General features: G+C 46.6%; 4 protein-coding genes across 11 annotated transcripts in view; 2 read left to right on the top strand and 2 right to left on the bottom strand.

The window, feature by feature from the left end:
• Positions 1–2,997: 2,997 nt before the first annotated feature.
• Positions 2,998–21,855, bottom strand: hnrnpua (heterogeneous nuclear ribonucleoprotein Ua). 2 transcript variants are annotated; one of them, XM_080200789.1, is made up of 14 exons: positions 21,020–21,855; positions 16,889–17,015; positions 16,724–16,797; positions 14,433–14,572; positions 14,248–14,347; positions 11,704–11,816; positions 10,817–11,080; positions 10,205–10,324; positions 8,851–8,979; positions 8,243–8,411; positions 6,547–6,813; positions 5,425–5,633; positions 4,200–4,304; positions 2,998–3,346 (listed from the first exon to the last, which is right to left on the bottom strand). In XM_080200789.1, the coding sequence occupies exons 1-14, from the start codon at positions 21,762–21,764 to the stop codon at positions 3,290–3,292; spliced, it is 2,619 nt and encodes an 872-aa protein (XP_080056915.1). In that variant the 5' UTR covers positions 21,765–21,855; the 3' UTR covers positions 2,998–3,289. The 2 variants fall into 2 exon arrangements, with proteins under 2 accessions (XP_080056915.1, XP_080056916.1); XM_080200790.1 differs by having other exon boundaries at positions 5,425–5,630; positions 21,020–21,854.
• A 17,629-nt stretch (positions 21,856–39,484) lies between these two features.
• drc8 (dynein regulatory complex subunit 8) lies at positions 39,485–75,252 on the top strand. 2 transcript variants are annotated; one of them, XM_080199847.1, is made up of 7 exons: positions 39,485–39,518; positions 45,797–45,881; positions 58,195–58,267; positions 63,153–63,232; positions 69,605–69,647; positions 69,843–69,909; positions 75,016–75,252. In XM_080199847.1, exons 1-7 carry the CDS (start codon positions 39,494–39,496, stop codon positions 75,129–75,131), a joined length of 489 nt encoding a protein of 162 aa, XP_080055973.1. In that variant the 5' UTR covers positions 39,485–39,493; the 3' UTR covers positions 75,132–75,252. The 2 variants fall into 2 exon arrangements, with proteins under 2 accessions (XP_080055973.1, XP_080055974.1); XM_080199848.1 differs by lacking the exons at positions 39,485–39,518; positions 45,797–45,881 and adding an exon at positions 39,540–39,643.
• Positions 75,253–114,118: 38,866 nt separating this feature from the next.
• Positions 114,119–411,070, top strand: kif26ba (kinesin family member 26Ba). Its single transcript, XM_080200788.1, has 15 exons — positions 114,119–114,852; positions 114,978–115,346; positions 203,906–204,448; positions 229,531–229,697; positions 294,883–295,069; positions 349,424–349,630; positions 351,322–351,415; positions 352,898–353,160; positions 357,085–357,268; positions 358,454–358,613; positions 377,154–377,316; positions 381,676–385,093; positions 404,874–405,070; positions 407,537–407,693; positions 410,922–411,070. Exons 1-15 carry the CDS (start codon positions 114,793–114,795, stop codon positions 411,068–411,070), a joined length of 6,318 nt encoding a protein of 2,105 aa, XP_080056914.1. The 5' UTR covers positions 114,119–114,792.
• A 54,255-nt stretch (positions 411,071–465,325) lies between these two features.
• The window catches only part of smyd3 (SET and MYND domain containing 3), a 664,143-nt gene continuing 611,401 nt past the window's right edge, over positions 465,326–518,067 (bottom strand). For all 6 annotated transcript variants that reach the window (XM_080200782.1, XM_080200784.1, XM_080200783.1 and 3 more), the window contains 2 exons: positions 470,334–470,442; positions 465,326–465,756 (listed from right to left, as the gene is read on the bottom strand). In XM_080200782.1, coding sequence (XP_080056908.1) covers positions 465,652–465,756; positions 470,334–470,442 — 214 coding nt within the window. In that variant the 3' untranslated portion in view covers positions 465,326–465,651. The remainder of the gene's footprint in view (positions 465,757–470,333; positions 470,443–518,067) is intronic.

Genomic DNA, 518,067 nt, shown 5'->3' with positions numbered 1-518,067 from the left:
AATCATAGCCGAGCCCAATTCTCTGTTCGTGAAGGCAGGATTGGAACATCTCCTACTTTTTCCCTAGTGTCTGCTTAGATTCTGCAGCAATTCTCAATAGGTTAACATCCTCACTGTGAGTGAACTGCAACTTTTGCAATGATGAATGATCTGCCTCAGACAACTGAGCTACATCACCAGTTGCTCAATGCCTGCGATCTGTACGCAACCCGAGCAGCTAAGTCATGTTAGGTGCAAGTATTTTCATGACTACCACACGTTGCAAACTACTTTATAGCCAATTAGGTACTTACTGGTAGCCACTGCTGTAACGGAGGAAACGCAGCAGTCAAATTGCCCCCAGCAAACAGCAATGTTATAATGGCCAGATGTTTTATCTTTCTGTTGATTTGAGGTATAAATATTGGTAAGACAACAGGTCAATTCCCCTGCTCTTTTTCAAAAAAATGCCAAGGGATGTTTCCAAGTACCAGAGCAAGAGATGCAAAACGACATTTTAGTTCTCTGAAAGAAACAGGCCTTTTCAAGTTTTCAGAAAGCATCTAGGAATGCCTCAAGAGCCAATGCTTTGCCTTAGTCATTGCCTTAGAAGTGTAATCATCTTGAAAAACAAAGTCATGGCAGCCAATTTACACAGGGCAATGTCTCTTGCTGGCGTTGCTGGGCTAACTGTTGTTGTCCAGGACACCAGAACACACTACTCTTCGATGAATGGATATCTTTTCTGACCATCGAGGCAAGCAGATGTTTAGCATCAAGTTATGCAGCAATCTCTTTACTATTGAAATGACAGCTTTCGTCACACACCAAAGCCATGAAAAGGATTTGAATGCCATCTTTGATTCTAAACGCTGGACAGCTACCAATCAGCCAGGCTCAAGGATCAAAGCATTAATGCAGATCCTAGGGTCGAAGAAGCTGAAATTATTCTGGTGTTAAATCAAACCCTGGATATATATTCAAAAGCTTTTTCTTTGATGTGTTCTCGTTTGTACAGCTATCACATTAAGGCGCAGAAAATACCATTTTGCAATCATCTCACGAGCAGCTATTTTGGTCCAATCTGCAAACATAATCTGCATTTAAGTACCACACAGATGGAGCGCAACTGTTGAAAACAAATCTAGGAAGGTTGAGGGTGTCACAATTTAGGTTTAAAAGACTGTTTTGGGACTCATTTAGGATAAAACAAAGGGGCCATGTGACTGTTTCTGCAGTCTGCCCGAGAAGAGGCCTAGAAGAAAGGGCAGTTAAAGATTAAAGAAAGGCTTTAGATTGTTTTGTCAGGAAGGTGCACAAATTTGGCAATGGCAGCACTGTTGGTTTTTACAATAGTTCGACTGGTAGTGTCCCAAGTCCCAGAAAATGTCGAGAGAATGTCAGGTTCTATGCTTTAAATTAGCCATTTAACTCCAAGATAGAATATCTAATCAGCATTTCAACTTAGATACAAGGCCCATGTGATTCACGTTCATATTGAGATTCTGGTAGACACTGAAGTACATCTGAAACTAGCCTGCCAGTATCTGGTGCCAAGTCTCTGTGGTTTACTGCACAGGGTTTTGATTGGGTGCTTGCACTCATTGAAAACACTAAAGTGAGGATTTGAAAAGGTGGAACATTCACCTAGTTTGTGCTAGAGCATCGCCACAAAAAAACTCAGTGAAAGACAGCGCCAGGGATAAAAAAAATACCAGGCTGGGAAAGGAAAACAACATAAGTAAACCAATGCATATAAAGCAGGCTGAAATGTCTCCATTGCACCATAACTGAAGGGAGTCACAAATCTTCCTGGATCTCGAAAAACAGAACACCCACTTAAAGGAAGTATACCTAAAAAGGAAGGCTTTTTCCCCCCCAGTGTTGCATGGAAAGGGGAAGATCTGTTTTATAGTTTCAAGTATTAGAAGCCAAATGCATAATTAATAATAATGCCCTTAATTAATGCAAAGCCTTAGAATGTGAAATCTTGCTTCACCTTTTCAGCCATCAACTGGAAGTTTAAATGTTTACAAGGATTGTTAGAAGGGAATGAAAATTCTACCGAGTTTTGTTGACATCAATGGACTGGCACTTGATACACAGTTGAATATTTCTTAAGAACCAGTTATTATTACAACTGTCACTAATCATCCATTATTGTTGTTCAAACGTATGTTTATACACCCACCTCCAATTTTTATTTCAAGGCTCGGGCATAATTCCCCTGGTGCTTCAGTGAATTGGCTGTTCATGTGTAAAATCAGCCAGCTAAGTGATTAAAATCCCTATGGTAGGAACCACAGCTGAGCTACATCTATCCACATCACATGTTCACGGCCCAACACAAGTTATCAACCGCCAGGGCACCTATTGACCAGTACAGTATCTTTAAATTCAGCCCTTTCAGGAGGTTTGATGGGTTATAGAATCCTACAGTGCAGGAGGCCATTCAGCCTACTGAGTTGGCACTGACCACAATCCCACCTTGGCCCTATCCCCATAACCCTGGAAAATCCCCGATACCTAGGGGCAATTTAGCATAGCCAATCCACGTAACCTGCACATCTTTAGACTGAATGAGGAATATGACTGGAGGTCATGGACTGAAATTAGCAGTTATGTTACTGGACTAGCAATCCAGAGGCCTAAACTAATGACTGATCAAAGGGCACAAGTTCAAATCTCACCATAGCAACTGAGGAATTAGTGAAATAAAATGGGTGTTCAAAAGCTGGTGCAATCAGGATTGATCAATTAATGTTCATCTTGCTAGTGACATACAGTGAATTCATTAATCACTGTGTGGGGGGGATGAATTGTGAAAGAAGATGGGATAAGTGGGGGAATTCCCCAGGATGTTTCCCAAAATTGGTCAATTTTCCACTGCAAGAGCAGTGAGGGAGGCAAGTACCTGAAGTTGTACCATTTGGGTGAAAGGAAAAGCTTTAAAACAAGCAAAACTGGGAACACATCACTATGCAGGTTCATTAATAAACACAAGGGGCACACAGAAAGCACAAGTTCAGGGGAGTTTTTATTTGATAAAATTTTACAGGAAAAAAATGCAGAAACTGAAAATGTTTTCATCCTCTAGAAATTGGAGGTTCACCACATTTCACCTAAACATTACAATTAAAATGTAAAAAAATAAAAGACACTTAAAAATCAATTAATTGATAAAGCTTCCAAATACGACCTGCAGGCACTTTGTTTTGGAATGTTTAAAAATCAAGATTAAAAAAGTTGACATCTCTTGGTTGAAGTTACAGCTGCGGTGAAACCATCGTTGGATCACTCACTGCAGATCCTAGTAGTAGTCTTTGTTATACTGATTGCTGTACTGACTCCAGAACTGTTGAAGTCGCTGTAAGGTTTAAAAAGAGAGAATTAGGAAAAACCCTAAAAAGCAGCATCTTAGAACATCCAGGAAAGCTTTAAAAAAGTTTAAAGCAGGCACAAAAGTACACAACGCCAGCATAAAAAAAATCACATTTATACTAGCGTTATTTATCTCATTGCTGTTTTGACAATAGGCACAAAATACCTATAAGCACACTAAAAAGTTAGCTTAACGCACCAGATTGTTTTCTGCTCAAAATTATCTTCCCTAGGATGCTAAGAGGAACTCTAAATTTAACAGGAGGCCAATTGAAACTTGCATCAATCCAGGGCTAGAAGTTTCAGCACAGTAGCACCAAAGTAACTTTGCTCACCAAAAAAATTGCAACAATTCCAGGATGACTATGTCATCATCAAAATCCATTTTAGAAACTGCTGCTACTATGCTTTAGGATTTCTGAGATTCTCTTATCACAAGGAACCAAATTTAAATGGAAATATTAAAACCTACCAATAATTGTTTCTGTTCATCCACCCTTCCACTCTAACCTGCTTCAAGGTCCTTCATAATCTTTAATAGTAGCGCATCTAATTCTATTATCAGCACTCACCACTCCCCCCCACACTTCAGCTGAACCTGAAAATCATTCATAGGATTTTTAAAAAAACATTTTCAATATCCTGCATGACTCCATACTTTAAACACCTTTGCCCTGATCAAAAACTATATGAAGCAGATTCCAAATCAGCAACATTTGACAGACACCGGCATGGAGAACAGCAACACATGACCAGTCACTGCCCAAAACAGCTTTTAATAGGGCTGCAGATGAACGCACTGTCTGCTGCTCACCACCTTGGACTGAAGTGTTACTTACCGCCTGCTGCTGACGGCTCCAGTTCTGTTTGAAGCCCTGACCTTGGAGGAAGTTTTCATTTCTGTAGCCTTGATTAAAGCCACGATTTCCCCTGCCCCTGAAATTCTGTTGCAATAAAAAGTGTTTTAGTCAAAGAGACAGGCATACAGTTTTCTCCTTGCTACCCAGCTACCTGTTAAGTGCTGCACAAATCAGTTGGTATCCATAGCAGGAAATACCAGTTTTCTTTGGTATTGTGTTGTGTTGATTTGTGTAACTAATATGTAGAGCTGCATTCACTGTAAGCTCCATTTCAACAGGTGTGAATATCTCCACAATTCTCTCATTCCCATTGCAGCATTAAATTTGGTGAGCCATTAACACACTCGTAATGATGAGCCACAAAGTGCAGTAGGATTTCTACTACAAGCCAACTCTAGTTTCCTACAAGCCTTCAAACTTGATAACCAGTGTTCCACAATCCTGCTCAAACATTCTGTAAATGGCAAAGATATCTCATGGCTCTACCATTTCAAAGTTTTATCCTTGGATGAGCAGCTTTATTCTTCATGCCAATGTTGGAGGTACCTCCCCATCTCCTACCCCACAACCCTCATATCTGCATTTATCAATTTCTGGCCTTCTGAGGATCTTTCAATTTAATTGTTCCACAAGTGGTGGCCATGCCTTCTGCTGCCAAAGCCCTGATCTCCAGGAATTTCTTCCCTAAACCACTTCCCACCCTTTTCCTTCAAAAGGCACCTTAAAATCTACTTTTCTTGACCATCAGCCTTAATATCAGCAAAGTGGCTCGATGTCAAAATTTTATAATACCCGAGGTAGATTGGGTTGTTTTATGATGCTGAATGTGTTACATAAACATGGGCTATTGATGCTGAATGGGAGGGCCAACTATATATGTTATAAAATCAGCATGAGGAAGAAATACTGTGGCGATACATATAAATTGGTTGGAAGAATTATCATTTTTTTCTCTGAGTCTTTTACTCAGTGAAAACAATAGCAAAGGAAAGAAATGTGGGAAGCTATGACTAGATGGAAAGAGTAAAAGGCAACTTGAAGGAATTAGTAACTGACCATGAAAAAAAGGAGCCAAGGTTTAGTTACTGGCAGCTTAAACACAATTGTGAAGACTTAGGGACTGAGTGAACAGAATAATTTAAAGACTCGGGTTGGGCATCTCAAGAACAGTTTGGACAAAAACAATTAAAAATCTATACTTTACTTGTCCGTAGCCGCCTCGGTTGCTGCCTGGACCCCTGTGGTTGTCTGCTGCACCCCTATGGTTGTAAACACCTCCTCTGCCACTGTAAGAGGGTCTTTCGATAAAACCACCCCTGTTGTAGCCTATCATCGGAGTGAAGCGCTGATTATGAGCATAGCCACGGCTCTGCTGATTTCCTCTTCTATTATATTGCCCACGGTTTGAACCTGCTTGAAAAAGACGAGTGTCTCAGGGTTAACACACTTTATTTCCATTTAATTCTTCAATTCAATTTTAAAGGGGGGAAATCCAGACAATGGTCCAAACAATCTGTGCTGTATTTTTTTTTAAAAAAGGGTCAGTTTGCAGGACATCTTCTTACAGAAAAGATTTCTCTGGAACAAACTGCAGTCAGACTCTGGGATGACTCAGTGAGCAGCACTGCTCTAAAAACTAGCTGGTCTCATGGACTCCTAATCTGTCCTACATTTTTATCTCAAAGTTGCTACACAATTAGGACCTCCTAGTTCAGAGAAAGGAAATTAAGATTCCTGCTCCTGCCCAGTAACATTTGCTACAAATGTACACGCAAGAACTAAACTGGGCTTGGCTGTAATGTTCCCACCTAATCAACAGTTGTTATCGAAACTCTCAAGAATTATGACTACTACAGGGACACTCTAGAGGATGCCAGGGAACAATTAAATCACACCTGAAACAGGGAAGATAGACACCTAGGGGTCAGCTGAAAAAATACAAACAATTCTCTTCCAAGTCTTACTACTGATCACCAACGCAAGATTAAATTTCCCAGTTGTAAACTATTGGGGGGGGTGGGGATGAACATAATAGGAGGAGACCACAAGACCTGTTCCGCCATTCCGTGCAATCATGGCTGATCTTGGATTTCAACTTTATTTCCCCCCTTCTCCATATCCCTCAATTTTGAGGCATCACAAATGTGTTTAACCCAGCCTTAAATATATTCAACAACGGAGCGTCCACAACCCTCGGGAGTAGAGAATTTCAAAGATTCATAATCTCTGGATTTCTCATCTCAGCTCTAAATAAGGTGATAATTTGGCAGCAAAATGAACTACAGTCTATTTATACAAGTTTAAATAAAATTGCATATTCGCCTACCCCCTCGGTAATTGCCACGGTTCTGATATCCACCACGCCCTCCTCTCTGGCCACCTCTGTTGTATTGGTTCATTCCACCACGTTGGCCACTTCGCCCCCGGTTCATTGCTCTCTTCCCGGAGCTGGTGTTGGGTTTTTTCTCTGGTGGAAGGGCGGTTTTACTTTCCTCCTTGTATTTCTCGAGCAATTTCTGAGCATCTTCCTTCTGCAGCTCTGCGTAGCTCACTTCATCCAGGAAGTCACCTGGTTCAGGCAGTGTGAAGATACCTTGAAAAACAGACCATTAAAAGTGAGAATCGACCCGGTGCAGCAGAATCTCTCTATATTCCAGTTTGTCTGCAGCTCCATAATTGCTTTCCTTAGATGAGGTCAGTGCGGCCAGGTTACATCACCATTTCCCTTGCATCCTGTACTTTTGACTCACCAAGGGTGGTCTACAGGGCATCAGCTCTCCTCTGCCACCTTTTTTCAAGTCAGGTCAGACAGAGTGTAAATAGACTATTCAACTGTGTAAGCATCACAGCTGAACTCTGTACTCACCCAAAGTCCGCATGCATACATTTTTCTGCATGTGTGCATGTCACTGAACAGCAGCAGAACCACCCTCCCCCCACTTTTGTACAAGGAGGCACTAAAACCAGATCCAGGATAGTCCCGATTGCTACTTCTTCTGGGGCGGCACAGTGGTTAGCACTGCTGCCTCACAGCAGCAGGGACTTGGGTTTGTTTCCCAGCTTGGGTCACTGTGTTCTCCCCGTGGGTTTCCTCCCATTATCCAAAGCCAGTTAGGAGTACTGGCCATGCTAAATTCTCCCCCGTGCAACCAAACAGACACCAGAGCAAGGCAACTAAGGGATTTTTACAGTAATTCCATTGCACTGTTAGTGTAAGCCTACTTGCAACTAATAAGTTTGGAGAAATGCAGTAACTAAAGGGTCTGGGAGTTCAAACAGAAATTTGTACAATCCACGTCATCACTTTTCCTCTCCTCCTTCAAATCCAGGTCATGCCTCACACTTGGCTTAATGGCACTAATTTTGAAATCTTTGAACAAATACATTTGTGAAGTCCAGATCAAAGGGAGCATCAAGGCATTCTGTTTAAAATTAGGTTGGAATGATAACAGTGCACCCTTCGAGTAGCAAGATAATACCCCAGCTACAATGCATGGAAAATTCAGAAGATTTATAGGACTCCTGTGTAGCACCACCACATATCTGAGCACCAGAAACTACTTTGTATCAGTGTGAGACTGATAATGCACTGTTGGCCTACAAGAATTACACCAGACAAAAGTTACACTTTCATGAGTAAAATAAACAGTTTGTAAATAGCTGCATGGCAGCAGCCTACAGCTACAAGTCAGTTTTCAAGCAAGATTTTTTTAAAAAGGCACAAAACATGTTATATAGCAGGCAAGTAAAACACCCAAGTTAAACATCTCTAAAATTACAATTAAACTTACATTAAATGTAAAATAAAAAGACCAATGTAACAGGCAAATAAATTTTTAAAAATCCAAAAGGGGCAAAAATCATATTTTTAAAGGTTTGGTAAAAACACTAGAGATAACCATTAAGTGCACTGTTGTACCACTAACACATCCAAACTACAGAGTAAGACCAGGTATTCTAGCTTCCAAAGAAAAACTGATTGATAAGGCAACACAAGGGTTGCACTCAAATTGGATCTACACCTTTCATTTTCAGAACAGCATGCTCTGGGACATCCTTTCCCTCTTCCTCTGCTTTCTTCTTTGAACGCTCCTTATATTCTTCATCTGATGGGCAAATGACAACCGCTTTACGCTGGAAGCCTGCGAACAGGCACATCTTCCTTCTCTGTGCAGCTGCACACACATTTGTCTACACAAGAAAATTAAAAGTTTTTTTGAAAAAAAAAGCTATGCTTCTCATTTTGAGTTTTCCAGGCACCCCCACACCCCCCATTCTTGCACAGCATCCCATCTTAATTTAAGCCCAGCAAAGCTGATAAAACAGCACTAATTATTGTGCACCAAGTAAACAATTAATTGTAGCAAACATATTACAAGAGGATTGGCTATAGTAAGGAATCAAGTGTAATTATATTGGGTTATTTGGTTGTTTTCCTACTTAGCGACAACTTAAGTGTCCTATCTGCAATCTGTACTCAATTGTTTTCAATATATTGAACTCTGGCCCTATATCTATCCTTGGTCTCCCAAACAATCTGACCTATTGTGTACATCATATACAGAAACAAAAACGAACTGGATAATACAACCAGTCAATTAAATGGAAGAAATATCAACTCCCCACATACCTGGTCAAGAATGTAGTTGCGCTTTTTGCGAGCTGCAATCTCAATAAACTTGCTCAAACACTGTGTAGCTTGTTGAATCAATGTAGTTAATTTACCTCTGTCAGTCTTCTGACGCTTGAAGCTCAAAACCTGAAAGGGGGCAGAAAATTAAAAAAAAACACATCCAGGAACAGTGTAAATTTGGGTCAACCATTATTAAATTTGCTTCTATAGTCGAAATCATCCTTTTAGTTGCATAATTTGAGTACAAATAAATCTAATCAAACACCATACCAAATGTCTTCAAGCTTATATATGATTGACCAGTCAAGTCAATCATATATAAGCTTGAAGTCATGAGATATGCAGAATCATCGAATCCCTACAGAATAGAGACGGCCATTCGGCCCATTAAGTCCAACTCTGACAGAGTATCTTATCCCAGGTTCGATTCCCAGCTTGGGTCACTATGTGTGGAGTATGCATGTTCTCCCCATGTCTGTGTGGGTTTCCTCCCACAGTCTGAAAGACATGCTGGTTAGGTATGTTGACCACGCTAAATTCTCCCTCTGTACCCGAACAGGTGCTGGAGATGGCAATTAGGGGATTTTCACAGTAACTTCACTGCAGTGTTAATGTAAGCCTTGTGACACTAATAAATAGATTTAAAAAACACCTTAAAACTTATCCAGGCCCCTGTCCCACTCTTTCCCTGTAATCTCACATTTACCATCCATCTACCTACACAGCTTGGGGCTATGGGAGGAAATCCATGCAGACATGGGGAGAACATGCAAAGGACAAAACAGAATCTGTTTCCTGGAGTTGAGAGGCAGCAATGCTAAACCACTATGCCGCCCTTGCAGAAGATGAAGAATTTGAAAACTATTTTGAAAACGTTGCATGATTTTTCTTTTTCATTAACGTACTAATGAAAGAGATATGAAATAAACCTTTGGTTACGTATGTAATGGGTGCTGTTTTTCTCTGTGGAATCTCAAGCTAGCCTGGTCTTGTCTTACTTTGACTTGTATATGAATGAAGTTTGCAAAAATTGAAAATCTAATCAATTCAACTGATACATCAGGAAATATGGTATATTATTACAGCCATTTGTTTACATGCAGGATTTCTACATTTCTTTGAGACATGCAGCTTCAATGTAATCACAACCCGAAATTGAACTGGAGTTGTATGAATATACAAGCCTTCTAATAATACATACACAGGTAATACCTGCCTCCCAGATGCACATCAAAGAGCTTCCACATGAACAGCAAAGTAAATGTGAACCTCTTTTGGTCAAAGCAACTTAAACATGCATCTAATTTTTACATGCACATATCAAAAAATAAAGCTTTCTCAAATATCTCACCTTCATTATATCCATAATGTTGTTTGTCCCCAAAATGTTATATTTGCCTGGGTACTCTGCTGCATGCTTCGAAACCCAAACTGATTTGCCAGTCCCAGGCAAGCCAACCATCATCAAAACCTAAAATAAACCAAATACTACAGATTAATTCAAATATCCCCTTGCAAAGTGATCATGAATCATCAATACTGAATAAAATATTTACTGCAGGTTGTGTGTTACATGGCAAGATTCATACTGCCGTACTTCATTGTCTTCCAACATGCAAATTATAGTGCAAATATACCCTGAAGCCTGGAGGTATGTATGAAATCTGAAGCAAAACAGCTAGTGAGAAAGGAAGTACATTATAGCCTATATCCAGGGTGAGACAAGTATGGAATCTAACTACAATACTTTAAATATTGAATAACTCATGTCACTTTATAGAAAAGTCAATGCTACGAATGAAACAACTTTGTATTTTTCAACATAGTCAAGAGATTTCAAACAAAGGTGGGTAAATGGAATTGAGATACATGTCAGTCACGATCTTGCCCAAGCAGTTTAACTCCTATGTTCCGACTTACATAGCACTATGTAAGAATCAATGGTTTAAAGCATCACATATACCTCACATTCTCCTTTGGTTTTGGGTCCCTTTGGCCCACGTACACGTTCCTCCAATGGAACCTGCTGGATGAAGGTGAAGCCCTCTGGTATCGGAAAGTATGGGGTCTCCATCTGTCCAAAATTAAGCTCCACAGCACAATTGTGGCACAGAACATGTGGAAATAAGGCTCTGTCAGCGAGACTGTCTTTCCCAATCTTAAACGCAACACCCAGATCCTGACCATTCTTGGAATAAGATACTTCCACTTCATCAGTATCAAAGTTCTGTAACAAAAATGTGTCAAATAATGTTGAGATCACTAGAATTTCTTGCAAAGAGAAAAATTCAAGCCAAGATTGACCGCAATCGACAACTGAGAAAATTTGATAGTGATTATCGCACAACTTCTGCTGAACATTAAACATCCTTGTTGTATATGGGGTATCTGATTCTTACTGCAAAGGATCAATCTCCATGGATTGCATGCTAATTGTTAAACATGAACTTTCCTACACCTGCAATGCTCAGCTCTTGATGTACACATGCAGACATTTTCTAATGCTCCTTTCACTAAATATATTTTGTGGATTCCTTTTAAATAAAAAAAATTTAACTGCAAATTCTTTCTTACTCTCTAACAACAGTATCACTGGCAGGATAGCGTTACTAAATTCAATGTGAAGGAGTTAACTGAATATAATTAGTTTTCAATAATTATTATATCCAAAACTCCTAAATTGATAGTCAAATGCATCGGTTTGTTGACTCCTTTAAGCCAATACTGATCAATGATAGCACTGGGGTTAGGTTTGAACACAACAGAAATAGGCGGTAAAAGACAGCACCTCAAATCAGAATTCTTTATTAGTCCTGATGCTGTGATTCCCTGTAAGTACTGTTGACTTACCAGAAAGCAGCCAATCACATCATTCTCCCCAAATTTTTCACCATAATCTTCAGACTTGCAATTTGAACATTTTGCTCCGTTCCCAGAGTACCCGACAGAAAGTTCTTCTTCGCCTGAAAACAAAGAGTTTTTAAACAATTTGAACTCAAGCAACCAATGCTGCCTAGGCTAAGAGTTACAAACTGGACTCTGAAACAATGCTGGGAATGCACAGGTCATTCAATGCCTGTAGATGTATCCTTTGGCAATAGGCTCCACAATACAAATGTTTGCAACTTGAGTTGCATTAGAATTTTGGTAAAGAATGAGCAATGGTCAGGTGCACTGAATTCAAGATAAAATACACAAGTGGCTCATGTTTCTAGATTCTAGTGATCTCAGAGTTATCAAAATTATAGCCTCATGTGACCATCAGGACACTAGAAAGCAAACTGAATAAAATATCATGTCCCTAATTTTTTAAAAAATATAATAAAGACATCACTGCCCATTTCAGGTCATCAGTCTAGCATGGCCTAGAGTTATACAGGCCATACGGCAGTCAATATCCTAGATTAAAGGAGCTGAAATATGCACAAAGTAGGAGTGTGTTCCAGTTTGTTCTGCTGTACCCAATGATAACTTTCAGAAGGGTTTAGATGACATACCGTCTTTACAGGATTGTTTTGGGTCAGAAACCCTTGCAAGGACAGTCTAATCACTTGATTTCAGAGCAGAATGGGGCCATACCTTGATTGCTGGATAAAACTGCATTATGATGAAAACCCAATCTATATGCCTCAGGAAATGCCATTACATCAGCAGTTTGCGAAATGGTAAGCCTACAGTGAAATTCCATCTGGGTAAGTGTACAACACAATGTAAGCAAGCTTTAGTGTTGCTTTTCAGAGGAAAACAGGCAATCTGGACATGTGGAGATGATAAATGCAATTTGCCAAGATAAATGGGACAAGGATAAAATGGTTTGGCAATCTGTCAGTTTACATGTTGATTATATGTGCCAGCCATGCATGGAAAGACATTCTGGGTCAAATATTGACAAAAAGGTGGAATTCCAAGGGTGAAGAAACAGGAAAATCACAATAGGAAATTATCAAACAAAGGGAAGGGCAGGAAGAGAGAGAAAAAAAACTAGGAATAAGTTATTTGAACAAAAATATCTCGCAGCCAAATACTTGGCCTGAGGCTGAGAGATGCAAACATATAGAAAATACAAACATCCCTTGCCTGATCTAACAGAAAAAAATCAGCTAAAGATTCTGAATGACAAATCTGAAAGCAAAAGAGGAAAGCACAATGTTTACTTGAGAATGAAATAATTTAAAAACAAGAGGTCAAAGAATATCTACAGCATTGCATTGTTAAAGGCAATGTGACATGGTAAAGAAAAGATATCACATCCTTAGAATCCTGTACAGTCTCTGTAGGGATGCCTGCACATTTGATTAATGGATGGTGATTTGCAACACAGCCATTACTTTGTATTATAATTAGAAATAATGCCAGAAATGCTTCAAAGAGTTAAATATTTCCAAAAGTACCAAGAATTTAAAATTTAAAAAGACTGGCAAATTTCCCCAGTAACTATAAATTTAATCTCCAAACCAAGCAATCAATGCTCAAAATGTTTCACACGGTGGAGGGAGAGAAACAAAAGGAAGCACAGAACGATGTTTAACACTATAAAACTTTAATGCATTGAATAAATGGATCATATAAAGTTAGAGAACACAAATTCAGGTACTAGAAACCAGAAGAGCCACAAAACTTTAGACATTCAAATGATCCTTTTAAGATGCAGGCCAGAATATGAATTATTTCATCAATACAATGCACAATTTAAGCATTCTTTAAAACTTGATTCATGCAGAAATGTATTATGGTGTGAGTACTATTACTATTATGTATCAATTCTCTTCCGTCTCCTTTAGTGTTTCTTTCCCATATTAACCGCAGCAATCAATCCACAATTTTCGCTTCTGGCAAATATGTACAGCTACTTGGACTCAGCTTGCCAAGTAAGATGGCACCTTCAGCTTTTGAGCCAAGACAAAAAGCTCACATAACCCTAATCATAGCTTTCTCACCAAGAAAAAAATAACTTGGGTTTCCTGATAAGTAAATTTCTGCAACATTTCACCTTTCCTACAAAATAACAGATTACTCCTTTCAGTAAGCGGCGTCATTTTTGAAAGGTGCCATGAAATCACTGCAACATAGTTCCAAGTCCACTGCGACTTGGTAACTGGCAGGTAAACTGCTGTGAACTCACTGTTAAAACCTCTCTTTACCTATTACACTCTCAAAAAGAAAACCATCACATATTATCAAATTGCACCCAACTGGTTTATTACACACGACATTGAGCAATGTTCAAATTGTTAACTGACAGTTCTTGACCAGATTTGGGAAATAGCGTTTTGATAGAAATCAGCATTCCATTTAAATGATTTTGCCATTGACAGAGATGAATGTGCACAAAGGTAGAGGATAAAAAGATTTCAGTAAAGAGTGAAGAAAATAGGATGCTGTATATAAACTTACCAAGTAACATGCTGTAGGAAGCCAAGGACCAGCCAACCCTCACTTCATGTTGGTCAGTCTGATCTGGTGGCAAATGCTTAACTGGTATCTTCTCAGTTACCTGAAGGACAACGTCAAAGTCAGACAATACCATCCTAAATTTGAGACTTTACAAAAGAATCGCTTATAAAACTGAAGGCATTTACCTTCATTTCAAAGCAGATTTTGCCTTTGGCAACTCCATAGGAAGCTCTCCCTCCAGCCCAGAGGTAGGCAAATCCTTCCATAGTCAGTGGCATGGCGCCAAAACGATCTCTATTGATCTTAAAGTGCAAATCGCAGTTGTCTTTAAAAGAACATGGCACATGTTAGTATTTAAATTAAACCACAGTATAATAAATAGTACACACTAACTAGCACATGTGTAGAACATAACAGCATCATTTCCCAATGTAATACCACTAGAAGTTAATGCCACATACCAACAAAGAAATTGACATTACTAGATCACTAATTAGAAGCTTGAATGCTAAAAAGCAAATAAGAAAAATTGGACCTGTATAAGTGATCTGTACGAATGTTATTCTGTCATAAAATAAGCAGTGTAAGAACTGAAGAACAACAAGAGCAACTACAAGAACATTTTGAAGATCTTTTCAGGGACGAAACAGAACCAAAATAAAGATCTATGAGTATTAATGCAACTCACTAGTATTTTTAACACCTACACAAGCATAGTAGACACTAATTTTCTTCCCTTCCCAAGGGGAACATTATGAGATGTGAAAAACCAAAAGAGGACAGTTTTTAAAACTGCTACACTGTTTCAGGTTTAAAGTCAGTTGAACTGTCTTGAAAACAAAGGGCTTTCCCCAACATTAAAACTTGCTATTAAAGTTACTGACTTGGCTATGATATCAAAACAAAAGCACAAGACAACTATTAAGGATACTGACTGACATCAAGTCACAAGTATATGCTTTGGTTAATGAGAAACAAACTGAAGGCAAAAGGCAGTCCACCTTTCCTATAAAATTTTGAGTGACAATTATAAACCTGCATTGCACCCCAGTAGCAAATAGCATTTCAAACATGTACTATTGCCCAGTATCAGGAACATTATTTATAATGATGTCAAAAACCCAGGACCCCTTTAGGCTTTCAGTGGAAAGACCAAGGATTGTGGGTTTGTAGAGGTTTACAGCATGGAAACAGGCCCTTTGGCCCAACTTGTTGGAATGTGTTTCACAATGCCATAGCCATTAGAAGCTAGCTGTGCTAGATTTAAGGACACGAATAAGCCCAAAGCAAATTAACACACAGCAGGTTTTCACTAATAACTTATTTACATACTTCTAAATGTGACACAGAAATGGTCTTAAACAGGATTAAGATACTCAAGGTTGATCAGGCTTCTGGACTTGATACCATATAATAGAATGCTAAGTGACAATGAGATCTGTTATGGAAGTGATGAATTCATTTGGTTAAGTGCTCCAAGACCTTGGTTAGTTCAAACTGACTGAATGAAGTTTTAAGATCCCAATACTTAAGGAGAAATCAAATGAGGGATTGTAATTCTAATAGTTTGACATCAACCTTGGAAAAGATGATAGACAGTCTTAAAAAGGATGTGATCATAATCAGCTGGTGAAGTCAGCAATTACTAGGTAACAGTTTTGCTTGAAAAAGAAAACAACCTACCCCATTAATGGCAGTCCAATGCAAGTTACAGAACATATTTTGAAACAGGATAGGCATCTGGGGTCACAGTTGACATGTCATTGAATGTTCAGATAATTTAATGTGGCTCACAAGTGAGATTTCAGACCAAAATTTTTAAGATTGCACAGCACAAGAACACAACATGTAGACTGTGTAGCAATTATATATCTGTTTTAGTCCTCAAACACGCTGAATAGCCAGGCTATGGATTATTAGGATAGGCTTGATAAGTTTGATTTCCATTCTTTAGAGAAATGCATGCTCAAGTGACAATCTTCATTTGATCCAATTGCTTCCATGATTTTAGTCAGAAAGATAGAAGCATATGTCTGAGATTTATGGGCGTGTGCATGAAATACACAGATAGGTTCAATAACAAATGTGCGGCAAGCATCTAAGTCTGAGAAAAAAATATCCAGCAATTATGGGGAAATTTCAAAGCAGTCAGGAATAGTAACATTCATGAGTTGCAAAGTTTCTGGAACTTGATTCATTATCCCTTAAAGAATTTCCCAGACACATTATGAAAAGACTCCCAATTTTTTTGCCTGTCCCAGGAAATTCTTGACTGAGGTGGGTGGGGGCTGGGTAGTAGAATAATGGTACTGTGTGACTAAGGGGAGTTCTGTGGATGATGTAGTCGGTCTCAGCTCAATCATATCTGAAACTTGACTGCAGTAGCAATTCTTCACAAGTTTCTAGTAGTTCAAATTCTTGCCTCATCGCCCACTTTACAATACATACATTAGCCAATCTAGTTAACATCACGTACATGTATCCAGGGCAACTACAGTATCATCAAATTCCTCCTCATCTTCTTCCACAGGTGGCTGGGGAGATTTAGACCTGGAAACAACCACATATATTGATTAATGGCTTGGAACTAAACAGAACAATAAGAAGGTGCTACAAACTGATTACATGAAGTTAATCATACCGCCGATATTTGTTTTCTTCAATATACTCATAATAGCCACGTCCATGGTCTTCATGAGGTCTCTTTACACCTTTGCGATTTTGCTCTTTACTCTTATCAGTTGTCTGTTCAGCCTGGCCCTCTTTTCCTACAGAGGAAAGTAGGTTAACAAATTGACCAATATTGGCTCCAAATGCAAGATTACAATGATTATATTAAACTGGGGGAGAAGTGGAAATTGGCATACAATTCATGCACAAAGTAGGAAGTCAAACGTCAGCGTAATTCAGAGATATGGGAATTACTTTAACTGTTCCAAATGAGGTTAACTGCAATTCATGAACAACTTCAGTTTGTTTGCTTTAAATAGATTATATTTTACCACAATGCGTTAAATTCACAATATGATGAAAAGTGTAATGGTCTTTTACGTTTCATTCTCACAAATTAAGTATCTGCAAAGCATACACAAGAGAATTTATTAGCTTGTTAACCACAACAATACTCTTCTACAATTGAGAGTATTCAGCCCATGAAATGCACTATTCATAAACTGAACATAACTGTTACAAGACTTTGCATCGAAAGGATTGAAGATACGCTATGTGAAGTTTCTATGTACCCCGCAATCTGATAAACATGGAGCACAGCCCTTATAAACATTTCCACATCACCAGATTCTAGTTCTACGACAGGGGATTTTCCCTCAAAAGTCATTTCATTTTGATCAATTCTAAATAACGTGCAGTTATTTGAAATAAAATTGACCAAGAGCCAAGTTTGGTTTAGTACTGCCACCCCCTTGCACAATCATGCCAGGTTTATCACCTCCACTCTGCCAACGACCACAGCATCATTCAAAGACATTTGCCCAGCTGAAACTCAATTCAACTTCAACTACATCAACATGACTCTTCATTGTTCCATTCCTAGACTCATTTCAAAATCAGAATGCTGATTTATGGGTTAACACTGTGGTTCCACAAAAGAAAAGGTTTAATGCTGTACACATCAATGTAATTCCAGAGGGAGACTTTTATCCAGTTGCTTTTAAGTGTTAGCCTTCACAACAAGTGACCCACTGCACCAGGCACCATGTGTTTGTAATTCTTTTTCTGCAACATTATGTTGCAAATTTTGTATTAACATATAAAGGAAGTACTAATTTACTAAGCATTCGTACCACGCAGTTAGAGTCACAGCAAAATGGGACCCTGCTTCCTCCAGGCCTGGAATTCAGGAAGCATTTACATTATAAACACTATCAATACAAAACTGCTCTTTGCATAGAGGGCAGTAGTATTGCAAATTCACCTAGTCTTTCATAAGCCACTTTCATTTTGAATAAGGAAGTAAGAGGGAATTACTCCTCAGTGGAAATGTGCTGATGAAACACCTTGCTGCATAAATAGGACAGTTCTGTCATTGGGAGACTGAAATGGGACACACAACGCTGTTTCCAGAAATAGTTCTTGGCTATTAATAAGCAAATCCTGCTCTGTTAGCCTGAGAGCAGCTGCCTAGTTTGCACTGCTTAATATCAGTAGGGCACCAAAAGGGAAAAGCATGGCATGCACTAAGTTATTTAAAGGCAGCTTAAACTTATCAACCAACATTAAGTTCATCACAGAATGAAACACACCAAAAGCTGCTCCATGTCTCATCTAGTTTGAAACACTGAATGGTAGGATGACTATTGGTCCTTTTCACCTAAGGATTGTAGCCAATAAAGATATTCCAATAAATCAAAACTAAACTGTAAATATTCCAACAGAGTACTTGGACAACTCACCCTAACTCAACAACACAAATAATATTTCCACTTTTGACTAATCTGTGAGGTTTAGGAGTTGTGCTTTTCAAATATAAAAACATTAGCCAATTTCAATCTCTACTGCGGTAACTGCCGTGTTGAAAAGTTGGCTCATAGGAAGTGACAGGACCCCGCTGTGAATTGAGCAGAATTATGGGGGGTCCTCAAGACTTACAAGCGCGTGGGGTAATTGCATAGTATATATCTTGTCTGAATACTTAAAAAAAAACAATTTTTTTCAAATCTGAAAGCTTTCAAACACAAAATAAACCAGCCCAAATAAAGCTCTGGATAAGCACTGTGCAGCTATCTACATGACAGAAAATTGGATTTGCAGCCAAGCAGCATAAGATGCAGCTGGTTGCGAATCAATATTGCAATGACTGATCCAAGGACTGCTACAATGTAGCCTTAAATAACTACATTCTGTGCACACTACCAGTTTGTTTAAAGATTGCTAATTTCTTCAAATCTGGGTACGGCGCAAACTCAATTTCTGATTGCAGCACCAGCAACTGTATTGGACCTTTTTTCAGATGGGAAATGCAGCCCACTAGCCCTCAGTTGTATGTCAAAAGTATTGTCCACTAGCCAGTGCCACTACATTTGCACACACTTGAACAATTAAGTTGTTTGTGAATGGTCCCCTATGGTATTGCTCACATTGCATAGGACGAATTGTTATTTTATAATGACAGGACTGTCACACTGTGGAACCACAATATGTTACTCTGCTTCAGAGGTGCAGTGGAAGACTACAAAATATAACTCAACAGACTCTATTTGATCTTAGTTTGATGTCTACTTGTTGGTGAGGGATCTATCTTTATGAAGTGATAAATTTTCAGTTCAGAAATCAACATAAAATTATCTACCTTTCCTTTTTGCATCCAACTTTGAACGTACCATGGTAAACTTAGCTAGGAAAATGTTAAGCCAAGGCAAAGACAACAGAAAACCTTATACTCTTTTTAATACATATTTTCCTACCTTCCAACTTAAACTTGAATCACTTGGGCAGTGCTGCAATTTGACTACATTACTGCTGTAATATTCGTCTTAGAATATAGCTTAAGATTGAAACGGAAGGCTTACCCGCATTGAAAATGGCCCACTTGTCCCAAGTGCCGCATCTCCATCAAAACACACTGTCACCAACTCAAGAATTCCTCTCTGTAACACCAGCTAGAATCCCACCTCCAACCATCCTTTGATAGACTATCTCCCAGCTGTATATTCATCTCACCCACAACTCCCTATCAACCTCCAGCCATACTACAAAATAAAAACTGCCTTGCACAAAGCCAACAGTATTTACACTGTAAAATGCAGAAGTTGGAAAACGCACTGTGGTCAATCTCTGCTTTATGACCAGGCCTCCCACATCTGCAATTTGACTAACGTTGCCACATTAGGGCTGAATTTGCTTGGCTCCATTCTCATCCGTACAACATTCAGAGAGATCAGTGTCTTATTTTCTTCCTTGAGACCTTCACAAACCTAATCATCACCTTGAACCCAGAACAAATTTCCAGTCAACTATTACACATATTGTGCTGTTCATACCTCACATGTACAGCACTGAACACCCAGCATTAGTCTTCTCTGCTTCTTCTAACTTTCTGGATGAAATCCAGGATTGGGTAGGTATCAAATTGGCGTGAGTAAATATTAGGAAGACAGGTTGTAAATCTCCTCTCCCTCCCCAGAAATATTTCCTTTTGCCACCAACTCTAGCCCCTGACTACACACTGGCTGAGACAATCTGTAAATCTTGGCATCCTGTTTCAGCACTGCATCCTTCCCCCCTCCAAATGGTCACAAATGCTGCCCACCATCTTAAACAAAAAAAAACCTCATCTCATGCAGATAGATGCCTTTTGTGACTCGATTGAAGTGACTGGGGATGGATTTTTTCCCCCAGGTCGAAATATGCAGTGCAAACAAAAGCAATTGCGAATGGGGAAAAAAATTGAAAGTTATTTGTCCCCACGTGCCACTTTCCCCCCCTTTTTCTCCAGCTCTTCCCCTCCTCCTCCATCCCCTTTGCTCTGGCTGCCTAGGCTTACTCCATTTTGCTTCGCATTATTTCCACCCTCCATTTTCTCTGGCCTGCTTCCCCATGCTGTATAATCATCCCCCTTCTCCCATTTTAAATCCTGTGTGTGTGTGTAAGGCAGGCACAGCTCCTCCCCCCACGCCCCATCTCCCACACACGCGCGCCAATGGAGCAGCAGCGCCGGAAGTGATGGTCCTGAGGCTCATTACCGTTTAAATGACAATAAAAATTAACCCCCCTCTCCCGCTCTTTATGGGAAATAAAAGGCCGAGCTGCCCACCTTTGCCGGAGGGCTGCGGGGCGGGAGCCGGGCCCGAGGCGGCAGCGGCGGCCGCCTCTGGCTCCGGCCCGCTGGCAGCCCGCGCCTCGCCGCCCCCCATTGTCTCCTCTTCTCCCGCTCTCTGCTGCGCCGCGGCCTCGGCCTGTGCCGGCTCCCGGGCCGCCTCCGGGGCCGCTCTTTCCGCCTCGCCCATCCCGTTTTCCTCCTCCTCTTCTTCCTCCTCCTCCTCCTCTTCGCCCAGGCCGCTCTCGCTCTCGCCCGTCTTACTCTCGGCCTCCTCCTCCTCCTCCATCATCTCCTCTGCGGCGGCCTGGGCCTCGGGCAGCAGACCCCCCTCGGAAGCGGCCGCCTGCGCCGCCGCGGGCAGCGGCCTAGCGGCAGCGCCGTTGAGTCCCGGGCCCGGCGCCTCGGCTTTGTCTGCCGCCGCCTCCTCTTCCTCCTCCATCAGCAGCGACTCGGGCAGCTCCCCGGCGCCGGCCTCCTCCTCCTCCTCTTCTTCTTCCTCCTCCTCCTCCTCCTCGCCGTTCTCGGGGGTCTCCAGCGGCCCGGGCCCGTCCTCCTCGCCCTCTCCCCCCTCCTCCATCTCCTCCTCGGCCTCCACTACCGCCTCCGCCGCCTCGCTGTCGAGTGCGGCCTGCAGCCGCTCCTGGAGCTCGGCCTTCAGGCCCTGCACGCTCAGGCCGCGCCGCTTCAGCTCATCCTTCAGCTCGGGCACCTTCAGCTTCTTGACGTTGATGTCGCTCATGTTGAGGTCCGGACTCGGCTCCGTCTCCCCCGCACCCACCGAGCGGCTCCTCGAGGCAGCGCGCCGCGCACGCTCAGTGCGGCCTGCTACCGTAAAGCCCCAAGAGTGCGCAGCCTCAGTGTCCACAGCCAGCTCCTACCGTAAAACCCCAAGAGTGCGCGCCACTCCTGGTACAGCAGGCCACTCACCAACAGTGCCCCTTCCTCCCCGCCCCCTTTGGCTGCTGGTAATAATGGATTACCAACAGAGCTGCCGCCATTGGTTGCTGGTGATGGTGCATCACTATCAGGGCTGCAGGGGGATTAGCCCATTGGCTGCTGGTGATGGGGCATTACCATCAGGGCTACTGGGAGATGAAGCATCACCAATAGGGCTAATGATTGATTTGTCATATTGGTGATGCACCATTAGCCAATAGAGTAATAAGCTCCAGAAAAAAAGTCCCAGTCTATCCAGCCCCTCCTTATAACTCAAACCATCAAGTCCGGGAGTTTGCGCATTCTCCCTGTGCTTGCGTGGGTTTTCTCCGGTTTCCTCCCACATCCCAAAGATGTGCTGTTAGGCTGATTGGCAGTAATAAATTGTCCCTAAATTAGTTTCCCTCAATGTGGATGGCCATGAAACATTAGACAAGGGTCATGGGTGGAGGGAGGGGACTGGTGGTGTTAAGATGGCGGCGCGGGCTCGTTGGTTTCCCGGGCTGCTTTTGTTCGTTAAGTCCCGATAGCATCCTAGTAAATCTTTTCTGCACTCTTTGTAGTTTAATAAGAACATAAGAAATAGGAGCAGGAGTAGGCCATCTAACCCTTCGAGCCTGCCCTGCCATTCAATAAGATCATGGCTGATCTGTCGTGGCTCAGTTCCACATTCCCGCCCTCTCCCCATAACCCTTAATCCCCTCGCTTATCAAAAACCCATCAACCCGCGTCTTAAAAATATTTAGTGAGGCAGCCTCCACCACCTCAACGGGCAGAGAATTCCAGAGATTCACCACCCTTTGAGTGGAGAAGTTCCTCCTCAACTCCATTCTAAACTGCACCCCCTTTATCTTGAGGCTGTGCCCCCTAGTCCTACTGTCCTTTCTGAGCGGGAAGAGTCTCTCCACCTCTATCCTATCCATCCCATTCATCATCTTATACGTCTCAGTGAGATCTCCCTTCATTCTTCTAAACTTTAACGAGTACAAGCCTAGTTTATTCAGCCTCTCCTCATAGCTCAACCCCCTCAACTCCGGCATCAGCCTAGTAAACCTCCTCTGCACTCCCTCCAAGGCCAAAATATCCTTGCGTAAGTGCGGCGACGAAAACTGCACACAGTACTCCAGCTGCGGCCTCACCAGTGCCCTATACAGCTGCAGCAAGACCTCCCTACTTTTATATTCAATCCCCCTCGCTATGAAGGCCAGCATCCCATTAGCCTTCCTGACCACCTGCTGCACCTGCAGGCTGGGTTTTTGTGACTCATGCACAAGGACCCCGAGGTCCCTCTGCACCGTCGCCTGCTGCAGTTTTTCGCCACGTAAGTAATAGTCCTTCCTACCATTATTCCTGCCAAAGTGGACCACCTCGCACTTGCCAACATTAAATTCCATTTGCCATTTCCTGGCCCATTCGCCCAGCCTATCTAGATCCTTCTGCAGACTCTCCACACCCTCCGCGCAATTTGCCGTTCCACCAATCTTGGTGTCATCAGCAAATTTCGACACCACTCGGTTCCCTCCTCCAGATCATCTATATAAATGGTAAATAGCTGAGGCCCCAGCACCGACCCCTGGGGCACTCCACTAGTCACCAACCGCCAATCCGAATAGCACCCATTGACCCCCACTCTCTGCCTCAATTAATTGAATTTGAATTCCACCGTCTGCCATGCTGGGATTTGAACCTGTGTCTCCGGATTACTAGTCCAGTGACGTTACCCCTCTGCCACCATCTCCCCCATTCTGACCAATGAAACTAAGCATGCTGAATGCCTTCTTCACCACTCTGTCCACCTGTGACTCCACTTTCAAGGAGCTACGAACATGTACCTTGAGATCTCTTTGTTCTGAAACTCTTCCCAATGTCCTACTATTAACTGAGTAAGTCCTGCCCTGATTCAATCTACCAAAATGCATCATCTTGCATTTATCTGAATTAAACTCCATCTGCCACTCATCAGCCCGCTGGCTCAATTGATCAGATCCCGTTGCAATTCAAGATAACCATCTTCACTGTCCAGTATGCCACCAATCTTGGTGTCATCTGCAAACTTACTAACCATGCCTCCTATAATCTCATCCAAATCGTTAATAGAAATGACAGATAATAGTGGATCCCCCAGCACCAATGCCTGAGGCACACTGCTGGTCACAGGCTTCCAGTTTGCAAAACAACCCTCTACAACCACTCTGTCTTCTGTCAGCAAGCCAATTTTGTATTGATTTAGCTACTTCAGCCTGGATCCCATGAGCTTAAACCTTATGCAACAACCTACTATGTGGTACTTTGGCAAAGGTCTTGCTAAAGTCCATGTAGGTAACATTAACTGCATTACTCTCATCTACCCTCTTGGTTACCCCTTCAAAACTCAATCAAATTTGTGAGACATGATTTTGCACTCACAAAGCCATGCCGACTGTGTCCCTAATCAGTCCTTGCATCTCTAAATGTCTATAAATCCCGTCTCTCCAAATATCTTCCAACAACTTACCCAGTACAGATGTGAGGCTGACTGGCCTGTAGTTCCCAGGCTCTTCCCTGCAGCCCTTTTTAAATAAAGGCACAACATTTGCCACCCTCCAATGCCTGAAGTCACCTCACTTGTGACTATCGATGATTAAAATTCTCTGCCAGGGGACCCGCAAGTTCCTCCCTAGCCTCCCATAATGTCCTAGGATACACTTCACCCAGGAATTTATTTACCACGATGTGCTTTAAGACTTCCAGCATTTCTTTTTCTATAATATATACGCTCCCTGTTTATTTCCCCAAGTTCCCTAACATCCATGCTTTTGCAACAGTAAATACTGATGAGAAATAGTCATAGAACATAGAACACTACAGCATAAAAGGGCCCTTCGGCCCACAAGTTGCGCCAATCATATCCATACCTACCAGGTCTATCTATAACTCTCAATCCCATTAAATCTCATGTAGTCATCCAGAAGTCTCTTAAAAGACCCCAGCAAATTCACCTCTACCACCACCAACAGCAGCTGATTCCACTCAGTCACCACCCTCTGAGTGAAAATCTTACCCCTGACATCTCCTCTGTACCTGCTCCCCAGCACCTTAAACCTGTGTCATTTAGGATCTCACCCTTCTCTTGTGGATTTGCATGCCATAGGTGACCTTATGTGGGGTTACAGGGATGAGGTGTGGGTAAAATGCTCTGTCAGATAGTCAGTGCAGACTCGATGGGCCGAGTGGCCTCCTTCTGCACTGTAGGGATTCTATAGTTTTTGTTGATCCTGAAGAAGTCCTACTCTTTCCCCAGTTACTTTTTTGGCCTTGATGTATTTGTAGAAGTCTTTGGATTCTCATTTGCCTTTTCTGCCAAAACAATCTTGTGTTCCCTTTTTGACCTCCTGATTCCTCTCTTAACTCTACTCCTACACCCCTATACTCTTCAAGGGATTCACTCGATCCCAGCTACCTATGCATGCCATATGCCTCCTTCTTGATCACAGCCTCAATATTCCGAGTCATCCACGGTTCCCTACTTCTACCAGCCATGCCCTTCACTCTAAGAGGTATGTGCTTTCCCTGAACCCTGATTAATGCACTTTTGAAAGCCTCCCACTTATCAGACATCCCTTTGCCTTTCCACAAACTCAATTAAGTTTTTGAAAGTTCCTGTCTGATATCATCAAAATTGGCCTTGCCCCAATTTAGAATTTTAACTTTTGGGCCAGGCCTATCATTCTCCATGGCTATCTTAAAACTAATAGAATTATGGTCACTGATCCCAAAGTGATCCCCCACTAACACTTCTGTCACCTGCTCTTCCTTATTTTCCAAGAGGAAGTCTCTAGTTGGGCCATCCACAAACTGAATGAGAAATTCCTTTTGAATATACTCAACAAATTTCTCTACCCTCACTATCCAACCCTCACTACTGTGGCTGTCCCAATCAATGCTGGGAAAGTTAAAATCCCTTACCATTACCACTCTCTTTTTCTTGGAGCTATCTGTAATCTCCTTACATATTTGCTCCTCAATTTCCCTCTGACTATTTGGGGGCCTATAGTGCAACCTTATCAAAGTAATTTCCCCCTTCTTATTTCTCAGTTCTATCCATATAGACTCAGTGGCCAAACATAAGAACATAAGAAATAGGAGCAGGAGTAGGCCATATAGCCCTTCCAGCCTGCCCCGCCATTCAATAAGATCATGGCTGATCTGTCGTGGCTCAGTTCCACATTCCCGCCCTCTTCCCATAACCCTTAATCCCCTCTCTTATCAAAAACCCATCAACCCGCGTCTTAAAAATATTTAGCGAGGCAGCCTCCACCACTTCAACGGGCAGAGAATTCCAGAGATTCACCACCCTTTGAGTGAAGAAGTTCCTCCTCAACTCCGTTCTAAACCGCCCCCCCCCCCTTTATCTTGAGGCTGTGCCCCCTAGTCCTACTATCTTTTCTGAGCGGGAAGAGTCTCTCCACCTCTATCCTATCCATCCCATTCATCATCTTATACGTCTCAATGAGATCTCCCCTCAGATATATCCCGTCTTGCTACTGCCGTGCTGTTTTCCCTAATCAAAAGTGCAACTCCCCCTCCTCTTGCCTCCTGTTCTATCTTTTCTATAGCATCCATACCCTGTAACATTGAGCTGCCAGTCCTGTTCCTCCCTTAGCCATGTTTCAATAAGTGCTATAATATCCCAGTCCCACATACTCATCCATGCTGAGTTCATCTGCTTTGTCTGTCAGGCATTTTGCACTGAAATAAATGCAGTTGAATCTGAACTTCCCTTGCTCTCTGCTCTGCTTTTGCCTGTTCTGTCTGGTACTACGACTACTGACACGTCTTTACTATTTAATATGCTCTCTTTAACTTCTGTGCTGTCCTCAACCTTCTCTTCTTTCTCCCTGCGACTTTGGGTCCCAATCCTTGAACCTCAAATCTTTAGCCAATTAGTTAAAGGAGAACTAGGAATGGACAACAGATGTTGGTCTTGCCACTGACACCCACATCCTATGAGTCATGGAATCCCTACCGTGCTGAAGAGGCCATTCGGCCCATCGAGTCTTCCCAACCACAATCCTATCCAGGCCCTATTCCCATAACTCCTTATATTTACCCTGCTAATCCCCTTGACACTAGGTTTAATCAACCTAACCCGCACATCTTTGGACTGTGGGAGGAAACCCATGCAGACACGGGGAGAATGTGCAAACTCCACACAGACAGTGAGCTGGAATTGAACCCAGGCCCCTGGTGCTGTGTTAACTACTGTGCTGCCCCAAGTTAATATATTTTTAAAAACAAGCTGCTGGTGGTGACAGCGGATTACCAATTGGCTGAAGGTGATATTGGATTGCTAACAGGCTACTGATGGATCACTAATTGGACCTCACTATCAGTGGGTTACCAACTGGTTCATGGTAGTGAGTTATCAATAGGCTGCTGGTGATGGTGGATTAGGAGCAGGAGTTGGTAATACAACCCCTCAAGCCTGCTCCACCATTTGATAAGCTCATGGCTGATATGCTTGTGGCTTTAGATCTAACCTCCTATATCCTTTGACTCTCTTGTTAGTCAAGAATCTAACTAATTCAGCCTTAAAAATATTCATTGACCCAGCCTCCACTGCCACAGGACTTAGTCTTGGATGGGAAAATTCAGCTCTCTCTTGTTCTAGGCTGGGATTGGTTGTTTTTTTAGCTGCTAAGGAAATCAAGGGAAACTAGGACTGGGAGAAAACATAGGCAATAGGAGTGGAAGTTGGCTATTTGACCTCTCAAGACCGCTCCACCGTTCAGTTAGATCATGGCCAACCTAGCTCATTGCCATTTTCCTGTACAAACCCACGTACATTTATATCTTTAATATCTAGAAATCTGTCTTGAATATACTCAATGACTGAGCCTCCATGTGACTCTAGGGTAGAGAATTCCAAAGATTCACCACCCACTGAGTGATGAAAATCCTCTTCAACTTGGTCACAAATGTCCTATCATGTATTCTGAGACAGTGAGCAGGATTTTCTGGCTGCGCTTGCCCAAAACAGAAAAATCCCACATGAGATCAACGGATCTTTGCTTGGTCTGTGCCCCGCCACTACAATTCCCATGGCAGGTGTTCCCTGTATCTCCTGGGTTTAGACTCTTCCGTCCTCTCAGTCATTCCCACTGCCATCACACTAAACAGGAGAAGCATCATTTATCCTGTTGAGCCCTGTAAGATCACCTCTCATTCTTGTAAATTCTACAGAATGTATTCCCAACCTCCTCAAACTGTCCTTGTAGGAAAATCCCATCACCAGTTTGGTGAACATTCATTGCACTCCCTCTGTGGAAAGTCCTTCCATAAGTGTGAAGATCAGAATTGTTCACAATATCCCAGGTACACACTCTCAAAGACTCAATACAGCTACAGAAAGACATCTTGACTTCTCTAATTTTCTTGCCAATATCCCATTTACCTTCCACATTGCTTGCTGCACCTGCATGTTAGCTTTCAGTGACTTCTGAACAAGGACACCCAGACCCTTTGGTCATCAACACTTCCCATTTTAAGAATTACTTCGTATTTTTGCACCAAAGTGGATAATTTCACATTTTTCCACATTAGATTCCATCTGCCATGTTGCCCACACACAGAGCTTGCCTAAATCCCCATGGAGCCTCTTTAAGTTCTTCTCATAACTCAATTTCCACCCAGCTATGCATCATCACCAAACTATTTTCATCGGGAGGGCAAATGGAGTTGAGATCAAAGTTCAGTCATGATCTTCTGGACTAGAGCAGGCTCGAGGGGCTGTTTGGCCAATTAAAAATGTCTATTTGCAATGAAAACATAGAATGGTGGAAATACTCAACCTGTGGATGAGAAAACAGAAATAATGGCTGAAATTTTTTTGCCTTTCACAAAGGTGTGATCTTCCAATTTCATTGATATGAATGGAGTTCTTAATGGCTCACCAACCTCGGCCCAGGAAAACCCACAGTACGGGTACTGGGAATTTCTGGCCAACATTTCAAAACTAAGACGGTCTTCAGAATTTGAAGAAATGTGTTCTTTATTATTTCTGCCAGTTCAGTATTAGGTCTTGGAGTAATGTCAGCATCCCAGGTTGTGGAAATATTAAATGTATGAACCAAATTAAGAAGTAGACTAGAGTCACTTCTGTGGTTCTGCTGCAATAATGTGCTCCCGTCTTCAAAAAAGCATTAGTATGATAGTTCCACCCCTCATACTTGTCATCCCTGCGGCATCTCCCTTGGTATAGCTCTGGGATTTTTCCTGTATCTATTGACATAGCTTCCCTATTGCAGCAACATTCAATCATTCTTGGAGCAATCCTGCAACTTGCTACTGACAAACCCATTCTCCAGATGCAATAATAACTTATCATTCTGATGGTAAACTCTTCAACCTGAACTGTCTGAAAGCGACAACGAAGACAACAATCAGTTCTGTATTAGAACTATAGATAACTGATGACAAATAGGTTAGAGCTCATGCTGAAGAAGAGCTACACCAGGGAGTTGACGTCTTCACTGAAACCAACATGGGACTTGCCCTGAAAACCAGAAAGACCAAAGTCCTCTATTAATCTGCGCCAAATGTATGAAATCCAATGTTTTCAATTGCATGGTGAGTTGTTTTAAAATGTCCCTCACTTCCCATAGCTTGGAAGCTATTTATCCTAAAAATCTGACATTGATGAAGAGGTCCACCACAAATCCAATGTGCTAGCTCAGTCTATAGTAAATTATGCACTTAGGTTTTGAGAATTGTGATGTCAGGCCTGACATTAACCTCAAAATCTATCAGGTGGTTGCTCGGTTAGTGAGATGAAAAGTACTTCTCAAGTCAACAATCTGCCATCATCTCTACTGGCTGACCACTGATGTCCTCAATGCGGGAGATCTTGCAAGTGTAAGAATGGACACGTAACCTGCTTGCAAATCCAGAGCAAATGTAGACATTTCGCTTGTACCCAGCCATCTGCAAGAAAGAATCTGTTAGAGAAATTCAAATAATCAGGGATGTAAGACACTGATAAAACTATGAGCATCAAGTGAAATGATTCTAGATCAGACCTACAGACTAACAAAGGTGCAGTCTGCATAAAGACACATATAATCACAGTATGAGATTTAAACAAATAAGAGATTTAAACAAGTATTTTTGATTTAAACATGTATTTTAGATTTTAAAAAGTGTTTTTAAAGTTATCTGTACACTTTAGCCGAAGGCAGGCTGCTCCAGAGCATGATGGGATGAAAACTGAGATGAACCATATTCTTTGGAACAATGAAACCACAGAATGTGTATTTTTTATCAGCTTAAGTTAAGGGACAGTATGGGTTCCCAAAGCCATAGTATAAATAGAGCTGTTCAAATTGTACTGATAGGATAGTGCTTTTCAGACATGGGAATATCAACTCTCTGACCTGATCATTGACATAATTGAGAGTTGGTGAGAATAGTCCTTCTGAACTCGATAGCTAAGCATCAGGGTTGCTAAGTGACGGGGAAAAAGCATCTGGATTCTACGGACCAATGAAATTCCATGGTGTCGGAGGGTAGAATGTAATTGGCTAAGGTATATGACAACTTTAACAATGATTGACTTGTACCAATGATGACTGGTTCATAACTAATGGGAAGGCAGGAAACGCAAACTTGAAAATGTGTAATTGTCCTGTCTGATGTATTGTAACTTCAAAGTGGTATTGGAATGCTCAGGGCCTTCTCTACAGAGTGGTGTTGGACTTCCCAATGCTTTGTCTCCCAGCAATAGTTGGGCAAATAAAGATACGTCTTCAATCAGACTTCACAAGTCTTTCCATTAGCTGAGTTTTGGCAATAGTCAGTCTCTGATTGATTCCAACAACACAATCATTCTCAACATGAGGGATTGCCAATGATGATGGCGAGGTGTGGGGCAGTCAAAAACAGAATTTGTCACAATCATTGAGATTCAAATCAATTTCATGAAGTTCCACTGTTATAATGTAGATTGACACCATCAGTTACTGAACAGAGTTCAAATCTCACTCTGGTAGGCTTCGTGCAGACAATCATACAATATAAAAGGGGGCATTCAGCCTAACGCTTTAAGAAAGTTATGCAATTAGTCTCACTTCCTTCTCTTCCCCAAAGATCTAAAATATTTTTTCTTTTTCAAGCATATATTTAATTTCCTTTTGAAAGTAATAATTAAATTCTTTGGGCTGGGAACTGAATATTCAGGGGTATTTGATGTTTCAAAAGAATAGTGTCACGGACAAAATGTATCTGCTCTTACTGTCCACAATCAGTACGTTAGTGTGGAAAGAAATGTCTCTTCTTACCTGTGGAGTACATATTCCAATTAAATAAACTTTTGAGAGTTTAAAATAAAGAAGATTATTTATTATGTTACCCAGAATTAATGCAATGTCACACACTCAGTCTTACACATGCACACACACGAAGATTTTATACAGATAAAGATTGTGCAGTTTTATGGATTACAATTAATTCAGTCTCTGGCTTCTGGTCTCCCAAGTGAGACTTATGATTTCTTGAATGAATTCCAAGATTTAAAGTTGAGGTGAGGATCTTTTAAAGTGAAGGTAATTGTTGAAAGATGTTAACAAAACTGCTGCATATTTCACAGCAGGTAACAAGATTTCTTGTAATCGAATATCTGGGAGGTTGGTTCTTAGTGAACTTGAACAGGAACGGGTTAAATACTTCAGCTGCTTGATGACTTGCTACTAGCTTCAGAGTTTGGTTCTCAGGCTGATTGACAATGGGTTCCAATGGATCTGTTGAGTCCGGGATAATAAAGGTGCAGTCCCTGAAACCAGCTTGGGTCACATGACTGGCAGCAGGGTGGCATAGTGTAGGTTTGTCAACTATGATCAAATGTATTCCTAAAGGTTTACTCACAAGACTTGCCCCCACACTCCAGCTATTAGTCAGCCATCACATTCATCCTTGTGACTCAAAGCCCTCTTATACCAATTGGAAAGCAAGAGCGGTCATTACCCAATTGCAGCACAGTGGTTAGCACTACTGTCTCACAGTGCCAGGAATGCGGGTTCGATTCCAGTCTTGCGTGACTGTGTGGAATTTACACGTTCTTCCCGTGTCTGCGTGGGTTTCCTTCGGGTGCTCTAGTTTTCTCCCACAGTCCACAGATGTGCAGTTGGTTGGATTGGGCATGCTAAATTACCTCTTAGAGTCAGGGAACTCAGCAGGGTAAATACATGGGGTTACGGGGATAGGTCCTAGGTGGGATTGTTGTCGGTGCAGGCTCAATGGGTTAAATGGGCTCCTTCTGTACTGTAGGGATTTTCTGATTCTATTCATACGTTTGGAACAGAGGAAACTAGTAGAGGAACAGAAAAAAATGAAAAGCTGAATGGAGTGAAATTTCGCAGTCACAGAATTGGGGGCATTGATTACTGCACTGTCATTCGGGGTTGCAGTAGGTGTACTAAGCAGTAGGATCTGATGGATGATAACTAGAGTCTTAAGAGGAAACTGCTCTTAGCAGTGGTGACGATGATAGATCAGTGGAAGTAAATAGGAACAGCTTCTGCAAATTTGAAGCAAAATGAAAAATGATGGGGAGTACGCACACAAAAAACAGAGGTTAATATTGTTTAGTTAGTCCTAACAGTCTGTAGCTACAAAATTACCTGTCGAAAGAAGTTAACAAAACTGCTGCATATTTCCAGCAATTTTCTGCTTAGTGCAGGTTTGATCAGTTTGGATAATAGTCATGCAGGAGATCTGAAGTTCTGTACCCATAAATTTATTATATCAAACCTAATTAAACAGCACGTTGTCCTCCCTTGACCCAGTCAGTCCTAATTTTTCATCTGATTAATTTTATTATCCTTTTCCCACAGAGCAATAAATGGTAACATTGAACATTTCCGAGGAGACTCAAGAGCTGAGTGTATGCATTTGAGGGAACAACCAACCTACATGGTTGTTCTCCTTAAAGCGGAGCAGGTTACGGGTGGGTTTAATAGAGGTAAAGAAAATCCTATCATGAATCATAGAATCCCAACAGCGCAGAAAGGGGCCATCCAGCCCATTGAGCGCTGGCAACAATCCCATCCAGGCCCTATCCCCATAACCCCACGTACTTACCCTGCTAGTTCCCCTTACAATAAGGGGCAATTTAGCATGGCCTATCAACCTAACCCACACACCTTTGCACAGTGGGAGGAAACCCGACCACCTGGAAGAAATGCATGCAGATACAGGGGAAACATGCAAACTCATGGAAAATGATGAAATTTGAATACAAATCTAGAATGAGAAGATTGTTGCTTGTACTAATATTCTTTCCTTGGTGTGGTCTACATGTCACTCCAGACACACAACAATCTGGGTTGGCTCTTAAATGACCTCAGGCAACAACCCATGAATGATAAAAAAACACCTGGAGGTTCTGCTCTGTTCCACCTGAAGGTTTTATGGGTGGCACAATGCCAGTGATTAGCATTGGTGCCTCACAGCGTCAGGGACCTGGGGTCAATTGGATGACCATCTGAGTGGAGTTTGCACATTTTCCCTGTGTCTGCATGGGTTTTCTCCAGGTGCTTCGCTTTCCTCCCACAGTTCAAAGATGTGCAGTTTAGGAGGATTGGCCTTGCTAAATTGCCCCTTAGAGTCCAAAGATGGATTTTTATTTTTTCTGCTCCTTTACCAGTTTTCTCTGTTCCAAATATGTTAATAGAATCAGAGAATCCCTACAGTACAGAAGGATACCCATTCAGTCTGAACCAACAACAATCTCACCCGGGCCCTATCCTCAGAACCCCACGGATTTACTCTGCTGATCCCCTGACACTAAAGGGCAAGGTGGCATGGACAATCAATCTAACAAACACTTCTTTGGACTGTGGGAAGAAACCCACGCAGACATGGGGTGAATGTGCAAAATCCACACAGACAGTCACCCAAGGCCAGAATTGAAACCGAGTCCCTGCTGCTGTGAGGCCACAATGGTTACTATGCCACTGTGCAGTCCCACCATGTTGTTCTGAGTCCCCTGGAGCCAGCTGACACAAATATTTTCATCATTGTTAATAATAGAATATAGGAGCAAATTACTGCAGATGCTGGAATCGGAAACCAAAAGAGAAAATGCTGGAAAATCTCAGCTTCTGTCAAAGGGACATCTGGACTTGACATGTCAGCTCTTTTCTCTCCAGGGCAGCACGGTGGCACAATGGTTGGCACTGCTGCCTGACAGCACCAGGGATCCGGATTTGATTCTCGGCTTGGGTCACTTTCTGTGTGGAGTTTGCGCATTCTTCCCATATCTGCGTGTGTTTCCTCCAGCTGCTTTGGTTTCCTCCCACAAGTCCGACAGAGGTTAGGTGCATTGGCCGTGCTAAATTCTCCCTCAGTGTACCCGAACAGGTGCCAGAGTGTAGCAACCAGGGGATTTTCACAGTAACTTCATTGCAGTAGGGATGTAAGCCTACTTGTGGCCATTAAATAAACTTTTCCTTACAGATGCTGCCAGGCCTGCTGAGATTTTCCAGCATTTTTTCTTTTGGTTAATACTAGAGTAAGAGGTGTGAAATGTATCAGGCTTGTCTGATCAAATTGATGCCAGTTCCTTATATTTTGAGAAACCTGCGCTGGTACTGTAGCTTCCAATGTGCAAGTGTCATGGGGTTCACTGTAACCTGGATGTATATTAAGTTTCCAACTAAGACTGCACTTCAAAAAGTACTAAATTGGCTGTAAAGGAGCTTTGGGATGCCCTGAGGTTGTGAAAGGTGCTATATAAATTGCAAGTCTTTTTACATCGCGCTGATCTGCAAAGGCGAGCTCCTTATCTTTGGGCTGCACAGGAAACTGGTGTCACAGTCTTCTCTTGCTCAATATAAGAGCAGCTTTAATCAGCAAGATTTGCAGAAGCTGTTTAGGAGCTGAATACATGGATATTAATGAGCTGTTAATTGGGACGATTAGTACCATTCAGTTTCAGAACATTGATATTAGTATGTCAGCTTACTGATGAATTGTTGAACAGTTATGGCACAAAAAGGTGTTAAGTGTATGTTGCACATGACCCTTGATCTCCATTCCTTACAGTGTGCTGAAAATACCGGCACTTCAAATTAAAAAGGGATCTGTTGACCTAATGGAGCTGGAGTTTCTCACTGTGACCTGACTGTCTCACATGAATGGTTGGATTTCTTTTTCAAGGAAGAAGCAGAGGGCATGTAGTATTAAGAGATTATAAATCCACGGTGAAAAGATAATAGGATATCCAGGTGTTAAGGGACAGCTATTATTATAAACTGCCGACTAAGCAATTCATGAGAATTCAAAGACTGAGCATAGTTAAATTCCTCTGAACAGTTAAAAAACCATATTGTTTAAGAAACAAAAGCTATAGGTTAGGGGTGTTTTCTTCAGCATTTGATATATATAATTTAAAATTATTATTTTAAGTTTATTTATTATTGTCACAAAGTTAAAGTTCATTTATTAGTCACAAGTACGCTTACATTAACATTGCAATGAAGTTATTGTGAAAATCCCCTAGTCGCCACACTCCGGCGCCTGTTCGGGTACACTGAGGAAGAATTTAGCATGGACAATATACCTAACCAGCACATCTTTCGGACTGTGGGAGGAAACCAATGCAGACACAGGGAGAACATGCAAACTCCACAAGCGGACTTACATTAACACTGTACATAGAACATAGTAACCCTACAATGCAGAAGGAGGCCATTTGGCCCACTGAGTTTGTGCAGACAACAATCCCACCCCAGGCGCTATCCTCACAACTCCACACATTTACCACACCAATCCCTCCAACCTACACATCCCAGGACACTATGGGCAATTTAGCATGGCCAATCCACCTAACCTGCACATCTTTGGACTGCGGGAGAAAACTGGAGCACCCAGAGGAAACCCATGCATGGGGAGAATGTGCAAACTTCACACAGACAGTGACCCAAGCTGGGAATTGAACCCGGGTCCCTGGAGCTGTGAGACAGCAGTGCTAATGCCTGTGCCACCATGCTGCCCAAACTGCAATGAAGTTACTGTGAAAATCTCCTAGTTGCCACACTCCGGTGCCTGTTGGGGTACACTGAGGGAGAATTTAGCATGGCCAATGTACCTAACCAGCATGTCTTTTGGACTGTGGGAGGAAACGCATGCAGATATGGGGAGGACGTGCAAACTCCAATAGACAGTGATTCAAGCCAGGAATTGAACCTGGGCCTTTGGCACTGTGAGGCAGCAGTGCTAACCACTGTGCCACTATTTGTGCCATTTGTATTTTGTAGGTGTGGTGTCCTCAGATCCTGGACAGACTTTTCTAAAGCAAGTGTGAGGAGTTTAGGTATTTCATTGCCACAATGATTGACACCATCTGATCAGTCAACCACCTCTGCCTTTCTCCCTTTGTTTCCCTAGTTCACACTGTCAAAACTAGTTCTAAGAATTCTTCCTATGCTAGCCCTGAACTTGTATCTTTCTATACTTGATCTCCCATCTTCCCTCAGACATACAAATATATGAACATACGTATGCCTGAGATCACATACCAACCGATTCAAGAACAGATTTCTCCATGCTGCCATCAGACTTTTGAATGGACTCATGACATATTAAGCTGATCTTTCTCTACACCCTAGCTGTGATCGTAACACTATGTTCTGCACTCTCTCATTTCCTTCTCCCCTATGTACTCTATGAATGGTATGTTTTGTCTGTATAGCATGCAAGAAACAATACTTTTCACTGTATCCCAATACATGTGACAATAATAAATGAAATCAAATCAAAAACATGAGGGAAGATTGGAGAGGAATTAGAGAAAGATACAGGTTCAGAGCTAAGGTAAGCCTGCTCTGAGCCCATCTTGTCCAGGGACCTGCCTCCTGCTCTCTCAACCCTACTCCCAATAAACAATCTGTATTTCACTTTAAATATATCTATGGTGCAAAAAGATGTTTCTTCTTATCAGGGAGATGAAAACTGGGGAATAGAGTTTAAGAATAAGATGTCTCACCTTCAGGATGGAGAAATGTTTTCTTTCAGAGGGGTGTTCACATGTAGAATTGCCTGAGCAGGAAGTGAAATTTGGGTTAATGGATTTATTCAAGACAAAGTTAGATGTTTGGTAAACAAGGGAGTCAAGGGTTATAGGGGGGCAGACAAGAAAGTGGAGTTCAGACCAGAACCAGAGCAGCCATGATTTTATCGAATGAGAGCAAACTTTGAAGGCTTCTGCTTCTAAGTCCTATGTTTCTATGTAGTTATCAGTCACCCAACTTCCCTTCCTGGCTCCTATGACAGCTGATATTGTTAATGGCTTTCTCTCCTCAGGCACTGTCCATCACTTCTTCAAATTGGCCATCAACACCCCTTTGCTCAAAAAATCAGCCCTTGATCCCATTGTCCTTGCAAACTATTGCTGTATCTCCAACCACCCTTTCCTCTCCAATGCCCTTGAATGTATTGTCGCCTTCCAATTTCATGCCTGTTTTTCCTGAAAAATTCTAATTAATTCCCTCCAATCAGGTTTCCATCCTGCCACAGTGAACACAGCTCTTATCAAAGTTACAAATAACTTCCTATGCGACTGTGACAAAGGTAAACTAGTCACTTGACACGGTTGATTGCACGGCCCTCCTCCAGAGTCTCTCTACTGAAGTCCAGCTAGGTGGAACAGCCTAGGACCTGCTGTGAAAATCAGGGAGGAGAAAAATTGCCACGGGTTTTATTTTGTCCAACAGGGCAAAAATCGCATTCCAGATTTTCTGGTCCTGCCCACGTGGCGATGGGTGGAACCAGAAAATTCCATCCAGAAGGTGAAAGGACAGAGGAGGGTTGAGAAACTGTTTGTGTCAGAGACTACATCCATTGCAAATGCCCTCCTCCCAACCCACTGCCAAGAAGTGTGAAGCAGGAGAATGGGACATGCCCACCATGCCCACAGTGGCTTGTTGGTCTAGGGGTATGACTTTCACTTTGGGTGCTACAAACAGAGAGTTTGCGAGAGATCCCAAGTTCAAATGCCAGACGAGCCCTCATTTGGAGTAGGAATGGACCTACCTTATATTAAATTGATCTTTCTCCATATCCTATCTATGAGTGTAACACATTCTGCACACTCTCCTTTCCTTCTCTATGTACGATATGCTTTCTCTGTATAGTGCGCAAGAAACAATACTTTTCAATGTATAAGAATACATGTGACAATAAATCAAATTAAATCACAGTGGTTAGCACTGCAGCTTCACAGCACCAGGGACCCTGGTTTGATTCAACTCTGGCCTCGGGTGACTGTCTGTACAGAGTTTACATGTTCTCCCCATGTCTGCATGGGTTTCCTCTGGATGCTCCAGTTCCCTTCCACAGTCTGAAGATGTGTGGGTTAGGTGGATAGGCCATGCGAATTTGCCCATTTGTGTCCAAAGATGCGCAGGTTAGGTGGATTGGCCATGCTAAATTGTCTCTTTGTGTCCAAAGATATGCAGGTTAGGTGGATTGGCCATGCTAATTTGCCCCTTTGTGTCTAAAGATGTGAAGGTTAGGTGGATTGGCCATGTTAAATTGCCCTTTAGTGTCCAAAGGTATGCAGGTTAGATGGATTGGCCATGCTAAATTGTCCCTTAGTGTCCAAAGATGTGCAGATTAGGTGGATTGGCCATGCTAAATTGCCCCTTAGTATCCAAAGATATGCAGGTTAGGTGGATTGGCCATGCTAAATTGTCCCTTAGTGTCCAAAGATGTGCAGATTAGGTGGATTGGCCATGCTAAATTGCCCCTTAGTATCCAAAGATATGCAGGTTAGGTGGATTGGCCATGCTAAATCGTCCCTTTGTATCTAAAGACATGCAGGTTAGGTGGATTGGCCATGCTAAATTGCCCCTTAGTATCCAAAGATATGCAGGTTAGGTGGATTGGCCATGCTAAATCGTCCCTTTGTATCTAAAGACATGCAGGTTAGGTGGATTGGCCATGCTAAATTGCCCCTTAGTATCCAAAGATATGCAGGTTAGGTGGATTGGCCATGCTAAATCGTCCCTTTGTATCTAAAGACATGCAGGTTAGGTGGATTGGCCATGCTAAATTGCCCCTTAGTATCCAAAGAAATGCAGGTTAGGTGGATTGGCCATGCTAAATCGTCCCTTAGTGTTTAAAGATGTGCAGGTTAGGGTGGATTGGCCATGGTGAATTGCCCATTAGTGTCCGAAGATGTGTAGGTTAGGCGGATTGGCCATGCTAAATTGCCCCTTAGCGTCCGATGATGTGTGAGTTAGGTGGAATGGCCAAGCTGAATTGTCCCTTTGTATCTAAAGACATGCAGGTTAGGTGGATTGTCCATTGCCCCTTAGTGTCAGGGGGAATGGTGGGGTAAATACATGGGGTTACGGGGATAGGGACTGGGTGGGATTGTTGCCAGGCTTTCTCTTTCTGCCCTGCAGGGCTTCTCCGAGCCTGCTGCCACTGACCTTCCCTGTGGCTCGCCCAGGCCTGCTTGACAACAGCGCTCCTTAGCAACCGCCCCAAAACAACATGGCGGACGACAAGGAGACGGCAGGTAAGGGAGGCAGCTCGGAGAGAGAGGAGCGGGACAAGGATGGTGCAGCCCAGCGGAGAGCGGGGGGGGACGAGTCCGGGCCCGAAGCTCAATTTTCTCACCAAATTCAAACCGGGGAGACCGCTGTCGTGCCGAGGATGTGCGCAAAGAGCGGCCATTACTCCCCCCGGGCTGCAGGAATCCGCCTCTCAGCCGCACCAGAGAGACACAGCCATCCATCCGATTGTTTAAAACAAACTCGGATAGATTAAAACTAACCGAGCCCACTTGTGTTTAAAGAGCTGGATCCTCTGACGTTTTTCAAACCAACATCAGCGAGACAAGAACCGTTCGAACAAATGAGGGTGGCAGGGAAATAAACGGTGTAAAGACCTGATCATCTTCCCTGACTGGAATCAGAAAGGGTTAAAGTGTCCCTTAAAGTTCCACAAAAGGCGACGAATTCGTGCATTTAAAATCCAGCTCGACTAACCACAATCTTGTGCCTACTCGATTTCTTATATCATCACCGATTCACAACATTTTTCACCTCTTGTTGGAAACTGATGATTTCAGCAAGAACCTTAAACACCCCGTCACTGCTATTTTGTGCTTTAGTTTTGTCACCAATTTAAATGTTTTGTGTCAGTATTAGGAAAGGAGCAACATTAAATATTGAATCAAAGACACAAAATTTTGGAAAATCTCAGCAGGTCTGACAGCTTCTGTGGAGAGAAAATAGAGCCAACATTTCAAGTCTGAATAACCCTTCCTCAGAACTAAGAGCAATTAAAACCAGATAATTTTTCTGATTTTCTTTGCTCTTAGATCTGATGAAGCGTCATCCAAACTTAAACACTGCCTCTATTCTCTCTCCACAGATGTAAGGCCTGTTGAGATTTTCCAACATTTTCTATTTTTGTTTCAGATTCCAGCATCTGCAGTAATTTGCTTTTATATTAACTATTGAATCTCGCTTTTACATTTTACCATTTTATTCCCTTTTATATACAAACATATGAATCAGGAGTAGGCCACTCAGCTCCCTGAGTCTGCTGCAGCATTCAATAAGATCATGGCTGATCTGATTGTAATCGCCACTCCACATTTCCTGCCTGCCTCCAAATAGCCTTTCACCCCCTCATTAATCAAGAATCCATCTAACTACGCCTTCTCTGCTGCCATCAGACTTTTGAATGGTGCCATCACACACTAAGCTGATCTTTCTCTTCACCCTGTCGTTAACTGCAACACTATATTCTGTACTCTAACCTCTTCTTCTCCCCTATGGACTCTATGAACGGTGTGTTTTGTCTGTAACAGCTTGCAAAAAACAATACTTTCCACTGTATCTCAATACATGTGACAATAATAAATCAATTCAATTAAAAATATTCAAAGACTCTGCTTCCAATACCTTTTGAGGAAGAGTTCCAAAGACTCATGACCCGCTAAGAGAAAAAAGTCCTTATCTCTTTCTTAAATGAACGGATCAACCCACAGCATATGGATTGCAGCTTTCAAGAAGGCAGCTCACCACCACCTTCTCGAGGGCAACTAGCAATGGGCAACAAATGCTGGCAAGCCAGCAATGCCTTTGTCCCATGAATGAATTAAAAAAAATTATGATCCTAGTTCTAGATTCTCCTACGAGAGAAACATTGGTCCTGATTTTATTGGCACGGCCATTTGAGGCTTGTAAGATCACATCCAAGGTAACGTGAAATGCCATTTTGTGAGCATTGCCCGCTCCGATTTTGTAAAATCAGGGCCATCGTCTCCACATCCAGTCTGTCATCTCAGAATCTTTAAGGTTTCAACAAAGTCACCATTGTCTTCTAAACTCCAGTGGATACAAGTCCAACCTGTTCAACCTTTTCTCATAAGACAACCTGCCATTGTAGTAAACCTCAGAACTGCTTCTAACGCATTTACATTTTTCCTTAAATAAGGACACCAGTACGGTACACAGTACTCCAGATGTGGTCTCACCAGTGCCCTATACAGCTGAACGTAGCCTCCCTACTTTTGTCATCAATTCCTCTCACAATAAACAATAATATTCTATTAGCTTTCCTAATTATTTGCAGTACCTGCATACTACCCTTTTGTGATTCTTCCTGCCAAAATGGACAATTTCACATTTGCCTACATTATACTCCATTTGCCAGATTACTTCAATAAATTGGTTAAACATAATTGCCCTTTCACAAAAATGTCTTGACTCTGCCTGATTGCCTTAAACATTCCCAAGTGCCTTGCTATAACATCTTTAATAATAGCTTCCAACATTTTCCATGTAACAGATGTCCTGCAGTTTCCTGTTTTCTGCCTTCCTTCTTTTTTGAATAAAGGAGTTCCATTTGCTATTTTCTAATCCAATGGAATCTTTCCTGAATCTGGGGAATTTTGAAAAATTAAAACCAACACATCAACTGTTTCAATGCTGCAACAATTTGCTCAAAACCACTTCTCAGGTGATTGTAATTTTTCCTCGTCCTCTTATTTTTCTTTATTAATCTTTATTGTCATTCTTTGTTGTTCTTTATATTCTATCCAATGTTCTAACCTGCCATGCCATCTTTGTACACTGTCTTTAATTTCCTTCAGTTAACCAGGGATGGTCGGTTCTCCCCTAGGATGTTTTCTTTTTCATTGGAATGTGTCAATTCTGAAATATCCCTTTAGAAGCCAGCCGCTGCATCTCTATGAACCCACCTCTTAACATCATTTGTCAATTAACTTTAGCTAGCTCTGTTTTCATGCCCTCATAATTGCCCTTACTTCAGTTTAAAATACCAGTCTTTTCTCCCTGAAACTGAATGTAAAATCCAATCACATTCTGATCACTGTTACCCAGGGATGCCTTCACTATGAGGTTATCAATTAATGCCATCTTGTTTCAAAGTACCAGACCCAATATCACCTGCTCTCTGGTTGACTCCAGATGTTCCAAGAGCTGCCCTGAAAACATTCTATGAATGCCTCATCTCCCTACTTTTGCCCATATGATTTTTCCAGTCTATCTGTAGGTTAAAATTCCCCATGATTCTTGTTGTACCTTTCTGTCAATCTCCCATTATCTCTTCCTTTATACTCTGTTCTACCATGTAGTAACAATTAGAGGGCCTGTACACCACTCCCAGAATGACCTCTTACCCTTATAATTTCTCATCTCGATCCAAACTGCTTCTACATTCTGGTTTCCTGAACTTAGGTCATCCCTCTTTAATGCATTAAAGCCATCATTAAGTAACATAATGAAGTCCTCCACCGTTTCTTAACTTCCTGTTCTCCCTATGTCACTTGTAGTTATTCTTGTTTCTCTTCCCATGCCTAGTGTGCAAGGCATTCCCATAGCAAGGTTTTTCCTAGCCTGTCACCAGATGCTTATAGCTTAAAGGGTGTCACTCTACATCAAACATGGCTGACTAGGATCTCTCCCACTCTTACTACCTGCTATTGTTGTGTTGGAAGGATTTTGCAGTTTGATTCTTTGGTTGTGCGACAAATGCACCTTCCTTGACCATTAAGTCCTGGGGACGCAAACCCAGAGCTCCCGGCTTAGCGGCAGGGATGCTACCCACAGTGCCAAAAGACCTAATCACTGATAGTAATGTAGATTATTTTCAATGATTTTCTTGAACAATAATCAAAAGCCATAAACTTAAGGGGAGTGCCGTGCTATTCCCAAAGCAATGTAAAGGTATTTAATTATGTGAGGATTTATAACCTTGCATCAAAACCATTGCACCATTATTGTATTCAATGATATTCAAAGTAAAGTGCAGAATTACTTAAAATGCCAGAACAGTATTAGCACCTAATAAGGTTAACAAAATCAAATAATATAAAACAAAATCAAAAAGAAGTAGCATTCCCACCTCAACATTATTCTGACATTAGATGGACTGAGTAGACAGAAGCTGGGTATTTTACACACTTTTAACTTGAACTAATTTTGCAGCTCTTGTGATCATGAGAGATTGGTAAGTTCAGTTTTGTGACTGCCAAATATGTTGTTGTGCAGGTGAGCAGAGCTAGCTACGAAATAAATACTTATTAATATCTAAGATAATGATTTACATATGCACTTTATCTTCATGATTCCTAGTTTTCCAATCCCATCTATCTCAAATAACCTATTCAACTGGATAGTATCATTATTTTAAAAATATGTCCTGAGCTCTCTGTGTCTTTAATTTGTCCATTGAGAAACATGTCAACTCCTCATGATCATCTTAATTAATTTTGATCTCTTATTCAGGGTATAATCTTAGTCATCCTTCTCGATACCCTCAGTCATATTTGAGGACTAGAACTAGGCATGAATCTCTAAATAGGCAAACATAGGCACTTTCCCCAGGGTAGTGTCTGAGACCCATCTTTAGCTGCTTGTTCAATTATCATAAGTTCAGATGTCAGAATGTTCACTGATGATTGTTCATTTCCAATTATAACTTCTCAGATAATGAAACAATTTGTACCTGCACACAGCTAGACCTGGACAACAGGTTTGGGTAGGGAAATGGCAAATAATATTTGTGCCACAGGACTGCTAGGCATCTGCAACAATAAAGAATCTAACCGCATTTCCTCAACATGCAAAGACAGCATGGTGGCACAGTCGTTAGCATTTCTGCTTCATAGCGCATGGGACCTGGATTTGATTCCTGACATGGGTCACTGTGTGGAGTTTGCATGTTCTCCCCGTGTCTGCATGGGTTTCCTCCAGATGCTCCAGTTTCCTCCCACATTCTGAAACATATGCTGGTTAGGTGCATTGACCTGAACAGGTGCTGGACTGTGGTGACTAGGGGAATTTCACAGTAACTTCATTACAGTGTTTATATAAACCTTACTTGTGACTAATAAATAAACTTTAACTAAAAAAAGGCAGTGTCTCCGTTAAATCCCCCAGCATCAACATACTGAGAATCGCCACTGATCAGAAATTTAATTGAACTTGTTAAATCACTGTTCTGCCTGAGAGTCTGGTGGAGGCAGATTCAGTAAGGTTTCTGAAGAGAAAAACAATATTTGCAGGGCTATGGAGAAAAGGTGGGGAATAGTTTCATTCACAAATTGATGTTGGATGAATCAAGTCCAACAAGTAGCACAAAAGCAATGTTGGTCAGGGCATTGAGGGTGGTGGCAAAGAGAAAGAACTGTTTTTTCCACATGCATGTGAAATCTACCAACATCTGTTCTTGTAGCCACGTTATTTATAACATAGTCATAGAACGGTTACAGCAGAGAAGTAGTTCATTCAGCCTGTCATGTGCATACTATCTCTCTGTAAAAGCAACTCAACTAGTCCTATTCATAGAGTAATAGAATCATAGAATCCCTGCAGTGCAGAAGGAGGCCATCTAACCCATTGGGTCTGCACTGACCCTCTGAAAGAGCATCTTACCCAGGCTGATGTCCACCCTATCCCCATAGCCTGTGCACTTGCCATGGATAATCCACCTAACCTGCACATCCTTGGACTGTGGGAGGAAACTGGAACACCTGGAGGAAACCTATGCAAACATGGGAAGAATAAGCAAATTCCACACAGTCATCCAAGGCAGCAATCAAACCCTGATCGCTGGAGCTGTATAGCAGTACTAACCCCAGGTTCGATGGATTATCCGTGGTAAGTGCACAGGCTGTGGGGACATGACAGAGATCTGCTTGGGTAAGATGCTCTTTCAGAGGGTCAGCATAGACTCAATGGGCCAGATGGCCTCCTTCTGCATTGTAGGGATTCTATTATTCTATTAGTCTATGAATAGGATTAGTTGAGTTGCTTTTACAGAGAAATAGTATGCACATGACAGGCTGAATGAAGTACTTCTATGCTGTAATCATTCTATAACTATTATAAATAACTTGGCTACAAGAACAGGTGTTGGTAGATTTCACATGCATGTAGAAAAAATAGTTCATTCTCTTTGCCACACCCTTAATGCTTTGACCAACATTGCTTTTGTGCTACTTGTCTGGCTTGATTCATCCAACATCAAGTTGTGAAAGAGCTTTCATTGGCTTAATAAAAACAAGACGAAAGCTATCTTGTGCCAAAATCTCTATTCTCACCCAATACCGTATCCAACTGCTCATTCAGGCTGAAACCAATGGTATGAAAACTACTTGTCCTTTTGACCATGAGATGAACTGATTTGCACCTTGGCAATATTACCCACTTTAATGTTTGATTATGTTAAATACAAGTTTAAGTGTTATTATTATGACACTGCATTATTGTAAATCAGCCAGATGTACTGAAATTGTCACATTTTTATTTACTACAGAGGCTTTAATAGCAGACTTTCAGAAGAGTATTAAAGATGCTTTTGCTGTTTTTGATCATGAGTCAAACAACACTGTGGATGTCAGGTCAGTGAGCCAATGACCTAGAACTACATTTATTCAACAACTCTTGATTTTGAGGACAAAACAGTAACTTGCGTATCTATACAACATAATCATGGTTTGGACCATAATTTTGTTGTGGAGTTTGAGTACTGTGTGTGGATTTTTAATAATTTTCTTGTGCAGAATTGAGTCGATGAGCTAAATGTTAGGTGGTGTAGTCCAGATTGACATGTTCTCACCACATATAGATTCTACAGTGCAGAAGGAGGCCATTTGCTCTATCGAATCTGTACTGACCATAATCCCACCCAGGCTCGATCCCCATAATTCCATGCATTTACCCTGCTAGTCCCCCTGACACTTAAGAGGCAATTTAGCATGGCCAATCCACCTAACCCTCACATCTTTGGACTGTGGGAGGAAACTAAAGTACCCAGGAGAAATCCATGCAGATATGGGGAGAATGTGCAAACTCCACACAGACAGTGACCCAGGCCAGGAATTAAACCTGGGTCCCTGACCTTTGAGGCAGCAGTGCTAACCACTGTGCCACTGTGCTGCCCTTACGTATAACAACATATATGGTTTAGGTAGGTGTAACTATTTAATTAAGAGTCTTTGTCTCAGGAGGCTGGCACAGTAACAATATACAAAATATATTTGAATTATTTCAAACACACAGTGCCCTCTTGTTTCTTGCCTGGTGGAATATTTGCTGTTGCTTGTATCTTTTCAAATAAGTTTTGGTTTAATGAAGACAGTCCATTGGTAATCTATGTATACTTCTTTTTATGTATTTGTTTTCATGGAACGTGTTCTTTCGAATGACTAGGTAGTTTACAACATGCATGCACCAGCTGTGCAGCACAAGTGTCATTGTTTGTGCTATGGTTGCACGGATTATTTAGTAGCAACTACTGGGAGGAAGTTGCTATGGTTATAGATAAAACTGGCTGTCAGTTGTGCTGTCCTACCAATCCTTTCCCCTGTCCATCACCTCCACTGACAATATTTGCTGTGAAAGAAGTGGGTGGACGTTCCACAAGGCAGGCTGGAAATCTCAGGTCCTTGCTCTTTTTTGGTGGCTTTCATTGCTCTCCCACTGGAGGCCTTGTTGAAAAAAGACATGTTAAATGGAAAAGGGTCCCACTTGTGAAAGGAAACATACACAGAGTTAGCTGGAGAACATAGTTGGGGGAAGAGTGAGAAAGACCATGCTAAGTCGCGACTGGCATCTTTCCACCTGTGTGAGCCACAGCCTCAGAAATTGATGAGATCAGTGAGATCATCTGCTGTACTTCTCATGGTTGAAGAAGCCAATTCCTGAAAGACAAAGTCTGCCACAAGTACCCCACATGCAATTGCTGCTTATGAGGTGATCTCTGCTGATGTCTTGTTTGCAGGGCTGGTATATGCTTTAGAGCTTCTGAAACCACATGTCATTGGGGCGGTGAAATACTGCCCACAGCTGGTGTTATCATTTGCAGTGGTCGTCAGTTAGAGTTTCCCACTTGTTATGATTGATGTTTAGGAATTTTGTGTCAGCAAGCTTTGGACAGCAAGCTTGCATTGGAGCTTTGGGCACCCTGTTGATCTCTTGACAGGGGGTACCTCCCCGTGTAGCACATCTTTGGGGTTGCGGCCATCATTCATTCTGTTCAAATGCCCAAACCAGATAAGCCTTTTTGATTGATTAGTGCATGGCATACTTGCGCTTGAAAAGAACACTTCATTGGTGACTTTGGGTGGGATCTTCTGGCTGACCTCGCCGTAAGGCCAGAAAATGCCGCCCGAGATCAACTGACCTTTGCGTAATCCGTTTCCTGCCCACTACGATTTGGTGGCGGGTCGGGTGAGAAAATTCTGTCATTGTCTTTCCACTTGATGCCTAGGATGCTTCATAGAGACCAGAGGTGGGAATTATTGAGCCCTTTTTCTAGGCAGGGAATGTTTGCTGCTATACAGCAATATGCTGAGGATACAGGCCTTATAGACAGCATCTTGTTCAAGTTAGTTTGTTGTTTTTCCATGCCTGCTTTGTTAGTTGACCAAAGTTGATGGCCTTTCAAATACATGTGCTGACCTCTTTGTTAAGGATGGTTACTGTAGATGCAGGGTAGTTGAATTTGTTGACTGCCTCCAGTACTGTGTTGTTGAGTCTGATCGTAGGTGGAGACAATATCCTGTTCCGTAGCTACAATCTTCTTGACACTGATGATGAGGGAGAACAAAACACAGACATGGGACAGACAGTCCATCAGCATTTGGAGCTGATCTGCTGGTGCGTGAATCGTGTGGCATTGTCAGCATATGGAAGTTCTCTGAACAAGACTTGTTGCAGTTTTGTATTGGCTTTTAGTTTTTTTCAAGTTGAGGAGTTTCCCATCTTATTGTGTGTGGAGGTTATACTGCTTCCTGTGGGCAGGGAAAGCCAATGACAGTGAAAACTATGCCAAACAGAGTAGGAGCTAAGACACAGACCTGCTTCAACCCATTCTCAGTGGTAAAGGCATTGAACTGAATGGTATGTTATTGTGGAAGGACAGTATGACACTTTGAAGCTTGGGAGGGTATCTGATTTTCTCCAATATCAGTACAATACCATCCTGGCATGGAATTTTATGAGAATGATTCTAAGTATCCAGCTAGTGTGAAAATGGGAGAGTTCCTGATCCATTTTTTGGGCAGGTTTTTATGCCCAATCTTACATACATGGTCATTGAAAAAATGGTTTCTAGCTGCTGCAGGAAGTGGGCCGAGCTTAATTCGCCAGCCTACCTGTAGCGGGGCTACTGCACATGTGTAGACCTCTGATGCTGCACATGCACAATTGCAACAGCAGGGGTCTGACAAACAGAGAGAGAGAGAGCTGTCAGGTCCCTGCTGCTGTAGGCAGTCTCAACAAATTCTACCTCCCCACACCATCGTAAGGGCCCAAGCCGACTGCATGCCCCGTAGCGTATGGACATCTAGCCCCCACTGCCCTCCCACCACCCAGACCAATTGCGCCCACCTCCCCTGAATCTGATCGCATCTGCAGAGAGCACAGAGCCCCCCCCCCCCCCCTCCCCACCACCTGATCTGATCGCATCTACAGAGTATGCAGCGGCCCCTCCCACTCCCTGCCCAATCAGGCTGCCCCCTTCAGGACCTGCCCCTTCAAGTCCCACCCCATAGGACCCACACCTGGCCCTGCCCCAATAGGCCTCGCCTCCTGGCACTGCCTACTGGACATTGTCCAGGTGTTAGGCTGGCAGTGTCAAGGTGCACGGAGGCACTGCCAGCCTGGTATTGCCCAATGGGCACCCTCCTTGCCCTCAGCCTCCCCGGGGGGCCTCAATGGCTTCTGTTCTACCAGTGAGGCCAACACAACTGTTACTTGTTCATGGGGAGCAGGTATTTTCCTTGCCAGAGAGAACCTCTCCTGGCAAGGCCACAAAGGCAAGTGAGCCCGGATGTCGAGTGTCAGGTTCACTAAACAGATGAAAATGAGCATTGAATTAAATTTGAATAAATTATTCAACCTCTCACCCATTTCCAGCAAGAGGCTGACCTCACTGGAAATCCAGCTCTCGTAAGATCACAAGAATTGAGTGCGATCCTGGTTTCCCAGCTCTCATACAACTTTGCTGGCTTGCTCCATCCATCAGTGGGCAAGGCAAGCCAGTAAAACCTGTCCATGGTGTCTAATACATACATTAGATCCAAGGAAGCAAGATAGAGCGGTGTTGACTGCTCTCTGCACTTATCTTGAAACCGACATATGGAGATCGTATCAATCATGGATCTGGCTGCTCCAAAGCCACATTTTATCTCTGATATGTCCCGTCAGCTTCTTAATGGTGCCGCTTCAGAATGACTGGAAAAGGCCTTTCCAGTGACCTTGAAGAATGAGGTACATTGGTAGTTAGTGCCTCAGTTCCCTTTCTTCTTCTATAATGTGGTGATCCTGTGGGACAGAACCTACTCCTCAGCAGAAGAGGAGGAGGTTGTGGAGTATGGCAACTGGCGGGGCTTTCTGTTTTGGTTTTTAAATGTAACAAGTCTGATTGACATGTCAGGCTTTCTGTAATCATGTGACAAAGCCATGAGGCTGCCTCTAGAGGCAGACATCTTGAGTAGTTCAATAAAGTCCTTACTGAGAACACATTAAAGAAGTACAAATGTTCTTATACATGGAACATGGTGCCAGAAATGGCAAACAAAATAGATTTATGAACCCTGGAAATGATGCAGAGAAGATGTTTGTATCTTTTGTTTGATATGAAAATGTAAATCATATAGAATCCCTGCAGCACAATAGCAGGTCATTCAGCCCATCAAGTCTCCACCGACAACAATCCCACCCAGACCCAATCCCCGTAACCTCACATATTTACCCTGTTAATCCCCCTGACACTAAGGGGCAATTTAATATCACCAATCAACCTAACCCGCACATCTTTGGAGTGTGGGAGGAAACCAGAGCACTGGAGGAAGCCCACGCAGATATGGGGAGAATGTGCAAACTCTGCACAGATGGTGACCCAAGGCTGGAATTGAACCCAGGTCCCTGATGCCGTGAGGCAGCAGTGCTAACCACAGTGCCACCATGCTACTCTAATGTTTGGGTTTTGAAATGTAACCAGTCTGATTGACGCATCTAGCTTTCCATAGTCATGTGACTATGCCATTGAAGCTGCTTCCAGAGGCAGAAATTTTAAGAGCAATTCAATAAAGCCTCACTGAGAACACACTGAAGAAGTATGACAGTCCTTATGCATATTTGAGTAGCTAAGCTGGTATTCTGTCCTTTCTTCACTGCTAGGAGGTCAATAGCCTTTTCAAACTCAAGTAATGCGGGTTCTGCATCAAACTCTTATATGGCAGGTAACCGTCATGTAGTGTAAGTGGAAGACAAGGAAAGGGAGAGAAAAATACTTTGTTGAAAAGGTAGACGGGAAAGGGACACTTATGGCAGGTAGAGAGAAAGATATTCTTAAGTGTTGGCTCCATATGATGTTAGAGGAAATTTGCTATTGGAGAGTAATGTTATAAAACTGCCTCTTCTCCAATATCTTGAACAATATTACAGAACATCAACTAATGTTTGGAAAATAGAGTAAAGTGGGTCCATCTCCTCAGGAATTTATAAAAATGGAATTTAATATACAAAACATATATAAAATTCCTAAAGGGAAGACGTTGACAGACAGTTTCTCATGGCAGGACAGTACAAAACTAGAGGTCATTGTCTCAGGTTAAGGGGTTGGCCAGTTAGGACTAAGTTGAGGAGAAATTTGTTCACTCAGGGTTGTGAATTATTGGAATTCAACCATTGTAAGGGTGTGGGCTGCTCAGTCATTGAGTAAATTCAAGAATGGATTGATAGATTTTTGGATACTAATGGAACTAAGGAACATGGCGGCAGGGAGGGAAAGTGGAATTGAGGTGAAAGATCAGACAAAATTTTATTGAGTGGCCAAGCAGCCTGAAGGAGCCTACTCCACCTGCTTTTTACATTTTTACGTAATCTCTTAGGCAGCTAATAGAAGCAAAGGGCTCAGATGGAACTGGCTGGTTGAACAGAAGTGACAGAGTGCTTTCAGCCAATCATCTTATCTGATTTTTCACAAGTTCAATGTTTGGAACAATCAGCCATGCAAAGTAGAAAAATGTTGGAGATATTTCAAATTCAGTTGATTGCTAAAATGGAAAATTAGGAGCTTTGTTGAGCTCAATGATCAATCCTTATCTTTGACTTTTCTTGTTTATTTTGCATATCAATCTATCACATAAAATCAGATGATAACATTGTGTTTGTGGCTATTTTGTTTTCATTGGTCTCTGCTGAGCACTATAATTTGTTAAATTCTTGCCAAATGAGAGTCAGTCTAGGAGCAAACTTTAAATGCTGCTTTACTACTCGTAATGTTGTGTGGTGCAATGTCTCAAATGAGCCCAGCTTCATTGCATTTGTAAAATAAATAGGAATATTACAGAGTATACCTCGAATTGAATTAAGCTGACTTGAAAGAAAGTGTAGCTGGGTGAGGAGTCCGCGTGGGAGTGGGGGTGGGGTGGGGGAGGGGTGAGGTACAGCGTGGGGAGGGGGGATAGAGAGAGTACTTGAATTAGCAGTATTGAAGATTAAATTGAAGAGAATTACAAGGTTATTGGCTGAGATCTTGTAATCCCAGTAATGGCGAACACTGAGAAATTCACCACTGTAAAATCTGTTCACAAGTATAGTTTTGGGTTTGGTCCATTTAGCACATTGTAAATTGCCCAGATATTCACACTAATTTATTTAAAGTTGTTCCTAGCCAACCAAAAACCTGCTCAGGTGTGCAATGGTTTAAATTAGCAGGTGTGCCAAAACCCAGATTCTGCTTACTGTGCCTCGCATTCTGCTTACCACATCTTCCCCTGCTCTAACACTTCTAGCTCTGCTCACCCACTCATGTGCCCATTACTCTGGCACTTCTCTCCCCACCTGCTCTCACTCCCCATAACATCCACCACTACCCTTCCCCCTCCCAATAACTCCTCTGTCCCATCTATTTCATAGATGAACAAGGGTAACGGGTGAAGGGCTAGGAGTGCTGGGGTTGTCAGTAGGCAAGGGGATGGGAGAAGAGCTAGGAGTGTCCTGGGGAGAGGGTTGCTGATACAATGGGGATGTGGGAAATGGGAGCAAAGCTGAGGGGTGATGGTGATGGCGAGGGGAGCTTGCACGATAGCACAGTGGTTAGCGCTGCTGCCTCACAGTGCCAGGGACCCAGGTTTGATTCCTGGCTTGGGTCACTGTTTGTGTGAAGTTTGCAATTCTGCCCATATCTGCATGGGTTTCCTCTGGGGAGTCCAGTTTCCTCAGTCTGAACAATGTGCTGGTTAGGTGCATCGGCTATGCTAAATTTTCCCTCAGTGTACCCAAACAGGGGCCACAGTATGCGACTCAGGGATTTTCACAGTAACTTCATCGCAGTGTTAATGTAAGCCTACTTGTGACAATAATAAAAATAAATAAATCAAAAGTAGATTTAAAGAAGGCTTTTAAAATCATTACAATTAATTACTTGTCATTGAGCTGAAGCCATCAAGGGGTGTGTCTTCAACTTGTGATGTCAAAGGGGGTGTGGATTCACTGGTACTTACATTGCCCATGGCTGCAGATTGCAGTCAGGAGAGTTTGTTCCCATTGTAGCTAATGAGAAAAGGTAAGAATGTGGTTTTAAACATTGTCAGCACTGGAAAACTCTGTTTTGTAGCTGACCATCAGATCTGAGCTAATAACTGAGTTTTTTATACAGCAGCCATTATGGCTACTTTAAAATCCGGTGGTTACAGATGTAACTCCCTTCTCTCAATGTATGTTTATTGCTATTTATTTACCGATTAAAAATGTTGACTGGTGAAGTATTAATATCAGGAGCACTTGATAGTGATATAATTACTGACGTAACTAGGATACAATGTCACATGATTAAGTAGCTGAGATCTGGATGGAAACAAGTACAATCTTTTGTAGAGTTACTGAGATGTACATGGATTTGCAAATTAACAAGAAAGTCTGAAGTAGCTTTCTTCGGGGAACAGGCAAATCCTAAAAGAAAAGCAAAATATGTGGATGCTGGAAATCTGAAGTAAAAACAGAAAATGATAATCAGGTTTTTAAAAAAGTTTAAAATCTATTTATTAGTGTCACAAATCAGCTTGCACCGCAATGAGGTTACTGTGAAAATCCCCTAGTCACCACACTCCAGCTCCTGTTTGGATACACTGAAGGAGAATTTAGCACGGCTGGTACAGAAACATAACCAGTGCGTCTTTCGGACTGTGGGAGGAAACCGGAGCAGCCGGAGAAAATCCATGCAGACACGGGGAGAACATGCACAGACAGTGACCCAAGCTGGGAATCCAACCTGGGTCCCTGGTGCTGTGAGGCAACAATGCCAACCACTGTGCCAAAGTCTTGCAGCATGTGAATTGAGAAACAATGTTAACATTTTGCATCCACATGACTCTTCTTTTGAAGCCCATTTAGACTTTGAACACAAGGTTAAACACTTTCTGTTTAGCCATGAGAATCTGGGCCATTAGAGCAGTCTCACCCTGTCTTAGACCCGTGGTTCAGTGTTGTGCCACCCTTTATGCATTGCGGCTTACTTTTTGAGACATGTCTTACTTTAAAGGGAGTTCATTATCTGGAGTGGGGTCCTGTAACTGCTCCTACAATCGCTGAATGCATGAAAATAAATAATTGAAAAGGCATCTCTTTTTGATAATTCACATAAATTCATCCATTGGCTCTGTCTACACTTCCCGCTGCCTCAGAAAAGCAGCTAGCAAAATCAAAGACCCCATGCACCCCGGACATTCTGTCTTCCACCTTCTTCTATCAAGAAAAAGATGCACAAGTCTGAAAACACGTGCCAACTGACCCAAGAACAACTTCTTCCCTGCTGCCATCAGACTTTTGAATGGTTCTATCACAAGTCAAACTGATCTTTCTCTTTATCAGTAATCGCAACACCGTATTCTGCACCTGCTTCTTTTCGTCTCCCCTATGTGTTCTATGAAGCTCACAAGAAACAGTGAGATCCCAATACATATGACAATAATAAATCAATTCAATTAAATTAAAAAAAAATTCCTGGCATGTCAAAGCTTCAAAGGTCAATTCCTAGTCCTGTTCTTAATGACAGAATTTCTCCTTAACTGATAGAAAGGAAAGGGGGAAAATTTCAGCTTGGACCTTCAATAAAGGCATTAACGGTTATGGTAAGTGGGCAGTTAAGTGGAACTGAATCCATGAAAAGATCAGCCATGATCTTATTGAATGGTGGAGCAGGCTCGAGGGGCTAGATGGCCTACTCCTGCTCCTAGTTCTTACGTTAAATAACAACTGAAGATATCTTAGTCCTTATTTTGAGAGGCTTCTAATGATTCTTTAAGGACTTCTAGCCAGGCCATACAAGATCTGGTACACCCGGATAGAACATATCCAGCACCTACATTGCCAATAGTTTCTGAATTTTATACTGGAGTCAATTCGTTTTGGGAACCCAGGAGGAAAGAACAGTTTGGACCAGTATTTTCACTAGAGTTCCATTTTAAAGTATACAAGACCAGTTTGGACGAGTATTCTTATCTCCCTACTTTTACTGTTATTTTCTTTTAGGAATTTACATATTTAAATAGACAACGCCTGTTTCGGGCATGCACTCTGTGTGCTGGAAATCTCTCTCGTCAGCCCCATCCCAAACCAACATAGTATCTTGGAGGTCAGTGCATCTCCAGTCCAGATCAAGTGGTACAAACCACAACATGAAACTCAGAGGCCCATTTTATAGGCACAATATGGGCAGCCACAAGTTGAATTTCTTTACCAAATGAATTTTGTTCGATTTCCTCTGCAGCAAAAGCTTTCCCCAATAAGTAAAACCAGGAAGAGTAATTGTTTATAAAACAAAAAGCTTTTTTTAAAGATGGCCATTTTGTACAATAAGTACAGAATTGGCCATTGAACTGCAAATACTTTCTCATGTAAACTTGCTCTATTGATGTCATTGGAGTTTATAAATGTAATCTCACAACAGCATCTTTAGAGTGTACTGACACTTGGTGGTCAGATTGATAACTGCTGTCAGCACATGAACAAATTCACACAGACCAATTTAAATGGTACACATTTTCTATTTTAAAAATCTTGTGTTTTGTCTGTTGTATTGTATTTAACTTGTGGGTTGGTCCATGTATGCACTTGGTTGCGGGTGGTGAGGGGATTGGGGAGTTGATTTGTTAGCAAATTTGACCTGTTTTCACTGATCATTATATTTTATATTTCTCCTATCTGGTAATTCTCCACCCAGGAATTGTTTTTGCTTTGCTTGTTCCTGGATCTGCATTACTCTTCACCCTTTCAGGTTCACTCCATCACCTTAGCCTCTTTAATCTGTGCCTCCTATGAAAATCCATTTTAAGTAACCTCAGCCTCACATGTCCCTTCAATATTAGCTCAAATCACCAATTCACAGAATTATTGCAATGCAGAAGGAGGCCATATGGCCCTTCATTTCTGCACTGACTCTCCGAATGAGCAATTCGCTTAGTGTCACCCCTCCGCCTTTTTGCCATATTCTTTCTTTTAAGGTTATTAGCTATAAACGTGTTGGATTCCCAAATCACTGACAGCAAGGACCTTCATCAAAGAGTAGTTTGTTCACTAGTTTAGCAGCTACTTCAATACGTGCTCTGCCTGTGCTCCAAGGGATAGCTCCTGCCATGTGACCTGTTTTGTAGATGTATCATCACGTTCTCACATAACCATTCAGTCTACATCTACCCCACTTAGATGGGACACTCGGTGGCATGAGGTGTAAATGTGTTCACCACAGAAACTATGTGCAGACCATTGTGTAACTGTAATGACACAAGACGTCCAACTAGAAAGGAACATAGTTTATTACAGAATGCAAAATAAAACCACTACAATGGTGTACACACATTAGTGCCTTATAAAAGGCTCAGATAATGAGTTCCAGCTGGGCAGGCCACAGGGCAGCATGTGGCATAGTCGTTGGCACTGCTCGCAATGCAATGAACCCAGGTTTGATTCCCAGCTTGAGTCACTATGTGCAGAGTATGCACGTTCTCCACGTGTCTGCGTGAGTTTCCTTCGAGTGCTCCGGCTTCCTCCCACAGTTTGTAAGATATGCTGATTTAGGTGCATTGACCATTCTAAATTCTCCCTCAGTGTACCTGAATGTGGCGATTAGGGATTTTCACAGTAACTTCATTGCAGTATTAATGTAAGCCTACATTGTGACACTACTTAATAAACTTAAAACTCACTGCCCATTACCAGGGGAACTTGTATTCAATGAGCCCCACAGGGTGATCAATCAGCAATTCCTCATGGAAGTTATCACTCTATCCTCACAATAATAGCAGCATGGTGCCTTTAAATCAGCCCTGCACTTTAAAAGCCCCACCTCCATCCCATACCTGTTGCTGTTAATTGGCTGCCAGATCCTCCCTCCAGGAAATTAGCAGCCCACCACAATCAACTTGCGGGTCGTGATTACACTCTCTCCCTGCCACCCTGGGGAATGGTTGGGACCCAAAAATGATGCTGATATTGGGGTCCTTATCCTGGAAGCTAAAATCCTGCCTATGGTGACAGACTCAATCCTACTTTCATGGAAGCTGGAAAGTGGCTGAATTATTTTGCCCCTGGCAAGAACCTGGTCCTTACTGTCATGTAGTTGGAATGAGCTAATCACTGTCAGATTCACAACATTATTTAATAATATGGAAAGTGCATATCATTTACATTGTGGGTCAATCTTTGCGCTGACAGCAATTGTCAAATTGACCACCAAGTGTCAGTGCATTCCATGTTGTTGCTGTTGCATTATGACATTTATAGCCAGGAAACTGCTATCTTCCAGTTAGCTTTGTTGCCTTAGCCCAGTCTTAGGTATCACTGCCTGCCTCTTCCCCTTAGGTCCTTTTCCAGATCCAATTTCAGATTCCCCCTACCTCTCTAACTCAATCCATACTCCCTTTTGACCTGAACCTGCTACTACTCCCTGCCTATGTAAGCCTCTTTCACTGTAAACTGCCCAAGCCTGGACTCCAGCCCCCTGGTCCTCCCACCCACAGCTGAGCTTCTACCTTCTCTCATTCATGCATGTTGGTTTGGATTCCATCACAGCCCTGGAAATCATCCAATCGACAACAGGCTTTCATCACAGACATTGACCACTTTTCCATTTTGGGGTGTCTGTTTCCACACATACACCCCCCCACCCCCCCATCTCATTCCTGTACACCTTCCACCTCTGCTCCAATAAAATTTGAGCAGTAAATGTAAGAAAAAGGAGACAAGAAGAAGGAAAAATCTACAGAAAGAGCAGCATAGCAAAATCACAAAGAAAGGAGTCAGAGAAAAATACAGAGGTATGGATGTAACAAAACGTGTCGTAGTCATAGCGAAAGTGTAGGATAGAAGACGTGTAGGACAGGTGGACACAAAGAACGAGAGTGAAGCACAAGTGGAGAGTTAGTGAAGGAAAGAAATACATTTTTCACCTTTGTAAGCAATGCCATAGGATATCAGTTGTTCCTATATTTAGACTGTGACTTAATCTTAAAAATCCAGGTGATTTACAAAATGCTTGACAATGACTACCATAATTTTTGATGTAAATCGTAACCAACCATTTAAAATATTATTTTAATGTTATTTCTTTGTTAATGCATTATATAAATTTGATTACATATCCTATGTATTTTATGAAATCCATCTGTAAATTCCATGGCTAATCTGTTTATCTTCTGTCTACAGGGAAATTGGCACAATTATTAGATCTCTGGGCTGTTGCCCAAGTGAAGGAGAACTTCAAGAAATGTTAGCAGAGGTACGCTAATTTTAACTTGTACTATTTCCAAAAGATAGAAAACTATCATGTATAGGCTTGAGAAGTCAAAGGTACCTCAAAGCTAATTTACCTGAAGTGCTGTCCTGTGTGTATCTGCTCATGCGGCATAATGTCATGGAATAAAGGGAGTGAGGGGACCCATAACCTTGAGATTTCACCCCTTTGGACCTGACCCACATTTCTGGGTACTAAACTGACAGGAATAATAATAACGTAGAAGTGAATGCCTTCCATGTCCAGACCTGATCCAGGGAAACACAGCCCTTTTCATTGCCTTACTTATAAATTTGGCTTCTAGGACTTTTAGTAGTAAAAACAAGAGGGGTGTACGGGGTTACAGGGATAGGGTAAGACACTCTGGCTGGAACTCTACCACCTTGCCCGCCACAGAATTAGAAAGGGCAAGGGTCCGACAATAGAAATCTTCATTGATCTCGGACAGGAATTTATGCTCTTGCTGAGTGAGGCTGTAAAATCCCACACATTGTCAGAGAGATGGTGCTGGCTTCTGCACTGTAGGGATTCTATGAATAAAAATATAGGGAATTTAAAAGCTAAGCATGACAAATGGCTCAATAGTTTTTAGCCCACTTAAAAAAAACAATTGCACCTTTCTTTTATGCTGCAAGTTAGGTTCTCAGGACCCTTCATGCCATTTAATTTTTTTAATCTTTCCCCTCACACCAAGACTTGATATACTTCTGCTATTAAGTTGCAGAACCTTCTCTTCAGTTCTTTCTCTTCCCACCTTCTCTCTGACTTACCTGTAAGATGTGGATAACTAAATAAAGTTGAAAGATATGGAGTTTGACTCTATGCATTTATCTCTGAATTCTCAACAGCTGAAGTAACTGGACTGCACTGTTGGAAAGTAGTTTCAGGGGCTGCAACACTGATCTGATCCAATCTGCACGGATCTTGAATTTTGACTTTTTTGCTTAGAATAATTTTAAGACAGATTAGGTCATTTTTATCAACAATATATATAGTGAGATTGTGATGCAATAACATGGGGCAATCTTACCAAAAAAATTCGAAGTCCAGGACGGGTGTGAAAAAGGGAGAGTTTCAGCTCTATTTTTGGGCAAGTTCAAATCTGCTATTGAGTCATAGAGATTTACAGCATGAAAACAGGCTTTTTGGTCCAACTTGTCCATGCTGCCCTTTTTATTTTAAACCCCTAAGCTAATCCCAATTGCCCGCATTTAGCCCATATCCCTCTATACCCATCTTACCCATGTAACTATCTAAATGTTTTTTAAAAGACAATATTGTACCAGCCTCTACTATTACTGCTGGCAGCTTGTTCTAGACACTCGCCACCCTCTGTGTGAAAAAATTTCCCCTCTGGACACTTTTGTATCTCTCCCCTCTCACCCTAAACCGTCTAGTTTTAAACTCCCCTCACTTTGGGAAAAGATATTTACTATCAAGCTAATCTATGCCCTTCATTATTTTAAAGACCTCTATAAGATCACCCCTCAGCCTTCTATGCTCCAGAGAAAAAAGTCCCAGTCTATCCACCTCTCCTTATAACTCAAACCATCAAGTCAGGGTAGCATCTTTTCTGCACTCTATCTAGTTCAATAATATCCTTCCTATAATAGGATGACCAGAACTGTATACAGTATTCCAAGTGTGGCCTTACCAATGTCTTGTACAACTTCAACAAGACGTCCCAATTCCTGTATTCAATGTTCTGACCGATGAAACCAAGCATGCTGAACGCCTTCTTCACCACTCTGTCCACCTGTAACTCCACTTTCAAGGAGCTATGAACATGTACTCCTAGATCCCTTCGTTCTGTAACTGTCCCCAAAGCCCTACCATTAACTGAGTAAGTCCTGCCCTGGTTCAATCTACCAAAATGCACCACCTTGCATTTATCTAAATTAGACTCCATCTGCCATTCATCAGCCCACTGGCCCAATTGATCAAGATCTTGTTGCAATCGGAGATAACTTTCTTCACTGTCCACTATGCCACCAATCTTGGTATCATCTGCAAACTTACTAACCATGGTATCGTATGCACTCTTATGCATGAAAAATCAGCAGAAGTGGTTTCTCGCCTGTAGAGGGCAGGGGCAGGGCTTAAGTCACTTGAATGCTGGTTGAGAGCAGCAGAGGGCACTATTGTGCATGCATGGGTCTCTACCAGCAGAGACCTGTCTGCTTCCAGCTTGTCTCCATGGCTTAAACACAGCACCCCTGAGCTAATGCAGGGGCCTTAGACCTATTGCGACAGGACCAATCTCCCCTCCCTCTCCACCCCCGCGATCAGTGGCCTGACAACCCCGCGATTGGCTGCCTGAACCCTCCCCATGCCCAGCTCCAATTGTGCTCCACTCCAGCCACTGATCCCTAGTGCAGAGTGACAACAGCCTCCCCGCCCTCTTCCCACTGATACCTAATGCAGATTGCACAGCGGGTCCTCCCCTTCCCCACCAACGACTGGCTTCCCCCCATTTTGTCCTACCCCCAGTCAGCCCACTCCTTCCAGTCCTACCTCCTTGGCACTGACTAGTGGGCACTGCCAGATGCAAGGCCAGCAGTGCCAGGCTGACATTACCCAAGGGGCACTTTCCCTTGACCTGACCTCCCTGGGGAATCTCAATGGCCTCCAGTTCTACCAGTGAGATCATCACGATTGGGGATCAGCTGTGATTCTCTGGCGAGATCACACAGAAAAGTGAACCTGGACGAATTAGTCCCAGACTCATTAAATCAATGTAAATTCAGTTTCAAACATATTTAAATAAATTATTTAGCCTCACGCCGGAAATGCAAGGGTGCAAGGTGCAAGGCTGATCGCGTTGGATATCTGGTGCTGGTAAGATCTGTCTGAGGCCAGAACTCTCCATTCACCTGACGAAGGGGCTAACCCCGAAAGCTTGTGAGTATATTATGAAATAAATAGGTTGGACTAAAACCTGGTGTTGTCAGACTTTTTACTGAGATTGCAAGAGCCAAGAAATCGGGCATGAACCTGATTTCTCAGCTCTCGTGCGATCTTACCAACTTATCCTACCCATTGACCGGCGGACACAATGATAAGATTGCCGCCATAGACCTTTTGTGAATTTTTGAGTGTAGATTTGCTGTCATTAGGTATCTGATCTAGCAAAGTGCCCACTGTTGGGGATCGGTGGCCATTGTGAGCAGGGAACTATCTTATGCTCAATGCAAAATATAGGCCAATATATTGTACATGGGGCCCCAACTCAGAATAGTTAATTAAACACCATCAGACAGAAGAAGAAGACAGAGCTGGCCAAACAATACCCGGTGAAGTGCTTTGAAGGAGGATCTCCAAGAGCAGAACACCACCTGGTTTGAAGTGAATGAGATAGTGATGGACCAGAACTGTTGGTAGAGTCTTGCTGCCCGTTGCCACCACATGAGTTTGGGGAACTAAGTTGAAGAAATTAAGTAAACCCCCCAGCCCAGATGGTGGTGCTCCAGCCAAATATACCGTCTTTACTCCCAGTCCAGTTTAGATTAGCTAACAGGAAGTTAAATAATCTGTGTGGCTCAGCTGCCCACTGGGTAAACCAGAATAATGTATTGGAGTTTTTTCAAAATTTGAGTTGGAGTTTATACTTTCTAATACTGAGCAGATACTGTCCAGATACTTTGGGTGTCCTCATGCCCCTGGGATCACTTTTCCAAATCAGATCAATCCAAGGCACATATGTAAACTTAGCATTCTACCCACTTAGATCCAACATGAGCTTTGATCTTTCCCATCAACTCATGGGACTCAATCACATTACGTCTCTCCATCAAGAAACAGTGATGTTAGTTACGGGTACATTAAGATAATTTCTATGGGAATAGCCTTCAAGAGTGAGAAAGGCTACATTTTGATTGTGATATTTTTAACTCGCAATTTGTTCCAAAGTCCCTGTGCAAATTTTATGAATGTCTTTTAATGACCCAACTACATGCCTTTATAGATGGGAGGGAAATCTATTGTAATGTTTTTTGTTATAAATCGGGAAGCCTTGCACATAAAATGTTCCTCCTGATGTATTACTCTAAGAAATTTTCACTGTCCAATTTGGGCTTTTGTGAAAATTACTTAAATCTGTTAAACTCTTTGAAACAGAGAATGTTTACAATTGACTTGATTAGCAATAGGGATATGTGAATGAGACATCTGTTGCACGTTGTAAATTTGTCACTAAAATAATGTGCAATGTAACATAGTACCCATTTTATACCTGTGAGTATTTACTGTACTGATTCAGAAATATGTACATCATATACGCACCATTTGCTAATGGGGTGAAATTGCCTGGTTAATGAATTTAAAGAATGCAAACCAGACATTTTTGTGTGAAAAGCAAACATGCAATCATGTACATAATGGCAAGAAAAGTTCTTCACGTGGTTGCTTAACCTGTGTATGGGATTGTTGATTTAGAAAACAAAATGGACAATCTTATCTGGCTTGTGCTATAAATATGAAATAATTCTTACAGAGGCTAAGCATTAAAATTTAATCCAGCAAGAGAAGATGCTACGAACTAAGGAACAGTGCTTTTTGGGCTTTGGTGATAAGCTGTCATATATTTTGCTTATTTAGTATCAATTAAAATGGCATTTACTGAAGAATATTATGTTTTAACAATTTGGATTATTTGACATTTGGCTGAAATACTGTGGGTTATTTTGAAAAGAATTATGTCCTCACTCAATCTTTTCAGCTTTGATTTATAACACAAATTTCAATATTGTCACTGAAAGCTGTATTGTAATTGTAACTCACTAGTTTCCAGAGGCTGACTGACGAAAATTAGATCTTGGTGTACCTTGAGTTGGTTTTATTTGTAATTCTGTTTTGCAATTTCTATTTAAAGGTGGAGGAAGAAGAACCCACAGGGTATATACAATTGGATAAATTCCTTCCTATGATGACTAGAGTGTTATTAGAAAGGAAGTGAGTTCCAGATAAATTATTTTGTTCTTTCACTGCTGATTTCAAGGCTGATTTATCGAAGTGCCATACAACTAATTAATAATATAAAAAAATGACTGATTAAAAAAGTTCCTGTCTGCTCCAGAATGCTTGCTAACAGCTGAACATGTTGCCATATTTTATGTAAATAGATGTGATAGATCGCTGTACCAACCACTACCTATCATTCCTTTAATTTCCATATTTGCTTGGATAAGATTCAAAGGTTTCAACTGTCTGTGTAACGTGGACTTTTATAGTTTATGAAAGTGAGGATTCAGGGTTGAGAATTGCCCATTCTACCTCATCTGCGTTGTTTCTGGCATTGAAATCCTGGATGAAAAATCTCACAGATTGCGGATATATTTTAGTTGAAGGTGCCTGTGGAGACCTTCGGGACAGCTTCCCTATACCTCTTTTTGCAATGTTCTGCTATGTCTGTACTTACTCTAGGTGCAGATTTCACCAGCATCCTCTGGAACCATTCTCTGGAAATCCTGGGGCAGCTTTAGCAGTATGAGGACCTAATTCAGCGGGTCTCTGCCCCATTTCCTCTTTGTTATGCCTGGAAACCACATACTGACTTAATATAACAAAGAGGAGCATGCTCCTTATAGATGTTATTTGCACTCTCCAAATGTTAGTTTGTACTCAGTGGCCCCACCATATTTCCCCCTCCCTTTTAGATTCTTAAATTTTAATCCACAATGTCACAGGTCTAGTAACCAATGCAAAAGTTCTGGGTTACTCATTTGGCCCAAAACCAAAGGGGAATAGGACAATTATAACTAAAAAAACAACTTTTTTAACGAGGTTTTCTTTGTAACTTGTTGGAAATTGTATATTAATCTATCAGAAAATTGAATAGTGAAGTGGCAGACATTGTGATGAATAGTGCCACCATGTGCCCGAAATATTCATCAGCATCCCAGAAACTTACCCCACACAGACTTCTAAATTCAGGACTCATTATAGTATTTTTTACTGGAACAAAATGGAGTTCAACCAGTGATTTAATTTTGTTGTAAGTTATTAATAATTTTGTTTTGTTTCTACTGTTCTATGGCCATGTTACAATTGAAACAATGATATTCCTGTATGACCCAATTACAGTGGGATTTTTAAAAATTCTTTGTTCATAGGTTGTGGGCATCACTGGCTAGGCCACCATTTAATGCCCATCTCCAGTTGCCCTTGAACAGGGTGGTAGTGAACTATTTCTTGAATGCCCAAGTGTTGCAGGTACATCTGCAATGCTGTTAGGATGGGTATTCCAGGATTTTGATCCAGCAACAGTGCAGGATCAATGATATAGTTCCAAATCAGGATGGCATGTGGCATGAGTTTGGGGGGGACCTTGCAGATTGTGGTGTTCTCATGTATCTGCTATCCTTGTCCTTCTAGGTGGTAGAAGTTTGCTGGTTTGGAAGGTGGTGAGAAAGGAGCCTTGATAAGTTTGGCTCTTTTTATGTTTCTATAGTCTCAGATTTGAAGCTCTATCTTTTTATGAAATTTCTCTTCTGGGGGCACCTAACCTCTGTGTACTAGTCAACCCATTTCATTTTGTCAACAGACAGGGCTCCAGCTGGAAGTTGGAGAGGCAGTCATCAAGATGGTGCCATTGGATGGGAACTGCTTCACATTCTAGTGTAACAGGATAATGTAATATATCACAGATTTGGACATTTTCATCAGCTTATGATGCAGTCTCGCTTATTTATACTTGAGAGCATATCTGGAGGTGGAGACATCATGTAGGTTGTACTCTTTTAGAGTAAATGAACTGAATGAACCACATAAAAGATACAGCTTTCACTTATTTCTAAATTACTTGACATCAGCATGCAGTATAGCACCCAGAAAGTGATAACACCAAGAGAAGCTGTTGAGACTGTTGTAATTTCAGGTTTTTATAGCATTGCTTTATCTACCAATGATGGAGCAGCAGTTTCTCCAAATGAACCTTATCCCTGCAAACTGAAACATCTTTGTACTGTATTCATGCAGGCTTTGTATACCTAAGACGTTAACAATTACTCCGCTTGTAATCATCTGCTTATTGGATTTAACTGAGATTCACACTGCATAACCAATCTCTCTTCAAAATATTGGGGTTTAGCACTTGAGCAAAAGGTTTCCAGACTAAATTGACAAATTAAATACTAGTTAATTATTTCCTATCTAGTTAGTAAATAAAAGAAAAAAGGAATAATTAAGTACCTAAATACCTTCCCTATTTAGGTTGGTGTTTCTCGGGTCTGTGTTGATTATATGGTTCTACATATTAAATTAGTTATTTCACATCAAATAAAAAATGGCAATTGAATCAAACCACATTGTGATCTAAATATGATCTAAAACTCACTGTATTTCCTTATCAGTCTATGATTCCAGAAATTCAAGTTCGCTGTCTTTCCTTGTACAATGCAGTTACATTATCTGCACCATTTTTACTCTTTTGTTCATATCCCCTTCCACTACTTGGCGAATTATATTGAATTGTCTAGCCTGCAATACATGTTCTTGTACTTGGTCTGTTGTGTGAAGTGAAAAAGATTAGAATGAAAAGAAGATTCCATGTAAAATTAACTACACAAAGGCATTGTATTGCACTGTTCCCCTTTAAGAGTTATCAGTTCACCTACACTCTATATCCAATTATGGGTGAATTGGGAGAAATTAATAATGTTGGGTGTGTGGCTGGGAGGGGGATGTGGCTTCAGATGAAATAATATCCACTGTTATGGGTGATTTGTGGCCTGAGTGGTTTATGGGTGTTATCTGAATCCTTGGTTATGTTTCAGCCATTCACCCATTTTCTTACATCAGTAGTTCATTACAGGCCATGAGGTATTGGGAAAGTTGTGGTATAATGTGGTCATGTGATTAATCAAGATGAATTTTAAAAAACTACGGCCTGAATTTTTAGGATTGCAGAGGCTCACCAGGAAACACATCCCTGCTGATTGCAGCAGTCCCCTTGTCATATTATGTTCTAAGGAGCATTGATTGGCATAAGGTGGAAAATCCATCCTTCATGGATGGAGGCACCAACTTTTAATGAGTCTGATTACCAGAACAGTTACCCAGGAAAGGTTAGAGAGCTTAAAACCACTTCTAACTCTTGGGTAATCACACCATTGTCCCCCACCCATCCACGCAGTGGAAAATCCAACTACCCTTCCCTCCTTCTTACCCCCCCCCCCCCCCCCCCCCCCCCCCCGCCTTCCTCCAACTACCTTGGCATCCCCCTATTACCTATTAAATTCTTGAATGACCGTTGTGTCTCACTCGTCTGACCAATTTACCTTACACACTTACTTTTTCCCTTGCTTCGTAAACTGGTTGGGCCCTTTAAATTTAATTGTTTTATGGCAGCTAGTATTTTTTAAAAAAAGGAGTGTGGTTTTACTTTTCCTGACACTACTGTCCTGAACAGAAAATCCCAGGAGCTGGTCCACTGCACATTTCAACGCAGTTCCAGTCAGAAGGTCAAGTGAGAAATGTGCTGCTCCCAAATAAGTAAGTAGAAAGGAGCAGAGTGGCGATTGTGATTGCCACTCCTCGGAAGTTCTGGTCCTATCCAATTATGGATGGATTGACAGAGATTAATGGGGCTGTAATTTACTCTGGGGATTCAGATTTCATTTTAAACCACAACACTGAAGCTCAGGATGTAGTTAAAATGTTCAAAGTGGCTAATGTCACGATATTGGCGTGTAGATTATGTTTTCACTTCTATTTAGTATTTGGTGCAGTATTTATCATGACCTAATTTTAATGACATTTTCAGCAATGGTTTGAGGATTAGGTTTTCACTCTCCAACAAACTCGTGCCGACCATTTCTGTCCAGTCGTCAAATGCACTCGGAACATATGAGGAACAAGGGATGAGAAAAAACCCATTTGAAAATTGATGGTGCTGAGGATCATAAGATAGGATGACTGATAGGATATTGTAATTCAAAAAAGATTGAGGGTTTTAGTGCACAGAATGGACAGCTCTTACATCCGAAGGGTAGCCATTGATAGTGTTAAAAATTGCAGTCAGTGTAATTTGTTTTATTACCTTTGGGCTACATTTTCTACTATATAAAAAAAAGGTATTGTCAGACAATTCTAGTACACCTGCAGGCATATGTCTGTGTGATGTAAGAGATTTGCAGAACTAATTTCAAGGCACACTTTCCTTTTTGAAAAACTGGAAAATTAAACAAAAGAAAATGTATCTTTTCCTCTTGCACTTTCCCCACTAATTTAAAACAGATCCAGATTCTTAAAAGACTATTTTATTGCATTTTTGAAAGAATTGCCTTCAACCAAGCCATATAACTCCACTAATCATGACATTCTTGACTGCAGAGTGAGTTTTAGGCAAACCATCATTATTGTAAAATTCTAAACTTCCTTTTTTAGGTCTGCTGCCCAAGATTGAAAAGTCTAAAAAGGGCAAAATCAGACAATCATCCATGTAAGCTATCAAAACTGATAACTCATCGGGCCAGTGATCACGACTCATGTCTGGAGATTCGACACCTGCAGCGGGAGTGGGGTACTTTCTAGCCCCACCCATGGTGGACATCATGGTGGGTGGGAGCGCAACTTATTGTTAGATCATAAAAAATAAGTTTGGCGTCTTGGTAAAGCGATCAAGTGTCATCCACTCCAGCCATCAATGGTGGGTTGCATTTTCCAGTGCAGCATTTCAGGAATGTAATTTTAATACATTTGCATCTCATTACCATGCCTATTCCTTGAAATCATCCCTCCATGCTGGATCAAGAGGGCATGTTGATGTCCAGTTAGATCAATGTGTTTTACAACAGTATGTAACAATTTTCCGGATGGCGGGACTGATGTATGAGGAGAGATTGTGTCCATTAGGATTATATTGACTGGAGTTCAGAAGAATGAGGAGGATTTCATAGAAACCTATAAAATTCTAACAAGACCAGGCAGGATAGATGCAAGAAGAATGTTCCCAATGGCAGGGGAGTCCAGAACCAGGTGTCACAGTCTAAGAATATGAGGTAAATCTTTTAAGACTAAGATGAGGAGAAATTTCTTATTAACAATGCAACAATAATCTGCTAGGAAACATTGATGTTGCTAATGTGATCAGAAGCGGTTTGGAAGGAATTGGAATCATACATTTAGTGACAGTCACTGCCGCATGCTGTAATTCTTGCTCTAAGAGATGGTATAAATATGTGACAGCAGTGTAGTCAGTGAGTCATGGAATACGCCATTGCCTTGGCGGGACAAGAAGATCCTACTGACAGCTAGTGGCAGGCTGCCACCATTGCCAGAACACTTGCCACAGGGAGTGGAAAATCTCAGCCCCTGTTGAATGCCTCACATTACATACTGCTCCTTTTGTGAAGTTCAAGTTTATTTCTAAAAACCCATATGCTGTAAAACCTCAAACAAAAACAAAGAATGCTGGAAAATCTCAACAGCTCTGACAGCATCTGTGGAGAGAGAATAGAGCCAGCGTTTCAAGTTTGGATAATTCTTCGTCAGAGCTAGAGATCTCTGCATGTGTCATTTTAAACTGATCTCTATTGGCCTATTCCCCTTCCTAGTCAACCCTGTGTTTTATTTTAAAAGTCTGACATCATTTAGTGATCTGCCGTCTCAAATACCATGGCCAGGATTTTATGGCCCCACCATGGCGTGTTTCCTCCCCTGAAAGATGAGATGGCCCATTTGAATTACCATCTGCTTTGGCGGGATATTTCGCCGGGGGAGTGGGGTGGTGGAGGGGGGGCACGGCGACAGGGCGAGGGGGTGCATGCTGTAAAACCCTGGTCTACGATCTTCTCCTTCGATACTTGAAGTGCATTCCCACTTAGCACATAGCCAAATGTCAGTCCTGTCTCTGCCATGTCTCAATTCCTTACAATTCCCATACTGAATTGGATCTGCCCATTCCTCTGCCCTCTAATCGGACTTCTCAAAATCCTTTTGAATTCGTGCGCATTGATATTTATCATCGGCCATTGCCTCGATTCAGTATCATCTGTTTGGAACTTTAGGCACAATTCCGTCTCCTACTTCATTCATAAAAGCAATTAACACCAAAACACAGTGTGCTGCATTACTGCCAGGGCACCTTAAAGCTTTCATAGTGTCTTGAGCTAATATCCTGAATTGAAATGGTTCACCATTATAACAGTGACTTCAAAAAGTAATTCACTAGCTGCAAGACATTTGCGATGTCTTGAGGTTGTGAAAGGTGCTCTATAAATTGTAATGTAATGTTTATTTATTACAAGTAAGTCTAACATTAACACTGCAATGAAATTCAAGCTCTTTCTTTCTTAGCATGATTTTTCATATTTTGTTTCACAGATACAGACCCCAGCCAGAAGATGTCATTTTGCGAGCATTTGAGGTATTGTTGGATTTGAAGTTCCTTGTCCTAAAGCCATTGCTCAGTTTTGAAATTGTATAATTCCCTGTTTTGGGAATTCTGATTTGAGAAAATCTCTAAAGGAAGACCTGAAACTTGTAACGTGTTCTGCAGTTAAAGCATGGCTGTCTTTATTAAAGCATTTCTGATTTAAATCATGAATTGTTTCATTTCCAGGTGTTAGATCAAACTAAAAAAGGATATCTTACCCAAGAGGAGCTTACAAAGTATTTGACTGAGGAAGGTAATATTACCTGTTTGTGTCTTTTATGTATGTGTAATATGCACTTTCTTTAAATGTAATACTTAATTCCATTAACACCTTCTGATTATATCTTTTCTATCATACTTAACCTTACTGCTGCTGAAACTCAGGGCTTTAGAGCTGAGAGAGGAAAACCTACTAAGTGGCATTAGATCATTTTGGGTGGGTCCTTATTATGCCAAGACTTGGCGGCCTTTTAGTGTCCATCAGAAAATTGGTGGGCATGTTATGATGGGACAAAATACAAAGCATTATGCTTTTTTTTGCCCTGGCAACGTTGAGAGAAAGGGGTTGGCTAAGGTGGCCTCCTACATTACTGCCAGATCCTATTAATTCCACCATTAAGCCAAACTCCTATATTTTGCTCTGACTGTTACAAAACCCTTCTGAGTCCCCCCTTAACAATATTGTTAGAGCTTCATCAAGCAGGTGAGTGGAGAGTATTCTGTTACACTCCTACTTTTGTGGCTTGTTAACAGTAGATACGCTTGAGGGAATGTCAGGGGTGAGTAAGTTGTCACAGAATTCCCAGCCGACCTGCTCTTATAGCCACAGTATTTAAATGGCTGATCCAGTTCAATTTCAGGTTAATGCCTCCCCCGCACCCCGCAAGATGTTGATAGTAGGGGACTTAATGATGGTAATGTCAAGTAGAGATGGTTGAATTGTCCCTTGTTGGAGATGGTCATTATCTGGTACTTGTGTGGCTCAAATGTAATTTGTCACTTATCAGCCCAACCTGAATGTCTGTATGCAGCAAGGACATGGACTGCTTCAGTATTGCAGCAGTTGTAAATGGTGCTGAATATTGTGCAATCATTCCCACTTCTGACCTTGAGGGAGGGAGATCATTTGTTAGGGCTCCTTGGTGCCACCATCAGCCAAAGGCTGCCTTGATGTCAAAGGCCCTCACTCTCATCTCACCTCTTGAGTTCAGCGCTTTTGTCCACATTTGGACCAAGGCAGTAATGAGGTCAGGATTTGAGTGGTCCTGTTGGAATCCACACAGTTGCCGGAATTCTACTGCCCCGTCCACCACGGAATTGGAGTTGGCGAGGGATGGATAATGGAAATGTCCATTGACCTCAGGCGGGTTTTCTGGTCTCAAGTCAAGCAAGGCCGTAAAACCCCCTGCTTTGTGTCAGCTGAACAAGTGTCAGTTGATCGCACTGTCGACAACACCTCATTGTAAAACTTTGCATGTCTGTATACTTGCAGTTGATTCTGTTTTAAATGCCTTTTTCAAATGTCAAACTTGGAAGAGTGCAATAAATTACAAGAATTCTCAGGAACAACATACAGTAACACCCAAATATCTGCATTCTCTCAGTTGATTTTTTTTTGCTAACTACACCTATCTAGCATTTATTTCACACCACAGATTTGTAACCTGAACAGGGAACGTGCGTACACATTGGTATAAAGTAATAAATGAAGGGTGGAATGGTGGTACAGTGGTTAGTGGTACTGCTTCATAGCACCAGGAACCTAGGTTCGATTCCGGCCTTGGGTGACTGTGCAAACTCCACAGATATTCTCCCCATGTCTGTGTGGGTATCTTCCCACAGTCAAAGGTGTGCGGATTAGGTGGATTGACCATGCCAGGTTGCCCCTTAGTATGCCAGGATGTGTAGGTTAGGGGGAATTAACAGGGTAAACATGTGGGGTTGTGGGGATAGGACCTGGGTACGATAAAAAATTGGGTTGGTGCAGACTTGATGGGCTGAAATCCACCCCCCTCCCCCCCTATGCACTGTAGAGATTCTATGAAAGAACTTTCACTTATAGAGAGCATTATTACATTGTTTTGGGTGTCTTGAAAACGTTTTTCAGCAAGTGCAGTCCACTGTTATTGGGGTGTCCAGAACTAGGGGTTGTAGTTTGAGGATAAGAGCTAAACCTTTTAGAACTGAGGTGAGGAGAAATTTCTTCACCCAGAGGAAATGTGGAATTCACTACCACAGAAAATAGTTGAGGCCAAAATGTTGTCTGATTTCAAGAGAAATTTGATATTCCTCGTGGGGCTAAAGGGATCAAGGGATATGGGGGAATGGGGGTTTCCAATGTGGAGTGCCATAAGCGTAGACAAAGGTCACGGGTGGAAGAGGGAACTCACAATGTTAAAATGGCGGCGTGGGCTCATTGGGCCGAAGAGCCTGTTTCCTGTGCTGTGTTGTTCTTTGTTCTTTGGGGGAATCAGGATGTTGAATTTGATGATCAGCCATGATCAAAATGAATGGTGGAGTAGGCTCAAAGGGCTGAATGGCGTACTCTTGCCTCTGGTTTCTATAGGTCAACACAGCAGCTGATTTCCAAATAGCGGGTTTCCGGACCAATTAATGTGGTGGAGGGGACAAAGCATGGGAAAGGAGTTGGGAAATATAGGAAACAAACCAAGAGAGAGAGTGTGAGTGGTTCTCTTTTTACAATAAAGAATTTAATGATTCATAATTATATCTCTCTTATGAAGAGACATCTTGCCTATTTCTTCATTCCTTCTGGTGCTTGTCATTTAGAAGTACAAACAAGCTAATTTATCAAGCATGTGGGTATAATTTCATCAATTATCAGAGGAATTATCTGCATCTCAGTTCTGCACCCTTATTCTAATCAGCGCTTGACTATCTTGAATTGCCACGTTCCATTGAAGCTGAATGTGATCTGATATGAATCTGGCATGCATTCTTCTCCGCTTCCCCCAACAAGAATATTTATTTTGTAGAGCATAATTACCTGAAGCTATTTGGCGAAGAGCATGTTTACTTTTATGGCATTCGGAGAAGCAAGTCACACTTCAACATTTCAAACATGACAGCAGTTTCTTTCGGTTTTGTTTTGACTGATGTTCAGTGCACAATTTGCGTTTAAGATTTGCTTTCCCCTTAAAGATGTACAGGCACTCGTTTATACCACAGAAGAGGAGAATTGTTTTCTCTGAGGGTTATGGAAGCAGATTATTTTAATATTTTAAAGGCAGTGCTAGATAGATTCTTGATTGAGGGGGTGAAAAGATATTGGTAGGCAGGAATGTGGAGTTGAAGTTAAAAGCAGATCAGCCAAGGTCTTATTGAATGGCAGAGCAGTCTCGAGGAGCTGAGTGGCCTACACCTGCTTTAAATCGTATGTTGGCATGTATTTCTGCTGTAGTCTTCAAATACAAGTACCTTTTTGATTTTACAATTTCACTGCTAACTAGTGGGCAGAATGGAGAGGAATACATTTCAGACATTTTTTACTCGTAGTTTTGGTAGCATGCTGTAGGGTTGTTTCATCTTTTCCTCCCTATCCAAAAGCTTACTCCTTTTTTCACATCTCTCAACTTAGTTAAAAAAAAAATTTTCTAATAAGCACTCAGCAGATCTGATAGCATCTGTGGAGAGACATAGGGTGAGATTTTGTGACCTCCACTACAGCCACCACCACCACCCCTCCACAATCCCCAGGTGTTCCCTTTTTGAAGCTTCCCCAATCTTAGAATCTAAAAAAAAACACTTCATGGGCAGGGGACTCCCGCCCCCTCCCCCTACCCTCACGGACATGGAAACCACCTCCCTCCAGATCTCCCCAACAGAATCCCCCGCCCCTCTTGATATTGCCCCTTGGCATTGCCGGGAACAGTCTTAAGGGGCAGAGCCAGCGTGCTGTCCCACTGGTATAACAGGAAATCCTGATGTGGGAGGGCAGGGTGAAACAGCAAATGGTATTTTAAATGTATGGTAATAAGGTTTCCAACTTCCATGGTAACGACTCCATTATGTCATTGTTGGGGTCAATGGCAATAGGAAATCCCGTGGTGTAAAAGCCCTTCAGGGAGTCCTGTTGGACTCTCCACCCACACCAGCTTTCCCACTCGCTGAAAATAGGGATGGAGAATCCCACTCCAGGATCTATGCACAAACATTAAGCCTGACACTCCAGTACAGTGCTAAGGAAGAACTGCAGTGCCAGAAGTACTGTCTATCAGATTACAAAGTCAACCAAGACTCTGCCTGCCCTGTCAGGTGGATGGAATAATCCTACAGCATGTTTTTGATGACGAGGAGAGGGTCTGGAATCCTGTCCAATGGCTGTGCCTTAATCAACACCATCAAAGAAATTGTATTATTTTTATTAGTTTGCTTTTTGTAGATGCTTCCTATGTGCAAGTTGGCTGCTGCATTACTGAAGATTGCAGCAATGGGCACACTATTGACAGCAGCAGGCTCAGGATTGGCATTTGGTCCTGATGTCAAAGAGTGGCACAGTGGTTAGCACTGCTGCTTCACTGTGCCACCCTGGATCCATGGCGCTGTGGTTAGCATTGCTGCCTCACAGTGTCAGGAACCCAGGTTCGATTCCTGGCTCGGGTCTCTGGAGAGTCTGCACATTCTCCCTGTGTCTGCGTGAGTTTCCTCCAGGTGTTCCGGTTCCCTCCCACAGTCTGAAAGACATGCTGGTTAGGTGCATTGGCCATGTTAAATTCTCCTTCGGTGTACCTGAATAGGCGCCAGAGTGTGGCGACTAGGGGATTTTCACAGTAACTTCACTGTGGTGTTAATGTGAGTCTACGAGTGACACTAATAAATAAACCTTAAATGTCAGGGTCAAAAGCTAGCAGGAAAATCCAGCTCATTCTGTGACATGCTAATAGTGTGAAAGGTACTATGTCAATTCAGGCTCCCTTTGTTCAGTGCATCAGCATATCTACATTTTGTACCAGTGTAAATTGTACTATTATTTGTGTTCAGTCCATTTATTATCAGAGTTCATGTAACATTTTAATTTTTTTAATGTTCTAATTACAGTGAGATATGTACATTAGAAACATTGAGAGCTGTCAAAGTAGTTGCTTTTGAGTGCATCTGTCACCGCTTCAGTACAATGTCTTTCAAAACTGGTGTAAATATTTGTTAGTGTGACAGTGGTTTGCAGTAACAGTAGTGTAATGAAATTTAACTGTGGACTTGGCCTTCCTTCTCACTTTGCGTTTGTTTTCACAAATTCGAGATGGGTGATAATGGTCATGAAACTGCTTCTCCGCGCTCAATGATTGACCTTGGGAAGAGTGAGAAGAGAACGTGATTCTGTTTTTCTTTTGTTCCATAGGGGAGCCATTTACACAAGAGGAAATGGAAGAGATGCTGTCGGCTGCTGTAGATCCAGAAAAAAATGTTATCCTGTATAAAGACTTTGTAACATTGATGACTGTGGAAGACACCTGAACACATTATGAAAAACAACCTTCAGGAAAATGCAAGCTAATTCAAAATTAGCAAGATTTCAGATAATGAATGCAATCAATTTATTTTAAAATTGTAACTTCTCAATTTATAAGAAAATAAACCCAAGTGAAAAAATGTCTGAAAGATTTGAAGAAGGTCTCTATTAGGTAAATATTGTCCTTATTCATTATATTCAAATTATTACATTTCTTTTCTGGATGTATAGATATTTATATATACCTGTTTGGCCAAAATTCTGGCCACAATCTTCGTGTTGAAACTTTACGTCTCTCAGTATTAGAGGGCTGATCACCTAGCCTTGACTTGGGAGCAGCCCTTTTCACCTAGCACGTAACCGTGCAGAATCAGTCAAGAGGTTGAATGCAGCAGTGCGGCACAAGAAGATTTTGCAGCTGTAGGCAAAACATACTGGCTTCTCTATTGCCAAGAAAATTGCTCAATTACATTCCATGTAAGCTTGAGAAATAGCATCTCATCCTACTGCTAGGCGTTTCAAAGCCCCTTGACTTTTAAGATTGCTTTAAACAACTTCAGACCTCAACATAGGCTTGATGTACCAGCACCTAATCTTTCCGCTGAGCACTTTATAGCTTTCTGGAGTCAATATTGAGCTTTAGATTGTAACCTCTGACCCATTTTGTTCCCTGTTTCTTTGCTGGTTTGTAATTCCCCTCCAACACAACCCATTTCCCCTCCCTCAAAGCCTTTGCTTTTCAATGGCAATTATTCATATCTCCTCTAGACATACCGTTTGTGTCATGTTTACTACCTCTCCCTCTAGCCTTGCATCATTACATTTCATGTATTCCTCCTGCCCCCTCCACTCTATCTGGACTTTCTCTTTTGTTCTTTATCCCACTGTCCCTTTTTCACTTGCTTCACACCTGTAAATTTCTTCCAGTTCTGATGAAAAATCAAAGACCCTAAAATGTCAGCCCAATTTTCTCTAATCACAAATGCTGCCAGACCTGCTGCGCATTTCTGCTTTTATTTTTGCTCCAATTCCGTGCTCTTTTCCCATGGCTTTGCATTCTTTTTTCAAGTATTTATGCAATTCGCTTTTGAAAGTTACGATTGAATTTGCTTCCACCACCCTATCAGGTGTAAGGAAAGAAGAAAAGGAGAGAAATGTGATTGGGCGGATGATTAAATGACAGAAATGATAATGATGCAAAGCATAACAGAAATGAGAGAAACAATAGATGTACCCAGAGGATGTGATTTTTTTATTATTTATTCGTTCACAGGATGAGGGCGTTACTGACAAGGCCAGCATTTATTGCTCATCCCTATTGCCCTTGAGAAAGTGGTGGTGAGCGGAATCATTGAGCTACTGCGGTCCACGTGGTGTACGTACACCCACAGTGCTGTTAGGAAGGAAGTTCCAGGATTTTGACCCAGCGACAGTGAAGAAACAGCAATAGATTTTCAAGTCAGAATGGTGTTTGGCTTGGGAGCTAACTTGCAGGTGTGGGATACCCACGCACCTGCTGCCCTTGTCATTCTAGATTTGGAAGGTGCTGTCGAAGGAGCCTTGGTGAGTTGCTACAGTGTAGTGTAGATGGTACACACTGCTGCCACTGTGCATTGGTGGAGGGAGAGAATGCTTAAGGTGATGAATGCAGTGCCAATTAAGTGGGCTGCTTTGTCCTGAGTGGTGTCCAGATTCTTGAGTGTTGCTGAATTATTGAAGAAGAAGCATGAAATATCTGGCAAAGCAGAGAAGGATCTCGGAAAATGGCAGAACAAAATTGTGGACTAAAAATTGACAAAAGAGTAGGAATTTGAAAGGTTGGCTGCACTTAAAATTAATAAGCTATCAAGATCAGATGGGATACATCAAGGACTGAAGGAAGTGAGGAAATTACAGAGGCACTGGCCATAATCATCCAACGCTCCTTAGATACATGGGTGAATTGTAAGTATTACACTCTTGTTCCAAATGAGTATAAGGAGAAGCCCAGCAACTACAGGCCAGACAAGTTAATCTTGCTGCTGGGCAACTTTTAGAAATGATAATCTGGGACAAAGTTAACAGTCACTTGAACAAGTATAGATTAATTAAGTAAAGTTAGCACAAATTGTTGATTGCAAATTGTATTTACATAACTGGATTGAATTTTTGATGAGGTAGCAGAAAAGGTTGATGAGGGCACTGTACTTTGTGTGCGTGAACTTGTGAACTTCCAAATGACATTTGATAAAGTGTCAGCAAAGACGAAGCTCATAATATAGAAGGAACAGTAAGATATGAATATGAGAACATGTGAATTAGGAGCAGGAATAGGCCACTCAGCCCCTCGAGCCTGCTCTGCCATTCAGTAAGATCATGGCTATTGATTGCAACTTCAGCCCACGTTCCTGCTCACCCCCAATAACCTTCCGCCTCCTTGTTAATCAAGAATCTATCGAGCTGTGCCTAAAAATATTCAAAAACTCTGCTTCCACTGTCTTTTGTAGAAGAGAGTTCAAGATGCCCACAATGCTCTAAAGAAAAAGAATCCCCTTATCTCTCTAAAATAAGCAATCCCTTATTTTTAAACAGTGACCTCTAGTTCTCGTTATCCAAAAACATCATTTCCACATCCACCCTGACAAAACCCCTCAGTATCTTAAATGTTTCAAGCAAGTTACCTCTTCGTCTTCTAAACTCCAGTGAATACAAGCCTAATCTGTTCAACCTTTCCTTATAGAAAAAACCATCCATTCCTGATATTAGTCTAGTAAACCTCTGAACTGCTTCTAATACATTTGCATCATTCCTCATATTAAAAAAAAAGCAATACTTTTTACAATACTCCAGACGTGGTCTCACCAATGCCCTGTACAACTAAAACATAACCTCCCCACTTTTGTAATCAATTCCCCTTTACAATAACCGATAACATTATGTTAGCTCTCCTAATTAGTTGCTGTACCGCATAGTGGCCTTTTGTGATTCATGCACTGATCCCCACTAGTGTGACACCATGTTTTGAAGCGGGGGGCGGGGGGGTTGTGGTGAGGAGGGAAGCGTAGGACTGTGACAACCTTGGAAGCAACAAGATAAAGTACTTTGAAACATTTACATGTATTTAAATTGCTGACCCTCACAGGAGGTGAACCTGATTACACCATGGGGAGGGAGTCTGGGGAGGTGACAGGGAAGACTGATATCTCTCCACTAAATATCTTATTCTGGTCCTCTCATATCAGTTAGTAGCCATAACGGGATTTATGCCCGTGCGAACAGGTCTGGAAAATTGCGACCTCCGTCTCTATCTCTTTTGAGGACTTCTGGAGCTGATTGCTCTCCCTTTCCACTCCCTAGGAATATAACTTGTCTGAACCTTAACTAACTCTCCACTACAAACAGCCCATTGTTAGATACTATTCATTGTTGATTGCTATTGTTCTGAACCAAATCCATTCTCACTCCATTGAAACAAAGACAGAAAATGCTGGAAAATCTCAGCAGGCCTGACAGCATCTGTGGGGAGAGAATTGAGCCAATATTTTGAGTCAGCTATGATGAGAGGTCATCTAGATTCAAAACATGGCTCTACTCTTTCCCCACAGATGCCATCAGACCTGCTGAGATTTCCTGGCACTTTCTGTTTTTGTTTCAGATTGCAGCAGTTTGCTTTTATCTCATAAGAACATAAGAAATAGGAGCAGGAGTAGGCCATCTAGCCCTTTGAGCCTGCCCCGCCATTCAATAAGATCATGGCTGATCTGTTGTGGCTCAGTTCCACTTTCCCGCCCTCTCCCCATAACCCTTAATCCCCTCTCTTATCAAGAACCCATCAACCCGCTTCTTAAAAATATTTAGCGAGGCAGCCTCCACCACTTCAACGGGCAGAGAATTCCAGAGATTCACCACCCTTTGAGTGAAGAAGTTCCTCCTCAACTCCGTTCTAAACCGCCTCCCCTTTATCTTGAGGCTGTGCCCCCTAGTCCTACTGTCTTTTTTGAGCGGGAAGAGTCTCTCCACCTCTATCCTATCCATCCCATTCATCATCTTATACGTCTCAATGAGATCTCCCCTCATTCTTCTAAACTCTAACGAGTACAAGCCTAGTTTATTCAGCCTCTCCTCATAGCTCAACCCCCTCAACTCCGGTATCAGCCTAGTAAACCTCCTCTGCACTCCCTCCAGGGCCAAAATATCCTTGCGCAGGTGCGGCGCCCAAAACTGCACACAGTACTCCAGCTGCGGCCTCACCAATGCCCTATACAGCTGCAGCAAGACCTCCCTACTTTTATATTCAATCCCCCTCGCTATGAAGGCCAGCATCCCATTCGCCTTCCTGACCACCTGCTGCACCTGCAAGCTGGGTTTTTGCGACTCATGCACAAGGACCCCGAGGTCCCTCTGCACCGTCGCCTGCTGCAGTTTTTCGCCACGTAAGTAATAGTCCTTCCTACCATTCTTCCTACCAAAGTGGACCACCTCACACTTGCCAACATTAAATTCCATTTGCCATTTCCTGGCCCATTCGCCCAGCCTATCTAGATCCTTCTGCAGACTCTCCACACCCTCCGCACAATTTGCCTTTCCCCCAATCTTGGTGTCATCAGCAAATTTCAACACCCTGCACTTGGTTCCCTCCTCCAGATCATCTATATAAATGGTAAATAGCTGAGGCCCCAGCACCGACCCCTGGGGCACCCCACTAGTCACCAACCGCCAATCCGAATAGCACCCATTGACCCCCACTCTCTGCCTCCTATTTGACAACCAATCCTCTATCCACGCTAACACCCTACCCCCAACTCCATGTCCCCTGACCTGCAATAACCTCTTGTGAGGTACCTTGTCAAACGCCTTCTGAAAATCCAGAAAGACCACATCCACCGGCTCTCCTCTATCCTCTATCTCACCCCCTTAAAATTTGATTTTTCCTGCTAATTATTCTTACTCTTCATTATTCCTTGTCCTTTGCTTTAACTGACCTAAAACCTCATGATACAAGGGTTCACTGCACCCTGTTCCTCTACGGATACTTGGTCTGCTTGGCTTATTTAATTCTCATGAACCAGTTTCAATAGTGCCTCCTTTCTCATTGGACTGGGCACATCTTACTGCAGAAAATACTCCTGAACACACTCTAGGACCAAAATTTTCCATTTTTGTTCATGGCTGGGATTTGCTGCTAAAAGTGAATGGAGTTTTGGCTCAAATGTTAAACCTTCTGTTCTCACCCACAACAGGCCCTGCCACACAAGACCATAGAATCTTGTCCCAGGAACTGTTGTTCCTCTCTGCCCTTTAAATTACTAGTGTATCAGTTCTATATTTGAATAATTAAAGTCTTCCACTATTACTGCTCTGTCATTCCTGCTGCCTGTCTGCAATTCCCCATTTAGAATCCTACAGTGCAGAAGAAGGCCAGTCTGCACCGACCACAATCCCATCCAGGCCCTATCCCTATAACCCCATGCATTTATTCTGGCGAGCCCCTCTGACACTAAGGGGCGATTTAGCATGGCCAATCCACTTAACCCGCTCATTTTTGGACTGTGGGAGGAAACTGGAGTACCTGGAGGAAGCCCACAGAGATGCAGGGAGAACATGCAAACTCCACTCAGACAGTGATCCAATCTGGGATTCGAACCCAGGACCCTAGTGCTGTGAGTCAACAGTGCTAACCATTGTGACACCGTGCCGCCCTTTGATCCTCTACATCCTTCCCATTGGTTGGTGGCCTATAGATGATACTGAGAAATGTATGTGCACCTCCCCACAGTTGCTTCCTGACATGCTGAGTATTTTCTGTTCTTTTGTGAAATTAAGTCTGCTATCCTTGCTTGAAAAGGCATGGATGGCAGGTTGTCAAAATCTCTTTTGATCGGGATTTAGTTAAGACAAAAAAATACTTTGATGTCGGGGACAGAAAGCTTAAAATATTACTGGATGCATCCGTTTCTCAGATGAGACTACAATTTCTGATTACTGTCAGTGTCAATAGTGTACTATTATGATGGTGAAGCCTGTGCTGCAAGCCACTTACCCATTTTCTACTGATATTTGAATTCTTAACATTTTGTTTTCTTGGCTATCTCATAAAGTAGTGACTTTGTTTTGACAAAATCTTGAGCAATAGACACGCAGTTCTGACTCTTAGCTCTTTAAATTTTATTGAGTGATCATTCTCTGTGAGTTCACATGTCTTATCTATTCTGCATCAAACATTTCATCCCAAAAGGAGCACTTTTCTGCTTGGTAAGCAGTCTGCAGTCAATGAGAAGGATCCATTAACTCCCTCACAGGAATTGTTACGTTCCAAAACAGAAAGAAGGTATATTTCTAAACATCCTCATGGACAGATTCTAATATTCTGGAATAGGAACCTAGGTCTAGAATTTGTGGTGAGAATAACCAAAAAGCTATCAATGCTCACTGCTACAGCAGAGGAAATCTGTCTATTTCTGGAGTACTTGAATGCACAACTAATCATAGAAATCTAGAAGAGGCTGTCAGAGATACCTTGTTCCTCCACAGGGTACATCTGTTGCGGTTATCACCAAACGGCTCAGCATTGAAACAACTGCTGCAGAGTGAACGTGCTGTACTTGTCCACTGATTCCATATTTTATATGTCTGAAAATTTAGGGCTGGTACATTCATGTGACAGTTTAACAGCTTAATAATTACCCATGAACATCCACTTTGGCCCTGAGAAATTAATTTTTATAAGTGTAGTATCTTATTCCTTAGAAGAAAATGAATGTTGGAGATTTAAAAAAAAGCTGTTTTAAAAAACCTTTTCTGCCTGCGTCTTTTATCTCTCTCCCGATTTTCAAGTTTGCTGATGATACCACTGTAGTGCGCCAGATCTCAAACAATGATGAGACTGAGTACAGGAATGAGATAGAGAATCTGGTGAATTGGTGTGACGACAATAATCTCCCCCTCAATGTCAACAAAATGAAGGAGATGGTCATCGACTTTAGGAAGCGTAGTGGAGAACATGCCCTTGTCTACGTTAATGGGGATGAAGTAGAAATGGTTGGAGCTTCAAGTTTTTAGGTATCCAGATCACCAACAACTTGTCCTGGTCCCCCCATGCTGAAACTATGGTTAAGAATGCCCACCAACACCTCTACTTTCTCAGAAGACTAAGGAGATTTGATATGTCCACTACGACTGTCACCAACCTTTACAGATGCACCAGAGAAAGCATTCTTTCTGGTTGTATCATAGCTTAGTATGGTTCCAGTTCTATCCAAGACTGCAAGAAGCTACATAGGGTCATGAACGAAGCCCAGTCTGTCACTCAAACCAGCCTCCCACCCATTGTCTACACTTCCTGCTGCCTCTGAAAAGCAGCCATCATAATTAAGAATGCCGTACACCCTGGACATACTCTCTTCCTCCACCTTCCATTGGGAAAAAAATTACAAATGTCTGAGGACATGTACCAACCGACTCAAGAACAGCTTCTTCCCTGCTGCCATCAGACTTTTGAATGGACCTTCCTCACATTAAGTTGATCTTTCTTTACACCCTAGCCAGTATTGTAACACTACATTCTGATAACTCTCCTTTCCTTCTCTAGGAACAGTATGCTTTGAGCAGTGCACAAGAAACAATGCTTTTCACTGTATGCCAATACATATGACAATAATAAATGAAATCAAAGGTCATCCCATGTGTATTTCCTAATCTTTATTTTGTACATCATTTAAATCTGATTTGTATTTTTTGGTTTACATTCTGCATGTCTCTTTTTTTTTCTTTCCTATCCTATCTAATCTTTTCCATCTCTCTTAATCCAGCCTATCTTTCCCTTGGTTTATTTCTAATTCTTTACTCAATTTGACTCTAATTCACACTAATTCCTTCTTTGTCATTCCGCTCCTTTTTTTCCAAAGCCTTTAATCTCATTGGTTAAGGAGATAGATCGTTTGTTCCCTCATTCATCAAGGTCCCAAAAGATCCATTATCAACATGCACTTCAAGAAACTTGCAAGGCAAAGTTTTCTAGGCTGAAGGTTAAGTGAAGAAAGTCTAACTAATGGGACATGTGCCATGCAGTGACCTGCTTGAACAAAACCTGGGCCACAAAATAAATCCAAAAGACTAGTTTAGCCTGCTAAATTATCCAATGTACAGATTGGTGAAAGGAAGACTAATAAGATGCACTGTTCCCATTTTCGAGCTTGGTAACCTGAGCCAAAATAATTTATACTTCAGAGACATAGGCTTGTGAATAATCATGCTGTATTTTGCAATACTGATGAAAATGTGCAAATGATGATGACATTTATACCATTATTACTCCTCGATCTTTATTCTCCCTCTGATTACTGTGCTGAGGAACAGGCCACTTACCCACTATTTGCCCCAGCATTACCCAAGCTCAGTCACAGTAAAAGGAAAGAAAAAGTTTGCATTTGTATCGCACCTTTCACAACCACTGGACATCTCAAAGCACTTTACAGCCAATGAAGGACTTGTGAAATGTATTCACTGTGGTAATGTAGGAAGCTTGGTAGCCAATTTGCGCACAGTATGCTCCCACAAAGAGCAATATGATAATTACCAGGTAACTTTTTTTCAGCTGACTCAGGTTGAAGGATAAATATCGGACAGGACACCTGCAGTGACTTTCTTGCTCCTCCTAGAAATAGTGGAATCTTTAACATCCACCCAGGCAGACAGTTGGGACTTTAGCTTAATACCTCAATGAAGGACAGCACCCACAACAGCATTGTCTCAATGCTGTATTGGAAACAGAGCCTAGATTTGAGAGCTCAAGTCTTGAACCCAGAACCTTGTGATTCAGAGATGAGCCTGGTACCGACTGGGCCACAGCTAGGATTGCCAACTGTGATTAAGTGTATTCCCTGAAAGTCTCATCATATGACTTGCTCCCACGCTCCAGCCATTAATCAGCCAAAACATCCAGCCTTCTGACACACTGCCTTCCAACACCAACTGGGAAGCAAAAATGACTCATTACCCAATTGGGTGAGGCTTATCTGTCAGTCAAACAGTTGTCCCTCCCTCATTTTCAATATTTCTATATCTGGTAAAGAGAAATGTTCAAAAAAATTTAAAAAGAAACAATAAAATATCTTGATGACGTTTCTTCAGAAGCTCACGCAGCAACGTTCTGGAGATTGATTTCCAATTCTTGGAGATTCCAAGCCAATTGTGGAGGATTGCCAACTCTAACCACATCTGATAAAGTTTTTGATTTGATTTAATATTGTCACATGTATTGGTGTACAATTAAAAGATTTGTTTCTTGATCACTATACAGACAAAGCATACTGTTCATAGAATACATAGGGGAGAAGGAAAGGAGAGAGTGCAGAATGTGGTGTTAGTCATTGCTAGGGTGTAGAGAAAGATCAACTTAGTAGAAGGTCGGCCCATTCAGAAGTCTGTTGGCAGGAGGGAAGAAGCTGTTCTTGAGTCAGTTGGTACGTGACCTCAGATTTTTGTACTCTTTTCCCGACGGAAGAAGGTGAAAGAGAATATGTCCGGGGTGTGTGAGGTCCTTGACTATGCTGGCTGCTTTCCTGAGGCAGCGGGAAGTGTAGACAGAATGTGACTTTGATAGAGAGAAACAGCTTTCTCAGAAATGCTCCAACATCCAAAATCAGTGAAGAAAATCCGCATCAGTTCCCACCACCACCACCACCCCCCACAACCCTTTGCTGCACAGGTCTGATTCTATTGGACTCTCTGACAAACTCTGGCTACCCATTACTGCAGAATTCATCTTGCTATTGCAGAGCTGTTCCTGCTCATTTCAAACTGGGCCTTTATAGTTGTCTGACAGAGGAGACTTGCATGCCATTAGACCTCTCTACATTCACCTCCAGTATCCAGAAGTGAAACAAAGGCACTGCAGCATTTGGCCCTCACCTTAGTTCAATACTTGCTGTTTTATGCTGGAAGACTGGAAATAGTTGATAGGATTTTCACCAGTTCTAAGTGATTTATGTCCTGTCACAGCACGTTACTGCATTATATCCATTTCAATTCAGTTCTTCAATATTGTAATGTTTTTCTCATGTCGCAGATAGCAGTGTTGAAAAGAGCTAGCAATCCACAAAGAAGCTTTTGACTCTGACAATAGGTTGAAACTACCATTCGAAAGATTTCCTGCAATGTTTGGCTCACCACTCTCGGGTTTAAGTGCTTACATTCAGCATGGTAGAAAATACCATCAAAACACGTTAGCAAATTAGAAAATGGGTGAACAATATTGTGCAATCCGCATATCTTTCCAGGATTAATAACTAAGTCCGCAGCTACAGTTGATAACGGAAGTGCAGAACATATTTTTAAACAAAGTCTTCAAGCAGATGACTTTTTATTTTCTTATTAGGCCACATCAAGTGTCTTAACATTGAAGCATAGGAAATAGGAGCAGGAGTAGGCCATTGAGCCTGCTCCGCTACCATTCAATGATTGTGACTGATCCTCTATCTCAATGTCATACTCCTGCTCTCTCCACAGAACAGGCCCTTCGGCCCATTGAGTCTGCATTGACAAAACTCCACTAAATCTTTATCATTCAGACTTCCTAGGGTAGATGCAGGAAGGATGTTTCTCCTGGCTGAGGTGGGCGGGGTGGGGAGGCGTTGGGGGGGAGGTGGGGATGGTCTAAAACTAGGGGGAACAATCTCAGAATAAAAGGCAAGCCATACAGGACCAAGACGTGAAGTAATTTCTTCACTCAGAGGATGATGAATCTTTGGAATTCTCTACCCCAGAGGGGCATTGAGACTCTATCACTTAGTATAAACAAAACAGATATGGATAGATTTTTAGATGTTCAAGATATCAAGGAATTTGTAGCTAGTGTGGGAAAATAATGTTGAGGGAATTTCACAGTAACTTTATTGTAGTGTTAATGTAGGCCTTACTTGTGACTAATAAATAAACTTTAAAAAAGTAGAAGATCAGCCATGATTTAGTTATGATGATACTGTGCCTTTTAGAAATGTATTTATATCATGCTTCTTGTGTTGGGGGGGGTTTATGTTTAAAATTAATCTCTGTTTTATTTGGCACCTATTTGTCTGCACCAGGCAGCTCACATGCTAAGAATGCAAGCTAATGATTATTTTTAGCTAGGGGTGTGTTTGTTTTAACCTGAATTAATGTGTTTTTATTTATTTTGATTTTTCTCCTGAGGCTTCAAACTCGGGTCTTGACAGAGACAACCATATGTTAATAGGTGGAGCTAAGTTTACAGGGAAAATACAGTTGGTTTCTATGACCCCATAAGTTGTAAGAGGTGTCTGTCTCTCCCTCTCACGTCTGTGGTAGGTAAAATGTTAGAATCCGTCATTAAGGAGGAAATTGCGAGGCATCTTGAAGGGAATTGCTTGATAGGGCAGACGCAACACGGTTTCATTAAAGGGAAGTCGTGTCTGACAAATTTACTGGAGTTCTAGGGCGGTGGATAGAGGAGAGCCGGTGGATGTGGTCTTTCTGGATTTTCAGAAGGCGTTTGATAAGGTACCTCACAAGAGGTTACTGCAGAAGGTCAGAGGACATGGAGTTGGGGGTAGGGTGTTAGCGTGGATAGAGGATTGGTTGTCAAATAGGAGGCAGAGAGTGGGGGTCAATGGGTGCTATTCGGATTGGCGGTTGGTGACTAGTGGGGTGCCCCAGGGGTCGGTGCTGGGGCCTCAGCTATTTACCATTTATATAGATGATCTGGAGGAGGGAACCGAGTGTAGGGTGTCGAAATTTGCTGATGACACCAAGATTGGGGGAAAGGCAAATTGTGCGGAGGGTGTGGAGAGTCTGCAGAAGGATCTAGATAGGCTGGGCGAATGGGCCAGGAAATGGCAAATGGAATTTAATGTTGGCAAGTGTGAGGTGGTCCACTTTGGTAGGAAGAATGGTAGGAAGGACTATTACTTACGGGGCGAAAAACTGCAGCAGGCGACGGTGCAGAGGGACCTCGGGGTCCTTGTGCATGAGTCGCAAAAACCCAGCCTGCAGGTGCAGCAGGTGGTCAGGAAGGCGAATGGGATGCTGGCCTTCATAGCGAGGGGGATTGAATATAAAAGTAGGGAGGTCTTGCTGCAGCTGTATAGGGCATTGGTGAGGCCGCAGCTGGAGTACTGTGTGCAGTTTTGGGCGCCGCACCTGCGCAAGGATATTTTGGCCTTGGAGGGAGTGCAGAGGAGGTTTACTAGGCTGATACCGGAGTTGAGGGGGTTGAGCTATGAGGAGAGGCTGAATAAACTAGGCTTGTACTCGTTAGAGTTTAGAAGAATGAGGGGAGATCTCATTGAGACGTATAAGATGATGAATGGGATGGATAGGATAGAGGTGGAGAGACTCTTCCCGCTCAAAAAAGACAGTAGGACTAGGGGGCACAGCCTCAAGATAAAGGGGGGGCGGTTCAGAACGGAGTTGAGGAGGAACTTCTTCACTCAAAGGGTGGTGAATCTCTGGAATTCTCTGCCCGTTGAAGTGGTGGAGGCTGCCTCGCTAAATATTTTTAAGAAGCGGGTTGATGGGTTTTTGATAAGAGAGGGGATTAAGGGTTATGGGGAGAGGGCGGGAAAGTGGAACTGAGCCACGACAGATCAGCCATGATCTTATTGAATGGCGGGGCAGGCTCGAAGGGCCAGATGGCCTACTCCTGCTCCTATTTCTTATGTTCTTATGTTCTTATGTTCTCCAGAGGTGTTCTTGGGTTTCTAGGACTGCGAACAAGTGCAAGTACTTAAGGCTGAGCGTTTGCTAACTGAGTTTGATGAGGTCTATAAGAGGAATATTGCTTGAATTAGAATTAATAGGGATAGACTAGCAGTTAAGAGTTGTATCTTGTTATGGTTATGTATTTCAGTTGGCAAAAGTTAAGCTAATTCTTTTGTTATGGTTCAACTGTATTGCTAAATAAAGTTTGTTTTGATAAAAGCTTCCTAGTGTGTCAATGGAATCACACTTGGAGTGAACATCTTACCGTCACATTACTGCAAAACAAAACTGTTGGGGTCTAGTTGGGCTTTTGGGTTTCTGCTCTGATACCCTAACATAGTTAAATGGCGAAGCAGGCTTAAGGAGCTGAATGGACTACTCCTGCTCCTCTGTTCCATTCCTGCTTTTTTCTGTCTGTTCTTTTTTCTTCCGTAAGCTATAAATCAGTTATTTTTGATTTGTGACAGCTGACAAATTGTGTGCATGCAAAATGGAGAAATAATAACCCACTGTCAATAAGATAATAACTGTGAAGCTACAGTATTGCAGTCAGAATGTATTATATAATCTCACAGGGTCAAGATTTGCCCACTATTTATAGGAAACTCAGTAACTAACCCCCTGGAATTTTATGATCCAGATTCAAAATGTTGGCAAAGCATCTTAATGGCATTGTCATTATTGCTTGTCATTCTTTTTTAAGGAATGATAATGATACATGTTGATTCTCTGACAAATATAAATCCTATTTCCAGAGACCAGAAATGCTGACAATTTCAAATTAGACTATAAACACATATAGCTGCGTGATATCATGATGTAACAATTTAGTTTTTAATATAATTTCTGCTTGGATAATGTTAGGGACCAGAGGAGAAACACCAAGGCACATTATGTAGTTAACCTAGACCCTGACTATTTTTGAATTTGGCATTAGGGTGAGCAGAAGGTGTTTTGCTCCAAATGAGATTCTATTAACCCACTAGGAAGTTTTTATTAAAATGAGTCATAGCGTGATAGAAGTTTACAGTATTGAAACAGACCCTTCAGCCCAACTTGTCTATGCTACCCTTTTTTTTTAAAACTCCTAAGTTAGTTCTAATTGCCTGAATTTGGCCCATATCCCTCTATACCTGTCCTACCCATGTAACTGTCTAGATGCTTTTTAAAAGACAAAATTGTACCTGCCTCTACTACTACCTCTAGCAGCTTGTTCCAGACACTCACCAACCTTTATATGAAAAAATTGTCCCTCTGGACACTTTTGTATCTCCCCCCCTCACTTTAAACCTATGCCCTCTAATTTTAGACCCCCCTACGTTTGGAAAAAGGTATTGACCATCTTGCTGATCTATGCCCCTCATTATTTTACAGACCTCTATAAGATTACCCCTCGGCCTTCTATGCTCCAGAGAAAAAAGTCCCAGTCTATCCAGCGTCTCCTTATGTCTCAAACCATCAAGTCCCAATAGTATCCTGGTAAATCTTTTCTGTAGTCTTTCTATTTAATAATATCTTTTCTATAATGGGGTAATCAGAACTGTACACAATAGTCCAAGTGTGGCCTTACAACATCTTGTACAACTTCGACAAGACATCCCAACTCCTGTATTCAGTGTTCTGACCAATGAAATCAAGCATATTGAATGCCTTCTTTACTACTCTGTCCACCTGTGACTCCACTTTCAAGAAGCTATGAACCTGTACCCTTAGATCTCTTTGTTCTGTAACTCTCCTCAACGCCCTACCATTAACTGAGTAGGGTTCTACCGTTAACTGAGTAAATAAACGTTATTTAGCAATACAGTTAAATTATAACAAAAATAATTGGCATAACTTTTACCAATTAAACGTGACAATGTATAATTCTTAATGGCTAGCTATTTTCAGCTGTCTTCTGAATCTCAAACAGCAGCCTCCAAAGGAAAACATGCCTTCACACAGCCAAACTCTAGTGAGAGAGAAAGGGAGAAAACACCTCATGCCTTTTGTAGAGCTCTGGAGAGAGATACCTATTTTCTAGCAGGTTCCCAGACTTCAATTTCTGAAAAGAGACAGAAAGAAGGAAGAGAGCTACTGCTCTTTCCAAATTCAAATGGAAACTACCTGCTTTTTCCTCCCTCTGTAAGCTTAGTTCATCATGGCAGAAGGTGGAATTTGAATTCAATAAAAAATATCTGGAATTAAGAATCTACTGATTACCATGAAACTACTGTCAATTGTTGGAAAAACCCATCTGGTTCACTGATGTCCCTTTAGGGAAGGAAATCTGCTATCCTTACCTGGTCTACATGTTACTCCAGAGGCGCAGCAATGTGGTTGACTCTCAAATGATCTCTGAACAAGGGCAACTAGGAATGGGCAATAAATGCTGGGCAACCAGCATTGCCCATGTCCCACAAATGAATAAAAATAATTCCAAAGACTCACGACTCTCTATGATTCTGTAACTAAATGAGTGACATTTATTTTTAAACAGTGACTTCTAGTTCTAAACTCTTCCACACGAGGAAACATCCTCTCCACTTCCACCCTGTTAAGACCCCTTAAGATCTTATATGTTTCAATCAAGTCACCTCTTACTCTTCTAAACTCCAGAGGATACAAACCCACCCTGTCCAACTTTTTCTCATAAGACAACCCACCCATTCCAGGTATTAGTTTGGTAAACTGTCCCTGACCTGCTTCTAACACATTTATATCCTTCCTTAAATTACGTGACCAATACTGTACACAGTACTCCAAATGTGGTTTCACTAAAGCTCCCTACTTTTGTATTCAATTTCCCTCACAATACATGATAACATGCTGTTAGCTTTCCTAATTACTTGTTGTCTCTGCATACTAGCTTTTTGTGATTCTTGCATTAGGACACCCAGATCCCTCTGCTCTTCGTGGCTTTGCAATCTCTTACCATTTAGATAATGTGCTTTTTTATTCTTCCTGCCAAAATGGACAATTTCACATTTTCTCATATTATACTCTGTTGTCAGATCTTTGCCCACTCACGTAATCAACTATATGTTTTTTATAGCGTTCTTATGACCTCTTCCACAACTTACCTTTTATTTTTGTCAATAGCAAATTTAGCAATTATCCCTTCAATCCCTTCATACAAGTCATTTATATAAATTATAATCAGTTAAGGGCCCAGCATTGATCCCTGTGTTGCATCACTTGTTAAATCTTGTCAACCTGAAAAAGACCTATTTATGCCTATTCTCTGTTTCCTGTTAGCTAACCAATCTTCAATCCATGCCAATATATTACTCCGTACATCTTGATTTTTTTTTCCACAATAACCTTTGATGTATCATTTTAGCAAATGCCTCCTAGTAATCTAAGTATAGTACATCCACTCTTTATCCATAGCATACGTTACTTCCTCAAAGAGGAAGGTTAAGCATGGTTGGTTAAGGTTAAGGTTGGTTAAGCATGATTTCCCTTTCACAAAACCATGTTGCCTTTACTTGATTACCTTGAGCTTACTCAAGTGCTCTGCTACAACTTCTTTGATATTAGCTTCCAACATTTTCCCTGTGATAGATGTTAAGCCAATTGACCTGTAGTTCCCGCTTTCTTTCTACCTCACTTTTCTTCCACTCTAATGATACCTTGCTTGAATCTAGGGAGTTTTGGGAAATTGGAATCAATGTATCAACTATCTCACCAGACATTTCTTTTAAGATCCTAGGATGAAGTCCATCAGGATTTAGGCTCTTGTCAGCCTGCAGCTCCATCAATTTACTTAGTGCCATTTCTCTGGAGACTATAATTTTTCTGAGTTCCTTCCTCCCATTTCCTGATTTACAGCTGCTTCTGAGTTGTTACTCGTGTCCTCTATAGTGAAGACTGATGCAAAACACATGTTCAATTCAGCTCCCATTTCCTTGTTTTCAATGATTAATTCCCCAGACTCATTTTCTATAGGACAAACTCTCCTGCTGCCATGTCTCCGTGATGGTTATCAAATCATACTTATTTGTTTCTATGTGTGCTCGCAGTACATCTGTTTTGTTTTGAATGCTACATGCATTCTTTGGAATTTTAGTTTTATCCTTTTATTCTTTTTCCATCCCTTCCTTGATTTGATTTTCATTTCCCATAATAAAAACCTTTCTCTTTTGCCTTGTCTTTACTCTTTGATTTACCACTTCGTCCCAGATTGGGTCCCTCACTGCTTAGTTTAAAACCCTCTCTACTTCCTCAGTTATGCAACTCACAAAAGCACCAGCCCCAGCAGAGTTTGGGTGTAGATTATCCCAAGGGTACAGATCCCACTTTCTCCAGTACTGTTACCAGTGCCCCACAAACCAGAACCCACTTCTCCCACACCAGTCTTTGAACCACAGCTGTCTTAAGAGGTGTAATTTCCTCCTGATACTAAGATTCCAGGTAGCTTTCCCCTTGTTGTGCCACAGTGTCTGTATTTCAGGGTCCAGCTGGTAAATTTTGAGCTGTAGCTGCTGGAACTTCAAACACTTACTCTAGGTGTGTTTGTGCTAGATCAAACCAGCACCTCTCTAATCTGATTTGGCCTATGCCAATCTGCATGTAGCTCCGGTAATAATCCAGACGTCTTTGATGTCTTAATTTGGTGCCTAAATTGTCATACTCTCTGTGCAGAACCTCTTTATTTGTCCTTCCTATGTCATTGGTACATGCATATACTATGACGACTGGATCGCCTCCCTCTCACTGCAAGTTCCCCTCCAACCCTGGGCAGAGGTCCTTAACTAAGGCACAGGGCAGGAAACGCAGCAACCTGCACTCAAGTTCTTTGCTCAGAGAACGGTGTCAATCCCCGTGACTATACTATCCTCAACTATCACTACATTCCCTTTTGCTCCCCTAAGGGAATGGCTTCCTGTGCCACCGTGCCATGGTCACTAAGCTCATCCACTCTTCAGCCCCCACTCTCATCCGAACAAGTTGAAAAGAAACCTCAAACCTGTTGGACAATTGTAAAGGCTAATTTTTCTGTACACCTGTCCTTTGAGCCCCTTTACCTGTCTCACTCGCAGTCACACTTTCCTATCCCTGACCACTGCCCAAGTCAGAAGACCCTGCCCTAACAGGTGCGATTTCCTCCTGATACTAAGATTCCAGGTAGCTTTCCCCTTGTTGTGCCACAGTGTCTGTATTTCAGGGTCCAGCTGATAAAATTTGAGCCATGTTTGAACTTCAAATACATACACTAGGTATGTTTGTGCTAGATCAAACCAGCACCCAGGAGTTCCCACATGCTGCAGCTTGACACATCACCAGCCTGGCCATCCTTTACATGTTCTAATTAATGGTTTAATTACTTAAATCATTATAAATTTTAGTTCTGTTTTTATATATTTGATTAACCTTAGGAATGTGATTGACTCTTGTAGTGATGAAAAGCTTGGTCAAAGAGGTAGGTTTTAATGAGTACCTTAAAAGTGGAGGGAGATGCAGAAAGGGAACTTATTTGAATGTTCAGTGATTCATGGGCCATTATATCAGCAACAATAATTTCTGGTTTAAATTAATCCGGTATCATGGGGTCTTGTTTCCTACATTACAGCGACATTACTATTTTTTTTAAATTTGGGAAAAGGGTGTCACTGGCAAGGCCAGGATTTTTCCCATCCCTAATTACTCTTGAATTAAGTGGCTTGACAGGACATTTCAGAAGCTATTAAAAATCAACCAAATTGCTGTGGGTTTGAAGTCACATGTAGGCCAGACCAGGAAAGGATAGTAGATTTCTTTCCCTAAAGGACATTAGTGAATCAGATAGGTTTTTATTACAGTGGTTTCACGGTCATCATTAGACTTTTAATTCTAGATTTTTTTTATTGAGTTCAAACTCTACCATCTGCTATGGTGGTATTAATTTGGGTCTCTAGGTTATAGTGCAGTGACAATACCACTGTGCGATCTCACAGCAGTCAGAACATTAAAAAAAACTTCAATGACTGTTAAAAAAACTTTGCGATGTCTTCAAGTTGTGAATAGCACTATATCAAAGTTAACTTTCCTTTCTGTGAAAAAGGTTTATTTTATTGTACTGGATGCACATTGCGACAATTTAACAGTAAAATAATCATCGTTAACAGGAACAGAGAGGCTGAGTTTTATGCTCAAGATGTTCCTGGCTATCTCTCATCTGGGGTTTGTAGACTGTTGCATTTGTATTGCTTAATGTTGCTCCTCATATTTTCCTGTGGATGGCAACTGCTCCAATATGGACAGTGTACCCCAACTACCACATGACATAAAAAATGGCTTCCATCATGGGCTTACAATCAAATGGAAACTACGACCATTGTTATAGAACAGAGCAGTACAACTCACTCAGAGACAGTGACAACAATCATAGCAGCAGAATTGAAATAAAAGGACGCTAGTATGAATCATGAAGTAAACTCTGTTATTCCAATTCCCCACCCCCTTTCCTTTCCACGCCCAAATCCATAGGCGCAAAAAAAAGCCAAGTTCATATATTTGAAGATGGGATCGAGCTCTTTATCGCAAAAACTTTCCTCCTAACTAGTCTCTGGGAAAATAATCCTTCATTCAGAAAACTCTCAAACATGCTCCAGGGAATTCCCTGGTTAGATACTTGTTATCTTTTAGGGAACAAAATATTAAATGAACCCACTTGTAATTGCACCACTCAGAAACCATCTGTTCACCTAAAACAGTTACGTACTCCATCCATGGTTAATAGTGTGAAAATAATTGATTGACCGCTTTTAACAGCCTTCAGTTCCAACGTTCAACCACTCTGTTTGGTTGATACTGACAATCAATGGATTGAAGACATATTGACTCCCAGTCAAACAACATCTGGATTTTAAAATTCTTATCCTTGTTCAGAAATCTCTCTATGGTCTCGACCTCCCTATCTCTGTAATCTCTTCCAGCCCCACAAACCTTGACCATCCTTGATTTTAATCGCTCCACCATTGGTGGCTCTAAGCCTCAGAATTCTTTCCCTACAATTCTTTGCCCCTGTATCTCCTTTTCTTCCTTTAAGACACTCCTCAATACCTAAAAGGAAAATACTGTGGATGCTAAAATCTGAAGCAGAAACAGAGAATGCTGCAAAATCTCAGCAGGTCTGACAGCATCTGTGGAGAGAGAATAGAGCCAAAGTTTCGAAGCTGGATGACCGAGTTGAAGACAAAAAAAAAAGATACTATAAGGGAGGAGGTTACTCCTTTGAACCTACTCTTTTGACTAGGCTTTAGGCCACCTGACCTAACATTGGCTTCTATCGCCCAGTGTCTAATTTTCCTTTCCCACTCACCTGAGGAAGGAGCAGCACTCCAAAAGCTCGTGATTCCAAATAAACCTGTTGAACTTTAACCTGGTGTTGTGAGACTTCTTATTGTGCCCACCCTAGTCCAACGCCAGCATCTCCACATCATAATTTTCCTTTGTAACCCACCTGTGAGGCACCTTGGGATTTTTTTTTACATTAAAGACCTGATGTAAATGTGAGTTCTTCTTGTTTATTTATCTTGTAAAATGTTGACAAGGTTAAAAGATTTGTTGGTGAGCTGACAATTGGCATGTATTCATGTATTCCCTCTTGTTGCCTAAAATCAAGAGGTGTGAATGGCAAGGGAATGAGTGGAAAACAAGAAGCATGTACTGGGTTGGTGCTCAGAGACATTGTTCAGGTGCGGAACGTGCCTTGTGAAAATGAAGGCAGTACAATTCATGAACCCTGAAATGATTGGTCCATTAGGTGGCAGTGTGCTCAAGAACATATTGCTGAATGCTGCCCATGTTCAGCGAAAGGCATCGAGAATAGTGATTGGGTGCTTGGTGCACTCATGTGTGAAAGGTGCCCACCCCGAGGAAAATCAGATTCCCTTGTTCCAAGAAGGAAGGAATTCATTCAACCGAATTATATATTTTAATTAGTCATGACTACCCGAATGCAATACAGTGGGAGATTGCAAAGTATTATAGGAACATAGAAACAGGAATGTGTCAATCAACGTCTCGAACCCATTCCACCATTCAGTCAAATCTCTTCACTTCACTTACCTACCTTGGTACATACTTCCTAATACCTTTGCCTGACATGATTCTCAATCTCTGATTTTACATTTTTAATTGACCACCTGCCTCAAAAGTTTTTTTTGTGGGGGGTGGGGGGGGGGGGGAGGGGGGTGGGGGAGTGGGGGGGGGGGGGGAGGGGGTGGGGGAGTGGGGGGAGCAGAACAGTTGCAGATTTCCACAACCCTTTATGTGTTGGATGTATTTCAATATATTAACCCTGAATTTCTGAGCTCTAATTGTGTTGGTCTCCCTGCCTCCGCCAACTCTTTTTCGCCATCTACCCTACCGATGCCTTTAATCATCTTAAATAATGTAACTATAACAACCCTATTTGCCAACAGCAAAAGGAGGTCTTGTTACACAGTGGGTAGCGACCCAGCCTCTGAGCCAGAAGACCCAGGTTTAATTCTCATCCCTATCTTATCTCTTTAAGACACAGATAGATAGGTTCTTGATTAATAAGGGGATCAGGGGTTATGGGGAAAAGGCAGGAGAATGGGGATGAGAAAAATATCAGCCATGATAGAATGGTGGAGCAGACTCAATGGGCTGAGTGGCCTAATTCTGCTCCTATGTCTTATGGCCTTATAGGACTTGATGGCCAAGGAAGGTGAATTCATAATATGGCCGAACAGGTTGGTATCACCTAGTGAAATCCTTCCAACACATACCAGTGATAAGAGCAGGAGAGATTCTTGGTCAGCCATGTGATGGGAAGGAACTGTAGCCTCTACCACCACTATCCATAGCTCCATCATTATCCATAATTCACAGGTATGTGTGTTCCCTGAGGGAGTTAGGCTGGTTGGCCAGATCAGGTTGGTGGCCAACAGCGCGGGGTTCAATTCCTGTTCTGGCTGGGATGAGTTCAGGATCCACCTCCTACTGGATGGAGATTGCAGTACCCTGGGTCAGACCTGCCTTTGGACAGAGAGCTCAAGAAGAAGAAGGTTCATCTATGACTTGAATTGCATTCCCTATACTCTGATAGGAGGCTTCCCTGCTATCTGCAATCTCACAGTGGTTCAAGTGCACACACATCCCTTTTATCATCTGATGTGCACTGACTCTGATGAGCACTGAGAATATGTGAAAGAGACAAAAGGACCAACCAGCCCCAGTCCTTTATAAAGAGTTCTGACTCTTTTGGCTAATGATGACATTATGATTTATGGAGCGCATTGTCTCCCAGGGATTTGTTCGCAAGCATGACTGCAGTCACGTGACCTAAAATGAGCTTAACTGTTTCCTACCTTCCAACTGGAACATGAATTTAAAAAACAAATATTTCTTATGGGGATGCTTAGTAGAAGGAGATGGCAACAGTAAGGCAAAGAGAAATTGTTGCCAGCCTCCTGTCAAGCAAAAAAAGAATATTCTCAAAGATGTTTTTATCCACAAATTCCCTGTTTTTATAACAGGAAGATGTTTCCTTTCACCATTAAAAGATACCTCTCAATTGTGCAGCACCCACTTCTTTCTATTTAGAATTTAATATGCCCATCCTCCTATAGACACTTTGCTACATTCCCTCCTTCCTTTTGTTCATTCGAGTAAATTACTCTCCCTTCCATTTCTCCAGATATAGCTAGACCGTACACTTGATAAATTTCAGGACTGCAGCTCGAGGATGAGGTGGGCAGTTGGCGGGACACATGGGAGGGAGGCGGGGAAGGTGCTGGTAACAAACTGGTTAAAATCTACAGGGTGGAATGAAGATGATCTGCTGTGCCATAGAGGATAACTGGATCAGACTGTTGAAAATGAGAGAGGTATCTTGCAGAGGGGATCTTGACTGAGGTAAAGAGTACTTAAGGACTAAGACCTCAATCCCAAGGTTAAAGCCATGGAACAGCAGTGACATCTACCCTCCTATCTGCTTCAAAGGTTTAGACGACCTACAGCAGGCACCTCAAAGCACTAGAGATGTATTGCCAGTGGTGTCTTCAAGAGATCGTCCACATCCAGGGGCAGGAAAGGCGGTCCAGCAGCAGCGTCCTCTCCAAGCCGGCTTGCCCAGCATTTAACACTGCTGCTTCACAGTGTCAGGGACCTGGGTTTGATTCCCAGCTTGGGTCTATGAGGAGCCTGCACGTTCTCCCTGTGTCTGCATGGGTTTTCTTTGGGTGCTCTGGTTTCCTCTCACATTCTGAAAGATGTGCTGGTTAAGTGCATTGACCTGAACAGGTGCTGGAGTGCGGTGGAATTTCACAGAAACTTCATTGCAGTATTAATGCAAGCCTTACTTGTGACTAATAAATAAATTTTAAACTTTAAACACTTATCACTCAAAACCAGCTCTGCTGGGTGAGACATCTCATCCAGCTGCCTGACTCCAGACTCCCAAAGCAACTGCTCCACTCGGAACTTGGTCGCAGGCAGTAGACTCCCAGGAGAACCGCGGAAACTCTTCAGTGATGTCTAACAAAGCACCACTTGTCGACTAATGGAAGGCCCTGGCTTATGACCAACCAAAATGGAGAAGGTTCATTTGGGAAGGCACCAAACACATCAAGAAGTATTGTCGGTGATGTGCAGAGGTGAAGACATCTTAGGGAGTGTAGAAACCTCAAATCAGCCCATTACCCAACCCTTCGAGCACCATTTGTCCCACATGTGGCAGAATCTGTAGATTGTGCATTGGATTTAGTGGTCATTGCAGAACCCATTGAACAGGAGTGGGAGGAAGTCATCCTCGACCCCCAAGACACCTTTTAAGAAGGAGAAGAAATATGTTGCTCAAGAAGATAGCAATAATCAGAAACAATACTTCTAAATATACCAGGGCAGAAGCACAAGTGGGCACAGGTTCAGGAATGTGAATGCAAATGTTAGCACAGATGTCAGTAAGTATTTCTTCATGCATCATCAGCAGCTGGAATGGTTAACCAGTACTGGACTCACTTGTAAAACTTTGGGATGCAGTAATGGAAAAAATCTGAGATTAGTATTTTGGAAGGATGGGATTAAATGGGATAAGTCTCCACAATTCAAAGATTGGTCAATTAATCCAAGAACCTTGGTCATTTTACATTAAAATGTGATTCATTGTTTTGCTCATGTTGCGAATTATATTAGGCTATGAGAAAGGAACAGTTTCTACTCTTGAATATTGCTGAAAAGAAAGACATGGCCAGAATTTTACTGCTACGCCTGTCCCGGCATCTGTTGGGAAGGGCGGGGGTGGCTCACAGAACAGAATTCTCCGTTGGCCTCATAAAATACCAGCCCCCATGCCCAAGCTTCTCATTTTGCCTCATTTAGGACAAATGCCAAATTTCAAACTATCACAATAATTTATACTCGAGAAGGAAAGGTCGCTGATTCGTTCTTAAGTTGATTCTGATTAGCCCGACACATTGCCATGGAGAAAACAAACAGGGAACTTCCCTTTACGTCCATTGTTGGTGTTGGACAGATTTCAAATGCAGAGTAATGATTACTGATTCTATATGACCAGTAAAGCTTATAATGGAGAGTTGAATTTGGCTGTCCATTCAATAGTCTCCTGAGATGCCAAGTGGAGAACAGATCTGAGGAACATGTGTCCGACGGTTTAAGATTCATGGCCACAATTGCATTTCGGGTCACTCCGCATCTTCCATTTGTGGAGCAGGTGACTATGGGTGGCACAGTGGTTAGCACTGCTGCTTCACAGCGCCAAGGATCCGGGTCCAATTCCTGGTTTGGGTCACTGTCTGTGTGGAGTTTGCATGTTCGCCCTTGTGTCTGCGGTTGGTTTCCTTCGGTTTCCTCCCACATTTGGAAAGACGTGCTGGTTAGGTGCATTGACCTGAACAGGCACTGGATTGTGGCGAATAGGGAATTTTCACAGTAACTTCATTGCAGTATTAATGTAAGCCTTCCTTGTGACTAATAAATAAATAAATTTTATGTCGTCCATGCTCAGTGCAGATTCAGATGAACACTGCTCGCAATTTTCAAGCGAGGTTGAAACCAGAGACCTCTGCCAGGTCAGTCGATGTGGTTTTTTTTAATGCTGCATGCGTCTCAGTGATTTCATCTATCTGAATGGTGTGTTGATAGCAGCTGTTTGAATATTAACTGCTAGCTTCCAGAATGGCCTTTGTGATTTTAAGCATTTTTTGTGGTGGATTTTTCAAATAGGAATCGCAGAGTAAAACTGCTTTGCAATGTTGTGATCTTGTGGGTTCTGTAGTAAAATGCAACAAGATCACTTCCAGTATTTAAAGTTACTTCAGGGTCTTTGCTCTGGTTGGACGGCTTTGTGCTGGAATTTTCCAATATAAAACTGACATTAATTTGTAGCCTAATTCTGCGCACTGTGAATTCCTGTTCTCAGCCTGGCCACTTGGGGAAACCAGAGACAGTGGGAGGTTGATCCAGTATACACATTCCCTAACTGCTGACTAATACTGTCAGGTGGCCAGGAGGTGATGCTGGAGACAGGGAATTAAAAGAGAAGCAACTTCAAAACTTAAAAAAAATGGTTCCAGGCAAGGGTAAGGAAACTTTTATCAGGTTTACAGTTGCCAGAATTAAGAGCCACTTCAAGAAAGGCTTAACCCAAGATATGGTTTGCGATTTTCATTGGTGTAATTTTCTACGCTTTTGTAGATGGCCAATGTGGATGAGGTGATGGATCAATTGGGAATTCTGCCCCCTCCCCCCACAAAACCCCATCCTATGGCTTAACAGGATGACTATTCTTTCTGGTTGTATCACAGCTTGATATGGCTCCTGTTCTACCCAAGATAGCAAGGAACTACAAAAGGTCATGAATGTAGCCAATCCATCACACAAACCAGCCTCCCCATCCATTGACTCTGTCTATACTTCCTGCTGCCTCAGCAAAACATAATTAAAGACCCCACGCACGCTGGACATTCTCTCTTCCACTTTCTTCCATTGGGAAAAAGATACAAAAGTCTGAGGTCACGTACCAACCAACTCAAGAACAGCTTCTTCCCTGCTGCTGTCAGACTTTTGAATGGACTTACCTTGCATTAAGTTGATCTTTCTCTACACCCTAGTTATGGCTGTAACACTACATTCTGCACTCTCTCGTTTCCTTCTCTATGAAAGGGATGATTTGTCTGTATAACGCGCAAGAAACAATATTTTTCACTGTATGTTAATTCATGTGACGAGAAGAAATCAAATCAAATCAAATCAAATATTGTTGTGTTGGCCAAGTAGTCAACAATGGCACTACCATGCCCAAGGATAAAGCGGGGGGGGTGTGTGGTGGTGGTCGGGGGGTGTAAGTGCAACATCATTCAGGTAGCGAATGCAATCATTTCAAAATCACATTGTTTAAAATCAGAGTGACCATTGCCTGATGTTATTCCTCCTCTTTACATAAGTGGTCTATAATTGCTTTCGAATGAGTCTAATTGAATTTCTTGCAGAGATTTAGAAAAGGGATTTGAGGGTGGTGGGGTTAGTGCCCTCAAGGATTCTCCTGTTTGACACAAATGTTGGAGAAGATGGTTAGTATGATGGCACAAAGGTTTGCATCTTTGCCTTACAGTGGCAGAGACCCGGGTTCGATTCTAGCCTTGGGTCACTGTCTGTGTGAAGTTTGCACATTCTCCCCGTGTCCCCGTGAAATCCCCGTGGATTTCCTCTGGGTGCTCTGGTTTCCTATCACAGTCGAAAGATGTGTGGGTTAGGTTGATTGGATATGCTAAATTGACTTTAGTATCGGGGGATTAGTGGGGTAAATATGTGGGTTACTTGAATAGGGCTGGGTGAGATTGTGGTCAGTACAGACTAGATTGGCCAAATACCCTCCTTCTGTACTGTAGGAATTCTATGAACATAAATTCCACTTTATCACATTTCCATTGCGGTCCTTGATTTCTTCTCGAACTGTGCAGGGTGAACTATGTGCTGCTCGCTGTTGCTGTCACGCCACACACTGCCTTCTCACCAGCTTTTCCCTCTGCTGAAGGTCCTGACTCTGCCGGGGAGTAGCATCATGGCTGTCAATCACCATTTGATCCTATGCTTGAATGGATATTAGTTGTGTGCCTGCCTTATTCGCGAGTGTGAGTAGGCAATGCAACTACAGGGGCTTCACAGTGAAACTCAATCCTGTGCTTGCCTCAGTGCACATTTTCCAAATGGTCGGAAATCAGGAGCAAGAAATTTGACTAAATTTGTCTTCCTGAACCCTGGGTTGATGAGGTCCATTATACCTTAGAAGCATGGAAGGATACAGTATAGAAGGAGGACATTTGGCCCATTATGCCTTTGCTGGCTCTTGAAAGAGTCATCGAATTTGTCTCTGTACCTGACTCTTTCTCTGATTTTCTCCAATTCTCTATCTGAAAGTTATTATTGATTCTGCATCCAGCACCTTTCAGGCAATGCATTTCAGATCTTAACAATTCACTGCACGAGAATATTCTTCTCAACTTCTCTCCATTTTTTTGTCAACTGCTTTAAATCTGGGCCCTTTGGTAACCAGCGGTATGGTATTATGATAGTAATGTAATGAGGCTAGTAGACTGGAGGCCTCGGTGAATGCTCTGGAGGTATGAGTTCAATCCCGCTATAGAAATGTAAATATATTGAATAAAATGCTGATTGCATTAACAATGAACAGAAAACTGCAGAATCATTGTTTAAAAACCCATCTGATTCATTCATTAATGCCATGTGGGGGAGGAAAGCTGCTGTCCTTACCCAGCTTGGCCTATATGTGGCTTGAAACCCAGCAATGAGGTTGCCTCTTAACTGCCCAATGAAATGGCCACTCAGATCAAGGACAACTAGAGATGGGTAATACATGCTGGCTCTGTCAGTAATGCCCACGTCCCATGAATAACTTTTAAAAAGGCCCTCCTAACATTGGAAGCAATCTCTTGTATACTCTATCCAATACCTTCAGAATTTTGACCTGTTCTTTGTGATTTCCCCTTAAGCTCTAAGGAAGACAGTCCTCGCTTCTCTAATTCTCTGTGGAACCAAAGTTCTTTGTTCCAATTGCAGCCTTCCTATTTCTGCCCCAGCTGGGATGTTATCAGCTAAGGGGAGGATGTTGGCCAGAACTTTGGTAGAGAACTCGCTCTTGTTCAAATAAATGTTCTGGGATCTATAATATCCTGAAATCAGATTGCTAAGGTTGGTGCAACAAAATGACCTCACAAAATATCAAGATACTTCATTTCCTCTGTTTAATACTGAGCATTAGTTAATGGATTTATGTTAAATTAACGCAATAATTATCTCATTTATTTTTCACTGGCTAAAAACTAAATTACAATTATGCAGACTATGATTTAACGTAAATGCTTTAACCAGCGAGCTTAAAGTAGCCACAGAGAAAATTAAATCCCCTGGTGTTTAAATTAAATAAAACTTACCATCTTCTGTGTAATTCTAATACTGTATGGTCTGAACATTCTTTGTGCTTAAATTTTCCCTTAAGGTGATAATTTCATACCAGTCGATATAATGGTCTCCTTTACATGATGTATTAGGGACCAGTTTGAAATTCCATTTTAATAATACCATGGACAAACTGAAATAGACAAATCTGAGTAATTTCAAAAATTATTTCAGTAGTGCCCAACGTACAAGGGAAAAGCATTCATTATCTTTGCATCTACTTCCCTCATAGCCAGCTAGTTCCGGTCATTACCACTCGCTGCATAAAAATGTTCTTCCTAACATTCCGCTACCCCCTGCCTCCCCCAACATCTATTGCCCAAAACCTTCAATCTGTTTCCCTTGGTCCATGACCAAAAGGAGCAGCTTTCCTTTGTCTGCGTTGTTGGAACCTGACATAATTTTGTACATCTCAATCAAATTTCCCGAAACCTCCTTTGCTCCAGGGGGAACAACCCCACCTTCTCCAAACTAACCTTCTAGTTAAAAGTCCTCATCCCTGGAGCAAATCTGATAACTCTCCATTGTACTTGCTTAAAGGACTCCCAGAACCTTCCTGACCAGAACTGGGAGCAATCATCGTCTGTCCCTTGGTTTGAGGATGACGCCAACTCAGGATTTCTGCCAGGGGTTTTCATGTGACTGAACAGGCCAATTCTCACTCATAGATCCTTGGACATGTCGATCAGAATGCCCCACAAGATAGTGGGATCTGGGGAGCAGTTTGCGCTTCCTTTTCTTTCTCCTCTGCCATTGCTCTGCCTCATCAGGAAGGCTTTTGGACTTGAAGCGTGAAGCAGTTTGATGGACAGGTCAGTCGCCATTTTGAACGATGGGTAGAAGCTCCTCCCAGCCATTGATTTCAACATTGCTGCACTTCAAGGAGAGCTTCAGGGTGTCTTTGTAACGTTTTCTTTACCCTCCCTGGAACACCGGCCATTTGACAGATGAGAAAACAGGATCTGGCGAAGGAGACGCTCTTCAGCCATTTAGACCCAGGATGGGATTCTCCAGCTTCCCAGCTGTATGTTTCTTGGTGGCGGGAGGCAATGCATCGGTCGCTGGCAGCAAGTTTCTCAGGTCCCGCTGCTGCCAATGGGGTTTCCTATTGAAGCCACCTCCGTGCCGCCGGGAAAGCTGTGGGTGGGCGTACGCTGCTAGCGGGATTAGGGAATCCCGCTGGCATTAGCAGCCGGACAATCCCGCCCACAGAGTCCAATCCACCATTGCTGACCCTGAGTGAATGTGGAGCTACCTTCAAGAAGGACCGGGCAGTTTCCTGACAGCTGTCCTGTTGAATCTGGAGGATGTGGTGGAGGCATTGCTGAGGAATTTATTTGGCCCCCTGACATATCTCTGGTACACAGTCCAGTGTTCAGTGCAGTACAGGAGTGTGTGGTGATGACAACTACTCTGAGGAACTTTTGTTGATTTACGGATGTCTTTGTGGTCAAACACTGACTGCTGCCCTTTATAGAAGGCTGATCTTTAGTGCTCGAGTTGCAGCCTAACCAGTTTATGACCCTGTTCAGAGTTGAGAACCCTATATTCCATTCCTAACCAGTGTGTTGGCTCCTCACTACCTCATACTCCGAGTTTGCTTTGCCAATTTCCTGTGTGTAAGCCTTAATTCTGTACACGATAAGCAGCCAAACCAGTGTGACTGTGTTGGCGTATTTTTATTACCTTCATGTTCAGTTTTCCCAATTGGTTTCAGTTTAAGGGGGAATATTTAAAGCAATGTCAAAAAGGACCTTGGGTACATAATGCACAAAACCAAACACTTGTAATGCTCAGAAAGGGAATTGAAAACTTTTGAGATCATCCCTGACACATCGGAAATGTACCACCAACAATATAATCGCTGATACGATGGGATTCTTTTATAATTAAATCCTTAATTTGCCGTGACAACATTTCACTGTACCAGAGGTTTCAGCAGCAGCTGAATCAGCTGCATTCAAACTGTAATAGACACATTAAATTATAAGCAGGCAGAGCGAAGAGGGCTAAAATAAACAGTTACCAGAGCAAAGATAACATGCTACCCGAGGCAGCTGAGGACAAAAGAAATTCAGAAATGAATGGTGTTGTCTGAGAGATTTGAGGCAATGACAAGCAGCAGGAAGAATGAGGGCAAAACAGCTCCAGGAAAAACAATGCAGCATCCTATTCAGTGGCTGTAGAGTTGGCAGTGTGGATTCCTCATACTAATTTAAGAAGTGGCCTAGCCCCACTGATGGCTGGCCCCAGCCTGGCTGTAAGTGATAGCACTCACACTGCAGAGCTGAATTTGTGCGGGGATTAGAAGCAGGGTAATAATATCATAGCCCTATTTCCGATCCACACTTACATCGAACGATACCATGTGCCCAGTGTGCTGAAGTTTCATACGCTTGCCCTTGAAGGAAGTCAAAGAGGGGATAACAGGAACTCTGACATTTCCAATTCCTTTGGATGTTGATGGAGGACTTCGGGTTCAAATAGGACAAGAAGGGTCAGTCAGGATAAAATCAGCTGCAAGATGTTTTGTAGCTCCCATAATTCGAGATTAAAGTGAGCATTCAAAGATACATGGCATAATCAAAGGCAACCAATCTGAGTTTGTTGCTGTTATTTTTGAAGAATCATAGAATCTCTACAGTTCAGAAGGACATTATTCAGCTCATCAGGCCTGCACCGACAACAATCCCAACCAGACCCTATCCCAGTAACCCCACGTATTTACCCTGCTTATCTCCCTGACACTAAGGGGCGATTAAGTAGGGCCAATCAACCTAACCAGTACATTTCTGATCTGTGGGAGAAACTATAAACAATTGATGGTGGGGGGGCGGGGGGGGTGGAGGATTGGCATACCTGAGAAAAATGCTGAACTCAATGGGCCGAATGACCTTGTTCTTCACTGTAGGCATTCTATGATTCTATGAGTCTGAGTTTCCAAAGATACACTATGCAATTTTAATGTGGCATCATGTGTCCCCTTTTTTCCCAGTCAATTGGTCTCATGCCCATAAGTCAGCCCAACAAACAGGTTTAGCTCATTGTTGAACAGGTAATGGCTGAGAGGTGATGCAGTCCAGGAGAAAGTAGGAATCCTGTAGCTAGGTTAATGATAACATGGGGTTTCTGGGGCCCAAACTTTAGTTCTGGGGTCGGTGAGCTGGGTGGGGGGTGGTGTGGGTGTGGTTGCCCACAGGGCGAGAGACCTGAGTTTGATTCCCGGCTTGGATCACTGTCTGTGTGGAGTCTGCATGTTCTCCCTGTGTCTGCAGGGGTTTCCTCTGGGTGCTCCGGTCTCCTCCCAAATTCTGAAAGACGTGCTGATTAGGTGCAGCGGCTGTGCTAAATTCACCCTCAATGTATCTGAACTGCTGTCGGAGCGTGGCAACTAGGGGATTTTCACAGTAACTTCATTGCAGTTACAGCACTCTGATTGTGGGATTTCTAATTGGGAATGTTGGGTGATGGTGGGAATGGGGATGGAGCTGATGGAGGCAATGGTAAACAGGGAAGAAGGTAAACTTGGTGGGATTGGAGGAAGCAATTCCATCCCTCCTGGCCCACAAGCTGTGCTGCAAAGCCATTTACCTTTCCATAAAGGAGTTCTCATCTCCCTTTGGCTGCCAGATTTCCGAGGCTGGTGAAACCCAGCCAGCTGGGACTAAACCTGGAAGATAGGCTAAATCTGAACCACGCAGCTTCATTATAATGTTGATGAACAACCTGCTTCCTGATAGTGTGAGCGTTGTATGTCCTGCTGTGTCCTCAAACAGAAGGTGGGCGGGTGAAGTTTTAGATGTGAGATACTTTAATTATTTTTATTTCTCACCCAACCCACTGGTATTTGGGGATTACAATTCCCCTGTCTCGATCTACCTCCTTGTTATTGGATATTCACTTTAGGAGCTTTCAAGCGGTTATTGGATAGACACGTGGAGCACTCCAGAATTATAGGGAGGGGATTGCTTGATCTTGGGATTGGACATAGCTCAGCACAACATTGAGGGCCAAAGGGCCTGTACTGTGCTGTAATGTTCTATGTTTCTATGTTATAATAGGAAAATTAAGACATGACCTTATGGAGATGTTCAAAATTCTGAACAATTTTGACAGGGTAAAGAAGGATATTCATTTCCACTAGTTGGTGTGCCAGTGACTAGTGGTCACAATTTCAAAATGGTCAGCAAGAGAGTTAGGAGTGAGATGAGGAGAAAGTTCTTTACTCAGAGAGTTGTTGGGATTTGGAATGTGCTGCTGGGGAATGGTGGAGACGGATTCCAGAGAAGGTTTCTAAAGAGAGCTGGATGCATATTTGAAAGTGATGAATTTAGAGGGCTACGGAAATGGGGCTGGAGAATGGGACCAGTTGGTTAGCTCTTTCAGGAGCCAAGCAGACACGATGGGCTGAATGGCTGCCTTCTGTGCTGTAATATTCTACAATTGTATAATTTGGTTCTGAATGTGAAACTGTGAAAGAGTCACCCAGTTACATAAGTCTGGAGACAAATGTTGGTATTATTGGCAAACATACTCAGCAGAGATCATTTTCACTTTGGATAACAATATCAAACTGGTGCTATTGGATCATTCACCCATTGTACAAATGTTCTGCTTTTCAATCCCAATGTGAGACTTTGGAATTAAAGTTGGGCTGGATCACAAAAACCAGATACTGTAGAGAGCGCCGCACAAAGTAGGATGCATTCCAGGGAGGTCTCATTACAAGCCCTGCTGCCTCCAATTTCCTCCAGACCCCTACCATTGATCAGTCTCTGCGCCCATCCTTGGCATGCACTCTGTTCGATGGAAGGCAAAAAGACCCCGTTGGATGATTCTAGAATGTTGCTCAAACAAAACCTGACACCTCCCCCTACTGGCTCCCCACTCCCCTCCCCAACACATACACACACACACCTCCCTCCTGATACTCCCATGCCCCAGTGACCTCCCAATTGTTTTTAATGATCTGTTTTTTTCCCCCAGTGGTGTCCGGAGCAATTAACCTGGAGGCTCCGACGCAGTCCAGAAAAGGGAGGGTTGACAAAATGAGAAGGAGGTGGGACATTCGGTTTCAACTCTTAAAAGAATATCACTGAGAGTCAGCTCCTAATTTTTCTTTCTGAAATAATTATGTAAGTGAAACATTTCCTTACTGGAGAAGGACTGAAAAGCCCCCTTTGTTGGTTTTGAAAATTCCCCAAGTGACAACAAGGCTGATGTTACAAGAATTGTCATTAACTCCACTGCCCTGGGCATGTCTCTCCACTCAAAAGGGTTTGGTGAGGGTGGGTTTTGAAAGAACGGAAAACATGCTGATTCTGTTAACCAAGCAAGTCTTGTCTCTGCCATTGCTTGCCTAATATCAGCACGTTTCAATTAAGAGGAAACAGTCAAGCGTTATGCCCTCAGTGTGGGAGGGGTAAAATATCAGCCATCCTAATGACTATCAAGTTATCCCTGCTGGAGAATTATGTGTATGTGCTTGTGTGTAAACGTTGGGTAAGATCTTGGGTTGGTCTTCCTGTGGTGACGTAGACCAGCAAGTAGCTCAGTGATGTTTACTGCTTGGTTCAAATTGTCACTTGGGTGAGGTACGAGAGTTTTCTATGGACCTTGTTTGCCAGAATGACAGTGACTCCAGAATTAAGGTGAGGAATTGGAAAGAGGAAGTCCTGTGGTTTGAGTGCAGTTGGTGAAATTTGCAATGGAGGGGGATGATATTTGACAATGTTCTCAATTAGCAGCCACTGTCCACATTTTGCAGTGGTTGTGCATTTTTTCCACGGTGACAATTCAATTTTCTCAGAATTATTGCTGAAAAAGAGAAATGCTGTCAAAACTTTTCATCTTGCACCCATCAAGACAGATTCGCAAGAATACCAATTCTAAAAGGAACAACTATTTGTCTTGCATGAGAAGAGAGTGCTGAGCAGTTAGAAAGTGCACTCTAATAGCCAGAGACATTGCCATGCAGAATGCACCAGAGAACAGTTAACTGCCAAGCTTTGGTTTAAATTCAAATCAGGCATATCGACTCTGAATGATCAAAGCATTGGCATGGGGAATGAGCCAGGGAATGGCTTTCCACCAAGCTTTTATTCTCAGAATTATCAATAAATCAATGGTTTTCTAAGGCTGAGGGTCCTCCTAATAATACTGGCACAGTAGTTGCAAACTCCTTCAAAGGTACACTCCAGGAACTGCAGCAACGATTGAAGCAATCCCAGGGACCCCTTTAAATAATGACACACTCCCTGGACTCCTGATAAGTAACGCACCCTAAGGATCCCCTGCAAACAACACAACGCACTCTTGTGGATTCCCAGCAAAATACTCCCTCTTCTCCCTGCAAATATTAGCACACTCCAGGGATCCTCTTGCAAATATTGATGCATTCCCAGGAGACTTGTGTCCTCATTTCTGAAAAGGAGTAAGACTGCAGCAGGAAATATTTTCATTAGCGTACACAGCAATAGAAATAATGGGCTAGCAAGTTGAAAGATACAGGAAAACCCAGCTACCTGATGATGGATAAACAGGAATCTGATGATCCTGTGGTCTCCTCCGGGTCTAGGTCCTTGTATTGAAAATCTGTGGCCTGAGCTGATTGCAGTTCATCGCAGCGGGGAAGCAATATTGTTATTCACAGGATGGGAGGCACTGGGCCACAGTCGAGTCAAAGGTCCTCTTTCCTTGACCTTCAGATGTGCCCATTCACTTGCGAGAGTGAATTTATTCCGTTTTGCTGCCAGGTCTTCCCGTGTCCCAGTCCCGGGCCTCATTTTGTCCTAATTAATTTCACATCACTGGGTTTTTCAAAAAATCCTTTTTATCCAAAGAAGCCTTTAGGGAAATCTCAGTGACTAGCTACTGCTGGGATCAAAATCTAGATATCTGATTTGGAAGGAAAAAAGGACTCTGCAGAAGTATTTCTCCAGCTTGTCAGTTTGTTGGTTGGGACGTCACGTTGCTCCTCTGCTCTCAAAAGGGAAGCTATCAGCGCATAAGGAAGCTGGGGATGTTTTTCTCGGAGCAAGCATCCAGATTGCAATCCAGATTGCAGCTCTGCCCTCTGAGATCCACACAGGTATCAGATTAATGCCAGAACAAATTCACTTCATTGAAAGAAGGCAGCAGGCAATTGCAATTCTTGATTATAATTGATATTGTCATTTATTTAATAGACTTTCACATTATCTGGTGATAAGAAAAATAATTTTTGGTATTGTTGCACAGCTCATCTGCTGCTGAAACCCTCATTCATGCCTTTCTTGTCTCCAGACTCAACTATTCCAATGCTGTTCTGGCTGATCTCCAACACCCTACTCTCCACAAACTTGAGGTCATTCAAAATTCCACCGCTCATGGCAAGTCCGATTCCGCCATCACATTGGCTTCCAGTCAAACAGCAACTTACTTTGACATTTTCGTAGGCACAGTGGTTAGCACTGCTGCCTCACAGCGCCAGCGACCCGGGTTCGATTCCTGGCTTGGGTTTGTGTAGAGTTTGCACGTTCTCCCTGTGTGTACGTGGGTTTCCTCCGGGTGTTCTGGTTTCCTCCCACAGTCTGAAAAATGTACTGATTAGGCATTGACCTGAACAGGCGCTGGCCTGTGGTGACCGGGGAAATTTCACAGTAACTTCATTGCAATGTTAATGTAAGCCTTACTTGTGATTAATAAATAAACTTTAACGTTAAAAGCATATTACTGCGGATGCTGGAGTCTGAAATTAAAAGAGAAAACGCTGGAAAATCTTAGCAGGTCTGCCAGCATCTGTAAGGAAAGAAAAGAGCTGACGTTTCGAATCCAGATGACCCTTTGTCAAAGCCAGGGTTTATCAAAGCCAGCATTGTCTCTTTTGGTTTGAAAGTCTCATCTTTGTTTCCAAATCCTGCCTTGGCCCTGACTGTCCTCATCTCTGTAATCTCCTCCAACCCCACAACCCTCCAAGGTACATGCACAATTCTCATGCTGGTCTCATGAGCATTCCCAATTATAATTGCTCTACTGTTGGTGGGCCCTATCTTCAGTTGCCTAGGTCCCGAGCTCTGCAATTTCCTCTCTCCATCAGTCTGCAGCCATACCTTATTTTCTTCCTTTAATAAACCTCTTAAAACCTTCTTTGACCAAGATTTTGATCTTCTGACCTAAGATCTCCAAATTTGGAATTGGAAACAAATGCTTTGGCAATGACATCCACATCACATAAAATAATATATTTTTAAAAATGTGGCTTGATGTCATATTTTGTAGGATAATGCCATATGAGAACCTTGGGAAATTACATTAGTTTAAAGCTGCCATGTAAATGTAATTTCTTGTTGCTGTAGATAGAGAGAAACCATTACCTCTTCTGGGAGGAATTCAGAACAAGATGGCATAACCTTAAAATTAGAGCTAGCTCCTTTAGGGGTGATGGCAGAAAGGACTTTTTTTATTTATTTGTTTACGGGGTGTGAGTGTGGCTGGCTAGACCACCATTTATTGCCCATCCCTAATTGCCCTTGAGAGGATGGTGGTGAGCCATCATCTTGAACTGGAAATAGTCCATGTGGTGTATGAAAACCCACAGTGGTGTTCAGGAGGGAGTTCCAGGATTTTGACCCAGCGACAGTGGAAGAACAGCAATATATTTCCAAGTCAGGGCTGTTAATGGCTTCGAGAGAGACCTGCAGGTGGTGGTGTTTCCATGTATCTGCTGCTCTTGTTCTTCTAGGTGGTAGCAGTGGTGGGTTTGGAAGGTGCTGTCAAAGGACCCTTGGTGAATTCCTGCCGTGCATCTTGCAGAAGGCCCGCACTGCTGCCAATGTGCATCAGTAGTGGAGAGAGAATGTTGAAGGTGGTGGATGGGGTGCCAATCAAATGCGCTCCTTTGTCCCACTTTTGGGAAACTCTGGAAAGTTTCCCCTAAAATTCTGTTGAGGTTGGGGGTGATTTGGAAATTGGTAAATTGGAACTGATAGTTTTTTTTAAAAAAATTATTTAAGGGTGTTATAGATTGTTGATTGAAGATATAGACCAGCTATCTCATTGGATGATGGGACAGGATGGAGGGACTGAATGGCCCCCTGTTGACACTATGTTCTACAGAGTCTGAATGAAGAGGTCTCTAAGATGACTTATACACTCGTGTGAATTCACTCGGCTCACGGTGTCCATTATCCACGATGGTGGAGAATGAAGACCATTCGCTTTTGGAGCAATTAAAACTCCGGACATTCGATTCCTCCACAGATGTATGATTGCTGTATTTCCCCAAGCAACACTGGTCCTAATTTGGGAGGAAGGGGAAATCGATCTTCGATTCGACTGAGCCTATTACCCAAGTGATCTCTCCATCCGAGATTCCCTCTAAACTGATAATGTTATCGATCTCCCTCAGAAGCCAATAACTTCATTCTCACATTTCTCCGCCCAGCACACTTCCTTGGGGGGGGGGGGGTGGTCTGTTAAACCGAACATGTTAAGTTATAATAGACTGCGTTTGGCTAATTAGCCGGTAAGGAAACGTTTTGTTTCCGCCCACTCTTATTTAATGTTTCCTGGGGAGATGCATCTAATAGTTAGTCGGTTTTGTTCTACAACTCTCGGTTTAACCTTCAGTGTTTAGGGAGTACACCGGCGATATTGAAAACTGTGTCCCACAACTTCTTCCCCTGAATATAAATGTAGAAACGACAGAGGGCGCCAGGTTTTACTCTCCTGCCCCCTCTCCAGTCGCTCTCTCCCCAGGCTCAGCCCCAAGCTCAGCTCAGCCCCAGCACCTTGGCCAGGCTGCGTTCAGGAGTAGTTTCAAACCCCATCCTTTCGGGATGTTTGATGATAAGCTCCGTCTGTTTGGCATGAGTGGGTGCCCCAGTCCGGTTCGGTGACGGACATGTCACAGTTTGTAGCGCTCGCACCGAGCAGCAAGGCAGCAATATTACCGAATACAATTCTCAGCAAAATAACAGGGAGCAAGCAAAATCAGCGCGGCTGCCTTCTAAACTTTTATTGCAGGGAAACCCTGGCATCTTCATTAATTAACATTGAGAATGCATCTTAACATCGGGATACCTTAACATTGAGAATGCATGCAACATTGACGTATCAAGATTGGCAATGCATCTTAATACTGAGAATGCATCTTAACATTGAGAATACATCTTAGCATTGAGAATGCATCTTAGCATTGAGACATCTTAAGATTGCAATTGCATCTTAACATTGAGAATGCATCTTAACATTGAGAATGCATCTTAACATTGAGAATACATCTCAACATTGAGAATGCATTTTAACATTGAGAATGCATTTTAACATTGAGCATGCATCTTAGCATTGAGACATCTTAAGATTGCAATTGCATCTTAACATTGAGAATACATCTTAGCATTGAGAATGCATTTTAACACTGAGAATGGATCTTAGATGTAGGACATTTTTGCATTAACAAGGGCTGGCTGTCAAGAAACGGGTTTAACTGCGGTCCCGCTTCTCCAGAGTTCTTCTCAGGTAAGGTGCTGCAGGAGATGAAGGTGGGCTAAGGGTGGACCGAGGATGGGGTGGGGGGGGGCTGTCAGTTATTTTGAACCACCCCCTCCCTTCCTCCCAGCGACGCCAAGCCCGCCTCCAGCCCTCTCCCCGCTCCGAGAGAGCGGCTTTGAATATCAGAGGCTGGGCTGCGAGACTCCCTGTCAGCTGTTGCTGCCGTTCCTCTTACTGTTACCGAGCGGCGGGCTGCTCCGGGACACCCAGCTCCGCCCACACCCGCCCGGAGCCTGGCACACTCTCAATTTTAACCGGGGTGGCTCGGGAGGGAGGGGGTGGGTGGGCGGGAGGGGGGTGAGTTTGGGGTGGGTGGGGGAAGAGTGGCTGAGCTGAGTGCATACACAGCACCGCCGCTTGCCCTGAGTTGAGACACTGCACTAGAAATCAGAGCAGTTTGTTCTGTGTGTGTGAATGAGAGAGGAGAGAGAGAGGAAGGGAGAGAGAGAGAGAGTGTGAGGGAGGGAGAGGGTGTGTGTGAATGAGAGAGGAGAGAGAAACGGAGAGAGAGAGTGTGTGAGGGAGAGAAGAGAGGGAGACAGTGTGTGAATGAGAGAGGAGAGAGAGAGGAAGGGAGAGTGTGAGGCAGAGAGGGAGGGAGAGAGTGTGTGTGTGAATGAGAGAAGGAGAGAGAGAGAAAGAGGAAGGGAGAGTGTATGAATGAGAGAGAAGGAGAGAGAGGGAGGAAGGGAGAGTGTGAAGGAGAGAGGGAGGGAGAGAGTGTGTGTGAATGAGAGAGAAGGAGAGAGAGAGGAAGGGAGAGAGAGAGTGTGTGTGAGTGAGAGAGGGAGGGAGGCAGAGAGGGAGAGTGTAACAGGGTAATGCAGACATGGACAGTCCCGGAATGAAGGGCAGTGTGTGAGTGAGTGGGGAGGGCAGAGAGATCGGCAGTAATGATGTGATCAAAGGGCTGTTGGTGTTGCCTTCACCCTGACAGTGAGATTCTCGGTCTCCCGCTTTAGTCTAACATTGTGTGAGAGTCAGTTCAGCTGGGGGAGAAATCTATTGAAGATGAATTCTGTCTCTGGGAGCAAAGAGCGAGCTGTTTATGCCAGAAATCGGAAACATGTGGTGAGTGTGAAGACTGATGTACATTTTATGGAAACTATATTCCATGTTGCAGATGATTGTGTGTGTGTATAAACACCAATTCTCAATGTGTCCCCCCCACCCTCTCTCTAATTTAATAAATACAGGGGGCGGCGGAGAGTTATTCAACTACAAAACTGGCAACTTTTAGCCCGGAGATGTGGTACAGGAAGAGCTTTCAGATGTGCGAGGACTCCCGGACCGTCAATCGACCCGCCCCCGAGGGAGCCGGCTCCGTCCCCGGCTCGGGCACCGCGTCGCCGGGCTCCAGCGGCGGCTCTCCCGGCTCCTCCTTCACCGGCTCGCCGGGCTCGGGCGGCTGTTCGCCGGGCTCGGCGGCCGGTTCTTCCCCGGGCTCGCCCGGCTCCTGCGGCTCCGAGGATAAAGGGATTTGGTGCGAGAATTGCAACACCAGGCTGGTGGAGCTGAAGAGGCAGGCGCTGAAGATGATGATTCCGGGCGCCTTCTCCAGCAAGGTCAGTGTATGTGTGTGTGAGAGACCCTCGGTATCCCCAAAACCAACCCCCCCTCCCACACACACACATCCCACCCCCACCCCCCCACACATCCCTCCCCCCACACATCCCACCCCCCACACACATCCCACCCCCACCCCCCCAACACATCCCTCCCCCACACACATCCCTCCCCCACCCCTCCACACATCCCTCCCCCCAACCCCACACACATCCCTCCCCCCATCCCCACACACGTCCCTCCCCCCACCCCTATACATCCCTCCCCCCACCCCTACAAATCCCTTTCCCCCACCCCCCACACACATCCACCCCCCACACACCCCTCCCCCCAACCCCCACACATCCCTACCCCTCACCCCCCCACACACATCCCTCCCCCCACCCCCCACATACATCCCTCCCCCCACCCCCCCACACATCCCTACCCCCACCCCCTACACATCCCTACCCCCACCCCCACACATCCCACCCCCCACATCTCTTCCCCACACACGTCCATATCCCACCCCCACCCCCCATTGCCTCTGCCACTCCCCACATTCCTCCCCCCCTCCCCCACACACCCTTCCCCCCACCCCCCACACACCCTTTCCCCCACCCGTCTACATCTTCCCCCACATCCGTCCTCCCACCCCCCCAACATCCCTCCCCTATCGCATCTCTCTCCCACCCCACATCTCTCCCCCACCCTCCCACATCTCTCCCCCACCCTCCCACATCTCTCCCCCACCCTCCCACATCTCTCTCCCACCCTCCCACATCTCTCTCCCACCCTCCCACATCTCTCTCCCAGCCCCCACATCTCTCCCCTCACTCTGCCACATCCCATCCACCATCCTTTCCTCAACCCCACCTCATCCCTGCACTCCCTACATCCCATCATCCCCCCACTCCTCACATCTCCCCAACACTCAGCCCCCACCCCCACATCCCCACACTCATCTCCCCACCCCAGAGCGCCCTGTGTGCCCAGTCTTACACACCGAGCGCACTCAGGAGTCTGAAGGTGAGCTGGACACATGAGGAAGGGCAGCAGAACTTGATCTGTATTTGATCAGATTGGAATCAATTCGATTTTCCCCTCCTTCGATGCATAGCTCCGGGAAAGACATCCGTGAGAATCCATTCATTAACAATGTCACTCTCCCCTCACCGCCGCCCACCCCCCCCTCAATCCCTCCTCCGACTCTTAAAAAAAATAAGATGAAACATTTCTGTGCTCAGTCTGTGTTGGAATGTTAATGCTTTTGTGGATTCGAGAAGGTCAAAAAATCCTCAGATTGGGAGAGTGGTGGGGGGGGGGGGGCGCAATGTGATTTATTCCAATTCCTCCCACTGTACCCTAACTGCTGCTGAGCTGACAGATGGAGATTTAGTAGTAGTTTGATGTATACTTTGATATATAAATGTGTGACATTTAAAATAATATAACACCGCCGGCAAGCAGCAAATGCTGTGTCTCTGTGATGGGAAGGAGTAGGTTTACGTTTGTGTGTGTGTGTGTGTGTGTTGTTGAAAATGGGCAGCACAGCAGCGCAAAGGTAGGGCGTTGAGAAAGTGTGTGCATTGCTAAAGAGAGAGAGTGTCTCATGTACAATGGCTCTCTGCTGCTGCTTTTGAAACACCCAGCAAGTCTCCGGGTTCTGAATGATTCTGTTACTGAGGGGAATGGCAGGGAGCTTCACAGACCCTCTTCCTCCCCCCACCCCCCCGTCTCTCTCTGTCTCTCTGCTGTGTTGGACTCAGGAGTCAGCCGCTGGTTTCATTCATTCCGAGTGCCGCAGTACCTGATGCTCGCTCGCTGCAGATGTTTTCTTCCCCCCCCAATCCCAGCGGTTTTGTGCTGGTTAAAGCAGAAAATGAAAGGTGGTGGTGGGGGGGGGGGGGGGGGGGGAGCGGGGGGAGAGTACGTACGAGATTTAACACAATTCCCCATAAACGTTGACCCCCTGTCCTCCTCCCTCCCCATCCCCCCCCCCCCAATTTCCTGCTCTCTCAGGTGGACTGGGGGGGGATATTTAACAGAAATACAGATTTAATCCCCCCCCCCTTTTCATTCACACAGAGAGGGGAAAATGCAGTGAAGTCGAGAGCAATGAATATGGACCATGTTAGAGTGATCCCAGATAAGATATCGCTGCGTTTTATATCACAAGGATTTTTAAAGGACCGCATTCATTCTCAACTGTAAATCTGTGTTGAATTAGGACGATATATCCTGTTTGTAATTATTTCCTTTGTAGTGAATGTTTTATGACTGGGCAGTTGTTGTTGAATTGAAGGGGCGACTTTGCTGGACTGATATCCCATTCACACATACCATGGGAACCAGACAGCGCCCTCGGCGGCTATTCGGCCCTCCTTTCCCGTACTAGCTCTTTGAATGAGCGATCCAATTGGTTCCCCTTCCCCCACACACTTTCCCCAATTCCCTGCATTTTATTTTTCATTTTCAAGTATGTATCCCGTTCCCATCTGCGAGTTATTATGGAATGTTTCCACTAGCCTTCCAGGCAGTGCTTTCCCGATCTTCACAACTCCCTGCACCAAATAGCTCTCATACCCACGGCCCCCCTTTTCCTGTTGTTATGTATAACATATCTGTGCCCACTGGTTCCCCATTCTTTAATGTCTTGCAAACATGCATATACATACTGGTGCAAGAGATGGGGGGCGGGGGGGGGGGGGGAGGCTGAGCTATGGCGATGCAAATTCCTCCGGGGGCAGTCTATTCTGGATGTAGAGTGACTGGGATATTGGTTAAGTGGCTGTTTGGACTGGGAGTAGGGATGAGGGGGAGAGAGTTGGAGAATCTTCTTGAGGAGGGGAAGGGTATGTGTACAGGGTGACCAGGGAGTGCACAGGGTAATGGGGGGGGTGAGGGGGATGGTGTGCAGGGTTACCAGGGGGTGTACAGGGTAACCAGGCGGGTATACAGGATAACCAGGGAGTGTACAGGATAACCAGGCGGGTCAGGGTAACCAGGGGGTGTGCAGAGTAATGGGGGCGGGGGCGGGTGGGAATGGCGTGCAGGGTTAGCAGGGGGTGTACAGGGTAACCAGGTGGGTATACAGGGTAACCAGGGGGTATACAGGATAACCAGGGTGTGTACAGAGTAACCAGGTGGGTATACAGGGTAACCAGGGGGTATACAGGATAACCAGGGTGTGTACAGGTAACCAGGTGGGTATACAGGGTAACCAGGGGGTATACAGGATAACCAGGGTGTGTGCAGAGTAACCAGGTGGGTATACAGGGTAACCAGGTGGGTATACAGGATAAACAGGGGGTATACAGGATAACCAGGGGGTGTACAGGGTTACCAGGTGGGTATACAGGGTTACCAGGTGGGTATACAGGGTAAACAGGGGGTGTATAGGATAACCAGGCGGGTCAGGGTAACCAGGGGGTGTGCAGAGTAATGGGGGGGGGGCGGGTGGGAATGGCGTGCAGGGTTAGCAGGGGGTGTACAGGGTAACCAGGTTGGTATACAGGGTAACCAGGGGGTATACAGGATAACCAGGGTGTGTACAGAGTAACCAGGTGGGTATACAGGGTAACCAGGGTGTGTACAGGTAACCAGGTGGGTATACAGGGTAACCAGGGGGTATACAGGATAACCAGGGTGTGTGCAGAGTAACCAGGTGGGTATACAGGGTAACCAGGTGGGTATACAGGATAAACAGGGGGTATACAGGATAACCAGGGGGTGTACAGGGTTACCAGGTGGGTATACAGGGTTACCAGGTGGGTATACAGGGTTACCAGGTGGGTATACAGGGTAAACAGGGGGTGTATAGGATAACCAGTTGGGTCAGGGTAACCAGGGGGTGTGCAGGGTAATGGGGGGGGGGTGGTGTGCAGGGTTACCAGGGGATGTACAGGGTAACCAGGTGGGTTTACAGGGTTACCAGGGGGTCTACAGGGTAACCAGGTGGGTATACAGGGTAACCAGGGGGTGTACAGGATTACCAGGGGGTACAAGGTAACCAGGGGTCTACAGAGTTACTAGGGTTTGTACAGAGTAACTAGGGAGTATACAGGGTAATCAAAGTGTGTACTTGGTAACCAGGAGCTATACAGGGTAACCGGGGGATTCACATGGTAACCAGTGGATGTATAGAGTAACCAGAGAGTGTACAGGGTAACCAGGGGATGTACTAGGAGAAAAACGTTGAACAGATGGCCCCGGCCAGTGATGTGTGGACAGGAAGCCAGTATGAATTTGAAATGGGTCTAGGTTTGAATGTGAATTGAGAGTCCTGGATCTGATGATGTGGACAATCCCCCTCTCTCTCTGCCTGTGAGCCTGTTGGTGAGACCGGGGCAGGAGGCACTGCACACACTGGTTTCTGCTACTAACTGATCCATCACCTCCCCCCTTCCTGCTCCCGGGACAAGCTGAGCAGACACTGTGCAGCCGAACCGTTCATCCCCCTTGTGCCTCGTACACACTGTATGATGGGCCGAATGGCCGTGACAACACTGCTGGTGATTGTGGGGCGGGTGGGGGGAAAGAATTTTAGAGCGGCTGCAGAAACAGAGCACACAACCTGGAGCCAGCAGCGAAACACCAGAGTCTCTTTATGAATCTGAGGCTGTGAGTAGGGAAATGGCCTGGGGACTGGTTAATTTTACGGCGAGGCTGCTGTTATGTTTATGTGAATGACATTGGAGGCGAAAGGGGAGGTTTTTCATAATTGATTTAAAACTCGATGGTAATAGTGTGTGTGTGTGAGAGAGACTGGGCCCCAGGTTTGAGGAATTGCTCTCGAATGAATTTCAACTCTGTCCAACTCTGCATATACAGGCAGCTCACACTGAACAGAGACTCGCTTCTCCAGCTCTGCCCTCCAGCCGCTGGGCAGTCACTTTTTTTTAAAGAATGATTTTGGGATTCCATCCATCATAAAGTCCTTTCGGGGGTGGGGGCTATTGTTTCCTGCTCCTCCAGTCACAGCGAGCAGTAGGGACGTACTTTTCTGTGGGGGGGCGCAGTTTCTCTGGTCCAGCTAGACACACACACACATACGCACACACATCATAAACATTCAGGCAGCCGGCCACAGAGATTGTGAGCTGGAGGTAACATCAGCCTAGGAAGAAGCATGATTTTATAGTCGCTTGAATCTGGAGTTCTGTAGAATATGAATGGTGTGTCAGAGTGCATGTGTGTCTGTCGGCCTATGTGTATGACGGTGTCTGTTACTGGATGTGTTTCTGGGCATGTATTTCTGCTTTTCTGTGCGTGTATTTCTGTGTGCCTATAACTGTCTGCATACATTTCTGAATGTCTGTGTGCTTGAGTATGTGTGCCTATGTCCTTGTATGCCTCTGTATGTTTGAGTTAGTCTCTTTTGAATGTGTGTCGGAGAATGTGTATGTCTGTGTGTGGTTATCATAGAATCCTTACAGAGCAGAAGGAGGCCATTCGGCCCATCGAGTCTGCACCAACCACAATCCCACTCAGGCCCTATTCCCGTAACCCCACATATTTATCTCGCTAATCCCCGACGCTAGGGGATTAGTGTTTTCTGAGTGTGTAGCCTGAATTTTACTGCCCTGCCTGTTCGCCACGGGTATTGGACTGGGCGAGGAAAGGTTCATTCACTGCAGGCTTCAGGACAAGCCAGGTTCTAAAATCCTGTCCAATGTGTGAGTGTTTCTGAATGTGTTTGTTTGGAAGTGTGTTTGTCTGTGTGTTTCATGAGAGTGTGTGTCTGTGTGTGTTTGTGAGAGTGTGTGACTGTGTGTTTGAGTGTGCGTATCTGTGCATTTGTGAAAATGTGTGTGTCTGTGTGTTTGAGAGTGTGTATTTGTGAGAGTATGTGAGTCTTTGTGTGTTTGAGAGTGTGTGTATGTCTGTGTGTGTTTGTGGGAGTGTGCGTTGTGTATTTGAGTGTGTTTGTGTATTTGAGAGTGTATGTGTCTGTGTGTTTGTGAGAGTATGTGTGCCTGTGTGTGTTTGACAGTGTGTGTCTGTGCCTTTGTGAGTGTGTATCTGAATGTGTTTGAGAGTGTGTGTCTGTGTGTGTTTGTGTGTGTGTTTGTGAGAGTGTGTGTATCTGTGTGTGTTTGAGAGTGTGTGTGTATCTGTGTGTGTTAGAGTGTATGATTTGTGTGTGGCCTTTGTGTGTTAGTGTGTGGCTGTAGATGCGTGTGTGTATTTGTCTTCGCATGTTTATTTTTTATTTATTCTTTCTCAGGATGTGGGTGTTGCTGGCAAGGCTAGCAATTATTGCCCAAACCTCAGCCTTGGATTTCCCCTTTCACTGGTTTCTGTGCTGCTGTGTATGTCTTCTCTGCAGTGTGCACGGATTGTGCCTAGCAGCCGGTGACTGTGCATTTCTGTCAGTCCCGGTGCAGCGTTCCCTTATCTGGGTCTCTTCCCAGTGCTGTAACCACATTTAGTAACACATTAGTATTGGAATGACTGTCTTATGTTGCTGCATCGCCTCCCAGTGCGGCATGGACCGTGCTAAAATGCAAGGGGATTCTTTGTCCTTGGTGGTGAATGCAATGCTTTCAAGCAGTTTATTGTACTGTCATGAGCGGGGACTGTATTAAGTGGAGTATTGGACCTGATTTATTGAGAAGCGATTAATGTGGTTCTGATAATTGGATTCCCTCGCAGTGTTCGGAATTTAAAATAAATTGATTCTGCTGACATTCAGACAGTTTCTCCCACAGTTTCCACCTGAGCAATATCAGGTTGTGTTCTGGGCCCACTGGGTCATTGTCACTGCGTTAATTCTTTTGAGAATTTTTTTAAACTGGAATTGCTGAGGGAATTAGTTGCTTTCTGATTTGAACCATTTGTTATAACTTGGTGATTGGCTTCATAAAATTTGTGCTTGCAGAATCTAAGCTGCAAGGTTGAGATATTGTCTTGCTGCAGTTGAAACACTCTGTGTCCAAATGCAACAAGATCTGGACAATATCCAGGCTTGGGCTGACAAGAGACAAGTAACGTTCATGCCACACAAGTGCAAGGCAATGAACGTCTTCAACAAGAGAGGATCTAACCGTTGCCTCATGACATTCAATAGCATTACCTTTGCTAAATCCTACAGTATCAATATTCTGCGGGGGGCGGTTACCATTGACCAGAGACTGAACTGGACCAGCTACATAAATACTGTGGTTACGAGAGCAGGTCAGAGGCTAGGAATCCTGTAGTGGATAACTCATCACCTGACCCCTCAAAGCCTGTCCACCACTGACAGGGCACAAGTCAGGAGTGTGATGGAATACTCCCCACTTGCCTGGATGAGTGTAACTCCAACAACACTCAAGAAGCTTGACATCATCCAGGACAAAGCAGCTCGCTTGACTAGTATCCCTTCCATAAATATTCCTTCCACCACTCTCAAACAGTAGCAGCATTGTGGACCATCTATAGGATGCACTGAAGGAACTCACTAAATTTCCTGAGGCAGCACCTTCCGAATTATCCAGAAGGAGAAGAGCAGCTGACACCTGGGAACACTACCACCTGGAAATTTCTCTAAAGTCACTCACCATCCTGACTTGGAAATAATCACTGTTCCTTCACTGTTGCTGGGTCAAAATCCTGGAGCTTCCTCCCTAACAGCACTGTGGGTGTACCTACACCACAGGGACTGCAGTGATTCAAGAAGACGGCTCACCACCACCTTCTCAAGGGCAGTTAGAGATTGGCAATAAATGCTGGCCTAGGCAGATGCCCACTTCTGCAAAATGAATTTTAAAAATATATTTGTTTGATTAAGAACATAGTGTTGAAACCCTGGTACCCCTGGCCACAATACAAATTTCCCCAGCCAAGTCAACGTCTGGCCTTGTTGCTCAAACATGCCTAGGATTGTGGGCCTTTTCCAAGGTTGGCATAGTGGGTGATAGCAGAACCTTGCTTCACGTAGGAAACTGTGCTGCCCGCTGCCAACTGCTCAATATATGGTACCAATGGAGCAGCATGGTGGCACAGCGGTTAGCACTGCTGCCTCACAGCGCCAGGAACCTGAATTGATTCCCAGCTTGGGTCACTGTCTGTGTGGAGTTTGCACATTCTCCCCGTGTCTGCGTGGGTTTCCACCTGGTGCTCCGGTTTCCTCCCACAGTCCAAAGATGTATGGGTGAGGTGGATTGGCCATGCTAAATTGCCCTTTCGAGTAAGTGGGGCCGGCTAGGGTAAATGCATGGGGCTATGGGGATAGGGCCTGGGTATGATTGTGGTCGATGCAGACTCGATGGGCCTTCTGCAATGTAGGATTCTATGATTCGATGCCAGATCACAGTGGCACTCCTTACAGCCTGGCGATCTCTCAGATGGATAGTGACAAATAGCGGTGGATAACAGATCAGGAGCAGGATCGCTATCTGTTGGATTTATGCCCCCTACCCAACCCATCACCCCATCCCACTTCCAACCACACCTCCATCCCTCAGGATTGCTCCAGGTGAGATGAGCTAACTCAGCATGGACCCGGCATTCGGTTTGGAACGTGGTTTCATGTGATATAATGTCAAACCAACTGGTTTCAGCAGTGGTTAACCATGCAACATATGGTCGGGGTAGGCCATTCAGCCCCTTGAGCCTGCTCTGCCACTGAATAAGATCATGGCTGAACTGTTTCTGTTTCAAATTCCACATTCCCGCCTACCCACATAACCATTGATTTCTAATGGGGATCCATCTACCTCCAACTTAAAAATGTTCAATGACCCCCACTTCCACCTACTTCAGAGCAGTATTTCATTGGCTGTAAAGCACTTTGGGAAGTTTTGCAACACAGTGGATGGTGTCCTTGCCTCTGGGTCAGAAGCTTTGGGTTCGAATCCCACCCAGGACTCGATGGGCAAGGAAGATGCATTCATAACATGGTCAAACAGGCTGATTATCAAGTTATAAATCCTTCTAATGTACCTCAGATGGGTAATAGGAGCAGGAGAGGCTCCTGGTCAGTCATCTCGATGCGGGCATGGAGCCACTCAAACCATAATCTGTCGTTTCAGGCTAGTTCCATGAGGAAGAAACTATGGAGAACATTCATAAGCCTTCCTGTTCCTTATGTGCCTTTAGTGGCAGCAAGTCTAAAGTGCTTTGGGATGTTGTGAAAGATGCTATAGAAATGTGGATGCTTTCTTTCAACAAGCATCGTTTTTAAACTGAGACCTGGGTGGGAACTGAAGGACAAAGGTGACAGGGTGGCACCGTGGTTAGCACTGCAGCCTCACAGTGCCAGAGACCCGGATTCAATTCCAGCCTTTGGCCACTGTCTGTGTGGAGTTTACACGTTCTCCCTGTGTCTGCGTGGGTTTCGTCCAGGTGCTCCGGTCTCCTCCCACACTCCAGAGATATGCAGGTTAGGTGGATTAGCCATGGTCAATTGCCCCTTAGTGTCAGGGGAATTAGCAGGGTAAATGTGTGGGGTTACGGGGATAGGGCCTGGATGGGATTGTTGTTGGTGCAGGCTCGATGGGCCAAATGGCCTCCTTCTGCACTGTAGGATTCCATGATTATGTTTCATATTCATGATTATATTCTTATGTTCTTATGTTCTTATTATAACAACAGAAGATTGCTGTTTATTTCAAAAAGTAGTAACGCGATGGACTAATTTTTAATGACTGCCAAATGCCTCAGCAGGTTAACATGAGGCTGATTAGAGCACCGACCAGATGTCCTGCAAGGTTAAACAGATTTTCCAAGGGCTGGGTGGGGGGGAAGGGGGTGGCGGGGAGGATAATTCGCAAACGTAAATATTTGGTTGAGCAAGCAGATGGCAGCGGCTTGCTGGAGGCTCGATACTCTTGTTATTTTGCCAGTAGTGTTGCTGGTCAGTTCTCATCTCAGGTTTCAGGCATTAAGCTGGAACCCACAGCTTTTATGGCAGGTCAAAGCAGCTCATAAACTGAGACACGCAATTAAAATAGCATTGGCCAGTAATGACCCACTCGCTGGCTGGGGGATGGTCACCAGCCTGTGTGATGTAAGTGATATATTTAAAAGGGTTCCTTTACTCCGAATGCATCAAACACCACACTGCACTGGTAATGTGCCTCTGACCTATTTTTGCTTCCAGCTCCATTTTTTTTGTAACCCCTCTCCAACCCTCCCTCCCCTACCTAAAGCCCAGCTGAATCCACGTGAATTCCTGAAAGAAAGGCACCATCTGCTAATTAGATTATATAGAACTTCATTGTTCAAAGCCACTTGTATCGCAGAGAGTTCCAGACGTAACACTCCAGTACACCAGTCTCCCAGCGCCTCCCTCACCCCTGGCTGGGACTGAGCTCCATGGACCGTTAGCGTACCAGGTTCGAGTCCTCCCGTGGGTTCAGCTGCCTCATGTCAGCCGTCACATTTTGTGGGGTTGCTGCAACTAACCTCAGTGCCACTGGGCCAGGGAGAAAGGCAAAAGTGGCCGAGGTTCCCTGTTCTCAATTAATTTGATTCGATTTATTATTGTCACAGTGAAAGGTATTGTTTCTTGCACGCTATACAGCCGAAACATACCATTCATAGAGAAGGAAATGGGACAGTACGAAATGTAGTGTAACAGTCATAGCTAGGCTGTAGAGAAAGAGCAATTTAATGCGACAGCAACGGTTTTTGACTCGTTTGGTACCTGCCCTCAGACTTTTGTATCTTTTTCCCAAAGGAAGAAGGTGGAAGAGAGAATGTCTGGGGTGCATGGGGTCCTTAATTATGCTGGCTGCTTTGCCGAGGCAGCGGGAAGTGTAGTCAGAGTCAGTGGATGGGAGGCTGGTTTGCGTGATGGATTGGGTCTACATTCATTACCTTGCGGTCTTGGGCAGAGCAGGAACCATACCAAGCTGTAATACAACCAGAAAGAATGCTTTCTATGGTGCATCAATTGTCATGATGTGGAGATGCCGGTGTTAGACTGGGGTAAACACAGTAAGAAGTCTCACAACACCAGGTTGAAGTCCTTAACTGGGATTCTGCGGCCACGTTCGCTGCTGGTGCAAATGGCAGCATCGGCGCAAAATCCTGCCAGACCCCAGATATAAGAATTTCGGCGGGAGGTCTCGTGGTGTAATTGTCGCTGTCTCTAGCCATTGACATAATGAGGGTCCTGTGCAGAAAGGTCAGCAAGCTCATTTTAATAAAATATATTGTTAAAGGGCTGTATCATCTTTGCATGTTGGAATTTCCTCCCTGGTTGATGAGATTTACGACAGGTCTAGGACAAAGTGAACCAGAGTAAAAGTCCACCCTGAGGGCTCACAAGTAACTACAGCCCCCGTGGTGATAGAAATATTCAGGATAGACCATTTAGGATGGAGATGAGGAGACATTTCTTCATCCAAAGAATGGTGAGCCTGTGGAATTCATTACCACAGGAAGTAGTTGATGCCAAAACATTGAATGTATTCAAGAGGTGGCTGGATATAGCACTTGGGGGCGAATGGGATCAAAGGTTATGGAGAAAAAGCAGGATTAGACCATTTGAGTTGGACGATCAGCCATGATCGAGAATGGCGGTGCAGGCTCGAAGGGCCGAGTGGCCTCCTCCTGCTCCTATCTTCTATGTTTCTATATGCCCTGGCAGTGCCAAGAGGCAGTGTCCTCTGGGGAGCTCCATTGGGGGAGGGTGGGTGGTGTTGTTTGCCATATCCGTTGGGGGGGGGGGATTCCCCAAGTCTGTGGGTGGGGTGGGACATTCCCAGTGTTTGCGAGTGAACGGGGTGGTGCTCCCTGTGCCCATGCAGGTTGGGTGGGGGTAGGTGGGGGCAAGGTTTCCAGTGTAGAGGGATTCATCACTTTTTAAAAACTGGAGATCGGGATGTCCTTTAAAAACGGGGGGCCCAGTCTCAGGATTCCTGTTTTCGTCCCACCCCGCCAGTGTGACGGCACGGACCACGCCTGTGTATCTTTTTCAACCAAGTGCTAGATTATATGATGAGAATAGCCGGCAGTGCAGCCGGTGAGCTGCACATCCGATTTTCTCACCCCAACCAGCACTTGGTTGAAAAATGATCAAATTCCTGTCCTTATAAAGCCTATTAGAAACTGTGTTGATGTGTTCATTATTCCCATTTTATATGGATCCCCTTTTGATTTTCTTTAACCTATCCCATTGTCCGTGTGCGTGCATGTGTGCTTATGTGCGTGTGCGTGTTACAGTTCACTCAGGAAGTCCGAGTTGCTGCGGTAATGTGCACCTTAACATGCATGTTGTAGTCCAGATCAATGGATGGTGATGGTAGAGGCTCCAATTTACTTTCCATCACGTGGCTGACCAGGAGTCTCTCCCACTCTTACTCCTGCCACCGGCATGTCTATCGAAGGATTTACAGATCGATAATCGATCTGTTTGGCTACGTTATAAATGCACCTTCCTTGGCCATCATGATCTAGAGTGGGACCTGAACCCAGAGCTTCTGGCTCAGAGATGGTTATGCTTACCCATTGCACCACAAGACTGCCACATCCCCCATTGTCACTTCTCCCATTGCCATCTCTCCCATTGCCACCGCTCCCATTGCCATCTCTATTTTTGCCTTCCACCATCATCCCTGTTGTCATTTAATCTCTCCTGACTTCCACCCTGTCCCGAATCATCCCTATCGTTCTTTCCAGCCCTTCCATCTTTCCCTGGCTCTGCACTTGCTCAATACCTGTTACATTTTCAACTCCGATGAAAAGTCATCGACCTGAAATGTTGACTCTGTTTCTCTCTCCACAGGTGCTACCTGGCCTGCTGAGTATTTCCAGCAATTTTTTTTTTCCTTATTTCAAAATTCCAGCATCTGCAAGTACCCTGCTTTTGTGTAGGTGAATAGTCCGGTTAAGAATGGTCACCAGGGTGAGCTATGGGAGGTTTGCTGGCCTATGTGGACCTGTACCCTGCTGATGTGTCAGTGCCTTCCAGCAGAGCAGGGGAGAAAATGTTAATATTTTGCAAAGTGTGGTGGCTCATTGCTACATAGCAACAAAAGAAAAAGGAGCAGGAGGAGGCCATTCGGGCCCTTGGGCCTGCTCCACCATTCAATAAAATTGTAGCTGATCTGACTGTGGCCTTAACTTCATTTTCCTGCCCTGCTCCACTTAATCCTTGACTCCCTTATTGATCAAAAACCAGCTCAGTCTTGAAATGACTCAACCTGCTCGCTAGGTAAGAGAATTCCAAAATTAACAAATTAACCCTCTGAGAGAAGGAATTCCTCCTCACCTCCATCTGAAATGGGAGACCCCTGATTTAGAAACCGTGCCCCCAAGTTCTAGATTCTCCCACGAGGGGAAAACGCCTCTCAGCGACCACCCTGTTTGATCCCCTCAAAATCTTCCAGGTTCCTTTAAGATCTCCTCTCGTTCTTCAAAACTCCAGTGCGTACAGGCCCACCTTGCTCAATTATGTCAGAAATCCCTACATATTTTGCACCAACAACACACCACAAGTGACACCAAGATGAATGAGAAGGACACCTACTTTATTTTGGTGGGGGAAGTTTTTTTTAATTCATCCACAAGATGTGGATGTCACTGGAAGGGCCGGCATTTGTTGCCCATCCCTAATAGCCTTTGAACTGATTGTCCAATCTAGACTATCTCAGCAGGTAATTAAGAATCAACTACATTGCTGTGGCTCTAGAATCACATGTAGGCTAGACCAGGTAAGGACGACAAATTTCCTTCCCTAAAGGACATTAATGAATGAGATTTTTTTTTAACAACAATCAACAATGGTTTCATAGTCATCATTGGATCTTATATCATAATTTGGCATGGTGGGATTCAAATGTAAGTCCCCAAAGAATTGCCTTGGGTCTCTGGATTACTAGCCCAGTGACAATACCACTATGCCACTGACTCCATTCCGTTGACATAGACCCAGACATACAGATGAACTTCACGCTCTTCACCATACAGCATTTCTCTTGCCTGTCAACTTACTCTTTAAGATCTCATAGAAATCATAGAAACTCTACAGTGCAGAAAGATGCCATTTGGCCCATTGAGTCTGCACCAACCACAATCCCATCCAGGCCCTACTCCCATATCCCTACATATTTTACCCACTAATCCCTCGAATCTACATGTCTCAGGATACTAAAGGGCAATTTTAGCATTACCAATCAACCTAACCTGTACATCTTTGGAATGTGGTAGGAAACCGGAGCACTTAGAGGAAAGCCATGCAGACACGAGGAGAATGTGCAAACTCCACACAGACAGTGACCTGAGCCAAGAATTGAACCCACGTCCCTGGAGCTGTGAAGCAGCAGTGCTAACCACTGTGCTACTGTGCCACCCAAAATCTATCTCTTCATCTGTCCTAACCTCTCCTGCTGTGGTTTGGATCCTGATTTGGTCTGATAATACTCCTGAGACAATTTTTATGACATTTTGAATACATGGGATATTTAAGATCTACCTGAACCAGTGCAGTAGGTGAGCAAGATTTAGTTTGAATGTATCATTCAAAGGACATCAACTTTGCAGGTTAATATCCCTGTAGTGGTCACCAGCTAAACTGCACGCTTGCATTCCCCCAATTCTGGATTCTTACACACTTCCCACTCTGCCCTCCTCCACTGCTTTCATCCAGATGTAGCCATTCAGACTCCAAGCTTCAGAATTCTCCCCATGAATGTCTTCGCCTCTCCAGCTCTCTCCTCCCTCCTTCTTTAGGATATTGCTTAAAACCCACTCCTTTGATCAAGTTTTTGGTGTTTTTATTCTTTCATGGGGTATGAGCCTTACTGACAAGGTCAGAGCAGAGGGATGGCATGGTGGCACTGTGGTTAGCAAGGCTGCCTCACCGCACCAGGGACCTGGGTTCGATTCCCAGATTGGGTCACTATCTATGTGGAGTTTGTACATTCTCCCTGTGTCTGCATGGGTTTCCTCTGGGTGCCCCGGTTTCCTCCCACAGCCCAAAGATGTGTGGGTTAGGTTGATTGGCTATGCTAAGTTGCCACTGATAACAGGATAAATATATGGGGATAGGGGCTGGATGGGATTACGGTCAGTGCAGACTTGATGGGCTGAATGGCCTCCTTGTGTACTGTAGGGATTCTATGATTTGTTGCCCATCCCTAACTGCCTCTGAGATGGTGGTGGTGAGCCAGCTTTTTGAACTGCTGCAGTCCATGTCGGTGCAGACTCGATGGGCCGAAGGGCCTCTTAAGCATTGCATGATACTATGTTCGTCGATACATCCGAAATCGCCTCGTGTGGCACGGCGTCACAGTTTGGTTTTAGCGCGTGCTCCTGTGAAGAGCCATGGGATGTTTCACAACATTGAAGACTATATAAGTGCAGGTTGTTGTTGAGTGATGGTGTTTGAAATAATCTGAATGACTTGTTTACAAACCACTGTTGACAAGTTTGTATTATTACTTGTGCCGAGGCTTTTGGAAAGACAACCCATGAAGTGTCTGGATGACTTTAGGAACATTATTACTCATTAAGATGTCATTTACGATGGGTGTATGTATGCCTGCTGCATTTGCCATCCTTGATCATGTTCCATTCTTATTGGAAAGGCCCAAGTATCCTGCTATTTCCGGTTAGATCCCACTCTTAAATTTGGACTTTTGGTCATTTTTGGCCAGTAGGAACAATACAAATGCAGGTTGTTGGTGTATTTCTGGATTGCCATCCTTGATTGTACTGCCCACTCCAGCCACCAACCTCAAACCCACAAACTCCTGACCCAGAGGCTATAGCAAATCCAGCTGAGGGAGGTTGGTGGTGACTGGAGGCTTGAAAGAAACATTAATATCTTAGTAGCGGATTAATAGTGGATAACCAGTATCTTAATAACATGTTAATTACTAATATATTAATGAGGCTGAAATTCTTCATCTATGATTGGAATTTTTAAACATTCTTTCATGTGACGTGGGCATCGCTGGTTGGGCCGGCATTTATTGCCCCTCCCTAGATGCCCTTGAGAAGGTGGTGGTGAGCTGCCTTCTTGAATCGCTGCAGTCCATGTGGTGAAGGTACATCCACAATGCCGTTAGGGGGCGAATTCCAGGATTTTGACCCAGCGACTGCGAAGCAACGGTGATATATTTCCCAGTCAGGATGCTGAGTGACTTGGAGGGGAACTTGCAGCTGGTGGTGTTCCCACGTCTCTGCTGCCCTTGTCCTTCTAGATGGCGGAGGTTGTGGGTTTGGAAGCTGCTGTCTGAGGAGCCTGAATGAGTTGCTGCAGTGTATCTTGTGGATGGTACACAGTGCTCGCACTTGTGTGCTGTAAGTGGATGAAATGAATGTTTAAGATGGTGGATGGGGTGCCAATCAAGCAGGCTGCTTTGTCCTGGATTTATGATGGAGATGAGGAGACATTTTTTCACCCAAAGAGTGGTGAACCTGTGGAATTCATTGTACAGGAAGTAGTTGATGCCAAAACATTGAATGTATTCAAAAGATAGGTGGATATAGCACTTGGGGTGAACAGGATCATGGGGAAAAAACAGGATTAGGCTATTGAGTTGGACGATCAGCCATGATCGTAATGAACGACGGAGTAGGCTTGAAGGGCTGAACGGCCTCCTCCTGCTCCTATCTCCTATGTTTCTTGAGTGTTGAACTTATGCAATCATTATTTGGAACATAACCTTCTTTTAAATGTGACTATGCTCGGGGTGATTGCCTGAATCACAATCTTATGCATTGGTCTCGGGCGTTTGCCTGGCTCCAGTTTAATTTAAGCTTTCTGGAAATCAGGAATGGTTCTACAGAGACAGGGATTGGACAGGGTAGATGCAGGGAGGATGTTTCTGATGGTGGGGGGAGTCCAGAACCAGGGATCACAGTCTGGGGATTCAGGGTAGAGCATTTAGGATGGAGGTGAGGAGACATTTCTTCACACAGAGAGTGGTGAGCCTGTGGAATTCACTACCACAGGAAATAGTTGATGCCAAGACATTGAATGTATTCAAGAGACAGCTGGATATAGCACTTGGGGCGAATGGGATCATGGGGAAAAAGACAGGAGTAGGCTATTGAGTTGGATGATCAGCCATGATCGTAATGAATGACGGAGCAGGCTCGAAGGGTCAGATGGCCTCATCCTGCTCCTATCTCTGACGTTTCTATGAGATAGAAGTAAAATACTGCGGATACTAAAAATGTAAAATAAAAACAGAAAGTGTTGCAGCTGCTCAGCAGGTCTGGCAGCGTCTGTGAGAGAGAGAGACATAGGGCGGGATTTCCAGGCCCTTCTTGCTGATGGGGTTCTCCTGGTCCTGTTGAAGGGCCCCACCTCCGGGCGGGATGGGTGAGCCATGCAAAAGATCCCGCAAATATCTTCCAGCCCTGCCGATGTTGAGACTGGATAACGCACCGTGGAGTGGAGGGGCCTGGAAAATCCCACCTGTTGTTAATGTTTTGAATCAAGTACTGATTGGGAGGTCAAAACATGATGGGCTGTTGAAAGGGGCGAGGGTGAGGAAGAGGAAAGGAAGGGTCCGGGATTGGGTAGGGGTCGGGTGGGCTTAACCATGGAACAAAAGACAAAAGGAGTGGTCACTTTGTAGCAGAGAACCGCAGTATTTGTGGAGAGTGAGTGTGAATGGTAGAATAATGAACAACCCTGTCTTGAAAGCACATATCAGGAAAAGCGACATTCAAGATTGGCACGTTGACGAGAAAACAGAATCAAAGTAGGGGACAGAGTTCACGGGCTGTCATTGTGGAACTCGGTGTTGAATCCAAAAGGCTGTTTGGTGCCTAATTGGAAGATGAGTTGCTGGCCCTCGAGCTTGTGTTGGGCTTCACTGGAACACAGCGGCAGGCCAAGGGCAGAAATGTGAGTGTATGAGCAACGTGGTGAGTTAAAATGGCAAGGGTCTGGAAGCTCTCCAGAAATTAGAGTGTAAAATCTAGATTGACACATTTTCCAGGTTGAAGGTTTAAACCAAAGCCTCACCTGCCCTGTGGATGTAAAAGATCCTATCGTGTTATTTTGAAGAAGGGTGCAGGAGTTATCTCCAGTGTCCTCGACAACATTTATTCCTCGATCGATACCCAAAAAATAAACAGTATACTTGGTAATTGTCACATTGCTGTTTAGCTGCCACATTTCCTGCATTACAACAGTGTTTAAGTTTATTTGTTAGTGTCACAAGTAGGCTTACATTAACGCCGCAATGAAGTTACTATGAAATCCCCTAATCACCACACTCCGGTGCCTGTTCGGGTACACTGAGGTAGAATTTAGCATGGCCAATGCACCTAACCAGCACGTCTTTCAAACTATGGGAGGAAACCGGAGAGCCCAGAGGAAACCCACGCAAACACGGGGAGAACATGCTGACTCCGCACAGACAGTGGCCCAAGCTGGGAGTTGAACCTGGGTCCCTAGCGCTGTGAGGCAGCTGTGCTAACCACCGCGCTGCCGTTACTGCACTTAATAAAAGAACTGCAGACATCGTAAGGCCGTGAATCCTTAGGCTCTTCAGATTTTATATGTCATACTGGCAAAGCAATGGTGTTGGTGGTTGTCTTTTGAGAATGGTAGAGTTGAGTTAAATCCCAGATAGGCTCTCAATCTTAAAAGGGACGTTGCAGTAATATAGAGCAAGGGGAGAGGGAAGTAAAAGACATGGGAGAAGACCAAATTAAGGTGCTTATTGTCTTGTTAACAATTACAACAACTTACATTTATCTAGCACTCTTAACTTAAGGAAATATCTCAAAGGCATTTCACAGGAGCATTATAAAACTGAAAGTATGGCACCCAGCCACATAAGGAGATGTTTCGTCAGATGACCAAGGCTTGGTTAAAGAGGCAGGTTTTAGGAAGTGCCTGAAAGGAGAAAAGCAAGTGGAGATCGAGCCGAGAGGTGTCGGGTGGGAATTCCTGAGCTAGGGGCCTGGATGAAAACACAGCCACCAATGGTGGAGCGATTATATTTGGGAATGCACATGTGGCCAGGATTAGAGGAGTGTAGCGATCCCAGAGAGTTGTGGATTTGAAGAAGGTTATAGAGATAGGTAGGGGCGAGACCATGGAGGGATTTGAAGACAAGGATGAGAATTCCAACTCAGATCAGTTCTCTGAGATGGGACTGAGAAAGAAAAGAATGGAACCACAAATTGTCAAAGGGTTTGGCTCAAGATGGACAAATGAAACACGTTCTTCTCTGAAGACTGCCCATTATATTTCTTACAGTGAATACTCTGTGGTTGTAAGCCAGAGATCTCTTACTTGAATGAAGGGATAAATGTTGAGCTTCATTGGGAAAGTGCAGCAAGTCATATTTTCCATTTCTCAAGACAACTTACAAATCCAGTGTCCCTTTCTGTCCACTCGCCCTTCTGAGGGTCAGGTGAACAATTGGCCAAATTTAAGTTTAAGTTTTTTTTTAAGTTCATTGATTATTGCCACAAGTAGGTTTACATTAACACTGCAATGAAGTACTCAAGTGAAGGAGTCAAATTTCAATGACTGAACAAACCCGGAACTGGATCCAACCGTGTTCTGCTTGAGAAGTAGATATATTTATCAAACCACTGGGTTAATACATTTGCACCACTGCCCTTCATCTGTTTTGAGATCAAAGGCCTGGAATTTTTTTCCCAAAATACTCTCCACCTCTCCATACTCAACCCCCTCCCCTCACCAGTAGTAATACAACTTGTTATGGTTCAGGTTACAAACTCCAAAGTGTTTTATGAAATCCGTCTGAATCATAAGTTTTACATCCTGAATTTATCTCAGATAGGCACTCTACTAGAATAATAACATAGTGGTAATTTAACTTGTTATGGTTCAGGTTACAAACTTCAAAATGTTTTATGAAGCCCATCTGAATCACAAGTTTTGCATCTTGAATTTAGCTTGGACATGCATGAGATATTTCACTTCAGTATGATTCAAGTGACCCACTAGTGAGCTTTTATCAAACAAAATTTATTTAAGAATATAGTTGCTATGTATAGTAAGAAAATTAGCAAGACTTTTATCAATTACAAACAAGAAACAAACAATTATGATAATGTATAATGCTTAATGAAAGGCACCCCAATCAAAACCAAAAACTCCCATAGACAAAAGACTGTTCTCACAGGTTTAACACAACACAGACTAATGCTCATGTGATACTGGGATCGAGGCCATTAGTTGAATACTGCAGTCAAATTCTCTTGAGACTCAGAATAGTTTGAAGACAAGACAGCTTCCGAAAACACATGAGATACTCTGCCAGCCTCCAGCAACAGCAGGCTATCACCCTGCAGGAAAACAAGATCTTGTTCTCATCTAACCAACAGAATTTTCAAAACAACAGGGAGAGAGGGAAAACACTTCTTTTTAGATTGCTGTCTCTTCTAAAACTAAAACTCAAACCTGCAGCTCCAAACCGAAAATGAAAAAAAACTGTCCAAAAGCACACGACTGTCCTTCTAATCATAAAACTAATCCCAGAGTAAACACAAACGACCTCATTTAAGCCATTTAAGCAATAAAAGGACATTTCCAGCCAAACTGGCAACAATGACATCACTCAAGGTGTGAGAGCTGCAGAAATCATGTTTTAAAAAGGAAGTTTTTCACCAACACGACAAATTGGACCAGCTATTCAGAGGCCTGACCTCTGAGAGGATTTCCCTCGCCCCATGTTTTTCAGTGCCAGAGGTGGTTCAACATTGGCCACCAGCGGAATCTTCCAGTCTTGCCGGAGAATCTGCCCTGGAGGGGGTAGGAGGAGGGGGTCACCTTCAACGGAACCGGAAGGTTCCACCAGCCAAAAGGGCAGGAAAATCCTACCCAGTGTTTAAAAAGGCATGAATTCTAACCCCCCAGTGTCAGCTGGAGAAACTTAATTAATCTGGGATAAAATGCTTATCTCGTTAATAATGGTCACAAATCTACCAGCTTGGTGCAAAAGCCCATTTGGTTCAGTCACCCTTCGACAGCGGGGGAGGAGGGGGGAGGGGGGTGGAAATCCGCCATCTTTCTACCTGGTCTAGACAGGTAAGAATGGCAGATTTCTGGGCTAGACAGATTTTTGGTCTCTCACCGGATCGGTGGGGGTATGGGGAGTAGGTGGGAATATGGAGTAGGCACCTAAGATCAGCCACAACCACATTGATTGCCGGTGTTGGCTGGCACACCCATCCGCTCCTATTTCCTGTGTTTCTTGTGGCCTGGCTTACTGGCAAATATGAACTGCCTTGTGAGCTGCTCGGGTGTCAATAGCAACTCCTACCACCCCCAACCCCCACCCCCACTTACTCAAGGCGCAATTGGGGATGGGCAATAAATCTATTCTAGCCAGCAATGCTCACATCCCCAAGATGATCCCGCAACAAAATATAAAACAGCTGGGCACGTTCACCGCACTGGAATTCCACATTAACTCAGGCAGCATCTGTGAAGCAGATCACTCTCTCAAGTGTCGATATTTCACTGGGGACTGGGGATGAAAAGATAAACATAGGGTGACAGAGAGCTGAGTGATCTCCAAGCTGATTAATGGGAGGCGGTTGGCGGTTCTGTTGACTGTTTGTGGGGGTGTGGGACTGTGTGACATGAGTTGGGGGGCGGTGGTCTGTGCGAAGAGCAACATTTACTATCCAGCCGTATCACACTAGTGGTGTAGGGACGGGATGTTTAGGGTAGTGAGGCAGCTCCCAATTTGAAGCATTGAACTATCTGGAACCCTGGCGTGAACCATAGCTGCCGTCGTTCTGCATATGTGAGTTGTTGCAGAAGGAGAGCTCTGAGTCACCAGATCAGACAGGCTTGAGGCCTGACAGCTAGGATGTCAAGTGATGGAAGAAAGAATTTTGTTAGTGCCTTTCGCAACCTCGGGATGTTCCTTCACAGTTAATGTAGTACCCGTTCGAAGTGTAATCACTGTTACATAGAACATTACAGTGCAGTACAGGCTCTTCAGCCCTTGATGTTGCGCCAACCTTTGAAACCAATCTAAAGCCCATCTAACCTAAACTATTCCAATATCATCCATATGTTTATCCAATGACCATTTAAATGCCCTTAATGTTCGCGAATCTACTACTGTTGCAGGCAGGACATTCCACACCCTTATTGCTCTCTGGGTAAAGAACCTACCTCTGGCATCTGTCCTATATCTATCACCCCTCAATTTAAAGCTATGTTCCCTCGAGTTAGCCATCACCATCTGAGGAAAAAGGCTCTCACTGTCCACCCTATCTAATCCTCTGATCATTTTGTATGCTTCTATTAAGTCACCTCTTAACCTTCTTCTCTCTAACGGAAACTGCCTCAAGTCCCTCAGCCTTTCCTCGTAAGACCTTCCCACCATACCAGGCAACATCCTGGTAAATCTCTTCTGTACCCTTTCCAATGCTTCCACATCCTTCCTATAATGCGGCGACCAGAACTGTACGCAATACTCCCAAGTGCGGCCGCACCAGAGTTTTGTACAGCAGCAATGTTGTAATGAGGGAAACATGGCAGCCAATGTGTACACAGCAAGATCTCACAAACCGCAAACAGGATGAACGAGCTTTTGCTTTGTGGGAGATAACATTGTCCAGGACACCTGGGAGAACTCCATTTGCCCTTCTTTGAAATAGCAACCATGGGATTCAAAGTCCAGCCGAGAGGGCACACAGCCCTCCATTTAAGGGGCCATCCAAAAGACAGTGCAGCATTCCCTCGATGTCACTCTAGATTTTGGGCGCCCCAGCTGCTGGATTGGGGCTCGAACCCATCTCCTTCTGACTCAGGGTGTGGTGGGGGGAATGGTGGTTGTGGTGGGGGAGCGAGAGTGTTATCCATTGAGCTATAGCAGTGTCGAAAAGCAAACATGGTTCGATCCCACTTGCAAACGTTGGAATGGTATAAAATAAATGAATGAGGATTCGAACAGAGGACATTGAACAGCAGAGGGTCTTTCTAATTGCAGTCCGCACTGCAAGATTCTGTCAGCCATGCAGGACTGTTGAATGTGGGATTGAGGAGACAATCTGCCTGAGAGGGAGAGAGTGCTGTCAGCTGTGGAGGATGTGTCATCCGTGCAGTGGGCAAACATTGAGATGCCTTCCCGTTCATATCATCAGCAAGGGAAAGGAAGCCTGTTTGCTTATCTCGGGCAATTAGGCAGCCAAGTGCGAGGGGGACACACAGGTAGGGGACGTTTTGCTGTTTTTAACTATGAGCTAAGGGGCGTGCTGTTCTGTTCCCCTTTCTCCCCACCCTGACACACAATGAGGCCAGGAGCAGGAGCTGATTAATTGCTCACTGCACGCTTCAGTAACAAGCTGTCGGACTCAGGTGGCCATTGCTGAGCGACCTTCTCCCCACACAGAGTTGGCAGGCTGAGCTTGGCTCTCCCCGTCTCAGCTTCCGATAGCTTCATCACACACAGAGCTCGATGACACCTCGAGATAAGATGCAGAATTGTGATTGGAATTTATTTGTTTCCTAACAGCAGAGAGAGGGAGTAAAAGGACCTCGCTGGAAATAAGTGTGACAAATGAGCAATTTTCATCCCTTCTCCCCTCCCGCGCCCTGTTCAAAGTACATCAGCACATCACACACACACTCAGTAAATAGCAGAGATGATCGGATTAGGGATTCTGCTGGTTATCTGAGGCACCAGTACACTGATGATGTTCACCCTGCCTCTGGCTTACTGGAGGAGGTGATGGCCTAGTGGTATTATTGCCAGAGCCAGGAAACTCAGCTAATGTTCTGGGGACCTAGGTTCAAATCCTGCCATGGCTGATGGTGGAATTTGAATTCAATTTTAAAAAAATCTGGAATTAAGAATCTACTGATCGCCGTGAAACCATTGTTGATTGTTTGGGGAAAAAAAACCCATCAGGTTCACTAATGTCCTTTAGGGAAGGAAATCTGTCATCCTTACCTGGTCTGGCCTAAATGTAACTCCAGAGCCACAGCAATGTGGTTGACCCTCAACTACCCTTGGCCAACTAGGGATGGGTGATAAATGCTGGCTAACCAGTGACACCCATATCTCGTAAATAAAAAAAAACATTTTTACTCATTTGGTTGATGCATTTTTAACTTTCTTTGTGAAGGCCTTTGGTAAGAAGCAAAATGGCCTCTTGCGTGAACCTTGGTTTCTGTTTCTCTGCTTTCAGTGAACTCTTCTCCCTGATAATGACTGTTTCTTGGGATGCTGATTTTGGAAGAGGAAATATTGACCCGGAGAACACCAGAGTGAACTATTCTACTCATTCTCAAAATAGTAATGCTGAGGGATGTCTCACATTCACCTAGGAGGGGAAGACAGGACCTTGGATTAAACACCTCACCTGAAGGGTGGCACTGCTGGCAGTGCGGTACTCCCTCAGTACTGTGCTGGTGCGCCAGGCAGGATTACACTCTCTCAAGTCTCTGGAATGGGACTTCAAACTACATTCTCCTGGCATCTGACTGGCTGCAGGAGTTGGCACCTTGTGCCCATTCCAGATTAGTCAGTCACCTTTAGGTTGATGGCTTCTGACCAATGCCCTCATTTCTTAGACGGTATACTGTTGGGAAAGCAAACTGAATGTAATCGCTGTGCTGGTGTTATCATTGGACTCACCTGAAATATTGACTGCTCTGGGTTAAACTGAGTGCTCTCGGGATCCTACCCTGTAGTCTGTAGGTTTACATGGAATGCCATCAATGTAAAAGATGCACTGACTTTTCTCAGGAGTGGGCTCACCCTGGTGGGTGCTCATTAGATGCCAGGCGATTGTGGTTCAAGTCCCACTCCAGAAACTTAGGAGCAGGCAATCCGAGCTGACACTCTGAATTGGGGCAGCACTCCTGTTTCACAGCACCAGGGATCTGGGTTCGATTCCTGGCTTGGGTCACTGTCTGTGTGGAGTTTGCACATTCTCTTTGTGTCTGCATGGGTTTCCTCCAGGTACTCTGGTTTGCTCCCACATTCTGAAAGACGTGCTGGTTCGGTGCTGGAGTGTGGCAACTAGGGGAATTTCACAGTAACTTCATTACAGTGTTAATGTAAGCCTTACTTGTGACTAATAAATAAATAAACTTTACTTTTGAATGCAGTATTGAGGGAACACTGCGCTGTCAGAGGCGCTGGGTGGGATTTTCCAGCTGCGCTCACCCCCAAGACCAGAGAATCTTGCTCAAGATCAACGGACTTTTACATAGTCCTGTCCCGCCTGCTATGATTCCCGTGGTGGGCAGGACATTAACATTTGACCCGCTGTCTTTTGGATGAGGCATTTAATCTGAGATCCCATGTGCCCCTCTCAGGTAAACAGAAGAGATCCCGTGGCACTATGAGGAATGGAAAGAGATGGGCGGATGTTATCCCACATATCCTGGGCCAATATTTATCCCTCAATCAACATCACAAAATTAAGATAATCTGGCCACAATCACATTTCTGTTTGCAGGGGGTTGCTGTGTGCAAATTGGGTGCCAGATGTCACAGGAAGGGAGAGAGCGGATGGAGCAGATTGGGTTTTGTAAGTGTAGGAATTGATCACTCTGGCACAATAGGCTGTGTTCTCCTGGTGTTCAGGCTCATGGCATGCCTGCTGGACCAGAATGGAAGAAACTTGTATATTTAGCGACTGGACATGAACGGGGAATGTTTAGCCCTGGACACTGGGTGCCTGGAAAAGGAAAACTTGCTGCACTTTCTGCCACTGACATCAATCATTCTGCCAAGGTTCACCCAAATGCAAATGAGGTCTAAAACTTTGGGGTGGAGCGCCAGACGGAAAGGCAGTGGTTTCAGTCATCTTAAAATCACACATCGCTTAGTGAGGCAAATGTTATAGAATCATAGAGGTTTACAGCATGGAACAGGCCCATCGGCCCAACTTGTCCATACTACCCCTTCATTTCTAACCACTAACTACTCCCCACTTTTGGCCCAAATCCCTCTATATCCATCTTCCTGATTTAACTGTCTAAATGCTTTTAAAAGATAAAATTGTACCTGCCTCTATTACAAACTCTGGCAGCACATTCCAGACACTCACCACCCTCTGTGTGAAAAAAATGCCCCACTCACCTTAAACATATGCCCTCTAGTTTTAGACTCCCCAACCTTTGGGAAAAGATGTTGACTATCTAGCTGATCCATGTCCCGCATTATTTTATAGACTTAAAGTAAAATTTATTTATTAGTCACAGGTAAGGCTCACATTAACTCTGCAATGAAGTTATTGTGAAATTCCCCTAATCGCCACAGTCTGGTACCTGTTCAAGTCAATGTACCTAACCAGCACGTCTTTCAGAATGTGAGAGGAAGCCAGAACACCTGGAGGAAACCCACGCAGACACGGGGAGCACGTGCAAACTCCACACACACAGTGACCCAAACCAAGAATTGAACCCAGGTCCCTGGCGCTGTGAGGCAGTAATTGCTAACCTCTGTGCTACTGTGCTGCCCCTATAAGACCGCTATAAGATCACCCCTATATAAGTCTCCTATGTTCCAGGGAAAAAAGCCCCTGTCAAGTCCAGCTGTCCAGACTGTCCTGGTTGCTATCCTGGGTTAACATCATTCAGTCCTCTGGATTGTTATGGTCACTTTGATCTTTGACCTGACTGTGGGTGATTAAGTGAGGCCAAAGTACAAATAGAATTTGCAATGAGAAATATTTTGCCTTTTGAAAAGTTATTACCTTCTCTCCCTCTCCTTTTTCTTCTCTTCTTGCAGGGGTTTGGTTCCTGAACTAAGACAGTGCGTGCTGTTCAATTATTTGACCATGGGGGGGATATCACCTCCACACACTGATCAGGAGCTGATTTTGTTTCGCCTGTTCTTAGCACACAGGTGCTCAGGGCACCTATCATGTCCCTACGACTATCTTAGCTGTGACGTGGTGCAGGATAAGGCAAGGATTGAACTCCAGATCATTCCTGGTCTTCGTGAATTGGTCTACCTGACATATTTAACTGAGGTGGGAGGTGCTGCTTGAGCTGGACATTCTTTGAAGAAAGGTCATCTAGACTCAAAACTTTAGCTCTATTCTCTCGCCACCGATGCTGTCAGACCTGCTGAGATTTTCCAGCATTTTCTGTTTCTGTTTCACATTCCAGCATCCGCAGTAACTCGTTTTTATTCTTTGAGAGTTGACAGTTTAAGCAAGTGCGTGAGGTAAAATGCACTGTGGGGTTTGCTGTCTTTGGTTTCAGGAGGCAGTGGACTGGCATTAACCAGTCAGTGATATAACCAGGTTTTAGGTTCGTAGACCACGATCGGCTGAAAAATCTAGCATGGTCTGTCTCCTTGGAAAGTAGAGGGGGCAGAGGGAAAGTCAAGGGGACTGTTTCTGCAGCGATGCCCACTGGTCGCTGCAGTGATGCTCCCTCCAGTCTTTCTCCCTCCAACCCCACACCCTAGTTGTGAACGCACCTCGCCATGATTTGTGCCCTCTTTTTAAATAACCCTTTTATGTTCAAACGGGTCGTGGTGAGTTTCCGAGACTGCTGAAAGATGTGGTAGAGATCTGAGGAGCCCATTAACAGAGGCAAAGTCTTGAGGTGATGGAATGTCGGATGTGATGTTTTCAGAGGTTAATTTAAGGGTGATTAGTAGTGGAAGACAGATGATGTTTCTTATTTTGATTTGTCAATGGTTCTTGTCTTGCTTTGGTAAGTAAACCCACGTGTGCTGAAGCAGCCGATCTGTCCACCTTCTCTAAACAGGAGGCTGTGGATTATCATTCAATCAGCTCTCTTGTATCACCCTCATAATGATCTGTGTGGAGTCGTTGATACAAAGAACAAAGAGCAACACAGCACAGGAAACAGGCCCTTCGGCCCAACAAGCCTGCGCCACCATTTTAACATTGTGAGTGCCCTCCTCTACCTATGACCTTTGTCTACGCCTATTGGGGAAGATTGAGGGAAGACTAATTTAGGGACAATTTGTTTCACCAATCAGCCTAAGAGCATGTTTTTGGGGTGTGGGAGGAAACCAGAGCACCCGGAGAAAACCCTCGCAATCGCGGGGAGAATGTGCAAACTCCCGCCGACACTGGCCCAAATCCATGTATCTGCACAGTAAACAGTGTTAGTCACTGAGCTATCGTGTCCTCTTTGTGGCCACTGACCAGATTGGTAGCAAGTGTCTCTCTTCTCCCCTCCAGGTATCTTGTGAGTGACTTGAGGTGTGGTGTAAAGTGCGAGGGGCAGATGGTCTCCCCTTTCTTTCATGAACAGACCACCCTTGAGATCTTCCAGATTTGAAAATCTCACTGAGACCAAGGGTGAGCAATCAGCTCATTTTACCCAATGCACAGCAAGAGTTAAGGCTAATGCTTGTGTCTTACTGTTGAAGACTCTTGCTGTTCTGAGGAAGAATTAGATGGCTTGTTAGCCTCCATGGCCAGCCAGCTGAGTTGTCCCTCCTGACACGGAACTTAAAGTCTTGAGAAGTTTTGTTTGGAATAAACCCAAGAGTGAACAAGCATTCCTGTTTGCAAGGTGGCTAATCATCCGGGTGGCACAGAAGTCAGTAAAACATTAGACGTTTTTTGATAGTCTGCTGAGCACAGCTTGTCTGTTGAGTCATTAGTATGGTCTCAGTGAATATGTCTGGAGTGCATTCAGATCCCCCACTGAGCCCAGCTTTTCTGATCTGTTTCTGATCCACGGCTCTGCTTCTCCTTAGTGACAGGTAATATCTGATAGGAAGGAACTAGGTCCCTAACCTGTGACCTGCGCTGGGGAACTCTTTGATATCTTTCCTCTCTGTTCACAGCAGAGGTATCTCAATGGAGCAAATCCCTGGGGCCTGGGGGCAGCTTAGCTTCAGAGGAGGACCACAGAAGCAACAAGGATATAATTAAGACTTAACTACATGGCTACCGTGTGTATATGTGTCTCTGCTGAGGGTGGGTGGGGTGAATATACCATCGCCTTCTCAGACTTCTTGGATTCATTAGAGAATGAGGGAAAAAGAAAAGGCACTAATGAGGCTGTGGCTTTAATTAAAGGTGCAGAATTTAGGAAATAAAAAGGGATTTATTCACCTGATTTCTCACTCCACCTAAATTGAGTCAGCATTCACTAGAATGGTTTATGGTTCATGATGACGTTCCCCATACACCAACATAGCCCCCTCCTCCCTTATCACTGCCCCATACCTCTGTCTCCCCTGCATTCCTGTCCCCCCCACACCCCTGCCCCCCCACACCCCTGTCCCCCCCCCACATTCTTAACCTCCCCACACCCCTAACCCCCCAAAACCTCTACCTCCTCCACACCCCTAACCCCCCCCAACACCTGTACCTCCCGCCACACCTCTACCTCCTCCACACCCCTAGACCCCCACACCCTAACCCCTATACCCTAAACCCCAAACCTCTAACCCCGAACATCCCTAACCCCCCCACACCCCTACCTCCCCACACCTCTATCCTCCATACACCTGACCCCCCATGCATCTAATCCCCTATACCCTTAATCCCCCACATCCCTACCCCCCTCAACATCCCTAACCCACCCCACACCCCTATCCCCCACACCTCTATCCCCACACACTCCTATCCCCCACACCCCTATCCCCCCACACCCCTATCCCTCACACACCCCAATCCCTCACACACCCCTATCCCCCACACATCCCTATCCTCCCACACCTCTATCCCCCCCACACCTGTAACCCCCACAACCCTATTCCCCCACACCCCTATCCCCCACACCTCTATTCCCCCACACCCCTATCCCCCACACCCTTAACCTCCATATACCCCTATCCCCTCACACACCCACTCTTCCCATTGCCCCAACCCTTCTCTCCCTACCACATCCCTCTCTCAGGTACACCTCTCCCCCACTGCTATAGCATTGAAGATGACACTGACTGTACTCAGGTACGTGGAACACTTCATGGCTTTAGCAGCACAAGCCATTGTTGGCCTCCTTCACACACGAACGTGGCTCTCGTCTACAAAGGAAGAGTGTTTCAGGTCATCTCTTTAGGTCATAACAGGCAAACCCCTTTGACACTGGGAAACCTGACCCTTTTGGAGGAGGGGGGTGGGTATTGTTGGCCACCTGGACTTTGGATCCCATAATCTTCAGTGAGTGATAGAAAAGCCTGTCTCTCTTACATGACCTTTAATTCCAGGTTTCAAAGCCACTGTGTTATGTGACCTGAAGAATTCACCTTCAGTCAGGCTACCAGGCCTGTTTAAATGAAGGCTTTACCATTATTTTTTTGCTGACCTTTTGCCTGCTTGTAAGATTGAAAGCAATTTAAGATGAATTGGAAGTGAGTGATCGTGAAATGAGGCTGGTATCTATCGGGGGTTGTGGGAAGGTGGGCGGGAGGCGGAGGATGTGATGGGGATTGGTGTGTGGTGGTTGTGGGGAGGATGGGGGTTACATATGAACTTCCTCTCTGCTGGCCGGAGCTGGAATGGTTCCCCCATTGATTCATAAGAGAATGACCCTGATAGATATTCCATGTCCAAGGCTCAAACCCCATGAACCTCAAGACTGTTGTGAGTGAGAGTGCGATAGAAGATAATCTGTATGAGAATTAATCTGAGAAGTAAAATAAAAACCCTATTATGCAAAACACACCAATAGAATCTTATAGCGGGAGGCCATTCAGCCCATCACACCCATGCCAGGTTTTTGAAAGAATTAATCAGGCTCTCTTGTTCTTTTCCATAACCTGCGAATTGTCTCCTCCAAGGATTTATCCCGTACCATTCTGAACATTGTAAGGAGTCTCACAACACCAGGTTAAAGTCCAACAGGTCCACCTGCATCACCACTCTCCCCTCAGTTGACTGACCTGATGAAGGGACAGCGTTCCGAAAATTTATTTGATTTCAAATAAACCTGTTGGACTTTAACATGGTGTTGTGAGACTTCTTACTGTGCCTACCCCAATCCAACACCGGCATCTCCACATCATTCTGAACATCCTTATTGAACCTGCTTCCAGATCACAATAACTTGTGGTGTCCGAATAAACTTTCCTCGTGTTGCCTCCGGTTCTTTCGCTAATTGTCTTAAATCCTCTCGTTCCTGAGCTCTCCTCTCACAGGAAATGGCTTCTTCTTATTTACCCTGTCAAAACCCTTCATATCTTTGCTGTAGCTCCTCAACCACTGGGGAATAGATTGAGTGTGTTTGGGGAGTGCGCCATCAGTGTGGTCAGATGATTTGTGTACATATCTTGAGCAAATATGAGTGTGGTGTGTAACAGTTCACTTGTGGAGTTGGGGGGGGGTGGTGGTCTGAGTTGCTATTTTACATGCGTGTTGTAGTCTGGAGCTCTGGGTAGTGGTGGTAGAGGCCACAATGTTCTTTCCATCAAATGGATGACCAGTTCCCACTGGGTGCGTTCGGAAGGATTTACAAATTGATACTCAACCTGTTTGGCTACATTATGAACTCAACTTTCTTGATCGCTGGGTTGAGAGTCCAATGCAGAGCTCCTGGCTCAGAAGCACAGACGCTACCCGGCGCGTCACAAGATCTCCACAGATATGAATTTCTTTAACTCACTGACGGGCCACCTCAGCGAGTGAGTGCGCCGTGTGAATGGCCCTCCTTCATCTCAGTGGGCCACAAGACTGAAATCGGGCTTGTTCATGAACTATGCTCTGACAAGGGGCTAGTTAGGCTGAGGTTGTCTTCTTTAGAGCAGAGAAGGGTGGGGGGGAGGTCCTGACTGAGGTATACAAAATTATGAGGAACATAGAGAGGGTGGTTAGGAAGAAACTTTTCCCTTTCGTAGAAGGATCAATAACCAGGGGGCATAGATTTAAGGAAAGGGGCAGGAGGTTTAGAGGGGATTTGAGGAAATCACCCAGAAGGGGTGGGAATCTGGAGCTCACTGCCTGAAAAGGGTGGGAGTGGCGGGAACCCTCATAACATTTAGGAAGCATTTAGACGAGCATTTGAAACACCATGGCGTACAAGGCTACGGACTAAGTGCTGGAAAATGGGATTAGACTGGATAGGTGCAGACACAATGGGCTGAAGGGCCTCTTTTTGTGCTGTAAATGGCTCTGACCCTTGAATAAGATTGTCTGCATTTAATACACGCTGAATATTTCATTACGAGTAAAGAAAATGCTTAATCATTTATATATTAATAGTACTATCATGAACTTCAGTGGTAAAAGCAAAAGACATATTTAGGCTTGATTGGACTCTGAGGGAGCGCACGGCTCTCACAATCAATATTGTGAGCAATCAGCATGCACCTTGCTTCACTTGCCCTTGCTTTACATGCGAATTGCTTCAGTTATACCAGTAGGAAAGACGTTATACAGATGGAAATGAGTGGAATGTGGCAGCCCCCTGTATGTGGAAAATGGTCAACAAAATGATTTGTGAGCCGCGCTCAAAGCCTGGATGAGCTACATGTGCCCCCCACCCCACCCATTGAGGTTGCAGGTTGCCCACCACTGCTTTAAGTTCTGTTAGGGTGGCACAACGGCACAGTGGTTAGCACTGCTGCCGCAAAGCGCCAGAGACCCGGGTTTGATTCCTGGCCTGGTTCACTGTTTGTGCGGAGTCTGCACATTTTCCCTGTGTCTGCGTGGGTTTCCTCCGGGTGCACCGGTTTCCTCCCACCGTCCAAAAGACATGCTGGTCGGGTGCATTGACCATGCTAAATTCTCGGACTAGGGGGCATAGCCTCAAGATAAAGGGGGGGCGGTTTAGAACAGAGTTGAGGAGGAACTTCTTCACTCAAAGGATGGTGAATCTCTGGAATTCTCTGCCCGTTGAAGTGGTGGAGGCTACCTCGCTAAATATTTTTAAGACGCGGGTTGATGGGTTTTTGATGAGAGAGGGGATTAAGGGTTATGGGGAGAGGGCGGGAATGTGGAACTGAGCCACGACAGATCAGCCATGATCTTATTGAATGGCGGGGCAGGCTCGAAGGGCTAGTTGGCCTACTCCTGCTCCTATTTCTTATGTTCTTACGTTCTTATGTACCCGAACAGGGGCTGGAGTGTGGTGACTAGAAGATTTTCACAGTAACTTCATTGCAGTGTGAACGTAAGCTGACTAATGAATACACTTTAGTAGTAAATACTAAAACAATTTGATTTGACTGTGGAGGTAATTGTGCATCTCTGTAAGTTATTGTATGCTTTTTCATAAATGATAAAAGACTCCAAGCTCTGGAATTCCCTCCCTCAGTCTCACAGCATCTCTGTTGCCCTCTCTTCCCCTTTAAGATGCTCCTTAAGTCTACCTCATTGATCAAATTTGTGGTCACCTGACCCAATACCTCCTTATGCAGCTTTGTGTCAATTGTTGTCTGATGGTGTTCCGGTGAAGAACTTTAGGATGTTTCGGCTGGATGGAGGGACACATTCACAACTGCTACAGCACAGACGGAGGCCATTGCGACCTTCATTTCCATACCCTCACCCATTCTCCACACCCCTTCACCAATGTTGGACTTCTCTGTTTGTGATTGTGTTATTGAGTCCTGTTCTTGAGATGGTTTTGATTTCCGGAAAAGTTCATTGATTTATTACTCACAAGTAAGGCTTATATTAACACTGCAATGAAGTTACTGTGAAATTCCCCCAGTCGCCACAGTCCGGTGCCTGTTTGGGTCAATGCACCCAACCTGCACATCTTTCAGACTGTGGGAGGAAACTGGAGCACCCGGAGAAAACCCACGCTGATACGGGGAGAAAGTGCAAACTCCACACAGACAGTCACCCAAGTCGGGAATTGAACCCGGGTCCCTGGCACTGAAGGGCGGCAGTGCTAACCACTGGAAGGATGATGATGCAGATTTCATTGCAAGATAGTGTGTCTCCCCCCGCTACCCTCCCCCCATGACAGTGCGGTGGGCAGACAGTTTGCTCCGCAGCTGATCATAGTGGCGGAATGTTCCACACAGGCCACCCCATTCAGCAAATAATGATCGCAGCCTCTTCATTAAGTAAAGCCCCAATCTGTAATCTTTGTGTTAAAATACACAGCAACCCATTATGTTGCAATAATCCGTCAGTGTTTAGCGGTTCAGTCCCTGCCACTTCTATTAAAGGTGACTCGCTATTATCTTCCCAGCTCAGAAGGAAGAAGAATATTTTTTTGGAGGAATGGGGGTTTAAAATTTCTTTTCAAAGCTTTAGTGAGATGAGCTGTCATGTGTTTTCAGCCTCTTGGTGAACTGTCAACAGTTATTAAACGAAAGGCTTACGGTTCAACAATGCCATTGATTGTTGACGAGGCTTCATTGCTGTGTGGTTGGTCCTTGTGTGTGTGTGTGTGTGTGTGTGTGTGTATGTGTGTGTGTGTGAATATGTGTGTGTATCTTTTACTGTGTGTTTACCTGTCAGCATGTGTGTGTGTGCCTGCTCTCATCCTGCACCTCTGTCTATGTGTGTATCTCTGACCATGTGTGCCTGTGTCTTTCTGTCTCTGTGTTTTTATCCGTCACTGTGTGTGTGTGTCTACCTTTCACCCTGTGTCTCTGACTCCATGTGTGTGTGTGTGTGTGTGTGTGTCTCTGACTGTGTGTGTGCCTGTGTCTCTTTGTCTTTGTGTTTTTATCTGTCACCATGTGTGTGTGTACCTGTCTCTCACTATGTGTGTATCTGTCACCCCATGTGTAAGTGTGTACGTGCATCATTATGTTTTTCTGTTTCTCACTGTGTGTATGTATATCTCTGTCTCTCACTGTGTGTATGTGTGTATCTCTGTCACTGTGTGTATGTGTGTGTATCTCTGTCTGTCACTGCATGTATGTGTGTGTATCTCTGTCTCTCACTGCATGTATGTATATCTGTCTCTCACTGTGTGTATGTGTGTGTATCTCTGTCTCTCACTGAGTGTATGTGTGTGTATCTCTGTCTCTCACTGCATGTATGTATGTGTATCTCTGTCTCTCACTGTGTGTATGCATGTATATCTCTGTCTCTCACTGTATGTATGTGTGTGTATCTGTTTCTCACTCTGTGTATGTATATGCATCTCTGTCTCTCATTGTCTGTGTGTCACACATGCATCCTCATGCTCCCTCTACGCCTGTCTCTTTCTCTGCTGTGTTACACTATCTGTGTCGTTGGGTGTCCTTGCCTAGTAGGATCAGTAAATAGAGGACAAACGCAGTCAGGGTTTTTATTTCAATGATTTCATGTGTAGCTGTACACATGCTGTCCTCTGCTGTTCTGGAGGGGAGGACTAGGATGTGGGTTGCCATTGTGTATTACAAGAATGTGCCAGATTATAGGGAGCCTATGATACCACCACCGCCTCCCCCACCACCCCGCCACCCTCCCCGCCCTCCTGCCCCCTTGCCCGTGCCCCTAAACACACTGCAGTTTCATTCAGAATTTTGTGTGTGTAAGGTCCACATGGACTTCCCGTAAGTCATGCAACCATTGCTCTCTCTGAGGGCAGCCAGGGCCATAGTTTAACATCCCACCTGAGAGACAACACCTCCAACAGTGCAGCACTCCAATAGTATGGCCACTAGCCATTGGAGTGGGACTTGAACCTACAACCTTCTGTCTAAGGTAAGATTGCTGCCAACTGAGTAGCAGCTGAGCTCCACTGGAGTGTTTAATTAAAAGAAAAAGCTGGGAAGAGTCATTCTGCGATCAGTCTAAACTAAAGGGGTGGAGGGAGAGACAAAGACAGAAAAGGGTTTTTGAGTGGACTGCACTGTTTTACTTCAGATTATATAGAATATATGGTGCAAAAACAGGCCATTCAGCCCAACTAGTTCATGTGGTGTTTATGCTCCACTCGAGCTTCCTTCCTTCTTTCCTTGGCTAAATCCATCTCTTCTCCCTCATACAGCTTTCCCAAAATACACCTTTGCTACTTACCTGAACTGTTCTCAGAGGATTTGTTTAATTCTTTCATGGGCGTTGCCGGCTGGCCAGTATTTGTTGCCCATCCCAAATTATCTCTTGCTCCTATCTTTTTAAAGTTTATTTATTAGTCACAAGTAAGGCTTACATTAACACTGCAATGAAGTTACTGTGAAATTTCCCTAAGTGGCACATTCCAGTGGCTGGTTGGGTCAGTGCACCTAACCAGCACGTCTTTCGGAGTGTGGAAGGAAACTAGAGGAAACACATGCAGACACAGGGAGAACATGCAAACTCCGCACAGGCAGCGACCCAAGCCCGTACTCGAATCTGGGACCTTGGCGCTGTGAGGCAGCAGTGCTAACCACTATGCCACCATGCTGCCCCTATCTTGGCTTCCTCCTGCTCCTACCTTATATGTTTCTGTTGGGGAGAAAGCAGGATTAGGCTACTGAGTTGGATGATCAGCCATGATCGTGATGAATGGAGGAGCAGGCTCAAAGGGCCAAATGGCCTCCTCCTGCTCCTATCTTCTATATTTCTATGAACTAAGTGGTTTGCTCAGCCATTTCAGAGGGCAGTTCAGAGTCAATCACATTGCTGTGGATCTGGAATCAGACCAGGGTAAGGACAGCAGATTTCCTTCCCTAAAAGACATCAGTGAACCAGATGGGTTTTTGTAACAATGGACAATCAGGTGGCATGGTGGCACAGTGGTTAGTACTGTTACCTCACAGCACCAGGGTCCCTGGTTCAATTCCAGCCTTGGGTCACTATGTGTGTGGAGTCTGCACGTTCTCCCTGTGTGCATGTGGATTTCCTCTGGGTGCTCCAGTTTCCTCCCACATCCAAAGATGCGTGGGTTAGGTGGATTGGCCCTGCTAAATTGAGCCCGATGTCAAGGGGATTAGTAGGGTAAATGTATGGTGTTATGGGAATAGGGCCTGGGTAGGATTGTGGTCAGTGCAGACTTGATGGGCCAAATGGCCTCCTTCTGTATTGTGGGGATTCTATGAATCATGGTCATCGTTAGAATTTTAAATCTGGATATTTATTGAATTTAAATTTTACATTCTGCCATGGTGGGATTCGAACACTGGTCCTTGGAGCATTAACCTGAGTCTCTGGATTACTTGTTGTAATGTGTGGTTGGTGAGTTCGGTCTTCTAACCACTCTTTGGGTAGAGAAGTTTAATATTTGACACGGGTTGGGGGTCTGCACTGTTGTGTTGGCAGGAGCTGCCTCAAGCAGTTGGACAACATGACTGGGTGAACATGGTCCCTGTGGTTTATCGGGGATTGTGTTATTGGAGAGTGGGTGCCCATCAGTCACTGATACCTCACCATTACAGCCAGACCCCGGACGCTTCAGGAAACAAAAGTTCTCTGGTGTTGCGTTCATTTTGTCGACCTCTCCGCCCTTGGGCAGGAACGGGTGGCTCTTGCCCCCCGACCGATAGGCCAGCAGGAGGCCAACAAGGGAATCATCATTTTGCAAAAGGCTCAGAAGACAAATCTTTAGCAACACTAAGGACTGCCTGGGTTCCTGGATCAGGAGATCTGTGCAGTGAAACGAGACATTCCTTCCATTCTGTGGTGAATAAGTTATGCTCAAAATAAGCCATCAAATCAAATGGAGAGTTCTCTCTGGGAGCAAGGTGATCAGTTCACCTCTGTAAGATTGATTTACGATGAGGTGCAGTTAGTTTCTATGACAGTGGTAGGGTGGAGGATTATCAAAAGGGGAAAGGGAGGGGAAAATAATCATTCTAAAGAAAAGGGTTCTGTAAATGATACAGAGAAATGTCAGATCAGATTAACCAGACTAAACCACTGGGCTTCAGGTCCCCTCAGTGCTCCTTGGCTGGATAGTGATTTGGAGCAACGCCAATAACATGGGTTCAATTCCTGTACTGGCTGAGGTTATTCGTGAAGACCCAGCTTTATTTATTAGTGTCACAAGTAGGCTTACATTTACATTGCAATGAAGTCACTGTGAAAGTCCCTGAGCTGCCACACTCCGGCACCTATTCGGGTACACTGAGGGAGAACTTAGCACGGCCAATACACCTAACCAGCACGTCTTTCAGACAGTGGGACGAAACCGGAGCACTTGGAAGAAGCCCATGCAGACATGGGGAGAATGTGCAGACTCTGTGTACATAGTGACCCAACCCAGATATTGAACCCAGGTCCCTGGCACTATAAGGCAGCAGTGCTAACCACTGTGCCACCGTGCTGCCTTCTCAACCTTGCCTGAGGTATGGTGATCCTCAGGTTAAATCACCACCAGGCAGCTCTCCCCTTCAAAGAGGAGCACACCCTGTTCCCCCTCAACAGGTCCTCATTCTTTTGGAGGGCTCCTTGGGATGGTTCATTTTCTTTAAAAGTGCTGTTGCTAATGGCAGCGGGATCTTTCTTTCTGGATCAGATTGCTATTGTTGGGCTGCATGGCTTTTCCCACCTGGCCCCTTCTTGTGACCTGCTAGAGATTCTGTCAAAAACTCAGCACACTTCCAAAGGGAGATATTGCAGCCTTGCCGTGGCTGGGGATGTTTTGGTCAACATTTTAAGGAATATTTATGATGTTATAGCTGCTGACACTTCCATTACAAGCTGGATGTGCACGTGTGAGGAGTGACAATCACAAGGGGGCACAAGTTCAAGACAAGAGTTGGGGGGCGGGGGAGATGTGCGGGGGTAAGTTTTTTACACAGAGAGTGATGGGGGCCTGGAATGTACTGCCAAGTGAGGCAGGTACGTTAGCGACATTTAAGATTTGTCTGGGTAGACACATGAATAGACGGGGAATAGAGGGGTACAGGCGGTTGGTCTGGGTAGGACAACGTGATCAGCACAGGCTTGGAAGGCCGAAGGGCCTGTTCCTGTGCTGGACTGTTTTTTGTTCTTTGTTGTTCTTTAAGTGGACTGGGGGAATAAACAGAATTAAATGTCTTCATTCAGATGAGCATGAGGATAACAGATGAATGTCTTCATCAGTAAGGCTTCAACATGCAACTCCAACCCAGTTTAGTTTGTTGCTTTTATTGCTGTTATGTGAAGTATGATGATGACTGAGGAGTGATGGTTTTGAGGGTGAGCTTGTGGGAAATGCGTTTGAGAAGAGCTTTCGGATGTTGCATTTACGTTAACGGCGCTGTAACAACGAGCTGATGCCAGGCTGCGGAGACTCTTGACCACCAACCACATTGGACAGGATGCAATTTATCTACCAGCCAGGCAACCAGATCGTGACAAAGGTCACTACTGTATACTCTGAGCCCACACGCTTAGAGATAGGCCTGGCTGCAACCCCCTCCCCACTCCCAAAGGCCGCAGTGTTTATACTGTGTAGCAAGGTCAGGCAGGCCACAAGCACTGAATACTAATGAGGAACCTGGGGACAATCATATCATCAGCACCATTCCACCTCCCCCCTCCCACCCGAAAACAAACAAGCTTCACTCACTCCAGGCCCTTCACAGGCCGAGCACCCTCTCCTCATTCAGCTTTCCAACAGCAGGGTGAGAATCACAATTTAACAGCACACTCACATCAATAATCATCCTGGATAAAGCAAAACACTGATTCAAACTCAATTTAAGCGTCACTCTACCCAGATCAAAAGATGGCTTCACCACTTTACCTGGAAGAATAAAAGAATCCCTGCAGTGCAGAAGGAGGCCATTCAGCCCATCGGGTTTGCACCGACTCTGACAGAGCATCTCACCCAGGCTCTGTCCCCCCATCACTATGTATTTACCCTGCCATGTCCTTGGATATAAGGGGCGACTTACCATGGTCAATCAACCTCCCTAACATACATATCTTGGGACACTAAGGGGCAATTTAGCATGGCCTAACCCGCACATCTTTGCACTGTGGGAGGAAACCGGAGCACCCGGAGAAAACCCATGCAGACACGGGGAGAATGTGCAAACTCCACACAGACCGTGATCCAAGGCTGGAATTGAACCCAGGTCCCTGGCACTGTGAGGCACTGTGCCCATACCTATCCTTTGTTCTGGTTTGAGGAGAGTTAACTCCAGAGGATTTTCTCTCACTCTCTCCCTCTCTCACTCCATCTTCAGGCTTCACACATGCTCTGGTCAGGCTGTCTGCCAGGTGGGACCCTTTCTCCAGAGGAATGCCAGCTGTGCCAGACCTGTGCAGCAGGAGGCCCTCCACCTGACAAACAATTACATCAACGCGGTAATGGGGAAGGTGAGGTGGGGGAGGAAAGTCTACAACACTCGTAACTTGCTGCAACAACAACTTATATCTATATAGCTACTTTAATGGAAGGAAAGGTCTCACAGGAATGTTACAAAGCAAAATATGACACAGGGCCACAAAAGGAGATATTAGGTCAGGTGCTTGACAGAAAACTTGGTCAAAGAGGTTGGTTTTAAGGAGTGTCTTGGAGAAGGAGAGTGAAGTAGAGAGGTAAGGAGAGAGTTTTCCTCCTGTGGAAGGAAACCCATGCAGACATGGGGAGAATGTGCAGACTCCACACAGGCAGTGACCCAAGCTGGGAATCGAGCCCAAGTCCCTGGCACTGTGAGGCAGCAGTGCTAACCACCGTGCCACCTCGAATTGCATACAATCAAAAGATAACCAGAGGGTAAAGATTAAGATTAACGTTTATTTATTAGTGTCACAAATAGGCTTACATTAACACTGCAATGAAGTTATGGTGAAAATCCCTGAGAGCGTAGGTGAAATACAGAGACAATGAGGTGTAGGGGAAGGAATTCTAGAGATCGATTTCAAGGCAACTGAAAAGGAACCAATAGTGGAGCAGTTAAAATTGGAGGATGCACGAGAGGCCAGAATTTGAGGAGTGCAGATTATTAATCGCATCGTCTTCCAACATTCTTCAATCCTCTCAGTCCAGAAACATTCCTCCTGAATCCATTACACTTCCGAGGTCTTACTTGGTCACTTGACTGCATTAGTCATTGAAATGAAACAGTCAGGTGTGAATGCAATGATTGTTGCTATGTAGTCAAACATCTATTAGCTAACCTTGCGATCTCCACGTTGCACGTTTGTGTTGAGGTTCAGACATTTTCACCGTGGAAAAATTGCAGATCAATGAGAGCCAGCAGAAAACACCAACAGAAAAGACAATTGTCTCCAACAAGTCTGACTGGCGGAGGAGGTTGACCCCAGCTCTTTTCATTCTGCACACTTCAAAGCCGGTTATGCTGACAGCAAGGCACAATGTCAATGCGGACGTTAAACAGTCACACCTCTGAGTTCCACTTTGATGTAGAACTTCCTCCTTGGCCTTGGCCCTCCTTATTGCTGCGACAGTCCTGCAAACCTCCGACATCTCCACACTCCTTCAATTCTGGCCTCCCGCACCTCCCCAGTATTAATCGCGCTGCCTTTGGCGGCCACCACCCCCCTCCCCCCAGCCCGTAAGATCTGGGGTTCTCTTCCTGAACCTCTCCCGTCTCTTTATACCTTTGGCCAGGGGTTTTTTCTAGTTATCCTTCCCTAATACAGCCTTTTGGTGTCAAATGTTTCCTGGTGACATTTGTGTGAAGTGCTGTGTCGTTACATTAAAAATGTTGAATGAAAGTAACTTACTGAAGGTGTTTCTTTTTAAAAACTTAGATTAAGAGGGCAGCCAAAGGAGAAAGCTCCGTTTTGGCAGTAGCAAGGACTGATGAGTTGAAAGTTAATCTTAATAAGTGCCTGTAATGTGTGTGTTAGGCTGAAAGCCACTGGCCAAGATGGGTGTACAAGACACAAGGATATGAAATCAATTGTTCGCTTAATTCAAAGACAAGAGGAGAGCAAAGCTTGTTACAGTTTACTTGGTTTGAAAGCGGCTTTGAAATTCGGGACAGGTTCAAAGCGTCATCTGGTAAGAAGTGGGTCTTCACCCCCCTCAGACACGCTGTCAATTGCAGGAGGATGTTGCAAAGCTGTGTTGAAAAGCTCCCCTGCCGTGCGGCTTGTTCCCAGCACAAAAGGCTTACATAGTGGGCCGGAAAAATAAATCAGCCTGCAGCCACTGGCTGGACCTCCAACCCCACCCTCCCCAGGGTAGTAAATCCAAGCTGCGCACACACGAGTGAAGCAGCAATTCCAATTGGCAGCCACCGTTCTACAAGTTCAACCTTTTTAACAAGTTGACCACGCACCCGGAATGGCATTGCTGCTAAAAAGGTTACACCAAGAGGCCTGGACTAGGCTGACCTAGTGTCACACAAGGCTCACATTAACACTGCAATGAAGTTACTGTGAAAATCCTCTAGTTGCCTCACTCCAGTGCCTGTTCGGGTTACACTGGGAGAATTTAGTATGGCCAATGTACCTAATCAGCGCGTCTTTCAGACTGTGGGAGGAAAGCAGAGCACCCAGCGGAATCCCACGCAGACATGGGGAGAATGTGCAGACTCTGCACAGACAGTGACCCAAGCCAGGAATCAAACCCAGGTCTCTGACACTGTGAGGCAGCAGTGCTAACCACTCTGCTACCGTGCCGTCATAGAGTGAAACTATTTCCTCTGGTGTGGAATCCAGGGGAACATGGGAATTGGAGGTGGCCATTCGGCCCCTTGAGCCAGCTCCACCATTCAATTAGATCCTGGCTGATCTTCTCCCTCAATGCCATTTTCTTTGCCCTATCATTTGATGCCTTCAATATCCAAAATCATGAATACAGTGACTGAGACTCCACGGCCCTCTGAGGTAGAGAATTCCAAAGTTCCACCACCCTCTGAGTGAAGAAATTCCTCTTTTTTTTCCACTCATCGATAGGATGTGGGCCAGCACTTATTGCCCATCCCTAATTGCCCTTGAACCAAGTGGCTGGTTAGGCCGTTTGACAAGGGGCATGGAACTGGGGTAGGTGGATGGAGCTGAGACACAGATTAGTCATTGACTGAAGGGCTGAATGGCCTCCGCCTGTCCCTATTTTTCCCTTAAGTCAAAACAAAGTGAATAAAACATGGACTTGGCCAGTTTTGAGGAAATACTTTTATTTAACCAGTAGGCATTTACTGGGGAAGAGCCCAAGGACTTCCACAGGAGAACTGTGACTTTTACAACCCACCGATTAAAAAGCAGGCTGGATTTTATTGCCTTTTACCAGAAAAGTAATTTTTACACTTTTTTCAGTCAGTATACCTGACAGGTAATGGTATAATTTGCTTGGGGTAGGGAGGGCATAGGGGATATTTTCAGATGTATAAAAAAATCAGGGGGTGTTTGAGAGAGAAAGCTCATAACTGGCAAAAGAAAATGAGAAAGGAAGCCTTGCTGGTAATGCAAATCACTCGTCTGTCGCTGCTCTGGATGTGGGCCCCTAGCAAACCATCGCTCATCATAGTTACACAGAATGGGACAACACAAGAGGAAGCTATTCAACCCATTGAACTCATACTCCAAGAGGCCAACCTCATTGGCCTTGTTGAGGTCATTACACCCTGGCTTTACCCTGAGGATCCCCCACTCTTTCTGATATCCTTTCATTTATGAGGATACACCATCTACAGTGATTGATAATCTGAACCACTTGAATGTGAGTATTTCCTGGTCTCTTCTGCAGATGTGGAAAAATGATCACTTTGTACTAGATTTGTTGCACCTTGTGGTAAACTGTGAAATGCAAAACCCTCAATAAAAACATTAATGAGGAAAAAGTCCTGGAACTTCCTTCCTAACTGCACGGTGGGTGGACCTATACCTCAGCGACTACAGCGGTTCAAAAAGGCAGCTTGCCACCGCCTCCTCAAGGGGCAGCATGGTAGCACGGTGGTTAGCACTGCTTCTTCACAGCGCCAGGGACCCGGGTTCGATTCCCGGCTTGGGTCACTGTCTGTGTGGAGTTTGAACGTTCTCCCCGTGTTTGTGTAGGTTTCCTCTGGGTGCTCTGGTTTCCTCCCACGTTCTGAAAGAGGTGCTGGTTAGGTGCATTGACCTGAACAGGCACTGGATTGTGGTTACTAGAGGAATTTCACAGCAGCTTCATTGCAGTGTTAATGTAAACTTTACTTGTGACAAATAAATAAACTTTAACTAGGAAAGAACAATAAGTGCAGGATTAACCAGTGACACCTACATCATGTAAATAAATAAATTATATAGTTGGTTTTGAACTGTTCATGGGCTCCTGACTTTAAGAGACAGCCATTAAAATCCCTCAATCAGTATCGCAGGAACAGCCTCAATGTTTATTACTGTTTGTGGGAGCTTGCTGTGCAGAAATTGGCTGCTGTAATTTCCTAAGTGACAAACTATGACTGTACTTCAAAAAGTAATCCCATTGGCCTTGAAGGTCTGGGATGTGGCAGGCGGTTCATGAATGCAACTCAGAGAATCACACAGTGCAGAAGGAGGCCATTCAGCCCATTGAGTCTGCACTGACCATAATCCCACCCAGGCCCTAAGTGCATAACTCCATGCATTTACCCCCCCCACTCCCGGTGTCTGCTTCAGTGGTGAGTGCACTGCCAGCTGAGTCAGGAGCAGCAGAGTGAAACGGTGCAGTCACAAACTGTGGGGTATGTTTCTCAACCAGAAAGTGATAGTTGTGAAAGAAGGACTGCAAGCCTTGGTAAATTTTAGGTTAATGCAAACAACTTTTCTTATCGGAGCCCACTTCCCTCTCCTGATTACTTGGCTCAAGTGCGAGCAGCAAGTTAAGTGCGTTTTCATAGAATTCTACAATGCAGAAGCAGGACATTCGGCCCATCAAGTCTGCACTGACCACAATCTCACCCCGGTCCTATCCATATACCCACAATGCATTTACCCTAACCAGTCCCCCTGACACTAAGGGACAATTTAGCACGGCCAATCTACCTAACTTGCAGATCTTTGGACTGTGGGAGGAAACTGGAGCATCCAGAGGAAACCCACGCAGTCACGGGGAGAATGTGCAGACAGTGACCCAAGCCGGGAATTGAACCCAGGTCCCTGGCGCTGTGAGGCAGCAGTGCTAACCGCTGTGCCAGATGTGGATTTGGCCATGGCAGCTCCCGGCGGTACACCATAACATCAGAGCTCCAAGTGGCCCTGGTTCTCGGTGATATAGCCGCCTATTTACACAGGGCTCCTTTGGCCCATGCCAGGGTGAGTGTAAAAACTGCAGGGGAACATCATAACAAGCAAGGACTAGCTGGTGAAGAGAGATCGCCCTGAACTTCAAATAGAGCAGATAAGCTGCATTCCTATTCATAACATACCAGGCTCACCAATCTGCGCCTTTCATCATGATCATCTATTTTGATACAAGTGCGAGGCAGACGTACTGGGGAGCGGAGATAAGTCATATTGCAGCCTTTTAAAAACAAAATTGTTTTTGAAGATCAAATTGTGCTCTGAGCAACATTCCTTATAACATATCCCTGAAAAATAAATTACGCCCAGAAATCCTCTGTGAGTGGGGCTTCATTTTTCTTTTGAAATATGGAGACAGATAAATAATTTAATAGAGTTTAATGGAGTACGCAGGAGAGACAGAAAAGGACTTGGGGGGGGGGTGGGGGAAGGAGCGGGGAAATTGAGAGAAAGAACGAGGGAGGAAATGAATGAAAGAGGTTAGGAACGAGAAAGGAGGAGGGATGTTAAAAGAAAGAGGGAGAAAGAGTGAAAATGGGAGAGATAAAAGAGAGAGAGATTGTGAAGGAGAAGGCAAGAGAAAGTGGATGGAAGACATAAAGAGGTGAGAGAGACAGATTAAGAAAAAGAGAGAGTGGGTAAGAAAGATAAAAAAGAGACAGAGAAAGAGGGAAAGAGAGAAGGGCAGAGAATGGGAGAAAAAGAAAGAGGGAGATAGATAAAAGGAGAGGGAGAGATAGACACAAAGGAGAGAGAAAGATAATAAGATACAGGGTGTGAGAGGAAGAGAGATAAAAGGAATGAGGAAGAGGATATCCATTCTGAGTAGGTACACATGGCCTTTAACCACATTCTGCTCAGTTGTTATAGCCCTGCTATTTGTTTAAAATGGACATTATTGCTTTCCGTGAATGTTATACTGCCACTACCCTCGACTGTCACCATCATTCACAAACCATCAAAATAAAACCACAACTCAGTCTTGACTGAATCTAAACTTAGCGACAATAAAAGATGTATTTATACCCATAAAAGGCGAAAGAACCAAGGCGTGTGCAGTAACTGGAGCTGCACAGTAATCTAATGTCATAGTGAGTGGTTTTGGACATCATTCACAAATCATCCCATGCCTCTGTCCCACCAGATTTACAATGTCACCCGTACAGCCCCTTGCTTGACTCCGGTGAGGAAACTCCCTGCCATCCATTATTTGAACATGTGCTATGCTGAGGGCATGCTATCCCCCTGTTACTGAAATAAATCGGCTTGACAGAGCTGGTCAAGTAACAGCACCGTGTCAATGCGGCTCCCACTGTGCGATTCCCCAGCGACTGTTCACAGCTCATCACCCTGGGCTGAAGCACACAAGACTCCCGCAGAAAGCAAATAAATAGTAAATAGCTGAAAACGGAACAAAACCCTCCCCATAAACACCACCTGGAATCCGATACCCCAGATACCCTGGGGCTCAAATAGTCCTGAAACTGTGTTGTGATGGCTGTATTTAATGTGAAGATGTTTTAGAATTACATAGATTTTTTTACAGAATAAAGACAGGCCCCTGGTCTGTGCCAGCTTTTATGTTTTCTATAAGTCATCTTTCCCCCTTCCATCCTTCCATCCCATTCTCCCTCACGTGTCTATTCGGCTCCCTCCTCATTGCATCTCTGCCTCTCACCTCAGCCACTCCCTGTGATAGCGAGGTCCACATTCTCACCACTCTCTGGTTGAAATCATTGCTCTGAAGTTCCTCACTGGATTTATTAGTGTCTGTCTAATATTTATGTATTTTAGATTGGGCCTTTCCCACAGCTCTGTCTCTTCGTAATTATACTGATTTCTGCTTGGTCACCCTTTTCGGCCTTCTCCTTTCTCGCAGAAACAGCCCAGGCCTGTGCAGACTTTCCTCGAAGGTTCTAACTTCTCAGTACTGAGACTGTTCTAGTCAACCTTGTTCGCCTCTTCTCCAACCATCTGGATATCCTTTTACTAATATAGAGACCAAAGTTGAACACAGTGCTCTTTAACTTTGATGTGACTGGGGTCACTTACAAAGTTAACTCAGCTTTTGAATTCAAGAATGAGCCCCTATCTTCCTCTTTGGTGATCACTTGTTGACGAGTATGATTATTCACCTGAGGAATTCTCCTAAGACTTGTGGGCCGAAGGGCCTGTTTGTGCTGTAGTGTTCTATGAAACTCTGTGTCACTAGTCGTGGGTACTGTGGGTCCTTGCGTGGCTGTTGAGCTTGATCCTCAAGCCACATTTCCCACCGCACACTTGGCAGATGTTTCTGGGAGGTGGGTTCGATCCTTGGACTCCAGACCGCTGGTATTCCCTCCTCAGGAACTCCTCTTGGCAAAGTTTGTTATGGTGGCTTTGTCCACCTCCGTTGCTACTTTTATTGTGTAGTGACCTCCCTTGTCCAAATGTTCGATGCAAAGGGGGCCATTTATTTTTGTTGTCCATCTCCCCTTCAGAAATGTCTGCTTTTTTGTTGAGAACTCATGGCAACCACAGTTCCTGGCCACCCATCGTCATGACAGACATTGGGGGTATGCATGAAAGGATGGAAGTTTGCTGAATTAAGCCTTGGCGATCAGGGATTATTTATACAAACCCTTCCATCAAGAGATTGAACTGAGTGGAGATGATTGAGGTGTGATATGGTGTAAAGCAAGATGGAGCTTGACATATCTTGTGGTGTTTGACAACTTTCCAACTCTTAACAACAACAACTCACATCTCTTGCTAGAGTATCTGCTTCTTGTCAGAATCCAGTGGGATGAATTAAAAGGAGAGGCAACAGCTGTGAGAAATTGGGGATGTTTTGGGTTTCAGACCATCAAATGCTGAGCTGTGACCCACGACAACAACTTGTACTTCTGTAGCACCTCCAGCCTCCTAAAAAGGATCCCTCGGTGCTTTAAGGCTGTGTTTACTCACTATCTTTGACATTGAGCCACAAGTATGGCATGGAAACACAGTGGTTAGCACTGCTGCTTCACAGCTCCAGGATCCTGGGTTTGATTCCCAGCTCGGGTCACTGTCTGTGTGGAGTTTGCACATTCTCCTCGTGTCTGTGTGGGTTTCCTCCAGGTGCTCTGGTTTCCTCCCACAGTCCAAAGATGTGCAGGTTAGGTTGATTGGCCATGTTAAGAAATTGCCCCTTAGTGTCCAGGGATGTGTAGGTTAGAGGGATTAGTGGGTATAATATGTAGGGATATGGGGGTAGGGCCTGGGTGGGATTGTGTTAGGTGCAGATTCGATGGGCCGAAGGGCCTCTTTCTGCACTGTAGGGTTCTATGATTCTAAGATATCAGCACGGATGATACAAATCTTGGCCAAAGCTATTGGTGTTGAGGAGTCCTAAGAGAAAGAGAGAGGTGGTGAGACCAAAAGACCTAGACATTGGAACATTTGGCCCATCAAATCGGCTCCTACAATGGGAGGCCTGGGAGGGAATTCAAGCGCTAATCCTCGTCCATCTGTGAGTGGGAAGAGCTTCTCTTTGCCCTCCTTATCTAAACCTGTCATCATCTTCCTCACTGCTATCAGATCTCCCCTCAATCTCTATCGCTGCAAGGACAACATGTTGATGGCAGAAAACCAGAAGAGAAAATGCTGGAAAATCTCAGCAGCTCTGTGGCAGCATCTGTAAGGAGAGAAAAGAGTTGACGTTTCGAGCCCAGGTGACCCTTTGACAAAGCTTTCCGGCATTTTCTCTTTCAGATTGCAGCATCCGCAGTAATTTGCTTTTATATGTGCTGATCGCAGAACCTTAACAGGAGACAACCCTTTAACTTTCCTCCAAGTATTTAAGTTTTTAAAAAACCCAGACTTGAGGGAGGTGGAGGTGGGGAGAGAGAGGAGTGGGGAGCGGAGGTGGGCTGGGTGGGTGGGGAGGGGATTCTCTTGATTCATTTGCTGATCCAGCTTGTCTTTTACTGGTTTGGGCCTTGCCAGGTTGCTCTGCACTGTGGGTCCAGATCTTTCTCTGAGGCTTTTCGATTAAAACAAAACCCCATAATCTCCATTCCCCACCAGCCCCATGATAAAACAGCTCATTAAAACATGGCGACCACAGTTGACCATGGAAATTTCCTTTCTTTTTAATTGTCTGGAACTCGGCACCTTTGCAATGTCAGAGCTGAGTTTTATTCACTTTTTTCCCCTTTCTTGTGGATTTGGTCCTTGCCCTCTGGAAGGATGGGAGACTTTTTTATTCATGCTATCAGTGGCAGGGTCAGCATTTATTGGCCTGCCCATTACAACTGAGTGTCTTGCAAGGTCATTTCCAAGGACATTGTTGAGTCAACCAACATTGCTGTGGTTGACATGGAGTCACATGTAGGCCAGACCGGGTAAGGACGGCAGATTTCCTTCCCTAAAAGGGAATTAGTGAACCAAATGGGTTTTTACAACAACCGACAATGGTTTCATGGTATCACTTACATTAAAGTTTTTTTATTAGTCGCAAGTAAAGTTTACATTAACACTACAATGAAGTTACTGTGAAATTCCCGTAGTTGCCACACTCTGGCACCTGTTCAGGTCAATGCAATGCATCTTTCAGACTGTGGGAAGAAACTGGAACACCCCGGAGGAAACCCACACAGCCACAGGGAGAACGTGCAAACTCCACACAGACAGTGACCCAAGCCAGGAATTGAACCCGGGTCCCTGGTGCTGTGAGGCAGCAGTGCTAACCACTGTGCCATCCAGATTTTCAATTCTAGATCTATTCAACTAACTGAATATGAATTCCCCCACATCTAATGATGGAAACTAAATACTGTAATTCTATTACTTCCGGCCTCTGATGGTTATTAATCCAGTGATAGAACCAAGATCCCCGTGCATCGACATCTAGGATGAAGGCGATTTGATGGATGTGATAGGGAGGGTACAATCTGTGTCCTCACTTTAGGCCCTCTTTCCAGGTCAGTCTCATCCCTGTTTTCTGAGTGGATTTCAGGCTGGTTCAGTAAGCTGTTTGTGCCTTGATTTTTCTTTTATCTCCCTGTCCCTCTCATCGAATTATGTTTTCCTGTCTGAGCTAATTGTTGTTCCTTTAGTGTCTTCCATCTCTTTGCTCCTTCCCATCGCTTGCTTGAAGTGAACTTTTGCGTCCTCTGACCGTCACCTGCTGTTGTCTGAAAGTGCCTCCCTCCCTCCGCTTTCAGCACCTATCTGGTACCTTCACTCTCTTGCTCACTTTCCTAATTTTTAAATCTCTTTTCCAATCCAAAGAAAAGCTCTAAGCCTCTGAAACATTTCACCGTTCACTTGGTGTTGGCTGAACCATTGTGGTGTCTTTGATTTGATTTGATTTATTATTGTCACATGCATCAAGTAAACAATGAAAAGTATTGTTCCCTGCACGCTATACAGACAAAACATACCGTACGTAGAGAAGGAAAGGAGAGAGCGCAGAGTGTAGTGTTACAGTCATAGCTAGGGTGTAGAGAAAGATCAATTAATGCAAGGTAAGTCCATTCAAAAGTCTGATGGCAGCAGGGAAGAAGCCGTTCTTGGATTGGTTGGGAGGTGTTCTCAGACTTTTGTATCTTTTTCCTGATGGAAGAAGGTATAAGAGAGATTGTCCGGGGTGCGTGGGGTCCTTGATTATGTTGGCTGCTTTTCCGAGGCAACGGGAAGTGTAGATGGAGTCACTGGATGGGAGTCTGGTTTGCTGGACTGAATTACGTTCACTACCCTTTGTAGTTTCTTGCAGTCTTGGGCAGAGCAGGAGCCATACCAAGCTATGATACAACCAGAAAGAATGCTTTCTATGGTGCATCTGTAAAAGTTGGTGAGAGTCGTGGTGGACATGTCAAATTTCCTTAGCCTCCTGAATAGGTAGAGGTATTGGTGGGCTTGGCCAGAAATATTCTTATGTCCTGTAAATATTGAATGTTCTCAGAAAATTGCTACAAATGTTGATACACTCCCCAGGGAAACCCCACAAATAGAGACACACTCCCAGGAAACCCCACAAATAGTGACACTGTCCAGGAAAACTCCTAAATAATGACACACTCTCCCGAGAAACATTACAAATATTGGTATCAGGGAATGCCTACACCTACAGCACAGCTGTTATCTCTCACACTAACTGGAATTGTAAACCCACGCACCCTGGTCCCACCAGGCAGCCACGCTATGCCCAAGAAACATAGGTGGGCGTTTTCACCTGCTGAACAGATTCAAGGAACGAGGGAGGCCAGCGTCGTCTGGGAAATCTTTCAACCCCACCGTGACTTCTTTAGATTTTTGACTCTAGCTCCACGCGCGACGGAAAAGCCCACTGGAAATACATTCCTGTGGAAAACCTGGTGCGAGGCTGATAAGCAATTTTGCGTGGGAATCCAGCCCAATAAATCTAATCAGCCCAGGTGGCAAGATCTTATCGCCTGGTCTAACCACAGGTTAGCACACATAGGAAGGTTGTAAAAGGGGAAGATAAATGTCAGGTGGAGGGGGATGTCCTTCAATGTAAAAAAAAAGAATTTTAAAAATGTGTAGGTGACAGAGGACTAGCATTGGAAGGATTCCTCCAGTGTTGCTGTTTGATTCCTTGTTTGTTTGTGTTGACTCTCCCACCTTAGCTCTCTCTGTAACTGTTAGCTCCTCCTGTGCTCTGCTCCCCTGATCACACCAAGGCCCGTTTGCCCATCACCCCTTGTGCTTGCTGACCTATTCTCGTTCCTGGTCTGCCGATACCTCGCGTTTAAAATTCTCATCCTCGTGTCCAAATCTGTCCATTGCCTCCTGCCCCCCTGTAACCTGCTTTCAGCCCCATAACCCCTCTGGGATCTCCGCACCCTTCCAATTCTATCATAGAGTCACAGAGATTTACAGCATGGAAACAGGCCCTTTGGCCCAACTTGTCCACGCCACCTTTTTTTCTTGAACCCCTAAACTAATCCCAATTGCCCGCATTTGGCTTATATCCCTCTATCTTATCCGTGTAACTATCTAAATGTTTTTTGAGAGACAACATTGTACCCGCCTCTACTATAGAAAACATTAGGTGAGTTTCTGGATTAATAGTCTCTCCTCTTGTGTATCCTTGTTTTTTAGTCGCTGCTCCCGCTGGCGGCTATGCCATCAGCTTTCTGGAATTGTTGCCCGAAATCTCTCTGCTGCCAACCACACCCCCCCCCACCCCGCCACCCCCCTCTTTCTGTAAGATGCTCTTTAAAATCTGCTTTTTGGCCAAATTTTTGGTAAATTGTCCCTTCGTGTCAGGAGGATTAGCAGAGAACGTACGTGGGGTTACGGGAGTAGGGCCTGGATGGGATTGTTGTTGGTGCCAGCTCGATGGGCTGAATGTCCTCCTTCTGCACTGCAGGGATTCTAGGAATCTACAACCAAGCTTTTGGTCTCTTGTCTCAAGGTGTGGTTCCCTGTCAGATTCCAGTCTGGTGACCCTCACTTGTGAAGTGTTTTGAGGCGTGTTATGATGTTATGATGAACACTGTACAACTTCAGCTTGTTATTTTAGAGCATTCCAGCACTTGGCATCTGATCAGGGCGGGGTTCTGAGCCACAGATCTCACAAGCAAACTGGTGCACCATTCCGCTGCCAGATATAACACTATAAGTGAGGGCAGACAGATCTGGGAAAATAACTGGGATATAAACGACTTCTCGGAGACTTGTGCCAGTGCCCACGAGGTCAAAGCCAACAAGGTATTGGAAGCCTGTCTGCTGGACTTAGTTGCATAAGCAGCAAGACCCGGTGGGGCTCAGGACCCCGGTTTGGTTCCAGTATTGGGGTCTCGCGAGATAATCCAATCCATTGACTCATTCACTTTGTTTTACGGGTGGGTTGATTGGTCACTCATTTCACTGCTATTCATGGGATCGCACCATGCGCAAAAATGGCTGTTGTGCTTAGCGAGTAGCAACGCTTACTACCCTGCATCCCCTTAAGATGTTCCTTGAAAGCCACCTCTTTGACCAAACTCTCTGGTCACTTGTGGCAGTATCTCGGTGTGAATCATTAATCTCATTACTCTCCTTAACATGTCTTGGGATGTTTCACGACATTGAAGGCAGTATATAAATGCACATAGTTCTTGTAGTAGGGGCTATTTAACACCCCCCTCCATCTCTTATTCCTCTCTCACAATGTTCTGCTGCTGTGGGGCTACAACACCGATCACCACTGCGTATCTCAAACCCTTTAAGTCCTGTTCCACTCTGTTCTGTCTTGTCTTTCCAATGGCAGGATAAAGACAAAAATGTTCATCAACCCTTTCATCCCATCGCTCCCATAATGTGTGATTGTTATTTCAGCAGGATGTGCCATTGGGAAATCCAACAGCATTCTTATACATACATCCACGTGTTAATATGCACATATATAATAAATATGGTTATTCATGCATACACATATATCTGAGCATTTATCAATGGACATACTTACATGTGCACAGATGTATGTATACATACATATTTTGGCAGTACTTAATGCGTGGAGTTGGTTAGCTGACTTGTCTGGTTTATGATACATGACGATGCCAACAGTGTGGGTTCAATTTCCGTACTGGTTGGGATTATTCATGAAGACCCCATCTTCTCAACCTGGCCTGGTGATCCTCCCCTCAAGGGGAGAGCAGCCGATGGTCATCTGGGGCTATGGTGGCTTTACCTTTATTTAAAAAAATGCAACATGGAGTTCTTGCCGGCCTCCCGCCGCCAAGCCGTACCCCCACCTTGCCTCTTTTCTGGGAAAGCCCGCTGAATTACGTGCCAGTCGTTAACTGGGCAGTGGCGGCCTTCCCTGCAGCCAAAGACCCAGAGGCCACAAGTCCTGCTAGCCGAGAAGCACCTCTTTGTTGCTCAGTGGCGCCACCCAGGAGGCTGTGGCTGCTGTCAGTACGACACCCAGCCGAGGCCCAGGATAGCTGATGGAGCCAGGCACGTGCGAGGGATGGTGGGAGAAGGGAGAGTTGTCAAGGTGGGGTCACTGGGGGTGGGAAGGAGGGTCAGCAGCAAGGGCAAGTGGGTGGTACTCAGCGGGCCGATGCAGGGTCCCACGAGCAGGCACTGTGCACCGTTGAACAAGGGGCAACCCCAATAGGGTTCACATTTCAGCCTTCCCTCGTGGCGGGTCCCCTTTCCACCTCCGGGTGAAAAGCAGCGGAGGTCGGATGAGGTTCTTTGGCTGGAGTTAATTGTCTGGCTCTGGACGAAAATGGAAACCTAGCTTCATTAGGGGTTTGACAAAACAGGTGAAGCTCTCAACTCACACTTATAAATTCCACATCTGGCTTTCCATTTCGATTTTTATTGGCCCTGTCTGGTCTCAGAATAAGCACTTAAACTTCCAGCCAGCTCGCTTCCGGATACTGCTACTGAGCCATTGATCATTTTTAATGCTTTTCCGAATTTCCAGCCCCCCCTCGCTGAGGTGAAATAGCTCCATTTGACAAGGTGTGAGTATGAATACAAGACACCCATTCCAATCAAGGCTCATTGGCAAATTAACGAGCCAAGGAGCGAGGCAAAGGGTAAGCAAAATGTTTATCCTGGACGACAGTCCTTGTGGAAGGAAAGAAATATGTTTCCTCGTGGGGCCGTTCCAAGTCCTGACGCAGGGGATGCACTCTGCCGGAGCCAGGGTTGTAACTTTTTACTACTGCATTTTTCCAGCTGAACTAGTTGACTCAGCATTGAAAAGAATCGTGTGGGTCAGAAAGAGGCCATTCGGCCCCTCATGCCAGTGCCAGCAGCTTACCCATTGACTCTGTCTACACTTCTCTCTGCCTCGGCAAAGCAGTCAGCATAATCAGGAACCCCAGGCACCCCGGACATTCTCTCCTCCACCTTCCTGTGTCGGGAGAAAGGTACAAAAATCTGAGGTCACGTTCCAACCGACTCAAGAACAGCTTCTTCCCTGCTGCCGTCAGACTTTTGAATGGACCTACCTGGCATTAAGTTGATCTTTCTCTGCACCCTGGCTATGACTGTAACACCACATTCTGCACTGTCTCGTTTCCTTCTCTATGAACGGTATGCTTTGTCTGACTAGCGCGCACGAAAGAATACTTTTCACTGTATGTGACAATAATAAATCAAATCAAATAATCAAAACAAGGCCTGAGGAATAATTAGACTAAAGGTGTTCATAATTTTGGTTTAAAAAAATTGATGTGACACCAGGTGGAAAGAATCTCAACTTTTTCACTAAAGTCACTGGCAAAAGAAGTTTGACTCTCCTCCAATCCCTCGCTGCCGTGTCCCCCCCTCCCCCCACACTCTCGCACCCACCCCTACGCTGCCCCAGTGAATAATATTAAAGGAACCTTCACAGCCATTGGTGTGAATTACGCGACCCTCTGGCTTCTATCTTCCTGCTTTCACATTTGAAGGTGAATTATTTTCCTGAAATAGTGAAACCGCCTCATGATTAAGGCAGACTTCTGTGTATGGTACTGCGTCATGTGATTGTGTTTTCTTGCAGTCTGAACTCTGTAACAGGATGTGGGACAGGTGTGAAAGATAAATCCCTTATAATACTTTTTGCGAAGTTTAGTTTGAGACAACTCCATCTACTTAAACAAAACCTACATTTTTCTTATAATCATCCTTGGGATGTAAGTGTAGGCCAACATTTACTACCCATCCCTAGTTGCCCTTGAGGAGGCTGTGGTGTAGGTACACCCACTGTGCTGCTAGGGAGGGAGTTCCAGAATTTTGACCCAGCGACGATGAAGGATTGCTTACCCTGGATGGTGTTGAGCTTCTTGAGGGTTGTTGGTGTTGCACTCATCTAGAGAAATGGAGTTTTCTATCTCACACTCCTGACCTGTAGATGGTAAAAGATGGTAGTGTTAATGATGTTGGCAAATGGACTGGTTTCTTGCCCTGCACTCCATCACTTGACATCCATCACCTCAAACCTGGTTCAGAATTATGAAGCACTATTGCAATGTTTATCAAGGAGAAGATCATTCCTTGCTAACAAAATATTTGTTTGAATTCTGCTGGGCTGTGCTGTCATTATAAACTCTTGTATCTAACCTGTGAGTGTGAGATTAGCAATAAAATCTCTGGTCCGTTGATAGACTCCATTATTTGGTTCTAGAGTGAGTTTGTCGAGAGTATCACTTTTTAATGTTTATACGCTTGGACATCCTGAAATCACATAAAGACAGAACTTGTGTTTAAACCATTTTGCAGCCATTGAAGTACTTTGGAAATGTAGTCACTGCTATAATAAAACATAGAACCCTACAGTGCAGAAACAGGCCCTTCGGCCCATCGAGTCTGCACTGACCACAATCCCACCCAGGCCCCATCCCCATATCCCTACACATTTACCTGCTAATCCCTCTAACCTACGCATTCCAGGACACTAAGGAGCAATTTCTTAGCATGGCCAATCAACCTAACCCACACATCTTTGGACTGTGGGAGAAAACCAGAGCACCCAGAGGAAACCCACACAGACACGAGGAGAATGTGCAATCTCCGCACAGACAGTGACCTGAGCCGGGAATGGAACCCAGGTCCCTGGAGCTGTGAAGCAGTAGTGCTAACCACTGTGCTACCGTGCCACCCAATAATGTAGGAATTTCAAATGCAACTTCAGGATGCTCCAGCATCCATTACAGCCGATGACAGGCTATTTTATTAAAATTGTAGCCACCTTTGCAATGTTGCGACCTTGAGCAAGCGTCCATGAAGAGCAATGTGATGGTGGTCAGTTCCGTGTCAACAGTGCCAGTGGAGGGATACATGTTGGGCCCGGGGTGGGGTGTGATGGTAATGGAATAATGCATTTATTTAAGATATTGGGCAGGATTTTCCACGCAATCAGCTGGAGGCAGCCTGCTATTGGCTGGCAGTGGGATCTCCTGGTCCCGCCATTGTCAGTGGTGCCCCCCCCCTCGCCGCTGGGAAACCAGCAGCGGGGGTGCACTGTCAGCGATCCCAAAAATCCTGCTGGTGCGAATGGCCGGAAAATTTATCTTTTCACCAGAATCTCTGGAAGCACGAAGAATTTGGCTGATTCATTGGGTTTTAATTTGGACTGGGCTGACTGTTGTTTTAAACACAAGAAAAAGAAGGCCATTCGGCCCAACAGATCTGCACTGACCCTCTGACAGAACATCTTTCCCAGACCCACCTCCCACCCTATCCCCGTAACCCCACACTTTTACCCCGCTTCTCCCCCAACCCTCACATCTTGGGGCACTTAGGGATAATTTAGCACGGCCGATCCACCTAACCTGCATATTGTTGGATGTATTGTGGGTGTGGCTGAATGGGAGCTCCACCCTACCCCACCCCCACAGATATTTATGGTTGGATGGAATTCTCTGACTTTGTTTTATCCTTCAGAACAGCCCCGATGCAAACAGCATTGAGACAAGTGACACCTTAGACCAGCAGACCGTAAGATAAAGGAGCAGAAGTAGGCCATTCGGCCTGTCAAGTCTGCTGCACCATTCATTAAAGCATGGGGCAGCACGGTGGCATAGTGCTTAGGACTGCTGCCTCACAGCGCCAGGGACATGGATTCAATTCTGGCCTTGGGTCACTGTCTGCATGGAGTTTGCACATTCCCCCCATGTCTGCGTGGGTTTCACCTGGGTGCTCTGGTTTCCTCCCACAGTCCAAAAATGTATGGGCTAGGTGGATTGGCCACGCTAAATTGCCCCTTCACGTCAGGGGAACTAGCTAGGATAAATACATGGGAGTAGGGCCCGGGTGGGATTGTGGTCGGTACAGACTCGATGGGCTGAATGGCCTCCTTCTGCACTGTAGAGATTCTATAATTCAGTCATGGCTGTTAAGTTTCTCAACCCCATTCTCCCGTTTCTCCTCGTAACCTTTGATCCCTTACCAATCAATCATCCTTTGTTAACAAAATATTTGTTGGAATTCTGATTTGATTTGATTTGATTTATTATTATCACATGTATTAGTACACAGTGGAAAGAATTGTTTCTTGCGCGCTATACAGAATTCTGCTGGAATATACTGTCGCAGTGACACTGGTGGAGGAAGAAATATATTAAGGATAGGCAGAGAGTCAGATGTATTTGTAACATCCGTAACCGACAGCCATGTCCTGGTCTATGATCTTTATCTGGCCACATCCCAATTAGCCTTTTAAATTCTTTACCACATTGGAACATATGTGGCTGCCTGGTCATGTTAACCGACTGCCTACTCGCGGCTGGGTGACATGTTTGTGGATGATTGAACCAGTGCCCACAGTGAACGCTGGGTGGTATTAGGTGACGAGTACCTGTTACCACCCGGTTGTTTATCACCGAGTCGTTTAATTACACGGCCTTGGTAGGGAAGGTATTACTAACACCGGCTGCTGCACAATCCAGCCCAAACTCGCTTCCTTGTGAATCCTCTCATCGCGAGATCGTGGTGGGAATCCAAACTGTAGAACAAGAAGTGGTTTTAATCATATATAATATTAACTTAACACCAGCGGCAAGTTATTAAAGTTAATGTTTAATAACTGCACAGCGATAATATAATATAAAACCAGTGAGATGACTTAACTGGAATCTATAGAAAAGAAGTCCGTTCTTAATATTTTATAATTGGGTCCCTGGGGTCAGGTTATATTGCTTCTCATCCTATGAATTTCATAAGGCTCGATTCCGATGTTGGCAGTTTGATGGATTTAATCTAGGCTGTGGTCGGAGTCGAATTTATAACACAAAAACCAGGCAGAAAGTGTTCTGAAGGCTAAAACAGAGCCAGGGAATTCCATCCGACAGTAAATATCTGTGGGGGTGGGATGGGGTAGAGCTCCCACTCAGCCCTACTCCCAAAGATGTCCAGGTTAGGTGGATTGGCCATGCTAAATTGTCCCTTAGTGTGTCCCAAGGTGTGTAGATTAGGGGGATTAGTGGGGTAAATGTGTGAGGTTATAGGGATAGGGTAGAAGTAAGATACTCTGTCAGAGAGTCGGCACGGACTTGATGGGCCGAATGGCCTCCTTCTGCAATAGACGGATTCCATGATTCTACAAATACTGACCGCACTTCCAGGTCAAATCAGTCACCGTGGCAAATTTCGGCTAAGCGCATTGAATTGTGGGCTTTCAAAGAGGCTCTTTAAATTCATTTGTGTCTTTTGCCAAAGCAAGATGGTGGTCTGCACATGCAAAGAAGTCTAGAGGCGTTCTTCTGCAGTGCCCAGCTTGCCAGTATCACTCTACACACATGTAGACCTGTGCAGGGGACACAGATGTGTTGACATCAGAAAGACTGTGCATCCTCGATGGTAATAAGTCCTTGGAGGTGGAAATCCCTTCATCAAAATTTCTTTATTTACAAGATCCAACAACACTATTCAGAGTGTTGTCACTCTGCAGTCTCCATCTGGTGTGCCAGAGGAACTGACACTCCTTTTTAAGTACAGAGCATGGGGCTCCCTAATTGGCCCTTAATCAGGGAGTTTATATACAAGCAGGCTAACCTCAATTGCTTGATTAAAATTGTTACACTCAAATTTCAAAATTTGGCATTTCTCAAGTGTGTGCCAGTGGGTATGGGGGTGTCCATAAAGAGAGTTAGGCAGTTTTTACAGAGGGTCCACATCCTCTCCTCCTCACCCACTGTCCTCTTTCTCCACACACTGTTCCCCTCCGAGATACACAGTGTAAAGGGAAGGAATGGCAAGTCCTGTGGACAAGGACTGTAAAACCTGAATCATTGGTTGCAGATTTACCTTAATGTGACCATCTTAATCCCTCACTGGCTTTCTTTCTGTGAGATTCAGTTGCAACTCATTGAAATACAACAATATTTCTGACCAGAACTTTGAACAATTTAAACTGGTGTGGAAAGAAAAAGATCTTTACAGCAGACTGGTGACCTAAATCTTTGAATTTAAAAATGTGAAGGTGTTAGTGTTACAGTTTGAGGCCGGCAAGTCAACAAGAAATACATTTTAGTCAACCGCTCAGTGTGAGACTCTGCTGCCCAGCTGTGATGCAGCGCCATCTTTGGCCCTGGCCACTGCCTCCATCATCCTTATCAGTGACGTGACTGAATAAAACTAAGCTAGGGAGGCACAATGGCACGGTGGTTAGCACTGCTGCCTCATGGCATCAGGGACCCAGCTTAATTCCCAGCTTGGGTCACTATCTGTGTGGAGTTTGTACATTCTCGGGTGCTCCAGTTTCCTTCCACAATCCAAAGGCGTGTAGGTTAGGTTGATTGACCATGGCTAAATTGCCTCTTAGTGTCAGGGTAAGTAAGTGAGCTTATGGGGATTGGGCCTGGGTCGGTGCAGACTCGAAGGGCTGAATGGCCTCCTTCTGCAGGGATTCTATGAAAATAGTCAAAATGCATGCTGTTGGCAGCAGATGCAGCCATTTAAATGAAGTTGGTTACTTTGGACACAAAGGTATTGTTAGGTACGAATATAAAGCTTTGGAATTAGAATGGATACCAAGAGGCTGGCTTCTGCACATCATTACAATGAAGATCAGGCAACCTAGGCTAGTGAAGGGGAAGCATGGCTGGCCCTCCTTCATCTCAGTGGGTCGCAAGATTGTTCACAAACCCCATGAATAATATTAAATGCATTTAATACGTGCCGAATATTTCATAATGAGTTGTAGAGAATGCTTAATTATTCGTACATTAATAGAATAGGGGTGGCACGATGGCACAGTGGTTTGCACTGCTGCCTCACATCGCCAGGGACCCGGGTTCAATTCCAGCCTCAGACCACCATCTGTGTGAAGTTTGCACGTTCCCGCCATGTCTGCATGGATTTCCTCCGGGTGCTCCGGTTTCCTCTTACAGTCCAAAGATGTGTGGGTAAAGTTGATTGGTTGTGCTAAATTGACCCTAGCGTCAAGGGGATTAACAGGGTAGACATGTGACGTCACGGGAATAGGGCCTGGGTGGGATTGTGGTCTGCGCAGACTTGATGGGCCGAATGGCCTCCTTCAGCACTGTAGGGTTCAGCTTGGATCACTGCCTATACGGAGTCTTCATGTTCTCTCCATGTCTGCATGGGTTTCGTCCGGGTGCTCTGGTTTCCTCCAACAGTCTGAAAGACGTGCTGGTTAGGTGTATCCGCCATGCTAAATTCTTCCTCAGTGTACCTGAACAGGCGCTGGAGTGTGGTGACTAGGGGATTTTCACTGTCACTTCATTGCAGTGTTAACGTAAGCCTACTTGTGACGCTCATAATTAAAAAATATGGATTCTATGAACTGTCATCGACTTCAAATGGTAAAAACAAAATACATTTTTATACTTTGGACTCAGAGAGAGCGCACGGCTCTCACGGTCAATGTTGTCAGCAATCAGCACGCACCTCACTCGCCCTTGCTTTAGATGTGAGTCACTTCAGTCACACTGGTAGGAAAAAAACTCCCCAGACAGAAATCGGTAGAATGTGGAAACCTTGCACGTGGGTCCATTAAATGTATCGGGGGCCGCACTCTGAACCCAGATGGGCCGTGTATGACCCCCAGGCTGCAAGTTGCCCATCGCTGATATAATGAATAAATGGCTCAAAAGAATTTTGAAAAGCCATTGAAAATTGAATTATTCACTGGTGGCAGATTGTCGATTGATTAAGAATTCTTATTTCTTGAGATAAACTCATTTTCAGCTGCGTTTTTCAAACTTGGCCAAGTCACTCCCCTCAAATATATCAAAGAATGTCTTTAAAAACAAGATTTAAATAATAGCTGCCTTGAAATGCTTCCTAACTTCAATGGGTTAAGACACAGTTTTGTGCTTGGTGAAATGTGACTTTGAGAAAAGAAAAGAACTGGCGTGATTTTGGGCCCCAGTTTGCTCCTGAAGCTCCAGACCACAGACTGTGACATCTCGAAAACCCACTATTTCAACCTCTGTCACACCTCCTGATTCACCCTGTCTCAGCTCATTGGCAGTCGGAACCCTTGCTCGCGTTTTGTTACCTCCAGGCTCGACTACTCCAACTCACTCCTGGCTGCTTTCCCACAATCTACTCTCCATAAATGTGAGGTCATCCAAACGTCTGTTGCCCGTGTCTAAAGCTGCAGTGAATCCCATTCACCTATCGCCCCCTGTGCTGCGCTGATCTAAATTGGTTCCCCATTAAGGAATCTCCTGATTTCAAAATTCTCATTCTTGTTTTCAAATCCCTCCGTGATCTTTGCCCCTCCTTTTCTCTGTAATCTCCTCCAGTCCCACAACCCTCCGAGATATCTGCACTCCTCTAGTTTTGACCTCTTGATCTTTTTTGATTTGATTTATTATTGTCACATGAATTAGTATACAGAGAGAAGTATTGTTTCTTGCGCGCAGTGCTATACAGACAAAGCATACCGTTCATAGAGCATATGGGGAGAAGGAAAGGAGAGGGTACAGAATATAGTGTTGCAGTTACAGACAGGGTATAGAGAAAGATCAGCTTAATATAAGGCTTTTTTTTAAAGTTTATTTATTAACGTCACAAGTAGGCTTACATTAACATTGCAATGAAGTTACTGTGAAAATCCCCCCGTCGCCACACTCTGTTCGGGTACACTGGGGGAGAATTTAGCACGGCCAATGCTCCTAACCAGCACATCTTTTGGACTGTGGGAGGAAATGGGAGCACCCAGAGGAAACCCACGCAGACACGGGGAGAATGTGCAAACTCCACTCGGACAGTGACCCAAGCCAGGAATCAAACCCGGGACCCTGGCACTGTGAGGCGGCAGTGCTAACCACTGTGCCACCGTCCACAGTGCAAAGGTGACTTTGGGGGAGGCAGTGTAAAAATACTCAACAAGGAGATTAATCTTCAGAAGAGTCTCAAAGTGGGGAAGGGGTAAAGAGACTGTGGCGGGGGGAGGAGGTGGTTGGTGGGTGGGGTTGGGGCTGGTGGGGGAGAGTTTCAGATTTGGGTGTGGGGGAGAGGGGAGCAAGGGTGGGGGGGTGGGTTTATGGGTATGTCAGGAACCAAAAGGAGGGAGGATGCTGGGGAAGCCCGCAGCAGGGAAACGGGTTAGCTGTGGGGATGGTGGGGGCGAAAGTGCGGTGTGGGTTTGTTCGGGCAGGAGAAGGTTCCAGAATTTAGGGTCAGCTGAGGGATGGAAAGTTTAAATTGGAGGCACAGTGCATTTTTTTTTCGTCGCTCTGATGAAGAAATAACTGGGAATGTTCCAGATGTTTCCACTGTATCTAACTGAGGAATGTGGAGCTGGGCTGTATGGCTCCTTTGTGAGGAGGCGCAATGTGATTGTGGAGTGCTTAAAGAGACAATTTTATCTCAGACTGGGAGGGGTTAACAAGCTATCGTCAGTGAATGCTGAGTGACTGACGCATGACTGTCTCATGTCTTGCCTTGCCTGTGTGTGTGGGGCATCCATCTGATACGGGATCTTCAAACAGACAAGATGTTATCCTTCAGATTATGAGGATGCAGGTGTACCAGAATTAAGGTGCTGTGAACAACATCACAGAACACACCACTGCAATGTTTCCATGCAACTTCTAAAAAAACAAATCCACCAGTAACTTTGTGACAGATGCCAAAGAAAGGGTTAACTGAGGTGGCCCATCCCAGGCCAGGCCTAGGGTCCGGTTTTAACCCATTCAAAACCGGCCCACTCGCACGGAGTTAAAATCGCATCTTTAGTTTCCAACCGGATCAAGAGGTGAGTGTGAGGACGTGACCTCAAATGAAATAGGAAGACAGACTGGCACTCCACTGCTCTGAAGTGGGATCTTTCACATCCACCTGAGTGGGTAGATGTGTGGCCTCAGTCAACATTTGAACCTCAACAGGCAGCACCTCTGACAGAGCGGCACTCCTTCAGTGCTCCACTGGGACCACCAGACTAGACATCCTGTTGAAGTCTATGGAGTAGCATATCTATGAGTGGCACCCATCACTGAGCATTATGCTACAATACCCTTTTTATATTACATATATCAGGAAAATCACATTTAAACCAGTCTGGACATGCTTGCTTTAAAAATCTTTGGAACCTATTGAAAAAGCCTGGTCTTCTTCATGTGCCTTGGCCAACATTCCTCCCTTAATCATTACCATCAAGAGACCCAATTGACAAGTCAGTCACTGACTGCTGCTTGTAGGACACTCTGGCTCAGAGTGGCATCTCCGTTTGCCTGGAGCACAGTTACAGAGAATATTCACAAAGATGGAAGGGCTCTGCATGATAGCTATAATGGTACCAGACCCCTGAATCCAAAAGTCCTGCCCCTGTACCCGGTACCCGCCATTTCTGATGTGGAAGGGGGGTGGTGTTTGGGAAGGGGGTCATACTCATTGTTCTGGAGGCACGTTTAAAAATGCGGCTGCCTTTAATCAGAGCAGTTTTCATTTCCAAACCGCCACTCGTTTGAATGAGAGGAAATGGTCCAAACCTGTTGAGGTTTCTGTTTTGGAGACGTCAGCTACTTCTTTGGGAATGTTAGGAGTTGACATGAATGTGTGAGACTGTCAAACAAATTTCAGGAAAAAAAAAGAATTAGCCTGCAATCGAGAAAAAAAATTAGTGCTTGCAACTTAAATAGATGTTTATTGATGTAAACATGATGGTTGCCATTATAATATTGGAGCGGCTTAACTGATTCCACAACCTATCATTATCACAGTAAGGGCTTGTAAATTCACAGCCAAAAGAGAAAACGTTGGAAAATCTCAGCAGGGCTTATCTCCCAGGGCTGAGATTTTGACCCTTTGTCAAAGCTTTGACCCAACCAAAGCTTTGACAAAGGGTCATCTGGACTTGAAACATCAGCTCTTTTCCCTCCTTAAGATGCTGCCAGACCTGCTGAGATTTTCCAGTGTTTTCTCTTTTGGTTTCAGATTCCAGCATCAGCAGTAATTTGCTTTTATCAACTTGTAAGTTCACAGTTTGATTGACAGTTCTGAGTGGTTGTAAAGCACAGAATACTTTTTTTTATATAAGGGATTAAGTAATTGAATGTATTTAAATGTATTGAATGGGCTTTTATCATTCAGCATGTTTTTTAATATGGCAAATTCTGTAATAACTTTGAAGGCCGAAGTGGAGAAGGGTTCCTTGTGAACAGCAGTTGAACATGGGTCAGTCGGTCCTAAGAGTGGCTGGTGTAATTGATATGATTGAAAATCTGAAAGGCATGAACAAAAGAGAAAAGGAAAGGTTTGCAGGACACCAAATCTGTAAGATTTGTGATACTCGATTTACTTAGGAATCCTGCGACTTGTGGAATGTATTTTTTTAAAAGTAATCACTATTTACAGGAAGATATTGTATAGAAAGTCTACTCCACATTAGTGACTGGTACAACAACAACAGCTGACTTTTAAAAAAGCACTTTTGCTTGAACCCTCTCCCCTGACCATTTGCTATACTCCATCTTCACTGCAGTCTGACGGTGTGAGAGGAGGCTGCTGTGATTCAATCTTCATGGAGAATTATATTCAAAGTTATTCCACTTGCTTGGATCAGTGCAGCTCCAACAAGGTACACTCAAGAAGCTCGATGCCATCCAGGACAAAGCTGCCCCACTTGATTGGAACCCCATCCCCCAAATTAAACAGTCGCCCCCCCCCCACCACCGCCCCCGCCCCCCGCCCCCGCAACACTGACGCAGCAGAGTGCGCCACCTACAAGATTCATTGTAGCAATTCACCAAGGTTCCTTCAATAGCACCTTCCAAACTCGTGTCCTTTACAGGGACAGGGGACGCATGGAGAACATCACCACCTGCAGGTTTCCCTTCAAGTCACTCACCATCCTGACTTGGAAATATATCACCGTTCCTTCACTGTCGCTGCATCAAAATCCTGGAGGTCCCTCCCTAGCAGCATGTGGATGTTCCGACACCACATGGACTGCAGTGGTTCGAGAAGTGAGCTCACCGCCACCTTCTCAAGGGCATTTAGGAATTGGACCAACAAATGTGTCCCTGGGCAGCAATGCCCACATCGTGGTAGAATAAAAGAAATAAGATATACAGCATAGAAACAGGCCATTCAGCCCAACTAGTTTCTACTAGCCATATGTTCCACCCCAGCCTCTTGCCATCCTTTCTCATCAGCCTAACTTTCTATCCCTTTCTCCCTCACATACTCCAGCTTTTCTTTAATCCATCTAAACTATCTATTTTAACTTTGATAGTTTTTTTTTAATCTCCTGGAGCAAACTTAACCCTTCAGCTTCAAAGGAACAGGCAGTTTTGAATAAAGTTTTTTTTTCCCTAAGAAATGAATTAAAAAGAAACAATGGACCTATATAAACTGGAAAGTGCATGTGACAGCTCCTTCTCAGATTATTATGGCTACAAGTTCGGTAATTGGATATAAAACTAAATAAAATTTCATCGCCAGATACTTAAGTGGACAGAACTCCCTTTCTTTCAGGAGGGGAGCGTGGTTCCAGTCAGGAAACTGCTTCTTATTCAGGCCCCAGAGGAGGATGTGGGCCCATGTTAAGAAAAGTCAGATTAAAAATGTTTCTTCTACATAATAACTTACACATGTAACTAACTGCAGCCTGCTTAACACATACAATGGGTGCGTTATTTAATAAGTGGTAATAAAACAGGGGCTTTGGTCACATGATACCCTGGCCCCAGTCCTGACACTGTTATTAATAAAGTCTAGGCAATAAACACATGATTGCAGAAGTCAATCTTGATACGAGAAGCCCTCTTGTTATAGGGGAGGTTGGTTGCTGTTGGTGACCATGTCTTCCGCAGTGTGGGACACCCTCGCCAGCCTCTGGAATTCCCTTCCTCTTCATCCTCCCTCTCCTCTATAAAAACTCCCACCTCTGATATCTCGTCCTGACACCTCTCTGTCCGTGACTGGGTGTTGGATTTTGTGTTGTGGCATGTTGATAAAGTTGCTATCTCAATGGTGTTGTTGTTGCTGTAGAGCAGGGGCAGGGGGTGGGGGGGCTAGGAGGGCACTTAATCAGAATTCCAAAGCAAAGGGAAGTTGTCCGATGAACCTCTTTAAAATGCTGAGGAGCAGTACGGTGGCACAGTGGTTAGCACACAGCACCAGGGACCTGGGTTCGATTCCGGCCTGGGGTGACTGTCTGTGCGGAGCCTGCACGTTCTCTCCGTGTCTGCATGGGTTTCCTCCGGGTGCTCCGGTTTCCTCCTGCACTCCAAAGATGCGCGGGTTAGGTGGATTGGCCATGCTAAATTGCCCCTTAGTGTCAGAGAGATTAGCAGGCTAAATATATGGGGTTACAGGGCCTGGGCGGGATTGTGGCTGGTGCAGAATCAGTGGGCCGAGTGGCCTCCTTGTGCACTAGGATTCTATTCAATGGGGCCTCAGCTGGGGTATTGTGTCCAGATTGTTGGGTGCCATGGTTTAGGAAGGATGTGACGGTTTTAAACAGAACGCGGAGAGGATTTACAAGAAGGTTCCAGGGAGGGAGTTACTTGGCTAGATCGGAGAGGCTGGATTGCATTGCCTGGGAGTGGAGTAGAGATGGATTCCATCATTGCTTCCCAAGATACTTGGATATTTACCCAAAAGAAAAACAATTTGCAACAGGGAAGAATCAAGGGGAGTGGGACTGGCCGAGCAACTCTTGCAGCTGAGATGGGCCAAATGGCCTCATTCTATGTGCATCCATTCTGTGTTTCTAAATACTGCAGAGGCAAGGAAATCTGGAATAAGAACGGAAAATGCTGAAAAACACTCAGCGGGTCAGGCAGCATCTGTGGAGAGAGAAACCAAGTTCGCGCTTTGAGTCAGGATGAGAAAGGTCATCAACCCAAGACAAAGGTGGGATTTTCCAGCCTCCCCATGACATGTTGTCCTGTAGTAGAGGCAGCTCACCATTAGTCCCTGGCGGGATCTTGCAGTCCCACTGATGTCTACAGCATTTAAACGGTTCACTCATCCCGCCACCAGGGAACCTGCCGCAGGGAGGGTTGTTGCCTTTGGTGGGACTGGAAGATCCCACTGACATGAATGGCTGGAACATAAGAACATAAGAACTAGGAGCAGGAGTAGGCCATCTGGCCCCTCGAGCCTGTTCCCCTATTCAATAAGATAATGGCTGATCTTTTCGTGGACTCAGCTCCACTTACCCGCTCCCCTCCCTGCCCCCCCTGCTCACCATAACCCTTAATTCCTTTACTGTTCAAAAATTTATCTATCCTTGCCTTAAAAACATTCAATGAGGTAGCGTCAACTGCTTCACTAGGCAGGGAATTCCACAGATTCACAACCCTTTGTGTGAAGAAGTTCCTCCTCAACTCAGTCCTAAATCTGCTTCCCCTTATTATGAGGCCATGCCCCTGAGTTCTAGTTTCACCTGCCAGTGGAAACAACCAATGGAAAAACCAGTGGAAAATCCTGCCCAATTTTTTTTCTCTTTCTCCACTGACACAATCTGAGCATTTGAGTGTTTTCCAGGATTTCTTACTTACTTGGAGTTCTCTGCTCTTTGGGAAGTTTGATTTGATTTGATTTGATTTATTAGTGTCACAAGTCTCAACGCACAGTGAGAAGTATTGTTTCCTGCATGCTATACAGACAAAGCATACTGTTCATAGAGAAGGAATGAGAGAGTTCAGAATGTAGTGTTACTGTCATAGCTAGGGTATAGAGAAAAATCAACTTAATGCAAGGTAGATTCATTCAAAAGTCTGATGGCAGCAGGGAAGAAGCTGTTCTTGAGTCTGTTGGTACGTGACCTCAGACTTTTGTATCTTTTTTCTGATGGAAAAAGATGGAAGAGAGAATGTCTGGGGTGTGTCGGGTTCTTAATTATGCTGACTGCTTTGCCGAGGCAGTGGGAAGTGTAGACAGAGTCAATGAATGGGAAGCTGGTTTGTGTGATGGATTGGGATACATTCATGACCTTTTGTAGTTCCTTGCGGTCGTGGGCAGAGCAGGAGCCATGCCAAGCTTTGATACAATCAGAAAGAATGCTTCCTATGGTGCATCTATAAAAATTGGTGAGAGTCCAAGCTGACATGCCAAATTTCCTTAGTCTTCTGAGAAAGTAGAGGCGTTAGTGGGCTTTCTTAACTATAATGTTGGCATGGGGGGACCAGGACAGGTTGTTGGTGATCTGGACACCTAAAAGCTTGAAGCTCTCGACCCTTTCTACAAGCTGCATTTTGTGGAGGAATGTTGGGTGGGAGAGATTTTTCTACAGTTAAATTCAATCAGTCATCAGATGATTAGTGGGGATAATAGAGAGTTCAGCGCTGACTGTGAATTCCAATAGCTATATGGCAACTGGGAAATTTTCACAGTAAACTTCACTGCAGTGTTAAGGTAAGCCTACTTGTGACACGAATAAATAAACTGTAAACTTAACCATATGCTGAGGAAAAATGAGTCTGAAGCGAACCTGTATCTTAAACCCAGTTTAATTTCTAGGACAATGAAGTCACAGACTCACTCAGTTCCTCAGCAGCCCCCAGAGTGAGCTGGTTTCTAAACTGCTGCAATGAATATACTTCCAAACTGGGGACAGCTGTGCTTAATTAACAATTTAAAGCATGTATTCCATAGCAGCACAAATTTAACACTGCGCACTGAATCAATCCATCCTTTTGACCTCCAGTTAGAGACAGAAACAACTCCTCCAATTCACTCGTCTACTTTCTGTTAGGCAGTGGAGAGTGGGGGGGGTTACACTCTCTTGGTTGACTGGTTGTAACAGTGCTAACAACCTGTTTCCCCACCGGGCTTGGGACCTGCAGCATCCGTCGGGCACTCCAGATGCAGTCTTGGTGGCCAGATGTCCACCACCAGACCTCCACCGCCTCCCGGCTCCTGCCTCCTTTCTGCTTGCTGTCCCTTCCTATTACTGCACCAGCCCGCACGCTTCGAGCTTCACTGCACCGTGGGAATGGTAGTCTGGTTTCAAGCTGAAGGCTGTTTATCTTGAAAACCTTGCAGTTTGCTGGTGGAATTCAGCCAATCTTCCAGGCTCCCTTTTCCCTGTCACTCCCCAATATTCAGATAGCTGAACAAAGGGGTGTCAGGGCTGGGGGGGTGGGGTGGGGTGTAGTGGGTGGGGGTGGGTGGTGGAATTAATTGGAGATGGAGGGGGGGGTGGTGTGAAGAGAGATGGGGAATAGACATTTTCCAAGATTTAGAGATCACCTACGATGAAGGGATGGGCCTCGTGGAATCATTGTGGCACAGAAGGAGACCATTCAGCCTGTTGATTCCATGCTAGCTCTCTGTAGAGCGATCCAGTCAGTTCCATTCTCCCTGCAGCCCTCCAAGTTTATTTAAACACTCTGGATGTAACCTGGGCCTATGACTTTTCCACTTTCATCCTCATTAACATTTTTATTACTTAAATATTTCTCTTCAGTATTTGCATTCTGCTTGGGCACTCTCAGAGTCCCACTTTCAACTGAGACAAACACTTCAGTATTTCTGCCAGTCTTTCACTCTAAGATGTCTGCCAGCAAGCCACCTGTGTTAAGGTGGCTACCTACATCAAGATGGCTGCCAGCACCATGATAGCCACTTGTATGAAGATGACTGCCTATGTCAATATGGCTGCCTGCATCAAGATGGCTGCCTACATCAAGATGGCCACTTGTATGAAGATGACCACTGACATAAAGATGGCTGCCTAAGTCAAGATGGCTCTTTGTGTCCCAAAGAAGTCTTATCCCTTCATTGTATGCCCTTTAACTTCTTCTTTATAAAAGGGACGTGCTAATTCTTTTCAATTTGGCCTTTGACATTTTTTGACTATCCCCTTTAGCTTTCCTAGGCCAGAATTCTCTGAAGCCTGGTGCCCTGCCACCACTGTCAGCGAGAATGGAGAATTTGGTGCTCCGCCAAATCTCCACTCACAGCAGTGGGACTGGAGTATCCCAGTCACGGAGGAGGCTGGAGAATCCGAACCCTAATATCAGATTCTATACTTCTCAGTTTGTTTCCCCCTCACACCTACATTTATCATGCGTCTAGAAGTTGGGGTGTGGGGACTGGCCTCAGTTCCCTCCTGTGATTGCTAGTGCAAAAATGCCCCTGGTCAAAAAGTGTAGCTGGATAAGTTGGGCTTTGGTGAAATGCCTACAGTTGCTGAATAATATGGAAATAGTCAATCTAGTGTAAATAAAGGACTATTGGCTTTTTGATGTCACTTGATTTTGTATATTAGATGGTTCTCTGAGGCTAGGAGATAACATTTCTTGTTTTTGTAGAACTGTTCATGAGATGTGGGTAACCACTGCCAAGATAAAATGAAAGATTTGTATTTTACACAGGACCATTCACAACATCCTAGAATGTTTTCCATCCAGTGAAATAATTTCTGATTTATAGCTACAGTTGAAATGTAGTAAACAAGTCAGACAATTTACAGACAACAAACTCCTATAATGATATAATGATCAAATCATCTGCTTCTAGGCATTGGTTCAGAGATAGTTCTTGGCCATTTTCAGCCAGAAGTATCAAGTAGATAGATGTCCATTTCAGTCTCTTCCCTGAGATTCCCAACATACAGTCAGTCATACAGCACAGAAAAAGGCCCTTTGGCCCATCATGTCTATGCTGACCATCAAGCATCAATGTATACTATTCCCATTTACTAGCACTTGGACCATAGACTTCATCACAGACGCCAGTCTTCAGTCATAAAGTCATAGAAACATGGAAACAGGCCCTTTGGCTCAACTTGTCCATGCCACCTCTTTATTTAACCTCTAAGCTAATCCCAATTGCCCACGTTTAGCCCATATCCCTCTAGACCCATTTTATCCATGTAATTGTCTAAATGCTTTTTTGCCAATTTGATTCACTCCACATTTTATCAAGAAACAGCTGAAGGCACTGGATAATGCAAAGGCTATGGACCTTGACAATATTCTGGCAGTAGTACTGAAGACTTGTGCTCCAGAACTTGCTGGCCCCTAGCCAAGCTGTTCCAGTACAGCCACACCACTGGCATCTATTCAGCATTGTGGAAAATTGCTCAGGTATGTCCTGTTCGCAAAAAGCAGAACCAGATCCAACCCAGACAATTACTACCCCATCAATCTACTCTTGATAGGTGGTAGAGTGATGGAAAGTGTCATCGCCAGTTCTATCAAGTGGCACTTACTCAGCAATAACCTGCTCACGCTCGCTCAGTTTGGGTTCTGTCGGGCTCAGTCAGCTTCTGACCTCATCGCAGCCTTGGTTCAACATGGACACCAAGAGCTGAATTCCAGAGGTGAGGTGAGAGTGACAGCCTTTGACATCAAGGAAGCATCTGACCGAGTGTGGCATAAGAACATAAGAATGTAAGAACTAGGGACAAGAGTAGGCTTCCCCCCCCCTCCAGTTATTCAATGACATTACCATCACTAAATCCCCCCACTATCAATGTTCTAGGGGTTACCATTGACCTGAAACTGAACTGGACCTGCCATATAAATACTGTGGCTACAAGAACAGATAAGAAGCTGGGAATCCAGCAGTGAGTAACTCACCTCTTGACTCCCCAAAGCCTGTCCACCATCTGCAAGGCACAAGACAGGAGTGTGATGGGATACTCTCCACTTGCCTGAATGAGTGCAGCTCCAACAACACTCAAGAAGCTCAACACCATCCAGGACAAAGCAGCTGCTTGATTAACACCCCATCCACCACCTTAAGCATTCACTCCCTTCATCAGCCTCGCTCAGTAGCAGCCGTGTGTACCATCCACAAGATACGTTGCAGCAACTCACCAAAGCTCCTTAGACAGCACCTTCCAAAGCCACAACCTCTACCACCTGAAAGGACAAGAGCAGCAGATAGCTAGGAACACCACCACCTGTAGGTTCCCCTCCAGGGCACTCACAATCCTGACTTTCCTGAGCATCATGATGTAGAGATGCTGGCTTTAGAATCGCCATTCCTTCAGTGTTGCTGTGTTAAAATCCTGGAATTCCTTCTCTAACAGCACAGTGTGTGTAACTACGTCAGAAGGACTGCAGTGGGTTCAAGAAGGCAGTCGCCACCACTTTCACAAGGGCAATTAGGGATGGGCAATAAATGCTGGACCTAGCCCACATCCCAGGAACAAATAAGAAAAGTGCAGAGGAGAACTCTCCTGCCTTGGGATCTATTGTATTCCCCCCTGCCCTCTTCCCAACCCCACCAAGAGGTTCTCAGTTTAATGTCAATCTGAAATATGGCACATCGGAGGCCAGACTTTGTGCCCACATCTCTGGCCTGAGGCTCACACCTTCTGATTTAGAGTCGAGAATGAGATCGCAGCTGACCAAGCTGATTAAGTCAGTGTTTAATGTCTATCACTGGTAGCCTGTAGGGCGTTGAGATCAACTATGCAATATGCATGTGCCAAACCAATTAAAAGTGGCTTGCTTCCTATCTGAAGGATATTAGTCACAATAACAACCTGGCAATTTCAGTCATTTCCATGGTCCCAGTGTGCCAATCATCAGGTTTATTAGTCCTGTTCTCAGTTGTGTAATCGTATCATTGATAGGTTGCTACACTCCACTCCAAACTAATACCCAAACATGTTAAGGGAGGTCACATAGTCCATGAGATACTTTAATTGGAAGCGTGTATTCAGCGACACTCTATTAACATCAAAGAAGCAAAGTGACAGAACTCAATCCATCTCTTCTGAAAAACATGTTGGAATAGTTGCTACTCACATAAATTTTTGACAGAAGGTGGCACTTCTGACAGTGCAGCTCTCTCTCAGTGGTGCACCAAATTAGATCAGGTCCTGGAACGGAACAGGAACACTGGTGATTGCGTTACCTCTAAGCTGAGGCTGATACCTTGACTATTGTCAGGGTGCTAAGACCTCACACTTTATATTTTCATAAAATATATGGATATTCTCCCGCTGAATTTCTAACATTTGAAAAATGGGACACAGACTTTAAAATGCCTGGCTGTAAATTTCAAATAAAAAGACCTTGCTGGCGCAATCAGAGAAACTGGCACCTCATTATCGCTGAAGAGATTCTAACAACACTGTGGGCTACAGAAACCCAGTTCAAAGGGAATTGTGCAAAGACCATCTAGATTTCATAAACCTAGACTAGCCACTGGTGCCCATTAGTCTGCTAGGACAAAGGACCACCTTTCAAATTCTTAATAGTAGGAACATTAACAGTATCAGGAATCCAGACTGAGGAATATACCCCTTTATCAAAAGCCAATGTGGAGTCATGTGACACGGTCTCCCTAGTTGGGAGAACAAGTTATACTGTCTTTCGAGACTGCAAGGCAATATGCTATCTACCAAACAGTAGCTCAGAAAAGGGGTTCTGTGTAGGTTTGAATGCCTGTCCCCCACCTACACTGTTTCTACTAGAACTCCTGAACTTCTAAACCAATGCCTATAACACAGATTCATCTCTGCATGCCTATCTTATCGGGAAGTCATCTCTGCTGGAAGAGTGAATTATGCAGCATCAGTTTTCAGCCTGCTGACCTCTATGAAAGAATATAATATTGGACATTGATTCTGGACCCTGAATTCAAATGGAACAGTCATTCTTTATTCTGTGGTCTCCACACTGTAAATCTTCCTTCCTCTATCGCCCTCTTGATTGTATGAGTGAAGTGATGATTGTGACCCTCCTCTCACAACCAAGCAAATAAACTAACCCTCTGAGATGGACCTTGTCCATCCCTCTGCCAGTAGGTTGACTATCCCGCTCCAGGACATCTTGTCTATTCTTTTCCTGGTTACCTTGACCATCCCTCTCCTGGACACTTTGAGTAAACCTGAGAACCATACAGCTAGAAGCAGACACCTCTCTAGAGCCAGTGTAGAAGCAGCCACTGGGTTTGCCTGCTACCAGCATGGACCATGAAGACTTTAACAAGGTTGGCCCAACCACCTGAGGTTGTGGGGGGAGGGGAGGGTCATGGAATAGAATCATAGAATCCCTACAGCGCAGAAGGAGGCCATTCGGCCCATTGAGCCTGCACTGTCAACAATCCCACCCAGGTCCTATCCCCATAACCCCACTCATTTACTTTGATAATCCCCCTGAGACTCAGGGAGAATTTAGCATGGCCAATCAACCCAATCCGCACATCTTTGAACTGTGGGAGGAAACCAGAGCACCCGGAGAAAACCCACGCAGACACGGGAAGAATGTGCAACTGCCACACAGACAGTGCCCCGATGCAGGGAATCGAACCCGGGTCCCTGGTGCTACGAGGCAGCAGTGCTAACCACTGTGCCGCCCTTATGTGAAACAAAATGACCAAAGTGACGGGCTTGAAGCTGAATAGCTCAGGTCGGACTTCTTTAGTGTCTGGATCTCTGGAAGAGTTGTCAGGGATTGATTATTTTTTTCCGAGAAAACAGGGAGATTCCTGGAACAAGCTGTCACCTTGTGGGCTGGACACTGATGCGCTGAATTCCTTCATGGGACCGAGATGGATCCAGCTCTGTCATTTCAGACACAGATGTGATGGGTTGAATGGCCTCGTTCTGTACGGTCACCTTTGAAAGATCTTAAGACGGGCACTCTTATTGCGTTAAGCCGGGCTGGGGGATCTCCTGGGCTACTTCAATCATCGGTGGGGAGCAGAGCAGAATTTTCCAGATGTCTTTGTTTCCGGAACTGGTTTGGGAATACTTTCTTGACTTCAGCAGGCGATCAGCTGGTTTCAAGGTGGGCTGCATTGTGGTTGATGAGGAATGGGTGATTGTGCAGGGCAGGATATCAGGGCCAGAAGCTCTTTCTCTGTCTGTCGCTATCCAGACACACACAAACCCCTCAGAGAGCTCTCCCAGAAAGGTGCTGGAATCCTGGCCAAAGCCAGATGCTTTCAGCACATGTTATCATCTCTGGCCTCCATCCAGTGGCTCCTGAGATTTATTTAAACAAGGAAATAGTGCAGTAAGTGCTGCTGAAAAGTGATATATTGTTTTTACAGTTACAAAGGAGGCCCTTTAGTGAGATGATATCTAATAATTAAAGACCAAATCTCCAACAATGGCCCATATCATGTGACCTGGCCTGTCCGTTGGGAGATAGGGAAGCACTGAAAGATTTCTTGCACAGAAAAATAATTTTTTTTGCAATAAATGGGATATATCTCAAATTTACTGACTGTCACGGGGCTTGTAGTGTCAACTGAATTGGCGGTGGAATTGTCAGCTGGAGAGGGAGCAGAGGGGGTGCAGCAACATTAGGACAGGAGGCCGGAGAGGAGGTGGCCATTGGTTCCGGCAACCTCAGTGATGATGCCGTGCTCATCCTCGGAGTCAGATAGGGCATTAACGGTGAGGCTTCCTGGCCCCTCCCGTTGCTGGGATTGTCCTGTCCCGCCAAAAGTCAATGGACCTTTGACCGGGAGGCCGAATCTCCCGCGGCAGGAGCCAGAGAAAACCCGGCCCAAGACAGGAACATTCTCCACTTCAAACATGCTCAGCTGTTGGGAACGCCTGGAGGTCCCAGGATATGGGGGAGGCCTAATGAGACTGGCAGAGAGAATGGAGGCCCCTCAAAATGTAGACACTGTCGAAAGGGATTAAGATAATGAAGATGCAGGGCAGTTAGGACCATGAACGTGGAGGGGCAGCAAAAATGCTTTTGGCTGCGGCTCTGCCCAGTTCATCCTTGGGGTGCCAAGATGGCATCCAGGACCTCTGACCTTCCACCTTGAGGCTGCCCCTGATGTTATTGTCAAGCTCCTGACACAGCACCCGTGTGCCTTCTGTGAGAGTGTATCACTTCACACAATTGGGGACTGATTTCCCCATTAAATATCCTGATTGGTCATCCATTGTGGACAGGTGGACATCCTCTGCCACAGGGATCTGGCCTCTGGGAAAATCTCAGCAAAAGTCAGGAACAAATCAGGGAGCTGTATCTGAGAGGCAGCACCTCCAACAGTACAGCACTCCAACAGTACAGTACTGGAGTGGCAGCCTAGATTTTGGCAACTTAGGTATCTAGTGTGGGACCTTAGACCCACAATCCTTCTGAATGAGCAATATGTACATGAGCCACAACTGTCTCTGCAAAGTTAGATGAGTACTTAGCGAGGAAAGGAAGAGATTGATAGAGGGTCTTAGGTTGATTGGCCACACTAAATTAACACAAGTGCTTGGAAGATTTGCAAGATAAATGCATGAGGTTATGGGAATAGGGCCTGGGTGAGATTGTGGTCGGTACAGACTTGATGGGCCAAATGGCCTCCTGTACAGTAGGGATACTATGAGGGCATGATGAAGTAAATGAGGTGTGAGGAGGTTTGTGGCAGAACAGAAAAACCAGTCAGGATTTGCATAGCCTATTTCTGTACTGTAAGAATTCTCACAACACCAGGTTAAAGTCCACCAGGTTTATTTGGAATCACAAACTTTCGGAGCACTGCTCCTTCACCAGGTGAGTGGCTCCCCACTGAGGTCACTCAGAGAGCTGGAGAGACTTCTCCCAGTGCTGTATTCTGCCTTCCCATCCCTGTGTGGCTGATCACGAGCACCTCCTGCAATCTTGTTTTTTATTCCTTCACGGGATGTGGGCATCACTGGCTGGACCAGAATGTATTGCCCATCCCTAATTGCCCTTGAGAAGGTGGTGGTGAGCTGCCTTTGTGAACTGCTGCAGTCCAAGTGGTGTAGGTAGATCCACAGCGCTGAAGATTTTGTAGTGGCCATTTCCGAGGGCATTTCAGAATCAACCACACTGCTGTGGGTCTGGAGTCACATGTAGGCCAGACCAGGTTAGGACGGCAGATTTCCTTCCCTAAAATAGGGAACCGGATGGGATTTTACGAGCGCCTCTTGGTCACCAAGATGGTAAAAGGTTTGGATAAAGTAGACGTGGAGCGGATGCTTCCTCTTGTGGGACATTCTAGGATGAGAGGTCACAGTGTTAGGATTCGGGAGGGGGGGTGGTTAGCAAATTTAAAACAGAGCTGAGGAGAAACTACTTCTCCCAAAGGGTTGTGAATCTGTGGAATTTGCTACTCCAAAGTGTGGTGGATGCTGGGACAGTGAGTAAATTTTAAGGAGGAGTTAGACAGACTTTTAATTGGTAATGGGTTGAAGGGTTATGGAGAGAAGGCAGAAAAGTGGAGATGAGGAGCATATCAGCCATGGTGGAGCAGACACGATGGGCCGAATGGCCTAATTCTGCTTCTGTATCTTATGAACTCGAGAATAGCTTTTAGTTCAGGATTTATTGGTTGAATTTTGATTCCAGACGGTTCTGCTGTGGTGGGATTTGAACCGGAGTATTAGCACGGGGCGACTGGATTATGAGGACAGTGACATTACTGCCACCCTGTCCTGCCGAGCTGGAATCGGGAGAGCTGGGAATGTTCCGGAGAGGGGTGTGGTGGGGAGTGGCGCAGCCGAGTCAATCGTCTCCAGTCCTTTGCGAGGTGCCCTCCCAGTTATCTGCCCGATCACGGGTTTTAATGTGAATTTAACTCCACGCGTTCAGAAGCTATCAGCTGAAGGCTTGGCTGTAGGACCTGTCGAGGATGAATAAATTCTTTCATTCTCACTCTGAGCTGCTGATCATGTCTCTGAATTCAAATGATTCATTATATGATAATGCCTGAGAAACCTGCCTTGTTTCCTGTGAGTGTTTAACGGTGATGTATTTAATTCTCAGCCCTTTATATGTCTCATTTTCTTTATATTTGATCTGATTTATTGTGGACAAGGTACTACCAGGTTACACACAATGTGGTTCCATTGCTTATAAAGCCAAGTGCCCCCAGTGTCCAACCACCCCCCCACCCCCCCCCCCGGCTAATGCACCTTTTCATCAATTCAATCTCAGCCCGAGTAAACATGCCTGATGGATAGGCCCCTCCTCACAGGAGCACACAGCAGCAAGAAGGCCACTCAGCCTATCCTGGCTGCTGCTCGCTCTTTGCGAGAGTTATCCATCTGACCCCACACACCTGTCTCCCCCAGCTCAGCTCTGCAAATACTTCCCTGTTGAGTACTCCGGTGTAACACCGAGTGAGTGCCATATTGTTGGAGGCACTGTTTATTGGCTGAAACTTTCAATTAGGACTCATGCAGACATGGGGAGAATGTGCAAACTCCACTCAGGCAGTAACCTGAGGGCAGGGTCCCTGGCGCGGTGAGGCAGCGGGGCTAACCACTCTGCCACTATGCCGCCCCTGTAACCTTTTTGACTGCACTTTGGCTGCATGTCCTACTAAGACCATAAGATATAGGAGTAGAATTAGGCCATTTGGCCCATCGATTCTACTCCACCATTCGATCATGGCTGATATGTTTCTCAACCCCATTCTCTTGCCTGTAACTTTGATCCCCTTACCAATCAAGAACCTATCTGTCTCTGTCTTAAAGACACTCAATGATCTGGCCTCCACAGCCCTCTGCGGCAAAGAGTTCCACAGATTCACCACTCTCTGGCTGAAGAAACTCCTCCTCGTCTCAGTTCTAAAAGATCATCCCTTTAGCCTGAGGCTATGCCCTCGGATCCTAGTCCCTCCTACTGATGGTAACATTTTCCCCATGTCCACCCTATTCAGGATATTGATTAATATTGCCTTAATTGTGGCTCATTATACATAATGCCTCTGTGAAAGGCCTTAATTGGGACATTTTACGATGTTGACGGCACTACGTAAATGCAGTTGTTGTTAGAGATTGATGTTGAGAGGCGTTTGGCTCCATGCAGTGAAACATTGGAAATGTTGCTGTGGTTCCTGGGAACCTGTGCACAGCGAGCGTGGAGTGCAGCTCACACTCAGCCCTCACTGTGGGCCCGAACCTGTTATTTGCACAACGCATAATGGCCTCTCACCTGGATTGGAGCGATATCTCCCTTGCAGAACACGAGAGGGCCATAAACCAGGCTTCTTATCTTCTTTTAAATGAAATGAGTGTGTATGGGGGAGGTTGGGGGCGGGGGGGGGGGGGGGAAGGATTGAGTGGCAGTTAAACAACACTGATCTGCTAGCTGGCCCTAAGTCTGCTGTGATCATGTGGCACCTCCTCTTCATGTCAACCCCTTTAGCCTCCTGTGGATAACTCACTGTGGTGATGGCAGATTTAATGGCACTGTTGTCCACTTCACTTCAGCCTTGATGTTAAGCTTGGGGCTTCCTGAGGGAGTCCTCTGAAAGTTATTTAACACGAGCAGATCACTCACTTACGTTAACGCATCCTAACTGACTCCCCACCCTTTCTTTGTACTCTTCCCTTTGGCCGCACAATTCTCCCACATCACCGCTATGAAGTAAATATTTAGCGTTTCTTTAATGAGAACAGAATGAAGTCAATCTAAACACCGGAGGTTGAGATTTACTCGATGTAATTCAGTTCTAGATGGTATGAATGGCCCAGAACAGTGCTGCTTATCAAATAAAACTATTCCGAGACAATTGGATCAACAGAACATCAATAAAACCTGACGCCATTTTCTTTCTGAGCTGTTGCCCTCCAATAGAATACCTTTCCCCCTGGGGTGGCACGTGGCACAGTGGTTAGCACTGCTGCCTCACAATACCAGGGACACATGTTTGATTCCCAGCTTGGGTCACTGTCTGTGCGGATTCTGCGCATTCTCCCCATGACTGCGTGGGTTTCCTCCGGGTGCCCCAGTTTCATCCCACAGTCCAAAGACGTGCTGGTTAGGTGCATTGGTGGTGCTAAATTCTCCCTCAGTGTACCCAAACAGGTGCCGGAGTGCGGCGACTAGAGGATTTTCACAGTAACCTCATTGCAGTGTTAATGTAAGCCAACTTGTGACACTAGTAAATAAAGTCAACTAAACCTTTCTACATCACAGCAGTGACAGTGCTTCAGAATGTGCATTAATTGGATCTAAGGGCCTGAGGTAATGAACGGCGCTAGAGAAATTCAGGACTTCTTTCATTTCTACACGTTTAATGATAGCGTTCCTGTTCCCCACAGCTGACTTATTGTCAGTATTGAGGATCGAGCTGGGGTTATCCAGCACTGGGAAATTGTTCAGGAAAAGCTGGGTTTTGTGTGAGGATTATGTATTGTACGCGTGGTGTAACAGGCCACCACACTATGTTCCAACGTCCGCCGGCATACATCAAAACGCGACTGAAAATGTGTTAGTGTCACATCCTCGAGGAACCAGTGAGGAGAGGCAGGGAATGAATGGCTATTCCTGCAGGACCCTTGGCCACGATGGAGGCTGTGGGCAGGGATATGGGAGTCGTACACAGGGGGTGTGAGGCAGTGGGAATTCTTCATCGAGCGAGCAGTCGTGTCCGACCCACTGAAATTCATTCCGAGGAGGCAGAGACTGAGATTTAAGTGACGGAGAGGCAGGCGTAGGGTGCTGCCTTTGACAGCTATCCTTTCAGATCAGCCTGGTGACTGGCTGTCTGCTCTTGTCAGTTCAGATTTTGCAGAGCCCCCTTTGAAGTATCCTGACTCCATCTAATGGACTGTGAGATGTTAGCTCGAGTGCACAGGCCGGTGTTGTGGCATCTCCTGAACCTGCCTTCACAACAGTCGGGTTGTTTAAACTGAATGAATCTGCAGATTCCAAATGAAGTGATAACGTCGGCTGCTGCCTGATTGTCGTAAGATTCCAGCCAACTCACGAACACTCGTATCACCATCTCCGAACGGCCTCGGGTCAGTGTCTGTGCAAAATCTGCATGTTCTCCACGTGTCTGCGTGGGTTTCCTCTGGGTGCTCCGGTTTCCTCGCACAGTCGAAAGATGTGTAGGTTAGGTTGATTGGCCATGGTAAATTGACCCTAGTTTCAGAGGGATTAGTGGGGTAAATGTGTGGGGTTGTGGGAATAGGGACTGGATGAGATTGTGCTCGGTACAGACTTGATGGGCAGAATGGCCTCCTTCTGTACTGCAGGGATTCTATGATTCCGACCAGGTTCCACGCAGCCGTCGCTCCCAGTGTACTCACTGTTCCATTGTGGCTCCCACTCCAACCCCCGGACAGCTCAAAATTTATAACGAGTGTTCAAGTCCCACCGCATCCTCAGTTCCCCACCAGGTCAGCATGACTCTCCGAACAGCATCTTATTCAGATCCTCCAGCCGCACCCGCACCCGCCCCCCCCCACCCCCTCCACCCGCTACCACCCCTCCACCTTCCGCCTGCCCTAGCCCTATAACCCTGTGTATTTGGCATGGCCAATCCACCTAACCTGCATATCTTTGGAGTGTGGGAGAAAACCGGTGGAAACCCAAGCCTGTGTGGCACAGTGGTACAGTGATTAGCATTAGCATTCACTGGGGAGAAAGCAGGAAAGTGGAACTGATCCACTTCAGATCAGCCATGATCTTATTGAATGGCGGGGCAGGCTCAAAGGGCTAGATGGCCTATTCCTGCTCCTATTTCTTATGTTCTTATTGCTGCCTCACGATGCCAGATACCTGGGTTCGATTCCAGCCTTGGGTGACTTTCTGTGTAAAGTTTGCACATTCTTCCTGTGTCTGCTCCGGTTTCCTCCCGGAGTCTGAAGATGTGTGGGTTAGGTTCATTGACCATGCTAAATTGCCCAGCTAGGATAACCATTATGGGGGGGCAGGGCCGGGGTGGGATGGTTGTTGGTGCAGTCTCGATGGGCCAAAAGGCTTCCGTCTACAGTATAGGGATTCTATGAATCTGCACGGGGAGAATCTCCACACGGACAGTCACCCGAGGCTGGAATTGAACCTGGATCGCTGGCGCTGTGAGGTAGCAGTATGAACCACTGAGCCACCGCGTCGCCCTCTTTCACAACATGAGGCAAACCTAACAATTGATAGGACAGTAGAGTTGAGTTTGATTTGTCGGCTACACAGCCTTTCCCGGAATGTTAATTCTGTGTTTCTCGAGATCCAGTCAGTGACAGGCTTATGCTGCCTGAACTAGGCCATGTGTGAAGGTAACGTGTGACCCAATGGCTGAGGGACCTGGAGCTTGGCCCATTGGAGAGTTCAGTCACTAATGAGTGAAGGCCCTGTGAATAAACCTCAGCCTCAATAATTGATGTCTCTTTATACATCATTATACACTCTGTCCACAGATCCCACGTTTCAATAATTAACACTTAAAAATCAGAGCAGCTACGCTGCATCATCAATAATTAAAACTGGCTGCTTTAGATACTTTTGTTTTACATTGTTCTGGCAATCACAGCCATCACTGAAGAACATCTGGTTCTCATTTCAACCTTAAGAATTGCTCAGCTAACTAAATATCCCTCGATCTGGCACTTAGCAAGTGGGTAATGGATAGTGTGGGCGCGCATGGGGATGGGGAGAGAGCAGCAGAGAATGAGCAGAAGAGCAGGACAGAGAGAGAGAGCGATCAGGACAGAGAGAGAGGGAGGGAGATAGAGAGGAAGAGACCAACTAGGACACAGAGAAAGAGGGAGAGAGGGAGAGTGACAACGACAGAGAGAGAGGGATGGAGGGAGAAAGAGCGACCAGGACAGAGAGAGGGAGGGAGAGAGAGAGCGACCAGAACAGAGAGAAAGAGGGAAAGACCAGGAGAGAGAGAGAGCAACCAAAATCAGATGGAGAGAAAGAGAGAGAGTGACCAGGATAGAGAGAGAGAGAGAGAGAGGGAGAGACCAGGACAGAGAGATAGAGAGAGCAAGTAGGACAGAGAAAGAGTTTGGGAGCAGTCGGAACAGAGAGAGGAAGAGAGGGAGAGACTAGGACAGAGAAAGAGAGAGAGAGAGAGCGACCAGGTCAGAGAGAGAAAGGGAGAGAGAAACCAGGACAGGGAGAGAGAGAGAGAGAGAGAGAGAGAGAGTGCCCAGGTCAGAGAGAGAAGGGGAGAGAGAAACCAGGATGGAGAGAGAGAGAGAGAGAGAGAGAGTGCCCAGGACAGAGAAAGAGGGAGGGAGCGACCAGGACAGAGAGAAAAGGGGAGAGAGAAACCAGGACAGGGAGAGAGAGAAAGAGCAATCAGGGCAGAAAAAGAGAGAGAGAGTGACCAGGACAGAGATAGAGAAAGAATGATCAGGACACAGAGAGAGAGAATGATCAGGACAGAGAGAGAGTGACCAGGACACTTTTGGTCACTCTTGCGCCAGAGTCCTACTCCAATCAGAAGGTGAATGAGGTCTTCATTATCTAGTTCAGTTCACTGCCCTTTCCTCACATACTGCTGTTTAAAAAATCCATCAAAAGCATTTAGAGAAATTAAAAGTGTTTTTTATTAAACCACAGTTCTCCTGAATTCAATGGCCTGGAGATAAGTCTTTCACTCCAGGTGGCTCTGAGTTAACCCCAGTGAGTTGGCAGCAATTCGTGCGGGAGGCGTTTGGCATTTATAGGCCTCACTGTGGCGAGCGGAGGTCAGGATTATGAGTCCTTTTAGTCTTTACCTCTCACTAAATGGATTCCAGGTGGTTGGGACTGTGAAAGAGTTAGTTAGAGGCCCAGCCACTGTCAAGTAGTAGCAATTTACATTGATAGCCGGACCATTTGTATTCCAAATGAGCAGCTTGGCCTCATTTGCAGAAACCTTTAATTGCTGGGATTTCTAAGGGCCTCACAGCGACAGTCTCTCAGAGTTCCTGACCTCCTGGCTATAATTACAGAGGTGCTTGCAACCAGATCACCATTCTGTCCTCGTTTTAATTTGATTCCTCTTCAGTGTGTGGGTGTGGCTGGCAAGGCTGACATTTGATGCCCATTCCCATACTTGACTTGAGAAAGTGGTGACTGGGCTTCATCTTGAACTGCTGAATGAACAGCTTTTTGTTATAACCTAAAGCTTTTTCCGCCATTCCAGAGTCAAAGTTCAGGAGTCAAAGTTGGGGTGTCTAATGACTCAGGAAGCCTGACTGGAAGGGAACATAGTTTCTTACAGAATACAAAGTGAAACCACTATCATGGTACACACACTAACCCTTGCCTGGGACTGCAATACAGCAGGCCCAGTCCTAGGCCTGCCTTATAAAAGGCCCAGGTATTGAGTTGCAGCTGGGCAGGCTGTTACCAGGGGAGCTCATATCCGATGAGCCGCACCGGGAGATCAATCACTGATTCCCCATAGACCTTGTAGGGTTACCACAGGCTGGTATTTAATGGAGGCTATAGGTGTCTCACCCACTGGCAAGAGCTAGTTCTTTGTGCCACCCCACTTTTGGGAAGACCGGCCAAATTCAAGCACCTAGCTTGGCAGAGGTGCGTCTTCCCATAGATGAAGGACCAAGGACCCCAGAGGCAGAATATCCTGCCCGCCCACCCCCCCGCCTCTACGCCCAGAGCTGCCAGCCAGTCAGTCAGGCAGCTGTGCCTAGCTCAGCAGCACCACCAAGATCATGATGGCTGCTACTGGGAATACATCCACCCAAGGCCCAGGATGGAGCCAGGCCACAGATGGTGGGATGGGAGTTGGATGTGGGGAGAAGTGGAGGGATTAGTTGGTAGCAAGGATAGGAGGATGGATCTCAGCCAGCCTCCCCGCTTTTAGATGTTGGGCCCAGGCACTGAGTGCCATTGAACGAGGGATGCCTTCCGCTCCACACCCCCACAAGCACCCCTGACTGGATTTGCTTTGCGGTGAATTCCTGCCCCATTGCTAGGATAAAGCTGGTAAAGGTGGAATGAGGCCCTTAAATGGGGATTAATTGAACATAAGAACATAAGAAATAGGAGCAGGAGTAGGCCATCTAGCCCTTCGAGCCTGCCCCGCCATTCAATAAGATCATGGCTGATCTGAAGTGGATCAGTTCCACTTTCCTGCTTTCTCCCCATAACCCTTAATTCCCCTGTCCATTAGAAACCTATCTACCCATGACTTAAATATATTCAGCGAGGTAGCCTCCACCACTTCAACGGGCAGAGAATTCCAGAGACTCACCACCGTTTGAGTGAAGAAGTTCCTCCTCAACTCCGTTCTAAACTGTCCTCCCCTTATCTTGAGGCTGTGTCCTCTAGTCCTGCTATCCTTTCTAAGCAGGAAGAATCTCTCTACCTCTACCCTATCCATCCCCTTCATTATCTTATATGTCTCTATAAGATCCTCCCTCAGCCTTCTAAACTCCAACGAGTACAGACCCAGTCTATTCAGCCTCTCTTCATAGTCCAACCCCCTCATCTCTGGTATCAGCCTAGTGAACCTTCTCTGCCCTCCCTCCAAGGCCAATATATCCTTCCGCAAGTGTGGCGACCAAAACTGCACAGTACTCCAGTTGCAGCCTCACCAATGCCCTGCACAGTTGCAGCAAGACCTCCCTACTTTTATATTCTATCCCCCTCGCTATAAAGGCCAACATCCCATTCGCCTTCTTGATCACCTGCTGCACCTGCAGACTGGGTTTTTGCGACTCATGCACAAGGACCCCCAGGTCCCTCTGCACCGTAGCATGCTGCAGCTTTTCGCCCTTTAAATATAATCCCTCCTACTATTATTCCTGCCAAAGTGGATAACTTCATGCTTGCCAACATTATACTCCATCTGCCAGGCCCTCGCCCACTCGCTCAGCCTATCCAGATCCCGCTGCAGACTTTCCACACCCTCCACGCAATTTGCTTTTCCACTCATCTTCGTGCCATCAGCAAATTTCGTCACCCTACACTCAGCCCCCTCCTCCAGATCGTCTACATAAATGGTAAACAGTTGAGGCCCAACAATTGTCCACTTAAGGGCTTCAAACGGTGGCTGTTTGGAAAAACCATCCAGGAGCCTTTGTGCCCCAGACTAACTGGTATCTGCCTGACTAAATGCCCCACCTCCAGCCATCAGACTTGCCCTGGGGGAGGGCATTAAATTCTGCCCTTGGTGTCATATTGGAGTCACAAACAGGATCAAAGAATCCTAAAGCATCAGGGGGACCATTTGCCCCATCAGGCCTGTGTCAGCTCTCCCGCTCGCTCTCCCGCTCCTTCCCCATAGCCCTGCAAATTACTGCTCTTCAAATATCCATCCAGTTCCCGTTTGAAACTTCCGTTGAATTTTCTTCAACAACTCTTCCGGAGAGTGTATTCCGGACCACAATAACTTAAAGTTTATTTATTAGTGTCACAAGTAAGGCTTACATTAACACTGAAATGAAGTTACTGTGAAATTCCCCTAGTCACCACAGACCCGTGCCTGTTCGGGTCAAAGGATCTAACTGGCACGTCTTTTAGAATATGGGAGGAAACCGGAGCACCCGGAGGAAACGCACGCAGACACGGGGAGAATGTGCAAACTCCACACGGACAGTGACCCAAGCCGGGAATCGAACCAGAGTCCCTGGCACTGTGAGGCAGCAGTGCTAACCACTGTGCCACTGTGCTGCCCACTCGTTGGCTAAAGAACACACAGACCAGACCATATATCAATCACAGGTCTACTTCCCTCCAGGCCGCTCGTGAACTACATCTGGACAGATTTAAGGCCGATTCTGCCGATGCTTTTACTGGGGTTGTCCAAGTTCGTACAACTGAGAAACTTATTATGGAGTTTTCTGTCTGTGGGAGCTTGCTGTGCAAGAATTAGCCAGCATGTTCCTATAATGACAAGAATTCATTCAACAATTTAATTGGTTCTGAAGAGCTTTGGGCTGTCCTGAGGGTATTGTAACACTACGCCCAGAATTCTCCCACCCCGCCCGCCAAGGGAATGGTAGTGGGTGGGAGGGACGGACCATGCAAAAGTCCATTGACCTCGGGGGGGGGAGGGGGGGGGCAGATTCTCTGGTTCTGGGGCGAGCGTGGCTGGAGAATCTGGGTGGGATTCTCCGGTTCTGGGGCGAGCGTGGCTGGAGAATCTGGGTGGGATTCTCCGGTTCTGGGGCGAGCGTGGCTGGAGAATCTGGGTGGGATTCTCCGGTCCTGGGGCGAGCGTGGCTGGAGAATCTGGGTGGGATTCTCCGGTTCTGGGGCGAGCGTGGCTGGAGAATCTGGGTGGGATTCTCCGGTCCTGGGGCGAGCGTGGCTGGAGAATCTGGGTGGGATTCTCCGGTCCTGGGGCGAGCGTGGCTGGAGAATCTGGGTGGGATTCTCCGGTCCTGGGGCGAGCGTGGCTGGAGAATCTGGGTGGGATTCTCCGGTTCTGGGGCGAGCGTGGCTGGAGAATCTGGGTGGGATTCTCCGGTTCTGGGGAAAGCGTGGCTGGAGAATCTGGGTGGGATTCTCCGGTTCTGGGGAAAGCGTGGCTGGAGAATCTGGGTGGGATTCTCTGGTCCTGGGGCGAGCGTGGCTGGAGAATCTGGGTGGGATTCTCCGGTCCTGGGGCGAGCGTGGCTGGAGAATCTGGGTGGGATTCTCTGGTCCTGGGGCGAGCGTGGCTGGAGAATCTGGGTGGGATTCTCCAGTCCTGGGGTGAGTGTGGCTGGAGAATCTGGGTGGGATTCTCCGGTTTTGGGGCGAGCGTGGCTGGAGAATCTGGGTGGGATTCTCCGGTCCTGGGGCGAGCGTGGCTGGAGAATCTGGGTGGGATTCTCCGGTCCTGGGGCGAGCGTGGCTGGAGAATCTGGGTGGGATTCTCTGGTCCTGGGGCGAGCGTGGCTGGAGAATCTGGGTGGGATTCTCCAGTCCTGGGGTGAGTGTGGCTGGAGAATCTGGGTGGGATTCTCCGGTTTTGGGGCGAGCGTGGCTGGAGAATCTGGGTGGGATTCTCCGGTCCTGGGGCGAGCGTGGCTGGAGAATCTGGGTGGGATTCTCCGGTTCTGGGGCGAGCGTGGCTGGAGAATCTGGGTGGGATTCTCCGGTTCTGGGGCGAGCGTGGCTGGAGAATCTGGGTGGGATTCTCCAGTCCTGGGGTGAGTGTGGCAGGAGAATCCTGCCCGATTTCTTTGACGGTTGTTGGACAAGAGAATGTCTGTTTGCCTGATGAAGATTGATTGGAATTTGCTCCCTCTCTTCATGTAACGTCTCCCCCTTTTTGTTCACAGGACCCGGCTTTCTCTGCTCTGATCCACGACAAACTGCAGGTGCCCAACACTACTCGCAAAGCCTGGAATGAACGTGACAACAGATGCGATATATGTGCCACCCATCTCAACCAGCTGAAGCAGGAAGCTATCCAGATGGTGCAGACACTGGAACAAGCGGCCACCTTGGAGCAGTACGACCCACTGCCAGGCTCCCCTCCTCCTCTCTCCAACATCCCCACCCTGGTGGGCTCGCGCAACATTGGCAGCCTCCAGGCGGCCCGGGACTGGGCATTCGTCCCAGCAGCCTATGCTGCCACCACCACCTACGCTGGCTTCCTGACCAACAAGCACGCGGGTAAGCCCAACTCGCTGGGCATCGTCGGTGGGGCAGAGAAGAAGGGAGCTCCCTCCGGGCATGCAGTCACCAAAGCCGGGCTGCAGATGGCCACCAGCCCGAGCAACGGCAACATCCTGAGCTCAGTGGCTATCCAGGCCCATCAGTATCTGGAAGGAACATGGTCGGTATCCAGGACAAATGGCGTGACGCTCTACCCATACCCAGTAAGTGTTTATAAAGCATGTTCCGAGCACAAATACACACACACACACAAATACACACACACACACACAAATACACACACACACACACACACAAATACACACACACATCACAAATATATACACACACACATACTCACATACACTCACACATCACAATTACATACACACATACAAATACACACACATATACTAACACACACGCATCAAAAATACACACATACACAAATACACACACCCATATACAGACTCACATATAGGTACATATGCACACATTATATACAAATACACACGCACATATAAATACATATAAGCATATAAACAAATACACAAACAAATACACACACATAAATATACACATGTACACACACACATTTAAATACATACACTTACACAAATGCAAACACACAAATACATAAACATAAATTCATATACACACTTGCACAAATACACACATATATACATATACAGACATTATATACAAATGCACACACACAAATACACATACACATTCACGTATACATGTACACGAACGCACACACACAAACACACAAAATGTGAGACCAACCAAAACTCTGCTGCCCAAATCCACCTCACACCAACTCCCTCCCATACACTCATAATTACTTCCCTAAATTATGCATTCTTGGCTGTCCAACTCAGATATTCATTACAGTAACAAAACACCTGAACCCCAGGGAAAGCAGTGTTTGATTGACGACTCTGACATGTGGATCTCTTCAGTGATTTGCGTAATGTTAATTTACACAAGAGAAAGCAGTTTCAAATGATGTAATTTCTGCTCCTGAAACTTTAAAGTGTCTGGGTGATTGACACATTTATTAGGCTGTAATAAAAGCCTTTTTAAAAAATGTGGACATTTATCAACGAATTACTTTTTTTTTCAAAAGCTTTTGTTACACATTCTATTGTCACAAGAGGGTTGATTTGTTACATACAGTATATGGTGGGTGAATAGGCGTGGAAGTGGTATAGATTGGCACAGGAGCATAATGGGCAGTAAGGGATGAGTGGGGGCATACCTTGGCATGAGGGCATGAGCGGCCATGGGTTTGGGTGTTGGTTTTGAGATGGCACGGACGGGCAGTGCAGAAACTGCGGGGATGTGAAGGGTCTCACTCTTCTCACTATCACTGTGATACTGGGGTGGGTAAACAGCCCACTCCAGCCCACCGGGAGCTCCCGGGGCTGCCTCCTAAATCTTCCCTGGGATAGCTGGCCCGATTACAGCCCCCTCCCCCCCAGCAATGAAAGTCCCGTCTGTCCTTGCACTTTCTCCTGGGGCTGAGCTGGGAGTTTTCCCGACTCCAGCTACCCAGCCGGAGGATGAAATTCCAGCACGATGTCAGGAAGCACGTCCCCACACAAAGGCTACCGAGAAGCTGCAACTCAAAATGGCGGGGGGGAGTCACCTAAACATTGCACAACAGGGATTGATCGAGTTTGGAAGTTGGTATTGAGGGTCACGGACCCAAATCCGGCAGGTTTTTTGATTTGATTTTGATTTATTATTGTCACATGTATTGGGATACAGTGAAAAGTATTGTTTCTTGTCTGCTATACAGGCAATGCATACTGTTCATAGAGAAGGAAAGGACAGAGTGCAGAATGTAATATTACAGTCATAGGTAGGGTGCGGAGAAAGATCAACAATTAAAGGAAGGCCCATTTAAAAGATGTGCGGATTAAGTGGATTGGCCATGCTAAATTGCCCCTTAGCGTCGGGGGAGTAGCTAGGGTAAACGCATAGGGTTATGTGGATCGGCCCTGGGTGGGATTCTGGCCGGTGCAGACTTGATGGGCCAAATGGCCTCCTTCTACACTGTAGGATTCTATGATTCTATGAAAATTCTGACTGCATCAGGGAAGAAGCTATTGGTAGATGACCTCAGGCTTTTGTATCTTTTTCCCGATGGAAGAAGGTGGAAAAGAGAATGTCCGGGATGTGTGGGGTCCTTGATTATGCTGGCTGCTTTTCCGTAGCAGCGAGAAGTGTAGACAGAGGCGGAGTTTAGATACAGATCTCAGGGACTGACGGAACAGGGCGGAGGGGCTGAATGGCCCCTAGACGTTCCTAAATGCGTGCCTTGCGTTCTTGTTTATGTGCACGATGCTGAGAGAGGGGCAAGCAGAGGAAGCAATCCCCTCCAGCTTTGCCTGATCCTGGTTGATCTTTGACAGTAATCCAGATGGCCACACTCTCTGGTTATTTATGAGATGGGCCTGGTTGACAAAGATGGATAAGTGGGGAGGAACAGAAAGAATAATCAAAGAACAAGGCCAGCACTGGCAACGTACAGAGCCTCCAGAGTGTAGCTGAACAAACACCGCATCAGCCTAGCGAGCACATAAAAGGCAGCACTCACTCCTAGACCCTGACTGCTTCCCAATTGGAGTCAGCTCTGACCTTTTGAATTCCATTGAGATAAATTGGAAAAACGTTGGCGCTTTGCCTGTGAGATGAAAGTATCAGTGCTGACTGTTTCAATGCTCCTATAAAGCAGATGGGGATGTTTTGAAGGAATTATTATTGCAACATGCTCACTCCAATTTGATTAGAATCGTGGAACCTTACGGCACAGAAGGAGGCCATTTGGCCCTCTATGCCTGTGCTGGCTCCTTGCTATTCAATTAGAGCCACCCCCCCATTGTCCTGCAAATGTATCCTTTTTAAGGGTTTATCCAATGCCCTGTTGAAGGTTCCTGTTCAATGTACTTCCCGCACCATTCTTTCAGGCAGACCTTTGCCACTCGCTGTCGAGCCTGCGGCTCTTCCCCATGCATCCCAGTATAGGTGATGAGAGATGGCGGGATTCCTGCACATCTCATCCGCCCTTGGTCGCTCTGTGGATGGCGGATCTTTTAGCTGCCTTGGGAAAATGGTGACACAGTGGTAACGCCGGTAGGTTAGTAATCCCTGAAGCCCAGGCTAATGCTCTGGGGAACATGGGTTCAGAACCCCACCATGGCAGCTGGTGGAACTTAAATTCAATTAATATAATCTGGAATATAAAAGTAGTCAGAATAATGGCGACCTGACAACTATTGTCAATAAAAATCCATCTAGTTCACCAATGCCCTTTAGGGAAGGAAATCTGCCACCTTTACCTGGTCTGGCCTACATGTGGCTCCAGAGCCACAGCAATGTGGTTGACTCTTAATTGTCCTCTGAAATGGCCTAGCAAGCCACTCAGTCTAAAGGGCAAGCCGATATGGGCAACATGACATCCGTGACACCCAAACTATTGGGGCTCTTTGCCCTTCTACATCCCTCTCGTCCTTTTAAAGCAAAACTTCTCAACCCACATTTATTTTCTTGCTGACCCCCTCAAGCTGTCGATTCTGGCTCAGCAGCCCTGATCGCCTTCCGTGGAGTGGCAATGTCTACATTACAAATGTCACATAAACTTAAATAGTTTTGTAGGGTGCAGGGGAAACAGAGCGAAGTCCAATCTTGCTCTTTGCAGGTACCCAGTTTGGCAGTACGGGGCTGGTGACTGACAGGGTTAACCCTCGCTGATTCCGCCCACCCCTCCCACTGACTGCTCCAGTGATCCTCAGGCTACCCAGCATTGGAGCGCTAAGTCCAAATTGTAACGCTGTGTCCATCCCACTAGGCCAGGTAAAATCAGATAACTACAGAGACCAGAATCAAATTTAACGAGCTCCTATGAGCAAGCTAGCCAATGGCCTTCCCACCTGGGTCTTTGCTACCTCCTGGAATTTTAGTGTTCCAATTAAAGATCTCTCAGACCCCCAAGGCATCATGTATGAGTTATGAGTACATCAGTATTTAGTGTTCCTCTTGAGACATTTTCCTCCAGAATAATGTGGCAAAATATGCCAGGAGCTGATATATTGTGTATTGACAGGTAGGAAGGAACCCTTAGCAGCAGCTTAGCAAAAGCCAGCGGGCAGCATGGTGGCACAGTGGTTAGCAGCAATACCTCATAGCTCCAGGGACCTAGGTTCCCTCCGGGCGTTCAGGTCTCCTTCCACAGTCCAAAGAAATGCAGGTTAGATGGATTGGCCGTGCTGAATTGCTCCATGGGGGACTAATGGGGTAAATGTTTGGTGGATATGGGGATAGGGCAGAGAGGGGGGCTTGGGTAAAATGCTCTGCTAGAGAGTCAGTGCAGACTCAATGGGCCAAATGGCCTTTTTCACTGTAGGAATCCTATAATTCTCATCCGCAGATAGAAGTAAGTGGACAAGTTAATTCAGATTAAGGCAGAATAGAGAAGAAAGAGGCTTCCCGCTTAAAGAAAAAGAAAATTAATTAACCCATATGGGCACCTCCTTAAGTATTGTTCAGACCCAGGGAGTGGTTACTATTATTTGATTTGCTAATCATTTACAGCCAGCTAGGTGCTGATGAATGGATGATTCTTTGGAAGTCCGGCTCCCCCCTTTTACAGAAGTGAGTTTTCTTGGATTCTACCCAGTCACCTGAGAAAAAAAGTTGGTGAACTGTCCACCTGACTGAATCTACCGGCAAACTGTATGACTGCCCATAGGTGACCCTGCCTCAGGAAAGTTTGTGGACATGAACCTTAGCCCTACGGTGAGCGCCTGACTGCTGCCACTCTTTCCTAGCCTGTTCAGCATGAGTTCCTTGGGTCTGAGTGCTGGAGCACTGTTGGAGCGCCATTGATAGGTGGGCTGAAAGGCTTGGCCTGTAACTAGAAGGATCCAATCATTGCATTGGCCCTTCCTCTCCCTCCTCCCCCTTCTCCACCCACTCTCCTCTCAAGCCAGTGTCTATAAAAGTGACCATTCTTCACTTGTGAGCCAAGACAGGAAGGAAGGTTCCAGTAAATAAAGAACCCATGAGTCAAATCTTGTCCACTCCCCTGGGATGAGTTTGGTGGAGTGAGGGGGTTGGGGGGATCATTTAATCAGATGGGAATGTGGCAGGCGTGGTCACTGTCACCTTCTTGCCTACATCCTGATTACATCTGTAGCAGGAAGGCCCGTGGATTGCCTTCCCTACCCAGAGCCAATTGAGGCCATTAAGCGGACAATTTTTAAAAGATTCATTCATCGGACATGGCATTGCTGGCTGAGTATTTATTGCCAATCTCTAGTTGCCCTTGGAGGGAATTTAAGAGTCAACCACGATTGCTGTGGCTCTGGAGTCACATGTAGGCCAGACCAGGTAGAGATGACAGATTTCCTTCCCTAAAGGACATTAGTGAATCAGATGGGTTTTTCCGACAACCAACAGTGGTTTCATGGTCATCAGTAGATTCCTGATATTTTTTACTGAATTCAAATACCATCTGCCATGGTGGGATTACGAACCCGGGTCCCCAGGACATTAGCTGGGTTTTGGGGTCTATAGTCTAGCGATAATACCATTCGGCCATTGCCTCCCTCAATTAAAGCCTACTTAAAGGCCCCCTCATGTTATTGACCCGCCACAGACAGCAGGAGCTCAACATGTGGAGAGCACAATGAACAAACCCATGCAAGCTGGCTCATGGACTCCAAGGAATGAGGTCCCTCATTCAAAGGTTGTTAGGGTCTCGGGACTGCTTCGGGAAGGGGAGGACCAACTGAGAGCCGCGCCGCCCTCATTGTGAACACCCCCCCCCACCCCCATCATCCTACCTATAACTGCATTAAATGTATTTCATCTTCTTGGAGTCATGGTTAGTCAACAAGCCCAATCTCAATCTTGTGGCCCGCTGAGATGAAGGAGGGCCACACACTAGCTGAGGTTGCCCATCGCTGATATGGAGGCACTGGAGAGATGAGGGGTGTGGAGAAGACTTACAGGGATGATACCAGAATGAGCGGGTATACAAACCAGCAAAGGATGAATGCTGGGTCTCACTTCACTTGGAAAAGAGAGTGGTGACCGAATAGAAGCTTATAAAATTAGGAAAAGTTTTGATAGAGCTTTGAGAGAGTGGACGCAAAGAGAAGGTTTCCTCTTGTGGGAAGAGTGTAACTAGAGGCACCAATACGAGACAGTCACCAAGAAATCTGATAGGGAATTCAGGAGAAACTTCTTTACCCAAAGAGAGGTGGGAATGTGGAACTCAATACCACAGGGAGAGTGGCTGAAATGAGTAGTCTCGTCGATGCATTTAAGGGGAAACTAGACAAGTATATGGGGGAGAAGAGAATAGGGGGTTTACAATGATAGACTTAGATGTAGAAATATGGGCAATTGGTCAAATGAACCACAGACAAAAAGCCTGTGCTTGTTGGGCTGAATGGCCTGTTTCTGCGCTGTCTATCCTATGTAATCATGTGTCATTTGTTTTATCCTGAATTAAAGCCTTTAAAAGCTTACCCACTCTAAGGGCAGAGTTTTCCTGTCCCGCCGGCCATGGGAATTGAAGCACTCTGCCACACATGTGCGCACATGTGCACACACACACACACACACACACACACACGCACACATGCGTGCTCACACGGTTTTCTACAAGCTTCCTTTAATCGTTACACTATTTGTTCAAGTGCTAAGCAGTTTCCTATTTCCCAGTCTGGTCACTGCTTGCTAGTAGCAGATATTAGTGCCTCTCACTCAATCAGACATGTTCTCCCAGAGAGAGGCTGCAGGATTTGTATCCAGAGCAAATCCGCACTCTGTACAGCTAGCCTTGTCTGAAAGAGCAAGCATATTAAAACAGAATGCTGCCCAGGGCAAGAGAGGGAGAACTCACATATTAAACCATGCTAACCATTAAACAATGCACAGAATGGAAAAGTACCTTACCCCTCACATACTGCAGTCTCTCATTGGCTACAACAGCAAAACTAAATGGTGCAAACAGTGACATACACACAAATATCTGTGACTTATTCATGTACCAGAAGCAAAGCAAGTTAGGGTTATTTACCTGTATCACTAACACAGACATAGACACACAGACAGACAGACACACACACAGACAGACAGACAGACACACTCACAGACACATACACACACACACAGAAACACACACATACACACAGACACACACATGCAGACACACACACAAACACACAAACACACACAGACACACACGTAGAAACATACACAGAAACACACACACAGACACACACACATAGAAACACACAGAAACACACACACACGTAGACACACACACAGAAACACATACATATAGACACACACACACACACACACGAAAGGTACATATGCTCTCCCAAATTCACACACATCCACACACCCATGCACACATACTCTCACACACCCACACACTTGTTCATATATGCACTCTGACACATACATGCACACACACACACATTTGTACACATAGGCAATACACACTCACATATACATATAGACAAAGGTACACATAAACATGTACGCACACTTTCACACACATACACACACACACACGCACGCACGCACAAGTATGCTCATGTCTACCAACATATTCACATGTATATTCGTATACAGAGCATGTGTACCCAGCACCCTTACTGAGTCTGTGAACTGAACTCTGAGAATGATTTTGCAGCTTTTTGCTGTTTCCTATCCACCTGTTGCTTTTCCAATTTGCACAGACGCTGCAGGTTCCCATTGTCTTTGTGTTACTCTGAACGACTTCAAATCTGGTGGTGTGGCAGAAGCCGGTACTCACAGCTCCCTGCTCACTTTGCACTTTGTACACATGCTATCCTTTCATGGTTTTGAAGATTGCCAAGCGGTGATTTGCAGAATGTTGCTGCTTTCTCTCTGGATCCAGTCTTGGCTTCATTTGGGTCGTCACTGGGGGGAGATGTGAGCCAGGACTGACCCATCCTCGCCCGATTTGTAGGCATGTACTTATTACCAGGAGTCAGTAGATGGCATCAGCGATAGCAACATTGGCTTAACGTCTCTTGTTCCTTACTGAGGGGCTGCAGTGCCAGTCGTAGGAGTGAATAAGAGGTCGACTGGAGATATGAGCTGGGACATCAGTGGAAGCCTTGTTCACCTTGTTCATAATGGTCTATCCCATGGCAGCGGTACAGAGCTGGGTGGGATGATGAGAACTTACTCTTGGCAATGATCGAGAGAGAATATACGATGTCATCAAGTGATATAAAATTGGTTTTATTCATTCATTCAAAATTTCAATTTGTCCAATCTAATGTTAAATAAATTGTTGGGTGGGGGGGGTGGGGGAATGAGTATGCAGTAGTTTGGCAATGTAGAGGTTAAAGGTTCTGACAGCCCAATCCCACCACCCCTCTGTCATTATAGAGTAGGTTGTGTCAGAGAACAGAGCCGTCCTGCAGCCCTGTAGCCACTCGGCATGGTCTCGACCAAGGTCATTCATTGCATTTGGCTCAGCCTTGTGTTCTCAGTGGCTCCAGTTAGCCTGTTGGCTCTGCAAACTGCTGCCTACTGACCCCTACCGATGCCATCATAAGTTATTTCCCTTTTAATGCCCCAGCCAGAGAGTAGCTTCAACCAGCTCGCTTCCAGATGGAGTCCTCCGCAGCCTGCCATCCCATCCCTGCATCAGCTGTCACCCTCCCTGAGACAGGTTTGATACCCGGCTGTTTGGAAAGCTTTTCCTTTTCGTTTTTATCCGGGTTGTGGGCGACCGGAAGTGTTTTACTGCCTGTCCACCTGAGAATGTGTTAGCTCCCTTAAAACAGTGGACGGAATCTGGTGGCCGTTCCGGCCAGCGGGATTTTCCCATCCCGCTGCAACGAACGGAGATTTGTCCGGGCGCCAACTTCTCCAGCCTCACTGCAGCGGGAGTGTGGTGTGAACAGCCGATGGGTTGAAAATACTCCAAACATAACCTGAACCGGGGAGTATCAAGATATTGGCCCAGTGACATTGCAGAACAACAATATTATTGATGGCCTGAATGGCCTCATTCATCATTATTTTATTGTATGATTCCATGCCAAGTTAGAATGGCATGTCACTTGGGGTGATGGTATCCTGATGACTTTGCTGCTCTTGTGCATCTGGGGAAATGGGGGATTGGGGGCTTGTGATAGATTTGGCAGGGGAGGGAAAGGCTGTTGATGCAACCTCTATGGTTGGGATTTTCCAGTTCCGTTGCAGTATATTTTCTGGTGGCCAAAGAGGCCTGCTTTGGCCAGTGGTTGGATCTTCCAGTCCCGCCAATGTAGGTGCGGTCTTGTGTGCCCTGCACCTTCTGCCATCCAGGAATGGGCCATCGGCAGGACTGGAAGATCCTGCCAGTGGGAAGGGCTGGAAAACTATGGCTTACAGCTTGCTGCAATGCATCCTGTTGATGATATGCCAGAGTTTCTTCTTGCAAAAATATATTTAATTCATTAAATATCTGAAAGAGGCATTCCAAAATATCTCAGATTGGCATAACAAAAAAGTGCAATGGTAGCTACATTTTCTCAAAAGAGCAAGATGCCATCTGAGGTGCTTCCAGTCTGTGAAGAGAGCATTACAAACATGTTGATTGTTTCGATACGGAGATTACAGTTCTATTCAAACTGTATACATCAGCTCTCTGAGGTGCTTCAGTGCAGTTACATCGAGTTAGGATTAAGCACACAGTCCAAGTGGCTGCCACCTCTTATCCTGACTCCACTCCCCCGGTCTCTAGGAGGAGGCCTGGTTGAGGTTGGAAACTCGCCCTGAGAGGATTTTGGGCCAAAGTCACTCCCTATCGCAGCACATTGGTGGAGACATTGTGGTATCAGTGCCTCCTTACAGAAAGAAACATAGAACATTACGGCACAGTACAGGCCCTTCAGCCCTCAGCGTTGTGCTGAGCTGTGTCCAATCCCAAGATCAAGCTATCCCACTCCCTATCATTCTGGTGCGCTTCATGTGCCTATCCAATAACGGCTTGAAAGTTCCTAAAGGGTCCGACTCCCCTATCACAGCAGGCAGTCTATTTCACACTCCAACCACTCTCTGGGTGAAGAATCTACTCGGACATCCCTCCTATATCTCCCACCATGAAACTTATAGTTATGCCCCTGAGTAACAGTTACATCCATCCGAGGAAATAGTCTCTGCACGTCCACTCTATCTATCCCCCTCATCATCTTATAAACCTCTATTAAGTCAAAAGAACTCAAATTTATCCAGCACCTTCAGGTCAGCGGAGTACTTTTTGAGGTGTAGCCACTGTTATAATGTAGGAAACACAGCAGCCAATTTATGTACAAGGAACTCTTGCAATCTGCAAAGACAGAATGACCGCTAAAGCTGATTGAGAGATAAGCGTTGGACCGTAGACATTTTCCCTGCCTTTCCTCAAAGTAGTACCCATGGGGGCCAGAATTCTCCAGTCCCGCACACCCCACCTCCACTGCCAGCGAGAGCGGGGAGTTTGGTTCTCAGCCACATCTCCGTTCACTGCAGCGGGATTGGAAAATCCCAGCTGCGGGCGAGGTCAGAGAATTCCAGCTGGAATTGGTTATGTCTGATGGAAAGCGCAGACGCACCTCCGTTTGCCTCATCCAAAGAGCAGCACCACCAACCGGGCAGTATTCCCTCAGTACTGCACTGGAATGGCAATCTCGGGTATGTGCTTAAATTGCTGGAACAGGATGTGAACATACCGACTACTGAACGAGAGGTAAGAGTGCTAACCCACTGTTGCCTCAACTGTTTCAGTCAGAATAGATTCCTGTGTTGTCTGATGCTTAGTCTGAGTGTTCCCAGAGATTTCCTGTCCACTGAAGTGAGGAATGACATTGAGGGTCACTTATCTGTTGGTATCCAATGTAAAAGGAAAATGGCAGCTTATCCAGACAATAACCTGGAGTACGGTCAGGAGAAAAATGTAATTGAGACATGGAACTCTAGGATGTTTGTACATAGTCGATGGCACGGTGGTTAGCACTACCGCCTCACAGCACCAGGGACCTAGGTTTGATTCCCAGCTCGGGTCACTGTCTGTGTGGAATCTACACCTTCTCCCCGTGTCTGCATGGGTTTCCTCTGGGTGCTCCAGTTTCCTTCCACAGTCCGAAAGACGTGCAGGTTAGGTGCATTGGCCGTGCTAAATTCTTCCTCAGTGTACCCGAACAGGTCCCGGAATGTGGCAACTAGGGGCTTTTCACAATAACTTTGTTGCAGTGTTAATGTAAGCCTACTTGTGACACTAATACTTAAACATAGTAATCTCTGACTAGTGAGCCCAAAAACAAACGCTGACATTCTCCCTTTGCGCCAGACAGATGCATTTGTTGAAAGTTTTTGTATGTAGCTCCATCATCAGTGGGGATTAGAGAGACAGTTTGGCTCCTAAGTTTGTCTAATAGGGATTGGTATCAGCAATGGCTAGAACATTGTTCCAGAGAAGTTGTTACAAGTTGGTTAAATAGCACCCTTGCATGTTGCATCAATTATCTCAAATAGTTAAGGCGTTTGCAATGAAAACATTTGTAATCTCCACACTCATCAGTTATATTAGTCTTGCTCTCTTGTTGATTAAGTTCACCACAATTGGGACTTGATAGAGGTTAAACACCGACACTATCTTATACTCTCTCACGTGTTAAGGGTCCACTTTTTAAAAATTCCTCTCGGTTTCAATTGGAGTCTATTTGTATTTGTCAGAGGTACCTTCCCTGTCCCATTAGGAGGATTGTTAAACATGGATGATTATTCATGGAATTATGTGGCCATTTGGCCCCTCGGATCTAGGCTGGCATTTGAATGAGCTCCCAAATGAGCTCTGCTCACCTGCCTTTGCCCCCACAGCGCCTATCATTGACTCATCGATGTCCTCTGAAATGGCCTAGCAAGGCACTCAGTTCAAGGGCAATTAGGATTGGCTAATAAATGCTGGGGTCATCCAGGTATCACCCTATCCCATCAGAGAATGAAAGGAATGGCCTCCTTCTGTGCTCTATAATTCTACCTTGGTCTCTTTGGCTCAAACCCATTCTCTTTTCAACTGAGAATATTTTGACTGATGATGCCTTTAAGCAGAAACTCAATGAGGAGAAAGGTATTGAAAAGTGGCACAGTGGTTAGCACTGCTGCCTTATAGTGCCAGGGTCCCAGGTTCGATTCCAGCCTTGGGTGACTGTGTGGACTGTTTGTGGGATCTTGCTGTGTGCATGAATAGGCTGCTGTGTTTTCTACACTGGTGAGTGTGCATCAACGGTACTTGCATTGTCTGTAGAGCGCTTTGAGATGGGTGGTGGATTGTGAAAGGTGCTATATAAATGCGAGTCTTTTCTTTCTGGTACATTTAACTGGTGGAAAACTACGTCCCGGAAAAAAATGTTTGCCTTGTATTCTCTAAAGCTCGATTAACCGAGGAACGACCCACTCAGTCAATTTATGGCCGAGGTACAAGCTATGTTTCTGGGACAGTTCCAGAAAATTCCACAGCTGGGGTCAAGTTAGTCAACCTTTCAATTCAGGTTGGAAGCAGATCTGGGCTGGTGGTGTTTACATTTTCAATTGCCGGTCAAGTTGAACTTCCATCCCAAGAATTCAAAAACACCGTTCCTTTACTCAGCATCGGAAGAAAAGCCCCTGGAGAAAGTGCTGGAATTTTTTTTTATTCGTTCACGGTGGTTCGCAGATTTGATCAACAAATCTGAAATAAAATGCTTGTCTCAGTAATGATGGTCATTAAACTAATGGATTATGGCAACAACCCATCTGGTTCACGAATGTCCTTTAGGGAAGGAAATCTGCCATTCTTACCCAGTCTGGCCTACATGTAGGCCCAGAGCCACAGCAATGCGCTCTGAAATGGCCTAGCAAAGCAGGGTTGGGTTAAACAATGACAGAAAAGTTGGGTCATGGGGGCTAATGGTCAACATTGCTGCCTCATAGAATCATAGAATCTGACAATTTTAAAATCTGACAAAATCTGACAATTTTAGCCATGCTAAAATTGCCCCTTAGCGTCCTAAGATGCTTAGGATAGAGGGATTGGCGTGTAAAATATGTAGGGATATGGGAGTACAGCCTGGGTGGGATTGTCATCGATGTGGACTCGATGGGCTGAAGGACCTGTTTCTGCACTGTAGGGTTCTATGATGCTCTGAATCAGATGGGTTTTTACAATAATCAATGATAGTTTCGTGGTCACCGTTACTGAGACAGGCTTTTCATTCCAGATTTTTAAAGATGAATCTAAACTATATTTCATTAGCTGCTATAGTGGGATTTGAAGGTGTGTACCCAGAGCATCAGCCTGAGGCCTAATAGCCCAATATCTTACCAACATGCCACCATCATCTCCCCAATGTACACAAGGCATCCATCATCATCTGAAAGGAACGGCAGGGGCCACCCTTCAAGAGGAGCCTGTTGTCAGAGCTTGGTTCTCTCTACTTGACACTTTTTTAATACGTATACAGGATGTCGGGTAGCACGGTAGCACAGTGGTTAGCGCTGCTGCCTCACAGCTCCAAGGACCCAGGTTCGATTCCCGGCTTGGGTCTGTGTTGAGTCTGCAATTTCTCCCCGTGCCTGCTTGGGTTTCCTCTGGGTGCTCCGGTTTCCTCCCACAGCCCCAAAGCTGTGCAGGTTAGGTGCATTCGCCATGCTAAATTTCTCCTCTGTGTCCAGGATGCTTAGGTTAGAGATTAGTGGGGTAAATATGTGGGGTTGCGGGAATAGGACCAGGGCGGGATTGTGGGTGGTGCAGACTTGATGGGCTGAATGGCCTCCTTCTGCACTATGGGTTCTATGATGTGTCTTCACTGGCAATTCCAGTATTTATTGCCCATCTCCTGAGGAGGTAGTGGTGAGCTGCCTCCTTGACTCACAACTTTTCTGTAGCTGTTTGACACAACTGTGTGCTTTATTCGACCTTTTCAAAGGGCAGTTAGGAGTTCACCACGTTGGAGCCACATGTAGTCCAGACCGGGTAAGGACAGCAGATTCCCTTCCCTAAAGGACATTACTGAACTAGATGGGAATTTACCATAACCCATTAGTTTAATGACGATCATTGCTGAGACATGATGTGGAGATGCCGGCGTCAGACTGGGATGGGCACAGTAAGAAGTCTGACAACACCAGGTTAAAGTCCAACAGGTTTATTTGGAAACGTGAGATTGTGATTCCGAATAAACCTGTTGGACTTTAACCTGGTGTTGTGAGACACCTTACATTACTGTATTTTATTTCAGATTTGTCTATTAAATAAATTTAAATCCCCCCCCAGCTGCCTTGGTGGGATTTGAACTTGTGTTCCTGGAGCTTTAGACTGGGCTCAGGATTGCTGCCCAGTCACATCTCCTCCATTCTATTTATCATCATAGTATCTCTATAGTGAAGAAAGAGGCCATTTGGCCCATCGAGTCTGCACCGACCATAATCCAACCCAGGCCCTACCCCCATCCCTACGTATTTACCTGCTAACCCTTCTAACCTACGCATCTCAGGACACTAAGGGGCAATTTTAGCATGGCCAATCAACCTAACTTGCACATCTTAGGGTGGCACGGTGGAATAGTGGTTAGCACTGCTGCTTCACAACTCCAGGGACATGGGCTTGACTCCTGGCTCGGGTCACTGCCTATGCAGAGTTTGCATGTTCCCCCCGTGTCTGCGTGGGTTTCCTCTGGGTCCTGTGGTGTCCTCCCACAGCCCAAAGATCTGTGGGTTAGGTTGATTGGCCATGCTAAATTGCCCCTTAGTGTCCAGGGATGTATAGGTTAGAGGGATTAGCGGGTAAATATGTAAAGATATGGGGATAGGGCCTGGGTGGGATTGTTGTCGGTGCAGACTCGATGGGCCGAATGGACTCTTTATGCACTGTAGGCTTTCTGCCATGGTAGCTTTGGACTTCACATGTGACTCCACAAGGAAATCTGCCATCCTTACCTGGTCTGGCCTACACGTGACTCCACAATTAAATGAATTTTTCTCAGATGGAATAGTAATCCATTTTAGTTTCTGGGGCTCTTGCTTTCATTTCAAACTTAAAAACATTTAGAATGTTTTTCACCTCCTCCTCTTCTTATCCCAGACTTGCTGGTAACTTTCTCCCCGAGGCAGTTGTGCAGACAGTCTGGTCTAGTCAGCCAACACAGAATTTTTCTGATCAGATGAGACCTCTGGTTCAGTCAGGGGGTTTATCAGATCACTGTCTTGTAGACAGGGAAGAGTCAAGGCAAATCCAACACTAAACCGAGTGGAGACAAATTCAGCAGACAGACAGTGCAGATGCATGCGTAGAAACATAGGGGTTGTCAGCGTGTGGAAGAGAGATGTGTGTTAATCCTCCCCACCCAGCAGAACAATGTGGAAGCTCATTGAAACATCCTTGCTTACTTACCTACATTAATTAGGGTAATTTCCGACATTATGAAAGTGACGACACATTGACATGGGGAGATGATGGCCTAGTGGTATTACAGAATCCCTACAGTGCAGGAGGAGGCCATTCGGCCCATCGAGCCTGCACCGACAACAATCCCACCCATGCCCTATCCCTGTAACCCCATATATTTGCCCTGCTAATCGCCCTAACCTACACACCTTGGGATGCTAAGGGACAACTTAGCATGGCCAGTCTATCTCATCTGCACATTTTCAACTGTGGTCACTTACCCCAGTTCCCGCCACTTACCACATTCATTCAGTTTAATTTCATATCCTGCCTTTGTGTTTTTTGAGTTCTCAATCGCCTTTGTCTGTTTTAAACAATTTTCTCAGGTTGAGAAACTCAAGCCCACCAATTGCCAGAATATTATTGCTGGATTATTAATCCAGAAACTCAGCTAATGTTCTGGAGACCTGAGTTTGAATCCCACCACAGCAGATAGTGGAATTTGAATTCAATTTTTTAAAAAATCTGCAGTTAAGAAGTGGAAGGTAACCCACGAAACCATTGTCGATTGTCAGAAAAACCCACTAATGTCCTTTCGGGAAGGAAATCTGCCATTCTTACCTGGTCTGGCCTACACGTGACCCCACAATTAAATGAACTTTTCTCAGATGGAATGGTGATTCATTTTCATTTCTGGGGTTGAGGGAGGGGAGAGCGAAGACTGAGAGGTGAGCAAAGTCTTCAAGATTATTGACAGAGGTAGAGATATTCCCATTACTAGCAACCATAAATAGAACATAGAACATAGAAAAACTACAGCACAAACAGGCCCTTCGGCCCACAAGTTGCGCCAAACATCTCTACCTACCAGGTTTACCTATAACCCTCAATCCTACTAAGTCCCATGTACTCATCCAGAAGTCTCTTAAAAGACCCTATTGAATCCACCTCCACCACCACCGCCAGCAGCCGATTCCACTCACCCACCACCCTCTGAGTGAAAAACTTACCCCTGACATCTCCTCTGTAAAAATAAACATGAGACAGTCAGTAATAAATCCAGTGGGGAATTCAGGAAAAGCATCCTGACGCAGAGAGGAGTGAGAATGTGGAACTCTACTACAGGGGAGTGACATTGGCGCATTTAAGAGTAAGATAGCTCGGGATGAGAGAAGGAATAGAAGGATATGGTGGTGGGGTTAGATGAAGAAAAGTGAGTGGAGGTTCATGAGGAGCAGAAATGCCAGTATGCACCTGTTGGGCCGAATGGCTTGTTTCTGTGTTGTAAATACAATACAATAGTTTGAAATGAAATGGTTTGAGTTCTTGAGGTTGGTCGGCACTTGAGAGTTTAGCAGCCATGTACACCAGAGGCAGGGTTCTCAATGCGAATGAGCAGCTTTTCAAATGATGATATAATGCTTGTGTTTATACAGTATCTTACCACATCTCAAAGTGTGTCACAATTAGTTAATTTGAAGTGCACTTGGTTGTTGTTTTGTTGGCAGCAACTGTAATCTTCATGAAACTTTACAGGGACACGAATGGGCCATTGGTAGAGTAGGCTCCCCTGATATCTAACTGGATTAACATTCCTCACCATCAATATTCTGGGGCTCGCATTGACCAGAAACGGAACTGGACCAACCATATAACAATTGTGGCTACAAGAGCAGGTTAGAAAATTCTGCAGTAACTCAGCTCTTGACTTCCCAAAGCCCGTCCACCATTTAAAAGGCAGAAGTCAGGAACGTGATGGAATACACTCAATAATGGTTTCACAGTCATGAGTGCAGCTCCAACAAGACTCACGGAGCTCAACATCGCCCAGGATGTGGAGATGCCAGCGTTGGACTGGGGTGGGCACAGTAAGAAGTCTCATAACACCAGGTTAAAGTCCAACAGGTTTATTTGGAATCACGAACTTTTGGAGCGCTTGCTCCTTCATCAGGTAAGTAGAGCCTGAGGAAGGAGCAGCACTCTGAAAGCTTGTGATTCCAGATAAACCTGTTGGGCTTTAACTTAGTGTTGTGAGACTGAACACCATCCAGGATAAAGCAGGCCACTTTATCCACCACCTTAAACATTAATTCCCTCCATCGACGCGCAGAGGCAGCAGTATATAGAAGATACACTGTGGCAACTCGCCAAGGCTTCTTTGACAGCACCTTCCAAACCCACAACCTCTGCCACCTAGAACAACGACAGAAGATGCTGCACAGATGGAACACTACAACCTGCACGTTCCGCTCCAAGCCACACACACCACACTGACTTGGAAATACAAAGCCCTTCTTTCACTGTCGCTGGGTCGAAATCCTAGAACTCCCTCCCTAAGAGCTGTGGGTTTACCACATGGACTGGCAGTGGTTGGAGAAAGCAGCTCAATACCGCCTTCTCAATTAGCGAAGGGCAATAGATGCTGGCCCAGTTAGAAATGCTCGCATTCCATGCAAAACTAACTCTTACCATCAATGTTGCTCCACCCACTTCATCAGCAATTTTAGCCCTGAGTTTTTAAACTCAACTCCATGAAGAGATGTCAGGGGTAAGTTTTTCAACTCAGAGGGTGGTGAGTGAGTGGAATCGGCTGCCGTCGGTGGTGGTAGAGGCGAACTCATTGGGGTCTTTTAAGAGACTTCTGGATGAGTACATGGGATTTAATGGGATTGAGAGTTATAGATAGGCCTGGTAGATATGGATATGATCGGCACAACTTGTGGGCCGAAGGGCCTGTTTGTGCTGTAGTGCCCTATGTTCTATGTTCTAAATCCTCTGGCCCTGCCCACTGCGGGAATCATCGCAAGTGGGACGGATAATTCACAGATAAGGAACAAGTCCGTAGACCTCAGGCAGGAATCATAGAACCCTACAGTGCAGAAAGAGGCCCTTCGGCCCATCGAGTCTGCACCGAACACAATCCCACCCAGGCCCTACCCCCCTATCCCTACATATTATACCCACTAATCCCTCTAACCTACGTATCCCAGGACACTAAGGGGCAATTTCTTAGCATGGCCAATCAACCTAACCCGCACATCTTTGGACTGTGGGAGGAAACTGGAGTACCTGGAGGAAACCCACACAGACACGAGGAGAATGTGCAAACTCCACACAGACAGTGACCCAAGACGGGAATTGAACCCAGGACCCTGGAGCTGTGAAGCAGCAGTGCTAACCCACTGTGCTATTGTGCTGAATGTCCGGTCCTGGAGCTGGCGGGGAAGGAAAATCCTGCCTCATGTCTTATCTCCATATCCGTTAATATTCTTTGCAACCCCCCTATAAACACCTCAATCAACTTCCACTCCATGGTTTGACTAGACAGAGTATTCCACAATTTCACAGCTTCTTCCATGAAGATATCTTTCTGGCCCCATTCCTAATTGGATTTTTTCTGGAATTTTCATTCAGGTGGGGGTGTGGGTATGCGGAAGTGGGTGGGGGGGTGAATGTTGGCTCAAGCAGGAGTCAGGTGGGCGATCCCAGAATGAATGCCCAGGCTGCTGGATGGGGAGGTGGGTTGAGCTTGCCCTTCTACCCTTCACAGCACCAGGTACCCGGGTTCGATTCCCGACTTGGGTCATTGTCTGAATTCAGTTTGCACATTCTCCCCATGTCTGCGTGGGTTTCCTCTGGGTGCTTCAGTTTTCTCCCACACTCCAAAGGTATGCGGGTTAGGTGGATTGGCCATGCTAAATTGCCCTTTGGTCTTGGGGGACTAGCTAGGGTAAATAGGTGGGGTTACAGGGATAGGGCCTGAGGATTGTGGTGAGTGCAGACTCGATGGGCCGAATGGCCTCCTGCTGCGCTGTAGGAATTCTATTCTATTCTTAAATCTATTCCCAGATACTGCAAACATGCCTGAGTGAAAAATCATAAAGGCTTTGAAAATAATCGTACATTTTCACTTCTAACTTTTTTTGAACACTTTTAAGAAATTATGAAAATGTGAGAGAAGGAAGAAGCGACTGTTTTACTTGAGAGATCTGGTCTGGAATTTTCTGGCCATTTACACCCTGCCACTACTGCTGGCAAAGACGGAGAATTTGGCCGGATTGTGGCGTTCCCAGGTATCTGCTGCCTTTGTCTTTCTGGATGGGAGAGGCCATAGGTGCTGTCCAAGGAGGGAAGGTGGTATTGTTGCTGGACTAGTAATCCAGAGAGGTAGTCCTCGTTGGAGCCTGAGTTCGAATCCCAACATGGCAGACGGTGACTTTTATAGAAGTCTGGAATTAAAAGACTAATATTGTGGCTAAAAACCCATCTGATTCACCTTGCCCTTTAGGGAAGGAAATCTGCCATCCTTACCCAGTGAAGGGACTCAGATTCCAATCCCACATTGCCTACACTGCAGCATCATCTCACATAGTAAGAGGGACTCGAGAAATCGTGCTGGATTGAGGCTAAAACTTGGGTTTAGTTTTCCGAGGCTTTGCTTTCTGGTGCTAGACATGAAACCTAATTCTTGAACCAGGTGTCTGGCATTACAGACGTGAAGAATGTGCAGGGTGTGACTTCAAACACCCAGAAATATCCTTGAAGCTGGAAGGAAGTGAAATGTATAATTAATCTGTCAGGAGGAAGCTTTTTCACATATTTGATATGGCTGGCCTTTCGAGCAAAGTGTGTGTAATTTTTTTTATTGAAGTGTGACAACAGGCTAACAAGTACACAGTTCATGTACTGAAGCATGTTTCACACTGGAACAGTTGGAGATTGCAGCCCCTGTTTAGAGTGACCTTTGAGCTGTGTGTCGGTACCAGTTTGCCAGATGGGACATTGACCCTAGGTTAAGTGGGCGCCCAGTTTGGAGGTAGTTGATGGAATGTTGATGCTATTCTTCAATGTCAGTTACCGGGGGGTATCTGGGCTGCCCGGAGTTGGGGTATCTGAAAGGCAACATCTCTGGCTGCACAGCACTCCTACAGTGGTACACTAGAACACGCGTGTGTCATTAGACTCCCTACAGTGCAGGAGACCATTTGGCCCCTCGAGTCCACACCAATTTCCTGACAGAGGATCCCACCCAGATCCCACACTGTCACACAAAAACCATACACAGAGACACACATGCACACACACTTATTCAAACAAAGCCACAAACACACATAACAAGGCACACGTACATGCACACACATAGTAAAGCGCACAATTGCAAAAACACAACACGTACACATATGCATATTCAGTCATACAAACACACGTACACACACACATGCATGCACACACACACTCATGCATGCACACACACATGCATGCACGCACACCCATGTGCACACACACTCACACGCATGCACACACACAGGCACATGCAAACACACATGTGCACACACACACACTCACACGTGCACACACACACACGCACGTACACAGCAATTTTTGGATTAGGGCAGTAGTGAAGTCTGCAGTTTTGCTGCGGAGTTGGGCTAACATTTCTAGAATGTTTATATTGCCTTGGTGGTTTATTTGCTGTTGAATCGAGAAACCCGTTAGGTTTTGTGGTTTGTGGCTCCCTCCACACAGAGGAGCTTTCCACAGCAGAATGAGGAGACTGTTTCTCCCTATCTGACGCCAACATCTGATTTTTGATAGGAATGAAACCCTGGCTGTTTGATGGCTTTGTTTCCTACCAACTATTTCCCCCCAGACCAAACCTATAATTTCCCATAGGTACTCAGCTCTGCCCCAGCACTGGTGTCAGCCGGTGTGCTCGAAGGAGGCCTGGCCTGGTGCAACAACAACAACTTGCATTTATATTGCGACTTTAACGCTTTGCAGAAGTGCATTCTGGGAAGAATCAGCACTGAGTCAAAGGAAGGAGTCAAAGTAGGGTGGTTGGGCCTGGAGCTGGCTCCCAGAGTTTTGAGTGGGGCAGTTATTGCTTGAACTGAGTGGCTGGCTGGGCCATTTCGGAGTCAACCACGTTGCTGTGGAGCTGGGCTTACATGTAGGCCAGACTGGGTAAGGAAGGCAGATTTCCCTCCCTGAAGGTGAGCTTTTACAACAATGGTTTTATTTTTTATTGAATGTGAAATTTCATCATTGGCCCTGGTGGGATTCGAATCCAGGTCCCCAGATTGCTGCCCAATCACGGTACCACCACACCAGCCCCCTCCCCTAAACGAAAGGAGAGACAGCAAGTTCCAGATCTTAAGGTCGGTGGAGCTGAAGGCAAGGCTGCCAGTGGTGGAGTGAAGGGAGCTCATTTGTTCCTCATCTTCATCGCTCTTTGTCAGTTTGTCAGTACGGTTTGCTTTGAACAAGTTATTTTTCTCTCACTGTGGTATTTTGTTTGGAATATTAATGGAGAAAACACCTCTGACATTCCTGTGAGAAAGGGGAATGATGGAGTTACCCCACACAGAGGGGCAAATCGTAGCAGGCGAGGGGCAGACCATAACAAGGCCTGTTGAGCTCAAGTAGGATTTTCCAGTATGGGGGCGAACACAGCCAGAAGATCCCACCCAGAGTGTACACAACACAGGAACAGGCCATTCTGCCCATCAGGTCTGTGTCGGTGTTTAATCTCTGGAGCATTAACTTTCAGAAAGTGTCAGAAACCATGGGAACCATTATACACCAGATTGTGGTACCCTTTGATATCTTTGAGATGTTGAAGTATGTTTAGTAGAGTTTGTACTGGGGAAGATCGCATGTGGTCTTCTGAGATAATGAATTTAACTGGCTGGATAACCTTCCACTTCTGTGGTAACCGTGGCTCAGCAGGTTTAAGTTAACCATAGCTCAGTAGGTTTAAATTAACCGTGGCTCAGAAGGCGGCACCATAACTGCCTTCAAGTCATGAGCTTCTGCGTTCAGGTCTCACTTCACGGCCTGAATGAGTTAGTCAAGGCTGACATTCAGTACTGAGGGAGTGCTGCACTGTCTCAGGCGCCATCTTTTGGAACAGGAGCTAAAACTGAGGCCCCAAACACTCAGCTGGATGGATGTGAAAGTTCCACGGCACTATTTCAAAGAAGAACAGGCGAGTCTCGCCTGCCACAAATCACTGGCAGGTTTCGCATTTGGACAGAGATTTCCCTTGGACTCTGAATGCAAGGCCATGATGACTAAAACTGAGGCGTCCAGCGGTCTTTCCTTCTTTTTCCTTTATTTTTCTTTCTTGCTTTCATTCTCTCATTCTTCCTCTCTTTCTTCCTTCGTCTTTATTTCTTTTGTTCTTTCTTTTTCTTTCTTCCTTTCTCTCTCTTTCTTTCTTTCTCTCTATTTCTTTCTTTTTCTTTCTCTTTCTTTCTTCCTTCCTCTCTCTCCCTTTCTTTCTTTCCCTTGTCTTTTCTTGCTTTCATTCTCTCGTTCTTCCTGACGTTGACCAAGTATGTCACCATGAATGCAGTGCTTCTTTCTAAGGCACAGTGTACACTGGCCAACCAGCCAGGCTCGTTCTACAAGGTCGTATTGTCAACTCTTGCCTCTTGTCAAAAGGGAGCAAAGAAGCAGAAACCCCGCAGCAGCAGAATGGGGAGGAGTGATGAAGACAAACCTGCCTTGGTTACATTTTAGTATTCCCCTTCGAGAGCTCCTTCAAACTGCAACAACAAACAGGGTTCTGTTGAGCTGAATGTTGGAGAGACAGTGCTCATTCTGTGCCTGAACTGCTCAACTTAATAACCGTCAGAAAACATAATCAACTGCGCACAATGATTCCTCTTACTTAGCTTCACACCGAGTCGGAGGTATTTTAAACAAATCCAGTGTAATGTAAGCGCAGCCTTGCCTTCGAGGTTAGCCCCCATGGCATGTTTATTTACTGACCCGTATAATTAGTGTTTAAAACTTGTGCTTAGTGTTGACAGTAACGAACATTTTTGGAGACCTCAGGAATGTTTGAAAGGAAGTCTCAGTCGCTGTGGAATTGTAATAAAATTGACCCCCTTGGAAAATCTCTGCAGATAAATCTTAGGGAATCCAAGACCACATTTCAACCCAGAGCAGGGGTCGGGCAGGCAGGAGCTAAGGGGCGAGTGTTAAACCCTCCCAGGACATTAGTGGCCTCAGGCTGGGGTGAATTTAATTCCCAGGCCACATCTGCCACTCTGCTGTCTCTGTCACCTCCTCCATTCTCTCTCCAAGATCTCTGCTCTCCTGCTCTCAATGCTGTCTGCTCTTTCCTCTTCAACTCCCTACATCCTCTTCACCAGTGGCCAGACCTTCAGCTGTGCAATGAACCTCTTGACTTCTTCCCAATTCCTCTCCTCTTTGAAGATGTGGGCCCAGCCGTTACATTGCCCCTCCTCTGGACGATACCTTCCTCTCCCTCCAGCAGGGAAGTTGATGAACTGCCCCTTGACCCCAATCCTGAACCCCAGGCTGCAGGCAAACAACACTTTGGGAGCTGTCACACCGAGACAAGAACCCAGTTGATTTCCCTTCTTAGCTCCATTGCCACAGCCAACCATTCCAGGATTTACAGAAGGAAAATGACATTATACCAATGGTAGAAGTGGCAATCCAACATGATGGCACCAAAGAATCGTAGAATCAATATAGTGCAGAAGGATACCATTCGGCCCATTGAGTCTGCACCAACAACAGTCCCACCCAGGCTTGATCCCTGTAACCCCTGACACTAAGGGGCAATTTAGCATGGTCAATCAACCTAGCCCACACATCTTTGGATTGTGCATCCTTCTGTGTTGTAACGATTGTATGATTTTGAATGTTAGATGGACTTAGGGTTAGCCCTGCTTGTACCCATGTCTCTTTTTCCCCACCTCCTGGGCAAGATTCAGTCCCATCACTCTGTCACCTTCAGGCCTAACAAGTACTGCCATTAACCATCCACACTTCTGAAATGGATTTTACAAGGGCAGCAGATACATGGGAACACCAGTGCCTGCAGGTTCCCCTCCAAATCACTCACTATCCTGACTTGGAAATATATCGGCCTTTCCTTCGCAGTCATTGGGTTAAAATCCTGGAATTCCCTCCCTAACAACATTGTGGGTCAACCCACAGAACTCAAGAAGGCGGCTCACCACCATCTTCTCAAGGATAGCTAGGGATGGGTAATAAATGCTGGCTTAGCCAGCTAGGCCAACGTCCCACAAATGAATTAAAAAAAAAATTATCATTGTCCAAACTAATTTTCTTCCAGCATTAGCAGAAAGGTTCCCGTCTCCTAACATTTTGTGACACTGATACAAAGGGACATTCTCACTTTCACCCGAGCAGTGGCCCAGTCAGGGGAAAGATGATTGTTTAATGGTCAGGAGCTGTTGTGACTGTTAATAAAACCCAAAGGTCAGTTAAACACCATTGATTTGGAGCTTGCTTCTTACCACAAAGTTAAGGATTGGAAGAAACATTTTGTACTAACTACCAAGTTAAGATAAGTTGGTAAATGTGACTCATTTAACACTTGCTCGAAGCGACCTACATTCACACCCAGGCTCCCATACTCTGCAAACAAAAGGAACGTGTTCAAGCTTTGCTCTTCTTTTAATTGCTCAAGAGTTTAGGAAGCCTGTGGTTCCCTATTGCTTTCTCCACGGCAATGCCTGGACTCTATTCTCTCTCCGCAGATGCTGTCAGACCTGCTGAGATCTTCCAGCGTTTCCTGGTTTTGAGACAAACGTGTCTCTCTGGTTATGGGGTCTTGTAGAATGTCATTCTCTCGATGAACAGACGGGGTTGAGAGATAAATGGGAGGAAGATGAGAAATTGTGAACCAGTATTTCGAGCGGAATTCTGGGCTCAACCTTTTTCTGGCTGGCACCCGAGATCTTTCAAACTGGTTTTCTTTTGGAGGGTTGGATTGGGGATTTGGAATAGGTTAGGAATGTTTCTCAGAGAATGTGTGCTATGATCTGTGCTGTCCATTTGTTACAGATATCCCAGCTGCTATCCGAGAACTGCCGGGAAGGGTTGACCGAGGCTGTTTTGAACCGTTACAACTCTGACAAGCCTTCAGTCTACAGCTTTCCCAGCTCCCAGGGCACCTATGTGTCGAGTGTAACCTCAAGTGGGACCTCAGCCGCAGCCTCATTCTTTGCAAGGTAAGGATGTGCCCTAGTGGTGAAAATGGCTGTGTTTAAGTAACAGTAATTATTTTTCATGAACAAATTCCTCAGAGATTGTCTCACTGATTTAAGTGATGCTAATAGCTGCCTGTAACGCGTGTGCTGAGGTATCCGTGCGGGCTACTTTTATTTGAGGAAGGGAGGGCGCATTTACAAAATGTTGTGAAGTTGAGTTTGTAAAGATGCAAGAATGTTTATAAAGATGTAAAAGAATTGTAAAAACTCTTAGAGGGAAAAACAGTGCATGGTTCCTTTAAAAGCTGCTTTTGTGTTCAGTGCTGGAATGCTCAAAACACAGGTATACAGAGTACACAAATAGCAACATTTGTTTCAGAGACCAAAAGCATCAGGGTTGCTTTGGTAACTGGCTTTGCAGGTTTTGCAATCTTTGTTAGCCTATGAATTTGAAGAAGACACTCAGCTGAAAGTAACCCATCAGTTTTGTATTTTACTGTTGTTGTCAACCTTAGGTCAATCCGAGTACAGGAATGTTGGTAGGTCATAAGGATTATATAAGAGGAACTCAATTGAAGGAGGCTCAATTCTCCTGTGAGGCAGGTTCAGCAAAGTATCGTGGGCCGAAGGGCTTGTTCCTGTGCTGTACTGTTCTGTGTTCTAAGCACCTTGGAAGCTGTTATTATGTTAACAGTGCTAGGTAACAACAACTTATACTTATATAGCACCTTCAATGAAACAAAACGCCCCAAGACGTGTCACAACAGCTTCATAAAACAAACACAGAAGGAGATATTTGGTTAGTGATCAAAGGTTTGGTAAAAGAGGAAGGGTTTAAGAAGTATCTTAAAGGAAGGGAGTGAATTCGAAAGGTGGGGAGGTATAGGGAGGTGGTGAATTTATAGAACTCGCTGTCCGGTGGAATCTGAATTGTTGAATGTTTTCAAGGGGGAGGTAGATATATTTCTAATAAAAAAAAGGGAAAGAGGGATATGGGAATGATGGGGAGGTGGATTTGAGATCAGGGAGAGATCAGCCATGATCTGATTGAACGGCAGAGCAGGCTCGAAAGGTTAAATTTGCTGACTTCTGCTCCTAATTCCAGTGTTTCCATGGGTGATATCCCCCAGCTTGGGGCCCAGGCAATTGAAGGCATGGCCACCAATGGTGGAATGGTAAAATTAGATGAGCACAGACATCTCAGTTTGGTGAAGATTACAGAGGTAGACACGGGGTGAAGACCAGGGAGGGATTTGAAAACAAGGTTCAGAATTCACGTTGATGCCTGACCCACGGTGAGCTCAGATGGGATGACGTCGGGCGATGTTACTGAGGTAGAAATGGCTGGCCTGAGTGATGGCGTGACTGTGATGTCGGAAGCTTAGCTCAGAATCAAATTGCAAACAGACGGGCTTAATCTCAGCCAGTTGCCGTGGAGAGGGATGGAGCTGGTAGCTAGGGAACGGAGTTTGGAACAGGGACCAAAAACAACGGCTGCAGTCTCTCCAGTGTTTTGATAGTTTGGCAATGATAGAGGAAGCGCGAGAAGTGGTGATGGCTGTTGTCAGTCTCACTGGGTACTAATACATGTGACAATAATAAATCAAATCAAATCAAAACGTGTGAAAACAAGCACTGTACTTTCAGATAATGTCACAAAGGGCAGTATTATGTAAATATAAATTACTGCTGTTGTTATCTCTGTAAATCTGATGCTGTCCCTGCAATTTGCATGTTTGTATAGAATGAGTGGGAATGGACATCCTTATTCTTACAAAGGAGTTTGTTCTCAGATTTCTGGTCAAACAATTTATTTCCAAGGTTGTAAGATTGGTGGTTCCTCCGTGATATAATTTTTTTGCCGCATAGCGGAACTCCATCTTCCTAGACTCACAGTGAGCTGAGAATAAAGCCACAGGGTGGGCACAGGTAGTGTTGACCCTTAAGTTGAGTGCCTCAGTCCTTCCCTCTCATCTCAGGCCCAGATCTCCAGCATCTGTCAGGGGCAGCATGGTGGCACAGTGGTTAGAACTGCTGCCTCACAGCACCGGGGACTCGGGTTCGACTTTGGCCTTGGGTGACTGACTGTCTGTGTGGAGTTTGCATGTTCCCCCCGTGTCTGCCTGGGTTTCCTCCCACTGTCCAAAACGTGTACTGGTTAGGTGCATTGGCCATGCTAAATTGCTCTTTAGTGTCGGGGGATTAACAGGGTAAATATGTAGGGTTACAGGGGATAGGGTCTGGTTGTTGGTACAGTCTCGATGGGATGAATGGCCTCTTTCTACACTGTAGGGATTCTATGATTCTATGTCCAGAGGAAGTTACGACAATTGGCCCATCAAGCCTACTCCCTTTCTAATTATTCGACTATGCCTTTCCCCTCACACCGGCTGCCTGTACCCCACCTGAGGCAACACAGAAATTTATTCTTCCCCCTGACCTCTCCAGAACAAAATGAGTTCAACAAATATCATTGATTTCCCCCTCCCCTCATCTCCAGCCCTCCCCCTCAGCCTTAAAGTGTTATGTTGGTTCACTGGATTGGAGAAGGATGTGACGGAAGATCACTCCACGTTAGGAAGGGGGTAGTTTGAATGAAGAAAAACATTCTCAAATTCCCTGAAAGGTGTGGCACAAAGCCCAGGCAGATTCACACGGATGTCCCCTCCTGGCAGTGAGCGGGTGGGCGGGGGGGGAGGGGGAAACAGTCAGAATTTTTTATAAAGCATCCAAACTATGCGCCGCCCAGGAAATGGTGTTTTTCCCCGAGATGTTGGCAGCCCATCCCAAACAGCTTTGATTCTGACACTTCAATTTGGTGAATTCCTTAACATCATAGAGTCAGCTTTCATCTCATCCTGACAAAAGTATTTGTTGATGTCTGAGCTCCCTCATTGCTAACACACCTTACAATTTGAACAGACTTTGCTCTTTCACTGTGTGGAATCGGGTGAATGGTTTCCTGGTTATTTTTCCCAGTGGGGTATACTTATTCCTGGCTTCCATTATCCTTTCTTAACATTCCACTGAACGCATCTCTGCTCTGGTCACCATCCCTCAGTTACCTCCCTACTGCTCCATCAGTTCCCATCACTGACCCAGTGTAGTGCACCGAACAAAATCAACTCCCACCCCTCGCCTCTTTGGGCTAGACACAAGCAGACGCAGTCTTGGCTGCATCTGCAAACACGTCTCCCCATGTGCATTTTATGTATGCTTAAAAAGAAAGACTTGCATTTGTATAGCGCCTTTCACAGCTACCGGACATCCCAGAGCACTTTACAGCCGTTGGAACACTTTTTGAAACCAAAAGAGAAAACGCTGGAAAATCTCAGCCGGTCTGGCAGCATCTGTAAGGAGAGAAAAGAGCTGACGTTTCGAGTCCGGATGACCCTTTGTCAAAGATTTTTGGTGTGTTCTTAAAATAAAGTTTATTTATTAGTCACAATTAAGGTTGACATTAACACTGCTATGAAATTATTGTGAAATTCCCCTAGTCACGACAGTCAGGCACCTGTTTGGGTCAATGCACCTAATCAACTCGCCTTTGGACTGTGGGAGGAAACTGGAGCACCTGAAGGAAACCCACGCAGACACGGGGAGAATGTGCAGAGTCCACACAGACAGTGACCCGAACCAGGAATCGAACCCGGATCCCTGGCGCAGTGAGGCAGCAGTGCTTAACCACCGTGCCAGCGTGCCACCCCACCTTACATGTCCATTCACGCCACGCTCCCGCTGCAGCAAGGCCGGAGAATTTGGCAGCCCGCCAAATCCCCGTTCACTGCAGTGGGATGGGAAAATCCTGCCGGCCTGAACGGTGGTAAGATTCCGGCCACAGTCACTGTTGCGATGTCACAGCCAATTGGCACACAGCAAGCTCAACACACGGCAGTGTTTGCGCCATTGATCAGGGGATAGACATTAGCCGGGGTAACTCCCCTGACCCTCTTCGAAGGAGCGCCACAGAGTCATTTGCATCCACTCAGATGGGGCTTCAGGTCAACATTCCACCTGAAAGGCAGCGCCTCTGACAATGCAGCACTCCCTCGGTACTGCACCGGAGTGTTAACCATGCTCAAAGGCCGGATTGGGTTTAAACCCAGAAGCAGATGATTCAGAGGCGAGAGAGAATGACCAACCTGAACTTGCTGATATTACACTTGACTGATGAGACAATGAAAATCACCCCTGTTGGCCTGTTCCGATGCTTTACCCTGTGCATTTCCCCCACTATCTCAGCACCGCTCTTTGCTGGTTCTGATCCCTGCCAGGAATTGTATCAATTCCTTTCCTGTTCCTTCACTCCGCACATATGGACTTTGTCTGAATATAAAAGTCTCGGATATTCTTACATTCTGGCATTGTGACAGATCCTTCACTAACACTGACACCCAGCTTTTTTCCCTCCGGATGTCTGTGTATTAGGATCAGGAATATTCCGTTCGGATGCTGCCAGAAGCTAAGCCACGCTACTGTTGGAGCAACAATACCAGATCCTGAACCGTTAATGTTTCTCTAGTCCAGACCACCCTCTCTCCCCTCTCCCATAACCGTTAGCATCCATTATAGCCACGTTTGGGAGTGGTTCCTCTCCCCACTGGCCCCCAAATCATCAACATCAACCACTGACCTCCCGACCCTTTGAAGCCCGTGCCACACCCCCGCATCTCACTCTGATGCCCTCTCCTCCCCAGCCTATCTTCCCCTCACCCTCTCTCCCCTCCCTCTCTCCCTCACCCTCTCCTCCTCACTCCCTCAGCCTCTCTCTCTCACCCTCACTTCCTCGCCTTCTCCCCTTCACCCTCTCTCCCTACCCTATCTCCCCCTCACCCTCTCTCCCTCACCCTCACCCCTCACCCTCTCTCCCTCACTGTCTTTCCCTCACCCTCCTTGCAATGTGGGATTTGCTACATACCCTGCACTGTGGGCAACTATTGGTTCCCCAAATGCCCGGTTAATTCAAAAAAGGCACGAGTTTTGAAGATACTCCTTCTGCTTGTCAGGGGCAGGCTAAAAGTGAATGAGTCACGTTGTGACAAAGGGGTGAAAGTTATTGGGGGTAGGCTGGAATGTGGGATTGAAGTTCCAATCCAATGAGCTATGATCTTATTGAGTGGCGGGGAAGGCCCAGGGGGGCCAACTGGCTGACTCCTGCCCTATATTCACATGCTTGTATGTGAGAAGGACTGTTTGTTTTAAATCGGTTGTTAGTGCAACAATTAGCTTTTTTCCTCCATTAAAAAGATCTGTCACTGAGGCCACTTGAGTTTCAGATCACGTGGAGGCTGTACCAGGAATTGCTGTTGTTGTGGTCACTGACTGACAGAACTAAAACACACTAGAGCTTATCCTCATAAAAGTCAAGGACATGCTGTTCCTCTGTTTTCCCTTTCATCTCCTCCCCTCCCATTTTTATGGCTCATCCTCCCTTACATTTTTCACCCAAAGAACAATAGTTACAGCTCAGTAGGAGGCCATTAGGCCCATCTTGTCCATACAAACTGGAGGACACCCAGGCACCCTTTTGTAATCCCACCTTTCTCCACCCGTTCCATATCCCTGCAGCTTACAGCACTTAAAGTCCAGATCCAGGTACTTTTCAAAAGAGTTTAACGTCTCTGCCTCCACTACCAACTCGGGCAGCGAATTCCAAACACTCACCTCCCTCTGTGTAAAAAAGTCCTTCCTCATGTCCCCTCTACACCTACTTCCACTTACCTTGAACCTACATCCCCTGGTTCTAGAATTCTCCACCAGGGAAACAATTTTATCCAGTCTGATCTATCTCTTCCCCTCATCAGTTTTGCACATCACGACCCCTCAGCCTTACTTGTCTCAAGGAAATAACCCCAACCTATCCAATCTCCCCTCATTGCTGCAGTTTCCAAGCCCCAGCAACATTCTTGAAAACCTCCTCTGCACTCTGTCTCCAGAGCAATCACGTCCTTCCTGTAAAATGGAGATCAGAGCCGCACACGATACTCCAGTTGTGGCCTCACCAGTGTTTTATACAATTCCAACATTATATCCCTTAATTTCCTTCTTCCTGAATTCAGACACAGAATTTAGTTTCTGAGAGACTTTGCAGTCATTTGATGGGGATGTGCCACCACTCTCAGTTCTGGAGTAGCGAACGGATGTTCTGCTAGACCAACGCTGCTTCATCTCCTGGCTATCACAGACACACGTTTGACCATTACGCACCACGTTTCCTTGCGTGTCTCGCTGGTCTCACCCACTGAGTGTCAAAGCTGTGCAAAGCCGAGAAGGTCCAAAGTTCGCTCCTTGCCGCGTGGGAGAAAAGAGGAGCAACTGCAACAACAACTTGCCTCTGGGACATAGAAAATCACCCCAAAGCTGATATAGTCCATTAAACATAGCAAAGCATCCTGAGGCTCTTCACTGGAACCGAGTCCAACATGAATTGGAGACGCGAGAACATAAGATTCGAAAGGGGAGCTAGGTTAGGCTGCTCCACCAATGGCTAAAGTCACAGCTAATCCTCCACCTTCCTGCACCATCCCCAAAGTTACCTGAGTATCCAAATATCTATCGACCCCTACCTGGATACTACTCTGGGTTCCAATCCGCCATGGCAGGTGGTGGAATTTGAACTCAATAAAAAATATCTAGAATTAAGAATCTACTGATGATCCATTGTCGAATGTCGGAAAAACCCATCTGGTTCACTAATGTCCTTTAGGGAAGGAAATCTGCCATCCTTATCTGGTCTGGCCTACATGTGACTCACAGCAATGTGGTTGACTGTCAACTGCCCTCTGGCAACTAGGGATGGGCAATAAATGCTGGCCCAGCCAGCCACGCCCATATCCCACGATTGAATGAAATAATTACCCAGAGATTCAGCGTCCACGGCTTTGGGTTGGACGATGCCAATCAGTCACAACCTTCTGAGTAAAGAGAGATTTCTCCTCCCCTCAGCCTGACTGGGCAACCCCTTACTCTGAGACTGTGGGTAGAATCTTGTGCCCCCCTTGGTGGGTTTGATGGCAGGGATGGGTGGGGGAAGGGTGTTGGTGTGGTACACTGCCACCCTCCCCGCTTGCACCCTGATTAAGTCTGTGGGCAGCGGATGGCGAACTGGAGGCAGTTTCGAAAATGAGATTGGATTTGCTGCTTTTGTTTACTGGTCTCAGTGTTGGCGCTGAAGGAATGAAATTGTATTTATTCCTGCAGTAACCCCTGCTTCAGGAATAGAGTCTGGCAGGGCTGCGAGAGCGACTTATTGGAAAAAAATGTAAAAATGAGTCCATAATAATATCATTAGAATATCTATTGCAGCTTAGCCTCCTGAGATTTCCCCTTCAGCTCATTGAGGCAGCTTGGCGCAATATCAGCAAGTTATCCTGAGGTTATAAATATGAAATGCAGGCCTTTCTGAGGCAGTGTTACATTGTGAAGGTGCAGTGAAAGTGTCTTGGCTCATGTCAGGGAACAGTTCTCTTGGCATCTGCAGTGCAGAAGCACCTTTGTAAAAGGATCAAGAACGAAAGGGCACAGATTTAAAACGATTTGCTTGTGAGGCGAGGATAAACTTTTGTCACACAGCGAGTGGTGGGGGTCTGGAATGCATGGCCTGGAAGTGAGGTTGAGGCAGGTTCAATCGAGGCATTTGAGGTTAGATGATCATTTGAACAGAAATAATGCGCAGAGGTTACGGGGAAAAGGCAAAGGAATGGCACCAAGCTATGATGCTCACTTGGACATCTGGTATAGACACAATGGGCGAAATGGCCTTTTTCTGCAATCTCTTGCAGTCCCTCTGGGGAAGCGATGGCCTAGTGGTATTATCGCTGGACTATTAATCCAGAAACTCAGCTACTATTCTGGGGACCCGGGTTCAAATCCCGCCGCGGCAGATGGTGCAATTTAAATTCAACAAAAAATATCTGGAATTGAGACTCTACTGATGACCATGAAAGCATTGTCGAATGTCGGAAAATCCCTTTCAGGTCCTTTAGGGAAGGAAATCTGCCGTCCTTACCTGGTCCAGCCTACATGTGACTCCAGAGCCACAGCAATGCAATTGACTCTCAACTACCATCAGGCAACTGGGAATGGGCAATAAATGCTGGCCAGCCAGCGATGTCCATGTCCCACGAATAAAAAAAAACAATTCAACGATCTTGCTGAAGAAATGGGATCTCAGTCACTGCCTGTTGCCAATATATTGCAGACAAACAATAAAAAGTAGGTACTCCAGAACAATTAACACTGTTTGATGGAACAACGATGAAAGAGCTGCCAATCACAGAATGGTCATGGTGCAGAGGGTGACCATTTGGCCCTTTACGTCCATGCTGACTCGCTGCAGGAGCAACTTTTCTGGTGGTGTTTTTCCGCCTTACTCCCTGTAGCCAAGCAAATTTCTCCTCAGGTAATGATCCATCTCTCTGTTGAAAGCCACGTTTGAATCTGCCTCCTCCATTCCCTCAGGGCAGTGCCTTCCAAACTCTAACCACTCACTGTACACAAATGTTTTTTCCTCATGTCACCTTTGCTAATCATTCCCAGTTGGTACCCTCTACAGCAAGCAATTAGGACATCTAACAGAATGTTATCATTTATTGTGAGAAGAATTGAATACATAAGTAGGGAGGTAATACTTCGTTCTACAGAGCATTAGAATCCCATTGAATCCTACAATGCAGAAAGAGGCCATTCGGCCCATCGGATCTGCACCAACCACAATCCCACCCAGCCCCTAGGGTAACGCCATGCATTTACCCTAGCTAGTCTCACTGACACTAAGGGGCAATTTAGTATGGCCAATCCACCTAACCCACATATCTTTGGACTGTGAGAACAAATCGGAGTACCCGGAGGAAACCTACGTAGACATGGGGAGAATGTGCAAACTCCACACATGGGGACCCAAGCCGCGAATTGAAGCTGGGTCCCTGGCGCTGTGAGGCAGCAGTGCTAACCAAATTGCTATTGTGTTGCCCATAGTGAGACCGCATATGGAGTACTTCTTATTAAGGAAGGATGTCTAAGTTGAAAGCTTCCTGCTAAAGTCAATTTAACCTTTGAGGTTTTAGACTTTGTTCAAGGCGAATTTCACTCCCCAACCGCCCCAGCCCTGCACCCGCTGGCCAACACCAGATCCCAGTTGGACCTCGCAGTCAGCACTAAAAGTGGCCGGCATGCCTGCTTGCACTCAATATACTGTCCACTAACGCACAACATGGGTGTTTGAGCCAGTCCACCCCTGGTTATTGAGTTCAGTGAGATCGAAAAAGAACATTCTCACTCAGAGGGGGCAGGATCAGGGTGGAATCAATTCAACTGGGACTTTGGCACAATTCCCAGGCCCTCTAACTATGGGAGATGGAAGCTGGTCACCAAGACTTTCCAACCCACCAATGCCAATCGTCCAGTTAAACCTTCATTCAGTCTGCAGGCATTAACAAAAGAAGCAAATTCTTGTCACACAGTGAGTGGTTTGGGCTTGGGATGCACTGCCTGAAAGAGTGGTGGATGGAGGCAGGGGTCATTCGAGGCATTCAGAAGGGAATTGTTGTATTGTTTGAAGAGGAAGAAAGTATAGGGTTATGGGCAGAAGGCAGGTTAATTGCTCATTCAGGGAGCATTTGGTGCAGACACAATGGGCCGAATGGCCTCCTCCCATGCTGTAACAACTCCGCAGAAAGAAGGGAAAAGAAACTGGGAAATCTGGACTGGAAAATATTGGAAGCGGGCAATAGGCTCCTCAAATTCCTCAGAACCTTTTTACACGGCAGCTTTTATTTGGTCAGAGAAAGGTCCTGTGGATGGTCACAAATGTTCACAAAATTTGCACGTTCTTCCGATGTTTGCATGGGTTTCCTCCAGGTGCTTCGGTTTCCTCCCTCAGTCCAAAGATGTACGGGTTAGATGGATTGGCCGTGCTAAATTGCCCCTTAGTGTCCGGGGGACTAGCTAGGGTAAATGGGGTCCCTGGGCGGGATTGTGGTCAGTTCAGACTTGATGGGCCGAATGGTCTCCTTCTGTATTGTAGGATTCTATGATTCCGTAATGTTCGCCTGTCGCTTTCTCCCTCGGATAGTCCACCGTGGCAGGTATAGAGTTCCGCACTTTGGTCGTAGCAGTTAAAATATAGCAGGAACGGCACGGCTTGTCAAAGGTACAAACAGTGTGATTGTTTCTTTCCCTAGTGCGGTGAAAGGGTCATTTTGTCAGAGGCCCCTCATTTAGCTGGAAAGTCATTTAAAAAAACCAGCCTTTAATTTGATGCAGCATCTGATGGAGAGGAAAAGAATGTTTGGTTGTTCTGATAAGAGAATTAGCTCTTTGATTTTCAGAGATTAAAATCACACTGTGAACCGCTAATAACAAAACATTAACCTGAAGTTTCCGCTCTGCATTGTAACAGAGGTGCCAGAGTGTTCATATTAACTTTCCTTGTTCTCAAATGTTAATATATTCATAAGAATTTTCCCCTTTATTATAATTCAGGCACACGTGGATCTTCACAGAGAATTACCCTGCCCTTCATTATAATGGCGGTGTTAACACCTCCACACACATCTCTTTTATCTGCTATTTTAATGTTTGCTCGTATTCGACAGAATCAATGAATTTTCTCTGGCCTTTTAATGGAGCCACGAACCTCTTCACTTCTTCATTCCTCCATTAGAATACGGACAAAGGGAGAGTCATCGTTTCACACAAGAGCTTAAATGGGCTTGTAAATGAATAAAGTGCCATAATTTTACCCCATCGACTCCTTGGGCGGTTCTCATGGTAATTCTGGTTAAATGTTTTAGCACTTGCGTAACTTCAAATGGCCTCATCAAGTTCTGCACATCGCAATTTTTCTCCGTGTGAGTGAAGATTAATACTCACTGGCTGCCACCTTACCTCTTGTCAATGCTGGGAGCTATGATGCTGACATGTCAACATTTTAATGATTTGGAAGTGGGACAGGACTGTCAGTCCATTCACTCAGCAAACAGGGTCTACTTACACAGGAGTTCTACGAACTACAGCAAGCAGAACTCTTAGAATGATAGAACCCCGACAGCACAGAAGAAAGACATTCAGCCCATTGAGCCTGAACTGACCACTATCCCACCCAGAATTCTGTCTACACTTCCCGCTGCCTCGGAAAAGTAGCCAGCATAATTAAGGACCTCACACACCCCGGACATTCTCTCTTCTACCTTCTTTTGCCTGGAAAAAGATACAAAAGTCTGTGGTCACGTACCAATCGAGTCAAGAACAGCATTTTCCCTGCAGCCATCAGACTTTTGAATGGATCTACCTCACATTAAGTTGATCTTTCTCTACACCCTAGCTATGACCACATTCTGCACCTTTCGTTTGCTTCTCTCTGAGCAGTATGCTTTCACTGCATAGCACACTGTATGCTAATACATGTGACAATAATAAATCAAATCAAATCAAGACCTATCCCTGTAGCCCCACGTATTTACCCTGCTAGGCCCTTGACACTAGGGTCAATTTAGCGTGGCTAATCAACCTAACCCACACATCTTTGCACTGTGGGAGGCAACTGGAGGAAACCCATGCAGACACGGGGAGGATGTGCAAACTCCACACAGACAGTGACTCAAGCTGGAATTGAATCCGGGTCCCTGGCACTGAGAGGCAGAAGTACTAACTACTATACCACGTGCTGCCCCTAACTGAAACTCCAGCAACATCTCGCGAGTGTAGCAGGCTCATTTCTCCAGCAAGATGCCGTGAGTGGAAGCTTGTTACACATTACAAATTACAGGTTTAAAATCAACCCCAGTTGATGGGGTAATGACCCAATCATCTCCATTCTGGCTGAGGTGGAAGTGTCATGACAAGTAACCTTTAATCTAGGTTATGGATGACCTTACCTGTACCTGCTTCCAATCATCTTGAACAGCAGCCACCAGACTGCGTCTAAAATCTCCCAAACTTTGCCCTCTCTTTAAATTAAAAGCTGAAACACTGGTTGTATTTGAGATAGTGATCCAGAATCAGAGTTCCCCTGTACAACGAGGAAGCTCTGGTTGCCTGCAAGGATTCCCTGTATGGGGCCTACATCACAGTTTCAAGGAACTGTTCATGCCCTTCTCCTGCCTCTCACCGTACCTTTAGTGGAAGTTTGCTGCATACCTTCTTTAAGCATGATTAAGTTTAGGTTTATTTATTCATGTCACAAATAAGCTTACATTAACACTGCAATGAAGTTACTATGAAAATCCCCTAGTTGATACACTCCGACACCTGTTCGGGTACACTGAGGGAGAATTTAGCACGGTCAATGCACCTAACCAGAACGTCTTTTGGGCTGCGGGAGGAAACTGGAGCACCTGGAGGAAACCCACTCAGACATGGGGAGAACATGCAGATTCCGCACCAACAGTGACCCAAACCGGGAATTGAACCTAGGTCCCTGGCACAATGAGGCAGCAGTGCTCACCACTGTGCCACGGTGACCTCCTATCAAGTTCCCTAGTGAAGTTACACAGGAGCAGAGGGTGAAGCATTGACGAAATCCACTTCCCGCGCCCCCTCCCCCCCACTCCACCCGCTCATGTCTAGCCGAAGATCCGTTCTCAGAAATATCCTCTGCAGTAATACGTCAGAAGCAACTGTTTCCCCACAAGCTGAAGAGTCATATTTATGTTGTGCTTTCCACGACTTCAGTTCGTCCTCAAACACCGCACAGCTGTGGAAATCCTGTGTCATTTGCTGCAAGTGCAGCCATCAATTTGCACACAGCAAAGTCTCCAAGTAGCAATGAGCTAAAAGAACCAGATTGTTTGGTTTTTTTGTTCTAGTGAAGTTGATTGAGGGATAAATATTGAGGAGAGCTGCCCCGCTCTTCTTCAATAAAAGCACTGAGAGATCTTTGACGTCTATCTGAGATTGGCTTGCCCGTAGGACAATGGACAGGAGTTTTTGACCCATCTCGCTGGTGAGATCTTCCAATCCCTCCCAAGTCAATTGCCACGAGCCACGAAAAATGCCATAGACTTCGGCAGGACTGCCAAAGAGGAGGTCGGGGGGAGGGGGGGTGCTGGAAAATTCCAGCCACTGTCTCCGACACTGCAGCACTCCCTCAGTACCGCACTGGAGTGTCAGCCTAGACTGTCTGGGAGTGCAGTGTGAAGCTACAACCTCGAGCTCGGAGCCAAGCTGGAGGTTCGCTACCATAGTGACCAGGGGGCTAGTCTTTCAGAGACTTGGACTAACGATCCAGAGCTGTGAATTCAGATCTCACCATGGCAGCTGGAAATTTAAGTTGCTCTAACAAAATAAGTCTGAAATGAAAAGCTAGGATCGATAATGGTGACTGGAGATCTTGTGGCGCAGTGGATAGCGTTTCTGCCTCTAGGCTAGAAGTTTTGGGTTTGAGTCCCACCCCAGGACTCGATGGCCAAGGAAGATGCATTTATAACAAAGCCAAGCAGGATGAGTATCAATCTGTAAATCCTTCCAACACACACCAACGGCAAGTGGCAAGAGCAGGAGATACGCCTGGTTAAGCAAGCGTGATGAAAATAATATGCAGCCTCTACCATCGCTGTCCATAGCTTTAGATTGCAGCAACTCAGACTCCCCGGGTGGGATTTTCTGACCTCGTTTGTCCTGAAACTGGAAAATCCCGCTTGAGATCAATGGACCGTTCCGTCATCCACCCCTTGCCTGCCCCAATTCCTGTGGCGGGCAGGATGGTAGCATTCCGGCCACTGAGTGAACTGTAAGACACCCCCATGACTGCCGTCAATAATGGTGACCATGAAGCCACCAGATGATTGTAAAATCAAACCTGGAAATCTGCCATCCTTACCCGGCCTGGCCGACATGCGACTCCAGACCCACAGCGATGTGGAGTGACCCTGACCTGGCCTAGTAAAGCCACTCAGTTGTACCAAACTCCTAGGAATAAATCCATCTGGGAGAGCTTTCGGCGTGTGGACTGCAGCGGTTCAAGAAGGGTGGCTCACCACCACTTTTCTCAAGGGTAACATGTTGCAACTGTACAAAACTCTGGTGCGGCCACACTTGGAGTATTGTGTACAGTTCTGGTCGCCGCATTATAGGAAAGATGTGGAAGCACTGGAAAGGGTGCAGAGGAGGTTTACCAGGAAGTTGCCTGGTATGGTGGGAAGGTCTTCTGAGGAAAGGCTGAGGGACTTGAGGTATTTTCGTCAGAGAGAAGAAGGTTAAGAGGTGACTGAATTGAGGCATACAAGATGATCAGAGGGTTAGATAGGGTGGATAGTGAGAGCTTTTTTCCTCGGATGGTGATGGCTAACACGAGGGGACATAGCTTTAAATTGAGGGGTGATAATTATAGGACGGATGTCAGAGGTAGGTTCTTTACTCAGAGGGTAGTAAGGGCGTGGAATGGACTCGCCAACTTTAAGGGCGTTCAAATGGTCAGTGGATAGGCATATGGATAACATTGGAATAGTTATCGGCGCAACATCGAGGGCCGAAGGGCCTGTACTGCGCTGTAATGTTCTATGTTCTATTTAATTAGCCGGGCAAAAAATGCTGGGCTTTGCCAACAGCACCCACATCCTGAAAACTAATAAAGAAAAAGAGTGGAGCCCCCCCCACCCAGACCCCCGTGGTAATACAGGGAGCGGGTGCAGAATTTCAGCCACCACCCATGGATCTTTACCATGTTTCCATATCTATGGGGGGCGGGGGGCAGAGAGAGAGAGAAGGGGTGGTGGGGAGCTCCAAGAGGAAAAAGCTAATGAAGGGTTTCACAAAGCAATAAGGGAATCTCCGGCTGGGAGAAGGGCTGACTCTCCACAGGCCGGCAATCTGATGAAATGGCAAAACCTGATGAACTCTGCTCAGCTGAGCCCAGCACAATTGCGATTCTGTTTTCCATTTTCTCAGCAAGGATTTAGTGTTCCAGAGGTAATCAGTGCACACTATAACCATAATAACACAGCGTCTGCGGTAGTGTGGGGGACTCACTGACATCCTGTTCACTGTTCACCCCCTGACTGGCCATCTCTGAGATAATTTTCCAGAGACGGAGAGCAGAAATGATTCAAATCTCCCAGTCAATTTGTCCTAAATGATATCAATCTGCATTCTTACTTCTATCATTGAAAGGGCAATGGTATCTTTAGATTCTGAATGCGTATGTGAATCTTTATGTACTAAGGAGTGGGAAGTTCTAATTTAAGCTGTCCAGTGCCTCGAAACTGGAAATCCCGTCTCAGACATCTCTGTTCTCTATCTTTCTCCCTCGTCTGTGTCTTAAAGCTTAACTTTTTGACTCCCTTGCCTAGCATCCGGCTCTTTGTCTCGCTGTCAATTTTTTTGTCTGATAGCCCGCCTGTTTGAAGAATCATACAATCCGTACAAGCAGGCCATTTGGTCCATCGAGTCTGCACCAACCACGACCCCATCCAGGCCCTATCCCTTTAACCCCTCACCCAGCTAATCCCTCTGACACTAGGGTACATTTAGCATAGCCAATGCACATCTTTGGAGTGTGGGAGGAAACACACGCAGACACGAGGAGAATGTGCAAACTCCACACAGGCAGTGAGTGACCTGAGGCTGGAATTGAACCCGGGTCCCTGGAGCCGTGAGGCAGCTGTGCTAACCACTGTGTCACCTGAGGATGTCTTTTCCACATTTATGGTGTGAATGGAAAGCCAACGGTTGTCCCCAAATTGGCCGATGTCAGATTTTCATTTTTAATCGCTGAAGGTAACAAAGATTTGTAAGGGTTAGCAGTGCAGGGAAGGCTAACAGATTCCCTTCCCTATGGAATATTAGTGAATCAGACAGGCTGGGTTTTTTTCACAAACAACAAATAATTCATAATCTTTATGAAATTCAAATTTCACCATCTGGCTGTGGTGGGTTTCGAACCTGGCTCCCCAGAACATTACCCTGGGTCTCTGAATTATTAGTCCAGCGACAATGCCATTGCACCACGGTCTCCCCCACTTCTAGGGTTCTACAATCAGCTTTCAGCACACAGTTAAGCATCGTTGCTGTTTAGGGATTTAGTCAAGGACTGAGAGGCTGTGTCTCTGCCCAGGTGCAGCTGACAGTTCGCACGACTGGACGTGAGCATTCCCGAAGGATATCGGCGTCCAGTGTCCGTGTCAGTCGAGGTCAGGAGATGAAGCGGGGGGGGGGTGGAATTGGAGATGTGAAGGGTGAGAATTGAAAACCATTGGCCAGCAAAGGACATTTGTAAAAACATAAGACTGGGGTAATTATCTTACACCACCTTCTCCTTCCCGAGCGGGGAGAAATTCACACTTATTGCATAGAGTGTACAGCACAGAAGAAAAAGCTCACCCTCCCCAGTTATTTACACCAGTCCCCTCCCGCCTCTCTCCATCTCACTTCCATCAGCACAACCTTCTGTTTCTTTCTCCCTCCCTTGTATGCCTGGCTTCCCCTTACAAATGCTTCAAATCTGCATCAAACGTTAGAATGAATTAATAAGAGTATTGTGCAGATGACACACTTCCTGCTTCACAAGTCTTACTTCCTGTTTCGGATGTCTGATTGGGATTTTCAGGAAAATTGCTATGTCAACAATTGCTGCCAGTTTTGTCACTTTGGTGGACACAGTGCAGCTGCAGCCAGTGACCACTAGGTGACAGTGTGGAGTGACTTTCTGATCTTGTGCGTAGGAAACCTCTCATCTTGGCCAAGTGGCCAGGCACTGGCAATATTAACAATCAAAATCCCACTCAATGCCAGGCCGATATCGAGAGGGAGTTGGACAGAACAGACAGGGAGAAACTCTCATAGAAGTATTCAAGAATGAGAGGGCTCAGATTCAAAGTGATTTGCAAAAGAAACAAATCATAGAATCCAACAGCGCAGAAGGAGGCCATTCGTCCCATCGAGTCTGCACCGACCACAATCCCACCCAGCCCCTATCCCCATGTATTTACCCTCACTAGTCCCCCTGACATTAAGGGGCAATTTAGCATGGCCAATCCACCTAACCTGCACATCTTTGGATTGTGGGAGGAAACCGGAGCACCCGGAGGAAACCCATGCAGATACAGGGAGAACATGCAAACTCCCACGGACAGTGACCCAAGCTGGGAATCGAACCTGGGTCCCTGGCGCCGTGAGGCAGCAGTGTTAACCACCGTGCTGTCCAGTTGATGTGAGAAAACATATTTTCAGACAACATCTGGAATTTTACTGCGCCGCCCTGCACAGGAATCGGAGCAGGTGAGGGGCGGACCGTGGAAAGGTCCATTGATCCCGGGCGGGATTTTATAGTTTCAGGACGAGTTAGGCCGTAAAATCCCACCCAATGAGTAGTTGGGGCCTGGAATGCCTGGAAGTGTGGCTGGAACAAGTTCAATGGAAGCATTCAAGAGGGCATTAGGTGGTTATTTTAATGGAAACATAGTGATGGGGTATGGGGGAAAAGGCAGGGGAATGGCACTAAGTCATGGTGCTCATTCAGAGAGCCAGTACAGACACGTCAGGCCAAATGGCCTCCTTCTGCACCCCCTCAAGATTCTGTATTTGATCACAGCACAGAGTGAGGCCAGCCGCTGCGCTGTTGGAGGTAGGAGGCGGAATCGAAATCTGACAGAGTTGTCGCGAGGAGCAAGTGATCACCAGTGTGTATTTCTCCAGTGGGCGGTTACAGGGCGGCCTGGCGGAAGGACAGAGACGGCACTCTGCCGCTGGCCCTCAGCCGGGCACTGGACGGACCTGGGAAGGAGGAGAGAAAGGTTACAGCAATGGAGGAAACCGATTGTTCCGACCCAGTCATAGAGCTACTGAAACGGGTGAGAGTGAAAGGAAGGGGTCAGAACAGCGAGGGTCACGTCAATACATTGTGACATTTTAAAATAACAGAGGCTGCTGGACCAAAGGACTGAAATGGAAATGCTCTGAAAAGTGAATTTAAAATAGATATTATAGAAAATCTTCTGTAACGAGCGATGATGTTAGGAATAAGCTGCTAGACGGGGTAATATAGATAGGTCCATTGGGGCTGTTCACAATACAATTAGGTTCCACATTGAGAGAGATAATGCACCAGAGGGATGAGCTTCTATAGGCTGAGAGAGTATTTCTCATTCCTGACTTTCTCGTATTAAAGTAATCTGAAGGTCACTGGTGATGTGGGGCTGTGGCCTACTGAACAATATTCCTGCTGACAGTGTAGAGAGCTTGTTCGTTTCTCAGTAAGAGCTAAGCCCATTACCTGCAGACCACCGAGTTCCTCTTTCAGACAACTAGCTATCAGGCCGGGTAATCATTTCCCTGCAGCGTCCAGACGGCGAATAAATAACTGCCCGTTGCGAGTTCCTTCAGCCTCCCATACGTGAGACCATTTGCAAACCATGGAGCTCGTCGTGTTCTCTCCCTGAAGCCTCATCCCTTTTGTTTCTTGGACACGAATAGAAAATTTCTATGTTGGACAAGGGGAGCTGGTAACACAGCTACTTTAAAAAAAAGTACATCGTTGTCACCAAGTACATCTGGACGGCACGGTGGCACAGTGGTCAGCATTGCTGCCTCGCAGCACCAGGGCCCTGTGTTCGATTCCTGGCTTGGGTCACTGTCTGTGCGGAGTTTGTATGTTCTCCCCGTGTCTGCGTGGGTTTCCTTTGGGTGCTCTAGTTTCCTCCCACAGTCCGAAAGATGTGCAGGTTAGATGCATTGGCCATGCTAAATTCTCCCTCAGTGTACCTGAATGGGTGGCGACTAGGGGATTTTCACAGTAACTTCATTGCGGTCTTAACAGAAGCCTAGCTTTGACAAAGGCCATCAGGACTCGAAACGTCAGCTCTTTTCTCTCCTTAAAGATGCTGCCAGACCTGCTGAGATTTTCCAGCGTTTTCTCTTTTGGTTTCAGATTCCAGCATCCGCAGTAATTTGCTTTTATTAATGTAAGCCTACTTGTGACACTAATAAGTAAAACTTAAAATTAACAGTGAATGTATTCTACATTTGTCTACATTTGATTTCTGTGGGTTTTATTTTCTCTTGCGCACTGCTCTCCCTGTGCGTGACGCCTTTGTGAGTTAGATGAGCCAAAAACTGAGCCAGTCCATTAGACAGCTACTAACTTACAGGCCACAGGAAGTGCTCACAAAAGTAAGAACTCTGGGTCAAACCTTTAGCCGCTAAAACACCAGAGGAAATAGTGGATGCAGTTTTAACTCATTTAAAACCCAACCACTTAACACAGAGTTAAAATTGTGTGCCCGGGAGGAGGGGTAAACTCATACACAGGTACAAAGGCACCTTATGGCTTTGGACAACAATATAGAACAGCCAATATAAACAGCCTGTTACCATTCCCAGTAATAGTCACAGGATGCAAGCATCGGATGCAGGGAAAAGACACTGGAATAGAGACCTAAAGCATGCTGAGGTAACAAGAAATGGAAGGCAGCACTCAGAGATGTGTCTCCATCTCAATCTATTGTCTCCTAACCTTGACCCCAGTATAAAAGTGTGTCTGCCTGAGGTGAGATTGGAGTTCTGTCTCTCTTTCTCTTTGTGCGAGATGAGGTTTGTTTTCTTTATCTGTGGCTGCGTTTCTCTCCCTCCCTTCCTGAAATGAGACTGAAATTCTCCCTTTATCTGTCATTGTGTGTGGCGCCCTTTACAGAAAACAGCTTTCTTTCTGCTGCTTGAAAGCCTCCTTCAGGCCTGATAGAGTTTTAATCCAGGATGTGTCCTTGGCTATTTACGAGTTCTTTATCCAGCAGACCAGCCTATTCATTCGGCTGGATTATTGGTTTTTTTTTATATACCTGCAGTCTCAGAGGGTTTCAATAAAGTCATTAGACCATGTCCTCTACCTCACTCTGTACATCCTATTAGCCATGATGTGGAGATGCCGGCGTTGGACTGGGGTAAACACAGTAAAAAGTCCGACAACACCAGGTTTAAGTCCAACCGATTTATTTGATAGTAAACTCACTAGCTTTCGAGGTTTCCCTCTTCTTCAGGTGAAGAATATTTCATCCTATTAGCCCACAGGAGTTCCCTCATGTCGGATAAAAAATGCTGTTGTAGTTTTGTACGTTCAGCCTGAAACTTGTACAGGCCCGATTCCGCAGCACGGGGGCTGGGGTTTATCTTTCTGGGTGGGGTGAGGGAGGTGGAATGGAAGCTGACGGGTCCACTTGCTTCCCCTACCTCAGCTCATCCAATCAATGTCAGATGGCCAATTAGTCTGATCCTGCTCTTGTGTTCTTATGCCCTTGAGAGGGTGGGTGACAAGCCATTGTAACTGAGTGGCTTCCTCAGCCATGTCAGAGGGGTAGTCATTGCTGTGATTCTGGAGTCACATGTAGGCCATGATCATCAGTAGAAACTTAATTTCAGATTTTTTTTTATATTGAATTCAAATTCCACCATCTGCCATGACGGGATTCGAACCCGGCTCCCCGAAACATTAGCTGAGTTTCTGCATTAACAGCGACAATACCACTAGGCCATCGTCTCTCCTGCTGTGAATCCATATACTACAGTATGAGCTGATTGTCCAGCAGTGGGATGCTGCACGTGTTTATTGGTTTTGACATAAATAGAGCTTTTAGAAGCCTTTATAAATGTACTAATTCCTCACTTGCAGCTAATGTTTGCTAATTATCATGATCCACACTGAGACAGCAACAGTTTGTCTTTTAGCATTTACCCTGAACATCTACATTATTTCACATTTTGATAAAATTCTCAAAGGGAGGACAAATTGTCGCTGTCACAGTCTTAGGACTTTTTGATTATTTCTTTTGATTTGATTTGATTTGATTTATTATTGTCACATACAGTGAAAAGTATTGTTTCTTGCATGCTATACAGACAAAGCCTACCGTTCATAGAGAAGGAAAGGAGAGAGTGCTGACTGTAGTGTTAGACTCACAGCTAGGGTGTAGAGAAAGATCAATTTAATGCAAGATCACTATAGAAAAGACATGAAAATAAGTTCTTTTTAAAGACCATTTTTAGTATAATCAAAACATGTTTTACTTAAAAAAAGGGGTGAAAGATGATAGATATGCTCAACTGATGTTGCTAGTCATCTATTCATCAGCTAGTCTAGGTAGTTACAAAACATCTCACACACATTCTGCTGGTGAGATCTCTCCCTGCAGGTAGATAGAGATGTAGCCCAATCCATCACCCAAACCAGCCTCCCACCCACTGACTCTGTCTACACTTCCTCATATCTCAGGAAAGCAGCCAGCAAATTACGGACCCCATGCACTCCAGACATTCTCTCTTCCACCTTCTTCCATCGGGAAAGAGATTCATAAGTCTGACGTCACATATCAACCCACTCAAGAACAGCTTCTTCCCTGCTGCTGTCAGACTTTGAATGGACTTACTTTGCATTAAGTTGATCTTTCTCTACACCCTAGCTATGACTGTAACTCTACATTCTGCACTCTCTCATTACCTTCTCTATGTACGGTATGCTTTGTCTTTATAGCGCACAAGGAACAATACTTTTCACTGTATACACATACATGTGACAATAATAAATCAAATCAAAATCAGAGGGAGATTCAAGTGAGAAACATTCGCCTGCAATCTGTTAAAACCTCTGATGGAACACAAAAATAACACTTTAAAGGACATTATTGTTGTGTTTGACAGTCCCTTTTTATTTTGCTACTCTTAAAATAGTGAGCATTAATGGGGAAACTTGTCGACGTTTTCACTTTAAAAGCACATCATTCCTGCTTCTCCTACCCTCTCCAGGCAGTGAGTTCCAGATTCCCACCACCCTCTGGGCAACATCCTGGTGAGTCCCCTCTGCACCATCTGTAGTGCAGTCACATCCTTCCTGCAGTGCGGTGACCAGAACTGTGCACAGTACTCTAGCTGTGGCCTAACTAGCGTTTCATACAGCTTCATCATATCCTCCTTGCTCTTGTATTCTGTTGCTTCTGTGAAGTGCCTTGGGACTTTTTATTACAGTCAAATTGCTGTTTAACTACAGTTGTTGTCTGGTGTGTGCATTCTGATGACAATGTTGTGTGGGGGGGACCACAATATTTGTGATATTTACTCTTCAAGGATTGATTTGCAAAATAAATTGGAGCGGCAATTATATTGACAAAAGCAATATACAATTGATGATAATAGCACGAGTTGATGTCAGTAATTTGTCATTTGTGCCAATGATGTGCTGTTCCTGTCATTATTGATGGATTAATGATGTTAAATGGGGCACCATTGACATTGATGTGTCAGATTAATATTTATAGTACATTATTGATATTCAAGGTACATTATTGATGTTGATGATGCAGGATTGGTGGTGATGCTGTCTCATTATTGTTAAAGATGTGTTGTCTATGCTCATGGTGCATTATGATTGTTAATAGCGAATTAATGGGTATTATTGGTGTTGTAATTAATGTTAATATTGATGTTAATAGTTTGATATTGGCATTAATTGTGTGTAACCAATGCTGGTGTTACTGATGCATCAGTGTTAATAAACTGTCAATGTTCGTGCTCAATGTTCTATCGCTTTCTCACTTCATCTCCCGACGGGGAGACCCAGTGTTCGTTTTGCGTTCTGCAGCCACTGGTGGCCCTCTCGTATCACGTGCGGGAACCTAAGTGATGAATGTTGGCCGCGGGGAATCTGTATTCTGCACCCTGTCCTTTCCTTCTCCCCTATGTACCACATGCTTGGTATCTTTTGTCTGGATGGTGCACAAGAAACAATACTTTTCACTGTATCCCTATACATGTGACAATAATAAATCAAATCTGAGACAGATCCTGCACCCAGCAGGGTTTAGTATGGCCCTGACCTTTGTTGTGTGAACAATGAGCAAGGGGAATTGTTACTATCCATGGAACTGCATCTATTATGGAAGTCCTGGAAACTGTGATAGGTAATGGTGTATCAGGCAAAGGGAGTGAACGCAGTGCATGTGGACAGGCACCCAGCCTTTTACACTACACTATACAGGAAACTATTGGAAACTTTAAGGCTATGGAGTTGGTTTAAAGGAGCAAATTGGATTAAGAAACTAGTTTGAAAGTAGGAAACTGCAGCATTCAATTGGTCTTTGTTTAAATACGTGAGTCTGTTTACTTTTGACGCTTACTGTGCTTGATGTGTTATATCTGGACGTAGACTTTGCAGGATGGGAAGCAAACAGAGCTGGACTTGAGAAGTATGGAGCAGACACCTTAAAGCAGTGTAAAGAAAACCTGTTACACAAGTGTCATCTCTGCGTATTTCCATAATATAAAATATACAGCACAAAACATTGCGAAGTGAAGGATAATTTTTTCAGAAGGGTGTAAATGATGTCCCACAGATTTCTATTCACTGTATATGATGCTGATTTGGATATAGGGCAAGAAGGAGCAGCAATCACACCCACGGACAATTCCAAAAATAGAAAGCACCATGAGTAATGTGGAGGATCCAGAGAACTGGGCAGGTCTTTGCTAAGGTGACAGATGGCACAGTCCATGTTAATACACATGAGCTGGTGCATTTTGCATGGACAGAATTCATCATTATACTTCAGAGGAGTAGCTGGGTGATGTGGAAGAGCAGAGTGATTCCAGGGTGTTGGCGGGGTGGGGGGGGGTGGAGATTGGTCGTGGGGGGTTGTATTTTCATGCTTGCAAGACATGAAAAAAAAAGCCCTTCAGGAAATGGGATTATTGTAAAATGAGTGTTAAGTTTGACAGAACATTGTATGTCACCAACATGAAGTGTTCTCCCAAGGCACCTTGCTTTGTGTTTAGAGAGTGTTCATAGGGCCACGCAATGATGCAGCACCAAAGGAGACCATCGTGTTGTCAACTACTGTGAACAGTAAGAAGTCTCACAACACCAGCTTAAAGTCCAACAGGCTTATTTGGAATTATGAACTTTCGGAGCACTGCTCCCTCATCAGGTGAATGGTGAGATCTCCACTGCACTCAGCTGACGAAGGGGCTGCGCTCTGAAAGCTCATGATTCCCAATAAACCTGTTGGACTTTAACCTGGTGTTGTGAGACTTCTGACTGTGCCCACCCCAGTCCAACGCCGGCATCTCCACATCATAACTACTGTGAGGGAACCTGTCACCTGCAAGCGACGGTGTCGGCCAAACTAAAAGATGCAACCTGTAAACATTATCAAAACGTACCCTGTTAGTGGCATTTTCACAAGTTCTCAAAAAGTACTGGAAATGGAAACCCGAGCCTTTCGTGGCCCAAGAAGTCAAGGGTCACCACACGTTGCAATAATTAGATAATGGTCAAAATGACTCCTAGAAGTTTTGTATTGATTGTGGCTCCGTTCTGTATGGGTATAATGGGCCACTGGTCAATTAATCAGATTTACTTTCAGCAGAAAGGGTAACATTTGTACAGCTCATTAGTCTTTAGGCCATTAAGTTTGGGTAAATAAAATTTAAAGCATTTCAGATTGCATTGGTTAGCTCTCACAGACCGCAGACATGCTGAGGGGGGTTACGTCATCCTTTGGTGAAGGCCAGGAACCAAAGACTTCCATTTCAAATTGTCACGACAGTCCCACTTTAATATTTGTTAAAAGCCCTCTAATTTGAGGCTGTGAGGAATGTGCCTGCAAACATGTTGTAAAACATCCAAGGGCACTGAGTGCCGGGGTGATGCATGACAGTCTGTGTATTACATCTGCCCCCTCGGGGGGATCAAGTGGCACTATATTGAAGAGGGAGTTATCCCCCGGCGTCCTGTCCAGTATTTATCTCCACCCCTCCTCTGCCCAATCATAGAATCCCACAGTGCAGAAGGAGGCCATTCAGCCCATCTGCACTGACCACAGTCCCACCCAGGCTCTATCCCCATGCATTTATCCTAACTAGTCCTCCTGACACTAAGGGGAATTTAACATGGCCAAGCTGCCTAACCCGCACATCTTTGGACTGTGAAATGAAACCAGGGCACCCGGAGAAAACCCACGCAGAACTGGGGAGAATGTGCAAACTCCACACAGACAGTGACCCAAGCCGGGAATCGAACCCAGGTCCCTGGCACTGTGAGGCAGCAGTGCTAAACACTGTGCCACCTAATTAATGCCACAAAAACAGATTTGTCTGGTCACATCACGTCGCTGTGGGATCTTGCTGTGTACAATTTGGTTGCGGACGTTTCCTACATTACACCGTTTCTAGCGCATCTCAAGCTCACTTCAGAAGGACTTTATTTGGCATGAAGCACTTTGGGATGTCCTGGGGTCGTGGAAGGTGCCAAATCAATGCAAATCTTCCTTTTTTAATTATTGACACCAGACACAGAGCAGCTCAATTCACTGCGCTTAAAGGGACAGTTGGAGGATCCTCCGCACCTTCTGTTTTCCCAAAGAGTTTAATGGGACCAAGAGAGAGAATGGTTGGGATTTTCCAGCCCCGCCCACACTCACAGTGTGACCCTCCCTATCCCTCACTCCCTCCACATTCCTCACTCCCCCCCTCATTCCTCACACTGAGTCCACTCCCATTCCTGACAGTGAGACAACCCTGGCTATTGATGTTTTAAATGTCTCCAGGGTCTTCCTGCCCTTCACTCTACCCAAAACCTCAATCAAGACCTTCCTGATTTCAACCCTAAATTCAGACATAACGAGTCCCATTCTCTCCCTCCGAGTCCCTACCCTGGCAGTGTAGTTAAAAAGAACATTCCAGACTTTCCATTCCTTTGAAAAGCCCTATTTGATAAGCAATCTCTTGACAATTAGATTTAATTCAATCAGTCTCCAGTATCTACAGGATCACAATCTGATCTCTGTCTCTTATCTGCCCATTATTTAATTGCCTAGAATTGGAAAAAGAATATCATGTGTTTTGGAGATGTTTGTGCCAGGAGGGAGATGGGGGCAGGGAAGAGAGCTCTACACGCTGATCTCTGTGAGTTGGGGGATTATTTAATGGTTCTGGAAATTTGCCACAATGTTTTATTTTTGGAAATAGGAGGACGACAGAGTCAGCAGTCCTCCTGTTCTGACCGATTAACATCCCACAATCACTTAGCTCATGCAGCTCCATAATTCCCATCCCAAATCTCCTCAGAATTCCCATCACAAACCTCTCCAAATTCCTATCCCAAACTTCTCTGGACTTCCCATCCCAAGCCATTCCGAATTTGTATTCAACCAGCTCTGGATTTCCATCCCAAACCTCTCTGGAATTCCCATCAAACCTCTCCACCTCTCCAAATTCCTATCCCAAAACTCTCCGTAATTCCTACTGGGAGTGTCACAGTGCGCTGAGGGAGTGTCGCAGTGCACTGAGAGAGTGTCGCAGTGCGCTGAGGGAGTGTCGCAGTGCACTGAGAGAATGTCACAGTGCGCTGAGGGAATGTCACAGTGCGCTGAGGGAGTGTCACAGTGCACTGAGGGAATGTCACAGTGCGCTGAGGGAGTGTCGCAGTGCGCTGAGGGAATGTCACAGTGCGCTGAGGGAGTGTCGCAGTGCGCTGAGGGAGTGTCACAGTGCACTGAGGGAGTGTCGCAGTGCACTGAGGGAGTATCGCAGTGCGCTGAGGGAATGTCACAGTGCGCTGAGGGAGTGTCACAGTGCACTGAGGGAATGTCACAGTGCACTGAGGGAGTGTCACAGTGCACTGAGGGAGTATCGCAGTGCGCTGAGGGAATGTCACAGTGCACTGAGGGAGTGTCACAGTGCACTGAGGGAATGTCACAGTGCACTGAGGGAGTGTCGCAGTGCGCTGAGGGAATGTCACAGTGCGCTGAGGGAGTGTCACAGTGCACTGAGGGAATGTCACAGTGCACTGAGGGAGTGTCACAGTGCACTGAGGGAGTGTCACAGTGCACTGAGGGAATGTCACAGTGCACTGAGGGAGTATCGCAGTGCGCTGAGGGAATGTCACAGTGCGCTGAGGGAGTGTCGCAGTGCGCTGAGGGAGTGTCACAGTGCACTGAGGGAATGTCACAGTGCGCTGAGGGAGTGTCGCAGTGCACTGAGGGAGTATCGCAGTGCGCTGAGGGAATGTCACAGTGCACTGAGGGAGTGTCACAGTGCACTGAGGGAATGTCACAGTGCACTGAGGGAGTGTCGCAGTGCGCTGAGGGAATGTCACAGTGTGCTGAGGGAGTGTCACAGTGCACTGAGGGAGTGTCACAGTGCACTGAGGGAATGTCACAGTGCACTGAGGGAGTATCGCAGTGCGCTGAGGGAATGTCACAGTGCGCTGAGGGAATGTCACAGTGCACTGAGGGAGTGTCACAGTGCACTGAGGGAATGTCACAGTGCACTGAGGGAGTATCGCAGTGCGCTGAGGGAATGTCACAGTGCGCTGAGGGAGTGTCGCAGTGCACTGAGGGAGGGTTGCAGTGCACTGAGGGAATGTCACAGTGCACTGAGGGAGCGTCGCAGTGCGCTGAGGGAATGTCACAGTGCGCTGAGGGAGTGTCGCAGTGCACTGAGGGAGTGTCGCAGTGCGCTGAGGGAATGTCGCAGTGCGCTGAGGGAATGTCGCAGTGCACTGAGGGAATGTCACAGTGCGCTGAGGGAGTGTCGCAGTGCGCTGAGGGAATGTCGCAGTGCGCTGAGGGAGTGTCACAGTGCGCTGAGGGAGACTCACAGTGCGCTGAGGGAGTGTCGCAGTGCGCTGAGGGAGTGTCGCAGTGCGCTGAGGGAATGTCGCAGTGCGCTGAGGGAATGTCGCAGTGCGCTGAGGGAATGTCGCAGTGCGCTGAGGGAGTGTCGCAGTGCGCTGAGGGAGTGTCGCAGTGCGCTGAGGGAGTGTCGCAGTGCGCTGAGGGAGTGTCGCAGTGCGCTGAGGGAATGTCACAGTGCGCTGAGGGAATGTCACAGTGCGCTGAGGGAATGTCGCAGTGCGCTGAGGGAGTGTCGCAGTGCACTGAGGGAGTGTCGCAGTGCGCTGAGGGAGTGTCGCAGTGCGCTGAGGGAGTGTCGCAGTGCGCTGAGGGAATGTCACCGTGCACTGAGGGAATGTCGCAGTGCACTGAGGGAATGTCACAGTGCACTGAGGGAGTGTCACAGTGCACTGAGGGAGTGTCGCAGTGCGCTGAGGGAGTGTCACAGTGCGCTGAGGGAGTGTCGCAGTGCACTGAGGGAGTGTCGCAGTGCGCTGAGGGAGTGTCGCAGTGCGCTGAGGGAGTGTCGCAGTGCGCTGAGGGAGTGTCGCAGTGCACTGAGGGAGTGTCACAGTGCACTGAGGGAGTGTCACAGTGCACTGAGGGAGTGTCGCAGTGCGCTGAGGGAATGTCACAGTGCACTGAGGGAGTGTCACAGTGCACTGAGGGAATGTCACAGTGCACTGAGGGAGTGTCACAGTGCACTGAGGGAGCGTCACAGTGCGCTGAGGGAACGTCACAGTGCGCTGAGGGAGTGTCGCAGTGCACTGAGGGAATGTCACAGTGCGCTGAGGGAGTGTCACAGTGCACTGAGGGAGTGTCGCAGTGCGCTGAGGGAGTGTCGCAGTGCACTGAGGGAGTATCGCAGTGCGCTGAGGGAATGTCGCAGTGCGCTGAGGGAGTGTCGCAGTGCACTGAGGGAGTGTCACAGTGCACTGAGGGAGTGTCACAGTGCACTGAGGGAGTGTCGCAGTGCACTGAGGGAGTGTCGCAGTGCACTGAGGGAATGTCACAGTGCACTGAGGGAGTGTCGCAGTGCACTGAGGGAGTGTCGCAGTGCACTGAGGGAATGTCACAGTGCACTGAGGGAGTGTCGCAGTGCGCTGAGGGAGTGTCGCAGTGCACTGAGGGAGTGTCGCAGTGCGCTGAGGGAGTGTCGCAGTGCACTGAGGGAGTGTCGCAGTGCACTGAGGGAATGTAACAGTGCACTGAGGGAATGTCACAGTGCACTGAGGGAGTGTCACAGTGCACTGAGGGAATGTCACAGTGCACTGAGGGAATGTCACAGTGCACTGAGGGAGCGTCGCAGTGCGCTGAGGGAATGTCACAGTGCGCTGAGGGAATGTCACAGTGCGCTGAGGGAGTGTCGCAGTGCGCTGAGGGAGTGTCGCAGTGCGCTGAGGGAGCGTCGCAGTGCGCTGAGGGAGCGTCGCAGTGCGCTGAGGGAGTGTCGCAGTGCGCTGAGGGAATGTTGCAGTGCGCTGAGGAAGCAGAGTACTACACCTTGGGGAGATTCTACTGAAATTGCCATCCCTCAAGTGAGGCACTAATCCGAGAATCTGTCTACCCCGCTGCATGACTGAGGCTGAGATTTTCCGGGATCACTGCGCTGTTTGAATAATGCAGTGGGCCATGAAATATCAGTCGATATTTGACTGATTACAATGGAAATTCACATTTCCATATCATTAGCGAGCCCAGGACTGTATTTTCCAGGCACACTAATGGTCACTCCCGCCCCTCACCCCCAGCAGGGAGAGACTTCCACCAGCGGGAATTAAAACTGGCCCTCGGGGGATTAGGCACAATCACACCACTGGTGGGGGACAGAGATCATTGTGGCTCCCCCTCTCCGGGAAGCTGGGGGCAGGGAGGGTGTGCCTCTTTGACAATGCCAGTCTGGCACTGCCAACCTGACATCCTAGCAGTGCCCGCCGGACACCCTGGCACTGCACATGGGACAGGGGAGATCGGGGCTGCACATTGGTGCTGGCATGGGGGGAGCGGTTGGGTAGGCCGGTGATTGTGGAACAGAGTACTGGAGATTCTTTCAACCAAGTATGCCCAAAAAGTAGACAGGAAAATCTCCCCTTTTCTCACCCGTTGGGCACTTAGGGTATTTTTGAAAGAATACCCCCTGAATGTGGCTAGGTGGAGAGAAGGGCAGATAGCACTCTGTATTCCCTTAACCCTCAGATGTCAAAAATGGACTAAGTGGCCACGTCTTTCCTTGTTGTTTTATGCGGACTTGCTGTGCACGCATTGTTGCCGTGTCTGTGAACAGTGACTGCACTCCAGAACTATTTAATTCACTGTGAAAGGGACCAATTAAGTAGACTGACACGTGACGTGCTTATTTGAGGGAATTAATTCTTAATGCGTTTTGTAGGTGTGATTCATTTGTAAGGTGTTTATTAACACTGAAACCTGTTTTTATTTATGTTGTGACATTGACATCACCGTGTTAACGACAGCGTCTAAACCAACAGTGAAAGTGAAGAATCCTTTGGAGATTGTTGGTCAGTTTATGCACGGAGTATAAAATGCAAACCTCTGCTGTTGGTGTAGGTGGGTGTTGTGTTGAACTGTGAAAAAAAATACAACATTAATCACTCAATTTAAATCGATGTGAAGAGTTTAATTTAACAAGTTAATTCTACAAGGATACTCCTAACCGTGGCGTAAACATTTTAAAAATCATCAAATTCACTGTCCTCAGCATCCAATGCCAAGAGGGAATCAGATTCATTCTGAGTCACTGTGTGACCTGACCAAGTCCCCCTGCTATTCGCCCCCCCATCACGCCAGCCGGTATAGCTAAGATCAAGGAATAGCAGCAGAGGCTCTGTGATGGCAGCAATGGAACCAACACGCCACCACTAAAAACCAACACTTCCTCATCACAGATCCCACACCTCCGACCACTCTGGCATCATCCTGCCATGCCAGTGTTGGGCACCCATCACCCATTCCCACACCGGCCAAGTTCTTTGTGTGGCACAAGTGGGACCTTGCAGGGAACGCAGACTGCGGGTGTGATGCCCCTGCCCCCCTCCCCGAGTCAGTAACTCACATCACTGAAGATTGCCTCCTGATGTAATGGGTGACGCGGTGGCACAGTGGTTAGCACTGCTGCCTCACAGAGCCAGGGACCCGGGTTCTCCCTCAGTGTTACCCAAACAGGCGCCAGAGCGTGGCAACCAGGGGATTTTCACAGTAACTTCATTGCAGTGTTAATGTAAACCGACTAATAAGTAAACTTTATAAAACTTTATAACTTGATACTGTGGTGGAGAGCTCAGAGAGAGGGCGATTTAGCTGCTGCAGAAACCAGCGCCAGGCTTGGTGATTACTGCACACAAGAATAAAAAGCTTTGGCTATGACATCACTGCAAGGATCTGGATCAGATTTTTGTCTTTGGATTTTGAAATCATCGAGGTCTTGATCCAGTTTGGTCCCCTGCCGTCTGGACATCCATGTCGCCAGGCAGCTGTGGCTCGGAAACCTTTGCCCCTTTGCCTCTTGGGCAGTGCCATGGGACCAGGCTGGCACTGTGAAGCTTGCAATGCCCATGGGGGCGCCCCTTCTTGCCCTTGATCTAAACCCCATTGGAGTGAAACATTCCTGGAGGGGAGGGGTGGGGGAGGAGAGGTTAGCGGACCCAGAGACTTCAGTCCCTGGCCCACTAATGAGATTAAAATCCTCATTAGCATAAAATATACAACTCTACGCCAGATTCTGGCACGGTGCTGACGGCACCAGAGATCCGGCAACTGGGAGGCTCACAGAGTCCATGGCGCCCCCAGTGGGGACCCGCAAAACAGCCTCCGCTTGAGTCTCCCAGCTTAATCTCCTCCTTTATTTATATAGCACCTGGCATGACCACAATATGCCTCAACGCGCCTTACAGTGAACACCTTACAGACACTGGAGAACTAGTTTAGGCGTGGTCACGATTGTAATGTAGGAAAGGCGGCAACTAGTTTATGCATAGCAAGATCCCGCAAAAGCAAAGCAAAGCAATAATGAGCAAATAATCCATATTTAGTGATGCTGACTGAGGGATAAATATCGTCCAGGACACCGAGGATAAACCGCCACCCCCTCCCCCTCTGCCCCTCTTTGAAGTAGTGCCATGGGATCTTTTAAATACGACGATATAGTAGGAGGCCACTTGGCCCATCAGTGTTCCACCATTCAATAAGATCATGACTGATCTGATCTAATCCTCAACTCCACTTTCCCGCTTTATCCCCTTCACCCTTTGATTCTCTTACTGATTAATAATCTCAACCTTGAACATACTTAATGACCCAACATCTATAGCCCTCTGTGGTGCAGAATTCTGCACATGCGGTACCCTCTGAAAGAAGAAATTCTTCCCCATCTCTGTGCTAACTGGGTGACCCCTTACTCTGAGATTGTGTCCTCTGGTCCTAGAGACTCTCCCACAAGGGGAAACAATCTCTCACCCTGTCAAGTCCCCGCAGATTCCTATGTCTCAATAAGATCGCCCCTCATTTTTATACAGACCCAACCCACTCAACCTCTCCTCATAAGAAAATCCCTCCATATCTGGGATGAACCTCGTTCTCTGGACTGCCTCCGATGTCTGTATATCTTTCTTTAGATAAGGGCAGCAAATCTGTTCACCCCAAACATCCACCTGAGCTGGCTCCAGTTGACACAGGTAGCTGTGGCTCGGAAACCTTTGCCCCTTTGCCTCTTGGGCAGTGCCATGGAACCAGGCTGGCACTGTGAAGCTGGCAATGCGCAAGGGGGCACCCCTTCTTACCCTTGACCTAAACCCCATTGGAGTGAAACATTCCTGGCGGGGAGGGGTGGGGGAGAAGAGGTTAGCGGACCCGGAGACTTCAGTCCCTGGCCCACTAATGAGATTAAGATCCTCATTAGCATAAAATATACAGCTCTTGTGCCAGACTCTGGCATGGTGCTGACACAGCGCAGCACTCCCTCAGTCTGGCATTGGGAGAGTTCCCTTGGCCCTCTCAGCTCAACTGCTGGGGTGGGATCGGAACCTGTTGAGTTGGCCGCCAGGAGCTTGTTAAAATCACGAGAAGCGATTTTGTGGCATCTCTGCCTCGCTGTACGTGGAGATGAGCCCTGTCGATACCCAGTGTTGCTGCGCTGGTCCACTTCATTCCAGAATGACCTGGATTAAAAAGTCAGCGAGAGGTTTGTGTCGGTGGGGAAGGGGCTACGCTGAGAGAAAGAGAAATGGGAATTGGTGTTTGTGAAGCATAAAAACTAGCATGGACGAGCTGGCTGAGTGGCCTGTCTCTCTGCCCTATATTCCGTGCAGACTTTATTAAGATGAGGATTGGAGCTATTCTGTGAGGGACCATCAGACACTCGGTTACGGTGAAGGCTCATCTCATTGCCCTGTCCCTGGAGTATTCCATTAATTGGCCATTGAGTGAGTGGAAAGGAGAGGTTCAGGTTCCCGAGGGGAAGGAGAGACAGTCAGTAGCTGCCTCCTCTCCTGCCAGCCAGGCACCGTGTGTCCGCGAATAAGCTTGCATCTTCAAACACTGCACCAGATGTGTTGGAGGATGAGCGCGGCAGATGAAGAAGTTGACAAGGACAGCAGAAAAGCAAAGTGCAGCTTGACAATAACCTCTGTAAATAAGCCTCAGGTAAAAAGACTGCTCACTAATCAACACTGCAGGATTGCCGCGGAACCCAAGAGGAGGTTTATATCGTTGGACACAGACAGCCATATGGCAAACCGCAGCTTTCAACCGTTAAAGAAAAGATAAACTTCAGACAGCACCTTCTCATCATAAAGTGTTTCACAGAAGCTGCCAGAGGCTGTAGTAGAGGCAGGTACAATTTTAAAAAGCATTTAGACAGTTACATGGATAAGATAGGTATAGAGGGAAAAGGGCCAAGCACAGACAAGTGGGACTAGCTTGGGGGTTTAAAAAAGGGGGCCAGCATGGACAAGTTGGGCCGAAGGGCCTGTTTCCATGCTGTCAACCTCAATGACTCTATGACAATTCATCAACTTTATATCTTTTGAGCCTTAACTAGTTTTCTTATTAATGTCACAACTAAGCTTACATTAACACTGCAATGAAGTTACTGTGAAAATCCCCTAGTTGCCACACTCCGGCACCTGTTCAGGTACACTGAGGGAGAATTTAGCATGGCCAATGCACCTAACCAGCACATTAACATCCCCAAAATCAGTGGGGTGTGTCACAGTGGGGTTGTCGCAGCGGAGTGTGGCACAGTAGGGTGTAGCGCAGTGGGGTTTAGCGCAGTAGGGTGTAACGCAGTGGGGTTTAGCGCAGTAGGGTGTTGCGCAGTGGGGTTTAGCGCAGTGGGGTTTAGCGCAGTGAGGTTTAGCCCAGTGGAGTGTAGCGCAGTGCGCGTAGTCAGTGGAGTGTGTCTCTGCCCTTGAGCCAAAAGCTCTGGGTTCGAGTCTCACTCCAGGACTTGATGGCCAAGAAAGGTTTGTTCATAATGCAGTCAACCTAGTTGAATGGCAACCTGCAGGTCCTTCCAAAACACACCAATGACTGGTTGCCAGAGCGGGAGAGACTCCTGGTCAGCCATGCTTGATGTGCAGTGGCACCCCTCAAAGTATTAGCCCCTGGAGACAGACTCGTGACCTGTTCCAGGAATTATTGGCTGTAGAGACAGATGAAAATCTATCTTAGCGCACAGCTAGGTGTGAGAAGAGAAAGAAGAACACACATTGCTGAGACTGCATCCATGGCTACGTTCAAAGCTTCAATAGTTAACACATCCAAAAGTGTTGAAAATGATTTGAAGGTGAACAATTTATATATTTATACTGTTCTCATCACAACCACAGGATATCCCAAAGCACTTTACAGCTAGTGATGTACTATTGAAGTGTTGTCACTGTTGTACTGTAGAACATGCGGCAACTAACCTATGCACAGCAAGATCCCACAAACCTGTTTTTTTTTGTGATGCTGATTGACGGATAAATATTACCCAGGACCCCAAGGAGGATGCTGCTGTTCTTCTTCAAAACAGTGGCCACGAGATGTTTTTACGTCTACCCAATGGGAGAAATGGGGCCTCATCCAAAAGACAGCACTTAGGGCAGTGCAGCACACTCTCTGGACTGCACTGGAGCATCAGCCTTGCACCTTCATGGTCAAAGTCTTGCAGTGGAGTCAGAGGCGAGACAGCCCCCATCTGAGCACAGCTGATGAGATAATACAAGAAAGGTAGGTCAGGAAAAGGGATTTGTCCAGTTCTGTAATAAAGGGGTTAAGTAATTCAGTGCGGGACAGAACCCCGTGATTTTCTACGCAGAACAGACTTCTCCCTTCTGACCATATTTTGATAAAGTGGCCCAGGGACGGTGAAAGTGCAGCTTCCTGAGTTCAGAGGGCGTTATTCCACTGCCAAGGTGTGAGTGTATGACCTGCGCTGCTGGAGAACTGCAGCATTGGAGTGAAATGTTGAACATAGGCTCCACCCACATTCTCAGATAGGCGTGGGTGACCCCTTGTAAGAAGAGAAGGTGATTTCTCCCCAGTGTCCGTGCAATAGTTGTTCCTCACCCGAGCAGATGATCCACTCAGTGCACTCATCGCTCAGTTTTCTGGATGCAAATTGGTGGTCGCGTTTCTTGCATCACCGTCCCAAACCATCCTGTCACTATCGCTGGCTCCACTTCCTGGGATTCCCTCCCTAACAGCACAGTGGGTGCACCTATATTAACCACAGGGACTGCAGCAGTTCAAAAACAAGGCTCACCAGCACCTTCTCAAGGGGGCAATCAGGGATTGGCGACAAACACTGGTCTAACCCATGATGCCCACATCCCAAGAAGGAATACCAAATATTTAATTGGCGGTGACGCACTTTGGGAGGGCCTGGCTTGGTGAGAGGTGCTATACAAATGCAGGTTCCTTCTGGGTGAGAGCCAGCACTGGGTCGCATTAATTCACTGTGTGATTGAGCAGATTGAGAAGTGATTGTTATAACTTCCCGGAGAGCTTGGCTTGTCCCTGCTATTCACTCCCGCTAAACTGCGGGAGATGTGAATGGATCTAATTGTACGCAGTACGATGATTGGAGCGATGTGAAGGGGTGGCTGTGACAATAGGCAAGGAGCCAGCGAGAGGTAATCAGTCAGCACTCCTCATCAGAACTGAGCTTTGTTTTTTTTTTGTCCCAGCCATCAGGCTGATACAAATGGTGAGAGGGTGCAGCTTAGCAAGTTCAATATCTCTGCCTGATGAATGAGATTGCTGTGTCAGTGTGAGCACTGATGTTTGGCCGTGATTAACTCCAGAGGCCCCCTAACCCGCTGCTGATGAGAACACAGGGCATTTTTAGGTTAGAGGCTTTTGCAGCTTGTCACTATCTTCAGCAGAAAGTGACTGATTCCTCTGCTGAAATCACTCTTTCCTATGTTCCAAACCTCAACAACCCGAATATAATTTAGGAAAATGCAAAGTTATGCACATTGGTAGGAAGAATAAAGGAACTGAATATACAGTTTATTTATTAGTGTCACAAGTAGACTTACACCACAATGAAGTTACTATGAAAATCCCCTAGTCGCCACACTCCAGCACCTGTTTGGGTACACTGAGGGAGAATTTAGCATGACCAGTGCACCTAACCAGCACATCTTTCAGACTGTGGGAAGAAATTGGAGTACCTGGAGGAAACCCACGCAGACATGGGGAGAATGTGCAAATTCCACACAGACAGTGACCCAAGCCGGGAATCGAACCCAGGTCCCTGGCGCTGTGAGGCAGCCATGCAAACCACTGTGCCACCCCATATTGGGTTGGATTCTCCGACCTCACCTGCGGCTGGGATTCTCCGGTCCTGCTGCAGTGAACTGAGATTTGGCTGAGCATCAAATTCTCCGTTCTTCTTGGCAGCTGTGGCGGGGTGGGAACAGCCAGAGAATTTCCAACAATTATTTAGATGGAGAAAACTGCAGAAAGCTGCAGCTCTGGGGGACTTGGGGGTCTATGTGAATAAATCACAGAAAGCTGGAAAGTTCAGCAGGTAATTGGGAAGGTAAGTGAAGTGTTGTCCTTTATTTCAAAGGGAATGGAGTATAAAAATAGGGAAGTCTTGTTAAAACTATACAAGACGCTAATTAGATCACACCTGGAATTTTGTGAACACTTTTGGTCCTCTTATGTAAGAAAGGATATACTGGCATTGGAGACAGAGAATGTTCACTAGATGGATCCCGGATATGGAGGGATCTTCTTCCGAAGAGAGGTTGAGTAGGTTGGACTTGTATTCACTGGAGTTTAGAAGAATGAGAGGCAAGGAGAGGCTGAATAAATTAGGCTTGTGCTTGTTAGAGTTTAGAAGAATGAGGGGAGATCTCATTGAGACGTATAAGATGATGAATGGGATGGATAGGATAGAGGTGGAGAGACTCTTCCCGCTCAGAAAGGACAGTAGGACTAGGGGGCACAGCCTCAAGATAAAGGGGGGGGCGGTTTAGAACGGAGTTGAGGAGGAACTTCTTCACTCAAAGGGTGGTGAATCTCTGGAATTCTCTGCCCGTTGAAGTGGTGGAGGCTGCCTCGCTAAATATTTTTAAGACGCGGGTTGATGGGTTTTTGATAAGAGAGGGGATTAAGGGTTATGGGGAGAGGGCGGGAATGTGGAACTGAGCCACGACAGATCAGCCATGATCTTATTGAATGGCGGGGCAGGCTCGAAGGGCTAGATGGCCTACTCCTGCTCCTATTTCTTATGTTCTTATGTTCAACCTTATTGAGACATATTGGATTCTCAAGAGGTTTTACAGATTAGATGCTCTTCCCTCTTGTGGGAGAGTCTAGGACTGGAGTGATATAATCTCAGAGTAAGGGGTCACCTATTTAAAACAGAGACGAGGAGGAATTTCTTCTCTCAGAGGGGAGTGGGATTCTTTACCTCAGAGGAATGTAGAGGCTGGATCGTTGAGTACGTTTAAGTCTGAGATAGACAGGCTTTCAATCAATAAGGGTTATGGGGATAAAGTGGGAAAATGGAGTTGAGGGTTCGATCAGATCAGTTATAATCTTACGGAATGGTAGAGCAGACTTGATGGGCCGAATGGCCCACTTCTGCTCCTACGTCTTGTGGTCTTATTGTCTTCCTCCTTCCTGCCCAATGACCAGACGGAGGTGGTGTATGAAATAAAAGCAAGTCACAGACTAGGTATAAATTAGGGGAAGTGAATGGAGGTGATAGCGGAGACAGAGATTGTGGGATTTTATCACCTCAGAGTGAATCTGGTCATCGGAAACAGATACAGGTAGTAGTGGGACGGGGGGGGCAACTGAATAAGAGGCTGTCAGTGGACCCACTGTCCAATTGAGGTGGGGTGGGGTGCTTTCCAACCAGGCCCCCCCTTCTTTGGCCATGGTAGCCGTGAATGTCGTGGAATTCACAACCTCCTCCCACCCACCCAATCAGAAAGGAGGAAAATGGCAGCTCCCCCTCGTGGCAAACAGCCTTTCCACCACTGGGAAAATTCCAGAAGCCCAGAAAGTCACCATCCATTGGCGTTTTAATTATTTAAACGCGGCCTCCCGCCTCTGGTCAGCCGGTGCACCAAGCTGCTGCCATTTTTGCCACTAGCCCTCTGGTGGGGCTAGCTTGGGGAGCCCTCCCCACGTCGCCCCTTGGTATTTTACCAGCCAACCCACCCCACCAGCCCACCCGCAACCTAACCTATCACCAGGGGTAAAACCCCACCCGATTGTCAAAGGATTGATAGAAAGCAACGTCTGCATTTCTGTAGCACCCCTTCATGGCCACAAAATGTCCCGGAGTGCTTCACAGCCGTTGAAGTGCTTTATGCAGTGCCGTCATGGTTATAATGTAGGAAAGATGGCTGTCAGTTTGTGCACAGCAAGCTCCCGCAAATGGTCAACGACTGTAGTGAGTCGGAAAACTGAGGATCTTCCCATTGAGACACCCCCCCCCCCCCCACCTCCTCCACCCCCCCCCCCCCCCCCCGAGCCCGTTGCAATCCTGCAGAGTAAAAACATTTAAATATCAAAAGCAGGTCGAGCCCTTTGACAAAAGACTTTGATATTTGTTGGTTCTTCTTATTTGGCTTCTCCAGAAGGTAGGGGAAGCGGTAGTGAGGTAGCAGCAATGTTTTTTTTTAATATTTCCTAGTATGTGGGTGCTGCTGACTGGGTCAATTTGTTGCCCACCCCGAGTTGCCCTTGAACTGAGTGGTTTGATCGGCCATTTCAGGGGACAGTTAAGAATCGGCCACATTGCTGTGGGCCTGGAGTCACATGTAGGCCAGACCAGGTAAGGACGGCAGATTTCCTTCCCTAGAGAACATTAGTGAACCAGATGGGCTTTTACAACAATTAATGATGGGTTACTATGACCGAGACTTGCTTAATAATTCCAGATTTTTATTGATCAAATTTAAATTTCACCAGCTGCCATGGTGGGATTGGAACCGGTGGCCCCAGAGCAGGAGCCTAGTTCTCTGGATGAGACATTACCATCACGCCACCGTCCCCTCAAGATTTGAGGACCTGTCCAGCTGCCTCCCAGTGATTGACAGGGCGCTGCTGGCAGAATGTTCTGGAAGACCTGTTGCCTCCCCTTCCCGGCTCAGGCAGATTGGGGGGGTTGGAGGGGGTGGCTGAAGGTGAAGGGAGTCAGAAAGTTGGGACAGCAGTCGAGGAGGGGAACACTATTTTAAACGCTCCTCCGCGATTGCGGTTACTCACGTCCAGGTCACGTAGCGGTGGTCGGAGATTTTCTTTCCTCAGTGTCTAAGCCTCTCCAGCACTGGCACAGGAACTAAACGCTTCTGGTGATTAATGGCAATGTTACCTCATTTGGAATGCAGTCGAGGCAAATTATTACAAGCTGCACAAAAACGGGGAAGTGAGACTGATGTCTACTCATGAGGTCTGATATTATACATTTATTAAACCCTCTGCCAAACCTTTGTTACAGTGACTTTCACTGACAAGGACATTTGACTGTGAATTCAATTAATTCACTCTAGTTATGACAATGGATATTTCCATTTCAATCGCACACTTTGCCTGTCGTTTAGTAAATAGATCAATGGAGCGCTGGCTTCAGTGTTAAAGCCTGTGATAAAGGGCTGATACACTCACTGATGTGTCAAGGGGGACTCTGATCAGCCAGAGGCAGGACACTGAGCCGTTCTTCCACTCGATAGGGGCAGTGTGTGTGTGTGTGTGTGTGAGGGACACAGGATGAAAGCACAATGGCACCCAGTCAAGCTCAACTCCAGTGGGAACCCCAAGTTTTTAACCCTTTCTCTTACCGCTCATCCCATTTTTTCCTCATCCATCTTTCCTCAAGCCTCTGGAGGAAGATTTCTGGGTGGCACAGTGGTTAGTACTGCTGCCTCACAGCACCGGGGGACCCGGGTTTAATTCTGGCCTTGGGTGACTGTGTGAAGTTTGCACCTTTTCCCCGTGTCTGCGTGGGTTAAGAACATAAGAAATAGGAGCAGGAGTAGGCCATCTAGCCCTTCGAGCCTGCCCCACCATTCAATAAGATCATGGCTGATCTGAAGTGGATCAGTTCCACTTTCCCGCTTTCTCCCCATAACCCTTAATTCCCTTGTCTATCAGAAACCTATCTACCCGTGACTTAAATATATTCAGTGAGGTAGCCTCCACCACTTCAATGGGTAGAGAATTCCAGAGATTCACCACGCTTTGAGTGAAGAAGTTCCTCCTCAACTCCGTTCTAAACTGCACCCCCCTCCTCTTATTTTGAGACTGTGCCCTCTAGTTCTGTTTCCTCCAAGTACTCCGGTTTCCTCCCACACTCCAAAGAGGTGCGGGTTAGGTGGATTGTCCATGCTAAATTGTCCCCTCAATGTCCCAAGATGTGTAGGTTGGGGGGATTAGCCATGATAATGGGTTACAGGATAAGGTGGGATATTCTGTCAGAGAGTCGGCAAAAACTTGATGGGCCGATTGGCCTCTTCTGCAGTGTAGGGGATCTATGATTCTCAGGGAATGCTGTAGTAATGTGTACTCAAACAATAGATGTTGTTACACAACCACTGAACTGATGCCAGAACATCTGGGGTGAGATCTTTATCTCAGAAGGAATGGCATTAAAAATGAGTAGGAAGATGCAAAATTAGTGAGGGCTAACGGAACCACAAAGAAGCTCTGTCAGGACAAGAGGGGCCTGGAGATGCCATGAGAAGATCTGGAGTTGTTAGGCATCCAGAGTTCCTTGGATACCCCGTTTTGAAGTTGGGGGAAAACTCATAATATTACTTGAAAGTAATCCAGGGAAGAAGGATCGGGAGAGAGAAATTTTAAAGGGGTAACAGAGCTGATGGTTTGCCACTGAGCAGTGACACGCGATAGGGAGCTCCTCAACACAGTTTCCTGTCTTCTGTGCCTGCTGCTTCACAATCATGGTGACATGATGGTACTGCCCCCGCTGGTCAGAGTGTGTGACTAAAGCTTTTACCCCTGCAGTGGTCACTATAGATGCAATAGAATAAAATTACCAAGAAATCGAACAGGGAATTCAGAAGAAAGTTCTTCACCGAAAGACTGGTGAAAATGCGGAACTCAGTGTTCCAGGGAGTAATGGAAAATAATATCAGAATATATTCAGGCCAGAAGGAGGCCATTCAGCCCATTGAGTCTGCACCAACCACAATCCCACCCTGACCCTATTCCCATAACCCCACATATTTACCCTGCCAATCCCCCGACACTAGGGTCAAATTAGCATGGTCAATCAACCGAACCCGTACATCTTTGGAGTGTGGGAGGAAACCAGAGCAGCCGGAGGAAACCCATGCAGGCACGGGGAGAATGTACAAACCCCACACAGACCAGGAATTGAACCTGGGTCCCTGGCGCTGTGAGGCAGTAGTGCAAACCACTGTGCCAGCGTGCCGCACAATATAGATGTATCTGAGGAGAAGCTAGATTAGCACATAAGGGAGCTGGGAATAGAAGGTTCTAATGATGGAATTAGATGAGGAAAGATGGGATAAGGCTTGAGTGAAGCATGAACGCCAACATGGACCTGTTGGGCCGAATAGCCTGTTTTTGTGCTGTATATCCTATGTGAACTTGTGGAACAATTTCTCTGAAATTTTGAGATGATCAGAGTTTAGTTGGTGAAACATTGAAATGGTGTGAGCTGGCGCTGATGTATCTTTCTCTTGTGGATTTTTTAAAATTATTCGTGGGATGTGGGTGCTGCTGGCTAGACCCATCCTGAGTTGCCCTTGAGAAGGTGGTAGTGAGCTTGAACTGCTGCAGTCCCTGAGGTGTAGGTACACCCACAGTGCTGTTCGAGTCAGAGTTCCAGGATTTTGACCCAGTGAAGGAATGGTGATATATTTCCACATCAGGATGGTGTGTGGCTCGGGGATGAATCTGGTTGCATTCCCATCCCAGTTGGGTTTTCTGACAAACCTGTGGCTTTCATGCAAGCAGCCAAACACGCAGAGTTATTACAATAATTTGTGCAGTGTAACCGAGTGGGATTTTAACTCCCATTCTCTGGGAGACAGGATTCATCTTCTCTGTCTGGGCATTTCACGTCTCTCCGGCTCTCTGAGCCGGCATAGGCCGAACTGCCTGAATTCTATCCTTATGATGGGTTCAATTGCAGAACTTAGAGCCCTCGTCAGGCCTAATAGCAAGGCCCAAAGCTCACTTAGCCTAAAACTATCAAGTTCAAGACCTGTGACCTCTACAACAGCTTGGAACACCTGTGTGAAATTCCTCTGTGTGCTACTTTAACTCAGGTAGTAACCCACAAAAAGAGGAGTAAAGAATTCCACAGCGGTGCTATAAGATGTTTGCTGGTATGTCGTACAGTGCAATCCCTTCCCGACCTCTGCAGAATTTCGAATGACTCGTTCTGTGAGAAGGTGAGGTCGTACGGGTAGTGTTAATCTGCCTTCCTGTTGCATGTTGGCTGTCTGCGACACCATTCCATTTATGGTTTGGGGTATTTTTTGTGTGAGACTCAGCTGCTCACAGGAGAGCTTCTGACATTTCACCGAGCTGCAGTGTGAGTGGAGATGGATCTCAAAGGCTCACCATCAAGGGATCAATTACCAGTCTGGGTTATTAGCGAGGGTATTAGCGACAGCTTTCTGCCGGAGATTGGCCTCGCAGTAGCTGGCTGTCAGGCAGCCAGGACCTCTTGAAAGGCCTGTGATTCATTTCAGATATGGGGGAGGCAGATATTTTATGTCTTTATTCTTTCGTGCAATGTGAGTGTCGATCACTGGCAAGGCTAGCATTTGTTGTCCACTCCTAGTTGTTTCAGAGGGCAATTAAGAGTCAACTGCATTGCTGTGGGTCTGGAGTCACATGTAGGCCAGACTGGGTAAGGATGGCAGATTTCCTTCCCTAAAGGTGGGAGCTAGTGACAGGTGTCTATAGATATTTGTCTCATGGCCACCGCTCCTGAGGCTAGCTTTCACTTCCAGATTTACTCAAATTCCACCAGCTGCCATGGTGGGATTTGAACCTGCGTCCCTCAGAGTACCACCACCTCCCCCCACCCCCCACCACCCACCACCACCACCCCACCGCCCCAGGATTATATGCCCAGTGATCTTGAAAGTACTGCACCATCTCCCTTTCAAACTTTCCAGATTTGGAAATTAAGCAAGGGTTATGGAGGTGGTAGTGGTGAGGGTTGCGGGGGGGGTTATACCCAACACATCCATCGAGACATTGACAAAATTAGGGGTGGCAGGTGTGTGGGGGGGAGGCAACGCTTTGGCAAATGCTTCCGTTCGCAGAGCAGGAACAACCAAGCAGGGTTGCTGCTCCCCATCACAATGGAGCCATTCCGCCCCCCCCCACCAACCAGGGGCAAATAGCCGACACCAAGTCATTGTCCAGCCACTGGTCATGAACAGTGGTCACTTGGGTGAAATGTGGGTGAGGGTGCTGAGGGTAAAGGTGCAGAATGAAAGGAAGGTGGAGGGAGACCTTCCTGGTAGGGGTATCATTACCCAATAGGGGAGATAGGCAGAGAAAGGTTATTTTACAAAAACCTTCTAAAAAAGTAAAAGTTAAAAAGAAGAGAAACTTTTTGAAGAGAATCTCCGAGGTTTCAGTGCCAGAAACCTTTGGCTGATTGAGAGAGTGGAACTGACCTTAAAAATAACCCCCTTCTGTGCTGCAGCTGAGTGGGACTAATTGGACATTGGTTAGCACAGTGGTTAGCACTGCTGTTTCACAGCTCCGGGGTCCTGGGTTCGATTCCCAGCTCAGGTCACTGTCGGTGTGGAGTTTGCACATTCTCCTTGTATCTGCGTGGGTTTCCTCCGGGTGCTCCGGTTTCCTCACACAGTCCAAAGATGTGCGGGTTAGGTTGATTAACCATGCTAAGAAATTGCCTCTTAGTGCCCAGGGATGCGTAGGTTAGAGGGATTAGTGGGTATAATATGTAGGGATATGGGGGTAGGGCCTGGATGGGATTGTGTTCAGTGCAGACTCGATGGGCCGAAGGGCCTCTTTCTGCACTGTAGCGTTCTATGATTCTATGATCTCTTTCAAATGGTTTGCATAGGCCTCATGGCCTGAATGGCCTCCTCTGTGTTGTATCAGCAAAATAGCAAGAGTCAGACATTCCTTTGTTCAAAGGCCAGAATCATGTCTTAGTTTTGCTGAACGTTGAGAATTTGTCTCTCTGTTTGAACGGGCATTCAGTAATTCTAAAATCAGGGGGTGGAATTTCGCCCAACCCTTGATCTCTCTCCACAGGTGGTACCTTATCGTGTTTCTGTCGTTCCAAACGACAGAAGGTTTTGTAAAACGGTGAAATTTTCTGTGAACTGCAAATGGACATGATGTGGAGATGCCGCCGTTGGACTGGGGTGGGCACAGTAAGAAGTCTCACAACACCAGCTTAAAGTCCAACAGGTTTATTTTGAATCACAAGCTTTCAGAGCACTGCCCCTTCATCAGGTGAGTGGAGAAGACTCCATTCCACTCACCCGATGAAGGAGCAGCGCTCTGAAAGCTCGTGATACCAAATAAACCTGCTGGACTTTAACCTGGTGTTGTTAGACTTCTTACTGTGCAAATGGACAAGCAGCTTTGATTGGGAATGGAATGAACTCCTACCCACCAGGTCCAGGGGGTGACTGTCTCCCCCGTATCCTTGACTGGTGGTGCCCAGTGTTTCTTACAGAGAGGGTTGGTGTTTGATGGAACTTGGGACTTCCTGTCCAGATACAAAAACGCATAATGCACTTTAAAAATGGAACAGGAGCAAAATTTGGGGAGACAAAGAAGAGTATGGGAAAAGACCAAAGTGTAAGATTAAGCAGGAGCTGCTTCAGAAGGTTAGCATAGGCACAGCAATGAATGGCCTTTTGTACTGATCATAGAATCTTAGATGCGACTTGGAGCTTGCAGAGAGATTAAATAGATGGACAGAAATTGGGGGGTGGTTAAGGAGGACTCATAGCTCAGGGCCTGGTAAGAGAAAGAGCCTTATCATATGCTTGGGATGTTCCAGTCACTCAATTGTTGTTACTGTGTCAGGATGCAGCACAGTGGTTAGCACTACTGTCCCACAGCACCAGGGACCTGGGTTCAATTCCAGACTTGGGTCACTGTCAGAGTGGAGTTTGCATGTTCTCCCCGTGTCTGTGTGGGTTTCCTCTGAGTGCTCCAGTTTCCTCCCACACTCTGAAAGATGCACTGGTTAGGTGCATTGACCCAAACAGGTGCCGAAGTGTGGTGACTAGGGAAATTTCACAGTAATTTCATTGCAGTGTTAATGTAAGCCTTACTTGTGACTAAAAAATAAACTTTATGCAACGGCCAAGTTTGAAAACAGCAACCTTCCACAGAGAGACAAATGACTAGTTTGTCTGTTTTTGGGTTTTTTAAAATTAATTCATGGGATGTGGGCATAGGTTAGCAATGCCAGCATTAATTGCCAACCCCTAATTGTCCTTGAATATGGTGGTGAGCTGCCTTCTTGAATCACCGCAGTCCCTGTGGTGTAGGTGCACCCACAGAATTATTTGAGGGAATATATTTGGCTGGCACTTCGAGACTAATCCTTGCTCTTCCAAAAATGGGGTCTTTCAAACCATCCAGTGGTGGTTGAGTCAGCCGCCCTCTCACCTCCGAGTTTGATGGTTATGGGTTCAAGACCCAGACAGAACCTCGAGGACATAATCTTTGCTGGCGTTCCACATTGCGGTACCGTGGGAGCGCTGCAACTATCAGTGGTGCTGTTGGTCAGAAGAGACAGTCAATGGCAGTCCCATCGGATAGATGTGGAAGATCCCATGGCACTGTTTGGAAGAGGAGCAGGGGAGTTCTCCCCATTGTCCTCTCGAAAATATTTACTCATTAACACATTGCTGTTTGTGGGAGCTTGCTGTGCGTAGATTGGTTGTTGCGTGTTGCATGTTCCAACAGTGATGACTCTTTGAAACTATTTCATTGGCCATGAAGAACCCTGGGCCATTTGGGATGGGTGCTACATAAATGCAAGTCCTTGGGAAGGATTTTCCAGCTATTCTGCCGGGATCTTCCAGTCTTGCCAAAGGCCATTCCCCCACTTGTGGCAGGTCCCCCCAGTGGTGCAAACGGCGAGCAAAGCAAATGGCCATTGACTTCGACAGGACTTGTAGATCCAATGTTGAGCCTCTTCTGCCTGGGGAACTGGGTGGAGGGGAGGGCTGCAGAAAATGCCAGTCTTTATGGGAGAGAATTCAAGTTGGAAACCGAGATAACTAGAGAAAAAGCTTCGGTCAAAAGGCTGTGGAATTTGATATTAATTTTAAGCCACTTTCCTCACCTCAGTTATGACTCACAGTTCTGTTTCAGCGATGTTGTAATCTCTCAGGAGATCAGTGGGATTGTCTCAAGGAACTGATGGAGAGGTCTATGTACAGCAAAGGCACGCGGGGGAGGGGGAGGAAGAGAGGGGGAGGAAGAGCAGGAGGTAATGCTGCTTTCTGAAGGAATTAATAAAGGAGAAATCAGGTGCTGGAGCTCAGGGACAAAGAGGAAAAAAGAAGAAAAAAAGACTTGCGTTGTGAGCAATAGTTATTTCCATTGTCCAAGGGGAAATGGCTGTGAATAATGTTCGATATAATGAGATAGTGTTTCTTGTAAGATCAGCACGCGTTAACTTTGACTGCTGTGTATGTTCCAGCACACTGCCTCCCAATACAGTTCGCTAATGTGCGCACAAGTGAATAAAGATGTTTGTTCGCCTCATAGCCAGACTCTCTCCTTTGGCTTTTAACAGGTTTATTTAAAAGGAACACATCAGCCCTGCATTTGTTCCTGGCTGCAACTCCCAGGCCTCTCCCCCATCACTGCCTCCCTCCCCCGCCACCGCAGTAGTGTTGGAAATGGCTCTGGGCAGGGGAATGGCAGGGGAGGGCGGGATACATTCCCAGATTGGGCATTCCCTTGACTTGGTTGCCATCTGCACTAGATTTTCTGCACTCCAGTTTGGCCTTCGGACTGAGGAGTGGAGCCTTGTGTGGTGGTGAGGGGTATGGGGTGCCGGGGTGGGTGTTGGAAGTCGGGCTGGGGAAAAGCTGAAGAAATGAGGTTGCCAGATGCGGGGTGACCGACTCGTATGAAACAAAATAAGGGACACCCTGAATGGGAGTGGAGGGGGGTTTCGCTGCTCCTCCAGACCCAGTATTCCACCACCTGTCCTCGAAATAAGGGGGATATTTTAGAACAAACAGTCAAAATTAAAAGGGAATGTGATGAGATGCAGTTGTTGTAGCCATGAGGGGACATGCTGAATCACGGCAAAATTCCCAGGTTGTGAGAGAAGAATCCACTAATAAAGGTGCTCTATAAATGCAAGTCTCAGGGCACATTTTTTTCCCCCTGAGAAATGATTGAGGGCAGGATTTTCTGGCAGCGCTTACCCTGAAAGTGAAAAATCCCACCGAGGTCAAGGGACCTTTGCGTGGTGTGTGTCCCACCCGCTATGATTCCCGTGGCGGGCGCAACGAGAAAATTCAGCCCTTAGTTTCATTGCGGGTGGGAAGACTGGTGCGATTCACGCTGGCAGGTCTGGGGCGAACCTGATTGCGACCGTTCCACATTTTTTTTTTGTTTGGGCGCCGTTCTGAAAGGGCAGGGCCTTGATACGCCAGCAAGCCCGAATTCGCAGAGACAACGGGTGCCCCAAACTCAAAAGGAAATTGAAGATCTCCCGCCCTTCCCCCAAGGACGTCAAGACCCCCACATTGAAGAAATATAATCCTCCCCTCCCCCCCAAACATAGATTGCTGGCACTGGGGCCTTCCCAATGGATCGCCATTCATGCTCTGCCCCCCCCATCATTCCCCAGACCCCTCAGATACCACACCCTTCAGGCCCTATCCCTGTGGTGCTGACACCCTCACAGTGCCAACCTGGCAGTACCAGCCACTACCAGTTGGGCACTTCTCAACCATGTCCCTGACCACCTGGGGAGCTTTAATGGCCTCTGACCCCACCTTGTGCACGAGGATTGGAGAATCCCGGAAGTCGGGGCAATCCGGCCTAAAATTGACTGAGCGTATTTAAATGAATATGTAACTGATATTTAAATATGCTAATCTGGTTTGCACTTCCGCTGGTCGGGAATCTGATTTTCTCAGGACACGGGGGCTGGGAGAAAGCCAAAGAAAGGGAGTTCTTGCTGGTGCTTATTGCCCGAGTTCACCGCCGCCCCCCCCCGCCCCCCCCCACCACCTCCCCCCCCCCCCCCCCCCCCCCACCATTGTCCAAACCTGTGCAACACAAAAGCAATCTGCACCCAGCGCAATGAGGCTGGAAAAACACCCCCTTTATATCAAAATGGGAGAGAATTCAAGGTACCACCTTCCTTGACCCTTTGATTGCTGAGTGGGAACTGAAGGATTAGGAGCAGGAATAGGCCATTCGGCCCCTCAAGCCTGCTCCCCCATTCAATCAGATTAAAGATGATCTGACTGTAACCCCAGCCCCACATTCCTACCTTTCACACCACCCCCCCCCCCCACCTCCTCCTTGCCCACCAGGGATCTATCCAGCTCTGCCTTAAAAATATTCAGAGGGCCAGGATGTTACCACCGCTCAGGCTGGCGGGGTTTTCCCATCCCGCCGCAGCGAACAGAGATCTGGCCGGGCACCAAATTCTCCAGCCTCGCTGCAGCGGGAGCTTGGCATGAACAGCAGGTAAGATTGCACCAAAGGCTGTGCTTCCACTGCCTTGTAAGGAAGAGAGTCGCAAAGATTTGCAGCCCCCCTGAGAGAAAGAATTCCTCCACAGTCCTTCCCTAAACAGGCGATCTCTTACTTTGAGACAGTAACTTCGTCTGTGACCACAATCTGAGGCTTTCGAAAGAAGACATTTGTGGTTGGGGGGGACGGAATTGGGCTGAAAATGTGGCAGCAACAGATGGAGTCATGACTTGGGAGGAAAAAAAAGGCAAAAAAAATCAACTTTTCCCGATTTGCATTTGAGTTTTAATTGACAGCTGATTCCGTTCGGGATATGAATCACTTTAAACAGCAAGCTCCGAAAATTACTACTGTCAAATAAAACAAAACAGCCGCAATTAACTGTGGCAATTAAATGCAGTCACTGACTCTGGTAATTAAGTGCTGTGCCTGCCTGCCTCTGGATTAGCGAAAGTGGAGTGATTTGCGACAGCGAAACCCCTTCCAGAGACACAGCGTCCACTTTTAACCCATTCGAAACCCAGAGTTAAAATTGGGGGGAAAAGGGGGAGTGTAAAGTGGACTGAAATTGCCAAGACAGTCTCCGGAATTTTACCACTCCACCCAGCACGGAATCGGACTGGGAGAGGGACGGGCAACGGATGTGTCCGTTGACCTCAGGGTGGGAATTTCCAGACTCGCTCAAACGAGGCCATTTAGAATATTGCGAGCAGTTTTGGGCCCCATACTGAAGGAAGCATGTGCTGGCCTTGGAAAGGGTCCAGAGGAGGTTCACAAGAATGACCACTGGAATGAAGAGCTTGTCATATGAGGAACAGTTGATGACTCTGGGTCTGTACTCATTGGAGTTTAGAAGGATGGGGGGAGGGGGGGCGGTGAAATCTTATTGAAACTTGCAGGATACTGTGAGGCCTGGATAGTGTGGACGTGGAAAGGAATTTCCGCTAGTATAAAAAATTAGAACCAGAGGGCACAACCTCAGGCGAAAGAGACGATCATTTAAAACGGAGATGAGGAGGAATTTCTTCAGCCTGAGAGTGGTGAATCTGGAACTCTTTGCCGCAGAAGGCTGTGGAGGCCAGATCATTGAGTGTCTTTAAGACAGAGATAGATAGATAGGTTCTTGATTAATAAGGGGATCAGGGGTAATGGAGAAAAGGCAGAAGAATGGGAATGAGAAAAAAAAATCAGCCATGATTGAATAGTAGAACAGACTCGATGGGCCGAGTGGCCTAATTCTGCTTTTGTGTCTTATGGGTCTTTGGTGAAGAGATGGGTGAGGACTAATCAATTCTTCATAAGTGTGGCTGGACTGAGTAGCAACATCATCCCTCCAGCTCACAATAGCAGCCAAGCAGTCAGCAGCTGGACTGGCTTCACGTGGCAAGACTGTGACTTCTTTCATTCTGGAAGAAACTTCCGCGGGAGATTCTCAGAGATGGGAAGAAAGGGAAGTGAATCTTCATTCCCTGGGTCTGACTTCAGAGGAAACTGCACCCCCCCTCAACCCCCACTCCCCAGCCTCCCCACCTCATCACATTTTGATTTAAAATTTCAGGTTTCATAGAGCCATAGAGGTTTACAGCAGGGAAACTGACCCTTCGGCCCAACTTGTCCATGCCATCCCTTTTATTTTAACCACTAAGCTAATCCCAATTTCCCGCGTTTGGCCCACATCCCTCCATACCCATCTTACCCATGTAACTTATCTAAACGCTTTTTAAAAGACAAAATTGTACCCGCCTCTGCTACCACCTCTGGCAGCCTGGTTCCCGGCACTCCTCACCCTCTGGGTGAAAAAAAAATTGCCCCCCTGGACACTTTTGTATCTGTCCCCTCTCACCTTAAACCTTTCTGTTTTGCTTAAGGGCGGTTCCCTTGCTTTTGTTTTGGGGGTGGAGGGGGGGCTGCCCTTCTTGCTTTGCCCCTGAAGTTTGTTGAATTTAGTTCGTTTGATTTACTCCAAAAAAAGAGGAATTGATTTGAGAGGAGGCGCTGGGAGAGGGTGGGAGGGAGGATGTGGGTGGAGGCAGTCAGTCAGTCAGTCAGTCAGACAGACAGGGGGGTGGGGGGTGTTGACAGTGTGATCTCGCTTTGACCAGTTCTGATGGGGCTGTTACCAAGACTCGCAGGCTGCCAGGAGAGGATTTTGCTGCAGCCGCCCCCCACCCCCCCCACCGCCCCAACACACTGGGGGGTGGCGGGGACAGAGAGCTGTTACCGACAGACTCACACAGTCCCAGCAAACAAGCCCGCTCTGCAGGTGGGCTCTACACAGACAGGTGCCTTGAGGAAGTCTGGCTGCCTCATGGGGAACTGGACAACTGAACTCAACCTTGGGAGTGGATGAGACGCAGGAGGGAGGGGGAGAGAGAGAGAGAGAGAAAGCTCATTTCCACAGAGCAGCGTGGATTTCTAACAGCCAAAGGATTACCTCCCCGCGCCTTGGAAATCTAATGGGATGGAAACAAGTGTCATGCAAAGTACGAGTGCAGAATCTCAGAGGCGAAGGGCAGGAGGCTTGAATTGAGTTGGCTGTCTGTGCTTTTTCTATGTGCCGGCTTGCGATGCAGAGACTGGACTGGCAGCTGTGTAAGTAAATGTCTTCATCGGATTGTGTGTTAGCGAACTGGGCTGAGAGAGAGAGAGAGAGATTTTGCTCGCTTTGAGGTGACTGCGGGATGATTGCAATGTGGAAATAAACACTTCTCTGAGGTTGCCGTCCCACATTGAGGGGGGCAGACGTATCAAAATTTAGCTCCAAGCGAAATCTTTCCAGCTGCTCAGTAAGAAAAGTGCCTCTTTGACACACACACAGAGTGTAATAATCATTTTTCACCCAGCTATTAATTGTGAGCTGCACTCGTTTACCAGGGAAGTTACCAAAAACATGGATAATTAAGCCTGTTTTTTTCCCTCACTTTAAGGAAGAATTCTCCCTGCAGAGTGGGGAGGTGGTGGTGTACACACACACACACACACCCTACCTGCACAGGGAGGGCTGCTGGCTAGGAGGACGGGTGCGCCACTTTGTCTTCAGAGCAGAGTCAGAGTCAGCACAGGATTCCTGTCAGTGCTGGGCTCAGCTCTTCCTGAAATGCTGCGGATCAGAGAGGGAGCTGTCAGTGAATGCTGCCACTCTGCCAACAGGGACTGTCACCCCCTCCACCCACAACAATCAGCATAAATAATTAATTAAAACCAAGATGCATCCGAGCCCATTCTTGGTCGGGTGGGGAATTATTCACCTCATTAATTGATCACCAAGGACTGTCATTTAGAGAATCATTAATGGCTTTTCAGGAGGGGGGAAAAAAAGACACTGGCAATCGATGGAGTGCTGAGCGGTTAGCTGCATCACATCAGTGTGAGGTCCATTCATTCCTGTGCTAGGAGGATGGGAAGGGGTTTGTAGGGTAGGGGGGGGGGGAATGGAGTGGGAGTAGGGGCGGGAGATGGTCAGGAGCAGCGGGTGGGGTGGGAGATGGCGAGGGGGAGCAGGGAGGGGTGGCAGATTGGGCAGGGTGTGGGTAAGGAATGGACGGAGGGGGTTTGGGAGCGGGAGATGAGGAAGGCAATGGGCAAAGTGAGGGAGAGAAGGGCAAGAGAGTGGTGGAACGGGAAGGATGTGAGGGAGCGATTTGAAGAGGGGTGGGTAGAACGAGGGGATGGGAAAGAGTAGAGAGGGTAGGGAAGTGTGTGTGTGTGTGTGTGTGGGGGGGGGGGGGTGGGGGCAGAGGGTGATGGGGCAGGAAAAGGCCCAGGAGGGAGGGAGGGCTTACATTATATTCCTTGCCTTGTGTGAAAATAGGCTGTGGATTTCCTCAGGCTCATGAACAGGTTTTCCACAATCAAATCCTGAATTTTTAAAAATGCATTCACAGGATGTGGGTGTCGCTGGCTGGGCCAGTATCTTTTGCCCATTTCTAATTGCCGTTGTACTGAGTAGCTGGCTGGGCCGTTTCAGAGTCAACCACAGTGCTGTGGAGTCACATGTAGGCCAGATCAGGCAAAGATAACATAAGAACATAAGAACATAAGAAATAGGAGCAGGAGTAGGCCATCTGGCCCTTCGAGCCTGCCCCGCCATTCAATAAGATCATGGCTGATCTGTCGTGGCTCAGTTCCACTTTCCCGCCCTCTCCCCATAACCCTTAATCCCCTCTCTTATCAAAAACCCATCAACCCGCTTCTTAAAAATATTTAGCGAGGCAGCCTCCACCACTTCAACGGGCTTCCTTTCCTAAAGAGCATTAGTGAAACAGATGGAATGTTACCACAATTGACAATGTTATGGTTATTATTAGACTTTTTAATTCCTGATACTAACAGAACTTAAACTTCACCATCTGCTGTGATGGGATTTGAACCTGGGTCCCCAGAGCTGGACCTCTGGATTCCTAATCCAGTGACATTAGCACTACGCCATCGCCTCAGAACCACACAGCTACACTGTGAGGAAAGGAAGCAAGCAACACTTAACTACTTGCAGCCAATGGCCGGAATTCTACACTCTCACTCATCCCGTCACCGCAGCCAGCGAGAACGGGGAGTTTGGCCGCTCGGCCAAATCTCCACCCACAGCCGCGGGACCGGAGAATCCCAGCCTGTGGCTGAGGTCGGGAGGACTCTGGCCAGTGAAAAGCTTTGGAAGTGTGTACACCTGGGAACGCCATCCATCCTTTCCCACCCACCTGCCGTTTCCCTCCATCTCCACTGCTGCCCAATGCTGCAGACACGTTATCCGACAAATGAACGGCCCAAGCTTAGGACCCATGTAGCATGGCGTGTTGGCAACTAAGGGGTCCGTTGACTAATAGAAGAGAGGCACAAAAACTATTTCCACTTGATGGGTCAGTCATTAGATGGCACAGGTTTAAGATAATTGGCAAAAATGGTAATGGGAGATGGACGATGAAACGGTTTTTACACAGCTAGTTATTCTGATCTGGAACATACCACTTGAAAAAATTAGATAAATACTCAAAGGAAAAATATTTGTGCAAAGGCAGAGGGAGTTGGACAAAGAACAAAGGAAATTCCAGCACAGGAAAGGCCCTTTGGCCCTCCAAGCCTGCATCGACCCATGCTGCGCGACTTAATTAAAACCCTCTGCCTTTCCCAGGACCATATCCCTCTATTCCCATCCTATTCTTGTGTTTGTCCAGACGCTCCTTAAAAGTCATCAGACTAATTGAATAATTCTTTCAAAGAGCCAACATGGGTATGACGGGTTGAATAGCCTTCTTTCATGCTGTCCAATTCTATAATATTATCAGCAATCGTTTTGGTAAAGGAAGAGAAATGTGAGCCTGAGCTGCGAGCGTGCGGGAACGTAGATCTTTAATGCATTGTGCCACTTACTGACTGCCTGTTGGGGAATCAATGCCCCCTACCCATCTTCAGTGATTGGAATAAGTTGCTGTGTCTCTGTAAACGAATATAGCACAGTATCAGGCAGCCTCGAGAGGAAGCAGTTCTTGGCTTGTCTACCTGGCTGCCTTCCACCCCCGGAGGTTGATAAGACGCAGGCTTGGCAGTTGTGGCTTTTCTCTCTTCTCTCTCTCTCTCTCTCTCTTTCTTCCTCTCTCTCTATCTTTCTTCCTCTCTCTCTTTCTTTCTTCCTCTCTCTCTCTTTCTTCCTCTCTCTCTTTCTTTCTTCCTCTCTCTCTTTCTTTCTTCCTCTCTCTCTTTCTTTCTTCCTCTCTTTCTTTCTTCCTCTCTCTCTTTCTTTCTTCCTCTCTCTCTCTTTCTTTCTTCCCCTCTCTCTCTCTTTCTTTCTTCCTCTCTCTCTTTCTTTCTTCCTCTCTCTCTTTCTTTCTTTCTTCCTCTCGCTCTTTCTTTCTTCCTCTCTCTCTCTTTCTTTCTTTCTTCCTCTCGCTCTTTCTTTCTTTCTTCCTCTCGCTCTTTCTTTCTTTCTTTCTTCCTTCCTCTCGCTCTTTCTTTCTTCCTCTCTCTCTCGTTCTTTCTTTCTTCCTCTCTCTCTTTCTTTCTTCCTCTCTCTCTCTCTTTCTTTCTTCCTCTCTCTTTCTTTCTTTCTTTCTCTCTCTCTCTCTTTCTTCCTCTCTCTTTCTTTCTTTCTTCCTCTCTCTCTCTTTCTTTCTTCCTCTCTCTCTCTTTCTTTCTTCCTCTCTCTCTTTCTTTCTTCCTCTCTCTTTCTTCCTCTCTCTCTCTCTCTCTTTCTTCCTCTCTCTCTCTCTTTCTTTCTTCCTCTCTCTCTCTCTTTCTTTCTTCCTCTCTCTCTTTCTTTCTTCCTCTCTCTTTCTTCCTCTCTCTCTCTCTTTCTTTCTTCCTCTCTCTTCTTTCTTTCTTTCTTCCTCTCTCTCTTTCTTTCTTCCTCTCTCTCTTTCTTCCTCTCTTTCTTTCTTCCTCTCTCTCTTTCTTCCGCTCTCTCTTTCTTCCGCTCTCTCTTTCTTCCGCTCTCTCTTTCTTTCTTCCTCTCTCTCTCTCTCTTTCTTCCTCTCTTTCTTTCTTTCTTTCTTCCTCTCTCCCTCTCTTTCTTCCTCTCTTTCTTTCTTTCTTTCTTCCTCTCTTTCTTTCTTCCTCTCTTTCTTTCTTCCTCTCTCTGTTTCTTTCTTTCTTCCTCTCTCTCTCTTTCTTTCTTCCTCTCTCTCTCTCTTTCTTCCTCTCTCTCTCTCTTTCTTCCTCTCTTTCTTTCTTTCTTTCTTCCTCTCTTTCTTTCTTCCTCTCTCTGTTTCTTTCTTTCTTCCTCTCTCTCTCTTTCTTTCTTCCTCTCTCTCTCTCTTTCTTCCTCTCTCTCTCTCTTTCTTCCTCTCTTTCTTTCTTTCTTTCTTCCTCTCTCTCTTTCTTCCTCTCTTTCTTTCTTCCTCTCTCTGTTTCTTTCTTTCTTCCTCTCTCTCTCTTTCTTTCTTCCTCTCTCTTTCTTCCTCTCTCTCTCTCTTTCTTTCTTCCTCTCTCTCTCTCTTTCTTCCTCTCTCTCTCTCTTTCTTCCTCTCTCTCTCTCTTTCTTCCTCTCTCTCTCTCCTTCTTCCTCTCTCTCTCTTTCTTTCTTCCTCTCTCTTTCTTTCTTCCTCTCTCTTTCTCTCTCTCTTTCTTCCTCTCTCTCTCTCTTTCTTCCTCTCTCTCTCTCCTTCTTCCTCTCTCTCTCTTTCTTTCTTCCTCTCTCTTTCTTTCTTCCTCTCTCTTTCTCTCTTTCTTTCTTCCTCTCTCTGTTTCTTTCTTTCTTCCTCTCTCTCTCTTTCTTTCTTCCTCTCTCTTTCTTCCTCTCTCTCTCTCTTTCTTTCTTCCTCTCTCTCTCTCTTTCTTCCTCTCTCTCTCTCTTTCTTCCTCTCTCTCTCTCCTTCTTCCTCTCTCTCTCTTTCTTTCTTCCTCTCTCTTTCTTTCTTCCTCTCTCTTTCTTTCTTTCTTTCTTCCTCTCTCTCTTTCTTTCTTCCTCTCTCTCTCTCTTTCTTTCTTCCTCTCTCTCTCTCCTTCTTCCTCTCTCTCTCTTTCTTTCTTCCTCTCTCTCTTTCTTTCTTTCTTCCTCTCTCTTTCTTTCTTCCTCTCTTTCTTTCTTTCTTCCTCTCTCTCTCTTTCTTTCTTTCTCTCTCTCTTTCTTTCTTTCTCTCTCTCTTTCTTTCTTCCTCTCTCTCTTTCTTCCTCTCTTTCTTTCTTCCTCTCTTTCTTTCTTCCTCTCTCTCTTTCTTTCTTCCTCTCTTTCTTTCTTCCTCTCTCTCTTTCTTTCTTCCTCTCTTTCTTTCTTTCTTCCTCTCTCTTTCTTTCTTTCTTCCTCTCTCTTCTTTCTTTCTTTCTTCCTCTCTCTCTTTGCCTCTCTCTCTCTCCCCCCTGAACTGGAGACGAAGGGAAAAGTACCCGTGGTAACATAAGCAGATAGAAACTTTTAACCTTCGTCTGTCAGGGGCTTTCATAGAATCCCTACAGTGCAGACGGAGACTATTTGGCCCATGGAGCCTGCACCAACAACAGTCCCACCCAGGCCCTATCCCCGGGGATTTTCACAGTAACTTCATTGCAATGTTAATGTAAGCCTACTTGTGACACTAATAAATAAACAAAATAAATAAACAATGTAACTCCATGTATTTATCCTGCTAATTAGACAGTATGGTGGCACAGTGGTTAGCACTGCTGCCTCACAGCGCCAGGGACTTGGGTTCGATTCCTGGCTTGGGTCACTGTCTCCGTGGGTTTCCTCCAGGTGCTCCTGTTTCCTCCCACAGTCCAAAGACGTGCTGGTTCGATGCACTGGCTGTGCTAAATTCTCCCTTCGTGTCCCCGAACAGGCGCCAGAATGTGGTGACTAGGGGAATTTCACAGTAACTTCATTGCAGTGTTAACGTAAGCTTTACTTGTGACACAAATAAATAAACTTTTATATAAATGCAAGTGGTTGTTGTTACAATTAGTGGGGGCTGGAGGGGGGGGGGGGGGTTGTTGGTGAAGCCAGTGATGCCAGATGTGGGGGGGTGGGTGATGGAGGGGTGAGGATCCTGCCCAAGTCTGGCCTGTCGGACTGACTTTCGCATCAGACAGAATTCCCAGCCCAAGAAGAAAGGAGAGGGAAAAAATACCGTCAAAACCTGGAGGAGCTGCAGTCGGTCTCCTGCTCGCTTCAAACGCAGATGCGCCCTGGTCACTGAGGTATCTCAAATCTTGCTGGAAATTGGTTTCTTTTATCGAAGATTAAAGTGCATTTCCTCAGCACAGCCCAGAGGAGTGGGGTGGGGGGTGGGGGGTGTGGGGGGGGTGGCGCGGGTTGTTACACAACAAGGACAGTCACCAGGAGACAACTCGCATTTCCTTCTTGACGCCTGACTCCATCCCCACCACCACCCCCCCCCCCCAATGTGTCCTCCCACCCTCCCCACTGCTCCCCCACTCAACTGCCCCCCCGCCCCTCCCCCAACCCCCCCACACAGGTCCTGGTTCCATTTTAGCTGCCCTTTTTAAGAGAAAAACCTTATTTTTTTAGTCTACTTTGCCCATATAAGGTTGGCGTCTGGAGCACTTCAGTACTTCCTGACCAGGTTTAGTGTCGAGAGCGCACGTCTTTTGTCGCGATATCCATTTCAGACAGCTTAATCCTTGACATGACCTCAACTGCGTAGCCTCAAATCTTTCATGAGGGGAGGTAAAATACAGATGGCTTATTTACTGCTTCACCAACCAGGTCGCCTAGCAACAGTGCCAGTAATTGAGATACATCTTCATGTCTGATTACATTAATGTTACTTGCAACCACATTTAGTCATTTTTCTCCCCCCCTCCACCCTTCCTATATTAGTCTAATGATAACGATTGATTTTATTTACTGTTTGTGGAACTGATCTGCTCAACAGGCCTTTAAATGGTACACATCTGTTTCAAGGGAACCATTTAATCGTAACCCGCTAATCCACAAATGTCCTGGTCATTTTTCATGGAGCCAAGAGCATCCTTTGGCGTGTAGATGGGCCTCTCTTGTGTTTGGGTCAAGTGGATTTGGGTGACCCGCGTTCTGAGGTGAACGACCCCTTTTAGTAGTCGGGACTGATGGTTGGCAGGGGTGGAATGGATGACAGGGCTTCTGTTTTCGAGTCTGGGGCTTGACACTCAGAGTGAGTCTGTACAGGATGGTGTGGCGTGTTGGTTCTCTTAGACCTGTTCTGTTACTGAGCAGGGGAGAGCTACACGGTTAGTGTTGCATGATTAACGCTGCTGCCTCTCAGCGCCAGGGACCCGGGTTCGATTCCCGGCTCGGGTCACCGTCTTTGTGGAGTTTACACGTTCTCCCTGTGTCTGCGTGGGTTTTCTCCGGGTGCTCTGGTTTCTGAAAGACGAGCGGGTTAGGTGGATTTGCCATGCTAAATTGCCCCTTAGTGTCAGGGGGACTAGCTAGAGTAAATACATGGGATTGTTGGGGTAGGGTGGGATTGTGATCGGTGCAGACTCAATGGGCCAAATGGCCTCCTTCCGCACTGGAGGAATTCTATGACTCTTCCCCGGGGTTTACCATGCCCACCGTTTTGCCGGGGCCCACCACTGGCTTACAACGGGATCTTCCAGTCCTGCCACTGTCAATGGGTTTTCCCATTGTTCGCACTCCCTGGGGAACCTGCGGCAGGAGAGAGGTGGGGGGAGGAGGGAAGGGGTTGCTGCTGTTGATGGGATTAGAAGATCCTGCCATCGGGAACAGTTGGAGACTTTGGCCGCTAAATGGGTTATCTCAGCTCCACCTGCAATGTGGACCATTACAAGACAGACAGCAGGAACCTGCCAAGGTGCTTTAACACAATCTGCAAACCTGTGACCTTTATTTTATACTTAAATATTTTGTATTCTTGAGAGCAATGCAGAGATGTCTTGCGTTTCTGAATAAGGATTATTTACAATTTTTAAATATCTCTGTAATCACAAAATGTCAGCATTCATTCTTACAACTCAGCTTTTCACAGCTTCTGGTGTCTCCTTGCTCCGAGCCCACACCCAGACATCATCAACCAAGCACAGTAAGCATTAATCAGTGAGGAGACTCTCATAATCAAACACAGAACAATCAAACCATTAGACACCACAGTGACCGCCACCACCTGGAAGGACAAGGGCAGCAGATGCATGGGAATGCTGCCACCTGCAAGTTCCCCTCCAGGCCACACACCATCCTGTCTTGCAAATATATTGCCGTTCCTTCACTGTAACTGGGTGACTAGATCTGACACCCCTCCCTAACAGCACTGTGTGTGTACCTACGCCACATGGACCTCAGTGGTACACCACCACTTTCTGAAGGGCAGTTATGGATGGGCAGAGTGTTGGCCGAGTCAGCAAATCTCACATCCCAGTTTCAAAGGCAGTCAGCAGAAACTGGCCCCAAGTTCCTGTCCACATCACGGAATGGGATATTCATGAATGAGGGGGAATAGACTGGCAATTGAGCCCTGTCCTTTTCTCATGTATTGACTGAGATGCTTGAGAACAGATGCACAATAGAGTGATGCTTGGGCGATGGTGCAAAAACTAAGTTATTTTTACAAAGTTTATTTATTCATGTCACAAATAGGCTTACATTAACACTGCAATGAAGTTCCTGTGAAAATCCCCTACTCCGGCACCTTTTCAGATACACTGAGGGAGAATTTAGCACGGCCGATGCACCTAACTGGCACATCCTTCAGACTGGGGGAGGGAATTGGGGCACCCGGAGAAAACCCATGCAGACATGGGGAGAATGCGCAAACTCCACATAAACAGTGACCCAAGCCAGGAATCGAACCCACGTCTCTGGCGCTGTGAGGCAGCAGTGCTAACCACTGTGCCACCGTGCCTCCCCAGGCCTAAAGTCTGGGAGGGAAGAGGTGTTTAAACTGGGAGGGTTTAAGAAGAAATCTTTAGAGGAAGAAAGTTGAGGCAGTTTATTAAAAAAAATCAAATCCCAGCACTGAGATTCATCTCTGAAGGGTTCAAATTGAAAAGTAAAGATGTTATACTAAACTTGTGTTGAACTTTGGTCAGACCACACTTGGGAGCAATGTGTACAATTCTGAAGCTCGGTCAGACCACACTTTAATTTCTGTGTACAATTCTGTCTGCTATACTATAAACAAGGTGTCAAGGTACTGGAGGGTGCTGGAGAATTTACAAGGATGGTACCAGGAAAGTGAGTGATTAGGAGAGGTTGAAGTGGTCGGGTCACATGTCTCTTGAAATAGGAGGGCTGAGCAGGGGGTAGGAAAGATTTTGACATTGAGTGGATACAGAGAGAATGCCTCCCCTCTTGGGAAGAGCATGACTAGAGGCATCAACAGATGGTCACCAGGAAATCCGATAGGGGGTTCAGAATAAACCTTATTAACCAAAGAGCGATGAGAATGATGGGCAGCATAGTGACACAGTGGTTAGCACTGCTGCCTCACAACCCCAGGGACCAGGGTTCGATTCCTGGCTTGGGTGAGTGACTCTGTGCGCAATTTGCACATTCTCCTTGTGTCTGGGTGGGTTTCCTCTGGGTACTCTGGCTTCCTCCCACAGTCCAAAGATGTGCGGGTTAGTTGGATTGGCCATGCTAAAGTGCTTCTTACTGTCAGGGGACTAGCTAGGGGATAGGGCCTGGATGGGATTGTGGTTGGTGCAGGCTTGATGGGCTGAATGGCCTCCTTCTGCACTTTAGGGATTCTATGAGAATGTGGAACTCACTACCACGGGGGATAGTTGAGGACAATAGTTTAGTTGGATTTAAGGGGGAAGCTTGGAGCACATGAAGGAGAATGGAATAGAGGATTGCGATGATTGAGTTAGATCAGGAAAGATGAGAGCTGGTGTGAATGGAACATAAAAGCTAGCATAGCTCAGTTGGGCCGAATGGCCCTTTTCCATGCAGTATCTCCTGTGTAAATGTGTCGCTGCCTTTCAGACGCAGGCACATTCTCGGTTAATTTCTGCGAGTGACTTCATTGGCTTTGAGCTGAGAGAAACTAGGATGTGCATCCAGTGGACTGGGATGTCACCTCGCCCCATCATGGCCACACAGAGTCCTCCCAGCGGGCACTCATCATTCAGCAGGAGCCAGGGGGAGCAGCTGCTGGTTTAGGGCCTGCATCATCCAGCTATTATTTTTCCCCTCACTGTTTGATGGGGTATGGGCTGGGCCAGCATTTGCTACAGTAGGAAGTCTCACAACACCAGGTTAATGACTAGTATTTACTGCCCAACCCTAATTGCTGTTGAACTGAGTGGCTTGCCTGGTCATTTCGGAGGGGCAGTTAAGAGTCGGTGTGGATCTGGAGTCACATATTAGGTCAGACCGGTTACAGATGGCAGATTTCCTTCCCCAAGGAACGTTAGTGAACCAGACGGATTTTGACAACAATCTGGTGATATTTGTCATGGTCACCGTGACTGAGATTAACTTTCTGTTCTGGATTTCTTGAATTCAGTTTTGGCTGGGGTCGCAAGAGAGTGAGAAACCTGTAACTTTTTAAAATTGGAGGGTGAGATTCTCTGGCCTCCCATCCATGTGTTTCCCGCTGACACATTGTTCGCTGGCAAGCGGATTCTCTGGTCCCACTGCCCTCAATGGGAATGCCATTGACATCAGCCCACGCTGACACGAAACTCACAGGGGGGGCTGCGCTGGCAGTGGGACTGGAGAATCCTGCTGGCATGAACGGCTGGGCAATTCCGGCCTGAATGCCCATGATAACTTTAGTCACTCAGATTTTCTAGCCTTTTCTAGCCCACACTGGTGCATGGAGTTGGACTTCATTGTATCGTTCTCTGCTATTTTGATGGAGGGAGTTAAGGTTGCCCAAAATAAAGATGGTGTAGAATACTACATTGCAGAAGGAGGCCATTTGGCCCATTGAGTCTGCACCGACCGCCATCCCACCCAGGCCCCATCCCCATCACTCCATGCATTTACCCTAGCTAGTCTCCATGATACTAAAGGGCAATTTAGCATGGCCAATCCACACATCTTTGGACCGCCAGCATTTTTTATTCCTGGATGGACATTGAAACAAACAGATCAACACTCCTGTTAAATTAGAAGGAGAGAAAGCCATTAAACCGTTAGTTAACAGAGTCAGATGATAACATTTTGAAGTCTTTGATGACTAGCCATGTTTTTATTCTGGTTGTTAAGTCGCCTCTTTCCATCGCTCAGTTCCAATGCAAAGTTGCGAATGACGAGTCCGTGCAAAATGCAAACAGACGATGACTTGACCTCTTCAAACTGTGGCATCAATTGCCCTAAAGCCTCTTGACGTAGCTAAGTGCCAAATCTTCCTTTATAATGCACTCAGAGTGCCTTGAGATGTTTTTATTAGACAAAAGGCGCTATGCAAATAGGAGTTGCTACTGGTGAAAAGTGAACAGAATTCTGACAAAGGGGCATTGTGTCCACATCTTCCTACTCGACACCCACCAGACCTTTAAAGCAAACGGCTTCGATCAGGCAGTTACGTGGAACAGACCACCTGGAGCAGTTACCAATGAATCAGTTTGATCCTAGGAGCTGGTTGTGAATGGGAGTGAAGGATAGTGGCATTGGGCATTGACTGAGGCAATCAAATGCTTGATGGACAATGATGGTCAGGCAAAGGAATCGAATCGCTCAGAGTTGAACAGTGGGGTCTGGATTGATTCCTGGATTGATGTCCTGGTGTTCGATAGTAGTGATGTGGAGAAATCTATCTCTACAAGTCTCAATGGCTGAAATGTCTCTGATATCAGAGATTGGACGCAGTCTATTGGAAAGAAGCTCGATGGTTTATCTAACCTGCTCTCATCCTGCACTCTTGAAAGAATATCAGCGCCGGAGGCCTCTGACCTCGTCCGCGGTGGGGATACTCCAGTGTCGCTGCAGTGGATGGTTTTTGGCTGAGCGCCAAATTCTCCATTCTCGCTGACAGTGCGGCACCCACGGTCTGGCACGACAAGATAGGAAGTGAACGGAGGAATGAAATCTACCTGAATTATCTGGATTATGTTAAATCTACCATGGCCAAAATGGCCAAAGGATCTTTAAGAAAGGAGCAGAGAAAACCAGCAAATGTTTTTGTAACGCTCTCTGTCTTCAAACGTGGAGGAACAACAGCCAGGGTAACCCAACCCCTACAATAACAAACACCCTTTCGGGAGTAAATCAAATCCTACAGATTGTAGTTAGGAGTCAATGTTAACTTATAACAGCAACAACTGTGATCTTTTACAAAATGCCTCTTTACCAATAACATTTTTGTGAAGTATGATTAAGTAGCACAACATGGCTTTAATACAACTGACCGTAGCATGGGTGGGGATACAGAGTGTAAAAGCTAGGGGGAACCACCTCAGCATCATATGTTTCTCCCATTCATGGACTCCATCTATACTTCCCGCTGCCTCGACAAAGCAGCCAGCATAGTTAAGGACCTCACGCACCCCGGACGTTCTCTCTTCCACCACCTTCTGTCGGGAAGAGATACAAAACTCTGAGGTCACGTACCAGTTGACTCAAGAACAGTTTCTTCCCTGTGGCTGTCAGATTTTTGAATAGACTTACCTCGCATTACGTTGATCTTTCTCTACACCCTACCCACGACTGTAACAGTACATCCTGCACTCTCTCCTTTCCTTCTCTATGAACGGTATGCTTTGTATGGTGTGTAAGAAACAGTACTTTTCACTGTGTGCTAATACACGTGACAATAATGAAATCAAATTATTAAGTTATTCCTTAACTCTGCCACGCAAGCAGTACGCTCACGGAAACAGAACATTCCTGAATATCTGAACTAGCTTCAGGTGCTGGGGATGTGATTTCCCGGCAGTTTGCCGGGTGTTTCCTGGCGGTGGGAGGTGGCCTGCAATTGGCCAGCAACTGGATCTTCTGGCCCTGCCATTGTCAATGGGGTTATCTGTTAAAATGGGGGATGAGCCCATTGTACTTGGGGGGGTAAAGCCCATTGTCCTTGTTGGGGAGGTGAAGTCCACTGTATGTAGGGGGGGGAGGTGAAGTCCACTGTATTTGAGGGGGGGGGGAGGTGAAGTCCACTGCATGTGGGGGGGGTGGGGAGGTGAAGTCCACTGTATGTTGGGGGGGGGAGGTGAAGTCCACTGTATGTGGGGGGGGGAGGGGAAGTCCACTGTATTGGGGGGGTGAAGTCCACTGCATGTGGGGGGGGGGGGGGTGAAGTCCACTGTATTGGGGAGGGGTGAAGTCCACTGTATTGGGGGAGGTGAAGTCCACTGTATTTGGGGGGGGGGTGTAGTCCACTGTATTTGGGGGGGGGGGTGAAGTCCACTGTATTGGGGGGGAGGGTGAAGTCCACTGTATTTGGGGGGGGAGGGTGAAGTCCACTGTATTTGGGGGGGCGGTGGTGAAGTCCACTGTATCTGGGGGGGCGGTGGTGAAGTCCACTGTATCTGGGGGGGGCGGTGTTGAAGTCCACTGTATCTGGGGGGGGTGGTGGTGAAGTCCACTGTATCTGGGGGGGGGGTGGTGAAGTCCACTGTATCTGGGGGGGGTGTTGAAGTCCACTGTATCGGGGGGGGTGTTGAAGTCCACTGTATCGGGGGGGGGGGTGGTGAAGTCCACTGTATCTGGGGGGAGGTGAAATCTCTCGTATTTGGCATGGGGGTAAAGCCCATTGTACTTGAGAGTAAAGTCCATTGTACTTTGGGCGGGGAGTGGGGTTAGGTCCATTGTATTTGGGGGGGTTGAGGTCCAATTTACTGTTGTTGGTTGGTTCATTAATGTAAGCTCTTAGGGGGCACGGCTACACCACAGTAACATTGATTCACTGTTTCCACACTTCCAGGATTTTTGCTGTGGATGGGAGAATGGAATCTCTGAGTTGATCCCATGATGCTGAGTTTTACAGTTAGCTTCTCGTGGTCATGCCCACCCTCGTTAGCCCGCGAGGTCCAGCTACCTGACGTCTTCTTTCCTCCCTTTCATTTATTTATCTTTCTTTTTGTCTTCGCAGAGCTGCCCAGAAGCTCAATCTGTCCTCCAAGAAGAAGAAACATCACCGCTCCGCCACTCCGAATGTGTCCGAGTCCCCGCCCTTCCCGACAAACTTCAGTGGAATCCTCCAGATCTCCCCACCCCCGGCGCCGCCCTGTCTGCTCAGGGCTATCAACAAGGTGAAGGACAACCCTGGGATTGGAAAGGTAAGCAGACCGAGAGCGCTGCAGGTACCAGGATTGCCCCGGAGTCTCCGGGAATCAAAAATTAACATCCAGGAAACTGCTGCAAGTGACCCCAGGAGAAATTTAGTCAATTTCTTTCTTTAAGGAAGGAGTTATTTTTCATTTGTCTTTTGTCTATAATCGTTGGGGATGTGGCGGGGAGGGGGTTGGAGGGGTTGGTGGCAGGGAGGGGGGTGGAGCAGTTGGCGGCAAGGGAGGGCGGTTTGACTGACCAGTCATGGGTTGTCCAACAGGGCTGACAGAGTCTGGTTCCTTCCCAGTTGGCCAGGGGAAGGACAGGCCACTCAAGGATAGCTGTTCCAGGCACCTCCATGTCAGGGGTGCGAGGAATTGGGGCCTGGGGCTCATGTGACGACACATCCTGGATCACGTGCAACCAGAATTGACAACCCAAGACTCACCCACGGTGATGAGAGACACCCGGCAATTTACATAATGATATTTTATTCTAGAGGCAGGTTCACAGCTCAAAGGCTGAATCGCAGTGCGATCTGCATCAAAATATCCTTATATAGCTTAAATAATCGGGTTCAAGATCATGTAAACAATTAATTATCAAGTGGTAACAAAAATAGACAAATTCAGCAGGGGAGGGGTGGACGGGATATGAAAGGAAGGGTAAAATTGAATTCTAATTTTATTAAAATTGCAAACCAGTGCATCGTTCTGACTGGCGCTGAAACCCATCCAGATTTCATAATCACAGCACTTCATTCAGGATTTGAACCATGTAAGGTGAAGGGTTATTCTGCTATCTTTCCATCTTGCATCTTACAGGATTGGATTTAATTGCATTTCAGAGTTGCCGTGATTGGGTGTTCTTGGGACAGGGGGAGGGGTGTGGTAACTGGCTCGGAACCGGGGGTAGATTGCCCTGGAACTGGGGGTAGATCGCCCTGGAACTGGGGTAGATTGTTCTGGAACCGGGTAATTGCTCTGGGTGTGCTGGTAGAGGAGGGAGGGGGATGGTTCTGGAACTGGATAGGTTGTTTTGGGTGTGCTGGGGGTGGAGGCGGGGGAGAGGTAACCGGGCCGGGGGGGGGGGTACAGTCTGTTCTGGAACTGGGTAGATTGCCCTGGAACTGGGGTAGATTGCTCTGGAACTGGGTAATTGCTCTGGGTGTGCTGGTAGAGGAGGGAGGGGGATGGTTCTGTAACTGGGTAGGTTGCTTTGGGTGTGCTGGGGGTGGGGGCGGGGGAGAGGTAACCGGGCCGGTGGGGGGGGGGTACAGTCTGTTCTGGAACTGGGTAGATTGCCCTGGAACTGGGGTAGATTGCTCTGGAACTGGGTAATTGCTCTGGGTGTGCTGGTAGAGGAGGGAGGGGGATGGTTCTGTAACTGGGTAGGTTGTTTTGGGTGTGCTGGGGGTGGGGGCGGGGGAGAGGTAACTGGGGGGGGTGGGGAATAATCAGTTCTGGAACTGGGTAGATTGCTGTGAGGGGGTGGTAACTGGTTCTGGAACTGAGCAGATTTCTCTGTGTGTGCTGGGGAGTTACCAGTTCTGGAACTGGGTATGCACCCACGTTCTGGGTGTGCTTTGCCGGGGGTAGGGGGGGTAGCGAGTTCTGGAACCAGATAGATTGCTGTTTTGGGGTGGGGAGGTAACCATTTCTGGAACCAGGTAGTTTGCCATTGTGAGGGGTGGGTTGGGTTGCGGGAGGGAACCAGTCCTGGAACCGGTTCTGTTGCTCTGGGTGTGCTGGGGGTGAGGAGGTGTGGGACGGGATAAATCGTTCTGGAAGTGGGTAGGTTGCTCTGGGAATGCTGGTGGGGGTGGGGAAGTGGGGGTAACAGACTCTGGAACCAGATTTTCCAAACTTGACACCAAGACGAACTCTTCCTGTTTGTAGGGTTTTGAGCTGTATGATGCACACGGCTTTTGTCGTACAACTAACACCCAGGATCTAAAACCAGTTTGACCTATTCTGTTTCAGCCTGAGACCAAACTGGGGTGGGGGTGTGGGGGAGGGCAGTCGCTGAATAATCCAACAGAAAGTCTGATCCATTGTGACCAGCTGGCAATGGTCCACACAAACACTTGAGTTAAACATTAGCTGACAGGAGAATCAGCATTTGATGTACAAGGAGGAATGAGCCAGCTGTCCAATGAGAAACTGAAGAGCCCTTTTACCAACTAACAGGTTGGTTAATTGAATTGTCCCCGTATTGATTTATATTTATTCACTGCTTATGGCTCTTGTCTCTTCAGGGACTGAAGTGTCTACATTTGAGAGAAAAAAAGTACATAATGCCAGACTAACCAGGGACTAGAGTTGGGGGAAAAAAAACCCATTGAATACTGTTTCCTTCCTGTGTGCGTTTACCCAATAACCCCCTCGGTTGCCGGTTCAGCCGGGCACCTTGGCAACGTGTGCCAGCCGGCTTAGGAGCCACGGCAGCTGAGAATTCGACTAGAGAGGCATCACAGTTGAGCCCACTCGTCTCCTTGCCTCAACCTAACCATTCCAAGGGCACCCTTACAGCTGCGTTGTGGAGTCATAATGACAATTCAGGAGGCCTTTCTGTCCAGAGATGTGCGGGTTAGGTTGATTGGCCATGGTAAATGACCCCTTAGTGTCAGGGAGACCAGCAGGATAAATGATTGGAGTTACGGGGATAGAGTCTGGATGGGAGTGATGTCAGTGTAGATTCGATAGGCCAAATGGTCTCCTTCTACACTGTAGGGATTCTATTCTATTAATTTGGCCATCAGGTTTATGTGGGCTGACTGCAGGGCAATCCAATCCATCCCATTCCCCCCTGCTCTCACCCTGTAAATCTGCAAGTTCCTTTCCCTCCAGTTCCCATCCAACTCCTTTTGAAATCATTCATCATCTTTGCTTCATAGACAGAGTGTTCCAGGTCATTTACCACTCAGTGAGTAAAAACAATTCTTCCTCACACAACCCCTGCACCTCATGTCTAAAACCCCTCAATCCTCGTGCCATCAGATCATTAGGTTTCGATAAGGCAGACAAGTAAAACCTGTCATAATCTTGTACATTCCTGTCAATTCTCCCCTTAGTCTCCTTTGCTTCAAGAAGAACAATCCCAATTTCTGCAACCCTAACCCTGTGGGTAAAATCCCTGGAGCCTCCTCTGCATCCCTTCTGAAGTGTGGTGACTAGAACTGGATGCAGCGCTTTGAGTTATGGCCCAACCAGAACTTTATAAAAGTTTGGCTATGACCTCCCTGTTTTTATAGTCAGTGCCTCTTTTTATGAAGCCTTCCATTTCCATAAACTCTGCTAGCTACTCTCCCAAAACATCTTGCCACCTGGACCTCAGTTCCCTCTGTCTCTGCACTCTCTTTGCTTTTAAGTCAATGTTGTTTTTTCCCTACCCATCTGCCAGTATAGGGAGGTCACTTACTCTGTGGAAGGTGTGAGTCTCTGTGGAGTACAGGAACAAAGGAATCTCGGAGTACAAACACATCAATCACTAAAACGTGCGCCACATGTTAGTGAGGCCATAAAAAAAACAAACCGAACACACAAGGCTTTATTTTCTGTAGGAGTAAATTTCAAAAGTAGCTGAGGTTGTGCCAAACCCAACTAAGAACCTTGGTTATTTAGGGTACTGTGTGTAGTTCTGATCACCATATTATAAAAAGGAGATAGAGGAATTGAAGAGGATGCAAAGATCGTTTAGAAGGATGTTTATTTATTTATCACAAGTAGGCTTTCATTTACTCTGCAATGAAGTTACTGTGAAAATCCCCTAGTCACCACACTCTGGCGCTTGTTTGGGTCAATGCACCCTAACCAACACGTCTTTCAGACTGTGGGAGGAAACCAGAGTAACCCGGAGAAAGCCCACGCAGACACAGGGAGAACGCGCAGACTCTGCACAGACAGTGACCCAAGCCGGGAATTGAACCCGGGTCCCTGACGCTGTGAGGCTGCAGTGCCGCCCTGATGATACCAGAAATGCGTGAGTAAACGTATCGGGGCAAATTGTACCATCCTGCCTGCCACAGGAGGCAGAGCAGGCAAGGGGCGGACCACGGAAAAGTCCGCTGACCTCGGGTAGGATTTTCCGTTTTCGGGGCGAGAGCGGCCGAAAATCCCAACCATTATCAGGAAAGGATTGACAGGCTGGATGGAAGCGCGGTACTTGGGAATCAAGGGGGGGGATCATGTGATAGATCTTCAGGGTAACAACCAATGAGAGTTGCCAACCTTGGCGAACTTCCTTGCTGGATCACATGCCAGAGGCTGATTGATCCTATTGGAGGAGGAGTTCGGCTGAGACATTAGTTATTTTAAAACTTCTTAAGAGATTTTAAAACTTCTATCTTCCAAATTTAAAAATTATTTTTATTTTTATTTTTTTAAAGAAATTGTTGCTGGGATACGAATGTTGCTGTCGGTTCGGAGGGAAATTTAAATCTCCGCCATGTGACTTGGAGTCACATATAGCCGAGGTTGGCAGATTTCCTTCCCTAAAGGACATCGGTGAACCAGATTCATATATAAAACGATAGCCGATAGTTTCATCATCATCAGTACTTGGAGATTAGCTTTCAATTCCAGATGTTTTATTAATTTAGTTTAAATTCTACTATCCGCTGTGAGGGGATTCGAACCATCATCCCCAGAGCATCAGCTGCATTATTAGTCCAGCAACATTACCACTGCGTTACTGTCTCCCCCTGCCATCACTCCCTCTTCTTGTCACATACTCTTTGTATCTTTTTTAATCTGCTTGTTTATGGGATTGTAGTGACATCTTCTTCCCATGTCTGTACAATCAGGTCACATTTTATATCTGTCATTTTGTAAATAAACCTGGGGAGAAGGAACACGGGTTACCCTTACTCCTCGGGTGAACATCTCGTTTAATTACGTTTGCTGCACGTTTAAGGGAAAGAGCTGGAGTGAGTGTTTGTACGTATCAGGGGAAGGGCTGTCAGTGTACAGTAATCAAACACATTCATCACAGTGTCGGCATCAAGCACTCCCAGGTCAGGCCCAAAGACAGGGAGGTGGAGCTCCATTCTTAAATGAGAAACACCCCTCCCCTCCTCCCTTTCCCACACCGCCCCCCCCCCCCATCCTCGCCATCCCCGCGAGTGAGGTTGACTATTTACTGCCACATTTCGGGCAGGTCCCTGGATGTGGATCCTGACTAGGGTTTTAAACAAAAAAACGCTCGTTTCGCTTAGGACCTTGTGGGCAGGGCTGTTAAAAGTGCAGGGTTATTTTAAAAATAAAAAGTACCTGCCTTTTCACTGGCTTCTGTGGGAGAAGGAATCAGGCCTCAAAAGGCCGGCCAGTTATGGCATTCCACCTTTTAAAAATAAATAGAACATAGAACATTACAGCGCAGTACAGGCCCTTTGGCCCTCGATGTTGCGCCGACCAGTGGAACCAATCTAATGACCCTCCAACCTAAACTATTCCAATGTTATCCATGTGCCTATCCACTGACCATTTGAACATCCTTAAAGTTGGCGAGTCCACAACTGCTGTAGGCAGGGCATTCCATGCCCTTACTACCCTCTGAGTAAAGAACCTACCTCTGACATCCATCCTATAATTACCACCCCTTAATTTAAAGCTATGTCCCCTCATGTTAGCCATCACCATCTGAGGAAAAAGGGTCTCACTGTCCACCCTATCTAACCCTCTGATCATCTTGTATGCCTCAATTAGGTCACCTCTTAACCTTCTCTCTAACAAAAATACCTCAAGTCCCTCAGCCTTTCCTCCTAAGACCTTCCCACCATACCAGGCAACATCCTGGTAAACCTCCTCTGCACCCTTTCCAATGCCTCCACATCCTTCTTATAATGCGGCGACTAGAACTGTACACAATACTCCAAGTGCGGCCGCACCAGAGTTTTGTATAGTTGTAACGTGACCTCATGACTCCAAAATTCAATCCCTCTACCAATAAAAGCCAACACACCATACGCCTTCTTAACAACCTTATCAACCTGGGTGCCAACTTTCAGGGACCTATACGCATAGAATTAAGGGGGCCTCGCAGTTGTTAACACCCAGTCAGGGCTCCATGCACCTCAGAGTTCAGGACCCCCCGAACTTTGTCTTGTGACCTCACGGGGGGGTGGTGACCCACAGTGTGGGAAGCCCGGTGCTTGAGGAAGCTTCCATAGTAATGTTTCTGATTTACCATGAAGGAAGATGCCATGTGCATCATTTACCATGATGTCAGACAAATAAAAGGTTCCTGGCTGAAGAGGAGAGGTTGGATTTTATCTTCCCTCGACTTTTGCTGTGAAGCCATGCTGACAAGAACTCGCACCGTAACCATGGTGGCCATTTTGTTTCGGTGCTTTGGCCTTTCTTTATTTTTTTTATTTTCAGACAGCTCCTGCTCCTGTTCCTGGCACATTTTTTTTTGTTTCTTTTTCTTGCCACATCTCCATTCCCTTCAGCCCTGGAAAACTGTTATTCAACCTCTCCTGTCTTTAACCCTGCCACAGGCCCAGGCTCACTGTTTGTCCTTATCCCACCCCCCCACCCCATCGTTTAAATAAACCCCATCTCGGTTCTGACCCTGAGACGTTAACTCTGGGCGGGATTACCTGGTCCTGACGTGGCGGGACATCAAGTAGCCCTGAGAGAAGTCCAGAAGTCAGACGGGCGGGGATGGAAAATCCCACCCTCCTGTTTCCCTGTCCACAGGCGCTGCCATATCCTGCTGGGTATTTCCAGCATTTTCTGGTTTGAATTCAGAATTCCAGCATCCGCAGTATTATGCTCACAAGTAACTTCTTTTTTTAACTAATTTGTGGGCCAGGGGCTGGCTGGCCAGCCTTTATTGCCCATTCCTAGTTGCCTTTGGGGAACAGTTGAGAGTCAACCAGATTGCTGTGGCTCTGGAGTCACAGCTAGGCCAGACCGGGTAAAGGTGGCAGATTTCCTTCCCTAAAGGACATTAGTGAACCAGATGGGTTTTTTTCCGACAATCGATTCATGGTCACCAGTAGATTCTTAATTCTAGATTTTTTAAAATTGAATTCAAATTCCACCGTCTGCCGTGGCGGGATTTGAACCCCGAACATTAGCTGAGTTTCTGAATTAACATTCTAGTGATAATACCACTAGGCCATCGCCTCCCCTGAACTTTTCTGTCTTCTCCCCCGTTAGGCAAGCGGTGAGATTTTTGGAGCGGTGGGTGAGGGGGACGGGGGTAGTGGGTACCATTATTCTGGGGGTTTCCCTTTCAGAGAGAACAGGGGGAGGATTGGAGGCCTAATTTGTCCTTATGGGATTTGGAGGGACATCCCTTCTGTCCTCAGGCAGCGAAGACAATTCGGGCCTAAGTTAAAATTGCACTTGGGTCCCGACCTGCATCTGTAACGAGTGGAATCAGACAAGTTAATCAATTGCCGAATTAAAGGTCAGCACGATGTGCCCATTAATTCTGTTCGAGTGAACCAATAATTCTCTCTACTTTGGACCACGCTGCCGATGTCACCATTTGATCTAATTGCTTGTAATTATGGAAAGCATCCAAGTGCCTCATGTTACAAAATAATTAACTAACTCATGCCAAGTCAGTTCGGTATTATGGCTAGTGAGGTGGAGTGTGGATGACTTGGTCAGAAGTTGAGTGGGAGGTGACAGGAGACACTCAGAGGTGACCAGTCAAGGCCAGGGTTGAAGAGGTTGGAGTGTGAACAGTCACTGTTTAAAAAGAAAAGGTCACTCATTTGAGACAGAGATGAGAAGAATTCTTTTCTCTGAGGATTGAGAGTCTTTGGAACTCTCTTCCTGAAAAGGCAATGGAAGCAGAGGGTGGGTTTTCTGGTCACGCTCACCCCAAAAGCACAGATCTTTTTGTGGACTCAGCTCCACTTACCCACCAGCTCACCATAACCCTTAATTCCTTTACTGTTCAAAAATCCATCTATCATTGCCTTAAAAACATTCAAAGAGGTTAACTCAACTGCTTCACTGGACAGGGAATTCCACAGATTCACAACCCTTTGGGTGAAGAAGTTCCTCCTCAACTCAGCCCTAAATCTGCTCCCTCTTATTTTGAGTCTATGCTCCCTAGTTCTAGTTTCACTTGTCAGTGGAAATAACCTCCCTGCTTCTATCTTACCCATTCCTTTCCTAATTTTATATGTTTCTATAAGGTCCCACTTCATTCTTCTAAATTGCAATGGATATGGTCTCAGTCTAATCAACCTCCTCATAAGTCAACCCTTTCAAACCCTAGTGGTAAAAAAAGGGCGGTATGGATGAGTTGGGCTGAAGGGCCTGTTTCCATGTTTTAAACTTCTATGACGATGACTCAACTCCAGAGTCAACCAAGTGAATCTCCTCTGCACCCCCTCCAGTGCCAGTATATCCTTTTTCAAGTAACGAGACCAAAAGTGTACACAGTATTCCAGGTGTGGCTTCACCAGCACCTTATACAGCTGCAACAAAACCTCCTTGTTTTTAAACTCCATCCCTCTAGCAATGAAGGACAAAATTCCATTTGCCTTCTTAACTACCTGCTGCACTCACAAGCCAACTTTTTGTGATTCATGCACAAGGACACCCAGGTCCCTCTGCACAGTAGCATGCTATAAGTTTTTACTATTTAAATAATAAGCCATTTTGCTGTTATTCCAAAATGGATGATCTCACATTTACCATTATTGTACTCCATCTGCCAAACCCTCACCCACTCACTTAGACTATCTATATCCCTTTGTGGACTTTCAGCATCCTCTGCACATTTTGCTCTGCCACTCATCTTAGTGTTGTCTGTGAATTTTGGCACACTACACTTGGTCCCCAACTCTAAATTATCAATGTAAGTCATAAATAGTTGCGGTCCCCATACTGATCCCTGAGGCGCACCACTAAATCACTGATCGCCAACCAGAAACATCTTACCCCCACCCTTTGCTTTCTGTTAGTTAACCGATCCTATGCTAATACATTACCTGTAACGCCATGCACCTATATCTTATGTAGCAGTCTTTGGTGTGCCACCTTGTCTAATGCTTTCTGGAAATCCAGATACACCACATCCACTGGTTCCCCATTGTCCACTGTGCTCATAATGTCCCCAAAGAGTTTCAGTAAATAAGTTAAACATGACTTGTCTTTCATAAACCCATGCTGTGTCTTCCCAATGGGACAATATATACCCAAATGTCTCGCTATTCCTTCCTTGATGATAGATTCAAACATTTTCCCCACTATTGAAGTTAAGCTAACCAGCCTATAGTTACCCGCCTTTTGTCTACGTTTTTAAGTGGCGTCAGATTTGCTGTTTCCAATCTGCCAGAACCGCCCCAGAGTCCAGTGAATTTTGGTAAATTACCGCTAGTGCATTTGCTATTTCTCCCGCCATCCCTTTTAGTACCCTGGGGTGCCTTCCATCAGGGCCAGGAGACTTGTCTACCTTTAGCTTCATTTGCTTATTCCTCTTTCTACAGCCCTTCCTTGTGGAGTTGAGGTTACAATCAGATCAGCCGTGATCTTATAGAATGGCCGAGCAGGCTCGAGGGGCCGAGTGGCCTACTCCTGCATCCAGTTCAGTTGTGGGTAACTTGCGGTTCCACGCGGGTTCTGAGTGCAGCCCGTGAACCATCTTGTTGACCATTTCCCATGCGCGGCATTCCACCATGTCATTGGTTTCCATCCACATAACTTCTTTCCGACTGGTGTGACTGAATTGCTGTGCGCATAACACGAGAACGAGTGAAGTGAGGTGCGTGCTGGTTGCTCACAACATAGACTGAGAGCCGTGCGCTCCCTCTGTGTCCAAAGGGTAAATGTTTTTACCATTCCACGTTAATGGTTCTATTAATATATGACTGATTAAGCATGTTCTATAACTCATTATGAAATATTTGGCGTGTGTTAAATGCATTTAATCTTATTCAGGGGGTCACGGTTTGTGACGAAGCCCAATTTCAATCTTGCAACCCACTGAGATGAAGGAGGGCCCCTCATGCAACCCACTCACTAGCCTCGGTTGCCTATCATTGACCCAGTTCATATGTTCGTAACAGGATAGCACAGCGTTAATTTTATTATTCTTCTGGTACGATTACATTCCCTGAGTGGGAAGAGCATAGACAGATTTTTAATCAGCAAGAGCAAGCAAGGGTGATGGAGATGAGGTGGGAAGGCGGAGTTGTGGATTATCGTATCAGATCAGTTATTGCCTCACTGAATGGCGGGGCAGATTTGCTGGGCTGAATGGCTTCCGTCTGCTCCTATGTCTTATAGAATGCTACAATGCAGAAGGAGGCCATTCAGTCCATCAAGTCTGCACTGACCACAATCCCACCCGGGCCCTATCCTCATGCATTTACCCTAGCTAGTCCACTGACACTAAAGGGCAATTTGGCATGGCCAATCCACCTAACCCGCACATCTTTGGACTGTGGGAGGAAACTGGAGCACCCGGAGGAAACCCACGCAGACACGGGGAGAATGTGCAATCTCCACACTGTCAGTGACGCAAGCTGGGAATCGAACCCGGGTCCCTAGCGCGGTGAGGCAGCAGTGCTAACCACTTGTAAAAAGTAGGAGAGGCTTGCTGTTGGTGCAGATTGGGTGAAATACCAAGGAGAATTTGGTTAAAGCGAGTGCTGAGGGGAACACAGCTTTCGCTGAAGAGAATGTGGTTTCGCTCTGATTGTGAAAACAGCCTAAAATCCACAGCATGGACCCGGGCAGAGACTTTGGGAGAGTTTTAACTCACATCACAATGTTCAGAGGCTGATTTGGGTGTTTCCACAGGAGGGGGAGGTACACTGTCAACTGCGGGCAGTCTAGTCACTGCACATTTGCAAAAAAAACTCTTCCTGGGCTGAGTGTCGACGCACCAAAGGAACGAAGCCCAGCAGTCTACGATGAGAGAAAGAAGGCACTCAGGCAGAGGCAATTACCTCCCAGGCGTGAGGTTAATCAGCTGGAAGTAGTACATTTTTTTGCTAATTCATTTGTGTCAAGTGATCTGATTAATAGCATTTTAAACTGGACTATAGATCACTGTGGTTACACGTAATCCTGCATTACTCCACATCCAGCAGCTCTGCTTCCTGAGTTATGGCTGCAGAACTGAAGCAACTGCATCTCATTTTGATTCAAACACATTACATTGCACAATGTCAACCCACGGATAGCAAGAGTTTAGAGGAATATCGCCGGGAAGGTCCAGACAAATATTATTTAAAGAAAGGAAAGATCAAAAAGCAGAGGGCAAGGAGGAGGCCATTGAGCCCTTCGGGTCTGTCCTGCCTTTCAGTGAGATTATGACTGACCCGTTTGACCCCAACTCCACATATCTGCCTTTCCTCCATACTCCTTACTACCATTGGTTAACACCAATCTATCAACGTCCATTTTAAAATGATCACATTATCATTAGCAGAAGAGGTTTCCAAACTTCTGCCATCACCCTTTGCATGTAGAAGTGTTTCCAAACTTCAGGCCTGCTAGATCTGGCTGTAACATTTTGGTTATGTCCTCCAGTGTTAGACCATCCTAACCCTCTCTTGCTCTCTCTCCACCTTATCCGGGGAAACAGATACTGACCATTACTTAGTCCTTATTTGCATTAAATAGGGCTATATCTGGGGGTATAGGTGCGCAAGTAAGACCATAAGACGTAGGAGCAGAAGTAGGCCATTCAGCCCTTCAAATCTGTTCCACCATTCAGTGAGATCATGATTGATCTGATGTGACAACCCGCAACTCCACTTTCCTGCCTCATCGTCATAATCCTTCATTCACGTACTATTTAATTAATTGCTAGACTATTGCGTCCAGTTTTGGTCTCCTTATTCGAGGAAGGATGTAGTGGCATTGGAGGCAGCTTAGAGATGCTACAAGAGGACACAGGTTTAAGGTGCTGGGGAGTAGATACAGAGGAGATGTCAGGGGTAAGTTTTTCACTCAGTGGGTGGTGGATGAGTGGAATCGGCTGCCAATCGGTGGTGGTGGAGGCAAATTCGATAGGGTCTTTCAAGAGACTTCTGGATGAGTACATGGGACTTAACAGAATTGAGGGTTATAGGTAAGCCTAATAGGTATGGATATCATCGGCGCAACTTGTGGGCCAAAGGGCCTGTTTGTGCTGTAGTTTTTCTATGTTCTATGTTCTAAGGTTCATCAGATTGCTTCCAGGGATGAAAGGGTTGATGTATGAGGAGAGGTTAAATAATTTGGGATTGCACTCACTGGAGTTTAGGAGGTTGAGAGGGGACCTGATCGAGATATATAACATTTTAATAAGGATTGTTAGAGTAAATATAGACCAAACCTTTCCCCTTGTGGGGCAATCTCAAAAGAAAGGTCATAGATATAGGTTGCGAGGTGGTAGATTTAAAACTGAGATGAGGATTAATTACTTTTCACAGAAGGTGGTGAATTTGTGGAACTCGCTTTCCCATAGCGCGGTGAAGTCTGAATAATTTCAAGAAGGAGATAGATATACTTCTAATAAAAAATAGGGACAAGGGGATATGGCAAACAGGTGGGGAGGTGGATTTGAGATCACTGAGAGATCAGCCATGATCTGATTGAATGGCAGAGCAGGCTCAAAGGGCTGGATTTGCCGACTTCTGCTCCTAATTCTTATGTTCCTATTAAATATCTGTCTATCTCACCCTTGAACATATTTAATGATCCAGCCTTCAGAATCCTCTTGTAGTAAAAAAATTTCCACAGATTCACTTGCCTCAGAGGGAAGAAATTCCTGTTTTAAATGGGTGACCCCTTATTCTGAGATTATGCCCTCTGGTCCTTACTCCCTCCAACAAGGAGAAACAACCTCTAAGCATCGATCCTGTCAAGCCCCCTGAGAACCCCATATGTCACAATCACGTCACCTCTAAACTCCGGTAAGTACAGACTCAGCCTACTCAACCTCTCCTCATAAGAAAATCCCTCCAAACTAGGGATCAATCTAGTAAACCTTCTGTGGACTGTCTTTGATACAGTACATCTTTCCTTAGATAAGGAACCAAACTGTACACAGAACTCCAGATGTGGTGTAACTAGTGCTTTGTATAATTTTAGCAAGACTTCCCAATTTTCACACACCATTCCCTTTGAAGGAAAAGCCAGCATTCCATTTCCAATTACCTGCTGATTGAAGGTGGCAGGATAGTTTGAGAGAGCAGGTCAAACATATGGAATCCTGGGCTTTATAAATAGATGAACAGATTAGACAAGGAGGTTATGTTAAACCTGTATTACACACTGGTTCAGTCTTAACTGGAGTATTGTGTCCCATTCTGGGTCTAGCACTTTAGGAAGGATGTAAAGGCTTTGGAGAAAAGATTGATAGGGATGCTTCCAGGGATAAGAAGCTTCAGTTACTGTTCTCCACGGAGAGGACGAGAGTGAGATTTGATAACAGTATTCAAAATTATGGGGGGTCTGGACAGAGCAAATAGAAAGAAACTTCCCACAAAGGATCGAAAATCAGAGGATACAGATTATAGGTGATCAGCAATGGTGTCATGAGGAAAAATGTTTTTATACAGCGAGTGGTGAGGATCTGGAATGCACTGTCTGAGAGTGTGGTGGAGACTGGTTCACATAGCGAGTGGTGAGGATCTGGAATGCACTGAGAGTGTGGTGGAGACAGATTCACACAGTGAGTTGTTCAAATGTGGAATGCACTGTCTGAGAGTGTGGTGGAGACTGGTTCATACAGCAAGTGGTTAGGATCTGAAATGCACTGTCTGAGAGTGTGGTGGAGACAAATTCACACAGCGAGTGGCTAAGATCTGGAATGCACTGTCTGAGAGTGTGGTGGAGACTGGTTTGATCGACACTTTCAAAAGGGACTTGGATCATTTATATGAAGGGGAAAAACTGATGGAGGAAAGGTAATGGAGTGGAAGCAAGTGGATTATTCTTGCAGAGAGCTGGCACAGACACTATGGGCTGAATGGCCTCCTGCTATGCTGGAACCATTCTACGCTGCAATGACTTTTATAATGAAGTGCTGAAGTGCAGTAATTGTTGTAATGTAGATGATAAGCATCAAGTTCTGCAATTTTGAATGGAAGGCTGGGTTTCTGGTGGGTTCCCTGCTGAGATGTGGGGACCAACACAAAAACTCTTCCCTTTTCCCATTCGCTCTCTTTCTTCTCTCTCCTTCAGGGGTTTGTCTCCTGGCCATGGGGAGCTCTGCCCAGTTGCATTGGAATGCACATGCGAACACTGTGTGGATCTGTATCTGTGTTTGTTTGCTATCTAAAATATCAGAAAGTTTTCAATAAACGGGGAAAGAAAATAGCGAGTGTGGCCTGATTCTGTGATTGTCACCACATTCCCATTTCCGACAATATTTGCCAGTGAGGGATATGGATAGGGGTTTTGAACCTGTGCCCTGTGCTCACAACCTGGCTGATTCCATTGTGTAGATGGGCATCTCAGACTGTTACCCAACAACCCCTCGCAGCGCCCCCCCCAAAGATTCCCAAAGAGTCGGGAATCTTTGGACAGGTAGTTTCTTACCATCTCCCACTCCCTCCTCAATGTCCATTCACCCATTTTGCACCATGTACTGAACCAGAGTGGCAAGTCTTCAAAATCTTCATCAAATGAACACCCACGCAAAAATCTCCTTTGAAAAAAAACACTGCTCTTACAACTGTCCATCAGACACAGCCACTCATAACATCAATAACAGAGGCTGTACTCCATTCACATCTCTTAAACATGTTCAAATAAACACACAGACATTGAAAAACCGTATCAAAGAATAACTTATTGCAACCTCATAAATATGTCAATCAATTGAAGCTAACACTCCCCTTCAGGCTGAGCTCAGGGGGAGGATATGAGGGGGCATGGGTAGGAAAAGGGGGAATTAATATAATGTGAGAATGAAAGGTATGTCTATGAGGAAGAATTTCTTCACTGAAAGGGTAGTGAAACTTTGGAATTCTTTACCCCAGACTGTGTAAGCTCAATCACTGAGTAAGGTCAAACCAGAAATAGACTGAATTCCGGAGATTAGTGACATCAAGGGATTTGTAGATCGTGTGGGAGAGTGGTATATGGGGAGATGATCAGTCATGCTCTAATCGTGCAAACTTGATGGGCTGAATGGTCTACTCCTGTTCCAGGATTCTTGGCAAGGAGCAGATGATAAGTTGGGTCCAGTTTTATCTCTAAGTGAATGGGTGGTTTTGAGTGAATTAAAAATCCTGTCTTGGACTGACTCCAGCAAACGTAAGACGAAGAAGGGAAAACCAGAGAGAGTTGAAATTCCTGAGTGAATGGGTGCCTTACAGGGTGTGTAAATGTTAGATGAAGATATGATAGAACATGGCATTGACAATCCATGGGTTGAATGACTAACCCAGTGTGTGTAGGCACATACAGAAAACTTGTGTATGAAACAGCACCCCTACAGTGGGGTACAGCAGAAGATTAGGCAGGATGCTGAGGGGAGTAAAAAATGTTATTAATAGTCTATTGGTAGGAGAGAACAAGTATTGCTGAAGATAAAGACATGCTGTCGAAGCTTTGCATCTTGCACTCATTAGGACAAACACAAGAAGACCAAATTTCAAAGGGAGCAACAATTTGCAAATTGTGAATTGTCCTGATGAGTGCAAGCTGAAAAGCTTCAACAAAACGTCTTTTTTTCAGCAAGTACTGAGTAACAATTTATGCTGCAAGAGAAAAGGGATGTGATTGGTTGATAGGTTGACTCTGGTCAAGATGCAGTCATGGTGAACAGCTCAACAAAGGTGCTGTGTTTGGACTGGACTGTTTTTGCCTGTGTAATGCAGTTAAAATGCTCAGGCTAGGTAATCGAGCATAAAAGAGAGAACCTGGATTAAAGTGAGTGGGCGGTTTTGAGTGAGTTATTATTAATTAGATTATTGGATAACCTGGATTATTGTTAATTGGGTGCAATTTGGTTGATCTTTAAAGTTAAAATTTATTAGTGTCACAAGTAGGTTTACATTAACACTGCAATGAAGTTACTGTGAAAATCCCCTAATTGCCACAGTCCGATGCCTGTTTGGGTATTCTGCGAGAGAATTTATCATGACCAATTCACCTAACCCGCACATCTTTGGACTGTGGGAGGAAACAGGAGCGCCCAGAGGAAACCCACGCAGACACGGGGAGGACTTGCAAACAACACACGGGCAGTGACCCGAGCCAGGAATCGAACCTGGGTCCCCGTCGCTGTGAGGCAGCAGTGCTAACCACTGTGCCAGCGTGTTGCTGTTTATATTTGGCTACAACATAGGGTGTAAATGTAATGGGGAATTAGCTCAAATGGTAGAGTGCTCGCTTAGCATGCGAGAGGTAATGGGATCGATGCCCACCCTCTCCAATGCTTTATGGGCAGCACAGTGGCAGAGTGGTTAGCACTGCTGCCTCACAGTGCCAGGGACCTGGGTTCAATTCCTGGCTTGGATCACTGTCTGTGCAGAGTTTGCACGTTCTCCCCGTTTCTGCGTGGGTTTTGTCTGGGTGCTCGGGTTTCCTCCCACATTTTGAAAGACCTACTGGTTAGGTGCATTGATCTGAACAGGCTCCGGAGTGTTTGAATTTCACAGTAACTTCTTTGCAGTGCTAACGTAAGCCTTACTTATGACTAATAAATAAACTTTAACTTTATATGCCGATCATTGCCGTGGTTCTTTGATAACTATCGAACACGGTTAGAGCCCTGCACCCAATGGAGGGTTTTTGACTTGCATTGTGACAGTCCCTTAAGCTTTATGCACGGCATCTCATTAACCCCCGGCAAAATTACCCAACGATTTCTTAAATAAGTAATTACTGTTCTCTCTACCACTTCTCATAGCTAATCGATTGACTGCTGTGTCCACAGTGCACAGATCTGTTTGTTATAGACTTCTGAAATTCCAGATGTTGGGAGGAGTGAGCAAAACTGATTTTCAAATGCTCGGGGCTCACATGGCATCATTTCATTAATGGAACCTTTCTGTTGTGTAACTCCCCTGGCTTTGGCAAGCCTGTTTGACCAATTATCTGGGAAGGGAATAAGTGAAAGTCGTCATTTCTTACAGAAATCCTGCCAGGTTTTAGGCGTGGCTGATGCCCCGTGACTTCCCTTTTAAAAGTTAAGGATTGGAAAGCATTAAGCTAATGAAAGTCTGCTGTTCTGAATGATGTCCATGGCTGTGTTTAAAAGTAAAGATGTTTGGGTAATCTGTCTTTGATGTTTTTGTAAAACGTGTCACCAAGTACATCACAGGGCAAACCAGAAAATGGGGCTGGTTATCTCCCGGGGCCTGATTTCAATCCATTTCTTGGCAGCAATCGTGGGGATTGAGTTTCAGAGAGCCAACATGGAATTTCAGGCTATAGGCTACAGTGCTGGTTCCACGACTCCGTTCCCTCCGTGGGTCATTTTCCCAGAGGCGTAATGGTGTTAAGGATCCCACTGATGTTAAATATGAAGGCAGCCCAAAACCCAGTCACAAATGCTTGGTAATCTTCATTTTCTTGGACCCCATGAGGCACCACTTGATTGTGGTATGAGACATGTCCAATGGGAATGTTGGGCCACACAGAACTATAATGCGGTCTTAGTTGTGTACATTTTCAATTTGGTATACTGTGAAAAAAGATATGCAAACCACAGAGGAATAATCCAGTCATGTTGTGACCAGTTAATAAAGAATATTTATTAACTTGTAAGAAAAACACACGACAAGAAGGAAACTACAACACTTAATTATACACTGGTGGCCATACACACACGCAGTATTACATGAAGTTCCCCCTTTGTTTTCCAACTCCAACGATTCCTGAACTCTTGAGACGTTCCTTGTTCCCAAGCAATATCCAATGTTGCATAACTCTGAGTGAAATCTAGCAGATAACCCTTAGGTTACTTGTCCATATTTGGGAAAGCCGTCTTTGGTTTCAGTGAAATTCTCTGTTTGAGTTTTGGGATTTTAACTGGCTGTCCTTTTAGCAATAGATTGTTTTTGGGAGCCTTCCTGCAGTTGGGTATGGCTGTGATAGCAGCTGTTCCTACAATGGACCTTTCTCTAGTCATTGTGTTATGGATATATCATTCTTTCCCGTTGACGTTACCCACTCTGTAGATCCAGCTTAGAGCATACAACTGCCAATTCCCTCATCTCTCCACTTTGAAGCTGCCTTTTCTCTACCCTATTGTTTTCCCGTGGTCACATAGGTAAACACTTGATTTTCTCCCAATTCTTAGCAATGGGCTGGTTGGCAAGTGTCGGGCAGTGAGAAATGAAGGATAAACGCGGCCAAACTGGTCTTGGCAATCACCAGTATTACTGATGTTCACCGGGTGTCGAAAGGTTTGAACTGGCTTCTGGCTGTTTTTTATAGGTGGTGTAGTGGCACAGTCATTAGCATTGCTGCCTCACTGTGTCAGGAACCTGGGTTCAATTCCGGGTGATAGCCTGTGTGGAATTTGCACATTCTCCCCGTATCTGTGTGGGTTTCCTCCGGGTGCTCCGGTTTCCTCCAACAGTCCAAAGATGTGCAGGTTAGGTGGATTGGTCGTGCTAAATTGACCCTTAGTGTCAGGCAATAAGTGGGGTAAGTACATGGGTTTACGGGCTGGATGGAATTGTTGTCAGTGCAGACACGATGGGCTGAATGGCCTCCTTCTTCACTATAGGTAATCTGTGATTCTTAAGTTTAAGTTTCTTTATTAATGTCACAAATAGGCTTACATCAATACTGTGAAAATCCCTTAGTCGCCACACTCCGGCACCTGTTCGGGTACACTGAAGGAGCATTTAGCATGGCCAGTGCACCTAACCAGCAAATCTTTTGGGCTGTGGGAGGAAACCGGAGCACCCAGAGGAAACCCGCGCAGACACGGGGAGAACATGCAGGTTTCGCACAGACAGTGACCCAAGCCGGGAATCAAACCTGGGCTCCTGGCGCTGTGAGGCAGCAGCGCCCATTCTACGTTCAGGGACTGAGCAGTACAACGGGGGCAAGAGAATAAATGTGTGGTTGAAACCATTTGGGTTTCAAAATGCCTGCAGATAGGGGGAGCAGGACGAGTGGGGGGTGGGCGGAGAAGGGCAAGAAGATCCACAGTTTTGATATCCTGAGAAAAGCTTGGCAAGAATAGGAGATGACAAGTGGATTGGGTTCCAACACAGCGAGAGCACGGTTCATCTGGCACCTTTGCAAACGCCTGGGGAACAGCAAAATTCTGTTTGCCAAGAAACTCTCACGTTGATCAGAATTCTCCCTCCAGCCCACTTAATTATGCATTCAGCAATTTTATCCAAGTGAAGGGGAGGGGAAAAAAAAAGCACATTTGGAACAAAAGTGATTGGACTTCTGAAACAGGCTGCTGAGTCAAGGCAAAATTTGACGGCAGTGGAATATATTTAGCCCGGGCAGCGCTCAGATCAGATAATTAGTGAGGAAAAAAAGCATTGTGCTTGGATAGTGTTTACAATAAGGGCAATGTGGTAATGTCAGCGGAATGGTTCTACTCTGCAAATGTCAACCTCCTCCCCTCTCAGGAAAGGTAGCACCCAGTGAGTGGGGGGCAAGGATTTGACAAAAACTCTCAGCTTGGAGTCACGGACCAGAATTTTCCCTCCTCCCCCTTTTGGCAGGTTTATTGGCAGGGGACTCACTTAGTCAGGTGCGAGGGTGGTGAATGAGCACCCTGTCACCTTCCTCACCTTCATCCCAGTTATGTCCGTGGCGGCCCTGTTGCCAATCAAAGTCAATTAATGCCCACGGGATTTGATTTGATTTATTATGGTCACATGGATGAGCACGCAGTGAAAAGTATTGTTTCTTGTGCGCCATCCAAAGCATGCCGTTCATTTAAAAGTACCTGGATCTGCACCTGAAATGTTGTAACCTGCAAGATTAGCTGCTGAGAGGTGGCATTTGAATGGGTGGCTAGTTTTCTTTTGGCTAGTGGAGACATGACGGGCTGAATGGCCTCTTTCTATGCCCTATCCTTTCCCTGGTTGTGGTTCTTGGAGGCCAATCATCTCAGCCTCAGGACCTCCCTGCAGGCCAGTGTCTGAGGCCCAGTTACCTTCAGCTGTTCCATCAATGATCTTTCCTCCATTGTACGTCAAAACTGAGGATATTTTCGGATGATTACACAGTGTTCAGTACAATTCTCACTCCTTAGATACAGAGGCAGTTTGTTGCAAGTCCTGGGCAATATTCAAGCTTGAGCTGATCAGTGACAAGTAACATTCGCACCAGGTAAGTGCCAGGTAGTCACTGTTGCTAAATCCACCACGACCGATATCCTGGGGATTACCATTAACCAGGAACTATATTACACCAGCCATGTTAAAACTGTGGCTCCAAGAACACTGAGAATTCTGTGGTGAAGTAACTCACTTCCTGACTCTCCAAAGCCTGTTCACCATCTACAAGGCACAAGTCAGGAGTGTGATGGAATACTCCGCACTTGCCTGGGCGACTGCAGCCCAGACAACATTTGAAGCTCGATACTGTCCAAGACAAAGTAGCCCAAGTGATCAGCGCCCATTCACCCACCTTCGACAGTCACTTGCAAGATGCATTTACCAAGACTTATTCAACAGCACCTTCCAAGCCCGTGGGTGGCACAGTGGTTAGCACTGCTGCTTCACAGCTCCAGGGACCTGGGTTCGATTCCCGGCTCGGGTCACTGTCTGTGTGGAGTTTGCACATTCTCCCTGTATCTGCGTGGGTTTCCTCCGGGTACTCCGGTTTCCTCCCACAGTCCAAAGATGTGCGGGTGAGGTTGATTGGCCATGTTAAAATTGCCCCTTGGTGTCCTGAGATGTGTAAGTGAGAGGGATTAGTGGATAAAACATGTAGGGATATGAGTGTAGGGCCTGGCTGGGATTGTGGTCAGTGCAGACTCGATGGGCCGAACAGCCTCTCCCTGTACTGTGGGGTATCTATGATCTAACCCTGCACCTCTACCACCCAAAAGAACAAGGCTGGCAGACTCATGGCAACACCCACCGCCTGCAAGTTCCTCTGGGAAATATATCACACACCTAAAGTAAAGTTTATTAGTCACAAGTAGGCTCACAATAACACCACAATGAAGTTACTGTGAAAATCCCCGAGTCGTCACACTCTGGCACCTGTTCGGGTACACTGAGGGAGAATTTAGCACGGCCACTGTACCTAACGGCACGTCTTTGGACTGTGGGAGGAAACTGGAGCATCCAGGGGAACCCATGCAGACACAGGGAGAACGTGCAGACTCCGCCCAGGCCGGGAATGGGGCTGTGAGGCAGCAGGTGTTAACCGCTGTGCCACCTTCACTATCCTGAGCACGAATGACATCGCTTTCCAGAAGTGGTGCCCTTTATACCCATTTTAAAGTGCTTTTCTAAACCTCCTCACAGGGGACGCGCTGTACCATTCAAGCTGGGAGCTTTGCATGCAGAACACACAATCTCTTGACTTTAACCTTCAAATTACTGTCAGCTACGAGGAGGCAGGCGAAGGTATGCCTTGGCAAAACATCTGAAAGAAAGGCCGCAGGAACAACCCAGACAGATGGTAGAAATCTGTTGACTGATTGATAACAGCATGTGCAGATGTGATGGACTCTAGACTGGCAGCCTCGATCTGGGACGGTAACACAACGCTGCAACAAATGGACCATTCTGAGGGTTTTATTCTGCACTCAGGGTGCATCTCCCCCAGCTCCTCGTGTCTTTAATTGATGGATATCATGAAGCAGAATCCTATTGGCTTCGATATGAAGCAAGGGTTGGGTGATTGGTGTCCCCCTGTCACCACTCTCCCTTCTGTCGACATTCTTATCATCAATAAAACTCCAATTAGAATTTGTGGAGCCAAGTTCTTTACTGTCTTTTCAATTTAATATTTCAGCCATTTTATAGAATCCTTACAGTGCAGAAGGAGACCATTCGGCCCATCAAGTCTGCACCGTCCACTGTCCTACCCTGTAACCCCACATGCATCCCTCTAACCCACGCACCCTGGCAAATGAAGTCTTTTTCTCTCAACTCTTTGTATCTTTTATTCATTCCTTCATGCCCTGTCGCCAGTGCCTTCACTGCTTGTTCGTAGAATCCCTCCAGTGCAGAAGGAGGCTATTCGGCCCATCGAGTCTGCACCGTCCACAATCCCACCCAGGCCCTATCCCCATAACCCCATGCATTTACCCTAGCTCATCCCCCTGCCACTAAGGAGCAGTTTAGCATGGCCAATCCACCTAACCCGCACATCTTTGGACCGTGGGAGGAAACCGGAGCACTCAGAGGAAGCCCACGCAGATACGGAGAGAATGTGCAGACGCTGCACACACACTGACCCAAGCTGGGAATCGAACCCAGGCCCCTGGCACTGTGAGGCAGCCGCGCTAACCACTGTGCCACCCCACTTGTTGCACTACTTCCATTCTTTCTCACAGTGTGTGTTTTTTTTTCTAACGAGGCTGCTTTGATCACAGTCACGTTTTTCAATCTGTGTGTTATTATCTCTGTGAATTCCTTAACTTTATTTACACTCTTTCTTCTTTACCTTGTATCTCATTATCTGCCGCACTCTCTCTCTCCTCTGCTCTTTCTCACGTTCTCTCCCTCCCTTCATCTTTTCCTTCTCTCTCTCCCACTCTCTGGGTGTGATTTTATGGCTTTGTTTGATCGGAAGCGGTAAAATCCCCCCTGAGCTCATCGGATCTTTCCGAATCCTGTGACAGTAAAATTCTATTCTCTGCCTCTGGTCCTTCCTCACGTCCTCAGCAATAAGTTATAAAGGCTGGTCTTCTCCAACCTCGCCGCCTGCAGCTGGGATTCTCCAGTCCCGCTGCAGTGGATGGCGATTTGGCTGGGTGCTGGACTCTCCGATCTCGCTGGTAGCAGGCTCTGCAGGACCTAAGAATTCCGGCAAAAGTGAATGTTAGCTTCCTTTGGGGACTGAGTCAATATTATCCTTTGCCCCACTGGTTGATACTACAGAATCTGACTTCTGGCTCCTCTTGAATATTGTCCCAGTAAACGGGAATGTTTGTACCTGCGACGGTTGGGAGTTCTATCCCTTTATTACGCATGGGGTGCAAAAATGGCTTCTGAAGGTAAGAGGACAGCGATACTAGGTAAAGTATTGCAATGTTATCCTTGGTATTGTTTGATTTGATTTATTATTGTCGCATGTATTAACATACAGTGAAAAGTATTGTTTCTTGCGCGCTATACAGCCAAAACATAGAGAAGGAAAGGAGCGAGTGCAGAATGTAGTGTTACAGTCATAGCTGGGGTATAGAGAAAGATCAACTTAATGCAAAGTAAGTCCGTTCAAAAGTCTGATGGCAGCAGGGAAGAAACTGTTTGTGAGTCGGTTGATACGTGACCTCAGACTTTTGTGTCTCTTCCCCGAATGAAGAAGGTGGAAGAGAGAATGTCTGGAGTGTGAGAAGTCCTTAATTATGCTGGTTGCTTTGCCGAGGCTTCGGAGACGTGTAGACAGAGTCAAGGGATGGGAGGCTGGTTTGCAAGATGGATTGGGCTACATTCACACCCATTTGTAGTTCCGTGTGCTCTTGGACAGAGCAGGAGCCATACCGAGCTGTTACACAACCAGCAAGAATGCTTTCTATGGTGCATCTGTAAAAGTTGGTGAGAGTCGTAGCTGAAACTCGCTGTAACAATGATGGGGGGAGTTTGTGAGTGAGGGGTCTCGGCCCTTGGGAGATTTTGTTGCCCTGCCTTGTTTCTCCGATCCTTACCTCATTTTTATCCGTCCGTCAGACCATTAATGACAAAACCATTGATCTAGCGCTAACACCGCAGAGCATAAAGAGAACCATTTTTATAGGAAATTGACAGGGAAAACAAAGCCTCTGGCTATCCCCTCCTGGATATGTAGGTTGGCTGCAGGAATATAATTGTAGTTTAAGGCACAAGATGGAAGCAGAAACCTCTACAGTGAATTACTGCCTGAGATGGATGTAGGAGCCAGAGGCGCACAGTGAGGGTAATAACTGCTTGGAAATGATTAATCGCTCAGTTACCACTCTTCTCCATCCAGACAGAACCTCTGCTCGTCTCACGGGAGGTGCATTGACAGGGGGTGCTCACTTTTAGGAGATCCGTGTCAGCAAAGAAAGAGGAATTTAGCCTTTATCATCTTTTTACGCATGTCGATTGCTTAATTAAGTAGCCACAGTAAAATTAATATCTGGCATTCACATGTGGGAGATGTTTTTGTGCTGAGTTCTTGCCCGGTCTGTCTTTTAGCCAACAGGCCGTTCATATAATTGTGATGCTAAACACACCAGGGCCATCCCTTTGAGCAGGCACCTGTGCCTGTCTTCAATGACAACCCCTCGTGTCCAGTAATTTCTCTTACAAGTCAATTTGCCGGGTTAATAAATGGAGGCAAATGCAATAAGGTGGCCGGTGATTTGCTAAAGATGTTGCTTTGTACATCAGGTCTGGTACTTAACGCAGAAGCAACACGGATCTGATTTTCTTTCTGCAGGGTTTGATGAGATAGCGCGAATAAACTGGGAGATGTTCCCAGGTGAGGGTCCACAAGGGGGCTGATCCCGGTCTTGTCTGAATCTGCTTGCTGACCGCACCCCCTCCCCACCCTGAACACAGCCGCCCCTTTGAAGTAGAGTCCATGCAAACTCAGCGCGCTGCTTCCTGACATTATCAAGCACGATTAACCACTTGGTGTCCCCCGGAGAATCCTTTATCAGTTCCAAAAATAACACACTCGCGGAAAATGTGATGCTGATGAGATTCTGCGATACGCCACAGTGATATCAGGACTGGAGGCCTTGCAGCAACAGGAAATGGACCCAAGATGGCTGCCTGTCCCCGTGTGAGAAATCTATCCCGTCTTCTCACCAGATCTCTCCATTCCTTCCACCCTGCTAGGAATTACTCAACCCCTTTGCATTGCCAGACGGAAAAGCTAGTTCAAAATTCTCAAATCCCAGTAAAAGTCAGTAATATTGGTGCCAGTAATTCTAACTTTTCCACTTCAAGGTGAAGAAGGCCAGTTTGGGCACCTTTGACTGGCACCTGCTCATTCTCAAATTTTACTGCTGTTTTCTTCTGGGCTTTTGTGCCCCCCACCCCCCCCCCCTCCACTCCTTGATGACTGATCCCATGTTTGGGGGGAATTGTGTGTTTAAGTTTAACTTTTATTAGTGTCATAAGTTGGCTTACATTAGTATTGTGAAGTTACTGTGAAAACCCCCTAGTTGCCGCTGTCTGTTCGGGTGCGCTGAGGGAGAATTTAGCATGGCCAATCCACTTAACCCACACCTTTCGGACTGTGGGAGGAAACCAGAACACCCAGAGGAAACCCACGCAGACACAGGGAGAACATGCAGACTCCACACAGACAGTGACCCAAGCCAGGAATCGAACCCGGGTCTCTGGCGCTGTGAGGCAGCAGTGCTAACCACTGTGCCGTCCAGATGTGTGAGGGTGGGTGGTTGGGGCACAGTTTTAACCTGAACAGTCCGCTGGGAAATTGATGGGATTGGCTCCCATGCTGGTTTGCAGCTCCTTCCACCCCCATCCTGTTTATCTTCCACCAGAATCAGTGCAGTGTCATGTGGAGTGTGTTCCTTCTGAGCGCGTTTGGCTAACATTACCGCCTACATTTCTCATAAGAACATAAGAAATAGGAGCAGGAGTAGGCCATCTAGCCCTTTGAGCCTGCCCCGCCATTCAATAAGATCATGGCTGATCTGTCGCTGCTCAGTTCCACTTTCCCACCCTCTCCCCATAACCCTTAATCCCCTCTCCTATCAAAAACCCATCAACCCGCGTCTTAAAAATATTTAGCGAGGCAGCCTCCACCACTTCAACGGGCAGAGAATTCCAGAGATTCACCACCCTTTGAGTGAAGAAGTTCCTCCTCAACTTCGTTCTAAACTGCCCCCCTTTTATCTTGAGGCTGTGCCCCCTAGTCCTACTGTCTTTTTTGAGCAGGAAGAGTCTCTCCACCTCTATCCTATCCATCCCATTCATCATCTTATACGTCTCAATGAGATCTCCCCTCATTCTTCTAAACTCTAACGAGTACAAGCCCAGTTTATTCAGCCTCTCCTCATAGCTCAACCCCCTCAACTCCGGTATCAGCCTAGTAAACCTCCTCTGCACTCCCTCCAAGGCCAAAATATCTTTGCGCAGGTGCGGCGCCCAAAACTGCACACAGTACTCCAGCTGTGGCCTCACCAATGCCCTATACAGCTGCAGCAAGACCTCCCTACTTTTATATTCAATCCCCCTCGCTATGAAGGCCAGCATCCCATTTGCCTTCCTGACCACCTGCTGCACCTGCAAGCTGGGTTTTTGCGACTCATGCACAAGGACCCTGAGGTCCCTCTGCACCGTCGCCTGCTGCAGTTTTTCGCCCCGTAAGTAATAGTCCTTCCTACCATTCTTCCTACCAAAGTGGACCACCTCACACTTGCCAACATTAAATTCCATTTGCCATTTCCTGGCCCATTCGCCCAGCCTATCTAGATCCTTCTGCAGACTCTCCACACCCTCCGCACAATTTGCCGTTCCCCCAATCTTGGTGTCATCAGCAAATTTCGACACCCTACACTCGGTTCCCTCCTCCAGATCATCTATATAAATGGTAAAAAGCTGAGGCCCCGGCACCGACCCCTGGGGCACTCCACTAGTCACCATCCGCCAATCCGAATAGCACCTGTTGACCCCCACTCTCTGCCTCCTATTTGACAACCAATCCTCTATCCACGCTAACACCCTACCCCCAACTCCATGTCCCTCGACCTTCTGCAATAACCTCTTGTGAGGTACTTTGTCAAACGCCTTCTGAAAATCTAGAAAGACCACATCCACCGGCTCTCCTCTATCCACCGCATTGAGTTAGTAAAAAGATAAAGAGAGTTTTGCCTCAGCACAATCTCTGTCTCCCAAGTTTGTGATTTCCAGTTAGCTGCATTCGAGATGGGGGGACAATGATTTGATTTTTGCTACTTTTCTCCCTGGGGTTGGGGGTTGGGAGACCAAGTCAAATTCTTCCCAATCCCTCCCAATAGGGCATGAACCTGAAGTTTTGTATTGACAAATCATGATGTGGAGATGCCACGCGCAATCTTCTTGGAGATCCTCTCCACTTGGACCCGGCAGTTTGCGGTGTCGATGGTAGTCATGTTGTGGAAATCAGCCAGCCTTTATCCAGTAAGAATCCTGAGCAGTGTTTTACAGAATGCTGACAGTTAACTTACTTTAGTTCTTGGTGATCCAGTGAAACTGTGGCTATGTTGAGTTGTGCCACTTGGATTTTGCTTTAAAACACCTGAGATGCAAAAATAAATACTTGGCACTTTTTCACAATCTCAGGATGTGGCAGAGGGCCAATGGGGTGATTCTGGAATAGTGTCACCATTGTAGTGTAGGAAATGTGGAATGCGATTTGTGCACAGCAAGATCCCACAAACAGCAACGTGATAATAACTGGGTAAGCTGTTTTTCTGATGTTGATTGAGGAATAAATACTGTCCGGGACACGCTGGAGCACTCGTTACCTTGCCTAGTTATCCAGGACTGCTTCACACAAGTAGCTGCTTCTTACCCAGGGCTGTAAGGGACCTTAGACAACCTGCGACAGTGAAAGGCGCTATTCAAATGCGTGGGGTGGGATCTTCCTGCCTTTCTTGCTGTTGGGGTCTTCCAGTGTCGCCAATGGAATTGTCCAGTCCTGCCAATGGGACCGTCCAGTCCCGCCAACAAAATCTTCCAGTTCCACCAACAGGACTGTCCAGTCCCGTCAATGGGATCATCCAGTCTTGCCAATGGGATCATGCAGTCCCACCAGCAGGACCTCCCAGTTCTGCCAGTGGGATCTTCCGTCTCTTCAACGGGACCATCCAGTCCCGCCAGTGAGATCTTCCAGTCCTGCCAGTGGGATCTTCCAGTCCCGCCAACAGGATCTTCCAGCCCTGCTGAAGGCCCACTCCTTCCATGGGGTTTCTCGGCAGCTTGTGGGTCGGATTTAATGGAACCTGAAGATCCTGCCGCAGGCCAACAGTGTGCCACTTCCCCCTGCCGAGCGGGGGGAGGCCAGAGCGCGCTGTGCGTTGTTTTACTGGGATGTTTTCGTGGTGGAAGGAAAGATTTTTGAATCTTTGTGTGTGTGGAAATAGTGTCTCATCTTAGCCCACTGCTTCACTGTGAGACTAGCTTGGCTGATTGGGAGCTCCACGGCGCTGCTCACTGTGTGACACACTGTTCACACTTCTTCTTGAGCACGGAGAGAGAGAGGGAATCAGCAAAGTACATGGAGCCAGTTTTACACTTAATTGAACAGGATTATTTTTAATTGATCACAGCTGTAGTTGATCAGAGGCTGATTAATAGTCGAATCTCTTTCCCCATGTCTGTGTTTCCTGCCGTGAAGGGTCTCACTACTGTTTTCACTGGCAATTACTGGAGACCTCCAAAGGGATAGTTCATTCAGTTTAGGAGATGAAGTGGGACCATGGTGTCCCTTCCCACCCTGGTGCAGGGTTGAAGTAAAGTTTATTTATTAGTCACAAGTAAGGCTTACATTAACACTGCAGTGAAGTTACTGTGAAATTCGCCGCACTCCGGCCTCTGTTTAGATCAATGTACCTAACCAGCACATCCTTCAGAATGTGGGAGGGGACTGGAGCATCTGGAGGACACCCACGCAGACACGGGGAGAATGTGCAAACTCCACTCACACAGTGAGCCAAGCTGGGAATCGAACCCGGGTCCCTGGCGCTGTGAGGCAGCAGTGCCAACCACTGCACCACCCTGCTGCCCGTGCTTCTCCTGATTATCATTTTGAACCAGTGCCACAAGGCTAAGGGCATTTTAACACGCTAAATGGGGAGCATTGAACAGAAAGCGGACTGCGGATGTGTGCGATTTTTCATTCGCGTGGTCCATCGGTTACTGAACGATTACTGGCTGAGTGACACTCAGCGCTGGTAATCCACAGGGCGCCAATACCACAGCACAGAGACTGATGAAGTGAGGCACTCCCGCTGGGGTTCGACAATATCCCGCTCCCTGGTTTGTGATAATTAGTGAATTGACGCTCCGCTTGAAGTATCGTTGCCAGGGAAATGGTCTGGATGAATTGGCCCAATATCATCGCTGGTTTTAGAGCTACTGTCGCAGCCTGACCTGTCCTGCTGATCGTGGCTGCCCAGCGCGCCACCTCTGATTAACAGGTAGACAAGTTGCAGCCACACTGTCTCAGATACGCTGTGTGTGTGAAAGGCCTGTGAAACCTCAGCAGGGTTGGCCACACTTTCCATCGCCAGTGCCTGCTCCTCCTCTTCCTTCACTCCCAATACCATCTCCCACCTCAAATAGCATAAATCTTTCTTTCATCTCATTGCTGTTTGTGGGAATTTCTCTGTGCAGTTTCCCTTCTGTGCTTCCCTGCGTAATAACCATACCCACACATCAGAAACACCATATCGGCTGACAAATAGCTTTAGGGGAATATCCTGTGAAAGGTGCTGTATAAGATGCAAGTTCTTCCTTTCCAAGGTTTGACATTGGAACAGGAATAGGCCATTCAGCCCATCGAGCCATTCAAACAGATCATGGTTGACCGTACACTTCTTCAGCCACTTTTTTCTCACAATCTCCGTATCCTTTGATCTACAGAAGCCTATTGATTTCTGTCTTGAACACACTCCATGGTGGAGCTTCCACTGCTGTCTGAGATGAAGGATTGCAAAGATTCACCATCCTCTGAATGACGAAGTTCCCCCTTGTCCCAGCCTTAAATAATCTCTGAGACTGTCTCCCTGTTCTAATCTCACCAGTTACGGGAAACACCCTGTCCATGTGCAGCCTGCAAGAATTTTGTTACGTTTCAATGAGATCACCTCTCATTCTTCTTTAACTCTGGTGAATACAGACCCGCTCCCCTCAGTCTCTCCTCATAATACAATCCCAGGGATCCCACAGTGTACACAGGGCGGGATTTTGTGACCTCGCTCGTTCCGATACCTCCCGTCCGAGGTCAACGGACCTTTCCATGGCCCACCCCCTTCCGCTCCAATTCCCGTGTTGGGTGAACTGGCAAAATCCCAGCCTCTTAAAATTTATTTATTAGTATCTCAAGTAGGCTTGTATTAACACCGCAATGAAGTTACTGTGAAAATCTCCGAGTCGCCGCACTCCGGCACCTATTCAGGTACACTGAGGGAGAATTTAGCACGGCACAGTGGGCACAGTGGCACAGTGGTTAGCACTGCTGTCTCACAGCGCCAGGGACTCAGGTTCAATTCCGACTTGGGTCACTGTCTGTGTGGAGTTTGCATGTTTTCCCACCGTGTCTCTGTGGGTTTCCTCCCTCAGTCCAAAGATATACAGGTTAGGTGGATTGGCCACGCTAAATTGATCCTTGTATCAGGGGGACTAGCTAGGGTAAATGTGTGGGGTTACGAGAATTGAGTTTGAATGGGTTTGTGGTCGGTACAGACTCGATGGGCCAAATGACCTCCTTCTGAACTGTAGGGATTCTATGATTCAACGCACCTGACCAGCACGTCTTTTGGACTGTGAGAGGAAACCGGAGTGCCCGGAGGAAACCCACGCAGACATGGGGAGAATGTGTAAACTCCACACAGACAGTGACCCAAGCAGGAATTGAACCGGGCCCTCGGCGCTGTGAAGCAGCAGTGCTAACCGCCGTGCCACCCCCTTAGTCTGAGAATACATTTGAAAACAATAAACCAACGAAGGACGTTAGAAGTCACATCACTCTCTCTGTGGCAGACATGGTCCAGCCACCATAAGGAGACAAGGGTGGGTGCGATTTGGGGGAATTGTGTGCAACACCTTTCTGAGCATTTCCTAATCAATGATGACGAGTTGGAGGAGCAGGTTGGTTCTTGCTATTATGGCCGGACTGTAGGAACTAGAGCAATGGCTGCCAGGAGTTTGGGAATGGAGTTGGGGGTTGAGGGGGAGCAGGGTTTACCATTAAGGTGCCAGACTCCCATGCACTGTATTCACCATGGACACTGCACACCCTTCCTCCCACAAGAGAACAATCCATTTATCCTGAAGGCACCCACCATTATAACCGGCTGCGGGGATTTATTGATTAATATTACATAATTCTCTCAGCAAATTATAAGGAATTAGCTGTCCATTGAAAGCTTGCTATGCTTGTTTAAAATTTAATTACCAGTATTGATATGTCTGGTAAGCAGTAGATAGGATTATATACTCAGGCCAGACAGTTGATTTTTATTTATTTATACAATGGGTGCCCTGTCCTCTCATTCCTCCCCTGTAGTCATGGAGACGCCAGCTATGACTGGGGTACCGCACCCTAGTCCTGAGTACCAGAAGGTATCTCGCCCAAGTGGCTGATTGTCTAAACATTCCATTCCCCTCATGTGGGTTCAAGTCCCTCTCCAGAGATTTGGGCTAATGCTTCAGGGCAGTGCCAAGGATGAATCATAGAATTTCCACAGTGCAGAAGGAGGCCATTCGGCCCATTGAGTCTGCACGGACCACAATCCCACTCAGGCCCTATCCCTGTAATCCCATGCATTTACCTTAGCTAGTCCTCCTGACACTAAGGGGCAATTTAGCACGGCCAGTCCACCTAACCCACACATCTTTGGAGTGTGGGAGGAAACCGGAGCACCCGGAGGAAACCCACGCAGACACGGGGAGAATGTGCAAACTCCACACAGTCAGTGACCCAAGCTGGGAATCGAACCCAGGTCCCTGGCGCAACAGTGCTAACCACTGTGTTACCATGCCACCCTGTCCTCCGGGTGTGACACTTTCATAGAAACTAGAGCAGGAGGAGGCCATTTGGCCCTTCGAGCCTGCTCTGCCATTCATTTTGATCATCGAATTGAATATCCTCCCATGACACTGGCTCTTCAGCTGTAAGGAGAAGATCCCACTGAATTATAACAGTAACTATATGTATAACTGCATTCATATAGCACCTGGTAAAATGCCCCAAAGGGGTGTGCAGAAGTGTTCATCAAATCAAATTATTTTGAAGATGAGCAAGGGAGTGAAATAAAAGCAAATTACTGCGGATGCTGGAATCTGAAATCAAAAGAGAAAATGCTGGAAAATCTCAGCGGGTCTGGCAGCATCTGTAAGGAGAGAAAAGACGTTTTGAGTCCAGAGGACCCTTTGTCAAAGCTCAAAGCCATAGAAAGTGGGAGATATTTATTCTGCAGGGGGAGGGAATGAAAGATGAGTCATAGCCACAGAAACCAGGGGAAAGGCTGCTAATGGAAGCCCATGGAGAGAATAAAGGGTGTGAACGGCCAAATGGCAGAGAAGCTACAATCGGAGGGTAAACTGTGACAGACAAAGATGTGGGGGGCAGGATGGGAGGGAGGTGAAATTGAGGAAAAGGGGAAGCAAAGGGGATGAAAAGGTAAGGAGAAGGGGGACAAAATAGGGGGAAATAATGTGGGAGGAAGAAAGACAATAAAGAAATAAAAGATACAGAACAGTAAAAAATTAAACAAAATGAAAACAAAGTGGCCGAGGTGGGGCAGAGAAAATCATCTGAATTGTTGAATTTGATGTTAAAACTGGAAGGATGTAAAGTGTCTAACCAGAAGATGAGATCCCCCAGTTTTGGTTGAGCTTCACTGGAACATTGCAGCAAGCCAAGGACAGACATATGGGCATGGGAGCAGGGGAATGATATCCAGCTGCCTGAGCCAATATCTACCTCCCTGGAAACTCGCTGAACCAGACAGCTAGTTCCACACTTTATTACTGTATGTAAATTGACTGCCGTGCTTCCTGCATTCCTACACTTACACACTGCGCTGCATCAACAGGAAGATGCTTTCAGGCTTGGTGAGAGCCACGAGATCAAGCCCCTGTTTGACGGGATGTAGGGGGCACTGGAGAAGGATTATTGGAGGTGGGGGAAGTGATTGGCGAATTGGTTGCTGCGATCTGAAACAAACAGAAGGAATTGGAAATCGGGTGATTAATCTCGTTGCTAACCCGCAGCTTGCATTTAGCTACAAGCAAAGTCACACTCAATTGATGTCTTCTGTATCATACTCCTGGCTAAAATATAGATCATAGAACCCTACAGTGCATAAAGAGGCCCTTCGGCCCATCAAGACTGCACCGACCACAATCCCACCCAAGCCCAACCCCAACCCCCATATCCCTTTATATTACACCCACTAATCCCTCTGACCTATGCATCCCTCGACACTAAGGGGCAATTTCTTAGCATGGCCAATCAACCTAACCCACACATCTTTGGACTGTGGGAGGAAGCCAGAGCACCCAGAGGAAACCCACGCAGACACAAGGAGAATGTGCAAACTCCACACAGACAGTGACCCAAGCCAGGAATCGAACCCAGGACCCTGGAGCTATGAAGCAGCAGTGCTAACCACTGTGCTACCGTGCCGCCCCGAAATACAATGTTATAATCCATCTCGACCCAGGCTGCTTCATCCTCAGCTACTAAATCACTCCTGCCTCTTGTTATTTCCAACTCTCTTCTCCTATGGTAGGCAAAGTTAAGTTAATAACGTGCCACGGAGACTAATTTAGCCCTTCAACTCCCAAACACCTCATGGTTCCAGTGTTGTCCCCAGTCCTTTATTTTTATCCCCTTACCCTGGTTTCTGCAGTAAAGCGTGTGGACAGGGACCCATTCCCAAGTATCTCTGCTCATGCTAACACAAGCCTCCGAGTGCCAAACATGTGTGCACGTTACAAACCAGTTTGTCCTTTCGGGAAAAGGCAGATCCTGGGATTGGGGATGTGAAGTTTAAGCAGAGCACCAGAGAAAAAACATGTGTAGCTTTCACAGTCAGCATCACTTTAAAGAACAACCCGTCATCACGTCGCTGCTTGTGGGATCTTGCTGTGCACAAATTGACAGCCATCTTTCTGCAGTTCTACAGTGACTATTCTTTGGGATGTCCGAAGGTCACAAAAGGTGCTATACAAATGCAGGTTTTTTTTGTCAGCAGCAGTTGCATGTAGGATATACAGCACTGAGACTGGCCATTCGGCCCAGTCAGTCCATGCGAGTGTTTATGCTTACCTCAGGCCTGTCCTTCCCTTTCCTCATCTTAATCTACCATCGTAGAAACCCTCTGATTCCCTTCTTCCTTGTATCATAGAATGATAGAAACCCTATACTACAGAAGGAGGCCATTCGGCCCGTCGAGTCTGTACCAACCAGAATCCTACCCAGGCCCTATTCCCGCAACCCCACTCATTTACCCTGCTAATCCCCCTTCCAATAGGATCAATTTAACATGGCCAATCCACCCAACCCGCACATCTTTGGAGTGTGGGAAGAAACCGGAGCACCCGGAGGAAACCCACGCAGACATGGGGTTAGCGTGCAACTCCACACAGACAGTGACCTGAGGCCGGAATTGAACCCGCGACCCTGGCGCTGTGAGGAAGCTGTGCTAATCACTATGCCACCGTGCCGCAATGTGTTTGTTTTCCTTCGTCTTAAAACTTTTACCACTCACTGTCTCATGTCACGGTGATGTTTGAGTTAATTGTAATGGAATCTCGGCCTGGGTTTTCATCCTCAAGGCCAGTAGGGAGGCAGTTGGGAGATTTCCCAGCTCGCTACGCTCGAGGTCAGATCATTCATCGCTGGAATCAGGGGTGGGAGGGGGCGGGCGGAGTGGAAGGGGGTGGGGGAGTGGGGAGGGGGAAATGTGGGCTGGAGTTGGTCGGATCAGGAAGAGTGTGGAAGCAGCCATAGAGGCTGCCAGATTCAGAAGCAACCTGCTTAAAAGGCCTAACTTCATTGCCATTGGACTTTGTCCCGATGAAGTAAAATCACAAAGGCCCTCCAACCCTCATCCCTTCACCCTCCGAACACTCCCTATGCCCTACCCGTGTCACCTCATGCCCCCCCCTCCGTAGCCCCCCATGCCAATCCATGGCACCTCCAAGTCCATTGAGTCACAGCACACTCTCTGCAACTGGTGAATCCTATAGTGCAATGTGATATGTGTTTAAAAACAGCTTTGAGAAAAAAGTAGTTCATTGATAACTTCCTCCATTGTTTGAAGTAAGAGGCTGCACAATAAATTCATAAAAAATTGTCCATCACCCAGGTCTTTTAATGTCTCAAAAACCTAAAACAGCGCTTGTAATTCCTCTGAGGGGCCATGAACTGCGACTCTTTAAAAAACCTGGCCTGGCTCCAAGAAGATCGCAGAGGAGTAGGAGATGCCTCACTCCGCAATGGAGCCGATCAGGTTGGGGTGCTGGTTACAGGCTTCTGACAGCAATCAGCCTGCACCCGTTAAAGGTTCTCCCAGCCCGGCAGCGGGTCCTGAACCCTGGAATGCCAAAATCTGGCAGCAGTTCCAATGGAATCGCCCTGAGTTTTTCTGTGACCCAGAGACAGGGGGCCCAGTTGGTGTTACATCTCACAAACCAAAAGCAGCAAGCTCTTGAAATTCCTTCCAGTAAAGAGTAAAATTCCTGCTTACCTTTGGTTCATGTTAGAATCATAGAATCTCACAGTGCAGAAGGGGGCCATTCGGCCCATCATTGACCACAATCCCACCCAGGCACTATCCCAAAAACCCCATGCATTTATCCTAGTTAATCCCCCCGACACTAAGGGACAACTTATCATGGCCAATCCACCTAACCCCGCACATCCTTGGACTGTGGGAGGAAACCGGAGCACCTGGAGGAAACCCATGCAGACGCAGGGAGAACATGCAAATGCCACACAGTTAGTAACCCAAGCCAGGAATCAAACCCAGGTCCCTGACACTAAGGGGCAGCAGTGCTAACCACTCTGCTACTGTGCCCCCGTGTTTGAGAGGTGAGACCAAGGACAGGGAGCTTCTGTATCATTGGCCAACAGGGGAGCTGGTATGACACTGGAGGCGTAAGTGTTTGAAGTGGGGCAAGGTCTACTCACCCTTATTCTACCCTCAAGTGAGGCCCGACAGAGGGGAGGCATGGCAGTCTTGCTCAGTAACACTTACAAAAGGTGCTGCAATTGTGAGGAGGTTTATTTTGCTTTGTCTCCCGGGGGAGGGCACGTCTATCACTCCACTGGTCACTCTCACTGCATTACGTGCCCTCTGGGGTGCCCCCCCCCCCCCCAGATGTGCCCCCTGGGATTGCCAAAGACTCAGCTCAGTGAATAGACTCTGGTCTGAGCAGGAAGGAGCTCCAAGTTCGAGTCCTATTCCAGGACTTGCCAGAGAGTCGACGATGCAGTTTAATAGGTTAGCCATCAGCCTGCTAATCCTTCCGACACTCCCTCACTATCCCCCCAAAGGGGAGAAACGTCTGAGTGAAGATATAAAACAAGCCAGCAGTTCTCCGGGTTCCTGACCCCATGAACCCCCTGTGGTAATGGACGTGGGCAGATGTCTCTTCCTGGTGGGGGTGGGAGAGGGTGGGAGTGCGACGATTGTAAATACATTCATGATTTTATTAAAACCCAAGTGCAAAGTAGGTTGTTGGGTCCCTTTTAAAGAGGAGAGAAAATCTTCAGCAGAAGAATCCAAGAAACATTATTAAGCTGGAGGCTGCTGCGTTGGTCTGGCTCACGGAGCCACGGGTCCCACAAAAACACAGCTCAGGTTGCCCTCGACAACTACCCCATTTTTTAAACGGCAGGAGAAAGCGGTGAGGAGAAATACTCGAAAATAGGGAAGGTGTGTCTGAGCTGGGAGTGGCAGGTTCCAGGACTCGCTTTGAGCAATAACTGTCACGTGCGTGCACACGTGTGTGTGCGCACATGTGTATGTCTGAATGTGTGCATGTGTCTGAGCGTGTGCCTGTGTGTGTGCATACCTATGTGTATGAGTACCTGTATGTGAATGCTTGTGTGTGTGTGCCTGTATGTGAGCGTGTGCGTGTGTATGCGTGCCCTTGTCTGAGTGCGTGCCTGTGTGTCTATGTGTGCCCATGTGTGCGAGTGCCTGTACATGAGTGTGTGCCTGTGTTTGTGTGTGTGTGTGCCTGTGCCTGTATGTGAGTGTGCGTGTGTGTGTGTGCGCGTGTGCCTGTATGTGAGCATGTGTGTGTATGTGAGCATGAGTGCGTGCCTTGTGTATATGCGTGCCCATGTGTGCGAATGCCTGAGCGTGTGCCTGTGTGTATGTGTGTGCCTGTATGTGAGCATGTGTGCATGTGTGCCTGCATGTGAGCGTGTGTGTGTGCATGCGTGCGCACGCCATGTGTGCGTGCATGCCTGTGTTGTGTGCCTGTATGTGAGCGTGTGTGCGTGTGCCTGTATGTGAGTGTGTGTGTGTGTATGTGTGTGTGCGCCATGTGTGAGTGCGTGCCTGTGTGTATATGCATGCCTGTGTGTGCGAGTGCCTGTACTTGAGCATTCCTGAACCCAGCAGTCGAGCGTTGGAGTGTAATTGTTGCTTTCACAGCCGCAGTTCTCTCCACCGTACTGGGCGAGCTATCAGCAGACGCAGATTCAGCAACCTCAAATCCTATTTCACTTGTCTCTGGGCCGGATAAGAGTTCAGCCGTGGAACATTTAATCCCATTGACATGCAGCTTGCTCCAGCCACAAGAATTCCGTTAGTTCCATGTCATTCAAAGCGTAATGATGGAAATCCAAGGCAAATCCCTCCAGGATGCTTCTAACGCGGTGCAATGGGATTCTGCCGGATAATGCAGGTTTCTCAGGGCAGTTTTAATGCCAATTTACATAACCTACTGTTCACAATGCCAACTGACATAAATTATATTCTGCAGAGCAGCCGGGCGTGGCTAATACAGAACTGTGCAGGATGTAGGTAGAGATTAATCTAGCGAAAGGCATGAAGGGTTTCCCCCTGCGTATCCGAGGGAAGGTCTTTGATATTCAGACGCGGTTAGCTGCTGTAGTGCGTTGAATGAAAAAAAGCCTGCATTTATATAGAACCTCTCATCACACTAGGACTTCCCAGAGCACTCTACAGAGAATGGAGTACCCCTGACCTGTCGTCATTGCTGTAATTAACAAACGCAGCAGTCAGCAATTGCATAGCAAGCTCCCACAAACAGAAAAATCATCATGAGTGCATCATTTGGTTTAATTTTGTTTTATTCCTTTGTGGAACATGGGCATCGCTGGCTGGGCCAGCATTTATTGCCCATCCCCAGTTGCCCTTAGAGGGCAGTTGAGAGTCAACCACATTGCCATGGCTCTGGTGTCACATGGAGGCCAGACCAGGTAAGGATGGCCGATTTCGTTCCCTTAAGGACATTAGTGAACCAGATGGGTTTTTCCTACAATCGACAATGGTTTCATGGTCATCAGTAGGTTCTTAATCCCAGATTTTCTTATTAAACTCAAATTCCACCATCTGCCGTGGCAGGATTCGAACCCGGGTCCCCAGAACATAAACTGAGTCTCTGGATTAATGATCTAGCGATAATCTCACTAGGCCATCACCTCCCCTTTGGTTTAAATGATATCGGTTGAGGTATAAATATTGGTCAGGACATCACGGGTAAGTCTCCAGCTGCTCTTCGAAATAGTGTTGTGGGGTCTTTCCTCAGGTGGGCATCACTGGCATCACAAGGTCAGCATTTATTGCCCAACCCCCTGGTGGGCTGGGAGTCTCCAGTCCCGCTGCTGTGAGTGGAGATTTGGCTGAGCGCCAAGTTCTCCATTCTCGCTAGCCACGGCAGTGGGGTGTACGAGTCTCAAGATCTCTGGCCGTGGTTTTTAGAACGGATGCAAAGGCATTGGAGAGAGTGTGAAAAAAGATTCAGGAGAAGAGATGAGGAACTTCAGTTAGGAAGACGGACTCAGGAAGTTAGGCCTGTTTTTCTTAGAGACAAGCGAGGAGATTGGGTAGAGATTCTCAAAATCACGAGGGGGTCTGGACCGTGTAGATCGGGAGAAACTGTTCCCACTCTTGAAGGATGGAGAATGAGAGGGCCCAGATTATTGAGAAAAGCAGAAACGACATGAGGAGAAACGTCTTCACACAGTGGGTGGTCAGAGTTTGGAATGTGCTGCCTGAGACTCTGGTGGAGGTGAAGCCTTCAAAAGAGAACTGGACCATAATTTGAAAAGGAAGAATGTGCAGGGTTACGGTGAAAAGGCAGGGGAGTGGCACTTAGTGATTTTTTTTCATTTAAAGAGCTAGTACAGACACGTTGGGCCAAATGGTCACCTCCTGCACAGCGATTACACAGTGCATGACCACTGCACAGTAAACACCATGCCACACTTGGGTGTGTGACGTCGCAGTCACCGAGCTGGAGGGACTTACAGCTTGTCGAAAATGAAACCAAACCTATTAAATAAAACACTGTTGCGTTACTGTACTGAGATTTCACACCAGCCAATACTAGCTTCACATATTCCTCCGTTCAGATCTGTAATAATAATGTGCCTCACATTACAATCCGGTGACTTACTCCTCCAGTATTTGAGACTAAGAGAATCATCTGCTGGAAGGCCATTGGCAGCCTGCTCGATATTAGTGTTGGTGCCATGGCAACTTGAGCTCACTTAGTGATTGCTTGGCTATCCATCTGGGGATACGTCTAAGCTTTGATAACATTCCAGGGTTGAGCTACTGGGTGAAGATGGACTGGCAGGGCAGAGTGTGCCAGCCGAAGGCTGAGGGAATTCCAGATGAAAATGTTTGGTATCAAATGATCGCGGATGCCTTTGAGTCTATTTGAACACAAATACGACGCCTGGATTTTCTAGTGCAGCCTCTGTAATGACTTCAATCAGGCCACTGAGGTTGGCCGATTGGCGTATGAACTCCTTGATTAAGGATCCAATTGATGGGCCAATCGGGGAGTCTTTGCCTTGTACATAACTGGGCGTGTCAGTTCCTCTGACACCCCTGGAGATGGATTGCTAGCACTCTGTGTACTGCTGTAGAGTTTGTAAATTAGAGGGGTTTTGGTGAAGGGACCTCTGCCTCCGAAGACTGACTACGGCCTCGAGGATGACTTTTTCATTCTTTCATGGGACGTGGGCATTGCTGGCTGGGTCAGCATTTGTTGCCCATTCCGAGTTGCCCTTGAACTGAGTGGCTTGCTTGGCCATTTTAGAGGGCAGCTAAGAGTCAACCACACTGTTGTGGCTCTGGAGTCACATGTAGGCCAGACCGGGTAAGGACGGCAGATTTCCTTCCCTAAAGGACATGAGTGAACCAGGTGGGTTTTTACGACGGTTGCTAGTTTCATGATGACCATTACTGAGACTATAGATGGAATTTGTTGACTGCGGCGGGATTTTCCCGTCTTGGGGCGAATGCGGAGGGAAAATCCTGCCTTAAGATCAAAGAAAATTACAGCACAGGAACAGACCCTTTGGCCCTCCAATTCCACCCAGTGGCTTTGGATTCCAGATTCTCCCGATTGATTTTGGATCCCAACCAGCTGCGGTGGGGTGGTTTGAACCTACATCCTCAGAGTATTAGCCTGGGCTAGTGACATTACTACTCTGCCGTTGTGGGGGGGAAGGGGTGCCTGCTAACTACAGGTGCTTGCTAATGCGCCAGTTGTGTATTAACCAGTCCTCTGGTGTTTAGAAGTGTTCCTCGCTGCAGCCTCAGTAACAGTAATGATGAGTAATTGCTTGGTCCAGTCTTCATTAACCTCCAATCAGCCCGTTCCACAGCCGATTAATTGCTAATGGAGAGATAGAGTTGTGCGATGGCTGGATGGGCTGCTGGCTGCTTCGCTGCTGTCTCTCTCTCTCGAACCGCGCTGTCCAGATGGGAGCAGCCCTGGGACTGATCGATGAGCAGCGCCCCTGCACAGAGCTGTGACTCTCCATCCATAACGGCTGAGAGAAGCCGACACAAACAAATCCCAAATGAGTTAAGCAGGTAGCCGGATAGAGCGCAGGCTGTCATCCCGAGGTTGGGAAATTTACTGAAGGAAAGGTGCAGCCTACCTTCTGTGCGCAAGGTCGGTTGAGGAAGCGGGGATTCTGTGCCCACACCGGATATTAGCACGCCAAGCACATCACATTGGAAAGGTGAGGAATGAAGGATAAAACTTATCATCACCCCCTCGATAGAAAAGAGCAGCAGGATCATAGAATATACAGCACAGGAGGAGGCCATTTGGCCCATTGTGCCCTCCAATTCATCCCACTTTCTGGTTGTATCACAGCTTGGTGTGACCCCTACGCTGCCCAAGGCTACAAGAAACTACAGAGGGTCGTGAATGAATCCCTGTCCGTCACATAAACCAGCCTCCCATCCATTGACTCTGTCTATACTTCCCTCTATCTCGGAAAAGCAGCCAGCACAATTAAGGACCCCACGCAATCCTGGGCATTCTCTCTTCCACCTTCTTCCGTTGGGAAAAGATACAAAAGTCTGAGATCACGTACCGACCGACTCAAGAACAGCTTCTTCCCTGCTGCTGTCAGACTTCTGAATGGACCTACCTTGCATTAAGTTGATCTTTCTCTACACCCTAGCTATGAGTGTAACACCACATTCTACACTTTCTCCTTTCCTCCTCTATGAACAGTATGCTTTGTCTGTATAGTATGCATGAAACAATGTTAATATAAGAACAAAGAACAATACAGCACAGGAACAGGCCCTTCGGCCCTCCAAGCCTGCACTGATCATGTGTTCCTAACTAGACCACCCGTTTGTATCCCTCTATTTCCAGTCTGTTCATGTGGCTATCTAGATCAGTCTTAAATGATCCTAGCATGTCTGCCTCAACCACCTTGCTTGGCAGTGCATTCCAGGCCCCCACCACCCTCTGTGTAAAATATGTCCCCTGTATATCTGTATTGACAGTAAAAAGTCTGACAACACCAGGTTTCAGTCCAACTGATTTTACTGTGTTTACCCCGGTCCAATGCCGGCATATCCACATCAAATCTGTATTGAACCTTTCCCCCCCTTACCTTGAACTTGTGACCACTTGTGTTTGTCATTTCCAACCTGGGAAAAAGCTTCCAACTGTTCACCCTGGCTAAGCCCTTCATAATTTTATAAAGATGTGACAATAAAAGATCAAATCAAATCACTTCCCCTGTTGGTTCACCCATAGATCTGAACATCTTTCCAAGGCTGGTTTAGGTGCAGTGTTCCCCAGTTTAATGGAGGCGGAATTAAAGGTGGCACCTGAATTACTGTCTCTGTCACCTCCCTGCAGTAGCCGTTGATCAGAGCTGATCTGAAGCAGTTGGTGCCAAAGTGTTATTTAACTGTTAGAGGGACGTCACAATGGGCCTGGTGTTAAACTTGCCCATTGGGCCCACCCTTCCTGACAGGCTGTTGGGTGGTAATCTGACTTCCCTTCCCTGGCACAGGGGTGCGTTGTTGCCACGCTGACTCAGAACAAGCCAGTCCTGACTCTCCTCTCTGTGACTGGACCTCGAATAGCCTTTACCATTTCTTTCAGTCTGATACCTGTACGTTCCATGTGATTGACACGGCAAGGAGCCAATCAAGACTTTTCAGCCACTTTGCCGTGTTGTTTGATTCAGAAGGGGAGAGTTGGAGGATGGGAGTAGGGATGGGGGGGACGGGGGGGGGGGGGTGGTGAATGGTGGGGAGAGGGGTAGGATAGTGAAGAAGTCAATGATAGTCCATCGAGCTGGGCTCCAGTGAAACATATAGTTCACTGACTGAGAATCACTTCAGACAGTCTCTGTTCCCACAACCAATTAAATATTTAGTTACTTGGAAAGCGATGGATTTTGGTCAGTGTGTCTTGAGAGTTTGGTTTGGCATTTATTGAATATCCAGCTTCTAAGATACACTGCAGTATTCGCAACCCTAAAAGAGGAGGCAATAGCCTAGTGGTACTATCACTAGACTATTAATCTAGAGACTCAGCTAATGTTCTGGGGACCTGGGTTTAAATCCACCATGACAGATGGTGTAATTTAAATTCAATTTAAAAAAATCTGGAATTAAGAATCTACTGATGACCATGAAGCCATTGCCAATTGTTGGAAAAACCCATCTGGTTCACCACTATCCTTTAGGGAAGGAAATCTGCCATCCCTACCTGGTCTGGCCTACATGTGACTCTAGACACACAGCAATGTGGTTGACTTTCAACTGCCCTTGGGCAACTAGGGATGGGCAATAAATGCTGGCCAGCCAGCGATGCCCATGTCCCATGGATGAATTCAAAAAAACCCTGGAATAACAGGAGACAGAGGATGTATGGTACAGAAACAGGTCATTCAGCCTGATCAGTCCAGCCAACGTGCTCCATCTGAGCCTCCGCCTCTTTTTCCCCGTGTAAACCTCTCACCATAACCCTCTCTTCCCTTCTCTCTCAAACACTTGCCTAGTTCTCCCCTTTAACAAATCGATATTATTCATTTCAACCACTCTCCCGGTGGTAGTGAGTTCCACATCTCCTCTCTTTGGGTAAAGGAGTTTCTCTTGAATTCCCTATCAGATTTCTTGGTGACTATCTTGTATTAGTGCCTCTAGTTACACTCTTCCCCACAAGAGGAAACATCCTCTCTGCTTCCACTTCCTCAAAACCTTTCAGAATTTTGAAGCTTTTTGTTCTGTCACCGTCAGCCTTTCTTTGTACGAGAAATGAGACTCCTTCTGCCAATCCTTTCCTGATGCATATATATCATACATATCTGATACCATCCTGATAAGACTTCTCCACACTCTCCCTAATGCTTTTAAATCCTTTCCTTACAATATGGTGACCAGATCCGTACTGGGTGTGGTCGAACCAAGATCCAATACGTGTTTAGCACAATTTCCTTCATCTGAATTCTATCCCTTTAAAAATAAAGCTGGCTGTTTGGTTTGCTTTATAGCTTTGCTAATCGTTGGTGCAGATTATAATGATTAGTGAGAACCTTTTGTCCCTCTACTTCTGCTGGACTTTGAAATAATAAGTGAGCTCCCTGTTCTTCTCACTTGTTTGTACTACCTCACACAAGAACAGAAAATCTTGGAAGAAAACTCATCAGGTCTGGCAGCATCCCTGGACAGAGTTAATGGCTGATATTTTACGACTTAGCTCAGGCAAGGCAGGTAAAATCCCACCCGTGGCCTGTTTCTTCAGAAGGAACGCTTCACAAGTGCAGATACGAAAATACAACAAAACTTACTCCAACATATAAATCAAAGAAAGGGTTTAATAAAGAAACATCATTACTCCAAACTTGGGGCCTCACCCTGGGCCACTCCAAGCTCTCCATAATTCCACGCAGGTTCCTATTTATAGCGAATCAGCTGATCAGCTGACTGTTACATCACTTTGTAATTGGTCCCATGATTTACTGGGTCAGCTGACCCTTACATCTTGTTCCCGTTGGTCACATTACAACCAATACAAAGTTGTCATCGGTTACACTCTAACCAATGGAGAATTCTGATCTTTGAGCCTCGCAGCTCGCAGAACAGAATTCTCTCTTGGCCCAGGGCAGAGTTTTACAAGCCTCACGTTTCCGGGGGGGGGGGCATGGCGGTAAAATTCCAGCCAATGTTTCCAGTCTGTATGACTATTCTTCAGACCTGCTGAATTTCCCCAGCATTTTCTGATTCCAGCATCCACAGCACTACCTCACGTTTATCCGTGTTGATCTTTATTTGCCCGTTCTGAATGTTTATTAAGCCTTCATCCTCCCGCATTGACTCCATCTTGGTGTCATCTGCAAATTTAGTAACTACGTTTTTGATCCCAGAGTCCAACGCGTTAATGTGAATTGTGACCAGCTGTGATCTCAGCATCAACCCTTGTGAGACACCACATCCCACGTCCTGCAGCTCTGAGTAACTCACCATCCTTCCCAGTCTCCCTGCTTTCCATCTCGGTGACAACTCTTAAATAGGAAGCAATAATCAGCCAAGCTGCTGGTTGGATAAGAATCCAACACAGCGGCCTCTGCCCAGGGTCGCTCCACTGGGCAACAGCTGGACACCTTGGGAAAGTCGTGGACAAGTTGATGCCATGTGTGTGTGTGCTCCCCAGGGAGCTGGCTGCCCTTCCTCCCGTAGATGACACTGGTACCTTCTGACTGGGATAGTACAAAATAAAGTTCATTTCAAGCCAAGTCCCTGAATGTGATGTCCAAAGTGACAGCAGAAGATCAAACTGGTCAAAGTGATTGATCTCAGCTTGCCCTGTGGAATACTGAGCTGCCACAACTAGGAAGGTTTAGTTTTATATCAGCCTTCGCTCTTTATGGAAAGCTTCAGCTGGAGTGACGGTCACCAGGATTTTACAGCGCCCCCCCCCACCCGCCCAACAGAACTTATGATCCCACCAAACTCAGTGGAGATGTAAGTGGCTCTCTGCATTGCTGGGAGGGGGGCTGTACTGTGACAAGGGGCAATAAAATCTTAGCTAACGTGTTCATCAAATGATGTAGCTTAACCATTGTAAATATGCATGTGCAGGGTTATAAGGATAGGGTGGATGGGCTTGGGTAAGATGTTCTTTCAGAGAGTCAGTGCAGACTCAATGGACCAAATGGCCTTCTTCTGGGCCAGCACTGTGGTTAGCACTGCTGCCTCACAGCGCCAGGGACCCGGGTTCAATTCCAGCCTTGGGTCACTGTCTGTGTGGAGTCTGCATGTTCTCCCCATGTCTGCATGGGTTTCCTCCGGGTGCTCTGGTTTCCTCCCACAGTCCAAAGATATGCGGGTTAGGTTGATTTGGCCACGCTAAATTAACCCTAGTGGCAGGGGGTTAATAGGGTAAATATGAGGGGCTATCGGAATAAGGTCTGGGTGGGATTGTGGTCGGTGCAGACTCGATGGGCCAAGTGGCCTCTTTCTGCACCTTAGAGATTCTATTCTTCTGCACTGTCAGGATTCTATAAGAATGAGGCTGCTCAGCCCATTGCAAAGTGTGCTAGCCCTTTGCCAGAGCTATCCAATTGGTCCCACTTCCCTGTAAATCTCTCCTTTTCAGGTGGACATCTAATTCACTGTTGATGGTTATTATCCAGTCCCGTTGTAGCAACTCTTTCAGGCAGTGCATTGCAGACTGTAACCATGCGCAAGCACGGCTAAACTCCCCTCGGAATCTTTTCCCAAAGCCAATGTGAGAAAAATAACCTTTTGTGTCCCAGGGTTAGAAAGAAGAAAGATCAACTCGGATTTCGGTCACTGACCTCCTCTCTCCCTTCCTTCAACTACAAGTAGACACTAGGGAGAGGATTTTGACTTTTGGATCCTGAACGTGGGAATCCCAGCCCCACGCTGTCTGGGAAACGGTCACCTGACCGTGATTTTTCATGGGTTAACCAATTAGTGGTAAGCTCAGCATTCAGTTAAGCCTGTCAAAATTGGAGATCGAAGAAGACGCAGCCTGCCATGTCAGGGAATAAAGAGAGAGAGAGAGTGCCTCCATCTTGAGGCGCCTTTTTCAACCACTCTTAAATTTAAAAATGGCTTCAGAAGGAAGGGCCTCAAAGCCTGCCTGGAGTGCTGACTCTTGCCCTCAGAACCTGCTGCTTCGAAGCTATCTCCCAGGATGCTGTCTATGTCAAGGGGCCACAGTGTGATGGAAAATTCCAGTAAATCTCAGTTAACTGGCCTGGGGATTAGGCGAATTCTTCTCCTCCCAGTGCGGTCATATTTATGTGAAACTCCCTTCCCCACAGAGCAGAGTTGTATAAGGCTAATTTAAATAGAATCTTGTACTCACTGAGGAAGGAACAGCGCTCTGAAAGCTCGTGATTCCAAATAAACCTGTTGGACTCTAACCTGGTGTTGTGCGACCTCTTCCTGTGCCCACCCCAGTCCAACGCCGGCGTCTCCACATCAGCGGTAGAATCTTGATCAACAAGGGGGTCAAAGGTTACAGGGGGTTGACAGCAAAGTGCCATTGAAGTCACATTCAGACCAACCCATGATCCTCATAAATGGAGAAGCAGGCTCGAGGGGCCAAATGGCCTTCTCCTGCTCCTAATTTGTAAGTTTGACGCGTACATTAATTGAGTGTCCTCTGACCTCCACGCTTGTCCCCAAATGGGGGCAACAGATCTGCCTTGGGAGGGAGTTTGTTGGTGCTGCCTTCCATGGCCAAGGAAGGAGCTGTTCATGTTGAGCCTTTCCAAATTTATAGTTCCAATTATACTCTACAATATAATTAACAGCGTGCCCACTGAGCCTGGTGGTGAAGATTAGACCCCACTACATATTGCGTTGCTTTGATTCAATCGAGGGGATGTCAAAGAATGGCTTTCATCAGCAAACGCCGGGGTGGGGGTGCGGGGGTGGGGGGGGGGGTGGTGGGGGGGGGGGGGGCAGTAAATAAAGCATTCCCTGACAACGAGCCAACCAGCAGAAGAAAACACGGCAGTGTGTTCCCCGTTTTCTGGCCTATCATTGGGATGAGTCACTCGAGGAGGGGGATGGGGAGGGGTGGGGGTTGGAGGGGGGGTGTTGGTTTGAAGGAACTGGCTGTGGTCACTGAGTGTTCACCAGATGTCAGCAAATTCCAGTCACTCGGCCGGCAGTGAACAACATTTTCACAACGTCAGCTCCGAGAGACAGCCCCCGGGTCCCACGCACAACATATGTTGTCACGCAAGGATATAGCTGTCATGTCTGAAGGAGCATTAATTCATCATCGGAACGCACGCGTGCCTTGACGTTACCCTCCTGCGTGTTTACTCTTCTGTTGCCCCGGAGTGTGATGAGCCGTGTTTCTCTTTTGGGCGAGGCACTGAGGTGGTGGATTAACGTTGTTGTGAAGCAATCGATGGCTGCGGGAAACAGCTTCATTCCCTCGTGTGTGGTCACCCAATTAAAGGCTTGTTCCCAGCTTTCCTGCTCTGAGGTGTGAACTGGAGGCGGTTTTGCTGTAAGTCTATTCCGAGTAAAACGGCCCGCCCTGTGACACAGCTCCTTGGGTGCAATGGGGAGGCGGTAAAGTCAACGGGCTGGAAATCCAGAGAGACGAGGGTTCATATCCCAGCACAGCAGCTGGTGAGATTTCAATTCAAGAATTCTCGGACTGAAAGTCAGCGATGGCGACTGTGACAGTTATCATCATGGGGTTGCACAGTTAGCATTGCTGCCTCACGGCGCCAGGGATCCGGGTTCGATTCCCGGTTGGGTCACTGCCTGTGTGGAGTCTGCACATTCTCCCCGTGTCTGTGCGGGTTTCCTCCGGGTGCTCCGGTTTCCTCCCACAGTCCAAATATGTGTGGGTTCGGTTGATTGGCCATGCTAAAAACTGCCCCTTAGTGTCCTGAGATGTGTAGGTTAGAGGGGTTAGTGGATAAAGATGTAAGGATATGGGGTAGGGCCCGGGTGGGATTGTGGTCAGTGCAGACTCGATGGGCCAAATGGCCTCTTTATGTATAGGGATTCTATGATCTATTGTAGGGATTCTATGATCTATTCGATTCTATGTTTCTAATAAGCAAATACTGACCTCCTGCCTTAACTGTACAAGCAATTAGCAATGACTCAACTCATCTCCTGACCTCCCAAAGCCTGTCCACTACCTACAAGGCACATGTCAGGGGTGTGATGGAATACTCCCCACTTGCCTGATGGGTGCAGCCCCATAAGAATGTAGCAATGTAATGCATTCCAACTTAGCAAGGCATATTGTTTTAATGCTTTTTCACAAAGAGAAAGAACCCAACTACAGTTTTTACATTTTTTGTAATTGGCAAATCTAATTTGCTTAATCTTATGTTGAAATTTAATGAAATTAAAGAAATACCCAGACAGAAGTAGAAAGAAGCCAAAAATGTTTAACTTGACATTTAAAGTCATAGAGGTTTACAGCATGGAAACAGGCCCTTTGGCCCAACATGTCCATGCTGCCCTTTTTTTTTAAACCCCTAAGCTAGTCCCAATTGCCTGCATTTGGTCCATATCCCATTTTACCCACATAGCTGTCTAAATGTGTTTTAAAAGACAAAATTGTACCCACCTCTACTACTACCTCTGGCAGCTTGTTCCAGACACTCACCACCCTCTATATGAAAGAATTGCCCTTCTGAACACTTTTGTATCTCTCCCCCGTCACCTTAAACCTACGTCCTCTAGTTTTAGACTCCCCCACCTTAGGGAAAAGATATTGACTGTCTAGCTGATCTGTGCCCCTCAATCTTTTATAGACCTCTATAAGATCGCCCCTCGGCCTCCTACCCTCCACAGAAAAAAGTCCCAGTCTATCCAGCCTCTCCTTATAACTCAAACCATCAAATCCCGGTAGTATCCTAGTAAATCTTTTCTGCGCTGTTTCTAGTTTAATAATATCTTTTCTATAATAGGGTGACCAGAACTGTACAGAGTGTTCCAAGTATGGCCTTACCAATGTCTTGTACAACTTCAGTAAGATGTCCCAACAGACTTTGAAATTTAATGAAATGAAATAAATATCCAGATGGAAATAGAAAGAAGCTAAATATGTGTAACTGAACATTTATTGGAAGGAAGAGGAGAAAAATTGTTCCCTTCATTACTTCTTGTCAAACGATATTTTTCTTTGATCCATACTGATGTCAGGGGAACAATTATGTAAATATCTCTGGCAGATTCAGTAAAATGTGCTTTTCTTGTGATTATAATAACAAATATACAACCCAACCTGTTAAATTATCATTGATAGTTTAGTCATTTTGTATTCTGGGAAGTTATAAAATTGTAGAGCAGTACCACAGATGTACGAGGCAAGTTTTTTTACACACTGGATGCTGGGTGCCTGGAGCTCACTGCCGGGGGAGGTAGTTTGAACTCAGAACAGCTTCTCAGAGTCCCAGGTCAACTCTGGTCAAACCACCAACAGCAGATTTTCTACTCCAGGAAGGCACGACCTTGTTTTCAGATAACCAGCGGAATTTCCCAATAAAACAGAGAGAGAGAGAAACACTTCTTTTCAGCTTGCTGTCCCTTCTAAAAATTAGCCTGCAGCTCAGAACTGAAAATAACAGAGCTCCTGTCAGCTGTCCTGCCTACCAGTTTACCTCCTAACAATGCAGGGTCATAAAAACTAATCTCAGAAAGTATCTGAGGCCCCATTTAAGCCATTTAAGGAATAGTGAAAGGATTCTCATAGACAGTCCAATAACAATGATATCAGCTAAGGCTATAAGCTTCAGAGAGCATGATATAAAAAAGTCTCTTAAAGGTACACTAATGTCACAATAATTTTTTTTAAGTGGGCAGAGAGTGTAGTATATTGCAAAGTGTGATCAGTTTGTTGTATTTCCCTCTCTGCTGCTACAGTTGAGAGGCTGTAAATAAAATTAGTTCAGGAATGAAAGCATGGAGCATGTGTTAGTTTTAATATAGTTTTGATTTGATTTGATTTATTATTGTCACATGTATTAGTATACAATGAAAAGTATTGTTTCTTGCACGCAATACAGACAAAGCATACCATTCATAGAGAAGGAAAGGAGAGGGTGCAGAATGTAGTGTTACAGTCATAGCGAGGGTGTAGAGAAAGATCAACTTAATGTGAAGTAGGTCCAATCAAAAGTCTGATGGCAGCAGGGAAGAAGCTGTTCTTGAGTCAGTTGGTACGTGACCTCAGACTTTTGTATCTTTTTCCTGATGAAAGAAGGTGGAAGAGAGAATGTCCGGGATGTGTGGGGTCCTTGATTACGCTGGCTGCTTTGCATAGGCAGCAGGAAATGTAGGCAGAGTCGGTGAATGGGAGGTTGGTTTGCATGATGGAATTCCAGGTGGTTGAAGGTTGAGCAGCCTGTTTTGGGATAAGGGAATGGGGGAGGGGGACAGGGGTGGGGGACGGGAGGGTCTGGAGTACATACAGCCACATTAAGTTTAAGATATAGTTACAGCCACATTAAGTATAATGTTACGTTACATTAAGTATATCATGCCGTTACATTACCTTATGAACATCAAATTGCTTCATTACGTGCTCAACACACAGACAGCAACTTCTAAGCTGTGGTTCCCCCTGTGAACTCCAGACAGTGATTAATCGAGGAGGTATCTGCCTCCAGGTACACAGAGGTTATTAAAGTGGGCGAGTGGAACCCGGAGATGCAGCAAGCCAGTCACTTCATAGGGCTTTATTGTAAGGAGCAAATGGAAATTTGGCAGTGTGTGGGAACATAAGGATTTTTAAGAACAGGAAATGGTTGTTAGACCTCAACAAAGCCGTTCTATTTTTCACACAGAACTCTGCTGTGCCAAGACACTATGTTCAAGCCCGTCCCTTTCCAAGCGTACGTACAATTGCTCCTTCAACCCATTAATATTCTCCACTTCAAAGGCCTTTCCTGGTACCTTCCCCTCCAATTCCGTGACCCTCTTCATCTCACTTCCAACTTCCTAAACTTTCAACTTGGGTATCCGAGCAGCATTTCAGGGTGAATAATTTGCCTGTGATCTGGGAAAATTGCCCTCGTTTCATTTAAGACACCTCAAAGTCTCTGCTTTCCAGGGAAAGCACGTGTGAGTGAGTACTTGGGTTTAAATGTCATGTCAGAATTTGCAGGCTTTGCGGACACATGAGTGACCTGTTATCGCAGAGCGATGGGCACAGGGTTGGAGCAAAAGTGAAAACAAGTGTCCTTTATATGCAGTAGGAGAGGGTGTAAGTTGGTGCCATGGTGCAGGGCTAGAAGACCAGTTTCTGGCAAGTCAAAACCTTCTCTTCGCCGTGCAAGCTCCCACCAACAGGAATTACCGTCACTCGACAATTGCCCCGAGGAAAATGTCAGCCATTTGCAAATCGGCTGCTGTGTTTCCAATGTGCCACAATACATAAGAACATAAGAAATAGGGGCTGGAGTGGGCCATCTAGCCCTTCGAGCCTGCCCCGCCATTCAACAAGATCATGGCTGATCTGTCGTGGCTCAGTTCCACATTCCCGCCCTCTCTCCATAACCCTTAATCCCCTCTCTTATCAAAAACCCATCAACCCGCGTCTTAAATATATTTAGTGAGGCAGCCTCCACCACTTCAACGGGCAGAGAATTCCAGAGATTCACCACCCTTTGAGTGAAGAAGTTCCTCCTCAACTCCGTTCTAAACCGCCCCCCCTTTATCTTGAGGCTGTGCCCTCTAATCCTACTGTCCTTTCTGAGCGGGAAGAGCTTCTCCACCTCTATCCTATCCATCCCATTCATCATCTTATATGTCTCAATGAGATCTCCCCTCATTCTTCTAAACTCTAACGAGTACAAGCCTAGTTTATTCAGCCTCTCCTCATAGTTCAACCCCCTCAACTCCGGTATCAGCCTAGTAAACCTCCTCTGAACTCCCTCCAAGGCCAAAATATCCTTGCGTAAGTACAGCGCCCAAAACTGCACACAGTACTCCAGCTGTGGCCTCACCAGTGCCCCATATAGCTGCAGCAAGATCTCCCTACTTTTATATTCAATCCCCCTCGTTATGAAGGCCAGCATCCCATTCGCCTTCCTGACCTCCTGCTGCACCTGCAAGCTGGGTTTTTGCGACTCATGCACAAGGACCCCGAGGTCCCTCTGCACCGTCGCTTGCTGCAGTTTTTTGCCATGTAAGTAATACTCCTTCCTACCACTATTCCTACCAAAGTGGACAATAACATCTATCATCAAATAAAAATCCACTGCATCATTGACCATGAAATGTCTTGGGCATGAGTGGCCACCTTTACTGGAACTGATGTCTTTCAAGCTATTTAATTACAGAAGTATAATATCTGGAAGAAGGGAGAAGGACGGTCAGGAATTGAGACGTGAGGAGGCTATTCTTAATCTTCTCCCTTCGTTCCTCCTGTCAGTCAGTGAGCTGTGACCGAGATGTCGGGGATTTTTAAAGAGCTGCCTGGGTTCTCCGATGTTTCCTTTGACAGCACTTCGCAGTCCTGCCTCTCACAAGTCATTCCCTCTCTGCTGACTTGTGCCCTGTCCTTTTCCCTCCATTCTCCTGATCGCGCTGACTTGCTTTCAAGAAGGAATGAGATTTAGCACTTGAGCCGAAGGAGAATCAAAGGGATATTGGGGTGGGGGAGTAGGGGGTGTTTGGGGAGGGGGGTGGGGAGGGATGTGGGGGTGGTGGCAGGAAGGTGGGAATCAGGCTATTAAATTGGGTGATCAGCCATGAATGACAAAGCAAGCTTGAAGGGCCAAATGGCCGCCTCCTCTTTCTATGACAGGAAGACTTCTGAAAGAAGGAACTGCCGGACACCCCAAGGCCCTTCATGGTCAATGATGCAGTGGATGATTTTTATTTGATGATAAATGTTATTGTGGCACATCGGAAACACAGCAACCAATTTGCAAATGGCCAACTTTTTTCTCGTGGCAATTGTCGAGTGACAGTAATTCCCGTTGGTGGGAGCTCGTGAGGTGGAGAGAAGGTTTTGACTTGCCAGTCAGCCCCCCACCCTCCCCCCCCCCCCCCACCCCCCCATCACTCTCAGCACCCAAAGCCACCCCCCCCACCCTATCCCGTCCCCGCTGCCACCGTCATCCCACACCCCCAGGCTCGGACTGAGGACGATGTGGGAGCTGCCTCACAGTCTGCGGAATGTTGGCCCCTCTTCAAACTGAACTCCATCTCCTGGAGTGCAGAATGTCCCAACTCCTTTCCTCAGCCGATGGTGGGCAGCCTCTTGCAGCTGATGATCCCACTCGGGAGACGGTTCTGTACTGTGGGCCAAGAACGCAACCATTCGTGGTCGTTGCCATGTCAGGTGGAGATTTGGGCCCCTGACCCACCCTGGTGCAGGGTCGGAAAATCCAGTCCGGGGTCCCTAACTCGGGGTTTTCATAAACAACAGGTGAAGAACCACCAACCCCCCCTCAACCCAGTTCAATCACTAGGACACTCATAGACTAGGCAGACAGCGCACATGCTTATCTGTTTCCACAGCTAGTTCTTCCTGGACGGGTTGTTAGCCTGTCACTTACAGACTGAGGGGAGGACCACTCTACATCAAGCGTGGTTGCCCTGGAGACAATCTGCCCTTGGTGTATTGAAAGGATTTGCGGCCATGTTTTGGACACACCTTCCATGGCCATTGGATTGGAAATGGAACTAAAACCTGGAACAGGCGCTGGAGTGTGGGGACTAGGGGATTTTCACGTTGCAGTGTTAATGGAAAGCTAGTTGTGATGCTAATAAATAAACTCTAAATTTGTGGGGACCATGAATTGGAGTCAATTGGAATTTTTTTTGGAGAAAGCAAGGAATGGATTTGGGTTTGCCTGGTCCACTCTGAGCATTGGCTCTGTAACTTTAAGAGGGAAATAAATAAATAAAACATCTGTCCCAGGGATTGGAAGTGGCTGGCTAAACCAACATTTATTGTCCCTGAGGAGAATATGGTGAACTCCCTTCTTGCAGTCTGTGTGTTGTAGAGACACTCACAGTGCTGTCACATGAGTGGTATTAAAAGAGTGAAGTGTTATTGAAAGTTTGCAGCAGTTTGGAATGTGACCGGGATGTTTTATTTCCCTCCCCGGCAGGTGAAGGTCATGCTGCGGATCTGCTCGGCCTCCGTTGGGGACCTGTCGGAATCCAGCTGCTTCTTCAAAGTTGACCCTCGCAAGAAGCAGATCACGCTGTACGACCCCCCGGTGAATGGACTCCAGAATTCCTCGCAGAAAAGAGGGGGCCTGGTGCCACCAAAGATGTTTGCTTTCGACGCTGTCTTCCCGCAGGACTCTTCGCAGGTCAGGTGCAACGTGCCCGCGGTTCTGTTGTAGCCGCTGTGGTGACAGTATCACAATGCTCTCAATATCACACACCGTTTCCAAGGCTACGTTTGTAATCTGGGATTGGGCACACAGTTTAGTGCGCGTGTATCCAGGTTTCTAGGTGTCTCTTTTGGCTGCTTCCACTCGGGTGGAGCAGGGGGAGGTCATGAAGCCCCCTCCCCAACTCAGCCTCTGTTCCACCGTTCAATGAGACCTTGGGTGATTGGGTATTTTAACTCCATCCATCTATCCCGGCTGCCTATAAGAACTGAGAAAAGATGAGCAGATACAGACCATATAACCCCTGAAGCCTGCTCTATAGCAAGAAGAACATTATGTCCGATCTTCTCCCCTTTCCCATCCTGGCCTCAATTCCCTTAACATCCAAAATTCTGTTGGTCCTCACCCTTGAATACACTCAACAGCTGAACAAGTGAAAATCTGTTGATCTCAGATTTTGAATGATAAGAATCGTGGAGTGATTTTGGTGTACGAGGCCATTCAGGCCTTCGATTCCCTGCCATGAAGCAATCCAATCAATTCCATTTCCCTGCTCTAACCAGTAGACCTTGTAAGTTTACTGCCATTAAGTGTCCATTCAACTTCCTTTTAAAATCGTTGATCATGTCCACCTCCACCACACTCGTGGGCAGTGAGTTGCAGATGGTCACTGCTCGCTGCGTACCAGTGTTCTCCTCACAGCAACCCCCGTATCTAACGCAAAACTTTATATCCCTGTATCTTTGCGTCACCATCCAATAGGAACAGCTTTTTTGTTTATCTAACTTATCTAAACTTACCATCATTCTGGATCCCTGACTCAATCCCTGTTCAATCTCCCTTTGCCCCCAAGGAGGACAACCCCAGCTTCTCCAGCCCAACCTTGGAGCTAAAATCCCTCATTCCTGGAATAATTCTGGCCTTTCCCCTTGTCCTAAACCCCTCTATGCATGGAAAATATTTAACTATCTCCACCCTATCGAACAAACCTACCTCAATAACCTATATCTTATCTCTGGCATCACCATATAAAAATATTTCACACTCCCTCTGCAAAGTGAAATTTTATTTACAAGATGTGGGTATCAGTGATGGGGCCGGTATTTATTGCCCATCCCTAATTGCCCTTCAGAAGGTGGTGGTGATAAGCTGTCTTCTTGAACCGCTGCTGCCTATGTGGTGTAGGTACACCCACAGTGCTGTTAGGGAGGGAGTTCCACAACTTTCACCCAGCGACAGTGAAGGAACGGCGATGTATTTCCAAGTCAGGACGGTGAGTGTCTTGAAGGGTCCCTCCAAGTGGTGGTGTTCCCAGGTTTCTGCTGCTCTTGACCTAGATGGTAACAGTCATGGGTTTGGAAGGTGCTGTCGAAAGAGCCTTGGTAAATTGTGCATCTTGTAGCTTGGCCGCTGTTCCAATGTTTTAACCTCACCAGTACACTCTAGTGAGTCATTGATACAGGGACCATACGTTACTAATCACAAAGCTAATTTAGACGTGGAAATTGAGTTATGTGTAAGTAGGAGACGGATCTGTTGACGGTGTTAGGTTAGGTGGAGCAGGAGGAGACTTGTGGGCGCAACAAACACCAGCAGGGAAGAGTGGGGCTGAATGGCCTGTTTTCCTTCCGTGCATTCTACATAACTGCTCTGTTCATTCACAACAGGCTGAAGTTTGTGCAGGAACAGTCGCGGAGGTTATCCAGTCGGTGGTGAACGGAGCAGATGGCTGCGTGTTCTGTTTCGGTCACACCAAGCTAGGTGAGCTTTCAATCTGATTGGCTGACACACAACCCGGGGGGTCTAACCTTGCCAGCAGGGTAGCCAACCCTCCAGGATGGGCCTGGAGTCTCCAGGAATCAAAGGTCAATCTCCAGGACACTGGAGAAAAATCACCAGGATATTAAAAATAATTGGGTTTTCCTTTTGTCACTTTGTCTTTTTCTTTACCTTCAATAAGAATATTGAAAATGGAGGTGGAGTGGGAGTAGTGGGGGGCGGGGGGGGGGGTGGTGGCGTTGCTATTCAGCCACCAATCAAGCATCAGCCAATGGGGTAATGAGTCTCCTTGCTTTCCAATTGGTGTAGAAAGACAGTGCAATCACTTGGATGGATTGTGTTGGCCGAATAATGGCTGGAGCATGAGGGCAAGTCATGTGATCAAACCTCCAGGAATATATTTACTCCCAGTTGGCAACCCTACTTGGTCAAGGACAGTGTCCCACGGAAGTTAAAACCGAAACTACTCCCCACCCCACTCACCTAAACTGAGGACACAAGTGTGCGGGACTAAAACCAGGTTAAAAGCAATCCATTCTCGTGTCAGTGAATGGTTTGACCTGAACATTTATTGCCCATCCTTGAACTGAGTGGCTTGCTAGGCCGTTATGGAATTAACTACATTGCTGTTGCTCTGGAATCACATGTAGGCCAGACCAGGCAAGGACGGCAGATTTCCTTCCCTAATGGGCATTAGTGAACCAGATGGGGTTTCTTTCGTACCATTAATGGTTACCATTACCAAGACTAGATCTCAATTCCAGATTTTACTCATTGAATTTAACTGCTGTCACGGTGGGATTAGCCTGGGGCCTCTGAACCACTAACCTAGTGACGTTACCACCATCTCCTGAAAGAAGAGGTAAAATACAATGATGGTTAGACACCAAGGGAGCGTTGCTACTCGTGGACTGTGTGCACCAAAGACTGGCGGTCTCCGTGTGCTTGAACTCCAGTCACCCGGAAGCACGTTCCAAAACTCAATGATCTGAAATAGAAGCAAAATCCTGCAGGTGCTGGTGATCTGAAACAAAAACAGAAAATGCTGGATAAACTCAGCAGGTTTGGCAGCTTCCGTGGAGAGAGAAACTGAGTTAATATTTTGAGTCCAATCTGATTATTCTCCGGAAGAGTCATTTGAAAAGCAGTTTGTGTCAAAGCTGAGGGAGATGCGAACATCGCATTTTATTCACCTTTAAGACCCTGGGGGGGGGGTAGTTTTACCATTCTGACTGTCCTGGGAATCGGAGTGGGCTGGCGGTGGGGGCGGGGTGGTGTGTACTGTGGAAAGGTCCATTGATCTCGGGTGGGATTTTCCGATTGTGGGGCGAGCGTGGCCGGAAAATCCCGCCCACTGTGCCCGGATATAGTCTGCACAGACTTCAGATCTGATTTACAAACCGTCATTCCGTTCCGCCTTACAACTCAAACTCAGGAGTGTTTCCATTTGGTGTGATGTGACAGGAAAGTCGTACACCATGATTGGGAAGGACGACTCCATGCAGAACCTTGGCATCATCCCTTGTGCCATCTCGTGGCTCTTCAAACTGATCAACGAGAGGAAAGAAAAGACAGGAGCCCGGTTCTCCGTCAGAGTCTCGGCGGTGGAGGTCTGGGGGAAGGAGGAAAACCTGAAGGACCTGCTGTCCGAGGTAGCAACGGGCAGTCTGCAGGACGGCCAGTCTCCTGGCGTCTACCTCTGCGAGGACCCGATCTGCGGCATGCAGGTAATATACTTTTTTATATGTCACAAAAATGCAAGCTTGATCACTGATGCCTGTCCCCAAACTTGCCAAATCTTTATTTTTGTCGCCTTTTTCTTCAACCAAAACATTTTTCTGTTGAAAATGGTGGCCACCTCGTGCCTGTTTTTAATGTGGGGGCCTAGTGAATGTACCTGTCAAGGTACATTGAGTATTATTGCAGCTGCAGCCTCGAGGCATGTCCACAGGGGCACTGGATAGCAATAAAGAGCAGAACACCTTCTGCCTGGTCGTCTCCTCTCCCCCAGCACTCAGGAGGCTGGGACCATTTAGGATTTATTGTTGCACCCCCATTGCCACCCTGACTAGGTTCAGCTGATTCCTCACACACCAAGAATGGACCAAAGCACATTGTTCCTGGCCCACACCACTCAGTTCCTCATTGGACAGAACATTAACCAGTAGAACTTAGACCATTACAGCGCAGTACAGGCCCTTCGGTGGGAACACAACATTGAGAAATAGCCAAACTCTCAATTCCCAACACGAAAACCCAGGGAGCAGCTGAGGTAAATTCAGGATGCGTTCAAGGGGAAACTGGGTAAACTGTTGAAGGAGAAAGAAATAGAGGGATTTGCGGATAAGGGAATGAAGGAGGAATGCAGAAGACTTAGCAGAATAGCAGCAAAGTGGCACAGTGGGTAGCCCTGCTGCCTCACAGTGCCAAGGACCCGGGTTCAATTCCCGGCTTGGGTCACTGTCTGTGTGGAGTTTGCATGTTCTCCTTGTGTCTGTGTGGGTTTCCTCCAGGTGCTCCGATTTCCTCCCACACTCCAAAGATGTGCTGGTTAGGTTGATTGGCCGTGCTAAATTGTCCCTTAGTGTCAGGGGACCTAGCTAGGGTAAATATGTAGGGCTACGGGAATAGCAGTTGGGAGGGATTGTGGTCGGTGCAGACTCGATGGGCCGAATGGCTTTCTTCTGCACTGTCGGGATTCTATTGATCTGTCAGATTGTAAGGTCTGTAGCGGAAATTTTACATAATGGTCTTACATAAAGACTCAGGGAGTAGTAAGAGCGTGGAATACCCCGCCTGCAACAGCAGTGGACTTGCCAACATTAAGGGCATTTAATTGGATAAACATGTGGATGATATCTGAATAGTGTAGGTTAGATGGGCTTTAGATTGGTTTCACAGGTTGGCGCAACAACTGACCACAATCCCTCCCAACTGCTATTCCCGTAGCCCTACATATTTACCCTAGCTAGGTCCCCTGACACTAAGGGACAATTTAGCACGGCCAATCAACCTAACCAGCGCATCTTTGGAGTGTGGGAGGAAACCGGAGCACCTGGAGGAAACCCACACAGACACAAGGAGAACGTGCAAACTCCACACAGACAGTGACCCAAGCCGGGAATTGAACCTGGGTCCTTGGCACTGTGAGGCAGCAGGGCTACCCACTGTGCCACTTTGCTGCTATTCTGCTAAGTCTTCTGCATTCCTCCTTCATTCCCTTATCCGCAAATCCCTCTATTTCTTTCTCCTTCAACAGTTTACCCAGTTTCCCCTTGAACGCATCCTGAATTTACCTCAGCTGCTCCCTGGGTTTTCGTGTTGGGAATTGAGAGTTTGGCTATTTCCCAATGTTGTGTTCCCACCTCTGTATTCAACCTGCACGTACTTATTACTTTCCACCAGGGATTCTGGGTTGGGCTAGGGTCAAGACTGCTGTCCCGGGAAATAGGCCCAAAGTGAGAATAGAGGCAGGGTATACTGAGGATGGCAGCTTTGAAGGCCTGCCTTCATTCGCTGGAACACTCATGACTGTCATGACGCCGAGCTCTCACCCACTCCCTACTCTGTCTCTCATACCTCCTTCATACCTCATATATATCCTCCATAACTCCTTTATAACTCCCATGCATATTCTATACCCCCTCATATCTCCCATAGCCCCTCCAAAACCCCAGCCCCCATGTATCCTCACTCACCCGGTATCCATCATAGACAGAACTAACAAGCCTTATGATAACACTGGAAAGTCTTTGAAATGCTCATGAAACTGTCAAAATAAATAGTCAGCTATTCAAGTGCCACTTTGCAAAATATGCTCCTGTTAAGTGCTCCTAAATCTGTCAAAATAAACAGCCTTTCAAAAAACTTCTTCAAAATATACTTTTAATCGGTAGTAAAACTGTCACTCAAACAAAGCTGACTGTCCTCTTCATAGCTATGTCAGCAATTCCTGTTGAGCTGAATCCATCAGTGGCTTTTGGAACTCAGTGGAGCATCGATATTGAGATTGTATTGCTCAGCTGTGTCAACAAATCATGCAGATTTGAATGTAGTGAAGACTTTCAAAAGGGTCAACAGATGTCTAGACTTTAAAGCAATGTAAAAATTCAAAGTCCTGATAGCACATTCACAATCGAATGCAAAAAGACATTTTCTCCATTGGAGAAAGTACTTTAATGCATTTGACTACACATGCAATGCTGGTCAATTTAAAAGTCACTTGTCTTTTAAGGACAAAGACCAATGATCAATCACCACATTATTTATCTTATCGTACAACATGTAATGATCACATCTGAAGTTGTCAACACCTTTTAAATGTCCCTGTCAAAAAGTTCCCAACTCCACTTCCAGCTTCTCCCAGGATTTATGAAATGTCTGACCTGATGGTGTGTTTGACACGGCCTTCAGGAACACCTCTGCCTCAGTGACAATCTGAAACTTGGGGAATGTCGAAATTGAGGCAGGCATTGAAGTGGCTGAACCTAGCATTAGCCTGAGTGCATGTCGGGATGTGACCAGTCACCTTTCCTGGGCTGGTCAGAACTGGAATATCCAGTAATGTCACGATTTTTAAAATTCTCATCCTTCATTCCTCATGCTTCCATGTCCTCACCTCGCCTCACCTCCTCCAGTCCTACAACCCTCGGCAATCATGACACTCTTCCATTCCTGCCCTCTTGATCACCTCCAACTGCTCCACTGTTGGCAGCAAAATCTTCTGCAGAACAGACACTCAAGTGTAATTCCCCTGCCTCCCTCAGGGGGAGCTAGCTAGGGTAAATGCATGGGGTTATGGGGATAGGGCCTGTGTGGGATTGTGGTCGGTGCAGACTCGATGGGCCGAATGGCCTCCTTCTACATGGTAGAATTCTATGAAACCTCCGATCCTCCTAACTTTCCCAACAAGGGTTAAGTTCCCTGCCCGGAATATTTAGCTATGGGCGGATGTCAGATTCTGTTCGTTCCTGTGGACAGGGCGACCAACTCTGGGGCCTGTCCTGCTTAAGCTGAGACCCGGGTTGTTCGAGGCGGGAACGCTTGCGATATTCCAGCTTTGTGCATGCACAGCGTGCACCCGGTAACTCCCCACCCTTACAGCTCTGGGGGCACAGCGGTTAGCACTGCTGCCTCACAGCGCCGGGGACCCGGGTTCGATTCCGCCCTCGGGTGACTGTCTGTGTGGAGTCTGCACATTCTCCCCGTGGGTTTCCTCCGGGTGCTCCGGTTTGCTCCCCCAGTCTAGAGATGTGTAGGTTAGGTGGATTGGCCGTGCTAAATTATCGCATAGTGTCCCAGGATGTGTAGGTCAGGGGGATTAGTGGGGTAAATATGTGGAATTACGGGAACAGGGCCTGGGTAAGGTAAAAGGGGGGGGGGGTCAGTACAGACTCGAAGGGCTGAATGACCTCCTCTGCACTGAAGGGCTTCTCTGATCCTTCTACGAATGCAGATTCCAACCCCAGCCAGGTCCGCGGTCATGTCACACTGCCCCTTTAATTACCCGGCGGCTCTTGGTCCGTGAAGCACTTTGGGACGTTCTACCCGCGTTGAAGGCGTTCTGTGAATGCACGTTGTCGCTTGTTGCCAGCCGCGGTTGAACCTGTGTCTCTGACCTCCCCGCTCTGTCTGTGTTTCCTCCCGGGCAGCTCCAGAACCAGAGCGAGCTCCGCGCTCCGACGGCGGAGAAGGCTGCCTTCTTCCTGGACGCCGCCATCGCCTCCCGGCGGAGCAGCAGGCCCGAGTGTGACGAGGAGGACCAGCGGAACTCGCACATGCTCTTCACTTTGCACATCTACCAGTATCGCATGGAGAAGAGCGGCAAGGGGGGAAGTAAGCTGGCTAAACCTGCTCCGTCCCCTCTGCGGGGTGGGGTGGAGGTGGGGGGGGTGGGGGGTTTGGGGTTTGGGGGGTGGCGCGTCAGTGCCCGATCCCTCCGTCACATGCTCAAAGTCAGGGGTTGAGGAACGGGACCAAGAAAGGCCCACACGCGACTTTCAGTGCGTAAATTTTTTGCCGCCTTTGACGGGATGTGGGTGCTGCTGGCGAGGCCGCCGTTTACTGCCCATCCCTAATCACCCCTTCAGGAGGCGCTGGTGAGCTGGCTTCCTGACCCGCTGCAATCCCTGTGATGTAGGTGCACCCACAGTGCTGTTAGAGAGGGAGTTCTGGGGTCGAGGGTGTCATCGAATGATAGAATCCTACAGTGCTGAAGAAGGCCATTTGGCCCATCGAGTCTGCATCGACAACAGTCCCACCCAGGCTCTATCCCCGTAACCCCACATATTATACTGCTAATTCCCCTGACACTAAGGGGCAATTTAGCATGGCCAAATCACCCTAACCCCCACATCTTTGGGTGTGAACTAGAGAACCCGGAGGAAGCCCACACAGACACGGGGAGAATGTGCAAACTCCACACAGTCACCCGAGGCTGGAATTGAACCCAGGTCCCTGGCACTGTGAGGCAGCAGTGCTAACCACTGTGCCACCGTGCCCTCCTGAACCACTGTGCCCTCCCTAGCTACTGTGCTTCCGTGCCACCCCTAACCACTGTGCCACCAGCAGTTTTATTGGAATGGATTGGGAATCAGTGGGGTCGAACTATGCGACGATACTGATGGGTTTGTTTTGGTGCTTGGACCAAGCTCCTGCAGTTTCTGATTACTGTGACCATTCAGACAGTGAGTCAGAGAGTTTTACTTCAGTGCACTTTAACATTGCGAACACCCGAGTTACACAGAATGAGCCAGTGGGAAGTTCTAGACAGTGATCATTCTAAATCTTGGAAGTGGGATTGCACAGGCTTGTTTGGAAAGACACTTTAAAGGAAAGGACATAGATCTTCCTCAGGGTAGCTGAAGTAATTTTCCTGTGTTTGCCTCTTGCAGGCTGGCACCTAGTTTCTGCATCGAGAAATGTCTGATCAGCAGTCAGGGGCTTAGCAGGAATTATTCTTTCAGCTGGACGTACAATAACTGACTGATCTCATCTCTGTTGTCCTGCTGTTGTGTGCAGTGTCAGGAGGTCGAAGCCGCTTACACCTCATTGACCTGGGCAGCTGTGTAAAAGTGCTGAGCAAAAGTCGTGAGGGAGGTTCCGGACTCTGCCTCTCCCTGTCTGCACTGGGAAATGTCATCCTGGCTCTCGTCAATGGCACCAAACACATCCCCTACAAGTAAGCAATACCCTGGGTGGGGGGGGGGGTTAGATATAAGGGTGTGTGTGTGTGTGTGTGTGTGTGTGTGTGTGTGTGTGTGTGTGTGTGTGTGTGTGTGTGTGTGTGTGTGTGTGTGTGTGTGTGGCAGGAGGGAGGTGAGGGTGTGTGTGGGTGGGTATTGTATGTATGCACGTGTTGTAGCGTGCATGTTCAATACACGTGTGTCTGTGAGCTGTGTGTGTATTTGTGTATCTTTACGTGTGTTTGTATGTGCGTCAGCATGAATGCCTGTGTGTAACTATGTGCCTGTGTATATGCATGCCTGTGTGTACCTACATACCTGTGTATATGCATGCCTGTGTGTACATTTATACTTATGTGTGAGCTTGTCCATATTGATGTTTTTCAAGAGAGCTCCAAGTGGAGATAACAGAGACACATCTGAGTGAAAATGGCATTATCTGTTAAAGCTCATTGTGGGGTTTGAGTGTTTGCCACAGTCTGTAAAGTACAAAGATTCACAGATAAAGTATCTTCTTCCATCAATACCGGCTACATCTGAAAATGAGCATAGTTCACGCTGCCCACATGTCTCATTACTGCATCTGGAAGAAGGAATGTGTCAACGACTTTAACAAATGACTCCCTCTCATTATCCTTTGGGTTTCCTTCGAGAGCAAACACACTCGACGCAGTGCCCCAAATACCAGTGAATTATTCCTCCACAAACAATGATTAATGATGCAGCAAAGGCTTCACTCCACTTTCGCACCAATTATGATTCCTTATCTCTCCTTGAGGTGAAAATTCCAAAGTGCCCAGGTCAGTCTGCGGCCTTGCACAAAGGCTGCTGCACATCTGGAAAGTCAGTTGTCAACAGCTACTGAATCCATCACATCGCAGCCTGCTTCTTGTCCTGCTGTACGCACCATCGTGTGTTTCCTACTGAAGATCACCGGGCAGTATCAATACTGTCCTTCATTGCCCCGGCCCAGGGGCATCGAGTTTCCTTGTGTCCTCCTCCCCTCTCCCTCCCTCCAGCTCTGTCCCTGTCCCGAGGCAAGATCACGAAACTCAGTAACAACCACGAGGTGGAAATTCATCTGGGCTCTTTCCAGCTGCAATTTGGGAACAGCCCAGAATTAAACATGCAGCCTCTAACCCAGCTGTATTGAAGGTTGGGTGGGTCTGGAGCAGATAACCTACTCAGGGTAGATGCAGGGAGGATGTTCCCGATGGTGGGGTGTCAACCAGGGGTCACAGCCTGAGGATATGGGATAGACCATTTAGGATGGAGATAAGGAGATATTTCTTCACCCAATGAGTGGTGAGCTTGTGGAATTCATTACCATAAAACCATTACCACAGGAAGTGGTTGATGCCAAAACATTGAATGTATTCAAGAGGCAGCTGGATATAGCATTTGGGGTGAACGGGATCAAAGATTATGGGGAGAAAGCAGGATTGGGTTGGACAATCAGCCATGATTGTGATGAATGGTGGAGCAGGCTCGAAGGGCCAAATGGCCTCCTCCTGCTCCTTTCCTCTATGTTTCTGTGTTTTTATGTTAACCAGAGGGGTTAATTGTGAAGACCCTCGAGTTGGAGAGGGGAGTGCCCTCCTGCTCCTTCTGCCTTCAGTGAAAGATTTAAATTGACCTCAAAACAAACCTTTTCCTGGCAGGCAGAGAGGATCAGAACAGGCCCAAGAATTGGGCCAGTCGGTGGCAACAAACTTTTACCTCTGGGCTCTTTGAACAGGGCTCACTGACGCAGGAGAAGGGATCAGTTAGGACTGAGATGAGAAGAATCTTTGGAATTATCCACCTCAGAGAGTTGTCGATGCTCCATTGTTGAGTATTGTTGGGATAGACAGATGTTTGATCTCTTTGGGACTCCAGGGATATAGAGAGTGGGCAGAGATGTGGAGTTGAGACAAAGGATCAACTGTGATTGTACTGGATGGTGGAACAAGCTCGAGGGGCCTTGTGATCTACGCCTGCTTCTCTTTCTTATGTTTGGCCTCTAATTGACATTAAAGAGGCCAGGCATCTATTCCAGGTGGCCTGTTTGTTGGGAGCAGTCAGTAAGATCAGCCGTGGCTCAGGCATCAGTCATGGAGTCATAGAGGTTTACAGCATGGAAACAGGCCCTTCAGCCCAACTTGTCCATGCCACCCCTTTTTTTAACCCCTAAGTTAATTCCACTTGCCCACATTTGGCCCATATCCCTCTATACCCATCTTATCCATGTAACTATCTGAATGCTTTTTAAAAGGCAAAATTGTACCCGCCTCTACTACTACCTCTGCCAGCTTGTTCCAGACACTCACCACCCTCTGTGTGAAAAAATTGTCCCTCTGGACCCTTTTATATCTCTCCCCTCTCATCTTAAACCTATGCCCTCTAGTTTTAGATTCCTCTATCTTTGGGAAAAGATATTGACTGTCTAGCTGATCTATGCCCCTCATTATTTTATAGACTTCTATAAGATCACCACTCAGCCTCCTACACTCCAGAGAAACAAGTCCCCAGTCTACCCAACCTCTCCGTATAGCTCAAACCATTAAGTCTCGATAGCATCCTAGTTAAACTTTTCTGCCCTCTTTCTAGTTTAATAATATCCATTTTATAATCAGATGACCAGAACTATACACAGTATTCCAAGTGTGGCCTTACCAATGCCTTGCATAACTTCAACAAGACATCCCAACTCCTGTATTTGATATTCTGACCATTGAAACCAAGCATGCTGAATGCCTTCTTCACCACTCTGTCCACCTGTGACTCCACTTTCAAAGAACTATGAACCTGTATCACTAGATGTCTTTGTTTTATAACTCTTCCCAACACCTTACCATTAACTGAGTAAGTCCTGTCCTGACACGATCGACCAAAGTGCATCACCTCACATTTATCTAAATTAAACTCTATCTGCCATTCGTCAGCCCACTGGCCCAATTGATCAAGATCCCAATGCAATCCTAGATAACCTTCTTCACTGTCCACCATGCCACCAATCTTGGTGTCATCTGCAAACTTACTAACCATGCCTCCTAAATTCTCATCCAAATCATGAATATAAATGACAAGTAACAGTGGACCCAGCCCTGATCCCTGAGGCACTCTGGCTGCTGAGTGACAAGGTTCCCAATTCAAGTCCCGCTCCAGGGTTTCAGCACAAAACCCCAGGTTGACAATTCTGTGCAGGACTGTGGGAAGCCCAGCCCAGTCATGGCTGCTCTTCTTCGATGGGACATCAAACCAAATCCCCATCATGCTGTATGTGTGGATGTTGCAGACCCCAGGATACTATGAAGAGAAACAAGGGGGGTTATCCCTGGGGTCCTGGCCTGTATTAAACCCTCCGTCAGTGTGGCCTGCATTGGCCACTGAAGCAACTCCCCTTGGCACAAGAAACAGGGCTGTAGCTGTGAATGCTGAATAGACGGAAGATTTAGCCCCTGTTTGATCCAGCCTAGAATTTCCAGTTCAGGTTTGTCAAAATTTCACTTTGGCTTTAAAGGAATTCATTAGGCCTGATGGAAAAGGCGTCGAAATTTGAAGACTTTGATTATTTTTCACTTAAACAAACTGGCTCCAGTTCAAAAGTCCCATTCACAGTGTCCGATATAAATGCAGGTTCATCAAACCAAACCTGACAGACTGGGGCCTCTCTCACCATGGTCCTCAAAGTCAGTTCTCTACACAGTTCACACATCAAAGTGGAATCCATCTGCTCTGACTAACCCTCAGTCCCATGGTTACACACACTTGTGTTCCTGTCGCCATGCTTTGTAAGAGACTGATTAATATACTCCAGTTCTCACAGCCTAGGTTCCCGTGGGGCCCGTAATGAGCTTTGTACATCCCAGTGCTCATTTAAAGTCAAAAGTACTTGACACTTTATCCATATTCCAATCAGTACCTGGGGTTGGCATTTCCTCCCTTACCTGGTTCCTCCATCTGCAGCCCTGCGTCTCTGGAATCCAAAAATTGCCTTAATTTCGTTAATATTTTTTAAGAGGAGTGACATTTTCTTCCTCCGCCTGGATTTATTCTGGATCTGACTTAAGAAGATAAGAAACCCCAACCCTCTCCACCCACAGGAATGCAACAAATCTCGTCAGTCTAGAACCTTCTGCCAGTGAGTCGCATTTGCAAACATACAAGGAGGGAATATTTGCCACAACGTGTGGTTAAAAACACCCATACTACCTAATGTTACGATCTGAAAAATGCTGACCTTTACCAACATTCCTCTCTTGCATATGAAACTAAATGCTAAACCCTAAACATTATCTGCCTCTTGACTAAATACAGGATAAATATGGGATAAATGCCAACAGTTTCCGAGCATTCACAGACTCCTTGCCTAATCTGAGGATGCTCAAGTCATGATGGAACTGATTGAGACCATTTGGCCCATTGAGTCTTTGCCAACACTCTGTGGTTAATCCCAGTCAATCCCATTCCCCTGCTCTTTCTATCCCCATAGCTCTGCAAGTCTTTTTCTCGGAAGTGCCCATTCAATTTTCATTTGACGTCATTAATTTTCTGCGTTTCCATGACTCTCTCGGTCAGCGAGTTCCAGGACATTACCACCCCCTGCATAAAATACATCCTTCTTCACGATGCCCCCCCCCCCCCCCGCCCCAAGCTGCCGTGGCTCTTGGGGCTAAAGAGCTCAAGGGATATGGGAGGAAGGCGGGATCAGGATATTGAATTCAATGACCAGCCATGATCATAATGAGTGGCCGAGCAGGCTCGAAGGGCCGAATGGCCTACTCCTGCCTCTAGTTTCTGTGCTGTGTGGAAGAAAGTAAGAAGGAGATAAGAAAAAAGAGTAAAGAAAAACCACAAAATGGGGCTGAGTTTACAATCCAGCGTTGTTGCATCAAATGTTGAGTGGACAAGGCTGTAGAATGTTGAGAAAACTTCTGTTAGGGACAATGTGACCCAGCAACAGTGAAGGAATGGCCAGTATGTTTCCCAGACAGGATGCCAAGTGTTCCCATATATCTGCTGCCCTTGTCCTTCTAGATGGGTAGTGGTTGCAGGTTTGGAAGGTGCTGTCTCCAGAGGCTTAGTGAGTTGCATCTTAAGAACATAAGAACTAGGAGCAGGAGTAGGCCATCTGGCCCCTCGAGCCTGCTCCGCCATTCAATAAGATCATGGCTGATCTCTTCATGGACTCAGTTCCACTTAACCGCCCACCCACCATAACCCTTAATTCCTTTACTGTTCAATAATTTATCTATCATTGCCTTGAAAACATTCAATGAGGTAGCCTCAACTGCTTCACTGGGCAGGGAATTCCACAGATTCACAACCCTTTTTCTGAAGAAGTTCCACCTCAACTCAGTCCCAAATCTGCTTCCCCTTATTTTCAGGCTATGCCCCCTAGTTCTAGCTTCCCTGCCAGTGGAAACAACCTCCCTCCTTCTATCTTATCTATTCCCTTCATAATCTTGTATGTTTCTATAAGATCCCTCCTCATTCTTCTGAATTCCAATGAGTATAGTCCCATTCTACTCAGTCTCTCCTAATAAGCCAACCCTCTCAACTCCAGAATCAACCTAGTGAATCTCCTCTGCACCCTCTCCAGTGCCAGTATATCCTTTCTCAAGTAAGGAGACCAAAACTATACACAGTATTCCAGGTGTGGCCTCACCAGCACCTTTTACAGCTGCAACATAACCTCGCTGTTTTTAAACTCCATTCCTCTAGCAACGAAGGACAAAATTCCATTTGCCTTCTTAATTACCTGCTGCACCTGCAAACCAACTTCTTGTGATTCTTGCACAAGGACACCCAGGTCCCTCTGCACAGCAGCATGCTACAGTATTTTACCATTTAAATAAAGTCCATTTTACTGTTATTTGTACCAAAATGGATGACCTCACATTTGCCAACATTGTACTCCATCTGCCAGACCCTCACCCACTCACTTAGACTATCTATATCCCTTTGCAGACTTTCAGCGTCCTCTGCACACTTTGTTCTGCCACTCATCTTAGTGTTGTCTGTGAATTTTGACACACTACACTTGGTTCCCAACTCTAAATCATCTTAAATACCATTAGCGGGCCTGGGGTTGAAACCCCCCGAGCCTGCTACCCTCTTCCCCTCCCTGCCCCCCTTGCCAGGAGTGGTTCGTTCCAGCGGTATTTACTATAGCTCTCCAATTGCAGGAAGCTGGAGGCCCAATCCCATTGTACTGAAGGAGGGCAATCGAGGGCCCCACCCCCCCCCCCCCCCCCCCCCCCGAGGGTCGGGCACCGGGGTGGGTGCTCCGAGCATTGCTACCTTGGCAGCACCAGCCCAGGCCCCACGGCACTGCTCAAGAGGCACCTTGACACTGCCCACCAGGCACAGGGCAGAGCCAGGGGAGTGGGGGCTGATAGGGGCCAGGCCTCTGGGGGGAGGCGATCTGTGGGGGTGGGGAGTTCTGCTGCCGCTCTGCACTTTGGGCCGAGTGGCAGCAGGAGGGATACCAGCAATCAGGGCTGGCCATCGGGGTGGGAGGGGTAGCCTTCTTGGTTGCGGGGTGGGGGGGGTGGGGTCAGGGCTGCAGGGAGGTTTGGGGATGTGGGGGGTGGGTCTGGAGACTGGGACTATGGGGAAGGGGATGGAATGGTGGGTGGAGGTCCACCTCGTGTCAAGCGAGGGGCATGCACACGGCGGGTCGTGCGTGGGCTGCTCTTGGAAGTCCAGGAGTGGCCTTGTACTTCATGTCGGTGTGTGTGCTTGATCCTGGACCGGTAGACGGGCTCCGCAACAGCTCGGTGACTAGCACTGCTGGCTGTGCAGACACATGGATTTGGGCCTGTGTCTGTGGGAGTTTGCGCATTCTCCCTGTGGTTGCGTGGGTTTCCTCCGGGCGCTCCGGTTTCCTCCCACACCCCAAAGATGTGCTCTTAGGCTAATCGGTTTTTACCGAATTGACACTATTTCTTCCCTGAATCTGACTGAGTAGGGTTCCATTCGTAGACACGCAGGGTAGAATAGGTGTAGGGTGATGCGGCGGCACGGGCTCGTTGGGCCGAAGGGCCTGTTTCCCGTGCTGGGTTGTTCTTTGTTCTTTGTTCTTTGAGGAGATCATGGCTGACCGGCATGTTCAGGGAGGGCCAGCAGTGGGGCCATGCCGGGGGTGGGGTGGTGGGGGGAGAGGGGGAGAATCACACAGCCAGCGATGCGGGGGTCACGCGGCTGGCCAGCGATCGAGCTGGTCAGCAATTGGGAGGTGGGCAGTGCGGGGCCATTGCGCATGCGCACGACAGATTGGCGCACGTGCAGTGGCCCACTCAGCGCTACGGGGCCGGCTTCTCCAGCAGGAATAGGCCCTGCTCCCCTACTTTCTGGAGTGAATCAGGCTCGGGCACAGATTGTGGGGGATTGAAAATCCTGCTGATAAAACCAGCGGGATTTACATAGTTCTTACACAAATTTGACTCTTCTTGGGAGACTTGACCCCATGGTATCTCTTGTGGAACATGATGGTCAGTTCTAAGTGAGCTTAATTACCAGGGAGCACCCCCATGGGAGCTGGCAATCACAAGGCTTTGACAGCTCCAGGAGTGATAATTGCAGAACAAAGAGTTGCAGCAACTGCGCTGTGAAGTTTCATTGCCGTATAAAATGGATCAATCTAAACTGGAAATGAAAGGGGAAGCCTTTTATATGCCACCAGATGGCCAGGGTTGCCGTCGGTTACTGCCGCCTTTACTGGCGAATTACTAGGCCGGACGCGAGTGGACCGAGGTTTCAGATATCAAATAAGAAAGATGCGGTTTCCTATTTTATTTATTCGGCCTCTCTGAGGCTGTAATTCGAAACAGCCTGGCTTGAGAGCTACGTGGGTCCAAACAGGAGTGAGCTCCAGGAAGCTTTATCAATTCCAAAACGCTTTCATCTTTAAGAGAATGAAAGCAAATGTGTACATGGTTCTTTAACAAGCATTTAACAGCGCTTAAGTAACCTGAGCTTGGATTGTTCCATTCTGCAGTTAACGTTATTAAAGGAAGTTTTGGCTCTCTAGGAAGCTGTATACACTGGGGCCTGAGGTCCGTTATATAGGCCTCACTGTTGTTATTGGTATTACAGCAGGGACCTGGTGTCAGTTTGGTGTTGTTTCTTCCTCTGCCTCAGAAGATGGTGGATTTGAGGCCCACGGTCAGGATTTTGGGATGAAACTTCAGCGCAGTGCTGAGGGAGTGCTGCACGGTCAGAGTTGTGGCGGTGAGATGTCAATGAGAGGCTAGGCCCCAGTCTCCAGTGCCCTGCTGAGGTGGTTGTTAACGACGCCTTCATACCTGTTTAAAGATCAGGGAGGCTCTCCTATTCCGCCCTCCTCAAGATCTCTTTCTTGATCGGCCGTCCCGAGGACCCAGATGTGGGCTTTGTAACAGTAACCCTTATTTCATTGGCAGCTTCGCATGCCGACACTGCATCCTTTCAGCACCTGGCTCTCATTCCGGCTTGCAGCCCGACTGTTTTCATTTCACCCTCTGCTGACAATATTCAAGGGAGGGAGAAAGAAAGCGCATTAGTGGAAATGTTTGACTGCAGCGCTGTTTTTGCAACTCTGTACTTATCACAGCTGTCTATAATAAAGGGGGAAATGATATTCCCCCCCCCCACTCCATCCCACCGTACTAACTCTGAGTGAAAGGAGAGAGGGTGAGGAAACTGCCAAAGTCAGGCTGCCCTCTCCGAGAAGGCCCGAAGGTAGGATATTTTAATCAGAGACACGTCTCAGGGAAACTGGGTTCAGCCACAGTACACTGAGGGGGTGGAAACTGTGTCGAACCCCTGTGTGCCTGACATAAATATTCTAAATATCAAGAGTGTTACAGAGACACCTCAAGAGTGGAACATAGTATAGGGAGACAAGTTGAATTTTATTGCGTGTTACATAATTCCCAAGTCGAAATGCTTTGCAACGTGAATTTTATGAATTAAGTATATTTTTGGAAAGAAATTTAGGTTAGGTGGATTGGCCATGCTAAATTGCCCCTTAGTGTCCCAAGATGTGCTGGTTAGATGGATTAGTCATGGGGTGTAGAGAGGGTCAGTGAAAACTCGATGGGCTGAATGGCCTACTTCTGCACTGAAGGGATTCTATGATTCAAGGAAGGTGCTGGCTCAGTGGCATTATCGCTAGATATTAATTCAGAAACTCAGCTAATATTCTGGGGACCCAGGTTCGAATCCCGCCATGGCAGATGGTGGAATGTGAATTCAATTAAATGTACTTGGAATTAAGAATCTACTGACGACCATGAAACCATTGTTGATTGTTGGAAAAACCCGCCTGGTTCACTAATGTCCTTTAGGGAAGGAAATCTGCCATCTTTAGCTGGTCTGGCCTACATGTAACTCCAGAGCCACAGCAATGTGGTTGACTCTCAACTGCCGTCCAAGGGCAGCTAGGGATGGGCAATAAATGCTGGCCAGTCAGCAATGCCCATGTCCCACAAATGAATTAAAAAAAAGCTGGCTAAGTCCACAAGCCAGAAAGGAGATGAAGGATTGGAGAAAGTGGGAAGAGAGGAGGCTGGCATTGGGTTGTTGGACCTGATGACCTGTTCCTGTACTGGAAATTCTTAGATTACACAGGATGCGAAACCTTGGAGACTAAACATTGCTGCCCTTCTGGTGAATAAGTGCGATGTCAAGCATTGGCTTCGTCAGCAAATTATCTGTGGGCTCACTTTTGGAATGTACCAATCCTCCAATCAAATGGATTCTTAATGGAGAGACAGGGAGACTGATGACACTGCGTGAACCAGCGCCTGTCTGAATGTAGAGACAGGAGAAGGCCATTTAGCCTCTTGAACCTCACTGACCTGAACCTGGTGGTTATGAGGAGGCGACAGTGTCACGTGACAATGCAAGGGAAAAACTACATGAGACAGTGCCCAGTTGAGGCTATTCCTTAAAACCTTGCAAATCCCACAGGGATTCAACTCAAGTAATCTCCAGGAATAAGTGTCAAAGTGTATTCCAGTATCCAGGATGAACCTGTCAGATGTCCCTGAATCCCTCACATTATAAGTTGAGGGAAGACTGGCATTTGGTTGGCAGGCTAGACTTGTACCAGCGGCAGTTTACAAGGTTAAGGGACAATTCATGTGCAAACTTTAAGATCCTGAGGTTGTCTTGACAGGGCAGATTAGAGAGGATGTTTCCTCTTAAGGGAGAATCTGGAACTAAGGGGGCGATTCCCCCCAAAAAATTCAAAGTGTTGAATTCGTGTGAAAACTGGAGTAAATCACATTGGTTTTTTTTCAGCGGGGGTTGAGAGAAGAATCTCCCAAACTCTGTGCACTGCTGAGTGTCTCAGTGTAAATCAGGGGACAGGGCCTGTTCCCACTGGATACACTGGCAGCATAGCGCTAAGCGAGCCATTGCGCGTGTGCCGATCTGTCAGTGCTGAGATTGGTGCGTGTGCAGTGGCCCCTGCCTACCAGCCTCCCGATCACTGGCCACCTCGATCGCAGGCCAGCCCAGTGACCCCGCAACATTGGCCCTCTCCGGTGGGCAGTTGGGGGTGTCGTTTGTATAGTTACCCAGGGGTTAGAAGTGCTTTTGATCCGTCTGACTTTTCCTGGGTAACTATTCTGCACAGAGAGAGTGGGGGCCACCCAAAGTGTCTGGTCTAAATCGGAGTATCTGATGGCACCCAGGGTCATTATCCATTGGGAGGCTGAAATCCCCGGGCAGTTCCTATGCTGTCCTGGCATGGAGATGCCGGGGTGGTTCCCGCAGCGCACCTCCTGGGTGCGACCCTCTGGAGAATGGAGGCTCGGGGCCGGTAACTCTGTTTCTCTCTCCTCGGGTGCTGCCAGACCTGCTGAGTATTTCCAGCCATTTCTGCTTCTGTTCTGGATGTAAGGATCTAACTGTAATCCTGGCTGGTTGATTGTAGGAGAGCTGAGACCCAGTGAGTAATATTCATGTCTCTTGAGTCGAAGTCTGTGAGTTTAAGTCTCATTCCAGAGATGTGACCACAGAGAATGAGGTGGAGGCTTGGGGTGTACGACAGGGGGAGTGCTACCCTGTCAGAACAGCCAGCGTCCAGAAGAGACACTATTCCAAGACCCTGTGTGCCCGCACAAGTTCACTATTTTCGAAGAATAGCAAAGGGCGTTTTTCTCAGTGTCCTGCCCAATACCTTTCCCTCAGCCAGTATCACTAGAGCTGTTTGTGGGATCTTGCTGTGTGCAAATTGGCTGCCACGTTTCCTATGCTACAACAGTGACTACATCTCAGGTGTACTTAACTGGCTGTAAAGCAGATTGCAACATCTCGAGATCCCCAGACATCTGGGAACATCAGTATATCGAAGGAGGAAGTGTCCGATTTGCGGATGACACTAAGATTGGTGGACTTGCTGATAGTGCCAGGGATTGTCAGAGGAGACAACAGAATACAGATAAAATTGGAGACTTGGCCAGAAAAGACAGATGGAGTTTAATCCAAATGGGAGGTGATGCATTTTGGAGGATCAAACTTAGATGTGAATTATACTGTTAAGTGGCAGAACCCTTAGGAACAGTAACATGCAGAGAGATCTGGGCATGCAGGTCCACAGTTCCCTAAAAGTGGCAACACTGGTGGCCAAGGTGATTAAGAAGGCATATGACATGCTTACTTTTATCAGCCGGGGCATTGAGTACAAGAATTGGAAAATCATGTTGCAGCTATATAAAACTTTGGTTAGGCCACATTAGGCGTATTGCGTGCATTTCTGGTCACCTCAATGCCAGAAGGATGTGGAAGCTTTTGAGAGAGTGCAAAGAAGGTTCACCAGGATGTTGCCTGGTCTCGAAGGCATTGGCTATGAGGAGCGGTTGGATAAACTCAGATTGTTTTCACTGGAAAGGCAGAGTCTGAGGGGAGACCTGATAGAGGTCTACAAAATTATGAGAGGCATAGACAGGGTGGCTAGTCAGAGGCTTTTTCCCAGGGTGGAAGTGTCAATTAGAAGGGGGCACAGGTTCAAGGTGAGAGGGGAAAAGCTTAAGGGAGATGTGCAGGGGAAGTTTTTCACATACAGAATGGTGGGTGCTGGAACGTGCTGCCAGAAGAGGTGGTGGGACCAGGCACATTTACAACATTTATCAGACATTTGGAGGGGTACATGAATAAGGAGTGAATAGATGGATACGGACCAAGTAAGGGCAGAAGGCTTTTTTTGGTTTAGTTCAGGCATCATGATCGACATGGGCTCGGAGGACTGAAGAGTCTGTTCCTGTGCTGTATTTTTCTTTGTTGTTCACGACTGTGAAAGGTGCTATATAAATGCAAGTCTTCCCAATCATGTACTTAATCTTTTAAGAAACTTTGACACTTCCTTAAGTCTCTGATTATTGTAATTTGAGATGTTGTTTGTTTACTTTGGAAGTTAGTTTGGGAGAACCATCTGTTACTAGTTGGTGTCTTTGTGTAGTGGGGAGGAATGTTACTAGATTCTTATGGTTGCTGGTCGTTTTATTGGCCTGGACAAATAGAAAGGCACTTAAAGAAGGGGGATGTTTATAAAATCACAAGAATTTAATCAGAGTACCATTTATATACATTTTATATCCTGCCTCTCATTGTTGCTTAATGTAAAGGGTCAGATTTTATAGTTAGACACCCTTGATTAATCTGTAATGAGGAGTCCATTTCGATTCCTGCTTTGCCCATTGCTCACTCCCTATCTGAGCTGATCCGGCTCTCTACTCTTTAATTAACCTTATCCTGAGGATGTTGAACAGTTTCTTGGACACTGTTGACAGAGAACAGGCCCCTTCTTTCGTACTAAATATTTAAACTGACTGAGGAAACTGTATAAGCAAATCCAACTGACATCTGGGAGGCAAACGCAAGTTTGGAAATGGCAGCTGTGGGCCTGTTTATTTCTGCCATTTTAAACAGAGGTGGCACTCACGAACTGGATTGGGTAAGAAAACAGCATGGTGCAGAAGGTGAATGGCACAGGATCAGAGGTGAGCTGGCAAAGACAATACAAAACTGGCTCGGTGAAAGAAGACAGAGTGGAAGAGTGTGTTTCTGAATGGAGGGCTGTGACAAGTGGTGTTCCTCAGGGATCAGTGCCGGGACCTTTGCTGTTTGTAATATATATAAATGATTTGGAGGAAAATGTAACTGGTTTGATCAGTAAGTTTGTGGACAACACAAAGGTTGGTGGATTTGCAGATAGCGATGAGGACCATCAGAAGATACAGCAAGATATAGATCAGTTGGATACTTGGGTGGAGAGATGGCAGATGGAGTTTAATCCAGACAAATGTGAGGTAATGCATTTTGGAAGATCTAATACAGATAGGATATATACAGTAAATAGCAGAACCGTTAAGAGTATTGATAGACAAAGGGACCTGGGTGTACAGGTACACAGGTCACTGAAAGTGGCAATGCAGGTGGAAAAGGTAGTCAAGAAGGTATACAGCATGTTTGTCTTCATCAGCCAGGGTGTTGAGTTTAAAAAATTGGCAAGTCATGTTTTGGCTTTATAGAACCTTAGTTCGGCTGCACTTGGAATAGTGTTCAATTCTGGTCACCACACTACCAGAAGGATGTGGAGGCTTTGGAGAGGGTATAGAAGAGATTCAGCAGGATGTTGCCTGGTATGGAGGGCATTAGCTATGAGGAGAGGTTGGAGAAACCTGGTTTGTTCTCACTGGAATGACGGAGATTGAGGGCGACCAAGATTATGGGAGGCATGGACAGAGTGGATAGTCAGAAGTTTTTTCCCAGAGTGGAAGACTAAATTACTCAGGGGGCACAGGTTTAAGGGGCAAGGGTTAACGGTGATGTACAAGGCAGATTTTTTACACAGAGGATAGTGGGTGCCTGGAACTTGTTGCCGGGAGAGGTAGTGGAAGCGGATACAGTAGTGACATTTAAGGGGCATCTTGACAAATACATGAATAGGATGGGAATAGAAGGATATTAGTTGTCCCTCAATCTGGCTATGGTTGCTTTATTGTGGAGTCCAATAGGCGTAGACGAAGGTCATAGCTAGAAGAGGGCACTCACAATGTTAAAATGGCGGCGCAGGCTCGTTGGGCTGAAGGGCCTGTTTCCTGTGCTGTGATGTTCTTTGTTCTTTGTATATGGTCCCTGGAAGAGTAGGGGGTTTTAGTTCAGTCGGGCAGCATGGTTGGTGCAGGCTTGGAGAGTTGAAGGGTCTGTTCCTGTGGTGTGATTTTCTTTGTTCTTTGTTATCACCTAATCTATCCGGGGAGACAGTAGCTGGTGGCAGTGTCACTGGATTAGTAATCAGGAGGCCCAGGCTAATGCCCTGGGGACATGGGTTCAAATCCCACCAGAACAACTGGTGGAATTTAACTACAATTAATAAACAAAAATCTGACAGTGAAACTATCATCGATTGTTATAAGTCGGTAAAACCTCCATCTGGACCCAATAGGGAAGGAAATCTGGTTTTACCCAGTCTGGCCTACATGTGACTCCAGACCCACAGCAACGGGTGGCACAGTGGTTAGCACTGCCGCCTCACAACACCAGGGACTCGGCTTTAATTCCAGCCTCGGGACGCTGTCTGTGTGGAGTTTGCACATTCTCCCCATGTCTGCGTGGGTTTCCTCTGGATGCTCCGATTTCCTCCCACTGTCTGAAGATGTGCTGGTTAGGTTGATTGGCCATGATATATCGATGCTAGTGTCAGGGGATTAGCAGGGTAAGTATGTGGGGTTATAGGGATAGGGCCTGGATGGGATTGTGGTTGGTGCTGACCTGATGGGCTGAATGGCCTCCTTCTGCGATGTAGCGATTCTATCATTCAGTGTGGTTGACTCTTTACTGCCCTCTGAATTGGCCTAGCAAGCTAATTCAAGGGGTGTAGAGAATGAATGTTGGCCTTGCCAATGGCACCCACATCCGAGAAAGAATAAAGAAATCCAGGCTGCCCAACATAATTCATTCACAGTAGACATTCCCTACTGCAGCCATGAGTCAGGAGTGTGTTGGGGTATTTCCTCTTGCTTGGATGAGTGTGGTTCCAACAACACTCGAGAAGCTCAGCACCATCAAAGATAAAACAGCTCACCTGATTGGCACCCCATCCACCAACTTCAACAGTTACTCCCTCCATCGCCATCGTACAGGGTCAGCAGTTTGCACCATCTATAGCAATTCACCAAGGCTCCTTTGACGCTCTGCTTCCAAACTCACAAGAGGAACGCCACCACCTGCAAGTTCCCCTTCAAGCCACTCACCATCCTGATTTGGAAATATATCGGCCGTTGTCAGTGAAAGTAAGCGCACAGATACAGCAGGCAGTAGAGAAGGCAAATTGGCCTTCATAGCAATAGGATAGGGATGTTTTGATGCAATTGTATAGCGCATTGGTGAGGCCACACCTGGAGTATTGTATGCAGTTTTGGTGTCCTTATCTGAGGAAGGATGCCCTTGCTACACAGGGAGTACTGCAAAGCTTTACCAGGCTGATTCCCTGGGATGGCAAGTCTGTTATATGGGGAGAGACTACGTTGGTTAGGATTATATTCACTGGAGTTTAGCAGAGTGAGAGAGGATCTCATTCAATCTTATAAAATTTTAATAGGGTTAGACAGGGTAGATTCAGAAAGAATGTTCCCAATGGTGGGGGAGTCTAGAACTAGGGGTCATAGTTTGAGGATGAGGGGTAGACCTTTTAAAACTGGGATGAGGAGAAATTTCTTCACCCAGAGGGTAGTGAACGTGTGGAATTCACTACCACAGAAAGTAGTTGAGGCCAAAACATTGTGTAATTTCAAGAAGAAATTAGATATATCTCTTGGGGGCTAAAGGGATCAAGGGAGAGTGGGGGAAGGGGGGATCTGGATATTTGAATTTGAGGATCAGCCATGACAGTAATGAACGGTGGAGCAGGTCCAAATGGCCTACTTTTGCTTCCATATTCTATGTTCTTTCACTATCCCTGGGTCAGAATTTTGGAGCTCCGCTATGGGTGTACCTACACCTCATGAACTTCAAGAAGGCAGCTCACCACCTCCTTCTCTAGGACAAAAGCAATGCTGGTATTCCAAGAAGGAATTTCTTTTTTTAAATGTGCGTGACGTCCTGGGAGATAAAAACTCGGCCACTTTTTGGGGAGACCAGAAACCTTTGGAAGTTCTTCTCCTCCCCCACCCTCACAAATACTCCTGGACCCCGAGAGATCAGACCCAGGTCATTCCTTGCAGTACTCAGCTTTCAGAGAAGTATCTTCACTGGATTGGATTTGCTTGTGGTCCCTCAGATAGCAATTACAAAAAGGCACAGGTCGAGATATTTCATTGAACTCCAGTAGTGCGTTAATAGGGTGAAAGGGCCAAGGAGCATGGATGGTGGACAGGGGTCAGTCAAGATCTGTGCAGTGGATAGAAGGTTAAGGGAAGTCTCTGGATGGGAAGTTAAGGAGCAAGCATCTCACAGTAATGGATTTTTAAATTCATTCATTGGGACATGGATGTCACTGGCTGGCCAGCATTTGTTGCCCTTGAACTGAAGCAGTTTCAGAGGGTGTTGAGAGCCAGACACATTGCTATGGAACTCGCCAGACTGGGTAAGGATGGCAGATTTCCTTCCCTAAAGGGACATTAGTGAACCAGGTGGGTTTTTCCAACAATCGACAATGGTTTCATGGTCATCAGTAGATTCTTAATTCCAGATTCTTTTTATTGAATTCAAATCTTACCATTTGCCGTGGCAGGATTCGAACCCAGGTCCCAGAATATTAGCTTAGTTTCTGGATTAATAGTCTCGTGCTAATACCACCAGGCTATCGCTGGAGTGTGTTGGTGCTGATGGTGTTTGAGAGGGAGAGCCGAGCCCTAAAAGAACAACAACAGAGGGAAACAAATCTAGGATGTCCCAACTGAATGTGACTGGTCAGCAGTCTGGAAGTGGATGGTGTTTATTATTTCTACATCTGCATCTGCGGAATCACATTCTGCAGAGTGAAAAGCATCTTGCATGTGGCAGATGTGGGCCCATGGTGAGTGACTGAGGAACTATGCAAAATATTCAACCAAGCAATAAGCAAACTTCAAACATGACCAGAACTCTCTTAAGGCACTTATGTCAATGAGAGAGGTTTTATGTTTGAGATGTTTGCAGCATAAATTTTGTTAGAACACATGCAGCACTCAAAGACATTATAAGCCTTAGTAGGGACATATCCACTGTGTGTATTTGTGTGTATGTATGTATGTATGTATGTGTGTGTATTATATATATATATGTGTGTGTGTATACCTGTGTCTTTGTGTTTACATGTGTGTATATGTGCATGTGTATGTTTGTATGTGTATATGTGTATGTGTGTGTTTATGTGTATGTTTGTATGTGTATACATGTGTGTGTATGCTTATGTGTGAAAGCCTATAAAGAACCATACGGTATTTAATATATGTGTGAGATCTTCCGTAAAAAAGAAAGAAAATTATCACCGTATATTTATTAAATGTGATATTATTAGTTTGAAGGAAACATAACGACATCAGTTTAAGTTGCATCACAGTTGAATAGCCCATAGCCAGTTCTTATATTACAGCACGGAACAGGCCAGTTGGCTCAACTGGTGTTTGCCAGGATTTGTGCCCCTTGCGCCGTCTTCCTCTAAACTTATCCACATCTCCCTCTCCCTCACCATGTTTATCCAGCTTCCCCTTGAATAGATCCGTGCTGTTCACCTCACCTGCTGGTGGGAGCAGGTTCCACACTCTCAGCCTTCTCTGGATAAAGAGATTTCCTCTGAATTCCCAATTGGATTTATTAATGACTGGTCCCTGGTTCATTCCCTCCACAGGTAGAAACATCTTCTCCACATCTAACTCATCAAATCCTTTCCTAATTTAGATGGTCTAGGGACACAGAGAATTGGAACAAGAGCAGGCCATTCTCTGATTCCCTGTTTGCCCACCAAGGCAGTCTTTCCGGAAACGCCCTCAGCCTTTTATGACCTTCCCTGGTAGTTGTAACCTCTCTGGGGTTTCTTTTTGTTAGACCATAAGATCATAAGACATAGGAGCAGAATTGGGCCACTCAGCCCATCGAGTCTGCTCCGCCATTCAATCATGGCTGATATTTTTCTCATCCCCATTCTCCTGCCTTTTCCCCATAACCCCTTATCAATCAAGAAGCTATCTATCTCTGTTTTAAAGACACTCAATGATCTGGCCTCCACAGCCTTCTACGGCAAAGAGTTCCACAGATTCAGCACTCTCTGGTTGAAGAATTTCCTCCTCATCTCTGTTTTAAAGGATCGGCCCTTTAGCCTGAGGCTGTGCCCTCTGGTTCTAGTTTTTCCTACTACTGGAAACACCCTCTCCAGGTCCACTCTATCCAAGCCTCGCTGTATCCTGTAAATTTCAATGAGACCCCCCTTCATCCTTCTAAACTCCAGACCCAGGATCCTCAACCGTTCCTCACACGACACCTTCTCCAGCTGTCTCTGCATCCTGCTTTATAATATGGATATCAGGTCCATGCACAGTTGCAGTAAGTTATCACATCACGCTGTTGCTTCGCTGTTTCAGAGAGAGCAAACTCACCATGTTGCTACGGGAGTCTCTCGGTAACCTGAACTGCCGCACCACCATGATAGCGCACATCTCTGCCTCCTCCAGCCACTACTCCGAAACCCTGTCCACCATCCAGATCGCGTCCAGGGTGCTCCGGATGAAGAAGAAAAAAACAAAGGTGGGTCAAGTACAGAATTTATATGATAAATACACTTACAGCACGGTGGCACAGTGGTTAGCATGGCAGCCTCACAGCGCCAGGGACCTGGGTTCGATTCCCGGCTTGGGTCACTGTCTGTGTGGAGCCTGCACGTTCTTCCCATATCTACGTGGGATTCCTCCAGGTGCTCTGTTTTCCTCCCACAGTCCAAAGATGTGCGGGTTAGCCATGTGGATTGGCCGTGCGAAATTGCCTCTTAGTGTCAGGGGGACTATATAGGGTAAATGCATGGGCTTTCGGGGACAGAGACTGGGTGGGATTGCAGTCGATGTAGACTCAATGGGCCGAATGGCCTTCTGCACGGTAGGGATTCTATGAGAATTTCTATCAGGTGACTGAGAGGCCTCAAACCCGGTTACGCAGCGGCAATGATGTCTGAATGTCAGTAATTGATATTTATACATAGCGCTGCCCTGAGCAGATGAATAATCGTAAGACGTACCATTTGCTTCTCTCACCCTATAATTATCAAACAACTAAAGCTCCGCAGAATCCTGCCTGGACGTGTAAAAACCAGCCAGTGCGAGCAATTTGGAACAGTAAAGGTTTGGGCAGAGGGAGGAAAGGTTGTTTAATCAGGAAAGACTTACATTTACGTAGCGCCTTTCACAACCATTGGGCATTCCCAAAGTGCTCTGCAAGGAATAACTTTGTGAAGTTTAGTCACTTGGTCATGTAGGAAGCGTGGCAGCCAGTTTGTACACAGCAAGATCCCACAATCAGCGATACGATAATGAGGGTTTGTCTGTTTATTTGTTATGCAATGTGGAATGAGTATTGGTCAGGACGTCAGGGTGAACTCCCCTGCCCTTCTTCGAAATGGCGCCGTGGGATCTTTTCTGTCCGCCCGAGAGGGGGTCGGTGAGGCCTCTGTGTGAAATCTCAGTGAGAGAAGGACGGCACCTCCCACGGGACAGCACTTCCCTAGTCCAGCACTGGAATGTCATCAGAATTCAGCCCTTCAGCCTGCATGGTCGTTCAATCAGACCGTGGCTGATCTCTCCGTGATCTCAAATCCACCTCCCCACCTTTTCCCCGTTTCCCCTTTTTTATTAGAAATTAGAAATTTCTCTACATTCCATCTCCCCTGTCTCTACGTCAGCTCCTGGTGTTTGTGTTCAGGTCCTGGGGTGAGGTCTAAATGCAGAAAGGAGGCTCGGAATGTCACCAGTTGAGCCACTTCTCACACGGACAAGGGAAGGAGCCTGAGCTTAGGCCCCTCTGGAGCATTTCCTTGGCAACCAGTGTTGGGCCTGGACGGAGACGGAGGAAAAGAGAGAAATGTTCTCCAAGGATGAGAGAAAGTTAACAAAACATCAAAAATTCTACATCTCTCTCTCTTTCTCTTGGATGTCACATTTCCATTCTCTGTGCAGCTAGATCTTTAAAAAAAACCCTAAACCCCTCCGCCATGTTGAACTTGTCCGTCCAGCCATGTTTATCGGGAGGGGTTGATGGTGTAGCAGTAATGTTACTAACCTAATAATTCCAATCTCAGGCTGATGATCTTGGGGACATGGGTTCCAATCCCACTACAACAGCTGTAAAATTCAAATTAATGCCAATTAATTTTGGAATTATAAAGTTAGTCTGAGGAATGGTGACCATGAAACAATTGTTGATTGCATTGGGGAGGGGGGATAAAGCTTAGGGAAGGACCAGATTCCAGACCGGATAAGGTCCTTACCCAGTCTGACCAACATGTGACTCCAGGTCCACAGCAATGTGGTTGACTCTCAACTGGTCTGCAGGATTATTTGGGATGGGTACATGTTGGCCTTACCAGGGGCATCCATGTCTCCTGACAGAATATATCTTTAAAGATCCTGCTAGGCTGGCACTCCGGTGCTGAGGGTTTGGGGGACACTGTGTCTTGGTAGCCACCACTCTCTCGGATGGTTACAAATCTTGCCCATTCCCAGAGAGCAGGGGAGTTCCTCCTCGCCAACATTGACCCTTCTGAGATCACTGCCGCTCGCTGGCAGCAGTCTGATAGTCAGGCGTTTGCAGTCTAGCTGACTACTTGTCCGAGACGAGTGGATGGGGGGGTTGTCACCATGGAAACCCAGGGAATATTGGGCGGGGGGGGGTGTTCGACTTCGCCAATTTAGTCGCAGAACGCAGAAACGAGTTGGTTCAGTGGCCAACAAATCCTGGCAGGGGAGGAGACCCGTCTGTTGCCTTGTCACCAGACCTCACGACCCGCCGGCCTGCAGCTGAACCCGGCAGGATTGAACTCTGACCTGCGTCTGTCACCCATCGTTCACCCATTGATTCCAATGGGGAGCAAGGCTCACTGGTCCACACAGGCCTCTGACCTCACCCTGTAGCACAGTTAATGTGCTGGCGGCGTACAATGAAGGAGGCCTGGAGGAGCGTACACCATGTGGGCTGAATGGCCTGCTCTCATTCCAGTGGGATCCTCCACCCAGGCTGCAAACTCAGCTCTCAGGACCTGGTAGTTGCTGCCAGTTAGCTTGGGAAAATAAATAACAGGGAATTCCTGCCTCTTGACAACCTTTTAATTGTTCGCAACTTTGTTGTGTAATAAATCAAAGGCTTCTGAGCGGGTTAGAGTTGCAGGCGGTAATCGGAACGTGTCTCGATGTGTTTAAAGCCATCCTACACTAACCACAATTTATCTCACGCCTACCCTGAACATGGGCTTGGTAACATGGATAGGCCGCGGTTTACAACTCTGACCCATGATGGCCCCTTCCCCTGGCACCAATACTGACTCCTTGGCCCTGTGGACGCGGGTTAGACCCCAGCCTGGCTGCCAGGCCGACCGGACGCTGACCCTGCCCGCTAATTTGGACGGGCTCCCTTGAAACCAGTTTTTCGTTTACGCCTTGCGTGCTGCCCGGGCTTCCCGGAATGCCTGACAGCCAAACGAGGCACTCCCGCAGGGTAGTCGCTGTGGGAATGCAGGCAACGCTGCGCACAGCAAGATCCCGCAAAAAAAAAATAGCAGTATGATAAACGACCAAATAGGGCAGCACAGCGGTTAGCACTGCTGCCTCACAGCGTCAGGGACCCGGGTTCGATTCTGGTCTCGGGTCACTGTCTGTGTGGAGTTTGCACGTTCTCCCAGTGCCTGCGTGGGTTTCCTCCGGGTGCTCCGGTTTCCTCCCACAGTCCAAAGATGTGCGGGTTAGGTGGATTGGCCGTGCTAAATTGTCCCTTAGTGTCAGGGGGTTAGCTAGGGTAAATGCGTGGGGTTATGGGGATAGGACCTGGGTGGGATTATGGTTGGTGCAGACTTGATGGGCTGAATGGCCTCCTTCTGCACTGTAGGGATTGTATAAAGTAATTTGGTCAGGATTTTCCAGCTGCACTTGCCCCAAAATCGAAAAATCTCACTCAAGGTCAACAGATTTTTGCGTGGTCTGTCCCCTCCGCCCCGATCGGTACGAATCCCATGGCCAGGGGAACAGGAAAATTTCCTCCATTGGTTTTGGGTCTTTGCCTTTGTTGCAGGGGGAGAGGGGGCATCTCCCAGGCTGTTCTTTCAATGGGCCTTGGTATTCTTTTCATTTAACCTTGACAGAGGAGAGGGCAGATAGGGACCCCAGTGTAATATCTCACTCTAAGCCCTGCCAGTGCAGCACCCCCTCAGTACACACCCCTCGAGTGATGGCCTGAATTTGGTGTTCACACCCCTGGGGTGGGACTCGTACCCCTCAACTGTGCCACTGAGACACGGGATCGCGACCTGATCAGCCGAGGCGGGTATCTATAGACCCCTACAGTGCAGATAGAGGCCCTTCGGCCCATCGAGTCTGCACCGACCACAATCCCACCCAGACCCCTACCTCTATATCCCTACACATTATACCCACTAATCCCTCTACCCTACGCATCCCAGGACTCTTAAGGGGCGATTTTAACACGGCCAATCAACCTAACCCGCACATCTTTTGGACTGTGGGAGGAAACCCACGCGGACACGGGGAGAATGCGCAAACTCCACACACAGACAGTGAGCCGAGCCGGGAATCGAACCCGGGTCCCTGGAGCTGTGAAGCAGCAGTGCTAACCCACTGTGCCCCCACCGTGCCGCCCAAAACCGTACCGTGCTCCAGTGTGAGCAGTTCCAATTCCAGAGTTAGGTGCTTTCAGCTGAAGGATCCGGCCTGCTCTCGCGAGGAACTGCTCTCTCTCTCATTACCGGGCGGTGGGGGGGGAGGGGGGGGGGGGTGTGAGCGGGGCCGGGGGGTGGGGCGGTGGGCCGGGGGGGGGGGTTGGTATTTTCCAGGATATTCCATCTTAAGTGTGAGTTGACCCGCTCCCTTTCTTTGCTCTGTCCCGTTGCAGTACACCTCCAGTTCATCGGGGGGCGAGAGTTCCTGCGAGGAAGGAAGGATGCGGCGGCCCACCCAGCTCCGACCGTTCCACCCCCGGGGAGCAGCGGACCCCGAGCTCCCCCTCCTAAACCTGTCGAGCGACCCCGACTACTCGTCCAGCAGCGAGCAGTCCTGCGACACGGTGATCTACGTGGGCCCGAACGGCACCGCGCTCTCGGACAAGGAGCTGACCGACAACGAGGGGCCGCCCGACTTTGTGCCCATCATCCCCTCGTTGCAGAAGAACAAGAACGAGGCCAGGCCCGAGGGCCTTCCCGAACCCGCCGCCGTGCTCCCGGAGAAGGACTGCCTGAAGTGCAACACCTTCGCCGAGCTGCAGGAGAGGCTGGAGTGCATCGATGGCAGCGAGGAACCCAGCAAGTTTCCCTTCGAGGAGCTCCCGGCGGGGCCCTGCGGCGACCAGCCCCTGAAAAGCGAGGAGGCCCACGCGCCCAGGGGAGGCGATGCCCACCAGCCCGCCGGCCTGGCCTCCACGCACCGGGCTGCCGAGGAGGGCGCGGAGGAGGCGACCCCCGCCCTCGGCAGGGCCCAGGTCGCCCCGTCCCCGGTGCCGCTGGGCAGCCACGGCGGCGGCGGCTCCGCGCCCTCTTCCCCCAGGAGCGTCATGGGGAGCAGCACGACCCAACTTAACTCGTCGAGGGCGCAGGGCGGGAAGGAGGCCCCGCACAGCGGCAGCGGCGGTGCCGAGGGCAAGCCCAGGCCCATGGGCTCGCCCAGGCTCGGGATAGCGAGCCTTTCGAAGACCTCGGACTACAAGCCGCAACACTCCCCCTCGCAGCGCTGCAAGGTGTACACCCAGAAGGGCTCCTTGCCCAGCCCGGCACCTCCCCCGCCCCAGGCGTTAACCAAAGACAGCGAGAAAGCCAGCCACGAGCTCTCGGAACAGCCCGAAATCAGGACGGCGCCAGTGGGAATGAGCCCTCAGGTCATGAAGCGTTCGGTATCCTCCGGCACCGAGTACTCCCAGGACTCCATCTTCTCCGACCAGGAGCTGGAGGACGACTCCAGGAAGGAGATGATGGCCAGGACCACGGTGACCCTGCAGCAGCCGTTGGAGCTGAACGGAGAAGACGAGCTGGTCTTCACCCTGGTGGAGGAGTTGACCATCAGCGGAATCCTGGAGAACGGGCGGCCCACCAGCATCATCAGCTTCAACAGCGACTGCTCGGTCCAGGCGCTGGCCTCAGGCTCCCGGCCCACCAGCATCATCAGCAGCATCAACGAGGACCTGGACTGCTACTCCAACGCCGCCCCCTTCTCCGAGGTCAGCATCGCCAAGTTCCTGCCCTTCCCCAAGCCGGGCCTCGACGAGAAGGTGCTGCTCTCCAGCACCAAGCACTCCTCCATCAGCTCCTGGCTGAGCGAGATGAGCGATGGAGAGCCGACGTGCCACGGCTTTGTCACCCAGGCCTGCAGCGGCAACGGCGAGGCGCTGGCCGACCCCTCGGCGCTGGACGCGGCGAGCGGCCTCCCCGAGGAGTGCGTGGCCTACGCGCGGAGCGGCAGGTACTCCGTGGTGGACAAGTTCTTCGCCGTGCCGGAGGAAGCGGACGAGACCGAGGACGTTTACCAGACTGCAGCCGGCAAGAACTGCAAAATCGCCGCGCTGGGCAAGGCCACCGTCAGAATATCGAACGCGTCGAGTCTGACCGGGGGCGAGGGCTGCTTCCCTATTAAGACAAACATTTCCGTGCACCCCTGCATCAGGCTAAAGCCCGTTCATCTGTCCGATCGGGTGGACGTGCTGTCGTCGGTCCGGTATTCTCCAGCTCAAAGCAGTGCCCGGCCAGCGGGCAGCCACTGCCCCAAGGAGGCAAAGTTCGACGACCCGTGGTTGAAGCGCGAGGAGGGGGAGGAGGAGGAGGAGGGGGAGGAGGAGGAGGAGGGGGAGGAGGAGGCCAGCTTGGACGGCAGCGACAGGGCCGAGCGAGGTGACCGGCCCGCCCTGGGGCGGTACCAGAAGCAAAGCTCGGCCGACAGCCTCAGCAGCTGCGAGACCACCGCCTCGCCCACCCAGGCCGAGCAGGCCAAGCGGGTGGTGGACGGCTGCGAGGTGGCGCTGCCCGCCTCCGCCAGCCAGAGCTCCATTGTCTCCTCGGACAGCGCCAGGGTGGGCAGCCTGTCCAGGACGCTACCGCACGCCCTGCTGGGCAGGCACGACGACCCCGACGGCACCTCGCTGAGGTCCCTCAGCCTGCCCTCGGAGGGCGCCAGCGCCTCCGCCGCCGCGTCTCAGGCCTCCACGCCTTGTAGCCCCAAGGCCACCCTGGAGAGGAGGCTGGGCTCGCCGAAACACACCATGCTGCCCAGGCCTAAAGGAATGCCCCCCTTGCCCCCGGTTAGGAAGTCGAGCCTCGACCAGAGGAACAGAGCGAGCCCCCAGCACGTATCCAGTAGCAGCACCGTGTCGTCACTGGCAAACACCCCGGACGAAGGCACCCCTCACGGCAAGGCAAAGACCCCGAACGTGGAGGGCAGCAAAGTGTTTAGTGGGAAGAATGAGCAGTTCTCCAGTCAGCCTAACTCCCTGAACAGGAGGTACGCAGGACAGTACGAGTGTCTATCCTTAGAACGGGCAGGGAGCTTGACGTCTGTAGGGTCAAAGGTCAACGCGTCCCGCGATAGCACAATGCCCAGAGCGGGCAGGAGCCTCAATCGGGCCACCATATCTTCACCCACGCACCCCGGCTTCCCACCGCCGTCGCTGGGCACCTCCCCCAAGTCCGGCTCGTCCAAGATGTCCGCCGTCAGCAAGCTGCTCCTGGCCAGCCCCAAGTCCCGGAGCCTGTCGGCGTCCAGCACCAAGACGCTCAGCTTCTCCACCAAGTCGCTGCCTCAGTCCGTGGGCCGCAGCTCGAGCATGCCGTCCAACTCCAAGAACATGTCCTGGTCCACGCAGTCTCTCAGCAGCAAGCAAAGCCGAGGCTCCGGCCTGGTGGCCAAGCTGCCCCTGCGAGCGGTCAACGGCCGGATCTCCGAGCTGCTCCAGGGCAGCGTGGGCGGCAGGGCCGGCCAGCTGCGGGGGAGCGTCGAGTCGGACGAGTGGGACGCCCACGCTGGCGAGAAGTCCGCCCCCCAGGCCCTCCCTTCGCCCTACAGCAAGGTCACGCCCCCCCGCAAGCCGCACAGGTGCAGTAGCGGCCACGGGAGTGACAACAGCAGCGTGTTGAGCGGTGAGCTCCCCCCCGCCATGGGGAAAACCGCCCTGTTTTACCACAGCGGGGGCAGCAGTGGCTACGAGAGTATGATAAGGGACAGCGAAGCGACCGGAAGCGGATCCTCGGCACAGGACTCCATGAGCGAAAATGGGAATTCAGAGGCGGGAAGGTCCAGGAGCCTGAAATCTCCAAAGAGAAGGATGAACACAGGTAAGGAGACAATGCAGCCTCCCTGGTCACTACCAGGAACTAACCTTAGTTGTTAAGATAAACACACTATCAAAAGGATAAATAAACAGATGAACCTTGCTGAAAATTAAGACGTGTTGCTGAAACTTTTCAACTTGAACTCATCAGGACACATGCAAGAATTATCAAATTTCAAACCATCACAATGGGGAAAAAAAAACCTTGGCCAATCAGAATCAACTTACCAGCCAATCAGCACTTTTTTCCCCTGTAGTATAAATAGTTGTGATGATTTGAAATTTGGTACTCTCGCATTTTCCTGATGAGTGCGCAGTGAAAAACTTCGACAACATGCCTCTCTTTGCTGCAAGATTCAAGTTCTTTATCATCGCAAGACTGTTTGAATTGGAGCCATCATTATTTGAGGCGTGCAGTGTCCAATAACTTTCATAAGGAATAGGGACAGGAATAGGCCATTCGGCCCCTGAGCCAGTCTCACCGTTTAATGATGTCATGGCTGATTGGATTATGCTCTTAACTCCACTTTCCTGCACCCATCCCCCCGTGTCCCAAACCCTCGAGTCCCTGTTGATCAAGGATCTGTTTTAAAACTGTGACTGATAGCGAGTTGTTAAATTGGAAGGCTGGAGGTTGGGCGCCAGCCAGTTGAGGAAATGTATTAGAATCCCAAAAAGTGTCATAAAAGCAAGGAGCGTCGGAGAAGCTGTCAGCTTGTGAAAGAGAAGGAAAAGAAATAAGGGCAGTTAACATGTCGGGTGTAGGTCTTGACAACCGGGTTGCAATTCCCCAGGATTGCCCCAGTGTCTCCAGGAATTAAAGATTAATCTTAAAGAGAGTTTAAAGTTTGCAAGTTTATTTATTGTTGTCACAAGCAGACTTATATTGACACTGCAGTGAAGTTTCTGTGGAAATCCCCTAGTTGCCACACTCTGGCGCCTGTTCGGGTACACTGAGGGAGAATTTAGCACAGCCAATACACCTAACCAGCACATCTTTTGGGCTGGCGGAGGAAACCCACGCAGACATGGGGAGAACGTGCAGAATCCACACAGACAGTCACTCAAGCTGGGAATCGAACCTGGGTCCCTGGCACTGTAAGGCAGCAGTTCTAACCACTGTGCCAGGAGGTGTTAAAAGGTTGTGTTCCTTATGTTTTTCTTGCGTGGGGTGTGGGCCTCACTGGCAAGACCAGCACTTATTACCTATCCTTTGCTGTGGGTTTGGAGTCACGTGTAGGTCAGACCAGGTAAGGACGGCAGATTTCCTTCCCGAAAGGACATTAATGAACCAGATGAATTTTTTAAAGCTATAATTGATGATGGTTGTTTTTTTTTTCCTTTCCCCCTTTATACACTTTTAAATGTAACAAAATGGGCTCAAATGAGAGAGGGTGGAGGAGGGGGTGGTGGACTAGGAGCCAGTGCAGGCCAGCGAGCACAGAGTTAGTGGGACTTGGTTTGACATAGGACAAGAGCTTCAGATGATCCCAAGTTTATGGAAGGCAGGACACAGAGGGTAGGACGTGGGAGGCCAGTCAGGAGTGTGTTGCAATTGTTTGTTCTGGATGTTGTAAAGGCAAGGATGAGCAATCCAGCCACAACTGAGGAGTTCAGTCAGGGGGGAGAATTAATGCTTTTAATGGTCATGCGAATATGTGATCAGGAGTTCATCTGAGGGTCAAACATGATACAAAGGTTATGAATGTCCGGTTTGGTTGCTGGGAATGGAATTCGCGATGGGGAATGAAGACAATGGGTTTGACCTTCCCGGTGTTTCACTGGAGGAAATTTCTGCCCATCCTTTTGGACTGAGAGAACCCACGGTGTGATGGGAATCAGGCTGGTAAACCTTCCCTGCACCTCTCTCTACTGCAAGAACATCCTTCCTCAGATAAGCAGCCCCTGTATTATTGCATTAATAATGTGGAAATGCTGGCATTGGATTGGGAGAAGCACAGTAAGAAGTCTCACAACACCAGGTTAAAGTCCAACAGGTTCATTTGGCAGTACAAGCTTTCAGAGTCTCTCCAAAAGCTTGTGCTGCCAAGTAAACCTGTTGGACTTTAACCTGGTGTTGTGAGACTTCTTACTGTGCTCACTGCATTAAGACAGCCCTGCTCCTGTGCTCGAATCCTCTTGCCAATATACCATTTGCCTTTTCTTACTGCCTGCTGGATTTCCTGGAGGAAACCCATGCAGACATGGGGAGAATGTGCACACTCCACACAGACAGTGAGCCAAGACTGGAATTGAACCCGGCTCGCTGGCACTGTGAGGCAGTCGTGCTAACCACTGTGCCATCGTGCCACCCACCATTCTTTCAGATTTCTTCTTGTCACGTTTTTGTTCCTAGTTGTGGTGTTGCACAACAGCAGGAAGCTTGACAGGCTGTGCCTGTTTTGAAGGCGCTGTGTGTTCTGGCAAGGGTGCATGCAAAGCTGAGTCAGTGATGGTTAATCTTCTCCTGCACACGGGGAGAAACCTCTCCAAGGAGCTTCTCACAGGGTCTGCCGGCCATCCTTCCTGTACCTCACGGCAAGCAATGGATGGGGAGCTGATGGCGCAGTGGTATTATCATTAGATTATTAATCCAGAAACTCAGCTAATGTTCAGGGAACCCGGGTTCGAATCCCACCACGGCAGATGGTGGCATTTGAATTCACTAAAAAAAATCTGGGATTAAGAATCTACGGATGAAATCATTGTCGTTTGTCGGAAAAACCCATCTGGTTCACTAACGTCCTTTAGGGAAGGAAATCTGCTGTCCTTACCCGGTCTGGCCTACATGTGACTCCAGACCCACAACAACGTGGTTAACTCTCAACTCTGAAATGGTCTAATAAGTCACTCAGCTCAAGGGCAACGAGGGATGGACAACAAATGCTGGTCCAGCCAGCGATGCCCACATCCCTTGAAAGGATAGAGAAAATAAAATGGAATAGTTTGCAGCCAGGGTACCTATGGGGCCCTCACAAGGGAGCCCAAGACTTTATCCCAGGAATCCCTGGCTAAGACTCGGGTGGGGAGAATTACTGCACTGGTTCCATTTTTGTAAAACGGGCTAATAATGGTGATTTTCTTTACAGCCTTGAATCGATTTTTGGGGGGGAGAGGATGTTAAGGGTTATAGACCCGAGGAGGTGTGTAAATGGAGTTCAGACACAGATGTGCCATGATCTAATTGAATAGCAGGCCATCCTCGAGGGGCTGAAGGGTCACCCCTTATTGGCCCGTTCCCGTGAATACGTTCTAGACAAAGGAATAATGCATTATCTCTGTTTTTGAATATATGCCAAACATTGAAACATTAGCTCTCATTTCCACACAGAATGTTGAAAGTTGTTTGAAGCTTCACCAGTTAAGCGGAGTGACTAATGAGGCAGGATTCAGACACAGTTCTGAAGCACAGCTGATTTCACCGCTGGAAAACTCCCGACAGTTTGTAAAAGTTAATTACTGGTTTAATAGCAGCATTGTTAAAATCTAGGATCCCAAACTCCGGTACTCCCTTCACATTGCCAAGGCCAAGAATTGCAACATCTTGTACTTTTTAATATTCTTTCACGGGGCGTTGCTCGCTAGCACAGCATTTATTGCCCATCCCTAATTGCCCGTGAGAAGGTAGTGGTGAGCTGCCACCTTGAATCGCTGCAGTCCATGTGGTGTAGGTACACCCACAGTGCTGTTAGGGAGGGAGTGCCAGGATTTTGACTCAGCGACAGTGGTGATACGGTGGCCCAGTGGTTAGCACTGCTGCCTCACAGCGCCAGCGACTTGGATTCAATTCCCAGCTTGGGTCACTATCTGTGTAGAGTCTGCACGTTCTCCCTGTTTCTGCGTGGGTTTCCTCAAGTGCTCCGTTTTCCTCCCACAGTCCAAAAGACGTGCTGGTTAGGCGCGATGGCCATGCTAAATTCTCGCTCAGTGTACCCGAACAGGTGCTGGAATGTGGCAGTGAGGGGATTTTCGCAGTAACTTCATTGCAGTGTTACTGTATGCCTCACTTATGACACTAGTAAATTAAATAGAAACAAATAAATATATTTTCAAGTCAGGATGGTGTGTGGCTTGGAGGGGGACGTGCCGGGGTGGTGTTCCCATATATCTGCTGCCCTTGTCCTTCTGGGTGGTAGAGGTCACGGGTTTGGAAGGTGCTGTGGAAGGAGCCTCGGTGAGTTGCAGTGAACGGAGAGAAAACTGAGCACGCTGCAGATTTCTTGGGGAGTTCTCTGACACAGTTCAACTATATCTTTGGAAACCATGTCAGAGGAAGGTTGTTGTGACATCTCTGTGATAATATTCACAAATGTTCCTTCATTGTAACCTCCGGCCCTGCAACCCACCAGACTCTCCAACCACCACCCCCCCCACAACCCAGCTCAACCCCAACTCTTTATTCAGTCACGTCCAAGAATGGTGAAAGGCACGGTGGGCTGGCTGGGGTCACTTAGCCCTTTGCCTCTCCATCATTAAGACTGTTCTCCATATCCTGCTCTTTCTTCCTAATCTCCCTCCTAGCTTGTAAAATAAATACTTCGTCACCATTTTAAAGTCCTCAAAACATATTCATTCTAAACCTGTCATTCCGACTGAAACAACTCCCAACCCACGGGGCCTTTCTAAGACTGGGTATTTTGATTACCTTTCTCTCTACCGACTCCAGGCCCTCAACACTCCCCGTGTTTGGGAAATGACTTCTGACCCAATTTATCCCAGTATTCCCAGTTTCAGCAGGACTGAAGCAGAACGCCAGTGTTCCTTATGTTATATCGTCCTGTCCTAGCGACACAACCATAAATATCTATTTAACTTCCAAATGGTCTTGTTTACCCGAAATATTGCGACTCCCTGGGTCCTTGACCTCTATCAGTTGGGTCGCCGCTGCTGTATAGTGAGTGTGGGAAGACACGGTGAGGGTTGACATCCCGCGTAACCAATCACAGCAGTGCTTGGGCAGGGTAGAGGGGCGGGGGGGAGGTCATGTGACAAAACCTCCCGGGCACCATCCAACCAGAACTGACAACCTTGCTCAGTGGGGAAGCAAATCTGTAGCATTTTCCGAAGGTGGCGACACAGTGGCACGATGGTTAGCACTGCTGCCTTAGGGTGCCAGGGACCCGGGTTCGATTCCAGCCTCGGGTCACTGTCTGTGCGGAGTCTGCACGTTCTCCCCGTATCTGCCTGGGTTTCCTCCGGTTCCCTCCCACAGCGTAAAAGACGTGCTGGTTAGGGCGCATTGGCCGTGGTAAATTCTCCTTCAGTGTACCCGAACAGACGTCGGCGTGTGGGATTTTCACAGTAACTTCACTGCGGTGTTAATGTAAGCCTACTTGCGACAATAAGTAAATTAAAACTTAATGAAACGATAGTGCTGTGGTCCCGCCGTTACACCCAGAGCAAAATAAAGGCAGACTCTTGCACTTTACGATCAGGCCAGAGACTGCCTTTCAGGGAAGGAGAGGAAATCGGAGCGAAGGGGAGAGAGACGCTGCCCCCCGTGTCGCTTTCGATATTTCATCGTCACTTGGCTTGCCTTTGCAGACAGTAACCATTAGTCGCAGCATTGATCGAACAGTCTGCTTCTCAGAATGCCACATCTTGCGAGGTTAAAAACGGAGCTATTAAACAGAGTGAGAACCAAGGAGTTGCTGTTTTCCCAGTGACTGTTCTCCTCAGCCCTTGGAGATAACAGTTTGCATTTCAAAATGCAATTCTGTACCTGAAGTGGGAAAAGGTGATTACCATACTCAGGCCATTGTAAAGGCTTAAGCGATGTTCCCTCTGTTCATTTCTGCTTTAATAATGATTTAAAAAATAGATGGATTTGCATTTATATCGTTTCTTTAACATGGGGACATCTGAAAGTGCCTTACAGCCGAGGATGTAAAGTCACTGTTGTTATCGCCAAGTGGGGGGATTAATTTTAAACTACCGTGATTTCTCTCCTCACTGCCTCTCTGCAAATAGAAAGGAGTTTTCGATTTCTGATTTCCCGCTCTATATAAGTGGTGACGTGCTTCCTCCAATCAGTGATCTGATCCTCTACTATAATCCCTCAGCCAACTCGAGACGGGGTCAAAATCAGAGGGTTCATTTATTTTGCACACAATCAAAAGGGGGGAAGGGATGTTGTTAAGTAGTCCCCCCACCCCCCCCCCCCCCCCCACCATATTCGCACAATAAAGGGGGTTTAAGAGAAAGAAAGTGGTACAGAACAAAGACCACATATATTGCTTCACCTGAGTCCACAGGCCAGAATCAGTAGTCCAATTGTGGCTACTTTCAACAGTCAAAACTGATGCTGAGTCATCCTTTTTTTTGCAGTGGTGCTGACTTCCACAGTGGGAATAAGCTCCTAGAGGTGATTAATCTGGTGGTCAGCACTGCTACAGAAGTTCAAACGTTCCAGCAGAAACAGTACAGATGAGGGCCAGGCGTTTTATACTTTGGACAGAGCTCCAGTTCTGCTGCTTTTTGGTTGATGGAAGATGGCATGATGAGGCAATGTTACAGGTTACAGCAGCTCGAGGTGGAGGCGGTGGCATAATTCCCACTTCTTGGACAAAGGACGTAGATTTCTGCCCTGGATTCACGCAAACCAATCTTTCATCCATTAATATAGATTTACCAGGGCTTTCAGAGCGCTTTGTCTTCGCGGAAGGCTCACCTCTGTTGACCAGGGCTTTGCCTCGGAAATATAAAGGAGTGTTTCCTTGGAATTTGAGTTGTGCAGTCACAGGGGGTGGGTGGGGGGGGAGGGGGTGGTGGGGAGGTGGTGGCATTAGTCCCTCTTTAGAGATAGCGAGGTTTTCTGAAGGCTAGAATTTCCTCTTGGAGGAGTCATGGCTTCCTCAGCCTTTGTTCACTATATCTAAAAAGTAATTTTATTAGGTAGCCAGGGTGACATATATGAGGCGAAACTCGACCATCTCGCCAGCCACAGGATCGGAGCGGGTGAGGGTTCGACTACACAAATCTCTGTTGATCTCAAGACAGGAATTTTCGATCTTGCCTGAGCGAGGCTGTAAGATCCCGTGCTTATTCTTTTATGTCCTCTTGACATGACACAAGGGTGTCAGTAACACAGCCCGTACACAGCAAGCTCCCACGTGACCAGATAATCAGTTTGCGTGATGTTGATTGAGGGATTGACATTGACCATGGCACCCGGGATAAGCTGCCCTGTACTTCTGTGAAACGAGTGCTAAGGATCTCCCCACCCAAGAGGGGGGAGAAGGGGGCCTTAGTTTAACGTTGCATCCGAAAGGTAGCTTCTCTGACAGTGCAGCACTCCCCGAGTACTGCAGGGGGGGGGCACAGCCTTGATTGTTAAGCCCTGGATTGGGGGCCAGAGGCACTGTCTTCGACTCGGATGCTCCCAACTGGGCTGCAGCCGTACTGCGCTGAGAGTTTCAGCCTGGCTATACCTCTGAACCAAATCAGGGAGATTCAGGGCAGAATTTTCTCACCCCCACCCCCTGCCATGGGAATCATAGCGGGCAGGGGGGACGGACCATGCAAAGGTCCGTTGACCTCGGAAAGGACTTTTTGGACTTGGGGGCGAACGCGACTGGAAAGTCCCGCCCTCAGAGTAAGAAGGACTATAGTGCCCTTCCTGTCGGAGGGAGGGATGGTGATAAAGCGAGAGGGTTAGCGAAAGGAGGTGATCACTTATCCAACAGCGAACCCATTGATCTCTGCCTCGTGGGAGTGTGAGAGTGAAGTGTTAAAGAGACTTTTAAATCCTTTAATGTCCCTTTAAATAACAACCTACACACTAATGGGCCATGGAAATGGAGGGAATTAAAATGTATCAGGTTGTTAACAGTCCTTATGTTCAACAGTGATGCCATTCAGTAGAACAAGTGTGCCTTTCTGTAGATCAGAGTGAGACCAATTCACTGAGCTTACAGTATATACAATAGGGATGAAAGTAATCATATTTATCACGCCTGATTTAAGAGGCACATTTCTATCGCATTCAACTCTTGGCTGTAGGAAATTCTCTCGCCGGGCATAAAGGGCTTTTGTTAACAATTGAAATCTTTCAGCATTAGGTGTGGTGGAATCAGACATTGTCAGGCACTGTGAAAGCAGATCCTGTACAACACGCTCGCTCTGATTAAGCTGCTGGGATCCTGGCGCTCGCATGGCCTCTCCACACTTGTCACAAAGGGCTTTTCTCAGCAGGAATGATGCAGTCCCCATATTCACCATGGCCTCATCCCTCCCCCCCATCACCCTGGGCTCCTCCAGCACTAGTCATAGAATCCCTGCAGTGCCGAAGAAGGCCATTTGGCCCATCGAGCCTGCACAGACGACCAGCCCATCCAGGCCCTATCCCCATAACGCCATGCATTTACCCCAGCTAGTCCCCCTGACACTAAGGGGCAATTCAGCCCATCAAATCTGCACCGACCACAATCCCACCCAGATCCTATCACCATAACCCCATATATTTACCCCCTGCTAGTCCCCCTGACACTAAGGAGCAATTTAATATGAAACAAGAGGTATATTAACTATGCATATGTGTAAACTGAGAACACTTTATGTCTACATTAACCTTTCAGATCTATGGAGGGAGTGGGACTAATTGGATAGGTTTTTTCAAAGAGCTACCAGAAGCAGAGTGGGCCGAACGGCCCTCTTCTGTACTTTGATTTCTAGAATCATACAGTGCAGAAGGAGGCCATTCAGCCCTTTGGGTCTGCACCAACCGCAATCCCATCCAGGACCTATCCCCATAACCCCATGCGTTTACCCTAGCTAGTCACCCTGACACTAAGGGACAATTTTAGCATGGCCAATCCACCTAACCTGCACATGATTTGATTTATTGTCGTCACATGTATTGGGATACAGTAAAAAGTATTGTTTCTTGCACGCTATACTGACAAAGCATACCGTTCATAGAGTATATAGGAGGAAGGAAAGGAAAGGGTGCAGAATGTAGCGTTATAGTCACAGCGAGGGTGTAGAGAAAGATCAATTTGAGAGAAGGTCGGTCCATTCAGAAGTCTGTATTAGTTTACGATCTTGCTGCTCTCCATTACGGAAGAAAGAGGATTGAAAAATAAATAAATAAACATCCTTTATCTTTTCATGGTGATATGTTTATGAGCAGTATAACATCCTGACAGGCCCCACGATGCTACAAATCCTCAACGGAGGATAATTTATATAGTTGGCGAGTCATCCACCGGGGACCCAGCAGATTCCACCCTCAGGCACCTTGTAAACAAGGGCTTTGAAATGAAGTTGAACTGAAGGAGTCAAATCTGCACAAATATTTGAGGTTTTCTGAAAGGAATGTCAACAGGTTAGCGGAAGAAACGATAAATCCTCTACTTTCAAAGAGCAAAGAAAATTACAACACAGGAACAGGCCCTTCGGCCCTCCAAGTCTGCACTGACTGTGCTGCCTGACTTAACTAAAATCCCCTACCCTTCTGGGGATCATATCCCTCTATTTCCATCCTATTCGTATATTTGTCAAGATGCCCCTTAAAAGCCACTACCGTATCCACTTCCACTACCTCCCCCATCAGTGAGTTCCAGGCACCCACCACCCTCTGTGTAAAAAAACTTGCCTTGTACATCTCCTTTAAACCTTGCCCCTCGCACCTTAAACCTACGCCCCACTAGTAATTGACTCTTCCACCCTGGGAAAAAGCTTCTGACTATCCACTCTGTCTACGCCTCCCATAATCTTGTCCACTTCTATCAGGTTGCCCCTTAATCTCCGTCATTCTAGTGTGAACAAACCAAGTTTTTCCAACCTCTCCTCACTGCTAATGCCCTCCATTCCAGGCAACATCCTGATAAATCTTTTCTGTACCCTCTCCAAAGCCTCCACATCTTTCTGGTCGTATGGTGACCAGAATTTCAGTAAACGACTTTCATTCCCTCCTTCCCCCTGACAGCACTTTTTATTCTTTCACGGGATGTGGGTGTCACTGGATAGGCCAGCATTTATTGCCCATCCCTAATTGCCCTCTAGAAGGCGGTGGTGAGCTGTCTCCTTGAATAACTGTAGTCCCTGAGGTGTAGGTACACCTACAGTGCTGTTAGGGAGGGAGTCCAGGATTTTGACCCAGCGACAGTGAAGGAACAGGTGGTGGTGGTCTCTGCTGCTCTGGCCAATATCTACATTGCTTTTTTGTGGCAGCTTGCTGTGCATAAAATGGCTGCGCAATTTCCTGCATTACAACACCTCAAAGTGAGCCGGCTTTGGGGTGTCCTGAGGGTTTGAAGAAAGTTCGGAAAGGTTGGGGTTGCTTTGCCTAGCACCGAGAGGCTGTGAGGAGATTTAACTGAGGTGTATATGAACTGTGAGGGACCTGGACAGGGAGCAGAGAGGTCAAGAACCAGGCTGCATGGGTATGAAGTGATTGAAGGATTAGTGCGGAGTACGAAGGCCGCTGCTCCCTGGTAAAGGCAGAAACCCTCATCACAATTAAAAAACAAATGCACTTGAAGTCCAATAACCGTGAGAGTTACAGACCTCTCTCTCCCCCCGCTCCCGTCTCTGCCGAATAGCACCAGGGGATCTTTTTACACCCACTGAGAACACAGAGAAGGGCTGGGATTTTCCAGCCCTTCCCACTGTCTGGATTTTCCAGTCCAACTGACAGGATTTTCCAGTCCAGCTGGGGGGTTTTCCAGTCCTGATTAAAGGTTTTGGTTTAATGTCTTATCTGGAAACAAGGTACCTCTGACAATGCAGCATTCCCACAGCACAGCACTAAACAGCGGCACAGTGGTTAGCACTGCTGACTCACAGCACCAGGGACCCTGGTTTAATTCTGACCTTGGGTCACTGTCTGTGTGGAGTTTGCACATTCTACCCGTGTTTGCATGGATTTCCATAGAAACCCTACAGTGTAGAAAAAGGCCATTTGGCCCATCGAGTCTGCACCAACCACAATCCCACCCAAGCCCTACCCTCATATCCCTATATATTTGCCTGGTAATCCCTCTAACTCACACATCTCAGCACACTAAGGGGCAACTTTAGCATGGCCAATCAACCTAACACACACATCGTTGGACTGTGGGAGGAAACCGGAGCACCTGGAGGAAACCCACGCAGACACGGGGAGAATGTGCAAAGTCCACACACACACATAGCGACCCAAGCCAGTAATCGAATCCAGTCCCTGGAGCTGTGAAGCAGCAGTACTAACCACCATGATAATGTGCCGCCCAAGCTCTGGGCCCTCCAGTTTCCTCCCACACTCCAAAGATGTGTGGGTTAGGTTGATTTGCCACGCTAAATTGACCCTGGTGTCAGGGGGATTAGCAGGGTAAATAAGTGGGGTTACGGGAATAGGGCCTGGGTGGGATTGTTAGTGCAGACTCGATGGGTTAAATGGCCTTCTTCTGTATTCTAAAATGACGGCTGAGATCACGCACTCAAGCTGGAAAATGGATTTGGGCTGGAAAGCCCTTCCTTTGGCCTGTATAGGCACGATGGGCAGAATGGCCTCGTCCTGTGCCCTAACTATTTTGTATTTCTTTGAGGTGACAGAAATGCAAGTCTTGCTTACTTCCTTCCTCGACTGTACACTTCACCTGCTCTCCCTCACCGAGCGACTCAAACAGCACGTGTACCTTTACGCAGATTCTCAACTCTAAACTCTCTCCAGCCAGAGAGATAGGACGGACCTGAGGAAGGAGCAACAGAAGGCACCAATCCCAGGGCATTACCATTTAAACTCTGCTTATTATAGACAAGCTTTAGTTTGTTTATTATTACACACCTGAGCATTAGGGAATCAGATCCGGACTGGCACAAGCACTCCCCAGTTTCCATCATGGACAAGTCGCAGTAATAGTTTGCGTGTTATCTCCCGCCAACAGATGGGCTTCTACATCTTTGAAGAAAGTAGAGTGGTGTTTAATCTAATTATGTATCCCGATCCTACACAAGTCTGACCTTCTGAGAGTTAGTGGAGGGGGGAAATGGGGAGATTGTGCAGTGCAAACCCTTTACATCACTATGGCATTCTCACTTCTTTGCTCTCAGTTCCAGTTTCTTTCATGCACACCATCTGCTGCTGTTCTCACTTTTTTCTGTGTCGGTTTAAATGCTGCTGAGATGACCACAAGTTGCCCCCTAGAGATTCCAACCTGATTACCTGTAGCTGTAATCTTTCTTTTTAGTCCAAAGATGTGCAGGTTAGGTGGATTGGCCATGCTAAATGTTTTGATTTGGTTTGATTTATTATTGTCACATCCCCCACTGATCACCCCCCCCTCTATTAGCCCAGCCCCCATTAGGCCCTGCTCCCCTCTAGCCCGCCCCCCACGGCATTGCCAGCCTGGCCTCCTGACACTGCCTGAGGGGCAACGTGGCAATACTTGTGGGGCAGTGCCACAGTGCCCCCTGAGCATTGCCACATTGCCCCTTGGACAGGGCCAGGGTGGCACTAGAGGCTGGCAATGCCCAGGGGGCACCTCTCCTTACCCCCAGCCTCCGGGGGGGGGCCTCCAGGGTCTTCATTCACTTGAGTGGGGTCGGGCTGCCAGCACCCTGTTGTAAGCGCCCCTGGAGTGAAACACTCCTGGGGTGGGGTTGAGAGAGTGTTTAGCAGGCCAGGAAACTTCAGTCCCGCTAATGACATTTAAATTAATATTTAAATATCTTAATCAGTCAGAATTCCGATGGCCGGAGATGTGCAGTGGCTGCGGCGCCCAGCGGGGAGTCTGTAAACCGCCTCTACTTATGTCTCCCGGCCTGCTGCACTTGTCAACCCCCTTTGGAAGAAGAACAGGGGAGTTATCTGTGATGCCCTGCCCAATATTTAGTCCTCATCCAACACTTAGAAACAGATTATTTGGTCATTATCACTGTGGAGTCTTGCTGTGCACAAATTTCAACAATGGCCAGGCCTCAAATAAAGTGATTCACTAACTAACGTACACACAATGGCTTCACCTTTCAACTGAATCCCAACCTGTAGTGATATATTGACCACCATCTTAGCTAGGTTTAGTGGGCAATGTCGCATTAATTACAGTCTAGATGATACATTTTTAAATTCTTTCATGGGATATGGGAGTCACAGACAAGTCCACCATTTGTGGTCCAACCCAGTTGCCTTCAGGGAGAAGGTGGTGGTGAGCTGCCTCTTTGAGTCACTGCAGTCCATGTATTGTAGGCGCACCCACCGTGCTGTTAGAGAGGCGGTTCCAGGATTTTTATCACAAGGCAGTGAAGGAATGGTGTAATATTTCCAAGCCAGGATGGTGAGTGGCTTGGAAGGGAACTTCCAGGTGGTGGTGTTCCCCATGCAGCCACTGACTGCCCTTGTCCTTCTAGAGGTTGTGGGATTTGGAAGGTGCTGCCCAAGGAGCCTTGGTGAGTTCTGGCAGTCCATCTTGGACACGGCTGTCACTGCGTTTCGACGGTGGCAGGAGTGAATGTTTAAGATGGTGGATGTGGTGCCAATCGAGTGGGTTGCTTTGTCCTGGCTGGTGTTGAGCTTCCTGAGTGTTGTTGGAGCTGCACCCATCCAGGCAAGTGGAGTGTGCTCCATCACCACTCCTGACTTGTGTCCTTGTAGATGGCGGACAGGCTGTGGGGAGTCAGGAAGTGTCATTGTCACAGTGACAGTAATGGCTCGTGTGGCCTTTGTTCCCTATTGCTGTTCGATAAGGTGGGAAAGTGATGTCTGATTGTGATTAAATATGAGTAGCTCCTCCCAGTGTTCATGTCTGCATACCAGATGGGTGTCTATATTTAACTTGGCTATCTCCTGCTCTGTGTAGAGTATTCAAATAGCTTTTCAACTGTTCAGCAGCAAATTAATGAGCTGTCACTTGTACCGAAAACTTTTTTTTCCAATCATCTCTTTAACCAACTTTTTTCCAACAGTTAGAAAACCCTCTTAAGTTTCGAGAGATCTTGGAGCATTTGAGTTCCAGGGAACAGATGATTTTGTAATTAACTGAATTTGCATAATAAATTACAGCTAATTAGCATAATTTATTAATCCATTATCCCTAATGGGATGCCAATTATTCTGTTCAACTTTCATAGAGATAAGGCTTGCAATTTCTCATTGTTACAAGCGAAGGTTTAACAGCTAATTAACTCAATTTGCATATGCAGATTAGGGTTCATTTGCACGACCTGTTAACATGCTCTTTCTAACTCTGATGATTTAGAGCATCTTGGGTTGGCTGGAACAAATTCTTAAGACTTAACGAGTGTGGCACGGTTCAGTTTTTGAGGTAGAAATAATGGTGAGACAATCAACGCTCGTCACTGTCACGGAATAAATCATTGCGGCCTCTGGCATCAGCACGTTGGAAGCCACAGGAAGCCGCAGTGTGAGTTACCTTGTGCCTTCAGAAGCTTTAACGCTCAGTAAACCTCAGCGTTAAAACATGTGAAACCGCATGAGATTATAGCACTTACCTCACAGATGATCACTAAACATGGGCGGCACAGTAGTTAGCACTGCTGCCTCACAGTGCCCGAGACCCGGGTTCGATCCCCGGCTTGGGTCTGTGTGGAATTTGCACGTTCTCCCCATGTCTGCATGGGTTTTCTTTGGGTGCTCCGGTTTCTTCCCACAGTCCAAGGATGTGCGGGTTACGTGGATTGGCCTTGCTAAATTGATCGTTAGTGTCAAGGGAATTAGCAGGCTAAATATGAGGGGTTACAGGAATAGGGACTGGGTGGGATTGTGGTCGGTGCAGACTCGATGGGCTGAATGGTGTCCTTCTGCACTGTAGGATTCTATGAAACATGCCAGGAAATGTTCGGACTGGCCCGTTCCAGTCTTCGGATTTTTACTGCCGTGCCAAACAACCTCTCTGACAGTGAAAATTAACATTTGCAAGTGTGGAGTCTCATCCTTACAGATTTTAATTATTGTTGGAGATTTTTTTAAGAAGTGATAATTTTTGAAACAATTTTCTTTCCAACTCCTTGCCTCTCTCTCAGTCTCGCGCTCCTATATTCCTTTCTCTCGTTTTATTTTACTTTCTTTACCTGATTTGATATTTTCTATTCCGGCACTTCCTGGCTCATTTTCCGCGCTGCACAGTCACGAACCTTCAGCCTGATTGGTTAAGGTGATACATAGTCGCTTGCTCTGTCCCCCTATAGAGAGCACTGAGCCAAAGTGGCTCTCAACTGACATGCGCACATAGGAATTAGATGGAGGGGTAGGCCACTCGGCCCCTCGGCCCTGCTCCACCATTCATTAAGAGTTTAGCTGATCTGATTGTGGCTTCTACTCCTCAGTAATGGCAAATTCCAGTTCAGAAGCCCATAGAAAGTCTAATGGGCAAGTGTAAGTGCAATAAATGGTGCTGTCTGTAAAATCTGGGTGTTATGACATGACATCGAGAATACTAACCCCACTTTAGGTCAAAACCACGCAGAACAAACTCAGAACCGATTCACTGAAAATTATAATGTTCAATTATGGAGCCAGATTCCACAAACATGGCTTGTCTTCCCTCGATTCTGCAAGATTTAAAAAACTCTTTAAAGCACCCGGTATCACCTAGAAGTATTTGATAGGATAGATTCACAGAAACTGTTGCCTCAAGTGCAAAAATCAGGTACGAGGGAACAAACATTACGGTAAAGATTAAGACCAAATCTCCGAGGAGGGGAAATCAGAAAGCGTTGGAGAAATCTGGAACTTTCTCCCCCAAAGGGGTGTGGATGCTGTGGAACTTTCTAGACTGAGGCCAGTAGATCATTGTGCAATAAGTGTGGGGAGGGAGGTGGAGGGGGGAAGGCGACAAGGTATATGGAAGTGGGAATATGGCGTTAAGGTGCAGATGAGGCCTAATCTGATAGAATGGCGGTGGAGCAGGCTCAACGGGCTGAATGGCCCAAAATGTTCCATGTTTGGAAGGAGAGTTGGGTGTCCTTGGCCATTCAGAGTGGGCGTGGGGCAGCATTGCCACCTGTCCACATTACGGCGTGCTGAATAAAAGGATCGGACTTGTTGCCGCTGGCTAACTTTGTCCCAGATCAGCCGCACGGAAGCTGAATGTTCCAAAAATTATCACTTCTTAAAAAATCTCCAACAATAATCCAACTTCTTGAGAAGGTGAGAGGGCATGGGATCCAAGGGCCTTTGGCCTTGTGGATCAAGAACTGGCTTGCCTGCAGAAGGCAGAGAGTGGTTGTGGATGGGTCTTTTTCTGAATGGAGGTCAGTCACCAGTGGAGTGCCTCAAGGATCTGTTTTAGGACCCTTGCTGTTTGTCATTTTCATAAATGACCTGGATGAGGAAGTGGAGGGATGGGTAAGTAAGTTCGCTGATGACACGAAGGTCGGTGGTGTTGTGGATGGTCTGGAAGGATGGCAAAAGTTGCAGCAGGACATAAATAGGATGCAGGACTGGGCGGAGAAGTGGCAGATGGACTTCAACGCGGATAAATGTGTAGTCGTCCATTTTGGCAGAACCAACGGGATGAACGAGTACACTATCAAGGGCAGGAGTCTTGGTAGTGTTGAGGAGCAGAAGGATCTTGGGGTCCGGGTCCACAGGACTCTTAAATCGGCCTCGCAGGTGGAAGAGGTGGTTAAGAAGGCGTATGGTGTACTGGCCTTCATAAATCGAGGGATTGAGTTTAGGAGTCGGGAGGTAATGCTGCAACTTTATAAGACCCTTGTCAGGCCTCATTTGGAGTACTGTGCGCAGTTCTGGTCGCCTCACTATAGGAAAGACGTAGAAGCTATTGAAAGGGTACAGAGGAGATTTACAAGGATGTTGCCTGGACTGGGAGGCATGCCTTATGAAGTTAGGTTGAGGGAACTGGGTCTCTTTTCCCTGGAGAGACGTAGGTTGAGAGGCGACCTGATAGAGGTTTATAAAATGTTGAGAAGAATAGATAGGGTGGATTCTCAGAGGCTATTTCCCCGGGTTGAAATGGTCGCTACGAGAGGACACAGGTTTAAGGTGCGGGGAGGAAAGTACAGAAGTGATGTTAGGGGTAAGTTTTTTACTCAGAGGGTGGTGAGTGAGTGAAATCGGCTGCCGTCAGTGGTGGTGGAGGCGAACTCGCTGGGGTCTTTTAAAAGACTTCTGGATGAGTATATGGGGTTTTATGGGATTGGGCGTTATAGATAGGTGTTGATGTGATCGGCGCAACTCGTGGGCCGAAGGGCCTGTTTGTGCTGTAGTGTTCTATGTTCTACATTAATAATTAAAATCTGTAAGGATGAGACTCCACACTTGCAAATGTTAATTTTCACTGTCAGAGAGGTTGTTTGGCACAGCGGTAAAAATCCAAAGTAGTGGAATAGGCAAGTCCGAACATTTCCTGCTTTGCAGCCTGTGACCTGAGGCTGGGGTCAGCGGGCTGTCTGTTAGGCTGCGAGAACGGTCCGTGGTATCACACAAACAAATTCCACTCTTTTCTCATCTTTTTTTTGGAGCCAACCTGTGGTCCATGGAAAGGTAAGCCTGGTGAACCTATTAGCTTTGCTCCTTGAGGTGTGCACGGGGGCTCCTTCCATCTCCCACATGGCTGTGTGTCGGACAGAACGCCGGGAAGGTCCGGTTCCAAATTGCTTTCTGTTTAGTCACGCTCTGAACCCTTGCTCTTACCGAGTGGGCCCCTTAGCCCCAGTGTTATTCCCCCCGTGAGGGGTTTGCATTTTCTCTGGTGGGCAGAACGCCACGTAGAGAGTGGTGCAGTTTTATGGGAATGCATTAACCTGAAGAAGTTAAACCCAAACGCAGAAAAAAAGACCCCCACTCTTTGCTGGAAAACCGAAATAAGAACAGAAAGTGCCGGAAATACTCTGTAGGACAAGTGGCATCTGTGAAGGGACAAACCCGAGTTAATGTTACAGGCCGATGACCATTTTGCCAGGAGCGGCTGACCTGAGACAATGGGCTGAATCTTCCTGGTCCTGGGTGGGCGGGTCAGGATGTGCTCATGGAAGGAAAGTCAGAATTTTAGCGCGTGTCAGATCAGTGGGGGCTGGTGCTTTATCGCCTCCCAGTGTTCTTGCCTGAGGCAGAATCAATCTGGCAAAGATCTACCTGCCCGGCAATTTAGTTAATGGTGATGGCACTGCCGAAATCTTACCGACTATGGATGAGCCCGTCACCGAGGCCGGAGCCTGGGACTGAGTTGGAGGTGGCCTCCCCGCCACATGCCAGGGTCCACGGTACCTCCTTCCAGTCCTCTGGAAGGAGCGGTGTTCCCCTCCCCCCCCTCTGGACTGAAGGCCGACCAGCGATGACCACGTCTGAGTTGTAACGTTCCACAATCCTGCAGAAGGTATCTCCATTTTGAGACGTCCTGGTGGGTCTCCTGCCCGCCTCAGTCGCACTAGACATCACTCGCAAATCCTCCCACTGGGCCCCCTACATCCCTGATCCTCCTGCTGTCCTTATTAGGACTGGGCTCCCGGAAGCTCTACCTCAGTTGTCCGCCTCTAGAGGAAAATCCCACCCGGCCTCTCGCCAGTTCCCCACTCGGAACTGAGGCCAACTTCAGGACTGAAACCCACCCAAGGAAGGCCAGCCCATTGACTCTGTTCCTCTCTCCTCAGATGCCACCAAAACGGCTGAGTATTTCCAGCAATTTCCCTTCTTAAATGAAACTCAGATGCGTTATCAGATGGTGCATCAGAACCACAGCCTCCTTTACTCGCCAACCCATTCCCTTTTCCCATCCCAACCAAACACATCTGCACATTTGCATGATGAGGGCATGCATGGGCCACGGCTGCGCTTATGCCTCAGGAGTTAAAGATAAAATGACTTTGCATTTGGAGAAGTGGGCCAGAATTTTACCGGCATGCCCAGTTCCGGAGGCTCGGAGAAAGGCATTCTCCGTTGGCCTCGGGTGGGATTGTACGAACTTCGGGCAGACGTGCCGGTAAAATTCCACTCATGAAGTTATTAGAGGAGAGGGGAAAGTGGACTTAACAGAATGGGGCAGGATATGGGGAGCAGGACATGGCTATGAGGGAGTTTAACAGCCCTCTACAACGCTGCACCCCCCCAACAGTACAGCAAGCTCTGCCCTTCTGGTGGAACGGGGAAACAGGGAGGCCTTGTGGTGCAGTGGGTGCCACTGGACCAGAAACTCCGGGGTTCGAGTCCAACGCCAGGACTTGTTGGCCACTGAAGGAGCTTGCAACGGGATGATAACCAGCGTGGAAATCCTCCTCCCAGCTATTCCACAATGTTGGGGGGGGGGGGTAAAGATACAACAGCAATGGAGAAAGAGAAATGCTGGACAGACTTAGCAATCAGGCCGCACGTGTGGAGAGAGAAACGAGGGTTAAGCTCGCCCATCGATGACAGTCAAGTCGCTGTGAGTCTGGTGTTAATGCTGTGCAAAAGCTCCCACTGGATTTACATTAGATTTATTCTGCTAATCTGAGGGTGAGTCTGATTGACATGGGTTGGTCGTTATGCAGCGGGCGGAGGAATTTACCAATTGGGAATATCACGCAACTATCCTCATGGAGATGTGATATCGATGGAATGTTAAGTCCATGGCCCTCACAGCTTCATCATTGCTTCAGGCAAACTGTCAAAGCAGAAAGTCAAGGCACAAATCCATGCAACAACAGCAGTGTTTAGCTTTGGCATCATTACATCAGGCTGTACATAGCACCCTTTCTTTTTTGCTTGCGAGCATGATGTTGGTGACACGTGAGCTTTACACCAAGACACTCGTGTGAAAGACCCTGCGCGGTAGTGATGACCACAGCAATGTCAGGTTACTCACCTCCTAGCAGAACTCACCTTGCTTGTCTATCTTTCCTGTTTACAGGTTCCCAGAGGCGGCGTATCCTCCCAAGCCTGTCCCCGGACACGGCATCTCCAGCCCGAAAGCCGGTCAACAGCTCTGGAGTCCGCTGGGTTGACCTTCGACCTGTGCAGCGGGGGATGGCCGAACCGTTCGAGATCAAGGTCTATGAGATAGATGATGTGGAACGGCTGCAGAGGAGACGGGCAGCGGACAGTAAGGTTCGTAAACTTCCTCAAGATAAACTCAAGTATCATCTCCGCATTGGCTGCAATATCAGCCAGTGCTCCAGATCTGCAATGTCCTCTTGAATAATCACTGGGTTCTACAAAGCTTGAGTCTTGCTGAATGAAGAGACATGCTGTCAAAGCTTTCCATCCTGCACTCATCAGGACAGATAGAAGAATGCAAATTTCAAAGGGAGCAACAATTTACGCTGCATAAGAAAAGCTGCTGATTGATTGGTTTGTTGACTCCATGGCCTGAAGTTTACCAGCAGGCCCGCCCGCGATTGGGATGGGTGAGCCTCCCAGAACAGCATTCTCCATTGGCCTCGGGTGGGATCTTCCAAGATCCGGGAGAGCGAGGCGGTAAAATTCCAGTACGCTAATCAGATTCAACTTGCCAACCAATCAACACCCTTTTATCATGTGGTATAAATTGTTGCTCCCTTTGAAATTTGGCATTCTTGCATCTGCCCTGATGAGTGCAAGATGAAAAGTTTCAACTGCCTGTCTCTTTACAGCATCTCTTCTGAATGCCTTATGCTTTCAGATACATATCAAGGAACGCGAGCTCCAAATTTTAAGGACAATTATAATTCCTCCTTCATTTAAGGGAAAACACTGCAGATGCTGGAAATAAAAACAGAAAATGCTGAAAAAACTCAGCCCGCCTGGCAGCGTCTGTGGAGAGAGAAACTAGAGTTAACATTCAGAGTCCAATATGACTCTTCCTCAGGACGGTGCTACAGAAAAGTCAGATGGACTCAAAACGTTAACTTTATTTTCTCTCTCTGCAGATGCTGCCAGACCTGCTGGGCTTTTCCAGAATTTTAATTGATTATAATTCCTCCTTCTGTTCTTCCGTCTCATGTCTTTAATTTAATCTCCCCTCGCTTACTTGTCCATCATTATTGCGTGTTCTCTTCCTCCCTGGTACAATATGTTACCACACCCGTGTCCTCTCGTCCCTCCTCACTCCACCCTCGGAAGGGTCTACCTTTCCCACTGAGGTTATTGACCCCACGCCTTCTTCAGGCCTCTTCCTATTCAGACCATTCCTCTCCAAAACTGTCCCAGTGTCCCGGTGATTCGAACCCCGTACTTGGAACACTGCCTCACCATCACCCATTTACCTCCTACACCTTCTTATTCCCAGACTGACTCGCTCACGGAACCAGGATAAATCCTCAGGTCACTGCTGTCAACGTCCAGCTTTCCAATCTGTCGCCCGGTTTGTGAAATTCCCCTTTTCGGGACACTGTTCCCTCCCTTGTCCCAGAATGTCGAGCATGCCACAAGGTGCTGGGGGGGTGGGGGGGGGGGGGGGGAGGTGGTGTCCTGCTTAAGTGGGATGGAGGAATTGAGGGGAAGCAAGTTTTTTACACAGGGGGTGATGGGTGCCTGGAACTCGTTGCCGGGGGGAGATAGCGGAAGCAGATATGTTTGTGCTTTTTAAGGGGCGTCTGGACAGGTGCATGAATGGGATGGGAATAGAGGGATATGGTCCCCGGAAGGATAGGGGGTTTTAGTTCACACGGGCAGCATGGTCGGTACAGGCTCAGAGGGCCGAAGGGCCTGTTCCTGTGCTGTAATTTTCTTTCTCCTTTATCTCCTAGAGTCAGTGACTAGCCACTCAGTCCATTGACTCCATTCTGATGCTCTGTACAGCAGTCCAGTCAATCCCATCGACCTGCTCCGTCCCAGGAACCTCTGCCCGTTTAACTCCCACACGGGACAGCACAGTGGTTAGCACTGCTGCCTCACAGCAGCAGGGACCCAGGTTCAGTTCCAGCCTTGGGTCACTGTCCATGTGGAGTTTACACATTCTCCTTGTGTCTCCGTGGGTTTCCACTTTATGCTCCGATTTCCTCCCACAGTGCGAAAGATGTGTGGGTTAGGTGGATTGGCCATAATAAATTGCCTGTTGGTGTCCAAAGCTGTGTTGGTTGGGAGAATCTGTGGAATAAATATGTAGGGTTATGGGGGTAGGGTCGAGGTAGAATATTCTGCCAGAGTGTAGGTGCGGACTCAGTGGGCCAAATGGCCTCCTTCTGCACTATTGGGATTCTATGAAGTGCCCATCCAATGTCCTTTTGAAATTCTTCATCATCTTTGCTTCCACCATCCTCGTAACTATTGAGTTCCAGACCATTTGGTTATTTACCTATTAGAAAAAAATTCTCCCTCACATCCTCCCCTACGTTTGCTGCCCAGAACCTTAAATCTGTCCACCTTCCCCCGCCTCCCGCCCCTGTCCCGTGTGCTGGCAAAAATATGGGAACATATTTTTCTTTGTCTACTTTATGTGAGCCCTATCATAACCTGGTAGACCTCTTGTCCTCGCTAAGTCGTACTTATGTGCTAACGTCCCTTACCCTGGGCCCCGTGGACCTGCCCTCTGACTGTAAGTGAAGGAGGAAGCAAACAGAACTTAAAGAAACCCTTCACCGTTCCTCATTCCAGTTGCGGGGACTTGTCTGTTTTAACGCAAAGCTGAAGATCCTGGAGCATCGGCAGCAGCGGATCTCAGAGGTCAAAACCAGATACGACATACTGAAGAAGGAGCTGGAAGCCACTAAGCAGCGACTGATGCTGGATCCAACTAAGTGGATCAGTGAGTGTAAGTATCCCCCACCCCGGTCTCTAATCTTCCAGGTACATAGAAACATAGGAGATAGGAGCAGGAGGAGGCCATTCAGCCCTTCGAGCCTGCTCTGCCATTCATCACCATCATGGCTGATCATCCAACTCAATAGCCTAATACTGCTTTCTCCCCATAACCTTTGATCCCATTTGCCCCAAGTGCTATATCCAGCTGCCTCTTCAATACATTCAATGTTTTGACATCAACTACTTCCTGTGAATTCCACAGACTCACTGCTCTTTGGGTGAAGAAATGTCTCCTCATCTCCATCCGAAATGGTCTACCCCGAATCCTCAGGCTGTGACCCCTGGTTCTGGGCTCCCCCACCATCAGGAACATCCTCCCTGCATCTACCCTGTCTAGTCCTGTTAGAGTTTTAGAAGTCTTTAATGAGATCCCTCCCTCATTCATCTGGACACCAACAAAAACAATCCTAACCTAGTCAATCTCATGCCATCCCCAGGATCAGCCTGGTAAACCTTCACTGCTCTCCCTCGAGAGCAAGAATGTCCTTCCTCAGAAAAGGAAACCAATACAATATTCTAGATGTGGCCTCACCAAGGCCCTGGGTCTGGGTATAATGTTCTGCTAAAATGTAGGTGCAGACGCGATGGGCCGAATGGCCTCCTTCTGCACTATAGGGATTCTATGAAGTGCCCATCCAATGTCCTTCTGAAATTCTTCATCATCTTTGCTTCCACCATCCTCGTAACTAACAAGTTCCAGGCCATTTGGTCATTTACCAATTAGAAAAGGATTCTGCCTCACATCCTCCTCTGCATCTCTTGCCCAGAACCTTAAATTTGTCCACCCTCCCCCACTCACATTCCCCACACCCCCCCTCTTCCGCTCCCGTCCTGTGTACTGGCAAAAATACGGGAGCATATTTTTCTTTGTCAATTTTATGTGAACCCTATCATAATCTGGTAGACTCCCTGTCCTCGCTCAGTCATACCTATGTTCTAACGTACCTTAGTATCAGAAGGATCAAAAGGAAACTTAACCAGTTAAATCAAAAAGGGGGGGGGTGCAGTTTAGAACGGAGTTGAGGAGGAACTTCTTCACTCAAAGGGTGGTGAGTCTCTGGAATTCTCTGCCTGTTGAAGTGGTGGAGGCTGCCTTGCTAAATATATTTAAGTCACGGGTAGATAGGTTTCTGATAGACAGGGGAATTAAGGGTTATGGGGAGAAAGCGGGAAAGTGGAACTGATCCACTTCAGATCAGCCATGATCTTATTGAATGGTGGGGCAGGCTCGAAGGGCTGGATGGCCCACTCCTGCTCCTGTTTCTTATGTTCTTATGTAAAATGTCACTCTCGGGACTGATGATGCACTCCAGTCCCCTGCAGTGCCCAACTTCATTGCAGTGTTAATGTAAGCCTACTTGCGACACTAATAAATAAACTTCAAACTTTTAAACCCTGATGTTGCCAGGTATCTGCTACCCTGGTCCCAGATGAAAGTGATTGTGGGTTTGGAAAACCCTGGTGATTTGCTGCAATGCATCTTGTAGATGGTACACGCTGTGTGCCAGTGGTTGAGGGAGTGACTAGTATTAATTATATTGGCACATATACAGGACTGAACCTGGATTATCCTCCTCTTTATATTAATGTACATTTAGAAGTTTACACTATGGAAACCAGCCATTGGGTCCAACTAGTCTGTGTTGGTATTTAACCACCTCAACCATAATTCTCTATCCTGACCCTCCAATCTAATCTTGAATTGCAGACACTCCCTCAGCCTTTAACTGTAAAATTCAGTTCTCTAGAGCGGATAACTCAATGTCACACAGTGTGAACCCCACTAAATTATGTAAGTTCAGATAGACAAGGTTGTAAAGAAGGTGTTTGGAATGCTGTCCTTCATTGGTAGAGGTATAAAAAATAAAAAGAAGAATGTAAGGCGGGATTTTCCAACTGCACTCATCCCGAAACTGGAAAATCCCACCCAAGGTCGACAGACATTCCCATGGTCCGCCCCTAACCCGCTTCGATTCCCGTGGTGGCGGAACGGGATCATTCACCCCATAATGTACAAAACTCAGCTGGAATATTGTGTGCAGTTCTGGTCATCATACTACAGGAAGGACATAATTGCTCTGGAGAGAGAGTGCTGAGGAGGCTTACAAGAATTTATGCGGAGAAAGCAGGATTAGAGAATTGGATGATCAGCCATGATGGTGATGAATGGCAGAGCAGGCTCGAAGGGCCAAATGGCCTCCTCCTGCTCCGATCTGCCGTGTTTTTACGTTCTCTGTTGCTAGAACTAGAAAAATGCAACTAAGAGGAGAGATTGGATAGATTGGGGTTATTTTCCTTGGAACAAAGAAGGTTGAGGGGGGGGTGACTTGATGGAGGTGTATAAGATTATGAGGAGAAGAGATAGAGTGGACAGGATAAAATTGTTTCCTTTGGCAGAGAATTCTAGAACCAGGGATGTAGATTTAAGATAAATGGCAGTAGGTATACAGGAGACATGGGGAAGAATCTCTTTACGCAAAGAGTGGTGGGCATCTGGAATTTGCTGCCCGAATTGGTGGTGGAGGCAGAGGCCCTAAGCTTTTTGAAAAGTACCTGGATCTGCATCTTTGGTGCTGTAAGCTACAGGGCTATGGGGTGGGTGCAGGAAGGTGGGATTAGAAAGGGTATCTGGGTGTCCTTGGGCTGGCATGGACTGGATGGCACGGTAGCACAGTGGTTAGCACTGCTGCTTCACAGCTCCAGGGACCTGGGTTCGATTCCCGGCTCAGGTCACTGTCCATGTGGAGTTTGCACATTCTCCCCGTGTCTGCGTGGGTTTCTTCCAGGTGCTCCGGTTTCCTCCCACAGTCCAAAGATGTGTGGGTTAGGTTGATTGGCCATGCTAAGAAATTGCCCCTTAGTGTCCAGGGATGAGTAGGTTAGAGGGATTAGTGGGTATAATATGTTGGGATATGGGGGGGTAGGGCGTGGGTGGGATTGTGTTTGGTGCAGACTCGATGGGCCGAAGGGCCTCTTTCTGCACTGTAGGGTCATATAAGGATGGGCTGAATGATGTCCTTCTGTGTGCTGTAACTTTTCTATAGTTCTGTACATGATGAAGACACGTATTACTGTAAACAATGATGTACGGACAGAGATAGCAGACTCTGTAATTTCTTGCCTGCCTCCTCTGGTTCACGGCTCTGACGACCACATGTCCTGACCTCTCTTTCCCCAGTTGATCTGGATCAGGGTTTTGAGGTGGACTCGCTGGAGTATCTGGAGGCTCTGGAGTGTGTCACTGAGCGACTGGAACACCGTGTCAACTTCTGCAAGGCGCACCTCATGATGATCACGTGCTTCGACATAGCCTGCGGGAGGCGCTAACGGTTGGGGTGGGGCGGGGTGGGGGGGGTGGGGGCGGGGGGGGGGGGGGGGGGGCCGAGCGAGCAACTGAGCGAGCGCACGGCAGAGGGGAAGGCAGGAGGGGAAGGAAACAGAAACATCCAAAGATACCGGGGCGTTGAGGACGGGAAGGTGAAGTGTGCAGCGCGTGCGCGAGGAGAGGATCTCTCTAGCTTTCAAACGGCAGAATGTATACGAGAGAGAGACAGAAGAGAACAAGAGGACGGGGGGCTGAACACGGGAGCATTCATTCTTCTGTCAGATCGTCAAAGCACTTTGAGGAACTTTTGTTATGTTGTAAATACGAATTGCTTGCTCCAGCTCCCCTTCGTTCAGTGGGTAGGGTGGGTGGGTGGGTGGGTGATTGTGGGTTGGGGGGGGGTGTTGGGTGGGTGTGGGAAATGTTGGGGGGGGGAGGGGGGATGGTTGCAACATGGTTTGGGGGAATGAAGGGCTGTTACTGAGATATTCAGAATGATATACAGAAGGACTACAAGTGCCTTGTAAACTTTATTATATTGTATTATTCCAAAATCTTACATGGACCCATTATTGTACAGTTGGTGCTAGATGATGAATGTTTTGCCGTTGGGTTATTAGAGGCAGTATCCATTTTGTAAACCAAACATACAAACCTACCCTCCGCCTGCGCTGACCTTCACACCAGGATTAAAAACCGGGGTGGAGAGTGGGCGGGGAGGGGGACAATGCCAGCCCATTGAACCCCCCCCCCACCGTGGGTCCACGGGAGAATATTTGGTTTGAGTCAACGCCACCTGACGCGCTTCTTTTCCTAAACAGCTTTGGCTGACTGTAAAGGACATTGTTGTGTGGAGTTGAGTTTTTAATAATCCGGTGGAGATAACACATTAAGAAAGCTGATGTTTCGGTAAAGGATAAACTCAAGATTGTTTTACTAGGTGTTTTAACTACTTGCTGTTTTTAAGTAACTTGTATCGATAGAGTAGTTCAGTAGTCAGGAAACAGCACATTAATAAAGTGATTGTCTTTTTACTAACAGCGAATAGACCACTCAGAACCACAATGGTGCCTCTCGGGCAGATCCCTGCAACCTTTGTACAGTTTGAAAGCACATGAACACCTTTCTCGCTGCTGAAGGTTATTAGTGAGAATCATAGAAACCCTACAGGCCAGAAGGAGGCCATTCGGCCCATTGAGTCTGCACCGACCACTATCCCACCCTATTTCCGTAACCCCACGTGTTTATCCTGCTAATTCTCCCGAAACTACGATCAATTTAGCATGGCCGATCCATCTAACCTGCATGTGTTTGCACTGTGGGAAGAAACTGGAGCACCTGGAGGAAACCCATGCAGACACGGGGAGAACGTGCAAACTCCACACAGACAGTAATCCAAGCCGGGAATCGAACCCGGGTCCCTGGCGCTGTGAGGCAGCAGTGCTAATCACTGTGCCAGCATACCACCCACACTGTGCCATGAGACTAACATACAAGCCACACACATGTAAAATCTCGCTCTGCTCATACTTTCATGTACACAGTAGTACGTGTGTGTGCAACTAGCAAACAACACATGTTTCAATAATGTTCCTGCATCTCTCTTGCCATTCAGCCCCTTGATCCTGCTATACCATTCATGGCCATTAGCTTTAGCTCCAGATTTCTGATGACCAACAAACGGGGAAAAAGCCTGTGATCTCTCCAGTTTTTTGATGAAAATACAGCTTGGTCTTTTGTTAACGGAGGCTGCAATATTGTCCAAGCCTCGCGGACATTGGCAAGCACCCTGCACAAAACAAATCTGTTCCCAGAACAGAAACACTGCTCGGGGCATTACACAAGCTGAAGAAACAGTGGAGATTTGGATGCAATTCTGCCACCCTAAATCCTGATGGAATGTGCCAAAGTGAGAGGGTCACAGCGACTGATTAATCTGCATCAGTCTGATCCTGGGTTGAATAATCTGACATTTAACTGAGCTGCCTCTGAAATCTCTGAATTAAATTCAGAGCCAGGAGGGTTGTTTCCAAGATAAAAGTCGCTTTCTATCTGCCGTGATTCCAAAGCAAGAATTATTGACGGCTTAAAGCCATTCACGTTTCTTTTAACCGTAGGTGAAGCACGTGTCAGAATCCCGATCACCAGTCTGACCTCCATCTCCCAGTCTGTTCCCATCCTTGCGTCTCTCTCTCTCTCTCTCTCTCCCCCCATGGTGACCACCTTCTATTCAGTTGGGTGACCGGATGAAAATGTTGGCACCATGAACCCAACCTGTTGGTGCACAGCTTGTGCGCCATCCTGTCAGCTGCCAGTCTGTGCTGGTGACAAAGAATAGTGAACAGAGATAAATAAAGTTTATTTATTAGTGTCACAAGTAGATTTACATCAACACTGCAATGAAGTTACTGTGAAAATCCCCAAGTCGCCACACTCCGGTGTCTGCTCGGGTACACAGGGAGAATTTAGCACGGCCCAATGCACCTAACCAGCACGTCTTTTGGACTGTGGGAGGAAATTGGAACACCCAGAGGGGACCCATGCAGACACGGGGAGAATGTGCAGACTCCGCACAGACAGTGCCCCAAGCCGGGAATTTAATCCGGGTCTCTGGCGCTGCGAGGCTTCCACACACCCGATAAAGGAACAGCAGTTCCCAAAAGCTTGTGGGATTACTATCAAATAAACCGGTTGGATTTTAACCTGGCGTTGTGAGACCTCTTACTGTGTTTACCCCAGTCCAACGCCGGCATCTCCTCATCATGATTGCGAGGCAGCAGTGCTAACCACCGTGCCACCACCACACTGGGTTTGTAGCTGGTTACAAACCCATCTCCCCACCCTGCTCCCAACACCAACCCCACTCCCCCTCCCCCCCCCCAAATTTGCCCACCCCAAACATTAGACCCTAAGTTAATGTGCTGGAAACAGGTGAGTGAGGGTGCCACACTGCCTAACCCGCGCTGGGTTCATCAGTTTCATTGCGGGCGATTATTTTATTGCCCTTTTGTGCGCAGCTCGAGGATCCAGCCAAACTCTGCAGACAGCTAATCATTGACAGATTTGGCTGCCGGGGCGCGGGAGGAGGTGGTTGGGGGGGGGCGGGGGGGGTGCGTTCAGACTATTTCACACCTGTTCCTGGACTCGGCTAGGCCTTTTCCTGTGGAATCCCAGTCACCCTGGGGGCAGTCTCACATCCCAGGCAAATAAGAGCGAGAGTCAGCGTGGTGTTAGTCTGCCCGGGAAGCACCTTGTCTCTGTGTGGTCTATCCCAAAGTCATGCATTATATTTTGTGGATATTTATCTCTTTAATGGTGCTTGCGGCAGTTTTTTGCTCTGAATGTTTATACATCGTCTCTCTCTCTCGACTGAACTTAATCCCACACTTGGAACTGCTGCCGACTAACAATTCTATGTCATGTTATGTATGAAGGACATAATTTATTTATGAACTCAGGATGCCCTTGTTTTATAAAGTTGCTTGTATTTTGTAATTTATTTTCACATCATGATAAGAGGCTAACCAGTGCTAACTATGCATTGTTTTTTTTTGTACAGTCACCTGATTTCACATTGCTCTTCCTTCATTCCAGCTGACTTTCCTTCGCATTGTAATCTTGGACTCTACAACGGAGGCTTGCTGTTTACCTAACCCCTCCCCCATTGTATAAAACGTGTACCATAGTCAAATATTGTAGCCTGGTATTGTGAATAAACATTATATTTTACATCCTGTTAAACGCAGAGTTCCTGGCTCGCTGAGACAAGGTGATGGTGAGAAGAGGGCCACACCGACACTGGTATTCTTGCTGACTGGTGCACCCCCACCATACCATTTGGCATTCCCCCCCCCCCCCCCACTCCCTGTCTGACTGTCTGAAATGCCCGTCTCAGTGTCTGGCCTCTCCATCCATCGGTCCAACACGCCGTGGGCGCATCCTTCTCGCCATCTGACAAGGCCATCTTTTGCACATCCGCCTCAATGTCAGACACACACCCATCTCACTATTGAGTGCCCCCATCTCGTTGTGGGAAGGGGTGGGTGTCCCCATCACACTCTGCGGGGGAGGCATCCCCGTCTCGCTGTGTGGGAGTTGGGGGAGGGGGTTCCCCCATCTCACTTTGTGGAGGGGTTAGGGGTGGCCCCCATCTCACTGTTGGGTAGCCCCAGTGACCCCCCATCTCATTTTGGATTGGTGGGGGGGAGGGGGGGGGGTGGGGGGTGCCAGAAGTCACATCTATCTCACTGTGGGGAGAGGGGATGGGTGCCCCTGTCGGTGTAGAGGGGAGAAAGTGGAGGAGTAGAGGTGGTCCTAACTCACTGTCGGGTGGGAGATGAACCCCAGTACCCCCTGTCTCATTGTGGTGGAGGAAGGGGGGGGTGCCCCATTACACTGTGAGGATTGGGGGGTTGCCCCCATCTCAGTTTAGGAGGGGGGGGGTATGTTTTGTGAAGGGGGTTGGGGGGGGGGTGGTCTTTTTTCACTGTTGGATGGGAGGGGGAGGCATAGTGCCTCCCCTCTCATTGCGATGGAGGGTGTGGGTCCCCTGGGGAGGGTGTGCCCTGGTGCCCCCATCTCATTATGGTTGGGGGGGGGAGGGGCTGCCGTATCACACTGTGTGGGGTGGGGTGGGGTGGGGGGAGCGGGGGGGTGGGGGTGGGGGAGGGAGAGGAGGGGGCAAACCCATCGCACTGACACACCTGCCTTGTTGCCAATAACTTGCGTCACGTTTCCAAGCGGAATACACAGCAACAAGCCGGAACTCCGGAATGGGCCTGGCACTCTGCCATTGATTTCCGACTGGTTGGTATCGAGGGAAAATCGAAACAGGCGGGACTGGAAATACTCTGCAGCTTAGGCAGCAACTGTGGAGCGAAAGTAAACAGCTTCCGATCAATGGCCTTTCATCAGAGATCCAGCAATTCCTGCTTTTATTCCGGGTTTCCTGCACGGATGGGGTTCTCCTGTGGATAGGCAGTCCGTGTGGTCAGTCACTGGAATGGGAGCATGGACTGGGGAACCACGGGATGATTAAATAAAGATGTTCAAAATCAAGAGAAAGACATTGATTTTTATTTATTACTTCCAGGAATGCGGGTGTTGGTGGAAAGGGCAGCATTTATTGCCCATTCGTAATTGCCCTCGAGTTGGTTGGTCTCTGGGCCATTTCAGAGACTATTTAACAGTCGACCACATTGCTGTGGCTCTGGAGTTACATGTAGGCCAGACCGGGTAAGGATGGCAGATTTCCTTCCCTAAAGGACATCAGTGAACCGGATGGGGTTGTTCTTACAACAAGCGACGATAGTTTTAATGGTCATCATTACTCAGACTAACCTTGAATTCCAGATTGATTAATTTAAATTCTACCAACTGCTGTGTTGGGATTTAACCCTGTGCTCCCAGAGTATGGACCTGGGTTCCTGGTCCAATAACATTACCCCTGTGCCATCACCGTTCCACAGCCAGAATCTCCTTCCATGTGTCGGTGGTTGATGTTGAAGGTAATTGATAAAAGAACTTGCTACAGGATGAGGAGAGTTTTTTTACACACTGGATTACACATCTGGATTGCACAGGGCAAAAGGATAGTGCTGGAAGCAGATTTGAGGGTGTGCTGGGTAAATACTTCAAGAGGAGGGAAATGCAAAGGTTGTGGGAAGGAGAGAGGAATAAGTCGATTATTATTTCAAAGTGTCGTCACAGGTACGTTTGGCCAAATGACCTCCTCCTGCAAATACCTTCTACAGGGAGGCAACATAAAGACCTCAGCTGGCTTGAAGCTGCAATGAAGCTTTTTCCTCCATCAAGCTCAGGTCAAGCCCTTTCAGCGGAGTGGATTAGATAGCCCACTGCACAGTTAAATTGCCCTGGGTTTTAGTACAGGCCTTCCTCATGGTTCACTGCGAGCACATGGCCACGTTACTGAGGAAAGAACCTCAATAAACAGCTCAATATCAGACCCTGGGCAGCGCTGACTGGAACTCCGAGTGTGGAATCTGGCAATGATCAGTAGATTCACTGTCACTGCTGGTTTCCAAGCTCACAGAGTAACAGAATCCTACAGTTCAGAAGAGGCCTTTCGGCCCATCACATCTGCACTGATGCATGGAAAGCCCTGCCCTGCCCATCTAACCCCACTCGCCAGGACTTGGCCCATAGCCTTGAATGTTATGGTGTGCCAAGTACTCATCCAGGTACTTTGTAAAGGATGTGACACATCCTGCCTCCACCACCCTCCCTGGCAGCGCATTCCAGACCATCACCACCCTCTCTGGGTCAAAAAGCTTTTCCTCAAATTCTCCCTAAACTTCTCACTTTTAACTTGTGTTGCCTGTAACTGACTCTTCAACTCAGGGGAATGTCTCCCTGTCCACCCTGTGCATGCCCCTTGAACACCTCAATCAGGTGTAGGCAGTTATTAGAATGAACAGTTGGTGTCCGACAATGAGGAAAATAGGGAAAGCCTCTGGGAATTCTGGGTGGCATGTGACAAGTTACCTGGAACTTTGGGTCATGTGATACAGTGCACAGGAAATTTTGGGGCAATGGTTTTTGGCCCTGACTCACTGGACATCAATGCCCATTACTGACATTGACCAAAGATGTCTTCTTGTACATACCTGGGTCAATTTAACAAACAAGTCTATTGACTACCTGGCTGCCACCATGTTTCTACATTCTGATACCTAGAAGCTCAACAGTTAGGAAAGGAACACATTAACACAGTGATGGTCATTGCATTGGAGATCTTGTGACGCAGCAGGTAGTGACCCTGCCTCTGAGATGGAAGCTTCGAGTTTGAGTTCCACCCCAGGACTTAGAATCATAGAATGCAACAGTGCAGAAGGAGGCTATTCAGCTCATCGAGTCAGCACCAACCACCCAGACCCTAACCCCATAACCCAATGCATTTATATGGCTAGTCCCTCTGACGTCAAGGGTCAATTTATTATGGCCAATCCACATAACCTGCACATTTTTGGACTATGGGAGGAAACCCATGCAGACACGGGGAGAACACGCACACTCCACACAGACAGTGACCCAACTGGGAGGTCAAACCCGGATCCTTGGTGCTGTGAGGCAGCAGTGCTAACCACTTGATGGTTATAGAAAAGCATTCGTAACACAGCCAGACAGGTTGAGTGTCAACCTGCAAGTCTCCCCATGGCTGGCAGTAAGAGTGGGCGAGACTCCGAGTCAGCCACACTTGACGTGGCGTGGCGCCCCCCTGGTGACATGCAAGTGACTTGTTTCAAGAAAAGACCTCACCTTGGGCACAGATGAATATCTGACTTGCTTATTGCGAGGTGTGGGAAGAGAAACACCAACAAACAATGGCCACTGTTGAAATGCCTATCGGTTCAACTCATCCTCTGTACATTTGCTGTCATAAAATCCACAGTTTTCTCATTTATTATGTTTTATCTCTTTTTAAAAATTGGTGGTCTCCTGCTCCTTGTCCCCTCACTACCCATACCCAGTGCAACTCTGTAAATGTATAAAGAAACTGGCCTGTGTAAACCTGGACCATCGGGACACCCAGCTCCATCTCTGCTGGAAAGGTGTATGAGGAGTGAGTTGAGAACAGGATGTGATGTCTTCCACAGATGAATTGCCGGTGCCCTCATTCTCACCTCACATTTGAACAGCCCTGAAGCAAAGTGAGGGAAGACTGTCAGCTCCCAGAGCATTGGAGTAGAGTTTCCAACTCCCTGGCATTGCCCCGGAGTCTTCGACCTCCAGGACACTGCAGTGTGGGAGGTGAAAGATCAGCAGGCCATTGAAAAAGATCCATTTTCTTCAAACATTTACCAGTTATAAAAATATTAGACGCAGTGGAGAAAAAGCAGTTAGCGGGGAGGTGGAAGGTCATGCAATGAAACCTCCAGGAACACATCCTAACCCTAACCTGAACTCAATGCTGAACAGAACCTTCAGGTTAGGATAAGAGTAACTGGGATGGGACAGGGAGAGTAACGGACAAAGCAAATACCTCGCAACATTCCTCACTGAGAAATCAGAGAACATTCACTCTATAAGATTCCCATTCTTCCTAAAAGTAATGACTACAACAGTGAGTCATTGATGGAGTCTCTTCATTGTGTCTTGAATTTCCTCCACAAACTAAGCGCTCGTATAGAACAAAGAACAAGGAAAATTGCAGCACAGGAACAGGCCCTCCGGCCCTCCAAACCTGCACTGACCATGCTGCTTGACTGAACTAAAAACACCCTTACCCTTCCGGGGACCATATCCTAATTAGGTATTTGTCCAGCTGCCCCTTAAAAGTCACTATTGTATCTGCAAGAACAGTGTCAACATTTGACAGGGGGGGAGAGAAGACAAAAAAAAATCTTAATTAATTCTCAGGATATGGGCTTCATACGTTAGGGCAGCATTCATTGCCCATCCCTAATTGCCCTTGAGAAGGTGGTGGTGAGCTGCCTTCTTGAACTGGCTGTGATGTAGGTACACCCACTGTGCCGTTAGGGAGGGAGTTCCAGGACATTGACCAAGTGACACTGAAGGAACGATGACAAATTTCCAAGTGGTCTAGATAGGAACTTCCAAATGGTGGTTTCCCCATAGATCTGTTGCCCTTGTCCTTCTAGGTCTTAGGGGGTCACATCTTTGGAAGGGTGGTGAGTTCCTGCAGCACATCTTGTAGACACTGCTGCTACTGTTAGTTAGTGGTGGATGGAGTAAATGTTTGATGTAGTTCTAACCAAACAGGTTGCTTTGTCCTGGATGGTGTCAAGCTTCGAGTGTTGTCGGAGCCGCACTCATCCAGGCAAGTGGGGAGTATTCCATCACACTCCTGACTTGTGCCTTGTAGATGGTGGACAGGCTTTGGGGAGTCAGGAGGCGAGTTATTGCCACATCATTCCCAGCCTCTGACCTGCTCTTGTAGCCACTGTATTTATATTTTGATTTGATTTGTTATTGTCACCTCTATTGGGATACAGTGAAAAGTATTGTTCCTTGCACACTATACAGACAAAGCATACTGTTCATAGAGAAGGAAAGGAGCGAGTGCAGAATGTAGTGTTACAGTCATACTAGGATGTAGAGAAAGATCAACTTAATGCAAGGTAGACCCATTCAAAAGTCTGATGGCAGCAGGGAAGAAGCTGTTCTTGTGTCGGTCGGTAGGTGACCTCAGACTTTTGTATCTTTTTCCTGATGGAAGAAGGTGGAAGAGAGAATGTCCGAGGCAGCGGGAAGTGTAGACAGGTGGCTAGTCCAGTACAGTTTCTGGTTAATGGTAACTCTTAGGGTGTTGATAGTTGGGGATTCAGTGATGGTAATGCATTGAATGTCAAGGGCCAATGGCTAGATTCTCTCTTGTTAGAGATGGTCATTGTCTGGCACTCATGTGGTATGAGTGTTACTTGCTACTTGTCAGCCCAAGCCTGGATATTGTCCAGGTCTTGCTGCGTTTGGACATGGACTGCTTCAGTATCTGAGGAGCCAAGAATCATGTTGAACGTTGTGCAATCATCGGCGAAATCCCCATTAAAATGGAAGGGAGGTTGTTAATGAAGCAGCTGAAGATGTTTGGATCGGGGAAACTACCCTGAGGAGTAGTGGTTTCCTGGGTTTGAGATAGATGGACTTCCAAAAATCACAACCATCTCCCTTTCTGCTGGTTTGACTCCAATAAAAACTGAATGAGATACTCATCAAAATACATAAATAAATAAGCTTCAGCAATCGTAGAATCCTACAGTGCAGAAGGAAGCCATTCAGCCCATTGAGTCTGAGCTGACAACAACCCCACCCTGGCTGTATCCCCATAACCCATGCATTTACCTTAGCTAATCCCCCTGACACTAGGGCCAATTTAGCACGGCCAATCCACCTAACCCACACATCAACGGATTGTGGGAGGAAACCAGAAGCACTCGGAGGAAACCAACACGGACTCGGGAAGAATGTGTAGTCTCCGCACAGATGGCAATGGGAATGGAAGGCCTGGATGCACTGATAGACAGTCACACATACTGACATCCATACAGCTATCAATCTGGCTACACTGCAGCCTCTCTCATAATGTTGTGTTATATTTCTCATTCTGTTCATGTGACAGCTTTACACACTTGTACATCTATATCACTATTCTAAAACTGCAAACCAATAAATAATATCAAAAAATGTAATTTCATGCACCCCAGTCAATCAGAATGGTCATAGATCATCTAGTAACTGTTGCAGGAATACATAATGTTACATCCTATGAGCCATAAATACCTAGTCCAGCGTATAGCCAGCGAAAAACATACAATAACAAAAATGTACAATCAGTACCATCACGGTGCCACAGTGGTTGGTACTGCCGCCTCACAGTGCCAGAGACACGGCTTCAATTCTGGTCTCGGGTCATTGCATGTGTGGAGTTTGCACATTCTCCCCGTGTCTGCGTGGGTTTCCTCTGGGGGCTCCTGTTTCCTCCCTCAGCCCAAAGATGTGCGGGTTAGGTTGATTGGCCGAGCTAAATTGCCCCTTAGTATCGGGGGATTAGCAGGGTAAATTTTGGGGTTCTAGGAATAGGGCCTGGGTGGGATTGTGGTCGGTGCAGACTGGATGGGCCAAATGGCCTCTTTCTGCACTGTGGGGATTCTATGATTCTATATTCTTTTTTCTATGAAAAATAACTTTACAATGATAAATGCAGCATTTTCATTTGTCCAAATGCACAAGAATCCTTTTCAAATATTAACTGTGGAGTGAGGAACGAGGCTGAGGGTTTGTTGCGTGGTCTAATACTCTTAGCTCACCCCCAGTACCTGTATTTCCATCGCCCCCCCCCACCACCCCATCACTGCACAAACACATTAAAATGTCCCAGATGTTTCACTTGAGGTGCAGTTTGCATGTTTTCCCTGTTGCCGATCGTGTTTCATGTCAAGTTGAAGCAGTTGTTTTTGGACTATTTTCACAACAGCAAACATCTGATTGAGAATAAAAGGATCAAGGGAAGGATTGGATGAAAGGGCCCATATGAGATAATTAACCCTCAACTCTTCGGGGCAGCCCGGATGCTGAGCCCTAGTGTAGAGCTGGCAGTGAACGCAGTCCCTGTCTCTTATTCAGGCTGGGCTGCCAGTGCAATGTGTACCAGTGCGATGTGTACCAGTGTAATGTGTACCAGTGCAACGTGTACCAGTGCAACGTGTACCAGTGCGATGTGTACAAGTGCGATGTGTACCAGTGTAACGTGTACCAGTGCAATGTGTACCAGTGCAACGTGTACCAGTGCGATGTGTACCAGTGCGATGTGTACAAGTGTGATGTGTACCAGTGTAATGTGTACCAGTGTAATGTGTACCAGTGCGATGTGTACCAGTATAATGTGTACCAGTGCAATGTGTACCAGTGCAATGTGTACCAGTGTAATGTGTACCAGTGCAATGTGTACCAGTGCAACGTGTACCAGTGCAACGTGTACAAGTGCGATGTGTACCAGTGTAACGTGTACCAGTGCGATGTGTACCAGTGCGACGTGTACCAGTGCGACGTGTACAAGTGCGATGTGTACCAGTGCGATGTGTACCAGTGCGATGTGTACAAGTGCGATGTGTACCAGTGTAACGTGTACCAGTGCGACGTGTACCAGTGCGACGTGTACCAGTGCGACGTGTACCAGCGCGACGTGTACCAGTGTAATGTGTACCAGTGCGATGTGTACCAACCTGGACAAGCTCTTCACTTGATGCATTCCTTCTGCTACAACAACCAGAGCCATGAGTTTACCATCATCTCAGTTTAAATTAGTACCAATTCATTCGATGAACCATTTCCAGTGCTAGGATCTCAATTGGGTGGCACGGTGGCACTGCTGCCTCACAATGCCAGGGTTCAATTCCCGGTTTGAGTGATTGTGCAGAGCCTGCACGTTCTCCTCATGTCTGTGTGGGTTTCCTCCAGGTGTTCTGGCTTCCTCCCATAGTCTAAAGATGTGTAGGTTAGGAGGATTGGCCATGTTGTATTGCTCCTTATCGACACAAGATTAAGATTAAGTGGATTAGCCAAGGTAAATTGCTCCTTACAGTCCAAAGATATGCAGGTTAGGTGGATTGGCCATGGTAAATTGCTTCTTAGTGTCCCAGGATGTGTAGGTTAAGGGGATTAGTGGGGTAAACATGTGGAGATGGAGTGCGGGGATAGGGGCGAGAGGGGAGTGTGAGTGAGCCTGGGTGGGATACTCTGTCAGAGGGTTGATGGACCTCCTTCTGTACTGCGGGGATTCTCTGGATAACATAATTCCATTCTTAGTTCAGGCAACTTCTTGCTAACTGTTAAACTCCCTCCAGTCGATCTTCTGGCACAGTGGGTAGTGGCCCTGCCTCTGAGCCAGAAGCTCTGGGTTCAAGTCCCACCCGAGGACGATGTTAACAGAAAGTGCATTCATAACACGGCCAGCCTGTAAGTCCTTCCAGTCTAAGGCAGTGACAGGCGGTAAGACTTAGAGATTCCTGGTTAACCATGTGACGGGAAGTCATTGACACTTGGACTCCCATTCTACATAGCTCCAGATACTAACACACATGTAAACATGTATGTCCCCACTGTCACTCAGACTCCATGTGTGGGCCAGGTGGCTAATGGCCTTTGTGGTTTAGCTGGTGCCAAGGGCACAGAGTCTGTTCCTGGTCTGGCTCCAGTGGTTTTGGGTTCTATCACCTTGCCCTGCCCAAGGTGGAGATTTGGAGCAGCAACTGAATCAACCAGGGAGCAGGCTAGTCTGGATTTGGTATCATTCTCCCCGTGTCTGCGTGGGTTTCCTCACATTGTCTAGGTGGGTTAGGTGGATTGGCCGTGCTAAATTGCCCCTTTGTGTCAGGGGAACTAGCAGGGTAAATGAGTGCGGTCATATGGATAGGGCCTGGGTGGGATTGTGGTCAGTGAGGACTCGATGGGCCGAATGGCCTCCTTCTGTACTGTAGGATTTCAAGTCTGACGCTCAAATGCCATGCCGATACAACAACAACTCATTTATTTAGCACCTTTGACTTATGAAGTGTCCTAAGATGCTGCACAGGACAAAACAATCCAGATTTGATACTGAGACACACAAAGGAGATACTAGGTCAGATCATTGTACACTTGGTTATCTTACAGGAGAAGAGGGCAGAAATTCCAGAGATCTCGGAGAGTTATCGGGTGAATTGTTACCAGGAAATGAAGAAAGGGACAGAACGTGTCGGTGTCATTTTGCAACCAGGAGTGGGGAAATTTGATAATTGAACAAACTTAAAAGGCTTTGTGTCTGAATGCATGAAGCATTCGGAATAAAATTAGTGAGTTAACAGCACAAATAGAGACAAAAGGGTTTGATTTGGTGGTGTTGACTGAGACACGATTACAAGGAGACCAGGTCTGGGAATTGAATATCTAAGGATCCTCAATATTTCAGAAGGATACACAGAAAGGAAAAGGAGGGTGATGTAGCTTTGCTCATTAAGGAAAGGATCAATGCTGTAGTGAGAAATAATGTAGAGATGCTGGTGTTGGACTGGGGTAAAGAAGTCTTGTTGGATTACTTTCAAATAAACTGGTTGGACTTAAACCTGGAGTTGTGAGACTTCTTACTGTAGTGAGAAATATACAGAAGCACCGGAGAACAAGGTGTAGAATCAGTCTGGGGACAAATGAGAAATAGCAATGGAAAGAATTCCCTAGTGGAAGGTCCCAAACAGCAGCTCCACAGAAAGCACAGTATAAATCAGCAAATATTGGGGCTTGTAAGAAAGGTACAGCAGTAATTATGGGTGACATTAATACCCACAACGAATTAATCAAATTAGCAAAAGTAGCCTCAAGGGAGAGTACGTTGAATGTATTAGAGGTTGTTCTAGGAGCAATATCTTATGGAACCAACCAGGGAGCAGGCTATTCTGGATTTGGTATTGTGTAATGAGCAGGCGTTAATTAATGACCTCATAGTTAAGGATCCTCTAGGGAAGAGTGATCATAACATGATAAAATTTCAAATTCAGTTTGAGGGTGAGAAATTGGTGTCCCATATATGCATTTTGGAGTTAAACAAAATAAATTATTTAGGCACGAGGAGAGCCTTGGCCCAAGTGGACTGTGCAGGATGATTAAAAGGTCAGACAGTTGATGAGCAGTGGTAGTTGTTTAAGGAGGTTAGATTGGAGGCAGCTCAGGAGAGATTCACCAGATTGATTCCAGAGATGAGGAGTTTGTCTTACGGTGAGAGATTAAGCAGTGTAGGCCTATACTCTCCAGAGTTTAGGAAAATGAGAGGTGATCTAATTGAGGTATATATGAGGTATATAAAAGGTATGGATAAAGTAGATATGGGGAGAGGATACTTCCTCTTGTGGAGCAATCTAGAACAAGAGGTCATAGTTTTAGGATAAGGGGTAGAAGATTTAAAACAGAAATGAGAAGAAATTATTTTTCTCAAAGGGCCATGACTCTGGAATTCACTAAACCAGAACGATTGAGTAAGTTTGAGGTGATGGACAGATTTTTATTCAGTAATGTGTTGATGGGGTATAGAGAACGGACGGGAAAGTGGAGTTGAGGTTGAGAAAAGATCCACCATTATCTTATTAAATGGAGGGGCAGGCAGAAGGGGCTGACTGGCCTACTCCTGCTTCTAGTTCTTAAGCTGTTATGTTCAGTGAATATAGGAACATAAGAACAAGAGTAGACCATTCAACCCCTCAAGCCTGCTCCACCATCCAGCTAGACCATGGTGTGGGAGAAATGGGATTTGATTCATTCGGATCAGTTACTGGACATGATTGATGGAACAGGACAGTCTGCTCTGGGACTACTCCAGCAGCGATGCCCTGTGGAGGAGGCTGTGAGTTCATGAGCAGAAAATGAGAGATTCAGCAACTGGGGCCAATCTGGGAGTTGGGGTTAAGGGATTGGATTCTGAGGGGAGACTGAAAATCATCACACACGTCATACCATGTCCTGTACATTTTTTGTTTGCCTCCCTATTTGTTGACCCACTAGCAGATTCTGTCTGCTGTGTAAAAATACATAGTTTTTATTGATTTACAGGATGGGGGCCTCGCTGGCTAGGCCTGCATTTATTATCCATCCCCTATTGTTCTCCTGCAATGAGAATCCTTGTTACTTGACATTAGGACAGGTGAGTCAATATTACACAAGAACGACCCACCCAGGCCAAAGCACCCAGCAGATCCTTGTCAACATTGACACTCCACATGAGCCTCCTCGCAGTGCTCTTCATCTAAAGTCCTCAGCGCATCTTACTTTTCTTTACTCAGAAGGTAGTAAGGGCGTGGAATGCCCTGCCTGCAGCAGTTGTGGACTCGCCAACTTTAAGGGCATTCAAATGGATAGGCAAATGGATAACATTGGAATAGTTTAGGTTAGAGGGTCATTAGATTGGTTCCACTGGTCGGTGCAACATCGAGGGCCACAGGGCCTGTACTGCGCTGTAATGTTCTATGTTCTACTCCCATCTCTCTAGTGCTTGTCAAGCTCTCTCTCTCTCTGTGCATTGATGATATTTGCCCCAAGTTCTAGTCTCGCCCACAGGTGGAAGTATCTTCCCTCTATTTGCCCTATCGCTGATCACTTTAAAGACCTTGATCAGGTAACTCCTCTATCATTGCTACATAAAAGGGCTGGCGTGTTCTGAGGGTCATGAGACCTGCGAGGACTCTATGGATCACCCCAGCAGGAAGCTGAGCCGATTGGCCCAAGGACGCGGGGCCACAGGTCGAAGAGGGACTGGCAGCTGGAGCCCGGGAGTCCAGAAGGGCAGTCACATTGTAGTTCAGTCTTTGTTGTAGGTGTATATAAATATTCTGTTGGCAGTAAAGCCATTGTAGTTAAAGCTGCAGCGAGTCACCCTTGAGCTATTACATTAACCTTTCCTGATGGAGCTTCTCAGTTCTCACAGAATGCCTACAGCGCAGAAGGAGGCCATTCAGTCCAAGTGTGCACCAACTCAGCAACACAGCATCTGACCTAGGCCAACCCCGACTATTCCCATAACCCTACACATTTACCCCACTGTCCCCACTAACATCTTGGAAGATTAAGGGGCGATTCAGCATGGCCAATCAAATTAAAGCACACATTTCTGGGGTGTGGGAGGAAACCAGAGCACCTGGAGGAAACCCACGCAGATACTGTGCCACCATGCCACCCATCTTGTACCATCAGTTATCCTCCATTCTCTGATGCATGCAAGACTGCGGATTAATGTACAGCAAGTAGATTACCTTATAGATCTCTAAAAGAGGAACATGTCATCTTTATCCAGCAGAATTCAAGCTCGGCATTACAAAACTGACAATTCATTCTCTCTTAAGTCACTGATGCTTTGTCTGTATTACGAGTGATGGAATGCTGGGCAGTAACCTAAGGCACAGCACACCTGTCCCCCACTGCACTGGGCTGGCACACAGCGCCAGGGACCTGGGTTCGATTCCTGGCTTGGGTTACTGTCTGCGCATCGTCTGTACATTCTCCCCATGTCCACGTAGGTTTCCTCTGGGTGCTCTAGCTTCCTCCCACAGTCCAGTAAGACATCTCACAACACCAGTTCAAAGTCCAACAGGGTTATTTGGTATCACGAGCTTTCGGAGTGCTGCTCCTTCATCAGCTGATTTTGACCTGGTGTCGTGAGACATCTTACTGTCCCCACCTCAGTCCAACACCGGCACCTCCACATCATGGCTCCCACAATCTGAAAGACGAGCTGGTTGGGTGCTGAATTCTCCCTCAGTGCACCCGAACAGGTGCCGGAGTGTGGCAATGAGGGCGTTTTAGTGGTAGCTTCATTGCAGAGTTAATGTAAGCCTCCTTGCGATACTAATAAATAAACTTTAAACTCTCCATCTAACTCACTGTTAAGAGGGCTATCAGGCTTGAGGTCTTAGACCTTTATTCAAAAGCAGGGCAGTTCTTTCTGAGTTGGTGCCTCAAGTGGTGTGGAGCTTTCTGCATGATGGCCACCCCACCAGTGATACGCTCAGGCCATTTGTAACCAGTGGGCAAGCAGCAGGAAAATGACAGATAGAAAAGATGACTGGAACTGACTCGGAAATACATAATGACTTTAAAGCTTGGGCATTTGCGGATCCCTGAACGCTTAATCGAATCACAAGTGCAGATGCAGCCAATTTTATTCAACATATTTCAATAACAGCTGGTGCGGTTCCCATTTTGTTCGCTATTCGGGAAGCTTTTGTTTCTATGGAAACCGGTGCAGGGTTTTTTTTTCTCTCTGTGGAAGAATCTCAAGGTTGCTCTATTCACGCAGCTTCCCCCGTGTGGCCTTCTCTCTTCAACATTTGTGAAATATAGAGATCTATTGTCAGCTGTTCTTTGCCCATGCTGAGTTCAGAACTACCCCCTCCTATCAAACTAAGAAATATAAATGTGCATTCGTATGGCGCCTTTTAAAACCCCAGGCTATCCCCAAGTGCTATACGGCCATTGAAATACTTTTGAAATGTGGTAATTGTTGTAATGTAGGGAACAAACTGCTGCACACAGAATCAGCAATCTAATAATATAATTATTCTGATTTTATTTGATTTATCATTGTCATGTGTATTAGGATACAGTGAAAAGTATTGTTTCTTGCACGCTACACAGACAAAGCACACCATTTATACAGAAGGAAAGGAGAGTGTTACAGTTATAGAAAATGATCAACTTAATATGTATACCTATGGGTGGCACAGTGCTTAGCACTGCTGCTTCACAGCGCCAGGAACTCGGGTTCAATTCCAGCTTCGGGTCACTGTCTGTGTGGAGTTTGTACATTCTTCCCATGTCTGCATGGGCTCCTCTAGATGTTCCGGTTTCCTCCCACAGTCCAAAGATGTGCGGGATAGGTTTAATGGCCATGGTAAATTGACTCTAGTGTCAGAGGGATTGGTGGGATGGATGTGCGAGGTTGCAGGAATAGGACCTGGGTGGGATTGATTTGATTTATTATTGTCACTTGTATTAACATACAGTGAAAAGTATTGTTTCTTGCGTGCTATACTGACAAAACATACCGTTCATAGAGAAGGAAAGCAGAGAGTACAGAATGTAGTGTTATAGTCATAGTCAGGGTGTAGAGAAAGATCAACTTAATGCAAAGTAAGTCCATTCAAAAGTCTGACACCAGCAGGAAAGAAGCTGTTCTTGAGTCAGTTGGTACGTGACCTGAGACTACCTTTTCCCTGTAGGAAGAGGGTGGAAGAGAGAGTGTCTGGGATGCGTGGGGTCCTTGATTGTGCTGGCTGCTTTACTGAGGCAGCAGGAAGTGTAGACAGAATCAATGGATGGGAGGCTGGTTTGCGTGATGGACTGGGCTTTGTTCACAACCCTTTGTAGTTGATGTTGTTTGATGGGTAAATATAGACCAGAACACTGGATTGAACACCCTTATTCTTTGGAATAGTGACATCAAATGTTTGATATCGACTGTGAGGGCACTGTGATTAAGCTTCTCATCCTGAAAGAGTAAAGTAATATAACATTTATTTATTAATCTCAAGTAGGCTTACATTAACAGTGCAATGAAGTTATTGTGAAAATCTCCTAGTTGCCACAGTCCGGCTCCTGTTTGGGTACACCAAGGGAGAATTTAGCATGGCCAATTTCACCTTACCTGCACATCTTTTGGACTGTGGGAGGAAGCCAGAGCACCCAGGGGAACCCACGCAGACACGGGGAGAACATGCAGGCCCCCACAGACGGTGACCCAAGCCAGGAATCGAACCCAGTTCCCTGGTGCTGTGGGGCAGCTGAACTAACCACTGTGCCACCGTGCCGAGGGCATCTAATACAAAGCAGTGCACTGGAGTGTGAGTCCGGATTTTATGCTCAAGTCTCTGGACTGGGATCGATGCGACCATGACCTCCTGAGATGGCAGACATCAAGAAGCATCTTGCTAGCGCCAATCCTTCACAGGTCAGATGTTAGTGACCCCTCACCTTCTCTCTGATTCATAGTGAATGGTCACAGGGCAGGCGTGAATTTTGCACTTGTCCACTCATTTGAGAGATGATAAGATGGGCAGACGATATTATCGCTGGAATTACTTTACTCTTTCAGGATGAGAAGTTTAACCAAGGTCATATCTGGTATTAATCCAGAAACTCAGCCAATGTTCTGAGGACCCGGGTTTGAATCCCGCTACGGCAGATGGTGGAATTTGAATTCAATAAAAAAATCTGGAATTAAGAATTTACTGATGACCATTGTCAAAACCATTGTCAGAAAAACCCATCTGGCTCACTCATGTCCTTCAGGGCAGGAAGTCTGTAGTCCTTACTTGGTCTGTGACTCCAGAGCTGGAGTAATGTGGTTGACTCTCAGCTGCCCTTAGACAATTAGGGATGGTCAATAAATGCTGGCCAGCCAGCGACGCACAGGTCCAATGAATGAATGAAAAAAAGACTCGGGATTTGGTGAAGGACATCAACAAGAAGCGGCCGATGTGAAAGTGACAAGAGGAACCTCAAATGGGTTGTCTGAAAATTTGGCCTAAACGAGTTGAGTTATAATGCAGAAATGAAGTTGCATCGCTCTGTACTGGATATCGTTTTGAGCTGTAGTCTCACTGGCCCCTTCCTCTCTTCAAACTCCCAATGATTTGACGTGTGCCTTTATCATCTAACGTCAAGTTAAACAGCAGCTTAGTGTCTGGGTCATAACCCTTCACTGTGTACAACGGATAGTGTGATCTCACTAAAAGGGGAGATAGTGGCATTGTGATAATGTTACTGGGCTGGTAATCCACAGACCCAGGCTAATACTCTGGGGATGCGAGTTCAAATCCCATTGAGGCAGCCAGTAGAATTTAATTTCAATTCAGACAATCTTGGAATTATAAAGCTAGTCAGTAATGGTGGCTGTAAAATTCATAGAATCTATACAGTGCAGAAGGAGGCCATTCGGCCCATCAAGCCTGCACTGACAACAATCCCTCCCAGGCCCTATCCCCACAACCTCATGCATTTGCCCTTTCAAACCCCCTAACACTAAGGGGCAATTTAGCATGGCCAATCCACCTAACCCTCGCACCTTTGGAGTGTGGGAGGAAACCCACGCAGACACGAGGAGAAGGTGCAGACTTCACACAGAAGAACTGGATGGGTTTTTACGATAATTGATGATAGTCTCCATGATGAAGATAGCGAAACTCTCTTCTAATTCCGAATTGATGAATGGAATTCCGATTCCACCCAATTTAGCCTGAGCCACAATGCCACCACTATACCCCTGCCTCCCCACGTGACTCCAGCCCCACGGCAGTTGAAGGACAATGAGGGAGAGGCCTTGCCAAGATGCTGACATCCTGGCGATGGTTGAGACAAATTTTCGGGAAGGTGGATTGGAAGGTGAGAGGAGGCTGATTAGAATCCAGAAAGGGGAGGAAATGGCCTAGTAGTGTTACCATTAGACAATTATTCCAAAAACTCAGCTAATGTCCTGGGGACTTGGGTTCGAATCCCGCCGCAGCAGATGGTGGAATTTGAATTCAATAAAAAAAACCTGGATTTACTGATGACCGTGAAACCATTGTCGATTGTCAGAAAAACCCATCCGGTTCACTAATGTCCTTTAGGGACCAACTGTCCTTACCTGGTCTGGCCTACATGTGACTCCAGGGCAACAGCAAGGTGGTTATCTCTCAACTGCCCTTCAAGGGCAAATAGGAATGGGCAATAAATGGTGGGCATCCAGTGATGCCCATGTCCCATGAATGAATAAAAAAAAGTTGTATTAATACTACATTTTGAACGGATTAAAATGTTTCAGGTGAGAGTTATCAGACACAAATCTTAAAAGTGACCCGTATGAGATGGTATTGGGACAGGTGACCGAAAGATTGATGAATGAGGTAGGGTTAAAGGAGGAAAGTGAGGTGGAGAGGTGGGAAGGTTCAGGGAGGGAAATCCAGAGGAACTCAGGACTTAGGCAGCTGAAGGCATCGCCGCTGAGAGGGGAATATTGAAAATTGGAAGCACAAGAGGCCAGAATTGGAGATGTGAAAATATCCTTGAATAGAATATCTTTCAGAGTCTACACAAAGGAACAGAGTATAATTTTGTAATGAGGGACTTCGATTCCCTGTCACACTTTATATTATAGAAGTAAAATATGCATCAAATACATTTGTGCCACTATTTTTAGAATAGGTCAGCAAAAGGTAGCTGTTCCCATGCTAATTGACACGGCCTTTAGATTACAAGCTGCGAGAATCCACTCGTGTTGCTACTTCCCTTATTGGTTGCCTCAGAATCAGTGCAACTCCAGAGGAAGAGGGACAGAGAGGCGGCACGGTGGCACAATGGTTAGCACCAGGGACATGGGTTCGATTCCCGGCTCAGGTCACTGTCTGGGTGGAGTTTGCATGTTCTCCCCGTGTCTGCCTGGGATTCCTCCGGGTGCTCCAGTTTCCTCCCGAAGTCCAAAGATGTGGGGGTTAGGTGGATTGGTCATGCTAAATTGCCCCTTAGTGTCAGGGAGGCTAGTAGAGTAAATGCATGAGGTTATGGGGAGAGGGCCCAGGTGGGATTGTGGTCAGTGCAGACTCGATGGGCCGAATGGCCTCCTTCTGCACTGTAGGGGTTCAATGATTCCAAGCTGGAGATAGATTCTTCCCGCAACTCTTTGCATCGGTGTTAGGATCAGCAAGCGGCACATCAAAGTTACTGTGTGGAATGAAATGCTGTCATTCTGGATACCACAGAGTTGTGCATCTAAACCCCACATAGGGCATAACATAATGGGAAGACACGCCTGGAGAACCCTCACTGCCTCAAAATCTCTGTAACTTGCAAAAGTATCTGGGTGCAAAAGGGAAGAAAATGTTGTCCGTGACGATCATTTGACACGGATGAGGCGTTAAACCGAGAGACCCCGGGGGTGATTGTCCAGAGCCGCTGGCTGCAGCAGGACCCCCGATGGTCCACTGAGTCAGATGTCAAGGCCATCCCCGGGATTCTCACCAGGCATCAAACCCACTGTGAGTCTCCCCGCCCGCTGGGCTATCCCGATCAGGCTCTCCACCACTAAACACTCAGAAATAATCATTTACATCTTATCAGTGGGTTTGAGGTTGAATGTTCCGACCTACCCTGTCCCCACCCACCCACACTCCTCCAGCAGGAAGTCCGGCGGATGCCAAATAGTAAGGTTTGGACAAGCATGGACCAAGTGCATTAGATGCCAAGATGGAGGGGTGCAGGGAGTTACGTACTGTGCCCATGTGCCCTTCTGCTGCTGCCACATGGGTGGGCATGCACTGAGGGAAGGCGTTGACCTCAGGACCCTCCTCTAGGCTGGATTGCCCTTTCTGCCCTGGGAAACCTGGAGAGAAGCATGATGATCTCAGGCAACTTTGTGTTAAAAATCTTTATTACTGTCTGTGTTCTGTAAAACCGTTGAAGTGCCCTGGTCACACTAATGTCCCTGGCCTCTGAACACCCGGAATCCTTCCAAATCACACCAGCACCCCATTCCACAGAAGGCATTGTCGTTGGTTGATTTCAGAAGCTCCAGGTGTGACCAGACCCCTTTCCAGTACTTTGATTGACAGGCAATGTCAGTTTCATTAAGGGGATTGCCTTGCTTTCGCTCAGATGCTCCAGGTGTGAGCAGATCCCTTTGAAACACTCTGATTGAAAGAAGATGTCAGTTTCACCAACAGGATTGCCTGTTTTCAGTCTGGCTGAGCTGTAGGAGCTCCCTGAGCACTTTGAACTGCTTTGATTGACAACACAGTAAAAAGTCTGACAACACCAGGTTTTAGTCCAACCTATTTATTTGATAATATACTCGCAAGCTTTCGGGTTAGCCCCTTCGTCAGGTGAAGGGGCTAACCCGAAAGCTTAAACATAAGAACATAAGAACATAAGAAATAGGAGCAGGAGTAGGCCATCTAGCCCTTCGAGCCTGCCCCGCCATTCAATAAGATCATGGCTGATCTGTTGTGGCTCAGTTCCACTTTCCCGCCCTCTCCCCATAACCCTTAATCCCCTCTCTTATCAAGAACCCATCAACCCGCTTCTTAAAAATATTTAGCGAGGCAGCCTCCACCACTTCAACGGGCAGAGAATTCCAGAGATTCACCACCCTTTGAGTGAAGAAGTTCCTCCTCAACTCCGTTCTAAACCGCCTCCCCTTTATCTTGAGGCTGTGCCCCCTAGTCCTACTGTCTTTTTTGAGCGGGAAGAGTCTCTCCACCTCTATCCTATCCATCCCATTCATCATCTTATACGTCTCAATGAGATCTCCCCTCATTCTTCTAAACTCTAACGAGTACAAGCCTAGTTTATTCAGCCTCTCCTCATAGCTCAATCCCCTCAACTCCGGTATCAGCCTAGTAAACCTCCTCTGCACTCCCTCCAGGGCCAAAATATCCTTGCGCAGGTGCGGCGCCCAAAACTGCACACAGTACTCCAGCTGCGGCCTCACCAATGCCCTATACAGCTGCAGCAAGACCTCCCTACTTTTATATTCAATCCCCCTCGCTATGAAGGCCAGCATCCCATTCGCCTTCCTGACCACCTGCTGCACCTTGCTTGCGAGTATATTATCAAATAAATAGGTTGGACTAAAACCTGGTGTTGTCAGACTTTTTACTGTGTTTACACCAGTCCAACGCCGGCATACCCACATCTTGATTGACAACTCCAGAGCAGATCAAACAATGCATTCTTAATGTAATCAGTTTACATTCCAGTAAGCCTCAGAAACCTCCTCTATTCCCCACATCTATTCAGAATGATCTCGTTGTTTTAATGCTCAGTTTCTTTTCCAGTCTCTGGCCATGCTAAGAAACTTAAATGCTTTGAGATGCTTTGATTACATACAATTTTTTAAAGTAGCTTTAATTAGCCTCCTGATTGATAGGCCCAGGTTATTTCACAGCAGGCAGTAACTCTGTTTATTTTTATTTCCTTTTAGGATTGATTAAATCTGAAGTGCTTCCCCTTTTCCAACTGCACTTTTACTTAAACAGTTTGATCTCATGTGCCTACCTGCAGCTGCTGGTTCTAACCTTTGTTTTTTAAACAGGCTTGTTCTTTGTTCTGAAGACCTTGGCTGACTTTTTCATTCATAGTGGGGCCTCTTCAACCTCTCATGGTAAAATAGTATGCCTGCGCTGGAGGCACCTTACAGCCAAAGAGACTGGCACCATTCCCCCTGCCACCCTGGCGATGCCCTGTGCCACCCTGGTACTGACACCCGAGCACTGACACCCTGGCCCTGACAGTGTCACAGTGACATCAATAGTAGTGTCACTTCTAATTATAGTAGGCAGTTGCTATAGATATACATGTGGGATGAGATTTTTCCATCCCATCCACCACAGTAATTGCATCAAATGTCTGTTGACCTCGGGGTGAGATTTTCTGGTCTTGGTGCAAGTATGACTAGAGAATTCCACCCATATTGATTTTTATGTTTTTGTAGAATCTTTAAAATTTCAGCTTTATTCTACCAGTAGTCGGTGTGTCTGGAAAACATTTAGCTCAAAGGTTGTAAAAGCAACTTTGTTACTCATTTCAACTAGGAATTTGTTACTCCAATAAAGCTAATGGATTTTTGTTTACACAAAAGATTCTTTGGCAAGTTGATTGACAAGATCATGTAAAAAGGTGGTTAATTGCGTGCTGGGTCTGTAGCAGGGGAAGAGAAGCTTTTGCAGTTGCTGTTGGAAGTCTGCTGAGGTCAGAGGCATGTGCAAGCTGTTTCTAAAAACTTCTCTCTTTCCACAAAATCTCTCTCTGAAAGCTTCAAGACTGTTAACACAATTTATAGCAAGTATGCCTGGGTTTGCCAACTGTATTTATTTTAAAGTGGATTTGATTTGTGCATAAAAATAGCTTATTTGGAACGGGAACTGCCACAAGCAAGAAAGTAAAGTTGCTTCCTTTAATTTTTAAATGTTGTTCAACTGTTAATGGTTAAGCTGCTTCATTTGTTAGAGTTTACATAGAATCCTATAGTGCAGAAGGAGGCCATTCAGCCCATTGAGTCTGCACCAACTACAATCCCACCCAGGCCCCCAAATCTTTTTATTTTTGAGATAAATGTGTGGCTAGGACCTTTCTTTCCAGGAACGATTCCACTGACAAAGAAGGAATCTTTTATAGTGCAACAAACTTTATTTAATATCGCTTAAATATACCAGATTGATATAATCTGATATATTTGATATAAATAGCGGGTGGCATAGTGGTTAGTACTGTTGCCTCACAGCTCCAGGGACCCGGGTTCAATTCCCGGCTTGGGTCACTGTCTGTGTGGAATTTGCACATTCTCCCCATGTCTGTGTGGGTTTCCTTCAGGTGCTCCGATTTCCTCCCACACTCCAAAGATGTGCGGGTTAGGTGGATTGGACACACTAAATTGCCCCTTAATGTCAGGGGATTAGCTAGGGGAAATGTATGGGGATGGGGCTTCCGAATGTAACTTGGGGTTCAGGTCCAGAACCCTAACACACTACACCGCCAGGGTGCCAGTGCCAGGAGAGACATGCCAATGGGTGGGCCTCAAAGGGGAGGGGCCTTTTGTGACTTCATATCGTTGGGGAGGGAGGCCTCTGATTGTCGGATGGAGGGGGGGGGTGTCAGGACACCCTCATGCCTGCATGGTGTAGTGGGGGTGTGTGACCCATACATTCAGTTGCCCCTCTGTGGTGAAGATGTGGGGGGGCCCTTCCCTGGATCTGTGGGGAGTCACCACTTCCGTGTGGGGGGTGGAGGGGGGGGACCCTTTAAAGATGGTGCCCCAATCTCTGAGAAGTTGGGTTGGCCAGATTGTTTCCCGTTGGGGACTATGATCCCAATGAAAGATCGTTGAATCCAGTGCCTGCGGGAAACACTCTGGTATTACCCATAGCGGCAGCACTTACTGTGCTTCCTGGAGAATCGCAGCCTCTGTCTTCCCCCATCAGGTGAAGATAACTTGGTGGGTGAGTGGAATCGGCTGCCAGCGGTGGTGGTGGAGGCGGATTCGATAGTGTCCTTTAAGAGACTTTTGGATAAGTACATGGAACTGAGTAAGATAGAGGGTTATAGGTAAGCCTAGTAGGTAGGGACATGTTCGGCGCAACTTGTGGGCTGAGAGCCCTGTTTGTGCTGTAGTTTTTCTGTGTTTCTAACTCAGTGCTCCCCAGACATTTTCCCCAGTGCAACCCCATTCTAACGCCTCAGAATCCGGGTGACCCCAGACTGCAACTCACTGGGAGACAGCGGGGCAAGAGTGGCTGAGCGGGGCGAGAGTGGCTGAGCGGGGCGAGAGTCGCTGAGCGGGGCGAGAATCGCTGAGTGGGACAGAGGTGGGGGGCTCCAGCGATTGAGGGGGGGAGAGGTAATTCTTAAGAAACAACTAATGTATTTGAACTCGGATTATTAATGTAATAGCAAATTGGTTATTCTTATAGGATCACGATTATTAACACAATTGACAAATTACTTTAATGTGATTATTGATGTAACAGAACTTCTCAGTGAAATAATTCTGATTATTAATGCATTAGCATCCTGATTGTTAATGCAATAATTTCCTGATTATTGAGGCAATAGGCAGCTGATCGTTAATGCAATCAGAACCATGTAATTAATATAATTAACTCCTGATTATTAATGTAACAGTATGCTAATTATTAATGCAGCAAGATTCTGATCATTGATGTGATGGGCGCTAGATAATTAATGCATTACTACCCTGATTATGAATCACAGAATCCCTATAGTGCAGAAGGAGGCCATTCAGCCCGTCGAGCGGGAGGGTGGCACAGTGGTCAGCACAGTGCCAGGGACCCCGATTCGATTCCCAGCTTGGGTCACTGTCTGTGTGAAGTTTGCACATTCTCCCCGTGTCTGCATGGGTCTCCTCCGGGTGCTCCGGTTTCATCCCACAGTCTGAAAGATGTGCTGGTTAGGTGAACAATCCCGCCCAGGCCCTTTCCCTGTAACCCCACATATTCACCTTGCTAATCCCCCTGACACTAAAGGACAAATCACCATGGCCAATTAACCTAACCTGCACATCCTTAGGCTGTAAAGTTTATTTATTCGTGTCACAAGTTGGCTTACATTAACACTGCAATGAAGTTACTGTGAAAATCCCCTAGCTGCCACACTCCGGCACCCGTTCGGGTACGCCGAGGGAGAATTTAGCACGGCCAACGCACCTAACCTACACATCTTTGGACTGTGGGACGAAACCGGAGCACCCGGAGAAAACCCACGCAGACACGGGGAGAACACGCAAACTCCACACGGACAGGGACCCAAGCTGGGAATCGAATCCGGGTCCCTGGCACCGTGCTAACCACCGTGCTATCCTTCAACCCTGTGGGAGGAAACCAGAGCACCCAGCGGAATCCCACGCAGACATGGGGAGAACGTGCAAACCCCACACAGATGAGGCCGGAATTGAACCCAGGTCCATGGCGCTGTTAGGCAGCAGTGCTAACCACCCTGCCGTTCTAATGTGATAGGATTCTGAGCATTTATATTAACGGGAATCCTCATTGTTGATGCAGTGGGATTTTAATTCTAAATGAGTAGAATCATGACAATGAATGCATCAGGGTCATGGTCATTAATGCAAAATAATGCTGATTATAGAATAAATAGACTTACTACAAAAACACAAACACCTACCTTTTTATGGGCTTTTTTTAACAGCAGCAATCTGGCCTCAGACAGCTGTCCTTATCCCAGACCCGCCAAGGATGTGAGAATTAAAAGGGGCTTACAGTGCCCACTGCTACCTCAGAGCTCGTGATCCCAAAACCTCCCCGGTGGCGTCACAACCAAGGCTCGGGAAACCCTGATGGAAAAGTTCCCGTGGCACAGTTTCAAATTTGAGCAGAGACCATGGGGAAATATTCCCGTCCCACCCACCACAGGAATCAGAGCGGTGGGGAGGTCGGGGGGGGGTGCCACGGAAAGGTCCATTGACCTTATGGAGGTCATAGAGGTTTACAGCATGGAAACAGGCCCTTCGGCCCAACTTGTCCATGCCGCCCCTTTCTGTAAACCCCTAAGCTAGTCCCAATTGCCCGCGTTTGGCCCATATCCCTCTATACCCATCTTACCCATGCACCTCGGGCTGGGATTTTCCGGTTTTGGGGTGAGCGCAGCTAGGAAATCCCACTCTATATTTGATTTGATTTATTATTGTCACATGTATTAACATACAGTGAAAAGTACTGTTTCTTGCACACTATACAGACAAAGCATAGAGAAGGAAAGGAGAGGTTGCAGAATGTAGTATTACAGTCATAGCTAGGGTGTAGAGAAAGATCAGCTTGACATGAGGTAGGTCCATTCAAAAGTCTGATGGCGGCTGGGAAGAAGTTGTTCTCGAGTTGTATTTATCCCTCCTGAACACTAATAAACAAGATATAACCCTTGGGGCTATAGAGATCAAAGGATATGGGGGGGAAGGCGGGGGGATTCAGGATATTGAATTTGATGATCAACCATGATCAAAATGAATGGTGGAGCAGGCTCGAAGGGCTAAATGGCCCCCTCCTGCTTCTGGTTTCCACAGATCTGGTCATTCTCTCGTGGTGGCAGCTTGCCGTTTAGTCGATTGTCCCAATTTCTACACGACTACACTTCCAAAGTACTTCATTCACTGCAGTGTCCTGAAGCAGTGGAAGGCGCTATAGAAATGCAAGTTTTGTCATCAAACTCTGGTGTCTTTCCTTCCGATGGTCTGAGGTCAGAGGGTAAACGCCTGGGTAATTGAGGGCACAGAACTGCACCTTGCCCACGTGTGACACGGCCCATTTACACAAGCACACCATCCCCCCCCCCCACAGACCCCCCCCACCCCACCTCCCCCTCCACCACCCCCCGCCCCCCAGACCACCAGGGAGTCACAGTGCTTGAACTTTTTATGGCTCCCAATGCCTTCCAATTAAAATTTGGGTCGAGCGTACCTTTGTAAATTCCCTGAAGGCCTTTCCTGTTTACGGAGGGGTTTTACTGCCCTCGTTAATGATCTTTACATAAGCTTCTGCTATGTCGACACACAGCATGACCAACATTCTATCCCATCACCAGTCACGGCCCAGGGATTTGAACACCCCCCCCCCCCCCGAGATTTTTAATTGCCAAAATTCTTGACTGTGTTACTTAAGAAAACAGGGCAGTGCCTTGGAGGGAGGGGTCAGATACAAAATGAAAGGCGAGTTTAGGTTTCAAGCAGAATGAAGTGTTAGTCCTGGGGGGTTTAGTTAGCCTGGTCCATCAGGGATAGATCAACATCTCTAGGAGCAGGCTTGAGAATGTGAAACAGATGACAGATCTGACGGCCAATAAAGGCTTGAAATGAAAGTTCTTCCGACAATGTCAATCCATTTTACTCTCGGTGGGGAAACCAACAGGTCCAATCCACTGCCAGCACGTCTTCGGACTGTGGGAGGAAATCGGAGCACCCGGAGGAAACCTGCGCAGACACAGGGAGAACGTGCAGACTCCACACAGACAGTGACCCAAGCCGGGAATCAAACTCAGGTCCCTGGCGCTGTGAGGCATCAGTGCTAACCCACTGTGCCACCCAATTTAGTGGTTATTTGTTGAAACTGTGTGGAGTCTGCACGTTCTCCCCGTATCAGCGTGGGTTTCCTCTGGGTACTCTGGTTTCCTCCCACACTCCAAAAGTGTGGGGGTTAGGTGGATTGGCCATGCTAAGTTGCCCCTTAGTGTCAGGGGGATTAATAGATTGAAAGTTATTTGTTGGAACCTTGTATTATGTAGTTGGATTGAAACACAATAGGTGAACTCCAGAAGTTGTTTATTCATAGAATCATAGAATCCCTACAGTGCAGAAGGAGGCCATTTGGCCCATCGAGCCTGCACTGACAACAGTCCCACCCAGGCCCTATCCACATAACCTCATGGTTTCACCCTATTAATTATCCTGACATTAAGGGGCAATTTAGCATGGCCAATCCATCTAACCTGCACATCACTGGAGTGTGGGAGGAAACTGGAGCACCCAGAAGAAACCCACGCAGACACAGGGAGAACGTGCAGACTCTGCATAGACAGTGACCCGAGGCTGGGTTTGAGCCCGGGTCCCTGGTGCCGTGAGGCAGTGGTGCTAACCATTGTGCCACTGTGCTGCCCCAAAAGTAATACAATCCACATGGCCTCTCGGACATCCTGTTTGGCGCAAGAGTGATAAGGGAATTGTGGCCAAGCCCTGGCTTACAAGAGAAGTTAGAGACAGTATCAGATTCAAGAAAGAAGCATACAAATTGGCAAGGAGCCTCTCACGACCTGGTCTGAACTGTGAGCTGTTTCCCCACTCAACCACAGCCCTCTGTTCATAATGTATTTACAGATACATGCAGTGACTGAACTGCAAAGCAACCTCCAAACCAGCCGCGCATGGAGACCATTGTGCACTTAACATCCATCGGCTAGTAGAAGAGTATCCCCAGTGTACACAAACCAGCCATGAAATCCTATAGATCTCCACAGAGCAACTTCATAAACAATTAAGTATGTTAACACAAACATGCCTTAAAGAAACACTTGCATCTTGTTCAGCAAAGGTTCCTACTCACCTGGGGAGTGGAGCAGGCCAGGGCATTGTTCTTGTCACGATGCCTGAAGTGACCAAGTTATGGGACCACATCCCGGGTAAATCAATTCAGGGCCAAAAGCTGATCACTCGCTCCAGAAGATAACGTCCCCTTGAGGCAGGAGGCTCTATGGCCATGAGTCAGTTGTTGGAGAACATTTGGTGCGGTGTTCAATCGCGCTCTGTTTCATTATGTGAGTCTGATACGGCTCACTGTGCTTGATTGGTTAAGTCTGGATGTTGATTCAGAGGAAAAGGACACAGTCGCACCAGGTAAGCATGGCGTTTACATTATTAGAAAATTATAAAACTTGGTAAATGATGACCTGCACACATGGAAACTTGGCTTTGCACTAAGGCAACTCAAACATGTCAAATGTACAATATAGAAACATAGGAAGTAGAAGCAGGAGTAGGCCATTCGGCCCTTCAAGCCTGCTGTGCCATTTTGATCATGGCTGATTGTCAAATTCAATAGCCTGATCTCTTTAGCCTCTAGAGCTATATCTAATTTAGCGGTTACTTGTTGAAACTTTGTGTTATGTAGTTAGATTGAAATGGAATAGGTGAACTCCAGAAGTTGTGTATTCTTATTTGGCACAAGAGCAGTAAGGGAATTGGAGCCAAACCATGGTTTACAAGACAAATTAGAGATAGTATCAGATTCAAGGAAGAAGCCTATAAATTGGCAAGAAAGAGCAACTGGCCTGAGGATTGGGAGCTGTTTAAAACTCAGCAAATGAGGACCAAGGGATAAGAAGGGAAAAATAGAGCATGAAAGTAAGCTAGTGAAGAACATAAAAAGCTGACTGTCAAAAGTTTTATAGATATGCAAAGAGAAAAACGATTGACAAGAACAGGCAGAAACAGGAGAATTCATAATGGGGAATAAAGAAATGGCTGAGGAATTAAATTTGTACTTTTCTTCAGTCTTCACAACGGAAGACATGAATAATGTACCAGAAGTGCTGAGAGTAACAAGTTTTAGTGAGGAGCTGAAGGAAGTCAGCATTAATGGAGAAATGGTTTTGGGGAAACTGATGGGATTGAAGGTGGATAAATCTCCAGGTCTTGATAATCTTCATCGCAGAGTACTTGAGGAAGTGGCCCTGGAAATGATAGATCCATCGGTGGTTATCTTCCAAAATTCTTTGGACTTTGGAATAGTTCCTACAGATTGGATGGTAGCTAATGTAAGTCCGCTATTCAAAAAGGGAACGTAAGAACAGAAAACAGGGAACTATCGAGCAGTGAGCCTAATGTTGGTACTGGGGAAGTTGTTAGAGTCTATTATCAAGGATTTCATAACTCAGCATTTGGAAGGCAGTGGTGTAATCAGACAAAGTCAGCATGGATTTACAAAGGGGAAACCATGCTTGATGAATCAATTGGAATTCTTTGAGGATGTAACAAGTAGGGTTGACTGAGTGGATGTGGTTTATTTAGACTTTCAGAAGGCTTTCGACAAGGTCTCATATGACAGACTGCCATGTAAAGTTAAAGTACATGGGATTGCATTTAATGTCTTGAGATGGATAGAAGGCTGGTTAGCAGATTGGAAGCAAAGAGTTGGCTTAAATGGGTCTTTTTCTGATTGGCAACATTGCATGACTGTCTGTGTGGAGTCTGCACATTCTCCCCATGTCTGCGTGGGCTTCCTCCAGGTGCTCTGCTTTTGTCCCAAAGTCTGAAAGACATGCTGGTTAGGTGCATTGGCCATGCTAAATTCTCCTTCAGTGCACCCAAACAAGCACTGGCGTGTGGTGACTAGGGGATTTTCACAGTAACTGCAGTGGGGTTCCGTAGGGATCTGTGCTAGGACCCCAACTGTTCTCATTATATATTAATGATATGGAAGAGGGAACTGAATGTATTATCTCCAGATTTGCAGATGATACAAAGTTGGGTGGGAGGGTGAGCTGTGAGGAGGATACAGAGATGCTTCTGCATGATTTGGACAGGCTGAGTATGTGGGCACGTGCATGGCAGATGCAGAATGTGGGTAAATGTGACTTTGGTAGCAATTACTTGAATGGGTGTAAATTGGGAGAGATGGATACTCAGCGAGACCTTGGTGTCCTCGTGCATCAGTCGCTGAAAGTAAGCGCACAGATACAGCAGGCAATAAAGCAGGCAAATGAAATATTGGCCTTCATAGTGAGAGGATTTGATTATAGGGAAAGGGATGTTTTGATGCAATTGTATAGGGCATTGGTGAGACCACACCTGGAGTATTGTGTGCAGTTTTGGTGTTCTTATCTGAGGAAGGATGTCCTTGCGATAGAGGGAGTACAGTGAAGGTTTACCGGGCTGATTCCTGGGATGGCAGCTCTGTCATATCAGGAGAGACTAAATCAGTTAGGGATTATATTCACTGGAGTTTAGAAGAGTGAGAGGGGATCTTGTAGAAACTTATAAAATTCTAACAGGGTTAGACAGGGTAGATTCAGAAAGAATGTTCCCAATCCAGTCTGTCTGTGTGGAATTTGCACACTCTCCTTGAGTCTGCATGGGTTTCCTCCAGGTGCTCTGGTTTCCTACCACAGTCCAAAAATGTGTGGGTTAGGTTGATTGGTTATACTAAAAATTGCCCTTAGTGTCCTGAGATGTCTAGGTTAGAGGGATTAGTGGGTAAATATATGGGGGTAGAGCCTGGGTGGGATTGTGGCCGGTGCAGACTTGATGGGCCAAATGGCCTCTTTCTGCACTGTAGGGTTTCTATGATTCTATGATTCTATAACTAAGGGTCATAGTTTGAGGATAAGGGGTAAATCTTTTAGAACTGAGGTGGGGAGAAACTTCTTCACCAGAGGGTTGTGAATGTGTGAAATCCAGTACCACAGAAAGTAGTTAAGGCCAAAATGTTGTCTGATTTCAAGAAATTAGATATAGCTCTTGGGGCTAAAGGGAGATGGAGGGAAGGGGGGAATCAGGGTATTGAATTTGATGATCAACTATGATCAAAATGAATGGCTGGAGCCGGCTCAAAGGGCCAAATGGCCTCCTCCTGCTTCTAGTTTCTATGTTTCTTTGGAATATATAAAAGAGGAACAAGATTATCGTCCATGTCAGTGGTCACAAAATTAAAGAAAAATATATGACACTTCAGGATTTGTGTCCTGAGATGTTTCCTCTATCTGTGGACTCATAGGCTCATTAACTAGACAGACTCTAATCACATACTGGTATCTGCTTAACACTTGCATATTGGTACTATATTGAAACAGAGTAGGCATGTTACTCCTGAGCATGGTGTTCCCAACCTCTCCCTCAAGAGTCTAACACATGACTGACTGATGTCAGTGATATGTCATCATCTACGTCATACATTAGCATGTCCTATCTGCCGACCCTTTATATCATACGTCTCCCCCCCATCCCAAATACACCATTCTACTATCAACAACCATAAGATACTGCCTTTAACTATTAACACTTGTATGGGCGGCGCAGTAGTTAGCACCGCTGCCTCACAGCGCCAGGTACCCGGGTGTGACTGTGTGTGTGGAGTCTGCACGTTCTCCCCATGTCTGCGTGGGCTTCCTCTGGGTGCTCCGGTTTCCTCCCACAGCCTGAATGACGTGCTGGTTAGGTGCACTGGCCGTGCTAAATGGTCCCTAGGTGCGCCTGAACAGGCACTGGAGGGTGGTGACTCGGGGATTTTCACAGTAACTGCATTGCGGAGTTGTGCTTGTGACATGAATAAATCAGCTTTAAACAGTGATATGAGCTGTGTGACTCCGCATAAAGATGCTGCCTGCTGCTGAAATGGCCGTCGGAAAAGGCAGCGCGGAAGAAGGCAGTCAGACACAACAGCAAGGGGGACACTTAAACTGTAATTGACTCTGACTTAGAAAGTGTTGAACTGGATAAGGGATCAAATGGGTGGCAATGAACGAGGAGGAGTGAATGTTCTCCAACCCTCAGCAAAGATTCTATTACGACCGCACTTCACCTTGTACGAGAACAATCAGTGGCTTGTTTTAGAACAACAACAAGAAGCTGCGACACACACACACACACACACACTCTCTCATTCACCGCTCCCTCATTTATTATCAGTGACACGTGCGTGGCTGCTGTTACAAGGCATTGTCAGCGCTGTTCAGCCATTCCTCTGTGGGCTTGGAGGACCTAACAAATGAGTTTCATTTGCTTTTGTCCAAGTGCATTGAAATCAATGATGTTGGCAGCTTCAACTTGTACACAGAGAGAGACAGAGAGAGAGAGAGAGACAGAGAGAGAGAGAGAGAGAGAGCTTCCTGCATGTGCTGGATTTGCAAAGTACCGGTGGCCTTGATGTGTTGAGATCCACGTCCTCCCCTCCCACTCCCCTTGCTACCTTCCTTCATTGAAAAGAAGAACAAAGCAGCAACAATAAAGAGAACACGCTGATAATGCTGAGATATCTGCACACCCCGCACCTTGTAGGCATTCATAACCCCTTAAAAGGGGTGACTCACCTTGGGGTGGTACGGGAGGTCCATCACCATTAGCAGTCACACCGCACCATTGCTCCACAAATGGATGCTCCTCCAATCTGAGCTGAGGTCATTCAGTCAGGCTATTCAGCAAAGGTAGGCATCGTAGCCAAGCTCCGTGCTCTTCACGGTTGGGAATATTTTAACCCTAAAGCTGCCACCATCTAAATGGGCTAAGTTGATTTATCAGTGGCACAAGTTGCACACTAACACTGCAATGAAGTTACTGTGAAAATCCCCTAGTCGCCACACTCTGGGTGCCAGTTCGGGTACACTGAGGGAGAATTTAGCACGGCCGTTGTATCTAATCAGCACATCTTTCGGACTGTGGGAGGAAACAGGAGCACCCGGAGGAAACCCACACAGACACGGGGAGAACGTGCAGACTCCGCACAGACAGTGACCCAAGCCGGGAATCGAACCTGGGTCCCTAGTGCTATGAGGCAGCAGTGCTAACCACTGTGCCACCGTGCCAAATGACTCGCCAAACAATCAGTTTGGTTCAGAAGTCCTTAGCACACTGTTGTAATATGCCTTTAAGGGATAGCAGCACAGCATCACTATAAGGGAAGTGTGTCATATGATCCATCTTGACCTTGCTTACCCACTTCAATTACATTCCGTTTATATACCCACAGCAACTTATACAGTGCTTTCAATGTCATGAAAAGTCCCAAACCCCATCACAGGAACATCACAAAACAATATATCACACAGAACCACAAAGGGAAATGATTGGTCAGCGACTGAAAGCTCAGTGGAAGATGTAGGTTTTAAGCAATATCTGAAAAGTAAAAAGCGAGGTGGAGACAATGGAGAAAACACACGGATGGAATTCTACAGCTTAGGGCCTCTGCGATGAAGACAATGCTGTAGGGGCCAAAATTGGGGATGTGCAAGAGGGCAGAGTTAGAGGAGTCAAGGTTAGAGGTGCTAGAGTTAGCGGAACCAGGGTTAGAGAGCCAGGGTTAGAGGAACCAGGGTTAGAGGAGTCAGGGTTAGAGGAGCTAGAGTTAGAGGAGCCAGGGTTAGAGGAGCCAGGGTTAGAGGAGCCAGGCTTAGAGGAGCTAGAGTTAGCGGAGCCAGGGTTAGAGGAGCCAGGGTTAGAGGAGCTAGAGTTAGAGGAACCAGGGTTAGAGGAGCCAGGGTTAGAGGAGTCAGGGTTAGAGGAGCCAGGGTTAGAGGAACCAGGGTTAGAGGAGCCAGGGTTAGAGGAGCCAGGGTTAGAGGAGTCAGGGTTAGAGGAGCTAAAGTTAGAGGAGTCAGGGTTAGAGGAGCCAGGGTTAGAGGAGCCAGGGTTAGAGGAACCAGGGTTAGAGGAGTCAGGGTTAGAGGAGCTAGAGTTAGAGGAGCCAGGGTTAGAGGGGTCAGGGTTCGAGGAGCTAGGGTTAGAGGAGCCAGGGTTAGAGGAGCTAGAGTTAGAGGAACCAGGGTTAGAGGAGCTAGAGTTAGTGGAGCCAGGGTTAGTGGAGCCAGGGTTAGTGGAGCCAGGGTTAGAGGAGCCAGGGTTAGAGGAGCCAGGGTTAGAGGAGCCAGGGTTAGAGGAGCTAGAGTTAGTGGAGCCAGGGTTAGTGGAGCCAGGGTTAGAGGAGCCAGGGTTAGAGGAGCTAACTCCAGAGTTGGAGGAACCAGAGTTTGATATCTCAGAGACTGTGAGGCTGAAGGAGGTTACAGAGATAGGGAGGCATGGGGCCCCAGAAGGATTTGAAAACAAGAATGAGAATTGTCAGACCAAAATGTTGCCTGACCGAATATCCACAAAGGTCACAGGTGAGACAAGATCGGGGCTTAATTTAGCAGAAACCCTACAGTGCAGAAAGAGGCCATTTGGCCCATCAAGTCTGCACCAACCACAATCCCACCCAGGCCCTACTGCCATATCCTTACATATTTACCTGCTCATCCCTCTAACCTACGCATCTCAGGGCACTCAGGGGCAATTTGTAGCATGGCCAATCAACCTAACCCGCACATCTTTGGACTGCGGAAGGAAACCCACACAGACACGGGGAGCATGTGCAAACTCCACACAGACAGTGACCCAGGCCGGGAACTGAACCCGGGACCCTGGCGCGCTGAGGCAGCAGTGTTAACCACTGTGCCACCCCGACAATAATGAGAAGGGTGAGGACAGAAGTTTGGGCGTGAGAAGTATGTCGGAGAGTCAGCTTTGGATTTAACGGATGGTGGGGGATTTGTTTTCTCACTCTCTGGATACAGATTTCAGTAAATAATCTCCCTGCAGTCTTTGTGTGCTCATTCTGTGAGCATCAAGAGTGTTCTCATTGTCTTTAAATGAAATAATAATGGGGTAATCAGGAGCTAATTCATTACCACAGCTCCAGGCTTATAGGCCGAGATTTCCATTTTGTTGAGAATAAGCAGTAATCACGATTTTTAATTGAATCCCACATTAAAGTCAACATCTCCCTGACCTTTGTCCAATCTCTTTGGATATTCCCATGAATCTGAAAGGTTACGGCTAATTGAATCATCCATTTTACCCAACGTGGGCCCTAACTCCGACATTTCCACTGAAAATTTCGCATTATTTCTCCATTACTCTCTCGCTGTTGTCTAAGCTGGAGTTGGCAATGTCTTAGTGATGGAGCGGCCAAATAACAAATGGGAAAAGCTGGAATTGAGTATGTATAGCGACTCATTCAACGGGTGGAAAATCAAATTTCAGGGAAGCCAGTCCTCTCACCTATGGGAAACAGCCCAACTTAAATTTAGTTTGGACGTTCCACTCCCTGTTTATTGTCATGGGAAGTGTTACTAGCTTTCGGAGCGCTGCTCCTTCGTCAGGTAAGTGGGAGTTCTGTTCACGAACAGGGCCTATAAAGACACAAACTGAATTGAATAATCCACTGGCATAAAATTCTAGAATCATACAGTGCAGCTAGAGGGCCATCAAGTCTGCACCGACCACAATCCCACCCAGGCCATGTCCCCATAACCCCATGCATTTACCCTATGCAGTCCCCCTGACACTGCTAAGGGGCAGTTTAGCATGGCCAATCCACCTAACCTGCACATCATCGAACTGCGGGAGGAAACTGGAGCACCTGGAGGAAACACATCCTGTCACGGGGAAAATGTGCAAACTCCACACAGATAGTGACCAGGAATCAAACCCGGGTCCCTGGTGCTGTGAGGCAGCAGTGCTAACCACTGGTTAGGGGGATTGGCCGTGGTAAATGAAAAGGGTTATGGGGATAGGGCAGAGAGGATGGACCTGGTTAAGATGTTCTTTGGGAGAGTTGGTTCAGACTTGATAAACATTTTCTGCATTACATGGATTTTATACTTCTATGGGTCCTACTTATCAAAGAATTATAGAATCCTACAGAGCAGAAGGAGGCCATTCAGCCCATCGAGTCTGCACCGACCACAATCCCACCCAGGCACTATTCCCATAACCTCTTATTTACCCTGCTAATCCCCCGACACTAAGGGGAAATTTAACACGGCCAGTCCACCTAACCTGCTTTGGTTGACGAGTTTGACAATTTTAGATCGTAGTCTCTGCCCCTTTTTAGTCCTTCATTGTGCTTTTCTTCCCCTTGTTTCTCTTCCTGTTTTGTTTCTTTCTCAAGCCCTTCGTTTTGTGCTCAGACGTCTTGTGAACCCCGACTCTCTCTCTCCCCACTCCCGACTCTCTCTCTTTCTCTCCCCCCAACTCTCCTGGACACACCTTTTGTTTCTTTATTTGGCTTCGCACGGTGACACCTTTTGTCACTTAACCTCTCCCGCTCTGACTCCCCGATCACGGGCCTTTCCTTTGGTTTATCTTCCAGCCCTTCTTGTTATTTCCCAGTGAGGTCACAGTCCCGGAAGGTTAGGCCTGGTTTCTCTCCCCACGGCTGCTGCCAAACTGCTGGAGTATTTCCAGCACTTCCTGCTTATCTTTCAGCATTTGCCAGGTTATTTTTGCTTCATTACGAGATGGGGATGCAGCTTATTCTTTCAATATTCTGAGTACTGCACCTGAACAGGGCATTAGCCACAGTGCTAGTACTCATTTAGGGTTTCAGCTATTGGACCTGATACAAGGAAATAATCAAAGTACTCTTGACGCTGCTAAAATTCACAAGCTTCAAAGTCTATTATCTGTTGAGGGGGCAGGTAGATTTCAATGCACCTTGTGACGGAGAGGAAGGCCTTTTATTGATGGTTGCATTAATACCCCTGCACACTGGGCTCTGCATTTGCATCTCTCACCCATCAGCCTGCACCTCGGCTCAATGCCTATGACATGTTCTGAGTTTAACTGAGCTCACACGTTGACACGCCACCTCGGATTGACACATGTCCTTTAGAAATAAATGATGTCTTTACACGCATGAAGGGTGACACGGTGGCCCAGTGCTCCATAGCGCCAGGGACCGGGGTTCAATTTCTTGTGTCACTGTCTGTGCGGAGTTTGTACGTTCTCCCCATGTCTGCGTGGGTTTCTTCTGGGTGCTCCGATTTCCAAAGATGTGTCAGTTAGGCTGACTGGCCAGGCTAAGTTGATCCTTTGTGTTCAGGGGATTAGCAGGGTAAATAGGTGGGGTTACAGGTATTATTAGCTGGTGGGGGTAGGTTGTGCTTCTAAAGCTGTACCCCCTCTGAGCAAAGAGATGGATACAGTAAGTAGTCTCACAGCATCAGGTTAAAGACCATCAGGTTTATTTGGTAGCATGAGCTTTCGGAGCGCCGCTCCTTCATCAGGTGAGTGAAGAGTTCAGTTCACAAACAGGGCATATATAGACACAAACTCAATCACAAGATAATGTTGGAATGTGAGTCTTAATAGGTAATCAAATTTTCACAAATGCAGACAATGTGAGTGGAGAGAGAGTTTAGCACAAGTTAAAGAGATACAAATTGTCTCCAGCCAGGACCATTAGTGAGATTTTGCAAACCCAGGCACATTGTGGGATTACAGATAATGTGACATGAACCCAAGATCCCGGTTGAGGCCGTCCTCATGTGCGCGGAACTTGACTATCAGTTTTTGCTCAGCGATTCTGCGTTGTCGTGTGTCGTGAAGGCCGCCTTGGAGAACGTTTACCCGAAGATCAGAGGTTGAATGCCCATGACTGCTGAAGTGTCCCCTGACTGGAAGGGAACACTCTTGCTTGGTGATTGCCCATTCATCCGTTGTCGTAGTGTCGGCATGGCCTCGCCAATATACCCTGCCTCAGGACATCCTTTCCCGCAGCGTATCAGGTAGACAACGTTGGCCAAGCTGCAAGAATATGTACCTGGTGGATGGTGTTCTCATGTGAGATGATGGCATGACCACAGCGAATAGTGGAGCAGGCTTGAAGGGCCGAATGGTCTATCCCTGCTTCTGTTTTCTATGAGAGAGACACCCGTTACTGACCTCCTAATCTGCTTCAGTGCCTCTTATACGGTGTACACTCCATCACATCTCTCTTTATTTAGCTCTGAAGAAGATTTGTATGAATTGGAAATGTTCGCTCTATTTCTCTACGCAGACGACTGAAATGCCATCGCACTTTTCACAGTGACGATTTTGAACAGTCTGTAATGTTTGGTTGTATTGAAGCGTCTCACGGTGCCACACGACCTCTGCAGAAAACTTAAATATCATCAGTTTGTGTGACAGCCATTGTGAAAATTTTGTAATGTTCTTTCAGATACTTTATGAACAATAATATTTTGGGAAGGAGAAAAAATATCTGTTTCTCTCTCCACAGACGCTGCCAGACCTGCTGAGTTTAACCAGCATTTTCTGCTTTTATTTGTAACGTTTTTTTCCTAGTTAGAGTGCTCCGTGCATACGTAACACAGTTCAGCAAAGATAGCCCCTAAATGTCTGGATATTTTGGCTGCAACCAATCCTTAAATCAAATTCCCAGCTGTAATTCCCACAGCTTCTCAGTGAGATCAAAGCTGTCTTGTAGTAATCTCTGTTTTCCTCGATAGAACTCGAGTAAGATGAGAGTCATGCTCAAATCTACATTAATTACCATTTATCAATATTCCTTCACGTCCTCCCACATAGTTTGCCGGTATTTAAGAGGCACATTGTAATTAATTAGAGGCAGAATATGGATGATTGAGTACGCAGTAAGATGCTGCCTTTTGTTTTAGACAGCAGGAAAACACACGCGACAATAATAACTTGTTTAATGCAGCACTTTAACAAAATGTCTCAAGGTACTTCACAGGGACATGATAAAATATGAATCAGGTATGCAGTTATTAGTTCAATTGACCAAAAGCATGGTTTGAAGTGTTAGTTTCTGAAGGAGGAAAACAGGGTAGTAGAGTTTTTTTTGAATTTTTTTTAATGTGTATTTATTAATGTCACAAGAAGGCTTATATTAACAGTGCAATGAAGTTACTGAGAAAACCCCTTGCCCTTCACACTCTGGTGCCTGTTGGGGTACACTGAGGGAGAATTTACTCAGTGAATTCCAATGCACCTAACCAGGTTTCTCAGACTATGAGAGGAAACCGGAGCACCCGCAGGAAACCCACGCAGACATGGGGAGAATGAGCAGACTCTGCACAGACAGTGATCCAAGCTGGGAATTGAACCCAGGTCCCTGGCGCTGTGAGGCAGCAGTGCTAACCACTGTGCCACCTTCAGACAAAATTCAACGTGAATGGGAAACAAAAGCTCAATTTTCACTGGATTTGCGCAGTTTCGCAGAAACGCAGCAAGAATATCTGTCCTGAGAATTACCAATCGCTTTCTACAGTTCAATAATCCATGATGTGTCAGTATTTGTTCCACTGAGGTTCAGAAATATACACTGCAGTGTAAGGTCATTTAGCCTTAATGTGTGTACTTCTCACTCTCCTCTTTAGGGATAGAACACCTACAGTGAAGAAGGAGGTCATTCGACCCATTGAATCTGCATCAACTCTTTAAACGGTGACATAGTGGCTTGATTCCCGACTTGGGTCACTTCTGTGCGAAGGCTACATGTTCTGCCCGTGTCTGCATAGGTTTCCTCCGGGTGCTCCGGTTTCCTCCCATAGTCCGAATGACGTACTGGTTAAGTGGATTGGCCATGCTAAATTTTCCCTCACTGTACCTGAACAGGCACCGGAGTGTGGCAACTAGAGGATTTTCACAGTAACTTCACAGCAGTGTTAATGTAAGCCTACTTGTGTCACTAATAAATAAACTTTAAAAGAAAGAGCATCCCAACCAGGCCCTCTCCCCTTTGCCCTCTCTCCGTAATCCCACATATTTACCATAACTAGTCCATTTAACCTACATATATTGGGACACTAAAGGGCAATTTAGCATTGCGAATCCCCCTAACTTTCCCAACTTTGGACTGTGGGAGGAAAGCAGAGCGCCCGGAAGAAACCCACGCAGACATGGGGAGAACGTGAAATGTTCACACAGACAGTCACCTGAGGCCAGAATCGAACCCGGGCCCTGGGGCTCTGAGGCATCAGTAAGAAGTCTCACAACACCAGGTTAAAGCCCAACAGGTTTATTTCAAATCACGAGCTCTCGGAGCACTGCTCCTTCAGCACATGAGTCCTGATGCAGCAGTGCTAATCACTGTGACACCGTGTCGCCTTCCTCCAGGTACTGAACCCTAAGAGGACATTGGTGATGATGGAGTGCCATTCAATCGGTCTATGATAATGCTTGACAAAGTACCGCAGTGGATTGCCACTGCAATATGACAATGATTGGCCAGGAAACTCTCCCAGTCTTTACCACTGGCCATCAAATGTATTGAAAGGACTTACAGGCTGATAGTCAAATTGCTTGGCAATGTTATGTACACAATTTCCATGGCCATCAAGTCCTGGAGTGCGACCTAAACACAGGGGGCTGGATTATCTGGCTGTTCAGTCCCACCGCTGCTGCCAGAGAGGACAGAGAAATTGGTACTCAGCGGGGCTGGAGAATCCCGCTGGCACGAACAGTGGTGAATCCTGAGTTTGTACCCCAGAAGTAGGGGCTCTTTCTCACTGTGCCATGTGACCGCCAATTTGTTTTATTCATTCAAGGGACATGGGGCATTGTTGGCTGGACCAGCATTTATTGCCCATCCCTAGTTGCCTTGGAGGGCAATCGAGAATCAACCACATTGCTGTGGCTCTGGAGTCACATGTAGGCCAGACCAGGCAGATTTCCTTCCCTAAAGGACAATAGCGAACGAGATGGGGTTTTCCAACAATCCACAATGGTTTCATGGTCATCAGTAGATTATTAATTCCAGATATTTTTAATTGAATTCAAATTCCACCATCTGCTGTGGCGGGATTCGAACCGCGGTCCCCCGAACATTAGCTGAGTTTCTGGATTAATAGTCTAGTGAGAATACCACTGGGCCATCACCTCCCTTCACCTAATTCGATCAGTGTATTCTGTTCTCTGTCAAGTGGCGCGCTCTGCGACTTGGTTGAACCAGTCTTTGCAGTTTCTGCTTCCACACTCCAATCACTCTGCAGATAAAGTGGCTTCTCCAGAATTTATTGTTGAATTTATTAGTGACTATCTTACACTTACGTTTGATGTGGAGCAGCCGTGTCTCAATCTGATAGAATGGAATCCATTTCTTTTTTTTTTGATAAGCTCCCATTGCCTGAAGGTTGCTTACGGAATGCCATTACCCGCTGATTGCAGTCTCAGATATGCCCTACAGTGATAAAGCAACATTTGCATAACCTGAGCTGGAGAATGCCCACGAGTTATATACCTCCGATTCTACCATGATTCACTGTGTTAAAAAAATCTTTCAGCACCTTATTACTCTCTGAAGGTTACCTTATTCAAAAGTACAAAGATACTGACTCACCTCGGCATGTCACTAGATTCAGTTGAAAGAGATGCTATTGTAAAGCTTTACTGTCGTACAAACAACGCTGCAAATCGTGCACTGTTTCCAAGAGGCTCGATTCTGGGCTCTATTCTGGTTATGAAGTCACAATGATGTGTATATGTGATGTATTAAGGTTCTCACACTTCAGTAACAGCTGTTTTCAGTCATTCATTCATTCACAGGGTGTGGATGTCGCTGGCCAGGCACAGCATTTATTGCTCTTGAGAAAGTGGTGGGGAGCTGCCTTCTTTAACTTGTTGTTGTTGATGTAGTGTAGGTTCAGTGCTGTTGGGAAGGGCGTTCCAGCTTTTTGACCCAGCGACAGTGAAGGAACGGTGATATGTTTCCAAGTCAGAAAAGTGACTGGTTTTGGAAGGGAAGTTGCAGGCGCTGGTGTTCCCAGGTATCTGGCCTTGTCCTTCTAGAAGGTAGCAGTCACAGGTTTGGAAGGTGCTGTTGAAGGAACCATGCTGAGTTCGGCATCCTGAAGTTTTAGCTCTGTGGATATCTTTTTCTTTGAGTGGGCCATGCATTCTCGCCAACATGGCAAAGATTGTGGATGAACAGTCAGTGCCATGCGTTAGTTATCACGAATTGGCCACATTTGATGTACTCTTTCCTCATATTTGGGGCAAAAGTTTCCTTTAACAAAAATCACCATGTTATATGCATGTTTGTGAGTGTGTGTGTGTGTGTGTGCATTTTTGTTGTATATGCGTGTGTGTGTATGTTTGTGTGTGTGTTTGTGAGTGTGTGCATGTGTTCATGCATGCGGTTGTGTGCGTGTATGTGTGTGTTTGTGTGCATGTGTGTTTGTGTGCATCTTTGTGTGCATGTATGTGTGCATGTGTGTGTGCACGTGTGTGCACGTGCATGTGTGTGCTTGTGTGTGCATGTGCTTGCGTGTGTGCATGTGTGTGCTTGTGTGTGCGTGTATGTGTATATGTGTTTGTGTGTGTGCGTGTGTGTAGTATACACTGATAGTTCGCATGCTGAATCATCAACTCTCCAGTGTGTCAGTTACGATTGAGTTGGTGACACTCTTGCCTGTGTGTGCCTGGCAGGGTGACCAACTGTCCCCAGTTTTAAGGGACATTTCCATATTTTGACTGTCCTGTGTCCCTCTGGCTCTGTGTTTCCAGCACAGCCAATGGGAGACAGAACCTGGGTGTCAGAGTCGAGTGATTTGATTGGCTCTACAACACTGTGAGCTGGCCAGCTGAGAGATAGATGATCAGGTGGTGACTCCACAGGATAGGTTGTAAGTTTTGGGTTGCTTCAATGCCCTCACCCACCCCCTCCACCCCACCCCCAGCCATGCCTTTATGGTGACCAGCAACAACCTCCCTATTGATGGCACGATGGTTCGCACTGCTGCCTCACAGCGCCAGGGAGCTGGATTCAATTCCGGCCTCGGATCACTGTCTGTATGGAGACTGCACATTCTCCCCGTGTCTACGTGGGTTTCCTCCAGGTGCTCTGGTTTTCTCCCACAGTCCAAAGTTGTGTGGGTTAGGTGGATTGTCCATGCTAAATGACCCCAGTGTAGTCTGTGTTAATGAAATGACCCTAGTATCAGGGGGAGTAGCTAGGGTGAATGTGTGGGGTTACGGGAATAGGGTCTGGGTGGGATTGTGGTCGGTGCAGACTTGATGGGCTGAATGGCCTCTTTCTGCACTGTGGGGATTCTATGTCCCTGCCCTCCCTCACAGCCACTTGCACCCTGCCCTCCCTGGTCAGCACCAAACCCTCCTGATCTCACAGTCAAAGTGTACCTTATTTTGTTCCAGAGCAGTCGGTCACCCTGGTCTCTGGGTTCAAGTCCCTCTCAGGAACTGGAACACAAAAGTCTAGGCAGACACTCCAGGACAGCGCTCTACCCCTTTATAAACAAGGCGTTAAACTGTGGTTGTGTCTGCCTCTCCAAATGGGATGTCAAAGATCACGTGGCACTGTTTTGAAGAACAGCAGGTGAGCCACCCTGTGTCCCTACCAATTGTTCAAAACTTCCACAGAATCTGTCACAAAATAATGAAACATTCACAACGCAAAGTCTCAAATGCTCCATCGCAGGTGGATGTCAAAGATCCAATGGCACTGTTCTGAAGAAGAGCAAGGGGTGTTCTCCCCGGTGCCCTGGTCAATATTAATCCTCAATCAACATCACAAAAAAAAGTAATCATTTTGTTATGGGATCTTGCTGTGCACAAATTGGCCACTGATTGCTACATTATATCAGTAAGTACATCACTTCAAAACGGCTTGAGGTGCACAGTGGTTGTGAAAAGTGCTGTACAAACGCAAGTCTTTTCTTTCTGACTCTTCTGGAGAGGCAAACAACAGTCTGAATGCATATCAGGCTCAGGATTATGAATCAGATTTATTTAGGAAAATAAAAGTACCAAAAAGTCAAAGCACTTTGCTAAATTACAATTGTTCAATACATCCGAAGACTCTGTTAAGAAACCTTCTGAGGCAAAGTTTGAAAGATGCTCAGGTGAGTGTTAAAGATCCCAAGGCACTGTTTTGAAGAGCAGTGGAATTATCTAATAACCTGGACAATGTTTATTCTACAATCACAAAAACAGATTGTCTGGTCATGATCACATTGTTGTTTGTGAAAGCCACATTTCCTGCATTTTCAAAAATTCATTTACAGGAAGTGGGCATTTCTCGCACTTATTGTCTATCCCTGATTGCTCTTGTTCAGAGGGTGTTTCAGAGTTAGCCACATTACTGTGGGTCTGGAGTCACAGGTAGGCCACACCGGTTAAGGATGGCAGATTTCCTCTCTAAGGGACATCAGTGAACCAGATTCATGGTCATCAGTACATGGGTCTCTAGAACATTTCCCTGGGTCTCTGGATTACTAGCCCAATGACAATACCCCTGTGGACAATACCCAGCAGTGGTTAGCACTGCTGTCCCACAGCACCATAGACCCAGGTTCAATTCTGGCCTCGGGTGACTGTGTGGAATTTGCACATTCTCTGCCTGGATTTCCTCCGGGTGTTCCCCTTTCCTCCCACAGTCTAAAGATGTGCGGGTTAGGTGGATTGGCCATGCTACATTGCCCGTTAGCGTCCCAAATGCGTAGGTTAAGAGGGGTTAGCAGGGTAAATGCGTGGGATTACGGACGGCCTGGGTAAGGTACTCTCTCCGAAGGCTGGCGGAGACTCGAAGGGCTGAACCTTAATGAGAGCAGAAGTGTCCCAAACAGGAATGAATTAACCTGTAGATGCAACTGGAGAGTTTTTCATTGCGTTTTGGACAACGTGGACACTATGATGGCCATACGCAAGTAGGATAGGAAGTGACAGTGAAGCATTGACTGTATGGATGGATTGGGAGGGCAGAGAGAGAGAGCACAATGCACAGCAAATCCACCAAAGCCTTTTTATTGCTGCGTTTCTTCCCCAGAGCATCATGAGGCAGCTGAAAACACAATTTAAAGACGAACACAGCCTCCCTCAAAGGGTGCGCGGCAATCATCACTCGATGATAGGCTTGCGAACAGCTGGTACCACAGTAATCGTTTGAAAATCAGGGGCTGACAACATTTCTGACTGGCATCCAGAACCGCGATGAGGCACAGCGTTCCCACACCACTGCCTCTTCAATAACAGACTATAACGCACACCAGATTTCTCACCAGCTTTCTCCTTCAAAGAAACTGCAGCCGGCTCTTTATTCTCTGTCCTCCGTTCCCCATCTCTTTTCCCTAGTCAGCAATGATTGTCGCCTGGATTACACTGGGATAAAGAATTGAGTCTTACGGCAATCGCGGGGAAGTCAGACCCAGAGTACTGTATATACGTTTGGATGTTTGGTCTCCTTACCCAAGGAGGGATATATGTGCCTTAGAGGAATGCAAGTAAGGTTCACTACATCGATTCCTGGGGTAAGGGACTTGTCCTAAGATTGAGGAAATCCTCTCGGGTTTAGAGGAATGAGAGTTGGTCTCAATGAGGCATGTAAAGTTCTGAAGGGGTTGAGGGTAGATGCTGTGATGATGTTTTCCCTGGCTGAATAGTGCAGGCTTAGGAATCACAGAATCCTACAGTGCAGAGGGAGGCCATTTGGCTCATTGAGTCTGCACTGACCACAATCCCACCCAAACCCTATCCCCGTAACCCCATGCATTTACCCTAGCTGGTCTCACTGAAGGGACAATTTAGCATGGCCAATCCACCTAACCTGCACATCTTTGGAGTGTGGGAGGAAACCGGAGCACCCAGGCAGACACGGGGAGAATGCGCAAACTCCACACAGACAGTGACCCAAGGCAGGAACTGAACCCGGGTCCCTGGCGCTGTGAGGAACTATTGTGCCACCTCAAGTCAGGGGGCAGAGTTTCTCCATTCCCCCCCCCCCACCATGGGGATTGTAGTTGGCAGGACAGCACCAATCAACAACCCATTCACCTTGGGTGGGATTTTCCGGTCTTGGGAAGAGGGTGGCTGGAAAATTCAGCCCACAGTCTCAGAAAAAAGGATCAGCCATCTTGATCTGAGATGCCAAGAATTTCTTAATCCTTTCTCTAGCTCAGAGAGCTTTGGAAGCTCAGTTTCCAGTCAGAAATCCATTGATTTTTTTAGGTATTAAGGGAATGAAAGGATGTAGGGATTCAATCCTGGCAAGGTGAGTGATACTGAGGTTGGTGATCAGCCTTGATCTGATCGAATGGCAGAGCAGGTTCAAAGGGCTGAATGGGAATATAAGTGTGGAATTCACATCTCCCTCATCTGGGTCGGTTGTCCATTTTCTGAATCCCTTCTATATTACTTCTATAGTCTGACAGAGAGGGGCAAGGAAGGGCAATGGAAAAATGCCTTGCGCTCTCTCTCTCTCTTGATTGAGTTCCTTCACGGCTCAGCACTCCTCTGTTAACTTCTCAAGGTGGTACTCACCTTCTCCAGGTGCCACTTTTGCCGCCTGTTCATTGTGCCAAGTGGGGACAAGTAATGGAATGGTAGAAGAGCACTCAACCTTTCACATCGCGGAGGAGGTGGTTTGGGTGGGTGGGGGGGGGGGGGGGGGGGGAGTGGGGGTGGGGGGGGGGGGAGGGGGGGTGCCTTTGTGTTCGAGTTGCATGTCAACCTTGCATGAGGGTGGAATTAAGAGCACCCAAAACAAAACCTCACTCACACTGACCTCAAAGTTAAAGTTTATTCATTAGTCAAAGTAAGGCTTACATTAGCATTGCAATGAAGCTACTGTGAAATTCCCCTAGTCACCACACTCCAAGCCCTGTTTGGGTCAATGCACCTAACCAGCACTAAATGGCAATTTAACATGGCCAATTCACCTAACCCGCATATCTTTGGACTGTGGGGGGAAAATGAAGCAGCCGGAGGAAACCCACGCAGACATGGGGAGAACGTGCAAACTCCACAGAGACAGTGACTCAAGCCGGGAATCGAACCCAGGTCTCTGACGCTATGAGTCAGCAGTGCTAACCACTGTGCCACCATGCCACCCAGGTGAGATAGACAAATATAGAAAAATAAAGAGACAGAAAAGATGGCAGATCAGCACGTGTTTCTATTGGGTGAATTTTCCCCTCTATGGTGTTCCGTGGCGGTGAAGGTGGCCTGCCATTGGCTGGCACTGGGATCTTCTGGCACCACCACTGTCAATGGGGTTCCCGGTTTTATACAGTGGAAAATTCCACCAACTGGAACAGCTGGAAAATCCTGGCTGTTGTTTTTGTCTCAATTTTCATCTTGATTCTTTTCCATCTCTTGAATTATGTTCCTTTTGTCTTGTTTGTTTGAAGCTTGTCTTTTTGCTCTCCAGTGTGAATTCCTCAATGATCCACACATTCTTCATGTCTCGTGATATATTCCAGCATAGTTCTTCAGCTCTGTGTTGTTTTCCCTGCACGCCCCTTCTATTTAAGTAAAAGTTTATTTATTAGTGTCACAAGTAAGGCTTGTATTAACACTGCAATGAAGTTACTGTGAAATTCCCCTAGTTGCCACACTCTGGCGCCTGTTCGGGTGCACTGAGGGAGAATTTAGGATGGCCAATGCACCTAACTAGCACATCTTTCAGAGTGTGGGAGGAAACCAGACCAGCCGGAGGAAACCCACGCAGACATGGGGAGACTCCGCACAGACAGTGATCCAAAGATACCTCCCACTTTCTATGCCTTTGAGCTTTGACAAAGGGTCATCTGGACTCGAAACGTCAGCTGTTTTCTCTCCTTACAGATGCAGCCAGACCTGCTGAGACTTTCCAGCATTTTCTCTTTTGGTTTCAGATTCCAGCATCCGCAGTAATTTATTTGTGTAGCATAACGGTGTTTTCCGCCTGCCCTTATCAGGAAGAGGAAAACCTTGTTAAATAGAAGAGAACCCTGAGAGAGCGGAGGCAGCAGATTCAATGGTAACTTTCAAAAGGAAACTGGGTCAAGACTTACAGTGGAGGAAATTGCAGGGCAGCAGTTACAGGCCAGGATTTTCCAGTCCCGCTGTGGGGGATGCAGAGAGCCAGCCAAAAATCCATTGATCAGAAAATAACAGTAGTGGGCGGGGCAGGAAAATCCCAGCCAAAGAGTAGGAGTTGGCAACTAAATGGAATCATAGAATTCTACAGTGTGGAAGAAGGCCATTCGGCCCATCGGGTCTGCACTGACCACAATCCCACCCAGGCCCTATCCCCATAACCCCATGCATTTTCCCTAGCTAGTCCCGCTGACACTAAGGGTCAATTTAGCATGGCCAATCCACCTAACCAGCACATCTTTTAGACTGGAGGACCTGGGCAGCATGGTGGCACAGTGGTTAGCACTGCTACCTCAAAGCACCCGGGACCCGGGTTCAACTTCAGCCTTGGGTCACTGATATCTGCACATTCTCCCCATCTCTGCATGGGTTTCTTCCGGGTGCTTCGGTTTAATCCCACACTCCTCAGATGTGGAGATGCTGGCGTTGGACTGGGGTGGGCACAGTAAGTAGTCACACAACACCAGGTTAAAGTCCAACAGGTTTATTTGGTAGCAGGAGCTTTCAGAGCGCCACTCCTTCATCAGGTGAGTCCTCAGAAGTGCAGGTTAGGTGGATTGGCCATGCTAAATTGTCCCTTAGTGTCCAAGGCCATGGTAAAAATGTGGGGTTATGGGGAAAGGGTTGGGGTAGAGGGAAGAGGGCCTGAATAAAATATTCTGTCAGAGAGCCATTGCAGACTTGATGGGTCGAATGGCCTCCTTCTGCGCTGTAGGGAATCTATGATTCTATGACTTTGGGGAGCTGGCACAGAGGGGATGGGCTGAATGGTCTTTGTTTGTATACTTCCTAATGCCAATTGAAAAGAGAGAAACAAATGTAAACTTTAGCCTTAATACTCCAGCCAGTAGATTCACAGTTTAAGCAGAGATCAATACTGCCTTATAAAACAACCCCATTTGTTCTTCCGTATGTACAATATAAAGTTATCGTTTTCTGCAAGTTGTACATTCATGAAAAGTCTTAGTCAGGCCAACCATTCCTTACCACTGAATATCTCCACTTGCTGATGTAGTGTAGACAGGAAGTAACACTCATTGAACCGGTCTGGTTTATTTCTAATGTACTGAATGCTGTCTGGCAGTTGGCACAAGACCTCCTGATGAACAGATCACCAGAAACTTTGGGCAAACCTTACCACATATATGGCTGGCGCATTGATGCACCAACTGGTACCAGGAGGTCTAGGGGAGGCAGTAGTGTGTCACTGGATTGGTAATCCAGAGACCCATGGTCTGCGGACCTGGGTTCAAATGCATGGTGGCACAGTGGTTAGCACTGCTGCCTCACAGTGCCAGGGACTCAGATTTGACTCCCACCTTTGGATCACTGTCTGTGCAGAGTTTGCACGTTCTCCCCGTCTCTGCGTGGGTTTCTTCTGGGTGCTCTGGTTTCCTCCCACAGTCCAAAGATATGCTGGTTAGGTGAATTGGCCACGCCAAATTCTCCCTCAGTATACCCGGACAGGCGCCGGAGAGTGGCGACTAGGAGATTTTCACAGTAATTTCATTGCAGTGTTAATGTAAGCCCACTTGTGACTAATAAATAAACTTTTTAAAAAATGCAGGTGGTGAAGTTTAAATTCGTAAAAATCTGGAATTGAAAGCCTAATGACGACCATGAAACCATGTTGTAAAAACCTATTTGGTTCACTAATGTCCTTTAGGGAAGGAAATCGGCCATCCTTACCTGGTCTGGCCTACGTTTGACTCCAGAGCCACAGCAATGTGGCTGATACTTAACTGCCCTCTCAACAGCAATGAATGCTGGCCCAGCTGGTGATGCCCACATCCCATTAAAACAATTAAAAAGATGCTGATTCAGAATGGCTGATGAATGAATGCACAGTTCATAAGATACAGGAACAGAATTAGGCCATTTGGCCCATCGAGTCTGCTCCGCCATTCGATCATGGCTCATATGCTCCTCATCCCATTTTCCTGCCTTCTCCCCATAACCCTTCAACCCATTCCCAATTAAAAATCTGTCTAACTCCCTCCTTAAATTTACCCACTGACCCAGCAGGCACTGCACTTTGGGGTAACGAATTCCACAGATTTGGGAGAAGTAGTTTCTCCTCAACTCAGTTTTAAATTTGCTACCCCTTATCCTAAGATCTATGACCTCTCATCCTAGGATGCCCCACAAGAGGAAGCTTTCACTCCATGTCTACTTTATCCGTACCTTTTATCATCATGTATATCTCAATTCGATCTCTCCTCATTCTTCTAAATTCCAGAGGGTATAGGCCTAAACAGTGTTCACACTATCTCAGTAACCACTCCAGTGGGACAACTCTCATCTGAAGCATCCGTGCCTGATAACAGATAATTATTTGCTCAGGGTTTGTCAACTAATTTAGGCCCATGGCACCAGTTGATGCAACGATGTACCAGCCATATCGGAGGCAAGGTTTTCCCTAAGTCTCTGCTGATCTGTTTCCTAGGGAGGTTCTGTGGTACGATGGTACTGTCCCTACCTCTGGGCCAGAAGCTTTGGGTTTAAGTCTCATTCTGTGACTTGAGCGTGGAAACATAACATAACCAAACAGGTTGATTTCCTGCCTGTAAATCCTTTCATTTCACCTGATGGCCACTGAGGAGAGTTCCCTGGTCAGTCATATTGCGGAAGAACCACTGCAGTAGTTCAGCAAGCATGATCATGGACCAACCCAATGCCCTCTTAGGGTAAGAGGAGGAGCTGTATCCACATAGCGGGAGGATCTGATGATACAACTGTATAAAATAAACACATGGGGTCTTTGGTTTTATAAATAGGTGCAGGTACAACAGCAAAGTCAAATCTACACGAAGCACTGGTTCAAAGATCATCAAATAAACTGGTTGGACTCTAACCTGGTGTTGTGAGACTTCTTACTCAAATGTTGTGCCCAGTTTTAGGCTCTCTGCTTTGGGAAGGATGCCAAGGCTATAAAGAAAGGGTATCATCGAGGTGACACTCTTTGAGACTTCAGAGGCTCTGGTTCTGAGGAGAGAAGTGAAATTGAGATTCTTTCATTCGAATATTGAGAGGCATTCAGGTGAAAATGTTGAAAGTTGTGAAGAGTTTTAATGAAGTCTCTCATTGGAGGGGTGATATTATTGCTTTCTATCATTCACAATTTTTGATAGGAATACACAGGTGATTTATTGGTAAGTTTTATATCGAACAGAATGATTAGGCAGGTCACAGGGACAAACAGCCTCTGGATCCCTGGCTCTACCTCAGCCTTCCACACTTGGCTGAATCTTTAACCCCCAGGTGGAAGATATCACCAGAGACTGACAGATTGATCCAATTCTCAATGTCACCGCATCTACCTGACAGCATCAAGGTACAGGAGGTTTACCCATCAGGATACTGGTGAATCTACAGAGGGGGGAGATGTTAAAGAATCAGCACTGTGGTTACAAATGAAGAGTATCCAGCCCTGTAACTCAAATTCATCCAAAACCACGGTGAATCCCGTTCGGTGTAGGCTATCCCAGCGACAGCTCACAAAGCAATTTAATAAATTGCATCAGTTAGATTCCCTGTCTTTAACCTGCTGTTGGGCTGCCAGTTACTGACAGTCTAACTTTAACCCAGCATTGTCAGCATATCAAACGCACGCACACACCTGCACATATGCATGCTGACACATACACACATACATACAACACATATACACATGAACAGATACATATACACACATGTACAAAACAATCATGCACACACAATACATGCATACATACACACACATACAGAAGTACATACACACATATATACATGAACAGACACACATGAACACACACACATGAACACACACATATTCACACACAACATACATACTCACATATACATACATATACACACAAAAATACCACACATACGCACATGAATAGATGCATACACACACATGTACACAGACACGCATATACACACAACACACATCCATACAGAAATACATACACACACATTCACACACATAGATACAATGTACACAGACATGCAGACACATACATACACACACATACTCACATATACACGCAAATACATACACACACATACAGATGCACACACAAACACATGCACACACACAAACATGCACACATGCAAGCAGGTGTATGGGCAGGCACACACGTAGTCACACCCATAGGCAGAATGTGACTAGTTGGTTCTGTTCACATCTGTTCAAGTCCTGCTGGAGAGCTCGGCCTTGCATTCTGCCAGGATCTGCTGCAGGTTGCCAGTCAGGGAATGTTCTCTTCCGTGGGTCACCTTCAGAATGTCAAATGCCTGGCAGTGAAAGAATGAGCAAGTCAGTGTGACACTCCATCGCTAGACACACAGCTCACTTGCAGTGCCCCTCTATCTCGCAGCCTGTGATACCTGCCTTTGTACAAGGTGACTGACAGATGAGTTGTACAAATTCCACCTTGTAATAGCAGTGTCTCGACAGCCATTTCCCTCTATCTGCCCGGAATCAGGCTGCCAGGGTTCAGCTCTACAGAAGCGTGTAATGTTATGCAAATTTATACCTTAACCGGCAAAACAGCAAGAATAACAGATAATAACCCGCCTGCTGCATTGCTAAACACCATATAATTTTTTTTCTGTGCGTATGATGAAAGAGAAGGGGATTGAACTATCCATTAGAACATGGCATTGCACAAATAACAGAACGGATGAAATAAATCCTAATTTGTTGTTATGCTAATGCCCTTCAGTTTAACAGAGTCCTATCCAAAGCAATTAACACCAGAATTCATTCTTCACACAGATGGATTAAGGGAAGGCAGATGAGAAAGGTGCAATGGTTCCATTACCTCAAAGTCTCAGGTCACAAAGTACCCATCCAGATTCTAGAATCAAGGTAATTGATTTGTGGTGTTTAAGATCAAACACCACATTATTCAACCCCTCATGCAAACCAACCTCCCATCCACTGACTCTGTCTACGCTTCCCGCTGCCTCGGGAAAAGCAGCCAGCATAATTAGGGACCCCATGCACCCCGGACATTCTCTCTTCCATCTTCTTCCATCAGGAAAAAGATACAAAAGTCTGAGGTCACGTACCAACCGATTCAGGAACAGCTTCTTCCCTGCTGCCGTCAGACTTTTGAATGCACCTACCTTGCATTAAGTTGATCTATCTCTACACCCTAGCTATGACTGTAACACTACATTCTGCACTCTCTTCTTTCCTTCTCTATGAACGGTTTGCTTTACCTGTATTGCACGCAAGAAATAATACTTGTCACTATATACTAATACACGTGACAATAATAAATCAAATCAAATCAATCAACATCAATTCGGGAATGTTGAACGTGTATTTTAGGGAGTTCATTCCACAATTCGGTCTAATTCTAATTGCGGTCACTAATTGAACAACCCCATTAAATCATCACTGTGTGGGATTCTTGGATTTTCACCAGTGTTTTTGGATCCAGCTTTGCAATTCTGACCATTTTTCTGTGAAAGCCGCAAATTGGTGACTTAGAATTGAATTGGTAACTGTGGAAATATACCTCTGCTCTCATGTCTCATGGTCTAATATTAAGCAGAGGATCACGTGGAATCCTTTCATTTTACTGTGATCTTATTCTACTCAGATCCTCGTTTCAATAATATTGAATTTTTTTCAAACTTGAGTGGGATTATAGTGGAAAAGGGATCATATTGGAAAAATAAATTACATTAGAAGAAGAGATTATATTGGAAAAAAGATTATATTGGAAAAGGGATTATATTGAGAAAAGTGTTTATACTGGGAAAAGGGACCATAGGATCACAGAATTCCCACAGGGCAGAAGGAGGCCATTTGGCCCATCATGTCTACACCTAGCACAACACTACCCAGTCCTTATCCTCATAACCCCATGCATTTACCCTGCCAATATCCCAACACTAATTCTCAACTTAGCATGGCCAATCAACTTAATCCACACATCTTTGGACTGTGGGAGGAATCCAGAGCCCCCGGTGAAAACCCACACAGACACAAGGAGAATGTGCAAACTCCACACAGACAGTGATCCAAGCCAGGAATTGAACCCGGGTCCCTGTCGCTGTGAGGCAGCAGGGCTATCCACTGTGCCACTGTACTGCTCCAATGCTACTGCCCCATGTTGGGAAAAGGGATTACGTTGGGAAAAGGGGTTTATATTGGGCAGAAGGGTTTATATTGGAAATAGGGGCTTATATTGGAAGATGAGGTTTATATTGGGAAGACAGGTTATATTGGGAAAAGGGGTTTGTATTGGGAAGAGGGGTTTAGAGGGGTTTATATTGAAAGAGGGATTTGTATTGGGTAGAGGGGTTTATATTGAAAGAGGGATTTATATTGGGTAGAGGGGTTTATATTGAAAGAGGGGTTTCTATTGGGAAGAGGGGTTTATATTGGGAAGAGGGGTTTATTTTGGGAAGAGGGGTTTATATTGGGAAGAGGCGTTTATATTGGGAAGGGGGTTTATATTGGGAAGAGGGATTTATATTGGGAAGAGGGATTTATATTGGAAGAGGGATTTATATTGAAAGAGGGGTTTATATTGGGAAGAGGGGTTTGTATTGGGAAGAGGGATTTATATTGGAAGAGGGATTTATATTGAAAGAGGGATTTATATTGGAAGAGGGGTTTATATTGGGAAGAGGGGTTTATTTTGGGAAGAGGGGTTTATATTGGGAAGAGGGGTTTGTATTGGGAAGAGGGATTTATATTGGAAGAGGGATTTATATTGAAAGAGGGATTTATATTGGAAGAGGGGTTTATTTTGGGAAGGGGGTTTATTTTGGGAAGAGGGGTTTATATTGGGAAGAGGGATTTATACTGGAATAGGGGTTTATATTGGAAAAGGGGTTTGTATTGGGAAGAGGGCTTTACTTTGGGAAGAGGGGTTTGTTTATATTGGAAGAGGGGTTTATATTGGGAAGAGGGGTTTGTATTGGGAAGAGGGGTTTATATTGGGAAGAGGGGTTTGTATTGGGAAGAGGGGTTTATATTGGGAAGAGGGGTTTATATTGGGAAGAGGGGTTTATATTGGAAGAGGGGTTTATATTGGGAAGAGGGGTTTATATTGGAAGAGGGGTTTATATTGGGAAGAGGGGTTTATATTGGAAGAGGGGTTTGTATTGGGAAGAGGGGTTTATATTGGGAAGAGGGGTTTATATTGGGAAGAGGGGTTTATATTGGAAGAAGGGTTTGTATTGGGAAGAGGGGTTTATATTGGGAAGAGGGGTTTCTATTGGGAAGAGGGGTTTATATTGGAAAAGGGGTTTATATTGGGAAGAGGGGTTTACTTTGGGAAGAGGGGTTTGTTTATATTGGAAGAGGGGTTTGTATTGGGAAGAGGGGTTTACTTTGGGAAGAGGGGTTTGTTTATATTGGAAGAGGGGTTTGTATTGGGAAGAGGGGTTTGTATTGGGAAGAGGGATTTATATTGGAAGAGGGGTTTATATTGGGAAGAAGGGTTTGTATTGGGAAGAGGGATTTATATTGGAAGAGGGGTTTATATTGGGAAGAGGGGTTTATATTGGAAGAGGGGTTTATATTGGGAAGAGGGGTTTATATTGGGAAGAGGGGTTTATATTGGGAAGAGGGGTTTATATTGGGAAAAGGGGTTTATATTGGAAGAGGGGTTTGTATTGGGAAGAGGGGTTTATATTGGAAGAGGGGTTTGTATTGGAAGAGGGGTTTGTATTGGGAAGAGGGGTTTATATTGGGAAAAGGGCTTTATATTGGAAGAGGGGTTTGTATTGGGAAGAGGGGTTTATATTGGGAAAAGGGGTTTATATTGGAAGAGGGGTTTGTATTGGGAAGAGGGGTTTATATTGGGAAGAGGGGTTTATATTGGGAAAAGGGATTTATATTGGGAAAAGGGGTTTATATTGGAAGAGGGGTTTGTATTGGGAAGGGGGTTTATATTGGAAGAGGGGTTTGTATTGGGAAGAGGGGTTTATATTGGGAAGAGGGGTTTGTATTGGGAAGAGGGGTTTGTATTGGGAAGAGGGGTTTATATTGGGAAGAGGGTTTTATATTGGAAGAGGGGTTTATATTGGAAAAGGGGTTTGTATTGGGAAGAGGGATTTGTATTGGGAAGAGGGATTTATATTGGAAGAGGGGTTTATATTGGAAAAGGGGTTTGTATTGGGAAGAGGGCTTTACTTTGGGAAGAGGGGTTTGTTTATATTGGAAGAGGGGTTTATATTGGGAAGAGGGGTTTATATTGGGAAGAGGGGTTTATATTGGGAAGAGGGGTTTATATTGGAAAAGGGGTTTATATTGGGAAAAGAGGTTTATATTGGAAGAGGGGTTTATATTGGGAAAAGGGGTTTATATTGGAAGAGGGGTTTATATTGGGAAGAGGGGTTTATATTGGAAAAGGGGCTTATATTGGGAAAAGGGGTTTATATTGGAAAAGGGATTTGTATTGGGAAAAGGGATTTATATTGGAAGAGGGGTTTATTTTGGAAGAGGGGTTTGTATTGGGAAGAGGGGTTTGTATTGGAAGAAGGTGTATAATGGACGAAAGATAATGAAGGAACTAGAGTGAAATTCCAAAGGGCTGTTAAAATCCGTAATGAACTCGTGGAAAGGATGTTGGGATCTGATTGTAGAGGAATTTCCAAAATGCAATGTAGAATGAACTCAAAAAGAATTACTTTGCAGAGTTACACAAAACAGTTGGGCAGTGGCACTACACTACAGGATTCTCTCAAAAAGCTGTCACCAGTGGGCCGAATGGCCTCCTTCTGTGCTGTGAGATTCCACCATGTGAAAAGGACAGAGTTTATGCTTTGGACCAGAGAATTCTCCTCAAGCGAAGCGGATGAGCAAGGTGGGAATGTGGCGGAGGATTCTCGGACTCACTGACCTGTTTGAGCGTATCCAGTGCTTCTTCCAGCCTCCCCTGATGATGTTGCAGCTTGCCCACTCTCATCAGCTGCACCCCTCTCACCGGATGAGCACCAGCATAGTACAACCTGGAAGCAGACACAAGGTACAGACCAGTTTCAGTGAGAGTGTGCTATGGTACCAGAGAACCTGTGGTAAACATCACACATAACATGATCTGCAGGCTGGCTCATTCATAAAAGACCCAAATCAGGAGGCAGGGAGAGGTGTGGTCATCCCCCCCACATGCCCGATTCTATCCCAGAGTATTGTCCCCTTCCATGGTGGCTCCCCAGGGATCGAACTGGGATGTTAGGCCTCTCTAGGAGACAGGCGAGCACCACGAGAGCTCCCAGTACTTACTGCCAGGATTGAAGGAACAGGTTATCTCAAATTGAGTCTGCCTTGCATATCTGCAGGGAAATTTGCACAAGTTCTGTTATGAGTACGGTGTTTATTGTACTCTGAATGTAACTCTGCTTCCAGTCAGTGCTTCATGACAGAGGCCACAGAGCCAAGGCAAGTCAGGTAGGACCTTTGGTACATTATTGCATTTTTGCCTGGGAAAGTCTCAGAATTTTTCTGGGGGGAAAACTTGGAACAAGAGTTATTCCTGTCACACGAAGGGGACTGTTAATAAGAAAGTGATTTGTCCCCTGCTGTCCTGGAAGCAGATTTTCCAAGGCGTTGCTTGAATACATTAAGAGAACAGCAACATAGTGCGAATGGATCATCCTGTGATCCATCCTGCTACACAGCTGCCTTGTGATGGTGGGGAGAGATGAGGTGCCCACGTTCCCCACTTCGATTTCTGTTTCTATAGGATTTGGGAGGGGGTGGGGGTGGGGGGGGAGGGAGGGGGAGGCGGGGTCAGGATATTGAATTTGATGATCAGCCATGATCATAATGAATGGTGGAGCAGGCTCGAAGGGCTGAATGGCCTACTCCTCAAATTAAAAAAATAAAGTAAAAGTTTATTTATTAGTCACAAGTAAGGCTTACGTTAACACTGCAATGAAGTTACTGTGGAAATCCCCTAGTAGCCACATTCCGGTGCCTGTTCGGGTACACTGAGGGAGAATTTAGCATGACCAATGCTTCTAATCGGCACATCTTTCGGACTGTGGGAGAAAACCCACGCAGACACGGGGTGAACATGCAAACACCACACAGACAGTGACCCAAGCCAGGAATCGAACCCAGGTTCTTGGCGCTGTGAGGCAGCAGTGCTAACCACTGTGCCACCATGACCATTCCTCAGAGGCTGGTGTTTCTTCACCAGATTCCCTTTATTTACAAACTCCATTCCACTCCTAGAGTGTTTCAGGTACAAAGTCAGAATCCAGAGTGTCAGTGGAGCTGATACTCCCAGATTTATATACAGGTGAAGCTCCATGATTGGGCAATTATGACATTAGTCAGGGAGCTCATACTCGAAGAGGCCTCGCTGGAGTTATTACAATTCCTGCTCTTATTTTCTACGTTTGTATGTTTTCCAGAGTCTAGGTTGGAGCTGTATTTCCTGTAATTTTGATCTTCCCTTCTTTAACTGCTATCTTCTATCCTCTGCCATGGGATCGTGGGCATTCATAGCTCAAAGCATTGGTTCTGAGCCAATAGGTTCAAATCTGACTCCAGGCAATTGTCCAGGGCGCATGCCTAAAACAAGTCTTCTCCTGGGGTGGACACAGACTAGGATAGCTTTCCTCTGTGCCCTGTGCAATCTTTACCCTTCAACCACCATCACCAGGCACACAAATTCTGATCATTTATCGCGTTGCTGTTTGTGGAACTGTCCAGTGTACAAAGCGGCTGCCACATTTCTGACATGAGAACTGTGATACACTTCAAAAAAGGACTTCAGTGTCTGTATAGAGAGCTTGGGGATATCCCCGAGGCTGTGAAAGGTCCTACACAATTGTGAGTTCATTATTTTTTTACATACTGGAAAAGCAGCCTCGATAAATTCATCTAATGTGGAAGCAGTTTTGCGTGGACAGTGTTTGCCTCTGTTCCCACAGTGTGTTGTTCCCCCCAGTCTTTTCTGAGCTCAGTAATAACTTGTAGGTAACTGCCTCACAGTGTGCATGTGTAAGTGTGTGAAAGGTCTTTAATAGCAAGACAGCCCATGCCTAACCAGCAGAAGAAGCAACGGCGACACGAGGAGAACGTTTCTCACACCGCGACTGGTTAGGATCTGGAATGCACTGCCCGAGAGTCTGGTCCAATTAAATCACAGAATCCCTACTGTACAGGAGGAGGCCATTCAGCCCACTGAGTCTGCACCAAACACAATCCCACCCAGACCCCATCCCCATAACCCCATGCATTTCCCCTAGCTAGTCCCTCTGAACCAAGGGACAATTTAGCATGGCCAATCCACCTAACCCACACACCTTTAGGAAGCCGAAGCACCTGGAGGAAACCCACGCAGACATGTGGAGAATGTGCAAACGCCACACAGACAGTGACCCGAGCCAGGAATCGAACCTGGATCCCTGGCGGTGTGAGGCTGCAGTACTAACCACTGTGCCAGCGTGCCATCCTACTGAGGCGTTTGCAAAGGAACTAGACTGTTATTCAAAAAGGAAGAATGCGCAGTGCTCCAGGGAAGGAAGCAGGGGAGTGACCCGAGGTGAATTGCTCCTTCGGAGAGCAAGAACAGAAACACGGGCCAAATGGTCTCCTTCTGTGCTGTAACCATTCTGTCTGCAATTTCAGTCGAGACACAGAATGGGCTAAAAATTAATAACGAGGAAATATTAGACAAACTGGCTGTCTCGATAAGTCACCAGGACCACGTGAGGTGCCTTTGAGGATACTGAGGGAAGTGAGGATGGAAATTGCGGAAACCCTGACCAGGAGCTTCCAATTGTCCTGGGATGGTGCCAGAAGACCAGGGAAATTTCACACGCTTGTTCCAGAGGGGAATGGGCAAAACCAATGAAAAAGATGGGATGGATGGATGGGGGGCTGTGGGTGGGGTGGGTGGTAAATAGATCTCAAAGGCACCTTGGGAAATCAAAGGCTGATGGGAAATGGAACCTCTACGTGGGTTGGCAAACACATTCCCCAGCAATCTGTTGTCTAAACTTCATCGACACCTCCATCCCTCCCTCAGCTGGAAAGGAGTGGCCGCATGGCGATAAACTGTCTTCCAAACAGAACAAACAATCCCCTTTCCTCCTGTAAGTGACTACCTTGTGAAAACAAAATCTGTCTGGTTTGATTTGATTTGATTTATTATTGTCATGTGCATTAGTATCCAATGAAAAATATTGTTTCCTGTGCGCTATACAGACAAAGTATACCTTTCATAGAGAAGGAAACAAGAGGGTGCAGAACATAGTGTTACAATCATAGCTAGCATGTAGAGAAAGATCAACTTAATGCAAGGTAGGTGCATTCAAAAGTCTGATAGCAGCAGGGAAGAAGTTGTTCTTGAGTCGGCTGGTACATGACTTCAGACTTTTGTATCTTTTTCCCAACAGAGGAACAAAGAACAAAGAAAATTATAGCCCTTCGGCCCTCCAAGCCTGCACCGACCATGCTGCCCAACCTAACTAAAACTACCCTTCCAGGGACCACATCCCTCTATTCCTATCCTATTCATGTGTTTGTCAAGATGCCCCTTAAAAGTCACTACCGCTTCCACTATCTTCCCCGGCAGCGAGTTCCAGGCACTCACCACCCTCTGCGTAAAAAATCTGCCTTGTACATCTCCTTTAAATCTTGCCCCAAAGGTGGAAGAAGGCGGAAGAGAGAGTGTCCGGGGTGCATGGGGTCCTTATTTATGTTGGCTGCTTTTCCGAGGCAGCGGGAAGTGTAGACAGAGTCAGTGGATGGGAGGCTGGTTTCTGAAAATCATAAAATGCTTGTCAGAATTGGCAAGTTTGCCTATTTTCCCACGTGTCTTTTCAAGGACACTGGGGAGTTGGCCTCTCACTGCTGACAGCAAGTGGATGTTCTCTTTGACAGTTTGTGGCGACAAGTGAATGGAAACACTTGAGACATTTCATGAAGGCTGATTGCCAGCAGAAAAAGATCAAAGGCTCCCTCCTGCAGAACACGGCAGTGATTCCAGCATGGAAACTCCGACAGAACCAGGACGGCTTTCAGAACGTCCAGTGAAACATTACTGCATTCGGCTTTGCTGTACTGCTGCAGTGATACACAGTGATGCTCAGAGCTCTCGGAATATGGTCTTCAGATTCAGGAGCCTGATCCATGGAAGGAGAGACAGTCATTTTGGCAATTGTCCAGCTTCAACTGACCAGAGTGGTCAATGGGTTGGAGAATTGTGGCTACAGTCGGACTAGGTAAACTGGATAAATTCAGGCTGCAGTCAGACTGGGTAAACTGGATAGACCCGGACAACAGTCAACTGGGTGAGCTGGATAGACCCGGACTACAGTCAGACTGGGTAAACCGGATAGACCCGGACTACGGTCAGACTGGGTAAACCGGATAGACCTGGACTACAGTCAGACTGGGTAAACCTGATAGACCTGGACTACAGTCAGACTGGGTAAACCGGATAGACCTGGGCTACAGTCAGACTGGATAAACTGGATAGACCTGGACTACAGTCAGACTGGGTAAACGACAGACCTGGGCCACAGTCAGACTGGGGAAACTGGATAGACCTGGACTACAGTCAGACTGGGTAAACTGGATAGACCCAGACTACAGTCAGACTGGGCAAACCGGATAGACCTGGGCTACAGTCAGCCTGCATAAACTGGACAGACCAACACTAGAATCAGACTGGGTAAACTGGATAGATCCACGCTACAATCCAACTGGGTAAACTGGATAGACCCGGGCTACAGTCAGAGTGGATAACCTGGATAGACCCAGCTACAGTAGGAAGGTAGGAAGGACTATTACTTACGTGGCGAAAAACTGCAGCAGGCGACGGTGCAGAGGGACCTCGGGGTCCTTGTGCATGAGTCGCAAAAACCCAGCTTGCAGGTGCAGCAGGTGGTCAGGAAGGCGAATGGGATGCTGGCCTTCATAGCGAGGGGGATTGAATATAAAAGTAGGGAGGTCTTGCTGCAGCTGTATAGGGCATTGATGAGGCCGCAGCTGGAGTACTGTGTGCAGTTTTGGGTGCTGCACCTGCGCAAGGATATTTTGGCCCTGGAGGGAGTGCAGAGGAGGTTTACTAGGCTGATACCGGAGTTGAGGGGATTGAGCTATGAGGAGAGGCTGAATAAACTAGGCTTGTACTCGTTAGAGTTTAGAAGAATGAGGGGAGATCTCATTGAGACGTATAAGATGATGAATGGGATGGATAGGATAGAGGTGGAGAGACTCTTCCCACTCAAAAAAGACAGTAGGACTAGGGGGCACAGCCTCAAGATAAAGGGGAGGCGGTTTAGAACGGAGTTGAGGAGGAACTTCTTCACTCAAAGGGTGGTGAATCTCTGGAATTCTCTGCCCGTTGAAGTGGTGGAGGCTGCCTCGCTAAATATTTTTAAGAAGCGGGTTGATGGGTTCTTGATAAGAGAGGGGATTAAGGGTTATGGGGAGAGGGCGGGAAAGTGGAACTGAGCAGCGACAGATCAGCCATGATCTTATTGAATGGCGGGGCAGGCTCGAAGGGCTAGATGGCCTACTCCTGCTCCTATTTCTTATGTTCTTATGTTCAGTCAGACTGGATAAATGGGACAGGTCCATGCTACGGTCTGACTGGGTAAAATGGATAGACCCAGACTACAATCAGATTCAGTAAACTAGATAGACTTGGGCTATAGTCAGACTGGGCAAACTGGATAGATTCGGGTTACAGTCAGACTGGGTAAACTGGACAGATCCACACTACAGTCAGCCTGAATAAGCTGGACAGACCCAGGCTACAGTCAGACTGGATAAACTGGATAGATCCGGACTACAGTCAGACTGGATAAAACGGATGGGCCTCGGATACAGTCAGTTTGTTGACTGAAATGGGAAGATTACAGTGTTGTCAAGCATCAAGAGATACGTAACCGCATTCCTTTTCATTTCCTCGTCTATTGTGAGGTGCTGCACGCAAACAGATCGTGAAAAAGAAAGCCAACCCAACTGCAAAACTAAACCCTAGAGAGTAGAACTGGATTTATCCCCACTTAAAATAGGGCCTTTCAATAGCAACCTTTGTGCCACACAAGTCTCATCTAGATCAGAAATAGCAGAAGCCAGTTTGCACATAGCAAGCCCACACCAGCAGCAATGTAACATTGACTGTCTGATCTGTTTAGTGACACAGATAGAGGGGTATGTTCAGCCTGGACCCTGCCTCTTTACTGAGATGCTGCAGTTGGATCTTTTACATTCTCCTGAAAGGGCAAGTGGAGCCAATGTGTTCGACTTCTCATCCGAAAGGGGGCACCTCTGACAGTGCAGCACTCCCTCAGTGCTGTCCTGGGAGTGGCAGCTCAGAGTTTTGTGTTTGTATCACTGGAGTGACTCAAAGACCCAAAACCTTCCGACTTACAAGATGGATAGGGAGCAGCTGTTCCCCTTAGCTGAAGGGTCAGTTACGAGGGAACACAAGTTAAAAATGAGGGGTTTGGGGGGGATTTGAGGAAAAACCTTTTTACCCAGAGGGTGGCGATGGTCTGGAATGTGCTGCCTGGGAGGGTGGTGGAGGCAGGATGTCTCACATCCTTTACAAAGTACCTGGATGAATCCTTGGCACACCATAACATTCAAGGCTACGGGTCAAGTGCTGGCAAGTGGGATTAGATGGACAGGTCAGGCTATTTAAGTGCAGACTCAATGGGCCGAAGGGCCTCTTCTGCACTGTAGTGTTCTGTGATTCATGGATGTGAGACATATCCACTGATTTACATCCTGAATGCATGTTCTTGTCTTGTTAAACGGTGATGCTTACCTCCTGATGATTCCAGAGAACCAAACAATAACTCACCAAGGACAGAGTAGCCCACTGAACTTAACACCTCCGTAATTGGAGATATTGCTGTCTTGAGTTATTGGCACAGCTTCTAATTCCGTGTTAGCCAGCGATCTGGCATTTATCAAATTTTTTTTGGTGAGTTAATTCTTGTGTTGAACATGAAGACTGTCAGAGTATTTTCGCACTTGGTGTCCTTTAGCAGCAATCTGTAGCTTGCAGCCAGAGGCTACACTGGCTCACGCACTCACTCTGGTATGAAGTCCCAGAGGTTCCTTTCCATTCCTCACCTCCGGTGGATCTTGTGTCTTCTCATTCACTGGCTTCAAATCACCCGATCCGTCTGACACATGTTAGTGAAGAGAAGGTGGGGCACTTCCCGCACTTTGAGGACCCCTTCTCTCAAAAGGCCACTGCTGACAAGGCCAACAAACACTGGATCGCAGGATCCCCACCGCGCAGAGGAGACCATTTGGCCCATCACGTCTGCAGTGACTCTCTAGTAAAACCACCTTACCCAGCCCTCTGCCATGTCCTATCCCTACAACTGCACCCATTAACAATGGCCAAACCTGGACACTAAGGGACAATTTACCATGGCCAATCGACCTACCCCGCACATCTTTGGAGGATGGGAAGAAACCAGAGCACCCGGAGGAAACCCACACAGACACGGGGAGAATGTGCAAACTCCCCACTGACAGTGACCCGAGGTTGGAATCGAACCCGGGTCCCTGGTGCTGTGAGGCATCAGTGCTAACCACTGCGCCACTGTGTCACCCATCTGGATCAGCTATGCCAGTTCAGCTTTCTATAAACTGTAGCAATGAGCAGTTGACAGCAAAAGCTTACAAACACACAAATTGGGAGGAGTTGGCCATTCAGCCCCTCAAGCTTGCTCCACCAGATCTGATAGTGATCTCAATTCCATTTTCCTGTCTATCTCCTAGACCCTTTGATTCCCTGGTCAATCAATAATCTACCTCAGTTTATCAGCCTTATAAAATATTCAAAAACCTCCACAAGTCAACATACAGAGCGGTTGCCATCACCACACACTCCTGTACTGCACTGAACACTGGACTGTGTACCAGAGATATGTCAGGGGGCCAAATAAATTCCTCAGCAATGCCTCCACCACATCCTCCAGATTCAACGGGACAGCTGTCAGGAAACTGCCCGGTCCTTCTTGAAGGTAGCTCCACATTCACTCAGGGTCAGCAATGGTGGATTGGACTCTGTGGGCGGGATTGTCCGGCTGCTCATGCCAGCGGGATTCCCTAATCCCGCTAGCAGCGTACGCCCACCCACAGCTTTCCCGGCGGCACGGAGGTGGCTTCAATAGGAAACCCCATTGGCAGCAGCGGGACCTGAGAAACTTGCTGCCAGCGACCGATGCATTGCCTCCCGCCACCAAGAAACATACAGCTGGGAAGCTGGAGAATCCCATCCTGGGTCTAAATGGCTGAAGAGCGTCTCCTTCGCCAGATCCTGTTTTCTCATCTGTCAAATGGCCGGTGTTCCAGGGAGGGTAAAGAAAACGTTACAAAGACACCCTGAAGCTCTCCTTGAAGTGCAGCAGCGTTGACATCGTTGACTGGGAGGAGCTTCTACCCATCGTTCAAAATGGCGACCGACCTGTCCACCAAACTGCTTCACGCTTCAAGTCCAAAAGCCTTCCTGATGAGGCCTTGATGTGGAGATGCCAGCATTGTCTCACAACGCCAGGTTAAAGTCCAACAGGTTTATTCAGTAGCAAAAGCCACTAGCTTTCGGGCCTCTGACCCTTCGTCAGGTGAGTGGGAGGCAGAGCAGCAGGAGAGGAGGAAAGAAAAGGAAGTGCAAACTGCGCTCCAGATCCCACTACCATTGAAATATACAATCCCTACAGTGCAGAAAGAGGCCATTCAGCCCACTGAGTCCAGACTGACTCTCCAAGAGAAAAAAATCACACCCAGGCCCTCTCCTCCGCACTATCCCCATAACCTCACACATTTACCATGACTAATCCCCTTAGCCCATACGTCTTTGGACACTAAGGGGAAATTTATCATGGCCAATCCACCCAATATGCATATCTTTGAAGTCTCACAACACCAGGTTAAAGTCCAACAGGTTTATTTGGAATCACGAGCTTTTGGAGCACTGATCCTTCCTCAGGTGAGCGGCAATAAAGGGGCAGCGCTCCGAAAGCTCGTGATTCCAAATAAACTGGTTGAACTATAACCTGGGTGTTGTCAGACTTCTTAGTGTGCTCACTGTCAGCATCTCCACCTCATTGCACATCTTTGGGGTGTGGGAGGAAACCAAAGCACCCAGAGAAAACCCACACAGACACGGGGAGATCGTGCAGACTCCACGGTCACCCAAGGCCAGAATCGAACCCGGGTCCCTGGCGCTTGGAGGCAGCAGCACTAACCACTGTGCCATCCACAACCTTGTGGCACATTCTGAGCCATGTGTCCCAAGATCTGCGGCATGAGAATTGGCGCAGTTCAGTCACACGACGACCCACGACAGGGACCCGTGACCCTGACGTCACCCCTGGGTCGAGGGTCAGCCGGAGGGTGACAATGATGATTCAGATGGCACCTGAACGACTGGCGGCCAACTCGCAGAGCAGAGGGGGGGATGGTGAGGTGTTTAAACTACCGGCCTGTCTCACACGCATCGACCATGATGCACAATCTCACATTCGAGACGTTCTAGGCCACAGGGACGCGATCATTAAAATCTCAGCGAGCCACTTATTTCTGAATGTGATGCAAGCTGCCATCGGAACAAAAAAGTAACCGCAGGACTCCGCCATCACTCAGATTATTCCTGGGTACCCGCACCGAGCATTCAGATGCAAGAGTTGCCATGGAAACAGGATGCGATCTTCAGCAAGCACGCTCTGTGAAATTTTTCTTTAAGTTGGCTGACACCCAGAGAGAGAGCGAGAGAGAGAGAGAGTGCGTCAATCAGGTCAGGAATGGGGTGGTGATTTATAATTAATAGCGATTGACTGCTTTGCATTGTACTGAGGAATTGAGGTTAATTTACAGGACAGGAGTGCGTGCTGCATCCTTCCATCAGTGCGCTCGCCCCAGTACAGGGTGCCTTACATTTATTATCTTGCGTTTGTGAATTATCTACTGAGGAAGATTAGGGTTTCCTCAGGGCATCGCTGCCACAGTGTGAGATGGGTTTACTGATATCTGTCGCTGCTGAATTAGCAGGGGGGACATTCTCGGAATTCACGAGAGACCATTCCAAACAGCCCCTCACCTGGCGAGCGCTAATGCCTCATCTGATTGAGCCCGTACCCTTCAAACTTGGCAACTAATCATCAGGAATTCTCATTTTCAACCCCCGCACACCTCAAATCCAGAAGGGAGTTGGCGAAACTCAATAATCACTAACATTTTCTCGCTGGGTAGAAACAGAAAAAAAAAGGAGGAGAAAGAGGCCATTTGGCCCCTCGAGCTCGCTCTGTCATTCCCTGTGATCACGGCTGATCCTCTCAGAGTCGTACTCCCGCTCTCTCCCCGCAATGGGCAGCGCGGTGGCACAGTGTTAGCACTGGTGCCTCACAGTGTCAGGGACCCGGGTTCGATTCCCGGCTTGGGTCACTTCCTGTGTGGAGTTTGCACATTCTCCCCGTGTCTGCGTGGGTTTCCTCCGGGTGCTCCGGTTTCCCCACACTCTGAAAGACGTGCTGGTTAGGTGCATTGGCTTGAACAGGTGCTGGAGTGTGGCAACTAGGGGAATTTCACAGTAACTTCAGTGCAGTGTTAATGTAAGCCTTACTTGTGACTAATAAATAAACTTTAACTTTTAACTTGTTAACAAACCCCTCAACATCTTTAATGTATAGATCACGGTGGCACGGTGGTTAACACTGCTGCCTCACAGCACCCGGGGCGAGGGTTTGATTTCAGGCTTGGGTCACTGTCTGTGTGGAGTTTGCACGTTCTCCCCGTGTCTGCATGGGTTTCCTCCGGGTGGTCCTGTTTCCTCCCACTATAAAAAGATGTGCGGGTAAGGTGGATTGGCCATACTAAATTGCCCCTTAGCGTCAAGGGACCAGCTAGGGTAAATGTATGGGGTTATGGAGATGGGGCCTGAGTGGGATTGTGGTCAGTGCAGACTTGATGGGCTGAATGGCCTCCTCCTGCACTGTAGGGTTTCTATGATTCTAAGATCATCAATTCCGTAAACCGACCAGATTAAGAACATCATGTATAATCTAGTTTCAAACAAATTAGAAGAGATATTGGCTCTTTATGTATATACATTAAGCTATAAAATACATTATATATTAATTTTCTCTGCATCAAGTTATTTACTCCATTCCTTTTATTATAGAATAGAATCCTATCGTGCACAAGGAGGCCATTCGGCCCATCGAGTCTGCACCAACCACAATCCCACCCAGACCCTTTCCCCTTAACCCCATGCATTTACCCTAGCTAGTCCCCTGACACTAAGGGACAATTTAGCATGCTAAATCCACCTAATCTGCACATCTTCGGAACGTGGGAGGAAACCGGAGCACCCGGAGGAAACCCACGTAGACACAGGGAAAAAGTGCAAACTCCACACAGACAGTCACCCAAGCTGGGAATTGAACCCGGGTCCCAGGCACTGTAAGGCAGCAATGCTAACTACTGTGCTACCGTGCCGCCCCTAAAATAAAGTTTATTTATTCGTCACAACCAGGCTTACATTCACATTGCAATGAAGTTACTGTGAAAACCCCGAGTCGCCGCACTCCGGCGCCTGTTTACGGGTACACTGAGGGAGAATTTAGCATGGCCAATGCACCTAACCGGCACGTCTTTGGACTGTGGGAGGAAACCGGAGCATCCGGAGGAAACCCACGCAGATACCGGGAGAACGTGCAAACTCCATACAAACAGTGACCCAAATCGGAAACCAAACCTGGGTCCCTGGGGTTATGAGGCAGCGATGCTAACCACTGCGCCACCATGCTACCCCTATGAGCCCCTATTATGAGCCTCTTTACTGTGATGATTTTTATGGTGATGATGTGAGAGGGGGGCGTCAGCCTTCGTCAGGCTGAAGAGCATTCAAGGCTCATTTCTCAGAGGCCCATCTTCAGAGAGTCATTAATCTTTAGAATTCTCTTCCCTGACAGCAGTGGACACTGGAGATGTTCAAGGATGAGTTGGACAGCTTGTTGATTGACATTGGTAAGGCCACACTTGGACTCCTGCGTACAGTTCTGGTCACCCGATTATAGAAAGGATATTATTAAACTAAAAAGAGTGCAGAAAAGATTTACTAGGATGTTACCTGGACTTGATGGTTTGAGTTATAAGGAGGCTGGATAGACTGGGAATTTTTTTCCCTGCAGCTTAGGAGACTTAGGGGGTGATCTTATAGAGGTCTATAAAATAATGAGGGCATAGATCAGCTAGATAGTCAATATCTTTTCCCAAAGATGGTAAGTTTGCGGATGACACAAAGGTTTGTGGATTTATGGACAGCGATGAGGACCATCAGAGGATACAGCACAATATAGATCAATTGGAGACGTGGGCGGAGAGATGGCGGATGGAGTTTAATCCAGGCAAATGTGAGGTAATGCATTTTGGAAGGTGTAATACAGATAGGGAATATACACTAAATGGCAGAACCCTTAGGAGTATTGATAGGCAAAGGGATCTGGGTGTACAGGTACACAGGTCACTGAAAGTGGCAATGCAGGTAGAGAAGGTAGTCAAGATGGCATGCGGCATGCTTGCCTTCATCGGCCGGGGTACTGAGTTTAAAAATTAGCAAGTCACGTTGCCGTTTTATAGAACCTTAGTTAGGCCGCACTTGGAATATAGTGTTCAATTCTGGTCACCACAATACCAGAAGGATGTGGAGGCTTTGGAGAGGGTACAGAAAAGATTTACCAGCATGTTGCCTGGTATGGAGGGCATTAGCTATGAGGAGAGGTTGGAGAAACTTGGTTTGTTCTCACTGGAACGATGGAGGTTGAAGGGAGACCTGATAGAAGTTTACAAGATTATGAGAGGCATGGACAGAGTGGATAGTCAGAAGCTTTTTCCCAGGGTGGAAGAGTCAATTAACAGGGGGCATAGGTTTAAGTGCAAGGGGCAAGTTTTAAACGAGATGTACGAGGCGTATTTTTTACACAGAGAGTGGTGGGTGCCTGGAACTCGGTGTCGGGGGAGATAGTGGAAGCAGATACAGTAGTGACTTTTAAGGGGCGTCTTGACAAGTACATGAATGAGATGGGATTAGAGGGATATGGTCCCCGGAAGGGTAGGGGGCTTTAGTTAAGTTAGGCAGCATGGTCGGTGCAGGGTTGGAGGGCCGAAGGGCCTGTTCTTGTGCTGTAATTTTCTTTGTTCTTTATAGGGGAGTCTAAAACTAGAGGGCATTGGTTTAAGATGAGAGGAGAGAGATACAAAAGGGTCTAGAGGGACAATTTTTTCACACAGAGGATGGTGAGTGTCTGGACCAGGCTGCCAGAGGTGGGAGTAGAGGCGGGTACAATTTTGTCTTTTAAAAAGCATTTAGATAGTTACATGGATAAGATGGGTATAGAGGGAAATGGGCCAAATGTGGGTAATTCGGATTGGCTAAGTGGTTTAAAAAAAGGGCGGCATGGACAAGTTGGGCTGAAGGGCCTGTTTCAATGCTGTAAACCTCTATGACTCTATGGGAGTCAAGGGCAACTGGGGGGGCAATTAGATCAACCTTAATCCGACTGATAGGCAAAGAGGCTTGAGGGGTCAAATTGCCTCCTTCCCATCCTAACTCTTCTTAAGTATTCCACTTCCCCCTCAGCTCCTGATGGGACTTCTCTGGTGTGCGTCAATGATGCCCCCGTCCCCCCAACCCAGTGCTAGCCAGCTGCACATTCCAACCGCTCTCTGAACGAGAAGGTGTGGGTCTCTTACTGCAGACGCACCACCGGCCTCCAAGGCCACCCCCACAGTCACCAGGCCTTCCTGCCTCTGACTTGCAGCGAGTGTGAGATTCAGAGGGCGATGCAGGATTGCCTGACTCTGCACTTTGTGAAGTGTGAAGCCATGAAAAAGCAATTCCAGATGAACGGATCAAGGGGAAAATACCTAATGCCCTGAAGCCGAGAATTCCATCTGCCCGGCAAACCGTGTAATCCACACAAGGCTTCACACCTATTCTGGGCGGCAATGATAAGAGTTCCTGTTTTATTTCTCACAGAAGGCCTTGTGAAAAAAGAGTCACTCTTTAAACCATGAGAATTAAACTCTCAACCAGTGTGTGATCTGAAATTGGCAATAAACTGTGCAGGGTCAGGAAAACAGGATTCCTGTATATTAAATATGGCTGTGTCCTAAAATTGCACAACAAATCTGTCCTTGCTGCTACTTAACATACTGTGTTTGTATAATTTGGCACGCCTTTACTCTCTTCTAGGCATGAGAAGGATTTGTCATAACATTGGAAAGTTTGATGAGATTGTTCTGCTCCAATCGGTGTTTGCTCTGCCAGGTTCAATGCTAGGCTTTGTGCTGTCTTGAGCTATAATTCATCTTGCTGTTCCTCATCCAGAGATTCCCAATAGGATTTTCCCAGTGTGGGGCTTCTGTCCCTGTAATGAGTCCTCGGAGGCAGAAGTCCCTTCACTAAAATCCCTTTATTTACAAGTTCTGACAACAGCATACAGAGCGCTTTCAGTCAGCGGTCTACACTCGGAGTCCCAGAGGAACTGACACGCCTGGTTAAATACAAAGCAAGAGGCTCCCTGATTGGCCCATCAATTTGGCCCTCAATCAGGGAGTTCATATTCTAACACGAGGTCTTCAGGTCAGCCATGATTGCCTGATTAAAGTCATCACAGTCCTACTTTGCCTACAGGTTCAAAAGGGGGATGGGGGGGAAAGTGGTCAGATGTCCACACTGTCTGAGAAACGGTCAATTGACGGTTTTCCCAGAGATACAGTTGACCAGAATCCCAAAGTCTGCTGCCTAATCAAGGATGGTGGGCGGTGGGCGGACTCTCAAATTTGGAAGGCCAAGAGGAGGCCTTCCACAGCTTGGAAACAACAGCAGGTTGCCAGGGCAACTAAGCAAGAGAGAGCGAGAGAGAGAGAAAGAGCAAGAGAAGGAGAGAGCAAGAGAAGGAGAGAGCAAGAGAAAGAGATAGCAAGAGAAAGAGAGAGCAAGAGAAAGAGAGAGCAAGAGAAAGAGATAGCAAGAGAGAGAGAGCAAGAGAAAGAGAGCAAGAGAGAGAGAGCAAGAGAGAGAGGGAGCAAGAGAAAGAGAGAGCAAGAGAAAGAGAGCAAGAGAGAGAGAGCAAGAGAGAGAGGGAGCGAGAGAGAGAGCAAGAGAGAGAGAGAGAGCAAGAGAGAGACAGAGAACAAGAGAGAGGGAGCAAGAGAAAGCAAGAGAAAGAGATAGCAAGAGAGAGAGAGAGAGCAAGAGAGAGAGAGAGCAAGACAGAGAGAGCAAGAGAGAGAGAGAGGGCGCATCAAAATGGAGGCACTTCTTTCTCAGAATTTAAATAAATAATGGCCTATGCAGTCAGACCATCAGCATTGGTCAGGCTGTAAGGGGAGGATCAGCTGCACCCAGGCAGAAAGGGAGGGACACCGAGCCAGCGCAAAGTGGCTGGCACCTGGCCTGTCACTGAGAGGCCACCTCCTTGTAACTAAACTGGCTCCCTCTGCCATCAGGAACCTGGAAGCTGACTGGAAAATCAACCATCAATTGTCCTGAATTGTCCCAGAACAAACGGAATAGGGTACCTGACCCACTCAGGTGGGTGTCCTTACCCCACCCCAACCCCCGCCCCCCCGCTATCTGCCATCTCTGGCTGGGGGTGGGTGAACCCCCACCACACAGGGGCCCGGGCATTGTATCAAGTGCCCGCACTGTCCCTGATTCTGATGGGGATGGGTGGTCAAGTCCCAGGGCTGGAGTGAAGGCACGTGTGCATGAATGACTTCCCCTTCCTCCGGCCCACCTGGTCAAAACAGCCCCCACCTTTCCGCTCTCAACGTCTAGACTTTCCCTCCGAAGGAGCCGTCTCTAACTGGCTGCCAGCTGACTGCGGCAAACTGTCCCCTCCAGTGTTTGCCACCTGTTTTTCAGAGCATCCGTGCCCCGGTCCCAGGACAAACACAGGCAACCCAGCGACGAGAGTCACCGGACCCAAACCGGGAATCGAACCCAGGTCCCTGGCGCTGTGAGGCAGCAGTGCTAACCACAGTGCCGTCCCCATTAATGTGGAAAAACATCTCAAAGTGCTTCCCGGACACAGAAAAGTGATGATAGAGAGGGAAGACCTTACAAGAAGGAGTTGCAGAATGTGTATGGCAAACACGCGTGGCTCATGACCTCCAGAAAATGCAGTGACAAAATCAAACAGCAGGTTCTGGAGGCTTTTGTCTACGTCAGTTCACAATCTGGATGTAAATTAGACCAATAGAGCTCTTAATTCCGCAGTAATTGTATTTCACAATTGCCTGCTGTCTTATAAAGAGATTATTGATTGAGTCTTTACACACCGCTATCTTACATTTACTGCTCAGGTTGATATTGCCAGAGTGCTGACGCTGTGACCTTTGGGCTGGTGTTACTAAAGTCCAGTCCCTCTGAAAGGCAGGGGTGGGGGGGAGTTTGAGACATGGGGAAGCTTGGCTGTTTGGGAGGAGGGGGGGATGTTTGGAAGGTGGGTGGGTGTTTTGGGGGATGTTGGGGAAGGAGGGGGATGTTGAGGGGAGAGGGTTGCGAGTTGGAGGGTGTTTCAGGAGGTGGGGAGGTTGGGTGTTTGGGAGATGGAGAGTATTGGGGGAATGTTGGGGAGGAGGAGGTGTTGGGGGGAGGGGTAGGGGCGGAGGAGGAGGTTGGGGTAGAAGGGGGTGTTTGGGGGAGGAGGGGGTGTTTGGGGGAGGAGGGAATGTTGGGAGAGGGGTTGTGTGGAGAGGGATTTTTGGGGGAGGACAGGGGTGTTGGGGGAGAGGGGCTGGGGGGGTGTACGGGGGGGAGGTTGGGGAGGAGGGTGTATAGGGGAGGAGGCTGGGGAGGGGGGTGTACGGGGGGGGAGGTTGGGGAGGGGGGTGTATAGGGGGGGAGGTTGGGGAGGGGGGTGTATAGGGGGGGAGGTTGGGGAGGGGGGTGTACGGGGGGGAGGTTGGGGAGGAGGGTGTATAGGGGAGGAGGTTGGGGAGGGGGGTGTACGGGGGGGGAGGTTGGGGAGGGGGGTGTATAGGGGGGGAGGTTGGGGAGGGGGGTGTATAGGGGGGGAGGTTGGGGAGGGGGGTGTACGGGGGGGAGGTTGGGGAGGGGGGTGTATAGGGGAGGAGGTTGGGGAGGGGGGTGTATGGGGGGGAGGTTGGGGAGGGGGTTGTATAGGGGAGGAGGTTGGGGAGGGGGGTGTACAGGGGGGGAGGTTGGGGAGGGGGATGTACAGGGGGGGAGGTTGGGGAGGGGGGTGTACAGGGGGGGAGGTTGGGGAGGAGGGTGTATAGGGGAGGAGGTTGGGGAGGGGGGTGTACAGGGGAGGAGGTTGGGGAGGGGGGTGTACAGGGGAGGAGGTTGGGGAGGGGGGTGTACGGGGGGGAGGTTGGGGAGGGGGGTGTATGGGGGGGAGGTTGGGGAGGGGGGTGTACAGGGGAGGAGGTTGGGGAGGGGGGTGTACGGGGGGGGAGGTTGGGGAGGGGGGTGTACAGGGGAGAAGGTTGGGGAGGGGGGTGTACAGGGAGGAGGTTGGGGAGGGGGGTGTACGGGGGGGGAGGTTGGGGAGGGGGGTGTATGGGGGGGAGGTTGGGGAGGGGGGTGTACAGGGGAGGAGGTTGGGGAGGGGGGTGTACAGGGGAGGAGGTTGGGGAGGGGGATGTATGGGGGGGAGGCTGGGGAGGGGGGTGTATAGGGGAGGAGGTTGGGGAGGGGGGTGTACAGGGGGGAGGTTGGGGAGGGGGATGTATAGGGGGGGAGGTTGGGGAGGGGGGTGTACGGGGAGGAGGTTGGGGAGGGGGGTGTACGGGGGGGAGGTTGGGGAGGGGGTTGTACGGGGGGAGGTTGGGGAGGGGGGTGTACAGGGGGGGAGGTTGGGGAGGGGGGTGTTTGGGGGAGAGAGGGGGGGTTGGGGAAGGGGGTGTTTGGGGGAGGGGGGTTGGGAGGTTGTTTGGGAGGTGGGGTTTGTTGGGGGGAGGGGGCTGGAGAGGAGGCGGGTGTTGGGGAAGGCGGTTGAGGAAGGGTTGCTAAGGGCAGCAATGTCAGGTTTTTGCAGGAAGGGTGTCTCGCCGGTGATGATCTCCTCCACACATTGCAAGGCCACTGACTCTGGGGTAGAAGCGAGTGGTGTTTTACTGCTGAAGCAAATATTGATAGCAAAACCTTGACCACAACTTTCCTGGCCCTTCCACCTCTGTATCCATTCACACAGAGGGGTGAAAATGTTACTCACAGTATTCAGGGGAAACCATATAGGATGGAGGTGAGGAGACATTTCCTCACCCAAAGAGCAGTGAGCCTATGGGATTCATTACAATGGGAAGTAGTTGATGCCAAAACATTGAGTGTATTCAAGAGGCGACTGGATCAAGGTTATGGGGAGAAAACTACAGATTAGGCTAGTGAGGTGGACAATCAGCCATGATGGCGATGAATGGCAGAGCAGGTTTGAAGGGCTGAATGGCCTCCTCCTGCTTCTATCTTCTATGTTTCTATCTGTTCTCTTTCCAATTGGTGCAGAAAAGCTGGATGATGGGCCAATGGCACCAGAGTGTGAGTGTGTTGTGTGTGTGTGTGTGTGTGAGAATGGGTGGGAGTGTGGGTGTGTGGGGTGGTGTGGTGTGTGTGTGTGTGTAGGCGGGGGAGGGAGGTGGGTGGAAGTGTATGAGTATGTGTGTGTGGTGTGGGGCGGGATGTGTGTGTGTTTGTGGTGTGGGGACTGTGTGTGTGTTGGGGTGGGGTGGGGCGTGTGTGTGTTTGTGTGTGTGTGGGGTGGGTGGGAGTGTGCGTGTGATGTGGGGAGGTGTGTGTATATATGTATGTGTGTGTCTGTGTGTGTGGGGTGAGAGGTGTTTGTGTGTGGGGTGAGAGGTATGTGTGATGTGTGTGTGTGTGTGTATGTGTGGGAGGGGGTGAGAGGTGCGTGTGTGTGTCTGGGGTGAGAGGTGTGTGTGTGTATATGTGTGTGTGTGTGTGTGGTGGGGGTGCAGTGAGAGGTGTGTGTGTGTGTGTGTGTGTGTGTGTGTGTGTGGTGGGGGTGCAGTGAGAGGTGTGTATGTGTGTGTGTGTGGTGGGGGTGCAGTGAGAGGTGTGTGTGTGTGTGTGTGGTGGGGGTGCAGTGAGAGGTGTGTATGTGTGTGTGTGTGGTGGGGGTGCAGTGAGAGGTGTGTATGTGTGTGTGTGTGTGTGGTGGGGGTGCAGTGAGAGGTGTGTATGTGTGTATGTGTGTGTGTGTGTGGTGGGGGTGCAGTGAGAGGTGTGTGTGTGTGTGTGTGTGTGTGTGGTGGGGGTGCAGTGAGAGGTGTGTGTGTGTGTGTGTGTGTGTGGTGGGGGTGCAGTGAGAGGTGTGTGTGTGTGTGTGTGTGTGTGTGGTGGGGGTGCAGTGAGAGGTGTGTGTGTGTGTGTGTGTGTGTGTGTGTGTGGTGGGGATGCAGTGAGAGGTGTGTGTGTGTGTGTGTGGTGGGGGTGCAGTGAGAGGTGTGTATGTGTGTGTGTGTGTGGGGGGGGGGTGAGAGGTGCGTGTGTGTGTGTCTGGGGTGAGAGGTGTGTATGTGTGTGTGTGTGTGTGTGTGTGTGTGTGTGTGATGTGGGGGTGCCAGCGGTGGTTTGCAATTCAAATGCACTGAGGGAACCTCCCTGAACAAGTCGGGCTGGAGTTGGCGATGTGTGCACCCAGGCCCCATCCACTTGTTTAAACTGTGTGGGGCTCGGCCGGTGTCCACCTCAGACCCTCGTCTGCTTTGTAACTAATTAAATTCTGAGCAGGTGCCAGCCTTGACATGGGCTAACAAATAAATTCAGCACTAAAACACAATTAGCAGCGTAAACGTTTACATTTACTCTGAGTGTTCCAACTGCCAATCTGCATCAATTAATTCCATGTCTGAGTGCAATTAGAAGAGAAAGATTGTTTCAACATGTCTTTGGGGTTTAGAATTTAATGGGGATTTAATAAACATATCCCTTTCCCCTTGACTAAATGAATGATATGATCCTGAAAGGTCCTGTCCTGTAACTCCTGGGTGGTCTCTGCGTGGTTTTAGACAGAAGTTGTCATGCCACTAGGCTTAAAGGAGGCAACTGAACACTTTGCAGCAAATGACTCTCACCAACTTTTACAGATGCACCACAGAAAGCATTCTTTCTGGTTGTATCCCAGCTTGGTATGGCTCCTGCTCTGCCCAAGACCACAAGGAACTATGAAAGATTGTGAATGTAGCCCAGTCCATCATGCAAACCAGCCTCCCATCCACTGGCTCTGTCTACACTTCCCGCTGCCTTGGAAAAGCAGCCAGCATAATCAAAGACTCCATGCACCCCGGGCATTCTCTCTTCCATCTTCTACCATCAGGAAAAAGATCCAAAAGTCTGAGATCATGTACCAACCAACCCAAGAATAGCTTCTTCCCTCCTGCCATCAGACTTCTGAATGACCCTACCTTGCATTAAGTTGATCTCTCTCCACACTCTAACTATGACTGTAACATGACATTCTGCACTCTCTCCTTTCCTTCTCTATGAATGGTATATTTTGTCTGTATAGCGCGCAAGAAACAATACTTTTCATTATGCTAATACATGTGACAATAATAAATCAAATTAAATCAAATCAAACTAATTAGGCCTCAACAAGTGTAGAGGGGCCAGATTTAACCATGTGGACGTGACTGGCTTTTGACTGTATCAACATCTTGCCACTTGCGTCCAATTCATGGGGCGATGCTTCAGGATGGGCGTCACATAGAGAGGAGGGCAGAGGAGATTTACTGGAATATTACCAGGGTCAAAGTACTTCACACTTATGGAGAGAAGCCGGGGTTTTTTCCTCTAAAATCCGCGGGATTCCCACTCAGAAACTAGGGTAAACAAGGAACCAGTGTTCCCAGTGGCAGTAAAAAAGTAAGAAGTTTATTTATTAGTCACAAGTAAGGCTTACATTAACACAGCAATGAAGTTACAGTGAAAATCTCCTAATTGCCACACTCCGGTACCTGTTCGGATCAATGCACCTAACCAACACGTCTTTCAGACTGAGAGAGGAAACCGGAGCACCTGGAGGAAACCCACACTGAAACGGGGAGAATGTGCAAACTCCACACAGACAGTGACCCGAGGCGGGAATCAAACCCGGGTCCCTGGAGCTGTGAGGCAGCAGTGCTAATCACCTTGTCACCGTGCCGCCCACCATGGTCAGTAGCCAAGGAAAAAGGTGATTGGCTAAAGAAACAGGGATAGAAGGAAGAATCATTTTTTGAACTCAGAATCGTTGCGATCTGGAATACAATGGAATTCACATTCAGAGCGATTCAGATCCACATTGTGAATGGGTGGTGAACACAGATTCACCTTAACATCCAAAAGAGAATTGGATCAGCACTTGAAGTACCAACATTTCTCAGACTATGGGCAAAGAGAAGGGAATTGGAATTAATTAGATAGATTATTGGGCCGAATGTCTTCCTCCAGCGCTGTTATCAGTTAATGATAACAGTAAGAAGTCTCACAACACCAGGTTAAAGTCCAACAGGTTTATTTGGAATCACAAGCTTTTGCAGCACTGCTCCTTCCTCAGGCGAGTGGAGTTCACAAACGCTGCATATATAGACAGAAACTCAATAACTACGCTAGTAGGTGATCAGGTTCCCATACTGGCAACTCACTTGGCGTTTTCCCTAAAATGCTCAACAAAGCTTCTGATGTGAGAAGCAAGTGGAGCTTGATGGAATGCGTGGTGAACCGGAGTGAGAGCTGGACCATTAACAAAAGGCGATTTAATCGATAGAAACTGCTGAGTGAGACAGGGGAGCAGCCATATTCCACACGGTGTGGGAGCTCTGCTGAGGTTCTTAGACAAGCACATAAAATGTGTTTTAGAGATGTAACACTGAAATGTTTTACTTGTAAAGAACTTTGATTAGATAGCACTTGAGAACAAGTCTCATCTCCATACTACAATAAGGCTGTAGAAGCGCTCGAGAAGATTTACGAGGAGGATGAGAGGTGATGGGAAAGACTGAACAACCTGGGTTCTTGTGTTAGAAAGAGGAGACAGGTGGGTGGCATGATGGCATAGTGGTTAGCACTGCTGCCTCACAGTGCGAGGGACCTGGGTTCAATTCCAGCCTCACGTCACTGCCTGTGCGGAGTCTGCACTTCCTCCCCGTGTCTGCATGGGTTTCCTCCGGGTGCTCCGGTTTCCTCAATCAAAAGATGTGCGGGTTCGGTTAATTGACCATGTTAAATTGACCCTCAGTGTCAGGGGGATTAATAGGGTAAATGTGTGAGGTTACGGGAATAGGACCTGGGTGGGATTGTGGTCGGTACAGACTCGATGGGCCAAATGGCCTCTTCTGTACTGTAGGTATTCTAAGACTGTGGAGTGACCTAAAAAAGACATTTTCAAATTATAAAAAGGTTTGATGGAATTGGTGCAAAGAGGATATTTTATAGAATCACAGAATTCCAATAGTTCAGAAAGATGCCATTCGACCCATTGAGTCAGTACCAGCTCTCCAACTGAGCATCTTACCTGGGCCCAGTCCCCCCTGCATCCCTATAACTTTACTCATCTACCCTGCTAATCCCCCTAACCTACACATCTTGAGGAACTAAGTGGCAATTTAGCATGGCAGTCCACCTAACTTGCACATCTCTGGACTGTGAGAGGAAACTGGGGCATCTGGAGGAAACCCACGCAGACACAGGGAGAACGCGCAAGCTCCACATAGACAGTCAGCCAAGGCCGGAATTGAACCTGTATCCTGGCGCTGTGAGGCACCCATGCTAATCACTATGCCACCGTGCCGCCCACTTGTGATGGAGTCTAAAACCAAGAGTTGTAAATGCAAAACAGTCACTAACAAATCCAATGGGTGTTCTGGAGGAACTGGTCAGAGAGTGGTTAGAGTGTGGAACTCGCCACCACAAAGGGTAGTTCAGACTAATAACAATGACAAATTGAAAGGGTAGTTCGTTAAGTAGATGAGGGAGAAAAGGTTATGAAGATAGGATGAGATAAAGCTAGGAGTCTGTGGAAGCTCAGAATACATGGACCAGTTGGGCTCAACGGCCTGTTCCTATCCCATGTATGTGCTGGCTAGGATTATCCATCCCTGTGCATAGTACGAGCACAAATTCCCACTTTTTCCTGCCTCTCCGGATATTCCGTCCCGACTGTGACGATTCCTGCTACAGACTGGGCCAGAAAATCCCGACCAATGTTTCCTAACCGCTAACCGACTGATTTCCTCTAATTCGTATCGGGCCAATCTTCCCAATAAAACACAAGAAATGGCAGGAGTGGAGGAGGAAGGAGAGATAGTCCATCAGAGTGACACAAAAACACAGTGAATCGAATGTAGTTCCCTGCAGCGCGATCCTGTATCCATCAATCTTTCTGTACAAGTCGGAGCTGGCCACTCAAGGTATCCAACACAAGGTCACTGCTGCATATTTTTGTTTCGATATCCCCAAACAGGCTCAAGGTGATGACAGATTAATGCTGTTCTTTATTGCGGTCTGGGTTCCAGTGTTTCTCTGTGTCGGCTTCATAAAAATGAAGAAACATTTTTAACTGCACGTCTGTTTGTGTTTCTGGCTGGGTCACTGCCCTGGGATATCTTTCCTTTTGTAAAGCAAAGAGAAACCCCTTAACGCCATTCTAATAAGCTGCCAAAGTCAAAATCATCGCTGCCCCCCACTGTTAATCCTGTGCAGGCTTGCGTGGGATTTTGACTGGGGTAAAGTCAGTCCTATTTCAGGTAAGCTGAGGTCTGTTATTGTAGAATCCCTACGGTGCAGTGGCCATTCGGCCCATCGGGCCTCACCGACAACAATCCTACCCAGGCCCTATCCCCGTAACCCCATCTATTTACCCTGTTAATCACCCTGACACAAGGGGGAAATTTAATCATGGCCAATCCACCTAACCTACACATCTTGGGACATTAAGGGGGCAATTTAGCATGGCCAATGCACCTAACCCGCACATCTTTGGACTGTGGGAGGAAACCCACGCAGACATGGGGAGAAGGTGCAGACTCCACACAGTTACCTGAGGCCGGAATTGAACCGGGGTCCCTGGTGCTGTGCCACCCTTCATTTCTCCTCCCTGTTCCATTTTGTGATCAGTGAAGATATTCCTTCTGAGTTTTCTGCATGAACGAGTTTCAGGAAGCCTTTGGCGGGGCAACTTTCCATCGTAAACCTCTCATTAGATCAGACACCCGGTCACTCATCGGCAGTCAAATTGGTCCTCCTTTGGTCTTGGGGCTTTGTGGCCCAGACGTCAGGAAGAAATGGGACTCCCAAGCCCCTGCCGGCCCAGCAAAGGTACCTGAGGAGGCCTTCCAATTGGTCACCCCTGAGCCTGCTGCCTGCCGTGGCAGCTCAGAGATTCGAGAGGCGCAGAGATAAATCTTGCATTAAAATTCGGAGAGACCCAACAAGCAGGCCCATCTGATTGGTCCATAGGAGTCGAAGGTGCGGCCTTCTCTGCCCTAGGCCTTCTCTCTGGCTCTGAAGACACCACATTTAAATTTCAGCAGACAAGGTGGGATTTGAACTCACATTCCAGAGCATTAACCTGGGCCTCTGGATTACCAGTTCGGTGACGGTGTGAAGCGGGGCATTGATTTGTGACAGGCATGCTTCACACTGCTGTGGCGATGGCCATGACTCAGTGGCTAGCACTCTCACATTCAAGTCAGAACAAGATGAGTTCAAGCCTCACACCAGAGGCCTGAGCACCAGATCTAAACTCACACCCCCAGTGCAGTACTGAACGGGGGGTGGGGGGTGGAATGCTGGAGTGTTGGGGATGCCACATCCTGCCATTCTTTGGCTTGTCAAAAATTGCTCACAAAATCTTAAAATCCCTGCAGTGCAGAAAGAGGCCATTCAGCCCATCAAGTCTGCACCAACCACAATCCCACCCAGGCCCTATTCCCGTAACCCCTCGAATTTACCCTGCAAATCCCGCTGACGCTAGGGTCTGTTTAACAGGGCCAATCAACTTAACGTGCACATCTTTGGACTGTGGGAGGAAACCGGAGCACCTGGGGGAAACCCACGCAGACACGGGGAGAATGTGCAGACTCCACACAGATAGTGACCCAAGCTAGGAATTGAATGCGGGCCCCTGGCACTGTGAGGCAGCGGTGCTAACCACAGTGCCACCGTGCCGCCCCATGTGGCATCAAATCGCAAATATTTATTGCAACAGCATGGGAAGAAATATTCCTGTCTCTATATATACATATTTATCTAGCTCCTGTCATAGCACAAGGATGTACCAAGGCCATTTTTTTTTAAAAGAGTGCAATTACAGTTGTAATGAAGGAAAGAAAAGTGTTAATCTGCACACAGCAAGCTCCCAGCAACATCAATGTGAGAATGACCAGATAGCCTGTTTTCAGTGGTGCAGATTGAAGGATGAATGTTGACCAGGTCACCAGGGAGAGCTCTCTGGCCCTCTTCGTAACAGCGCTGTGGGGATATTTTATGCTTCATGTGAGTGGGTGGGCAGCACGGTGGCACAGTGGTTAGCAGCGCTGCCTCACAGTGCCAGGGACCCGGGTTCAATTCCCGGCTTGGCTCACTGTCTGTGCAGAGTCTGCACATTCTTCCCGTGTCTACGTGGGTCCCCTTCGGGCGCTCCGGTTTCCTTCCACCGTCTGAAAGACCGTGCTGGTTAGGTGCATTGGCCATGGTAAATTCTCTCTCAGTGTACAGGCGCCGGAGTGTGTGGCGACTATGGGATTTTCACAGTTAACTTCATTGCAGTGTTAATGTAAGCCGACTTGTGACACGAATAATAAACTTAAAAAAGAAGGGACCTCGGTTCAATGTCTCGTCTGAAAGTTGTGCTGATGGTTAGTTTAAATACATGTATGTATCACAGCGATGGGAGGGAGTATTGGGTCAGAGATGGACCATTCAACCAATGGTTAAAATCAGCTGTTAGTGTGACTGCAGAGCCATATACTTGACTGAAAATTACCCTCATTGTTACTGTACTTTAAATAGTGCCAGCCCTCCACTTAATCAGACATTACAGTGTCTGAAAAAAAAAGAAATTAAATATTATCACTCTGTGTAGCACTCACAGGATTAATTAACTGCTTGACTTGGCACCTCGAGTATGGATAAAAACAATAATCATGGGCAAGAAACCACAGGAAACAGTCTAAGTGATTATGAGGCAATTTTCCAAAGGGTTTGTTCCCATTCTTTGTGTTAATTCCAATAATTGTATGTTGAGGAAGAATGAATCTGAAGCTAGCCAGTGCCTTAAAACACATTTACTTCCAGGACAACAGAGCAGACAGCTCAGTTCCCACACACGGGAGGAAGTCCCAAAACCTTACAATCCCCACCTGAGATCAACGGGGATCTTCCCCTTGTTCACTCCCCCCCCAACTCTTCCCCCCTCCCGCTCCGATTGTCAATGCGGGCAGGGCAGCAAAATTCCTCCCCCAAAGTCAACTGTCTATGATTTCCCCAATCCTTTTCCAATTGAGAAAGCTACGCTTAATCACCAACTTAAAGTCTGCCTCCTACACAATTAACGCTGGGGCAGGTTAGACCCAAGAACTGTCCAAAATGAAGCATTTTGACTCAATTCGTGAACATAATAGCTCCAGCAGGGTTGGAATGGGAACTAGGAACGTAGGAATTAGTAGCAGAAGTCGGCAAATTCACCCCTGCTCCGCCATTCAATCAGGTCACGGCTGATCTCTCCCTGGTCTCAAATCCACCTCCTCACCTGTTCCCCCTATCCCCTTAACCCGTTTTTAAAAATCAGAAATATATCTATCTCCTTCTTGAAACCATTCAACGATTCAGACTCCATTGCACTATGGGACAGCAAGTTCCAAAAATTCACCACCTTCTGCAAGAAGTAGCTCCTCCTCATCCCAGTTTTAAATCTATCGCCTCTCAACCTGTACCTGTGACCCCTGGTTCGAGAATGTCCCATAAGAGGAAACATGTGGTCTACATTTACTTTATCAATCCCTTTTAAAATTTATATACCTCGATCAGATCCCTTCTCATCGTTCTAACCTCCAGTGGGTGTAAGTCCAAACTGTTTAATCACTCCTCATACGTTTATTTTTCATCTCCAGAATCAGTCTTGTGAACTTCCTCTGAACTTCCTCCAATGCCACCACATCCTTCCTCAAATAAGGAGGCCAAAACCGGACACAATATTCCAGACGTGTTCTCACCAACACCCTATGCAATTACAATAATATTTCTCATCGGTGGCACGGTGGCACAGTGGTTAGCACCTGCAGCCTCACAGCGCCAGGGACCCGGATTTGATTCCCGGCTTGTGTCACTGTCTGTGTGGAGTTTGCACATTGTCTCCCCCCATGTCCGAGTGGCTTCCCTCCGGATGCTCCGGTTTCTTCCCACAGTCCGAAGACGTGCTGGTTAGGTGCACTGGCCGCGCTAAATTCTCCCTCAGTGTACCTGAAAAGGCACTGGAGTGTGACAATGGGGGGATTTTCATAGTAACTTCATTGCAGTGTTAATGTAAGCCTACTTGTGACTAATAAATAAACTGAAAAATTTACTTTTACATTCTAGTCCCTTTGCAATAAATGCTGACGTTCCAGCAAGCGAACAGCTTAAACAGCAGTAGCTGAAGCTTTGTCACACAATCAATGCCCTTGAACTGATAACCACACACAGTACTTCACGTACAACATCCACTGTTGCTGAGGAAGGAGACAGTTTTATTTCAATTTTCAGGGCAGTGCTATAGGTTTCCGGGATTACTTGATACCTTTGCAGTGTTTTCGTGGTTGCTAAATTCTTTTCATATCAACAGTCCCTTTACAACATAGCTCCCTTCACCTGAATCTGTTATTGTATCCCTCTCCCACACTCTCAGCCATATGGAAGCTGTTTAAAACCTGGACAGAATTGCAGGATTCCAAAGGCATTGGTACAAGTCCAGGAATACTGTCATAAAGGAGCACTTTGAGTTATTAGCCTAGATATTTTCAGCGTGGGCCCAGTTGCAACAAGGGTGCAGACGGATTAAAAAGAAATCCATAGATTCCCTATAGTCCAAATGGAGGCCTTTTGGCCCATCCAGTCTGCAATGACTCTCCGAAACAGTGTCTTACCCAGGTCCACCTAGTCCTGTAACCCAGCACATTTAGCATGGCTAATCCCCCTACCCGAAACTTCTTTGGATGCTAAGGGGCATTTTAGTCAAAAACTGACACCAGGTCACCTTAGAAGTTATCAAAGCTTGGTGCGTAGCTTTTAAGGAGCATCTTTAAGGGGGTCAGAGGGGCAGTAGAGGGTTGCCAACACCCCCAGTACTGTGCTCTCTGGCCCTGTCAGGGTAGGTTTGTGTGACAGAGAACAACATGATAACGGAAATCAGACGATGTTAAACAGGCTGCCCATTCATTTACTCCCATCCTACAGCGTCGCACAAAATCAAAATCTACCTTGTTGAATGCCAGACCTGAAGATTGGGTAGAAGCTGCAAGGGTGGCACAGTGGGTTAAGCACTGCTGCCTCACAGCACCAGAGACCTGGGTTCAATTCCCGGCTGGAGTCACTGTCTGTGCGGAGTCTGCACGTGTCTGCATCCGGATGCACCGATTTCCTACCACAGTTCAAAAATGTGCGGGTCAGATGGATTGATGATGCTAAATTTCTCCTTAGTGTCCCAAGATTTGTAGGTTAGGGGGATTAGGTGACTCTATGCATGCCAAGGAACGGTAATCTTCGATAGCTGGCATGTGCTTTGGTTTCCTCCCACATTCTGACCGATATGCAGGTTAGGCACATTGACCTGAATAGGCACTGGACTGTGGTGACTAGGGGAATTTCACAGTAACTTCACTGCAGTGTTAATGTAAGCCTTATTTGTGACTAATAAATGAACTTTAAAACTTTATTTTCCTCTTGTGGTGTTCCCAGCCGTGTCCTGGAGCTCAGTCTTCAATGCCAGGGAGACTCTCGGAGGATTGTCAATTATTATATCCAAGGTTACTGTTACAGTGAAGGTCGAGGGTGTTGTATGATCTGGAGGAGGGAACCGAGTGTAGGGTGTCGAAATTTGCTGATGACACCAAGATTGGGGGAACGGCAAATTGTGCGGAGGGTGTGGAGAGTCTGCAGAAGGATCTAGATAGGCTGGGCGAATGGGCCAGGAAATGGCAAATGGAATTTAATGTTGGCAAGTGTGAGGTGGTCCACTTTGGTAGGAAGAATGGTAGGAAGGACTATTACTTACGTGGCGAAAAACTGCAGCAGGCGACGGTGCAGAGGGACCTCGGAGTCCTTGTGCATGAGTCGCAAAAACCCAGCCTGCAGGTGCAGCAGGTGGTCAGGAAGGCGAATGGGATGCTGGCCTTCATAGCGAGGGGGATTGAATATAAAAGTAGGGAGGTCTTGCTGCAGCTGTATAGGGCATTGGTGAGGCCGCAGCTGGAGTACTGTGTGCAGTTTTGGGCGCCGCACCTGCGCAGAGATATTTTGGCCTTGGAGGGAGTGCAGAGGAGGTTTACTAGGCTGATACCGGAGTTGAGGGGGTTGAGCTATGAGGAGAGGCTGAATAAACTAGGCTTGTACTCGTTGGAGTTTAGAAGAATGAGGGGAGATCTCATTGAGACGTATAAGATGATGAATGGGATGGATAGGATAGAGGTGGAGAGACTCTTCCCGCTCAAAAAAGACAGTAGGACTAGGGGGCACAGCCTCAAGATAAAGGGGGGGCAGTTTAGAACGGAGTTGAGGAGCAACTTCTTCACTTATAGGGTGGTGAATCTCTGGAATTCTCTGCCCGTTGAAGTGGTGGAGGCTGCCTCGCTAAATATTTTTAAGACGCGGGTTGATGGGTTTTTGATAAGAGAGGGGATTAAGGGCTATGGGGAGAGGGCGGGAATGTGGAACTGAGCAGCGACAGATCAGCCATGATCTTATTGAATGGCGGGGCAGGCTCGAAGGGCTAGATGGCCTACTCCTGCTCCTATTTCTTATGTTCTTATGTTCTTATGTATGGGGCGTGGAGGTCATTTGGTGATGTAACTGTTGACCGTCACTATGGTTTTACGAACACTTTATTAATTAGTCACAGAAGTTTAAACCCTAGATAAATCATGGAAGAGGGTAAAAGAACACGACTGCTTCGAAAAGGTGCCCTGGGCTTTACTTACAGCTAGCACCCAACAGAGACCATTACTGTCACTCCACAACCGGTGCGTGAAGTCACAGAGTGACAGCGCAGTGATTGGCAAGTTCTTGTGACACCCCACAGATTGATGATGAGACCTGACTGAGTAAAGCTGAGGGGATGCCCGGAACTCCGATGGGAGACACGGTCATTGCCTTGAATCCATGAACACCCTCAATCAACCGAACACACAGCTCTGCAGTAACTTTCTTCCAGTGGAAGTGGTCAAGCCTCCATCTGCACTTGTAGAGTCAAACATGGTGGGATGCTGAGCTCCCTTTCATTACCGGCCTGCCTCGTATCAAAACTCTCACCAACTTTAACAGATGCACCATAGAAAGTATTCTTTCTGGTTGTATCACAGCTTGGTATGGGCTCCTGCTCTGCCCAAGACCACAAGAAACTACAAAAGGTCGTGAATGTAGCCCAATCCATCACATAAACTAGCCTCCCATCCATTGACCCTGTCTACACTTCCCACTGCCTCGGAAAAGCAGCCAGCATAATTAAGGACCCCACACACCCCAGACATTCTCTCTCCCATCTTCTTTCATTGGGAAAAAGATACAAAAGTCTGGGGTCATGTACCAACTGACTCAAGAACAGATTCTTCCCTGCTGCTGTCAGACTTTAGAATGGATCTACCTCGCATTAAGTTGATCTTTCCCTACACCCTAGCTATGACTGTAACACTACATTCTACACTCTCTCCTTTCCTTCTCTATGAAGGGTATGCTTTGTCTGTATAGCGAGACTCCTTATTGTGAACATGAACTTTTGGTGTCAACTGCAGAATTTTCCAGACAGCACATTCACGGGGAAAAAAAGCCAGACTGTCTGTTTGTGAGCTGTATGGGTGGTAATCATACCTAGAAGCTTTTGACATTGGCTTGCTTAAATATCCCATCTCTCTCATACAATGACAGCCCTGATCTTCAATTTCAATTAAAAAATACTTTAAAACCTTGACCGTGTCGAATGCTTTTCCCACATTCACTCGGAACAGAACAATATTTCTGTGGAGCTGATTGACAGGGTGTGAGTTACTCAGCAACAAAGCCCATGGGTGGAGGGGCAGTGAGACTTAATCGCAAGTCAGGAGCGCTCATTACGCAGGGAAAAAAAATCATCTCACAGCACAGTCAGAAATCCTCAGTCGCTGTTCAATAATCAAGAAGTGTTGGTTGTTTCTGTAAATGGTAACTTCCAGGGTACCTTGCAGAATGTGCACTGGGTGGCACGGTAGCACAGTGGTTAGCACTGCTGTTTCACAGCTCCAGGATCCTGGGTTCGATTCCCGGCTTAGGTCACTGTCTGTGTGGAGTTTGCACATTTTCCTTGTGTCTGCAAGGGTTTCCTCCAGGTCCTCTGGTTTCCTCCCACAGTCCAAAGATGTGCGGGTTAGGTTGATTGGCCATGCTAAGAAATTGCCCCTTAGTGCCCAGGGATGCATAGGTTAGAGGGATTAGTGGGTATAATATGTAGGGATATGGGGGTAGGGCCTGGGTGGGATTGTGTTCGATGCAGACTCGATGGGCCAAAGGGCCTCTTTCTGCACTGAGGGTTCTATGATTCTATGAATAATGCATATACTGTATGGGGATGGCACGGTGGCACAGTGGTTAGCATGGCTGCCTCACACTGCCAGAGACCTGGGTTCGATTCCCAGCTTGGGCACACTGTCTGTGCGGAGTCTGCACGTTCTCCCCATGTCTGCGTGGGTTTCCCCCGGGCGTTCCAGTTTCCTCCCACAATCTGAAAGACATGCTGGTGAGGTGCACTGAACCGAACAGGTGCCGGAGTGTGGCGGCTCGGGGAATTTCACAGTTACTTCATTGCAGTGTTAATGTAAGCCTTACTTACGGCTAATAAATAAACTTTAATTTTACTTTAATAGGCTTTTAAGAGCCTACTTAGAGGACTACTTGAATGGAGGCAATGTGCAAACATCAGTTTGATCACCGGTAACTGCAATAATCATACCAGCTCTCCGTATGATAACGGACGATCAAAGTAATGACTGCTTAGTTACTGTTAACCAATAAAGGCCTTCTACTGATAGAAGTCTACAAGATTATGATGGGCATGGAGAGTCAGAAGCTTTTTCCCAGGGTAGACGAGTCAATTACTAGGAGGCACAGGTTTAAGGTGCGAGGGGCAAGGTTTAAAGGAGATGCACAAGGCAAGTTTTTTACACACAAGGTCGTGGGTGCCTGGAGCTCGTTGCTGGAGGAGGTACTGGAAGCGGATACGGTAGTGACTTTTAAGGGGCATCTGGACAAATACATGAATAGAATGGGAATAGTCAGGCAACATGGTCAGTGCAGGCTTGGAGGGCCGAAGGGCCTGTTCCTGTGCAGTAATTTTCTTTGTTCTCTGTTCTCAAACCTTGCCTCTTGCCTGAGACGTGGCGATTCTCAGGTCAGATCACCACCAGTCAGCTCTCCCCTCTCAAAGGCTGGATATTTCCATTTATGAGAGGGACTAAAATTAGAGGGCACAGTTGAAGAATAAGAGGTGCCTCGGTTAATATGGGGATGAGGAAAAACCTTTTCTCCCAGAGTGTTGTCAATCTGTGGAATTCTCTTCAAAGAACAAAGAAGAGTACAGCACAGGAACAGGGCCCTTCAGTCCTCCAAACCTGTGCTGATCATGTTGCCGTAACTAAACTAAAAAAAACCTTCTGCCCTTACTCGGTCCGTATCCTCCTATTCCCTCCCTCTTCATGGACCATCCAGGTGCCTTTAAAATGTTGCTAATGTGCCTGCTTCCACCACATCCTCTGGTAAGGTCTTCCAGGCATCCACCACTCTGTGTGAGATACTTCCCCCGTACATCTCCTTTAAACGTCCCCCTCTTGCCTTGAACCTTTGCCCCCTTGTAATTATCACTACCACTCTGGGAAAAAGCCTCCAACTATTCACCCTGTCTACGCCTCTCATAACTTTTTAGACCTTTATCAGCTCACCCCTCAGCCTCCATCTTTCTGGTGAAAACAATCCTAGTTTATTCAACCTCGTCTCGTAGTCAACATCCTCGAGGTCAGGCAACATCCTGATGAACCTTCTTTGATAGTGTGGCAACCAGAACTGCACGCAATACTCCAAATGTAGCCTAACCAAGGTTTTATATAGCTGCAACATGATTTGCTAATTCTTGTACTCAATACCCTGGCCAATGAAGGCAAGCATGCCCTATGCCATCTTAATTAACTTGGCCACCTGTGTTGCCACTTTTAGGGAACTGTGGACCTGCCCGCCCAGATCCCTCTGTATGTTCCTAAACATTCTGCCATTTACAGTATAATTCATACATTAAGTTGATTCTCCATAATGCATCACCTCTTATTTGTCTGGATTAAACTCCATCTGCCATTTCTGTGCTCTAGTCTCCAATCTATCTAAATCCTGTTGTATTGTCTAACAATCCCTGGCACAATCAGCACTCCATCAATCTTTGTGTCGTCCGCAAGCTTACTAACCAGGCCTCCGACATTTTCCTCCAGATCATTTGTATATATACAAACTACAGAGGTCCCAGCACTGATATCTGTGGAACATCACTAGCTACAGATCTCCATTCTGAAAAACACTCTTCCACCGCTACTCTCTGACTTCTATAAACAAGCCAGTTCTGTATCCATCTAGCCAACCCAACCCGAATCCCATGTGATTTGGGACTTTGTCAAATGCCTTACTGAAGTCCATGTAAATAACTGGCCCCTTCCCTCATCAATTATCTTTGTCACCTCAGCAAAAAGCTGAATCAAGTTGGTGAGACATGACCTTCTGAGTACAAAACCATGCTGCCCATCACTAACTAGTCCATTTTAGAGTCATAGAGGTTTACAGCATAGAAACAGACCCTTTGGCCCAACTTGTCCATGCCACCCCTCTTTTAACCACTAAGCTAGTTGCAATTGGCTGTATTTGCCCCATAACCCTCCATACCCATCGTGTGCATGTAACTGTCTAAAATAGAAATAGAAATATATGCATATTTTCTTTCAAACGTGCATATATCCTGTCCCTCAGTATCTCTCTAAAAGTTTCCCCACCACTGACGTCAGGCTCACCGGCCTATAATTTCCAGGATTATCCCTGCTTCCCTTCTTAAACAAGTGGAAGACGCAGCCTTGAATTTATCCAAGGCCAAGTTTGATAGGTTTTTGATAGACAGAGGAGTCAAGTGCTACGGGGGAGGCAAATAAAGTAAAATTTGTTTATCACAAGTAAGTCTTACATTAACACTGCAATGAAGTTACTGTGAAATTCCCCTAGTCGCCACACTTCAGCACCTGTTCGATACACTGAATGGGAACTTAGCATGGACAATGCACCTAACCAGCATGTCTTTGTGGGAAGAAACCGGAGCACCCGGAGGAAACTCACCCAGACACAAGGAGAATGTGCAGACTCCACACAGATAGTGACCTAAGCCGGAAATTGAACTTGGGATTCCTGGCGCTGTGAGGCAGCAGTGCTAACCATTGTGCCACCGTGTAGGAAAGTGGATTTGAGATCACAACCAAATCTTGCAGAAAAAGAGAGACTTGTATTTATATAGCGCCCTCCATGACCAGCAGGCCTCTGAGTATTTTCTGCTGTTGAAGTATTTAAGTGAAGTCACCGTTGTAATTCAGGAAAACACAGCAGCCAATTAACACATTGCTCAGGCACTGTTTTCTTCTTTAATTTGGACTTTTAAAGTTCATGCAATATTGTTAATCTCAGTAATGATGACCATAAAAGCATTGCTGAGTGTTCTAAAAACCCATCTAGTTCACTAATATCCTTTAAGGAAGGAAATCTGCCATTCCTACCCAGTCTGGCCTACATGTGACTCCAGACCCACAGCAATGCTGGCTGGAGTCACATGTCTTAGGTCACTGTCTGTGGAGTTTGCACATTCTCCCCATGTCTGCATGGGTTTCCTCCGGATGCTCCGATTTCCTCCCACAGTCCAAAGATGTGCGGGTTAGGTTGATTGGTCATGCTAAATTGCCCCATTAGTGTCCCAGGATGTGTAGATTAGAAGGATTAGTGGAGCAAATGTATGGGGTTGTGGGGATAGGGACTGTTGTCAGTGCACATTTGATGGGCCTCCTTCTGCTCTGCAGGGTTTCTCTGATTCTATGTTGTTGACTCTGATTCTCTGAAATAGCCCAGCAAGTCACTCAGTTCAGGGGCAATTAGGGATGGGCAACAAAAGCTGGCCTTGCCCACATCCCATCAAAGAATACATTTAAAAACATACCCTCTCTCCTCCTGTATGCACACACTCACAACTCTGGCAGCAACACACCCTATCCTTCCCATTACTCTCGGCAGCACCCCCACCACCCCCACCCACCCAGACATCCGAATCCCCATGGCAGGCTCTCCCTTCGTTTTCCCGATGATAGTTGATCACCTTGCAGTGCGCTGCTCCCTCACTGCCAGTCCGAGCCCTGGGGCTATTAATCCTGACTGTGGTTAGCAGACCAGGCCTTGATCCTTCAGCCGATTCGCATGCCAAAGTGGCCACAAGAGCCTCAAACCACTTTAACATTTGCTCCATGCCAAGGCAGCCAAAACGAAAGGATGTCAGAGAAATACATCCCCCCCCCCACTCCCCACCAGGGCAGAAAAAGAGTGAATCCTCAGCCAATTCCCATTCTGCTCTTCAGATACAGGAACGCATTCGGGAAGATGAGTCAATGTCACGGAGGGGACTTGCTGTCTGCCTAGCAGACCACAAATATGTGGTCCAATCGGCAAATCTGCCTCAAAACTTGTCTATTCTTGGCATCATCCCTCTTTCTCCAATCTTGACAGGAGCTTTTCAATTATGCAGCAGGCATAAGCCAGTTACAGAAATCTACTCCGGATTATTCAGGGGATAGCAGCAAATAAAATGTTTTAGGCTCACTGGATTTCATCGCCAATTAAGGTCTTCGACCTAACTCTGTCAATGCAAACTCCCAGGCCACTTCAAGGGCGGCACAGTGGCTAGCACTGCTGCCTCAATGCGCCAGAGTCTCGGGTTCAATTCCAGCTTCGAGTCACTGTCTGTGTGGGGTCTGCACGTTCTCCCTGTGTCTGCGTGGGTTTCCTCCGGCTGCTCCGGTTTTCTCCCACAGTCCAAAGAGGTGTGGGTTAGGTTGATTGGCCATGTTAAGTTGACCCTAGCGTCAGGGGGATTAGCGGGGTAAGTATGTGGAGTTGCAGGAATAAAGCCTGGGTGGGATTGTGGGCTGTGCAGATTCGATGGGCCTCCTGCACTGTAGGACTTCTATGAAAAATTTACCTGAAGCACTTGGTGAATCAATATATACTCAGTGGAGTTCTCTTAAGGCCTGCAAAGCCTGGCTACTGCACCTCCACCCTGCACAAGCTCACATGAGCTCCTATGTGGGGCTGGACCAAGGGTCTGGGATTTGTTGGAGGGGCTGTCACTTGATGGAGACCCCACAGCTGGCATTAAAGTTTCCTTGGTATTACTGAATGTATGCATAAGAGAAGGGGAAATATCCATTATTTCCAGGCCAATATCTATCCCCCAGTTAATATCAGAAAAAGAAACCAAAAAGAAATTTGGTCATTTATCACATGTGGACGTTTAGCCGTGCACAGATTTGCTATGTTTCCTACATCACATCAGTGGCTCCACTTCAGAAAGCACTTTGTTGGCAATGAGGCACTTTGAGCTGCTATATAAATGCAGCTTTTTAAAAGCACAAAACGAGGGAAGTATGCTTTATTTAATGGAGTGACATTGTACCGTTACTGTGGAAGGAGAAGGGGCTCTTAGAAATCCGACACAATTCTGATCATTGTGATCCATCACATTAAGAAGAACATAAGAACATAAGAAATAGGAGCAGGAGTAGGCCATCTAGCCCTTCGAGCCTGCCCCGCCATTCAATAAGATCATGGCTGATCTGTCGCTGCTCAGTTCCACTTTCCCGCCCTCTCCCCATAACCCTTAATCCCCTTGCCTATCAAAAACCTATCAACCCGCATCCTAAATATATTTAGCGAGGCAGCCTCCACCACTTCAACGGGCAGAGAATTCCAGAGATTCACCACCCTTTGAGTGAAGAAGTTCCTCCTCAACTCCGTTCTAAACCGCCCCCCTTTTATCTTGAGGCTGTGCCCCCTAGTCCTACTGTCTTTTTTGAGCGGGAAGAGTCTTTCCACCTCTATCCTATCCATCCCATTCATCATCTTATACGTCTCAATGAGATCTCCCCTCATTCTTCTAAACTCTAACGAGTACAAGCCCAGTTTATTCAGCCTCTCCTCATAGCTCAACCCCCTGAACTCCGGTATCAGCCGAGTAAACCTCCTCTGCACTCCCTCCAAGGCCAAAATATCTTTGCGCAGGTGCGGCGCCCAAAACTGCACACAGTACTCCAGCTGCGGCCTCACCAATACCCTATACAGCTGCAGCAAGACCTCCCTACTTTTATATTCAATCCCCCTCGCTATGAAGGCCAGCATCCCATTCGCCTTCCTGACCACCTGCTGCACCTGCAAGCTGGGTTTTTGCGACTCATGCACAAGGACCCCGAGGTCCCTCTGCACCGTCGCCTGCTGCAGTTTTTCGCCACGTAAGTAATAGTCCTTCCTACCATTCTTCCTACCAAAGCGGACCACCTCACACTTGCCAACATTAAATTCCATTTGCCATTTCCTGGCCCATTTGCCCAGCCTATCTAGATCCTTCTGCAGACTCTCCACACCCTCCGCACAATTTGCCATTCCCCCAATCTTGGTGTCATCAGCAAATTTCGACACCATACACTCGGTTCCCTCCTCCAAATCATCTATATAAATGGTAAAAAGCTGAGGCCCCAGCACCGACCCCTGGGGCAGTTGTGATTCGCTTTTACCAGTCCTTTCGCTGTAACTTTGTCCCATAATGGAACATCACTAAGCCACTGTGGAATATGGCTGCAGCTGCGACTGACAGGCAAACTTCAACCAAACCCCATCTCACTCTGTCACCCAGTATTCAGGAAGCAAATGATGGCACCGCAGGTTCCCAGGATGGGATTATCAGGATTATCATTGTTTCTTCACTACTCTGAAGAGGCTTTGTGGTTATTTTTATGCATTAATTCGTGGGACATGGGTGTCGCTGGCTAGCCAGCATTTATTGCCCATCCCGAGTTGCCCAAGGGCAGTTCGGAGTCAACCACATTGTTGTGGAACTGGAGTCACATGTAGCCCAGACCAGGTAAGGATGGCAGATTTTCTTCTCTAAAGGACATCAATGAACCAGATGGGTTTTTCCAACAATCCACAATGGTTACATGGTCATCAGTAGATTCTTAAATCCAGATTTTTTTTATTGAATTCAAATTCCACCAACTTCCGTGGCAGATTCAAACCCAAGTCTCCAGAACATTAGCTGAGTTTCTGGATTAATAGTCCAGCGATAATAACACTAGGCCATCGCCTGGTGGGTTATTCGCAATAGTGGGTTATACGTCCCGACCTCGGAGCCAGAAGCTCTGGGTTCAAGTCCCACTCCAGGACTTGATGTCAAGAAATGTGTGTTCGTAGCGCGGCCAACAGTTTGATTGTCAGGCTGCAAATCCTTCCAATACATCAATGGTGGGAGAGCCTCCTGGTCAGCTGTGGATACAGATGTTTTGTCTGCCTTGTGTGTCACTAGACATGGGGAAGCCTCCAAGTCTAGGTTATTACTCTTCAGCGAGGTACAACGGGCTGGCTCAGTTGACTGCACGGTTGGACGGCTCGTTCGAGATGCAAAGCGATGCCAACAGTGTGGGCTCCAATCCCATCCCGCCTGAGGTTATTCACGAAGGCTTCTTAACCTTGCCCTTCAGGTTTAATCACCACCAGTCTACAGTCATCGGAGAGTATGGCAACTTCACCCTTACCAAGAGGGGGGAATATATCTGATTTGACAATATTTAAGTGCGGCACATGTTACAGAATTTGCACAAGATGGACAGGAAGCCGACTGACTTCCTTCACGTTTGTGTCAACAGACAAATTCAGCAAGGTTACTGTGAGGAAACCCCAAAATCTAATCTCATCCAGGACTCTGCTGCCAGCATCGAGTCTCACTTTCCCAACATCTGTTACCTCAATGTTGACCTTTCCTTACAAGGTGGGATTGCCTCAGATTAAAAATTCTGCTGTGATCCTACTTCTGTGTGGCCTTGCCTGCCCAGTCTGTCTCCGTAACCTCCGCCAGCCCTGCTGCTCTGGGTTGGGTTGAAGGCCAAGGGTTGGCTCCCTGCACCCCAGTGTAAACCTCAGAGGTGAGTGCACCTCCCCCACTGACGTCTCTCTTTTGAGACTTCAGAAGAGGCTGGAATTGCCTCCACCTCCAGGAGGTCCACCTGCCTCATGGAGCTGCTGTCCCATTAGAAGCCAGGAGCACTGCGCCACACCAGGATCACTGGCCACTGTCGGTATTCCAGGAGGAAATCGAAGCACTGGTGCCCTGAAGCCCAGGTAATTCCAGGATCTCACCAGGAATGTGGGTCGCCAGGCCCCAGCAGAGGGGCAGTGTGGGATGGGATGTGGGGGGGAGGCAAAAAAAAAGTGGAGGTCCTCTGATTGGTTCAGGGTGCCTGAGAAGGAGGCACCTCGCCCCCTTCGCTGACCTTCAGCCCACCTAAGCAGCCAGGCTACACTTTGAGCTCAGACCTCTCATGTCAGCCATTATAATGGGGCAGTGGTGCACTGAGACCCTCCACTGGGTACAAATTTCCCATTTAAGGGCAGCAATTGGGCCACAAGTTGGCAGCCCTGCCACCTCCTCTGCCACCTGTAAAAACATGGCAAGGGTGGAAGGTCCTCTGCCAATGCTCCCTGATTTATGGGTCCACTCATTCCTATAGTCATACGGATTCAGCTCTTTCTGACTCTCATCTTGCGCAGCCCCCCATTCACATAATTCAGCCCATAATTAGCCACTAGGCCTTGGGCAACTAGGCCCCAGGCTTTCCACCTCCCCTTCCTCCGTAAAGGTCACACACACATTTTTGGTCACCCCTGCTGCATCCCTTTCTTGGCCTGGGGATCTAATGTTAATTTAGTTAGGACAATGTGAAGCACCATAGGATGTTTTTCTCAGTAATTGGTGCTAGGCAAGTTGTTGTTATGGAGGCATCATCCAAGTTTCTGCAGTTGTAGTGGTCACAGAGAGAAGGGACAATCAGCTGTCAAAGCACAGCAATTAAGAATCAACCAGGCTATACTTGCAAAACCCAAAACGTCTGCCGTTCCACAACACTTGCGGAACACTCCTGAGTGTGCTACATTAACAATCAGCTTAAGATAAATTGAACAAGCTTGCAACGTGGCTCATTTTCACTTGCCAGAAGTGACATACATTCAGACACAAGGGCATGTTCTCTGCAAACAAAAGGAACAGGTTTATCAAACCTTGCATCTTTTTTTGCATTGCCCAAGAGCTTGGGGACCCTAGGGTTCCCCATTGCTTTCTTCATGGCAATTCCTCAGCCAATCAGCATCTTTTCCCCCTGTGGTACAAATTGCCGCGATCATTTGAAGTTTGGCATTCTTGTGTTTGGCCTGATGAGTGCAAGATGAAAAGCTTCGGCGACATGTCTCTCTTCTCAGCAAGCTTCGCTTTCCGAAGAGGGTGGCCAATTTACTTTCTCGATTATCAGATTGTTGGCGGAAGACGCCGGGTGTCACCAGAAATTCAAGGACGGTATTTACACTTTGTGTTCACTCTAATGACCGCTTCTCCGCAAACAACGAAACACTTGGAGCCGTTTCCTCAGGGCATCAACACCCAAGATGAGTTAATACATTATAAAAGCTTTGGGGAGCTTCCTGGGTGTGTATGTTTGTGTGTGTGTGTGTGTGTGTGTGTGTGTGTGGAGGAGCAAGTGCCAGCCCTGTGCCAGCTACTGTGAGAAGATGCATTGCTGATGATCACATTCATTACGGTGAGAACGAATTAAAAGAGCAAATTTGACAAAATAGTCTATAATTTGTTATAATTGTCATGGTATCATTAAAAGGCAGGCCCAAGTTCTATTAACTTGTCAGAGCAGGAAAGCATAATTCATGAGGGAAATCAGTATGGCGCAATTAGGCGAATTATTTCTTCAAATGTACTTATTTTGGCAAATTTATCTCATTACTAATTATTTGGCTGCATTTCATCAGAGTGCAGGGTAAAGTACTATACCTGCAGACGCATCAAGTCCTGGTTTTCCAAAACCCCTCCCTATTCCCTATTAGCTCCAGGTATTTGAGTTTCTGCCCAGGTTCTCCCAATACAAGCCAACTCAGCAGACACAGTGACACGTTACTGCTTGCACCTTTTCAATGTGTTACCATGGCAGTCTAGGTTCACAGTCCAGGAGCAGGTCCTGGGGGGGGGAGACAATGGCACAGTGGTCATGTCACTGGACCAGAGATCCAAGCTGGTAGCCTGGGGATGGAGGGGGTTCAAATCCCGCCATGGAGTTGGTGGAATTTAAATTCAATTTGGGTTCGATTCTGGCCGTGGGTCACTGTCCGTGTGCAGTTCGCACATTCTCCCAGTATCTGCATGGGTTTCCTCCGGGTGCACCGGTTTCCTCCCACAGTCCAAAGATGTGCAGGTTAGGTGGATTGGTCATGCTAAATTGCCCCTTACTGTCAGGGGGAATGGCTGGGTAAATGCATGGGGTTATGGGGATAGGATCTGGGTGAGATCGTTGGAGGGTTGGTGCAGGCTCGATGGGCTGAATGGCCTCCTTCTGCACTGTAGGGATTCTATGAATTCTAAGGTTAATCTCAGCAATGGTGACCACAAAACTATCACAGTTTGACATAAAAACACTTTCTGTTCCTTTCAGAATGTTCCCAGTTCCTCAGCGATCTTCCCACTGTGATCAGGAGCTTTCCAAAGAGCTGTGTCTTATTTACAGGGCTAACAAAACCCACGCCAGCAAAGATGAACAGCTCGCAGGAGGAGGAAATGCAGTTTTCCTCTGGTCCTCATCAGGAGGATTCTGACCTGGTTGGAGGGGAGGGGGCAAGGACGTTTTTCACTCATGGCTTTCCTGCTCTGCAAAAATGCCAGGAAAATGGTGTAGGGGTCGGGAAAGCAGTGGAAATTGATTTTCCAGCCCCAAAAAAAACCTATGTTCATCATCCTGCGACCCAATTTGCACTTCACGTGGGAGACTAACATCTAGTGCTCGGCATTGAGATCAATATAGACCAAGCTCAATGTGCAATGGAAGTATCTTCTGTGGCACTGAGATACAAGACTGAATACAAGCCTTTGAAATGAAACTTGAAGATTAAACTATCTGCTATCTTGAACACATGACAGACACTTTGCAATGTAAACAGCAGCATGGTTACTCATTAAGACTCTTCACAATGTGGCATTATGTCAGTGAATTTTACATTTTAATGCCCCCCCCCCCCCACCCCCGGCACCTGCCATACATAAACATTATCCTTGCTGCTGAGCCTTTTGTTACCAATAATGTAATAAATTCAGTACAATTATCAGTTACAACCCATGATAAGTAATCCTTGATATACATTTTGTTTATGCAAGGCGCGGTGGCCCAGTTGGAAGTACGCTTTCATAGAACACTACACACAGGGGGAAAAGGCCCTTCGGCCCACAATGTTATGCCAAAATAAACTAATCCCTTCTGCCCATCCTCAGTTTATAACCTGCTCCATCCCTCTATTCCCTGCATATTCATGTACTTATCTACAATCCCCTTAAATGTTCCTATCATGGATGGCACGGTGGCACAGTAGTTAGCACTGCTACTCCACAGTGCCAGGGACCTGGGTTCGATTCCCGGATTAGGTCACTGTCTGTGTGGAGTTTGCATGTTCTCCCCGTGTCTGCGTAGGTTTCCTCCAGGTGCTCCGGTGTCCTCCCACAGTCCAAAGATGTGTAGGTTAGGCTGATTGGCCATACTAAATTGCCTCTTAGTGTCAGGGGGAATAGCAGGGCTGCAGGGATAGGGCCTGGGTGGGATTGCGGTCAGTGGAGATTCGAAGGACCAAATGACCTCCTTCTGCACTGTAGGGTTTCTATGTATCTGCCTCCAACACCACCTCTGGCAGTGCATTCCAGCAACCTACCAATAAAATACTTGCCCCTCACATCTCTTTTGACCTTTCCCCTCTCACCTTAAGTGCATGCTCCCTAGTATTGGACATTTCAACTCTGGGAAAAAGATTCTGACTGTCAACCTTATCTATGCCTCTCACAATTTTATCAGCTACGACTCTCACCAACTTTTACACATGCACCATAGAAAGCATTCTTTCCGATTGTATCACAGCTTGGTATGGCTCCTGCTCTGACCAAGACCACGATAAACTCCAAAGGGTCGTGAATGTAGCCCAATCCATCACGCAAGCCTGCCTCCCATCCACTGACTCTGTCTACACTTCCCACTACCTCGGAAAAACAGCCAGCATAATTAAGGACCTCACACACCCCGGACATTCTCTCTTCCATCGGGAAAAAGATACAGTCTTAGGTTGCATACCAACCGACTCAAGAAAGCTTCTTCCCTGCTGCCATCAGACTTTAGAATGGACCTATCTTGCATTAAGTTGATCTTTCTCTACACCCTAGCCATGACTGTAACACCACATTCTGCACTCTCTCCTTTCCTTCTCTATGAATAGTATGATTTGTCTATATAACGTGCAAGAAACAATACTTTTCACTGTGTGTTAATACATGTGACAATAATAAATCAAATCAAATCAAATCAGGTCTCCCCCTCAGCCTCTGCTGCTCCCAGAGAAAACAAAACCTAGTTTGTCCAGCCTCTCCTTATAGCTCACTTCCTTGGCCTAAGCCTTGCACATTGCGTTCAGTTTTCAGTTGGGGCTAACTGGCCTCAGAAATGGCCTTATCGCCCTGGCAACGTGACAGGCTCCATTTGAAGACCACCTACTCGAGGGTGGTCCCTGTTTCAGGCAATAGGCTCCTTCTGGAAATTGTTGTGCTGACCCTCCCCCAGCACCAAGGACCCAGGGGCAGAAAGCCCTGCCCACCAAGAGCTGCGGCCAGCCAGAGGCCAGGAGCTCTTCCTCGCCCAGCAGAGCTACTGGGGAAGCTGACGGTACTGCACCCTTCCGAGGTCAAGGATTGGCCAGGGCCCATGCAGAGATGAGCAGTGATAGGAGGGGGGCTTATGGGTTGTGGGTCATAGGGGTGAAGAAGGGGGGGTCAAAGGCATCAGCAGCAAGCGGAGGGGGTTGGCTTCCAGCAGCCCAACCTTCCCAATGCTGCATCCCTTGATCAGGCAAGAGATGGTCCCTTTAAGAACCAGTTACCTCCAGGCTCTGAGGGAGCCTGAAAGACACTGACAGGGTTTGCTTTCCAGGCTTCCTCTGGGGGCGAACCCCCCCCCCCCCCCCCCCCCCCCCCCCCCCCACCACCACTCCTCCCACCATTGGGTTAACACCAGCAGCATCAGAATGGAGTTCTTCAGTGCACATTCATCAGAGGGGAAATGGGGAGGTGGCGGGGACCCCTCCTGACACACCCTAACCCCCCAATTAAATGGACCCCCATCACTAAACAGCAACTGGGGGAAGTAATTAAATTTCTCCATTGTGCCTGCCCAATAACATCTATCCTTTTTGTTACCATTGCAACACTGAAATAAAGAACCAACTCCCAACATATGGAATGTCACAAGGTCAAAAAAAAGAGAAGGGAGAGAGAATGGGAGAGGCAGAGAGGACTGAGAGAGAGAGACAGGCAAACAGAGAGGACAGAGAGAAAGAGATGAAGAAGGAGAGAGAGAGAGGGACAGAGAGAGAGAAGGAGTGATGGAAAGAGAGAGACAGACAGAGAGAGAGATAGACAGACAGTGGATGGAGAGAGAGAGAGAGAGAGAGAGTGAGAGAGAGATGGAGAAGGAGTGATACAGAGAGAGAGAGTGAGAGAGACTCAGGACAGAGAAAGAGAGAGAGATGGAGATGGAGGCAGAGAGAGAGAGAGACAGATAGTGAGAGAGAGACAGACAGACAGACAGAGAGACAGACAGAGACAGAGACAGAGAGGATGGAGAGATGAGAGATGGAGAAGGAGTGATGGAGCAAGAGAGGCAGAGAGAGAGAGAGAAATAGACAGACAGAGAGGACAGAAAGAGAGAGATGGAGAAGGAGAGAAAAAGAGAGGGAGAGAGGGAGAGAGAGATTAACCATTGGAGGGTAACTGAAGGAGAGAAATATAATTTGAATGTCAAGTGTAACCAGGGGAAAGAAAAATTAGATTTAGAGGTTTGTGATTAACTCATTGTACAGTATATAAACAAGTCAATGTCAAAAGTCACATTTTTAGAAGGAATGCCAGCAGCCAATGAATTCCTGAGGTGGTAAAGGGTGAGGCGACCGATATTGGGAAATATCTTTGCTCCATTTCCCTCTGATGTTACTCACCAAGGCTTCCAACAACTGGAAGCAGTTTGACAGAGAAAGCTGCCAACAACAACACATTAACTTCACTGATCGAGGAGGGTTATAACAGCAGTTTCATCCTGATTTAAGCTGCAGCCTTGTACATTAAAAAAGGCATTTTTATAGCGCCTTTCACAACTTCAGAATGTCACAGTGTTTTACAGCCAGTAAAGTACGCTTTGACATGTAGTCATGGTTATTCATTAGAATCCCAACAGTACAGAAGGAGGCCATTCAGCCCATCGAGCTTGCACAATTCCACCCTATCCCCATAACCCCACATATTTGACAATCCCCCCGAAACTAGGGGTCAATTTAGCACAGCCAATGCACCTAGCCAGCACGTTTTCAGACTGGGAGGAAACTGGAGCATCCAGAAGAAACATACACAGACACGGGGAGAACGTGCAAACTCCTCATAGACAGTGACCCAAGCTGGGAATCGAACCCGGGTCCCTGGCGCTGTGAGGCAGCAGTCCTAACCATTGTGCTACCATGCCAATTACATGAATAATCTGCACAGCAGGCTCCCATAAACACCAAGATGGTAATGACCAGATCAGCCTCCCTCTCTCTCTCTATCTCTCCCTCTCCCTGTTCCAGATCAGCCTGTTCCAGGTGACTTTAGTTAAGGGGTAAATATTGGGAGAACTCTCCAGCTCATCTTCCAAACAGTTTCACGGTATAATTCACATCCACGTCACGGGGCAGGCACCTTGGTTTAACATTGAAAGATCACACCTCAGATCGTGTAGTACACCCTCTGTATTGCTGCAATATTAGATTCGAGTTTCGCACTAAAGTGGGATTTGAACCCATAACTTTATAACTCAGGAGTACAACACACTGAGCCACAGAATTCTTGGGTGAACAAAAAAAAGGATGATTAGGTGGTGTTAGGAGCAGGCTAAACTAATTAACCTATTAACTTATTAACTCATAGGTTTTTAAACTAAGAGATTATATTGATCACAGACCAATTGATGAAGTATAATAATGGACACTAATCATAGAATCCCTTCAGTGCTGGAAAAGGCCATTTGGCCCATCAACTCTGCACTGACTATCTGACAGGGCATCTCACCCAGGCTCACCATATCCCCATGTATTTACCCTGCTAATCCCCCTAACCTGCACATTTTGACACTAAGGGGCAACTCAGCATGGCCAATTCACCTAACCTGCATATCTTTGGAGTGTGGGAGGAAACAGGAGCACACAGAGGAAGCCCATGCAGACACGGGGAGAATGTGCAAAACTCCACACTGTTGCCCAAGGCTGGAATTGAACCCTTGGCGCTGTGAGGCAGCAGTGCTAACCATTGTACCACCATGCTGCCCCTTCTCAATACTTCTCTTGATCATGGGTTTATGCACAGAACACAGCAACACCTACATCTACTCCTGACCGACTAACCCAGTGTCCCAGCAGTTACTCTTTTGACATAACAGTCAAACAAATGGGCAAATTAAAATGATAGCCTCGTAAAGAGGCACTGTAACACTGTAACTCACCTGATGAAGGGGCAGCACTCTGAAAGCTCATGATTCCAAATAAACCTGATGGATTTTAACCTGATGTTGTGAGACTTCTTACTGTGCAATTTGCCCAAGTTTGAGATTTTCGGCACGGTGCATGGGTTCTTGAAGCTTGTATCAAACAGGTCAGGTCAATTAGTTTGTGAACCTTGAAGGAAGCCTATTGTGGTACTGAAAACCTTTTGACAGCTAAGTTTTAAAGATCTTGCCAACTTCAACTGTCATAAATAGGTGTTGTATGGTGAGTTAAGAATGTGTTTAGTTCAGTGATTGCAGAGTAAAGTAACCATTAAATTAATCAGTACTGTATAAGTAATCACATGCATTAGAATACATTTACCAATGCATAAAGAGCTTTTCACATTCAACAGTATTGAGAATCATATATTTACGTGTCATCTGGACCCTGTGCTTTGATTTTAACATTGATTTAAATT

Source organism: Carcharhinus amblyrhynchos, chromosome 12, assembly GCF_965287045.1.
Source record: "Carcharhinus amblyrhynchos chromosome 12, sCarAmb.v2.hapA, whole genome shotgun sequence".
In the NCBI taxonomy this organism is placed as follows: domain Eukaryota; kingdom Metazoa; phylum Chordata; class Chondrichthyes; order Carcharhiniformes; family Carcharhinidae; genus Carcharhinus; species Carcharhinus amblyrhynchos.
Note: the sequence above shows the minus strand (reverse complement) of the source record. Positions and strands in the feature narration are given on the sequence as shown.

Coding starts and splice junctions, on each gene's coding strand:
- kif26ba (XM_080200788.1), top strand. CDS start 114,793: ATGAATTCTGTCTCTGGGAGCAAAGAGCGAGCTGTTTATGCCAGAAAT. Junction 114,853..114,977: donor CCAGAAATCGGAAACATGTG/GTGAGTGTGAAG, acceptor TAATAAATACAG/GGGGCGGCGGAGAGTTATTC. Junction 351,416..352,897: donor TTTCGGTCACACCAAGCTAG/GTGAGCTTTCAA, acceptor GTGATGTGACAG/GAAAGTCGTACACCATGATT.
- hnrnpua (XM_080200789.1), bottom strand. CDS start 21,764: ATGAGCGACATCAACGTCAAGAAGCTGAAGGTGCCCGAGCTGAAGGAT. Junction 10,325..10,816: donor AAACCAAAGGAGAATGTGAG/GTATATGTGATG, acceptor GGTTTATTTTAG/GTTTTGATGATGGTTGGCTT. Junction 8,980..10,204: donor ACATTATGGATATAATGAAG/GTGAGATATTTG, acceptor GCCCCCTTTCAG/GTTTTGAGCTTCAAGCGTCA.
- drc8 (XM_080199847.1), top strand. CDS start 39,494: ATGGCGGACGACAAGGAGACGGCAG. Junction 39,519..45,796: donor GGACGACAAGGAGACGGCAG/GTAAGGGAGGCA, acceptor TATTTACTACAG/AGGCTTTAATAGCAGACTTT. Junction 63,233..69,604: donor AGAGTGTTATTAGAAAGGAA/GTGAGTTCCAGA, acceptor TTTGTTTCACAG/ATACAGACCCCAGCCAGAAG.